The sequence below is a fragment of the Callithrix jacchus genome, chromosome 20 (genome assembly GCF_049354715.1).
Source record: "Callithrix jacchus isolate 240 chromosome 20, calJac240_pri, whole genome shotgun sequence".
Taxonomy (NCBI): domain Eukaryota; kingdom Metazoa; phylum Chordata; class Mammalia; order Primates; family Cebidae; genus Callithrix; species Callithrix jacchus.
Genome location: NC_133521.1, coordinates 29752463 through 30322297, shown reverse-complemented (window position 1 = coordinate 30322297; position 569835 = coordinate 29752463). Strand labels below are relative to the sequence as shown.

General features: G+C 43.3%; 12 protein-coding genes, 3 non-coding genes and 2 pseudogenes across 89 annotated transcripts; 8 read left to right on the top strand and 9 right to left on the bottom strand.

Moving 5' to 3' along the window:
- The first annotated feature begins 37829 nt into the window (after positions 1-37829).
- Positions 37830-57063, top strand: MARVELD3 (MARVEL domain containing 3). Of its 2 annotated transcripts, none has more exons than XM_002761127.7 (3): positions 37830-38345; positions 40873-41000; positions 55609-57063. In XM_002761127.7, the coding sequence occupies exons 1-3, from the start codon at positions 37864-37866 to the stop codon at positions 56244-56246; spliced, it is 1248 nt and encodes a 415-aa protein (XP_002761173.5). In that variant the 5' UTR covers positions 37830-37863; the 3' UTR covers positions 56247-57063. The 2 variants fall into 2 exon arrangements, with proteins under 2 accessions (XP_002761173.5, XP_008984408.4); XM_008986160.5 differs by lacking the exon at positions 55609-57063 and adding an exon at positions 49027-51009.
- A 3229-nt stretch (positions 57064-60292) lies between these two features.
- PHLPP2 (PH domain and leucine rich repeat protein phosphatase 2) lies at positions 60293-135294 on the bottom strand. 4 transcript variants are annotated; one of them, XM_002761126.7, is made up of 19 exons: positions 135178-135294; positions 126052-126338; positions 113725-113858; positions 104257-104447; positions 97816-97941; positions 94051-94205; positions 92007-92153; positions 91375-91605; positions 88765-88967; positions 84110-84170; positions 81439-81534; positions 79710-79865; positions 76814-77014; positions 73568-73730; positions 73153-73283; positions 71794-71904; positions 70771-70965; positions 68721-68952; positions 60293-65408 (listed from the first exon to the last, which is right to left on the bottom strand). In XM_002761126.7, exons 1-19 carry the CDS (start codon positions 135274-135276, stop codon positions 64254-64256), a joined length of 4074 nt encoding a protein of 1357 aa, XP_002761172.3. In that variant the 5' UTR covers positions 135277-135294; the 3' UTR covers positions 60293-64253. The 4 variants fall into 4 exon arrangements, with proteins under 4 accessions (XP_002761172.3, XP_035138591.3, XP_035138592.3 ...); XM_035282700.3 differs by lacking the exon at positions 135178-135294 and adding an exon at positions 134620-135032; XM_035282701.3 differs by lacking the exon at positions 135178-135294 and adding an exon at positions 134343-134476.
- On the top strand, positions 78694-78800 carry LOC118149852 (U6 spliceosomal RNA). The gene has a single exon (XR_004737561.1). It is a non-coding gene; the product is annotated as a U6 spliceosomal RNA (small nuclear RNA).
- Positions 110011-110145, bottom strand: LOC118149796 (small nucleolar RNA SNORA70). The gene has a single exon (XR_004737513.1). It is a non-coding gene; the product is annotated as a small nucleolar RNA SNORA70 (small nucleolar RNA).
- Positions 135295-141368: 6074 nt separating the features above from the next.
- On the bottom strand, positions 141369-217658 carry AP1G1 (adaptor related protein complex 1 subunit gamma 1). The gene is made up of 23 exons (XM_035282635.3): positions 217338-217658; positions 200437-200640; positions 188416-188540; positions 185204-185345; positions 183466-183562; positions 181922-181998; positions 177970-178065; positions 177086-177166; positions 176792-176890; positions 173931-173986; positions 171600-171713; positions 168816-168956; positions 166171-166225; positions 162568-162690; positions 162248-162337; positions 160964-161091; positions 159008-159112; positions 158192-158333; positions 157868-157994; positions 151847-151954; positions 151556-151716; positions 147415-147513; positions 141369-145563 (listed from the first exon to the last, which is right to left on the bottom strand). The coding sequence occupies exons 2-23, from the start codon at positions 200635-200637 to the stop codon at positions 145462-145464; spliced, it is 2469 nt and encodes an 822-aa protein (XP_035138526.1). The 5' UTR covers positions 200638-200640; positions 217338-217658; the 3' UTR covers positions 141369-145461.
- LOC118149805 (small nucleolar RNA SNORD71) lies at positions 171176-171261 on the bottom strand. Its single transcript, XR_004737521.1, has one exon. It is a non-coding gene; the product is annotated as a small nucleolar RNA SNORD71 (small nucleolar RNA).
- A 32683-nt stretch (positions 217659-250341) lies between the features above and the next one.
- On the top strand, positions 250342-262391 carry ATXN1L (ataxin 1 like). Of its 2 annotated transcripts, none has more exons than XM_017966947.4 (3): positions 250342-250440; positions 252337-252398; positions 253934-262391. In XM_017966947.4, the coding sequence occupies exon 3, from the start codon at positions 254051-254053 to the stop codon at positions 256118-256120; it is 2070 nt and encodes a 689-aa protein (XP_017822436.1). In that variant the 5' UTR covers positions 250342-250440; positions 252337-252398; positions 253934-254050; the 3' UTR covers positions 256121-262391. The 2 variants fall into 2 exon arrangements, with proteins under 2 accessions (XP_017822436.1, XP_017822437.1); XM_017966948.4 differs by having other exon boundaries at positions 253931-262391.
- On the top strand, positions 250342-330192 carry IST1 (IST1 factor associated with ESCRT-III). Of its 8 annotated transcripts, XM_078357645.1 has the most exons (16): positions 250342-250440; positions 252337-252398; positions 267500-267626; positions 267737-267858; positions 287981-288266; positions 290100-290228; positions 318237-318339; positions 319408-319588; positions 320029-320116; positions 323038-323121; positions 323624-323734; positions 324420-324626; positions 325226-325318; positions 326080-326177; positions 326980-327028; positions 328820-330192. In XM_078357645.1, exons 7-16 carry the CDS (start codon positions 318252-318254, stop codon positions 329003-329005), a joined length of 1185 nt encoding a protein of 394 aa, XP_078213771.1. In that variant the 5' UTR covers positions 250342-250440; positions 252337-252398; positions 267500-267626; positions 267737-267858; positions 287981-288266; positions 290100-290228; positions 318237-318251; the 3' UTR covers positions 329006-330192. The 8 variants fall into 8 exon arrangements, with proteins under 8 accessions (XP_078213771.1, XP_078213773.1, XP_035138137.1 ...); XM_078357647.1 differs by lacking the exon at positions 326080-326177; XM_035282246.3 differs by lacking the exons at positions 267500-267626; positions 267737-267858.
- ZNF821 (zinc finger protein 821) lies at positions 264855-290235 on the bottom strand. Of its 49 annotated transcripts, none has more exons than XM_078357636.1 (12): positions 288752-289013; positions 288072-288134; positions 287231-287505; positions 286651-286766; positions 286400-286476; positions 285248-285364; positions 281425-281515; positions 273047-273191; positions 269748-269893; positions 268960-269064; positions 266594-266760; positions 264855-265802 (listed from the first exon to the last, which is right to left on the bottom strand). In XM_078357636.1, exons 11-12 carry the CDS (start codon positions 266725-266727, stop codon positions 265148-265150), a joined length of 789 nt encoding a protein of 262 aa, XP_078213762.1. In that variant the 5' UTR covers positions 266728-266760; positions 268960-269064; positions 269748-269893; positions 273047-273191; positions 281425-281515; positions 285248-285364; positions 286400-286476; positions 286651-286766; positions 287231-287505; positions 288072-288134; positions 288752-289013; the 3' UTR covers positions 264855-265147. The 49 variants fall into 49 exon arrangements, with proteins under 49 accessions (XP_078213762.1, XP_078213753.1, XP_054104399.1 ...); XM_078357627.1 differs by having other exon boundaries at positions 273066-273191; XM_054248424.2 differs by lacking the exon at positions 281425-281515 and having other exon boundaries at positions 273066-273191.
- Positions 291694-292719, bottom strand: LOC118149707 (small ribosomal subunit protein uS5 pseudogene; annotated as a pseudogene).
- Positions 330193-330608: 416 nt separating the features above from the next.
- PKD1L3 (polycystin 1 like 3, transient receptor potential channel interacting) lies at positions 330609-422827 on the bottom strand. 2 transcript variants are annotated; one of them, XM_078357613.1, is made up of 32 exons: positions 422427-422827; positions 421340-421462; positions 416385-416501; positions 409629-409678; positions 407007-407255; positions 404794-404925; positions 403213-403389; positions 400885-401012; positions 400660-400786; positions 399234-399362; positions 397935-398166; positions 394039-394232; positions 390613-390843; positions 388307-388408; positions 387093-387271; positions 380733-380879; positions 368553-368749; positions 367461-367660; positions 366469-366649; positions 365038-365230; positions 364706-364940; positions 361702-361801; positions 358425-358565; positions 357249-357434; positions 349189-349504; positions 347848-347981; positions 341374-341501; positions 339716-339876; positions 337788-337998; positions 334823-334924; positions 331232-331363; positions 330609-330868 (listed from the first exon to the last, which is right to left on the bottom strand). In XM_078357613.1, exons 1-32 carry the CDS (start codon positions 422719-422721, stop codon positions 330725-330727), a joined length of 5373 nt encoding a protein of 1790 aa, XP_078213739.1. In that variant the 5' UTR covers positions 422722-422827; the 3' UTR covers positions 330609-330724. The 2 variants fall into 2 exon arrangements, with proteins under 2 accessions (XP_078213739.1, XP_078213738.1); XM_078357612.1 differs by lacking the exons at positions 330609-330868; positions 331232-331363; positions 334823-334924; positions 337788-337998 and having other exon boundaries at positions 339622-339876; positions 416385-416504; positions 422427-422826.
- Positions 384026-384509, top strand: LOC108589314 (small ribosomal subunit protein eS24 pseudogene; annotated as a pseudogene).
- Positions 422828-426787: 3960 nt separating the features above from the next.
- Positions 426788-444705, top strand: DHODH (dihydroorotate dehydrogenase (quinone)). Of its 4 annotated transcripts, none has more exons than XM_002761120.6 (9): positions 426788-426829; positions 429899-430111; positions 432128-432327; positions 434981-435063; positions 439032-439219; positions 440112-440225; positions 440888-441041; positions 441195-441354; positions 441848-444705. In XM_002761120.6, exons 1-9 carry the CDS (start codon positions 426809-426811, stop codon positions 441900-441902), a joined length of 1188 nt encoding a protein of 395 aa, XP_002761166.1. In that variant the 5' UTR covers positions 426788-426808; the 3' UTR covers positions 441903-444705. The 4 variants fall into 4 exon arrangements, with proteins under 4 accessions (XP_002761166.1, XP_078213733.1, XP_035137680.1 ...); XM_078357607.1 differs by having other exon boundaries at positions 426788-426863; XM_035281789.3 differs by having other exon boundaries at positions 426788-427002.
- On the bottom strand, positions 431415-489783 carry TXNL4B (thioredoxin like 4B). Of its 4 annotated transcripts, none has more exons than XM_078357610.1 (5): positions 489571-489728; positions 486814-486982; positions 485335-485486; positions 435312-435473; positions 431415-431529 (listed from the first exon to the last, which is right to left on the bottom strand). In XM_078357610.1, exons 2-5 carry the CDS (start codon positions 486943-486945, stop codon positions 431472-431474), a joined length of 504 nt encoding a protein of 167 aa, XP_078213736.1. In that variant the 5' UTR covers positions 486946-486982; positions 489571-489728; the 3' UTR covers positions 431415-431471. The 4 variants fall into 4 exon arrangements, with proteins under 4 accessions (XP_078213736.1, XP_078213735.1, XP_078213737.1 ...); XM_078357609.1 differs by having other exon boundaries at positions 431438-431529; positions 489603-489783; XM_078357611.1 differs by lacking the exons at positions 431415-431529; positions 435312-435473 and adding an exon at positions 481781-483445 and having other exon boundaries at positions 489571-489783.
- Positions 475072-480016, top strand: HP (haptoglobin). Its single transcript, XM_002761117.7, has 5 exons — positions 475072-475105; positions 476574-476656; positions 476961-477062; positions 477819-477893; positions 479083-480016. The coding sequence occupies exons 1-5, from the start codon at positions 475101-475103 to the stop codon at positions 479859-479861; spliced, it is 1044 nt and encodes a 347-aa protein (XP_002761163.1). The 5' UTR covers positions 475072-475100; the 3' UTR covers positions 479862-480016.
- Positions 489784-490049: 266 nt separating the features above from the next.
- DHX38 (DEAH-box helicase 38) lies at positions 490050-508637 on the top strand. 4 transcript variants are annotated; one of them, XM_035282365.3, is made up of 27 exons: positions 490050-490091; positions 491798-492139; positions 492468-492655; positions 493456-493560; positions 494431-494578; positions 494711-494829; positions 494988-495064; positions 495512-495667; positions 496197-496358; positions 496831-496938; positions 497245-497357; positions 499151-499288; positions 499686-499872; positions 500030-500215; positions 500566-500706; positions 501084-501194; positions 501270-501386; positions 501560-501667; positions 502080-502192; positions 503128-503336; positions 503433-503587; positions 504018-504173; positions 504273-504407; positions 504591-504716; positions 505184-505279; positions 506695-506816; positions 508162-508637. In XM_035282365.3, exons 2-27 carry the CDS (start codon positions 491817-491819, stop codon positions 508244-508246), a joined length of 3684 nt encoding a protein of 1227 aa, XP_035138256.1. In that variant the 5' UTR covers positions 490050-490091; positions 491798-491816; the 3' UTR covers positions 508247-508637. The 4 variants fall into 4 exon arrangements, with proteins under 4 accessions (XP_035138256.1, XP_035138255.1, XP_035138258.1 ...); XM_035282364.3 differs by having other exon boundaries at positions 490050-490254; XM_035282367.3 differs by lacking the exon at positions 490050-490091 and adding an exon at positions 490282-490335.
- Positions 508638-515008: 6371 nt separating this feature from the next.
- On the bottom strand, positions 515009-567067 carry PMFBP1 (polyamine modulated factor 1 binding protein 1). Of its 5 annotated transcripts, none has more exons than XM_035282370.3 (21): positions 566423-566534; positions 565817-565888; positions 560166-560318; positions 549748-549996; positions 546225-546446; positions 539761-539931; positions 538622-538732; positions 536014-536140; positions 535766-535923; positions 532333-532576; positions 530144-530330; positions 529841-529994; positions 528421-528588; positions 527984-528121; positions 523044-523208; positions 522334-522501; positions 521858-522025; positions 520664-520767; positions 520056-520130; positions 515769-516004; positions 515009-515264 (listed from the first exon to the last, which is right to left on the bottom strand). In XM_035282370.3, exons 3-21 carry the CDS (start codon positions 560190-560192, stop codon positions 515248-515250), a joined length of 2889 nt encoding a protein of 962 aa, XP_035138261.1. In that variant the 5' UTR covers positions 560193-560318; positions 565817-565888; positions 566423-566534; the 3' UTR covers positions 515009-515247. The 5 variants fall into 5 exon arrangements, with proteins under 5 accessions (XP_035138261.1, XP_017822381.2, XP_035138259.1 ...); XM_017966892.4 differs by lacking the exon at positions 566423-566534 and adding an exon at positions 566895-567067 and having other exon boundaries at positions 515011-515264; XM_035282368.2 differs by lacking the exon at positions 566423-566534 and adding an exon at positions 566672-566763 and having other exon boundaries at positions 515011-515264.
- Between the last annotated feature and the right edge of the window lie 2768 nt (positions 567068-569835).

Below are 569835 nucleotides of genomic sequence, written 5' to 3'. Positions count from 1 at the left end.
ATCTGAAATTCTCCTGTGTTAACTCTTTCTGGGCATTTGGTGAGATGGTTTGAGAACATTTACTGTCAAAGGGTAGTTCTGATTATAATTGATGATTTTTATTAAATTTTTTGTTGTTGTTACAGGATGACCTGTTAAAATTTTAACAGTACAGAAGTACATAAAGTAAGAAGTGAGCATTCTTCCCTGCACCTGCTCCCTCTACACTTCATTCTCACTCCCAGGGGTAGGCAGTGGTAATGATTGGGCTCTTTCTCTCCATTCAGAGATACATACATAGCTATAGATACATAATTTTGTAGATTTCAAAACACAGATAGGATCGTGCTCTACACCTTGTCTAGTAACTTTTTTTTTTACTTCCTACATCTTGGACTCCTTTCCTTGTCAGTCCACAAATTTTTGCTCCAATCAGAACAAATTGAGCGCTTAAGTTCCATTCAACAAATATCTGAACAGCACAGGGTTTCCAAGGCAGCTGAACCCTGTGCAGTTGTATCCTTGCACTGTGTATGAATTATTCATTTACCTCCTATGGTTATTGGAAGAATAAAATGTCAGGTGCAATCTACACAAAACAACTTGACTAAGCAAAACACAAGGTCCACAGCCAAAAATCTCAACATTCCTGTGAGCACTGGAAAATACCACCCGCTGAAAGTTAAGAGAAGCCTCAATCATCACCCAGGGGCACAGATCCTATCTGTTTATTTGTTGGAAGACAAAGATTTTTCACATCAGTTTGTTTTTCTCCATCCACTTTTCAGGGATTCAAGCCCCCAGTGGTGTTGAGTACAGTAGTCCCCCCTTATCTGCAGGGGGTACACTCCAAGACCTCCAGTGGATGCCTGAAATTATGGGTGTCTGAAACCATGGGTAGTACTGAACCCTAGATCCACTATATTTTCCCTTATACAGGAATGGCAGGTAACGTCTACAGCATGGATACACTAGACAAAATTATTCACGTCTTGGGCCAGATAGAACAGAATGATGCCAAGGGCATTCTTGTCATAAATGTTGGTTTACATATTTTCTTATTTCCTTAAGATAAATTTCTATACATTGACTGTGTTGAAAAGAATAAGCAGTTTCTCTTTTACATTTTTAGTAAAATATGATCTATCCTTATGTAATAAATTCAAACAGAGATGTACATGAATTAAACCATGAACACCTTCCCTGCATTCCCATTTCATATAAAAAACATTTTTTTTGAATGAATGAAATTTCAAATATTTTATTCTCTACCAATGAATGTCGAAGTCTTTCTAGGTCTTCTCTCTGTCTCAGCTCTTTTTTTTTTTTTTTTTTTTTTTAATGGAATCTCACTCTGTCACCCAGGCTGGAGTGCAGTGGCATGATCTCAGCCCACTGCAACCTCTGCCTCCCCAGGTTTAAGCAATTCTCTTGCCTCAGCCTCCCGAGTAGCTGGGATTACAGGCGCCTGCCACCATGCCCAGCTAACTTTTGTATTTTTAGTAGAGATGGGGTTTCAACAAAAAACATTTTTAGTCATTTCTTGTGTATCCTTTCAAATGTTTTCTATGTTTATTCCGTATATAGCTGGTTTTGGGGTTGCTAAAAAAGTAGAGTAAACATGGTCTGATGTTGCACTGTCTAATATGTAGCTACTAGTCATAAGTGGCTGTTGAATACTTGAGATTTGGCTGGTCTGAATTGAGGCGTGCTGTTGTAAAATACACACCAGGTTTCAAAGACTTAGTATAAAAAATAATATTAAATATCTCATAATAATTGCATATGATTACATGTTCAAAGAATATTTTGGGGCCAGTCATGGTGGCTCACACCTTTGGTAATCCCCGCCCTTTGAGAGGCTGAGGTGGATGGATCGCTTGAGCTAAGAAGTTCAAGACCAGCTTGGGCAACATGGTGAAACCCTATCTGTACAAAAAAAAAAAAGTACAAAAACCAGCCAGGCATGGTGGCCTGCACAGGTAGTTCCAGCTACAGGGAGGCTGAGGAAGGAAGATCACCTGAGCCCAGGAGGTAGAAGCTGCAGAGGGCTGTGATCATGCCATTGCACTCCAGCCTAGGTGACATAATGAGACCTTGCCTAAAAAAAAAAAAAAAAAAAAAAAATTGGGGGGTGAAGTCACTATGTGGCTTGCATTCTATTGGACACAGCTGTTCTATAGCTTGCTTTTTAAAAAAAATCTCAATAATGTGTTGTGTGGGCCAGGCGTTGTGGCTCATGCCTGTAACCCCAGCACTTTGGGGGCCAGGGTGGGCAGATCACCTGAGGTCAGGAGTTCAAGTCCAATCTGGCCAACATGGCAAAACCCCATCTCTACCAAAAATACAAAAATTAGCTGGATGCAGTGGTGCACACCTGTAATTTCAGCTACTCAGAAGGCTGAGGCAGGAGAATCGCTTGAACCCAGGAGGTGGAAGTTGTGGTGAGCCAAGATTGTGCCATTGCACTCTAGCCTGGGAAACAAAGTGAGACTCTGTCTAAAAAAAAAAAAAAAAAAAAAAAATGTTGTGTGAACAGTTTTTCCACTTTCATAGAGATCAACTTTTTCATGGCTGCATGGTGTTCATTCTAGTCTTGTCAGACATGGAGCAGCTTCCAATTTTTTCTCCTATTATGAACAAAGCATACCAAATGTCCTGGTACATTTATGACTGATAGAAAACTTTTACGAGTATCCTGTTATTTGAGGGATACTTTCCTAGAAGTGGAGTCCCATCCAGATACTGATAGACCTGCCAAATTGATCAATAACGGACTATACAAAGACAAAAGCAATGTAAGTATGTCTAATTTGAACAACCTCTTGGAGTTCAGACTACCCGTCACAACAATATACCATGCTTGAGAGATGACCCAGGGACCCCACTGTTACTGCAGTTAACAGGTGGACAGAGACTCAGAGGTGTTAAAGAAAAAAAATATTCAATAATGCTTGTTAAGCATGGCAAGGCAGGCTTTATTCAGGACCATTCCAATAGCTAGACGACCCACTGCAATGGAATTTCCGGTGGGGAAGAGAGATTGGGTTCAGCTCCAAAGATGGTGAAGGTAAGTGTGGATTTACAGCCAAGGATGGAAAAAGTAAGAGTAAGCATCAGGAGTAAGGGGGATTCTGCTCGACTGACCTAAAAAGTCTGTGTCAGTGTCTTCCTCAAGACAGATCATGGTGATCAAACATTCTCTGGGGGACAGCAAAGAATGAGGAACCCCGTCAGATAGGCAGGGTGGGGAATCTTGCCAAAATGACTCAGGGTTCTTTGCCAAAACTGGATCTTGCAAGGAAGTGCAGATGTGCCTAGAAGAAGATCCAGGAGCCTGACAAAAGTCCGGTCAATCAGAGAATCTTTGTCAGAGGTCAAGACCATTGGTCTTTAAGAGTTAGATCAAGCAACGATGAGATTTTTCTCAATGTGAGAAGGCTACTATGACTGATTTCTGTCACTCAAGGTTCAGATTTTCTTTTCTCTTTTTTTTTGAGACAGAGTCTTCCTCTGTCACCCAGGCTGGAGTGCAATGGCGCGATCTCGACTCACTGCAACCTCAAGTGATTCTCCTGCCTCTGCTTCTCATGCACCCCCATGCCCGGCCAATTTTTGTATTTTTAGTAGAGATGGGGTTTCACCATGTTCACCACCAGGCTGGCCTCCAACTCCTGACCTCAGGTGATCTGCCCACCTCAGCCTCCCAAAATGCTGGGATTACAGCCATGAGCCCCTGCACCTGGCCTCAAGGTTCAGATTTTTAAGGAGACTCAGATCCAACTCCCCATCCTGCATTCACACAGCCTATAAGATTGTTGTGCTTTCTCCAGCTGGACATTAAACCAGGAGACTTAGATAATTCTCTTACAGGTTGTGCCCCCTGGGGTCTTCCCTTTTTATCTTTGGAGCTCAGGCATTTTGTAATATTTTATCCTGTGTGTCTAAAATATTTGGATATTTTTATAACTGAAGATTTTCTAGGTTATCCTGTCCTCAATATAGCCAGAAAAGGAAATCTGTGTTCTTCCTCCTAACTTAAAATGTCACTTTGTCCTTGTACTAAATTCCTGTATCTTCCTGAATCTGTTTCTGGCATTCTCCATTCCAGAATAGAATATTCTTACAGTTCTTTATACACACAGCCATGGTGCTTTAAGAAAGGCCATTTACCTTTCCAGCAGTAATTGTTTGCAAACCCTGGGAATTATTTTCTAAAAAAATCTTTGCCAAATTGATTGATGGAGGAGAAACGGTATTCAGGTGCTACTGTTATCTCTGTTCACTGTGTCCCCTCTATATTAGCAAGGGTGGTCATGTTTCATGTTTTTTTGCTCTTCCCATTTTATGAATTGTCTGTTCATGTCTCTCACCTGTCTGTCTACAGGGGGACTCATCTTTTTCTTAGCTAAGACTTTGGCCTAGGAAGCCACTGCAAAGCAACAAGACAGCTGCTTTGAGATCACTGGCCCAGTTTCCTTTGTGTCAACCTGACTGGCTGAGACTCGGGTTTACAGATCAAAGAACAGCAAGCAGCACAGAATTTTGACAGGTTGTCCTGCAAATAGTGCCGCTGATGCAGAATCGGCAGGGCCGAGGGGTGTGTGGAGGGGACAAGGGCTGCTGTACCAGAAGGTCATCACCATGGACACACCCTCGACTCCTCTTTGGCAGCTGACAACCAAACCTAAATCAGAAGGGAAAACATGCAAAGCAAACATGCTTTGGTCATGCCTCCTTCCGTAGCGAATGTTTTCCACAATAGAAAGCAGACAGGGGAACACGAGAGGACCCAAGTCTACTTAGGATGCTTCCCTGATGCCGGATAAACTTTACAGAGCAGTCAGGACCCATAAACTGTAGAAACACTCCATTTTTTTTTTTTTCTGAGATGGAGTTTCATTCTTGTTGCCCAGTCTGGAGTACAATGGCACAATCTTGGCTCCCTGCAAGCTGCACCTCTTGGGTTCAAGCAATTCTCCTGCCTTAGCCTCCCGAGTAGCTGAGATTACAGGTGCCCACCACCACTCCTGGCTAAGTTTTTGCATTTTTAGTAGAGATGGAGTTTCACCATGTTGGCCAGGCTGGTCTCAAACTCCTGACCTCAGGTGATCCGCCCGCCTCAGCCTCCCACAGTGTTGGGATGACAGGCGTGAGCCATTACTTCTGGCCTTTTTTCTTAAGTATAAATCTGCTGTTTGCCATTTTGTATTTAATTTTTTTTTATTGTGGTAAAAATAAAATACTTAACATTAAATTTACCATCTTAACTTTTTTTAAGAGGCGGGGCCTGGCTCTGTTGCCCAGGCTGGAGTGCAGTGGTGTGATCATAGCTCACTGCAGCCTCAAACTCCTGGGCTCAAGTGATCCTCGTACCCCAGCCTTGAGAGCAGCTAGGACTGCAGACAAACACCACCACACCCTGCCAACTTTTTATTTTATGGTAGAGACGGGATCTCACTATGTTGTCCAGGCTGGTCTTGAACTTTTGGCCTCAAGTGATCCTCCCACATCAGCCTCCCAAAGTACTGGGATTACAGGCGTAAGCCAGCATGCCCAGCCAACTTAAACATTTTAAAATGTACGGTTTAGTTAAGTACATTAGCATTGCTATACAACAGATCTCCAGAACTCTTTCATCTTGTCAAACTGAAACTCTACACCCATTAAGCACAAATTCCCCCTTCAACCTCCCCTTAGCCCTTCACAACCACCTTTCCACTTTCTGGTAGAAAATTTGTGAAATAACACCATCGCCTAGAGAGATAACCACTGTTAACCATTTTGCCCACTATTCAGGTCTTGAAATTTCTCCTTTTTTCTAGATATGCAGAGTTTTTGTATTCTGTGGTTTTCATTTACAATATATTGTGAACATTTTCCTAAGCCTATAAAAATTCTTTTACACTTGCTTTTCAATAGTCGCCTAAAACCCCAGGGCCCTCATTTTTACAAACCTGCTTCCCACACCGTTTCTTTTCTCTACCCATGCAGATTGGGGATCTATCGCACACCGAGCACTGTCTGGCACCCTGGACCTGAATCAAGTCATGTAATCTTCACATCAGTCCTAGAAGTAGAGCCTTTTTCGTCCCCACTTTACAAATGAAAACTAAGTCACACCAGTAGTTGCTGGCGAGTTGAAGTTGAAGCTTCATAATCAGGCTCCAGATCTCACTACACAAGGACAAGTAAGATGATACGCGTGGTCTTTTCTTCTCTAAGGAACATATAAAGAGAAAACATGAAGACAGAGCCAACTAGGGAAAACCTTAAGAAAATAGTGAGTTAACCATGTGATTAAGCATGGACTACTCTCTGACCTTTTATTGCTCATCTTTATGAATTATTTTGTGTCTCTGCACCCTGAATCATCATCAGTTATCACTCATCTGTTGGGTACAGAGAATGCATATGTTCTACCTCCCCTAGTGGACTGTATGTTACATGAGGAAGTGCACAGTGGGGACATTCCCAATACTATCAACATCCTCCTTTGTGTCTGGCACTGCACTTTATAGAAGCTGTGTTCAATACTCGTTGGCCAGTTGGGAATAAATAACAGTACACAATCCAGAGGCAGGGACATAGTGGAAGAAGTGGTAATTGAAGGAAAACCAAAATCTTTGCATATTTTTTGTTTGTTTGCTTTGAGATGGAGTCTCACTTTGATGCCCAGGCTGGAGTACAGTGACACGATCTCAGCTCATTGCAACCTCCATCTGCCTCCCAGGTTCAAGCAGTCCTCCTGCTCCAGGCTCCCATGTAGCTGGGACTACAGGTACATGCCACCATGCCCAGCTGATCTTTGTATTTTTAGTAGAGACAGGGTTTCACCATATTGGCCAGACTGGTCTCAAACTCCTGACCTCAGATGCCTGTCTTGGCCTTCCAAAGTGCTGGGATTACAGGTGTGAGCCACTGTGCCTGGCTATATTTATTGTATTTCTAGATGGTGGGGTGAATAATTTAGGAGGGATTAAGAGAACAGGTTCGACTTTGATCACATATAATGCCTTACATTTATAGAGGGCTTTGTCATTTGATCTCCCATTCGTTGTCCCAATTATCTCATGTAATTCTCTCTCTCTCTCTCCACACACACACACACACACACACACACACACACACACACACACCCTGTAAGCTAGACAGAGAGAAGTCTGTCAGAATGGAAAGGTGAGCTTCCTTTTTTTCTAATGAAACTATTTATTTATTTAAAGATTTTCACAGCCAGGCACGGTGGCTCATGCCTGTAATCTCAGCACTTTGGGAAGCCGAGACAGGCAAATCACCTGAGGTCAGGAGTTCGAGACCAGACTGAGCAACCTGGCAAAACCCTGTCTCTACTAAAAATACAAAAACTAGCCAGGCGTGATGGCATGCGCCAATGATCCCAGCTATTCTGGAGGTAGAAGCAGGAGAATCTCTTGAACATGGGAGGCAGAGGTTGCAGTGGGCCGAGATCATGCCACTGCACTTCAGCCTGAGCAACAGAGTGAGACTCTGTCTCAAAAAAGAAAAAAAAGTGATTTTCAGAAAAGTTGCAAAGATGGTAGAGTTCCCACATACCCCTCACCCAGTTTATCCCTTTATAAACATAGGATATTTACCACGGTAAATTCTTAGTCACAACTAAGAAACAACACTGGCTTGTTGATATTAACTAAACGCCACACTTTATTCAGATCTCACTAGTTTCTCCTACTAACATCCTTTCTCTGTTCCAAGATCCCATCTGGGATATCACATTGCATCTGGTGGTCATGTCTCCTTAGTTTTCTCTGGTCTGAGTTTCTTAGACTTTGTTTTTCATGACTTTGGCAGTTTTGGTGCAGAATATTCTTGAATCTGGGTTTGTCTGATATTTTTCTCATGGGTGCTAGAAAGACCAGGTGAGCTTTCAGAGGTATAGCCATTCACTCCACATCAGAGCTCTAAAGGTTAAAAAGAAACAGAGCCTTCATCTGTTTGCTGATTGAAGGGCTTGCAGGCCACTTTCTCATGAAGCTCAGCAAATATCACCCTGTTTGTTTTGTGCTTTGCATAACCAAGTAAACCATGCCCATTAACTCGGCCACTTTCTTACAGCTGGAACTTAGTGTTCCTTCCCTTGTGAATGTCTGAAACCTGAATCCCACTCTAGTTCCTAGCATTCATCAAGAAAGAGTGTCATTTGTACTCACGGAGGAAGCCACCAAACAAATACACCTAGGTTCTTGGGAAATCATTCTGCATTCTGGCCATTCTGACATCCAGAGTGATCTAGAGTCCAAACCATGCTCCAACCTACCAGCCTACCTCTGGATCACAATGTCCCATTATTTTTTTGTAGTAACACATTGTTGATTGTGGTTTTTTTTTTTCATTGAAGTATAATTCACATACCATAAAAGTCATCCTTTTCAAGAGTACAATTCAGTGGCTTTTCTTTTTTTCTTTTAGAGATGGAGTCTCACTTTGTTGCTCAGGCTGGAGTGCAGTGGCACAATATTGGCTCGCTGCAACCTCCACCTCCCTGGTTCAAGCAATTCTCCTGCCTCAGCCTCCTGAGTTGCTGGGAATACAGGTGTGCGCCACCACGCCCAGCTAATTTTTTCTGTATTTTTAGTAGAGACAGGGTTTCACCATGTTGGCCAGGATGGTCTCAATATCTTGACCTCGTGATCCGTCCGCCTCGGCCTCCCAAAGTGCTGGGATTACAGGCGTGAGTCACTGCACCTTGCCAGCTTTCATTGTATTCACAAAGTAACACAACCATCACCACTAATTCAGAACATTGTTATCATACCTGAAGGAAACTCTATGCCCTATTCCATTAGCAGTTACTCCCATTTCTCTCTCTTCCAGCCCTTGGCAATCACTAATCTACCTTTCCCATCTATGGATCTGCGTAGACCAGACACTTCATAAAAACGGAATCACATAATATGTGGTCTTTTGTACCTGGCTTCTTTCACTTAGTATAATGTTGTCAAGGTTCGCCCACACTGTAACATGCATCAGCACTTCATTCCTTTCCGTGGATGAATACTATTCCATTATTTACATGGAGTATGCCACATTTTGTTTATCTCTTCACCAGCTAATGGACATTTGGATCATTTCCTAGTTGACTATGTTTTGGTAGCTGCTCAGTGTTTACTAATTGACTCAGTTTCTGGTGCTATAGCTTGTCTTCCTTCTCAATCCCATGTTTAGCCCACAAACAAAGTACAGCCAAACAGTGGCTGTAGCTAAAGACGAACACACAGCAACATCAAAAGATCACCTTTACAGAAACCACTGCTGATTTTTCTATCGGATACATGCGGTAATTGATTCATACCAATTTACTGAGTATCTACTACATGTTAAGCATTGTTCTATGTCCTACAGATATAGGGGTCAAGAATATAGGCACGGACTCCGCTGTCATAGAGCTTAGAGTCTAGTGCCAGAGATAGACATGAAGCAAATTATTATAGAAATCAATATTTCATTGCTATTAGAGTCAGTGCCGTGAAGGAAAAATACATGGAGAATAGGTTGGGGTAAGAACAAAGAATATTAATTAATTAATTAATTAAAAATTTTTTAAAAAAGAATAGGTTGGGGTGAGAATAGGGGTTAAAAGAGCCTTCAGTGGAGAAATGGCATTTAATTTGAGTTGGAACAATGAGGGTTTAGGCAGAAGTGGGGACAGAGATTCCAAGCTGTGAAAACAGCATGCTGAAGACTTGATGGGCTAGAAGCCCAAGAGAAAGTGGTGGTGCACTGTGAGTAACAGGGGAGTAGTGGACAATGAGGCTAGAGAGACGCAGAGGGGGCTAGCTGGACCGTGTTTATGGGTAAAGTAATCAGTATCTGTAGCAGCACCTTCTCCCCAAAAGACAAGGCTTGCTGTCTCCCAACACATCAGGGCATTTAGAAATCCTACAAGCTGTTCAAAAGTAGGCAATTTTCCATAAAGAGTCATTTTGATCCTAAACCTTACTCTTGTCCATGGATAACTTATCCTAGATATTTTTGTTATCGACTGAGATGTTGGATGTCTTCAGTTTGCCTTCTTAGATCTACTCTTTGCCCTTCATCCTTCGCATTGTTCCATGGAGCTGCCCTGCATGAACCCCATCAATGGGGTCTCTTGGCCACTGGGGGTCACTGGCAAAAGATTTGAAAGGGAGATGTGCAAAGTTGAGCAATTCATCCTCAGCTCCCTTCATGTTGGGTTGCATCTTTCAGAAGCCACAGCTAGTACCAGGAGGCTGTTTCCATACAGTCATTCTTCCTGGGTCCTTGGAATCACTTCCTTCCCCTGTCCCTTGAGGCTTCAGTGAGGCCAGCTCCCCGATGGTTGCTCTAATTCCTCTTCACATCTTTTATGGCAGACTTTAGTCTCCAAAAATAACTGCAACAACACTCCCATCTACATGCTCTTCGGCAGTGCAGCCTTGCCAGGTCTCCATTGAGAGGCAGAGTCTATTTCTCTACCCTCTTGAATCCGGCCATGCTCTGTGGCTGCTTTGATCAATGGAAGTTGGGGGAAGTGGTGCTGTGACAGTTCAGAGATAGGCTGGTTATGTACCAACTTCTGCTTCCTGCTCTTGGCACCCTGAGCATTCCTGTAAGAAATCCAGTGTACCCTGCTGGTGAGAGAGGACACAGAGAGAAGCACTGAGGTACCAGACAGGTAACTGAGGAAGCTACCTTGGATGTCCCCCATCTGAGCCTTCAGATGACCCCAGACCAAGGTGGCTGCAACTGCATGAGAAATCCCAGGTGAGATTCACTCAAATATTCCCTGTCAATACTCCAAACTACAAGACATCAAAACTAAATAGGACATCATTGCATATGGTCCCTTTATTAAATTACTTTCAAATTGCCTAGTTTGTGCACAACATCTGTTTCCTTCTGGGACCTCATAACTAAAACCCCAAACCACAATCAAAAATGTCTGGAAACCAAAATCCCACCTTTAACTTCTCGCCTGGATCACAGGATCCTATAAGTAATAAAGGTTGGGATAATCCTGAAAAGCCATCAGCTTTAGGTCATCCTACATGCATGGGTCTCTATTCACTCTGTTTTAAACACAGAACTTCAGTGTTTAAATCTCAAGACTTTTCACAAGTCACTTTCAAGGGCAGAGGTAGCATCCTGCTATGTATTGAATTACTCATACACTCAAGAAAGCATCATTTTTTTTTGTCTTTTCCAGGCTCAACAAATCAGTTTTTGCAGCTGTCTCCAAGGTCCTGTAATTGGCCAGTCCTTGAATATTATTTCTTATCCTTCCTGGAAAAATGTTTATGAATATTGGTACCCAAAATGGAGCTCAGCTCCTCTTTTAAATGTCCAACTCTTTCTGTAAATAACAGGAATATATATAGATATAGATATAACATACATGTAAAGGAAAAGAGAGAGAGATTATTTTCCCATCAAGCCTGATTTCTGAGCAATCAACCGAAAAGATGGTTTAAATAATGACATGAAATACAAAACCTTTCTCTCTCTTGCTGATCTTTTTGGGATTCCCAGGCTTGGGAGTTCCATCCTTTGGCCTTTTACTCAGGCTACATTTTTCCCTGCGGTGAGAGCTCTGAGCACAAGACAGGGCTTTTCATGAGGAAGAGTATCTTGGGGTAGCACAGTGTATTTAAGCATCCCCTATTCTGTGCTTTGATGGGTAATATAAGATCTGCTCCATACCAGACAGGTACTGAGCTTAGCTTCTGTGCCATAGAGAGGCCTGAGTAGATCGCCACGGTATGTAGTTCTGAAGACTTCTGTCAGCCAAGAAGCATAGAATGCTCCAAAGTTTAAAGGGTTTGTCACAGCCATCCCCCAGGGAAGCCTCAAGACCACTCCTTCCCTATTCTGCCTGGAAACAAGTGCCAGCAGTGATGCAACTTAGCAAACGTTATCCAGATAAACTTCTGGGATCTGCAGAAGGGAGAGTACCATCGATGGGGCCAAATGACGGTTGAATTACCCAAGTCTGGGAACATCGAGTTCCCACAGAACCATGGACAAAACAAAGATGAGACGCAGTGGGGTATCCAGGATTGGAAAATGAAAAAGAATGACATGAGATGAGAAAGAACCAAGTCAAATAAGAGAATTCATGTTTGAAGCAAGTCAAACCTGGAGAGGTGGGACATTGTGCCTGCTTGTCACTTCCTGCAACCATGTTTCATCAATACACTCATTCAGTAAGTGTTTATGAGCCAGGCTCTATTCTGAATGCAGCGAAATAAATAAACAAACAAACAAACAAGTAAGCCAGGCATGGTGGGGCATGCTATAGTCCCAGCTACCCAGGAGGCTGAGGTGGGAGGATTGCTTCCTAGCAGTTCAATGCTACAGTGAGCTATGATTGTGCCACTGCACTCCAGCCTGGGCAACAGAGTGAGACCCTGTCTCTAGCAAAAAAAGAAAAAAGAGTGGGATATTAACCAATTAACTAATAGCTTTTAAATTCCTCTTAAATTTGTGTATTTATTGATTGATTTAAATAGGATACAGCAGTGAAAGAAGCAAGCCAAGCCTTACTTTCATGGAGCTGACATTCTTGTTGGGGGAGAGAAGCACTAAATAGAGAAACAGATGGTAGAAGGCGTTTATGCCATAAAGAAAAATAAAGCAAGATATGGGGGTAGAAAGGGTAGTAATTTGTGTGTGATCACTAGAATGGCCCACTAAGGTAGTGATGATTAATGGGAGATGGGAATGAGTCCTGTGGATGACTGGGCAAACAACGCTCCAGGCAGAGGGAACATCGGGAGCAAATGCCTTGGGGTGGGACTGCGCTTGGTGTGGTCAGGGCACAGCCAGGCAAGTGAGCTGGGGTTAGCAAAGAAAACCGTGGTAGAGATGACATTAGTGAGAAAGTGCTTTGTCTTGCTTCCAAGAGGATGAACAAGGCCTACTAATTCAACACAAGAAAATTTGTTTTCTTGGCCTGAGTTGCATAGATGCCAACTGGCCACCTCTGAATGCCTCTGGACATGAGGGGATGGGAGAGTGTGTCTGCCCCACTCAGAAACTAAAATATTAATAAAATCCACAGTAGGCATGTGCTGCTAACAGTGTCAGCAGTGTCATCCTACTCTGTGGGAGTTGACCTCCCACAGGGATCAAACAGAGATGCAGATAAGGGCTGTCCTTCCGCTTTCGTCTGCACAGAACCAGGGCTGTGCACTCCGTTAGCACAGGGATTTCACACACACCCGGCTCCATCTCACCAGAGGACCTTCAAACTCATCCATTTTCTTGGCCCTTCTTTAAGAGTCCTATGGGCAGATGGTTTTGAGGAACAATGATTTCAGCCCCTGATGGGTTCTGTAAGAGGAATTTGAAAGCTATTGGCTGGGTGTGGTAGTTCACGCCTGTAATCCCAGCACTTTGGGAGGCCAGGTTGGGTAGATCACCTGAGGCTGGGAGTTAGAGACCAGACTGACCAACATGGAGAAATCCCGTCTCTACCTAAAATACAAAATTAGCTGGGCATGACGGCACATGCCTGTAATCGCAGCTACTCAGGAGGCTGAGGCAGGAGAATTGCTTGAACCCAGGAGGAGGAAGTTGCAGTAAGTCGAGATGGTGCCACTGCACTCCAGCGAAACTCTGTCTGAAAAAAAAAAGGAATTTGAAACCTATTAATTAGTTAATATCTCACCCTTTTTTTTCTTTTGGCTAGAGACAGGGTCTCACTCTGTTGCCCCAGGCTGGAGTGCAGTGGCACAATCATAGCTCAGTGTAGCCTTGAACTGCTAGGAAGCAATCCTCCCACCTCAGCCTCCTGGGTAGCTGGGACTATAGCATGCCCCACCATGCCTGGCTTACTTATTTGTCTGTTTATTTATTTATTTATTTATTTTTGGTAGAGATGGGATCTCACTATGTTGCCCAAGCTAGTTGCAAACTCCTGACCTCAAGCAGTCCTCCTGCCTCAACCTCCCAAAGTGCTGGGATTACAGGCTTGAGCCACCACACTGGCTTCAGTCTTGTTCTAGAAATTATTTATGGAACAGCTGACTGCTAGATTATAGGATTTCTCTCTTAAGCAGGTTTAACAAGGATAAATTGGGCAATTGTAGACTGGCACAACTTGGGAGGACATTATCTGGGGTCAGTGGGATTTCATCTCCCCCCAAACCCCCACCCCACTGAATCCTGGACCTGGGCTTCTCCCATCCAAACTTATGCAGCTTCCCATTCCCCTCCCTCCTCTCCATCCCATGTTCTGGGCCCACCTTCCGTATCCTGAGCTTAGTGAGTGTCACTGGTTGTTTGACAGCTGGTTGTCTACACAGGGCAGTTCAATGAGTCTCCAAGTTTGGTCTCTAAAGTGGGAAGCCATCTGCAGGAGGGTGGCAGGAGGACTATAAGAGCAACAGAGCTCCCAGCTGCTCTGCCCCCTCCCACCTCCCATTGTAATTCTCTGCTTAGGGAAGAGTTGTTACGTTTTTCATCTGAGGTATCTTTTCAATCCATTGCATGTAAACTATGAACTTTCCTTTATTTGATTTGCCAAAACCTTTTTTCCTTCCTTTCCTAGAGAAAAGAGAATCTAAACTCTGATTTTCATAACTATTATCTCTAAAATGGATTTTGATAATCCTATTTGGAAATCAAAGACTGAGCAGAGATTATTGTTCTACTGTAACAGTTCTCAGCTTCCCTGTGAAATGGGTACTTCTGCTTGTTCAGGGACCCTAAAGGCTGGTGTGGCCAAGCTTGGAGAGTTGGGGGGAATATGGTAGAATGTGACATGCAAGTGGTTGATGGGGAGCCTTCTGGAAAGCTTGGATTTTATTCCAAGTACAATGGGAAGCCCTCTGAAGGTTTGAAGGATGGGTGTGAAGTTTGAGATCTTTCTGGCAATGAAACATGGAGAATGGGCTCCAGAGGCAAGCAATCCAGTTGAAGTTACATTGCAATGGCGATGAGGACAGGGATTTCGTGTCACCTAAATTGGTTCTAGTTTATGCTGCTTGCAAACATTCCTCAATTGGGAGACTCTGAATAGCAAAAGCACATCAAGCTGCTGTCCTTCTGATACTGAATAGGTTTTGCTCCCAAAGGACAGTTACCTGAAAGGAGCAATAAGACACCCTTCAACTGATATCATTCCACCTCTTTCTGCAAAATTACTTTGAAGGGTCAGATATGGGACTGAGATTCAGTGGCACCTTTTTCAGCCAGGTTTTTGCTCTGTTTTGTTTTGGGAAGGTGATTTTTTAATTTGTTTTCTCTTTCCGTGTGTGTGTGTCTGTGTGTGCATGTGTGTGTGTGTGTGTGTGTGTGTGTGTGTCTTTCTCTCTCTCTCTTTCTCTTGCTATTGGTACAGTACTTAAGTGGTATTTAAGAAATCAATAGGCTGGGCATGGTGGCTTACACGTGTAATCCCAGCACTTTGGGAGGCCAAGGCAGGCAGATCACCTAAGGTCGGGAGTTTGAAACCAGCCTGACCAACATGGAGAAACCTCATCTCTATTAAAAATACAAAAAATTAGCCGGGCGTGGTGGTGTTTGCCTGTAATCCCAGCTATTCAGGAGGCTAAGGCAGGAGAATCACTTGAATCTGGGAGGTGGAGACTGCAGTGAGCCCTGATCGCTTCATTGCACTCCAGCCTGGGCAGCAAGAGCAAAACTCTACCTCAAAAAAGAAGAAGAAGAAGAAGAAGAATCAATAAAGCAACAAAAATTTTAACTTTTGCAACCAAAGTGACCTCCCTTCAGCTTTTTTTTTATTTCTGGCTGGTGAATATCAAGAGGTAATAAGACCAAGTCAATCTGCCCTAGTTAGTTTTTATTGACATTTGCTGGGTGCCCTTCACATGAAAAGCATTGTGCTAGTTGCTAGGGATAGGTACATAAGACACAAGCGCTCCCAATACAGAGGTGAGAGGCCAGTAAACAAATGATCACCATGGAGGTCTGTAGGAGGTTCAGGATGAGCCTGGAGGAAGAGAGGGACTGTGTCTACCCTTGAGTTGAAACTTGAAGGAGGAGTTACAATTTACCAAGCGGACCAGCCAAGGAACACTGGACATATTTCCCTGCAAACCTCTTGCTCTCTAGACCTAAGGCTGAGTATATGTTCCCCCACTCTTTACAAAATGGTTTTCAGTCTCCTGGAAAAGCAATCAGCTTTAGCCCCCTACGTCTGCCAGAGCAAATATTGGGAAATGTCGAACTAGGTGAATTTAGTGTTGCACCTTATTGCGTGTGCCACAGGGATGAATCTGTTCATCCCCCTCACCCCCACTCCCTCCACAAATGAGAATCAGTGGCCAAAGCAAAGCTAAATCCCAGGAAATGAGATGAGGGAGAACTAGGAGCCACCTAGGGATGCAGAGGGTGATGAAAAAACCAACAGAGTGACCAACTATTGATCCTGCAAAATTCCTTGTACAAAAGCCCACAGAATATGCAAAGATGGGAATGTAATACTCCCTGATGTTAGAGCAACAATCAATAACTATAAGAAATGTGAATGCTGGCTATTCTGGGGTCTTCCAGGAACTCCTGTCCCCTTTCTTAAAAAAATAAAAATAAAAAAACACATACACACATAAATAAGGGTTGGGCATGGTGGCTCATGCCTGTAATCCCTGCACTTTGGGAGGCCTGGGAGATCACCTGAGGTCAGGAGTTTGAGACCAGCCTGGCCAACATGGTGAAACCCCATCTTGACTAAAAATACAAAAATTAGCGAGGCATAATAGCATATGCCTGTAATCCTAGCTACTCAGGAGGCTGAGGCAAGAAAATTGCTTGAACCTAGGCAGCGGAGGCTGCAGTGAGCTGAGATTCCAACACTGCACTCCAGCCTGGGTGACAGAGTGAGACTCTGTCTCAAAAAAGAAAAAGCAAAAACGAAAAACAAAACCAAAATATATAGGCAACAATGAGCACGATGAAAGCAACAGTACCTCACATATCAATACTAACATTGAATGTAAATTGCCTAAATGCTCCACCTAAAAGATACAGAACTGCAGAATGAATAAGAACTCACCAACCATCTGCTGCCTTCAGGAGACTCACTTAACACATAAGGACCCATATAAACTTAAAGTAAAGGAGTGGAAAAAGGCATTTCATGCAAATGGACACCAAAAGTGAGCAGAGGTAGCTATTCTTAGTCAAAACAAACTTTAAACAATAGCAGTTAAAAGAGACAAAGAGGGACAGTATATAATGATAGGCCTTATCCAAAAGGAAAACATCACAATCCTAAACATATATGCACCTAACACTGGAGCTCCCAAATTTATAAAACAATTACTAATAGACCTAAGAAATGGGATAGAGAGAAATTGAAACAACAACAAAAAAGAAAAAGGAAGCAAAAAGCTGATTCTTTGAAGATAAATAAAATTGGTAGACCATTAGCAAGAGTAACCAAGAAAAGAAGAGAGAAAATCCAAATAACATCACTAAGAAATGAAACAGGAGATAGTACAACTGACACCACTGAAATACAAAAGATCATCCACAGCTACTATGAACACCCTTATACACATAAACTAGAAAACCTAGAAGAGATGGATACATTCCTGGAAAAATACAACCCTCCTAGCTTAAATCAGGAAGAATTACATATCCTGAACAGACCGATAACAAGCAGTGAGATTGAAATAGTAATTTAAAAATTACCAACAAAAAAAAATCCAGGACCAGACGGATGCATAGCAGAATTCTACCAGACATTCAAAAAAGAATTGCTACCAATCCTTTTGGCACTATTCCACAAGATAGAGAAAGAAGGAACCCTTCCTAATTCATTCTATGAAGCCAGCATCATCCTAATACCAAAACCAGGAAAGAACATAACCAAGAAAGAAAACAACAGACTGATATCCTTGATGAATATAGATGCTAAAATCCTTAACAAAATACTGGCTAACTGAATCCCAACAACATATCGAAAAGATAATCTACCATGATCCAGTGAGCTTTATACCAGAAATGCAGGGATGGTTTAACACATGTAAGTCAATAAAATGTGATACACCACATAAACAGAATTAAAAACAAAAATCATGTGATTCTCTCAACAGATGCAGAAAAAGGATCAACAAAATTCAGCATATCTTTATGATTAAAACTCTCAGCAAAATTGGCATACAAGGGACATACCTTAATGTAATAAAAGCCATCTGTGACAAACTCACAACCAACATAATACTGAATGGGGAAAAGTTGAAAGCATTCCCTCTGAGAACTGGAACAAGACAAGAATGCCCACTCTCACCACTCCTCTTCAACATAGTACTGGAAGCCCTAGCTAGAGCAATCAGACAAGAGAAAGAAAGAAAGGGCATCCAAATCAGTAAAGAGGAAGTCCAACAGTCATGTTTCCTTACACTAGGATTGTTTACCTTGAAAACCCTAAGGACTCCTCCAGAGAGATACTAGAACTGATCAAATAATTCAGTAAAGTTTCTGGATACAAGATTAATGTACACAAATCAGTAGCTCTTTCAACAGTGACCAAGCAGAGGATCAAATCAAGAACTCAACCCCTTTTACAATAGCTGCAAAAAAAGAAAAGCTTAGGAATATATGTAACAAAGGAGTCAAAAGATCTCTACAAAACACTGCTTAAGGAAATCATAGACAACACAAACAAATGGAAACATCCCATGCTCATGGATGGGTAGAATCAATATTGCAAAAATGACCATACTGCCAAAAGTAATCTACAAATTCAACACAGTCCACATCAGAATACCACCATCATTCTTCACAAATTTAGAAAAAACAATTCCAAAATTCATACAGAACCACAAAGGAGCCTGCATAGCCAAAGCAAGACTAAGCAAAAAGAACAAATCTAGAGACATCACACTACCTGATTTCAATCAATACCGGAAGGCCACAGTCACCAAAACAGCTGCTACCAGTGTAAAAATAAGCACCTAGACTAATGGAACAGAATAGAGAACACAGAAATAAACCCAAATACTTACAGCCAACTGATCTTTGACGAAGCAAACAAAAACATAAAGCAGGGGGATTTCCAGCTTTCTGGAATCCCCTCCCACACGGTGGGAGCTAAAAAAAAAAAAAAAAAAAAAAACATAGGGGGGAAAAGACACCCTTTTCAACAAATGGTGCTGGGATAATTGGCAAGCCACACGTAGGAGAATGAAACTGGATCCTCATCTCTCACCTTATACAAAAATCAACTCGAGATGAATTAAGGACCTAAGGCCTGAAACCATAAAAATTCTAGAAGACAACATTGGAAAACCCTTCTAGACATTGACTTAGACAAGGATTTCACGGTCAAAAATCCAAAAGCAAATGCAATAAAAACAAAGATAAATAGCTGGAACCTGATTGAACTAAAGAGCTTTAGCATAGCAAAAGGAACAGTCCGCAGAGTAAACAGACAACCCACAGAGCGGGAGAAAATCTTCACAATCTGTACATCTGACAAAGGACTAATGTCAAGAATATATAACAAACTCAAATCAGCAAGAAAAAAATCAAACAATCCCATCAAAAAGTGGTCTACGGATATGAATAGACACTTCTCAAAAGAAGATACGCAAATGGTGAACAAACATGAAAAAATGCTCAACATCACTAATGATCAGGGAAAAATGCAAATCAAAACCACAATGCAATGCCACCTTACTGCTGCAGGAATGGCCATAATCAAAAAATCAGAAAACAGTAAATGTTGGCATGGATGTGGTGAACAGAGAACACTTCTACACTGCTGGTGGGAATGTAAACTAGTACAGCCACTGTGGAAAACAGTGTGGAGATTCCTTAAAGAACTAAAAGTAGAACGACCATTTGACCCAGCAATCCCACTACTGGGTATCTACCCAGAGGAAAAGAGGTCATTATTCAAAAACAATACTTGCACCCGCATGTTTATAGCAGCACAATTCACAATTGCAAATCATGGAACCAACCCAAATGTCCATCAATCAACAAGTGGATAAAGAACCTGTGGTATACATATATACAATGGAATACTACACAGCCATAAAAAGGAGTGCATTAACAGCATTTGCAGTGACCTGGTTAAGATTGGACACATGCATACGTATGTTCATAGCAGCACTGTTTACAATAGCAAAGACCTGGAACCAACCCAAATGCCCATCGACTATAGACTGGACAAGGAAAATGTGGCACATATACACCATGGAATACTAGAAGCCATAAAAAACGATGAGTTCGTGTCCTTTGTAGGGACATGGATGAATCTGGAAACCATCATTCTCAGCAAACTGACACAAGAACAGAAAATGAGAACCGCATGTTCTCACTCATAGGCGGGTGTTGAAATACGAGAACACATGGACACAGGGAAGGGAGCATCACACACTGGGGTCTGTTGTGGGGGGGCCAAGGGAGGGACAGCAGCGGGGTGGGGAGGTCGGGGAGGGATAACATGGGGAGAAATGCCAGATGTAGGTGACGGGGGGATGGAAACAGCAAACCACATTGCCATGTGTGTACCTATGCAATAATCCTGCATGATCTGCACATGTAACCCAGAACCTAAAGTTCAATTTTAAAAAAAAGAAAAAAAAAAAGACTGGAGACTATTATTCTTTTTTTTCAGATGGAATTTCGCTCTTGTTACCCAGGCTGGAGTGCAATGGCGCGATCTCAGCTCACCGCAAACTCAGCTCACCGCAACCTCCGCCTCCTGGGTTCAGGCAATTCTCCTGCCTCAGCCTCCCGAGTAGCTGGGATTACAGGCACGCACCACCATGCACTTTGGGAGGCCGAGGCGGGTGGATCACGAGGTCAAGAGCTGGAGACCATCCTGGTCAACATGGTGAAATCCCGTCTGTACTAAAAATACAAAAAAAATTGGAGACTATTATTCTAAGTGTTGTAACTCAGAAATGGAAAACCAAATATCGTATGTTCTCACTGATATGTGGGAATGAAGCTATGAGGACACAAAGGCATAAGAATGATACAATGGACTTTGGGGACTTGGGGAAAGTGGGGAGGAATAAAAGGCTGCAAATATGGTGCAACGTATACATGGGTGATAGGTACACCAAAATCACTACTAAAGAACTTACTCGTGTAACCAAATAGCACCTGAATCCCATTAACTTATGGAAAAATAAAAAATAAATAAAATAAACAAAAAAATACTTCCTAAATATCTCTGGAATCCATTCCCTTCTCCCTGTCTCACTATCTCCCCCCAGCCCTAGCAGCATCACCATCACCTCTTGGCAGAACTGTTTGTAATCGCCTTCTTGGTAATCTTCCTTCATCCTAATCTGTTCTCCATATTGCAGCCAGAGTAATATCATCCCAAAGTATTTTTTGATCATGTCACATTTCTCTCCCTCATCCTTGCTTAAAACTTTTTACCCCAGCCTGGCCAACATGGCGAAATCCCATCTCTACAAAATAAAAAACGAAAATAATCTGGTCATGTTGGCGTGCACCCGTAGTCCCAGCTACTCAGAAGCCTGAGGCAGGAGAATCACTTGAACCCGGGAGGCAGAGGTTGCAGTGAGCCAAGATCGCACCACTGCACTCCAGCATGAGTGAGACTCTGACACACACACACACACACACACACACACACACACAAAACATAAATAAATAAAATAAAAATTTAAAAATTTGCACCTGTAGATAGTCCTAGCTGAGTGGGAGGCCGAGGTGGGAGGATGGCTTGAGCCTTTGAGTTTGAGGCTGCAGTGAGCTACAATCATGCCACTACACTGCAGCCTCAGCCACAGAGCAAGACCCCATCTCTAAATTTTAAAAAAATATATTAAGAAACAGATCATCTGTTCTTCTGTGTAAAGTTAACTTGGAGCAAATTTTGGAGGATAGGGGATGTGACCATAGAGATTGCAGCCTGCTGGGGCTGACATGCATTCCCAGAGAAGGAAACAATGCTGAGTGCAGAAGTTTCCAAGTGGGGAGCAGCGCGCTTTCTTTGTATCCAGATTTTACTAGAATGTGGCTCTTGGAGTCAGAGTTCCAGAGTTCCACCCTCCTTGGTCCTAGCCTGCTTCTTGCTTTCATCCACCTTCCTTGGGAGATTGTGAAACCCAAGGTGGGAATTACCAACACCAGGGTACAACTTGGAGAGGCGGGGCTTGAGAGCAGGATAGGGCATACATCCGACGCCATGTGCAGAAGGTCGCAGGGGCCCACAGATGGGCTAATGTAGGTGCCATTCCTTGGCAAAGCAGCGGATTCACTCTGAGTCACTTTTCCAGACAATGCGGCAGATGCTTGCTGGGATGAAAAGACGGGAGGAACCTGTTTTGGGTGACTGTATGTGTCATCACTGACCTCTTAAGGTCCAGAGAACTACCAGTTTTCTCCAGCTTCTCCTGAGCTTTATCACTGGGTGCTGTGATAGAAAACAGAACTAGGTTCAGAGGGCACTGTGCAGTCGTGAAACCGCGGAGAGGCCCAGAAGAGAGACGAATAATTACACAGGACTCCCATTTCCCAAGGCTATGTTTCAGACGTAGGCCAGAAGAGTTCCCTTTGTTTGGAAAGACAAAGCGACAAAACACACTGAGACCCCCAAAGATTCTTGGGTATAGGAATTTAACTCTTGAGAATGTATCCTTAAAAATAACTAAGTGAGGTAGAAAAAAATATTTGGCCTGTAGTGTTTAAAATCCTCGACTTCAGTATTAGAGAAACCCAGATTTTGAATCCAGTATCTGCCACTTAAGTCAACTGCGTGACGTTGGATGAATTACTTAACTTCCACTTCCTCACCCGCAAAATGAAGATAATAATTTTCCTACTTTGAGTTGGCCATGGTGGCATGTGCCTGCAATCCTAGTGGCTCGGGAGGCTGAGGCAGGAAGACTGATTGAGGCCCGGAGTTCAAAATAAGCTTTGGCAAAACAGATCCCTCTTGCTCTCAAAATCGTCATCATCATCATCATCATCATCTTCCTACTTCACACAGTTTTTGAGAAATACACAAGATAATTCAGTAAAGATCAGTGCATAAAGCCCAACACGCAGTAATCTCTTAATAACCAATATATACTGGCTTCAATCAGTGGTATGCAGATTTAACAACCGGTTCCCAAGGTGGAAAGTCCCTGATTTGCAATGTTTGCAATTTCTTTGGTATAAATATTTCACCATAGCTGCCAATATGCTGTCACTGAATGCTGAGTTGGGGAGATATACGAGCAGTTCTTGTGAACCAGTGCAAACCATCTCCAGCACACTACCAACTGCCATTGTCATTACTAATATGTTTATTTCCACGTGAGCACTAATATGGAGACCCTGAAAATTTTCTAAATGCCCACAATTGGGGAACAGCTAAGCAAATTGTGATAACATCAATTCAAAGGTACAGTTACCCATTATAATTGCAATTATATATTTATTTAATTTTTTTTCAGAGACAGGGTCTCACTCTCTCACCCAGGCTGGAGTGCATGATCATAGCTCACTACAGCCTTGACCGCCTGGGCTCAAGTGATTCCCCCACCTCAGCTTAGAGACATGCCAACATAATCAGCTAATTCATTGTTGTTGTTGTTCTTGTTGTTGCTCTTGTTGTTTCTGTAGAGATGGGGTCTTGCTATATTGCCCAGGCTGGTCTCAAACTCCTCAAGTGATCCTCCCACCTTGGCCTCCAAAACCTCTGGAATTATAAGCGTGAGCCACTGCACCCCACCATAATAACAATTATCAAGACTACATACTATCATAAGAAAGTGTGTGCATTCGTTTGCTAGTGCTATTGTAAGAACGTAGTATGAACTGGGTGGCTTAAATAACAGAAATTCATTGTCTCATGGCTCTGGAGGCTACAAGTCTGTAATCTAGATTGATAGGGTTGGTTTCTTCTCAGGGCTTTAAGAAAATGATGTAATTGGGCCGGGCGCGGTGGCTCACGCCTGTAATCCCAGCACTTTGGAAGGCTGAGGCGGGTGGATCACGAGGTCAAGAGATCGAGACTATCCTGGTCAACGTGGTGAAACCCCATCTCTACTAAAAATACAAAAAATTAGCTGGGCATGGTGGTGCACGCCTGTAATCCCAGCTACTCGGGACGCTGAGGCAGGAGAATTGCCTGAACCCAGGAGGCGGAGGTTTCGGTGAGCCAAGATCACGCCATTGCACTCCAACCTGGGTAACAAGAGCGAAACTCCGTCTCAAAAAAAAAAAAAAGAAAGAAAATGATGTAATCTGGGCCTCTCTCTTTGGCTTGTAAGAGGCCGTCTTCTCCCTGGAGTCTTCACCTCACCTTCCTTCTATGTGTGTGTCTGTGTCCAAATTCCCCTTCTTATAAGGACACCATTCATATTGGATTAGCCCACCCTAATGAACTCATTTTAACTTGATTATCTCTAAGAAGACCACACCTCCAAATAAGGTCACATTCTGAGGCAGTGGGGGTTAGGACTTCAACATATATTTTTAGGGAAAGACACAAGTCAACCCATAACAGTGTTTTAGGACATAATGCTAAGAGGAATAACAATTGCAGCAAACTCATATTCGGACCTTTCTAAGTAGCAGGCAGTGTTTTAAATGCTTTAAATATGGCAACTCATTTAATTTTCGCAACACCCTATGAGATATAATTATCCTCATCTTACTGATAAGGAAATTGAGGCAAAGCAAGGTTCAGTTACTTTCTCATGGTCACATAGATAATAAGTGGCAGAATCAGACCTTGAACCCAGGCAATCTGGTCCAGAGATCATGGCCTCAATCTCATCAGCATACTGCAAAATGTTCTGCACATTATGATTACAACAATATAAAACATGTAAAATGGAATACTATGCAGCCATTAAAAAAAGAATGAGTTTGGGGCGGGGGCAGTGGTTCACACCTGTAATCCCAGTACTTTGGGAGGCCGAGGCGGGTGGATCACGAGGTCAAGAGATCAAGACCATCCTGGTCAACATGGTGAAACTCCGTCTCTACTAAAAATACAAAAAAAAAAAAAAAAAAATTAGCTGGGCATTGTGGCGCATGCCTGTAATCCCAGCTACTCAGGAGGCTGAGGCAGGAGAATTGCCTGAACCCAGGAGGTGGAGGTTGTGGTGAGCCAAGATCCCGCCATTGCACTCCAGCCTGGGTAACAAGAGCGAAACTCCATCTCAAAAAAATAAAATAAAATATATATTAAAAAAAGAATGAGTTCATGTCCTTTGCAGGGACATGGATGAAGCTGGAAGCCATCATTCTCAAAAAACTAACACAGGAACAGAAAACCAAACACTGCATGTTCTCACTCATAAGTGGGAGTTGAACAATGAGAACACATGGACACAGGGAGGAGAACATCACACACCAGGGCCTGTCAGGAGCTTTGGAGAAAGGAGAGGGAGAGCATTAGGACAAATACTTAACGCACGCGGGGCTTACAAACTAGATGACGGGCCGATAGGTGCAGCAAACCACCATGGCACATGCGTACCTATGTAACAAACCTGCATGTCTACACATGTATCCCTGAACTTAAAGTAAAATATAAAAATAATAAAATATGTAAAAATATTTTTGCAGACAAAGCCTTTATAGGACATACAAAAATGAAAATAGTATGTAGTTAGGGGAGGGGTTATTTTTTACATTATTACATCACTTTTAACATCAATAAGGCCTGGTGCAGTGGCTCACTCCTGTAATTCCAGCACTTTGGGAGTCCAAGGTGGGTGGGTTACTTGCGGTCAGTTTGAGACCAGCCTGGCCAACATGGCAAAACACCATCCCTCCTACAAATATAAAAATTAGGCAGGCGTGGTGGTGCATGCCTGTATTCCCAACCACTCTGGAGGGTGAGACAGGAGAATCGCTTGAACCCAAGAGGCGGATGTTGCAGTGAGCCAAGATCGTGCCATTGCACTCCAGCCTGAATGACAGAGTGATACTCTGTCTTAAAAAACAAATAAAATTAATATATATACATGATTTTATAGACATTTTTCTGAAAACGGGATGCTTTGAAAGTCTTCCCAATCTGGGAAAATTCGTAAGGATTCCAAATATCAAAAGAAGAGTGATAAAGCTTAGTACAGTGGCATGTGCCTGTAATCCCAGCTACTCAGGAGGTTGAGGCAGTAGAACTGCTTGAGGACAACGTGGGCAACACAGCACAACCTCAACCTCATCTCAAAAAGAAAAAAGAAAAAAAGAAAGGCCAGGTGCAATGGCTCACACCTATAATCCCAGCACTTTCAGAGGCCAAGGTGGGTGGATCACCTGCAATCAGAAATTCAAGACTAGCCTGGCCAACATGGTGAAACCCTGTCTCTATTAAAAATACAAAAATTAGCCAGGCATGGTGGCAGATGCCTGTGATCCCAGCTACTGGGGAAGCTGAGGCAGGGGAATTGCTTGAACCCAGGAGACAGAGGTTGCAGTAAGCCAAGATCACACCATTGCACTCCAGCCTGGGGGACAGGAGCAAAACTTCATCTCAAAAGAAAAAAAAAATAATAAAAGCTATAATTCCCATTTGGAATATCCAGTCCCCAAGACAATCTCAACCATCCTTGCCCTCCATGATTTAGGCCTTGTTGTGCTCCTCCCACATTCCAGGTCTGGCTTGTATGACCAATAGAATACTGTAGAACTAACAGCACGTGGCTTCCAAGGTAAAGTCAAAAAAGGCATTTCAGGCCAAGCACAGCGCTCATGCCCATAATCCCAGAACTTGGGGAGGCCGAGGCAGGTGGATCACTTGAGGCCAGGTGTCCCATCTCTACTAAAAATACAAAAATTAGCCAGGTGTGGTATGAGCACCTGTACTCCCAGCTACTTGGGAGGCTGAGGCAGGAGAATTACTTGAGCCTGGGAGGCAGAGGTTGCAGTTTGCTGAGATTGCATCACTGCACTCCAACCCAGGGGACAGAGCAAAAACTCCATCTCAAAATTTTTTTTTTTTAAAAAGGCATTGAGTTTCCATCTTGGTCTCTTGACTCTCTTGTTCTGGGAAAAGGCAGCTGTGATATTATGCTGACACTCCAGCAGCCCTGTGGAGAGGCTCACTTTGGGCAAGCCAGCTTTGAAGCAGATCCTCAGGCCCTGCAAAGACTGGAGTGTCTCCGTCTTGGATGCTAATTCGCCATGCTGATTTCTGATTAACTCCAATCCCCATGAGTGCCTCCTGGTTCCAACGTTGTTTACTACTCTTTATGTAAGAATATGTACTCACTATAAATCATGCCTTTAAGCCAAAGCAACCTTGATGTTATCACACAAATTATAGGTTATGACACACAAAGCATTCTTGCCTGTTCTGGAGGTCTGCCTTTTTATTTTATTTTTTTTAAGATGGAGTCTTGTTCTATCGCCCAGGCTGGAGTACAGTGGCAATCTCGGCTCACTGCAACCTCCGACTCCTGGGTTCAAGCGATTCTCCTGCCTCAGTCTCTGGAGTAGCTGGGACTACAGGTGCGTGCCACCACATCAGCTAATGTTGCCTTGTATTTTTAGTAGAGACGGGGTTTCACTGTGTTAGCCAGGATGGTCTCAATCTCCTGACCTCGTGATCTGCCCACCTTGGCCTCCCAAAGTGCTGGAATTACAGGCGAGAGCCACTGTGCCCAGCCAAGTGCTGCCTTTAACTACGTCTATATGGCAGGCAAATACACCCCTTCCCTCTGGCGTATAAGCCCTCTGGCAAGTAACGGTGCAGAGATCTACCAGTCTTGCTGCCCTCCAAGACCACACTTCCACCTGTAAATTCCCCAATAATTCATCCTCTACTGACAAACTGGATTTACCTGCCTTGTTCTTTAGTTTCTCATCTCCTTCTGTGTTTGGGGGCTGCTGTGCATATACAGCCCCACTAAAGCCTAGATGATGGCAGTCCCTGAAAACCTCTTGGCTGCAACATTGAAGGAGACTCACAAACTCCACAGTCAAGCCGCTCTTGAATTTCTGACCCACAGCATGGTAAAGAGAGTATTTTCAGCGTTTGTAGCTCATTATTTAACCATCAGTGACTCATTGTTCTCATTCATTACTATTGATCACCTGTATCTTCTTGCTTGTGTAATTCCCCTTCTTAATGTCTCTCACGTTCACTTTTTCTCTCTCCCAAGGCCTCAGCTGGCAGCTGCTCTTTCTCCAGAATATTTTTGAATGTTATTTATTTTTTATTTTTCTTTTTTTGAGACAGAGTCTCATTCTGTCGCCCAGCCTGGAGTGCAGTAGTGCAATCATGGCTCACTGCAGCCTCGAATTACTGGGCTCAAGTGATCCTCCCACCTCAGACTCCTAAGTAGCTGGGACTATAGACACACACCACAACACCCGGCTTTTTTTTTTTTTTTTTTTTAACAGATGAGGTTCTGCCTTTGTTGCCCAGGCTGGTCTCCAGCAATCCTCCTGCTTATCCTCCCAAAGTGTTGTGGTTATAGACGTGAGTCACCACGCTTAGCCTAGAATTATTTTGTTGTTGTTATTGAGATAGAGTCTTGCTCTGTAGCCCAGGCTGGAGGGCAATGGCACAGTCTAGGTTCACTGCAACCTCCACCTCCCAGGTTCAAGTGATTCTCCTGCCTCAGCCTTCCGAGTAGCTGAGACTACAGGCACATGCCACAACACCCAGCTAATTTTTGTATTTTTAGTAGAGACGGGGTTTCACCATGTTGGGCAGGCTGGTCTCAAACCCTTGACCTCATGATCTGCCCGCCTAGGCCTCCCAGAATGCTGGGATTACAGGCGTGAGCCACCGCACCTGGCCTGGAATGTTATTTTTATAACAAATTTGACTGAGGCACTTCTCAGATTAAAAGCCATCTCTGGTGGCTCAATACAGCCTGTACTCTCAAATCTAACCCCAACATGAGGACATTTATTTATAAATTATATCTATGAACTGCTGTGCTAACATATTATTTATGTTATAAATCAGATACAGAGAAAGAGATTCCCAAAAAGATAATATGTACAGATTAAATAGAGGTTCTAGAATTTTTACTCTTTATTACAGTGGTTGTGTGCACCTGCTTGGAGACCACATACCCAGAGATAATACACAGTCACTGACTCATTGCCTGAGAACAATGAGTCACTGATGGTCAAATAAAGACTCAATGAACTACAAATGCTCAAAATAATCAGCATATGTCAGGTACTCAATGAATGTCAGATACTGGTAGCTATCGAGTTTTTGTTACAAAGAAGCTGAGTAAGTTCAAGATTGCAGCTCATCATTTGTGTTTGGAAGTTGTCGATGAACTTAGATCATTTTCATGTTGCCAGGAGGGAGCCAGATTGTGTCTTGGGTGAGAAGCACAGGAGAAATGACTAACTGTATATGCCTGCATCTGACCCCTGCCTCCCTCTTCTTTTTTTCCTTTACTTCTTCCCCTGCTACCCTTTACTTCTTCCCTTGTGGTTCAAACATAAGGATCACAGGACCAGGAGTGGCAGCTCATAATCCCAGCCTGTAATCCCAGCTCTTTGGGAGGCAGAGACAGGCAGATCACTTGAGATCAGGAGTTTGAGACCAGCCTGGCCAATGCAGTGAAACCCCATCTCTACTAAAAATACAAAAATTAGCTGGATATGGTGGCTCATGCCTGTAATCCCAGCTACTCAGGAGGCTGAGGCAGGAGAATCGCTTGAACCTGGAAGGCAAAGTTTGCAGTGAGTGGAGATCGCGCCACTGTACTTCAGCCTGGGCAAGAGAGCAAGACTCCATCTCAAAAAAAAAAAAAAAAAAAAAAAAAGGAAGGATTATTGTCTTACTCATTCTTAAAAACTCTCCTTAAGCATTCTCTTGCCTGGAAGCCACTAGAGGAAACCAAAATATTGTACCCCAAAATATACTTCTTTAACACATTTCAAGCTGGCTATTCAGAAGAACTAGAAATACAGAAATAGCTGAAAAGCTATCTTTTGTGGGAGAGATTTGTATCTATAGAGATAATCTGTCTCAATGCAGCCAGGCTTTCTCTGATTAGTATTTTTTCCAAATACTAGTATTTTTTTTCTCCTTTGTCCAAAATTAAGGAAGGTTAACTGAGTGGCTAACACTTTTAAATGTTTGAAAGGGGTTGGGTGTATGGGAGGCCAAGGCTGGCAGATCACTTGAGCTCATGAGTTCGAGACCAGCCTGGGCAAAACAGTGAGACACCACCCCCCACCCCGCCCCGCCACCGCATCTCTACAAAAAATAAAAAATAAAGGTTTGAAAGAAACATTCATCATCTATTCTTTCTGAGACCACTCTGTGAGGTTTCAGCTACATAACAAAACCACCTTTGCTAGTCAGGCCTCCACCTTTCCCTCTCCCATACCTGTTTTGCCAGAGTCCAACCCCCTATTCTTCCTGTAATCTCAAGATGGTATAAAAGCATCCAAACCAGCTGGGCAAAGTGCCTCACGCTGGTAATCCCAGCACTTTGAGAAGCTGAGGTGGGTGGATCACTTGAGGTCAGGAGTTTGAGATCAGCCGGCCAACATGCTGAAACCCTGTCTCTACTAAAAATACAAAAATTAGTCAGGCATGGTGATACATGCCTGTATTCCCAGCTACTCGGAGGCTGAGGCAGGAGAACTGCTTGAACCCAGGAGGCAGAGGTTGCAGTGAGCCAAGATCATGCCATTGCACTCCAGGCTGGGCGACTGAGCAAGACTCCATCTCAGAAAAAAAAAAAAAAAGCATCCAACCCTCTTCCCTTTCTTTGAGATCTTATATTTTGTAAGACTCTCCTACACATTAATAAATTTCTATTTCTCCTGTTAATCTGCCTTTTGTCAGTTAATTTTCAGCAACACTTCAGAAGGCAAAGGGAATGCTCTTCCTTCACTCCTTCAATCGCATTTGGGAATTTTTTTTTTTTTTTTTTGAGACAGAGTCTTGTTCTGTTGCTCAGGCTGGAGTACAGTGGTGTGATCTCGGCTCACTGCAATCTCCACCTCCCAGGTTCAAGCGATTCTTCTACCTCAGCCTCCCAAGTAGCTGGGACCACAGGCACACACTGCCACACCTGGTTAATTTTTGTATTTCTAGTAGAGACAGGGTTTCTCCATGTTGGCCAGGCTGGTCTTGAACTCCTGACCTCAGGTGATCTGCCTGCCTCGGCCTCCCGAAGACTTTTTGCTTACTTCTGCCTCTATACCCTGACCACACTTCATGCTCATCTTTTTCTTCTCAATGTCACACAGAATTTACTTAACTGCCTCTCTCATGAAGCTGTGAGCTCTCTGCCAGCTCGATTATCTTATTCACCTTCCTTACATCACAATGGCATACACTGCCTAAGAAGCAGTAGAAATGCAGTAACAATAGCTAATGCAGCCCAGGCACGCAGGCTCGTGTCTGTCATCCCAACACTTTGGAGGCTGAGGCAGGGGGATCGCTTGAGCGCAGGAGTTCAAGACCAGCCTGGGCAATATAGGGAGACTACCTGTCTCTAAAAAGAATTTAAATAATATAAAAGAGTAACTAGTATATTGTATAGTATAAATATATGCTAGGCACCGCTCCAGTGTGTTATACACATTACTTATTTAAGCCTATGAGGTAGGTACAATTATTCCCATTTTGCAAGTGAGAGGGTTGCATTTTGGGCAGAGAGAAGGTGAGTGATTTCCCAAGCTCAGTCTCACCTATGTATTATGTGAAGTTCAGGAAACAGTGAACCTATTTAGTGAGCCTAAATAGTGAACTCCAGGTGTTGTATCACAGCTATGATGAGAGAACTCTGGCCACCCAGGCTGAGACGGGGGAGGAGATTCTCAAAAGTGAGGAAGACAGCATCCTATGGACTCCAGCGCCTCCTGCCAGCAGGGCTGGGCCGTCCCAGCCTGAGCCTGTGCTGCCCCCTGCTGGCCAGCTCTGCCCTCCCTGCAGGCTCTCTTTCCCACCCGGAGCGCTGCGTGGGAACTAACACAGCCATAAGTCCCCTCTGCCGCCAGAGCTCGAGTCTAGGGTCTGACCGCAAGCACAGGATGTGCTCAGTGGGGAAGAGAATCAGAAGATCTGGCTGGGAATGTGCAAGGATTTCCCCCTGAATCCACATACCTAAGGACTGCCTCTCTCATAATGTGAAGGCTGAAAGAAACCACTGAAAACACCCAATGGGGAAAGTCAACTCTGTGTCCCTAAATGCCATTGCCTGTACCCAAAACCAATAGAAATGTTTACTTCTTTAAGGAAATACTTAGGTAAGTATTTGGATTATTCCTAACATTAGACTCTCCTTTAGGATGGAATACTGAGTGCTCAATTAACACATTGGTTCTTAATTAGGGTGCCTGGTGGAACTATTCAAAAATACAGATGCCCAGGCTCCGTTCCAAGCCCACTGAATCAGAACCACCAGGAGGTGCTACTTCTCCTCCAGGCTAGCCTCAAACCCAGATTTTCCCAAACCCCAAAGCTCCCAGACCATTTAACATCTCACCTTTCCAGTTGGAGGAAAAAGCAACTCCATTTGCCTCCATTTGCATGTTTATTTCATCATTCCTGGTCTACAAATGAGTCTGTTCTTCATATTCTTTTTTGAACCTGTAGTAATATCTGCCTGATTTCTTCAGTGATCATTGAGTTAAATAAAATCTTAAACATGTTCATTTTTTATCTATATGAGAGTTTTGCTGAGTACCAGCTCAATTGGGAGACCCCCGCCCAGGTGGCACTGAGGGCAATGAGAGACAGACACCCAGATAGAACACCAAAGTGGGTCTATCCAGGGGGCCAGCAGCCTGTCTAGCTGAAAGCCTCAGGGGCTGACAGCTTTCCAGGCTGAAGGCCCCAAGCAGATTCTGATCCATGTAGTTATTCTCTCCTAACAGGTGATTATTATTAATAAACAGGTGTTCTGTATTTACTCATAACTCAAAAATATAACAAGTAGGCAGCTGTTACCCACTCACCACTAATTACAAACTAAAAGGTATTCTCTACAAGGGAGCCACAGGGGCAGGGTAAACTTAATGTTTCTCGACATCTGCCCCCTTCTTTGTTTCAGCAAAGCTAGGTAAGCAAGTACAGCTCTATCTTAGTGAACCATTTCTTGGAGGATTGTGGATCCGCACCTGCAAACTATGCAAAGAGAAACAAAACAGATTAATAACATAATCACAACAGTAGTCATAGATCCTCCAAGTGCTTTCTTCCAAATTTAGGGCTGCCAGTCCACCAGCAGCTCCCTCAAGCACCTCGGAGCCTAACTGTCTACTCTTACATGTCTTCCTTAAGAGTTGGGACCCAGAAATCTTTTGGGAAAGAGGGCGAAGGTCATTCTTCTGTAACTGCTTCCTGCCGAAATGGGGCATCGAGGGTCTTCTGGGTCCCTCCTCCTCACTTGCTGTCTAAGGCCTTCCCAGGTGCTGTTTTATTCTCTCCCAATTATGTTCAGTCTCATTACACCTTTAAAGTTAATGAAGTCAATGTGTAACTCTCTCATCATCACAATATAGGAGGGGTTTAACACAGCTCTGAATCTAAAGAGCTTTATTTCTTATAAACTTCTAATGAATACAAATTAGGGTTGATATTCTATTATATTTTCCTTCCCAGACTTTTATCTGTTTTAGGGGCATAGGTATTTTTCAAAGTTCTTTTTATTCAGCTCTTAACATTGGCCATACTATTGTGGCAAAATGATAATAATTTGTGTATCAAGATACAAAAAAAGAGAGGAACGAAACTAAAAGCCAGGTTACCCACAAAGGAAATCCTATCAGACTTACAGCAGATCTCTCAGCAGAAACCCTACAAGCCAGAGGAGATTGGGGGCCAATATTCAGCATCCTTAAAGAACAGAACTTTCAGCCCAGAATTTCATATCCTGCCAAACTAAGCTTCACAATTGAAGGAAAAATAAAATCTTTTATGAACAAGCAAGTACTCAGAGATTGTATTACCACGAGGCCTGCTTTACAAGAACTTCTGAAAGAAGCATTATACATAGAAAGGAACAACCAGTATTAGCCTTTCTAAAAATATACCAAAAAGTAAAGAGCATCAACATAAAGAAGAATTTACATCAACGAATGGATAAAATAGCCAGTTAACATCAAATGGCAGTAACCCTAAATTTAAATCGACTAAATCCCCCAATCAAAAGATACAGCCAAAACCTAATGGTATGCTGCATCCAGACCCATTTTGCATCCAAAGATACACAAAGACTCAAAACAAAGGGATGGAGAAAGATTTACCAACCAAATGGAGAGCAAAAATAATAAATAAATAAAAAGCAGGAGTTGCAATTCTCGCATCTGATAAAATAGATTTCAAAGCAACAAAGATATAGTGGTAAAAGGATCAATGCAACAATAAGAGCTAACGATCCTAACACCCGGATACATAAGACCCATAAAGAGATTTAGACTCAACGAGACAGAAAATTAATAAGGACATCCAGGACTTGAACTCAGATCCGGAACAAGTAAACTCAATAAATATTTATAGAGCTCTCCATTTTAAATACACAAAATATACATCCTCCACCTTAAATACACAAAATATTGATCGGCCATTATTAATACCTATTTTTAGAATAAAGCAACATTCCCGTTCTCTCTCCCTCTTTTTCTTCCTTTCTTCCTCTCCTTCACTCCTTTTTTTTTTCTTTCTAAAAAAAGAAACTAAAAGGCAAGCTGATAAGAGGGTTTGTTTATTCTGACAGAGCTCTGCAGAAGTCCAGAGGGAAGGTCTAGGAGAGGAAAGGCCATGCCATTCCACAAACCATCCTGTGTCTGCTTGTTCACCAGGCTTCCTCTGAGTTTCTATCTGCAGCTCAGAACAGGGCTTTGCTCAATAAAGATTTGTGGAAGGTCCTAGAATGTGGCCCCATCCTCTCCACTCTGGGAAGAAAGGCTTCAGGGCTCACAGTAGCACTTCTGTTTGTTGGAGGTTGATGTCTGGTCACTTCCATCCTCTTGGTTTTCCTCCTACTCACTCATCACTTCTTAATCCTCTTGCGTCTTAGCTCTAAAAGTTAGAATTCCCTGGGGGCTCTGCTCAAGGCCTCTTCTCCATTCTATCTTTCCCCTTTCTTTACTCCTATCAAGTATCTACAGCCCAACCCTCTCCCCACATTTCATGCTCATATATTCAACTGCAACTAGACATCTACACTTGGATGAATTATAGCCATCTCAAATTTAGCATGTCCAACTTGGAACTCTCTAATTTCCCCACAAATCTGGTTCTGTCCAGCCTCCTCCATCTCAGTAAACAATCCCACCATCCACCCAGTCACTTCTCCCTTCCCCTCATTCCCCGACATCTGATCCATACTGTAAATTCTTCCCCAGAACTACAACCCGAATCTATCCACTTGTCACTCTCTCCATGGCCACCGTCACCCTCACCTGGACTTCTTGAGCAGCTTCCTAACTCATCTCATCCCTCTACTCTGGGCCCCCTATCATCCATCCTCCCACAGAAGCCAGACTGGTCTTTCAAAAATATAAATCAGAAAAGTTACTCTCCTGCTCAAAACCTGCAATGTTCTCCCATTGTTTAGAATAAAAATGCACACTGTCATCTACATCATCTGCCTGGCTGCCTGGTCCACTTCTCCAGCCTCATTTTGTGCCCACCAACTCTACTCCCAGGGACCTCCTTGTCCAGCTTCTGCATTCCTCAGCCTTCTCTCTTTCTGGGACATTTTTTCAGGCTTCTTGTCATCCAGAACTCAATTCAAATGACATCTTCCCAGATCTATATAAGGAAAGCTGCCCTGCCCATTAAACTTTAGACATCATCTTCTTTCTTTGTTTACTACCTGCTTTCCCTTTTCCTGACACACTAGAATGGAAGCACCCTGCAAGCAGAGTTTCCACTGTATCTCCAGTACCTGCTGAACCAGGTGCTCATACATATTTGCTGAAAGAATTAATTACCAGATGGCAATTTTATATATTTTTAAATATCCTTATTTGGCAGAATTAAAAGCTGCCAATTCTGTGTAAGTCCCCATTTTAAAAAACAGAGCTATTTGTAAGCCCAGGACTATTTTAATAGATGAACTGGCTGCAAGCCCCTTACAACATAGGTGTTGTAAGGAAAACAGGAGAAGAAGGGAGAAAGAGGGACAGTGGATGGGTGGAAGGAGGGGTGAATGGTGGGTGAGTGGGTGGATGTGTGGGTAGGTGAGTGCTCAGATGGATGGAGCATGAGTGAATGAGTGTGTGGATAGATGGATGAATGGATGGGTGAGTGGGTGGGTGGATGAATGGTGGATGGGTGGGTGGATGAGTGGGTGGGTGGATGGGTGAGTGGGTGGATGAATGGGTGGATGAGTGGGTGAGTTGGTAGATGGGTGGGTGAGTGGCTGGGTGGATGAGTGGTGAATGGGTGGATGGATGGTAGATGGGTGGGTGAGAGTGGATGGGTGGGTGAGTGGGTGAATGGGTGAGTGGGTGAATGGGTGAGTGAGTGGGTGGATGGATGGGTGGGTGAGTGGGTGGGTGGATGGAGAGGTAGATAGGTGATTGGATGGGTGGATGAATGGGTGGATGGATGGGTGAGTGGTTGGATAGGTGGATGGGTGAATGAATGGTGGATGGGTTGGTGAGTGGGTGGATGAATGGATGGATGGAGGGTGGGTGAGTGGGTGGATGGGCAGGTGAGTGGGTAGGTGGATGGATGGTAGATGTGTGGGTGAGTGGATGGGTGGATGGACGAGTGAGTGGTTGGATGAGTGAATGGATGGGTGGATGGTTGGATGGGTGGGTGAGTGGGTAGATGGGTGGATGGATGGGTGAGTGGTTGGATGGGTGGATGGTTGGATGGGTGGATGAGTAGGTGGGTGGATAAATGGTTGGTTGAATGGCTGGGTGAGTGGGTGGGTGGATGGGCAGATGGTTGGATGGATGGGTGAGTGGGTGGATGGATGGGTGAGTAGTTAGATAGGTGGGAGGATGGTTGGATGGGTGAGTGAGTGGGTGGATGGGTGGATGGATGGATGGGTGGCAAGTGGGTGGGTAGATGGATGGTTGGATGGGTGGGTGAGTGGGTGGATTGATGGGTGAGTGGTTAGATGGGTGGGTGGATAGTTGGATGGATGGGTGAGTGGATGGGTGGATAGATGGGTAGGTGGGTGGATGAATGGATGGATGGTTGGATGGGTGGGTAAGTGGGTAGATGAGTGGATGGATGGGTGAGTGGTTGGATGGGTAGATGGATGGGTGGATGGTTGGATGGGTGGGTAAGTGGGTAGATGAGTGGATGGATGGGTGAGTGGTTGGATGGGTAGATGGATGGGTAGATGGTTGGATGGGTGGGTGAGTAGGTGGATGGGTGGATAGGTGGATGGGTGGATTGTTGGATGGGTGGGTAACTGGGTGGATGGGTGGATGGATGAGTGAGTGGTTACATGGGTGGATGGTTGGATGGGTAGGTGAGTGGGTGAATGGGTAGATGGACGGTGGATGGGTGGGTGACTGGGTGGATGGATGGTGGGTGGGTGGGTGAGTGGGTGGATAGGTGAATGAGTGGGTGGATTGGTGGGTGGGTGGGTGAGTGGATGAGCGGGTAGTGGGTGAGTAGATGAGTGAATGGGTGGCTGGCTGGGTGAGCAAGTGGAGGGTACGCTCTGGGAAGGTGTAAGTTGAGCCAGGGGAGGTGGCCACAGTTGGCTTCCCTAGGCTGCCTACTTTGCGGGGTCACCAAGGGGTTACTTCGGGTCAGAAAGCCGCAGCTGTGGGTCGCCTCGCCCGGATTTCCCGCAGCAGCGCCCGGCTCCCACTTAGCACACGAGCAGCCCTCCCGCCGAGGCCCCAGCCGTGCTCAGGGGGCCCCCTGCCGATTCGTGTGCTCAGGTGCGCTCCCGGACTAGGGCGCAGGCGCGTAGGTGAGTGCCCGCCCCGCCCCCCCGGGCCTGGCTACCTGCCCAGGAAACTTGGTTGTGTCCTTCGGGTCTCTCCCGGGCGGGAACACGGAACAGGGGCATGGAAGATCCGTCGGGCGCTCGCGAGCCCCGGGCCCGGCCGAGGGAGCGGGACCCGGGCCGGCACCCCAACCCGGACCGAGACCGCGCCCGCGAGCGACACCGGGACCGACCCAGGGACCCGCAGAGGGAGCGAAGCGGCGACGGGAACCGGCGAGGGGACAGAGACCGCGACCGGGAGAGGGACCGGGACCGGAACCGGGAGAGAGACCGAGAGAGGGACCGGGACAGGAACCGGGACCGGGAAAGGGAGAGGGACCGGGACAAGAACCGGGACCGAGGCCCCCGCCAGGACAGACACAGGGACGTGGGCCCTCGCGCAGGTGAACACGGAGTTTGGGGAAAGTCGCGCCAAAGCTGGACGCGGGACGGAGCCCAGAGACCAACCTGGGACGCAGCCGCGCCTCCTGGGCCCGCGCCCTGGGAAGCCCCGGAGCGGCCGCCGCAGAGGAAGGGGGGCCCCGGGCGCCGCGCACCCGAAAGGTGAGATGGGCCGGGGTGCCGCGACCTCCGCGCCGGGGGGACACCTGGGGCCCAGGCCAACCCGCGCGGCCCTGGTGTCCCCGAGTTCTCATCCTAGGAGCCGGTTTTCAGGAACAAATGCCGTTTCTCCCTTCTGCGCTCCAAGAGACTATCTGGCATGGAGGGAAAAGTTTAACCCCTCCTCGGGACCTGAACCCAATTAACAAAGCAGAAACCGCCCCTATGAGCAGTGGCCGGGCTGGGGGACCTGGAGAAGAGGAATAAAGCTCCCCCCACCCCCGCCCCCGGGACCGGAGAAGGAGGGGTGGGAGGCAACCGGGAGGGTGGGGTTAACCCCAGTCTCCTCCCCGGCCGGCCCCGCCTGGTCACAGGACTGCACCTTGGGGTTCAGACCCTTTTCCGGTGTTCCAGAGCTAGCCCAACCCGACTCCAAAGTCCTCTTCCCTGTGGCCGGGCGGCCCAGTTAGAAAGCCCAATGAAGAGTTAATAGTTTAATGAGTTACCCCTCCCAGGAATATACGCCTTCAAAAACGCAGGTGGGCTGGGCACGGTGGCTCATGTCTCTAATCCAAGCACTTTAAGAGGCCGAGGCGGGCGGATCACCTGAGGCCAGGAGTTCCAGACCAGCCTGGCCAACATGGTGAAACCCCATCTCTACTAAAAATACAAAAATTAGCAGGGTGTGGAGGCGCATGCCTGTAGTCCCAGCTACTCGGGAGGCTGAGGCGCAAGAAACTCTTGAACCCAGGAGGTGGAAGTTGCAGTGAGCCGAGATCGCGCCACTGCATTCCAGCCTGGACAACAGAGCAAGACTCCGTCTCCAAAAGAAAAAAGAAAAAAAAAAGACAGGTGTGGGATGCTACATTTTTAACCAAAGAACTAAGTCTACCTAAAATTCCACCACTGAAGGGTACAGGTTTGTTTTCCCTTTTGCCAGTGCGGTCTCTTTAGGCAGCGTCATTCGAATCCCATGGTTGTTTGAGACCCCACCCTCCTAATGAACAAACTGCCATCTCTGTCTGGCACAGAATTCCCATAAGCCCCTTGTAAGGAGAAAGATTCAGGGTGTTCTGGAATACTCTGTGCTAGGGGAGGGTGGGGGTGGAAGAGGGGACCTGGTCCCCACATCCCCTCCTAGGGACCTGGTGTTTTTTCCAATCCATTGAATGCGCAGATAATGTGCCCCACACGGTGAATTGTGAGCAAATGGGATATCGCCCCTGCCAGCTCCAACGGGAGACAGGTCCAGGGTGATGACTGCTTCTGGTTTTTGACACCTGGCCTCTTCTCTGGGGAGGAGTCAGGCTCCCCTCTGCCAGGAACTTGGAGGCTGAGCCCAGTCTCTCTCCTTTCTCTGTCCACACAGCGGGAATACTGCTTTCCTGAGTTTATTTTACATTATCTAAAACCAACTAGCATGACAAAGGGTGCGCCCAGATACAGTCAAAGCTGCGCCCCGGGAAACGGCTGTTTCCGTTACTAGCCCATTGTACTGCAACTGCACGACCTGGGATAATTCAGAGCTGCATTTTTAGGTTTCTTTAAAAACCAGTGTCAGAGCTGGGCACGGTGGCTGACGCCTGTAATCTCAGCACTTTGGGAGGCCTCGGGAGCCCAGCAAGAGAATGCACACCTCCCACCCCTGCCCCGTGAATCATGGACAAAGTTCAGGATATGCTGCATAAAGGGAAGAGAGAAGGAACAGAAAATGTCAGGGCTAGCAGAGGAAGAAATGATGTGATGATAGCTGGGCGTGGTGGCTCACGCCTGTAATCCCAGCACTTCGGGAGGCTGAGGCAGGCAGATCACCTGAGATCCAGAGTTCAAGACCCACGTGAACAACATGGAAAAACCCCATCTCTACTAAAAATATAGAATTAGCTGGGCATGCTATGCATGCCTGTAATTCCAGCTACTCAGGAGGCTGAGGCAGGAGAATTGCTTGAACCCAGGAGTTGAGTTGAGATTGCACCACTCCACTCCAGTCTGAGCAACAAAAGCGAAACTGTCTCAAAAGGGAAAAAAAAGAAAGAAATGATGTGATGATGTCAAAATCCGTTGTCTGCTGCTCTCACATGCCTGGAGAGTTATTGCTGACTCAGTACTTTTCAAAGTAACAAAGGGAGGAAGAGAATGCCTGCCTGGGCATTGGAGTCATGTGAATGCATACAGGTTTTGAGGAGGCCTGGTGCATGCTGAACTGAGAACTTGCACTCACAGGAATGCAGCTCACAGCAACCTGGTTAGACAGCTGCCACCAACAGACAAATCATCAAAGGTGGTGCTCAGGGGTACCAATCATAGCATCTGTAGTGTGGTTAGTTAGTGGAGTTGGGCCAAGTATTTGGATGTCCCATGGGGCCACTAAACCAGAGAATTATCTGGAGTTTGAAATACTGTGACACATTCTATTTCTCTTCTGCATAGTCTTTTATGTTTGGGCCCGCACAGGAGTCACAAGTTCTAATCTGAAACAAGCTTTTGAATGAGAGACCCCCTGATGGCCGTGTATGCTTTTTGGTTATAGTGAACCCCCTTCAGGGAGATATCTGCCCTCGACCCCCAAGCCTGGACGAGAGGAGGTGGAATATTACCAGTCAGAGGCGGAAGGACTCCTGGAATGCCATAAATGCAAATACTTGTGCACTGGGAGAGGTGAGCCATTTTGTAGGCTGTTTGACCATTTACTGTCATTGGTGGTTCTGGAAAGGATGATCTGAGCTGATGAAACAAAAATTTAAGCAGATTCCCTTGTGTGTTCCTAGCATTTTCATTTCTGTGCTTACATGAAGTTCTTGTTTTCAAAAAGAAAAAAAGAGGTAGGAAATAGGAAAGTGTCAAAAGTGCTGCTAGATTTCCTATGCTTCTCCTTAAACATGCCCCGGGTGTGGAGAGCCAAGCAGCCATGTTTGCAGCTTTAGACTCCAGGTGGAAGTGCAGAGGCTTTAGGTAGAACTGGCTATGAGCTGCCAGCTGTCAGAGGAGGCATCCTCTGGTGAGGCAGCCTCTGTGTTAACACAGAGGGAAAATCACCTGGCATCAGCAGCCAAACTGTAGCACCCAATCTCTTTGGAGATCTGACACTCAACACTGGATCAATGGCTTTTAAACGTTATTGCCTGAAGCCAGGCACTGTGGCTCTCGCCTGTAATCCCAGCACTTTGGGAGGCCCAGGTGAGAGGATCACTTGAGCCAAGGAGTTTGAGACCAACTTGGGCAACATAGCAAATATCCCATCTCTAGTTTAAAAAAAAAGGTCAGGCACAGTGGCTCACACCTGTAATCCCAGCACTTTGGGCAGTCAAGGTAGGTGGATCACTTGAGGTCAGGGGTTTGAGACCAGCCTGACCAACATGGTGAAACCCCGTTTCTGCTAAAAATACAAAAATTAGCTGGGTGTGGTGGTGGGACCTGTAATCTCAGCTACTCGGGAGGCTGAGGCAGGAGAATTGCTTGAACCCAGGAGGAGGAGGTTGCAGTGAGCTGAGATCATGCCATGCACTCCAGCCTGGGCGATTGAGTGAGATTCAATCTCAAAAAAATTAAAAATTTAAAAATTTAAAAAAATAATATGTATGTACATATATACACAATATATTCACAAGGTTGTTAAATATATATATTTTTTACATTAAAACTGAGTTCACACACACACAGAAACAAAAATGTTGTGAAACCATACCCTATTATATACCAAGTACTGTGATATTTTCTATCCTGTTCATTTTAAAAAAAAAAATTTTTTTTAAATACTTATTTAGGACTCACAGTCTGAAAACTCTTCCGTCCTGTCATGTATCCACCCCAAATGTGGCGTCCCCAGGTTCCCGTTCTAGCGGTCTTGTTGAAACCGGACCAGCAATGAAACTTGCCAGCAATGAAGAAAATCTGGTTTATCTGGGTGGGAGCTTACAGTTCACATGATTTGGTAGGAAATGTTTCTAGGTTTACTATGACTAAAGGAGAGAACTCATGGAGCTCATGCCTGGAGATTGATCTCAGGACGATCCCAAAGATATATATGGTTAGAGGATTAGAGGAAGCCCTTTGAGGAAAGGGCTCTATGCAACGCAGGTACAAGGATCACTACTCTAGTTGCAGATACTGGCACAACCTCACAGCCTGTAATTCTGACAACAGCTCCTCAGCTTCAAAGAAGTACAGTACGATATCCAGAGTCACACAGGTGTCAAGTGAAAGAATTACAATTAAAACTTAGAGCCTGACTCGAAGGCCCCAGATGGTGACCTTCCTTCCTTTCTCAATATAAATAACAGGAATAAGCCAGAGACTAGTTAACAGGTTTCTCTGTAGAGATATTTTTTTCTTCAGTGGTTGATTTATGAGGAAGAGAGGGCAGGGCTTGAGGCTTCTGAGCAAAACACACCTTGATGCTGGGCTCCTGACTGTCTGGCTTTGGGCCTGGAGGTTTGCTTTCTAGGCTAGGGTGGTGAAAGGATGGTTCAGCAGTTGTAAGCTAACAAATGAGGGCTTTTAAGAACTCTGGGACCGGGCACGGTGGCTCATGCCTATAATCCCAACACTTTGGGAGGCCGAGGTGGGCAGATCACCTGAGGTCAGGCGTTCAAGACCAGCCTGGCCAACATGGTGAAACCCAGTTTCTACTAAAAATACAAAAATTAGCCAGGCATGGTGGCAGGTGCCTGTATTTCCAGCTACTCAGAAGGCTGAGGCAGGAGAATCGCTTGAACCCAGGGCGCAGAGGTTGCAGTGAGCCGAGATTGCTCCACTTCACTCCAGCCTGGATGAAAAAGCGAGACTCCACCTCAAAGAAATAAAAAAAGAACTCTGGACCTGCAGAGCCTCATAAATATACAACACAGTGTCATGTTGAGAGAATCAGCCATTAAATACCAGGAACTTGTGTCATGCAGGAAATACATGTTCAGATAAAGGTTACCCAAGATTTTCTTTTTTTTTTTTTTAAAGAGACAGGCTCCCACTCTGTTGCCCAGGCTGGAGTGCTGTGGCATGATGGTAGCTCACTGCAGTCTCAGCCTCCTGGGTTCAAGTGATTCTTCTGCTTTAGCCTCCCAAAGTGCCAGGATTACAGGCATGAACCACTGCACCCTGCCTGCCTGAAGATTTTTTGACCCATCTTAGAGTAGATCCTCTGCGACTTCTTTTCCTGATCGGGGAAGTCATGTCCCTCTATAGCAAACTTGCAAAAGTGGGAGGCAACTGTGGTCCTCTCTGACTTCCTAGGGTGACCTGAAGTCTGGCCTGTGATTCACCTTTGCGAAGTTCAGGGGAACACTGAGGATTCCAGCAGAAAGAGGCCCCAAATTCACCTGCACAGGCAGTCGGGGCTGAGGATAAAGAGATAAAAAGCAGGCACAGGCGTCATGCGTGCCTATCCGGCCAGCAGGGAATCCTGTGCCTGTGTAGGTTGTGTTCGTTTATTATTTGGAGGGACAGGAAGGGGTTCCAGGTCCCCTGGTAAGAAGGTACGTTTTCTAGCTCCCCCATTTGCATGTGCAGCAGCTTATTCTTTCTGTTTTGTTCTTTCCTTCTTGCTTTAGACCCTCAGTGCTCAAATCATGATGGTTTGTATTTAGCTTCTCCAGCCCCAACTGCAATGCATCTCTTTTTCTCTTTTTTTTTTTGAGACAAAGTCTCACTGTCGCCAGGCTGGAGTGCAGTGATGTGATCTTGGCTCACCTCTGCCTCCTGGGTTCAAATTATTTTCCTGCCTCAGTTTCCCAAATAGCTGGGTCTACAGGCACACGTGACCACAGCCAGCTAATTTTTGTATTTTTAGTAGAGATGGGGTTTCACCATGTTGGCCAGGATGATCTCAATCTCTTGACCTCATGATCCACATGCCTTAGCCTCCCAAAGTGCTAGAATTACAGGCGTGAGCCACCACGCCTGGCCTTTTTTTTTCCCTCTTTGAGATAGGGTCTCACTCTGTCACCCAGGCTGGAGTGCAGTAGCACAATCACAGCTCACCACAGCCTCAGCTTCCCAGGTTCAGGTGATCCTCCCACCTCAGCTTCCTGAGTAGCTAGGACCACAGGTGCCCGACCCACCATACCTGGCTAATGTTAGTATTTTTTTGTGAAGATGGGATTTCACCATGTTGCTCAGGCTGGGCTCGAACTCCTGGCCTCAAGCAACCCACCCACCTCAGCCTTCCACAGTGTTGGGGTTACAGGTGTGAGCCACTGTGTCCAGCCTGCCATGCATCTTTAAAGATTAAATCTCATTTTCTTCCTGGACAGTTAAAATTTCTGTCATCAGTAGTGCCCATCTCTCACTTGAGGTTTAGGTTTCAGAGTGTTTGAGCTTGTATTTCAGAAGGATGCTTTCCTGACTAGGAACTCAAGTTTGGAGGCGTGGACAGCGCTGTCCGTCAGCGCTGGGAGGGGAGAGAAAGACACCTGGCCCCTCCTGCCAATGGCATCCACCTGGATCACATTGAGAAGCTCAGGACAGAAAGTTGTATGGTGATTTCCCAGTTTATACTCTCCATCCCCTCTACTTTATTTCACTTAACACCCGAATCCAGTACTCATCCGGACTGAGCGTACATTTCCAAACCACTTGGCCATGCTGCCATAGGTCAAAAAATAAAAATAAAAAGGTTTCAAACCACAGTTGACCAGTAATCCTTAAGAATGTTAGCTCAACAGATCTGAATGATTTGGCCAGAGTCAGGGAAGGAATGACTTCAAATGAACTCCAGGCCCTTAGGGGAGAGAGAGGCGGGTAGTGACTCAGAGAACCAGAACTCTTCAGCAGGTAAGGAGGGCTCCGCGTTGTATAAGGAAGGCCTGGAGAACCTTGGCTGTTTATGCTTCAGGGTACCACTGGCCATGTGCCCAAGCCCTGGTGATTCTTTTCTAGTTCTACTAAACCTAAAAGAGGAATGTGGGGCTCAGGTGGGGGCTCTAGTTCTTCCAACATTCTATTAAGAAATTCTCAGCTGGGCCGGGTGTGGTGGCTCACGCCTATAATCCCAGCACTTTGGGAGGCCAAGGCAGGTGGATCATGAGGTCAAGGGATCGAGACCATCCTGGTCAACAAGGTGAAACCCCATCTCTACTAAAAATACAAAAATTAGCTGGGCACGGTGGCGCATGCCTGTAGTCCCAGCTACTCGGGAGGCTGAGGCAGGAGAATTGCCTGAACCCAGGAGGCGGAGGTTGCGGTGAGCCGAGATTGTGCCATTGCACTCCAGCCTGGGTAACAAGAGTGAAACTCCGTCTCAAAAAAAAAAAAAAAGAAATTCTCAGCTGGGTGTCATGGCTCATGCCCATAATCCCAACACTTTGGGAGGCCAAGGCAGGTGGATTGCTTGAGCCCAGGAGTTCAAGACCAGCCTGGACAATGTGGAAAGACCCCAATCTCTACAAAAAAAATACAAAAATTAACTGGATGTGTTGGCGCACACCTATAGTCTCAGCTACTTGGGAGGCTGAGGTAGGAGGATCACCTGAGCCCAGGAAATCGAGTCTGCAGTGAACTGTGATCCCACCATTGCTCTCCAGCCTAAGCAACAAAGTAAGATCTCAATTAAAAATATATATAATTAAAATATCAATAAATAAAATTTTTTAAAAATTCTCCCATATGGCTAATCATTGGAAAAGCCAATGTCCTTTACATTGAAATAACTTAAACTAACTGTGGTAATCTATACATCCTTTAAAATAGTGAGATAGATTTATATTTACTGAGATAGAAAAATAGTCCCACGATATTCTTAATGAAAGAATAAGTTGCGAGTGCAGTGGCTCATGCCTGTAATCCCAGCACTTTGGGAGGCCAAGGCAGGCTAGTCAAAAGGTCAGGAGTTCAAAGCAGCCTGGCCAACATGGGGAAACCCTGTGTCTACTAAAAATACAAAAATTAGCTGGACATGGTGGCGGGCACCTGTAGTCTCAGCTACTTGGGAAGCTGAGGCAGGAGAATCACTTGAACCCAGGAGGTGGAGGTTGCAGTGGGCTGAGATCGTGCCACTGTGATCCTGGGCAACAGAGTGAGACTCTGTCTTAAAAAAAAAAAAAGAAAGAATAAGTTATACAGCAGTAGACAAAGTAGGACTGTGTTCTTACTGAGAGCAAACAACAAAAATGATGACTATATGAATAAAACTCGGGAAAAAATATAACATTCCCTGTGATTCTTTTTTTAATTGGTTGTATTATAGGCAATTTTTACATTCATGTTTTTTTAAGTCTACGTTTTCTTTTTTTTTTTGTAGTAATTAAGTATAACTTTCATAAATAAAATGGTGACATAGTGAGACCTGTCTCTAAAAAAAGAAAGAAAACAATAATGCTGTTTGCATTCTGGGGGGAAATTATACCGTGTAAAGAACGTACTTAGAGCATCAATTCAGTTAGACAGTGTGTAGCTGTGGTTTCATGAATAGACCAGCTGAAACCAGGCATAAAATCTGGTTATCAAACGTCAGGGGGATGTTGACAGCAGCAGGTACAGTTTCCAGCTCAGAAGCACCCAGCTTATATGATGTGGAGCAAAAGAAGCCACACACAAAAAAGCACCCAGCTGTATGATTCCATTTACATGGCATTCTTGAAAAGGCAGAACTAGTTTCTAATGAGAGAAGGGGGATCAGTGGTTTGTGGACCAGGAAAGTGAGGGACTGACTACAGAGCGTTTCTATGGAATTTCTGGGCTAATGCAAATGTTCTCTGTCTTGATTATGGTTACGTGGCATATACAGTTGTCAAAACTCATCAAGCTGTATGCTTAATGTGGGTCATTTTGTTGCATGTAAGTTATATTTCACTAAGGTTGATTTTAAGGAAAGCAGCCAGTTTTCCTTGTCCAGGATAAAGAAGCCAAGGGCCCGGGAGGATTCCCGCTCTGGGAAAATACCACAGCCCAGATACACTCTTTAGGGAACTAAAGAAAATAGCATTAAAATTAAAGTCTAAGAACAGTAAAACAATTTTTTTTTTTTTCTTTTTGAGACAGAGTTTCGCTCTTGTTACCCAGGCTGGAGTGCAATGGCGCGATCTCAGCTCACTGCAACCTCCATCTCCTGGGTTCAAGCAATTCTCCTGCCTCAGCCTCCCGAGTAGCTGGGACTACAGGTGCCAGCTACCACCATGCCCAGCTAATTTTTGTATTTTTAGTAGAGATGGGGTTTCACCATGTTGATCAGGATGGTCTCGATCTCTTGACCTCGTGATCCACCCGCCTCAGCCTCCCAAAGTGCTGGGATTATAGGAGTGAGCCACCGCCCCCGGCGCAACAATTTTTTTTAATTCAGTAGGCATTAAGCATTTAATTAACTTAATGTTTCCTTTTTTTTTTTGTTTTTGAGACGGAGTCTCACTCTGTCACCCAGGCTGGAGTGCAATGACACAATCTTGGCTCACTGCAACCTCTGTCTCCTGGGTTCAAGTGATTCTCCTGCCTCAGCCTCTTAAGTAGCTAGGATTACAGGCACATGCCACCACGCCTGGCTACTTTTTGTATTTTTAGTAGAGACAGGGTTTCACTATTGTGGCCAGGCTGGTCTCGAACTCCTGACTTCAGGTGATCTGACGGACTTGGCATCCCAAAATGCTAGGATTACAGGCGTGAGCCACCTTACCTGGCCAATTTTTCCTACTTCTAATATACAAACCACAGTTAACATTTTGATGTATAACTTCCATGCTTTTCTTCTGAATTATTATGTTTTCTAAGCTGTGATTTTCTTCAGACTTGGAGAACTCTCCCCTTACAAATTGTAGTCACCATAAAACATATATAAAGAGGAGAGGCTGGGCACAGTGGCTCACACCTATAATCCCATTGGAGGCTGAGGCAGGACGATGACTTGAGCCTGGGAAGTCAAGGCCATGATCATGCCACTGTACTCCAGCCTGGGTGACAGAGTGAGACCTTGTCTCAAAACAAAAAAAGAACAGAGATAACTTGTTTAGTTTTTTTGGTTGTTATTGTTTGTTTTTGATTTTTGAGAAATAGTGTCACCTAGGCTAGAGTACAGTGGTGCGATCTCAGCTGACTGCAACTTCTACCTCCTGGGGTCAAGCAATTCTCCTACTTCAGCCTCTCAAGAAGCTGGGGTTACAGGCACCCACCACCACACCTGACTAACTTTTGTATTTTTTATTAAAGATGGGTTTCATCATGTTGGCCAGGCTGGTCTTAAACTCCTGACCTCAAATGATCCACCTGCCTGGTCTTTTGTTTTTTTTAAATTAGAGATGGGGTCTCACTATGTTGCTAAAGTTGGTCTCAAACTCCTGGGCTCAAGCAATCCTTGCACCTTGGCTTCCCAATGTGCTGGGATTACAGGTGTGAGCCACTGCACCCGGCCTTGTTTAGTCTTTCTGTGGTGGGAGGTGGAATGTTCTTACCCTTCCATCCAGGATGGCTTTGTTTCTGCTCACTGACCTGACCTCTCCCACCATCTTCCTGCCCCTCTCTCAGGGCACTCTGCTTTGCTCTTTTGAGAGTCACTACTCTGAGTATATAGTATTCCTGGCACCATATCTGGAGACCACAGTTCCCTACTACCCTCTAGTGCTAATCGAGCTGCTTTGGCCTCGGGTCTTCCCCAGGGGCAGAAGCCTACAGCGGTCTGAGCCCTCGAGGAAGGTGAGCCTCAGGTGGAAGAGTTTCCCAGTACCAAACAGCATCACTCAAAAATGGTAACACCCTTTTTTTGCAGCCTGCTGCCAAATGCTGGAGGTTCTCCTGAACTTGCTGATCCTGGCCTGCAGCTCTGTGTCTTACAGTTCCACAGGGGGCTACACGGGCATCACCAGCCTGGGGGGCATTTACTACTACCAGTTCGGAGGGGCTTATAGTGGCTTTGATGGTGCTGATGGGGAGAAAGCCCAGCAGCTGGACGTCCAATTCTACCAGCTAAAGCTGCCCACAGTCACTGCAGCAATGGCCTGCAGTGGAGCCCTCATGGCCCTCTGCTGCCTCTTCATTGCCATGGGTGTCTTTCGGGTCCCCTGGCATTGTCCACTGTTGCTGGTGACCGAAGGCTTGTTGGACATGCTCATCACTGCAGGGTACATCCCGGCCTTGTACTTCTACTTCCACTACCTCTCTGCTGCCTACAGCTCTCCTGTGTGTAAAGAGAGGCAGGCACTGTACCAAAGCAAAGGCTACAGCGGCTTCAGCTGCAGTTTCCACGGGGCAGATATAGGAGTTGGTATCTTTGCTGCCCTCGGCATTGTGGTCTTTGCCCTGGGGGCTGTCCTGGCTATAAAGGGTTACCGAAAAGTCAGGAAGCTAAAAGAGAAGCCAGCAGAAATGTTCGAGTTTTAAGGTTCTAAAATGCTCTGCCAGATCCAAGTGATGGAAGGTAGTCTGAGCCACTGTCTTTCCCAAGAATCCTTCATTGTGGAAATTTCCAGTGCTGGAAAAGCAGCAAGTCAGCTTTGATGTGGTGGGCGGAGCTCCCAGCTGCACGGAGCAGTGTTCATGGATGCAACAGACCCTGGCTTCTGGAGTCCTCTGTGAGTGAGAAACCAACCAAAATTATTCTTCAAAAATTTTGAAGAAAAAAGTCACCAGCTTGGTGACTCATACCTGTAATCCCAGCACTTTGGGAGGCCGAGGCAGGTGGATCATTTGAGGTCAGGAGTTCAAGACCAGCCTGGCCAACATGGTGAGACCCTGTCTCTACTAAAAATACAAAAATTAGCTGGGCATAGTGGTACATGCCTATAATCCAAGCTACTCAGGAAGCTGAGGCAGGAGAATCACTTGAACCTGGGAGGTGGAGGTTGCAGTGAGCCAAGATCATGCCGCTATACTCCATACTGAGTGACAGAGCAAGACTCTGTCAAAAAAAAAAAAATGCCAAAAAATCTGGAGCCCAAGAGCCACAAGGAAAAGACGTGTGCTACAATAGAATGTACTTCTTCATTCAGTAAAGGGAGATCACCAAGAGAATTTGAGGAACCTTATCTTCAAAGTTCCTGGGCAAGGTGGCTCATACCTATAATCCCGGCACTTTGGGAGGCTGATGTAGGAGAATTGCATGAACCCAGGAGTTCAAGTTTGCAGTTAGCTATGATTGTGTCACTACACTCTAGCCTGAGCAACAGAGTGAGACCTTATTGCCAAAATACCCACCGCCCCCCAAAAAAAAGTACATGGAGAGCCACATAGACATAAGACCAAACTTCAGTCTGAATTTTTCTAAACACAGCTGTCTCAAGCAGATCAACCCACATGTTTTTTCACACTGAACTCTTTAGTCCTTCCACTTCCTTAATTCTGCAAATGAAGGGCATGGGGACTCTTGGGGAAACTACTCCTGTAAAATTTAAGTTGGAGGTAGGCGTGGGCTGAGGAAAGAGGAATCAGATTCATTCTCTGGGTTGCAAAGAGGCTATTCTGCAGGCCCCTTCCAGTGGCCCTGTAAGCTCAATAAGTGTTTTGTGCCTCTTGTCAATGTGGCATTGTATGAAGCATTAAACCCAACATCTAGAATTCAGGATCCATCCACAATAAAAGAATGTGAATTCTTTCCCAACAGAAGAGTGTTACTTTTGGCCAGACAACTTCATGGGTTCTTATTTCTTACTGCACATTAAGTTATGACATACAGAACGTTAAAATATATTCTTGGTCCAAGTGAATAAGTTCTTTGCTTTATGTGAATCCAATAAAGAAATCCAAAGAATTTTAACTTGGAGTTGATGTTGTCTTTATAATACTCTCTTAAATACAGACAATTTGTCGCATTTAGAAAGTGAATTCCATTTAGGTTTAGAAAAGGAAATATATATATAGGCTTGTATATGGTATTGGAAAATTTCTTGAAGAATAACATCAGAAAGTATTAACAGTTTTGCTTTTGAAGAGAAGGGAATTTTTTTCATTTATGTGTGACTTGACTGCACATGTATTTATTTTAGAAAAATAAAAAGTAGAAATGTTGATTTGCTTTCCTCTACTTTTCAGGACCACATTTAAAATTCAAAGGCAGGTATGGATGTATAGGTAAGCAGATTATTAAATGATCAGCCACAAAAACAGCCTCACCCAGAAAGACTTTTTTAATTTTTTTTATCTTTTGAGACAGGATCTGGCTCTGTCACCCAGGCTGGAGTGCAATGGCAGGATCTTGGTTCACCGCAACCTCTGCCTCCCAGGCTCAAGCGGTCCTCACACCTCATCCTCCAGAGTTGCTGGCTACAGGCCCATGACACCGTACCTGGCTAATTTTTTAATTTTTAGTAGAGATGGGGTTTCACCATGTTGCCCAGGCTTATCTCAAACTCCTGGGCTCAAGCGATCCAGCCACCTTAGCCTCCCAAAGTGCTGGGATTATAGGCGTGAGCCACCATGCCAGACCCAGAAAGACATTATTTACAACAAAGATCTCATGTCTGTTTCATGATCTCCGTTTCCCTCTACCAAACCCTCTGCTGTCTTTCCAGAGATTTGTTCCACCCCACCATAGAGATAAACTACTGCTAGCTCGTAACAGTTTCCCCTTCCCCTGCCGCGTGTGTTCTGCACTGAAAGCATGCTTAGAAATACTTGAACCTGCTTGATATTGGTAGCTAAGCCAGGCCAATTCTGGCTGGAACCCGGGATGATATTCTCTGGCCATATTCTTTCAACAGATCCAATACCACTGGACCCAGCAGATCATTACTCCTGTCAATTGGCGCAGTCCATGGGTGGTTAACAAGATCTAGATTTGTTCCATTGCAGCCTAACAGGTAGATGCTGCTTGGATTGTGAGTCCATCCCAGAGGAAAATGTCTCAGTCTTCTGTATTATTAATAGAGTATTTCTGTTTCCCTTCAGGGGGTGAAATATTAACATCCATGCAGAAGGGAGAGAAAGGTGTTGGGTCCACTAACCCCCATGAATTAGAATGATGTCTGGGTCAATTCACTCGCTCTGCTGTAGGGACAGCGTAAACCGGTAGCTTACTGTGCCCAAGTGATGAGCGGGCAGTTTTAGTCTGTTATTTTCAGTTTTAAATTAGAGGAATGTAGCTTTTCAACTATCAGAGCCCTTGACTATGTCAATGTGAACTGCTAGCATTCGTGTGGGCCCAGCAGGAGACAGGATTAGCAAATTGAGTAGCTATTGCCTAAGTACTGTAGAGTCTATCACTGCCCAGATTATAAACATCATGGTACCCCCTCTAACCCAGTCATGGGTGTGTCCTGATTTCTGGGAAACCACACTTTTCTCAAATTTATCCCATTCTTTCTTAGGTTTCTCACTAATCCCCTTCCATTTTGGAAATATTACTGAGTAGCGTCACCATCCATTTGTATAATATTTTATTTTTAGAGTATTTTCACATACTTGCTTTTTTCACTGTAGCTGACTTCCTACACAACACCAACGTATCGCATGGTTGCTTTCATTTGAGCCCCCCCACATCCCTGTGGGTGAAGATTGGCAGGCATTAGCTCCATTTGTCAGATTGTCTGGGGCTTAGAAGGCCTGAATGGCTTGGCCAAGATGACAAGGCCGTAAAAACCAGGAACTTGAACTTGGTGGTCCTGCTCTCGGTTCATTCACTTTTCATGCTCATCTCTGAGCACCAAGGAATGGCAGGAGACCTTCTCCCAGAATGACACCTAAGAAGGGTTTGGGGCCTCTGTCAGTAACAAAAGCTGACCTTGGACAAGAAGATTTCAGTCTGTTGGCCTGTTGGCTTCCTCTGCCTCGTGGCATTTGTTGGTTCCTTTCCCATCCATACAACGGAGTCAAAGGCCACTGAACAAAATGTGGCTCCTCTTGTAGGATATGATTGGAAAACATCTGGAGGAAAAAATCAAGATGGAGAACAGTGTACGTGGTACACTTTTGTGAAAAATGTAGGAAAGGGAATGGAAGGCAGATTTAGATGTGCTTTTTATCTGCATAAAGGAACACTGGACAATTAGAAACCAATGAAAGCAGTTGGGGATAGAGAAGAGAATGGATGTGAGTGAAATTTCTCTGTTCACACCTCATGCTATTTCCATTTTTTTAGAAACTTTTTTTTTTTTTTTTGAGTCAGAGTCTCACTCTGTCTCCCAGTCTGGAGTGCAGTGGCATGATCTTGGCTCACTGCAACCTCCACCTCCTGGCTTCAAGCAATTCTCTTGCCTCAGTCTCCCAAGTAGCTGGAACTATCCACCACACCTCGCTAATATTTCATTTCTATCAGAGATGGGATTTCACCATGTTGGCCAGGATGGTCTTGAACTCCTGACCTCAGGTGATCTGCCCACCTCGGCCTCCCAAAGTGCTGGGATTACAGGTGTGAGGCCTGTGGCATGTCTCTGGCGTGAGCCACTGCCTGTAATCACAGCACTTTGGAACACTGGACAACGATGTTAGAGACAAGTGAAAGTTGGGGATGGAGAAGAGACTGGATGTGAGTGAAATTCCTCAGTTTATACTTTTTGTCATTTCAATTTTTTTAAGAAACTTTTAATTTGGAAATATAGATATATAAGAAGTCACAAAAATGGTGCAGAGTACTCCTGTGTACCCTTAACCCAGTTTTCTCCAGTGATAATCTGCTGTATAACTAGTCCAATATCAAGACCAGAAAAGTAGCAATCTACAGAGTTCATTTAGATTTCCCCCTTTTACCTGCACACATTTGTGTGTGCTTGTAGTTCTAGGCAGTTTTATCTCATGTGCAGATTTGTGTGAGTGGCACTGTGATGAAATCCAGAACTGTTCCCTCATCCTGGACATCCCTGTGCTAACTCTTCATGGTCACGCCCATACTCTTCCTCCTTCCCCGATCCCTACTCATTCCTATCCCCTCCTGATCACCAATCTGGGCTTCTCTACAATTTTGTCCTTTTGAGACTGTTACATACATGAAATCACTCGTATGTAACTTTTTCAGTCTGGTTCTCTTTTTTTTCTGGAGATGGAGTTTCGCTCTTGTTGCCCAGGCTGGAGTGCAATGGCACAATCTCAGCTCATTGCAACCTCCACCTCTTGGGTTCAAGCGATTCTCATGCCTCAGTCTCTTGAGTAGGTGGGATTACAGGCATCTGACACCTCTCCCAGCTAATTTTTGTATTTTTAATAGAGATGGGGTTTCACCATGTTGGCCAGGCTGGTCATGAACTACTAACCTCAGGTGATCTGTCTGCCTTGGCCTCCCAAAGTTATGGGATTACAGACATGAGCCACCATGCCCAGCCAAGACTGGTTCTTTTGCACTCATCATAATTCCCTTGAGATCCATTCAAGTTGTTGCATCTATCAAGAGTTTTTTTGTTTTTTTTTTTTGAGACAGTCTCACTTTTGTCACCCAGACTGGAGTGCCGTGGCACAATCTCGGCTCACTGCAACTTTTGCCTCCTGGGTTCAAGCAATTCTCCTGCCTCAGCCTCTGGAATAACTGGAACTACAGGCACATGCTGCCACACCCAGCTAATGTATGTATTTTAGTAGAGATGGGGTTTCACCATGTTGGCCAGGCTGGTCTCCAACTCCTGACCTCACATGATCTTCCCCCTTGGCCTCTCAAAGTGCTGGGATTACAGGCATGAGCCACAACACCCAGCCTAAGGAGTTTATTCCTTTTTATCACTGAGTAGGGTAGTCCATGGTATGGGTGTACCAGTTTGTGTAACCAGTCACCAACTGAAGGACGTTGGGGTCGTTTCCAAGATTTGGCTACTATAAATAAAGCTACAATGAATATGTCCATGTTTTTGTGTGGACATAAGTTTTCATTTCTTTCAGATAAATCAGGGTCACATGGTAAGTGGATGCTTCTTCGTTTTTTAAGAAACTGCCCCCAGTTTTTTCAGAGTGGTGCTTTGATTTTTCAAACATAGATTGAACACAAAACAAAAACAAAGCAAATTAAGAATATTGACGTTGAGGCTGGGTACACTGGCTTATGCCTAGAATCCCAGCATGTTGGGAGGCTAAGGCAGGCGGATCACTTGAGGTCAGGAGTTTGAGACCATCTTGGCCAACATGGTGAAACTTCATCTCTACTAAAAATACAAAAAGTATCCAGGGGTGGTGGCCTGTGCCTGTAGTTCCAGCTACTCAGGAGGCTGAGGCAGAAGAATCTCTTGAAGCCAGGAGGCGGAGGTTCCAGCGAGCCAAGATCGTACCACTGCACTCCAGCCTGAGCAACAGAGTGACACTCTATCTCAAAAAAAAAAAAAAGAATGTTGATATTGAATCAACCACATCCTTAAAATGAAGTGGCCCGGCCTGTGGTATGTCTCTGGCTTGGCCTCAGTAGGTGATGTCAGTGTTAAAGCCCGAATCTCTCTTCTCCTAGGTGTGGTGCAGATAGTGGAGGTGGTCTTGAATGGGATGGTTCTCATATGCATCGTGGCCTCCTACTTTGTCCTTGCCGGATTCAGTGCCAGCTTTTCCAGCGGTGGTGGCTTTGGAAACAACTACTACTCACCGTTCGAGGGCACTGAGCTGGAGCAAGTTCGGCAGCTGGACCAGAAGTACACGGTCCTCCGGGCACCCCTGATATATGGTGGTGTGGCTGTTTCTCTGGGGCTGGGGGTCCTCACCATTGGTGTTTTACTCCAAGGAGCTAAGAGTCTGACAGTGTTGCCAGGGAAGTGGCTCCTCATGGAGGCCGCCTTCAGCCTCCTAGCGGCAGTGGGCTACTGCGCAGGCATTGGTGTTTATCTCCACGTAGCTCTGCAGATCAATAGCACTGACACTTGCAAAACAAGAGAGAGACTGTATGCCCGCAGGGGTCTCACCTGGATGAACTGCCAGCTGGCAGGCACTGATGGAGCAGCAGCCACCTTTGCTTGCCTTCTGGTGATCATGTATGGCGCCAGTGTGGTGCTGGCCCTGCGGAGCTACCGAGAACAGAAGCACTACAAAGGCAGCCAAGAACAGCCCAGAAGTTACCGTGATGCACCGGAATACCTGTGGTCTGGAACACTCTGAGATCTTCCAGAACCTAAATGTGAACCCACCATGGTTGCTCCGTTGTTTCTCTCAAAAAGACAGATCTTCTAAAACCCCACATTAGACAACTATGGTTTTCACACACACGACTTTATACATGCTCCCTTTGGACCTAGGCAAAGTTAAGTAATTGAGGTCAGGCATGGTGGCTTGCCTGTAATCCCAGCACTTTGACAGGCAAAGGCAGGCAGATCACCTGAGGTCAGGAGTTTGAGACCAGGCTGGCCAACATGGTGAAATCCTGTCTCTACTAAAAATACAAACATCAGCTGGGCATAGTGGTGGGCACCTGTAATCCCAGCTACTCTGGAGGCTGAGGCAGGAGAATCACTTGAACCCGGGAGGCAGAGGTTGCAGCTGGCCAAGACCGTGCTATTGGACTCCAGTCTGAGCAAAAAGAATGAAACTCCATTTCAAAAAAAAAAAAAAAAAAAATCCAAAAAAATCAGCTGGGCTTGGTGGCGAACACCTGTAATCCCAACTACTCAGGAGGCTAAGCCACAAGAATCACTTGAACCCGAGAGGCAGAGGTTGCAGTGAGCAACGTCCACTCCACATCATTGCACTCCAACCTGGGCAACAGAGCGAGGCTCTGTCTCAAAAACAACAACAACTAAAAGATAGGACAGTTAATTTTATTAGACTATGAAGGCTTTTTCATTTCTGCATTTCCTGACAGTGCTCCATACAGTAGGCCTTCAAAGGTAGATAGTAATCTCATTACCTTGAACTGTTCCCATAACGTAACAGATCACTAACAATGAATCTTCAAAATAAAGTTCTTTCAGTAATTTTAATCTTACATGTTTTATATCTATTTACCGAGACCAGCTTGGCCGCACAGACCCCCCACCCAGGCAGCGCTGAAGGCATTAAGAAGCAGATACCCAGATAGAACAACAAAGTGGGACTACGTGGGGGTCAGCAGCCTTCCAAGTTGAGAGCCTCAGGGGCTGACAGCATTCTGGGCTGAGGGCCTCGAGCAGATTTTGACCCACATAGTTATTCTCTCTGAACAGGTGATTATTATTAACAAACAGGTGTTCTGTGTTTTCTCATAGAACCAAGATAAACTAGATAGGCAGCTGGTGCCTGCTTACCACTGATCAAGGAGAAACCAGAAAGTATTCTCCACGAGGGAGCCACGGGGGCAGGGTTACATATCCCGTGCTTAAAGAATTGTTTTAACCGGTGTGTAATATACATATACTGCTTTGCTACTTTAGAATGCCCCAAGCAGTTTTCCACTTGGGGCGGGGGCAGCTAGGTTTTCCTTGCCATCTTTCTTCCCAGCAAACAATATAATTTTATACACTCAGCGTTTTTCGACAATCATACACTCAGCATTTCTCAACACCTATTCTTATACTTTACAGCTAGTCTCAAATATATCAGTTCAAATCAGATGCAACTAGAAATACACATTCTTGTTATGGTCTTTTTTCTAATTGTCCTCTTGCTTTTTAATCGCTAATTCTTATGGAACTTGTCCAGGACAAAGGATCAAAACTAAGCCTCCTACCTAAGTGGAAAAGATCTAGATTATACTTTTACAAAAATAAAGCTTGGAAAATAATAAAACTGGAAATCTACATTGCTAGGTTAAAAGTTGTGGTGCTACAGAAAAATGCCTCCACTCCATCACCCTTAGTCCAAGGCAGCGGCTAGAGTCTCACACAATTTTCACTGAGTGGTAGATGAGAAGGATGACTGCAGCCAGAATCAAGCGACACACTCTCCGTCTACCCTCCAGAGAAATACCACCAAGTCCAGCCACTATTCTCACCTAGCATGTATTCCCTGAAATAGGTCCCTATTAGATCCTTGCCCATGTCTGGGTCCTGTGGTTGAGAAAGTGGAAACTTTGGCCTGATCCCAACCTTGTGACCAGGCCCAGCCCCAATACTGCTCCCAAGAGGCAGCTCCTCTCAACTAAATGGAGCCATCACTGTAACAATACTTCCATGTCTTAATAATGTTTGTGATGCTTTAGCATACCTTCTCTTACTCCCACTTCAGTCAGACAGACCAAGGTGTCTTGTTCACACTTTACAGATGAGCCAACAAGGTTCAAGGTTAGGTGGTTTACCAAAGAGTTAATGCTGTGTGCCAGGTATGTACAGTACTGATAAAGAAGCCCTTTGCATCTTCTCATTTAGCCCATGACTGATGACAGGTATATTAACATTAATAAGAACAGCCTTAGAGAGGTTAACTTGCCTGAAGTCAAAAAACTTTTAACTAGCAGAGGCAAAACAGCCCCACTGAATCACACACTGCAAGGTGTTCTGAGTGACTAACATACTCTTCTGGCCTTTGGTGTACCAGGGAATTTATATCACATGGCATTGATTCATTTCTGCCATGTTGGCCCAGAGAGGTGTGTCTAGTGGAACTGCAGTATTAAAGCATGTTAAAGGTGCTCAATAAATGGTTGTTCAACCAAGTGTTTAAAATGGTCCTTCTGGTCAGGCATGGTGGCTCACGCCTGTAATACCAGCACTTTGGGAGGCCAAGGGGGGTGGATCACCTGAGGTCAGGAGTTCAAGACCAGCCTGGCCAACATGGTGAAACCCTGTCTCTACTAAAAACACAAAAAACATCTGCCAGTGTGGTGGCACATGCCTATAATCCCACCTACTTGGGAGGCTGAAGCAGGAGAATCATGAACCCAGGAGGCAGAGGCTGCAGTGAGCCGAGATAGCACCATCGCACTCCAGCCTGGGTGACAGAGCAAGATTCAATCTCAAAATAAATAAATAAAATGTTCCTTCAGCTAGATGAAGAGGAAACCTATGAAATATCTTTACCTTTATTTAAAATGAGAGGTAGCAGGCAGCCTGCAGTGGCTCATGCCTGTAATCCTAGCACTTTGGGAAGCCAAAGCAGGCGGACTCCTTGAGCCCAAGGGTTCAAGACCAGCCTGGGCAACACAGCAAAACCATGTCTCTACAAAAAACAGAAAAATTGGCCAGGCGCGGTGGCTCAAGCCTGTAATCCCAGCACTTTGGGAGGCCAAGGCGGGCGGATCACGAGGTCAGATCGAGACCATCCTGGTCAACCTGGTGAAACTCCATCTCTACTAAAAATACAAAAAATTAGCTGGGCACGGTGGCGCATGCCTGTGGTCCCAGCTACTCGGGAGGCTGAGGCAAGAGAACTGCCTGAACCCAGGAGGCGGAGGTTGCGGTGAGCCGGGATTGCGCCATTGCACTCCAGCCTGGGTAACAAGAGCGAAACTCCGTCTCAAAAAAAAGAAAAAAACAGAAAAATTAAGATGTGATGGTGCTCACCTGTACACCTGGCTACTCAGGAGGCTATGGTGGGAAGTTCACATTAGCATGGGAGGTAGAGATTCCAATGAGCCAAGATCATACCACTGCACTCCAGCCTGGGCAACAGAGCAAGACCCTGTTTCAATCAGTTGACAGGTAGCTCATCTTGCCTAAAAGTCCAGAGATAGTGAGAGACATACATGAGAGTGGGAGTGGAGGAGCAATAATTTAGAGGCTTAACTGGATTCTAAGTATCTCATGAACCAAGACTCTGAAGTTCCTTCTTACACCAAAGCCTTGCTGAAAAACATGATGACCGGCTTTTCCACGGCTTCTGTGTCAGCTGTCATTTAGACAGAGGAGCTGTGGACTGTTTACAATTGAGTTTCTGCTAGTCAGAAAATAACCTGCATGTCAATAAGGATGGCATTTCCTGATTTTTTTCCTTTTTCCAGTTTTCTGATTTAAGCATATAAACAGCATTTCTTTTTTAATAAGGTATTTCTTAAAAGTAAAAATCTGCATTGCCATTTCAGCTGAAAAGCTGATCAAAAACATTTATTCTTCCCTTAACTCTTACGTTTACAGCGTCCTGGAATGTGGTTTCATGTGTTTGTTCTCACTTATCTTCCCCAGGAAAAGCAGAAAAATCCTGCAGATGCTCTTGGTTAAGAACCCAATTCTACATACAAGTTTGGAGAGAAAATTATAGCTTCATGCTAAAATACTTAGGAAAAAACAAGCACTCCATTTTCAAACACAGCCATGAAAAAGAGATTCCGCTTTATTTTATTTATTATTGTTATCATTATTTTTACAAACAATAGATTTGCTGCAACATGCTCTGGCTCATATTATTGAATTAAAAAATTTAACACATTTCAAAAATATCAAAAATACACTATAATGAGTCTTAGGACTACAATACAACAATGATTGCACAAAACCATAAGATATGAGCCCACTGTCTGGATGACATCCACCAGCAACAGTGAGAAAAAACCCTATAGCATCTGGGAGAAGTGCATGAAATTTAGAATACAAGGAGCTTATGTGTGACTGACTGATCACCAAATGAGGGAAACAGAGCAGGATTGACTGTAGCTGCTTTTCTCAATCTAGGAAGTGCATACCCAACTACGGGGCAAAAGTCACTAACTGGAGAGAAAGATTAACTTGCCTTCATGATTGGGGAGTCTGAAAGGCTCCACCCAGAAGGCAGTAAAAAGTGACACGAGACAGTTCTATAGTGATGCTGAAGACATCACTGAATGGCTTGGAGACTATTTAATAATTGGTACATTTATCGGTAACAGCCAGCTGCTCCCTTATGGAGGTCTCTCCATTAATAATTATTGGATAGAGAAGGTGAGCCTGTGGCTTCCAAGTACTGGCTTCTGCTGAAGGTCTACATGGGAAGAAGAGCATCATTTGATATTCAGTAGTTTTGCCACACCCAACTGGCTCCATTTCCTGGAAAACAGCCCTCACTCACTACAGGCAACTGTAATAGCACCCAGCGATGACCATGCTGCTCCTGCTGGCTCTTCCATACACCAGTAAATGAACTCACCAATGTATTGCACACATAGGCTCCACAGTAGTGCAATAAAGCCCTCACTTGTATCAGGAGTGGTAATTCAATAACTTGACTCTATAGTGTACTGCAGCTTTGTCATAGTGACATTCAAATTTTTAAATATACTTTCAATCCATTTGGATAAAAATAACACCAAGGCTGCCAAGACACATGTATTTTTCTTTCTTCCATGGACTCCTAAACTGCTCCCATAAGAAGCAGTATTCTTTTCTCAGAAATTCTCTTAAGCTTCTCTATTCAATGGGAGGTACACACAGAGACCTGAGAATATGCAGAGGCCAGAATCTCTGTGCTAGAGATCAACTGTACTCCGCCCACCTGGGGAACACATCCTCTGAGTAAAGTACTCGTAAGTAGATTACATTCACCTGGAGACAGATACGGGCTTTCACTAACAGCCTGTTCAGAAAACACAATATCTGTAAATTACCTTATAGGTTAAAGAGTTTTTTATTATATTTTTCATGATGGGTTATGGCCTTTTTACCCTGTTTTAATACAGAGCAACTGCAGAAGGACATGAATTAAAGGAGACTGCAAAAAAAAATAATCAGTTTTAGTATTGCCTATAACAGATTTTCAAATCAACTTAATGGTTCCTGAAAATAATTCTACCACATAGAAGAACATTTGGAATTACAGAGTTCTGTTGACTAAAAAGTAAATACATTTATTTTTGGAAAGGTCATTTCAGAACTGGATTTTGAAGTGGTTCCAATAAGTGGAGTGGAAAGCAAATAGCAGACATGAAAGGGGTTCACAATACAGAATACTTTTTATAAGACTATACTGTTAAAGTGGTATATTCCCAAAATAACTTTAATTTTTAGACATCACTATTCTACAACCCGAGGATGTTTTACAACACTCATCACTATCAGCTTGGGTTATTTTTCATTTTTTTCTTATTAAAAAAATTTTTTCCCATATAAAAATAAGGTGGCAAAACACTCTTGTTCCCATCTTTCTAACAGCACCTGAACTCTGTGTGAGCCACTATGTTCCCTACTTCAAATCAAAGACCTGAGTTCTAAAATTTTTCAACAGCTGACCAGTAGTTTGACAATGTGGGGACTCAAGTTCAGATTCTCAAGGGATCAAACTAGACATCCATTAGAGTGTACCAAATCCCCCGAGAGTGTACCCCAATGACACGTGCATCTGGGCATGGGGCCTCTGAGAAGATGAAGACACGTGATTATTATGGACAGGTCATCTAGCTTTTGACTATTGCTTTTAACAAAAACTTCAAAAAACACACACATGAAAACATATTTATATTTAACCCTCTCTTTAACATATTGTTTCTCATGAAACAAATTAAAAATGGCTCTACTCTATTTTTAATTGTGAAAGTGTTCCAAAAATTCAAAGCACATTCCCCACTGGGTAAAATCAAGCAATGCCAAAATTTTGGGGAATAAATAGGAATTGATTTTCCTAAGTAAATCTTACAATGGAAAAAGTGACAAAAATATGGAAGAAACTGAATTTTGCTACAGTTAAGTGGAATGTGCAAAAAATACAGGTTTTCTGTAAGCTTAAGAATTTCTCAATGAAGTGTCTTTCTTATGTTGGTATTGAGCCCAGTATTCTGAAACCACATAAACTGAATATGCAGTTTTCAGAAGAGTACACTGTTCAACATTCAAGAGGTGGGCTCTCAACTCACTTCTAACATTCTAGAAAACAATCCCTCTCCTCCAGCATAGGAGAAGAAACAAGTCTAACCTGAGTACTCCATCCATCTGTTCTCATTGGCCTCAATCCATTTCAGTGTCATCTGCCGTAACTTAAGGTCACCTGGACGCAAGCAGTGTTAGCCTTGGCCCTCCCCATTAGGAGGCTGTCTGCCAACTCCTCCACATGTTAGGAAAGAGGCCAATCCCTAAGTTTCCCTGGGAAATTCGTAGCAGGTGTCATATTTGTCAAGGAGTAATTCTCTTTCTCTGATCTAGGGAGAAGTAGTCTTGGTCCTCCCTCCTTCCCCCTTTTCAGCCCCAAGAGAAGATCCTGCTACCCCAAGGTTCTCAGGAGCGTTCACAGTCTGACATCTACCAGTTAAGTCAACTTCCCAGGGCCCTTCCTAGTACCCTTGGATAAGGCTCCAACACCCAATTCTCTCTCTGCCTAGGATGAAGGTGCCGGGCTGCCTCTAAGATTGGCTCTAGTGCAGATTCAAAAATAAAAAGTTCACAGTCAATGCAAAGTGCTCTCATTGTATTACATACATAAAGTATCTGTTTGATTGGTTCTACATTTCCAACAGACATCATTTTGATAGGCTGTATTCTCGTAGAGAAGAATGAAAACCCATGTGACTAGTCACATCACACCTCATTAGTCTGAGATAAGGTGATTTCTCTGTCACAGAGATCCATCAGCAGCAACTAGTAAAGAGAATCAATCTTCACTTTTTTCCTCCACAGAAATAGTCCCTTTCCTGCCCAGGCAGGCAAATTCTCAAAGTGATCCTAGGAGAGAAAGGGTTAATGGCAGGTGGTAGGACTGATACAGAACAGCTGCTTTCTTCCCAGTACCCCTGGGAGTTCCAATGCAGGTTAAATGTGAAACTTAACACTGATAGTGGCTACTAGTTTACCCAGAGCCAGCCCCTGATGGCTCTCACCCTTTCTGGCTCTGAGTTCAATCCCACACAGCTATGGTTAGAAATGTAGAGGCAGGGCCGGGCACACTGGCTCATGCCTGTAATCCCAGCACTTTGGGAGGCTGAGATGGTCGGATCACCTGAGGTCAGGAGTTCAAGACTAGCCTGGCCAACACGGTGAAACCCCGTCTCTAAAAAAAAATACAAAAAAAAAAGAAAAGAAAAGAAAAGAAATTAGCCAGGCATAGTGGCGAGTGCCTGGAATCCCAGCTACTCAGGAGGCTGAGACAAGAGAATGGCTTGAACCCAGTAGCGGAGGTTGTAGTGAGCCGAGATTGTGCCATTGCACTCCAGCCTGGGCAACTGAGCAATACTCCATCTCAAAACACATACACACAGACACACAAAAGAGAGAGAGAGAGAAATGTAGAGGCGGAATGCCTCTAGCAGGACCCTACCCCAACCCTGCACAGCCTCCTCCCACACTGTGCCCAGCAGAGCAGTCATAGCGCTGTGTCAAACTCCTCTGGGGGTTCGGTCCGATCCTCTTCATACGGCTCAGGCTCAAGCCGGCTGTCCTGGTGCTGTTTCATTTGTTCCTTCACTTCTTCTTCCAGGTCGCGAGGTACAACAAACTGGTCCTCTGGTTCCATCTGAGTGGGGGCAGCAAAATAGCCAGTTTTCCTCTTGGGTGCTTCTGTGGCCACTTCAATGAGGTTCAGGCTGTCCTCTAGGGGCACAATAGAACCATTGGAGAGCTTCTTCCCATAGAGGCAGGAGGTGGAGGGAGACTTCTGTAACTCCATCCTGTCCTTGCTCATTGGCAGGAGGATGCCACTATTCACACTGTTCTGTCTTCGGATCCCAAAGCACGACCCTCTAGCACGTTCCTCAGAACATGGGGTAGAAGCACTCTCTGTGAGAGGGGGTGAGCTCTCTAGATCCCGGCCCCTGCAGCAGTGAATGTCTACTTCCACCTCTACCTTGCTGCCATTTGTTATGACTCCCTCAACAGGCTGGTCATCATCACTGTCCAGGCCATTGTCAGACTGGTTACTGGAGAAGGTGGCACAAGAAGGCTGGCGCTGAAACAGCCCAGAGGTTGGTGTTGGGTGGAGGCTACAGCGCCGCTCTGGCCTCGGAAGCAAGGCAGCATCCAGGCCCCCAGCATTATGCTCATCAGAAGCAGTGGACCCCACTTCACTGCTCACCTCTGAGGTGGACATCTCACTGCTGAACTCAGAGGCAATCCCACTGCTAGAGGAAGGAGTGGCTGGCTTAGGGGCATCCTTGATGGTGGTGGTTGAAGCAAACCCCACAGGACCTGGGAGGGTGAGCCCATTCATTTCACAAGTACAGCCTTCCTCACCAATATTCAAATAAATCACCATTGCCCCTACGTTGTCCTGACAGCCATAGCTCTGTGCTAATGTGCACAGCTTCTTAGCAGCTGCTAATGGGTCCTGTACATGACGTACAGCACTGACAGCTTCTGTGTAGGACAAGTGTTCCCACAACGCTTTGTTTCCCAGAATCAGCAACTCATCTTGAATGGTCAGTGGAGTGGAAGATATGTGGGGCCTGGGGAGGATCCAAGGGTAGAGGTATGTACAGCCCAGCATCCGGGTACAGCAGGTTACCCCATTCACTTTGTTGTCCTACAGAAGAGCAGGATACAGATTTGAGAAACAAGCAACAATGACAAGCAACTTTATATCTTTCTAGATCACACTGCTTAGGGATATACAATAAAACAATTTATATATGATTTTTTTCTACAGGTAAGTATAATTTTAAGTGAACACATAAGAATAAATGTAGATAAGTCTTAAAAGACAAAATACTATATGGTTATTATAGAGCCAAGTAAAAATAAGTGACTAAAAGGCAACACCATCCCAAAAGATGTTTGCTTGAACATGAAGAACAGACTTCAGTATGTTTATAAATAGAGAAACACGATAGAAAAACAATTAAGCAGAACTATCATTAATTCTCTATCACTAGTATTCTCAGAGAGGCCAAAACTCAGAAAGGTCACTAAAAGTAATTTCTCACTTAAAGGCGTATCAGCTGGGACTGAAAAGATACCCAATGGCAAAGAGAATATTGGTAGTTAAGGTATCAAATAATCTCTAAGGTTATTCAGCCTAAAAAAGGGGAGTCCTCTCAGCAGTGTAATTCAAAACTTGGAGGAAAAGGAACAATCCTGCTTGCAGGTTGGGAATGCTCACAAGCCACACATTTTGTAGTACTGATTTCAAGAAAAGAAAAAAACAAAACAAAATTCTTAAGTCATCAATAAGTTAATTTCACATTTGCAGTCACCCTCTAGGAGAAGACCTGAGCTTATTTACCAGAATTTGTCATAAATTCTAAACCTCACTTTCTTCATCTGTAAAATGAAAATGGGAGTTTATTTATTTTATTTTATTTTTAATTTTTTTGGAGATGGTTCGCTGTTGGTACCCAGACTGGAGTGCAATGGCACAATCTCAGCTCACCGCAACCTCCGCCTTCTAGGTTCAAGCAATTCTCCTGCCTCAGCCTGCCGAGTAGCTGGGACTACAGGCACGCACCACCATGCCCAGCTAATTTTTGTATTTTTAGTAGAGACAGGGTTTCACCTTGTTGACCAGGATGGTCTCCATCTCTTGACCTCGTGATCCACCCGCCTCAGCCTCCCAAAGTGCTGGGATTATAGGCGTGAGCCACCGTGCCCAGCCAAAAATGGGAGTTTAACAATTATAATTATCCACAGAATCAGAAACTCTGGGGCTAGGGCTCACAAATTCATGGGAGTTATTAAGTTTAGGTAAAATAACAAAGGTATGGTGCTTGGCAAATAATGGACAAACAAATGTCTGTGGTTAAAATTACATTTATAAAAATACTTCCTACTTATCTAGACTCCCCTAAGAAAAATCTGAACATTGGCTGGGCTCACACCTATAATCCCAGCACTTTGGGAGGCCGAGGCAGGCGGATCACCTGAGGTCGGGAGTTTGATACCAGACTGACCAACATGGAGAAACCCTGTACTAAAAATACAAAATTAGCCAGAGGTGGTGATGCATGCCTGTAATCCCAGCTACTCAGGAGGCTGAGGCAAGAGAATCACTTGAAACCACGAGGCTGAGGTTGTGGTGAGCCAAGATCGCTCCATTGCACTCCAGCCTGGGCAACAAGAGTGAAAACTCTGTCTCAAAAAAAAAAAAAAAAAAAAAATCTAAACAGTATCCAAACTCTATAAAAAGACTAGTCAAACAAAAAGTTATCTGAAGCAAGGTGCAGTGGCATGTGCCTATAGTCCCAGCTACTCAGGAGGCTACAGCAGAAGGATCACTTAATCCAGGAGTTTAAGTCCAGCCTGTATAACACAGCAAGACCTTGTGTCTAAAACAATAAATTTATTAAAAATTTAAAACATCATCAAAATTTTATTTTTCATTTGTTTTGAGTGAAAGAGCTTCCCAAAGCTAATGTCTCATACTTCCACAGTCCTAATAGTATCAATCACATAATATTAATGCTTTTTTATTTTGTTACCTTAGATGAACTCTATAAAGAATTCTGACAAAACAGAGAGCCCAGAAATGGACCCACACAAATACAGTCAACTGATCTCTGAAAAAAGAGCAAAGGCCGTACAAAGGATAGTCTTTTCAACAAATGGTGTTGGAACAAGTGGATACCCACATGCAAAACATGGATACAGACACAGAGCTTACACTTTTCACAAAAATTAATTCAAAATAGACAGTGGACCAAAATGTAAAACACAAAAGTAAACTTCTAGAAAATAACATAGAAGAAAATCTAGGTGACCTTGGGTTTTGCAACCCAAGTCGCAAATAGTTTTAGATACAACACCAAAAGCACGATCCATGAGACAAAAACTGACAAGCAGGCCTTCATTAAAACTAAAACTTCTGCTCTGCAAAAAAAAGCACTGTTAAAAAAAGGAAATGACAAGCCCCAGACTGGGAGAAAATATTTGCAAAACATGTATCTGATAAAGAACTTGTTTCCAGCCAGGCGTGGTGGCTCACGCCTATTATCCCAGCACTTTGGGAGGCCGAGGCGGGTGGATCACGAGGTCAACAGATCGAGACCATCCTGGTCAACAAGGTGAAACCCCGTCTCTACTAAAAATACAAAAATTAGCTGGGCATGGTGGCGCATGCCTGTAGTCCCGCCTACTCTGGAGGCTGAGGCAGGAGAATTGCTTGAACCCAGGAGGTGGAGGTTGCGGTGAGCAGAGATCGTGCCATTGAACTCCAGTCTGGGTAACAACAGCGAAACTCCATCTCAAAAAAAAGAAGAAAAAGAACTTGTTTTCAAAATATACCAGACTCTTAAAAGTCAACAATACAGAAACAATCCAATTTAAACTGTTCAAAAGATCTCAGAGGAATTCTGTTTTGTGATAAACAATGTTCACAAGTAATTGCTCAAGTTTTTCTGAAAGCAAAAACGTTAATTCTTAAAAAAAAAAAAGGAGAAAAGGTATAAAACAGTAGAAATACTGATGCTTTATTATCAAAACAGAACACTAGAGCATACTACACCACATACAGTATAAACACAAAACATTTTGAAACTCTGCATTTCAGAACAGGGATGTCAAACTCGAGAACTCTTTCTACTATTTGGAGTAACAAACCAGATGAGCTGGAAATTAGCTAAGGGGGCATTTAACATACATTTTACACGCTAGCTATCAATGTAGAGGATCACAAATTAGGATTATTAGGATTTTGTATTTCTAATGCATTTTGCTTTTTTCTTTGCGCTAGTCATTAACTGATCAGATTTTCTTCTATTTCTGTTGCTGAAACCATCTGAATTGAATTTTTATCTGAACAATTTACAGGGTATGAGAGGAAGAAAATGGACCTTCATCACCTCTACACAAAGCCTCTACTGGATTTGGGGAGTATAAGTGACTGGCAGGGAGCGAGACACACCTCTGTGATGATGGCTTTTTGGTCCTTCACCCTCTGCGCCTCCTCTGCGTCCTGCTCCAGGCTGAATACTTTAGAGAGGGGTACTGGCTTCCCACCTCGGCACAAGACTGCTTGGCACGTGCCAACATTGGCCACAGTCAAGCTAAAGCTATTTGCTGGATCGGCAGTGTCAGGGCGGATGTAGCAAAGGAGAGCGGAGGAGCCCAACTTCTGGCCAGCCATTCCTAATTTCCTATTCAGAAAGAAAAGAAAATGAAGATGTGGTGTCTAGTTTTAGAAGTGGTGGTCCTGCACATATAGCCCTTCTAAAATCAGACTTGCTGTGGCTGATGGTGGTGGAGAGAGTTCTGCCTTCCACTCTCAGCTGAGGAAAAGATTTTACAAAAGGGAGACATGGGAGTAGAGAGTCAAGGTGCATCTTTCTCCACTGCTTTTTTTGTGTCTGATCAAAGACTTCCTAATTCAGGGGCTGTGAAACTTTAGCACATCAGAATCACCTGAGGGCTTGTCCAAACAGAGATTGCTGGGCCCTAGCCCCAGAGTTTCTGATTCAGTGGGTAAGAGGCTGGTTCAATAAACTGCATTCCAAGAAATTTCTGGTGATGCTGAGGCTGCTGGTCCTACAACAACACTTTGAGAACCATTCACTTAGGCTATAAGTTCCTTGAGGGAAGGCCCACGAGTCTTAAATTTTCCCCTGCATGCAGGGCATCCATGTGCCTGTACTTGGAAACAATCCTAAGAAACTGGCAGAAAGACCTAGTTTCAATCCCAGCTCTGCCACTTCCTGGCTACAGACCCTCAGCAAGTGATTTCTCCTAGAAATTTCTCTGATAAAACATATAGTATGAAAAATACTTACTACAGCTCCTGGCTCAAGAGTTGTTTCATAAATTGAGTTCCCTTCCCTAAACCCTTTATTTTATGAAGTCTCTAGCTCAATTCTACTACTGAAAAAAACTCCTTCCTAACGCTTTGCTTTGTGTTATGACAGATAAAACTAGTTCAAGATCCAGGCTGTTCCATTTCAACCTGAACTATACAACTTAACAACCTCTCAGTTATTCATACCCTTTATCAGTCCACCTGATATGCAAATGCTCCATTACAGTTAGGTTATATAGATATCCTCAACTTACAATGGTTCAACTTAAGGTTTTTTGACTTCACAATGATGAAAAGCAATACTGCAGGCATTTAGTAGAAACTGTACTTTGAATTTTGATCTTTTCCTGGGCTAGTGACATGTGGTATGATCTTCTCTCATGATGCTGGGCAGAGGTAGCGAGCCACAGCTACCAGCCAGCCACTTGATCACAAGGCTAAACAATTAATACAGTGCCCTGTGCACCAGATGATTTTGCCAAACTATAAGCTAATGGGGTAAGTGTTCTGAGAACATTTAATGTAGGCTAGGTGAAGCCATGATGTTTGGTTGGGTAGGTATATTAAATGAAGTTTCCACTTACCGTATTTTCAACTTACGATGGGTTTATCAAGATGTAACCCTATTGTAAGTTGAGGAGCATCTGCATAGAGTTTTTGCCCTTAAGTGGTTTAGACTTTACTTAGACTAGTTGGGTAAAACCCCAGAAACAGGGATTCTAAGCATATGAATCTGAGGAGTTTTTGGCTAACCTTTTGTAGGTCACTGACTCCTTGGACAATCTTATGAAAGCTGAGCACCTTCCTCCTCAAAATGTACAGCCACATATATATATACACACACAACCTTTTGCATATAAATTCTGGGCTCCCAGATCCTCAGCAGCCTTTGGATTCAACAGAAAAAAACAGATGAAGTCACAGGCTTTTTAAAGAGCCAAAGCCCCACACTCCATTCTGATATAGAGAATGATAATAGAAGACAACAATGTTGAGTTCTCTCCTTGATCCTGTAACCGTAATTTAGACCCTGACCTTCTGGTTTAGAAAGATACATTTTCTTGGAAATGTCTGCTAACCAACATCTGGTAAATAAAAATAAATAAATAAGATATATTTTCTAAAAGTAGAACTGAGTTAGGGATTATTCAACCCACCTGCTTACCTGTGAGATACCAAGAAGGTGTTAACCATGAAAACTGTGTCATTAGTTGACTGCTGCACCTCTTCTAAAAGCACATCTGCCATTGTACACTGGAGCAGGCGTGGGAGCTCCTCATTTCGATCCCCATCAAACATGCCATACACAGCTCCCACCCCTTCTGCAAAGTTATCCATTGCAAGCGCTGAGACACACAGCCTATAACAGAAATATGAGAAACACAATCATCAAAAAAAGTTACTGGTAAAGTATTATTCTTTAGGGACCATTCTTTTAAAAAGTAAGTATTAATTAAAGGTGGAGAGGACCAGTAGCAAATTGTAATCTACACATAAAAAGTCCTTAGACATGATAATTAAGCAACATCTGAAAGAGCTAATGTCCCAAGGAAAGGGGAAACAGCCACATTCACCGGCAGTACATATCAGCTTTGCAATGCTGCGGAAGGCTGGTAAGATAAAACACTTTCTCTTAGTGGCAACTAAGGATTAGTTTTGTCAAGGCTCATCAGCCAAAGATCACCAGAGCACACCTATGGTTGAAAAAGCTGCGTTTATTACTCGTTATAGCAAATGAATATGCACCCCATGGACCCTGGGGTATACAGATAAGGAGTGCTGAAAAGAACCAACTAGAGGGTTTGAACTTTGGCTGGGGAGGGTATAAGGAAGAGGATCACACTAGACTAGGTGTCATCAGAAAGTGGGGCCATTCTATGGCTGGGTATAAATCTTATCTATAGGGAAAGAAAATTAGCAGAAGGATAAAGCTGTAACCAGTAAAGAAAGTAGCATCTACCCATCTTAGCCATGAAAGGGGGTTTTTGGTATTTTGTTGACTATATATTTGTGTTGTTTTTGTCTTAAAACTTTATCATGGTCTCAAAAGGATCTTATCTGACACTGATGTTCTATGACTTTTGTACAACAGAATAACATGGCCTAGCTATTATGAGCATCAGACCAGTTCTCAGATGCCAGGGGCTGCCATTTTTTCTTTCTCAGTCTCCATGGCTAATATACTCACTTATTTCTCTGCCCTGTCATCTCAGCCAGTCCGTGGCTCCAGAAGGTTGATGTAACTGTAGAATCTGTGGTTGGCAAAGGTTTCTGATCAATTTTCAGGGTTGTGATATGGCTGTGGGAGGTGAGGGAAGATTAAACAATATGCTCAACTGTTTTTTACAAAAACTATCCCAACAATTTTTTTTTTTTTTTTTTTGAGACCAAGTCTCCCTCTTGTCACCCAGGCTGGAGTGCAGTTGTATGATCTCTGCTCACTGCAACTTCCACCTCTCAGGTTCAAGCAATTCTCCTGCCTCAGCCTCCCGAGCAGCTGACATTACAGGCATGCGCTACCACACCCAGCTAATTTTTGTATTTCTTTCTTTCTTTTTTTGAGACAAAGTCTCCCTCTGTCGCCTAGGCTAGAATGCAGTAGTGCGATCTCGGCTTACTACAACCTTCACATCCTAGGTTCAAGCGACACACCTGCCTCAGCCTCCTGAGTAGCTGGGATTACAGGTGCCTGCCGCCATGCCCAGCTAACTTTTATATTTTTAGTAGAGGCAGGGTTTCACCATGATGACGAGGCTGGTCTCAAACTCCTGACCTCAAATGATCCACCTGCCTGGGCCTCCCAAAGTGCTGGGATTACAGGGGTGAGCCACCACGCCTGGCTTATTTTGTATTTTTAATAGAGATGGGAGTTGCGCCATGTTGACCAGGCTGGTCTTGAACTCTTAACCGCAAGTGATCACCCACCTTAGCCACCCAAAGTGCTGGGATTACAGGCGTGAGCCACTGCACCTGGCCAACAATAACGTATCTTTTAATAAAATAATCTATGGACAGACTAAAATGCATTTCTAGAGAGATGGATGAAAGTAGTATGCTGAACTACTGGCAAAGGAGGAGGGGAGAGAAAGGAAATGGGTAGAAGGAACAAAGGAGTAGGAGTTTCAATCAAAAACTAAGCACGGCAAAGATTTCTAAGTTTTAGTCAACCATCTATTTCTTTAACTACTTTGATACAATGAAGTCTTGGTACAATGGATGATCTTGTATTGTCTCTTAGATATTATATAATCTGTTCCACCTAAAACATCTATGCTTGTCATGAAAATATTCAGTGTGTGAGTGGGAAGTAGACATGGAGTAGTCCTAATATAAACAGATTGACTACTGGATAGGACATCTATTCATAACTTAAAAAGAGAACTTAGGGGCTTTATGGCCTAAATTCATTTTATTCCTTTAATTACTCGAGATCTCCACAGTACTAACTGTGCTAGATTCTGAAAATAGTTCAAAAGAAACAAGAAGACCTACACACGGCTGGTGGGCCTAAGAGCACAAGCAGATTCCATTTCAAATTTTTTCCTACCTAAATATGTCCAATGTCTTATGTTCCAGAACCAGATTTGTATTTCCAGTCAGGTCAAGGTCTTGTAATGTAGCAGGCAAAGCCTCTGGAATCAGGATTTCTGTCAAGTCATTGCAACTTAGGTCTACAAACTAAGAAGGAATGGAGAAATCAAAAGAAAACACATCATAGAGACTTAGTTGTTTACTCCCAAGAGTCCAATCTCTTACTATATCCCAAAGAGAAACTTAACTTTTTCCCAGGAATCTATTACATACATTCTGGTCCCAAATTGAGTACATAAGAAGACAATACTATTTTTCCTTATGAGAATAATCTCATTTACACTCCTTTCTTCTTCTTTATAAGAGAATAATCTCATTCACTCTCCTACCATTTCTTCCAATAAGGACATCATTCCAGCACACAGTAGTACCTGGATCTGAGGCAATTGCAGTATTTCTGGGAAAATACTGATGTTATTGGAGTGTGCCACAAGGGTGTGCAGCCTTTTGCAGTTTGCTATGGTTGTGGGAATGGTTTTAAGCTTGTTGCCACTTAGGTTCAGTTCCTCCAATTGCTCCAATTTATTTAGTTTGCTGAAAAAGAAACACCAGAACACTATAATGCACCAAGACTGAGGAGCTGCCAAGGAAGTGCTATTCTACAGCAGCCACATAGTAAAGGCGGCCAGTATGGTCTACTGCCAGATGACTGGTAAGAAATGAAACTGATATCAGGAAAGGCAATGGCTCAACAAGTTACAACTTCTGCTGTCACTAAGCCTGATCTGCCTTGGTTTGTTTCAAGGGCCATTAGATCTTGCGGGCAGGAACATCTTCCTGTTACCTAATGTACAGAAAGTGGCTAGAAAAGGAGTGGCTGCCAAGTTAGGGGATTAGTCCTGATGCTTGCTTTACCACTAACTAGCTAAGAAATACTAGGTAAATCAGTGTCAGCATCTTCAATCTCCTCAGCTGTAAAAAATTAAGTTTTACTACATCATCACTAAGATTCTTTTCAATTTTAAAATTCTACAGTTACCTATTCATGACATTAACTCATCTCCACTAAGCATTTATCAAATTCTTATCATACACACAGCACTGTGCTGTGAGGCAAATGATTCACACTGTTCCATGACTGAGCAAAGCTTTCTACACCATATACAAAATACCTTAAGGAAGAGTAACACCTTTATGGAGGTTATTACAAATTGTTCTAATTTATTTTGATTTATTGGTTTAAAAATTATAAAAATAATCAACTGCTGTTAACATGGAGAGAAAGCGTGAAAAATAAAGAAAATAAATCACCAATACCAACAATCTGAATTACTTTTATCATTTTGCTGAATTTCCTACCAAATTTATGTATTTGTTTTATATAAATTTTATATCTTGCCTTTTTCATATAACATATCATAATTTCTACTAGAAATTTTATAAATACTTTTTAATAACTAAGTTCAATAAATAACAATTTTTTTCTGATAATAATATATGCTCACTGAAAAAAACTGAAAAATAGAGACAAACAGGAAAAAAAAAACCTTTTAATGCTACTGCCAAAGATAATCTCTGATGACACTTTGGTAAACAGTACTCTTGTCTTTCCTTAGGCATGAAACTATACTTTTCAAATTAAAAACTGGTATTATAGGCCAGGTAGGTATGATGGCTCACACCTATAATCCCAGTACTTTCAGAAGCTAGGGCAGGTAAATCTCTTGAGCCCAGGAATTTGAGGCTGCAGTGAGTTATTACTGCACCACTGCACACCAGCTTTGGCAACAAAAGACCCCACCTCAAAAAAAACAGAAAAAGGTGCTATATTATATACATTGTATTTATCACTTTCTTTTATTGAACAACATATTTTAAAAGTATTCCCATGTCCAAATCTCATGCTTTTCCCTTATCCTGCCTGGATTTTTCTGACTTGTAAATAGAAATGCAGCCTCCTCAATCAGTTTCTTACTGAGTACCCAGAACTGTGCCAGATTCTGAAAATAGTTCAAAACAAACAAGATCTGTATTGTGACTATACAATTATAACACTGCGCAGGAAATGACCCGATAGTGGATTATTCAGTTAAGAACACACATTTTTAAAAAATATGTTGTTCCTAAATTTCACTGTTTTATTATATATATCCAGATTACTCTATTCTTTGTGATCTGTTAAGTCTTACCTCTTTTTTTTTTTTGAGACGGAGTCTCTGTTGCCCAGGCTAAAGTACAATGGCGCAATCTCAGCTCACTAAAATCTCTACTCCCAAATTCAAGCGATTCTCATGCCTTGGCCTCCTGAGTAGCTGGGATTACAGGCACATACCACCACACTCAGCTAATTTTTGTATTTTTAGTAGAGATGGGGTTTCACCATGTTGCCCAGTCTAGTATTAAACTCCTTACTTCAGGTGATCCACCCACCTCAGCCTCCCAAAGTGCTGGGATTACAGATGTAAACCACCTCACCTGGCACAAGTATTTTTTTTTTTTTTTTAATCACTCAGGTGTGGTTGGTGGTACATGCCTGTAGTCCCATCTCCTTGGGGGCTGAGGCAGAATTACCTGAACTCAGGAGTTCGAGGCTGCAGTGAGCTGTGATTGTCCACTGAACTCTAGCCTGGATGACAGAGCAAGACCCTATTTGCTTTAAAGAAAAAAAAAAAAAAAAAAAAGCAATCAAGTTTCTCCTGTATATCTTCTGAAGCTCTACCTCATTTTGTAAATGTTCGTAAAAATTATAATTTTATAATATACATGTATATAATTTCATCCAAGATTATTTATATAAAATGCTACTGCCCCATGTTCTTAATTTTTGAAAATACTATTTTTAATGAGTACTTTCATGGCATAGATTTTTCTGGTGTTAAATTTTCCAAATTTTAGTTGGTTATGGTGGCATGCATCTGCAGTCCCAGCTACTTTAGAGGCTGAGGCGGGAGAATCACTTCAGACAACAGTTCGAGATCAGCCTGGACAAGGTAATGAGACCTAATCTCTTTAAAAAAAAAATCCAAAGTTTTTTTTTAAATCAAATGTATTTTGAAAGGGTTTACTTATCCACGGACACTGTCCACAACTTTGACAGCATTAAACATCTTTCTTATGTGTTTAAATAGGGGTAGCCTGGCTAACTACTGTTCATCTTCCTCCAGGGAGCCTAACCCCATCCCCAGGCTCTGTGCAGTGTGACTGGCAACGTGTGTGTATCTTCTTTAACACCCTGCCTTTCTTAGACTGCACTGCAACTGCCTATCCACTTGTCTATTTACCCAATTTGACTGTTACACAATACTTGACATAAAGTAGACATTCCATTTTTGTATCACGAATAAATTAAAAGATAACAGTATTTTATAAAACAGTGCTGACAAAAGAAAAAATTATCTTCAGAATTTGTTTCCTAAGCCTGTACTTTTCTAGGTTGAGTATTAGACCATTATTAAGGAGTCACAATTAAAAATTAAACATATTTTAACCAATTTTCCTGGTTACTTAAAAGGGTACTAACTATTATGATGAGATTTTGCCACTCAACTAGTGAAACCATAGCATCTGTAAGTCAGTCAACATAAACAAAGAGTCACACTCAGATAGCTGTATTTTTTTTGACAAATGGATAATTAACATTGTATATTTGAAATGATCAAAGTTTGCATTCATTTTACCTTGCAGGAAAGCTCTGTAGCTGATTGTTTGCAAGGTGCAAGATTCGCAGGTGCGGGTGCCCCACCAGGACAGGTATGCACTGATCTGTCAGGAGATTGCTGGTCAGATAAAGCAGCTGCAGCATACTCAAACTCTCCTCCCCAGTGCAGGTGGCTGGTAAAGACTCCAGACTATTTGCAGATGCATTCAAGTATCTGAGACTGACAGAACACACACAGATTATCACTTCCTTTATTTGCTGCCTTGCTGTATAGAAACCATCATGTGACCTCAGTATGGGATGCTGCCATTCCAAGCTCCCAAATGAAAAAAACAAAAAAAATTCTCCAGGAAGTTTTTCCATAATTGATCCTATCCAACCAACTCAACGTTCCTTTTACTCAACTCATGCAAACCAAATAGAGAGGAAAAAGTACAAGCCTGATTGTTTTCCCAGGCTTCTGGAGTGCCTGACTCTAACCTAACTTCATCTTTTACTATCAAACTGCCTACTGAAAGGATATTGCTGAATATCGTGTTCAAATATATCTGAACTATGAAGACAACATTTAGAAAAACTTTTGTCTGGTTTCAACAGCATCATTATGTATTTAGCCAACCCCATAATCCACTAACAAAAAACACATAGGCTGTTTCCATTTCTATACAAATGCTATCATAGATACTGTAATGAGCATCTTTGTAACCTTAACCAATTATTTCCTTAGAGTATACTCCTAAAAACAGATTTTGTGGGATCAAAGGATTATATATTTTTTAGAGATTTAATATATTGCCAAACTGACCTCCTGAAAGACTATACGAAATTATACTTCCAGCCAGGGGTGGTGGCTCACGCCTGTAATCTCAGCACTTTGGGAGGCCTAGGTGGGTACATCATGAGGTCAGGAGATGGAGGCCATCCTGGCTAACACAGTGAAATCCTGTCTCTACTAAAACTATAAAAATTAGTTGGGCATGCAGCATGTGCCTGTAATCCCAGCTACTTGGGAGACTGAGGCAGGAGAATTGCTTGAACCTGGGAGGCAGAGGTTGCAGTGAGCTGAGATCATGCCACTGTACTATAGCTTGGCGACAGAGCTAGACTCCATCTCAAAAAAAAAAACAAAAACAAATTATACAGAAGACTAAGAATGCCAGTTCGTCACACCTTTGTCAACACTGAGTATACAAATCCATTCCAATCTTTGCCGAGCTAATAGATAAAACATGGTATAATTTAAAATTTTGCCTTAGTGTTTGGTATATACAGAACATGCTCAATAAAAGGCAGCTATTATTAAACTTGTGTGTTCTCAGGTCTTCCTCATGTTGTATGATCCATAATCCCTAATTCATTTTTAAATTGATATGTAAGTTTTACATAACTAGCTTTTAAGCTAATGGTGGGTACTGTGTGTCTGCTTGTGCTATTGTCTCAACAAAGCTCTGTCCAGAGTTAATATTAAATAAATACCACTGACAGTTTGCTACAATTAAGTTACTCACTACAGATTCTAAGGTTGTAAACTAATTTTATTCAGACTATCATGAGGACCAAATGCAGTGCTATGCATTGCTAACAAATACTTGTAAACTAACAACTGCATCAAGACTCCATATAAATATTACATAAAGAAAATTTCCTTTAAATGCTTTTTAGAATTTCCAAAGACTTTATTTTGAGGAATATCCAACCAAGTGTATTATACATTAAGAAATGTATAAGCTGCTAAAGAAAGAACAAGCCAGACAACTGTGGGCTAAGTGGTTTTTTTATGTCTCCTCCTAATTTACTACTGCTCATACTACTACCCATCTCTGTTTCCTCCATTTCTAAAGTGAAGACAATATTGCCTTCTCCATGTTGTAGAAAAATATAATTAAAAACTAGTTTTCAATGCTCGCTTTGGCAACACATATACTAAAATTGGAATGATACAGAGAAAATTAGCATGGACACTGAGTAAGGATGACAGGCAAACGTGTGAAGCATTCCATATTTAAAAAAAAAAACAATACTAGTTTTCAGGCTGGGTGCAGTGGCTCATGCCTGTTAATCCCAACACTGAGACCAGCCTAGGCAAAATGGTGAAATGCTGTCTCTACAAAAAATAAAATTAGCCAGGCGTGGTGGTGCACACTTGTGGTCGCAACTACTTAGGAGGCTGAGGAGGAAGGATCACTTGGATCCAGGAGGTCAAGGCTGCAGTGAGCTATGATTGCACCACTGCATTCCAGCCTGCATGACAGAGTAAAACCATGTCTCTAAAAAAAAAAAAAAATCCATACGAACAAACCCCACAAACGAGTTTTCATTTAAAGGTGATATACACATTAGGTAAACCTGATTACAGGTCTAAAACAGGAAGGTGATGTCATCTACCTGTTAATTTATAGTTAGAAGGCAAATGACACATTTTGGAAGGATATTACCTATAAATACAGTTTTCAAAGTACACAAAACGCTTTGTACATGAAGACTGTAATTCAGAGGCAGTTTGGTAAAGCTAGGAGCAAAAACCAAATTAACTTTAGTGGTATGTCCTTTTGTCTCCAATGCAAAAGCTCAAAATTGTGCAAAGAAGCTACAGCAGAATGTGATAATTTCTCTTTAAATGTCATAACAATATTCATTTTCAGAGATGAAAGCCTGAATCTTCTCGACCTGTCTGAAATTGTTTACAATACAGAAACCTCTTTAAGTATTTGACAGCTATTTCAACTTTGACGTACTGTTTCATAAAACAGTGTCATATATTCTTTCATAAAAATTGCATATAAGTCTCCACCCATAGTTGGACTATCAGGTAAACTCTCTAAAAATATAGTTCCAAAGGTCACTCCAATGATAAGTCACTGCAGTCTGTTTAGCCAATGATTCGGCTCTTTCGAAAAATATCCTATGGTACTCACTTTAAGGCCTTGGAGAAGAGAGTGTCTGGCAGCCTGCTGAGTGCATTATGCTGAAGATCCAACACCTCAAGGGGGATATGCTCCACCAGTGTTGGGAGGTTTTCTAAGTGATTGTGTCCCACCATCAGTTTTCTAAGACTCAAGCTACTCAGAATCCTAAGGGGAAAACACAGGAACAAACAAATTAAAAATTTAGTGAAATCATTCTTTCTGAGGCTGTCCTAGCCTATTTAACTAAGTTGTATATTCTTCTAGATTGTATACTCACCAACAAGTGCCTCAGCCAAGAAAGCAGCTATGACTGTATGTTTACCCACCACCCACCAGGAAGTCATTAAGGTCAGTCTGAGAAAAGGTGAATTAATGAAGGCAAACAGCACAGAGTAGATCTAAACTAAAAAGGCAATTTCTAGAATAAATCAATTTAAGTTTAAGTCTAATAACAGCACCAAAAATTCAGCATATTAACACATCTTGTAAATAAATTCATAACATTTCATTACAATAAAAACTATTTTAGTGCTCAAAATGTGCTAAGCCACTTAACAATGAAGTTCAGAAAGGTTCAATAACTTTGATTTGCCTAAGATTTCACACTGAATAGTAAATGGTAAAGTCTAGACTTGACTCCAAAGACTGTGTTCATATTTACTATGTTAAATGCCTCTCGTTTAATTTTAAAGACTCTATTAGGTAATAACCATACATTCTACACCTCAGTGCTTTTGAATATATCATTCTCTGCCCCACTTTCTTTCTCCCTCCACTTAGAAAACTTTCATCATCTGGTAAAGGTCAATTCAAACATCATCTTCTCCATGAAACATTCCCTAATTATTCAAATTTCTTCTGACTTTCTCCATTCAATTTACACAGTGTAGTGATTAAGAGTGAAGGCTCTGGAGTAAAAATGACTACATCCAAGGCCAGGTGTGGTGGCTCATGCCTGTAATCCCAGCACTTTGGGAGGCTGAGACGGGCCCATCACTTGAGCCCAGGAGTTTGAGACCAGCGTGGCCAAAATCGCAAAGCCCTGTCTCCACTACAAATACAAAAATTAGCTGGGCGTGGCGGTGTGTGCTCCTAGTCCCAGCTACTGAGGGGGCTAAGGCCAGAGGATCACCTGAGCCCAGCAGGTTGATGCTGCAGTGAGCAGTGATTGTGCCACTGCACTCCAGCCTTGGTGACAGAATGAGACCCTGTCTCCAAAAAAAAAAAAACCACTACATTCAAATGTCAGCTCCCATCACTTCTGGGTTAAGTGTAACCTTCATCAAGTTACCTAACCGCTCTTAGATAAGCCTTACCTTCCTCATTTTTACAATAAAGATAACAGCACCTATTAAATATATAAGCTTTTTAAAGGATTAGGTAAGATCATAAAAATGAAGTTCTTAGAATATTGCTCAGCTCATAATAGCTCATACTATAAAAATTAACTATTGTTACTATCATATCACCAACCTACAGAGGCAACCCTTGGTATATTTCTTTCATCACAGTTATCCACATATACACTATCTCTCCTTAAGTTCCTTGCAAGCTAAGACCATGCTTTAGCCTTTATTATGTTCCTTACAGCACATCACACTGTCTCATGCTCAGCGGGTACTCAGTACTCACTGAACAAATAAAAGGCAACCCAAATCTAGAAAAAAAATTAAATACACGCACACATAAATGTTAGTACATACATACATACATAATATATGCATCCATGCACACATACCTCATGGGAACCTCTGTGATAAGATTATAGCTCACATCTAATACTTCTATCTTCTTTGCTTCACAGGCCCAGTCAGGGACACACTCTAGAAGGTTTCTGCAGAAAATAAATAATTAAATGGCACCATTTAAGATGACAAATTAACTCACTTCACTAGACTGTAATGTATCTGTTAAGCAGCCTCTGAGCCCTTGAGGACAGGGACACTATCTCCAAGGCATTCCTTGGTACATTACCTGGAATATAGCAGGTGCTCAGTGAATGCTGTTGAATTAGAAGGGAGAGGACAGACAAGCACTTGAAAATATGTAATATTGGAGCAGTTATGCTACATGCTTGAAGAAGGTAAAAAAAGTTTTCTGTATTAGAAAAGAACACTTATGGTAGGATGGAATGAGGGAAAGATAAGGAATTATAATAACAAAACTTCAAAGATGAGTTAAGACTTCTTCCACAGGTACTGACTGGGTGAGAAGAGAAGTGAATTCCAGAAAAAATGAACAGAATGAATAAAACTGAGACAGCAGAGGCAAAAGATAACTAGTGGGGAAGAAGTTTCAAACCATTAAGAATGTGAGCTCAAATAATTTGTAAAGCACTAGGCAGATATTTAGTGAAGAGAACTTTTTTTTCAGATGGGACACCTTCTCTAGGCATCAAGGTATCTACGGATTTACTGAGTGATATAATGAGGCAGAATGAAGCAGCACTATATAAGAGAAACACACATATCGCTATACCTTAGTGAAGGAAACCCTTTACCTAAGATGAATCAAAACAAGCTCTCTAAAAAATATGACATGTGGGTTAGAATGTGAAGGTGTTGTATAATGACCTGAGGTGAGGAGCACATTCCAAGCACAGAGTGGCAACATGAGCTAGAGCACAGAGGCAAGAAAAGAAATACATGGTGTGTGGGGGAGAATAACAAGCAGTTTGGTGATGCTAGAGTGCCCGGGAGGAGAGAGTGTGGGCTGGAGATAATAAAGAACAATAAAGTCACGTCCAATAAAGTATAGCAGACCAAGGACAGAACCCGGGGGATAATCGACCTTTAAAGGGCTAGCTGAGGAAGAGGAGTACACGAAAAAGAAATGGCCAAAGTGGCATGACAAAAATCAGACTGTATTAACTAGTCAAGGAAAAAGCATGCTTAGAGACAAGAGAGCAAGATTAACTGTGTCAACATAGAAAACTTCCACTAAGAGAAGCACTAAACTGAGCTGTTAGAGGGATAAGCAGATGAGGACTGAAGACACTAAGACAAAAAACGCACATAATTCTTGAGAAATTTGGACAAAATGGGGAAGAGAGTAATTAAGACAATAGCCAGCAGGGTTGTAAGGTGAAGGGAATTTTCTCTGTCACGACAGAAGAGATTTAAGTGTGTGTACAGACTAAAAAAAGAGGCTGAATGAACACACACAGACACAAAAACACATACACACGAGCGGGAGGGAGAAAAAAAGGAGAGGGGAGGGAGTAGGACAATAATAATGATGAACAGAGCAAGGTCCAGGGCAGTGGGAGGGGACGGGTCACAGGCACAAACAGCTGGAATGGCTGTAACAGAGGAGATAAGCTGAGAATGAATATGCACCTATATAAATTCAAGCAAGGTGGGTGTTAGGAAGCTAAGTTCCAGCATGGAGGAGACTGAGAAGGGGGACACTGAGGAAGGTAGAGCAATCCTGAACAGATGCTGAGGACACTGGAAGGAGCTGGCAAGAGGAAGAACCGATAAGCTCCAGATAAGGTTGGAAATTGTGAGTTTGTTGTAGTGTCCACTTGGATGTGATTTTCTTCGGCAATGACCAAGCTCAACGGAAAAGGTAAAATTTTAGTACTGACCCATGTTGGGGTTTTGCTGGGAAGACAAGCAGAAAGAAATGGAAGGGAATCTAAAACATTAGCTTTTAAAATGATGATAAAGTAACAAAATCAACAAAAGAGAAACTTAGCTATAATAGCTAGTATATCTTGAGACAACTGCATGTCAGGTACTCTCCTGCATATTTTGCATTTATCATCTCACTCAGTCTTTACAACCCTGACCATATAGGACCATGCCCACTGCCCCTTTGATCTGCTTTGGGCACCCTATACTTGCAGCACTTAGGATGCTGCCCTGTCACTACCTGTCTGATTGTTCATCTTGCCACTAGATCGCAAAACTCAACCAGTGAACCCAGAATGCCCAACAGTGGTTAAAAAGGAATGAATAAAAGAAAAACAAACTTCATTTATGTTTGTTTCTGGCCACCGAGAGAAGTAATAAAATCCTGAATATAATTAATGTCCCTTCAAAAATAAGACCAACATGAGATATGGGAGTATAAAAAAATTAACATTTTTAAAAACTCACCATCTAAAAATTAATGATCTGATTCCAACCAACAAAATGGGAATCAGTGCCATGAAGATAAGAGGTCTTTGCTTGTACCTCCTCCTTTAAGAAGGAATAATTCATAGGCACCTTACTATTTCAACAGAATCCTTCCTTTATACAATAAGGCTATTAAACTTAATTGTCCACTCATCCTTTCTCCTTTTTCCAGGTTATCCAAATACTGCAAAATATTTAGATTTCTCGTGCATCAAAACTGCCAAGAATCCACATGTATCTCTTAAATAGAAAGAAACAAGCATCACCCTCATGAGAGATACTCACCGGCAAAGATCCAAGGAAGTGAGTAGGCTAGGTACTGGATATATGTTCACTGCTGTCAGCCCTAATCCAAAAACAACAGGTGTTAATGACATCCTCTAAAAAAGAAAGTAACTGAGATCTGACAAGGGAACAGTAGCTTAGTGAAATCACAAGAGAGAAAATTGATGTCCTCTACCAAGATGAACTAAAGACAGAAATTACTGAATAACTCATTTTGACTAACCACTTGATCCCAATGTGTCTTGAAAAACAAATGTAACAACTAATTGAAGGATCCTGTGTACCACACTACCTTTATACAAGGTTAAACAGTTGTTAAATGTTAACAGTAACTACTTAGCCTTTTAACTTGATAAAAATTAATAATTAGACTTTTACTGGCAATATTTTAACTTTTAAATAAAATACAACAAATACAGAAAACTGCAAAAATCAGTAAATTTTCACAAACTGAACACACTAGCAACACCCAGATGAAGAAACAGAACATTACCAGCTCCAGGGTAACATTATCCTGACTCCAAGTACCAAATTACTTTTGACAGTCTACATAAATAAATGCATGTGTATAATTACTTTTGCCTATCTATATAAATATATGCATGCAGTGTGTATACTTTTGCCTATTTATATAAATACGTACATGCAGTATATATAATTACTTTTGCCTATCTACATACATACATACACACAATATGTATAATTTTATTTGTCTACCTTCATTCACTCTACAATATGTTTACAGGATTTGTTTATATAGTTGCATACGGTTATAGTTCATTCATTCTGATGCCTGTATAAAATTACTTTATGTGAATATATCAAAATTTATTTGCCCATTTTAGAGTTGATGGACATGTAAGTCTTCCAGTTTGCAGTTACTATGAATAGTACTTCTATCAACATATTTGTCCATGTTTTTTGTGGACTAATATAAGCCCTTATATAGAGCATAAGCCTAGGAGAGGCACTGCTGGGTATAGGGTTATGTTCGTGTTCACCTTAGTAGACACTACTGAACAGTTTTTCAAAGTGACTGTACCAATTTATACTCCCAACAGCTAACCTGGGATTTTTAGGCCTTTCCATTCTAGTCATTCTGGAAGGTGTGTAGTGGTGCCACATATGGGTTTCAATATGCATATCCCTGATGACTAGTCAAGTTCAGTGCTTTCTCTATCTTAACTGATCACATGTAGATAACTTTTTTGTAAAATGGAGTTCTTGACTTTGAAGCATCAAAACTGCAAGTGTTTATATGAATTCTTCCAGGCTGTAGAATTTAAGGACTTTGTAAACAGAACAGCAGACCTCAAACAAGCCCTATTCAGTTAACCACTGTGATGGAATCTTGGTGACTAATAGTATTTAAGCATTTACGTACTATTAAAATATTTAATTTATTTGTAAATACTTAAATATTTACACAGAGTAAATATTTATGACTGCGTGCCTGTTGATGAGGTCTTTTCCACTAGGGCCAGGAATTCAGAATCTTTAGACACATTAAGGATAGAGATGAGCCTGATAACAAAAATCTCCACGGCCAGGACTTACTACCATGTCAGGCATCTATAAACAGCATCAGTTTTAACACTCTTCTGACCAAGCAATTAATCTAAGCTACAATTTGAAGCTTCTGTAAGTAACTTAATAAAAGGCAATGCAAACAGAAGTCCTCAAATTTCATTTATCTGTATAATCAAAACTAGATTTATCTGCATCTAGTTTATACATGCAGAAAAATAAAGAGAATAAAATAATAAACCCTCTTTCACCTATTATAGAGCTTTTAACAAATCTACTTTCTGCTTTATACGCTCCAACTTTTTGCTTTTTGAAGAGTTTCGCTCTTGTTGCCCAAGCTGGAGTGCAATGGCACAATCTTGGCTCACTGTACCTCTGCCTTCTGGTTTCAAGTGATTCTCCTGCCTCAGGAGAATCCCTCCTGAGTAGCTGGGATTACAGGTGCGCGCCATCACGCCTGGCTAATTTTTTGTAATTTTAGTAGAAACGGGGTTTCACCATGCTAGCCAGGCTGGTTTCGAACTGCTGACACCTCAGGTGATCCATCTGCTTTGGCCTCCCATAGTGCTGGGATTACAGGCATGAGCCACAGTGCCCAACCCAGACTATTTTTTTTAAGAATTAAAATACCACAAATACCAAGAGGTAAACATCATCCTGAATATGGTTTTCATCACTCTCATGTATTCTTTCATACTGTTATGGCATACTTATAGCTAAGAAAATAATACTTGTGAGTGTTTTAAATTTTGATATAACTATCACAATGACATTTAATTATGTACTTTTCCTTGCTCAAAAAATGTTTGCAATTTATCTATATTAACAATACAAAGCTTTACTACATTCATTTTCATTGCTGTGCAGTATTCTATTGCATAAATATATAATTACTGATTTACCCATTTTCCTATTAATAATCCTACTTTTAGGCCAGGCGCAATGGCTCAAGCCTGTAATCCCAACATTTCGGGAGGCTCAGATAGGCAGATCACTGGAGGTTAGGAGATGAAGAACACCTGGCCAATATGGTGAAAGCCTGTCTCTACTAAAAACACAAAAATTAGTTGGGCATGGTGGCACACTCCTGTAATCCCAGCTATTCAGGAGCTAAAACAAGAGAATAGCTTGAACCTAAGCAGCAGAGATTGCAGTGAGCTGAGATCTGATGACTGCACTCCAGCCTGGGCAACAGAGCTACACTCCATCTCAAAAAAAAAAAAACAAGAAAAATCCTCCTTTTTGTGCTCACAAAAAGTGATAAACAATCTGGTATACATCTCCTTGTATACATGTGCCTTTGGAATATATCTCAAGCAGGGAACTTCTAGAACATGGTATGTGTATGTCTTGACATCTCTAACACTGTCACATTGCTTTCTGGGTTGGTTTTACCAGTCAACTCTCACTGGCAGTGTGTGAGAGCTCAGGAAGATGCTTCTCTTCACCTCCAGAAACACTTAGCATTACCTTTTTTTAAATTTGACAAGTATAAAATGTCATTTAAATTTGCATTTTTCTGACAGTAAAAGTTAACATATTTCCCTTTCCTTCCTTAAACATATATCAAAAGTAATTATATCTTCTACGGTAAAGAAGAACTTTCCATAAAATGAATCGCCTCAACAAATATGAGGACCTTTTCATTGAAAAATATTCTCAGGGCAAATTGTATTGAAATCAGAGGCTCCTCATTCTAGCACTGAGGCTACACAAGCTTTTAAACCACAAATTGGCAAACTCTTTTTGTAAAAGGCTAAATAGTAAACATTTTAGAATTTGTAGACCATAAGACAGTCTCTCTAACTACTATTCAATTCTGCCACTGTAGCACAAGAATGTATAAATAATAGGCGAACAAACCACTATGGCTGCATTCCAATAAAACTTCATTTAGAAATATAGAAGCTTGAAATTCATAGTAATTTTCACATGTCACAAAATTTTTCTTCTTTCTTTTTTGAGATGGGGTTTCACTCAGATGAGGTCTCAACCAGGATGGAGTGCAATGGCACAATCTCAGCTCAGTGTAAGCTCTGCCTTCCAGGCTCAAGTAATCTCCCATCTCAGCCTCCCAAGTAGCTGGGACAATAAGAATGACACCACGCTAGGCTAATTTTTGTATTTTTTGTAGAGATGGGGTTTCGTCATGTTGCCCAGGCTGATCTCAAACTCCTGAGCTCAGATGATCTGCCTACCTCAACCTCCTAAAGTGCTGGGATTACCGGTGTGAGCCCCCATGCTCGGCCACAAAATTCTCCTTTTGACTTTTTTTTTTCTTTCAGACGGAGTTTCGCTCTTGTTACCTAGGCTGGAGTGCAATGGTGCAATCTCGGCTCACCGCAACCTCCGCCTCCTGGGTTCAAGCAATTCTCCCGCCTCAGCCTCCTGAGTAGCTGGGATTACAGGCACACGCCACCGTGCCCAGCTAATTTTTTGTATTTTTAGTAGAGATGGGGTTTCACCATGTTGACCAGGATGGTCTCGATCTCTTGATCTCTTGATCCACCCATCTTGGCCTCCCAAAGTGCTGGGATTACAGGCTTGAGCCACCGTATCCGGCTCCTTTTGACATTTTTTTAACCAACCATTTAAAAATGTAAAAAACGGCCGGGCGTGGTGGCTCACGCCTGTAATCCCAGCACTTTGGGAGGCCGAGGTAGGCAGATCACCTGGGGTCAGAAGTTCGAGACCAGCATGATCAACATGGAAAAACCCCGTCTCTACTAAAAAATAAAAATTAAAAAAAAGGAGTAAAAACCATTTCTTATGGGCCATACAAAAAGAGGGGGTAGGCCAGATGCAGTGATGGGGTACAGTTTGCCAACCCGTTTTAAACTATTACTGATGTTCTGTTTTGAACATTCTTGCCCACCTTTCCACCACTATTCTGTGAAATGCCTTTCACTGTGCTCAATTAGTAAAGCTCAGAGTTTCCTGCCATGTCTTTTTATGCATATTGTAACCACTTAAGTATTGACAGCAAAGTGAAAAGATAAAGCTTTGCCTCAATGAGCCACAAACTCCATCCTGCAGAGTGGTTGAGGAACACCGCGGATGCCACTGTTCTTAGAAAGTGCTCACTACAGCTGAAAGAGAAAAAACAAAAAGCTGGATAGAGAACTCACTGTTGGAACTGGCATAGAGGGTCCGAAGAGAGAAGCCGCTGAGTGTTAGCTCCCTCAGCTGGTTCCGCTCACAGTGCAGCTGTTCCAAGCTGCATAAGGAGCTAAGATCCAAGTCAGTCAGTTGGTTGTCCCGCAGATCCAAGTGAGTGATGCTTTTATTTCCCTCCAGATTTTCAACAACCATGGTTTTCAAATGGTTCATCCTTAATATGCAGAAACAAGAAAATAATCAGAAATATGAGTCTATTAAATGTGCTTACCAAAATAAAAAACAGGACAGGTATTATCCCTTTCTCTGTTTCCTTTTGTTTTTGAGACAGAGTTTTGCTCTTGTCACCCAGGCTAGAGTGCAGTGGTGCAATCTGGGCTCACTGCAACCTCCATCCCCCAGGTTTAAGTAATTCTCCTGCCTCAGCTTCCCAAGTAGCTGGAATTACAGGCGCCCCCACCACGTCCAGCTAATTTTTTACATTTTTAGTAGAAATGGGATTACACCATGTTGGGCAGGCTGGTCTTGAACTCCTGACCTCAGGTGATCTGCCCATCTCCGCCTCCCAAAGTGCTGGGATTACAGGTGTGAGCCACTGCACCCGGCCCCCTTCTGTTTTCTAAACAATTTAAGAACTTGACTTCTTGCCTAATTTTGCAAGGTACTATATAAATAACTACAGTTTATAAACAATTCAAGTTACAGCCAGGTTAGACAATCCAGACTGGCAAATACATATACAAATTAATAAAGAAAAGAGAAAAAGAGGTCATATGGACCAACAGTTAAACACTTAAATCAAAATACCTAATGAGGTCAGATGGGCACTAAGGAAGACAAAAGAAAAGGAAGATGAACACACTCTTTTTGGTTAGTGAGTAGCAAGCAGTCACAACAGTACCATGTCTAGAGTATAAGGATGGACCATACTTCCTCCTGTTGCTATGCCTGCTCTATCTCTAGTGTTAAGGTTCGCATAAAATTAATTAACAGACAAGGAAATAATCTGTATATATATGGAATCGTTCAAAGGCAAATTATAGAAAACGACCTCTAGGTTATTTTCCATACAAGTCTATGATTTAATTTATACAGGTGTGTTCTCATTTTCTTGTATTTCTATAAATCTCTCTCTTAAGTCTCCAGTGTACTTAAAAAAAATTCTCGACCAGGCGCGGTGCTCAAGCCTGTAATCCCAGCACTTTGGGAGGCCGAGGCGGGTGGATCACGAGGTCAAGAGATCGAGACCATCCTGGTCAACACGGTGAAACCCTGTCTCTACTAAAAATACAAAAAATTAGCATGGTGGCGCGTGCCTGTAATCCCAGCTACTCAGGAGGCTGAGGCAGGAGAATTGCTTGAACCCAGGAGGCGGAGGTTGCGGTGACCCAAGATCGCGCCATTGCACTCCAGCCTGGGTAACAAGAGCAAAACTCCATCTCAAAAAAAAAAAAAAATTATCTCTTCCTCTCTTTATAAGGTGGTTTACTGTAAATAACAGAACATCCAGCAAGTGTCTTTTTATCAGCTTCCTTTAGGAAAAGATTATGACTAGAAAATAAAACTCTCATTTCCCATAATAAAGTTTTTTAAAATATTAAAAAATAAAGTTCTTAGTAATGAAACCTTTAACATCTTAATTGTAATACAATGGATATCAAGAAGAAACCCAATGGATATCAAGACAACAAGAAAATGTTTGTTTATGGAGAACTTTAAACTACTAAACTACTGATATACATATAAAAAGATGTTCAACCTCACTGCTAAATAAATAAATGTTGATACAAATAATGAAACACTTTCTTCAACCTACTAGACTGATGATAAAGAAAAAGAAAGGCTAAAATCCAGCACTGACAAACATATGAGAAAATGGGAATGCGCATAAAGTGTTAGAGGAGTTAGGCACAGTGGCTCACACCTGTAACCCCAACACTTTACGAAGCCAAAACAGGAGATTACTTGAGCCCGGGAATTCAAGTCCAGCCTGGGCAACACAGTGAGACCCCATCTCTACAAAAAAATTTAAAAAATAAAAAATACATATTGCTGGGAGGGTAAGTGAAAACAACCTTTGTCAAAGGCAATTTGATAGACTCTATCATATGGTACAGCTACCTGATCCTTAATCTCTCTGCTACTGAGTGGTAAGTACAGTCTTACTCTACCTTTGAAAATATATATTCCTACATTGTTCAAAAAACCTAATGTAAGGGCTAGGCATGGCAGCTCACACCTGTAATCCCAGCACTTTGGGAGGCTGAGGCGGGTTGACTGCTTGAGTCCAGGCATGCAAAAATAGCCTGCACAACATGGTGAAACCCCAAACCTACTAAAAATAGAAAAAAATTAGCCAGGCATGGTGGTGTACACCTGAAGTCCCAGCTACTTGGGAGGCTGAAGTGGAAGAATCGCCTAAGAATGGGAGGTCAAGCCTGCAGTGGGCTGAGATCGTGCCACTGCACGCTAGCCTGGGTGACAAGTGAGATCCTGTCTCAAAACAACAATGACAATAAAAGTTTAAAAACCCTAATGTTTTAAACAAATCTTCATAAAGAGAAGACATAAAGGTCCACCAGAGTCAATCTAAAGGAAGCTATGCTAAAGAATAACCTTACCTTAAATCCACATGCTTGATATGGCTCATCCTATTGAGCACCCCTAAGTTCAGGACTTCCAGGCAATTTCCTGCCATAATCACTTTATCTAACATAGTAAGTTTCTCATAAACCTCAGGAATTTGACTAAAGTTGTTGAAGGAAATTCCCAAGGAGGAAAGCTGTTGTAGATTTCCCAATTCTTCAGGTAAAGTAGTCAGAAAGTTGCCATCAAGACAGAGGGTTTGAAGACTATGGGAAAAAAACAAAACAAGTCTACTTTATGAAAGGTTTCACTGGAATGGACAGAATCAGAGTTATGAATTCTTATTTATGTCACTAATTTGTTATCAATCTAAAAGTAGTAAAATGTCCTAACTCTCCATCTATACAGACTTAATAGATGACTTACACATAACTTACACAAATGGTCCCTCAACATTAAAGAGAGTTAAGACCTCTGCTGTTGAAGCTGAGGGATCAATCACTGCTATAGGCACGTAGATCTCCGAGGTCAAAAACTGCTGCTGACTAGAATCCTAATAAGTACATTATTTATTTCACTGCAAGACCCATGGTACTACCTTCATTCCAAACCCCAGGCAAGTTTCTAATTCTGCAAGGGAAAAGAGCAATCTAATCAAGTTACTTACTTTAGCAGATTGCCAATTTGACTTGGTAGGTCATGAAATCCATTACAGGAAAGGTTGAGCTCAGTCAGGGTAGAGATCTCGCATAACAATACAGGAAACAACCCAAGTTTATTGTGGGACAAATTCAGGCCCTTCAGTTGAGAAAATCTAAAGAGCAAAGGCAAAAATGTATATTGCATTTCAATAAATCTGTTACTGTATCTTTGCGCAGGACATCAATGGCCTCTGATGATCTATTTTAAATGTCTATCACAGAATTTATTCCAAAGATACTTACTGAGCACTCACTACACATCAAACATTGGGTGGGAACAGAGGACACCAAGACAACTAAGGCACAGTCCATGTGTTCAAGGAAACCAGGTCTCGCATTACAAGAGTTCTCTTTTCTCCTTAAAAAGGTAGACAGTCTTGAAGAACAGGTCGTGCTAGTACAATTCTTTTGTATTACATCATATTTGATATGCTCGAAATCTTTTTCCATTATTAAATTTCTACATGTAATATACAAAAGTCTTGCAGGAATCAATCAACTCATAGGCAAAGCAATAGCTAACAATTTTGTAGATCAAATCTCATATATAAGCAACTTTTTTAATACTGAAATTATATTGGCTCAAATGTCACATGAATGAATAAACCAGTTAGAGCCTGAAAATGTGAATATGACAGCATTTTACCATTATGTGATCTGATATACAACACAAAATGGTAATTTTTAGTGCTTCTATTTTGTTCATGGAAGTAAAAGTTATCTATACTGTCTTACCCAGAGACAGTATTGTTATAAAATGGATCTCTTGAGTTTCTTCTTGATATCCATTGTATTATAATTAAGATCTTAAAGGTTTCATTACAAAGAACTTTTTTATGAGAGACTCTGGTAATTCCACTGAAGAATAGGATATTTTGTTATTATACAAGTGCAAGATGGTAAGGGTAACATGTTCTCCATGATGGTGATCTGTATCACCTGCTTCTATACTTGAATCCCCGGTACCTCACTCTAATGCTTTGCTTACATATTTTCAATGTTTAATTTCCAGATGACCTAACCTTGATTACTGATTATTCCTTTGGCTTGGTACTTTAAATTCAAAATTTATAATCCAGCCCTCAAACTGGACCCATTCTTTTCATAGCAACTCACAAAGAAATGCTGGAAACCAACTTCCTTAAAATTATAGCTTGTCTTCGCTTACATGCCAATGTTACTAAAATAACTATATCACTACTAGAGACTTGTATTTGAAAAACTTTCTAAAGTAAGTATCAGATGAGATTTTTAAAAATCAGAACATTTTCTGGACATTACTCTAGAATCATTAGCTATTAAGGAAGTACGTAAAATATGTCATTTTAATGTATATTATCCTTTTAGTCACCATCTAATTTAAATCGTTTCAAATGCTTTAATTTCCAATTTCTCCCTTCTCCTCCAGAAGCCAAGACAATTACTTACAACACATATTTATTCACTGCCTCCATTTTTAAGTGGAGGAGTGAGATGGGATGAGTGGAGGGTAGGAATGAGGTATATATTTTAGTAAAGGAGATGAAATAACAAGTAGGTCACAGTACTGTAGGGCTAAAATGGTTCCTTTATTAGAAGAAAGAAGCTTCACAGCTTAAGGGTTGGCAGTGGAAGGTATAAGGAAAAACAGAGTCTTGTCTCTCAGACTGAAATTCTTAAAATGAGGCCTATCTCCTTCAACTTATTTAAATTTTATACTTCTCATTCAAAACTTTCCTATATACTAAATCTCTTGATGTAATTTAGCTGCTGATCACACAACAATGTCAATGATTTACACGAAAAGACGACCCATATCAACTGGCAGCTCACAGAACATTTACATCAATCTTCTGTTTTATGAGGGGGAAAGAGCAGGTAGGAGAACTGTGTGAATAAAAAATTTTACTTCCTCTTTAAAAGAGAGTGAAAATTTTAGAATATACATACAACAGTAGCAGATGGAAGCCATAAGATACTGATTATAACTTGATTTGAACATGTCAGTCTGGAAACCCATTCTCCACATACTTGTAGAGTGTGTCGAGGCCTCCAGGTCTTTCTAACTGCATGAAGTTGTGTCGCAAGTTGAGGTAGGTGATATCTTGACTGTAGAAGAGATGCTCAGGAACCTCCTCGAGGCTGTAACACGAGAGATCCACGGTACTGATTCGCTGGGACACCACCTGAATAAGGTCAAAGAGAAGAGCCTTCTGAGCTAGTACTGAATGTCTATCACCCACCACAGAATGAAATGGTGTTTACACAAAAAGACATTAATTTAAAAAATAGGGAAAAAAAAGGTAATAAGATCCAATTATTCATTTATAAAAACCAGTTAATTTTTACTTTTTCTTAAAACCATAAGCTGCTTAAAAAACAAGGGTATAAGTTATAGTGTCTACAAGTAAAAGGTAAAAAAGGAAAAACACAAATCATTAAAGATGGAAAGTTAACACTTCATGCAAGAAGTAATCTTTTTTTTTCTTTTGAGACAGAGTCATGCTCTGTCAGCCAGGCTGGAGTGCAGTGGCACAATCCTGGTTTACTTCAACCTGTCTCAGGGACTCAAGCAATTCTCCTGCCTCAGCCTCCTGCATAGCTGAGATTACTACAGATGCACACCACCATGCTCGGCTTATTTTTGTTGTTGTTGTTGTTGTTGTTTTTGAGATGGAGTTTCACTCTTGTTACCCAGGCTGGAGTGCAATGGCGCGATCTCGGCTCACTGCAACCTCTGCCTCCTGGGTTCGGGCAATTCTCCTGCCTCAGCCTCTTGAGTAGCTGGGATTACAGACATGCGCCACCATGCCCAGCTAATATTTTGTATTTTTAGTAGAGACGGGGTTTCACCATGTTGACCAGGATGGTCTCGATCTCTTGACCTCGTGATCCACCCGCCTCGGCCTCCCAAAGTGCTGGGATTACAGGTGTGAGCCACCGCGCCCGGCTGTTTTTTGTTTTTTAGTAAAGATGGGATTTCACCAAATTGCCTAGGCTGGTCTCGAACTCATGATCTGACCACCTTGGTCTCCCAAAGAGTCTCTGAGCTAGTACTGAATGTCTACATCCTGTCTACATGGGATTACAGGCATGAGTCACCACGCCCAGCCCTGGCTAATTTTTGTATTTTTAGTAGACACAGGGTCTCACCATGTTGGTCAGGTTGGTCTTGAACTCCTGACCTCTGGTAATCTGCCCACCTTGGCCTCCCAAAGTGCTGGTACAGGTGTGAGTCACCATACTTGGCTATAAGAAGTAACCTTAAAATGATTAGAAATAACTGGAAAAAAATTTAAGAGGCAGTGTGATATGAAAAGACATGGGCTGGCCGGGCGCGGTGGCTCAAGCCTGTAATCCCAGCACTTTGGGAGGCCGAGGTGGGTGGATCACGAGGTCAAAAGATCGAGACCATCTGGTCAACATGGTGAAACCCCGTCTCTACTAAAAATACAAAAAATTAGCTGGGCATGGTGGTGTGGGCCTGTAGTCCCAGCTACTCAGGAGGCTGAGGCAGGAGAATTGCCTGAACCCAGGAGGCGGAGGTTGCGGTGAGCCAAGATCGTGCCCACTCCAGCCTGAGTAACAAGAGTGAAACTCTGTCTCAAAAAAATAAAAAAAAAAGACATGGCCTTTTATAGCCACACTAGCTCTGCTACTCAGCACAGTTTCTTCATCTGTTTTGAGGATACAAGTAAATAACTGGCTGGGCAAGGTGGCTCACGCCTATAATCCCGGCACTATGGGAGGCCCGAGGTGGGTGGACTGCCTGAGGTCAGGAGTTCAAGACCAGTCTAGTCAACATGGTAAAACCCCATCTCTACTAAAAATACAAAAAACTTAGCCAAGCATGGTGGTATGCACCTGTAATCCCAGCTACTTGGGAAGCTGAGGCAGGGGAATTGCTTGAACCAGGGAGGTGGAGGTTGCAGTGAGCAGAGATCACACCACTACACTCCAGCCTAGGCAACAGAGCAAGACTTCACCTCAAAGCAAAAAAGTAAATAACCAAACACAGTACACTGCTAAACATGCAAAGGATACTAAAAAAAATTCTTTTTCTTTAAAAGAGCAGAAGAATGAAATTGCTGCTTAAAACTGAAATGTTTTATTCAGAGCAGATTTTAGAGCCAATACAATATAACTACAAAATATTAAATAAAATCAAAAGAAGTTCCTATAACAGTATGCAAATACAAAATGGGTTACAAAAATTGATCTAAAAAAAAACAAACAAGGCTGGGTGCAGTGGCTCACACCTATAATCCCAGCACTTTGGGAGGCCAAGGCAGGTGGATCACCTGAAGTCAGGAGTTCGAGACCAGCCTGCCCAATATAGTGAAACCCTGTGTCTACTAAAAATACAAAAAAATTAGCTGGGCATGGTGGCGCACACCTCTAGTCCCAGCAACTCCAGAGGCTGAGGCAACAGAATCACTTGAACCTGGGAGGCAGAGTTTGCGGTGAGCCAAGACTATGCTACTGCACTCCAGCCTGGGCAACAAGAACAAAACTCCAACTCAAAAAAAAAAAAAAAATCTAATCTATCACTAAAAAGTCATTTATTCATGGCTAGGCACAGTGGCTCACGTCTTAATCCCAGCACTTTGGGAGGCCAAGGTAGGCGGATCACCTGAGGTCAGGAGTTTGAGACCAGCCTGACCAACACTGTGAAACCCCATCTCTACTAAAAATACAAAAATTAGCTAGGTGTGGTTGTACAGTCCTGTAATCCCAGCTACTCCAGAGTCTGAGGCAGGAGAACTGATGGAACCCGGAGACAAAGGTTGCAGTAAGCCAAAACGGTACCACTGTACTTCAAAAAGAAAAAAAGAAAAGAAAAGTCATTCACGTTTTGACAGCATATCCTTATACTGTAACAATCTCTTTATACAAAATCCGGTAACAACAGCTAGAAAAGGAGAAATTGAAAATCACAATACACTTTATTGCTCTTTAAAGGCTAATGCCAGAAATTATGCTCAAAGACTAATTTTCCTCAGCATATAGGAATAATGGCTTGTGACAGCATTAGAGGTCACTATCCCATCAATAAACGCAAATTTGAAGTGGTTCACCAAGGTTGTTCTGAACATCTGCAGACCAAGAAGCACTGAGACACAAGTTACAGAATGAACCCATCTATCACTGACTACTAAAGTTGAGGGAAGGTCATTTAAATCTCATTGTATCTCAATTCCTTCAAGAGTCAAATCTCTCTGTGTCTTAATTCCTTCTAAGGCCCTACCTCACAGAGATAGTACAGATGAAAATACCCTTGAAAACATTTTTGAGAGCATTTTGTACTATGCAAATATAAATAAGTTAAAGACCTCGTAGAATTCCATGATTTTATTCATTATATACTCAGAAAAGGCCTAGAAAGGAAAATAAAAATTGTAACTTGCTATCTTGGGAATAAGTTTAGTTTCTTTTTTTGTTTTGTTTTTTTGAGATGGAATTTCGCTCTTATTGCCCAGGCTGGAATGCAATGGCACAATTTTGGCTTATCGCAACCTCCTGGGTTCAAGTGATTCTCCTGCCTCCCAAGTAGCTGAGACTGCAGGCATGCACCACCATGTCCAGCTAATTTTGTATTTTAGTAGAGACAGGGTTTCTCCATGTTGGTCAGGCTGGTCTCAAAACTTCCAATCTCAGGTGATCCGCCTGCCTTGGCCTTCCCAAAGGGGTGGGATTACAGGTGTGAGCCACCTCACCCGGCCATCAGTTTTGAAACACATTTCTCTTGGAGTTCTCTATTCTTATCTCCACCTCAGAACATCCCACCATTTTCACCTTGGATGCTTGCCGTTGCCATCGCTGGCACTCAGCCAAAGTCTCAAAGCTGACATGATAGGTCTGAGCTTGGGCTCCGGCTGAGCTGAAAGCAAGGGAGTACTGCCGTCGCTTCACTTCTTCTATCTGAAGAAGAGGAGGGGAGAAAACTAGAATCACTAAAAAAAAAAAATCCAAGTCAAAAAGCAAAAGGCAATCACAAGACGAACAACTGAATTTTTTTAAACAGACTTTTTAATTTTTTCTCTCTACCCTCTTGTCCCCCTCCATCTGCCAATGGGTCACACATGAATATACAATGATCTCAACATATTAGCTGTGCTTTTGCTCTATCCCCAGCAGCTGGGTAGCACCTCTTGTCCTCAGGACTTGCTGGTCAGGAAGCAGGATACCAGTACACTGTGAACCCCATACTGCACGGATTCTTACCAAGTTCTCTTGAGTTCCATTCAAATCTTTTACTAGGCTTGAGAAAAGAGGCAAAAACTTCCCCCATTCCTATTTGGAGTGGTGGCAGGAATTCACAGCACAATAATAGCTCCTTAAAGAAATTCTCGGCCGGGCATGGCGGCTCACACCTGTAATCCTAGCACTTTGGGAGGCCAAGGCAGGCAGATTACAAGGTCAGGAGTTCGAGACCAGCCTGGCCAACATAGTAAAACCCCATCTCTACTAAAAATACAAATAACTGGCTGGGCATGGTGGCAGGCTCCTGTAATCCTAGCTACTTGGGCAGCTGAGGCAGGAGAATCACTTGAATCCGGGAGGTAGAGGTTGCAGCAAGCTGAGATTGCGCAACTGCACTCCAGCCCAGGTGACAGTGTAAGACTGTCTCAAAAAAAAAGAAAGAAAGAAAAAAAATTCTCCCCCGAATTCCAACTACCCTATAACTTTGATAAGGAAGCAGCCTTTTTATAGTTATGGAACCACACATCTTTGTCTGGTATCTCAGTTACGTCATAGCTACTGAATCTTGGCAAATCAGATGGAAACTTACATTAGGTTTCTGTGCCAACTAAAGATTGAATCAAACAGCAGAAACAAAATACTTCAAAAAAAGAGAATCATATTGAAAAGATCCATTAAAATTAAATAATTTTCACAATATTAAATTGTGATACAACATAACCATTTTTCACTAGTAACAAATCATTGCAACTGAAGGAGTGCCAAAATAAAGAACATTACTGAAATAAAGAATAGATACTGATTGTTTTAGGGTAATATTTTAAGTATTTTATTGTGGAATGCTTGACACAGAAAAGTACAGAGAATCACATAATGTCAAACACTGAGAAAGGTTTGTAAATCTCTCACTATAAGTTAACTTGTCAACTTCCCTGAGTAATTATTTTAATTTTTGTATTACAGATATTGAGATTATATTGTTACATACATACAACTTTGGAATTATTAAATAGTGATGGTAAAATGTTTATTTTATCACTTTGTAGTGAGCCTCTTTATCCCTACTAATGCTTTTTGCATTAAAGTCCTTTTGATCCAGCTACTTGGGAGGCTAAGGCAGGAGAACTGCTTGAACCCGGGAGGTGGAGGTTGCAGTGAGCCGAGATCACGCCACTGCATTCCAGCCTGGGTGACAGAGCGAGACTCCATCTCCAAAAAAAAAAAAAAAAAAAAAAGTCCTTTTGGAGATAAGTTTTATGGAGGTAACCTAAAAAAGAAAAATCACTTTTTTTGTTTTGTTTTGTTTTCTTTGAGATAGGTCACTCTGTCACCCAGACTGGAGTACAATGCATGATCATGATTCACTGCAGCCTCAACCTTATAGGTTCAAGCCATCCTCCTGCCTCAGCTTCCTGAGTAGCTACAACTACAAGTGTGTGCCACTGTTCCTGGCTAATTTTTTAAATTTTTTGTAGCGACAGAGTCCCATTTATGTTGCCCAGGCTGGTCTTAAACTCCTAGACTCAAGCAATTCTCCCACCTTAGTCTCCCAAATTGCTAGGATTACAGGTGTGAGCCACTGTGCCATATCTGGCCCTGATCTTTTTTTAATTCACTGATTCTAAGTGACCAATTTCATGAGTTTTTATGAATCAATAAATACAGTGTGCAACCCCATGACCCCAAAACTACCCTGTGCTCCTTTACAGTCAGTCCCCTCACCACCAACCCTGGCAACCACTGATCTGTTTTCTATCACTGTAATTTTTTGCCTTTTTCAGAATTTCACATAAATCCAATAATTCAATAAATAGACTTTTGTATCTGGCTTCTTTCACTAGGAATTATACTTTCAAGATTCATCCTTGTTCTTGTAAAAGCAGGTTTTGTTTTGTTTTGTTCTATTTCATGATATAGCTACATCATATTTGTTTATCAATCCACAAGTCAATGAGTATTTAAGTTGTTTCTAGTTTTTGGCCATTATGAACAAAGTTGCTATGAACATTCACGTACAAGTCTTTGTAAGCACATATGTTCATTTCTTTTGGATAAAAACTAGTCGAATTGCTGGGTCACTTGAAAAGCTTATGTTTAATTTTACAAAAATGAATAAACTGTTTTGCAAAGTAACTTCACTCCTACCATGATGTATAAATGTTCCAGTTGCTCTGCATCACTGCCAAACTTGCTATTCATCAGTCTTTTAATTTTAGCCATTTTAGTGGTGTGCAATAACTCACCGTGATTTGCATTTGCATTTTCCTAATGAGAAATGAGGCTGAAGATCTTTTAACGTGTTTATTTGCTACCTGTGCTTCTGCTTTGGTGATGGGTCTCTTCAAATCTTTTGCCCAGTTTTTAACTGGGTTATTTGTCTTTTTGTTACTTAGTTGCAAAAGTTCCTTATATATTCTGAATACAAGTCCTTTTTGCATATAAACATTCATATAACTGTTTCATATGCTATTAATACAACCACACCAATTTTCTTTTGGTTGCTATTTGATGAGTATATATTCTTTCATTATTTTACCTTCAACCTTCTAAGAGTAAGTTCTAATTATATCTCTTATAAGCAGCAAATAGTATTTAAAATAACATTTGACTATCACAATCATTGTGATTACTGATATATTCAGATTTATTCCTATCGCTATAATTTGTGATAATTTATCATGCTAATTATTTTGCTCCTTTTTCTCAATTCTTTTTGCCTTTAGTTTTACAAAGTTTTCCATATCCTCTTTTTCTCCTCTACTGTTAAATTTTTCTAATAAACTTTAAGATTATTTGATGTTTCTATCCCTTATCCCAACAGCGTATATCACACTTCACTTAACACACTGCCACATTTAAACACTCATGTTTGTCATTTATAGAAAATTTTCAGCTCTTATTTTTACAGATGTTACTTCTCTTTTCTCTTCCTCTCTTCTCTAGAACTCCTATTAGATATATACCAGAGCCTTTCTGAAGGGTTCTCTAATAATTTTTGTCTGTGAAATTCTTCAGTACATCAATTAACTACATTCAGCTACTAAACAGTGGCTTAAAAAAAATGGAGGAGTCAGTCCAGGACTAGCATAGCAGCTCCATATGTCAGCAAGGACCCAGGCTCCTTCTTTCTCAAATGCTACATTTGACATCTGCTTGCCAACTCACAGTCATCACATGACTGCTCCACCTCTGACACTGACGGACTGTGCTCCATAAAGGAAGAGTAAGGCAAAGGGTCAAGTCATCACTTTCCAACCTTCAAAGGTCAAGCTCTTTAAAAATCTATCCCATTTTAAAGAGCTTTTCCAAAAGTCCTTCCAGGATACTTCTGTCTATATCTCAGTAGCTACAAGAGGGGTTTAAGGATTTAGCTTTTGATCCCAGGCACACTGCTACCCTGAACAAAATTCTATTAGCAAACAGAATAGACAAAATTACTCTTCATCAATTCTCTCTGCCTAATTTAGAGTTTAAACCACGTAAGTTTTAAATTTTAGTAACTGTATTTTTATTTCCAATATTCTATTTGGTTCTTTCATAGGCAGATATTCTTATTTCTGAATTTGTTTTCCATTTTTGCTCTTCCATTCTCTCCTAGAAAATTCTAAACACATTTATTTTCAAGTTTTTTCAGGATGTTCATTTATTTCAATTTCAATCTGAAGTGAGTTTATCTTCTGATGGTTGAGTATGTGGAAATCTTCCCTAGTATTAAATTTCTCTGGTTATTTTTCCTTTTTTTTTTTTTTTTTTGTATGTGTATGAGAAGCAGTTTACTTTTCAGGTTCATTGAACAGGAGGTTCATTTTCTCTCTCACCCTATCTGCTGTTTCCTCTCCACCAATCCCTAACCTTGTCCTCATTCACTCTTTCCCTCTCAAGCAATTCTACTTACTTTCTTCACTTTGTCCTTCAGCCCCCAAGACCTCATACTGGCAGTGGTAGGTTCTGGCCCCATGGATGAAACTGGAGTTACAAACATTCATTCATTAAACTAGTAGGGACTTCATTCATTTCCTGATCATAGGCCATATAACTGGATTTTCCCACCTCTCTAGGACCACAGCTAGAAATAAGCCTTGGTTCCAGTCAGTGTTTAATGGCAATTTTTGGTTTAGCTTTCTTTCAGAAACAAAAAACACTCATCAGCCTGGCTTTAGGCCATAAACCTAACCCAGGTCTCCCATTTGAACAGAAAACTATTAGACCTAAGAGACAAACTCCTGGGCTGCCACAAACTTTCAGAGCCCAGGAGGCCCACAGACTCAAACCTTCTGATCATTTTATGCTTCTATTCTGTATTTCTAAGCCCAGCTAGGTCTTATCATATATTTATTATTTTTATTTTGTGTAAGAGAAAGGGTCTCACTCTGTCACATGAGGCTAGGATATAGCAGCACGATCACAGCTCACTGCAGCTCGAACTCTTGGGCTCAAGCCATCCTCCCACCTCAGCCTCCCAAGCAGCTGAGACTTCGTTTTATTCCCATTAAGCTTTACTCATTTATACAATTTGCACCATCACAACTGAACTATTTATTCCAGTTAAGCTTTACTAATTTATATAGTTTGCACTACCGCAACTGGCTATTTTTTCCTTTTTTTGAGACAGAGTCTTGCTCTGTCTCCCAGGCTGGAGTGCAATCGTGCGATTTTGGCTCACTGCAACCAGGTTCAAGCTCGCCTCCTGAGATTAAGTGATTCTCCTGCCTCAGCCTCCCAAGTAGCTGGGATTACAGACACCCACCATCACGCCCAGCTAGTTTTTTTTTTTTTTTTAATTTTTAGTAAAAACAGGATTTTACCATGTTGGCCAGGCTGGTTTTAAACTCCTGACCTCAAGTGATCTGCCCCTCTAGGCCTCCCAAAGTGCTAGGACTATAGGCATGAGCAACCTCTCCCACACAAGACAGGGTCTTGCTAATGTTGCTCAGACTGTTCTCAAACTCCTTTCCTCAAGTGATCCTCCCACCTCAGCCTCTTGAGTAGCGGGGAATACAGGCACACAAGCCACCATACCTAGCTTATTTATTTATTTATTTATTTAATTGTTTTTAGAGACGCGGTCTTACTATGTTGCCCAGGCTGGGGTGCAGTGGCTATTCACAGGTGTGATCCCACTACTGATCAGCATGGGAGTTTTGACCTGCTCCATTTCCGACCTGGGCTGGTTCACCCTTAGGCAACCTGGTGGTCGCCCGATCCCAGGAGGTTACCATATTGATGCCGAACTTAGTATGGACACCCAATCGGCACAACACTACAGCCCAGAACTCCTGGGCTCAAGCAATCCTCCCACCTCAGCTTCCTGAGTAGTTGGGACTACAGGCACGCGCCACCACACCCAGCTATTTATCTTTTTAATATATATATATTCTATCTATATTGCTGTGTATTTGGATCAGACTAGATGCCTGATCCAAAGTATGAATTCATGAGGTAATTTTGTCTGGAAGTCCTCTTAAATTCAGATTGGTTTATGACATTCAAGATTCAAAACAGAATAAAATCATGTATAGCTTTCTATAAATATTAATATATCTGTTTATGGTCATTTGTCATTCTGTCTAATAAGTGAACTCCTTTCCTGGGATGGAAAATCCTCTAGGACAGATGGAAGAAATGAAATGGCTCCCTGGCTGCTGGATCATATCTTATAACTACTTCAGACTCTGAATTTTAATTTAATTGGGAAAAAGAAAATCCCACAAAGAATCTATTTGGTGATGGATGCTGGCAGCTATTTCTGATTTCCAAAGGCAGCTTCTAATGGTAGCATCCACTGTTTACTCTAGCTGTCGTCAGCCACAGAATGTAGTGCCCAGCAGTGGAGGTTGGAATGTCTTGAAGAGATGTTCTGCAGGCAGGATTTGGGGCATAATTGCCTCTGAACCTCTCAGAGAGTCTCTGATATAATCTTTAATAATGCCCACACTGGCTTCTTTGAAAAGATATGAATAAAAGCTATGAAAAGCCTATGTGATATTTTCCTAAGATGAGAAATGAAAAACAATTCATCTTTGTGAGTCTTACCTTTCCCCCAACCAGAGGCAAAATGTGCATCTTTCCAGTTTGACAATCCTTCACTGAGGAAACTATAAGGCAGGTACCACAGAGGACAACTAGGCGTTCAGCCCACTTATGCAGCTGGGTCTTTCCCTTGCGTACATTATAGATGCCAGACAGCAGGATTCGATCCAGATGATCCATCTGGCATGGCTTTTCTGAAAAGAAAACAATACTTCAGAATACACCATTAAAGTAGTATAAGAATACAGAAAGAAAAGAAGAAAGTATTATATATCAACATTCAACAACCTTACTTATAGGTGTCAATAACCAAGTAATAAAGTTATGACAAAATTAGATCTAATCCTCAAAGATTATCCATCACTGAATTATATACAGTGGGAGTACCTGTAAATTTTGGTCTACAAAGCAAAATTTTACTTTAGATGCCATTGTTAAATTAACCCATTTTCCAACAGCTGTAACTCCTCTGTACCTAGAGAAAGGCAATATGGTAGAGTGGTTAAGATCATGAACTCTGGAGTCAGATATACTTGAATTTGAATGCTGCTTCTGTCACTTTGTTTCCTTGAACTATTTATTCCCATTAAGCTTTACTCATTTATACAGTTTGAATCTTAACACAACCTACCTTCTGGAGATTCTTATAAAATTAAAATAATTAATATAAAATAATAAGCATAGTTTTCGGTACAAAAGGAACATGAAATAAATGACAACCACTACTTTTATTAGTCTATTCTAGAAGGAAGAAATTAGTAACTATAGGAGTACTCTAATTTTGTACAGAATCCTCCATCTCTCTGCCACTAATATGGAAAAGCTCATGTGTGGTACTTCAATCAACTACTCCAATCATGGTGATGGAAATTCTACTTCCCATCAGAGGCCTTCATATGACTGAGATACAGTGAACAAATCACCACATTAAAACAGGAAAAACGTGAAGTTCTTGGTAAAAGCACCATTAAAATCAGTGTGCACCTGTACTCCAGGTACTCAGGAGGCTGAAGCTGGAAGACTGGTTGAGCCCAGGAGTTCAAGGCCAGCCTGGGCATCATAGAAAGACCCTGTTTCTTTAAAAAAAGACAACTATACACAGAAATGAGCAGGAGCAGCAGTATGAGGTGGTACAAACAATAACCCAGAAGCTGGAAAGACTGGGTTGTACTCCTGATATTATTACATAATTGATTATACAAGCTTAGATAAACTTTGGCTATTTAACCATGTGTTTCCCAAATATAATATGAGGAAATGAGCTAGATTACTTCAAAGCCTTAAAACCGCATTATTCAATAAAATTTTGTATATTAATACACTATATGGGATAATCATTTCTCCTTCTACTCTAGGACAATCCTTTCATTTACACAGTCATTCCTTGTTACTGGAAGGTGAGTGATTCCAGGAACCCCTGAGGATACCAAACTCCATAGATGCTGAAGTCTCTTATACAAAACAAAATGGTATTTGCACATAACCTACACACATCTTCCTGTACACTTTGAATCATCTCTAGATTACTTATAATACCTAAAACAATGTAAATGTTATGTAAATAGTTGTCATGCTATATTTATTTTTTCATTTTTTAAATACTTTTGATCCATTGTGGATATGAATGGCTGACTATATTCTAAATTCTACCTTTCTCAGAGAGTCTGATTCTAGCAAATCTATATTCCTAAACTCTAGTTCCACATATCCAACAATCCAGTTATCTCCAACTGCATGTTTACCATCACTTAAAATTCAACATGCCTGTCCAGCGCCTATAATTCCAGCACTTTGGGAGGCCAAGGTGGGCAGATCACGAGGTCAGGAGTTCGAGACCAGCCTGACCAACATGGTAAAACCCTGTCTCTACTAAAAATACAAAATTAGGCTGGGTGCGGTGGCTCATGTCTGTAATCCCAGCACTTTGGGAGGCCAAGGCAGGCAGATCAGCTGACGTCTAGAGTTTGAGACCAGCCTGGCCAACATGGTGAAACCCCATCTCCACTAAAAACACAAAATTTAGGTGGATATGGTAGCAGGCACCTGTAATCCCAGCTACTCAGGAGGCTGAAGCAGGAGAATTGCTTGAACCCGGGAGAAGGAGGTTGCAGTGAGCCGAGATCATGCCACTGCACTCCAGCCTGGGCAACAGAGTGAGACTTCATCTCAAAAAAACAAAAAAACAAAAATTAGTTGGGCATGGTGGGTTGCGCATGCCTGTAATCCCAGTTACTCAGAAGGTTGAGACAGGAGAACAGCTTGAACCCGGGAGGTGGAAGCTGCAGTGAGCCAAGATAGCACCACTGCACTACAGCCTGGGAGACAGAGCTAGACTCCATCTCCCATCCCTGCACAACAGCAGCTCCTTCTCACAATTCAAGCTCATCTCCTGAAGTTACCCACGATCAAAACCTCAGAAGCAGCTTCAACTCTTGGGTTTGCTTTCTCAACTTCCCTTTTCAATCAACCATCAAGTCTTAGTGATTACTCTTTCAAAAAGTCTCTCATATGAACAATTCCTTTCTAATTCCTAGATCAGATCCTTACTAATTCATATCTAAATCATTATCCACACTGGCAACAGATTTGTCCTCCTTGGGCTCACTTGGATCCCATTACTTTCTGCTATCATCTGCCAAATGATGGCTAAACTCCTGATGGAGCACCCATGGCCCAAAACAATCTGAACTCAAACAAACTGTGATTCATAAATATGCAATGTAATTTCTAATCTCCCACCATTGCCTTCTTTTTCATTCCTGCTTGTGGAAACACTATCAGGTTTTAAAGAACCAACTCAAACACAGCTTTTTCACAAAGACTTCTCCAATTTCTAGACATCTCTGATTTTCCAGATAAGATCAGTGACAGAAAACCTCACTATCAGCTAGCAAAATAGATCACATATGTATATCAGTAAAAATCTGGCCAGGTGCAGTGGCTCACACCTGTAATCCCAGCACTTTGAGAGACCCAGGTAGTTGGGTCACTTGAGGCAAGGAGTTTGAGCCCACATGGCAAAACCCCATCTCTACTAAAAACAAAAATTAGCCTGGCATGGGCACCTGTACTCCGGCTACTCGGGAAGCTGAGGCAGGAGAATCACTTGAACTCAGGAGGCAGAAGCTGCAGTGAGCCGAGATCACCCACTGCACTCAGCCTGGGCGAAAGAGCAAGACTCTGTCTCAAAAATAATAAAATAATCTTTAAAATTGACTGGCTGGGTGTGGTAGCTCATGCCTATAATCCCAGCACTTTGGGAGGTTGAGGCGGGTGGATCACCTGAGGTCAAGAGTTCGAGACCAGCCTGACCAACATGGTGAAACCCCATTTCTACCGAAAATAGAAAAATTAGCCAGGCACTATGGGAGAAGCCTATAATCCCAGCTTCTTGGGAGGCTGAGGCAGGAGAATCTCTTGAACCCAGGAGGCGGAGATCACAATGAGCCAAGATAGTGCCATTGCACTCCAGCCTGGGTGACAGAGCAAGACTCTATCTCAAGAAAAAAAAAAATTGACTAAACAGTGACTAAAGGCCAGGCACAGTGGTTCATGCCTATAATCCCAGTACTTTGGGAGGCTGAGGCTCGCAGATCACAAAGTCAAGAGATCAAGCCCATTCTGGCCAACATAGTGAAACCCTGTCTCTACTAAAAATACAAAAACTAGCTGGGCGTGGTGACATGCACCTGTAGTCCCAGCTACTTGGGAGGCTAAGACAGGAGAATCGCTTGAACCCAGGAGTCAGACGTTGCAGTGGGCTGACTCATGCCACTATACTGAGGCTGGCAGATCACAAAGTCAAGAGATCAAGACCATCCTGGCCAACATAGTGAAACCCTGTCTCTACTAAAAATACAAAAATTAGCTGGGCGTGGTGACATGCACCTGTAGTCCCAGCTACTTGGGAGGCTAAGACAGGAGAATCGCTTGAACCCAGGAGTCAAAGGTTGCAGTGGGCTGACTCATGCCACTATACTCATGAGACAGACTGAGATGCCGTATCAAAAATAAAATAAAAAATAGTGACTAAATAAAACTTCAAAACTTGTGCACAATATAAAGTAATAAATAAAATTAAAAGTTACAGGCTGGAAAAAAATTGAGTCATAAATATAGTACCCTAAGGACATGTGTTCAGAATATATGCAGAAGTCCTTGAAATCGATACAAAAAAAGAGAAACAGAAAGATGTACAAAAATATCAGTAAGTAACTCAAAGAAGTCAAAAGATCCGATAACAATATGAAATAATTCTCAACCACACTAGTAGAGAAAGGGGGAAATTTTTTTATTGCATTTTGGGTTGTGGGGTACATGTGAAGAACATGCAAGATTATTGCATAGGTACACAGATGGCAGTGTGATTTGGAAAAAAAAAATTTAAACAAAGAGACCATCATTTTATCTATCAGATTAGTAAAAATTTTAAAGCCTGGCCGGGAATGGCAGCTCACACCTGTAATCCCAGCACTCTGGGAGGCCAAGACGGGCAGATCACTTGAGGTCAGGAATTCCAGAACAGCCTGGATATTCCAGTCTCTACTAAAAATACAAAAATTAGCGGGGTGTGGTGGCAGGTGCCTGTGATCCCAATCACTTGGGAGGCTGAGTCAGGAGAACTATTTGAGTCCGACAGGTGGAGGTTGCAGTGAGCCAGATGGCACCACTGCACTCCACCCTAGGTGACAGAGCAAGACTTTGTCTCAAAAATAAATACATACATACATACATACATTAATTAATTAATTAAAAAGAAACTCAGGTTCTGCCACCTTCCATACTTGACTTCTATCTAATACTGATCTGATTATTGCCATCCTAGCCCGCCATAGAGGAAAAGAGCATAAAAGCACTGAGAAGCACACACCGGGGATTTTAGGAACCAGGCAGAAGTAGGACACATCAAGTCTACTTCATACCATGGAAGAAAATTCTGTCACATGGACACACCTAATTGCAAGAAAGGCTGGGAAATGGGCTACAGCTGGGCAGTTATATGCCCACTACAATTTTGTTATTATGAAAGAAAAGATTTTGATAAACAATAGTATGGCCACACATCTCCTAACAATATGGCTGTGTTAAGCCTGTTTTTTGAAGTTTAAATGAATGGAAACATATGATGTAATTCTTTGTCTGATTTCTGATGTTTGTAATTTATGCTCTTTGACAAAACTGTTTTATCAACGTGTCCAGAGAATGTAGTACACAGAGAAATGTTCAGGCAGGGAGTTGTGCTACCTAAGCTATAAAGTCCCAGAGCTACAACTTCCCTCACAAATCACACCCTCTAAATGACACTTCCTCTGATGCAAATAAGGGATTATTTGTTCTTTCTCTCTCTCTTTTTTTTTTTTTAGGTGGACAGGAAGTAGGATTTATTGGTGAGCATTAAGAGGGGGCAGCACAGTGGAAGCCCTCCCAGGGCCACAACTGGGGATGCAATTGATCCTGCAGCCCTCTGGGATGAGCTGCTTCTCAGCCACAATGTCTTCAAATTCATCTACATTGAACCTGATAAAGCCCCACTTCTTAGAGATGTGGATCTTCTGGCGGCCAGGAAACTTCAACTTGGCCCTGCGTAGGGCATCAATCACACGTTCCTTGCTCTGCAGCTTGGTGGGGATGAACATAACTTGGCCAATGTGAACTCCGGCCACACTGCCCTGGGGCTTTCCAAAGGCACCTCACACACCTGTTTGGAGCCCAGACTAGGGATAGTGCAAAGTCAGGACATGAACATATATCTGAAAGGCCTGTCTCCAAGGTCCCTTAGAGCAACCCATATAAGAAACAGGCTGACTACACTACCAAGGAAGCTGCTGTTTGTAGCCACTGCACACTGGGCCCCCATGAGGAAAGGAACTCAGTCAGCTTAACTGGCTGCAGAGGATTTACAGGCTCTCTTAATCCCATGATTGCTCATGCTACCTACACAACTTGACTTTAGTGAAATGTTCTTTCCACAGCTTTTTTATTACAAATTTAAACTGAGAGAGTCATTCCACTCACTTCCCACCCCCCACTCCCTCTCTAGCAAGACTGATAACTTGCATTTGCATAATGGTTGATTGGGACACTATCCAGCGTCCTTTTATAACCAGGGAACACAATATTAACTGGTTTGCACTTAGGCCCTTATGACCTTGACCTAACTAACACTATATTCCAACGAAGCTGACTCAACAAAAATTCTACACATAAAAGATTTAAAGCTGATTACTAAGCTATTTACTTCAAAGAGAATACTTCAGGTCTTTCCTTCAGTTAAAAGTAGTTGTGTCTGGTTTCAGGAACTGGGTAGTTGGTGGGAAAAGGTGAGAGAGAAGCATATTTTCTAAGATAGTTTTGATAGAGGCAGGAGGCAGAGAAATTCTAGGCAGACAGGGGCTGGTCCCCAGCAAAACCCCACCTTCAAGCCGAAAAGACTGAAACCTGTGACCCAAAGTGAGACTTTCCATCCCTGTGTGTCTGCTCTCCACTGAATGGTTCTTTCTGAGTAATGTCTTTTCACCAATTGAATATTATCTTTTCAAAAACTACCTACAGCACACCCCGCCTCCCATCCTGTGCCGATAAAGACCCCAGACTCAGCCAGTAGAGAAGAGAAGCAGCTGGACATTAGGCAGAGGTGACTAGACTTCAGAAGACGGAGGCAGAGAGGAGACTTGACTTTAAGGAAAAGTGACGTGCCCGTCCCATCCCTTTTCCAGCTCCCCTCTTCACTAAGAGCTGCTTTCATCACCCAATAAAATTCTCCACATTCACCATCCTTCAATTTGTCCACATGACCTCATTCCTATTGGGCACCAGACAAGAATTCGGGATGCACCAAATGCTGGTATTCAAAAGGCTGACACATTGGCCCTTTGCCCTCGTTGGTGGAGGGGCGCTGTCCTACACAACAAGGCAAAGAGCCCACCGAGCTGGTAACACACTGCTGTCTGCAGATGACAGAGCTAAGAAAGCATTACAACACGTCCTCTGCGGTCTTGGGATCACAGATTGTCCCACGTGGATGCTGCCACGGGCCTGCATGGAGTTTACCCTGCTGGTGCTAAAGCAGGCAGCCAGTTCCTGCACTCACTCTCCTATTCGCTATGTCCCACAAAGGATGGAGCATGACAGACCCCAGTGAACGTGGTTTGTTCCCACCAGTGCAAAAGCAGCCAGCCAGTTCCCACATTCATTTGCCCATGCATTCCCTCCCACAAGGGGTTGAGTAGGGCAGGCTGAGTAAATAGGGCACCCCTGTCACAAGTCCCAAAAAGGGGTTAAGAAAATATCCTGCATCAGATTTAATATAGATCCAGTTGCTCTTCATGGCTCACGTCTGTAATTCCAGAACTTTAGGAGGCCAAGGTGGGACTCACTTAAGCCCAGGAGTTTGAGGGCAGCCTGGGCAGCATGGCGAGACCTCAGCTCTATAAAAATTAGCCAGGTGCAGTGGTGTGCACAGGTAGTCCCAGCTACTCGGGAGGCTGAGAAGGGAGAACCATTTGAGCCTGGGAGGTTTAGGCTGCAGTGAACCATGATGGTGCCACTGCACTACAGCCTGGGCAATTGAGTGAGGCCCTGTCTCAAAGGAAATTTAAAAATTAAAAAAAAAAAATAGACCCACACATTCTTTGACATTCCTCCTTTCAAAAACTGGAGCTAATTCTTCTCTCTGTAGTATGTGCTATGTTTAGTGACTCATTTCTTAATAAATAAAAAGTGGTAAAGGTAAAGGTGACTTATGAAGCTTGGTCATAAAAGACACTGAGGCCTCTGTGCATGTGCATGCATCACTGGGGGAACTAGCCACTATGTTATGAAGACACCTAGATGCATGCACACGCCTCTGTGAAACTAGCCACTATGTTGTGTGTGTCTCTTCACTGGGGAAACTAGCCACTATGTTGTAAAGACACCTAGAAAGCCTTTTGGAAAGATCCATAGAAGAGGGAACCGAAACCTCCTACCAGCAGTGGTAAGGAAGTGAGGTCATGTGAGTGAACTGTGTTAAAAGTGAATCTTGGAGCCCCACTCGAGCCTTCAGAAGAGTACAATTTCATGAAACCCAAGCCAGAACCACCCATTCAGCTAAACTGCTCCTAGACTTCTGGCCAATAAAAACTGTATTAAAAGTATTTATTACCATTTTAAGTCCTAAGTTTTGAGGCATTTGTTACAGAGCCAACAGATAACTAATTCATCTATCTATCTATCTGTCCACCTATCTATCTATCTTTTATTTTTTGTACCAGATCCATTATTGCCTATTCTCAAAGATTATTAACTTTAAAAGTTTCATCCCAAACTTAATTTTCTCACTCAAACTATACTAGTTTCTCTATGTCAATAGAGCTTAACTTTTGGAAAGATCCCTCAAAATTTAAGTAGGACTACAAACTGGTATTCTTTTAGACTGTACTAGAAATATCCTCTTAAGGGTATAGTATATTAAGATCCTGGGTATGCTCTAATTTACCAGGTGGTGGTAGGAAAACAGGGGTATCAGAGCCAACCACTGTGCTGTATAACTGAATGCAAAAGAATGGTTCAACTTTCATTCTAGAATAAAAATATACACAGTAGCCCCTCCCTGTCCCTGGCACCTCTGGCCTTGCTTTCCAAGGTTTCAGTTATCTGCAGTCAATCATGGTCTGAAAATAGGTAAGTACAGTACAAGATATTTTGAGAGAGAAAGAGAGTATTCACTTACTTAAAATTGTTAATCTCTTACTTTGCCTGATTTATCAATTAAACTTTACCATAGGTATGTGTGTACAGGAAAACACATATTATATATAGAGTTCAGTACTATCTGTGGTTTTAGGCATCCACTAGGGATCTTGGAACACAACCCCTGTGGATAAGGGGAGACTACCATAATGAAGAACTAGGGTTCAACCACAATCAGATAAGAAGCATGTTACTGTTTCAAATTTTTGTTTTTTTAACTAAGTATTATAGTGATAGATGGGTTGTGTTCCTCAAATTCATCTTAAAATATTTTTCTAAGAAGAGTCAAAAATCCTAGATTTAAAGCCCACTAAATTCACCAATATACAAATTTGACAGGTATATTCATCAATGTCAAGTCATATATAATGATGACTACTTACTCTCAACATTTTTGAGCTATCCAGAAGTTCAGACTTTACCAGGAGCTTGAAAAAATAATTTACTAAAGCTTGATCCAGTCAAGATTCTGGCAAAGGTATAAAATAATGCTAGTAAGGTTAGCAAAACACAAGTGCAAAAAGAGCAAAAAATAAAAAGGGAAGGTATTTTAGGCTTATATTTTTCAATGTTCCCTTACCCCTGACCTCTTGGTTTGTTGCTTGGTTGGTTTTAAATACATTCGTTAATTGGCTTAAAACTAGTTTTTGATAAAATACTTTGAAAAAGCTGACAGCAAACAGAGACACAAATGATCAACATAATACTAGTTAACATAAAAAGCCACTGATAAATTCTTACCACCATAAAATCGAATCATACAGCCGAGGTCAGGATTTGTAGCCTCCTCCTGTATGCGCACAGGATCATCAAATCCCAGCCTGGATAAGTAATCATAAACGATCTGAAGAGGTCTTTCAGTAGGTTCCAGTCTCCTGATTGTACAATTCAAAAAAATATATATATTTGGTAAGTCATAAAAATGCTTCATTTAATTTTCTTATAGTTTTATTTATATTTATATAAATTTCAGAGGTACAAGGCTATTCTGTTAAATGAATATACTGCTCAGTAGTGAAGTCTAGGCCTTTAGTGTAATCATCACCTGAATAATGTACATTGTACTAAGTAATTTCTCATCCTTCACCCTCATCCCACCCTCCACTCTTCTGCTTTTCCAATGTCTATTACCCCACACTCTATTATTTAGTCTCCACTTGTAAGAGAGAACATGTAGTATTTGACTTTCTGTTTCTGAGTTACTTCACCGAAGATAATGACCTCCAGGTCCATACATGTTGCTGCTAATACATAACTTCATTCGTTTCCATGGCTGAGTAGTAATTCAATATACAAAATCTGCTCTTGATTTTCATTCCTAGGTCAAGATTTTCTTTAATGATTCTATGATACAACTAATCTAAACAAGTGATTTTTCTTAATTAGCTGGACACGGAGCCAGGTGCCTGTAATCCCAGCTACTCAGGAGGCTGAGGCAGGAGAACTGCTTGAATCCAGGAGGCAGAGGCTGCAATGAGCTTAGATCAGGCCACTGCACTCCAGCCTGGGTGACAGAGTGAGACTCCATCTCAAAACAAAACAAAAAAAAGTGGTTTTTAAATGTTTTGGTGTCAAGACCCCTTCACACTTTGATCCCAAAGAGCTTCTGTTTACATGAGTTCTATCTACTGAAATTTACCAAATTAGAAATTAAAATGGAGAATTTCCATTTATTTATTCACCTTAAAATAACTCCCTAAAAATCATTCTACTACATGGTCCTAATTTAAACACTAAGGTAAAATCAGAATGTCCTGAAATCACTTGTGGCCTCTGGTGACACTGTATTTTAAATTACAGACTTAAAATACTGAAAAATATTTAAAAAACAAAAATGAGGCTGGGCACAGTGGCTCACAACTGCAATCCCAGCACTTTGGGAGGCCAAGGCGGGCAGATCACAAGGTCAGGCTCTTTTATAATGCTTTTACCAGAAACCAAACAGTTATAAATACAGTGGCTAAACATATGGATTCCAACAGTCAACTGCAAGGGTTCAAGTCTTAGTCCTGCCACTTACCAACTGCATGCCCCAGTACAACTTATTTATTCCCACTGTTTTAAATCCTCATCAGTATCAAAGGAATAAACAATAGTATCTAACTCTGAAGATTTTTTAATTAATTTATTTACTTACAACAAGATACTATATAGTATAAAAGTGCTTAGCAAAGTATCTCACATGTAGTAAGTCTTCAATAAGATGTTGACAATTATTATTCTAAAAAATTTTAAGATTGGAATCAATTTTAGTGAGAATAAAAATAGAATATTTCTCCCAGCTCAAACAACAACCAAAAGCAAGCACAGGAAAGCCTGTATGTGTTCAAAAGGTCTGAGAGAACATTTAAAGAACTCTGTTTAAAAAACTTAAGAATTACATTATTAGTAACTGCAGGAAACATGAGGCTGGGCGTGGTGGCTCACGCCTATAATCCCAGCACTTTGAGAGGCCGAGGTGGGTGGATCACGAGGTCAAGAGATCGAGACCATCCTGGTCAACAAGGTGAAACCCCATCTCTAATAAAAATACAAAAATTAGCTGGGCACGGTGGTGCATGCCTATAGTCCCAGCTACTAGGGAGGCTGAGGCAGGAGAATTGCTTGAACCCAGGAGGCAGAGGTGGCAGTGAGCTGAGATCGTGCCACTGCACTCCAGCCTGGGTAACAACAGCGAAACTCCATCTCAAAAAAAAAAAAAAAAAAAGAAACATGATGTATTTCCCATCACGGCAAAAAGATATGAACAAGGTCTGCATTGTGTAGTTGAAGAACTAGAAAATGCTATTGGCAACAAGATTGAAGTAAAAAAGATCATGGAACACTATAAAGCTGAAGATAAATAACTGCAACAAAATAGGAATAGAAATCATACTGATGTACAAAAAAGACAAAAATAAAATAACCACCTGGCCTCTCCTGACTGCTCAGTTCAGTATTTTAGCTTCCAGAAACTATAAACTCAGAATAAACTGCTACATGGGGGAATGATCAAAGAACAAAAAGCTTATAATGACCAAGAAATTATTCTTGTCTGTGAAAAAGAAAAAGAAAAAAATAAAGACTGAATTAAAGAGAAATGGGAAATAAACTTTTCAGATTGTGGAGACGTCAATTACAATTAATCTCTAGCCAAAGAAAATCAAACTTTACAAAATTAATTGTCTATGATAACATTAGGCAGTTTCCCAGCACAATGGTGGGATTCTTCTGAAAAAGACACATTTTAAGGGGGACTTTTAATAAACTGCATCCTGGAGAGAGGTCAACTAACCACATAATATGAATAAACTGAAGGATTAACTTGAAGACAAGGAGAATAAGGATATAAAAAGAGAGATCTCGGTAGGGTACGGTGGCTCACGCCTATAATCCCAGCACTTTGGGAGGCCGAGGTGGGTGGATCACGAGGTCAAGAGATGGAGACCATCCTGGTCAACAAGGTGAAACCCTGTCTCTACTAAAAATACAAAAATTAGCTGGGCATAGCAGTACGCGCCTGTAGTCCCAGCTACTCAGGAGGCTGAGGCAGGAGAATTGCTTGAACCTAGAAGGCAAAGGTTGCAGTGAGCCGAGATCGTGCCATTGCATTCCAGCCTGGGTAACAACAGCGAAACTCCGTCTCAAAAAAAAAAGAGATCTTTAAATGTTGAGACGGATTGAACTTAATCTGCATTGCTCCAAAGAATGGGACTCGTAACAATGAGAAGGTGCATAGGCAGACTTAAGCTAAATATGAGGAAGAATTTTAACGATTAGAGATGCTCAACCATGAAACAAACTGCCTCTCAAAACTACTCAGAGAGACCTGGAGAAGGTGGGGCGTGGTGGCTCACGCCTGTAATCCAAGCACTTTGGAGGTCAAGGCAGGCGGATCACCTCAGGTCGGGAGTTCAAGAGCAGCCTGACCAACATGGTGAAACCCCATCTTTAAAAAAATAAAAATAAAAATAAAGAGAGACCTGGAGAGCCATCTGTCACAGATATTTTAGAAGAAAGACCTGTAATAATCAAACTGGGCCAGGTGATCTTTGGGGTATTTCAGAAATCAAGGTTCTATTAGGTATCTAAGACATCTTCCTAATATAATACAATGCTACCTGACCTCTGCTGTTCAATGTATTTAAACACCGTAATTCCATATAATGATCACATATTCCGGACGAACAAATAATTATACTTTCAGGCTAAATCTCATGTGCTCAATTTTTCTATTTCTCTCTAGGAAACTGAGAAACGGAAGCATCCTAATTCTGACATATTTTACATGATCAAATTTCTTGGCCTAAAAAGGCTCTGTAGACTGTGGAAACCCTTCTCATACATTTCTTTTCTTTTCTTTTCTTTTTAGACGGAGTCTTGCTCTGTCACCAGACTGGAGTGCAGTGGCGTGATCTTGGCTCACTGCAACTTCCATCTCCTGGGTTCAAGCGATTCTCCTGCCTCAGCCTCCTAACTAGCTGGGATTACAGGCATGCATCACCACACCTGGCTAATTTTTGTATTTTTAGTACAGACAGGGTTTCACCACATTGGCCAGGCTGGTCTCAAACTCCCCACCTCAAGTGATCCACTCGCCTTGGCCTCCCAAAGTGCTGGGATTACAGGTGTGAGCCACCATGCCCAGCCGTCCTCATACATTTCTACTCTAAGAAAGTATTTTCTTTCTTCTAAGTAAACGAGTAATATTTCAAGCAGTACAAAAACAAGTAAAATGAAGGACTAATTCCATTTACTACTCAGTCATCGGCTGAAGAGAGTAGACAGTATCGGGGAGAAAAACGTTGTAATGTGCTTACAGCTCAATTTTGTGTTTCAAATTCCAAAAGTTTAATAGTCTGGCAATTAGCTGTTTGTGAAATCTCTCACAAATCAAAAGGAAATTATAAACTGCAAAACAGGTGCGAGAGAAAGTAATGCTGGCAACAAAAAGTTCCATTGAGCACTTTCACTACTTCTACTACTGTTTTAAGGAAACAATAGTTTTGGAGTAACAGTTTTGGTTTGCTTGGAATGCTTCTAAGAACTACTATAGTCCATGTAAATTTGAATATATGTGTATGTGGTAATTTCCTTCCAAACCAGCCAACAGATACAGCAATGCTATTAACAGCAGATTATACCTCTTAGCCAAGAGTAGAATCCTTCTATATTAGTTATTCTAAGCAGTCCCCATAGTTAAGATATATGTAAGAGAAGAGTAAATTTCATTCTAAGTATCATTTCACAAAAGTTTTAGCTAATAGTGGGGGGCCAACCCATACACTACTAAAATCAAACACATCTAATCAAAGACCCTAACAAAGTGCAGTACTACGCTCTGCATCAAATTCAGATTAAAACTTAATCCTTGACTGCCTATAAAGGTAAAATCTGCAAATGTTAAAATCAGTACTACAGATAATAATACAAATAGAAACAATAAGGATACTTCAACAAATGTTTATTTAATACCTGACACTATGCTAAAAGTGTTTAATTACTACAAAACTACATTATTCCTCAAATAAACACAAGATTCAGAGCCACACAATTAGTATACAACAAAATCAGGGTAGGAACCTGTGTTGGTTTCATAAAATATAGGTTCTTCTTTTCAGGCAAACCAAATTATTTTACATATAATTAAAATAATTTATGCAGAAGAGAGTTCAAGCCACTTTGCGTGTTAACTTATTCATATTTACCAAGAAACCTAAAAAAGTTATGTTTTAAAGTAACCATTATTTCATTAAGTCTAATATATCAAGATTTAAAAGGTACACTAAAATACACCACAGCTGAATAATAAAGAATATAGCCAGTCTTTGTCCTTGGTTCTTGGGAGGAGACTCTAATCTTTACCATTTGCTGAATAATAGGAGTGTCTTTGTTACTCATGAGCCCCTCAGATCAACCCCTAGTTTATGCTAAGAGATGAGAAGACTCAGGACAGGGGCTGGTCACCAGAAAAGACCAACCACCATGTGATTAGAGGGTTGGGGCTCTGAGCCAGCCTGACCTGGGTGGGGAAGCACACAGGACTGGAGATTGAGTTGAATCATGAGGTCAAAGATTCAACCAATCATGCCTTCATAATGAAACCCCAATAAAAACACTGTACTGAAGCTCAGTGGAGCATCCTAGTTGATAAACTGTTCAATATGGTAGGAGGGTGACAGGCCTTGATTCCACTGAGAAAGGGCACAAAGTTCCATATTTGAGACTCTTCTAGACCTCACCCTATGTGTCTCTTCGGTTGGCTGGTTCTGATTTGCATCAAGCTAAAACTGTAATTTTAAGTACAGCACCTTCCTGAGTTCTGTAAGTTATTCTACTAAACCTGAGAGGGTTGTGGCAACTCTCAAATTTGTAGACAGTTGGTCAGAAGTGCACCTAGAGTCTGAAGGGCAGTCTTGTTGGGGACCTTGCCCTTTATCTTGTAAAGTGTGTACTAACTCTGGCGTCAGAACTGTATTAACAGTAAGCCAGCTGGTGTCAGAATAACCATTAAGAAAGAAAAATCTGGCTAGGTACAATGGCCCAAACCTGTAGGCCCAGCACTTCGGGAGGCCAAGGCAGGTGGATTACCTGAAGTCAGGAGTTTGAAAACAGCCTGGCCAACATGGTGAAACCCCCATCTCTAAAAAAAAAAAAAAGAAAAATCTAGCCAGGTGCAGTAGTGTGTCCCTGTAGTCCCAGCTACCTGTCTCTACTAAAAATATAAAAATTAGCCAGGTGTGGTGGCATGCACCTGTAATCCCAGCTACTGGGGAGTCTGAGGCATGAAAATCGCTTGAACCTGGGAGGCAGAGGTTGCAGTGAAGTGAGATCATGCCACTGCACTACAGCTTGGGCAACAGAGTGAGACTCCGTCTCAAAAAACAAAAAAAAGAAGGCTGGATGCGGTGGCTTCACCTGTAATCCCAGCACTTTGGGAGGCCGAGGCAGGTGGATCACCTGAGGTAAGGAGTTCAAGACCAGCAACATGGTGAAACCCCGTCTCTATGAAAGAGAGAGAGAGAGAGAGAGAGAGAGAGAGAGAGAGAGAGAGAGAAAGATCGATCTAGCTAGGTGCAGTAGTATGCCCCTGTAGTCCCAGCTACTCAGGAGGCAGAGGCAGGAGAATCACTTGAGCCCAGGAGGTCAAGGCTGTATGTAGCCTGTTATGACAGGGCCTGTGAATAGCCACTGTACTCTAACCTGGACAACACACAATGATCCAATTTCTATTTAAAAAAAAAAATGACCCGGCACGGTGGCTCACACTTGCAATTCCAGCACTTTGGGAGATCAAGGTGGGCAGATCACCTGAGGTTGGGGTTCAAGACCAGCCTGACCAACATGGAGAAACTCCATCTCTAAAACACAAAATTAACCAGGCACAGCGGGGTACACCTGTAATCCCAGCTACTCAGGAGGCTAAGGCAGGAGAATCAATGAAACTAGGAGGTGGAGGTTGCTGTGAGCCCAGATCCTGCTGTTGTGCTCCAGCTTGGGCAACATGAGCAAAACTTCATCTCAAACTGGGCACGATGGCTCATACCTGTAATCCCAACACTTTAGGAGGCCAAGGTGGGTGGATCACGAGGTCAAGAATTCAAGACCAGCCTAGTCAATATGGTGAAACCCTGTCTCTACTAAAAATACAAAAAATTAGCTGGGTATGGTGGCATATGCCTGTAGTCCTAGCTGCTTGGGAGGCTGAGGCAGGAGAACTGCTTGAATCTGGGAGGTGGAGGGTGCAGTGAGCCGAGATCACTGCACTCCATCCAGCCTGGTGACAAAGTGAGACTTCATCTCAAAAAAATAAATAAACAAAAAACCTCATCTCAAAAAAAGAAAAAAAATTTCTGCCAATTAAACTATAACCTACCACCAATTCTAATATATACATGCTGATTTCAGAAGTTTTAAAATGTATAAAAAATGTTTCAAAAAAAAGTATTTATTTATATTTCAATTTTCTAACATACAATGCAATCTCTAAAAATTTTAGGCCAGGCGCAGTGGCTCACGCCTATAATATCAGCACTTAGGGAGGCCGAGGCGGGTGGATCACGAGGTCAAGAGATCGAGACCATCCTGGTCAACATGGTGAAACCTCGTCTCTACTAAAAATACAAAAAATTAGCTGGGCATGGTGGCGTGCGCCTATAGTCCCAGCTACTCCGGAGGCTGAGGCAGGAGAACCCAGGAGGTGGAGGTTGCGGTGAGCCGAGATCGCGCCATTGCACTCCAGCCTAGGTAACAAGAGTGAAACTCTGTCTCAAAAAAAAAAATTTTTTTTAATAGTATAAAAATATGTAGGAAAAGAACTTCTTTTTCCCCATTCAGTGGTAATCAGTTCAGTATGTATCCTAAAACAGGATTTTTCATTCCACCTTTATAATTTCAAAATATGGCAAACAGAGTTGTAGTGACTTAAAAGAGGTCACTCAGCAAATGGGAATCAGAACTCAGCATCCCAAATCCCAAGGGTGCTATTTTCTGTACTATATAGAATAGTATATATACTATTGGTTCTCGGCTAATTTTAAAAGATAGCTACTGACTATTTAGAAATCTTAGTTTCTCTTGTCATCTGGTAATAAAAAAGTAAAAAATTTAAAAAACCTTGGTTACTTTGATGACTAAAAAAAAAGTATATGACCATGAGCCAAAGGGCAATCCATTTCAACACGAATGATCTTGTTAACAACTTTTCAGACAGTACGCAATGATTACACCAAGCTTCACTGATGAGTCATTTTTATCACTCAAAACAGTTCAATAGAAAAGACAAGCCAAATATTATAACTGTAAGAACCAGCAGATTGAGAGACAAGATCAATCTATTACCAGGCAGCTGCAGGAATGTGCTTTCAACCTGAACCCTCTGAGCCTGTTTTCACATTTATTGAACAAAGGGAAATGGTCTCAATGATTACTAATGGGAAAGTTTCTGACTTTTGGGCCAGGACAATCCTTGGCTGTACAGGGTTGTCCCACACACATTTTTTTTTTTTTTTGTCTAAGACAGGGTCTCTCTGTTGCCCAGGCTGGAATGCAGTGGTACAATCTTGGTTCACTGCAACCTCGGCCTCCCAGGCTCAACTGATTCTCCTACCTCAGCCTCCCAAGCAGCACATGCACTGGAACCACAGGTGCACACCACCATGCATGGCTAACTTTTTGTATTAATATTTTTGGTAGCGAAGGAGTTTCACCGTGTTGCCCAGGCTGATCTTGAACTCCTGAGCCCAAGCAATCCTCCCCCTTGGCCTCTCAAAGTGCTAGGATTACAGGGTTGAGCCATAGCCTTTGGCACACACATTTCAATAAGCCTCTATGGCCCTTGCCACCTATAAGCTATAACTCTTCCCAACAGTTATGACAACCAAAACACCCAGCCCCCCAACACATATTTCCAAATGGCAAAGTAGGGGTATTGTTGGGTAGATTTAGTTTCACCACCAGATGATCTAAGGTTTCTTCAAGTGCTAAAATTCTATAAATTAATAATTCTTGAGTTATACTCAAATGATAACTCACGGTTGAAAAAAACATAAAGTAGTAATGAATAACTCAGAGAAAATACAGGGTAATTTTAATCCCAGTAATCCCATTTCTAGGACTTAGCCTAGGGAAACCTGTAATGTGACAATTCATGGGCAATGGTTTAGTCAAAGCAACACAACTTCTAAGATTTGCATGATTTGAAACAACTGAAATAGGTAACATTTATTGAGCACTTGTTAGGTGCCAGACATCAATCTAAGTACTTTACATCCTTGCTAAGTACTTTGAAGGACTGCGCATCTCTTAGGAGCTTAATCAAAATACACATTTTCAAGGCCCACCTAAACCTACTGAATCAGAATCTGTATTTGAACAAGCTCCGCATGTGGACAGTTTAAGCAGCACCACAAGTATTCATTCATTTAATCTTCATATCATGTATAATTAATTTAATCCTCAAGACAACTCAACAATGTAAATATTATCAACTTCCATTTTAGATTACTACACTGAGGCACACAGCATTATATAACCTGCATAGTAACTGTCAAAGCCAGAATTTGAACCCACACACTCTCATTCCAGAATCCAAACTCTGAACCATTATTGCATACTATGTCTCATAGTATATCCATAAATAGGCATATTCTATAGCTATTAAAAACGGTATCTAAAGAATTTCTAATGACATCATGAAATTAAGATGATCCAGTAAGTAGGCAGGATATAAAACTGAATATATGGCATGAGCCCAAATACATAATTACTTAAAAGTATGAGGGGTTGGCCGGGTGCAGTGGCTCACACCTGTAATCCCAGCACTTTGGGAAGCCGAGGTGGGTGGATCACGAGATCAGGAGTTAGAGACCAGCCTGGCCAAGATGGTGAAACCCCATCTCTACTAAAAAATACAAAAATTATAGACGGGTGCGGCGGCAGGCACCTGTAATCCCAGCTACTCGGGAGGCTGGGGTCACTTGACCTGGGAGGTGGAGGCTGCAGTGAGCTGAGATTGAACCACAGTTCAATAGCGTTTTCATTATCTTCTAATCAATTATACCTTCAAAGGGCTATCTCATTGTAAGTGATGAAGGTTACAGGGCTGAAAGAAACAACCGCCTCACTTTTTTTTTTTTTTAACCTCCTCACTTTTAAGTACAATTTAGATTCACATAATAAACTATAACATTCAGATTCTTAACTAATTACACAACTACTAGTAGCAAGCCAATTCCCGTGGGTTCTTCTTCAAATTTCTAGTATCTTTGTATATAAAAATATTACTATACAAATGAATATGTCATATACTTAAATAAGTGAACTCAATCAGTCACTACCAGATATAATCTAGGTCAAGGCTTTCCACCCGATAAAATTAGATCAGAATCAGTGTTAAGACTTAGAAAAGCCTACGGATCACCCAGTCTGATCCTTTGGTTTTACAAATGGATTTAGCAAATGTAGTTAACTGGTGAACAAGGAAAACATTCAAATGCTAATCTACATTTTCAGGAATTAGTCCAAATCCTAAAAGGAACACATAGTAGATCTCAGTCTAGAATTTTAAAATGACATCAAATTTTAGCTCAGCTAAAGGTGTTACTATTATTACCACACTTTTAAGGTGTAAGTGGGAGCTTCCTTTTCACTTTCAACAATATTAAATCCACAGTTTTGAATTGTTTCAAGACACTTTTTTAATGACAGGAAATGGGAAGGAGAGAAAAATCATGGTCAGGCATTCAAAGAGCTCTTATTTGATATCTAATTCAAAGAATGAACAGTGGTTTTTCTTTAAAAAGCTGACTCAAACAGTTCACATGCATAGTATAAGACTATTATAAAAATATTTTCTTCACATTTATATAAAAATATTTCAAAACACAAATGCCTTTTAAACCCATGAAAATATGCTCATTAATTAAGAGGAATGAAAATTAAAATAACAAAAGTCTTATCACATTTGCAGAAATCTATGTCACTTGGCTTAGAAAAAGATTTGTCCTTGGAATGCTGACTTTATGATTCTCTAATTTTAAAACTGTTAACAATCATTTCTATTTACAAGCAAGTCTGAGCTCATGCATGTGTATATGTCTTTATACATAAAATGTAATAATAACATGTTTTTAAGTAAGGGGAAAATTGGTATACTTTTATATTTTTGATGGAAATATAACCTCTATGAAGAATTTGACAGTAACTTTCAAAATTGTAAATGCTCATATCCTTTGACCCAGCAGTTCCACTTCTAAGAGTTAATCATACAGATAGACTTCCAAATAAGAGAGATATCACAGATACAAGGATACACGTTGCAGCACTTCTTGTAGTAGCAAATAACTGGTAACAACTTGTATGTCCATTAATAGAAGATTGGTTAAAATTAAATGAACACTCTTGCAGCCATTAAATAAATGACATTTATATAAATATTAACTGGAAAGATCTCTAAAAGATATTAAGTCAACAATGTGTTGCATATAGCGACATTAGTTTTAAAATTTATAATATAGGGCCGGGCGTGGTGGCTCAAGCCTGTAATCCCAGCACTTTGGGAGGCTGAGGCGGGTGGATCATGAGGTCAAGAGATCGAGATCATCCTGGTCAACATGGTGAAACCCCGTCTCTACTAAAAATACAAAAAATTAGCTGGGCACAGTGACACGTGCCTGTAATCCCAGCTACTCAGGAGGCTGAGGCAGGAGAATTGCCTGAACCCAGGAGGCAGAGGTTACAGTGAGCCAAGATCGCACCACTGCACTCCAGCATGGGTAATAACAGTGAAACTCCGTCTCAAAATAAATAAATAAATAAAATTTATAATATAGATATACATATTCATGCATGGGCACATATATGCTTATAATTAAATAGAATATCCCTAGGATGCATAAGAAGCTGGTAATAACTATCTTCAAGAACAGGCCTGGGTAGTTGGGGAATGGGAAAGAGCAAAGTACTTCTCACTCTACACCCTCTTTAAAAATTTCATTCTATTTACACTTTTCAAAAAAAGAAACTTTTTTTTTTTTTTTGAGACAGAGTTTGCTCTGTCACCCAGGCTGGAGTGCAGTGGCATGATCTCGGCTCACTGCAACCTCAGCCTACCAGGTTCAAAAGATTCTGATGTCTCAGCCTTCTGAGTAGCTGGGATTACAGGTCTGCACCGCCACACCTGGCTAATTTTTATATTTTTAGTAGCGGTAAGGTTTTGCCAAGTTGACCAGGCTGGTCTCAAACTCCTGACCTCAAGTGATCCACCTACCTCAGTCTCCCAAAGTGCTGGGATTACAGGTGTGAGCCATGGTGCCCAGCCAAAAAAATTTAACTTTTAAAATAGTTATTTTAAATTTAGATATCTGCCAAATGAAAGAACTCTCAACTATTTCTTTGTCAATAGTTTTTAAATTCAAGATTGATAAAGTCAGCCTTCCAAGGACAAATCTTGAAGCCCAGTGAGTCCGTAGTCAACATCAGTTCCAGAAGAATTAATATCCTAAAGTCCAATTCTAAGCAGAAATACATATTATTTATATTATAAATAATATAAATAGCAGAATTAGAGTGGTAAAACTGAGACCTCACCTGACCAGGTCTCCATGAAGCTGTAAGTAAAGACTTTCTCTTCCCTCTCCAGCACATATTTCTGATGCTGGTGTCTCTACAGTGCAAAGGACGAGATGTAAGTCAGAGGAGGAGGAGGAGGAAGAAGAAGAGGAGGTGGTGGTGGTTGTAGTGGCAGTGGTAGTGTCTGCTCCATAAAGGTAAACACAGCCTCTCTTTACATCTTCTCTTAGCCAGTCTCTTTCTCGAGAACCAAACCTACTTCTCCTATTCAAACAATTTCTGCTCCCATTGCGTTTCATATTTCTCTAAAAAAATATCAAGAGAAAGAAATTGTTAGCTAGAACATCTGACTGAATTAGACATTTCAGTCCTCACCCCACCTCTCTACTTTATATTCCCCAACACTCTGCTCAAGTATCCCCTTCCTTTGTGGAGCACGTCATCTGTCACACTCATTTGTAATAACTCAGATAACTTAATTTTCTTTACTGCTGTCTATGTCTCCATCCATCATCTTCTTTGCCTCTCTGTTTTTCTTGTGTTTTCAGAAACATGTCAAGAATAACAGTGGGTTGCAGTGGCTCAGGCCTATAATTCCAGCACTTTGGGAGGCCAACATGAGAAGATTGCTTGAGGCCAGGAGGTCAAGACTACCCTGGGTAAAATGGCAACATTCCATCTCTACAAAAAACAACAACGAAAAAAGTTATATTAGCCAGGCATGGTGGCACAAGCCTAAAGTCCCAACTACTTGAGAGGCTAAGGTGGAGAACAGCTTGAGCCTGGGAGGTTGAGGTTGCAGTGAGCTGTGACTGTGCCACTGCAATCCTATCTTGGTTGACAGAGCAAGACCTTGTCTCTCAAAAACAGGAACTTTAATATTTTGGCTAGCCACAGTGGCTCACATCTGGAATCCCAGCACTTTGAGAGGCTAAGGCGGGTGGCTCACTTGAGGTCAGGAATTCAAGACCCGCCTGGCCAACATGGTGAAACCCCATCTCTACTAAAAAGTACAAAAAAATTAGCCAGCTATGGTGGCGCATGCCTGCAATCCTACCTACCTGGGAGGCTGAGGTGGAAGGATTGCTTGAACCTGGGAGGGAGAGGTTTCAGTGAGCCAAGATAGCACCACTGCACTCCAACCTGGGTGACAGAGCAAGACTCCATCTCAAAAAAAAAAGAAACTTTAGGCTGCGCAAGGTGGTTCACACCTGTAATCCCAGCACTTTAGGAGGCCGAGGTGGGTGGATTATTTGAGGTCAAGAATTCAAGACCACCTTGGCCAACATGGTAAAACCCCATCACTACAAAAAATGCAAAAAATTGGCCAGGCGCGGTGGCTCACGCCTATAATCCCAGCACTTTGGGAGGCCGAGGTGGGTGGATCACAAGGTCAAGAGATCGAGACCATCCTGGTTAACAAGGTGAAACCCCGTCTCCCCTAAAAATACAAAAATTAGCTGGGCATGGTGGTGCACGCCTGTAGTCCCAGCTACTTGGGAGGCTGAGGCAGGAGAATTTCTTGAACCCAGAAAGTGGAGGTTGTGGTGAACCGAGATCGTGCCATTGTACTCCAGGCTGGGTAACAACAGCGAAACTCCATCTCCCCCCCCACAAAAAATGTAAAAATTAGGCAAATGTGGTGGCATGTGTTTGTAATCCTAGCTACTCAGAAGGCTGAGGTAGGAGAATCACCTGAACCTGAGAGGCGGAGGTTGAGGTAAGCCTAGATTGTGCCCCACTGCACTCCATTCTGGGTGACAGAGGGAGACCCTGTCTCAAAAAATAAAAATTAAAAAATAAACTTTAATATTTTGACATATTTAGTTCAAATCATTATTCTAAAAAAATTGTGTACAATACATTCCTACATATACAGCTGAAGCTCTCTGGTACCTACCACAATTTCATCCCCTTCTTCCCTCTCCAGAAACAGACTACTGTATTTGGTATTTGTCATTCCGTGAATTTTCAATGTTTGCCATAAATGTATTTATCTATAACCATACACAGTATTGTCTTATCTAATTTAAACTTCATCTCTAATCCTTAACAATACTTATGTTTCATCCTGTAATTTTATTTAGTTCAATACTGCTTTAGAGACATAACTATGTTAATATACCTAGTTCATTCATTTGAGTAATATTCCCTTACACGAATACACCAAACTTTATCCACTCTCCTGTTGACAGCATTTAGTTTGCTTCCAATTCCTCACTGTTAGAAACAATCCAGTAATAAACATGTTTGTACATATCTCCTTATGAAAATGCATGTTTCTCTAGGGTCCTACCCCTTTGCCTTACATCCCTAGTAAGCCAAGTGTAGTATCAACTCCATACGGCACAAATATACCTTCTATTCCTGTCCTGTTTCAAAAAAAAATTACTGTCACATTTGATAATCTAGGTATGTGAAATTCATATATTGCGAAGTTATCTCCAAGCAAAAACAATTTCTACAGGTAATTTAACAAGCTTCTAAAGACCAGCATTTGAGTGCTCTATTTTTATGATGGGCTATTTCTGTTCTTTTTGATAAAAAAGAAGTTTCCACTGACATTTCCAGAGCCGCACTCCTCCAGTGTCATTCTCTACTAATGCCCTTTACTCCAAGTTTCAATCACATCCAACTACTTGTACCTTTCTAAACACACCAAGTACACCACAATTCTGTGGCTTGTCTGAAATGTCCTTCTCCATCTCATCCATATGACAAGTTGTTCTTCAAAATTCTACTCAGGAATCACCTTCTCTATGGAGCCTTCCATATTTACCATCCCCATTCCCCCTAGACAGAATTGATGACTATCAGACATTTTTAGGAGACAGAATTAATGAATTACCTAGAGAGAATGAAGAACTTCTTCTCCTTGAGTATACCTCTAACACTACATCTATGACAATGGGTTTTAATTATTTATTTGGTATTTCCCTCTTCCACTTCTAGCATGTTAACACCTGGGTGACACAGAAATGTTTGTAGAACTCAGCTGACATCACAGAAATTAATTCCCAATCTGTACTTTAGTCCAATTAGCTCTGGCAAGAAGTTGAACAAACCTGGGGGAAAACAATCCCCCCCTCCTTTTTTTGAGACAGAATCTTGCTCCATCCCCAGGCTGGAGTGCAGTGGCATAATCTCAGCTCACTGCAATTTCCTCCTCCCGGGTTCAAGCAATTCTCCTGCCTCAGCCTCCCAAGTAGCTGGGATGACAGGCGCCTGTCACCACACCCAGCTAATTTTTGTATTTTCAGTAGAGACGGGGTTTCACCATGTTGGCCAGGATGGTCTCTATCTCTTGACCTCGTGATCCACCTGCCTCGGCCTCCAAAGTGCTGGGATTACAAGCATCAGCCACTGCACCTGGCCAAAAATTCCCATTTCTACAGAGAACCCTACATCTTTGCAGCAGCCGCAAAGTGAATGCAAGTACATAAAATACTTTCAGTAGTATTCCTCATTGGAAAATAGAAATATCTATAAATACAGCAAATATTATTTTTATAATTACTAAGATTATTTGAGGGTAACACATTACTAAAGAAAGCAGAGAAAGAGAAATGAAAAGTTAGCAGATATTTCCATGTGGGAAGAAAGAAAAACAAGAGTGAGAATGGCTTTATTGTTTAAATTTATAATAACTCAGGAAAACTGATCATTTTGCAGATCTTGGGGATTTAGGCATTGCTATTCAAAACCATGAGGATTACTGATTCTAACTTTAGAGAAGTAGGATAAATCCCTGCTACAAATGAGAACTAGATCTCTCTTTTCTCATCAAACGTGTTTTCTCAAAGCTGAACATCACAGAACAAAAGAGCTTTCAAGTGCTAACTGCATAAACACAGGGACCATCATATTTGTACTACTAAATAATTTTAACCACGGAATAGCTAAATACCTCTAATAGTTAAATATTTAGCAGTTAAATACTGCCAAAGTTTAAATATTCCTCATTTTTTAATCTTTGGGAAAGATTAACCAGACCATCTGAAAACAGTATTCCACACAGTACAGCAACATTTATACAAAGCTCTGCATTCTGCACTCAGTGGAGAAGAAAGAACAATGAGACACTGTTCCACACAACGAACAAAAAGTTTTCTGCAGAAAAGCTTTCCAAAGTCAACTAATGACCTTCTAAATCTTAGAAAAGTCAAGGAAGACCCCAGGAAGTTTTGTTTGTTTTGAGACAAGGTCTCGCTCTGTCACTCAGCCTGGACTACAGTAGCGTGCGAAATCACAGCCCAATGCAGCTTTGAACTCCTGACCTCAAGTGATCCTAAAGCCTTAGCCTCTAGAGTGGCTGGGACTACAGGCACATGCCACCACACTCAGATAAGTTTTTGTATTTTTTTTTTAGAGATAGGGTCTTGCTATGTTGTCTAGGCTGGTCTTGATGTTCTGGGCTCAAGCAATCCTACTTTGGCCTCCCAAAGTACTGGGATTACAAGCATGAGCCATCACACCAGGCCTGATTTTAATTCTGTGAGGATTTTTAACAGCCATTTTTAGTGCATATAGGTTTCTCTTAGATTATAAATTCCTTAAGGAACTTTACATTATCAAAACATACAAGCCTGTAATCCCAGCACTTCAGGAGGCCAAGGTGGGGGGATCACCTGAGGCCAGGGGTTCAAGAACAGACTGGGCAACATATGTTGTGAAACCCCATTTCCAAAAAAAATTAAAAAAATAAAAATAAAACAAAATATACACACTGTTGGCCATCATTTACCTTAAAGGATCTACCTCCTGTCTACATGATATACTCCACCCTAAGAAGATAAACTGCTGAGTTACTTCAGTAGACATCATTCTCTTAAACCTGACCAATGGGCACTTAAAAGGCCTGGATATTAAGCCAAGCAAAGGCTTACAGCAACAATCTAGACGGACTGTTTAGCTAGTATTTGCCACTGCTGAATTACCTAGTGCTTCCTTCTCAAGAATGTCTTGCTCCACTGCTTAACACATCAGGTAACTGCTGGAAAAAACCTTAACAGCCAGGACTGCAGATGACACTGTCCTGTGAGGTGCTTTCAACTTTTAGAATCACCATTCTACTGAAACTGCTAGGTTGAGAAAACTATTTTCCCCTTAGTCTTACAAAATTGCTATCACAAATTTATTTAAAAGACAACACAATTACAATCACCTCTTACAACAAACAACTATACAAAGAGCATATTTAAGATTTAAAAATCTTTCTAGCCAGGCACAGTGGCTCATGCCTGTAATCCCAGCACTTTAGGAGGCCGAAGCGGGCAGGATAACCTGAAATCAGAAATTCAAGACCAGCCTGGCCAACCCTGTCTCTACTAAAAATACAAAAGAATTACCCAAGTATGGTGGCACGCATGCCTGTAACCCCAGCTACTCTGGAGGCTAAGGCAGGAGAATCACTTGAACACAGGAGGTAGAGATTGCTATGAGCCAAGATCATGCCACTGAGCTCCAGCCTGGGTAACAGAGGGAGATGCTGTCTCAAAAAAAAAAGTCTTTCTAGAAAGCAAAAGTCTTGAGGGTAAGCCACAAATTAAGTACCCACTGCTTTAGTTTCACACTTTTTTTTTGGAGACAGCATCTTACTCTGTCACCCAGGCTGGAGTGCCATGGTGCAATCTCAGCTCTCACTGCAACCTTTGCCTCCCAGGTTCAAGCGCTACTCCTGCCTCAGCCTCACAAGTAGCTGGGATTACAGAAGTACACCACCATGACCAGCTAATTTTTAAAAATATTTTTAGTAGACACAGAGTTTCACTATGTTGGCCAGGCTGATCTTGAACTCCTGGCCTCAAGTGATCCACCCGCCTCAGCCTCCCAAAGTGCTAGGATTACAGGCCTGAGCCACCGTTCCCAGCCCAGTTTTATACTTTCAATTCTAAAAATAAAGGTGATCTATGAGGGCAACGATCAGTTCAAAGGTGATATACTATCAAACACTCACATACTCTCCGTATTCAGATAGTTCTGTAAGAATGTGAAATACTCTTAGGTAGAAGATATATTTCTGCATTCAAAACTTTAAAACAATATAGACTCATCTCTGGGAATATACATGTTATAAAATATTGTGAAAGGGGTGTGGAGGGGTAGGATGAAATAGGGAGAGGAAGAATATGTTAGTGCTTTAAAAATGTTCTGGCGCTGAGTGCCATGGCTCATGCCTATAACCCCAGCATTCTGGGATGCCAAGGAGGGAGGGCCATTGAGCCAAGGAGTTCAAGACCAGCCTAGGCAACAGGGTGGTTTACTAAAAATAAAAAATGTGCCTGTGATCCCAGCTACTCAGGAGGCTGAGCCAGGATCACTTGAGCCCAGGAGATAAAAGCTGCAGTTATCCATGATGGCACCACTGCATTCTAGCATGGGCAAGAGAGAGGCTCTGCCTCAAAAAAATAATAATAACAATAATAGTGTTTTGGGCTGGGGGCAGTGGCTCATGCCTGTAGTCCCAGTGCTCTGGGAGCCCAAGGTAAGAGGACCATCTGAGGCCAGGAGTTCGAGACCAAAAAGCAAGACCCCATCTCTACAAAAATAAAAATTAGAGAAGCATGTGCCTACAGTCCTAGCTGCTTGGAAGCCTGAGGTACTTGAGCTCAGGAGCTATGATCACACCACTGCACGCCAGCCTGGGTGAAAGAATGAGGCCATGTCTCTAAAAAATAATCTTTTTAAATTTGTTTGGCATTAATTGTTTATACATACTTTGTTAAACACCCCCCAAAAAATGAATCTCATGGCACACAATGACTACATTAGTTATAACTTCATATCTTCTATAAGCTAAGTTAAAAAGCATTAAAGAGCCGGGCGCGGTGGCTCACACCTGTAATCCTAGCACTTTGGGAGGCTGAGGTGGGTGGATCAACTGAGGTCAGGAGTTCAAGACCAGCCTGGCCATCATGGTGAAACCCCATCTTTAAAAAAAAAAAAAAAAAAAAAACCCAAAATCATACAAAACATCTGGAAAATTTACAAACCTATGCTTCTGCAATGCACTAAATAAGTTGGGAGCATACTTTGAAGGAAATTTTCCAATATCCCAGGATAGGTGGAACTAGATCTCATCTAAGTTATGCTGACTTTATTATATTTGCCTTTTTGAAGAATATCTGTATTATTTGACAATAATGATGTTCATGATTTGGTATCAGGTATAAAAGAGTAACAAAAAAGAATGAAGTTTTTGAAGGATCTTCGGAAAACAATGAGCGGGAGGCTGGGTGTGGTGGTTCACACCTGTAATCCAAGCACTTTGGAGGCCAAGGCAGGAGGATCACCTGAGGCCGGGAGTTCAAGACCAGCCTGACCAACATGGTGAAACCCCGTCTTTTAAAGAAAAAAAAAAAGCACAATGAGTGCGGGATGACTGTTTCCAATTCAGAGAATCTTCTACTGTACTACTTTTTTTTTCTTTTTTTTCTTTCAGCCCCACACTGACCAAATACTGTACTACTTTTTTTTCCAACATCACTTGGCACAAAATTCAACCACTCAGCTACTCAAGAAAATTTGTGTGCGAGGCCGGACACGGTGGCCCATGCCTGTAATCCGAGGACTTTGGGAGGTCAAGGCGGGGGGATCACCGGAGACCAGGAGTTCAAGACCAGCCTGGTCAACATAGCGAAACCTCGTCTCTACTAAATACAAAAAACCGGTTGGGCATGCTGGCACGCGCCGGTAATCCCAGCTACCCAGGAGGCTGAGGCAGGAGAATCGCTTGAAACCTGGAGGGAGAGGTTGCAGCGACTGAGTCACTGCACTCCAGCCTAGGCAACAGAGCCGAAATTCTGTCTCAAATAAATAAATTAATTAAAATTGAGAGGCAGTAGCACAAAAAAATGTTCTATATTTTACAGAGTTCTAGTTTATGTTGTTCCATAGATTCACTATGTTCTATTATTTTTTCCACATTCCCATCTTTGGGACATCATACTAACAACCTTCATAACATGTAAGTATTGCTCAAACTCAATCCCAATAAACTATTATTTAATGTATTTTTAACATCATATGTTTTCATTATTTTGCAATGTATTTTTGAAACACATCAAATCTAAATTTTCTTTCCTTTCCATCCTTCTACCGGGCAAGTTTCATATCCTGCATTCCTCATGCAGAACTCTAGAAGGAATTCCATTCCACCTCTGGAAGGACACCTAGTTTACATATTTGACCTACAGAAAAATTTCTCTGCAACTCTTACAAATGCCAGTAAAAAACTCCACCCAGTCAGCCTCCCACAACCCCTCCCTTTAACCATCTTCTCCCCACTATCGCCGCCCCACCAAACTTACTTGTCATCACCTTCAAGGTTCCACTCCCCTCTTGCCTGCATCTGTTTTCATATCCTCCCACTCCCCCAATTCCTGCCGAGAAGCCCCGCTAGCTGCCTGTTGCATAACGGCTCCCCCATTCCGTCTCCCTGGGCAGTCGGCCCCGCTCCCGCGAGCAGGAATGCCCCTTTCGGCCCGGCCCCTCCTCCCTCCTGCAACACGCCCAGCGAGTCCCCGCGACGCAGCTCCAGCGGGGATTCTCGCTCCAAGCGGGGCGGGTCGTCCTTCCCGGCCGCACCTCGAGTAGCGAGCCCCGAGGGCGGAGGAGCCGGCTCCACCCGGCAGGGCCCGGAGCCCACCGCGGCGCCGGCCAATCGCCGCCGCCATCCTCCTGCTGAGGTGATGTCTTCAGGTGTCCGGGAGGGGAGAAAGCCCTGCGTACTTCCAGCCCCGCTCCAGTGCCAGGAGCCGGCGGCCCTCTAGCCCCCCGAAGCCGGCCTCCGGGTCCCGAGCGCGGCTAGGCAGGCAGAGGCCAGCCCGGAGCGACTAAGGGTCCGGGTGGGCGGCGGCTGCCGGCAGTCCGAAGGCGTGGGCCTGCGAGGCGGGCGGCGCGCGGCCAGGGATGAGCAGCGGTGGGGGACCGAGGCCTGGGCGGGGGCGCGGCGCAGAGGCCTCGGCGTCCCCGGCCGGGTATGGGGCGGCCGACTGACTGAAGCCGGGGGGCGGGGGTCACTGGCTACCTCAGCCCCCGCACGGGGCGGGGGCGGCAGCGGCAGCGGCCTCTACCCTCCTCCTGTGTTCCCTCCCTAGCCAGCCCGCCCGCCCGCTTGTTCACCCGTCCGCCCGCCCGCCTCACCTTCAAGACCCGGATCCCTCCCGGCCGGCGACTCGCGGGCGCTTCGGGCGGCTCCGGGGGCTCCAGCGGGCCCGCGGGCCCCGGCTCCACCTCCCCCATGGGCGGCCGAGGCTGGACAGGGACGCCCGGCCGGCGCGACGGCGTGCGGAACCTCGGCGGCGCGCGCGAGCGGCCGGCGGCCCCGCCCCTCCGGCGGCCCGCCAGCCCCGCCCCTCCCGCAGCCCCGCTGAACCTGCGTAGCTGCGGGCGCCTTGTGGCCCGGGCGCCGCGGAGCCTCGTCCCTGCCGCCAGGAGGCCGAAGCTCGCGTAGCGGAACCTGGCGCCACCTCAGGGTGTGGAGCCTCCGCTGCCCGCCGCCCTAGGCTTGGAGGACTACGGCGCAAGAAGGGGTATCTGCTGCTGTCCCGGCCCTCTAAGAAACCCGCAGGAGGAAGGGGCAGGTGGCGCCTGCACCTGTGAATTGTGCCAGGACGGTGCCCTCCGCCCAGGGTGGCTCTTGTAACTTCCCTCACTTGCCAATCCGTTGAACGAACTGTTGAGAATATTCACCTTGACAAGGTCTTTTCTTTATCAGAGATGCGTGCGACCTTCTTAAGCAAATTCAACACGACATCGTACTCCCCTCCCAGCCACGTTTTAATCCCGTTCCTCTTCATGGAGCAAAGAGATGAGCATTTGGCGCTCTGCTTCAAGCAGTAATATGGCCTGTGAGCCTTTTATGATTTATTTGCAAGGATAATTCAGAAAAAAAAAACTTTTCAAAGTTACCTTATTTTCCTTTTGTTCTTTTTCTTTCTTTCTTTCTTTCTTGCAGTGATGGTAGTTTTGTGGCCAGTCGGCCAAATTTGGAGTCAGCCAGCCTGATTCCAGATCTTGGCTTTGCCCTTCTTTAGAGCTATACCTCTGTGCAAGTTACTTAATCTAAGCCTTTGGTTTTTAAGCTGTCAGATAGAGATTAAAATCTGCCAAATAGTTATGATGAAGATTTAGTGAATACGAAGTGCCTATTGTAGACCGGCGATTCATAGTAGCCATTATAATTCTGAAGTTCTAAATTGAAGATTCATTCGGTTTCTCAGAAAGTACTCTGTCAATTCCTCCTAAATTTTCCTAGGAAGGCTTCTAGACTTGTGGATTTTTAGGGCTTCCTCTCGTACAGAGGGTGTTGAATCTTCAAGCAATTTATAAGGAGTTAAACAGCACAAAACAGTAATTTCTTGACCTTTGAAGAACTGTAATCCCAGCACTATAGGAGGCCGAGGCAGACGGATTACTTGAGGCCAGGAGTTCGAGACCACCCTGACCAACATAGCAAAACCCTGTCTCTACTAAAAATATAAAAAATGAGCTGGGCAGGGTGGTGCACGCCTGTAATCCCAGCCACTTAGGAAGTGGAGGCATGAGAATCGCTTGGACCCAGGAGGCAGAGCTTGCACTGAGCTGAGATCACACCACTGCACTCCAGCCTGCACACAGAGAGACCCTGTCTCCAAACACACACACACACACACACACATATAGATGTAATATATATATATATATATATATATATCACCTATTATCCATTGCTTCAGTTTGCCTTGTTCAGACTAAATGTATGTCTAGATAATACTTTAATTGCAGGTTTAGTACAAGACTTTTAGATTTAAAAGGGCAGTCTGTGTCCCCCATCTGAGATATATAACCATTTGGAGATAGTTTAAATGCCAGGACCAAATTTGGCTCTTGCAGTTTCTGACCTTTTTCTGACCTACTTTCTCACTACACGAGTTAGCTTTGTACAAACAAAATTCCAATCTCCAGTAATCTTCATTTCTTGGTCTCATTTTAATGCATTAAAAATGATTTGTCAATGATTTGTCACTGTGAGTCTGGTTTAATGGGGGAAAAGCTCTTAGTCATCCGCCTCCTGGATTTTCCTTCCACCTTGAAATTATTGTTTTTTTCCAAAGAAATTATTTTCAAGAAAAGCACTCAAAATGGTTGGATTCCCATTTCAGTGCTTACTGGGTAATTTTTCCCAACAAGAAAACTAGTATATAAAGAATAGCCACCAATATGGAGACAAGCAAATTTGACGAAGGGCAGACAAGCAGTGATAAGAAAAAAATGTGGTTTAGAACAAGAGTTTCTGGCTGGCCACAGTGGCTCACACCTGTAATCGCAGCACTTTGGGAGGCCAAGATGGGCAGATCACCTGAGGTCAGGAGTTCAAGCCCAGCCTGGCCAACATGGCAAAACCCCATGTCTACTAAAAATACAAAAATTAGGCCGGGTGCGGTGGTGGCTCAAGCCTGTAATCCCAGCACTTTGGGAGGCCGAGGCGGGTGGATCACGAGGTCAAGAGATCAAGACCATCCTGGTCAACATGGTGAAACCCCATCTCTACTAAAAATTACAAAAAATTAGCTGGGCATGGTGGCGCGTGTAATCCCAGCTACTCGGGAGGCTGAGGCAGAATTGCCTGAACCCAGGAGGCGGAGGTTGCGGTGAGCTGAGATCGCGCCATTGCATTCCAGCCTGGGTAACAAGAGCGTAACTCCATCTAAAAAAAAAAAAATACAAAAATTAGCGAGGCATGGTGGCATAAGCCTGTAGTCCCAGCTACTCAGGAGACTGAGGCAGGAGAATTACCTGAACCCGGGAGGTAGAGGTTGTAGTGAGCTGAGATCACACCACTGCACTCCATTCTGGGTGACAGAGGGAGACTCTGTCTCAAACTTTTTTTTTTTTTTTAGACAGTCTTGCTTTGTTGCTCAGACTGGGCACAATCATGGCTCACTGCAGCTTCAACCTCCATGGTCTCAGGTGATCCTCCCACTTCAGCTTCCCAGGAGCTGGGAACACCCACAGGCGAGTGGCACCTACACCTGGCTAATTTTTGCATTTTTTGTAGAGATGGGGTTTCACCAGGTTGCCCAAGCTGGTCCTGAACTCCTGAGCTCAAGCCATCTGCTCACTTCAGCCTCCCAAAGTGCTGGGATTACAGGTGTGAGCCACCACGCCTAGCCGTTAAGAGCCTATTTCTTGAGGTATTACACACATTACTTTTTCCAGATTTCATGCGTAGAAGCTCTTTATTGACTGATTACACAAAAGGGCAAGATCTTGTTCCAGAACTAAAGTTTAAGTTCATGCTGGGGAACCGCAGTGGTGAGTAGTTGTTTAATTAATGGGATAATGGGCTAAACATTGCTATTTACTACTTCTTCATTCTGGCAACAGTAGTCCCTCTTTCAAAAAGGAAAACAAACAAAAAAAATCCATCCAAAAGTTTCAGTGGCTAATTTTTGATGTACCTACCTTTAATGGTTCCCACGATTTAAGATCCAATTCAGAAGTGACAACCAGTTGATTTTTTTCAAATCATCGGAGTGCCATTAACATTTTATACTTTGTTTCAAAGGTCACATATTGATGTTCTCCCCCAGTTCAAGGCAGTGTGCATTGTGTATGCCAAGGGTTATGTAACTACAGTTTCTGGAAATGGTAAACAGCTGAGACTAACCCTAAAAATAAATTCCTCTGGGATTTTTTTTTTTTCGTGCGAAAATCTATCTGCCCTCACTGCAGGTTCATCATTACAAAAATCACTGTTTAGATCAAGCCAAGAGACAGAGAAGTCATCAGGATCTCTCCTTTCTGTCTCCTTCCTATAGCAGCTGTGCTTCCCCTCTCCAGCTCTCTGGTATGTACATATGCACACACATTCTGTATGCCAGAAGCTTTTCCAGATTTTCCCTACATAATGGGAAGTCTGGAGAAGGAAAGCTCATGTCTATCAGATGTTGGTAGAGGAACCATAAAAGACTTTTATTTACTTATTTATATTTAGTTCCCACTCCTTCAATGATCCACAAAGTCATCTTCAGGCCTAAATCCCTTGTTATTTATTATACCAATAGGTTGGGCATATTTGGATATTCCTAATTTTGGTTCCAAATAAACAGGCAGTATTTACCTAGCTTCAAAGTTTGGAGAAATTTTTTTCTGTAAACATTTTGATATTTTCCAAATATGGAGACAACTGAACTGGGGAGAGAATGTAGGATAGAAAACGCTTACAAGTGATAAAAATTAATTTGGTGCTTCTGAATTGAAATTCAAATTTGAATACTATTTGTTGTATTATTAAATAAATGTCTATTACTAGCTAAACTATTGTAGCTTTTATATTTTCATCTAATTATAGTACATGAAGGTGCCAACAAAATTTACTACTAGAAACAACTACGAATTTTAACTAAGTCATAGATAAGATTATAGAAATGTTGCTTATCAAACAGTACCAAAGGACACTTCTGCATAAATTAGATAACTGCTAGGGCCTACACCCTTTCCCTTCCTCCCCCTTCTCAATCAAGGGACTGTCAGGGATCATCAGAGTAACAGAAAACCTAAAGCTTCCAACCTCCGAAAAAAAAAGAGTTGACAACCAAACACGGTGACTAACAGCTGTAATCCCAGAACTTTGGGAGGCTGAGGCTAGTGGATCATTTGAGCCCAGGAGTTCAAGACCAGCTTGGGCAACATAATGAGACCCTGTCTCTATCGAAGGAAAAAAAATACAAAAATTAGCCAGGCGTGGTGGTACACACCAACAGTCCCAGCTACTACAAAGGCTGAGGTGAGAGGATTGCTTGAACCCAGGAGGTCAGGGCTGCAGTGATCAGTGAACACACCACTGCACTGCAGCTAGATGACAAAGGAAGACTCTGTCTCAAAAAAAAAACAAAACATAAAACGAGTTCACAAGCCAGGTGTGGTGGCTCATGCCTATAATCCCAGCACTTTGGGATTACAATCCCCAAACAATCCCAGTTGGGCGCCACCACGCCCAGCTAATTTTTGTATTTTTTAGTAGACACGGGGTTTCACCATGTTGGCCAGGATGGTCTCTATCTCTTGACCTCATGATCCACCTGCCTCGGCCTCCCAGAGTGCTGTGATTTGGGAGGCTGAGGCGGGAGGATTGCTTGAAGCCAAGAGTTCAAGACCAGCCTAGGCAACATAGCAAGACCACATCTCTATAAAAATTTATATATATAAAATACACAGTTCATATAAAATAGACCATGAAATATAACTTATTTTTGACTGGTCAAGACTTCCTCTGCCCAGTCACAGATACACTTGAATAATTCACAAAAAGCAGCTTATAAATAAAACCCATAACCATTCTTAATATACATTTCACCTTGATTTCTCTGCCTTGAGAATTCACCTCTGTAGAAGACTAAGCATAAAATTAATCATGTTATAGTTAAAATATTCAATTGCACTTAAGACTTTTTCACTGTCTATAACGCAAGGTTTTTTTTGTTGTTCTGAGATGGAGTTTCGCTCATCTTGACTCACCACAACCTCCACGTCCCAGGTTCAAGCGATTCTCCTGCCCTCTCAGCCTCCAGAGTAGCTGGGATTACAGGCATGTGCCACCATGCCCGGCCAACACAAGTTGTTTTTTATTTTTTTAGGCAGAGTCTTGCTTTGTCGCCAGGCGCCAGGCTGGAGTGCAGTGGCATGAGCTCAGCTCACTGCAACCTCTGCCTCCTGGGTTCAAGCAATGCTCTTGCCTTGGCCTCCCAAGTAGCTGGGACTACAGTTGTGCACCACCACGCCCAGCTAATTTTTGTATTTTTTAGTAGACACGGGGTTTCACCATGTTGGCCAGGATGGTCTCTATCTCTTGACCTCATGATCCGCCTGCCTCGGCCTCCCGGAGTGCTGTGATTACAGGCGTGAGCCACTGCGCCTGGTCTATTTTTATTTTTTTTGAGAGGGAGTCTCACTCTGTCATCAGGTCAGAGTGCAGTGGCATGATCTCGGCTCACTGCAACCTCCACCTCCCAGGTTTAAGCGATTCTCCTGCCCTCTCAAGTGGCTGGGACTACAGGGGTACGCCACCATGCCCAGCTAATTTTTGTATTTTTAGGAGAGACAAGGTTTCACTATGTTGGCCAGGATGGTCTCTATCTTTTGACCTTGTGATCTGCCCGCCTCAGCCTCTCAAAGTGCTGGGATTACAGGCATGAGCCACCATGCCTGGCCACAAGTTTTTAAGTTATTCAAATTCCTCTCTTGGTGAGACTTATGTGTAAAAGGAATACTAATGGGTCAGTTTAGCTCAACCTCCGGAATAAGAATTCATCTAAGTCTTCTAATTCACTTGTAAGAAGCAAGGAAGCAAATTTTAAATCATTGAGTATTGACTTTTTATTATTAGTCACTGTTCATAATTTGTTTCAACCAAAAGACAATACACACAGCAGAATTCTAATGCATCCCATGTAAATGTTTACATCCATTTTATTCCTCACTCGCCTCTAAGACTTATCATTTAATTTTAAATTCTTTTTTACATCTCAAAAATATGTCTGCAATAATTAGAGCTTCATTAGCTGTCCCACTTGGAAACAGCTTTTTAATATTTTTACAGTAAAGAAGATGTGATGGGCATAATGAAAATGTAACTTACAACACTATGAAAGAAAAGGGACTTTAGAGGAACACAGTGGGAGTTCATAAAGGAAAGAGTTCAGAAGCTCCTTCCCATGGGGCTTCCAAATAAAAAACGAAAACAAAACACACAAAGAGCAACCGCAGGTTCTTTGAGGAAAAAAAAAACAAAAACAAAAAACCAACTCCAATGTTCATCTTGAAGCCAGAATCAGCCTCTTGGAAGTTTGTAAAGCAACTGTGCAAGCTGCTTCAGCATTTCCTTCTGTTAAAGTGTTCCAGGTCCTGGAACCCTGTCGATGGGACCCACTCACTGATATTGCTTGAAAAAGTTACTCAATTCCAGTTCTACAAGCAGCCCCACTCTCCCAAGCCCGAGCTGGTCAAAAGTGTTTTAAACTTCAGGACTTCCTGTGCAATTCTCTCTTCAATGATCCTCCCCACTCCCAGTCATGAATACACAGACATGTAAAACCACTCTCCCAACCACAAAGTTCGTGAACACCCACTTTTTCCTCTCTAGCTTTCTCAGTTTAGGACACTGTGGTTAAAATACATTCTCTGGAAAAAAATATACACATTCAAACTCCTTTCCCCTAGTTCTCATGACCCAAATATTTTCCAATGCAGAAGATAATGAAGTTGAACCTCAAAAGCAGTACTCCCTAACTTCCAATCTCTTCTAGGACATTAAAAAAAAAAAAAAGGGAAGCATGTTATATAAACCATTAGTGTCAGACAGTTTTAAAAGTCTATTTTCATATATGAATGGGACAAACAAGGAGTACGAATCACGCCTTTAAACTAGCAAGAGGAAAAGAATCCCCTCCCAAATGTTACACTGAGGAATGTTTCTTTAAATGAGAAAGACCTTAAAATTAATGGCTGATCACTATACAGAGCCTAAAACTTCCATGACTGTCCAAACCACCTCAAGGTAACAGCACCAAAGCACTGTAAGAGAAGCTTCTCGGGGAGAACACCCTTCCTACAGTTTTTTGAGATTACTTAAATGAATTAATTCTCCTTCAGGATTCCCTGGGATGGGGCAGAGACTAGAATAAAATCGACTCTTGAAGAGGGAAATAATGAGGTACAAGAGAGCATGTCAAAGTGTCCAAGTAAGTATGTGAGGGCTTACTGCTTATCACCCCAGGGTTATCAAAACAGCCTTGGAAATTGCTCTTTCCACACAATGCCTCTGAAGTTGTAAATCCATCCAAATTTGCTCCCTCTTGAGTGGTTATACTTGGGAAAGGAATTACTGAAATGTGCAAGTATTCACAGAAATTGAAAAATGCCTCCTTTTAGCTGCAAGGCCAAGTGAGAGGAAAACTAATTCTGATCCTAGAAACTAAGGCACACTGAAGCTTTCAAAGATCCAATCATTTGAAACAGTCTTCACGACCATCAGTATCCTAGGCAGTTATTTGGCTGCTAGTCCTTCAGTATGGTGCTTGTGTTCTGATTCTGAAATCAATTCATATTCTACGCAGCACCCTTTGTGTTAAGGCCATGATATTTCACTCCTAGACAAAGCTATGAATGATCATAAACTCTACCACAAAACTATGATCACCCAAGGAAATGCTCTGTCAGCAGCGTAGACCCTTCCCAGCTGCATTATCTGACACTGTCTTATAGCATGGTCTTGAACAGATTTCCTCAGAGATTCAACCCAGTTCAAATTAAAAAACCTGAGCTGATTAGCTACACATATAAGAGAGAAAATAAAGCCTCTACACAAAGAGGAATGTTAAGACAAATTCTATTCAAGAAATCCACCAACATTATGTTAATCCTATCATGTTTCACAGCATTAAGTATCCATCCAATGAAATCAGTCTGCAAAGAAACCCTTAAAGGCTATTTTTCATTGCACACAGGCAGAGCAGTTGTCTGAAATATGCACTAGTCCACACTTACTTTACTGAAAACTATGCAGGAAATAATATCCCGTTCTTGACTCGATCAACCATTTACCCAGTGGAGTAAGTTTTAGCAGATCTTACTCACACATACTAATAAGACCAAAAACTTTCCCCTGTGGAGCCTTTAGTTCAACTCCAGTCTGTCAAATGTTAGGAATAGTCCAGCATCTGATACAGAGCTAGATTTGACAAGACACTGAAGATTTTAAGTAAAGGCTTGGTGAAATGAAGGGGAAAAAACGGATACTTGTTTCCAGGTTTAAGATTGAAGCTGTAGTAGTCATTATACTGTATTCAATACAGTAACAATTACAAACATTGTAAGAGCAAGGTGGGCCTCACTTTTTTTCTTCTTCGGTATATCAGACATGGCACCTGACTACTTGAACGTACATAGTACATTCAACATGTACCACAGAGAGAATCACCTCTACTTCATTCCAGCAACTCAATTTCAAAATTTGATAACACATGGGTCCTTTCTAAAAAGCACTTGGCACTCTCACTAGTTTAAAAAGCTAAAGTCTTTGATGTGGATACTCATGAGATTTGCCTCTTAAAAGAGACCAATTTCTTAAACTAAGGAAAGGCTGTTCATACCCTATGGTGTCCCTAAGACTTCCTCTGACATGGGGGCAAGGAAGCTACAAGGCTTCACTCCAACACCATAAAGTACAATATAGGAAAGATTTCTTTAACCGTGTGGTCTTTATTTCAGTGCCAGTGTTACAGATACAACACAAAATGTTCCAGTTAGAAGGAATTCAAATGGAATGCCAAGGTCCAAGCCAGGCTCAGGAAATAAAAAGGGAGGTTTGGAGTAACAGGTAAGATGACTCCAATATGCTCCAAGATGAGTTTGATACTCCCTCTTCCTAAGGGCAAAGGTACTTTTGATACAGAGTCTGATCTTTAAAACTGGTGAACTCCTCTTTCCACCCATTACCGTATTTCAAACAGGCAAGTTATGGGCTTAGGAGCACTTTAAAATTTGTGGTGGGAATAGGGTCATTAATAACTGAATATATCTTTTAGAAGGTGACCATTTTGCACTTTAAGGGGAATCAATTTTGAAAATCATGGAGACTATTCATGACTACAGCTAGAGAATGGAGAGAAAGGGGAGCTGGAAGAGCCTTGGAAGTTTCTATTACAAATAGAGCACCATATCCTTCATGCCAAATCTCAACAAAAGCTCTTTTTAACTCCATCTGTCCAGTGTTTACAAATAAACTCACAAGGTCTGACCAGCTCTTGATAACAAACATACATACATGTGTTTGTCTGTGTGTATACAGCAATGCACAGAAAAGGCTACCGGGGGCCTAATGCCTCTTTCAAACATTGGGGGAACCAGTAGAAAAAGGCAGGGCTCCCTAATGTCCATTGTTACATTTCCATTCTGAATGCCAGATGTGAAAAGCGCCTGAAGATGGTAACCCAGCTAGTGAGGAATAAATACCCCACCTTGCCCAGTCCACAGAGAAACAACAGTAGAAAGAAGGGGCAACTCTTTGCTGCAGAGACAAAGTGAGTGTTTTTTCACCATGGATTGCAGTCCTCTCCTCTAGACCAGCTGCTTATTTCCTCAGGGGCCCAGGGAATGTTGATTCTGGCTGTAAATGTGGGAGGGGTGGAGAAGTGCGGAAAAAGGAAAAGAAGAGGAAGAGTGCAAAGTAGCCTCCAGAAGCAGCCAGCCTCAACAATGGAGGAGAGGACATTAGTCTTTAACAATGCTTCAAGGTCAGCAGTAACTTTAGGAAAATCCTCCTCAGCAGTTCTCTTCAGCTCCTCATGCCCGTGGTACAGTTGGGGGGGACTTGCCAGCAATCACAACCTCCTTCCCAGAGTTCCTTTGATTGAGTGGGATAAGAATGAAAATGGTGCCAAACCCTCATTGCCAGGACTGAGGGGGAAAGTTGTTCACCTCTGCTAGATCTTGCATTGCTGAGCCCTTGTGATTATATGTGAGCTTGATCCGCATTCGCAGCTGTTGCTGTAAGAGGAAAAAAGAAATGCAAATTATATATTGAAATAAAATCTCCAGAATCTGTCCAGTCCACAAATAAGACTTTTAATCTTAGAGGTCAAAACTTACTTTAAAGCAAAACTATTAAGAATGACACAACAACAAAAAAAAAACACCTAGTACTCTAGGCTTGAGCCAAGAGGCTAACAACATCATGGCTCCAAGTAGAGAAAGCGCATCTCCAGAACATGTGGTTGGCTTTAATCCTTGAACTGCATTAAAAAGATCAGAACTCCTTGGGAGCATTTTCTTTTCTTTCTCTCTTTTTTTTTTTTTAACATAGTTTTGCTCTTATTGTCCAGGCTGGAGTGCAGTGACACGATCTCATCTCACTGCAACCTCCGCCTCCGGCTTCAAATGAGTCTCCTGCCTCAGCCTCCTGAGTAGCTGGGATTACAGGCACCCGCCACCACACCCGGCTGATTTTTGCATTTTTAGTAGAGACGGGGTTTCACCATGTTGACCAGGCTGGTCTTGAACTCCTGACCTCATGATCCACCCGCCTCGGCCTCCCAAACTGCTGAGATTACAGGTGTGAGCCACCGTACCATGGAGCATTTTCCTAGTAACATTTGCTGAGTCCTTTTCAAAAAGATTCAAATCTTGTATTGAAGTATCTTATAAAATGAGGTGAACCTATACTCATTATGTGCTCTACATTCAGATATACTGTTGCTGTGTCCGAAAAACCTACAGTAAATGTGAATATAAACTTTCGTTTATAAGGCATAAAATTTGTTAAAAATGAGTTAACTCATAGGTAACAGCAGTAGTTTTAAGATAACTCAACTGGGTACCTTTTACTTGATGTGGCAGATTTCAAATACAAATGCATTAAGAAATTTTTTACTCTCTGTATGAGATGGCCAAAGGAATTTGTGCTTGTACTATAGAGGCAGATGCTCAAAATACAGTGAATAGCAGAGGAAAATCAAGTGTTACAAGAGGAGGAAAGCATACTGGTATTTATTAGCAACTAGTAGTGCTCTGTTAAAGAAATGCTCTGAACCATTTTCCAAAACTCTCTGAAAACCAACTGATTACCATTAAGGTGAGTTTTTTTTTTTTTTTTAAGATATAATAAAAATATTGCTTAATTTCAGTTTCTTTTTTTTTTTTTTGAGACAGAGTTTCGCTCTTGTTACCCAGGCTGGAGTGCAATGGCGCGATCTCGGCTCACCACAACCTCCGCCTCCTGGGTTCAGGCAATTCTCCTGCCTCAGCCTCCTGAGCAGCTGGGATTACAGGCCTGCGCCACCATGCCCAGCTAATTTTTTGTATTTTTAGTAGAGACGGGGTTTCACCATGTTGACCAGGATGGTCTCGATCTCTTGACCTCGTGATCTACTCACCTTGGCCTCCCAAAGTACTGGGATTACAGGCTTGAGCCACCACGCCCGGCCTGCTTAATTTCAGTTTCTAAGGCTATTTTTCATTTGGCTGCTTCATTTAAAATGCCTCCACTTTTGCTATTCATACTTAATAACTGCAGCAGTAAATATAGGTATTTGGTTTCAGCAAATGCTCTTACCTCAGTTTTCAACTTGTATATAAATCAAAATGTCTAAGCTTCTCCCCTGCCCCGCAAAACTAGACCATTAATCTAGCTTTTTTTGAAGCTGCATTTTAATAAGATGCCACTAAACCACCTGATGTCTCTAGGGTCCATTTGTTGTTTACAAAAGATCAAGAAAGATCAGGCATTTTCATTGATCTCTAACTACAAGTCAGAAAAATCTAAAGAAACAAAGCAGAAATTTATTTCAGGAAATATGCTTACACTTCAGCTCAGATATTGGCTACAAATGCACTACTCACCTTCTGAGGGTTCAGAACTTTAATGACTTGTGTGATGGTCCCCGTGTTAAATGCTGGGACAATGCTGCTGCTAGGAGACAAAAGCTGCAGCTGGAATGTCTAGGGGGGAACAAAGGGCACTCTTCAGAAAAACAAACAGGCAATGCTAGGTCAGAGATATCAAAAAACATTTAGACACCCAGATGTCAAGTAAGATTTCACTACTAAGTTCTGCCTACTACTTGTTTTCTAACATCAGGAATTCATAGCATGTGAGCTGACTCACTGTGTGGTATTTATAAAAACCCACTGTTCAGTTCTTGGATCATGACAACCAACAATAAACCACACTCTCTGGCAGAAGGAATTTTAGCCTACCTCTTTTCAAAAGCTGACCAATTCTTATTCTGGCAACTTCACTTAATAGTAACTGATTAACTATGCAAGTAAAATATAGGTGCTTGACTTAAAAAACAGCCCAAAAGAAACCAAAAGAAAAGCTTTCCAAAAATAGCAAACCAACATATTGGTCACCAACTATAAGCTTCTATGCTTTTTTTTTTGGGCTTTTTTTGTGTGACTGGACAACTGGGGCCCAGAGACTTGAACTTTTGTTTTTTAAAGCCTGCATGATCTAGAATGTCTCTAGGCCTTCTCTCCACATGACAAAGAAGTAAAAGAAAGACTTCCAGAACCAGCCTCTACAGCAAAAGACCTAGATAAGCCAAACACCATAATTTGTTGAATGCTGGTAGGGTTTATTTGCTTGTTTATAGAAATAAGAGACGAAAGTGCTATAAAGAGCAAGCTAGGTAAACCATATTGTACTATGTAGCTACTCTATAATTTGGAAATCTTTGCTAAAAGTAGATTAGACTTCTAAAATATTTAAAAGCAAGAGAAATACGCTAGTCTTTTCTATGGCCAAAAGTTAAAAGAGTGAGATTCACTCTCAGTGCACAGATAGATTACACTGGGGATCTGGGCATGGTAATCCTAGCACTTTGGGAGGCTGAGGCAGGCAGATCACCTGAGATCAGGAGTTCTAGACTAGTCTGGCCAACATGGTGAAATCTCATCTCTAGTATAAATACAAAAAAATTAGCTGAGAGTGTGGGCGCATGCCTGTAATCCTAGCTACTCATGAGGCTGAGGCAAGAGATTTGCTTTACCTCAGGAGGCAGAGGTTGCAGTGAGCCAAGATCACACTGCTGCACTCCAGCCTGGACAAGAGTGAGACCCCATTTCAAAAAAGAAAACGTGTGTGTGTGTGTATGTGTGTGTGTGCATGTGTGTGTGTGTGTGTGTGTATGTGTGTGTGTGTAGTCTTATCCATAATTCTACTGCCACATTAAATTATGTTTTTTTTGTTTTGTTTTGTTTTTGAGATGGAGTTTCGCTGTTGTTATCCAGACTGGAGTGCAATGGCACGATCTCAGCTCACCGCAACCTCTGCCTTCTGGGTTCAAGCAATTCTCCTGCCTCAGCCTCCTGAGTAGCTGGGACTACAGGCGCACACCACCATGCCCAGCTAATTTTTCTATTTTTAGTAGAGATGGGGTTTTACCTTGTTGACAGGGATGGTCTCGATATTTTGACCTCGTGATCCACCCGCCTCAGCCTCCCAAAGTGCTGGGATTATAGGTGTGAGCCACCGCGCCTGACTAAATTATGTTAAGCTAAAATATTATTCATTACTACTATATTTCATTAAATGTAAGATACCATCAATTGTAATTCACACCATTATTTCATGTACCACTGAGATAGAAAACATGCAATCCATTAGACTATGACAAGATATCAATTTTAAAATTTACCCCACAGGGCTGGGTGGCTCACACCTGTAATCCCAGCACTTTGGGAGGCCAAGGTGGGCAGATCACCTGAGGTCAGGAGTTCAAAATCAGCCTGACCAACATGGAGAAACCCCATCTCTACTAAAAATGCAAAATTAGCCAGGCGTGGTGGCACATGCCTGTAATCCCATCTACTCAGGAGGCTGTGGCAGGAGAATCACTTGAACCCAGGAGGCAGAGGCTGCGGTGAACTGATATCATACCATTGCACTCCAGCCTGGGCAACAAGAGCAAAACTCTGTCTTAAAAAAAATAAGTAAAATAAAATGTACCCCAATTTCAGAAATATTAAAACACAAAAATAATATGCAGAACCTATAAAATATGACATTTTAAAGTTGAAAATACATCATCATGCTGCACTGTACAGTACACCACCAAAAACAAGGTCTTTAACAGCAGAGGTGATACGTCGATAGAGCAGCAGCCTAGAGTAACAAGTATAAAACCTAAGTTGCAGAAACTAAACATACTGAGCACTGAACAGAGGAAAAGTACTTCAAACAGTGCCTAATTCAAAAAATCTGCTTATTCCTTTAAGCAACCTTAGGAAGTAGCTATCATTATCATCATTCCTCTTTGCAAATGAAGACACTGACACATAGAGACTAAGTAACTTTCTTCATATCATACAACTAGTATTGAAATCCAAACAGAATGGCTCTAGAGTTCATTAGTGGTCTTCACCACTTGACACTACAGCTCCCTTTTTTTTTCTTTTTTTTTTTTAAGGACAGGGTCTCATTCTGTCACCCAGGCTAGAGTGCAGTGGCATGATCTTGCTCACTGCAACTTCCACCTCCAGGGCTCAAGCGATTCCTCCACCTCAGCCTCCTGAGTAACTGGAATCACAGGCATACACAATCACGTCTAGCTAATTTTTTGTATTTTTGGTAGAATGGGGTTTCACCATGTTGCCCAGGCTAGTCTCAAACTCCTGAGCTCAAGCGATACACCAGCTTCGGCCTCCCCAATTACTGGAATTACAGATGTGAGCCACCGTGTCCAGCCAACTGCTTCTTAAACATCTAAATTACTGTGGCTCCTACAAAGTGTAAGGAAAGAAGGTTGCATGAGAGTCAAGAGGATGAAGAAAAAATTAAAAAAAGATTATAAAGTCAGCAGTACCCACAAATAAAGAAAATATACTCAATTTCCAAAAGTGTGTTGTCTGAATGTCTAAATGCCATATTTCACATGCCACTGCCAAGATTAGGTTAGCTTAGCCTAAATCAGTGGTTGGCAAACTATGGCCCATTGGCCAAGAATGGCCCAACATCTGATTTTACAAATAACATTTTATTGGAACAAACTATGTTCATTCATTTACATGTCATCTACAGCTATTTCTGCACTGTAAGAGAAGTGAGTGGCAATAAAAACCAGATAGCAACCTAATACTTACTATCTCATCTTTTTTAGAGAAACTACCCATTCCTCATTCTAAACTTTTCTTTATTCAGAACTTTTATTTACTATTTCTTGAAATGGAGTCTCACTGCCACCCAGGCTGGAACTGCAGCTCAATGCATCCTCAGCCTTCTGGGTTCAAGTGATTCTCCTGTTTCAGCCTCCCGAGTAGTTGGGATTACAGGCACCTGCCACCACGCCTGGCTAATTTTTTTTGTACTTTTAATAGGGACAGGAGTCGCACCACATTGGCCAAGTTCTTGAACTCCTGACCTCAAGTGATCTGCCTGCCTCAGCCTCCCAAAGTTGTGGAATTATAGTCATGAGCCACTGTACCCAGCCCCAAGACTTTACATTACTCAAAAACAAACATAAATATCCTTTAACTAAAATTTGGTATAAACCAAACCTTCATTAACAAAAACAGTTACCATTAGCTATAATAAATTGGATGTTAATGAGGGAGGAATGTTTCTCTCACTTATATATCAAAAGACAAAAAATTTCAATTCTGCTCTGATGACTAGAAGATAATACAAAATAGACAGTTTCTCAACCTACTTTAATACTATGCCAGATTTTGTGTTTTTAGGTCTTTAAACTGTATTACTAAAGCCTAACCTATCCTCAATGCCCAGAATATTAACTGACCACCTTGCTCTCACTATTAGAATTGTTTTTCTTTATCCTACAATACTAACCATCAGAATACTTGTAACCTAGCAAAAATTATTCACTAAAAATGATATGCTTCAATGAACCATGTTACATTATTGTTAGAGTTAAATCTGCAAATTTAATCTCTAAACATTAAAACGTATTCTTTACCAAACACATGATAAAGAAATCAGCCAATCTTTAATCAAAGGAAAAAGGTAAAGACCTTGTAGTACCTTTGGTACTGCAGCTTGGAAAACAAAGTCCGTCATGTCTAGCTCTGTGCTGTTAGAGGCCTGTATCGTTATCACTGTTACACTGGGGTTGGTATTTGACCGTTCAAAGGTGAATTCTATCTTCAAGCCATTCTTACTGTATGCTGTGATGGAGGGGATGCCTGAGAAAGTACAGGAAGATAAGTCTTATTGTAGTCAGCCTAATGCTTGCAGAATTATTACTTCTTTTTCTTAATAACCGCCTCTATTACTCAGTGCTCCATGTAATGATGGTAACAACAGTCATCGTACCTGCAGCAATATCATTGAAGAGAGGCTGTGATGAAAGTCCATCCAACAAGAAAGGGGGCTGGGATATCTGTGGGACTGAGGCAGGGGCAGGAGCAGCAGCTGGAGCACCTAAAGGAAATATTCCAATGGAAAGTCAACCTTAGACAGCATGACAAAGTTTATTAAGAAATTATAGGGAAAATTACTCTGATCTCAGGTTAAGAAGATTCCTTAAACAAGATGCAAAAACATGGACCACAAAGAGAAAGATCTAAACACTCAAGTACTTTAAAATGAGCAACTTCTGTTCATTAAAAAATACCGTAAGAGAAAGTATAGCCTGAGCAAAACATGACAAGACCCTGTCTCTACAAAAAATAAAAATTAGCCAGGCATGGTGGCATTCACCTGTAGTCCCAGCTACTTGAGAAACTGTGGTGGGAGGATCACTGAAGCCTAGAAAGTTGAGGCTACAATGAGCTGTGATTGCACCACTGTACTCCAGTCTGGGAGACAGAGCGAGACCCTGTCGAAAAAAAAAAAAGTAAAGAGAGCCCACAGACAGGAGAAAATGTTTGCTATACAGTAATGAATAGAAAAGTATCCAAATGATAACTGTCATCTATAAATCAATAAGAAATAGCTAACCCAACTTAAAAGTGTCAAGATACATAAACAAGCAAGTCAAAGAAGAGGAAACCTGAATGAAAAGGGAATCTTATAAAAAGATGCTCAATATTACCAGTAATGACAGAACTGGAATTTAAAATTATAGCAATATACTACTTAATGTCTATCAGAACGATGAAAATTTCAATGTCTGATAATTCCAGATGTTGGCAAGAACATGAACAACAGGAACTTTTAAGTTCCACTCTAGGAATATAAACTAGGTACAACCAATCTAGAGAGTAATCTGGCAACAGTTGGGTTGAACATCAGTATATGCTTAAAGTGAGGTTTCTCAATCTTGAAAGCAATAGCTTTTAGGCTTCCTAATTCTTTGTTGTAGGGGGCTGCCTTGTTTATTGCAGGATATTAAATGGCATCCCTGGGCTTTTATGCATTACATGGCAGTATCCTCCCAGTTGGGACAACCAGAAATATTTTCAGACACTGCCAACCTCTGGAAGGCAAAATCTTCCCCAGTTGAGAACCATTACCCTTCTTAAAGATGCTTTTAATTAATCTTTGCATGTGTACACTGGGAGATACATCCAAAAGCATTCATAGCAGGAATACTTCTAATGGTGAAATACTGGAAACAACCAAAATGTCTGCCATCTTGATAATGAATAAGTAAACTGTGATATGTTGAAAAACTAAAATACTACACATGTGCAACAGTAAAAAGTGAATTAACTAGAAATACACTTAACATGGATATTTTATAATTCATTCTCACAATTACAGTATTTAGCAAAAAACGGTACCAAAAAAAAAAAAAACCACGTTAAGTTGGATGCCATGTCTAAAAAGGTAAAAACTGGCAAAACAATACTAAATACTGTATCAGGAAATGCACAGGAATGGCAAACAACAATGTTAAACATCACTTTAGGATAGACAGTAGCTACCTCTGGAATAAAAAAGAAATGGGATAAGAGGGAAATACACAGAGGACATCAACCCTCTTCATACTTTTACAAACTAGGTAGATCAAAACATTCATTAAATTTTGTAGATGTTGGCTAGGCACGGTGGCTCATGCCTGTAATCCCAGCACTTTGGGAGGCCACGGCAGGCAGATCACCTGAGGTCAGGAGTTTGCCAACATGATGAGACCCCATCTCTACTAAGAATACAAAAATTAGCTGGGCACGGTGGTGTGTGCCTGTAATCCAAGCTATTCAGGAGGCTGAGGCAGGAGAATCCCTTGAACCTGGGAAGTGGAGGTTGCAGTGAGCTGAGATCTCGCCACTGCACTACAGCCTGGGGAACAGAGTAAGACTCCATCTCAAAATAAAAAAAATTGCATATGTTAAATGCTGTAAAACAAAATTTTAACACACACACACACCCCCACCCCCACAAGGGGTGGTACAAAATAGGGTGGGAAAAAGAAATAGATTACCATTTTTATTTAATCTTTCCAAACAAGAACAATTTGACAATGATACAATAGAAGATAATTCAGTAAGAGGGAAATCAATATTCTAAGAAAAATAATAAGAAAATTCAGCAAAATTAAAAGAATGTATTTTAGGCCGGGTGCAGTGGCTCACGCCTGTAATCCCAGCACTCTGGGAGGCCGAGGTGGGAGGATCACTGGAGGTCCAGAGTTCAAGACCAGCCTAACCACAAGGAGAAACCCCATCTCTACTAAAAATACAACATTAGCCATGTGTGGTGGTGCATGCCTGTAATCCCAGCTATTCAGGAGGCTGAGGCAGGAGAATCACTTGAATCTGGGAGGCGGAGGTTACAGTAAGCTGAGATTGTGCCACTGCACTCCAGCCTGGGTAACAAGAGCGAAACTCCATTTAAAAAAAAAAAGTATTTTATATTTAAATAGACTTCAAACTACTTACGAAATTAACTGAAAATATGCCATTTAAAAAAGAATCAACAAAATGAAATAAAGGAAGGCTAGAATATCTTTATTAAATTTTTTTTAAGAGTATGACAGCAAAAGTGAAGGGAAAAAAGATACTAAAGAACACTAGAAAAGTAAATGGCAGGCAGGTGTGGTGGCTCATGCCTGTAATCCTGGCATTTTGGGAGGCCAAGGCAGGTGGATCACCTGAGGTCAGGAGTTAGCGATTGGCCTGGCCAACATGGCGAAACCCAGTCTCTACTAAAAATACAAAACTTAGCTGGGCGTGATGGCACGCACCTGTAGTCCCAGCTACTCAGGAGGCTAAGGCAGGAAAATCGCTTGAACCCAGGAGGCTGAGGTTGCAGTGAGCCAAGATCACGCCACTGAACTCCAGCCTGGTTGACAGAGCGAGACTCTGTTAAAAAATAAAAAAGTAAATAACACACTAAAAATTAGCAAAGAAAGCAGAAATACAGAGGCCAAGCAAAGCACAAGAAGCTAAAATAAATGCAACCACCATTTGTGTAGTCCAGCAGATTACCAATGAAGTAGACAAAGAAACATTCATATAGTTCTCCTAGTCTAAAAAAATCTAATTGAGAAAATTTCCCGCAATTCCCATTTTTAAAACTATTTTAGAAATGTGGTCTCCGGGAAAATCAGAGGCTACTCAACATACACAGGCAGCATATAGGTCCCCAACTCCCCCAAATTTTACCTTTTTTTTTAATCCTGTAAAAGTATAGCAAGGTAGTTTAGGGGAACAACAGAAACTCATTGCTCCAAACCCTTTAAATTCACAGGCTAAATCTATTTCTGAATTTCTACTGACTTAATTTTCGACATAATAGGGTAAACTGTAATGATAAATTTAAAATTTTTAAATTAAAAATGTTGAAAATCAATATAAAAAAATGGAAAAAATCTTCAAAACACATTATGAATAAAGAAAGAAAACCTAGACATTTTTGACATTTTACCATTTTGCTTTAACATACAATACTAGGAAAACAAAAAAGAATGAAAGACAAGACTCCACAATAAATGAGTTAAGGATATAAGAATGTTCAGAAAAGGAAACCCCTCTATAATACAGATATGTGGATAAATATTAAACATTCCCTGCGATCAAAAAATAATAGGGCCCCTCCCTGCTGCCCAAGCCTGGCAGAAGGGAGTACAAAATTTCAAAATAATACTAAAATAAAATAGGACCAAATTTTCACCCACTAGGACTTTTAAAAATGATAATATACAATGCTTATGACAGAGAAACACATAAATTGAGGAAAAGGTAAATAATATTTACCAAGTGCCTACTATGTGTCATGTACTCAATAGATTAATGGGTCTCACTAATACCCTATGGAGTAAGTATTAATCATCCTAATTATAACCACATTCAGAAAGACTAAGTCACTTAGTCTAAGAAATTAATCTAAAATAAGAACAAATTGATGTAATATTTGTTGAAGCCAGTAGGTAAGAAAAATCTAGAAACAAAAATATCCCATACTGGCCAGGAGTAGTAGCTAATGCCTGTAATCCCAGCACTTTGGGAAGCCAAGGTGAGCAGATCACTTGAGGTCAGGAATTCAAGATCAGCCTGCCCAACATGGTGAAACCCCATCTCAACTTAAAAAAATATGAAAATTAGCCAGGTGTGGTGGGACACACCTGTAACCCAGCTACTTGGGAGGCTGAGGTAGGAGAATCACTTGAACCCAGGAGACAGAGGCTGCCAGGAGACGAGATCATGCCGCTACACTCCAGCCTGGACAACAGAACCAGATTCCATTTAAAAAAACAAACAAACAAACAAACAAACAAAAATTGACAACTCAGAATACCTAATATTAAGGAACTGAGTAAACAACAGTGCAAACTTGTTGATAAAGTATTAGTCATGTAAAATTATGATTATGAAGACTATATGCTAACATGGAAATACTAACATGTTAGGTGAAGTATATACTATGGTTTAACTATGGGGTTGCTTTTTCTTTGCCAGTCATCCAATATAGCTTTGGCATTTGAAGATTTCAAATTGACTATTTGTAAATAATTCAAAAGTACATGACAAGAAACATTTTAAAATTTTGTTAAGGCACAGACATAAATCCTATACTCTGTGGCTGTTCTGTATTAGGAGAAAAAAAAAATCAGCCTGTGGGAACAAGCTTAGCTGACCATCCAATTTCTTACCCTATGTCTATTTTTTACTCAAGGTCATGTGTGCTTTAACTTTACATTATCCTTTTACAGATGGCAAAACCCCATCTCTACTAAAAACACAAAAAATTAGCTGAGCGTGGCGGCATGCCCCTGTAATTCCAGCTACTCAGGAGGTTGAGGCAGGAGACTCGCTTGAATCTGGGAGGCAGAGAATGAAGTTAGCTAAGATTTTGCCACTGCACTCCAGCCTGGGCAACAGAGTAAGACTATCTCAAAAATAAAAAAAGATGACATTTTAACCTTTCAGCTATACTTGACACTGTAATTTAGAAGCTGTAGGTCAGGCGTGGTGGCCCACACCTATAATCTCAGCACTTTGAGAGGTTGAGATGGATCAGGAGTTCAAGATCAGCATGGCCAAGATGGTAAAACCCCATCTCTACTAAAACTATAAAAACTAGCCAGACACGGTGGCTGTAATCCCAGCTACTTGGGAGGCTGAGGCAGGAGAAGCACCTGAACCCAGGCAGCGGAGGTCGTACTGAGCCAAGATTGTGTCACTGCACTCCAGTCTGGGTGACAGTGAGACTTTGTCTCAAAAAAAAAAAAACAGCTACTCAGGAGGCTGAGGCAGGAGAATTGCCTGAACCCAGGAGGCGGAGGTTGTGGTGAGGTGAGATCGCGCCATTGCACTCCAGCCTGGGTAACGAGAGAAACTCCGTCTCAAAAAAAAAAAGAACGAAAAGAGATTGTACTGGACTCAGGTTTATCATATTGCTGAACATGTCAATTACAAATGACTAGTATATATGAACAGAAGAAAAAAATATTCCCAAATGAAATGTTTGAATATTATGAGCAACTGTTCCTTCAATTGCTTTAATTACAGAAAGTATAGAAGGGAAGGAAGATAAAAGGTAGATAGTAGGTTAACATCTCTCCACAAATGGCCACAGCTATTGAAAACTAACCATGAGTGGAAAGGAACCAAGAAGAAGTCATATCTTGGGACACTAATTAAAGTAAAGGTGATATGGGATATATTTTTTGAGCCTGAAAGTGTAAGTAGTTTCTATCTTAAAACACTGTGAATAATTTATTCACCCAAAATTAAAAGTTAGCCTTTAAGAAATCCCTATAAATTATCTTTACAGCATTAGCATGACAGCTTATAATCCAGATATTGTGAAGATTTGATTGTTGCTTCTCATGTAGCCTCTCCCATCTTTAAATGATTCACATGCTGAAAAGTCTGGATTCAGTTGAGTTTTGCCCCAAGGCCTCCCCTATCTTTTCCCAGACATTAAATAGCTCCAGATTGGCCTCACCTGTAAGGTTTATGTCTCCCAGCAAATCAAGAAGTTCTCCACCAGCAGAAGATGGTTTGCTTGTAGGTGCAGTTGGAATAACAGGTGTTATGTCATTTCCTCCCAACAAATCCAATAAATCATTGGCCTAAACAAGGTAACAACAGCTCAGTTCATCATTATTTGTCTAGTTTACACATAATGCGAAGCTCTTTCAATATGTAAAAATAAGGAAGAAAATCATCAACCAATCCAAGAACATTAAAGGGATTCAGCTAAGAGATAAGCTATAAGGGACTGCAAAATCATAAGATGCCCCAGATGACCAAGTGAAAGGCTGGCTACCTGGCTGGTGGGCTGTGGCCCAGAGGGTGGCGGTTTGGTCTCCAGTGGAGCTGGTTCTGTCTCTCCATTTGTCTGCACAATCTCAGTAGGGCCATTTGTGGTCACTTTTTCCATGACAGGCATTCTCTCAAGTAGGGCAGACCTAGAAGAATCTGAAGTGGTTAAATTCTAGGCAGTTAACCTAGATTCCCTACCCAAAATAATCACCATTAACTATGTTGGCCCAAACATGGAGATCCATCTCCCCTCCCCAACCAACACATACACTAAAATAGAAGGTAGATTATAAGAATACATGACCTAAATTCCTGGCTGGATTAAGGGCAGACAAAAAAATCTTGAATAAACCGACTGTCCCCCTAAATCCCAAAGCATATATTTCACTGGTAGAGAGACTGAGATGAAAGAAAGGTAAACCCATATGTACTAACAGTCAAAAAGATACTACCTAATAGAAGGAAAAATGATGACAAACACCAAAATGTAACAATAATGGAATCTGAATGAAATTATTTGTCTTGAAAAAAATACAACTCCCACTTCTTAACTAAATAAAATAGAAAATAAAGCAAACTTTCCATACCAAAAAAAATGGTAAGAGTTGGAGGCAGAATGAAAGAAGAGAGTCAATTTATTTCTTTAGAGACTAGACAGTATAGAAGATGGACAAAACAGAAGCAGCCAAGCAATTATAACTAAATAGGGATATGAAGACCAATTAATAAAGCTCAAGGAATGAATCTTCTTTATGGATTACCATGACACTTTATTCAGGATGCTAAGAGATAGACACATTGCTTAGCTTCTTTCGCTCACCTCATGTGGTCGTATTTCTTGAAAAGTGCATTATATTCTACTGCCCTCTGCTGGAGTTCCACATCAATGCTGCTTCCATAGATAGAAACCACTTTCTTAATTCGGCTATGAGATAAAATGACAAACAATATCAAATACCCAAAAGAAAATTCACAAATAAATAGAGAGAATGTTTAATAAGCCAGAGTTTTCTGCTTAAAATCCTGAAATACTCATTTTTTCCTAATTCATATAATTTTCCAAAAACAAAATACTTTACCTTCATCCATTTATCTGACATTTCACATGATACTATTCTCATTGTAACTCTAGATTTTTGTCTGTTAAATATGCCACTCCCATTTTGTAGCAATGATGTTGCAGAAAAAATACATATATATGCCACTACTAAAATGTGCTAGACAAAAGTACCAACTATTACTTTGCCACAGAAGAAATTTATATGGTTCACTCTTATTTTAAAAGAATTTTTAATCTCCTATAAAAGGGCCATAGCATCAAAATGTTGACCCCAAATTCTTCCAGTCACAATTTTAAAAGTAATTCAGTATCATTTTTTCTAAGACTTCACATTTAAAAGTGAAGTAGAAAGACTGTGAAAACTAAGTTTGCCTTAAATATGCTTGGGTGGGAAACTAACCTGAGAATCTACTCATTCAAAATAGAAAAGAGGAGAATTAAAATATTGAATCACCAAAACATTCATGATTTTATTCCTATTAAGACATTCAAAATATATTAAACCAAAACCTTAGCTGGATCATGCGATCAGGAGTTTGAGACCAGTCTAGTTAACATGGTGAAACCCCATTTCTACTAAAAATACAAAAATTAGCCAGGTGTGGTGGCACGACCCTATAATCCCAAATACTCGGGAGGCTGAGGCAGGAGAATTGCTTGAACCTGGGAGGTGGAAGTTGCAGTGAGCAGTCACTAAACTCCAGCCTGGACAACAGAGCAAGACTCCGTCATAAAACAAAATAAAATAAAATATAAAATACAAATAAACCAAAACCTTTGTGTGGGAAACTAGATTCTCAACTTTAAAAAAAAAAGCATTAGAAATCTCATTCTAAAAAGATAACTTTTAGGCCAGGTGCAGTGGCTCACATCTATAATTCCTACACTTTGGGAAGCCAGAGCAGGAGGATCGCTTGAGCCCAGGAGTTCAAGACTAGACTGGGCAACAAACAAAACACTTTCTCTACAAAAAACAAATTTTAAAATTAGCCAAGCATGGTGGCATGCACTTATAGTCCCAGCTATTTGGAGGCTGAGACAGGAAGATTCCTTAAGCCCAGGAGTTCACGGTTGGGCTTACATAGCTTACTTACTTCAGGAGTAAGCTATGACGGTACCACTACACTCCATCCTGGGTAAGAGAGCAAGACCCTGTCTCAACAAACAAACAAACAAAACCCCAAAACTTTTTGCTTCAAAATAATCCACAGTGGAGTAAAAGAATGAGAGGAAGGAACTGGGCATAGTGGCTCTTGTCTGTAATCGCAGCGCTTTGGGAGGCCAAGGCAGGTGGATCACAAAATCAGGAATTCAAGACTAGCCTAGCCAACATAGTGAAACCCTGTCTCTACTAAAAATACAAAAATTAGTCAGGCATGGGGGCAGGCACCTGTAATCCCAGCTACTTGGGAGGCTGAGGCAGAGAATTGCTTGAACCCAGGAGGTGGAGGTTGCAATAAGCCACGATCGTGCCACTGCACTCCAGCCTGGGTGACAGAGCATGACTGTCTCAAAAAAAAAAAAAAAAAAGAATGAGAAGAAACAAAGTGCAGATGAATAAAGATTAACCATGAATTGATCACTGTGACTGTAGGGAAATAAGTAAATGCAAATCCATGTTATTATTTTCTCTACTTTTGTCTATGCTTGAATTTTCATTAACAAGTTTTTTAAAATTACAAAACAACCTGCTCACCCTGTTTCTTTAATACTCACTTTACAGTACAAGTGAATCGAGTAGAAAGCTTCATAATGGCAGTGAGGGCATAACCTCGTGTCACAGAGGTGGACATATTAGAGATTAGGACACTTTCTAAAATATCCAATACTTCATCCTCTGTTACCTGAGGAGAAGCAGAAAAAAGAAGACCATGAAGAATGTATAGCATGATTATGCATCTAAATCAGTTATCAAGTCAGGGGATGTGGCCCGAAAGCCACTCCTACCATTACAAAAGCCTCTAACCCAACCTGTGCTTTGCGAGGGTAACTGTCCAAGCTGTTCTATCAACCAGAACAGGTGGGAGGGAGGTAAAAAGAGAAAAATGACAATTGGGGCTGAAAGGCAATATTACAGCTTTAAGTGACAGAAACAGAAGAAGAAAAGAAAAACATACAGAGAGTTCATGTGTTGTTGCCACAATTTTCCCTTTTAAAGCCAGTCCTTTTATGTACAAATAAGAACATGGATACGTTTCTCATTTCTTATCAGCCAGAGGGTAAGAGAAATAATTCAGTCCACTAGGACAGGGAGTAGGGCCTAAAGTGGTTTTAAAATCTCACAGTGGGGCCAGCACACAGTAGCTCATGCCTGTTAATAATCCCAACACTTTCAGAGGCCAAGGGAGGCAGACTGCTTGACTCCAGGGGTTCAAGACCAGCCGGGGCAATATGGTGAAACTCTGTCTCTACAAAAAGTAGAATAAATTAGGCACGGTGGTGCATGCCTATAGTCCCTGCTACTCAGGAGCTGATGTGGGAAGATCGCTTGAGCCCAGGAGATCGAGGCTGCAGTGAGTTGTGATCTTGCCACTGTACTCCAGCTTGGATGTCAAGAGTAAGACTCTGTCTCAAAAAAGAAAAAGAAAAGGAAGAAAGAAAAAAAAAACTCACAATGGCTCAATGAGTTCCATCTTGAAAAATGGCAGGTTTTCCAATATAATTCTACTTTGCTTCTTTAAAAAGTTGAGTATTTTTTTTAAGAGACAGGGTCTCACTCCTGAGTACATGGGACTACAAGCAGACGCCACCATACTCGGCTAATATTTGTGTTTTTTGCAGAGACAGAGTTTTACCATGTTGCCCAGGATGGTCTCAAACTCCTGGGCTCAAGCAATGCTCCCATCTCAGCCTCCCAAAGTGCTAGGATTACAGGCATGAGCCACCACACCTGGCCTAAAAAGTTTTCAAGAATCAACCTCAAACTCCCCATTAAACACTACTCAACTATAACCAAAACCACTGTTTTCCCCCACTTAACCAAGAGTGACAAGGTTGTACCTGAATAGGCTCTTCCTCTTCACACTGGCCAGATACAAGAAGATCACCATATTCACCTATACACCATGCAGCCACTTGTACCAAAGGTTGCTGTCAAAAGAAAAGTTAACATTTGTCAAGGACTTCAATTCTTCCAGAGACATTTAATGTAAATCATAGATCATCTCAAAATAAAGATCAAAACTGTACTTATCTAGAGTGTCAAAAATAAAGACATACCAAAGGGGAGGTAGAAGGAGGAAAAAAAAAAAAAGAAGACATACCAGAAAAATTGGGGTTAAAATTACCCCCTAAAATAGAAAGCTAAATGAAGTACTTACTTGAGAATAATCACCAAGAATTGCTTTGTACAGGCGCTGGACAGTATAGGCATGCATCTCCACACTATTAGTTATTAACTGAATTAAATTGGGGACTGCATCATCACGAACATAACTTCCTGCCTGAAAGGAAATGCAGACAATTACCCCGAGAAACACACAGCAATGATGATAACAAGTGTTAGCTATTATTATTACTGTGAGTTTTATTTTTCTTTTTTTGAGACAGAGTAACGCTCTGTCACCCAGGCTAGGATGCAGTAGCGCAATCTTGGCTCACTGCAAGTGTAACCTCCACCTCCCAGGTTCAAGTGATCCTCATGCCTCAGCCTTCCAAGTAGCTGGGACTATAGGGGCACATCCTCACACCCAGGCAATTTTTGTATTTTTAGTAGAGAAGGGGTTTCATAATGTTGGCCAGGCTGATCTCGAACTCCTGACCTCAGGTGATCCACCTGCCTCAGCCTCCCAAAGTGCTGGGATTACAGGCGTGAACCATGGGGCCCAGCCATAATTGTTGTTTTCAAAAGAATACTGCAAAACACCCTCAAAGATAAATTTGGTTCCAATTCCCAGGTTCATAACAGCTCAAATTTCAAAGGTTGACTTAAATATATTAAACTTTTAAATTTAATTTTGTTTTTAAAATTGTTCTCTTTGTCCAAATTAAAAGTAAGTCTGAGCACAGTGGCTCACATCTCTAACCCCAGCACTTTGGGAGGCCAAAGCAAGAGAACTGCTTAAGGCCAGGAGTTTGCCATAAGCCTGGGCCACATAGCAAGACTCCATCACTACCAATAATAGCAACGATGTAAAGATTTAAAACTTTGTCAGCCAACCTTGGTCAATCTCCCATTCCTGAACAGAATAAAAGACCTAATTTACAAGACTGAGACCAGGCCTAACCATGTGTATTTTAGAAAGAAGAAAAAAAAAGGTGATTAGGAGGCTTACTTCTATTAAGGAACACAAAGACAGAGGAAAAATTTCAAGAAAATGGTCAAAAGGAAAGGTGAGAAGCTAAAAAGCAAATAATTTGTGGTGTAGCTTATTTACATCCTACCCTAAAGCAGAGTGCTTTAAATAAAAGAAAGCATCAGTGTAATCTAATGCACATGTACAAGACTACTTTATTCAAAAGCAGAATACACATTTTTCTCAAACTTACAATGAACCAAGAAAGACCGCATTCTGGGTCGTAAAAAATACCTTAACAAATTTCAAAGAACATAAATCATAAAAAGTATGTTCTTAGAGCATGCAGAATTAAACTAGAAATCTGTAACACAAACACAGCTGTAAAAAAATCCAAAACTATGTGGAGATTAAAAGAACATACTTCTAAATAACACATAGGTCAAAAACAACATTACAAAACTACAGGCAAATCTCTCTCATAAATGTAGATATAAAAATACTCAACAAAATATTACCAAATCAAATTCAACAATATATAAAAAGAATAACACCCTGACCATGTATTCCAGGTATGTAAGGCTGGTTTAGCAAATATCAGTGTAATCCAGCACATAACAGGCTAAAGAAAATAAATCACATGATCATGAACACAAGTCAGTTGGAGAAATAAAATGAAGGACATTAAAAAGAAGATTCTGAATTCTTTGAACACTTTCCTTCAGGAGTGCTAATTTCTCCCTTCTTCTGAGCCTCAGGAAAATTAGGAAAATATGTCCTGATTCATCATTATGTTCATTACATTTTGTTAGTTATAATTTTTACCATTAACCAAATTTATTAACTTTTAACCTTTTACCAACTTAATTGTAAGTAAACTAAAAAAAGACTATGCCCCAGAGAAAATTCCACAGCAACAAATACATACACATGTAAGTCATAATTTCATAGATGTCAACACATACATATAAGTCATAATTTCAATGGTATCATTCCCTCCCTACAGATGTTTCGTAATTTACTTAATCCCCTCTTGGAGACTACTAGTTGTTTCCGGTCTTCTCCTATTATAAACAAGATTAGGATGAATACTTTTACATTTTTGTTTATTTGTCCTATTATTTTTTCAGGCTAAAGTCTTAAAAATGGAATTAATGAATCAAAGGGTACAATTTAAGATTTTTGCTACATGCTACCAAACTGCATAGTAACAAGATGGCATAATCCTATAAAGTGAAGAGTACTGCCTGTTTCTCTATTTTCTTTTCTTTTTTTTTTTTTCTGAGACGGAGTTTCACTGTTGTTACCCAGACTGGAGTGCAATGGCACGATCTCAGCTCACTGCAACCTCCCCGCCTTCTGGGTTCAAGCAATTCTCCTGCCTCAGCCTCCCGAGTAGCTGGGACTACAGGCGCGCACCACCATGCCCAGCTAATTTTTGTATTTTTAGTAGAGATGTGGTTTCACCTTGCTGACCAGGATGGTCTCGATCTCTTGACCTTGTGATCCACCCGCCTCGGCCTCCCAAAGTGCTGGGATTATAGGCGTGAGCCACCGTGCCTGGCCATGTTTCTGTATTTTCTAACACTGGGAATTTGATTAAAAAATATGAAATGTGAAAAATGATACCTCAATTTACTTTATTTCTTTACTAATAAAATTTTTATTTCAAATGTTAATTAGCCACTTCTTTCTTCATGAATTGCCTGTTCAAATACCAATTATTTCATTAGTATTTCCTATTTATTGTAAATTATTCATAGATTTAAAATATGCTGTCCTATGTTAACAATGTTTTCCCCTAGTTGTTAATTTGCCTTTTAAATCTGTACTGTTCCCCTTTTTTGTTATTCAAGTTTTTAATTTTAATGTGGTTAAATTTGTGACTTTTCCTTTACAGTATCTACTTCTAGTGACATAATTAGATGGAAATGGTTGTTTTCTTCACGTCATTGCATTTTCATTTTTACTCTTAAATACCTAATCCTTCCTTGCCTACTAATTGAATAATAAACACAGAAACCCCAAATTACTGCAAGAATGCCAAAGAAAGGATTCCGTCCAAAACAGGATCTCAAATCCTGAATAACTTTACCCATTCAAAACCCTGCAATAGCTTCCTAACATACTCTAAATAAAATGCAAACTCCCAAAAAAAAAAAAGAAATTTAAAAAATTTTTTAAATAAAATAAAATGCAAACTCCCACGAGGCCTACACAGTCTGGCCCCTGCTTATGTCTCTAACATCCATCCTACCACTCTCTGCCTCTCTCACTTTAGGGCTTCACTTGCCTTCCTGTTGCTCTCCAAGCAAGCCATGCTTGTTCTTGCCTCAGGTCTTTGCACTTACTGTTCCCTCCATATGTTACACTATTCCTCAAAATCGCTGTGTGGCTGGCACCTCAAGTCTCTAAGGTCTCTACTCAAACGTTATCTCCTCTGAGAGACCTCCCTGACTACTCTAATCTAAAACACTTGGCCCTAACCTGCCATCATTATATTCCTTCCATGCTGCTTTTGCTTTTTCTTCATGGCATTTATTCCTAACTGAAATTATGTTACCTATTTACTTGCAAATTTCTTACCTCCTGACTAGAACATAAACCTCATGATAAAAAGGATGTGTATGCCCCATTTAACAACATATTCTAGCACTTTGTATATGATGCCTGAAAAAAGCTACTTACCGTTGTCAAAACACGCATAATTGTGTCTATATGCCACCGTTTGGAAGGTGCATACCTGAAAAAAACAATGGAAAGGGACAATTGGAACCAGTAAAATACACTATATTCAGTGACTGTGGAAAATCCTGGCAGGGCAGGGTGAGTCCCACCTCCAGCATTTTGGGAGGCCAAAGTGGGAGATTGTTTAAGTTGAGGAGTTCGAGACCAGCCTGGGCAACATGGTGAAACTCCGTCTCTACAAAAAATACAAAAATCAGCTGGGTGTAATGGCGGGTGCCAAGAGTCCAGCTACTCTGGGAGGCTGAGGTGTGAGGATTGCCTGAACCTGGAAGGTTGAGGCTACAGTGAACCAGCAAAAGAAGAAAAAAAGGAAAGAAAAGGAAAGGAAGGGAAAAAGGAAAAGAAAGGGGAGGGGCGAGGGGAAAGGGAAGGGGAGAGGGGGGAGAAGGAGGGGGAGGAGGGGAGGGGGAGAAGGGGAGAAGAAAGGAAAAGGAAAAGAAAATCGTGTCCTACAGTCTTTCCCCGGTTCCCTGGATAATTGACTGTATCTGGAAACATTTCAGCTTCAAATCCAGCAGCAAATGCTATTTAAAAGAGTGATAAAATGGTATATAGTCAGCTGACTTCGTTGGCTCATGCCTATAATCCCAGTACTTTGGGAGGCCAAGGAGGGAGGACTGCTTGAGGCCAGGGGTTCCAGACAAGCCTGGGCAACGCAGCAAGACTCTGTTCTCTACAAAATAAAAATTTAAAAATCAGTGGTGCACGATGATTTGCACCTATCGTCCCAGCTACTCAGGAGGCTGAAGCAGAAGGATGGCTTAAGCCCAGAAGTCCAGGATGCAGTAAGCTTGACTGGGCCACTACCCTCCAGCAGGGTGACAGTAAGACCCCATCTCTAAAATTGAAGAAAACAAAAAAAAAAGAGGGTATGTAGTTAAACTCAGATGCTTCCCATAAGATTGCAATAAGAGGCCAGGCAAGGTGGCTTACGCCTGTAATCCAACACTTTAGTAGGCCGAGGCAGGCGGATCACAAGGTCAAGAGATCTAGACCATCCTGGCCAACACGGTGAAACCCCATCTCTACTAAAATTACAAAAATTAGCTGGGCGTGGTGGCGCGCACCTGTAGTCCCAGCTACTCAGGAGTTTGAGACAGAAGAATCGTTTGAACACGGGAGGCAGAGGTTGCAGTAAGCCAAGATTGCTCCACTATACTCCAGCCTAGCAACAGAGTGAAACTCCATCCCCCAAAAAAGGAAAAAAGTTAGCCAGGCATGGTAGTGCACACCTGTAGTCCCAGCTACTCAGGAGGATGAGGTAGGAGAATCGCTTGAGCCTGGGAGGTGGAGGCTACAGTGAGCCAAGATGTCACCATTGCACTCCAGGCTGGGCAACAGAGAGAGACTTCATTTAAAAAAAAAAAAAAAGCAGTAAGAGTTGGTAAGCTGAGAAATGAGATTTGTCTTCAGTTTCACAGTCAGGGCAGGAGACGATAAAGAAAAAAAGGGACTGTTCTCAGACCAAGACGACAACAACATTAGGACTAAAAACTTGTTTTCTTAAACTCAGAGTGGAAAGAATATCTGTACTTTCTTTCCATAAGAATCATAAGGTACTTCCTCAAAATTCTGCATAGAAGTGCAATTCAGATGTTGTAATTTTTCTAATCCCTTTATTAAAACAGTATCGTTCAAGTTGAACGATGAAGAATCATCTACGGAAAAAAAAAAAAAAGAAGCAAATAGCGTCATAGGCCAGGCACGGTAGCTCATGCCTATAATCCTAGCACTCTGGGAGGCCAAGGCAGGCAGATTGCTTGATTCGAGGAGTTCCAGACCAGTCTGGACAACATGGTGAAACCCCATCTTTTTCCAAACAAACAAAACAAAACAAAACAAAAACAAAACCACACAAAAAAACAAATTAGCAGAGTGTGGTAACACAAGCCTGTAGTCTCAGCTACTTGGAGGAGCTAAGGCAGGAGGATCCCCTGAACCTGAGAGGTCAGGGTTGCAGTGAGTTGAGATTGTGTCACTGTACTCCAGCCTAGATGACAAAGTGAGACCCTGTCTCAAAAAAAAAAAAAAAAAAAAAAAAAAGGGCTGGGCACGGTGGCTGACACCTGTAATCCCAGGACTTTGTGAGGCTAAGGCAGGCAGATCACGAGGTCAAGAGATGGAGACCATCCTGGCCAACATGGTGAAACCCTATCTCTACTAAAAATGCGAAAAATTAGCTGGACATGGTGGCATGAGCCTATAATCCTAGTTGCTCAGGAGGCTGAGGCAGGAGAATCACTTGCACCTGGGAGGCAGAGGCTGCAGTGAGCCAAGACCATGCCACTGCACTCCAGCCTGGCGACAGAGCGAGACTCCATCTCAAAAAAAAAAAAAAGGCAGCATCATAAATGAGAGGTTAAAAACAGGTAAAGAAGATTTCATAAAAGTGTAGAATTTTTTTTGGTTTCAGCATATTTAAATATGCTGGCTATAATAGCCTTCTCCAAGCTAATTTATAATTCAGAGCTTTAAATAAATGTTACAAGTTTTAAACATATTTACAGTAGTTTCTCCATGTTTTAAAGACACTTTCAAAAAGTTCCAACCATCTTTTACCAATAAAGATAAAAATTAAATCTTACTTTTCTGCAGCAAGAAAGATTCCAGATGCACAGTCTGCTTTAAATTCTGGCTCACACGAATCCAGAAAATAAAGTAATTCTTTCATCATGCCTCGGATATTATTCCCATTTACCAGGGCAAAACTCAATTCCATTGCACGCCTTGCAGTAGGGAAAAATTAAAAACAGTTATGAAATTTATAATGGGAATGAAACAAAGACCCAGGTATTCACTCTGTGAACACCAAGGCAGTGCCAGATGTGCCAACATCCTTGCGCAATCTTGTGATCCCAGTCTTCGCACACAAGATAACCAAGGAGATATATTCTTATGTAATCAAAGTTAGTTTTAGTATTTTGAATCTTCATGCAATATTTTTCTTCAAAAGTCCCCATAAGATATACCACTAATGTCCAAACAGGCAGTTTGTGTTCAACAAGCTGTTCTATAAAGGTGGAAGTTAGAATACCCAAGAGTCTCAAAAAGAGGGGCAACAAATGTATTACTCAATAATAATACCTATCTGCCTTATTCCTTAAAAATATGACATATTAAGTCACCATATTCTACTTTTATTACCCCCCACTCTGTCCAAAGATAATCTAACATAATTTATATCAAAAGGTATGCAGAAAGTCAAATTAAAAACAAATTCAAGGTAGGGCGCAGTGGCTCACACCTGTAATCTTGGCACTTTGGGAGGCCAAGGTGGGTGGATCACCTGAGGTCAGGAGTTTGAGACCAGTCTAGCCAACATGATGAAACCCCTTCAGTACTGAAAATACAAAAATTAGCCAAGCACGGTAGTGGGCACCTGTAGTCCCAGCTGCTTGGGAGGCCAAGGCAGGAAAATTGCTTGAATCTGGGAGACAAAGGTTGCAGTGAGCCAAGGCTGCGCCACTGCACTCCAGCCTGGGCAACAGAGCCAGACTCCATAAATGAGGGCCATGAGAAGGAAAAAAAAATGGCATGTGCTGTGAGGACAAGTGTTTCTGTAACTGCCTATTCAAAGTTGTCAATGAAGTTAAAAACAGGAATGTTTAACATATAAAAGTTATAGAGTTACTATATGCATCTTTCCGTATTTGGTAAATAATATCAAACACCACACGTACACTAACTTTCAAAACAATTTAGGCTGGGCACAGTGGCTTTCGTCTGTAATCCCAGCACTCTGGAAGGCTGAGTCGGGTGGATTGCCTGAGGTCAGGAGTTAAGAGACCAGCCTGGACAACATGGCAAAACCCTGTCTCTACTATCAAAATTAGTCAGGTGTGGTGGTGGACGCCTGTAATCCCAGGTACTTGAGAAGCTGAGACTGGAGAATGAGGCGGAGGTTGCAGTGAGCCAAGATGGTGCCACTGCACTTGAGCCTGGGCGACACAGCAAGACTCCATCTCAAAAAAAAAAAAAAAAAGAAAGAAAAGAAAAAAGAAAAAAAATTTAACAAGTAGAAGATACTTTTTCATCCTAGCTAACATATAAGCAGCAAAAATTCTATCTTTAGATATAGTAACTCTTATATAGTGCTTATGTAATTTACATATATTAATTCAATTTATCCTGTATAACCCTGTGAAGTGATTGCCCTTCTATCTGCATTTTACATATGAGGCAATTGAGGCACTGAAAGTTTCAGTAATTTAACCTAGCCTATTAAAGGCAGAGCTAGAATATGAAATGAGGCTGTCTAGCTCCAGAGTCTGAGCTCTTACTGTTATATATCCTGTCAAAGAGGCACACACAGGTTTCATTTATTTTGAAATTCACAGTCCATTAATAAGCTACAGAAAAACAACAACAAAAAGAGTCAGAAGGCTAATATCTATTCCCAGGACTGCCCCTGACAAGGATTAAAGTTTAGGTTAAGTCATTTGATCCCTGTGGGACTGAATTTTAACTAATCTGTTAATTAGGGATAGAAGTAGTTGCCTAAGCTCCCTCACTGGCTTGCTCTGAGAACCCACTGAGATGGTGTTTATAAATTCCTTTGCAAAGCAGTATATAAAAGTTGGCATTATTAAGTCTAGGTCTTATTTTTAGATTGCTCAAGCACTTAGCACCTTTTATTTGTACCTGTTCTCTGCAAATCAAAGGAACTCAGCATCAATAAATGTTTGTTAACTGAATGGTTTCAGAGATCATTTTAAATATACATTGTTTAGGTTTGAACATACAACCACAAGTTCACTGAGGCCAACTTTAGCTAGGTTATACAAATATCTACAGGTCTAAGAGGAGATCCAGTAGAATTACTCCATTGAGGGACAAGAGTTATGCTTTTTGAGAGTGCTATCTGCTGCCCAGCATTCATTTCAGGATGCACTGTTCTAAGAAACATGCCGCCTTCAAGATACTGGGGCAATAATACTGTGAAAAATGTGTGCTGTCAGCAATTTGAGTGTCAGCATTGTGATAAGACACTTAGCCGATGGATCACTCCGTACTTTCATCCTCCAACACACAAAGCACAGTACCTGTAAGGTAAACTTTTGCCTAGCTTATCTGTGCCTGTTACATTTATTAAAGAGTCAAGGACAACTTCAGTGTGAACTTAAGTATTCTTACTGGCCTCCTTTACTAACCTAAACTCCTCCCTGCCAATCCTTTCTGAAAAAGGATTCACTAAGCAGAGTCCATCTGGGAACACAAGGACTACATACATAAATGTCAACACTCTTGCTCTGAAAACTATAACAAAGTATTACATGGCGAGGGCACAGAATTATCAATAATCTGGAAATTTGAGTTTGTCACTCAATTTTCCAAAAGCACTAGACTGAGTAAGGCTCTCAGTTTGTTACCGTTTTATGGAGACATCTAAATCTTTAAGACAATCCACAATTGTGCTTCTGTGCCTCTGTACTGCATTATGATCTGTCTGCACCGTCTTCAACAAAGATGTCAAAGCCACATATCTGGATGAAACAGTTGCAAAATAAAGAGTTAAAATGTAAAATTCAGGACAGTTTTTCTCTGTTTAAATAAGAAGAAGAAAGACGTCTAATGGATAAGAGAAAGCATACATTTTAAAGGTATAACAGATACCATAATCTAAAATAGTGGCACCCAGAAAAAGCTTTGGATTTTTTAGATATGCATTCATGGCCGAGTCCATTTAAATTCTAAAAGTAGGCCAGGCATGGTGGCTCATGCCTGTAATCCCAGCACTGTGGGAGGCAGAGGCAGGCAGATACCTGAGGTAAGGAGATCAAGACCAGACTGGCCAACATTGCAAAACACTCTCTCAACTAAAAATACAAAAAGTAGCCAGACACGTGGATGGTGGGCACCTGTAGTCCCAGCTACTTGGGGGGCTGAGGCATGAGAACTGCTTCAACCTGGGAGGCAGAGGTTACAGTAGGCTGAGATCATGCCACTGCACTCCAGCCTGGGTGACAGAGCAAGACCTTGTCTCCAAAAAATAATAATAATAATAATAAATTAAATAAATAAAACAAAAGTCACTGACTCAATTACTTTAAATTTTTCCAAATACTAAAACAAAAAGAGCATACAGTATGTGTTTTAAGGCTGCCTTGGCCCCAAAATGCAAGAAGAAATTGTTTTAATTTTACCATTTGAGTTTTTGCTGCTTTTGATACTGGTACCAAAACGGTCTCTATAAAATTTGAGTTTAAAATCCAAGTGTTTAACTTTTTATTTTAGTGTTTTAAAATTTTATTTATGTATTTATTTTTTAATAGAGATGGGGGTCCCCAAACTCTTAGGCTCAAGCGTTCCTCCCACCTTAATCTGCCAAAGTACTAGGATTCCAAGTGTGAGCCACCGCACCTGGCAATCCAAGTATTCTTTAGAAAGAGAAGATAATTCAGAGTCCCACAATAATCATTTCCCACAATAATTATTTCCACATCTTTTTTCTTTTTTGAAACAAGGTCTCGACCAGGTGCGGTGGCTCATGCCTGTAATCCCAGCATTTTGGGAGGCCAAGAGGAGCGGATGACCTGAGGTAAGGAGTTGGAGACCACCCTGGCCAACATGGTGAAATCCCATCTCTAATAAAGATACAAAAAAATAAGCTGGGCGTGGTGGCACATGCCTGTAATCCCACCTGCTTGGGAGGCTGAGGCAAGAAAATCACTTGAACCCGGGAGGCAGAGATTGCAGTGAGCCAAGATTGCACCACTGCACTCCAGCTTGGGCAACAAGAGCGAAATTAGGCCTCAAGGAAAAAAAAAACAGGGTCTTACTCTGTCACCTAGATTAGAGTACAGTGGCATGATCATGGCACACTGCAGCTTCAACCACCTAGGTTCAGGTGACCCTCCTACCTGAGCCTCATGAGTAGCTGGGAATACAAGTGCATACCACCATGCCACCTGGCTCATTTTCCTATTTGTCTGTACAGATGGGGTTTTACCATGTTGCCCAGGCTGGTCTTGAACTCCTGACCTCATGATCCTTCCATCTCGGCCTCCCAAAGTGCTGGGATTACAGGCGTGAGCCACTATGCCCAGCTTCCATGCCTTTTCATGTTTAATGTAAGAAAAATTTCTCCTGATTAGAAAAACAGGCAAGCAGGAATACATACTACATACAGGAAAATAACAAAATAAAAGACAATACTGATCAATTCATTTACCTAATAAACTAGCTGGAGTTCACAAAGACATTCCAGATCTGCTACCTGAAATGCTACATTTTTCTTAATTTAGAGCAGAGGTCAACAAACTATAGCCCACCTGTAAAACCCAGCTCTCTGCTGTTTTTGTGCATCAAAATATTTTTTTCCTACTAGTTCCAAAGTTTGAGGTAAATCAGTTTCATTGAACACAGTCACATGCATCACTTACATATTGCCTATGGCTAATTTCATGCTAAGGGGCAGAGGTGAGTAGTTACCAATACTCTGTGGCCCACAAAGACTGAAGTATGTACCATTTTACAGAAAAATTTTGCTGACTCCCGATTAACAGAACAAACAGGAATATATGCCATGAGACAAATCCTCAAGTTCTTTACAAAACTGTAGTTTTAAGACCAGAAAAACATGCAAATTCTGAGCTAAAAGTTCTAGATATGCAACTTAATAGTATAATCTTGTGCAAAAACACTCTTGAAATACTGGACTTATAATATTCAAGATAAATGACATATTTCAGTTGACTTACCTAATATTCTTGTCATTGTTCAATAAGAAACGACCCAAGATATTTATGGCTAGGACCTAAAGAGAAATAGCATAGGTTGAAACTTAGGAAAATAAAGTTTCATATTGTTTCCTGACTTTAAAGGATCACTTCCTGGCCTCCAGTGCTTCACAGACTGCTAGCAAAAAAAAAAAAAAAAAAAATGGAGCCAGGTGCAGTGCCTCATGCCTGAAATCCCAGCACTTTAGGAGGCCAAGGCAGGCAGATCACGAGGTCAGGAGTTCGAGACCAGCCTAGTCAACACGGTAAAACCCCATCTCTACTAAAAATACAAAAATTAGCTGGGTGTCACAGCGCGCACCTGTAATCCCAGCTACTTAAGAGGCTGAGGCAGGAGAATCACTTGAACCTGGAAGCAGAGGGTGCAGTGAGCTCAGATCATACCACTGCACTCCAGCCTGGGCGACAAAGTGAGACTCTGTCTCAAAGAAAAAAAAATCTAAAGGCAAACCCTTAAAATCATATTCTAAAAGTAAGTGCTGGAAGGTCATTTTAATGCTTTGATATTGTTCGATTAGTGGAAGAATATTATTAGTACAGCCTCTTTAGAGGGAAATCTGGCAATAACTGTATTTAAAATGAATTCTCTGCTTTAACAATTTCACTTTTAGTAACTGATATGACAAACAACTGTACATATAGACATAAGTCTACTATGGCACTATTGTTAACGGCAAATGATAGGAGAAACCTTAAAACTCCATGAAGAGCAAATCTGCTAATTATACTATGGCAAACCTATGCAATGGAATGTCACGCAGCCATTGAAGACATTATGTTAAATGAAATAAGATAATCTATCAAAAGGATAAATGCTATATGATTCCACTTATATGAGGTACTGTGATACAGTGAAATACATCTTTGGTTTTTGTCCCCATTTCCTGGCACACAACTCCTAAAGCCCCTGGAATTTCCTGATGATAGCTTCTTTAGCTCTAATGATGTGACTCTCAATGAACTCCTATTATAGCCTCAGAATGGTGACTGGTTGCCAGGGGAACAACCATGAGATTAGAGGGTTGGAACTTTCAGTCCTATCCCCCAACCTTGGAGAGGGGAGAGATGCTAAAGGTTAAGCTGATCACTGATGATTTAATTATTCATGTCTTCGTAATGAGGCCTCCGAAAATACCAAATGAACAGGGTTCAGAGGAGCTTCCAGATAGCTGAACATGTTGACTTTCCTGGAGGGCAGCACATCTGGAGAGGGTATGGAAGCTCCCGACCCCTTCCCATATGCCTTGCCCTATGCATCTCGTCCATCTGGTTGTTCATCTATATTCTTTATAACAAACCAGCAAGCATAAGTAAAGGGTTTCTCTGAGTTCTGTTAGCCATTCTGGCAAACTAACCAAACCTGAAGAGGGGACTGTAGGAATTCTGACTTACAGCTGGTTGGTCAGAGGCACAGGTCACAACCTGAGCTTGGGACTGGCATCTGAAGTTGGAGGATCAGTCTTGTAAGACTGAGCCCTCAAACTGTGGGATGTGACACTATCTCCAGGGAGACAGTGTCAAAATTGAATTTGATTAGAGGATATCCAGCTGGTATCCACTAGAAAACTGCTTGATGTATAGGGAAATAGCCCCAACACATATGGTGTCAGAAGTGAAATGTTGGAGCTAGACATGATGGCTCACATTACTCAGGAAGCTGAGTTGGAAAGACTGCTTGAGACCAGGAGTTCAAGATCAGCCTGAGCAACAGAGAGAATCCCTGTCCCTAAAACAAAACAAAAAATAAGTGAAGTGTTGAATGACTGTGTGAGAGTAGAGAGTAAAGAGTAAAAACAAACCTTTTGCAACTAGAGGTAGTTAGGGCATGGAGATTTATTGTTTAGTGGATATAGAGTTTAAGAAGACAAAAAAGTTCTAGAGATAAATGGTAATGGTTACACAACAAGATGAGTGTACTAACGTACTAACTGAACTGTACACTTAAAAATGCTTAAAATGGTAAATTTTATGTTATATATATTTTATCACAATTAAGAAAAAAAGGAACGAGACTTATTTCTATACATGAATTTGGAAATGGCTCCAAGAAATGTTAGGTGAACAAAGTATGGTGCAGAACAATATATATGGTATGCTACCATTTTGTTTGGAAGGTGGAGAGAGGAAAAGAACTTAATCTAAGTTACTCTGGTTGTCTGACTAGATAATATAATGCTACCAACAAAAAGAACTCTACACAAATATTATACTCTATTTAGTACATTTGTTTTTTACAAGGCTAAGGGCCAACAATTCTAATATTAATAAATGATAGAACAAATCCGTTCATAAGGGAGAAGGGACGACTTCTCTTTATAGAAGAATTCCAATTATTTAATGAGGAAAAGATGAGGGAAATGGAAAACTGTCATTAGAATACCATCCTAATAGTTGTTGTGGGCAAGATCCTCTGGTGGATACTAAAACTGATAGGTAAAAGTCTGAGAATAGCATGTTTACATAGTCTCAAAATATCTCCCAAAATATTTTTTATTACCAAGGAAAAAACAATGACTTCACAGTGGAAAGACCCAGCAGACACCACCTCAACCAAATGATCAAGGTTAACATCACCAATGATAAGACAAATATATTTATTATATATTGCTACACCTAAGATCTCCCAAAGCTTATATAATCAATGTTAAGCTTCAGTGGGAAGGAATGATAGTTCAGATACCAAAAATCCAGCATTCTCCATTTTGTATCATTCTTTCTTAAAGTCGAGATCCAAATGGTATACAATTCTTAAGTACTCAAGTCCAAGTCAACCATTCTAAATGAAACATTTAGGGAAGGAGAAAAGATTTAAAAAGACTTACTCGCAATCCACTCTCTGACTTAATATCCATGATAGTCAAAACCGTTTCATAAAGAATAGCATTTCCTACATTTTTACTAGTCTCTGTATTAGTAGCAACCTGAAAAGACATATCAAGGGCAGTACATAAGTGATAAAAACAATGCTTCCAAAAAATATCCACAAGTAACAAGAGGCATTTCGTGATTACAGCTATGAATGAGGAAACGCAAATAAAAACTGCTCCATATGACCAAAATCATTCTACTCCCTGTAAAAATAAAATAAATATTTAATATAAGTTTGGTCTACTCACCTGTGCTAATATATCATTCATAGCTTCACTTGAATCATCATCATTTCGTCCTAAAATTCTTAATAACCGCAAAATTCGTACCTAATGTGCAAAATATGAGAAATGTCAACAAAATATATCTCGCACAAAGAAATCTCATTTGGTATGAAATTCAAATAACTAAATGAGGTCTTAAAACTTCATTTGGAACCATTTCTTCATATCGGAAATGGTCAAAAAACAAAAAGAAGAATTGAAAACATTTTTTTTGAGAAGTTTATATGCTTCTACATCTATTATAAAACAATCCAAACTTCAGCACTCTACAGCCAAAGGATACTACCACCTGCAGAGCTACAGTATATTAATAACTCAAATAGTAAATAATTTTGACTACTACAAGTATAACAGTCAAAATTACACTTTTAAAAAATAAAAAGTGGGGCACAGTGGCTCTTGCCTGTAATTCCAGTAATTTGAGAGGCTGAAGCGGGAGGGCTGCTTGAGGCCAGGAGTTTGAGACCAGCCTGGGCAACATGGCAAAACCCTGTCTCTAGAAAACAAACAAAAACAAGCCAGGCATGGCTGGCGTGCACCTGAAATCATAGCTACTTGGGAGGATCATTTGAGCCTGGGAGGTTGAGGCTGCAGGGAGCAAAGATTGTGCCACTGCATTCTAGCCTGAGTGACAGAGCAAGACCTTGTCTCAAAGGAAAAAAAAAACACAAACCCTGTAATTTTATCCTCTTAATCTAATATAGAATTGTGTCACTATTCATTTGTTAATATAATTCATCAATCAACTACCAAATTTCTACTCAATACAAACAAGAGGAAGAAAATGGTTTACTTTAAGATACTAAATTCATGTAACATTTATTTAAAACTTTCTTTCATAACCTCACCTGCAGAAAGGGGTCACTGATACCAGAAACATCATGTTCTGGTGAATATCCGGACATGATGAGGTTCTTTAAAATACGAACTAATTGGGGCACAAGCTGCAGAGAAGAAAGAAGCATCAAAAAACAGTGAATATTAAATAATGTCTCATGAATAAACAGGTCCTTTGGTTTAGAAAAAGGGTGTAAAGGTCTGAGTCCAAGCAAATTCTACTGATTTAATACACTAGCGTATTGTAGATGTTTGATAAACTTAGGAGTAACTTAGGCCAATGTTCAACAAGTAGTATGTATATTATCTGGATAAAAACAAACCAGACTTTTTTATGACAGTTATATGTAGAGATATTACAAATACTATTGGGTCAGAAAGCCTATGGGAACCAGATAAAATGGATGCCTGTGGGGCATACTGCATTTCTACTTCTGTAGAACTTGACATACCTAGGTGGCAAAAATGTATTCAGTTTTCATACATTCAAACATTTGCATATAACAGGTCATCACACCAAAATACAACTGGTGATCTTAAAATTATAGCTTTAAAACATATGGCCTCACAGAGATTATAGCAAGCCGAGACTGTGCCACTGCACTACACAGCCTGAGTGACAGTGCAAGACTCCGCCTCAAAAAAAAAAGAAAAAAAAAAAAAAAACATACGGCCCCAAATAGAGGAGAAAAAAAAACTATTCTCTTAAGATAGAAGAATTAAACCCTTTTCCAACAAACAACAAGGAATACCAAAGCTGACAATGGTAATCAAATGGAAAAGACATATGAAAAAATTATCTTTCATCTTAAGAGATATTAAGGTCATACATAATTTCCTCTTCCTATTCTTAACTCATATGATACCTTTTTTTAAAAAAAATTCAGGACTTATTTATATATACAGCTTCGTGACTTGTTTTCTTATCTTTTCAATGAGACTATACATTCCTTATAGTCAGAATTTCATTCCTGTCCTACCTTTACTTTATCTATTATAGTCACAAAACATAGTAAAGGCAATTATATTGCCAAGCCGAAGATGTTTTAAATATTGGCACTCATGTCATTTCTGTTGATCGATTACTTCACATTAAAACAAAAAGCTTGCCACAACAGAAACCTTTTAGGTTTCCAACTAAAAACTCAATTTTTAGCTATCAAAAATTAAGTTAAAAAGTATACAAGTGAACTGCATTGCATCTCTTTTGCTGGCAATTTTAGCTACAACTCTGCTGCAACTCAATTATTTTTCCTCACTGTATTTAGACTCTGTCCCTTACCTACTCCCCAAGCCAAAAGGGGATCAAGATTGAAATAAAAAGCCAAACTATATATCCAAGGCATGCACTCAAGGCATTCAAAACATTAAGGCCACTTCTAAATACAAGAAAACAGTATGAATTTAAGTAATGTATGAATTTAAGTAAGTTTAGCCATCACAGTTCAGAATTAAGTGACTTACACGTCACCTAAGCAAAAATCTAATTCGGACAACTCCAAATCTAAGCCATGGATATCTGTAAATTTATTAAATCTGTCAACTATGGACAAAATTATAGTAGAGATAACATACCTTTTAAAACCACTTTAAATCAGTATTTTTGTAATAAAATGAAGACCAACTAGTCACCAAGCTTATCTTGCATACTTCCCAACGGTCTGCTTTTTTGTGCTACATATAACCCTATTTATTTTTTATCTGGTTTAGTTCTTGGAAAAGTCACTTTTTCATTGGCTACTCAATTCAGAAATTGTTTTATTCACTGCCAAAAGGGCAGCACATCACATAAGATTACCCTGGGCCACAGAGCACAAATGTCTAAATGTTCAGCATACAATTCTTGTAACCCAGCTTCATTTTTCAGACAAAAACACGTTACTAAAAGTGATGACAAGAAAAACAAAATAAGATGACATAGGGAAAGGCTGCAGCCATGAAAATCAGTTGGTGCCCACTACTCTACCTCAAAATCCTTTTAATATTCCAAAACATCCACGTAAGGTTAAGTATAGGTAAGGGAGAAATAAAAGCTCAAAGTCTGAACTGAAAGCTCAGCAGTACATACTGAGCTTTTTAAAGTATGAGGTTACCCACATACGGTTCTAAAATATCTACTTCAAAAAGCGGCAGCATTTTGTGTCAAAGCTCCAGACCGATCTGGAACTGCCACCACCAAAGTCACTCTGGGAAACTGCTCAAAGTTTCTCAAGTAAAGATAAAGAAAAGACAGAGAAATAGGCTTACAATTCAGGAAAGGCTGCAACTGAAATCCAAGGCTGACTTTGGAGTCAGGAGTTTAAGTGACAAAACAAAAACTAGACTAGGAAGTTAGCCAAAAATGCTAGAACAAATAACTCACAGTATTAAGCACAGCTTCAGCATTAGTATATTTCAAAAGCCACATTTGTGGATGGATACACAAAAGCTACTAAGGACCTAATGCCAGCATGCACCATCTAAAAGAGGGTTAATTCTTACCTTTTCATTCTAACATACAGCAGGATTCCAAACAGACAACAGGAACAAAACATACAAAGCAAGCATTAGGGACAGATACAGGTCTCATACTATATTACAATAATTTAATCAAGACATGAACATCTAAGGGAAAAAAAGTCAAAAAAGAACTGCTGTTAGACACTTACTAGATCTAAAATACAAAGTGAGTCCTATTTATGGAATGATGAGCATCCTATAAAAGCAATTCAATACATATAACTACCCAAAGAACAGTTTTCCTCTGAGTCTTCCTTATCGCTACCTTCTAAAATTAAGTAGAGAAATAGAAATGTCCACTTTAAAATACTAGATTAAAAAAAAGAAGAAGAGAAAGAAGGGGGTACTTAAGAGAACTAGGACTTCCAACACAGAAGTCAATGGCCTAAAATGAACAGTAGGTCAAAAGTAATAAAACTAATTTTTTTTAGAGTTTTAACCTTAAAAAAAAAAAGAAAAGAGGCTGGGTGCAGTGGCTCACACCTGTAATCCCAGCACTTTGGGAGGCCAAGGTGGGCAGATCACAAGCTCAAGAAATCAAGACCATCCTGGTCAACATGGTGAAACCCCATCTCTACTAAAAATACAACAATTAGTCGGGCGTAGTGGCACACTCCCAGCTACTCGGGAGACTGAGGCAAGATAATCGCTTAGCCTCCTGAGAGGTAGAGGCTGCAGTGAGCTGAGATCATGGCACTGCACTCCAGCCTGGGGACAGAGCAAGACTCCATCTGTAAAGTAAAGAGACAAGAGACAAGAGGGGAGGGGAAGGAAGGGGAGAAACTATTGAATTTAAAAACAAAAACAGGCTGGGAGTGGTGGCTCATGCCTGCAATCTCAGCACTTTGGGAGGCAAAGGTGGGTGGATCACAAGTTCAAGAGATCAAGATCATCCTGGTCAACATGGTGAAACCCCATCTCTACTAAAAAAAAAAAAAAAAAAAAAATTAGCTGGGTGTGGTGATGTGCATCTGTAGCTGCAGCTACTCAGAAGGCTGAGGCAGGAGAATTGCTTGAACTCAGGAAGTGGAGGATGCAGTGAACCATGATCGCACCACTGCACTCCAGCCTGGCAACAGAGCAAGACTCCATCTCATAAAAAAAGAAAGAAACAAAAAAGAGGGAGAAAACACACACACATACACAATTCCTATTTCTAATTTGACCTCAGATTATGTTTCCTGACTCAAATGTGAAAACAGCAGATAAAACATGTGAGATTGGTGGTCTGCCAATAATAAGAGAAGACTTCTATTATGAAAGGGAAAACACTATACTAGTGCCAATTCTTACTTATATGCCTAAATCTGGCTTCCAGCCCAACCTCACAGCAGGGCTGATTAAATCCCTTATTCAGATCCATAGCTTGCCTTTAAGAAAAAAAAAAAAGTAAGAAAATCATGTACTTTTCAGGAAAATCATTTTTCAATCAAGAAAGGCTTAGGCATACAGAATGGCACCTACCTTTCTGAAATGTGCAAGCATGTCTGGACTTCGCTCACACATTTCTGTGAGGAGGACTACAGATGTGTGAAGGACACCTGAAAGAAAAGATCAAAGGAAAACTAAAAATGAGGGTATTATTCAAATTTTACAGAATAGGGCTTTGAGTTCCTGAAGGTCAATTCCAAAATGATAGTTTCTACTTTTGCTTTTTAATCCCCCAAAGAATCTAAGCATTGAAGTGCATGCAAAGGAGGAACTTAATAGATGCCTGCTGACTTAATACTGGCCAAGTCACTAAAATTAGAATGTTTTCAACAATTATGTGACCAAAATAATTTTTCAAAAGTGACAAGCAATACGTGTGTCTCTCCAGCTGAGAATATCCATAAAAACATACTCACAATGTAAGCTAGGTATCATCTGTTCTATACTTAATCAATAGGCTATTATCTGCATTCTAACAGATAAATCAAGAGGCAAAAATCTTAATAAGATTTTAAATTTCCAGATAAAATGTACCAAAACCCTGGGATAATTGTGGATGACCAAGCAAATTTACTTGTTCCAGAGTCAGTAAAACAATCTCACAACACTTTCCACCAACAAATAAGTGCTCTAAATAATTCAGTTGTTCAACAAGTATATTTTGAGCATTCTGGGAACAGCACTGAATTCATAAAATTAAATATACCAAACAATTTTTTCTCTTAGCATTTAAGCCACATGAGTTTTCTTTATTCAGAACTTATTTAACTGACTTCAAATAAGAATAAAATGTTTGGGAAAAGAATAACGACATTCCATTTAATTCCTCTGTTTTATATAAAGATTCTGAGTAGCTAATACAAGCTTCTGTCAGAAATAATAGAAAAGAATTTTCACTTTTTTTTTTTCTTTTCCTGAGTTAGGCAGGGTCTGGCTCCATGTAGCCCAGCCTAGAGTAGAGTTGTGCAATCTTGGCTCATTACAACCTCTGCCTCCCAGGCTCAAGTCATTCTCCCACTTCAGCCTCCAGAGTAGCTGGGACCACAGGCATGTGCCACCACACCCAGCTTATTTTCTGTATTTTTTGCAGAGATGGGGTCTCACTTTGTTGCCCAGGCTGGTCCTGAGCACAAGTGATCTGCCCACCTCGGCCTCCCAATGTGCTGGGATTACAGGCACGAGCTACCACACCCGGCCACACAAATCTTATACTCCTACCACAGGATAGTGAAGAAATTTTTTTCTTTTACTGTAAAATAGCCAAGAAACCAAAGGATTTTTCACACGAAAATTATGGGTAGGCTTTGTCTATTACACTAAATATTACCTTAATATTTTTAATATAGTAAAAGAAGACCAAAGATGAAAGATAAGTTTACTATGAAGGAATCAACCTCTAATATAAAATGAGAATATGTAAGTAGAAAGATTTGGCAAACCAGACCTTCCTGGAATTGTGTCTCAGGCACAGTAGAAAGGTGACTCCACTGTAGTGAGACATAGGACTAACATACCCTTAAGCCTTTTCTCTTTCCCTTTCTCCCTCAATACTTCATGAATGCACCAAATTACATTACCATGGTTCTTCTCATTCAATAAATTTTTTGTTGCTGGTAAAAACATCTCCATAAGTTCAGGAACTTTCCTGATGACATGAACAGCACATAGTGCTGCCTATAAAAAAAAAAATAAAAGAACAAAAGGTTTATTTCAATTATGCCAGGGCAACCAATCTTACAAAAAACCACCAACACAAAAATCTCACCAACTAGTTCATCTACTAGAAAAATAAAGAAGGAAGAGGTTAAATATTAGATTTATGGCTAGACACAGTGGTGGCTTACTCCTATAATCCCAGCACTTTGGGAGGCCAAGGCAGAAGAATCACTTGAGCCCAGGAGATTGAGACCAGCCTGGGCAACACAGCGAGAACCTGTCTCTATTCAAAAAAATTAAGAGGAGAGAAAATTATTTATTAACTGGTTGGAAATTTCCAATTTATACTATTAGATTAAAGAGATTTTCCATTTCACCTGTCCCTTTCTTTATATACTACTAGACAAGTAGGCAAAAACTTTCTACATTAGACTATTATGGTTAATATAAACTTATCAAACAAGTTAAACATAATTTATGTGGAGGTTTGAAGAGGTAAAAAAGATAAGGACCTCCATCTGTGACAACCACACCTCTGAATAAGATGACTAACAGGCTTTAAAGATATCACACAACAAAAAGATATTTACTGTAAATGCTATAAACCTGCTGTCATGTTTAATAGTATCTATGTGGCCCCCAAATGACTCTGTTGACATCAAGAAAATAATTTGAAAAATACTTAGCTTCTACTAAAGAAAAGATGGCCTTACTAGCTTATTCACTGGAAAATAAAGTACATTTAAACACTGATTTTGGATATCTCCCAAAGTAACTATCACTACTATGTGTTTCAGTCAAATACCATAAAAGTTTACATATATTAACAAAAAAATATTTCTGCTAATTATATTTGTGTTACATTTGGGAGAAAAAAATCTTTTTTTTCTAACCTGCAGGAATGTTTTAATATGATAATAAGCTTTCTAAACAAGAGTACCTCACATATTCTTTAAGAAAAAGGACCAGCTTACAAATTAAGAAAATAATTTAATTTTGTTTGCAGCCTTCATTAACAGCGTATCATCCCAGAAAATGGCTTGGCCCTTTCAATGCCTGTTTCTCACACCACTAATAGAGAGGCACAGTAAATGCCAAATAGACCACAGTTTATGTTCATTTCTTAAGTTCTAAATTCCATATACTCTGTTTTCAAAGGTTGTAGAGTTCAAGCAATTTTTAAACACTCAATAAAATGTTTATGTCAACAAATAAAATCAGATAGAAGAAGAATTCTATTACTAATCCATTCAGAAAGTGGGTTCTACATCATTCCCTAATAATTATCTAGGTCCCAATGGAACTGCCCTTCCAGAGATACAAAGGCACTGATACAAAGGTACAGGCACTAATTATTAGAACAAAAGTAAATTCATAACACAGTTCATAATCACTTTGTTGTAATACTGTTTAGAATCAGGTAATTTAAGAAGTTATTTGGTATGACACCTAGAAAATATCCAGTAACATTTGTTTGTTTATAAATCATTTCCTTAAAAAAAGAGGAATTAAGGTTACTATATAATGATGTAAAATATATTTACTACACAGAGAAAAAGACTTTACATTTTCATGAGATCTTTCAAAAATGAGTAATAGCCTTCTCATCTCTGTAATACCCCCTAATCCAAACAGACATCTGGTTTCATTAAAAGTTACCTTTTTTCTTAAATAAGAGTTGGAGGTTTTCAGGAGTTTCTCTACCTCTCCTGCAAGATCTCTGCACATCTCTGAGGAGCCCATGCAGCCGAGGGTACAAAGTGCTAGCCCTTGTACGAATTGCGTGCTATGATTCAGATCACTGAAAAAGAAAAGAAGAAGGTAGGAACAAGCATGCTCTGCCTGGTGCTCCCCAAGAAGCAGCTTCACAATTTCAAACTAGTTCAGAATGACTCAAGATTTCTCCAGTAACAAAAACAATTAATAGAATTATTTGTTGCAGAAAATGTTTATCCCAACTTTATCATAAATTATCAATACAGTAAACGGACTGAGAGTCCCTCCTACAGGCTTACAAGCCAATGTTTCCAGGTACCAAAGCAGTCAAAGTTGAACATGTTATCTACTGGATGTTAAAGACACACACTTCAGAAAACTCAGCAAACTTGGCTGGGCGCAGCAGCTCACACATATAATTCTAGCACTTTGGGAGGCTGAGGCAGGTGGATCACCTGAGGCCAAGAGTTTGAGACCAGCCTGGCCAACATGGTGGAACCTCATGTCCACTAAAAATATAAAAATAGGCCGAGCATGGTGACATGCGCCTATAATACCAGCTCTTCAGGAGGCTGAGGCAGAAGAACGGCTTGAACTCAGGAGGCAGAGGTTGCAATAAGCTGAGATCACACCATTGCATTCCAGCCCGGGCAACAGAGCAAAAACTCCATTTCAAAAAAGAAAGGTAAGAAAGAAAATTCAGCAAACAGTTAACAGTAAACAGGTGGTAAAGATAAAATATGAAGCAAAACTGTGTTTTTAAAAGAGCATTGTTTGCAAATTAAAACCACACTGAGATACCATCTCATGCCAGTTAGAATGGTGATCATTAAAAAGTCAGAAGACAACAGATGCTGGAGAGGATGTGGAGAAATAGGAACACTTTTACACTGTGCGTGGGAGTGTAAATTAGTTCAACCATTGTGGGAGACTGGGTAGCAATTCCTCAAAGATCTAGAACTAGAAATACCATTTGCCCCAGTAATCCCATTACTGGGGGATTACTGGGTATATACCCCAAGAATAATACATCGTTCTATTATAAAGACACATGCACATGTATGTTTATGCAGCACTATTCACAATAGCAAAGACTTGGAACCAATGCAAATGCCCATCAATGATAGACTCGATAAAGAAAATGTGGCACACATATACCATGGAATACTATACAGCCATAAAAACAGATGAGTTCATGTCTTTTGCAGGGACATGAATAAAGCTGGAAACCATCATTCTCAGCAAAGTAACACAAGAACAGAAAACCAAACACAGCATGTTCTCACTCATAAGTGGGAATTGAACAATGAGAACACATGGACACAGGGAGGGGAACATCACGAACCAGGGACTGTCAGGGGTGGGGGGGGTGGTTAGAGGATGGATAGCATCAGGAGAAATACCTACTATAGATGACAGGGTGATGTATGACCTATGTAACAAACCTGCATGTTCTGCACATGCACTCCAGAGCTTAAAGTACAATTATTTAAAAAAAAAAAAAAAAAGAGCACTGTATTACCAGGCACGGTGGCTCACACCTGTAATCCCAGCACTTTGGGAGGCCGAGGTGGGTGGATCACCTGAGGTCAGGAGTTTGAAATCAGTCTAGCCAACATGGTAAAACCCCTCTCTACTAAAAATACAAAAAACTTAGCTGGGCGTGGTGGCAGGCGTCTGTAATCCCAGCTACTCAGGAAGCTGAGGCAATTGATTGAACCAGGGAGGTGGAGGTTGTAGTGAGCCAAGATCATACCGCTGCACTCCAGCCTGGGCGACAGAGCAAGACTCCGTCTCAAAAAAAAAAAATCTCCCAAAAATAAATTTGCAGATTCACTGTATTTAAATACTACATTTTATAATTACAACCAAATCATAATTGTCATTTTGGAATTTTCTACTACCCATTGGAAAAATTTAAAGTAAAATTTCATTTACCACAGAAAGGTACAACTTTTAAATGTCAACAAATTTGATCAACTATATCCCTCTGCTTCTACTTTCTCTTAAATACAGAAATACTGTAAATACCCATCACTATTCATTATTAGACCGTAAAATAAACAAATAAAAAGAAATACTGTGAATAAAAAAGTTAAAAAGGAGATTAAACTCATAGACAAATCAAAACCACACTAAAACCAAAAAGCACATTAACCCATTCAAAGCCATCAGAACTTCCATAGCTTTCTAACAGAAAATTCCTAAGAGGGATGCTGGGAAAAACTGCTAATTCCCTGCTTAAGTCCTCTCATTTCTTTATACAGCAATTCAGTCTGTAATCAAGTTCAACAAATGCAAATGAACTACTACTGCATTAGTAAAGCAGCCATAAGAGAAAGACTACCCGTAAACATTCATGTAGCTAAGTATAATCCTACGCAACTGAACTCTCAGATGGATTAGACAGCCAACAAGCAAAACTTCTCATTTTACCTTTAAAATGGTATTTACTCAGAATATACACTGGCAATTTTTAAATAAATGTAAAGTTTCATTATTCATAGTATTCAAAGACTTGGAAATACAAAAATGCCCAGATTTTACCAATGCTTTTTCTTTTCTATGAAGGTCCAAATGTTTGTTTCATTGGTAACTTGTGTTCTTATGCGTGAAGGTGTACAGCAGTATCTTCATTTAATAAAATTATCCCCTACACAAGTTTTAATCCTATGCTTAACCTCTTTACATATAAGCTACTGAACTAAGAACAATCCAAATATACTCTGGAAAGTAAATATAAACTCAATAAACAGAAGTTCTTGACATTATATTACAAAAAAAAAAAGACTTAAAAGTACAAAGTAGTCTGGGCGCAGTAGCTCAAGCCTGTAATCCTAGTACTTTGGGAGGCCTAGAGGGAGGATCACCTGAGGTTAGAAGACGGAGACCAGCCTGGCCAACATAGAGAAACCCCATCTCTACTAAAAATACAAAAATTAGCCAGCCAGGCATGGTGGTGGGTGCCTGTAATCCCAGCTACTCAGGAGGCTGAGGCAGGAGAATCACTTCAACCTAGGGGGGCGAGGGTTGCAGTGAATCAAGATCGCACCACTTCACTCCACCCTGGGCAAAGAGTGAGACTCCGTCTCAAAAAATAAAAAAATAAAAATAAGTATTTAATAGTTGTTAGAAAAAAGGAATGTAAGACTTACTTCTTGATACAGTTCGTCATGAGAAGATGGACATCTTGTCTTTCATCTAACAGCAGCATTGCCCCTAAATAGCCAATGCGTTTGTCTGTAAATTTTTGAGAGGCAATAAGCTTGAGGCACTCCAACTGCAAAAAAGAAAAAAAAAAAGAAATTAAAAACTTGCTACCACAATCTAGAAAAGCAATGTTTTTAACCCAGAGTCCCCAGCTGGCTAAAGTAACGTACAAACATGTTTCATCAAACTACCCAAATCTTTTTTTTTTTTTGAGACAGAGTTTCACTCTTGTTGCCCTGGCTATAGTGCAGTGGTGCGATCTCAACTTATGTCAACCTCCGCCTCCCAGGTTCAAGCAATCCTCCTGCCTCAGCCTCCTGAAGAGCTGGGATTACAGGCGTTAGCCACTACACCAGGCTAATTTTTGTATTTTTAGTAGAGACGAGGTTTCACCATGTTGGTCAAGCTGTCTCAAACTCCTGACCTCAGATGATTCTCCTGCCTGGGCCTCCCAAAGTGCTGGGATTACAGGTGTGACCCACCACACCCGGTCAAACTCCTAACAAAGATGTAAGACCTTTGGCTATCTTAATAGAAACCAAGTTCTAGAACAGATCATTTTATCAAGGCCCCATGATATTTGCCATTCAAATAATCGCTGTTTTACATTAGTTCTGCAGATTCATACAAACACAAACTAGTGAAATATTGTAAGAAGAGATTAACAAACCAAATTCCTACTTTAATCCCCAGGTTACATTAAATGAGCATCTAATGTGTATTTAAGGTATGGTTTCATTTTGGGAATTAAAAAACTCAGTAACTGGAAATACACCAACCTATACTAACCATCAGGAATATATAATTAATTTAAAAAGAGAGAGGCAATAACTAAGTTTAATATAATGTAGAAAGTATGTGAACCAAATACATTAAGGGCTTGATCCAAGTACTATGGGAGAGGGTGAATTTAGAAATCCAACACAGTGGCTGGGCGCGGTGGCTCACACCTATAATCCAAGCATTTTGGAGGCCAAGGTGGGTGGATCACCTGAGGTCAGGAGTTCAAAACCAGCCCAACCAACACGGTGAAATCCCATCTTGAAAAAAATATCCAACACAGAAAAAACAAACAAAAAACAGAGGAAAACACAGTAGTAGAATTAAGCTAAAATAATTTGCATGATTTCTTCTTTACATCATTGTTAGAAATAGCTTCTTAGGCCTTAAGAGTTCATGTAAATTAGTCTATCTACTTGGCCTTTCTTGAATCACCTTCAAAATCATTTTGACGTACTTTATCACTCCATCTTGACAAACATAGAAAAGGCCAAAACATTCCCTCTACAGCAGTTTTCAAAGGGTGTACACAAGGTAGACTAACCAAGAATTTTCAAAACCATGATCCCTTTAGAATCATACATCCCAAGGAAAGAGGCTCAAATGGAGACCTGTGTATACAGAAAGCTAAAATCACGTGAGACTACTTTCCATTATGAATTTATCTACTAAGCTCAAATATGAAATTTAGGAAAGTGAAACAGTTCCACAGTTATTCAAGCTATTTAAAAATTGTTCTCTCAGGCTGGGTGCGGTGGCTCACGCCTGTAATCCCAGCACTTTGAGAGGCAAAGGAGCATAGATCACGAGGCCAAAAGATCAAGACCATCCCGGCCAAGATGGTGAAACCCCATCTCTACTAAAAATACAAAAATTAGCTTGGCATGGTGGTGCATGCCTGTAGTCCCAGCTACTCAAGAGGATGAAGCAGGAGAATTACTTGAACCTGGGAGGTGGAGATTGCAGTGAGCCAAGATCACACCACTGCACTCCAGCCTGGTGATAGAGTAAGACTCTGTATCAAAAAAAAAAAAAAAAGCTCTCTCAATGTACCTTCATTAAAAACTTCTAAAGTTGGCTGAATGACTATACTATCACGAGCATTTCAAAGAAGTCTTCAAGGGAAAATAACCAGGATCAAAAAGGAAAACATAAATGCCTTGTGAAATTGAAAAGATTATATAAGTAACAAACCTTCCCTTTAAATTTGAAAAGCATTTCTGAAACAGAAGCTAATGAAAGTCATCTTTACAATGTCAACAGAAAATTTACTGCTAAGGTGAATGAGAAAATCAAAAGCTAAAATATCATCAAACAAGTCTTTTTTTAAAATTGGTTTTTCAATCTTCTCATTCGTGTGTGTGCACGCGCGCGTGCGAGCAAGTGCATGCGTGCCAGTCTCACTCTGTAACCCAGGATGGAGTGCAGTGGTGCAATCTCAGCTCACTGCAACCTCCAACTCACTAGTTCAAGCAATTCTCTTGCCTCAGTCTCCCGACTATCTAGGATTACAGGTATGCACTATCCATGCCCAGCTAATTTTTGTACTTTTTTTTTTAAATAGAGAAAGGGTTTCACCATATTGGCCAGGCTGGTCTTGAACTCCTGAGCTCATGATCTGCCCGCCTCAGCCTCCCAAAGTGCTGGGATTATAGGCGTGAGCCACCGCACCCGGCAATTTTTGTATTTTTAGTAGATACAGGGTTTCCCCCATGTTTGCCAGGATAATCTTGATCTCCTGACCTTGTGATCCACCCACCTCGGCCTCCCAAAGTGCTGGGATTACAAGCATGAGCCACCGCGCCAGGCCTGATCCTCTTAATTAAAAAGCAAAAAAATTTGGAGCTATATGATGGTATGATGTGAACAATCACCTTAATGAAAAGATGCAATTAAAATTTTGTAAACATTAACAGGTCTGCAATTGACTGGGCAGATCTTTTTTAAAGTTACCTTTACTTTATTAGAGACAGGTCTTGTTCTATCATCCAAGATAGAGTGTGGTGGCATCATCACAGTTCACTCTAACCTCTAACTCTTGGGCTTAGGACATCCTCCCACTTCAGCCTACCAAGCAGGTACAACTATTAGGTTAATTTTTCACTATACCTTTTTTTTTTTTTTTGAGCCGGACCTCACTCTGTTGCCCAGGCTGGAGTGCAGTGGCACTGCAACATCCGCCTCCCGGGTTCAAGCGATTCTCCTATCTCCGCCTCCCAAATAGCTGGGACTACAGGCACCCAGCGCTACACCTGGCTAATCTTTAGTATTTTAGTAGAGACAGGGTTTCACTGTGTTGCCTAGGATGGTGTAAAGCTCCTGAGCTCAGGCAATCCATCCACCTCTGCCTCCCAAAGTGCTGGGATTACAGGTGTGAGCCACTGCACCTGACCCTAATTTTTTCCTTTTTGTAGAAATGAAGTCTCACTATGCTGCCCAGGCTGGTCTTGAAATCCTGGCCTTGAATTATGCTTCTGCCTTGGCTTCCCGAAGTGCTGGGATTATAGGCATGAGCCATCATACTCAACCTACTTCTTTCTGATATTCAGAAATAAGTGTCTGGTTTATACACACACACATAACAATCATTATTTCTGAAAAGCAAGCTTGTTATAACTGCTCTACCACTATGTAGGGCTGGCAACACAAAACCTACATAGAGCAGTCTGTTTTTTCATTCTTCTGGCAGAAAACAAAAAAGAAAAACCTGACCCTCCTAGTGAATCCTATTTTTTCTTTTGAGAAAATTTACTATTAAATATTCCATTCAAAATACATAAATATCACTTAACAGTCAACTCATCCACCAGGCAGCTTTATTAAATCTTAACATTTTACCCTAAAGTTTTTAATATTACAAATTCAACTGAAGCCCTCTGTGTACTGAGCCCCCAATCTCATTTCTCCATCCCACAAGTAATCAAAACTCCAAACTGCTGTTCATGACTACCATGCCACGTATTCTTACTACACATGGAGACATAGGTGGTTTTAAATGTTTTCAACTTTAAATAAATATTAGACTGTATTCCCGCTCTTTTCACTCAACAGCTTTGAGTATTATTACTCACATCAAGACAAGCAGCTCTAATTCAGTCATAACTCATGGCTACATAGTATACCACTTTTGAATATAAACTTACCGATTCTTTTTGAGGACCAGTAGATTGTTTGCAATGTTTTACTATTAGAAACACTGCTGAAATGAATACTCTTATACATGTCTTTGTATACTGGACAATTTATCTAGGTTATAGGCCTAAGGAGGCTTGATCAGATTCAGATTTTTCAGGTTTTACCTTGTGATCTGATTTTGCAAATATGCACCACTTAGAGCCAGTGGTATGAACTTTCAACGGAAGACACATAATTATTCATGGTAGACTGCACATGGTGGCTCACGCCTATAATCCCAGCACTTTGGGAGGCAAAGGCAGGTGATCATCCAAGGTCAGGAGTTCGAGACCAGTCTGGCCAACATGGTGAAACCCCGTCTCTACTAAAAATATAAAAAATTGGCTGGGCATGGTGGCGGGCATCTGTAATACCAGCTACTTGGGAGGCTGAGGCAGGAGAATCGCTTGAACCCGGGAGGCTAAGGTTGCAGTGAGGCTAGATCACATCACTGCACTCCATCCTGGCAACAAGAGCAAAACTCCACATCTCAAAAAAAGAAAAACTTTTCTGGTATTTGTCTCTGTTTTGTGACATAAGCAGCACTGATGATCATCACAGGTTGCAAAATAGTCATATCCTCTTATTGTGGGGGAAAGAGTTTCTACCTAAAGCCTATAACAGTCACCCACGTATTACTGTAGAGCATTTGTTTACAGCTTTAACAAGAGTGCTATTATCATCACTTCTTTTCAATACTGTACTACCTGTACAGTGTTATAAGGAAATAAGAAAATGTATAAGGATGTCAAAGGAAAAAAGAGAACTGTCATTGTGTGCAGACAAACGTAGCATTGACTATGTGGAAACAATGACATCTATAGAGACTCTTAGAACCAAGTTCAATAATGTGGCAAAGTAGTTAAATATATTTAAAAATCAATTATATTGTTAAAGATCTATAACGTAATTATTTAAAATTTTAAAGAATACTATTTGTAACAGAAACAAGAGCTCTAAATAACCTACAAACAAATTTCTCCAAAGATGTGTAAGACTTAAAAATCCTGTGTTTTGGGGGAAAATTTTTTTTTAATTTTTAAAAAAGAGGACTCCATGTTTGGATCCCCTTCCACCCTCATGGAAGCTGTCTTTCTCTCTCCTAGATTTCCCCTCTGGAGTCCCCTTCAACACTCTTCGTGGAAGTTTTCTCTCTTCTCCTTTTTTTCTCTTTCTTTACCTAAATAAATAAATAACTTTTCTGCAACAACAAAAAAAATTTTTTTTTAAGATGTGTAAGACTTTATGGAGAACGTTTTAAAATTTAGAGAAGCTAAAGAAGTGCAGTGCTATGCTACACAGATGGAAGGAAAGAATATCGTACACAAGTAATTAGGTATAGCAAGCAAGACTGGAACTGGGGAAAAACAGAATCAGGCCCAGCCTGGAAGCAGCCTACTACTGACATGGAAATGTGGATTTCCATTCTACAAACCTAATGATTCTTCTAAGAGAAACTAGAAATCCAGATTTCTATGGAAATTCTTTTTTTATATAATAGCAGAAATAATTTTAAATACTATACAGGACAAACAAAACACATCTGTGTAAGAACATGGTCCCAAACCAACAGTTTTCTACTCCTGCAATCTACCCACTTCTTTAGCTACTTGACTAATATTTCTGGAATGTCCTTAACCCACATACACAAAGGTTACACATACCACAGGAAATCTATCATCACCTTTGCTATAAAAATGCTGAGGATATCATCTCTTAAATTATTAATAAACTCCTAGACGAAAGGTCCATATAAAAAACCTCTTTCAGAATTCACTGCCTCAAAAAACATTGCTGTCCTTGAAGAAATGGTAAAATGTATAATATTTGAGGCTTTTCATATACAAAATGTGTGTCTAACACTTAATAACTTAACCTTTATAACAACACTGTAAAGTAGGCATTCAGATTGTCCCCATTTTACAGATGAGGAAACTGAGACTCAGAAAGGTTAAAGATCTTGCTCAAAGCCGGAAGTCACATCCACACCCAGGCAGTCTGGTTCTCTGCAGTTTTGCACTTCCATCCTGGCAATAACAACCACCTAACAGCTGACTGTCTCTTTTCTTGCCTTAGTTGTTGCCCCAACAGCAACCACACTGACCTTACTCTGTAAAGTCTTCCTTTTTCCAACTCCTAATTTCTACTATTCTTCTTTTCTTTAATGTAGATGCTGGTAGTTTATGCCACCTCAAATCCTTTGTACAGCAAGGCAGGGTTAAATTTTTTTTTTCTTTTGAAACAGAGTCTCACTCTGTCACCCAGGCTGGAGTGCAGTGGTACAATCTCAGTTCACTGCAACCTCCATCTTCCAGTTTCAAGTAATTCTCCTGGCTAAGCATTTTGAGTAGTTGGGATTACAGGCACATGCCACCACACCCGGCTAATTTGTGTATTTTCAGTAGAGAAGGAGTTTCACAATGTAGGCCAGGTTGGTCTCAAACTCCTGACTTCAAGTGATCCGTCCGCCTTGGCCTCCCAAAGTGCTGGGATTATAGGCGTGAGTCACCGCACCCAACCTATTGTGAAATTTAAGACTTTCACAATATAACTATTAGAAATTTTAAAATTTCTACGTGGCTTATATTTTATTTCTATCAGCATCACACCAGACACCACAGTAAAATTTTTTCTAAAGGTGAAATTAGTTTTAATAATATTATTTATTTAATCACTATATCTAAAATATCATTTCAACATATGATCAATGCAAAAATTGTACTTAGGTATTTTACACTTGCTTTTGCACTAAAGCTTCTATATACAGTACATACTTTACACTTATAGCACATCTCAATTTGTACATTTCATCAGAAATCGCTGAACTAAAAAGAAAAAGAAAAATAAATAGCTGAACTGTATTTAGATTTCATAAAACTTATTTATTTATTTTTTTTGAGATGGAGTTTCACTCTTGTTACCCAGGCTGGAGTGCAATGGCGCGATCTCAGCTCACCGCAACCTCCGCCTCCTGGGTTAGGCAATTCTCCTGCCTCAGCCTCCTGAGTAGCTGGGATTACTGGCACACGCTACCATGCCCAGCTAATTTTTTGTATTTTTTTTAGCAGAGACGGGGTTCCACCACTTTGACCAGGATGGTCTCGATCTCTTGACCTCGTGATCCACCTGCCTCAGCCTCCCAAAGTGCTGGGATTATAGGCGTCAGCCACTGCGCCCGGCCCAAAACTTACTATTTATAAAGTAGACTCACATACCCAAGTTGTTTAAAACATATTTAAAAGTTTTCCAATAACTAGGTCGGGCACAGTGGCTCACACCTGTAATCCCAGCACTTTGGGAGGCCAGGGTGGGTGGATCAGTTGAGGTCAGGAGTTTGAGACTAGCCTGGCCAACATGGTGAAACCCATCTCCATCAAAAATATAAAAATTAGCTGGGTGTGGTGGCTGGTGCCTGTAATCCCAGCTACTGGAAAGGCTGAGGAAGAACTGCTTGAACCTGAGCAGTGGAGGTTGCAGTAAGCTAAGATCGAACCACTGCACTCCAGCCTGGGCAACAGAGTTTTCCAATAATTAAATCAAGTATCAAAAAACCTTATTTTCCTTTAACATTCACCTCAGTTGAAACAGCCACATCAAGAGGTCAATAGCTACATGTAGCTACTAGTTTCCATAATGAACACCGCATCTAATAAATAAAATGCAATTAAAGAATGGCTGCACACCGGGCATGGTGGCTCAGGCTTGTAATCCCAGCACTTTGGAAGGCTGAGGCAGGTGGATCACCTGAGGTCAGGAGTTCAAGCCCAGCCTGGTCAACATGGTGAAACACCATCTCTACCAAAAATACAAATATTAGCCAGGCATGGTGGCAGGCACCTGTAATCCCAGTTACTCAGGAGACTGAGGCAGGAGAATCGCTTGAACCCGCAAGATCGCACCACTGTACTCCAGCCTGGGTGACAAGAGCAAAACCCCAGATCAAAAAAAAAAAAGTGGCTGTTATTATACACTAAACGAAAATGACTATGGGGCCGGGCGCAGTGGCTCATGCCTATAATCCCAGCACTCTGGGAGGCCGAGGCGGGTGGATCATGAGGTCAAGAGATCGAGACCATCCTGGTCAACAATGGTGAAACTCCATCTCTACTAAAAATACAAAAAATTAGCTGGGCACAGTGGCACATGCCTGTAATCCCAGCTACTCAGGAGGCTGAGGCAGGAGAATTGCCTGAACCCAGGAGGCGGAGGTTGCGGTGAGCCGAGATCGCGCCATTGCACTCCAGCCTGGGTAACAAGAGCGAAACTCCGTCTCAAAAAAAAAAAAAAAAAAAGAAATAGAAAATGACTATGATAGAATACATTGTTTGCTGGGAATAAAAAAAAAAAGAAAATGGCACTGATTCATACAATCAGGTGACAAAATCTAGATATGAACCTTTTACAGGCATATTATAAAGGTAATTCCAACAGGTTGGGTACTAAATTACTGATATGAACAAGTTGGTGACTCATTCAAATAGAGGAAACAGAATAAGAACTTTTTTTTTTTTTTTAGATGGAGTCTTGCTCTGCAGCCCAGGCTGGAGTGAAGTGGTGGGATCCTGGCTCGCTGCAACAACCTCCACCTCCCGGGTCCCGGTTCAAGCAATTCTCCTGCCTTAGCCTCCCGAGTAGCTGGGATTACAGACATGTACCGCCATGCCCAGTTAATTTTTTGTATTTTTAGTAAAGACGGGGTTTCAGCATATTGGTCAGGCTGGTCTTGAACTACTGACTTCCTGATCCGCCTGCCTCGGCCTCCCAAAATGCTTTTATTACCGGTATGAGCCACCGTGCCCAGCCAGAATAAGAACTTAAAATTAAGATTCCTAGTCCCATTCAGAAAAATATTGTTATAATAAAATTTTTAGCAGTTTTCTTGAGCATTTACACTTTTTACCTAAGAATTATTTTATCAAATAATTAAGGCCCAAAATACCCCAAAATGCCACCTAGATAGATCTTGAAAGCACATTCTATTTAAACACATTAAAGAAATGAATCTTAGAAAGCACACAGACATCTTTTACAAAATGAAATATCCCGCAAAGTCTTAAATCTACTCTATGATTCCAAATTCAAGAATTTGCCCTTAGTCCAGGGACTGTGGCTCACACCTGAAATCACAGAATTTTGAGAAGTTGAGGTCAGAGGATCACGTGAGCCTAGGAGTTCAACAACAGCCAAGGCAATGTGGCAGAACCCCAACTCTACAATTTTTTTTTTTTAATTAGCTGACCAGGCATGGTAGTGCATGCCTGTAATCTCAGTACTTTGAGAGGCCAAGGCAGGTGGATCACTTGCGCTCAGGAGTTCAAAGTCAGCCTGAGCAACAAAGCAAAGCGCTGTCTCTATAAAAAATACAAAGATTAGCCAGGTGTGGTTCCCAGAAGGTCAAGGCTGCAGTGAGCCAAGTAGAAAGTAAGCTTGTGGTATCTACTGCACACTCCAGCCCGGCAGCAGAGTGAGACCTTGTCTCAAAAAATTATCTGCGTGTGGTGCCATGTACCTGCAGTCCCAGCTACTCAAGAGGCCGAGGTAAGAGAAGAGCTTGAGCCCAGGAGGTTGAGGCTAAAGTGACCCATCAAAGAGCCACAGTCTGGGCCACAGAGCAAGACCCTGCCTCCAAAAACAACAACAAAAATTTTCTCTTAAAGAACTCCCTTGGGGGCCAGGTGCAGTGACTGATGCCTGTAATCCCACCACTTTGGAAGGCCAAGGCAGATAGATAGATGACAAGGTCAGGCGTTCAAGACCAGCCTGGCCAGGAGGTGAAACCCTGTCTCTACAAAAAATGCAAAAAAAAAAAAATTAGCCAGGCATGGTGACGGGCACCTGTAATCCCAGCTACTCCAGAGGCTGAGGTAGAGAAAAGCTTGAACCCGGGAGGCAGAGGTTGCGGTGAGCCGAGATCACACCAATGCACTCCAGTCTGTGCAACAGAGCAAGACACTGCCTCAGGAAAAAAAAAGAACTTCTTTGGGAATATGTAAATGTGCTGCTTCTAAAATGTTAATAATAATTATCTCTGAGGAATTAAGAGTCTTCCCCTACTCTACACTTTTTTTTTATAGCCCAATTTCTAATGTATCAGATTTCTGTAAATCTAACCTAATACTTAATATCAATCAACGAGAACACATGGCATTTATTTGCTTTATACTGTGACAGCCAGTACATGGATAACCACCTGGATCAATTTTTGATGTGGTAAAGCTTATAACTGAAAAATCAGAGCCTCAGGGTTTAATTACACTCTTACCTTTCTATGAGTGAAACATGAAGTATATTCCCATTAATTATATTTTTAGAAACCATGTGAAGAAGAAGAATGCTATTATGACACTAATTCTGTCCCAAACCAAATATATGAATATACTGATGAGCTAGCAGTTGCTCCTGCCTGGCCGCTTTTCTTCTGATCCAGTCCCCTTTCCTCTGATATTAACATGTCAGTTTTTCTTTGGGAAACTAATGGACTACCACTCCGAATCATGTATTTCTAAAGATGCTGACCCCACTCCTAACCCCAAGATGAGCATAAAATCCAAGTCAGTCTGATAAAATTAAATGCCAGTACTTTTTTGTTTTAACTTGGGGACTGAAGATCTCCTTCCACTGAAATTACTGACCTAAACAGAAAATAAGTTGATGGCGATCTTTCCTGATAGTGTTGCACATTCTTTCTTTCAATTTTGCAGTCTGTTCCTTAGAGAGACTATTTAGCACACAATACAATTCTTAAATTAAGTAAAATAAAATTTAACATTAATACGAAATTTAAAAAATCCACTATTTCTTTTCCATTACTAAATCCCACTTATGACAGTATAAACATGGAAAAAAAAAAGGACTTATCCAGACTATCATTCTCAAAACCCAGACTGGACTAATAAATAGTAACCATTTATGCATGGGAGAGAATCAACAGCCAGATCTGCTCAGAATTTATAGCAATCAAGGCACAAAGTAATTAGAACAAAATAGATGCCACCAACTGGCAATCACCCAATTTCCTTAACTTAAAAATATGTTGTGAGTTTCTCCATATAACATTGTACACAGAGAAAATAATTAAAAAGACATTTAGTGAGCCTTTTTTTTTTTTTTAAGAAATGGGGTCTTACTCTGCTGCCTAGGCTGGAGTACAGTGGTGCGATCACAGCTCACTAAGGCCTCAAAACTCCTGGGGCTCAAGCAATCCTCTTGACTTAGCCTCCTGAGTAGCTGGGACTAAAGGTATGCTTTACCACACAAGATCTCTTCTTCTTCTTCTTTTTTTTTTTTTTAAAGCAGGGTCTCACTATATTGCCCTTGGCTGGTCTCAAACTCCTAACCTCAAGGGATTCTCCCACCTCACCTCAGCCTCTCGAGTTGCTGGAATTACAGGCACAAGCCACCATGCCCAGCAACAAACATTTTCTTAAATATTCATTATAGTCCAGGCTATTTGGCAGAACAATCACATTAATTCTTTTTGGAGACAGAGTCTCACTCTGTCACCAGGCTAGAGTGCAGTGGCGCAATCTCTGCTCACTGTACCCTCCACCTCCTGGGTTCAAGTGATTCTTTCACCTCAGGCTCTTGAGTAGCTGGGATTACAGGCACACGCCACCATGACCAGCTGATTTTTATATTTTTTTTAGTACAGACACCATGTTGGCCAAGATTGTCTCAATCTCTTGACCTAGTGATCCGCCCACCTCGGCTTCCCAAAGTGCTGGGATTACATTCGTGAGCCACCGTAGCCGGCCAATTCTGGTCAATCTTTAAGCAAGCCAGCTACCACCATCAAAACATTCTCTCATCCACATAATGAGACTCCCAATGGAAAGGATAATTGATGGGAATATCATGCCTACAGCTTGCGTGCTCTCTCAATCTTACCCTCAGTTCCACAATCATTGGACTAGAAGGCTATCAAAAGTACCTCCAACCAGAAAAAGATTGACAATCCCTGAGTGACAGTGTCAAAGAATACTCTTACTAGATGTATTATCAGCTCAGCTTACCTGTCCAAAGTGAGCAGGGTAGCCCAGCATGTGCATATACAGTAATTTTGCCACATTCCGACACCGGTATGTATTGTCTTCTTCTCTAAAAGATGACCGGATTGCAGCACATTCTTTCTGGATCATTTCTCGTTCTTCAGCTTGGGTTCGGGCTGTCCGGATGGTCCGGATCAGCTCCCGCAATCTGATGGGGGCTGGCATCCTCTGGATATGGAAAGACATTAAATAGAGATGTTCACATTTTTTTTTTTTACTAGCAAAGGTATTCACACAACGTCCCATTTAAATTTTTGACTAGGTTTAAGAATTAAAGACTTGCCAAATCCAGCTTAGCTAACCTAAGCAAAGCTTGCTAAGCTTCAGCAAAGCTATTACATACAGACCTCTCAACTCTGTACATTTCTAGAAAGGCTACAAACAAAAATGGTAAGTATTAAATTAAGCAAAATAAGACAAAGAATATACTAAATACAAAAGTCCATCACTAACATCAAAATATCTCAGAAACTAATACAACTCAAATAGTTACTCAATCCTTAAAGTAATAAGGTCAATGCCTAACCTTAGAAAAGGTGTTTTCTGTTCAACCGCTGCTAAAGACAACATAGCTCAACAAAAATGAATATGGTCACAATCATGGTTCGACTTAACAAAATATGAGAGACTAAGAAAAAGACCAAATGTCAGATTAAAATACATCCAACAAATGGTAGTCATCTCAGCACACTGTATACATTTTTAAAATGTGAGGAGGAAATAAATTAACCTCAGAGAATAAGGCTATGAGTGTCATGAATATCCTTTAAAAGCAAATATATATATATATGTACACACACATACACATATTAACAAAGGACATATAACAGTCAAAAATAATTAGTTAAAAAAAAGAACAAAGAATTTGCACTAATTTGTAGTAATTACTACAAACTAAATTCAAGAATTACTACCAAGTTACAGTAACCAGGGAAATGTGAACTAACTGAACTTAAGAACAGACTGAAGCAAAACTGCAAGTTTAGGCATAAACCCACACAAATATGCACAAGTGATTTTTAACAAAGAGGCCAAAGTTATTCAATAGGAGCATGACAGTCTATCAACGAATGGTGCTGGCAACTAGATATCTCCTTAGGGGAAAAAATTAACCTCAATCCTACCTACACACAATACACAAAATTTAATTCAAAATGGATTACAAACCTAAAAGTCAAAGCTAAAACTAAAAATCTTCCAGAAGAAAATCTTTGCAAACAGGTTAAACAGAGACTTCGCACACAACCACAAAGTATAAAAGAGAAATTTGATAACTGCACCATATCAAAGTTCAAAATTTTTGCTCTTTAAAAGACATCATTATGAAAATAAGGCACACTAGCTGGGCACGGTGGCTCATGCCTGTAATGCTAGTACTTTGGGAGACCGCGGTGGGCAGATCACTTGAGGTCAGGAGTTCAAAACCAGCCTGGCCAACATGGCAAAACCCCATCTCTACTAAAAATATAAAACTAGCCAGGCATGGTGGTATATACCTGTAATACCAGCTACCTGGGAGGCTGAAGCAGGAGATTCGCTGAAACCCAGGAGGCAGAGGTTGCAGTGAGCCAAGATCTCACCGTTGTACTCCAGCCTGGGCAACGAGAGCAAAAACATAAAGGAAAAGGAAAAAGGAAAGGAAAGAGAGGGGAGGAAGGAAGGAAGGAAGGAAGGGAGGGAGAGAGGGAGGGAGGGAAGGGAGGGAAGCCATAGAAAGGGAAAAATATTCAATATACGTTATCTGTCAAAAGACTTGCATTCAGGATATGTAACTTTTACAACTCAATAATAAGACAATCTTATTTTAAAAGTGGGTAAACAGGCCAGGCATGGTGGCTTATGCCTGTAATCCCAGCACTTTGGGAGGCTGAGGCAGGCGCCTGAGGTTGGAAGTTCTGACCGACATGGAGAAACTCCATCTCTACTAAAAATACAAAAAATTAGGCCAGGCACGGGGGCTCACACCTATAATCCCAGCATTTTGGAAGGCCGAGGCAGGTGGGTCACCTGAGGTCAGGAGGTCAAGACCAGCCTGCCCAACATAGTGAAACCCTGTCTCTACTAAACATACAAAAAAAAATAGCTGGGCATGGTGGCAGGAACCTGTAATTCCAGCTTATCAGGAGGCTGAGGCAGGAGACTCGCTTGAACCTGGGAGGCAGAGGTGGCAGTGAGCTGAGATGACACCACTGCACTCCAGCTTGGGTGTCAAGAGTGAAACTTGCCTCAAAAAAAAAAAAAATTAAAAAGGCCAGGCATGGTGGCTCATGCCTGTAATCCTAGCACTTTGGGAGGCCGAGGTGGGTGGGTCACCTGAGGTCAGGAGTTCAAGACCAGCCTGGCCATCATGGTGAAACCCCATCTTTAGAGAAAAAAAATAAAAAGAAAAAAGAAAAAAAAATTAGCCAGGTGTGATGGTACATGCCTGTAATTCCAGCTACTAGAGAGGTCAAGGCAGGAGAATCACTTGAACCTGGAAGGCGGAGGTTGCGGTGAGCCGAGATAGTGCCATTGCACTCCAGCCTGGGCAACAAGAGCAAAACTTCAACTCAAAAAAAAAAAAAAAAAAAGGGTAAACAAAAAAAAAGGCTAAAAGATTAGAACAAATACTTCTCAAAAAAAATACACGAACTGTTACAAGCACATGAAAAGATGCTTAACATCGTTAGCAGGAAAAAGGAAATTTAAACCATGATGATAGATCATTGCAGTTACACACACATACCAAAAAAAAAAGAAGAAGAAGAAAACTATAATGAGATACCACTCCACACCACTAAAACAGCTAAAATTAAAGACCAACCATACCAAGACTTGGCAATGATATAGAAAAACTAAACTTTCATAAACTGCCCATGGGAATAAAAATGGTTCAACTACTTTAGAAAACAGTTTGGCAGGTTTTTATGACGTTAAACATATACTTAGCATATAATTTAGCAAATCTACTCAGTATATACCCAAGAGAAGTATTTACCCATGAGTAACAAAAGTATGTATCTTCACCAAAACTTGTACATGAAATGTTCACATAAGTTTAATTCGTAATTGCCAAGAACTGAAAACGACCTAAATTTCCATAAACAGGTGAATGGATGATGGTGTATCTATATAATGGACTACTTCTCAGAATAAAATAGAACCAATTATATACAACATCAAAGTCTTATAAACATTCTGCTAAGCAAAAGCAGCAGACACAATAGAGTACATACTACATATGATTCCATTTAGGTGAAATTCTAGGACAAAGCTAATCCATAGAGAGGGAGAAGACATTTTTCCACTAAATATAAGCTCCCTAAGTCTAGATTCTCATTTGTCTTCTTCACTGTTGTATCCTCCTATAAGAATACAAACTTGGCCGGGTGCGGTGGCTCACGCCTGTAATCCCAGCACTTTGGGAGGCCGAGGCGGGTGGATCACGAGGTCAGGAGATTGAGACCATCCTGGTCAACATGGTGAAACACCGTCTCTACTAAAAATACAAAAAATTAGCTGGGCATGGTGGCACACGCCTGTAATCCCAGCTACTTGGGAGGCCGAGGCAGGAGAATTGCCTGAACCCAGGAGGTGGAGGTTGTGGTGAGCCGAGAACGCGCCATTGCACTCATGCCTGGGTAACAAGAGCGAAACTCCGTCTCAAAAAAATAAATAAATAAATAAAAATACAAACTTGATAAATACTATGTTTATTAAATCATAAATGCTGAAATATCTTTAAAAAATTGAACTGTCCTTTCCAAAGCACACAAAATAAAGGTGTACCAGCTGCTCACCAACAGCTATGGGAAAAGGCTGCCAGAATTCAACCCAGTTCTCTTTTACCCTGCCCAGATAACTTTCTCCCTGCGCTTCAGAACTCACACTGCCTGCTGTGAGCTTTGAGCTACTGATAGCCAACCAACCACCAAGAACACAACCAAAAAGCTGGAGCTTCTGCTGCTCTGTGATCGGTCTTCCCCTAATAGACCTAAAGTTATTAGAGCTCTAAATCTAAAAACAAAATTCTAAAATTTAATTTTTCAACATTAAAATCACCTATTTTGGCCAGGCACAGTGGCTCATGCCTGTAATCTCAGCAGTTTCGGAGGCTGAGGGAGGTGGATCACAAGGTCAGGAGTTCAAGACCAGCCTGGCCAACACAGTGAAACCCCATCTCCATATTTAATTTCTCCTATTCAAACAGTGATGTAGTAACACTGATCTTTCCTTTTATTCACTCTGTAGACCATTTCCTTTCTATGAAGACATTTCTTCTTACAGGGGAAATGCATATGCACCCTTCTACTCCCCTCAAAAGAAAGAAAACCACAAAAACACAGACAGAAAACTATCTAAGCTAGATCAATTTAATGACAGCCAGAATATCTAAGATGTACTGGAAAGTAAGTCTGATTGAAGCATAATACAATCAGTTGATTTGGTTTAAGCTTTCCTAGTGTCACATTCTAGTCATAATATTTTGCAAGTTATAAATGCATTAAAGCAACTCAGATTATATATGAAATAAAAATCTGGTGGCTCACGCCTGTAATCCCAACACTTTGGGAGGCCAAGGTAGGTGCAATGCTTTGGGTCCAGGAGTTCAAGACTGGCCTGAGCAACATAGCGACACCCCATCTCTACTAAAATTACAAAAATTAGTTGGGCGTGGTGGTATGCATCTGCAGTCCCAGCTACTCGGGAGGCTGATGTGGAAGAATCACAAGCCCAAGCAACAGAGGTTGCAGTGAGTTGAAATCGCATCACTGCACTCCAGCCTGGGTGGCGGAGTAAGATCCTGTCTCAAAAACAATAATAATAAAATGAAATGAATCTGGAGATAAGTAGTCTGGTCATTACAGAGGCAAACACCATTGTAAGACAGGTATAATTCTTTGACCAGGTTTCACCATGGCCTAGTATGATGAAACACTCAAGACCAACTTCATATGCCCTGATTTCAGGCTCACAGTGCAGCTTTCTGATTATTAAATGCTTCCTCAAGTACTCCAACTCCCAAGTACCTCCACACTAGAAATAGTGTGCTGTGGAATGCAGACACAGGTAATTCAAGAGAAAAGCATATATTCCCCTTATGAATTACAATACTACAGTATTATTGTAATTTACAAATCAGTGTGTTTAATTGGTCTAAATCACCCCTAGGAGATGAACTACTGAAATGGAATTTCTGGATCTTCAATGCTAAAGAATAAGATGTGGAATGTATGATCACATCAAGACACCACCCCACCCTGTCTAGGCAGCCAGCTGGCATCCCTCTAAGAGGACTGAAGTTCAGTTCTCCCCAAATCGTCACAGTAATTACAGGAATCTTATTTTATGCTTAATTATCCATAACCAAAATTCACCAGAACTGAGATCTAAAAAGCAGATGTCTATAAATGCAAACATGCCTACTGAACAATTCAACAGCACTGAGGTGCATAAAAAGCAGACTGGGCACAGTGGCTCAGGTCTGTAATGCCAGCACTCTGGGAGGCCAAGGAGGAGGACTGGTTGAGTCCAGAAGTTCAAGACAAGCCTGGGCAACACAGCAAGACCCCGACTCTTAAAAAAAAAGTCTATACACACACACACACACACACACACACACACACACAGACACAAAAGTAATAAACACCAAGTAAATAATGACAGGTAAACAAGACAAACCTCTGACACTAATAAAATAAAAAACAATTCTCACTCTCTCAACCATAATGTTATTAGCAAAACCACACTAAGGTATTCTCAATTCAAGAAGTATCACCAAATTCTCAAAACAAAATTTTGGTTTAAAGACATGTCCCAAAGGGTATAATTAATGCTAAGAGAGGTTATCTGATGTAAATATAGATGCCTTTTTTTTTTTTTTTTAAAGATGGGGTTTCACCGTATTTATTGGTCAGGCTGGTCTTGAACTCCCGAGCTCAGGTGATCCAACTGCCTTGGCCTCCAAAGTGCTTGGATTACAGGCATGAGCCACCACGCCTGGCCAATATAGATGTCTTTTTAACATCTAAATATGGTCTGCTATCTTTCAAGTAATGAACACGTTAAAACTTGCTTTGAAAAAAAAAAAAAATCAAACAAATTAACAAAAACGTATCAATAAAGCAACTGTAAACTTTCAAACTTGGTAAGATATCATTCATTCCAGAAAAACTTAAAAAAGGGTACTTTTCCCTAGAATGAGAAGCAGAAATATTAGAAAGTTACTTAATGTAATACTAAGATGACAAATTTTCCCTAGTATATTCTTCATGAATCCAAGTTCTGTTAATTATGGACATACAAGGAGGGTGGCAGAGTTGTCCAAAGAAAATTAAAGATTATCTAATTGTCATGTTTTTTTCTTTGGCAAATGGATGTTATAATAGTCACATTTAAATGATGTTTCTGATATTAACTACTTAGAAATGGAGGGTAAACAGTCCCACCGACAATAGTGTCAAAATAAAATACACAAGAATAAATTTAGTTAGAAAGGTACAGGAACTATATGGAGAAAACTACGAAATCTATAAAATACATGTTGAAAGAGCTAAAATAAACTTGAATAAACAGACACTACAGCAAGGAAAAATTATTATCAAAAACTGTTAGGGCTGGGTGCAGTGACTTACCAACACTTTAAGAGGCCAAGGTGAGAGGATCATTTGAGCCCATGAGTTAGAAACCAGCCTGGGCAACACAGTGTGACTCTGTCTCTACAGAGTTGTTTTTTTTGGGGGGAGGGGGATGGGAACAGAGTCTTGCTCTATCACCTCAGCTGGAGTGCAGTGGTGCGATCTCAGCTCACTACAACCTCCGCCTCCCAGGTTCCAGCAATTTTCCTGCCTTAGCCTCCCGAGTAGCTGGGACTATAGGCAAGTGCCACCACACCCGGCTAATTTTTTTGTATTTTTAGTAGAGATGGGGTTTCACCATGTTAGCCAGGGTGATCTCAATCTCCTGACCTTGTGATCCACCCACCTTGGCCTCCCAAAGTGCTGGGATTAAAGGTGTGAGCCATCATGCCTGACCTACAAAAAAAAATTTTTTTTAATATTAGCCACGAGTGGTAGAACATCCCTGTAATCCTACTTCAGAGGCCGAAGTCGGATGATTACTTGAGCCCAGAGACTGTAAGGAGCTGTGATCACACCACGCCACTGTACACCACCAACCTGGGAGAAAAACTGAGACCCTGTCTCAAAACAAAACAAAAAAAAACTGTCAGGCCTCTGAAATCAATATATGAATACAATGCAATTCCAAGCAACAGGCTTTTTAGATTTTTCTGAACTCAACAAAACTAATTTCTTTCCTTTTTTTTTTTTTTCTCAGATTGAGTCTTGCTCGGTCGCCCAGAGTAGAAAGCAGTGGTATGATCTTGGCTCATTGCAACCTCTGCCTCCCAGGTTCAAGTGATTCTCTTGCTTCAACCTTCCAGGTAGATGGGATTACAGGCATCTGCGACCACGCCTGGCTAATTTTGGTGTTTTTAGTACAGACAGGGTTTCAATGTTGGCCAGGCTGGTCTTGATCTTGAACTCCTGACCTCAAGTGATCCATCCACCTCGGCTTCCCAAAGTGCTGAAATTACGGGTGAGTCACTACGCCTGGCCAACAAAACTATTTTCAATCCATTTAGATATAAGAATAAATGCTTAAAAATAGCCAAAAAATAAAAAACTATACTAATAGGAGCTTTTCTTAACAGAAAATAACTTCCTGAAAGTTATTCAATACAGTAAAATAATAGTACAGGAAGAGAAAAACACAGAACATAGAAAAACAGCAAACATACATGGGAAATTAACATATGAGAAGGTGGCACTTAATTCACTGAGAAAAGAATGGTCTATTTGGTCCTGGCATAGCTGGCTCTTTATAAAAATGAAAATCATATAAGATCCATTACCTCACACATATAAATGTTGACTCCAGGGGAATAAATATGTTAATTTTTCTAAAACCATAATATTAAATATTAAGGAGAACATTTGTATATTCCTCATATGGAATGGACTCTTCTAATTACTTATTTTAATTTTTTGAGATGGAGTCTTACTGTCGCCCAGGCTGGAGTGCAATGGTGCAATCTTGGCTCACTGTAACCTCCACCTCCCAGCTTTTCAAGTGATTCCCATGCCTCAGCCTCCAGAGTAGCTGGGACTACAGGTGCCCACCACCACACCCAGTTGATGTTTGTATTTTCAGTAGAGAAGGGAAATACAATTTGGCCAGGTTGGTCTCAAACTCCTGACTTTAAGTGATCGGCCTGCCTAAGCCTCTCAAAAGTGCTGGGATTACAGACGTGAGCCACAGCACCTGACTGAAATGGACTCTTCTAAGACAGCTTCAGAAACCAAAGATGAAAAGAGGGATATACATAACTACTTGAAAATGTCTGTGACACAAATAAAGTTAAAAGATAAATGAGGCTGGGTGTGGTGGCTCACGCCTGTAATTCCAGCACTTTGGGAGGCCAAGATGGGTAGATCATCTGAGGTCAGGAGTTTGTGACCAGCCTGACCAGTAGAGACAGGGTTTCATGGTGAAACTCCGTCTCTACTAAAAGTACAAAACTTAGCCAGGCACAGTGGTGGGTGCCTGTAATCCCAGCTTCTCAAGAGGCTGAGGCAGGAGAATCGCTTGAACCCAGGAGGCGGAGGTTGTAGTGAGCTAAGATCAGGCCACTGCACTCCAGCCTGGGGGACAAGAGCGAGACTCCATCTCAAAAAAAAGTAAAAAAGATAAATGAAAGACAAAAAAAATACATGTGCCATATAACAAACAATATTCCATAAGCACTCATACAAGAAAATTTAAAGAAAAAGAAAAAGAAAAATCAACCAAGGACATAAACAAACAATTCTCAATAAAGGAAATTCAATGGCCACTAAACATATCAAATAAAGCTCCAGTAACAGGGAAGTTAAAATTAAGACAAAACTGCGTGAGCAGACTAGTGAAAATTAAACTACCCAATGGTTTGATGATACGGAGAAGTCAAGGCTACTTGGGATGAAAATTATGACAACCTATCTACAGAGTAATGTGGCAATAACAACGTATAAAATATATTTCTCTGTTAACCCAGAATTCCTACTTGGGAGACTCTACAGAAATAAAAGCATCAGCAAATAAGGTGGCATGTACAAGAATACTTATTGAAGCACTTTGTAAGTAGCAAAAATCTAGAAATGATCTAAATGTCCACATGAAAATAACAATAAATTATAGTACATCCATGCTAAAGACACAATAGAACTGTTTAAAAGAACAGGGTAGAATTACATTTACTGTGGGCTGAGCACAGTGGCTCACACTTGTAATCTCAGCATTTTGGGAGGCTGAGGCAGACAAATTTCTTGAGCCCAGGAGTTCGAGACCAGCTGAGCAACATAGCGAATTCTCATCTCTTATTTAAAAAACTAATAATAAAGAAAAAGAAAAAATAATAATAAAGAATTATATAGGCTGGGTGCGGTGGCTCACACCTATAATCCCAGCCTTTGGGAGGCCGAGGCAGGTAGATCAAGACCTGCCTGGCCAATGTGGCAAAACCACATCTCTACTAAAACTACAAAAAGAAGCCATGTGTGGTGGCAGGTGCCTGTAATCCCAGCTACTCTGGAGGCTGAGGCAGAATTGCTGAACCCGGGAGGTGGAGGTTGCAGTGAGCCAAGATTGTGCCACTACATTCCAGCCTGGGTGAGAGACCAAGGCTCTGTCTCAAAAAAAAAAAAAAAAAAAAAAAAGAGCTGGACACCATGGACTCACAACTCTAATCCCAGCACTTTGGGAGGCAGAGGCAGGTGGTCACAAGGTCAAGAAATTGAGGCCATCCTGGCTAACATGGTGAAATTCTGTCTCTACTAAAAATACAAAATTTAGCTGGATATATGGCATGTAGCTGTATTCCCAGCTACTTGGAAGGCTGAGGCAGGAGAACAGCTCGAACCCGGGAGGAAGAGGTTGCAGTGAGCGGGGATCTCACCACTGCACTCCAGCCTGGGTGACAGAGCAAGACTCTGTCTCAAAAAAATTAAAAAAAATTGTAGAACCAGGGTCCCACAGTGTTTCCCAGGCTGGTTTTGAACTCCTGTCCTCAAGTGATCCTTCCAACTTGACTTCCCAAAGTGATGGGATTACAGACATGAGCCACCAGACGTGGCTAGTAAAGTTTATTTTCAGGTTTAGAAAACACGTAACATCTTCACATATCTTTAAAAGAACTAGAATATTTCGGCCGGGTGTGGTGGCTCATGCCTGTAATCCCAGCACTTTGGGAGGCTGAAGCAGGTGGATCACCTGAGTTCAGGAGTTTGAGACCAGCCTGGTCAACACGACAAAACCCCATCTCCACTAAATATACAAAAATTAGCCAGGTACAGTCGCTCCATGCCTGAAATTCCAGCTGTTTGGGAGGCTCAGGCACGAGAATCACTGGAACCCAGGAGGCAGGAGGTTGTAGTAAGCCAAGATGGCACCACCGCACTCCAGCCTGGGTGAGAGAGTGATACCCTGCCTCAAAAATAAATAAATAAATAATATGTTTTGTAATTATTTATAAAATACAAAAGTCACATGTATTTTCCTCATCTTTTAAAAAACTGTGACTTTTTCCTTCCAAATCTACTTAATTTGTTACCTACATTTATAATGTGCTAATTAAATCTCATTTGTTATAATTTACTAATTAAATCTCATTTGTTACCAACATTTATAATTTACTAATTAAATCTCTCCAATTGTCTGAGTAGGCTTTTTGTTTTGTTTTGTTTTTTTGTTTTTTGAGACGGAGTCTCACCCTATTGCCCAGGCTAAAGTGCAGTGGCGTAACCTCAGCTCACTGCAAGCTCTGTTGCTTGGGTTCAAAGCATTCTCCTGCCTCAGTCTCCCGAGTAGCTGGGATTACAGGCACCTGCCACCGCCCCTGGCTAATTTTTGTACTTTTAGTAGAGATGAGGTTTCACCGTCTCTACTAAAAATGGTCTTGATCCATCGGCCTTGGTCTCCCAAATTACTTGGATTACAGGCGTGAGCCGCCATGCCCAACGTGAGTAGGCTTTTTTAAAAAGTAAAATTTGCAAGTACCTAAAGAAAAAAAGCATTTCTCATTTCAATCATCTCATCCTCAACCTGGACCCTTCAAACTTTGATGAGTTTCTCTCACAACCAAAACTCATGCCATATTAAGTGTACTGTGATACTCCTTCAGTGAAGAAAAAAAACTTACCACATATTTTCAAAGTAAAAACGACACCTCTTTTCCCTTTTCTCTGTCTTGACTTCATTGAAATAAAATTTTCTATACAAAAAAGGCAATTGGAAAAATGCTACTACATTTTGAAGAAGATATTTCCTTATTATTTATTTATTTTTGAGACAGAGTCTCACTCTGTTGCCAGGCTGGAGTGCTGTGGCACTATCTTGGCTCACTGCAACCTCCACCTCCCAGGTTCAAGCAATTCCTCTGCCTCAGCCTCCCAAGTAGCTGGGAACACAGGCATGTGCCACCATGCCTGGCTAATTTTTGTATTTTTAGTAGATATGGAGTTCCACCAGGATGGTCTCCATTTCTTGTCCTTGTGATCCGCCTGCCTCAACCTCCCCAAGCACTGGGATTACAGGTGTGAGCCACAGTGCCCGACTATATATATATATTTTTTGAGAAGGATTCTCACTCTGTCCCCAGACTGGAGTGCTGTGGCCTGTTTTCAGCTCACTGCAACCTCTGCCTCCTGGGTTCAAGCGATTCTCCTGCCTCAGCCTCCTGAGTAGCTGGGACTATAGCCTTGCGCCACCATGCCCAGCTAATTATTGTATTTTTAGTAGAGACAGGGTTTCACCATGTTGGCCAACCTGGTCTTGAACTCCTGACCTAAGGTGATCAACCTGCCTTGGCTTCTCAAAGTGCTGGGATTACAGGCATGTGCCACTGTGCCCACCCTGCTCTCTTAATTTTAAAATTGCTTGTTGGTAAGGCACGGTGCCCCACACCTATAATACAAGCACTTTGGGAGGCTAAGGTGCAAGGACTTCTTGAGCCCAGGAATTTGAAACCAGCCCCAGGGGAATATGGCAAAACCCCGTCTCTACCAAAAAATAAATATATCAGGCTGCACATGCCTATAGTCCCAGCTACTTGGGAGGCTGATGTGGGAGATCACTTGAACCTGAGAGGTTGAGGCTGCAGTGAGCTGAGATCCCACCACTGCACTCCAGCCTAGATGAAAGAGAACCTGTCTCAATCAATCCATCAATCAATAAAAATAAAATTGCTTGTTAGTTATAAGCTGAGAGGAATTGAAAAATAATTGTTTGCTACTGTCAATATTATTCTGCGTTAGAAACTGAATAAAAGCAGCACAGAATAAAGAAAGCCAAAATCAAGAAATGAAGACAGGTTTAGTGCAGTGGCTCATGCCTGTAATCCCAGCACTGTAGGGGGCCAAGGTGGGTGGATAACTTGAGGTCAAGAGTTCGAGACTGGCCTAGCTAACATGGTGAAACCCCATCTCAACTAAAAATACAAAAATTAGCTGGGTGTGCTGGCACACATTTGTAATCCCAACTACTCATGAGGCAAGAGATATCACTGGTACCCAGGAGGCAGAAGTTGCAGTGAGCCGAGATTGAGCCACTGCACTCCAGTCTGGGTGACAGAGCAACATTCCATCTCAAAAAATAAAAAAGAACTGAAAACAACTCATAAAGCAAGGACAGACTAAATTATAAGCATCTTAAATAGTATTTTTTTTTTGAGACAGAGTTTCGCTGTTGTTACCCAGACTGGAAGGCAATGGCACAATCTTGGCTCACCGAAACCTCCGCCTTCTGGGTTCAAGCAATTCTCCTGCCTCGGTCTCCCAAGTAGCTGGGACTACAGGCGCACACCACCATGCCCAGCTAACTTTTGTATTTTTAGTAGAGACAGTGTTTTACCTCGGTTGACCAGGATGGTCTCAATCTCTTGACCTCGTGATCCACCCACTTCGGCCACCCAAAGTGCTGGGATTATAGGCGTGAGCCACTGCGCCCGGCCCTTAAATAGTATTTTTTAATTTTCTGAAACTAAATCTAAGTAAGAGTTTTAAATTTTTGACAGTAATTAAGTCCTGCTATATACACAAAATTTTAAAATCTTCATCAAATGCAAATAAGGGGATTAAGCACTGTGGGAAATGTTTCAATATGGAGATTCCCAATTCAATGTTTTAAATTCAAAATAATCTCTTGCAAAATACTCATTCAACTTTTGTAATTTGTATAAATTAAAGAGTTTTGGCCAGGCAAGGTGGCTCACACCAGAAATCCCAGCATTTTGGGAGGCCGAGGCAAGAGGATTCCTTGAGTACAGCCTGGGCAACACAGTAAAACACTATCTATACAAAAACACAAAAATTAGTCCCTCATGCTGGTGCGCGCCTGTAGTCCCAGCTATGCGGAGGGCTGAGGCAGGAGATCACTTGAGCCCTGGAGGTCCAGGCTGCAGCCAGCAGAGACCACTGCACTCCAGCCTGGGTAGGAGGGAGACCCTGTCTCAAACAATAAAAATAATAAAAAATAAAAGTTTCTATCAATCACAAAGAACTTGTGTTTTGGTTTTTGTTTGCATGGCAATGATTTTTAAAATTCCTTTTTAAAATAAATACTGGGTTGAGGGCCGGGCACGGTGGCTCATGCCTATAATCCCAGCACTTTGGGAGGCCGAGGTGGGCGGATCACAAGGTCAAGAGATCGAGACCATCCTGGTCAACAAGGTGAAACCCCATCTCTACTAAAAATACAAAAATCAGCTGGGCATGGTGGCGCACACCTGTAATCCCAGCTACTCGGGAGGCTGAGGCAGGAGAATTGCTTGAACCCAGGAGGCGGTGGTTGCGGTGAGGCGGGATCCCACCATTGCACTCCAGCCTGGGTAACAACAGCGAAACTCCGTCTCAAAAATAAATAAATAAATACTGGGGTGAAAATCACGAAGACATTCCTGGCAATTTCTGTACTTTATAGTTTCACTCTAAAATCTGCCATCAAATCTAGACTGCCAAAGCAACTGCTAAAAGAACAGCAACTGACAAAGAACCAAGTAGCTGATCCCAAAAGAAAAGGGAGGTTTCCTAAGCTCAAAACAAGATGTTCAAAGATCCACTGATCAAAGGTGCACTAAACAACACTTCGCTAGGAATTTGTTAAGGCAAAAGGAGGCTTTCTCCAAGTGAATGCAAACTATCTAAAAATGAATTTTAAAATTTTTAAATATTATTAAATATTTTAGTAGAGAGGGAGTCTCATTATGTTGCCTAGGCTGGCCTCCAACTCCTGGGCAAGTGATCTACCTTCCACCTCCTGAAGTGTTGGGATTACAGGCATGAACCACTGAGCACCCCCTGAAAGACATTTAAATACCAATATATTAAAGAATGAAAACCACCGAGCTAAATATAACATCTATTTGATAGCTCGTCTAACAAACTTACTTGAAAAGTCTAAGTCAGAAATGGAACATTTCAGTAGTAACTGGGAGGGGATACTCAGCAAATGAGTGAGCATTACATAGGTGTTGTTCAGCGTTTGACAGTTCCCTTAAACCAAAAGAAAATTCCATCACTTCAGGGTAATACAGAACTCAGTTATATCTAATAGTAACTAATATACTTTTGAAAAAAATCTCCTTAAAACAAGTAACAAGGGGCCAGGCGCAGTGGCTCACGCCTGTAATCCTAACACTTTGGGAGGCCGAGATGGGTGGATCACAAGGTCAGAAGATCAAGACCATCCTGGCTAACACGGTGAAAATACTAAAAATACAAAAAAAAGTTAGTTGGGCGTGGTGGCACGCACCTGTAGTCCCAGCTACTCAGGAGGCTGAGGCAGGAGAATCGCTAGAACCCGGGAGACGGAGGTCCTAGTGAGCCGAGATTGTGCAACTGCACTCCAGCCTGGGCAACAGAGCGAGACTCCGACTCAAATAAATAACAAAAACAGAGTATTTACACAGAAAATATTATTTTCTCCTGAGACATCATATGACCTATACAGGAATTACCTACGATCTCATTTCAATAACCTGGTAAGAATAATGCATCTATATGTGGCTTAGCAGTATTAAAAAATCTGACTCAGTTCAAGTTATAAATTTAAATTCCAACCACTAGACTGTGATCTCAAATAATTTCTCTTTTACAGATGTAAAAACCCACCTAGGCTAAGATAAAATAAGGGTGATTAAATCACACTTGCCTAACTTGAAACGTAAGAAACATATGAGTGAATTACTGTGAAATACTTTTTATTCAAGCAGGCTAGACTGCAAACATACTTTTAGAATAAAAGTGACAGCCGCACACGGTGGCTCACATCTGTAATCCAAGTACTTTGGGAGGCCGAGGGGGGTGGGGATCACGAGGTCAGGAGATCAAGACCATCCTGGCTAACAAGGTGAAACCCCGTCTCCACTAAAATACAAAAAAAAATAAAAACAAAAATTAGCTGGGAGTGGTGGCACGAGCCTGTAAGTCCCAGCTACTCGGGAGGTTGAGGCAGGAGAATCTCTTGAACCCGGGAGGTGGAGGTTGCAGTGAGCCGAGATAGCGACACTGCACTCCAGCCTGGGTGACAGAGCGAGACTCCATCTCAAAAAAAAAAAAAAGTGACGAGATTACGAGAGGGTTCATATTTTTCAAACTTGAAAGTTAGGGTGTATGACAAGTTAGGTGTTTAACAAGTATTATAAGGAACGGTGGAAATGGATATTAAAATTGAACTATCCCCAGAAAAAAACAATACATTAAGTCATTAAAAGTATTTGTCAGCATCAGTCAGCAAAGATCATTAATGTACAAAGACCTAAAAGTTAGGTCATTAAGAAAGCAGTAACTCCTCTCTTCTGTTAACTGTAAAGGAACCCAACTCTACCTACTTCAGATTATTATTTTTCTCCATGGACAGATTTCCACACTCAGGGATATATAATAGGAAACTCTCTCTCTCTCTCTCTCTCTCTCTCTCTCTCTCTCTCTCTCTCTCTCTCTCTCTCTCCACAAGTGTCAGTAAGTAACAAAAAGCTAAGTGTTTCGCACAGGGGGGGAATCCACAATGAAAACATTTGACAGCTCCCGCCTCCCAAAAGCCATTTAATCGGCTTTATAAACATTACTGCTGAAGCACAACTCCGAGCGAGTGGTTCGACCGATCTCCTACACCAAGTCCTAACCGGGAAACACAATCAACCGAACCGTCCTGACTCTTTCAGGCAATCAGGAAGTCCGCAGGACCCAGAAGCTGAGAAAAGGGTAAACAGTATACTCGCAGGTAGGTTGAAAAAAACAGAACAAAAAACACGGAAAATTGGAGAAGAAGTTGGTCGGAAGGTTAGAGAGAGGCGAGGCCGACGTCCGATTCCGAGAGGACGGCATTGCAGGGGCAGGCAGCGATTAACTGGGCATGTGGAAATGCTGAGAGTTCTCTGAGAGACCTGACCCGGGTATGAGATACAAGAACGCCGATACGTGGCTCAGAGAAGACACGCGGGGGTGGGGCCCGCCCCGACAAACCCCAGGCTCCCTGAATAAGCCCTCGAAGATCGCAGCCTGAGAAAGTCAAGGGTTCAAGGAGGCCCGTATCGGCGGGGCAACGCCACAACACGCAACGCCGCTGTGCGCGGAACCTCCCGGTCCGAGGCCTCGGGGTCGGCCCTCCAGGAGTCGGAGCAGCCCCTGGGGCTCCTGGCCCCTCCTGGCCCAGCTTCTGTGTCCTCTTTTCTCAACACCCACAGCCTGGGACAGGACCCCTGGGACTGACAAGAAGCTTCCGGTCGAGCGCCCGCGGCAGCGGTGGGGCAAAAGCAGCAATATGCTCTCAGCGCCGCAAGTGACACTCACCGGCCCAAAACCTCGAATGAAACCAGCAGCTCCGGGGGCGGCGGCAGCAGTGGCAGCAGGAACCGAACATCCAAAATGGCGGCTCCCTCGGCCTCACCACCGCTACTGCAGGCGGAGGGATCTTGAGGAAGGAGGAAATTTTTAACTAACTTCACACACTATTGTGGAAACGTCGCTCCCGGGCCTCCTCGCCTGGTCGATTCCGAGTCTCCACACTGCAACTTCTTGTGCCTCCCCTCTCGGATTATCCAAGAACTCGGACCCTGCCGAGGACTATTTGCCAAGGAGGAGGCGACTGCTCCTGGCAGAGCGACGCAAAGCGTAGCAAGGTTCGGGGCTGTCACTGATGACGCGAGACGCTGCTGCCGAGTCACCGCTGCGATGAGTCTGAGCGAGAAAGATCCGGCCAACCCCGGAGCGGATGGACATTGGTTCCGCTTGACAGGAGGGGGTGGCGGAGGCTGGGCTACCAGGAAGCGGTGGGGGCGGGGGGCACCTAAAGGGGGCGGAGCTAGGTCAGGTAGCCCAGGAAGTGGGAGAGGCGAGGCAGGTGAGGGCGAAGTAGATAGCCGGGCTGACGTGGTCTTCATCCACGGGAATCCCAAACTCTTGCCTGTCTCCCTTCAAACTTGTGCTTTCTTTTTAACTTAAGGAGCATGCTGCAGGTAGTCTGGGATTCTATGGTTTTATGGTGTCTTTGCAACATATTTTATGAAGAGTTAAGAGAATGACTCACAAGAATGGATTCCACGCTCACTACCGCGGCTCATGCACTGCACAAGTCACTTAAACTCTCCAGGGATTCAGTTTCCTCATACGTAGAAAGAAGACTTGGAGTCATGATAGCTAAAACCCTTCCTTCCAGAATGGCCTTTCGGTCTATGACTCCATGAATTAATGACCAGGGCTAAAGAAAGTCTAACCAGACAGTTCCTAACCTGATAAATAATTACTTACATCTGACGCAAGTCTTTTCCATGTAAATATAAAGAGGGCCTGATATCTTGGCCTGTTTAAAGGAAAGGTGACCTAGACTAAAATCCTTCTGCTAGATTGGCAGCAGAGTACAATACAACACAGCACCAGGCTGGGTGCCAAAGAGAGCAGAACCAACCTCACAAATATTTTTTTTTTTTTGAGCCGGAGTCTCGCTCTGTTGCCCAGGCTGGAGTGCAGTGACAGGATCCCTGCTCACTGCAAACTTTGCCTCCCAGGATCAAGCAATTTCTCATGCTTCAGCCTCCCAAGTAGCTGAAATGACAAGTGCCCACGACCATACCTTGGCTAATTTTTGTATTTTTAGTAGAGAGAGGGTTTCACCATGTTGGTCAGGCTGGTCTTGAACTTCTGACCTCAGGTGATCCACCTGCCTCGGCCTCCCAAAGTGTGGACATTACAGGCATGAGCCACTGTGCCTGGCCAGAACTACCCACAAATCTTGAGTTTAGGACCTGGGTGTCATAGACAGGTTACACTTTTTTTCCTTAGTCATTTTCATGCAGGGATTTCAAAACACTTTACAAAAATTGAATTAAATAGGCCAAGCATGGTGGCTCATGCCTGTAATCCTTGCACTTTGGGAGGCCTAGGCAGGCAGATCACCTGAGGTCAGGAGTTCCACACAAGCCTGGCCAACATGGTGAAACCCCCATCTCGGCCGGGCATGGTGGCTCACGCCTATAATCCCAGCACTTTGGGAGGCCGAGGAGGGTGGATCATGAGGTCAAGAGATCGAGACCATCCTGGTCAACAAGGTGAAACCCGCCTCTACTAAAAATACAAAAATTAGCTGGGCATGGTGGCGTGCACCTGTAGTCCCAGCTACTCAGGAGGCTGAGTCAGGAGAACTGCTTGAACCCAGAAGGCAGAGGTTGCGGTGAGCCCAGGTCATGCCATTGCACTCCAGTCTGGGTAACAGCAGCGAAACTCTGTCTCAAAAAAAAAAAAGAAACCCCCATCTCTACTAAAAATACAAAATTCGCTGGGCGCGATGGTGAGCGCCTATAATCCCAGCTACCAAGGAGGTGAGGGTTACAGTGAACTGAGATCGCGTCATTGCACTCCAGCCTGGGAGACAGAGTGAGACACTCTCTCAAAAAAGAAAAAAAGTTGAACTAAGTAGGCCCATCTGTACAATTTTGTCCTTGAACTACTGGGGCATGCCAAGTGGCTGGAAAGAAAGGAGGCCATGGGTACAATAATAATTATCATTTTTATTATTAAATATTGATATAAGTAACTTAGTTTTATAGATAAGAAGAAAGAGGCTCCAAGAAACCAACTTGGCTGAAAGACACATCCATTCCCCTCCTTCACTGGGGTTCTGCTATAGACTGCCTTTTTTTTTCTTTGAGACAGAGTTTTGCTCTTGTTGACCAAGCAGGAGTGCAATGGTGGATCTCGGCTCACTACAATCCCTGCCTCCTGGGTTCAAGTGATTCTCCTGCCTCAGTCTTCTGAGTAGCTGGGATTACAGGTGCACACCACCATGCCTAACTAATTTTTTGTTATTTTTAGTAGAAACGGGGTTTTACCATGTTAGCCAGGCTGGTCTTGAACTCCTGACCTCAGGTGATCCGCCTGCCTCGGCCTCCCAAAGTGCTGGGATTACAGGTGTGAGCCACCGTGCCTGGCCACAGTGGCATCTTATAAATTATCATGGGGTACCACCGTCTTCCACCTACCTACCTACCTACTACCCCTACCTACGCACCCACCTAACCACCTACTGCACACACACCTACACCCTCAGGATGTAGTCAACCCCCAGTGAGTGGTCTGAAGAACAGAATGTGTACAGAATTCAGATCCTCTGCCACGCTACTACTGTACAGTGCAGCCCTGGATTACTAGGCTGGTAAATAGTGGAATAATGCCAAAACACAACTTCCTCTGAGGTATAGCTATGCAGGGAACACAGGCCAAACTTAGTTTGGGGTTTCCACATAAGTAAGAAGTTTGCGGGTTGCAAAGCAGAGTTAGCTAATGTTTCATTTGGAATACCACAAAAAATGCTTAGAGGTCAAATTTAAACGTTTATAATTGCGAACCACAGAAGAAAATTAAGTCAGATACCTAAGGAGGAAAGAGCTTTTTTCTACCACTCCCAAGTGCAGAGCGTTAAAGAGTTTTAAACATTAAAAACTAAGCTCTCTCCCAGTATTTTTTACCTTACATTTATCTTTATTTATGATTTACCAAACCTTTCTTCCATGCAACTAAAATTAAAAGCAGTTGCCCTGGCTGGGGGCAGTGGCTCACACCTGTAATCCCAGCACTTTGGGAGGCCAAGGCAAGAGGATCACTTGATCCCAGGAGTTTGAGAACAGCCCAGGCAACATAGTGAGACCCCATTTTTTAAATAAATAAATAAAAGCAGTTGCCCCAATATGTGGCATAGTCACATTATCTTCAGATCTTTGGTTTCCATGGTTAGTTATTTAAGTTTAGGAAGGTTTATTCCCCATCTTCTCAAGCATAATCCCTAATTCCAGATGAATAAATTATAGCACGTCTATAAAAGGAAAGACTATGCTACCAGTAAAATGAGAACTTTTTTATTATAGTATGGCAGACTTTAAAAGGAAATATAAAACAATGTTATAAAATGAGCTTGCAAAAGTGTATATTGAGCCACCTCAGACTCCCGAGTAACTGGGACTACAGTTGCATACCAGTATGCCCTGCTAAATTTTTTTAAAAATTTTGGGCTGGGCGTGGTGGCTCACGCACTTTGGAGGCCAAGGCAGGTGGATCACCTGCGGTCGGGAGTTCTAGACCAGCCTGACCAATATGGTGAAACCCCGTCTTAAAAAAAAATTTTTTTTTTGTAGAGACAGGGTTTTGCCATGTTACCCAAGGTGGTCTGGAACTCCTGGGCTCATGTGATCCTTCCATTTCACCCTCTCAAAGTGCTGGAATTGCAGGCGTGAGCCGCTATGCTTGGCCAGAGATTATTATTTTTAGGGGTTTGTTTACTATTGATAACTTGCATAGAAAAAAATTGCAGGACAAAACTGAAAAGTAAAAATGGCTTTTCTGGATGATGGGATTACAGAGAATTTTTACTTTATTATATTTTGTTTTTGCAATGAGCATACTGTTCTTTTATTTGGAAAGAAAATTCTTTTTTTTTTTTTTTGAGACGGAGTCTCGCACTTGTTACCCAGGCTGGAGTGCAATGGAGTGATCTCGGCTCACCGCAACCTCCGCCTCCTGGGTTCAGGCAATTCTCCCGCCTCAGCCTCCAAGTAGCTGGGATTACAGGCACGTGCCACCGTGCCCAGCTAATTTTTTTGTATTTTCAATAGAGACAGGGTTTCACCTTGTTGACCAGGATGGTCTCGATCTCTTGACCTCGTGATCCACCCGCCTTGGCCTCCCAAAGTGCTGGGATTACAGGCTTGAGCCACCACACCCGGCCCGGAAAGAAAATTCTTATAAGAAAATGCAGTTTTATGAAATTTTGTTTTTATTTTTTACTTCATTTATTTATTTACTATTTTGAGACAGAGTCTTGCTTTATTGCCCAGGTTGGAGTGCAGTGGCACGATCTCGGCTTACTACAACCTTCACCTTCCAGGTTCAAGAGATTCTCATGCCTCAGCCTCTTGAGTACATGGGATTAAAGGTGCCCACTACCGCGCCCAGCTAATTTTTATATTTTTAGTAGAGAACGGGTTTCACCATGTTGGCCAGGCTGGTCTCAAAACTCCTGACCTTAGGTGATCTGCCCAACTCTGCCTCCTAAAGTGCTGGGATTACAGGCATGAGCCTCACCCGACCAATTTTTGCTTTTGAAACAGCAACAGCCTGAAAGGGTTAAACAGACTTAGTGAGAGATAACAGCTAGGAGAAAAGTTTCGGATTTTTTCGAGACAAGGTGTTGCTCTGTTGCCCAGGCTGTAAACATCTCTGAGCCTCTTTACTCAGCTTTCCAAAATGTATTTGTCTTGCCTTTTCCAAAATGGATTTAGAGTGGCTTGTTATCCAGAAGAGATCAGATATGTGAAAGTACTTTGAAAAGCTAAAGCATCATAAGAATGTAAATATTAAAATTTTGTGTCGCCTCATAATTCAACTGAAGCATTTACTGACTGCCCTTTATAAGTAACAGTAGTATAGTATGTCTTACATTTACAAAAGTATCTTCAGCTGGGCACAGTGGCGCACGTCTGTAATCCCAGCACCTTGGGAGGCCAACACGGGTGGATCACCTGAGGTCAGGAGTTCAAGACCAGCCTTGGCAACATGGTGAAACCTTGTCTCTACTAAAAATACAAAAATTAGCCAGGCATGGTGGCACACACCTGTAATCCCACCTACTCAGGAGGCTGAGGCAGGAGAATCGCTAGAACCTGGGAGGCGGAGGTTGCAGTAAGCCAAGGTTGCACCACTACACTGGGCAACAGAGTAAGACTCGGTCTCAAAAAATAATAATAATAAGTGGCTGGGTGCTGTGGCTCAAGCCTGTAATTCCATCACATTGTGAGGCCAAAGTGGGTGGATCAGCTGAAGTCGAGAGTTTGAGACTAGCCTCACTAACATGGAGAAACCTCGTCTCTACTAAAAATACAAAAATCAGCCGGGCGTGGCTGCACATGCCTGTAATCCCAGCTACCAGGGAGGCTAAGGCAGGAGAATCCTTTGAACCCGGGAGGTGAAGGTTGTGGTGAGCCGAGATCGTGCCATTGCACTCCAGCCTGGGCAACAAGAGCGAAATTCCATCTCAGAAAAAAAAGTACTTTCATATACATCAATTAATTTGCTCCTCATACACCATAAATTTGTAAACCACACAGCCATTATAGCATAGTAGTTAAGAGCATAGGTTTCTGGGCCTAGACTACCTGGGCTTAAAACCCTGCTCTTTCTTTCTTTACTATGTGACCTACAGCAAGTTATTTAACATCTCTGAACACTTCGGAACCCAGTGTTCCCATCTGAAAAATGAGGCTTATAGTAGCACTAGCATCTTAGGGCTGGTGTGATAATCAAATGAGCTGACATACTTAAAGCACTTAGAAAAGCGCCTGGCACGTAGGAAGGACACAGTAAACATTTGCTCTCTTTAGCATATATATTATCATCCCCATTTTAGAAATAAGGAAACAGAGGCTACCTGTAATCTCAGCACTTTGGGAGGCCGAGGCAGGAGGATCGCCTGAGCCTGGGAGTTTGAGACCAGCCTGGGTAACATAGTGAGACTGTCTCTATAAAAGAAAAAAAAAATTTTTTTAATGAAGCCAGGCACAGTGGCTCACACTTGTAATCCCAGCACTTTGGGAGGCCAATAGTTTGAGACCAGCCTGGCCCATATGGTGAAACCTCGTCTCTATAAAAATACAAAAATTAGCTGGGCATGGTGGCATGCGCCAGTAATCCCAGCCACTCAGGAGGCTGAGGTGGGAGAATTGCTTGAACCTGAGAGACAGAAGTTGCAGTGAGCTGAGATCGCATCACTGCACTCTATCCTGGGCGACAGACTCTGTCTCAAAAAAAAAATTTTTTTTTTTAATTGGCTGGACATTGTGGTATGTGCCTGTAGTCCCAGCTACTCAGGAAGCTAAGGAAGGATTTTTTGAGCCCAGGAGGTCAAGGCTGCAGTGAGCCATGATTGCATCACTGTACTCCAGCCTGAGCCTGAGTGACAGAGGGAGACTCCGTCTCAAAAAAAAAGAAAGAGAGAGAGGAAGGAAGGGAGGAAGAGAGGAGAAGAGAAAGAAAAGAAGAGAGGAGAGGAGAGGAGAGGAGACGAGACTAAATGATCGGTCACACTTTCTTTTTTTTTTTTTTTTTTTTTTGAGACGGAGTTTCACTCTTGTTACCCAGGCTGGAGTGCAATGGCGTGATCTCGGCTCACCACAAGCTCTGTCTCCTGGGTTCAGGCAATTCTCCTGCCTCAGCATCCTGAGTAGCTGGGATTACAGGCACGCACCACCATGCCTAGCTAATATTTTTTGTATTTTATAGTAGAGACGGGGTTTCACCATGTTGACCAGGATGGTCTTGATCTCTTGACCTCGTGATCCACCCACCTCGGCCTCCCAAAGTGCTGGGATTACAGGCTTGAGCCACTGCGCCCGGCCAATCAGTCACACTTTCATACAGCAGAGACCAGACTCAAATCTAGTCCTCACAACTCTGGATTCATCTTCTAGCCCATATAGGAATCATTCAGGCTACCCGATTCTTTCCCCTATGCCACACTGTCCTGGGTCCACCAGAATCTGTAATAGACATAACAAAAGAAACTGCCCATATCCTCCAAATAATTACAATCTCAATGAGAAAAACAAGATTTAAAAAAAATCCCCAAATATATATATATGCCCATGATATCATTCAGCAGATAAGCCCTAGTTCAGAAAGAGCAGGAAACGGAGGTCACTGAAGTCGTAGTTCAGAAGGAGCAGAAAAAGAAGAGGTCGCTGGGAGTCAGAGCAGTGAAAGAGGGTTTCTGGAATATATGGTATCTGGTGGAATCTGGGGTACTAGAGGGAAACCGTATTGTTTGGGTTTAGAGATACAGTGAGTTTCTTTTTCTTTTTTTTTTTCTGTTGCCCAGGCTGGAGTGCAGTGGCACGATCTTGGCTCACTGCAACCTCCGCCTCCCGGCTTCAAGCAATTCTCCTGCCTCAGCCTCCCGAGTAACTGGGACTACAGGGGTGTGCCATTGCGCCCAGCTAACTTTTGTACTTTTAGTAGACACGGGGTTTCACCATGTTGGCCAGGCTGATCTCAAACTGCTGACCTCATGATCTGCCCTCCTCAGCCTCCCAAAGTACTGGGATTACAGCTGTGAGCCACCGCACCCAGTGCAGTGAGTTTCTTAAATGATTCGGTCGGTATCAGCAGCTGAAGCCCATATGACCTTTAGAGCAGATGGGGAAAGCTCTCTCTGAAGAAATTCAGTCAGCATCTTTCACAAGGAGCCCTTCCTGCCTCTCCTCGTGCCAGTGATCTCAGCCGAGAAAGGAGAGTGAAGAGAAGCACAGCCATGTAGGAAATACAGTGACGTGAGTCGAAGAGGTGGCTCCACTGGCCTGTTTTGTTATCCTTTGAGTCACATGAATCTATAAATAAGACTGAAAGTCAGAGAGAAATTAGTCTCTCTGCTGTTTATATAATGTTTTCACAAAAAGCATTTTCACAATTTTAAAATACAGTCCCTAATCACAGTGTTTGCTGGCCTGAGACACAAGTTTAGGAATTCATCTTTCACTTACGGCAAAAGCCAGAAATGATGCAAAAATTAACAATCCAACAGCCAGCTCCACGTGCTCACTGATCTCTTACCAATAGCATTAGGAACTCTACTATGTGTAGAAGAGTGACGACCAAAGCCCAGAGGACATTAGCTTCTGCCAATCTTCTTGTTTCAAAAATTATTTTAAAGAGGCAGCCCTGGGCTGGGCACAGAGGCTCACACCTGTAATCTCAGCAATTTGGGAAGCCCAGGCAGGTGCATCACCTGAGGTCAGGAGTTTGAGAAAAAAAAAAAAGGCAACCCAAAGTGCCACCTGAGATGCTTTATGTCACAATATTTTCTTTTTCGTAGAGTAGTTTTTCTTGGCTTCTAAATGATTCTTTGTTTGTTTGTTTGTTTGTTTTGAGACAGAGTTTCACTCTTGTTACCCAGGCTGCAGTGCAATGGCACGATCTTGGCTCACCGCAACCCCCACCCTCAAGCAATTCTCCTGCCTCATCCTCCCGAGTAGCTGGGATTACAGGCATGCACCACCACACCCAGCTAATTTTGTGCTTTTAGTACAGGCGGGGTTTCTCCATGTTGGTCAAGCTGGTCTCGAACTCATGACCACAGGTGATCCACTCACTCACCTTGGCCTCCCAAAGTGCTGGGATTACAGGTGTGAGCCACCGCACCCAGCCGATTCTGTATTATCTTGGCTCCTTTGGACGGAAAAACCTTACCAGGTATGAGACTGCAATCAACTTAAATTTCCTTTTTTTTTTTTTTTTGAGATGGAGTTTCGCTCTTGTTACCCAGGCTGGAGTGCAATGGTGCGATCTCAGCTGACCGCAACCTCCGCCTCCTGGGTTCAGGCAATTCTCCTCCCTCAGCCTCCTGAGTAGCTGGGATTACAGGCACGTGCCACCATGCCCAGCTAATTATTTGTATTTTTAGTAGAGACGGGGTTTCACCATGTTGACCAGGATGGTCTCGATCTCCTGACCTGGTGATCCACCCGCCTCAGCTTCCCAAAGTGCTGGGATTACAGGCTTGAGCCACCGTGCCCAGCCAGCTTAAATTTCAAATTGAGGAAATGATGCCATTCTCCTGTTAGGAATGACAAAACTAAGGTCACTAGAAGAGAATGCACCATCTAAAAACAAAGCAGGACTTCTGACCCATTGTTTTCCACTCAAGTAATTTTATTTCCTTAATAGGAACACCATCAAGCCAGGAGCAGTGGCTCATACAGTGTAGTACCAGCTATTCAGGAGAATGAGGCAGGAAAAAAGCTTGAGTCCAGGAGTTTGAGACCAGCCTGGACAGCATAGTGAGACCACATCTTGAAAATATCTATAAATATGGACACCATCATTTGTCTAGAAAAATCTATTTTACATTGTTTTTGTTTTCCTTTACTTGCATGGTCTCATGCTTGTTCTTCCAAAATCAGTTCTATGATTTGCTTTAAAATTAGCCTGGGACATCCAAGAAGTGTTGGGACATCTGCAGTAACTGGGACAGCCAGTCACTGGTGCCCAGCTCAGGGAACAAACTTGTTGGCCAAGACATCCACACATGCCAGCTGATGGTCTAGGACCCAAATAGGTGCCAAGAGCAGGGTGTCTTACTTCTAAGGAGAGGTGACCAGTTTGCTATGCAAGTGGGTCCCTGGCCGTGGACCTAAAGATCTCTCTAACTCCATATCCTTTAAATAAACTTTCTTTTTTTTTTTTTTTTTTTTGAGACAGAGTTTTGCTCTTGTTGCCCAGGCTGGAGTGCAATGGCTCAATCTCAGCTCACTGCAACCTCTGCCTCCCAGTTACAAGCTATCCTCCTGCCTCAGCCTCCTGAGTAGCTGGAATTACAGACGCATGTCACTGTGCCCAGCTAATTTTTGTATTTTTTAGTAGAAATGGGGTTTCACCATATTGGCCAGGATGGTCTTGATCACTTGACCTCATGATCCACCCCCGACTTGGCCTCCCAAAGTGGTGGGATTACAGGTGTGAGCCGCCGTGCTCCACTGGGTGAAGTTGTTTTTTTTTTTAACACTTTCTGACAATCAGCCTTAGCGTGACCTTAAATCTTGCTGCTACTGTCACTATAGCTTCATATAAGAACCCAGGAAATGTTTTATCTTTGAGCCTGGAGATGCTATTTGTGAAAGATGTTTGTTTATTAAAATCAGAGAATGCTTTTTCCAATGAATAAATAAATAGAGAGAGAAAAAGGAGTAATGGGGAGAAAAGGAAGTGTCAGAGATGAAAAGACTTCAGAGACAAATCAACCAAATACAATATGTGGATCTTTTTGGATCTTAATTTCAACAAAATAATTGCATAACTAGATAAATTTTATATGGATTGACTATTACATCATATTAATGACTTCTTTATTATTTATTTATTATTTTTTTTTTTTGAGACAGAGTCGTAATCTGTCGCCCAGCTAAGGTGGGTGATCACTTGAGGCCAGGAGTTCAAGACCAGTCTGACCAACATGGTAAAACCCCATATCTACTAAAAATTCTCTATAATTTTACAGAGTGCAATCTCAGCTCACTGCAACCTCCACCTCCCAGGTTCAAGTGATTCTCCTGCCTCAGCCTCCTGAGTAGCTGGGATTGCAGGCATGTGTCACCACCACGCCCTGCTAATTTTTAGTAGAGAGGGGTTTTCGCCATGTTGGCCAGGCTGGTCTCAAACACCTGACCCTAGGTGATCTGCCCAACTCAGCCTCCCAAAGTGCTGGGATTACAGGTATGAGCCACCATGCCCGGCCAGGACTTATTTCCATTATAATGAAAACAATGCTATTGTTTTATGTTAAACACAGAGGGTATGTGTTAGAGATATGTAATGAAGTATTTACAGTTGAAATTATATAATTTCTGATGTTTGCTTTAAATTCTTCCTCTGCTTCCGCGCTCCCCCCCGCCAGAAAAGTTAGGGATAGATGAAATAAGAGCAGCAGAATATTGATAACTATTGAAACTGAATGATAGGTACATGGAAGTTCAACTATGTAATTCTCTCTAATTTTGTAAATGCAGTATCTAAAATTTTCCATAATAAAGTTTTATTTGTTTTATTTTTAAATCAGAGGACTCAAATTCCAAGAATAGAAGCTGAGCAATATGCAAGGTGTGGTTGAGACAAATAATTTTAACAAGAAAATCAGACTTAGATTATGTCTGAAATATAAAGTCTCAGAAGAAGAGCTTCAGGCTCAGAAATGCCTAGCAAGTAATGAGGACAATTTTGAAGTAAAAACCAAAAGAAATGCCTAGAGAAGTATTCAAAGAAGTTCTCTTTATGCTGAATGAATAAAAAGTGAAGAAAATTAGTGCCTACAGCTCTTCAGTTTTTACTTATTTGACCTCTTCAGATTTACATATACAAATTTGTAAGGCTTTCTTTTTTATTACTATTCTTTTGAGACAAGGTCCTACTCTGTCACCCAGGCTGGAGTGCAGTGGGTAAATGTCTTGGTGCAGATGGCAGGGAAGTGTCCTGGTGCAGATGGCTCACTGCAGCCTCGACCCCTTGGGTTTAAGGGATCCTCCCATCTCAGATTCCTGAGTAGCTGAGACCACAGGCACACCCCATTAGGCCCAGGTAATTTATTTTTATATTTTATAGAAATGAGGTTTCCCCATGTTGGCCAGGGTGGTCTCAAACTCTGGGTTCAAGTCATTCTCTTGCCTTGGCCTCTCGAAGTGCTGAGGTTACAGGTGTGAGCCACCATGCCCACCCAAGGTTTTAATACTGTTTTCAACATAAAAGTAAATTATTTTCAGTATTACATGAGTTGAATATATCTAATCTAAAACATAAGTCTAAATCACTATATATCAACGACTTTCAAATATGTCAGGCTCATAAAAATGTTCTCAGCCTGGAGCCGTGGCTCACGCCTGTAATCCTAGCACTTTGGGAGGCTGAGGTGGGTGGATCAGTTGAGGTCAGGAGTTTGAGACCAGCCTGGCCAACATGATGAAACCTCGTCCCTACCAAAAATACAAAAATTAGCCGGATGTGTTGGCAGGCTTCTGTAATTTCAGCTACTTGGAAGGCTGAGACAGGAAAATATCTTGAACCCTGGAGGCAGAGGTTGCAGTGAGCCAAGATCCAACCACTGCACTTCAGCCTGGGCGACAGAGCAAGACTCCATCTCAAAAAAAAGAATATATATATATTTCATATATATATATACTGTCTTTGCTGTTTTATTGTCAAGAAGTTGATGAGAGACTGTAGCCTTCTTTTCTTATGATTTAAGCATAAAAATACATCACATATCAGCTAAATAATTGCAAATATCCCTCCATCCTTAAAAACATTACAGGGATTGTTTTACCATTCAAAATGTTCAATTAGAAATGTATTTTGGGGCCGAGCTCGGGGGCTCATATCTGTAATCCCAGCACTTTGGGAGGCCGAGGCGAGGTGGATCACCTTAGGCCAGGAGTTCGAGACCAGACTGACCAACATGGTGAAACCCCGTGTCTACTACAAATACAAAAATTAGCTAGATGTGGTGGTGGGCACCTGTAATCCCAGCTACTGGGGAGGCTGAGACAGGAGAATTGCTTGAACTCAGGAGACAGAGGTTGCAGTGAGCTAAGATCGTGCCACTGTACTCCAGCTTTGGCGACAGAGCGAGACTCCGTTTCAAAAAAAAAAGAAAAAGAAAAAGAAATGTATATTTGGCCAGGCACAGTGGCTCACGCTTGTAATCCCAGCACATTCAGAGGCCAAGGAGGGAAGATCACTTGAGCCCAGGAGTTCAGAGACCAGCCTGGGAAACATAGTGAGGTGAGACCTCATCTCCACGAAAAAAAATTTTAATTAGCTTGGTGTGGTGGTGTGCACCTGTGTTCCACGCTACTCAGGAGGCTGAGGTGAGAGAATTGCTTGACCCTGAAAGGCAGAGATTACAGTGAGCCAAGATCACGAAACTGAACTCCAGCCTGGGGTCTCAAAAAAAAAAAAAAATTGTGGCTGGGTGCAGTGACTCATGCCTATAATCCCAGAACTTTGGGAGGCGGAGGCAGACAGATCACTTAAGGTCAGGAGTTCCAGACCAGCCTGACCAACATGGTAATACCCCATCTCTGCAAAAGATACAAAAATTAGCTGGGTGTGGTGGACTGCACCTGTAATCCCGCTACTTAGGAGGCTGAAGTGGGAGGATCACTTGAACTCAGCAGGCAGAGGTTGTAGTGAGCTGAGATCACACCACTGCACTCTAGCCTGGGCGACAGAGCAAGACACCATCTCAAAAAAAAAAAAAATGGTATTTTGGCACTACCTGTAATCTCCTTCCAGATTTTGTTTCTCTATCCATACTGATCTGTCTTTTAGGAAGAAGGACAGAGAAACAAAGGGCTGGGGGTGGCAGGTAAGTGTCCTGGTGCAGATATTGTTGATACCCCAAGTTGATCACCATTTCCTACTACAGTACCACCTCCTCTGCCAAGGCCATGTTTCTTGACATCATCAGTAAATCTAATACTGATCACGTCTGCTGGGGCTTCAGCCTGAGACAAGAGGGTAAGAATCCCACTAGGTTTTCAATCTTTGACATTGGTTTATTGCATGCTTACTACATGCCAAACAGTCCTGGAATTACTGGGAGAGAAATGGTGAGCAAAGAGACATGGTTCCTGCCCTCATAAAGCTTACAGTCTAGTCAATAACAGTTAAAACCAAACTTTGAGCCTTCCAGTCCTCAGGCTTCTTCCTTCTCTCTCTTTCCAAGCCTATGTTTTGAGTATCTATGAGGTTAGACACTGGCACCCAAACAGTTAAGAGCTAAATGTAAATATGCATGGATAGGTCTACAAGAAAGTGTATTAAACTTTAGCAGTGGTAAACTCCAAATGTATTCATTAATTTGACAAAACGTACAGGAACAGGGCTGCAGATGCAAGTGTGAAAAAGTCCCTGCCCTCATGGAGCTGACATTTAGTTGGGGAGATGAATAATAAACACGATCACTAAGTGAGCTATGCAGGATGTGAGACAGAGATAAGTGCTAGAGAGGAAAAAAAATAGCAGAGAAGAGGGAGGAGGTTGACATTTTAGAAAAGATAGCCACAGAGAAGAGAACATTTAAGTACAGAATTCCAGGAAGTAAGGGAGGGACCAGGCAGATATCTAGAGAACACAGAATACCGGAAGGAGATACAAAGGCCCTGAGGTTGGAATGTGTTTGGGCATTTGAAGAAGCATAAAGTGGCCAGTGTAGCTAAGGCAGAGTAAGCAAGGAGGAGAGTTGTGGGGAATTAAGTCAGAGCAATGGGGAGGGAAGGTATGGGTTGTGGGAAAGACTCTGCCTATTATTCTAAGTGAAATGTGACCGGGCATAGTGGCTCATGTCTGTAATCCCAGCACTTTGGGAGGTGGAGGCGGGTGGATCACTTGAGGTCAGGAGTTAGAGACCAGCCTGACCAACGTGGTGAAACCTCGTCTCTACCAAAAATATAAAAAATTGGCCGGGCACCTGTAAACCTAGCTACTCAAGAGGCTGAGGCAGAATTGCTTGAACCCAGGAGGCAAAGGTTGCAGTGAGCTGAAATTGAGCCACTGCACTCTTGGGTGGGCAACAGAGCAAGACTCCATCACAAAGGAAAAAAAAAGAAAGAAAGAGAACGAAAGAACAAAAGAAAGAAAGAGAATGAAAGAACAAGAAAGAAAGAACAAGAAAGAAAGAAGAGAAAGGCATTGGCGGCTGGCTGCTATGGCTCATGCCTGTAATCCCAGCATTTGGGAGACTGAGACAGGTGGATTGCTTGAAGTCAGGAGTTGAAGACTGCCTGGCCAACATGGTGAAACCTGTGGCATGTCATGTCTTTTACTTTTATTTTTATTTATTTTTTTAATTATTTTTTTAAGATGGGGTTTCACCATGTTGGCCAGGCTGGTCTTGAACTCCTGACCTCAGGTGATCCACACGCCTTGGCCTCCCAAAGTGCTAGGATTACAGGTGTGAGCCACAGCGCCCAGCCGATCCTAGCAATTTCTATCAGGTACTGTTCCACTAGAATATTTACACGTTAGCTGTAAAATAAAGAACGTAACAGATTTGGTCACACACATACCTACAAACTAAGAAACAAAAAGAGTTTTAGTAGCCTTTCAACCCTGAGTCATCATTGTTCTTCATCTTTGTATTCTCTGTTATCTATGATGTACAGTAGTTCCCCCTTATCTGAGGTGTCAATCACCTGCAATTAATCATGGTCCGAATATATTAAGTGGAAGATTCCAAAAACAAACAATTTATAAATTTAAGTTGTGCCCATTCTGAGTGGTCATGAAATCTCAAGCCATCTTGCTTTGTCCCACCTGGGACATGAATCACTCCCTTGTCTCGCTTATCACTTAGTAGCCATCTCTTCTCAGTTAGCAGATCAACTTACGGGCATCTCAGTGCCTGAGTTGCCCGTACTTATAAAACAAGTAACCCTTGTTTTACATAAGAATGCCCCAAAAGTGCAAGAGTAGTGATACTGCAATTTGGATATGCCAAAGAGAAGCCAAAACTTGCTCCCTCTAAGTGAAAAAATGGGCCAGGCGTGGTGGCTCATGCCTGCAATCCCAGCACTTTGGGAAGCCGAGGCAGGCAGATCACCCGAAGTCAGGAGTTCAAGATGGTGAAACATAGCCAACATGGTGAAACCTCATGTTTACCAAAAATAGAAACATCAGCCAGGTATGGTGGTGGGCGCCTGTTGTCCCAGCTACTCGGGAGTCTGAGGCAGGAGAATTGCATGAACCTGGTAGGCGGAGGTTGCAGTGAGCCAAGATCAGGCCATTGCACTTCAGCCCGGGGGGCCAAGAGCAAAACACCATCTCAAAAAAAAAAAAGTGAAAGTTCTTTATTTAAGAAAAAAAAAATCATATGCTAAGGTTTCGAAGATCTTTGGGTAGAATTCTTTTTCTTTTTCTTTTTTTCTTTTTTTGAGACAGGGTCTCACTGTCACCCAGGCTGAATGAAGTTCAGTGGCAAGATCTTGGCTTTCTGCAACCTCTGCCTCCCAGGGTTAAGGTGTCCTTCCACCTCAGCCTCCTGGTACTATAGTCATGTGCTACCACAGCTGGATAATTTTTTAAAAATTATTTTTTGGTAGAGACAGGGTTTAGATTTTACCATGTTGCCCAGGCTAGTCTCTAACTCCTAGGCTCAAGTGATCCACCTGCCAGGCCTCCTAAAATGCTAGGATTGGCCAGGTGTGGTGGCTCATGCCTGTAATCCCAGCACGTTGGGAGGCCAAGGCGGGCAGATCAAAAGGCCAGGAGTTCAAGACCAGCCTGGCCAATATGGTGAAACCCAGCTTCTAATAAAAATACAAGAATTAGCCAGGTGTGGTGGCAGGAGCCTATAGTCCCAGCTACTCACGAGGCTGAGGCAGGAGAATCGCTTGAACCCGGGAGGCGGAGGTGGCAGTGAGCAGAGATTACGCTTCTGCATTCAAACCTAGGCAACAGACTCCGTCTCAAAAAAAAAAAGCTAGGATTACAGGTGTCAGTCACTGTGCCCAGCCAAGAATGAATCTTCTATCTGTGAAATTGTGAAGAAGGAAAAATTCATGCTAGTTTGGCTGTCACAGCTCAAACACACCATACAACTTTTGGCCGTAGAGTGTGATAAATGCTTATTTAGGATGGAAAAAGCCTTAAATTTGGGGGTGGGAAGACATGAACAGAAACTTACTGACATTTGTTCGGTACTATCTGCAGTTTCAGGCATCCACTGGGTGTCTTGGTAGTATTCCCCACCGATAAGCAGGGACTACTGAATAATTTTTTTAGCAGTATAATTTGTCAACAAAAGGGGGCGTTGCCTGTGAATGTATAAATAAGACAGCCCTATTTCAAAGTTAAAGAACTTCAAACCAAGCAGAATATGAGGAAGAAAGTGAATATAAGAAAAGGTCAAGCACAGCGGCTCACACCTGTAATCCCAGTGCTCTGGGAGGCCAAGGTTTGTGGATCAACTGAGGCCAGGATTTCAAGACCAGTCTGGCCAACATGGCGAGACCTTGTTTCTACTAAAAATACAACAGTGAGCTGAGATCGCACCACTGCATTCCTGCCTGGGTGACAGTGCAAGACTCTGTCTCAAAAAAACAAAACAAAACTTTGAATCAAGAGTTCTGATCTTGTGATGAGTATTTGAATTATGTCAAGGGTGATAGTCAACATATTGAAGAACCAGTACAACATGGCACTAGCCGATTGGAATGGACACCCTGAATGACAAAAATTGTCCATCAGCCTGAAGCAACAACTGTGGCCAGATTTCTGTGTTCCACCGAATATCAGTCCTAAATTATATAAGTGTGGTCATGATGTCCGATGTTCAAAAGTTGAAACTTCTAAGTTTCATTAGCTTCCTTTATATTACTAAGCCAGTTACATTTAGGACAATGTGTACTTTCTTTTCTTTTTTCTCTTTTTTGCTGGGATGGAGTCTTGCTCTGTCACCCAGACTGGAGTGGAATGGTGTGATCTTGGCTTATTTCAACCTCTGCCTCCCAGGTTCAAGCAATTCTCCTGCCTGAGCCTCCTGAGTATCTGTGATTACAGGCACCCACCACCATACCCAGCTAATTTTTTGTATTTTTAATAGAGAAAAGGTTTCATCATGTTGGCCAGGCTGGTCTTGAACTCCTGGCCTCAAGTGATCCTCCCACCTCTGCCTCCCAAAGTGCTGGGCTTACAGGCATGAGCCACCGTGCCCAGCTGGTTTTAGCTTTTTCACAATGTTCAGTTCCCTAGTCTGAGACTTTTATCCAAGTTGCTTTGCCTCCAATGCAAAACTTATTTCTAAACATCTTTCAGTCTGCACCAAAGTATGTGTTCTAAGTTTGCTCAGCTTTTCCCAGACTTCTACATTTATCAAAAGGATGTGTGCCAGGCACGGTGGCTCATGCCTGTAATCCTAGCACTTTGGAAGGCCGAGGCAGGCAGATCACCTGAGGTAGGGAGTTCCAGACCAGCCTAACCAGACAGACCAGCCTGGCCAACATGGTGAAACCCCATCTCCGCTAAAAATACAAAATTAGCTAGGCATTGTGGTACATGCCTATAATCCCAGCTACTTGGGAGCCTGAGGCAAAAGAATCACTTGAACCCAGGAGGTGGAGGTTGGGGTGAGCCAAGATAGTGCCATTGCACTCCTGCCTGGGCAGTAAGAGTGAAACTCTGAAGAAGAAAAAAAAGAAAGAAAGCCAAGCGCAGCAGTGGCTCATGCCTGTAATCCCAGCACTTTGAGAGGACAAGGCAGGTGGATCACCTGAGGTCAGGAGTTCAAGACTAGTATGGCCAACATGGTATAAACCCTTTCTCTACTAAAAATACAAAACAATTAGCCAGGCATGGTAGGGAGTGCCTGTAATTCCAGCTACTTGGGAGGCTGAGGCAGGAGAATCGCTTTAACCTGGGAGGCAGAGGTTGCAGTGAGCGAAGATCATGCCATTGCACTCCAGCCAGGGCAACAGAGTGAGACTTCATCTCAAAAAAATAAAAATTGAAAAGAAAAAATATATGTCTTCAGAAATGGTACTACTTGAGAGCTGACAATTCCAATCTCATTGGTGATATTCTTGGCCATAATTGGCACACAGCTGATTAGGTACTTGCAGGAAACCATCACCAAGAAAGAGGCAAGATTCATCAAGTTATGATGAATTTGCTTTAGATGAAGAACAAATGGGGCCAGGTGCAGCGGCTCACACCTATAATCACAGAACTGTGGGGGGCTGAGGTGGGTGGATCGCTTTAGACCAGTTCAAGATCAGTCTGGGCGACATGGCAACACTCTGGGTCTACAAAAAATACAAAAAATTAGCACAGTGTGGTGGCCTGTGCCTGTAATCCCAGCTACTTCAGAGGGAGGATCGCTTGAACCCAGGAGGTAGAAGTTGCAGTGAGTCGAGATCACGTCACTGCACTCCAGCCTGGTCAACAGAGCAAAACTTGTTTAAAAAAAAAAAATTTAATTTTAAACAAACTTAGTTTTTAAGTTTTGTTTTGTTTTGTTTTTAGTTAAAGCTTATTTATTTTTTATTCTGTTGCCATAATATTTTTCACTTTTTATTTTCTTCTTGTTATTATTATTTTGAGACAGAGTCTTGCTCTGTAGCCCAGGCTGGAGTATAGTGGCGTGATCTTGGCTCACTGCAAACTCCACTTCGTGGGTTCAAGCAACTCTCCTTCCTCAGCCTCCCGAGTACCTAGGATTACAGGCACCCACCACCGTGCCCGGCTAATTTTTGTATTTTTAGTAGAGATGGGATTTCACCATGTTGGCCAGGCTGGTTTCAAAAACTCCTGACCTCAGGTGATCCGCCCACCTTCGCCTCCCAAGGTGCTGGGATTACAGGCGTGAGGCACCACGCCTGGCCCCTATTTTTCACTTTTTTAAAAGACTAATAAAAGGAAATACTTTTTGGTTATCCCTTAAGAGAAAAAAGAATTCTCCAAATAATCCTACAATTCCAAGCAATTAACACTAGGAATACCCTCACGTACAATTATGGCACAGACACGCCGGGCACGGCAACTCACCCCTGTCATCCCAAGTCTTTGGGAGGCCAAGGTGGGCAAATTGCTTGAGCTCAGGAGTTTGAAACCAGCCTGGACAATATGGCGAAACTCTGTTTCTACAAAAAATACAAAAATTAGCAGGGTGTGGTGGCGCGCACCTGTGGTTCTAGCTACTTGGAAGGCTGAGGTGGATCACTTGAGTCCAGGAGGCGGAGGTTGCAGTGAGCCAATATCGCACCACTGCACTCCAGCCTGGGGGATAGAGCAAGACCCTGCCTACAAATGAACAAACAAACAAACAAAAAACAATTACGGCGCAGGCAGTTAGAACTGGTCAAACTCATTTCAACTCAGGCAACCCTACATGCAGTTGACAACTACCCAGATCAATATAGATACAGATTCAGCCAGACAAGAATCTAGTTCCCTAAGGAAAACAGAATATTATGAAATTTGGGGCTTTGTGTATCCCTCTTTTCCCTGCTCCAAGAGTAGCACAGGGATGATGTTTACAATGTAAGGTTAAATCAATTTTAAAAACTAAAATTGAATCATAAACCTGTATATTATTATCCCTGTGTCTACACACTTGTGTATGTTACACATAGACACATATATAGGGACTCAAAGGAAAGATACCACAATTCTTATCTCTAGATCTGGAGATAAATGTGATTGCTTTGCCCTTGGAGATGGTGACTCTGCTGAATACATCTGTTGGCAGGGGACAAAGTATGTGATGGAGGTGCTGAAAGATCTCATATGCCCAATTTGTTATAGTCTGTTTGATGATCATTGAGTTTTGCCTTACTTGCACAACTTCCGGAAAAAAAAATGCTTAGAGGGCATGTGATGATTAATACTGAGAGTCAACTTGATTGGATTGAAGGATACAAAGTATTGATCCTGGGTCTGTCTGTGAGGGTGTTGCAAAAAGAGATTAACATTTGAGTCAGTAGGCTGGGGAGGGCAGATCCACCCTTGATCTGATGGGCATTGTCAGCCCTCAGCGAATATAAAGCCAGCAGAAAAACGTGAAAAGGAGAGACTGGCCTAGCTTCCCAGGCAACATCTTTCTCCCCTGTTGGATGCTTCCTGCCCTCGAACATGACTCTAAGTTCTTCAGTTTTGGGACTCGGACTGGCTCTCCTTGCTCCTCAGCTTGTACAGAGCCTATTGTGGTAACTTGTGATCATGTAAGTTAATACTTAATAAACTCCCATATATATATATATTATTTATATTTATATATATATCCTATTAGTTCTGCCCCTCTAAGATAACTCTAACACAAGGTATGTTAAAGGAGAATGCATAGAATTCACTGTGGAGACTGTCTCCATTCATTCAAGTGCCGTGGGGTGCTGTAAGGAAACTTCAACAACTGAAGTCAATAGCCTGCAGGTTAATTACTCCCTGAAGTGTTTGAAGAAAATATAACAAGATCAAGATCTCTTCTAAAATAAAATGCCAGTGTGCAAAGGACATCTAGAGTACCTCTCAGCATTCTCTGCTAACTGATAGACAGTTAATCTGTAGAATCTGTGCTCCTGGTGGTGACCACACCAAGCATTGTCTTCTGTTCTATTGAAGAAGTTTATGCTCAGGAAAGAAATGCTTATGCCTGCTGAGCTCAGTGGCTCACGCCTATAATCCCAGCACTTTGGGAAGTCAAGGCAGATGATCACCAAAGGTTGGGATTTTGAGACTAGCCTCACCAACATGGAGAAACCCCGTCTCTACTAAAAATACAAAATTAGCCCAGTGTAGTGGCGCATGCCTGTAATTCCAGCTACTCAGGAGGCTGAGGCAGGAGAACTGCTTGAACCTGGGAGGTGGAGGTTGCAGTGAGCCGAGATCGTGCCACTGCACTCCTGCCTGTGTGATAGAGTAAGAGTCTGTCTCAAAAAAAAATTTTTTTTTAATAAGGTGAAGCTTTTTGAGAAACTACAACACACATTGGATCCCCCCCCGCAAAAAAAGAAAGAAACTTTTTTTTTTTTGAGATGGAATTTCCCTCTTGTTGCCCAGGCTGGAATGCAATGGTACAGTCTCAGCTCCCTGCAACCTCCACCTCCCAGGTTCCAGCGATTCTTCTGCCTCAGCCTCCCAAGTAGCTGGGATTATAGGTGTGCATCACCACGCCTGGTTAATTTTTGTGTTTTCAGTAGAGACAGGGTTTTCCCATGTTGGCCAGGCTGGTCTCGAACCCCTAACCTCAGGTGATCCAGTTGCCTTGACCTCTCAAAGTGCTGACATTACAGGTGCTCAAAAAAATAAAACCTAAAGTTAGGCAAACCTCTGATGCAGAGATCAACAAACTCAACACCATCTTACAGGAACAATCAATGGCCTTTAACATTGCGAAGGCTTTCAAAGTCACGTCAGAACCGGTGATATGCTGCGACAGATGCAGGAATTATGAGAGGTAATTAAGAAAACTCCTTTACCTCCCTCCAGTTTGCCCACAAGTTCCCTAATGAAGAACTTTGACACCAGTCAGTGGGAGGACATAAAACTAGTAGTTGTACATACATTTTCTTTGCCTCAACACATTGGCACATTTGTTAATAAGATTCCCTGGAGCTTTTTTTTTTTTTTTGAGACTGAGTCTCAGTCTTTTGCCAGGCTGGAGTGCAGTGGCACAATCTTGGCTCACTGCAACCTCTGCCTCCCAGGTTCAAGTGATTCTCCTGCCTCAGCCTCCAAAGTAGCTGGGACTACAGGCATGTGTCACTAGGGCTCAGCTATTTTTTTTTTTTTTTGTATTTTTAGTAGAGACCAGGGTTTCACCATGTTGGCCATGGTCTCAATCTCTTGACTTTGTGATCTGCCTGCCTCAGCTTCCCAAACTGCTGGGATTACAAGTGTGAGCCACCGTGCCTGGCCTTTTTTTTTTTTTGAGACAGAGTCTCACTCTGTTGCCCAGGCTGGAGTGCAGTGGCACAATCTCGGCTGCAGTGCAACTCCTGGGTTCAAGCAATTCTCCTCCCTCACCCTCCAGAGTAGCTGGGATCACAGATGTGCGCCACCATGCCTGGCCTATTTATTTATTTTTTGAGCCTCATTCTCAAAGTTTTGAGAATCCGCCTCCTTGGTTCAGGCATTTCTCCTGCCTCAGCCTCCCGACTAGCTGCAACTACAGGTGTGTGCCACCACACCCAGCTAGTTATTGTATTTTTAGTAGAGATAGGGTTTTGCCATGTTGGCCAGGTTGGTCTCAATCTCCTGGGCTCAAGCAATCCACCTGTCTTGGCCTCTCAAAGTGCTGGGATTACAACTGGCCATCTACTGATAATCTAAAAATTAGTCTGGCATGGTGGTGCACACCCGTGGTCCCAGCTGCTTCAGCAGACTGAGGCAGGAGGACTGTCTGAGCCCGGGAGGTCGAGGCTGCAATAAGCCATGATCACGCCACTGCATTCCAGTCTGCACAACAAACAAAAACTCTGTCTCAAAAAAATAATAAAAGAAAAAAATTATATTAAGAAGAAAATAAAAAAGAAAAACATGTTTGTATATATAGAGTTCCATTTGATCCCAGCAACACCTGTGTATTTTGTATTATTATTTGCATTTTATAGATGAGAGGATTGAGATTTTGGTGGATTAAATGGCTTGCTTATGTTGACATGATTAGGAGTAATTGGTTGAATTGGAATTCAAGGCCAAATGTTCCAACTGCAAATTCCTATGATTTTTTTTTTTAACCACATTATGCCACACAATGAACAAGCAGAGTCATCTTGGAGAGGTAACAAATGTAACCTCTCTCAGGCCAATCCACTGGACTAAATAAAGGCTTTCTACTTTGTGTTATCGATTGATGACTGAGTCCTGAGGAAATGGTCTTTTCACAAGCCAGGAAAACCTGTGAGCCTCCAAATTATATATGCTGTCTGTCTGCTATACCCTAGGAAGTCATGTTTACCACCTAATCATGAATAGACAGTTACTCTGTCACTGCAAAACATGTTGACATGAGACTGTGTTTGGATCTGAGATAAACACAAGGCTCAGTGCTTGAAAGGGGGTGTAGCTAAGTCCAAAGTAGAAAAATGTTCTTTGTGCTGGACAGCTTGGGGAAAAGAAATCATGGTAATACCAGACTTGTTTCACATAAATGCTGAGTCATCGCTACACCAATACTAATATCAGCACACATTTACTGTGTGCCCAGGTAATAGAACTGTGTTACAAATAGAACTCTGGAGAGACAGAAGGTCAAGATTATTATCTCCTTCCAAAAAAGGAATAAACTTCGGTAAGACAGGGCTAATTTGTTTGATCTCAAATCACTTGAGCACTTCGCTTAAATTTCTCCATTTGTAAAAAGAGGGTAATATTTATCTGGATAATGTGTGCCCCCAGATTGTCAGGATCAAATAAAAAAACTTGTAGGCATGCAGTTTAAATATATATGTGTATATATTTTTTGATATCTCTGTCATACAGGCTGGAGTGCAGTGGTATGTTCTTGGCTCACTGCAGCCTCCATGTCCCAGGTTCAAGAGATTCTCCTGCCTCAGCCTCCAGAGTAGCTGTGATTATGGGCATGCGCCACAAAGTCTGGCTATATTGTTTTTTCTATTTTTAGTAGACACAGGGTTTCACCATGTTGGCTGGGCCGGTCTTGAACTCCTGACCTTAAGTGATCCACCCGCCTTGGCCTCCCAAAGTGCTGGGATTACAGGTGTGAGCCACCGCGCCCGCCCGATGGTCAGTTTTTTAGTTTATTGAAGGGTTAATGACTCATGTGACCCATTGGAATGAAGACAGAGCAAAAGGCAACAGAAAACAAGTTGAACTTAAGAAAAGCAACACTCAGCACCATGTCTGCTCATGAGTGTACTACTAGATGAGCTGTCACTTGATAGAAGGAATAGCATTGTGTGTGTGTTTGAAAAAAGTAAACGAGCTGTTCCGGAAAAATTTGCCTAGCAGTCTCAAACATAATGGCTACTGCACAATTTAAAAGACTGAGGAGCTAAAGTTCTCTGCCTTGGTGGAGAAAAGTCCAATAGTCTGGACATCTGGATCTTGTGGGGTTTTTTGTTGTTGTTGTTGTTTGTTTGTTGTTTTAAGATGGAGTCTTTCTCTGTTGCCCAGGCTGGAGTGCAGTGGTGCGATCTTGGCTCACTGCAACTTCTGCCTCCCATGTTCAAGCGATTCTCCCGCCTCAGCCTCCTGAGTAGCTGGGATTACAGGTGCATGACACCATGGCCAGCTCATCTTAGTTATTTTAAAGTGTACAATTCAGTGGCATTAGGGCATTTGGTACATCACACTGTCACACAACCATCACTACCCTCTAGTTTCAGAACTTTTTTTGTCACGTGACTAATTTTTGTATTTTTAGTAGACACAGAAGTTCACCATGTTGGCCGGGCTGATCTTGAACTCCTGACCTCGTGATCTGGCCACCTCAGCCTCTCAAAGTGCTGGGATTACAGGTATGAGCCATGGGGCCCAGCCTAGGCATTGTTTTACATTTAAACCTTCAGAAACTTTTTTTTTAAGACGGAGTTTCACCATGTTGGTCAGGCTGGTCTTGAACTCCCGACCTCAGGTGATCCACCCACCTTGGCCTCCAAAGTGCTTGGATTACAGGCGTGAGCCACCATGCCCGGCCTTAGAAACTTTTTTTAATTTAAATTTTTTATTTTAAGACAAGTGTAGATTCACATGTAATTCACATGTTGCAAGAAACAATACAGAGAAATCAGGAATACCATTTCCCCTACGTGTCCCCAAAAGTGTAGTTGAATATCACAACCAAGATCTCGATATTGATTCAGTCAAGATACAGAACAGACTTTGCAAACTTTTCTTTTGTGTTTTTGAGATGGAGTGTCGCTCTGTCACCCAGACTAGAGTGCAGTGGTGTAATCTCAGCTCACTGCAAACTCCGCCTCCCAGGTTCAGGCAATTATTCTGCCTCAGCCTCCTGAGTAGCTGGGATTACAGGTGGCCACCACCATACTCAGCTAATTTTTGTACTTTTAGTAGACAGGTTTTCACCATGTTGGCTAGGCTGGTCTCGAACTCCCGGCCTTGAGTGATCCACCCACCTTGGCCTCCCAAAGTGCTGGGATTATAGGCGTGAGCTACCACGCCCATTTTTGGAAACATTTAAAATGAGTTGCTCACTATCACAATGATTACCACATTCCCACAAGTCTGAAACATTCCTTTAAATTCCAAAATTTCTAAGTGAGGTCTTAGGTGACATACTGCCTTGAAGATTGTACAGTGATCTCAGAGGCAGCTTGCTATGCTGTCTGGAATATTTACTCACCTTTTTCTCAGGAGTTACAGGCAATTTATAACCAGTTGCAAATTAACTACAAAGTTAACTTTGCAGATAGAGCTGAATGTTATTTCATAACAGGATACAATAGCTTACAAGTCACCTTGCTGAGCAAGCTTCCCAGAGACAGCTATTAACATTACGAACAGCTCGTTTTTCCACACCCAATTTATTCATTCAACAAGCCTCCTGTAATGAACTCCTGGCCACTCAGCAATGGCCTGAATGCATTTGCTTTTCTGTGAACCAGTTTCCCAGATATGACTTTTACAGTTCAAATAAGGGTTAGCTCTCCTTCAGTTTATTCCAATGGTCAGTGTTTCTACTGTAACCTTTAAGAGTTCTGCAGCTTTGCCGGGCGCGGTGGCTCATGCCTGTAATGTTAGCACTTTGGGAGGCTGAGGCAGGCAGATCACCTGAGGTCAGGAGTTCAAGACCAGCCTGACCAATATGGTGGAACCCCGTCTTTAAAGAAAGAAAAAAAAAAAGAATTCTGCAACATTATCAGCAGCATGAAAAAAATAGAATTAAAAAAAAAGAGTTCTGTAGGAAGTTTCTGACAAAAACAAAAGTCACTGGCAAGTGTCTGAGGAAATTTACAGGAGACAGAGATCCTCCTTCTCAAAGGAAATAGTAGTCACTTACAGAGAAATTATAAGACCTCCTTCTAAATAAAATATTAATGAATTTTTAAGAGAAATCCCCTTTGGAATATTGCAAGGACGTATAACATTAAAAGCATGTGGAAATGAGGACACAGAATTGTTCAGAGAAGTAACTAAAACAGAAACTTGAGAATTGCCTATCTCCACATTTGGATATCTAGAAAAGTTTCTGAAAAGTAATCTAAGGTCAGGCATGGTGGCTCACCCCTGTAATCCCAGCTCTTTTGGAGGCTGAGGCAGGGATCACCTGAGGTCAGGAGTTCCAGACCAGCCTGACCAACATGGTGAAACCCTGTATCTACTAAGAATACAAAATTTATCTGGGCCTGGTGCCAGGCACCTGTAATCCCAGCTACTAGGGAAGCTGAGACGGAGAGTCAATTGAACCCAGGAGGCAGAGGTTGCAGTGAGCCAAGATTAAGCCACTGCATTCCATCCTGAGGACAGAGTGAGACTCTTCTCTAAAAAAAAAAGAAAAGTAATCTAATACTAGGCATCAATAAGTTTCTAGAGAGAAGGGGGCGGGGAAATTTTTTTATTTTTTATTTTTTTTTGAGACAGAGTTTCGCTCTTTTTACCAGGCTGGAGTGGAGCAACACGATCTTGGCTCGCTGCAACCTGCGCCGCCCAGGTTCAAGCCATTCTCCTGCCTCAGCCTTCCAAATAGCTGGATTAAGGCATGTGCTATCACGCCTGGCTAATTTTGTGTTTTTAGTAGAGACGGGATTTCACCATGTTGGCCAGGCTGATCTCGAGCTCCTGACTGCAAGTGATATGTCTGCCTTGGCCTCCCAAAGTGCCTCCATGCCTAGCTGGTTTGTTGTTGTCATTGGCACCCAAAGATAAAGTTCCTTTCCTAAAATGACACCTTGGCATGCTCAAGTATACAAACAGGGAGACATGACAGTATGAAGGACACCACCTACTCCTCTTGGTATGACAGACGTGATTTCCCAAGTTACCAGTGCTTCTCTCTGGTTTGCTCTGCATTGTCAAAAAGAGTTGGGGTAGTTTCCTGAGCTTCCCCTCCCTGTACTACAGGACAAGAAATATCACCGTTGAGAACCAGGTAACACAGAGAGCTGGTCTGCAACTCCTGACTGCTCAGTGAGAAAAATAACCAGCAACACAGGATTTTATTTTTGTTTTCCTTCCAACAGAGTAGCTCAAGTTCTCCCATTACAAAAATCCAATCAATCTACACACAACAGTGGAATTCAACAGGAATCCAGGGAAAGGGAAGAAGTGGACAAAACAGATTGAAGTTTAACTTTTCATTCTCCAAATACCCCAAATATCTAAAACAAAACAAAAACAAAAAACTCTTTCCTTTATAATTTTTTTTTTGAGACAAAGTCTCACTCTGTTGCCCAGGCTGGAGTGTAGTGGTGTGATCTCTGCTCACTGCAACCTCTGCCTCCTGGGTTCAAGCAATTCTCCTGCCTCAGCCTCCTGAGTAGCTGGGATTACAGGCATATGCCACCATACCCGGTTAATTTTTGTATTTTTAGTAGAGATAGGGTTTTACCATGTTTGCCAGGCTGATCACGAACTCCAGACCTCAATAATCCACCCACCTTGGCCTCCCAAAGTGCTGGAATTCCAGGCGTGAGCCACCATGCCTGGCGTCCTTCAGTTTTTAAAACTTAGTGGAAATAAAAAACTCAGTGAAAGAGAATTAAGGGCTTGCAGATGAGAGAAACTGAAAACAGTTACCAAATAGGCAAAACAGATAAGAGTAGAAAAGAGGATGGGCTCAGTGACTCACATCTGTAATTCCAACACTTTGGGAGGCTGAGGTAGGCAGATTACCTGAGCTCAGGAGATTAAGACCAGCCTAGCAACATAGCAAAATCCTATCTCTACAAAAAATTTAAAAATTAGCTGGACATGGTGACATGCATCTGTAGTCCCAACTACTCCAGAGGCTGAGGCAGGTGGAACACCTGAGCTCGGGAGGCCAAGGCTACAGTGAGCTGTGTTGCACCACTGCGGCCCCAGCTTGGGCGATGGAGTGAGACCCTGTCTCAAAAAAAAAAAAAAAAAAAAAGGTAGCAAAGGGAGCAAAAGAACTTGCAAGAGGCTGGGTGTGGTGGCTCATGCCTGTAGTCCCAACACTTTGGAATGCCGAGGCGGGCAGATCACCAGGTCAAGAGTTTGAGACTATACTTACCAACATGGTGAAACCCCGTCTATACTAAAAATACAATAATTAGCCTGGCATGGTGGTGCGTGCCTATAATGCCAGCTACTCAGGAGGCTCAGGCAGGAGAATAGCTTGAACCCGGAAGGCAGAGGTTGCAGTGAGCCAAGATGGCACCACTGCACTCCAGCTTGGCGACAGAGTGAGACTCCGTTTTGAAGAAAAAAAAAAAAAGAATTTGCAAGGAAATTATTCCAGTTTGGAGTAATTTGGGGTATTTTTGCAAAATGTTATTTAATGCCTATTTATTAAACTATTTTTTTTTTAGATAAAGTGTCACAAAGTCTCCCAGGCTGGAGGGCTGGAGTGCAATGATGCGATCTTGGCTCACTGCTACCTCCACCTCCCAGGTTCACGCGATTCTCCTGCCTCGGCCTCCGGAGTAGCTGGGACTGCTGGTGCATACCACCACACACAGATAATTTTTTGTATTTTTAGTAGAGATGAGGTTTCACTATGTTGACCAGACTGGTCTCGAACTCTTGACCTCATGATCCAGCTGCCTTGAACTCCCAAAGTGCTGGGATTACAGGCATGAGCCACCACACCTGGCTATTTATTAAACTATTTACATGCATAAGAGTATATATATATATATATATATATATATATATATATATATTTTTTTTTTTTTTTGAGATGGAGTCTTGCTCAGTTGCCCACGCTGGAGTACAGTGGCACAATCTCAGCTCACTGCAACCTCTGCCTCCTGGGTTCAAGCAATTCTCCTGCCTCAGCTTCTCAAGTAGCTGAGATTATAGGCATGCGCCAGCATGCCCAGCTAATTTTTATATTTTGAGTAGAGATGGGTTTTCACCATGTTAGCCAGGTTGGTCTTGAATTCCTGATCTCAGGTGATCCACCTGCCTTGGCTAAGTGCTGGGAATACAGGCATGAGCCACCACAGCTGGCTTGGTTTACTGATTATAAATAGCTTAAAAAGGGGGTTTATCCAGATTCCAGAAAATAAAAAAGATTTTTGGATAAATCAGGTAACTTTTGGTTCTTTTTGCACCATGAATCTAAAAACTTTGTTAGTTTACTTATCACTAATATACCGGTCAAACTGTTATTATAGAGCTTTCTACCATCAAGATATAAAACCTAAGAAAAAGGACACTCAGTGTAGTAAAGAGTTCTGGAACGAGATACAGAGGAGATATGATCCACCCTTTTGGGACTGCAGTGCCAAACTAGGAAATCACCTGTGTTTAATCAGAAATCCTGTTTTTTATTTTTTAATAGACATGCCCTTGTATTCCATAATTATGTTAATGGCTGGTAGACACAAAACTTTTTTTTTTTTTTTTTGCCTACTCTTTCAGATTTGTACAGAAAACCCAGCTCTGAGTGAATATCTTGATCTGGGAGAGACTAGCTATCCTTGAATATGCTTGTATAGTCTGAGGGTTTCTATCTTGACAGTTTTAATGCCAGTTTAGTGAGCTAAGAAATGAACTAGAAACCAGAATGCCAGTTGGTGCTAAAACGGACTCACTGAGTGACCACAGAACTTCCTTCTTGGCCAAACTGAGAGAGAAGGAGACTGTCATGAATAATATTAACATTAATGAAGCAAAGCACTCTGATGATTTAGATGACAGCAGTAACATCACTGTTTTTCCTGTTTGTGCTGTGTGTGTGTGTGTGTGTGTGTGTGTGCGCGTTGCCTAATAATCTTTTATACCAGATGCGGTGGCTCACGCCTGCAATCCCAGCACTTTGGGAGGCTGACGTGGGCGGATCACTTGAGGTCAGGAGTTCAGGACCAGCCTGGCCAACATGATGAAACCCTGTCTCTACTAAAAATACAAAAATTAGCCAGGTGTGGTCGCAGGCACCTGTAATCCCAGCTACTCGGGAGGCTGAGGCACGATAATTGCTTGAACTCGGGAGGCAGAGTTTGCAGTGAGCCGAGATTGTGCCACTGTACTCCAGCCTTGGTGACAGAGCGAGACTCTGTCTAAAAACAAATTTTTTTATGGCCCTATGTACCCATCCAGGTGAGAAAATATAATAATTGAGGTCTAAGGATTCCCTAGAAAGAATCTTAGAGATCATGCATTGTATCTGTATCTTAATTTACTTTTTTTAATTTCTAAGACAATATTCTCCTAAATATTAAAAAAAATAAGTTGCTTCTTTGCCTTTTGACCGCCACCCAATTCCACTTTCCTCCCCAGAAATACCCAATGTTAATTAGTTATGTATTCTACTCCTTTTCTGTACAGATACACACAAATATATGCAACCAAGGCTGGGTGTGGTTGGCTCACATCTGAAATTTCAGTATTTTGGGAGGCCGAGAAGGAAAGATTACTTGAGCACAAGAGTCTGAAACCAGCCTGGGCAACATAGCAAGATATAGTCTCTACAAGGAATTTGAAAAAAATTAGCCGGGCATGGTGGCACATGCCTATCATCGCACCTACTCTGGAAGCTGAGGTGGGAGGGCTGCTTGAGCCCAGAAGTTTGAGGCTGTAGTGAACTAAGATGGCACCACTGCACTCTAACCTGGGTGACAGGGCTATTAAAAAAATATGTACACACACACACACACACACACACACACAGATGCAACTGCAATCACTTATCTTTTTTTTTTTTTTTTTTTGAGATGGAGTTTCACTCTAGCTCTCAGGCTGGAGATAGAGAGATTCTCCTGCCTCAGCCTCCTGAGTAGCTGGGATTATAGGCACTCATCACCATGCCCGGCTAATTTTGTATCTTTAGTAGAAATGGAGTTTCTTTTTTCTTTTTTTGAGACCAAGTCTCGCGATATTCCCTATGCTCGAGTGCAGTGGTGTGATCTCAGCTCACTGCAACCTCCACCTTCCAGGTTAAAGCAACTCTCCTGCCTCAGCCTCCCGAGTAGCTGAGTTTACAAGTGCCCACCACCACATCCGGCTAATTTTTGTACTTTTTAGTAGAGATGAAGTTTCACCATGTTGTTCAGGCTGGTCCCGAACATTTGACCTCGCCATCTGCTCGTCTCGGCCTCCAAAAGTGTTGGGATTATAGGCGTGAGCCACCGTGCCGAGCCAACTTATCTTTTAAGATGGAATAATCTGTACAGGTTTGCTTATTTTCTCCTTTAACAAAATGTTTGGAGATCTCTTCCGTCTACATCTTACTGCCACCTCATCTAGGTCAAGCTTCTTATTTTGCAGTAGTAGAAAACCACACATACAGTCATACAATGACTTAACGTAAGTCGGACAGCTCCACAATAGGGACCAGAGACCAGCCAGTAGTTTCTAGTCAAACAAAAATCAATTGTCATTTATTGAACAGAATTTGCAGAAACTGGAAGTCTCCCAATTGTGACCAAAACCGCAATTAATTTTGCACCAACTTAATTTTTTAAAAACAGTTGTTACTCAAACATAAATTCAACTGGTGCTCACTTTTGTTTTCACTTAAGTTAATCAGATGTTCATGTTACGATGAAGTTGACAAGTTAATTTGTAATGAATGGTGACCTAATATTTCATTGAGTAGTCAATCCCTCTTTCCACTAAAAGAAGCTGCTTCTCACTGTACTAAACCCCTGCCTCTCATTCTCCAAACTTTCAGGTGGCCAACTCCTTGTCATCTTCCTCTAGATCCTGAATGGTGTTCACTCTTTTATCTCCCTCGGGGGCCGCTTCTCAACACTTAAAGAGCTTCCATTTCCACCTGTGTCTCCAAGACGCATCTCCTTCTTCTCCTGGGCTTAGGTCACCTCGGGATTCCCCGAGGTTCCCCAAAAGAGGCAGCACAAGTCAGGATAGGAAGTCCAGGAAATGGGGAGGTCGTCGATGACCACGCCCCGGGACTCTGGGAACCCCCAAAATTTACTGAGGTGGAAAAATTGCGGGTCATTGTGGGGTTACGGTGAGGGGACCCGGTCCCAGGGAAAAGAGTTTGTTTTCCCACCAGAGTGAACGCTGGACGCGAAGGGAGTGTGGCGCCCTTCCTTCCCGGGAAGTCCTGGGCGTTGCTCTCTCGCTCCAGTGCTGACGCAATCTCTCCGCGCCGGGGGCGGGATACGTTTGACGCCATCTTCGGGCGCCTGGCTGGGGGGGCCTTGGGTGTGGGGCGGCTCCGGGGCCGGGGATGGCGGCGGCCGCGGTTGCGGCGGCTCCGGGACGAGCGGGTGGATCCCGGGAACCGCTGTGAAATGGGCCGGTGAGTGTCCCTGGAAGTCGTGGCGGCCGGGGCCAGGCAGGCCTGGGCTTGGTGCTCCAGAGGAAGTGGCCCTCAGGAGTCCGTTGCTCCGCCGGGCCGGGGCCCATGAACCGCGGACAGAGGGAAGGGAAGAGGCCGCACCTAGACCTCTGCGCCCTTCTTTCTGCCCCGGCATGGAAGGCGGCCTCAGGCCCCGGAGGCTGTATCCCTGCGGGCCAAGGTGTCCGAGTCTGCGGGGCGGGAATGGCCCCCAAACAAGGAAGCGTCGTTTGAAGGCCCTCGCCCCTGTCCCCTTGGTGAAGGGTCGACCCTCGACTCTTTAAACGGAGAATTCCCGATTTCGAGCCCTACCCTGCTTGGAGCAAGGATTGCGGGACCACTGGGAGCCATAACCCTAGTCTCTGATAAGCTTCTCCTTTTTTGTCGGGTGCACCTCTCGCCCGCAGAGAATTGGGGGCTCCAGCTGGGTTCACCCCCTTGATTCCGACCCAAGCGTGTTGAGGAGCTTGGTTCCAGGCTCTGCTAGCAGCGTTGGCAAGTCCTATTAGCTCGGTTGGGCTCACAAGCTGCGTCTTCCCTTTGAGATCCTCAGTGAGGTTCTGGAGAGGCCGAGGTTTCGGATTTTTAAGTGTGTTTTGCGTTGTGGGAACCTGGCGCACAAGCTTGGCTCTTTGTTGTCCTTTCTGCAGACCTTTTGCCTCTTTCGGCCCGTTTCCTAGCCTGTGTTTGCTAACCTCTGGGTGACCTGAAGGCAGGTTTTCTCTAATGTTTTCGTTACAGAAAGCAAGGATCATGTTGGGATTGAAGATGTGACCCCACTTTCCACTGGAAATGAAGAAGAAAGCAAACTGCTTTTCAGTTACTAAAACTGCTGGTGGAGAACAGAGGCATCATTTATGCCACTGTATAGTATGTGCTTGTGGAATTAGGAATTTGTCTTCCCACTGTGCTTTCCTATCCTATTACCTTTTATGTACATCTGCATCTTGCCAATCGTAAGAGAGAAATGTTGCGTTCAGTTTGGGTTGAGGCTTGCAGTGTTCTATAGGACTTGGACAGGATAGTCAGTAGTTTCTCAGAGCACCCATCTCTACTGCCTTCTCTGTTTTCAGAGGTTAAGGCTCCATTCTTTTGTGCTTCGAATTTCTGGCAAGTGTAGATTCAGATATTGATGGTTTAATGGTAGTTTTGTTTCACTAGTGTTAGCCACCTGAGGACCAAGGCAATAGTTTCAGTTTCTTTCACACTTGATTTAGCTCTTGGTGAAAGTTGTCACTCAGAATATTTTACACGAACATACACACACACACACACACACACACACTTTTTTACCCTGAAAATCTCTTAATAAGTCTTCCCCTTGAGTGACTCCCCCCTGACCTCTTTTTCTGCCCCAGAAACATAAATAATTGTTCTTTTTCATCTAGTGCTGCCTTTTTCATTTAAATAACCTCCACATTTATGTTTTCACAGGCCCTGTATAAAGGGTAAATCCATGGAGTTGATTTTTCCTGCTTCCCATTGGTCGTATGGGAACAATATTAATCTTACATTTTTATTTGTGCATTTAACTGAAATTTGGATTGGAAGCAAATTTAACCTTTGGGGAATAGGCATAGGTAGATGTTAAGGAAATGATATTAAGAAAAACCAATGAAATTTGATGTATGGAAATTTTTTTCCAGGAATGTCTTCTTATAAGTGAGAGCATTAGAGAATTTTTTTTCCTCTGTTCAACTGCCTAGGTACTCTGGGTAAATGTACCATTTACCTGTGGAGAAGAAGATGAGGCAAGGACGTGTATATTCTAATGCCTTGGAATTACCTTTCATGATAACCCTGGGTAAAATCAGAGGTCCGGCAGCTGCTTACTCCATTCCTATTTCTATCTTCTAGGCTCCCGAGCCAGCCGGGAGGACACTTAATACAGCTGCTCAGAAGCACCACTGGAAGCTCAGGTAATACTGGCAATTTAAATTCCTTGTTTCAGGAAAATATCTGGGATGTCACAGTGGAAAAACAGAACAGAATATAACATAGGAAGCTATTTTCAGATCCAGAGAACTGGAACCTGGTTGGAAGAAATAGGCAGCAAAATTCATGTGCACTGAAGTGTTCAGACCAAAAAGTTGCTTTATCACAATGGAAAAAAGCATTTGTGAAAGGTGACAATAAGAGAAAGGGAAAAGAGAGCTTTCTTATGAATTATACAGATACGGGGGGAAAGACAGACATGTTTAGAGGAATGGAACCAGAATTTTATAGAGTGGTGGCTGGAGCAGACCTACAATGGAGAAGGAGCTATTGGCAAAAGAAAGCACAATGGAAAAAGAAAGGGAATGAATAGAGAAGGTAAATTGAAGGTGATCATTGAGAAGCAAAGAAACCTTTTGAGACTAGGGAACTGGAAGTCTATGTAAGGTCAGAAAAATACTGTTTTTCTTTGGTGGGGAGGAGAAACAAGTTGATAGCAAACTAGTTTACTCACTCCCGCTATATGGAATCTGAGTTAAAATGTAGTATTTCATGGGATAAAAATGTTTATTTTCATAACCTGGTTAGGGAGCAAAGTTTAAAAAAAAAAAAAAAGACACAAGCAGACCTGCGGATTTGACACCTAGGTCCTTGAGATACTGATGATACAAGGCAAAGGTGGAAGAGAGTTTTTTAGCCAGGCTTGGGATGGTAGTAGGTGAGATCATAACCCAAATTAGGCAACAGAAAGGAAGCAAGGATGAGGTCGTATGTTCAGGAAAGAAGGTGGCACATTCATATTTGATACAAAAGGAGAAGCTTAAGGAAAAGAGCCAGCAGGAGGCTGGGCATGCTGGCTTATGCCTGTAGTCCCAGCACTTTGGGATCCTGAGGCAGATGGACCACCCTAGGTCAGGAGTTCGAGTCTAGCCTGGCCAACATGGTAAAACCCCATCTCTACTAAAATTACAAAGTTAGCCGGGCATGGTGGTGCGTGCCTGTAGTTCCATTCCAGTTACTCAGGAGACTGGGGCAGGAGAATTGCTTGAACCCAGCTGGCAGAGGTTCTGGTGAGCTGAAGATTGCACTGCTGCACTCCAGCCTGGGCGACGAGCAAAACTCCATCTTAAAAATAAAAGGTAAAAGAGCCAGCAGGAAAGACCTGGTGTTCAGAGCCCGCTTTGGGAAGAAGGCTGAAAAGACTCAAGATGCTCATGAGACACATGACTAACCATGAAGCTGTTGGTCTCTCTGGGCTTGGGGAGCCCACAGGTTATTTGCGCATTGGTGAATAGTCATCCTTGTAGCTCTTGGTGTCTTGTTGTTTCCCCCATTGTTTCTCTCATGTTCCAGTCTGGATGAGTTGGGGGTAGTCTCCTTGTCTGCCCCCTTCTTTTACCTCCTTTTTTCTAACAATCCCTTTTGTTACATCTTCCTCCATGGCACAATTCTTCCTATTTCCTTTGTCTTGGCTCATCCCTAGGTTACTTTTCTTTGCCTCTGATTTGTTCCCTAGCAGATGTGGGCGCCCCAGCCAGAAGCAGAGAGGGGTACAGGGAAGCCACAGCGAAGCCCCTTCTGATGCCCCAGGGAGCAAGTCGACTCCTTCCAGGCTCCAGGAACACCACAAAGCAATATGAAACCTGTTCATGAGAGGAGTCAGGAATGCCTTCCACCAAAGAAACGAGACCTCCCCGTGACCAGCGAGAATATGGGGAGAACTACCAGCTGCTCCACTAACCACACACCCTCCAGTGATGCCTCTGAATGGTCCCGAGGGGTTGTGGTTGCCGGGCAGAGCCAGGCAGGAGCTAGAGTCAGCCTGGGGGGTGATGGAGCTGAGGCTATCACCGGTCTGACAGTGGACCAGTATGGCATGCTGTATAAGGTGGCTGTGCCGCCTGCCACCTTCTCACCAACTGGCCTCCCATCTGTGGTGAATATGAGCCCCTTGCCCCCCACATTTAATGTAGCGTCTTCACTGATTCAGCATCCAGGCATCCACTATCCCCCAATCCACTATGCTCAGCTCCCATCCACCTCGCTGCAGTTCATTGGGTCTCCTTACAGCCTTCCCTATGCTGTGCCACCTAATTTCCTACCAAGTCCCCTCCTATCTCCTTCTGCCAACCTTGCCACCTCTCACCTTCCACACTTTGTGCCATATGCCTCACTTCTGGCAGAAGGAGCCACTCCTCCCCCGCAGGCTCCCTCCCCGGCCCACTCATTTAACAAAGCCCCGCCTGCCACCTCCCCACCTGGGCAGTTGCCGCATCATTCAAGTACTCAGCCGCTGGACCTTGCTCCAGGCCGGATGCCCATTTATTATCAGATGTCCAGGCTACCTGCTGGGTATACTTTGCATGAAACCCCTCCAGCAGGTGCCAGCCCAGTTCTTACCCCTCAGGAGAGCCAGTCTGCTCTGGAAGCAGCTGCTACAAATGGAGGACAGAGACAGCGAGAGCGAAATATCCTAAGACGGGAAAGCGAAGCCCTTGACTCCCCCAATAGCAAGGGTGAAGGCCAGGGACTGGTGCCCGTGGTAGAATGTGTGGTGGATGGACAGTTGTTTTCAGGTTCTCAGACTCCACGGGTGGAGGTAGCAGCCCTGGCACACCGAGGGACCCCGGACACTGACCTCGAGGTCCAGCGGGTGGTTGGCGCTTTAGCTTCTCAGGACTATCGTGTGGTGGCAGCTCAGAGGAAGGAGGAACATAGCCCCCTCAACCTATCCCATCATACCCCCGACCATCAGGGTGAGGGACAGGGGTCAGCCAGGAACCCTGCAGAGCTGGCAGAGAAAAATCAGGTCCATGGGTTCTACCCTCAGTCCCATCAGGAACCAGTAAAACATAGACCTTTACCCAAAGCAATGGTTGTAGCCAATGGCAACCTGGTGCCCACTGGAACTGACTCAGGCCTGCTGCCTGTGGGCTCGGAGATCCTGGTAGCATCAAGTCTGGACGTGCAGGCCAGAGCCACCTTTCCAGACAAGGAGCCAACACCGTCCCCCATTACCTCCTCCCACTTGCCTTCCCATTTCATGAAAGGCGCCATCATCCAGCTGGCTACGGGAGAGCTGAAGCGGGTGGAGGACCTCCAGACGCAGGATTTTGTGCGCAGTGCCGAAGTGAGCGGGGGGCTGAAGATTGACTCTAGCACGGTCGTGGACATTCAGGAGAGCCAATGGCCTGGATTTGTCATGCTGCATTTTGTGGTTGGTGAGCAGCAGAGCAAAGTGAGCATCGAGGTGCCCCCTGAGCACCCCTTCTTTGTATATGGCCAGGGTTGGTCCTCCTGCAACCCTGGGCGGACGACACAACTCTTCTCTCTGCCCTGCCATCGGCTACAGGTGGGAGATGTCTGCATCTCTATCAGTTTACAGAGCTTGAACAGTAACTCAGTTTCTCAGGCCAGCTGTGCTCCCCCAGGCCAGCTGGGTCCCCCCCGAGAAAGGCCTGAGAGGACCGTCTTGGGACCCAGAGAGCTATGTGACAGTGAGGGGAAGAGCCAGCTGGCAGGAGAGGGCTCCCATGTGGTAGAGCCTTCCCAGCCTGAGCCTGGTGCTCAGGCCTGCTGGCCAGCCCCAAGCTTCCAAAGATACAGCATGCAAGGGGAGGAGGCACGGGCCGCACTGCTCCGTCCCTCTTTCATTCCACAGGAGGTAAAGCTGTCCATTGAAGGGCGTTCCAATGCAGGAAAATGAAACTCTTTCCCAGACCAGGACTGGGCTTTACCCCAGAGCTGAGCCTCGCCGCCATGAGCAGGCAGAGGATTTGCACACGCCGAGCAGGGAATGGCTTTCTTGGCAGTGAGATTTGGGGGAAACGGGAGGCATGAAGTCAGCCTCCCAAGGCAGGATCTGTTGCTTATTACCCCGTGGCGTCCTTTCAGGACAACCCCAGAGGGTGTTGTAATGGGGAGCAGCAGGCCTGGGGCAAGGAAGGAAGGGGGTGCACACAGGAGAAAAAACATTCCAAAATCAGGGCCTCCCTGTTCTTTCCTCCCCATCCCTAGCTCCTGCAAAGGAAAGTCAAGGCTTTGGGAGCAGATGGCAGAGGGAGGGAGTAAAGAAAGAGCCAAAAATGATGATCCACAGCTTATAGTAGCAGTTAAACTGTCAGAAGTTTTTTTCCTTTTTTGTGGTGGAAGGGCAGGAGGCCCCAAGGTTGGAAATAAGAGGGTTCCCACCCAGAACCCTTCTTGTGAGAGATGTGCACTTTAAAGGGTGATTTTGTTCCAGATGTCTGTGGCTGGGTGTGTGGGGGAGGAGCACTCTCATCAACAGGACTCTGCTTGATCCTCTGCTTCATAGCCCTTCCCCATCTCTCCTCACCATTCCGCCTACAAGGCTTCTAGCAGCACGGGGGCCAGAGAAAGAGCCCCTGCAGGGTGCAGAGTGAAGTACTACCTTGCCAGGGACTCAGTCAGGGGACTTTGGGAGAAAGACTTGATAGCCAGGCTGACTGGGTTCTAGGCAGGGCTTCTGGAAAGGTAGCTCACCTAAGAAAGCTCCTCCAACTCAGCATGCCAGACCCACTTTGAAATCTCACAGAATCTCGTTGGTAATGGTGACTTTAGAAAGAGCTAGTAGACTCTTCCCTAGGCACCAATCCCCCACCTTTGTCTGTGTTGTGCCTAAGTGCCTGCGCCGCCCCCACCCTCCTGCTGCCCTGACCTCTGCATGGTGTTGTGACCTGGGCCTCGTTTGTAGCTGCACTGCCTTTTCTTGTCTGCAAAGTTGGTTTTGTCCACTCTGACCAAGACCTCTAGTTTTTGGTGGGTAAGGGGACTCGGATTTCCCCGTCAGCTATAATCTTTACTTTTAAAATCTCAAAATCACGTCCCCTCCACTTCCACTGCCAAACAGCTAGGTGGAAAAACAAGAAGGGAACTGTGCCCTGAGCCACGGCGAATTCGTGGCTGGGCAGTGCCCATCATGGCATTTTCAGATGTCCCATATGTCCCCTCCTGTCTTATTCCACTGCTTCTCCCAGCATTCTGGCATCTCCAGGCTATCCCCTCCCACCACTAGCTCTAAGATTCTAGGATAGTCTTGATAACATTTCAATACCTGAGGTAGATGTCATTTTGTGGTGGTATATTCCTCTGCAAAACGTATTTTCAATCTTAATTACATTTGCACCCCCCTCTTGCTCCCCCCCAATGTCTTAATCCCACATTTTCTTCACAACTTTTAGCATCAGCTCAGACCGTGGAGTTCCATTGGGTATGGGGAATTAGGCTCCCCCACTAGCTTTCAGGTGGGTGAGTTTTTTGTTTGTTTTTTGGGGGTCTTTAGACTCTTGAAGGCAACTCAGGGTATTGTCCACCCAGCTCTCTGGTTAGACTTCTCCCAGGCTATGATCCTGGCATTTCCTTTATAAGGTATAGTTGGATTGGCTGAGACCTGGCCTGGCATCAGGAGTCCAAACCTCTGAGGTCTGATCTCTGCTCTGTCAAGGACTTTCTGCAAGTCTCGTGACCTCTGGCTCTTTCACTTCCTCCCCACCTGCCAAATGGGGATAAATAATCTTACCTACCTCCTGGGGGGAGGGGAAGTTCTGAGAATGGAGTCATTCTTAGTGTTCAGGTGCTAAAGGTTGTTCTCCTGGGGGAACAGAGTGACTGAAACTGGCTTGTTTGCTCCAAGCCCTACACTCCACTGTTTGATTCCTTGAAAGCAGTTGCCTGGTCAGTCAACTTTTAGGGGTCCATCAAAGGAAGTTGCTGACCTGACTGCGAGTGCTTGAGTATCTGGTTTGTGTCAGAACCAGACACCAACTTTGTATTGCATTTGGGATCATATCTTTCCTCTTCTCTGTCCCCCATTCTCTGAATGCTGCTTTCTCTGGCTTGTCTCCTACAGTGGGGGGCCTGTGGGGTTGAGTCTTGTGGAATCCCTTCAAATGAGAGCCTTGGGAGAAGGCCTCATCTCTGGCGGTTTCATGAGCAACTTTATTCCTAGAGTTCATTGTTTGCACAGGTTTCTCACAAACATCCTTCTTCATAGGAAGGCTCATCAACTGAATTTAGTAATGTGTACACAGTAGATGCTCAAGAAATGACCGCAAGGATACAAGCTGAGCTTTCTCTTTATGGGGCAAACCTATGTCTAACTAGATATAAACTAGTTAGTTTAAATCAAATCACCCTCCACTTGGGCTAGTTGTGACTTTACAAACTGGTAACTTCCATTGAATTCTGGAAAGAGAAATTCTTGAGGACCCTGGCAAGTTGGGCCCTGACCTTTCTGTTGTTGCTCCTCTTGTGTCTGTTGCTGGTGAAGCAATACCAGCAGCTCCTGTAATACCACAATATCGTGCCATGCATATGTAACATATTAATACTTGATCTTGCTGAGCTGCAAAGGTATCTTTCATAAAATATGGTCCCCAGAAAAAGAAGGTTTGTGCTCTAAACCTTAGTCAGAGCTATGGCCTTCCCCTTGCCTTTAACCTCTAGTCTTTTCCTCCAGGCATGAAAAGTAAGACTAACCTGTGGTGTGTCCATTCTTCTTTATAGGAATTTCCTGAGTTTGCAGGAGACACGAGAGCGGTTTTTAGAGAGTGAGCATTTGAGTGGGAAGTTGTCAACTTTTTAGGAATGAGCAGTTGACAAGGGCCAGAGCCTTTTTTTTTAATATGAAATATTTCCCTTTAATAAAAATGTTCACATTGTATATTTAATGGGAAACAAAGTACCATCTGAACAGCCCAGAAATAAGATTTCCTTATCTTTCAGATAATGTATTTTCTGTACGAAATCTGTGCATATTCTTTTGCTGCGTCCCAAACTGATTCTTTTTTTTTGAGACGGAGTCTCTCTCTTGTTACCCAGGCTGGAGTGCAATGGCACGATCTTGGCTTACCGCAACCTCCGCCTTCTGGGTTCAAGCAATTCTGCCTCAGCCTCCCAAGTAGCTGGGACTACAGGCGCGCACCACCGTGCCCAGCTAATTTTTGTATTTTTAGTAGAGACGGGGTTTCACTTTGTTGACCAGGATGGTCTCAATCTCTTGACCTCGTGATCCACCTGCCTCAGCCTCCCAAAGTGCTGGGATTATAGGCGTGAGCCACCGCGCCCGGCCCCCAAACTGATTCTCGATTTGCATTTGCCTCGTGTGTAAATCCTATACAGGATCCAAGTTCACATTTAGTAGCAGCTGCTGCTCCTATAGGCATATCATTTTCCAACTTCTGCATCTTCAACAAGAAGCTCTCTATGTTCTCATCTGAAGACCTGCTTTTTCTTTGAATATGTTTTCTGCTGAAACCTTCACTATCACTAAGATTTCCAACAGAAGGCGACTCTAGGACTGGCCTTGTAGTAGAAGCAGTGGCTGGATATCTGGTCTTCCCTTGTCAGCAGTAGGATGTTCCCAGAGCTTAGGAATAGAAAGGAGAACTGCAGACTGTCTGGCACTGTAGGGGAATAGGGGAACCCAGTAATGGATGGATAATAAGCCAAGTTTTGAATCATTCCTATCAAGATTAGTGTATATTAGGAAGAGAGGTGGCATGCGGGAAAGGGGCTCTGGGAGTTCAGAGCTGAGTGCTTGTACCTGAGGGGAGGGGCCCCAGCAGATCTGGGCTGATCCTTCTACATTCTTGGTCCCAGTTGGTTATAACACCAAGGGCTTTGCTCTGCACTGCTTTGCCACTGCTGCTGTCTGCTCACTGTCCTGTCTGCTGCCCTCTGTAGCTCCTGTCCTTCCATGTCTTTGGCCATGTAGGTTAAGACCAGGCGTCTGTTTCATTCTTACCTGTGTTCTGACATGTTATTTTATTGCAAAGTCATGTTGAATAGGGATGGTATGAAATGCTGCTGGTGGGTTGGTGAATCCAAAGGGATATGGCTTCTCAGTGCTGTTGGGAGCCCTTTGGCTCCAAATGTCTGACTATCTTGAGGGAGAAACAAGCAGGTTTCTACTAGTGGGTGTCTTCTGTTGTATTAACTTCTTTCCTCTGTGGTTTCTTGTATCCTGTTTTAAAAACGAAATGAAGGGAACCACATTAGGGCCCATGCCAGCATCCCATTGTAGTTCCTCCAGCTCCAGTTAGGTGAATTCTGGAGTTTGGAGAGGATTTAAAGTTTGGCTGAAATAGCCCCTCAAGTGGGGTTTAGTTTTCTTTTTACCAGTGGGCATCATGGGCGATTTAGAGGGAAGTACAGGATGGTGGTGTGATTTGAACCTGCAGCAAGCAGGCATACTGGAGTGGAGTGATCCCTCTGGAGATGAAGGGTGGACATGGATTGACTGGGAAAAGGCCTGGGTCCACTGGAGTAAAGATAATCTGATTGATTGAATTGGCCATGGGAGGTTAGGTCACAGTCTTATTAAAAAAAGTAAATAGGACAGAGACTAAGTTTTAGGGAGACAACTTGGCCTCCTAGGCTAAGTTTACTAAATGACAGTGAAGCTACAGTACCTTCCAGTTGGGAAAAAGTGTACACTACAGTTGAAGAGCTGAACCTTATTAGGTTGGATGTTGATCAGGAACCTGTTTGCCCTTTGCTGGGAAGCCTTCACCCTCCAGCTTCCCTGGGGTAGGGAAGGTCTCCCACATTATGCAATAATAAAATAAGCATCTGGGTCTTTGCAGCTGTCAGTTGCTCTTTCAACTCTAGGATCCATCTTTGGACCAGAAGCCTGGTCTGGGCCTAGGATGACATTGGCCCCAGAGATGCTAGAGTCAACTGCACTCTCTCCTTAGCTGCAGACTATGCACAGTGCCTGGGGCGGAAGGAGGAGAGGTGTCGAGGTTTGCCCTGCTGCCTCCCCAGCAGGAACAATAGTCATAAATGCACTTTTCACACTAAAGGTTTCTTTATTAGTTCTCCTGTTAAATCTAGATCCCTCCCTGGTAGATTGCAAACTCAAAGTCTTTGTGATCCCAAAGCCATTCCACTGCAAATGCCGAGCAGTGAAGATGGCCTCAAATTGGGTTCCTGCCTGCAGTGTGTGTGTGGCAGCAGCCCATGTGCCTTTACCTATTGTAAAACTTGCAAGCATTTATTTGTCTTTATGACTGTCATGGGGACTGAGGTTCTTCAGAGAGAGAGAGAGAGATAGAGAGAGAGCGAGCGAGAGTGAGCTGATGACACAGTGGTTTTACACCCACCCCCGGACAGGGAGTTTGCACGTAGTTGTGAGCTGTGAGTGGTTAGTGTGTTGCTGGTATTGCCGAAGGCAGGGTTGATCCCTCACTTGCTTGATACTTGCAACTTGCATTCAAGAGAATCTAGATTGTGTTGGGGAAGGGACTGACTGTACTCATGGCTAACTTGAAGTATTAAAATAAGGCTATCCCCTACAACCTTCTTAGTCACACAGGATCCCTGTAGCCAAAACAGTATATGATCCAGCTGCAGAGAGCAGACTGCTCTCAGCTTGCACAGCACCTTAGGTGAGGGAAGAATATATGGATAGGGAATGGGGTGGAGAAAGAAAGATGAGAATGTTGTCATCCAGGTGGCTTTAGGGTCCTAAGGAGTGGAGGAGGATGGCACTGGGGAGGTCTGGATGGATCTGGTAGGAGTTCCCTGTAGATAAATACTGATCCCCCATCTACTATCCCCAGTATGTAATGGCTGAATTAATATGTAATCAACTGCATTGTATCTAAAGCCTTAGAACTAGTCAGGTGCTCCCTCCACCCAATACCATTTCTTACCCTCTAATCCTACCTGATCTTTAACAAAGCATTAATAATTCTAAGGATAATCTCTATTTTGTTGTGCTTTTTTGTAACTGTTTTAAATAAATCAATTTGTACTGTATATTTGTACTTTTGTGAGATCCTTTTTGCTGTTTTACCATTTTAAGTCTCTGTACTTGGCTACACACAGATTGTATTTTTATTGTTAATGCTCTTCTTATGGATACCTGCATTTAACTTGTGGACTATGTAAACACAATTATCTATCAATATCTATATATCTATATATCTATCTATATAAACTACTAGCTTTTCCTTTTGGTGTTTGCGCCTTCTTCCTATCCCAGCCTTAGATGGTGGCCATGGGGTGGGGGATAGAAACCTTGTTGGGAGCAGTTATATGGTACCTATCTTTGTGTGGTGAGCACAAGGCAGATGGCATGAGCTTGTCCTGGCATCGTCTCTCCCCTCAGTTGGTGTGGATTTCAGAGACCTAGAAGTCTACCTGAAGACTTAGTGGACTCACAAGGATCTGTCATTACCTTCACTGCTGGCCTCCTCCCTAATTCTTTACTCAGGAATACCACCAATAATATGCTAGAATAAGTCAGCCCCAATCATAGCTACTGCCTAAAATTTAGAAAGCTTGCCAGTAGTAAGTGGCCTTTATGGAACACTTATTATGTGCTATAAGATATCCTAAGTGCTTTATATATAGGAATAAGCATTTGTTGCTAGTATTATTTCTATTTTGTGGATGGGGAAGCAAAGACAAGGGTTAACTAACTTCCCCACAATTACACAGCTAGTAAGTGGCACTTTTGAACTCAGAGATGCAACTCCTGAGTTTGTATTATTTCAGCTTCTTGTGAAGACTGAGATCATCCATGTAAAGTGCTCAGAATCATCTTTGGCACTTAGTGAGGACTGTCATTTTGAAGCATCCAAGTAGGACTCCAGTATGGAGCTCTGAGAGAAAGGCATTTGGTTCAGTTGTTTCTTTTTCATTTTTCTTTTGAGACAGAGTATTGCCCAGGCTGGAGTGAAGTGGTGTGATCTCTGCTCACTGCAACCTCTGCCTCCCCGGTTCAAGTGATTCTCCTGCCTCAGCTTTCCTAGTAGCTGGAACTACAGGCATCTGCTATCACGCCTAATTTTTGGATTTTTAGTAGAGATGGGGTTTCACCATGTTGGCCAGGCTGGTCTTTTTTTTTTTTTTTTGAGACAGTCTTACTCTGTGGCCCAGGCTGGAGTACATTGGCACAATCTCAGCTCACTACAACCTCTGCCTCCTGGGTTCAAGTGATTCTCATCCTCAGCCTCCCAGGTAGCTGGAGTTGATTACAAGCACGCCAAGTAAGTATTTTCTTTTAAATGTATTTTTCAAAACAAATATTTTAGCCTGCCTGGTAGAAGTAACCTTAATTTATTAACTGGGCATGGTGGCACACACCTATGTTCCCAGCTGCTTAGGAGGCTGAGGCAGGAGGATCACTTGAGCCCAGGAGTTAGAGGTTACAATGAACTATGTGCTGCTGTACTCCAGCTTGGGTGACAGAGTGATATCCTTTCTCAAAAAGACAAACCCTAGGCTGGGCACGGTGGCTCATGCCTGTATTCCCCTTACTTTGGGAGGCCAAGGCAGGCAGATCACCTAAGGTCAGGAGTTCGAGACCAACCTGGCCAACATGGTGAAACCCTGTCTCTACTAAAAATTAGTCAGGTGTGGTGGTACACGCCTGTAATCCCAGCTACTTGGGAGGCTGAGGCAGAGGAATCACTTGAACCCCCGAGGCAGAGGTTGCAGTGAGCCACCATGATTGCGTTATTGCACTCCAGCCTGGGCATTGGAGTGAGATTTCATCTCAAAAACAAAACAACAAAAGAAAACCCTAGTTTGGTGGAGGTCAGTTGACACTGTTAAACAGCCTTGGTCAGAGAGGAATCCAAGTTTCCCTGTTAAGACACTGGAAGAAGTCCACATTCCTGGCATAGTTATTTTTCTGGCTACAATTTAACTAGGGCACTTCCTTCTGGACCTCAAGATCTATAATTATCTAAACTGAACACAACCTTTGGTGCAGGCTGGGAAGGTTCTGTGCCTGTTCTGTACCATCACAGAAACTTTTTAGAAATGACCTCAGCTCTTGTCTCCTCCATGGTTTGGCAGCCATACAACCTGCCAGAGTAATAATTTTGGTCTAGCCTTAACCACTATTGACCTGAACGTTCTTAACCACCTTAATTCTGGATTTTCTTCAGTGAGTTTATTATCCTATCTTGCCTCTGGTGAATAAATAAAACATAAATAAAACGCAAACATGAGTTTGTTGGTGCTGCGGACCTTAATATTGTAGCTATTTTTTCTCTGAGCCTATTCCTGGATGCAGCTGACTACTGTCTGAGATAGAATTGTAAATGTTCAACAAACAATATTGCTGGGAAAAGTTGCACACCTAGTTGAAGGTATTGTATAGTCTTTAGGAAATACCAGTTATGAGGTGAGGCTTCTAAGTTTAGAAAAGGTAAGCTAGGTTTCAATAGCCCTTGGGACCATAGGTATCTTCATTATGGTTGTGGGAATAATTATCACAGTCAACATTGGTTTTTTCTTTGGTGTCGTGCTTATTCCTTGGCATCTTGTAAAGGCTCAAATAAGGGCCTCTGCTTCTAAGCTGAGGAGCACCTTCCCTAAGAAAAGGACAAGCCACCAGAAACCACTGTCCATCCAATGTCACTTGCTAGAATGACATTGAGAGAAAAGCAGGAAAGGGTCAGTAAAGATAAAATTAATTTATTTGACCTCACAACTTCATGGGCCACACAGGGGCCCCACAGTCCTAGAAGCAGGCCTGTGGCAGTGGGCTGGGGAGTCCAGTTCTCTGGAGTGCCTGCTCCCTTGTCCAGAGCTGCCTTGAGCCAGGTCCCTCCTGACCCCATCATCCTGCTCCCACATGCAAGGGCTGCACAGGTCCACCTGCAACAAACCCGGGCCTGCCTCTGGCAATAAGGACAGGGCCTCGTGCGTGTGGGTGGGTGGGTGGGTAGGATGGCAGGCAGGAAGGTGTGGTTCAGTGCAGAGAGCTGCTGTTCTGCTCTTCAAAGGCCATCTTGCCCAGAAGCTGGCTGTCCAATTCCACCCCACTTACAGGTAGCTGGAAGAAGTTCATTTCAGCTGCTAAGGCTGCCATGGCAGAAGGGTCCTGGCCAAACTGAGCTCGCAACATCATGTCCATTTTCTCCAGCCTCCTCTTAAGCCGCTTGGCCTCTCGCTCTCGGATGAGCCGGGCCTGCCGCTTTTCTGGTGTTTCGTTGGCCCGCTTCAGCCTCATGGCCTCCCGATCCCGCTGCAGCCGGCGAGCCCGCTGCTCATCTGTCTCCTGCATGCGCTGCAAGCGCTTGGCTTCACGGTCCCTCATGCGCCTCACCTCCCGCTCCTCGGGGGTCTCATTGTCCCGCCGGCTCTTCTTGGCCGTGCGCTCTCGTTCCAGCCGCTGCAGCCTTACTTCCAAAGGCTCATTCTGTCGACGAAGGGCCCACTTGCGTACACTGGGAGTCTGGGCTTCCAGTAGTTTACGGTAGGCAGCACAGTTGTTGCACACAAGCAGAATTCCAGCAGGATACACTGGAGGACTAAAGGCAATGTCCTTGCCTTCAGCACTGGAGGGGCCCTCGTTGTGGGCTGTGGGTAAGGATTCCATATTGAGTACTTCAGGAAGTTTCTCACTGGAAAGCAAACATTTTGGATGGTTAGTGTTTCCTTCTAGCAAGGGTCAGAACTCCAGCCCTGCCTTATTCTTTTCCTATGATGCCAGGGGCTCCACACTCACCACAAGGGGTCACTGAATGCTTGACAGACCTCTTCTACTGCCCCATCCCTTCTCTTCGAGCAAGGGTGTCTATCAAGTCTTAAAGCCCACCTGGAATTAATGACTGAGCCACCTGCCACAGCAGCGCACCAGAAATCAGACATACCCTTGGCATTTTCACACAAGCCAGAATTATGGTTTTGGTAAGAGCTTTGCAGGGGCAATCCTGCTGTGGGAATGGAGGCTCCTGGAGGTGGAGACCTCCTTCAGGCAAGGTGCAGACCACCAACTCACCACCTTCCCTTGCACTGCCTGCATGCAAAGGCAGACTGCACTGTACACTAGACAAACGGGACAAGGATACAATGTTCCAGTCTTCCTAGGACACAGTGGAGACTGCATCCTCACGCCAGGGCCCTCTGCACCCTATAACTTCTTTTTCCATGCTTTATCATGAGTGTTCTTGGACTTGCCTGCATCTCTTTCTAGTTGAAGATACACTGACAGGAAAAGAAATGGGAATTCATTTTCCTCTGGGGCTATGTAATGGAATGGGCATATTTCCTCACCTTCTTACTTGTACTTCCAGGTAGTCATGCATCAGTTGCCTTTGCGTTACCTATCTCTAGCCTTCACTTTAACCTCAGAATGCAGAACTCATACCCAGTAATTTACTCTCAGCACAATAGGGATAGTTGCCCAGCTGACCTGTTAAAAGTGGCATGGCTGGTGAACCGGGCTCCACACACAGCACAGTTAGATCGCTGGTCCTCTGAGTGGATTAAGAGGTGGCGACCCAATGACCCTGGGGAGCTAAGTGCCCGGCCACAGACAGGACACATGTAGCTCTTGGCGCTCACCACTGCTGCAGTATGCTGTAAAACAGAGCCTTGATCTGTCAGTCTGGTGCTACCTCCAGGACAATCTGCACCCACTTAGAAACAATTTTCTGGCCAGGCACGGTGGCTCACACCTGTAATCCCAGCACTTTGGGAGGCCGAGGTGGGTGGATCATGAGGTGAGGAGTTTGAGACCAGTCTGACTAACATGGTAAAACGCTGTCCCTACTAAAAATACAAAAATTAGCCAGGTGTGGTGGCACACGCCTGTAATCCCAGCTACTCAGGAGCCCGAGGCAGGAGAATCACTTGAACCTAGAAGGTGGAGGTTGCAGTGAGCCGAGATTGTGTCATTGTACTCCATCCTGGGTGACAGAGTGAGAATCCATCTCAAAAAAAAAATCAGCTTTCTGGGAAACGTTTCCTTTCATTAGTCTCAGAATAAGGAATTTACAAGTATTCTGTTTAGCCCCTAGAAAAGGCAGTCTCCTGTATTAGTGGCTCTAGCCATTATTTAGACCACGGCTTAGATTTCATTAGCTTGAGTTCTGCCTGTCTTCTGGAACATGTGACTGGCTTAAGAAACAGTAGGGCACCAGAGCCCTCTTCAGTGCCTGAGAAGAATTCATGTCTCGGATAATTTCTCTGTCTCCCTGGCTCACACTGTGCAGGTACAAATACATGTTAAGAAAACAATGAAGGCCAAATCTAGAAGCTGGCATGGAATACTGGTATGCAACAGGTATTTATATCTTGTTTTCTCAATCTTTTCAAGATAGTCTTCTGAAGTAACACTCGTCCTCATGAACCAACTATCTTTATGGTACAGCCCAGGCTGCCATGTGTATCGATGCCTTGTCAATACCAGCCAGGAGGCACAGGTGCCCTGTGAGTGGATCATGGTAAAAAGAACACAAAAGTCTGGTATTTAGATCCCCTGGTTTACATTAATTTTCACTGGTATTTCAGAAACATTTGTGTTAACTAATTTTTGTTTTTGTTTTTGTTTTAGACAGAGTCTCATTTCGTCACCCTGGCTGGAGTGCAGTGGCACAATCTCAGCTCACTGCAGCCTCTGCCTCCTGGGTTCAAGCCATTCTCCTGCCTCAGCCTCCCAAGTAGCTGGGATTATAGGTATGCACCACCACACCCAGCTAATTTTTTTGTATTTTTGTAGAGACAGGGTTTCACCATGTTGGCCAGGATGGTCTCAAATTCCTGACCTCAAGTGATCCTCCCACCTTGGCCTCCCAAAGTGCTGGGATTACAGGTGTGAGCCACTGTACCCACCCATGTTAACTAATTTTTTTTTCTTTAACACAAAGCCCTCATTATTAGTACACATTAGTTTCTATTTCACTATTTAAAATATGCATTAAATAATTTAGAAAAAGTCACTTAATTTTCACAGTGTGTCTGCCTGGAAACCCAGACATGTTTATCCAACATATCTCATTTAGTTTCTAAAATGTTGGAAGCTTGGAGCAGAATCTGTTTTTTTTTTTTTCTTTTTGAAACAGTCTCACTCTTGTTACCCTGGCTGAAATGTGATCACTGCAACCTCAACCTCTTGGGCTCAAGCTATCCTCCCACCTCAGTCTTCCAAGTAACTGGTACCACAGGCACACACCACCACACCCAACTAATTTTTTAAAAAAATTTTTGTAGAGCTTGGATCTTGCTATGTTACCCAGGCTGGTGGTCTTAAACTCCTGGACTTAAGCAATCCTCCCACCTCAGCCTCTCAGCTGGTATACTGGGTGTGAGCCACCATGCCTGTCTTTGGGCCAAATCTTTTTTTTTTTTTTTTTGAGACAGAGTCTAACTCTGTTGCCCAGGCTGGAATGCAATGGTGTGATCTTGACTCACAGCAACCTCCGCCTACTGGGTTCAAACAATTCTCCTGCCTCAGCCTCCCCAGTAGCTGGGACTATAGGTGTGCACGCCACCACACCCGGCTAATTTTTGTATTTTTGGTAGAGATGGGGTTTCACCATGTTGGCCAGGCTAGTCTTAAACTTCTGACTTCAAGTGATCCACCTGTCTCAGCCTCCCAAAGTGCTGGGATTACAGGTGTGAACCACCACACCCAGCCTCTTTAAGCCAAATCTTAACGGAAGCGACAACCCAAGACTCCTTCAGGAGTCAGAGCGAGATAAAGGCCAAAGCAAGATCTGGGCTACAAACAAGCTGCCCACACTCATGTTTTAGAGCACACAGCTTCCCAATCCATACCTGGTACACGTGAGCAATCAGCTGCTCCCGGCTCCTGCAGTCTAGCTGGCACAGGGGACACTGGCAGAGTTCAAGTAAGGGGTCAGAATTCAAATTCTCTGTGACCTGTGATTCAACAAATAGGCAACTCATTAGGACTCTTCACTTGTCTCTTCCCTGCCCCACCTTTTTTTTATTTTTGCCCCAGCTTTTTAAACAGGATACCCTGTTAAAAGGAACCCAGACTGATGGCACATGTTATTCTTAGCTTCCCATTGTGGGCTGAAGAAAAAGTAATAGTTGAAAGGGAAGTATGGCTTTCAGCCACGAGGACACAGGATTGCTTCAGAGAGAGCCGATCTATTTTTTTCCCTGAAGATAAACTCTGCAGAGACAGGGGTAGCATTTTTCCTGTCATGTTCCTTGCAGGAATCCTCAGGAACAAAGTTAGTGAGAAGGTGGCACTCCAGGTGACGCCTTGACTTAGATTTGCAAGCACGTTCAAGAGTCCACATTGGGAAGTCAGCTTTCCACTTCACTAAATTGGCTCTTCTGTCTGGAAAGATGTGGGGAGCTGTAGGAAAGAAGCTGTGCACGGGCGCAGTGATGTGTATATAGAAAAGCATAGCTGAATGTGGTGAGAACTGAGAATCTGAGGTGTGGGTTCTGGTGCCACAAATGAAGAGGCCTCCTATGCAGGACCAAGAAACCATAGAGGCAAGACTATGCCGCAAGGGTGAACAGCATCAGGACAGGCAGAAGGGTAGGGCATTGCTGGATGTCTGGACCCAGGGGCCATTGTCACTTGCCTCGTGCTCTACCACTTCGTTCCCACCAACAGGCTGTTCTGTATTTTCTAACTCTTTCTCCACTTTGACCACCCCTCCATCTTCCTCTGATGTGTGGGAAGAGACTTCATCTTGTGTGGTCTCCTCTTCATCACCCTCACTGTCACCTGGAACACACAAACTGGTCACTTGTTCTGATTTTTTGCATGAATACATCCTGAGCTGCTCTCCACCCTGGAGTTGGCAGTTATAATAGAAAACACTTTCAGATCTTCCATTATATAGTTTATACAGTTTAGCTGGGTACATATTATGTCAAGTGGAAATCAGCTATAGCTGTCATTTATTATGCCATATACACGTAAAGGGAAGAAGTGAGGCAAAACTGCATCGGAAATGGTTACTGTGCCCTCTGTGTGATCATAAAAATAATCTTTCTGACTCACAGTTTTCGAATATCTCACACTTCAAATCACACCTCCCCGAGTACCTTACACTGAGCTCATTCCCACAGCATACCACCTCTGACTTACCGACACTTCCCACTGATTTCACCATGAGCCCCCTGCACAGCTCCTCTGTGGTGTCACTATTTCTATTCTCCTCTGAACCCCACTAATCTCCTTTCCCAGCAAACCGCAAGGCACACTTACAGGAACATCAGCAAGTTTTTCTTCCCTCTTACCAACAAAGGAAACAATAGTAAATAAGTTTGAAATGATGTCACTTTATAGGGAAAGGGTTGTTCATTACAGTGGAAAAATTAGCACAGCAACCAACCTCAGGCACTTTGCAGTGGTATCCAACTCACTCTGTTCTTACTCTACATTGGAACATGGCATTCTAAGCTAAATAAGTCCACTGTTTCTGTTGATTCTTTGGATTATCTGATGGGTAACTGAATGTATTAAGTGGAAGGAATAGGCCATTCTTTAGGATGAAATGTACTTTCTTGTGACTAAAGTATAAATTGAGTTTGTTTTAGTTTGAGGGGTAGGATGTAGCTATGGGGAGGTATTCGTTTGCCTGGGGAATCTGCAAGGTTTATGTGAGCTGATTTTTCTTCTCTATTCCTTATAAAATAGAAAATGAAAAAGGATCAGAAAAACAAATAATAAGGGTAGTTCTTTCTGAAAGGGAAAAAAAGTGCTAGTACCTTGAAGATCTCAAGGGGTAGCCAGGCCTAAGGAAACTGTGACACCCCAGCCCTCTCCCAACCCCTGGACCCTGGACTTCTGGGCCTGATGTGAGCAAGCGAGAAATACAGGGCTGAGTCTCACCAGGCTGTCCGCATGAGACTCACATTTCCTAGCTAACAGTGCTGCTTGCCTTCTCTACTACTCCTTGCATAATATCTAAATCCACCAGTATGTGAGCAACAGCCATTATATTTTACTTCTTCCTGGGCAAAACTAGTTACATTCCCTTTCTTCATGAGAAGGTCTAAGCAAATCTGCTAGTAGTTACATGTGTCCTTATTAGGTATTCCAGGCGACAGGTGGACTGGATTTGGGGCCTGGAAAGAGCTATGGTTTATGTATCTTATTCCCTAGCCCAAAGCTCCTTTCATTTGAATCCATCTCAATAATGAAGGATTGGCACAGATTAGATCATACCATGTTTTCTCACTAACGTATTTGAAATATTTGCAAATTTAATATAAACGGATGTATCAAACATATATTTGTAATTTTGCAATAATCCAAATATATGTTGCTACTAGAAAAAAAAAAAAAAAGGCCGGGCGCAGTGGCTCATGCCTGTAATCCCAACACTTTGGGATGCCAAGGCGGGCAGATCGCGAGGTTAGGAGATCAAGACCATCCTGGCCAACATGGTGAAACCCCATCTCTACTAAAATATAAAAACTTAGCTGGGCGTGGTGGTGCATACCTGTAGTCCCAGCTACTTGAGAGGCTGAGGCAGGTGAATCGCTTGAACCCAGGAGGCAGAGGTTGCAGTGAGCTGAGATTGTGCCACTGCACTCCAGCCTGGCAACAGAGCAAGGCTCTGTCTCAAAAAATAAAAATTAAAAATTAAAAAAAATACATGTGCTGTCTAGAGGGATAGTACATCTTTTCCCGAAAGGAAATGTATTAGACTTTTGCAGATATTGTAATTCCAACCTGCTACTCAAGAAAGTAATGGCCTCCATGGGTTTTCCAGACATGTTTGGGTTATTTTTCAGTGTCTGAGGAATTAATTGCTAAATTATTATTTGTTGTTGATATTGCTTTATTATTAGCTTGGGTGGAAACATGCTCCTAGAAGGTTACAGAGTCCTCTCTCCCTGTTTTCACCCAACCCAGCCTCAAATGTGATGAAAAATTGGAAAAGTGATTCTGAATTCATCCTAATAATAACTGGTATCAAGTGGATGAGGTGGCGAGAGTGCTGAAATCTTCCTAGGAATAGACGTCTCAAGACGTGTTTGTTCAGGCAGGTCACAGGACAGACAGAAAATCCATGAGGCTCAACTTATAACAGCCACTGTCTTAACCACAGGGATCTTCTTAGAGAATTGGTATGGGAAGACCTTGACATTAGCATTTTATACACTGCATAATCTCATTACTAAGCAAATCTTGTGTAACATTAAAACTGGGCCTTCAAGCAAGATTTCATTAATGCCACCTTATATTTTATTGATTACAAATACATAGATCCTAGGAGACAGGAATTTTTTTCATTTGACCTAGCCCAAGGACTACCTGAGCACTATTTATTCCTATATCTTTGTCTGTCACAACCAACAAACCTATTTGTATATGGCACTGTGCCAAATACTGTAGTCCATAGTTTAAAAAAAAAAATATATATATATATATATATATATATATATATATATATTGGCCAGGTGTGGTGGTTTACGCCTGTAATCCCAACACTTTGGAAGGCCGAGACGGGTGAATCACCTGAGGTCTGGAGTTCAAGACCAGCCTGACCAACATGGAGAAACCCTGTCGCTACTAAAAATACAAAATTAGCCAGGCGTGGTAGCACATGCCTGTAATCCCAGCTACTCAGGAGGCTGAGGCAGGAGAATCGCTCAAACCCGGGAGGCGGAGGTTGTGGTAAGCCAAGATCGCGCCATTGCACTCCAGCCTGGGCAACAAGAGCAAAACTCTGTCTCAAATAAAATTACATATATATAACCTGTCCTCTTTTTTTGGATAAACATGCCTATACACCTTAGACCACCTTTAGGGATGCTGAGGATCCACATATCTCCTTTTTCATGTCTTTCTCCCAACCCCCATGCACAATCCCCAGAGCACACACACTCTGATAATTCTTCTCCCATTGCCCTGAGTCATTACCAGAAGGTGCAGAACTCACTGCTACTGGAGTCCTGATCTCTTAGTTGTTGGATAGCTTGTCGCTGACTGCCAAGGTCTCCAGGAAAATCAGTTTTCATCATCGCCTGGCGGGCTTGCTCTTCTAGCCCAGCAAATACTTGATCCCCTGGTGGTCACAAGGAAAAATAGTCAGGCCACCAGCTGGGCAGCACATCCCCAGGCAAGCTGGTTGGAAGGTCAGACCATTCAAAGGTAGGAGACAGGTAGGTACCCTGTGGCGGGGTCAGTAATCTCCAACTCGGCTTGCTGCCTCCAAGTTTCTGGGTACAGCTGCTCTTCCTGGGCAGTAAGCCAGATGCTCTAGAAAGCATCACTTTCTCCTCTTAAATCCTCCTAGTCTTGACTCCTTTCAAAAGGTGACCAACTGCTACTTCACAGATTTCACTGCAGACTCTCTAATCCATTTACAACCTTCCATCAGGATTGGGAAGACGGGCAAGAAGGGGCAAAGTGATGGGATGAAGACGGCAACAAATCTGGGCCCTGTCTTAATGTACTAATATTATGTACCACAATGTACTAACGTGGTCTTGATTCAGTGTCTATCTCTGACTATAAATAAGTACTTCAAATCACCCTTCTAAATAACAATCTCTCTCATCCCATCTTCTATCCACTCTCCTTCCAAAACATGCTCTGGAAGTTCTTCCTTGACTTTCTTTCTAATGTTTATCATAATTGGCCATGAGAAAATTAACAACTGATTGAATAATAGACTAGAAGACGAATAGATACAAACTCAACTTCTGCAGAAGAACAAACTTCCTGAAACACACTGCTGATTTACAACAATATTCATGTAGTGTTCTTGGTCCATTTTTTTTAATGCAGTATCCCAAAGCCCTGTACCAATCCTTGATTTTGCATTTACTTCTCACAAACACTGCTTGGGATCCATGTGGCTACTGAAGAGTTAATGTTTAAGTGCCCTCTTATTTCCAGGAGACCGGGCATAAGGAGAAAAGAGAGTTGGGTTTCTTGAGGTTTCTATGATCTCAGTCAGAGTAGAAACTACAGTCCCGATTCACCAGCCAGCAAGAGAGAATAATAAAAAGCCCTAGTGAAATGTCTGACAATAGCCAGGCCCTTTCTTACCAAAGAGAGAAAGGAAAGTACACAGGCTCAGGTTCTCAGCCAGGATACAGTGATGTGGGAGCAACCAAATGGTGAGCTGATCTGCACTCCTAGACCTTGGGCAGTGAAAGATTTGATATGGAGTAGGCTTCATGTGATCCCTTTAGTCATTCGTTCAGCAAATATTTATTGAGCATCTATTATATGCCAACTACCAAACACTAATAATAGTTTGACACTTGCAAGTTCCAGGCTCTAAGTTAAATGTTTTATAGTTACCATCTTACCTCAATTATCTGCAAAACTCTATGTGGTAGGTATTATTACCTATACTTTACTTAGGAGAAAACTAAGGTTAATGTGGAACCAAGATCTGTCTAACTCTAATGCCCTTTTTCTTTTTGAGACAAGGTCTCAGTCTCTCCTGCAGGCTAGAGTGCAGTGGTGTGATCATGGCTTACTCCAGTCTCAACCTCGCAGGCTCAAGCAGTCCTCCCACCTCAGCTTCCAGAGTAGCTGGGACTATAGGCGTGCACCATCATGCCTAGCTAATATTTTTCTTTTCTGTATAGACAGGGTCTCACTGTGTTGCCCAGGCTGGTCTACAACTCCTGCTCTCAAGGGATCCCCCTACCTCAACCTCCTAAAGTGTTGGAATTACAGGCATGAGCCACTGCCCCCAGCTTAATGTCTATATTCCTTAACCGCCTTCTAATAGAGATGTAATTAGAAGGTTAGAAGCTTCTTCAGATGGTTTTGCTGAAAACACTTATCTCTGTGTGAATATGGCTCTGATCCAAGTGCTAGTGTTTCCTTTATGCCATGAGAAACTGATACATACAACTCAAACAGCAAAATTATGTTATCAGGGCTAGTGTATGACCAAAGGAAAAATGATGGTTCTGATACCACATCATGAGTTATCATGCCTGAATTATAGTAACTCACACTGTGGCTATTATGACTCATACTGTGATTGGGAATAGAGGTGGTTCATGTTAAAGGGTATTCCCAGCTACATATCCCTCAAGGAAAGGAAAAATAAGCTGTTTTAAGTCCATCTTCACAATATCCAAGATGACACCTTGGATATAAATTACTGGGTAGAGAAAGCAAAAAAAAAAAAAAAAAAGAATTCAGTGTTAAAGTGTTTCCTTGTCTCTTTTGCAGAAGTGAGATAATTTCTCTGTGTTGGTTACACTGCAACAACAAGACCAGGGCTAACTGGTACTTTTTTTTTTTTTTTAAACGAGACAGACTTTCACGCTGGAGTGCAGTGGCTTGATCTCTGCTCACTGCAGCTTCCGCCTCCTGGGTTCAAGCGATTCTCCTGCCTCAGCCTCCTGAGTAGCTGGGATTACAAGCACCCACCACCATGCCCAGCTAATTATTTTTCGTAGAGATGAAGTTTCACCATGTTGGCCTGGCTGGTCTTGAACTCCTGACCTCAGGTGATTCACCTGCCTCAGCCTCCCAAAGTGCTGGGATTACAAGTGTGAGCTACTGTTTCCAGCCGAGGGTCTACTATTCATTACTGAATTCATTGGGGTAGGTGCATGTTTTCAGACCTAGGAGCCATGGGCAGACATAGCACTAAGAAACAAGTTATGTACTAGCATATAATTAACAAAGGGCAGACCATTTTCATCAGTGACACTTCTGGTCTTCAAAGAAACATAGCCAGAAACCAGCTAGGTTTAGAACATACTAAAAATAAACATTATATCTTCTTTCGTGGATTCACCAATGGATTTATAAAAAGACATCTAAAAGGATATGTCCCTTTCCAGATGAGTCCATAGTAATTCAGTTTTGTCTCCAACATGAGCTCAAGATTTATTTTTTTCTATTGATGTTGTCTGAATATTTAGGCTATCAAGGAACAGAGAGACGTCTGTTCAATACAACTTGCCTATCTAGGACTCCGAGGCAGTCTCACCTGGTGTAATCTGGATAAGTTAATACTGTCATTCCTTTTTGGCAGTTTGGAAAGAAAAGTGCTTATATTTTAGTCTATTCCTAACTTGGGAAAAAGGGTAAGGTGAACTTTATTCCTCAGGACTATTCCTATTTTAAGCATCACCATAAAGCAAAATATATAAAAACCATAAAAAAGAAGCTATTTTGCTTGGTGCAGTGGCTCACACCTGTAATCCCAGCACTTTGGGAGGCCAAGGTGGGCGGATCACCTGAGGTCAGGAGTTCAAGACTAGCCTGACCAACATGGTGAAACCCTGTCTCTACTAAAAATACAAAAATTAGCCAGGCGTGGTGGCTCATGCCTATAGTCCCAGCACTTTGGGAGGCCGAGGCAGGTGGATCATGAGGTCAAGAGATCGAGACCATCCTGTTCAACAAGGTAAAACCCCGTCTCTACTAAAAATACAAAAATTAGCTGGGCATGGTGGTGCGTGCCTGTAGTCCCAGCTACTCGGGAGGCTGAGGCAGGAGAATTGCTTGAACCCAGGAGGCGGAGGTTACAGTGAGCCGAGATCATGCCATTGCACTCCAGTCTGGGTAACAACAGAGAAACTCCGTCTCAAAAAAAAACCAAAAATTAGCTGGGCATGTTGGTGCATGCCTGTAATCCCAGCTACTGAGGAGGATGAGGCAGGAGAAGTACCTGAACCCAGGAGGCAGAGGCTGCAGTGAATCAAGGTCATGCCACTGCACTCCAGCCTGGGCGACAAAGCAAGACTCTGTCTAAAAAAAAAAAAAAAAAAAAAAAAAGCTATTTTAGCAGACCTCCTAAGATATGTGAATGATCTTCTAGTAGTTACTATTTACCTAATCTCCAAATCAAATTGTTTAGAATTATCCTTTCATAAGGTAGTGAGACTCACTAAAAGCACGTCACATTAACTGCAGCATAATGTGATCCATGGAGAGACCAGTGATTAAGAAGTGTTACAGAACTGCCTATTTTTATAATGTTAGAATTATTCCATTCTGTCTTGAGATCTTTGGAGTAGGTTTTAAAAAATCCTCTGGTCCCTAGACATTAATGTAGGGCAACCATCTTATTTAATATGGGTATTTGTCTATTAATAGCTGAGAATCTGCTACACACGTAATAAAAACCAAGATACTTTCTCTCCTTTTTTTTTTGGATACAAAATCAAGAAAATACTGTTCGTCTGTGATTTGGTTAAGGTTTTTCAGACCAGATAAGAACAAGGCCATGCAAGCAAGTTTGGAGAACAGATGAGAAGACTGAGACGAAAATTACTAGAAAGACAAAGATTTTACAGTTCTCTCCCAGGTCCTTGGTGCAGTGAAACAAATGTAATTTCAAGCTGACTACAATTAAGTAAAGCAGCTGAAACATTCTTAAAGAGAGCAAATGTCCAGTTCAGGAAAAATGAGCTAATAGGTGCTGGAAACACAGCCATTTACTTCACAGAATGAATAAAAACAAAGAAAGTTGTGCTTTTTAAAAGAGAAAGGACTTCAAAGGCTTTTACTTCTCCTCTTTGTAAAGCTTTTAGATGAAGTTGAAAGTTCTTTTTTTTTTTTTGAGACAGTTTCGCTCTTGTAGCCCAGGCTGGAGTGCAGTGGTGCGATCTTGGCTCACCATAACCTCTGCCTCCCAGGTTCAAGCAATTCTCCTGCCTTAGTCTCCCGAGTTGCTGGGATTACAGGCATGTGCTACCACACCTGGCTAATTTTGTATTTTTAGTAGAGACGGAGTTTCTCCATGTTGGTCAGGCTGGACTCAACTCCTGACCTCAGGTGATCCACCCACCTTGGCCTCCCAAAGTGCTGGGATTACAGGCGTGAGCCACCAAGCCCAGCTAAAGTTGTAAGTTTTAAGTCACATATTTATTTTGCAATCTGAAAGCAAAAGTCTCTAAAGTGAAAGAATTCCCTTTCTTAGTGGTCTGGTTAGTTCAAACGCACTAAATGAAAGTGTGCAAGGGACTGTATTTTCAACCTCTCTACAAGTATTGACAGAAATGTGTACTCAGGGCTAGGCAAGGTGGCTCAAGCCTGTAATCCCAGCACTTTGGGAAGCTGAGGTGGGTGCTCACTTGAGGTCAGGAGTTTGAGACCACTCTGGCCAACGTGGTGAAACCCCATCTCTACTAAAAATACAAAAATTAGCCAGGAATGGTGGTGAGTGCAAGTAATCCCTGCTACTTGGGAAGCTGAGGCAGGAGAATTGCTTGAACCTGGAAGGTAGAGGTTGCAGTGAGCTGAGATTGTGACACTGCACTCCAGCCTGGGTGACTGCGCAAGACTTCATCTCAAAAAAAAAAAAAAGTGTACTCAGAAGGGGTGAAATGGGGAGGGAGGTAGGGAGAATGTCTAAAACGGATTTCAGCCCATCAGCAGTTTCTCAGTAACTAATCACAATTTTGGGCTTTTATTCCAAATGCTCTGTATCAAGTCTATTAATGAAGTGAAGTGGGCAAAATACAAGAGTCTGTCCAGATTATTTCTGAGGAAAGGATCATGCCAGTGATTTAGACATATAAACAGTCCTGATGAAAACCCAGCAACTGCCAAAGCAGCTGCCTGCCCACTGGCTTCTAATATGGATCCATCAAACGGTGCTGGGTTACAGCAGTGAGGTTTTTTTTTTAATATATATATTTTTTTGACAGGGTTTTGCTTTGTTACCCTGGCTGGAGAGAGCAGTGGTGCATTTATTGCTTACTGCAGGCTTGGACTTCCAGACTCAAACAATCCTCCCACCTCAACCTCCTAAAGTATTGGGATTACAGGCATCAGCACTGTGCCTGGCTAATTTTTAATTTTTGTAGAAATCATATCCCACTATGTTGCCCAGGTTGGTCTCAAACTCCTGGCCTCAAGCAATTGTCCTGTTTTAGACTCCCAAAGTGCTGGGATTACAGGTGTGAGCCATCATGCCCAGCTGGAATTCTTAATATGTCCCTTTAGGCGGCCTATTAGTTTTATGCCACACAAGCTTCTTCCCAGAAGGCATATCTAGTAAAGCTGAGCCATTACTCTGCTCAAGTGTCAACTGGCTTTGATAGTTAAGCAAAGCTTAATGCAGACTTTCCTGCCTCCAAGACCTTGAGTCCATTTCATTTACTTCGTTTTATTTATTTTTTGAGACCAAGTCTTGCTCTGTCACCCAGGCTGGAGTCCAGTGGCGTGATCTCAGCTCACTGCAACCTCTGCCTCCTGGGTTCAATCCTCCTGCCTCAGCCACCCAAGTAGGGAGGGTAATCTGCTGGGATTACAGACATGTGCCACCATGCCTAGCTATTTTTTTTTAATTTTAGTAGAGATGGGGTTTTGCCATGTTGGCCAGGCTGGTCTTGAATTCCTGACCTCAAGTCATCTGCCCACCTCAGCCTCCCAAAGTGCTAGGATTACAGGTTTGAGCCACCATGCTAGGCCCCATTTCATTTACTTTAATAGACAGCAGCTTTCAATTCAATACATTTAGTTGGTTCAATTTTACTGCAAGGTGATAGGAGACTCACATGGTGAGAAAATGAAATTACCTATTTCTACTAGCCACTATTGTCATAGGTGATGATAAGATGACCTTTCGAAAAGGGTAGGGTCAGCTTTAGTCTCAAATAACAAATAAATAAATAAATAAAAAGAAGGTCCTCTGAAACTAGCAAATTTCAGTGTCTTTTCTTCTTTAGTCAAGCATGGTGTATCACCTGAGAAGGCTTTGTGGCTCCCTGACCAAATGCGTCATTGAAAACAGCCCTTCCCTGAGGGTCTGTTCTTTAGCTGTAGCTGAACATCTGCACAGTAAAGGCCCTTATAATGGCCACCTCCAAAGAGCCTGCAAAGTCCCATCTAGTCCACCTCAAAACAATGTCCTTTGGCTTGACCCTGGTAACTGCATTTCTGCAACTGTGGATGTGTGATATTCTCCACACTTCCATGCCCTGTTTGTTCATCTGTTTTTCTTCATTTTAATTTTTTTTTAGATGGAGTTTCACTCTGTCGTCCAGGCTGGAGTGCAGTGGTGAGATCTTGGCTCACTGCAACCTCCACTTCCCAGGCTCAAGTGATTCTCCTGCCTCAGCCTCTCGAGTAGCTGGAATTATAGGTTTGTGCCACCACGCCCAGCTAATTTTTGTATTTTTAGTAGAGACGGTGTTTCACCATGTTGGCCAGGGTGGTCTCAAACCCCTGACCTCAGGTGATCTGCCCACCTCGGCCTTCCAAAGTGCTGGGATTACAAGTATGAGCTATTGTACCCGGCATCCATCTGTTTGTCAACTCCACTACCAGCTCATCTTGGCTTTGACTATGGGGCAGGGAGTTGGAGCTGATAAATACATGCTACATGGGCATAGCCATCAGCCACACAAGCCTGAAGTGACTCCCCTGACCTTACTACAATCACGCCATCACCCCACCAGCTACTTTCCTCAAATCTAACCAGGCTCTTGACAGGTGGCTTCTGTAGGTGAATACCCAACTCCTATAACTGCCTTGTTTGTGAACCTATCATCTCTACTAAGAGTACCTTTCCTGCCCTGCCTTCTTGGGGTCACACTTGTATCTTTTATCAACTAGAGAGGAGAAACAATCCTAAACCCCTGTGTTAGATGGCCTGTGCTAAAATAATTCATTTTTTTCTTTCTCTTTTTCTTTTCTTAGAGACAGGATTTCACTCCAACACCCAGGCTGGAGTGCAATGGTGTGATCTCAGCTCACTGAAGCCTTGACCTTTTGAGTTCAAGCGATCCTCCCACCTGCATCTCCCAAGTAGTTGGCACTACAGGTGTGCACCACCACAGAGTTTTGCCTTGTTGCCTAGGCTGCACTCGAATTCCTAGGCTCAAGCTATCCTGCACTGGCTTCTCAAAGTGTTAGGATTATAGGCATGAGCCAGTGCGCTCCGCCAAAGATACTTCATTTTATATTTCTTGACAATCCTCACATGCAAGCCCAGTACATTTTGCTGTTTAGCAACAATTTCTTTTCTTTTCTTTTTTTTTTTTGAGACGGAGTCTCACACTGTCACCCAGGACAGAGTGCAGTGGCACAATTTTGGTTCACTGCAACCTCTGCCTCCCAGGTTCAAGCTCTCCTTCTGCCTCAGCCTCCCGAGTAGCTGGGACTACAGATGCGTGCCACCACGCCCAGTTAATTTTTGTATTTTTAGTAGAGATGGGGTTCTACCATTTTGGCCAGGATAGTCTTGATCTCTTGACCTCGTGTTCCGCCCACCTCAGCCTCCCAAAGTGCTGAGATTACAGGCGTGAGACACAGCACCCGGCCTTTAGCAGCAATTTCTAAATCCTCCCTTAACCACTCACCTGTACATTAAGTAGCCTTGCACGTCCCCCTGTTCCAGAATACACTCCTAGAAGCATCCAACTGGTTCCGTTTTATACAACTTTTCCAGGACTTAAATAGAAGAAAGAATTGTATATGGAGGTTTGCTATCATAATCTCAATAATGTATAAAATGTCAAAACTCTCTTAATTCCTCTGTCACACTATTCTGTCTTCTACGCTTGATTATCTTTTTTTTTTTTTTTTAAATGGAGTCTCACTCTGTTGCCCAGGCTGGAGTACAATGACATGATCTCAGCTTACTGCAACCTCTGTCTTTCAGGTTCAAGCAATTCTTCTACCTCTGCTTCCTGAGTAGCTGGGATGACAGGCACACGCCACCATGCCTAGCTCATTTTTGTATTTTTATAGAGATGGGGTTTCACTATGTTGGCCAGGCTGGTCTTGAGCTCCTGACCTCAGGTGATCCATCTGCCTCGGCCTCCCAAAGTGCTGGGATTACAGGCGTGAGCCACTGCCCCTGGCCAATCTTCTACTCTTGAAATAACCCAATAAGATTCAGATAAAGTACATAGCACCTTGGATATAGTTTTTTGTTTGTTTGTTTGAGACAGGGTCTCACTCTGTCACCCAGGCTGGAGTGCAGTGGCATAATCTTGGCTCACTGCAGACTTGACCTCCCAGGCTCCAGCCATCCTCCCACCTCAGCCTCCTGAGTAGCTGGGACTATATGTGTATGCCACCACACGTAGTTTTTTAGTATTTTTTTGTAGAAATAGGGTTTCACCATATTGCCCAGGCTGGTCTTGAACCCTTGGGCTAAGAATATCCTTCTACCTTGGCCTCCCAAAGTACTGGGATTACAGGGGTGAGCCACCATGCCCAGCCTATATGTTTTTAACAAATTTTAGTTCTCTTGTCAACTACTTGACTAATCTATCCTATCCAATGTAGGGTTTTGGCCAGCTGTGGTAGATCATGCCTATAATCCCAGCACTTTGGGAGGCTGAAGTGGGTAGACTGCTTGAGCTCAGATGTTCAAGACAATCCTGGGCAACATGGTGAAACTCCATCTCTACAAAAAATACAAATATTTAGCTGGGCATGGTGGCATGCACCTGTAGTCCCAACCAATCAGGAGGCTGAGGTGGGAGGATCACTTGAGCATGGAAGATAGAGGTTGTAGTAAGCTGAGATCATGCCACTTCACTCTAGCCTGGGCAACAGAGCAACACCCCACCTCAAAAAAAAAAAGAAATTATGTGTGTACACACACACACACACACACACACACACACCTAAGTTTTTTTTTTTTTTTTCATCTCTGAATTCTCTTCAAATGTTACTGCACTTTACTCAGTCCATAATAATAGGGAACTATTTGTCTTTTTTTTTTTTTTTGATGGAATCTCACTCTTTCTCCCCAGGTTGGAGTACAGTGCCACGATCTCAGCTCACTGCAACCTCCACCTCCTGGGTTCAAGCAATTCTCCTGCCTCAGCCTCCCGAGTAGAGTAGCTAAGATTACAGGCGCCTGCCACCATGCCCAGCTAATTTTTTGTGTGTTTTTAGTAAAGATAGGTTTTCATCATGCTGGCCAGGCTGGTCTCGAACTCCTGACCTCAGATGATCTAGCCCACCTTGGCCTCCCAAAGTGCTGGGATTATAGGCATGAGCCACTGCGCCCAGCCACTATTTATTTGACTTTTTAATGAACATTTGGGTGGGAATGCTTACCTTCCCAGATCACAGGAAAATGGTTAATGTTTTTAAATCTGCATAGATATTAATGTCAATTTAAGAAGGCACTTTTTTGAACACCCTCCATGAGTAGTGCTAGAAGTAGAGAGTATATATAAGGAAATGTATATGGCACATATTCGCTGCCTTCTAGAAGTTTACCATGCAATTACTGAAATAAAATATGTGCTGGGCATGGTGGCTCATGCCTATGATCCCAGCATTTTGGAAGGCAGAGGTGGGTGATCACCTGAGGCCAGGAGTTCAAGACCAGCCTGGCCAACATGGTGAAACCCTGTCTCTACTAAAAATACAAAAAAAAAAAAAAAGAAAGGCTGAGCACGGTGGCTCACACCTGTAATCCCAGTACTTTGGGAGGCCAAGGTAGGCGAATCACAAGGTCAGGAAATCAAGTCCATCCTGGCTAACACAGTGAAACCCTGTCTCTACTAAAAAAAGAAATAGCAAAAATTAGCCGGGCATTGTGGCACACACCTGTAGTCCCAGCTACCCGGAAGGCTGAGGCAAGAGAATCGCTTGAACTTGGGAGGTGGAGGCTGCAGTGAGCCAAGATGGCACCACTGCACTCTAGCCTGGGAGACAGAGTGAGACTTCATCTCAAAAAAAAAAGAGTAGCCCGGCATGGTAGCTCACACCTTAATCCCATCTACTCAGGAGGCTGCAACAGGAGAATCACTTGAACCTGGGAGGCAGAGGTTGCAGTGAGCCAAGATCACACTGCTCCACTGCAGCCTCGGTGACAGAGCAAGACTCTGTCTCAAAAAAAAAAAAAGAAAGAAAAATATGCATATGAAACTGCTGAAAAAAATACAAGGTAACAGTGTATACCTGGTCTTCTGGTTTCTAGCCTCTCCCTCTTGTGATCCATCCCACAAATTGCTTCATAGTACCAAAATGCTGCATTCTAAATGTCACTCCCCTCTCTCTGCTTAAAAACCTTCAGTAGTGGCCAGGCGTGGTGGCTCATGGCTGTAATCCCAACACTTTGGGAGGCTGAGGTGGGCAGATCACCTGAGGTCGGGAGTTCAAGACCAGCCTGATCAACATGGAGAAATCCTGTCTCTGCTAAAAAAAATACAAAATTAGCCGGGCTTGCCTGTAATTAGTGGTGTATGCCTGTAATCCCAGCTACTTGGGAGGTTGAGGCAGGAGAATCGCTTGAACCCAGTAGGCAGAGGTTGTGGTGAGCTGAGATTATGCCATTGCACTCCAGCCTGGGTAACAAGAGCAAAATTCTGTCTCAAAAAAAACAAAAAACACAAAACCCTTCAGTAGTTCCCTACAGACTATAGAATGAACTTTGAACTTGGCCTGGCAATCAGGCTTCCACAATGTAGAGTGAAACAAACATCTCTAACTTCCCATCTTATAACTTGTGAACAAATGAAACTTCTGCTTCATATCAAGTCTCCTCATCCTCTGAACATGTTTGTATTCCCGCCTCCATCTTTGCTCATGTTAGTTTCCCTACCTGATTTTCCCTCTCCCTGCCTCTTGTATTTTAATTTTTTTTTTTTTTCAAATCCACATTCTACCTTCTAAGGCCCAGCTCAAGTGCATGGTCTAGAGACTTTTTCATTAAGCATTCCCCTTGCTACTTCAGTCCACAGAGCTCTCTTAACTTCCTTTTTCCTAACTTCCCTGGTATGTACAATCTGCAGCATCTGTTTGGCACTTAGCATATACTATCATTCATATTTATATATCTAAGGCTATAGTACAGTCTTATAAATCTTATATTGTTTTATAGCCCTAACATCTAGCACACGGATCTGCACAGGGTAGGTATTTTATGATTGTTTGTTAATGTGGTATTAAAGATAAATCAAGTATACATACCCCTAAGATCAGTTTTTAACACCTCCCCAGCAACCAGACACACTTTAAATCCATCATATCCAAATTCTTTAACCCTTTTTCTTTCTTTTTTTTTTCCTTCTGCTCAGCAAACTGTGTTTTAAATTTAACCTTTTCTTCTTCATAAATCAGTGTAAGCTAAGCCTCTCCCATAAATTCAGGTGGTATTTTTCTATTCCACCCCTCAGCATTCCCAGGTTCCAGAAGACAAAGCCCAATACTCACAGTGAACTTTATTTGGATTTGTCTGTTTCCGACGGGACATGTTTCCCTGATCCAAGAGCTCTGATCCTTCCCAGTTTAATGACTGGATATATTACTACCACCTTGCAAGATGCTAACCTACAATAAGAAAGGTTATTGTTAGCACGTCATTTTTCCCCAGCAGTTATATAAAATTTAAAGATAAAATATCTTTACAAAACAGCTCCTGAGCATACAAAACTCACCAATTATAAACACTTGAACTAATGAAAGAAAGAAATGAATAAATCTCTAGCCTAATGTCAAGGTCCCAGAAAGTTTAAGAGGGGACTTCTTCAGAGGATTTAGAGAATTATACTCTAAATCCATCTTTGGAATCCAGAATACTGTTAAGTGATCACGATCGAGGTCACAGGATAAAAGAGGAAGCAAAACTCAGGCAACCAGGGTTACAAGTATTGAGGGCTCAAGGGGATAACCCTCATGAATTGCAAAAGGAAGCAAAAGGAAGCCAAAGAGGGTGGCAGCTCGCATGTCACATGCCCACTGGAAGTCAAGCCCTGCGATCTACACCAGTGGATTTTTTGTGACATTATCTTGCTTACAGTTAGCAAAGGCATCACATCTCTGTGAGACAGAAAATGTCTCAAATAGCCATCTGTAAATGAGAACAGCATAGGAAATAAAGCCTCTATCTGGTGATAGAGGCTCAATGCTATGCACTGTGGATGACATGGCACTAAGCAAATCAAACTTCTAATGTTGAAAATGGGCTCTGACCAGAAGGGACAGATACCATCCACACTGATGAGTACTAATACAACATCCCAGTATGGAATACCACCTGGGCCTCCTCACATGTTCCAGAGTGGTAGTCAAAGTTTATAATTTTAGACTCTTCTCAATCAAGCCTCTGTGTAGCAAAGAGATCACTGGGAACAAAGAGAAAAGCTCCCCAAATGAAAAATGCTGCCAAGACATGCATCTGCTCCCCACCTCAAAGAGAAGGGGATACATAGGGAAGCCTGGAGTTTCCTGATAACTACAGAAAGAGTGTCCCAGCCTTAAGCACTGTTAGAGTCCGAGATGGATTAGTATCGATAGCTGTGACATTTTCTTAGAAAGATAGAGTGAATAAACACACATAGAATAAAAAGGGATTGGATTTCCTACCAAAGACAGGAATATGGATCTGGTCACTCTGTAAGTTTTCTTTCAGTTCCTTCCTGCTTTCTTGAGTTACACTCACACTGAATAAGCAAATATAAAATTATAGTTTATTGCCTTAAGAGGAATTATGGGAGACTACTGCTAGCTATACTTTGTACTCCTGCTAATGAAGACTCACCTCCTGTTATGCCAACTAACTCCTCTATGTAGCTAGAAGGACCTCAAACCTATAATCAGATCCTGCCTCCCCTTACCAAAAGAAGAAAGAAACCGCAAATGGCAAAGACAGGCCTCCACAGGAAGTGGCAAAGGAAGCAGCTTTCAGGCAGTCTTCTAGCATATCTGCACATCAAACAGTTCTTTTTCAGACCTTTAATTAAAAACAAAACAAAACTCTAAATGTATACAATAAAAATTGATTTTAACTAGAAGGCAATATAGTAAGTACTGATTAATGCAGGCTCTATTAATATTTTTAAAAATATGGTCAGGTGCGGTGGCTCATGCCTGTAATCCCAGCACTTGGGAGGCCAAGGCAGGCAGATCACTTGAGGCCAGGAGTTTGGGACCAGCCTGGCCAAAATGGTGAAACCCCGTACAAAAATTACTTTGGCATGGTGGCACACACCTGTAAATCTCAGCTGCTTGGGAAGCTGAGCACGAGAATCACTTGAACCTGGGGAGTGGATGCTGCAGTGAGCTGAGATTGAGCCACTACACTCCAGCCTGGGTGATAAAGCGAGACTCCATCTCAAAAAATACATAAATAAAAACAAAAAATAAAATATACTCCTTTAATGTGATAATAAATATTGAGACTAAAAATATGTATACTTCTCTATTATAGAAGAAAACACCAGAATCTTGACTTAATTTTTATATTTTCTCCTTTCGAGATCAGAAATTGAAACTGTAAGATAAAGATAAAGTCTCTTCTGAAGGAAAGCCAGATAATTTGAATCAGGCAACATTTCAATATACTAAAGCTGCAAGTCAGAAGACAGAGATGAGTATCTGCATATTTAAATCAGCACTGGCCGCTGCATCTCATAATCCTCCTAGTGGTCAAATGGGGAACTGACCAGATGGTACCCAACGGGACTTCACACCTGAGTGATCAAGAGAAAAATAAGCAATTACGGTCCTTTCCCACACAACGAAACGAAAATAATAACAAAAACACCCACAAAAACAGGCCTGTAAGGTCATAGGCTGTTGAAAATAAATAAGTAAATACGTAAATGCCGCTGAAAGGACATTCTTGGCCACAAAGCAAGATCTCGGAGGCCAGATAACTGTTTTATAGGCATTAAAGCTAATGAAACCCAGAGACACACAGCCCTAAAGGTCACTCATTCCGTTTTACTTTAGCACTGCCTCAATTTCCAAACCCAAATCTGAAACCAAACCAAAGATGTAAACAGCTGCCTGAACATGGGCTGGGAAGATGGGTAAACGGTGAGATTCAGGTCTAAAGGGGCTCTATTGTAAAAAGAAGGCAGCACAGTCTGTCTTTAGAGCGAGGGTAAGAGTCCTTGGGAAGGTGCAACGTCTCCCCTGAACACTGTCTCTGCTCTCCCACAGGTGTTAGGTTGCAGCTTCTAGGGCACACCATAGACTTTAGCAAGAAAAAAACGGACGAAATCCCAGCTTGAAGAAAAGAGAGCGTTCCCACCTCCAGCTCTGGTGCAGTTCCCACGGAGCAAAGCAAACTCGCCTGAATCCAAGTGATCTGTATCTGCCAAAAGGGAGAGGACAAGAAAGCTGGTCATCTAGCCGCCTGGCTGTTCACCTGTCCCCTGGGGTTGGGTCTGGGACGTGCGTCTAATCAGCCGAGATGGTCCCTCTTCTCCTTCAAGCACGAGTCCAGGTAAATTCCCAGGAATTACCAGAAAAGAGCCGGAGGTCTTCCGAGGCGGCTCAGACAAACCCTTAGACAACACAATCTTCTCTAAAATCTAAATTTAGAAGCTTTTCTGCAAGACCCAGACGCCGGGACCGATACCCCCCAGTCTGCACGCCCACGCCCATCCTCCCCTCCCCCAGCTCCACCCAAGGCTGTCAGACGCCGGGGCCGTCCCCGCCAGAGCCCTAGGAGGCGGGGTGCCCGCGGCCCGCGCAAACGCCCCCCGGCCCCGCGCCCGAGAGCTCCAAGGGGCAGCAGGAGGAGCCGCCGGGGAGGGATCGGGGGTGGGCGCGGGGAGGGTGAGCCCGGGCTGCCCCCAGGCCGGAGCTGGCCCCCGGCCCTCTCCCCAGCGCAGACAGACAAAAGGACAGACAGCCGGCGGCCGCGAGGGGGCGAGGAGCCCGTATCCCTCGCCCGGCCCCTGAGGGAGGGCTCGGGGGTCTTTTTACCCGGTGCCTTGGCGCAGCGCTGCGCTCCGGGTACCTGGGCCCCGCCTCCGGACAGACGGACCGCCGGACAATGGGCCCGGGACCGCAGCTCAGGCCAGCCGGACCAGGGCACTCCGGGACTGGGCCCGGCCGGCGGAAGGGGCTCCGGGCCGAGCCGATGGCTGGGAGCCGAGGGATGGCGCTGCAGACGGACAAAGCCAACGGCAGACAGACAGACAGAGGGGGAAAAGATGGCGACGCGGGCGACGGGAGCGCGCGGCTCGCGCACCCGCAGCCAGTGGAGCGCGTGCACGAACCTCTCTCTCCCCCTCCCCCAAGCCAGCCCGGTCCCCCTCCCCGCGGCCCGGCGCGCGCCCGGCGCTGTGGGAGGGGCCTGATGAGAGGGGCTCCGGGGAGCGCCCAATCCCGGGCGCTCGAGAGCGGAGCCGGGGCTCGAGAGGGGATCGCTCGCGTCCCAGGGCTCCAGGACCCCCAGACCTCGCCCGCTCCCAGGTCTTTCTCTGGCTGTCTCAGCTGCTCAGCTCCCCAAACCTTCCTGGACGTGTAAACGCCACACCACCCAGCCCCGATCCTGGTTTCCTACCCCACCATCGAGTTCAGCCACAAAACCCACATCCCCCAACCACAGCTCTGCCGCAGGCTCCCCCTCTCCTTAGCCCGACCTTAGCCCGGATCCCCACCACCTTCACAAACCCTCTTCGCCTCATTCCCCTACGCGTCGCGGTGGCTTCGGCTCCAGAGGCTTTGAATGTGACCACCGGCCTTGGTGGGAGGAGCCAAGTTCAGCTGTCAGAACCACAGAGCAGGGAAATCTTGAGATTTCTTTTGAGCATTTAATTTTCTGACATGATTTTCAACTGATAAAATAACATTCGCTGCCAACCCAGAGGAAGGGAAACTTGTGGCACTGTTGCCACGTGAGGCGTGTTTGGGGGCAATCGAGAGATTGTTGGACTTTTTTTTTTTTTTTCCAGACAGAGTCTCGCTCTGTCACCCAGGCTGAAGTGCAATGGCGCGATCTCGGCTCACTGCAACTTTCGCCTCTCGGGTTCAAGCGATTCTCCTACCTCAGCCTCCTGAGTAGCTGGGACTACAGGCGTGCGTCACCATGCCCAGCTAATTTTTGTATTTTTAGTAGAGATGGGATTTCACCATGTTGGCCAGGCTGGTCCCAAACTCCTGACCTCAGGTGATCCGCCCGCCTCAGCCTCTCAAAGTGTTCGGATTACAGGCGTGAGCCACTGTGCCCGGCCTGGTTGGACGGACTTCTAGTCAAACACCTCCTCCTGTCCTCGTCCTTCTCTCTCCTAGTTCCCGTTGCCTTCTTTTCTTCCTCTCTGTCTTCTAGAACGCCTAAGCCTGCCCTGACATGCTTACCTGGAGAAGTATGGAATGCAGAGGAAAGAAGATGAGATCTGGTATTAGAAGATCCCACTTTGAGCCCCAGTTGTGCCACCAACCAGCCTGTTGACTTTGGGCAAGTCACTTCCCTGTTCTGAGCCTCTGCTTCCTAAGATGTGAAATGGATAATGATGCAATAATTTCTAGCCTCTACTCTCAGTGGGTTGTTGTGACAGTTAAGTGAAACAAATGGCTAAAAGCATCATGCAATTGTTACTTCTGATTACTGGCCCCACAGACGATGCTGACATTTGCTGATGAAGTGACAAGTCCTGGTATTTGCATAGGACATTCTTGCAAATTGTCTTTCCCCCAAATATTTTGTGAGATGATCTCATTGTCCGCATCTTGTGTTCAACTTAATAGAATGGCTACATTGAGGGATCTTGGTCCTTCACAATTCTGTGATAAATAGCTCATTCATCATTCACTCACTCATTTGTTTATTGTGATTGGGATAAATAGTAATTAACATTGTTTCACTTCAGTCAAGGAAACATTTTAATTTCATTTAAAAACTTAATTTCTAAGTAGACAGAAAATGGAATATCATCCAACCAGCAAGTTTTTATAGTATTTTGTATAGGACTGCAACTAGAATACACATTTTTATATTTAACAGTAATTGTTGATCAGTTTAGACTAAGGGATACAAGTATGGCTTTATTATGTCACTTTAAAGACTTAGTTGACATTTTCAACAGAAAACTAGCTAACACTCCAGCCTAGAAGACAGAGCGAGACAATGTCTCAAAACAAACAAACACCTGACCTGATAATGCCAGCCTAGGCAGCAGGGTGAAACCCCATCTCTACAAAAAAAAAATACAATAAATTAACCAGGTATGGGGCATGTGCCTGTAGTTTCAGTTACTCAGCAGGCTGATGTGGGAGGATCACCCGAGCCCAAGATCATGGCTGCAGTGAGTCATGATTACACCACTGCACTCCAGCCTGCATGACAGAGTGAGACCCTGTCTTAGGCAAACAAAACATAAAAACAAACAAAAAAAACTGATAATGATTTTTGACCTGCACCTGCTTCACAAAAATGTCAGCCTCAAACTGAGATAATGTGCGTATAAGTGCTTTGTAAACTGTAAAATGCCACAAAGATAAGTTTAATATTCGTATATAGCCCTAATCAGTGATATTGATAAGTTCTCTGAAAGCTTGCTTCATAGGTTCTCTACAAAATGATCTTGATTTTTCTTTTCCCTGGGCTTTGAGATGTCCAGAGCAGTTCCTATTTCATTGTATGTTCTTTTATCACTGTTCATTTCTTTTCTTTTCTTTTCTTTTTCTCCTTCATTGTATATTCTTTAGTCTAAAAGCTGAGATGTTCCTCTTTCTAAATGTTAGTAGTGAAACAAGGGAAATAACTCTATGCCCATCATCTTTCCCTTCTTTCTCTTACACAATGTGTAGTCGTTTTATTGCAGAAGTTAGCAAACTTTTTTTGCTTTTTTTTTTTTTTTTTTCCAGACAGTGTCTTACTCTATCACCCAGGCTGGAGTGCAGTGGCTCAATTTCAGCTCACAGCAACCTCTTCTGCTTCCCAGGTTGAAGCCTCAGCCTCCTGAGTAGCTGGGATTACAGTGTACCACCACGCCTGGCTAATTTTTGCATTTTTTTTTGCAATGTTAGTTCACTTTATTTTTCTTGTATAAAAACCCTGTGTTGTAGCCACAGCTGGAGCTTGGGTCCTCTGCATGGAGACTCTGGTGTGGGTCTTGATGAGGTGGTCAGTGAATTCCTGATAGGGAGACTTGGTGAATACAGTCTCCTTCCAGAGATTGGGGGTCAGGTAGCTGTAAGTCTTAGAGATGGCATCAAAGGTGGCCTTGGCAAAGTTGCCAAGGTGGCAGTACAGCCCCTAGCTGAGGTGTAGCAGTCATTGATGGCAGCCATCATGAGCAGCTTCTTGGGCACAGGTACTGAGATGATGCCAGTGCCCCTGGGCACGGGGATGAGGTACACCAGCACAGAGCCACAGTGGCCTGTCACCTTGCAAGGGACGGTGTGGGGCTTGCCCATCTTGTTCCCCCAGTAGCCTCTGTGCATGGGGACAATGGAGAGCTTGGCCAGGATGATGGCTCCACGGATGGCAGAGGCCTCCTCCTTGGAACACTTAACACCCAGACTGACGTGACCATTGTAGTCCCCAATAGCAACAAACACCTTGAACCTGGTGCGCTGGCCAGCACGGGTCTGCTTCTGCACCAGCATAATCTTCAAAACCTCATCCTTGAGAGAGGCCCCCAGGAAAAAGTCAATGATCTCAGATTCCCTGATGGGCAGAGAGAAGAGATAGATCTCCTCCAGAGATTTAATCTTTATGTCTTTGACCAGGCGGCCCAACTTGCTGACGAGCATCCACTCCTTATCCTCGGCTTTGCCTTGGGGAGCTCCGCAGCGTCGGCCCCGGCCCCAACCCTGGCCCCGTCCATGGCCACGACCCCGGATGCCACTGCTGAAACCTCCGTGGAAGCCACCGCAGTTTCCCATCCCAGGGCTCCCAGGACCTCTGGCCCCCCCATCTCAAAAAAAAAAAAATTAATCCTCATGCCTTTTTTTTTTTGTTTTTTTTTGAGATGGAGTCTCGCTCTGTTGCCCAGGCTGGAGTGCAGTGGTGCGATCCACTCCACCTCCCGGGTTCAAGCAATTCTCTGCCGCAGCCTCCTGAGGAGTTGGACTTACAGGCACCCACAACCATGCCCGACTAATTTTTATATTTTTAGTAGAGATGGGGTTTCATCATCTTGGCCAGGTTGGTTTCAATCTAGTGACCTCGTGATCCACCCATCGCAGCCTCCCAAAGTGCTGGGATTACAGGCATAAGCCACCATGCACTGCCTCATGACTTTGTTAAGGTAGGTGGTGGTGTTTTACAGACGAGGAAACCAAGGCACAGAGAGATTAAGTGACTTGCAGAGTCACAAGAATCTGGTTACATTGGTTACTCTACTTCTGGAAAAGGGGACTGAAAGTCTGAGAATTAGAGGAGGGAGACATTTTCACTGTGCATCTATTTGAGCTATGTGTGTGGTTTGCCATGTTATGCATTACTTAAAATTTTTTTTTGAAACAGTTTCAAAAAAACTCTGCACACCAGGCTGGTGTGCAGTGGCATGATCTCAGCTCACTGCAACCTGTGCCTCTCAGGTTCAAGCAACTCTCCTGCCTCAGCCTCCCAAGTAGCTGGGATTACAGGTGTGTGCCACCATGCCTGGCTAATTTTTTCTAGCTTTAGTAGAGATGGGGTTTCACAACATGGACAAGGCTGGTCTTGAACTCCTGACCTCGTGATCTGCCTGCCTTGGCCTCCCAAAGTGTGGGGATTACAGGCATGAGCCAGTGCACCTGGCCATTTTTTTTTGAGACAGAATCTTGCTCTGTCCCCCCAGGCTCGAGTGCAATGGCGCGATCTCACTACAACCTCCACCTCCTGGCTTCAGACAATTCTTGTGCCTCAGCCTCCCAAGTAGCTAGGATTACAGGCACCTGCCACCATGCCCAGCTAATTTTTGTATTTTTAGTAGAGACGGAGTTTTGCCATGTGCCCAGTCTGATTTTAGCCATTTCTAAGTGTACGGTTCACTGGCAGTAAGTACATTCATACTGTTGTGCATCCACCACCACCATCCGTCTCCGGAATGTTTTCATGTCAAACAAACTCTGAACCCATTAAATAACAATTTCTCATTCTCCCTTCCATCTAGTCCCTGGCAATCACCATTCTACTTTTTGTCTCTGAATCTGAAGATGACTACTCTAGGTACCTCATATAAGTGGAATAATATGGTATTTGTCCTTTTGTGGCAGTTTGACTTCATTTAGCACGTCTTCAAGTTTTATCCATGTTGTAGCATATGTCAGAATTTCCTTTCTTTTTAAGACTAAATAATATTCTGTGTCTGTAAATACCATATTTTGTTTATGCATTCATCCCTTGATGGACAATTAGGTTGCTTTCACCTTTTAGCTATTATGAACTTTTTTTTTTTTGAGACAGAGTTTCGCTCTTATTGCTCAGGCTGGCGTGCAGTGGACTGATCTCGGCTAACTGCAACCTTTGCCTCCTGGGTTCAAGTGATTCTCCTGGCTCAGGCTCCTGAGTAGCTAAGATTACAGGTGTCCACCACCACACCCAGCTTATTTTTTGTATTTTTAGTAGAGATGGGGGTTTCACCTGTTGGGCAGGATGGTCTCGAAGTCCTGACCTTGGGTGATCCACCCGCCTCTGCCTCCCAAAGTGGTAGCATTACAGGTGTGAGTCACTGCACCCAGCCCACTTATTTTGTTTGTTTGTTTGAGACAGACTCTTGCTCTTTCACCAGGCACCAGGCTGGAGTGCAGTGGCACAATCTTGGCTCACTACAACCTCCGGCTCCCAGCTTCAAGCAATTCTCCTGCCTCAGCCTCCCGAGTAGCTGGGACTACAGGCATGTGCCACCATGCCCAGCTAATTTTTGTATTTTAGTAGAGATGAGGTTTCACTATGTTGGCCAGGATGGTCTCGATCTCTTGACTTCATGATCCGCCCACTTCAGCCTCCCAAAGTGCTGGGATTACAGGCCTGAGCCACCGTACCTGGCCCCCTTTTTGGTTTTTTTTGAGACGGGATTTCACTCTGTTGCCCAGGCTCGAGTGCAGTGGGGCGATCTCAGTTCACTGTAACCTCTGCCTCTCAGGCTCAGGCGATTCTCCTGCTTCAGCCTCCCAAGTAGCTGGGATTACAGGTGTGTTGCCACCACACCTGGCTAATTTTTGTATTTTTGGTAGAGATGATTTCACTGTGTTGGCCAGGCTGGTCTTGAATTTCTTACATCAGGTGATCCACCCACCTTGGCCTCCCAAAGTGCTGAGATTACAGGTATGAGCCACCACCAGCCAAAAAGCCCGCATTTTTTTTTTTTTTTTTTTTTTTGAGACAGAGTCTTGCTCTGTTGCCCTGGCTAGAGTGGAGTGGCACGATCTCCGCTCACTGTAACCTCTGTCTCATGGGTTAAAGTGATTCTCCTGCCTCAGCCTCTGGAATAGTTGGGATTACAGGTCCCCGCAACCATGCCTGGCTGATTTTTGTATTTTTAGTAGAGATAGGGGTTTCGCCATGTTGGCCAGGCTAGTCTCCCTCGGACTCCCAAAGTGCTGGGATTACAGGTGTGAACCACTGTGCCAGGCCAAAATCTGCACATTTTAAAGGAACCAAATACTATGTATTTTGAGGTTTTGGAAACTGGTGTTACTTTTATTATTATTTTTTGAGCTGCAGTCTCACACTGTTGCCCAGGCTGGAGTGCAGTGGTACAATTTCAGCTCACTGCAACCTCCGCCTCTCGGGTTCAAGCGATTCTCCTGCTTCAGCGTCCTGAGTAGCTGGGATTACAGGTGTGCACCGCTGCACCCAGCTAACTTATTATTATTATTTGTATTTTTTTTTAGTAGAGACGGAGTTTCACCATGTTGGCCAGGCTAGTCTTGAACTCCTGACCTCAGGTTTTCCACTGGCCTAGGCCTTCCAAAGTGCTGGGATTACAGGCATTGAGTCACTGCACTGGCTTGGAACTTGGTTTTATCTTGAAATGTTGCAAATGATTATAAAGATACAGTATTTCTAAACTCACATCAACATCTTACCATATTGGCTAGCTTCTACTTGTCGTATGAGTGCCCTGGTGCAAGCGTTAGATGCATACCCTATACAGCAGGGGTCAGATGACTTCCTTCTGGAGGCCCCCCCTTTTTTTTCTTTTTTCTCCCCGTGCTCGTGTTCCCCAGGCCGGAGTGCAATGGCACAATCTCGGCTCATGGCAACCTCCGCTTCCTGGGTTCAAGCAATTCTGCCTCAGCCTCCCGAGTAGCTGGGATTATAGGCATGTGCCACCAAGCCCGGCTAATTTTTATTTTATTTTATTTTTTGTAGAGACAGGGTTTCTCCGTGTTGGTGAGGCTGGTTTTGAACCCCCAACCTCAGGTGATCCGCCTGCATCGGCCTCCTAAAGTGCTGGGATTACAGGTGTGAGCCAGTGCACCCAGCCCTTTCACTTTTTTTTCTGTGGCCTAGGCTGGAGTGCTGCGGCGTGATCACCGTTTATGGCAGTCTCGACCTCCTGGGCTTAAGCGATTTTCCTGCATCAGCCTCCTGAGTAATTGGGACCACACGTGCGCACTGCCGCTCGCCATTTTTTTTTTTTTGAGACACAATTTCACTCTTGCTGCCTAGGCTAGAGTGCAATGGGGCGATCTCAGCTCACTGCAACCTCTGCCTCCCAGGTTCAAGCAATTCTGCCTCAGCCTCCCGAGTAGCTGCGATTATAAGCATGCGCCACCACGCCTGGCAAATTTGTTGTATTTTTAGTAGAAACGGGGTTTCTACACGTTGGCCAGGCTGGTTTCGTACTGCTGATCTCAGGTGATCCACCTGCCTTAGCCTCCCAAAGTGTTGGGATTACAGGCATAAGCCACCGCGCCTGGCCTGCTCGCCTAATTTTTAACTTTTTTTTGTAGCGATGGGGTCACCCTACGTTGCCCAGGCGGGTCCCCAGTTCCTGGGCTCAAGCGATCCTACCGCCTTGGCCTCCCGAAGTGCGGGGAAGGCCCCTTGCAAGGCTAAGCAGAGAATGGTTTTCAAGTTAAAAACAAAGATAACCAAGGAAAAACTTTCCTCTGAATAACGAGATAAATTAGGGAAATCGCCAGAGAATGTGGTGCTGAGGTCACACAGACCGCAGCAATTCTGGTTGAAAGGGCAACGAGTCAGCTTAAAAGCGGGACAGGGGAAAACGAGTCCGTAGAGTTACACGAAGACGCTAGGTGAAGAGTCAGAGATAGCAGGCTTCGAAACCTGCTTGGCAGCTCCAGCCAGGGGGAAAGTCCAGCGAGGGACGGGAGCAAATCTCAAGGAGCAACTCCTGGCGTCAGAGAGGCAGTACTGGGAGCCGGTTACGGAAGAATCCGAGGCCAGGGCATTGGGCGCGGTAAGGCCGTGGGCGCAGAGTCCAAGAACCAGCAGCCGTTTCTGGCCTCACCCCAACCAAAACAAAATTCCGGGCGCGTCCCCAGCAGCTGACTCAGTCTGCGTGTAGCTTCGCCCACCACCTCCCGTGCCTCCGCCGCGGGAAGTAGTCCCCGGCGGCGCCGGCTCCAAAGGAAACCGAGGGAGGGAGCCTCGCGTCAGCGTGTGGGTCCAGGCAGCGGCGATCGTGCAGCCAATCCCTGGAAAGGAGGGCGTGGCTAGCTCAGATCCCGTGGATCCCTCCGCCTGTGGTTGCTGTGCTGAGGCCTCGAGAGCCGCCATTTTGGATGCTGAACCGTGATTCTGAAGTCAGAGTCTGCAGTGTTCGCACCTGGATTCGGTCCGGTGAGTGTGGCATCCTCGGCGTTAGAGGTCTCCGTCTTCCTGTCTCCTCTGTGCTACGGGTTTAGCGGTTTCTAGCTAGCGCTAGGTCCTGGGCTTCAAACGACTTCGGAGTAGGCAGTTGAGGAGAAAGGGAAGGATCATGGAAGTGGGGGGTCAGACCGGAGGTCAGGTAGTCGAGGGCCCGCGGCTGGGGAGGTTGCCCGGGCCGGGGTGGCGGGCGTCACATGGTCGCAAGCAGCTCGGGGGCCGCTGGTCATTGATACTTGGAGCCGCTTAACTTTCCCGCAGTCTTCTTGCCCCGAGGTGTGTTTTCCCTGGGGCGGAAACGCCGCGGCCTCGGCGAGGGCTTCTCGGCGACACCCCTACCCCGTCTCTTCTGGCCCGGAGAGACTTCGGGAAGGTCGGGGCCTCCAGTGCCGCGAGAGACGGTTGTCCCTGAGCCCGGTCCACTTCCGCCGGGCGGGATAGCCTCCTGTCCTTGTTCCTGGGCTGAGGGGCGGACTTGGGCCCACTTTGGCCGGAAAAAATTACATTTTCTTTCGCTGAAGCAAGCAGCGGTTTCTGCTCGCTTTCTCGAATCCCTGCGTGTGTGGTGAGAAGTCTTGGGAGGATCCTTGCGCCTCTCCTCTTTGTTATCTCGGCGCTTCTCCTCCGGGGTGCTGGAGGTGAGCACTTGGAATTCACCAGCATAAACTTTGAGGAGGGTCGGGACCCAGGAACTGTAGGTTAATTATGAAAGACACAGCAGCTTTACTCTGTATTAGTAAACTTAAAATCTGGTCTGGAACAAATCTTTAGGGGAAACTTGAATTTTAAAACCATGCGTAATATTTTAGCTTTTTATTTTTTATTATGGAAAATGTCAGGCAGACATGAGTATGATGAATCCTCTCATCCAGTTTCAAACACAATCACTTAATGCCTAACCTTGTTTTATCTATACCTCTCCCATGTCTGTAGTTTTCTAAGTTAATAAACTAATAGTTGAAATACATGTATATATATTTCCTTCTCCTTTCGAAGTAGAAGCCTTTTGGCTTTTGTACCTACAAGCCGATATTTCATGGAAATGTTGTTTTTTAGCTTCCTCAGAACTTCTGGGATAGGACTTGGTAATAGTCATTAGATGATAAAAGTGGCCAGGTGTGGTGGCTCACCCCGGTAATTCTAGCACTTTGGGAGAGCTAGGTGGGAGGATCACTTAAGCCCAGGAGTTGGAGACCAGCCTAGGCAACATAGCAAAACCCCATTCTAGCTCTCTACAAAAATAAAAAATTAGCCAGGGGTGGAGGCGCGCATCTATAGTCCGGGAGACTGAGGTAGGAGGATTGTTTAAGCCTGGGAGGTCGAGGCTGAGTTGGTAATTGAGTCACCGCACTCCAGTCTGGAGGACCGAGAGAGACTCTGTCTTAAAAAAAAAAATTAAAAATTAAAAAAAAAAGGCGAGGGAGGGGGTGGTTCTCTTTCCCAGGCTGGTGTAGTGGTTCAATTACTTCTCCCTGCAGCCTTGACTTCCCGCACCTCGGGAGTAGCTGAAACTACAGAGGCCCACACTTGGCTTTTTTTTTTGTTTGTTTTTGGGGGGGTGGGGGTTGAGGGGTAAGGGTATGGAGGGGAGAGATGGAGTTTCTTCATGTTGTCCAGGCTGGTCTTGAACTCCTGGGCTTAAGTGATCCTTCCAAAGTGCTGGGATTAGAAGTATTTTTGAATCCCCAGTGTTAGTGTTACATTTTAAAGTCATCCCGTTTCGTATAACTTATTTTTTAAATAGTGTAATTATTTTGTCCAAATAATTTTTCATTTTCCCTCTTTGTTCTTGTATGTCTGGGTTCTAAATTTTCAGGAGCTCCAGAATTTCTTTTTTTTGGGGGGAGGGGGAGGAAGGCAGAAAGGAAGGGAATAAGGACGGTAGGGAGGAAGGAAGGGATGAAGGAAGGAAGGAAGGGAGGAAGCGGGGAGGGAGGGAGGGAGGGAGGGAAGGGAAGAAAGGAAATCAAGCAATGAAAGAGACATTGCCGACCTGGATCTAGAGGTTTACAAGTTGATTTCTTTTTTTGAGAGAGAAGGAAAGAAATAAATAAGTAAAGGAGAGGAAGAAAGAGGAAGAGAAAGAGGGAGAGTAAATGGAAATATTGCTTTATTTTGAAAAAAATTGGGTATTAATAATGGCCAATCAGTGTTTCATTTAAACTAATGGGTAGGTGTGATGTGGTATTGACAAGAATGTATATTTTGTGTATTTGAAGTGGAGAGCTCTATAAATATTTATTAAGTTTACTTGTTCTGGATCTGAGTTCGAGTCCTTGATATCCTTATTAATTTTCTGTCTCATTGAATCTATGTCTCCTATCTGGGTGTTAGGATCGTTAGCTCTTGTTGTTGCATTGATCCTTTTACCACTATATCTTTGTTGCTTTAAAATCTATTTATCCGATATGAGAATTGCAACTCCTGCTTTTTATTTATTTATTATTTATTTTTGCTCTCCATTTGGTTGGTAAATCTTTCTCCATCCCTTTGTTTTGAGTCTTTGTGTATCCTTGCATGTGAAACAGGTCTGGATGTAACATGCCGTTGGGTTTTGGCTGTGTCTTTTGATTGGGAATTCAGTCAATTTAAATTTAGGGTTACTGCCATTTGATGTTGACTGGCTGTTTTATCCATTTGTTGGTGTAAATTCTTTATGTTGGTGCTCTTTACTTTTTGGTGTATTTTTAGAAAGGCTAATACTGGTTGTTTCTTTCTGTGTGTAATGCTTCTTTCAGAAGCTCTTGTAAAGCAGGCCTGGTGGTAATAAAATCTCTGAGTTCTTGCTTGTTCATAAAAGATTTTATTTTTCCTTCAGTTGTGAAGCTTAGTTTGGCTGGATATGAAATTCTGGGCTGAAGGTTCTGTTCTTTGAGGATGTTGAATATTGGCCCCACTCTCTTCTGGCCTGTAGAGTTTCTGCTAGGAGATCTGCTGTAAGTCTGATAGGCTTGCCTTTGTGGGTAATCTGACCTTTCTCTCTGGCTGCCCTTAGTATCCTCTCCTTCGTTTCAACCCTGGTGAATCTAAAGATTATGTGCCTTGGGGTTGCTCTTCTTGAGGAATATCTTTGTGGTGTTCTCTGTATTACCTGGGGTTGAATGTTGACCTGCTTTGCTAGTTTAGGAAAATTTTCCTGAATAATATCCTGAAGGGTATTTTCCAGCTTGGATTCATTCTCTCCGTCGCATTCAGGTACACCTATCAAACGTAAATTTGGTCTTTTCACATAGTCCCACATTTCTTGGAGACTTTGCTCATTCCTTTTTATCCTTTTTTCTCTAATCTTTTCTTCACGTTTTATTTCATTAAGTTGGACTTTGACCTCTGATATCCCTTCTTCTGCTTGAACAATTCGAGTGTTTAAACCTGTGCATACTTCTCGGAGTTCCTGTATTGTATTCTTCAGTTCCATTAATTCACTCATACTCCTCTCTAAGTTGTCTATTCTCAATAGGATTTCATCAAACCTTTTTTCAAAGTTCCTAGTTTCTTTACGTTGGGCTACAACATGTTCTTTTAACTCACCGAAGTTTGTTATCCATTCCTTGAAGAGTGATTCTGTCATCAGGATGCGCTCGTTCTCCATCAAGCCTTGTTTCATTGTTGATGTGGAACTGTGATCATCTTTAGAGGGAGAGGCGTTCTGACTTTGAGTATTCTCAGCTTTTTTACGCTGGTTTCTTCCCATCATTGTAAATTTATCCTCCTGTCGTCTTTGAAATTACCAACTTTCAGATTAGGTCTCTTGAGTGGACGTCCAGGTTGTTAGTTCCCAGGGCCAGAGCAGCCGCGTTAAAACTGATGGTGCTTTTCTGCCCAGGATTCTCCTGTTGGGCTTCCTTCTTGTGTCGGTAGTAGGCGACTCTGCCTTCCCGGGGCTCCAAACCTCAGAAGGGGAACCTGTCCCGTTTACTCTGCGCTGAGCACTGTGTTTCCACCACTGGGGGATCTTCTGCTCCGTGAGCGACCAGACTTTGTCTGAAAGTGTGGAGTCCTCTAGTTCTCCGCGCCTTCCCTGAGAGCTGCAATCCCAGGATGTTAGCGATCGGCCATCTTGGATCGTTCTCCAGAATTTCTATATCTAGTTTATTTGATTTAAGCTCTGATTCTTGTAAAATAATCAGAATCAAGTTCCAGGATTTTACAATAAAACTGGAAAACAAAGTGTAGGATAATCATTCCAAATGCAGGAAAAGGAATATGCTCGTGAATACTTACGTCAGCATTATTTATGTGGTACACATGTCAAAAGTTTGGGGAATGATAAGAAAATTATTACTGAGTGGAATATTGGACAGCGTCGACTATACACAGTTTTAGACTGTAGCCTGATATAATGAGGATTCTATATTGTTGAGTCCATGAGTACAGCTTTGCAAAAATACACCTTAAAAAACATTCTTGGCCGGGTGCCATGGCTCATGCCTATAAATCCAGCACTTTGGAAGGCCTTGGTGGGCAGATCACTTGAGGTCAAGAGTTCAAGACCAGCCTGGCCAATATGATGAAACCCCACCTCTACTAAAAATACAAAAAAAAATTAGCCAGGTGTGATGTTGCGCACGTGTTACCCCAGCTACTTGGGAGGCTGAGGCAGGAGTATCGCTTGAACCCTGGAGCCAGAGGTTGCAGAGTCAAGATCATGCCACCGCACTCCAGCCTGGACGACAGAGCCAGTCTCTGTCTCAAAGAAAGAAAGAAAAACACTTTTGGGGACAGGCACTGTGGCTCATGCCTGTAATCCCAGCAGTTTGAGAGGCTGAGGTGGATGGATCATGTGAGGTCAGGAGTTTGAGACCAGCCTGGCCAACATGGTGAAACCCCATCTCTACTAAAACAAGAAAGGGTGTGGCGGCAGGCACCTATAATTCTAGCTAGTTGAGAGACTGAGGCAGGAGAATCACTGGAACTCAGGAGGCAGAGACTGCAGTGAGCCAAGATTGCGCCACTGCACTCCAGTCTGGGCGACACAGTGAGACTCTGTCTTAAAAAAACAAAGAAACAGGCCGGACATGGTGGCTCACACCTGTAACCCCAGCATTTTGGGAGGCTGAGGTGGGCAGATCATGAGGTCAGGCATTCAAGACCAGCCTGACCAACATGGCAAAACCCTGTCTCTACTAAAAATACAAAAAATTAGCTAAGCGTGGTGATGGGCGCCTGAGTACCTGTAATCCCAGGTACTCAGGAAGCTGAGGCAGGAGAATCGCTTGAACCTGGGAGGCAGAGATTGCAGTGAGCTGAGATCTTGCTAAGGCACTCCAGCCAGGTCAACTGAGCGAGACTCCATCTCAAGAGAAAAAAAAAACACTCTTGGTAAAAGACACAGCGAGTTTTCGATAATGTTTTTATGTCAATTGTACTGAGAAACAAGATAAAGATATTTTCATAATGCCTGTGCATTTCAGTATTTATAGCTCCTTCAAGAAAATTTTGATGGTCTCTGAATTCTGAAGCCTTATTTTCTTGTGAATAACACATGATGCTGTTGGTCTTACAGTCTCCCCCCCCCGCCCCCTTTTTTTTTTTTTGAAGACGGAGTCTTGCTCTATTGCCTAGGCTGGAGTGTAGTGGCACCATCTCGGCCCACTGCAACCTCTGCCTCCTGGGTTCAAGCGATTCTCCTGTCTCAGCCTCCTGAGTAGTTGGGACTACAGGCCCGTGCCACTATGCCTGGCCTATAGTATTTTTAGTAGAGATGGGTAGTATATTGGTCAGGCTGGTCTTGAACTTACCTTGTGCTCCACCTGCCTCTGCCTCCCAGAGTACTGGGATTACAGGCATGAGCCACTGCACGCCTCCCAGTCTTCTTTTTAAATTAAATTTTCAGTCTTAATGAGTTTGGTCAGTGAAGATTTGATTATAGTGGGAAAATACACAGTAAACTTTGTACTACTTGTACATGAAATGCTTCTGATGGAATTGGAGCACCAGGCATGGTGGCTTATGCCTGTGACTCTAGGCCTTTGGGAGGATGAGGCAGGACGATTGCTGAGCCCAAGAGTTGAAGACCAGCCTGGGCAACATAGCAAGGCCCCATCTTTATTAATAACAATTTTACAAAATATAAAAGGATTTGGGCTGTAGTATCTTGGAGATGTGTCCTGACACCCCATTTTGTCTCTTTCTACTCTGTCACATCTTCATTACTGCAATACAGTGGTCATACCCAAATCTGTTTGTATCACTTGTTTTGTAAGAAAAAGATATCAGATGCTGGGCGCAGTGTCCTGTAATCCTGGTACTCTAGGAGGCCAAGGCCAGTGGATCATTCTGAGGTCAGGAGTTAGACACCAGCCTGCCAATGTGGTGAAACCCTGTCTCCACTAGAAGAAACCTAGCTGGGTGTGGTGGCAGATGCCTGTAATCCCAGCTACTTGGGAGGCTGAAGCAGGAGAATCCCTTGAACCTGGGAGTTGGAGGTTGCAGTGAGTCGAGATTGCACCATTGCATTCCAGCCTGGGCAAGGAGAGTGAAACTCTGTCTCAAAAAAAAAAAAAAAAAAAAAAGATCAGAATAAATAAAATAATACATTTCAAAACCAAAAGTTTTTGTACATATTGCAGTGTCTGTAGCCACTCTTTTCTTTTTTTTTTGAGACGGAGTTTCACTGTTGTTACCCAGACTGGAGTGCAAATGGCATGATCTCGGCTCACTGCAACTTCTGCCTCCTGGGTTCAAGCAATTCTCCTGCCTCAGCCTCCCAAGTAGCTGGGACTACAAGGCACGCACCACCATGCCCAGTTAATTTTTGTATTTTTAGTAGAGATGGGGTTTCACCTTGTTGACCAGGATGGTCTCCATCTGTTGACCTCGTGATCCACCCACCTCAGCCTCCCAAAGTGCTGGGATTATAGGCGTAAGCCACTGCGCCCGGCTTGTAGCCACTCTTGACCCTGCTCTCTCCCCTCCTCACTTGGTACTTTTAGAGCTACAAACACTAAAGCCTTTTTTTTTTGGCTACTTTTAACTACTGCTACTTTGAATAGGCTTTCAGGGTCATTACCTCTGGGCAGCTTTACTCTTTTGGGCAGCAACTCTGATTCATTTACTCCCCCAAATATCCTAAGAAGAAGGACTCATTCCATGGTTTTACTTTGCTTATTCTAGATGAGGCTATCTAGCTCCCAAAGTCTCAGCTAGCTGAGTGATAAAAGAGAGACTGGATGGGTTTGCTGTACCAGTTTTAAGAATTGGAGTAAAGTGAAGGATTGGAAGGTGCAAGAATGGCACATGAGGCTGCTGATTCGTGTGACACTAATAAAAACAATGGTGTTACACTAATATTTATGTATGTAAACAATAGAATACCAAGAACTAGTATTGTGGTCACTAGTTCATAACCATTTTTTAGGGTTTATGTTACAATTGCTTATTTGTCTTACTGTTTTTATGTCAGCTATACCCATTTGATTGTGAACCCCTTGAAAGCTAGGGAAGCTCTCATTTAAATGTCTTTTGTAGACAGTGGCTTAGCACAGTGTTTGGTAGAATAGCACTCAACAAATATTTGGTGAGTGAGTGAATGACAGTAAAGATGTTGAAGCACAGAGTGGTTTTAGAGTAACCTCTGAATCACAAAAATAATTTTAGATTACTTACTGGACAGTGTTAGTATGTGATGTGTATATAATCACATATGTATGAAAATTTATTCATGTTTGTTAATGTATATGTAAACAGTAACTGTTGACTACAATATTTTGTTAAGTTTTAGATTATTGTCTCCAAAATTAATGTTCCTAATCATACAAGATAACGAAGTTTATATTCTGTTTAGCTTTGGAAACAGGTTCAAATTTTGAGATAGTAATTAAGTCAGTCTTTTGTTTTAAATTTATTTTTAGTCTAATGACTTATTTAATGTACTGGTAATCATATTCTTATTTTACAAAGAAACTAATCATTAAAGACAATGACAGTAAACCACAAAAGTAATAACTAAATCTTAGTTATTCTAACTATAAATAAGAATCTGCTGAAGAGGAGTTGAAATCCTCAGTACTTGACAAAATGGTTTAGCAAATTGTTTTTCTTTCCTTAAATCTAAAACAAGATTATGTAAATTCGTAGAACTTTTTTAAAAGCATGTGACTTTTAATTAAAGTTTCTACTAATTAACATAATATATGAGTGATAGCTTTGTACAAATACTGTGCTAGGCAATGTGGGAGTGACAGTGACATGTAAGAAAAGTTGAAAGGCTGGGTAAGGTGGCTCATGCCTGTAATTCCAGCACTTTGGGAGGCTGAGGCGGGAGGATCACCTGAGGTTGGGAGTTTGAGATCATCCTGAGCAACATGGAAAAACCCCGTCTCTACTAAAAATACAAAAATTAGCCAGGTGTGGTGGCGCATGCCTGTAATCCCAGCTACTCCGGAAGGCTGAGGCAGGAGAATCACTTGAACCCTGGAGGTGGAGGTTGTGGTAGTCCAGATGGGCCATTGCACTCCAGCCTGGTTAACAAGAGTGAAACTCTGTTTCGAAACAAAGAAAAAGAAACAGTTGCAGTCCTGCAGTGAGATTGAAACAGATTAATCAAAATTGTTAAAGGTGGGGGAAGATACAAAGCATATCTTAAACATTTTATTTTAACATTAAAACACACACAAAAAGGCTAGCTAATCTTTAGACGAAGAGCTAAGACTTTTTAAAATATGGGTACTTTGGAATTTGTTTAACAAATGTTTATATGATGCTTGTTGTATACATATAACACAATATCCTGATTTCTTTCTTTTCTTTTTTTTTTTTTTTTTGATACAGAGTCTTGCTCTGTCACCCAGGTTGGAGTGTAGCGGTGTAGTCTTGGCTTACTGCAACCTCCACTTCCTGGGTTCCAGCAGTTCTCCTGCCTCCGTCTCCTGAGTAGCTGGGACTTCAGGTGCTTGCTACCATGCCCGGCTAATTTTTTTATTTATAGTAGACAGGGTTTCACCATGTTGGCCAGGATGATCTGTCTCCCAACCTTGTGATCTACCTGCCTCAGGCTCCCAAAGTGCTGGGATTACAGGTGTGAGCCACTGCACTCGGCTGTGCTTATACCATTTTTATTTAATTATGTGATTTTTGAATGTTTGAGTTTAGGTCTGCATTTTATTATTTGTTCTTTTCTCTCATTTTTGTTTCTGTTTTCCTGCTTTTGGGGCTCTTTGAACACATTTTAATTTCTAGTTTAAAATCTGTTTTGTTTTGGTTTTTTTGCATAGTTTTTTTTTTTTTTGGAGGAGGGGGTGATGGAGTATCACTCTGTAATCGAGGCTGGAGTGTAATGGCGAGGTCTTGGCTCACTGCAACCTCCGCCTCCTGGGTTCAAGTGATCCTCTCACTTCAACCTCCCAAATAGCTGGGACTACAGATGTGTGCCACCACACCCAGGTAATTTTTATATTTTTAGAAGAGATGGGGTTTCACTATGTTAGCCAGGCTGGTGTCAAACTCCTGACCTTGTGATTCACCTGCCTTGGCCTCTCAAAGTGCTGGGATGACAGGCGTGAACCACTGCACCCAGCCTGCTTTAAAACCTCCTTTGCAGTTTTCTTTTTTCTTAAATGCAGCTTTGCTCTTGTTGCCCAGGCTGGAATGCAGTGGTGTGATCTCGGGTCACTGCAACCTCCACTTTTCTTTCAAGCGATTCTCCTGCCTCAACCTACCAAGTAGCTGGGATTACAGGTGCCCACTACCTCGCCCAGCTAATTTTTTTTTGGTAGAGACAGGGTTTCATCATGTTGGCCAGGCTGGTGTCGAACTTCTGACCTCAGGTGATCCACCTGCCTTGGCATCCCAAAATGCTGGGATTACCAGGGGTGAGCCACTGTGCCCAGCCAGCAATTCTTTTAGAGCAGGTGTGCTGGTGACAAATTCTCTTACTAGTTTTTCCTCATCTGAGAAGACTTTGATTTCTGAGGGATATTTTTATTGGATACATATTTTGTTTGTTTGTTTTTGTTTTTGTTTTTTTGAGACAGAGTCTTACTCTGTCACTAGGCTGGAGTGTAGTGCCGTGATCTCGGCTCACTGCAACCTACTCCCTAGTTCAAATGATTCTCCTGCCTCAGCCTCCCAAGTAGCTGGGATTACAGGCATACACCATCACGCCCAACTAATTTTTGTATTTTTAGTAGAGATGGGGCTTCACCATGTTGGCCAGGTCGATCTCCATCTCCTGACCTCGTGATCCGCACACTTCAGCCTCCCAAAGTGTTGGAATTACAGGCATAAGCCACTGTACCTGGCCCTAGATATATAACTTTACGCTGACAGTTCTTTTCTTTCAGCACTTTAAAAATGTTGTTTTGCTTCCTTTTAGTCTCCCTGGTTTCTGAAGTGAAATCTACAGTCATCTAATATGTCCCTTGTAGGCAATGCATTGTTTTTCCCTGGCTGCTTTCATTATTTAAAAAAAAATTGTCTGCCGGGCGTGGTGGCTCACGCCTGTAATCCTAGCACTTTGGGAGGCTGGGGCAGGTGGATCACGAGGTCAGGAGTTCAAGACCAGCCTGGCCAACATGGTGAAACCTTTCTCTACTAAAAATACAAAAATTAGCCAGGCATGGTGGTGTGTGCCTGTAGTCCCACCTACTTGGAAGGCTGAGACAGGAGAATCACTTGAACACAGGAGGCGGAGGTTGCAGTGAGCCGAGATCGCGCCATCACACTGCAGCCTGGGCGACAGAGTGAGACTCTGTCTCAAAAAAAGTTTGGTTTTTAGCAGTTTGATTATGAGTCTGGACATGAATTTCTTTAGGTTTTGTCTGATTCAAGTTGGCTGAGCTTTTGGAGTCTAATCATTTAATATATTTTGCTAAATTTGGGAAGTTTTCAGGCAGTATTTTTTCTTTTCTTTTTTTTAAATTGTCAGATCTTAAAAAGGTAGTATTTTAAAAAATATTCTTTTATTTATTTATTTTTTTTTTTCGAGATGGAATTTCGCCCTTGTTACCCAGACTGGAGTGCAATGGCACGATCTCGGCTCACCGCAACCTCTGCCTTCTGGGTTCAAGCAAATTCTCCTGCCTCACCCTCCCGAGTAGCTGGGATTACAGGCATGCGCCACCATGCCCAGCTAATATTTGTATTTTTAGTAGAGACGGGGTTTCACTTCGTTGACCAGGATGGTCTCGATCTCTTGACCTCGTGATCCACCCACCTCGGCCTCCCAAAGTGCTGGGATTACAGGCGTGAGCCATCGCGCCCGGCCAGAATATTCTTCAAGAATAAAAATATTCTGGCCGGGCGCGTTGGCTCACATTTGTAATCCCAGCATTTTGGGAAGCATAGGCAGGTGGATCACGAGGTCAGGAGATCAATACCATCGTGGTCAATGTGGTGAAACCCCCATCTCTAGTAAAAATACAAAAATTAGCTGGGTGTGGTGGTGCATGCCTGTAGTCCCAGCTACTCAGGAGGCTTAGGCAGGAGAATTGCTTGAACCCAGAAGGCGGAGGTTGCGGTGAGCGCAGGTTGTGCCACCGCACTCCAGCCTGTGTGACAGAGCGAGACTCTGTCTCAAAAAAAAAATTATTTCTCCTATCCTTAAGGGATTTAATGACCCAACTGTCATTAAGACATTAAGACTCCTTGCTCTTGTCCTACAGATGTGTAAGTCTTTGTTCACTGTTTTCAATTTTTTTGCTTTTTGTTTTTTTTTTCTATTTTGAGACAAAATCTGATCATATTGCTCAGGCTAGTCAGCTAAACAAGGCTCATGGAGTCCTGCCTCAGCCTCCCGAATAGCAATAATTAGTTCTAAGATTTGATTCCTCTTTATGTCTTTACTTTATTATCTTTCCATTCAAAAGAAATTTGCCTTAGTTGTTGCAGTGTGTGTGTGTATGTGTGTATTTTTTTTTTTTTTTTGACAGAATCTTGCTCTGTTGCCCAGGCTCTAGTGCAATGGCATGATCTGAGCTCACTGCAACTTCTGCCTCCCAAGTTTAATCGATTCTCCTGCCTAAGCCCCCTCAGTAGTTGGGACTGCAGGCATGCACCACCACACTTGGCTAATTTTTGTATTTTTAGTAGAGGAGGGATTTCACCATTTTGGCCAGGTTGGTCTCGAACATCTGACCTCAGGTGATCCACCTGCCTTGGCCTCCCACAGTGTTGGGATTACAGGTGTGAGCTGTCATGCCCAGCCAGCATTTTTATAGTAGCTGCTTTAAAGTCTTTGTCAGTTTTAATTCCAACATTGGTGTTAGTTGATGTGTGAGTTGAGATTTTCTCAGTGGGTATTTCACTCACTCTCTGTCTATACCAGTGCTCCCTTTTCTAATTCCTCAAGCCAGGACCTGAGAGTTCTTGATGCTCTTTCTGTCTGCTGATGCTCTTTTCTGGGTTTCAGGCTGCTGTGCATCCAGGCCAGGGAACATCAGAGTGAAAAATGATAAACTGACTGCCAGTTTATTGGTACTTCAAATTTTAGTCTTCTTTGTCCATCTGCTGTTATTTTTGAGAGTTCTCAAATAGCTGCTACATGCATTCTGTTCCTGTTTTACAGCTTCATTCGGTGAAAGAGACATTGAACGTAGAATCCTGTTGCTTATATTTTTTACTTCTGTTTTTAAGGACTACCCATGTTGCACTAAGTAGAGCTGTTTAATTCTGTCTGCTGCATAGTATTCTGTCATGTTCTTGTCAGCTTTTATCCGTCCTTTTTTTTTTTTGACACAGGGTCTTACTCTGTCACCCAGGCTGGAGTGCAGTGGCATGAACACAGCTCTGCTGCGTTGATTTCCTGGCCACATTGAGCCTCCCACCTCACCATCCCAAGTAGCTAGGACCACTGACATGCACCACCATGCCTGGCTAATTTCTAAATATTTTGTAGAGACAGGGTCTTGCCATGTTGCCTAGGCTTGTCTCAAAACACCTGGCCTCAAATGATCCTCCTGGCTGGACCTCCCAAGCTGGTGGGATTATAGGCAAGGACCACTGTACTTGGCCTCATGTCCTCTTGAAATGGACACTTAGCATTCTTCCATCTCCTTCCTACCACAAAATGCATACTCGTGTCTTCATGGTGCTATGTACAAATTTCTTTGGTGATGTATGTCCAGGAATGGGATTGCTGTGTCTTAAAGTATATGGATAGCTTTCATTAAAGCATACTTTTCTTTAAATACTGCCAAATTAGTGTCTAAAATGGTCATATCTATTTATTTATATTGCCCAGTATTTGAAATCTTACTTCTAATTTTTGCTAGTCTCACAGGTATAATCTTATCTTTGTTAACATATTCACTTCTAGGATTATACAAAATAGTATATGAAAACTTGAAGAATAACTTTTTAGGTTATCCTTCTCTTAGAAATGTCACTGTTCACTTGACAAGTTTGGTGTATCCCTGTTAAGCTGGAGTAATTGTCTGCCAAGGGCAAGATCTTTGTAGGACTCAAGATACTCAGGAATATTTTTTGTGCCTTTCTAAATCTAATTACCTTATTAATTATGTGTATATTGAGTAATTTAACTGTAAGTTGGATAATATTCCCTAGGTTAATGTCTTCTAATTTCAGTCACTGCAGATAAATAAGTTGTGTGGGAGTTGATTTCTTACCGTGATTATATAATAAAGGCCTTGAGGTACAGCAGTCCTCCCTTGATCCATGTTTTCACTGTCTGGGGCTTTAGCTACTTTGGTCAAGTGTAGTCTGACAATATTAAATGGAAAATTGCAGAAATAAACAGTTCATAAATTTTAAAATGTGTGTCATTCTTAGTAGCGTGATGAAATCTTGTGCCATCCTGTTCATCCCACCTGGGATGTGAACTACTTTTTTGTCCAGTATTTCCCGCTATGTATGCTACCTGCCCATTATTCACTTAGCACCCTGGGATATCAGATAGAAAAACATGGTACTATGTATACGATTCGGTATGATCTGCAATTTTCAGGCATCCACTAGAGTCTTGGAACATATTCCCCCTTGGATAAGGGGGTACTACTCTACTTCATAATGGCAAAGATGGTTATGTATTAATAGAAATATTCTTACCCAAATATGTATAAATACATTTTTGTAAATATTCATTAATTTGGAGTATATAAGAAAAAATACTGAGGCTTCCCTTCAACTTTACTTTCTAGAGTTAATACCGTTAAAATGTTAATACCTGTTTTTATAGGCCCCCTTCTCTATGCATTTATATGCGTCTATAAAGTAGTATTATATAATGTAGGCTACTTTAGTTTGATTTAAAAAACAAAAAAATATACTGGGAGGCTGAGGTGGGTGGATTACTTGAGGCTTGGAGTTCAAGACCCACTTGGCCAACATGGCGAACCTTGTCTCTACGAAAAATACAAAAAATTAGCCAGGCATGGTGTTCGCGCCTGTAATCCAAGTTACTTGGGTGGCTGAGGTAGGAGAATAGCTTGAACCCAGGAGGTGGAAATTGCAGTGAGCTGTGATTGTGTCACTGTATTCTAGCCTGGGTGAGAGTGAGACTCTATCTCAAAAACAAAACAATAAAAACAACACATCTGCCTGGTGCAGTGGCTCATGCCTATAATTCCAGCACTTTGGGAGGCTGAGGTGGGTGGATCACCTGAGGTCGGGAGTTCAAGACCAACCTGGCCATCATGGTGAAACCCCATCTTTTTTACTTTTATTTTTTTAAAGATGGGGTTTCACCATGTTGGTCAGGCTGGTCTTGAACTCCCAACCTCAGGTGATCCGCCAGCCTCGACCTCCAAAGTGCTTGGATTACAGGTATGAGCCACTATCTTTAAAAAACAAAACACAAAAAAAAACCCATGTCTTAGAGCTCCATTTCATTTATTCAGCAGTTATTATCTGAGTGCTTGCTTTGTGCTAAAATGTTTTAGAATGCTACATTACTTTAAAAAAACAAAACAAAACTATTGCTGTACAAAGATTAGCCAGGTATGGTGGTGCACACCTGTAATCCCAGCTACTCCAGAGGCTGATGCAAGAAAATCGCTTTAACCGGATCAAGGGTTGCAGTGAGCCAAGATTGTACCACCACCCTCCAGCCTGGGCAACAAAGTAAAGACTCTTTCTCAAAAACAAATATAAAAAAAAAACCCAAAACAAAACAAACTACTGCCATATATCCCATAAAATGAATGTGTCTTAATTTGATCAGTTTCTAATTGTTGGAATTTAGATGATGTCATCATTCTACGTTCCCCTTGGTATACATGTGAATGTGAATTGTTCTTCAGGATAGGCATTTAAACTTAGATTTTTTTTTTTTTAATATTGAGACAGGGTCTTGCTCTGTTGCCCAGGCTGGAGTGCAGGGGTGCAGTCACAGCTCACCATAGCCTCAACTTCCCAGGCTCTAGTAATCCTCTTGCCTCCTTCACCTCCCAACTAGCTGGGACTATAGGCATGTACCTATAGTCACACTTGGCCAGTATTTGTAGTTTTGGTACAGTTGTAGTTGTACCATGACATTGCCCAGGCTGGTCTCACTGCTGAGCTCAAGTCTCTGCCTCCCAAAATGTTGAGATTACAGGTATGAGCTACTGCTCCTGGCTAAACTTGGAAATTTAAAAGAGTGACCTTGAGAGGTGTTGCCAATTTACATTTCCAGCAGGAGTTTGAGAATGCACCAGTTTTCTCACTCATCATGATCAAGTATATAATCTGTTGCAGATTTTCCCCCAAATATTGCTTACCTTTTAGTGTTATTTTATAGTTTAAGTTTTTTTTCATATAAAATAATTTTTATATCTCTTTTTAAAAACACCTATCTCCATTATAAAGTTGTTTTCTTTTTTTCTGAGACGAAGCCTCACTCTGTCACCCAGGCTGCAGTGCAGTGGCATGATCTTGGCTCACTGCAACCTCCACTTCAGGTTCAGGTAATTCTCCTGCCTCAGCCTCCTGAGTGGCTGGGATTACAGGTATGTGCCACCACGCCCAGCTAATTTGTTGTATTTTTAGTAGAGATGGGGTTTCACCATGTTGGTCAGGCTTGTCTTGATCTCTTGACCTCGTGATCCACCCACCTCGGCCTCCCAAAGTGCTGGGATTACAGGCATGAGCCACCGTGCCCGGCCTAAAATATTCTTTTGTTTCTCCTAAACATAAACTATTAACATATAACTATTCTTTTATGTTTATCCTAATATGTTAATATTAACAATTATTATATATAATGTAGTGTAGTTACATGTTAATAGTTTTGTTTTAGCTCTTAAGAATTAAAAAAATTTAGCTGTGGTGAAAAACACATGGCAACATGACAATTTACCAACTTACCGATTTTTAAGTGTAGAGTTCAGTAATGTGTACTCACATCGTTGTGCAGCAGATCTCCATTACCTTTTCACGTTTTGTAACTGAAACTCGGTACCCATTAAACAATTCCCTATTCCCCCTACTCCCTATTCCCCCTACTTCCAGACCCTGGTAACCACCATTCTTCTCTCTGTTTCTCTGAATTTTAGATACCCCACGCAAGTAGAATCTTACAGTATTTGTTTTTTGTTACTGGCTTATTTCACTTACTGTGATATCCTTAATGTTCATCCGTGTTGTCACATGTGATAGGATTTCCCTTCCTTTCTAAGGCTGATTAGTACTCTGTTGTATGTATAGACCATAATTTGGTTTATTCCATATATCCCTCCGGGGTTGTTTGGGTTGCCTCTACCTCTTGGCCATTGTGAATAATGCTGCTGGGAACATAGGTATGCAAATAACTCAGTAAAGCTCCGCTTTCAGTTCTTTTGGTTATATACCAGAAGTGGGATTTCTAGATCATATGGTAGTTCCATTTTTTAATTTTAATTTTTTGAGGAACTGCCATACTGTTTTTCTGTAATGGTTGTAGCATTTTACAATCCCACCAACAGTGCACAAGGGTTCTATTTTTCTCCACAGCCTCCTTAGTACTTGAAATTTTCCTTTTTTTTTTTTTTTTTTTTTATGGTAGCCATCCTAATGGGTGTGAGGTGGTATCTCATTGTGATTTCATTTTGCTTTTCTCTAAAGATTAATGATATTGGCACTTTTGTTACGCTTATTGATCATTTGCGTATCATCTTTGGAGAAATGTCTATTCAAGTTTTTTGCTCAATTTCTAAACACGTTGTTGTTATTGAGTTATATGAGCCCTTTGTATGTATTAGCTCTTGTGTTTTTGTTTGTTTTTGAGACAGAGTCTTGCTCTCTCACCCAGGCTGGAGTTCTGTGGTATGTTCTCACCTCACTGCGGCCTCTGCTTCTGGGGCTCAAGCAATCCTCCTGCCTCAGCGTCCTGAGTAGCTGGGACCACAGGTGCATGCCACTGCGCCTGGCTAATTTTTGTATTTTGAATTTTTTGAAAAACTCTTTTACATTCTCTGTCTGTTGCCCAGGCTGGAGTGCAGTGGCGCAATCTAGCCTCATCATAGCCTCTGCCTCCCAGGTTCAGGTGATTCTCCTGCCTCAGCCTCCTAAGCAGCTGAGACTACAGATGTGCGCCACCATGCCTGGATAATTTTTGTAGTTTTAGTAGAGGTGGGGTTTCACTATGTTGGCCAGGCTTTTCTTGAATTCCTGACCTTGTGATCCACCCACCTTTGCCTCCCAAAGTGCTGGGATTACAAGCATGAGCCACCGTGCCCAGACAATTTTTGTATTTTTTGTAGAGATGGGATTTTGCCATGTTATCCAGGCTGGTCTTGAACTCATGGGCTCAAGCAGCCCTCTTACCTTCGCCTCCCAAAATGCTGAGATTACAGACATGACCTATTTAGCTTTGTGTTTTTTCCAGACAGAGTTTAGCTCTTGTTGCACAGGCTGGAGTGCATTGGTGTGATCTCGGCTCACTATAGTCTCTGCCTCCTGGGTTCAAGCGATTCTCTTGCCTCTGCCTTCTGAGTAGCTGGGATTAGAGGCATGCATCACCACACCCAGCTAATTTTTGTATTTTTAGTGGAAATGGGGATTCTCCATGTTGGTCAGGGTGGTCTCGAGTTCCCTACCTCCGGTGACCTACCTGCCTTGGCCTCCGAAAGTGCTGGGATTACAGGTATGAGCCACCATGCTTGGCCAGCTCTTTTTTTAATCTGAAAATTGTTTTTTTTTGTGAGTATGATAGGCTGAATAATGCTGTAATGTATGTATATATCACATTTAATATATATATATATACATTCAGTGATTTTTTTTTTTTTAATATTTTTTTTTTTTTTTTGTGGCTGGGTGAGGTGGCTCATGCCTGTAATCCCAGCACTTTGGGAGGCTGAGGTGGGCGGATCATGAGATCAAGAGATCAAGACCATCCTGGCCAACATGGTGAAACCCTGTCTCTTCTAAAAATAGAAAAATTAGCTGGGCATGGTAGCACACGCCTGTGGTCCCAGCTACTCAGGAGGCTGAGGCATGAGAATCGTTTGAACCCAGGAGGCAGAGGTTGCAGTGAGCTGAGATTGTGCTGCTGCACTCCAGCCTGGAGACAGAGCAAGACTCTGTCTCAAAAAAAAAAAAAAAAAAAAAAGAGAAAAAAGAAATTTTTTTTTTTTTTTAAATTTTGAGACAGTGTCTTGCTGTTTTGCCCAGGCTCAAGTGCAGTGGCATGATCTTGGCTCACTGCAGTCTCTGCCTCCTAGGTTCAAGCGATTCTCCTGTCTCAGCCTTCTGAGTAGCTGGGATTACAGGTACCCACCAACACAGCTGGCTAATTTTTATGTTTTTAGTAGAGACGGGGTTTCACCATGTTGGCCAGACTCATCTTGAACCCTTGACTTCAGGTGATCCACCTGCCTCGGCCTCCCAAAGTGCTGGGATAACAGGCATGAGTCACTGCTCCTGGCCTAAAATTAAAGCTTTTATCCAACAATATTGTTGCTGGATTTTCTCAGCTGTGGAGTTTTTTTGTTTGTTTGTTTTTTGAGACAGATTTCTTTCTTGTTGCCCAGGCTGGAGTGCAATGGCACTATCTCGGCTCACCACAGCCTTCACCTCCTGGGTTAAAGTAATTCTTCTGGATTCTCCTGCCTCAGCCTCCTGAATAGCTGGGATTACAGGCATGTGCCACCAGGGCCGGCTAATTTTGTATTGTTAGTAGAGACAGGTTTCTCCCACGTTGGTCAGGCTGGTCTTGAACTCCCGACCTTAGGTGATCCACCCACCTAGGCCTCCCAAAGTGCTGGGATTACAGTTGTGAGCCACTGACCTAGGTCAGTTTTTTTTTTTTTTTTTTTAAGTATTATTGTTTGTGGTTTTCCTAGTAGAATATGTGTTCCTTTGAGGACAGGGACTGTACCTTAATTTACGCTTTTAATCTCCAGCATCTAGCCAATGTCTGACACATACATAATCAGTAAATACTTTGTGTGGCTTGAACATAATTCAATTAATGGATTACAGATACTTCATGACATAAAAGCCCTGTTTTCACCTGGGACCTGGGTTAATTCCTACATATACGGTAAAGGCTTTTGGGGGCAGTTTTAAAGAAAAACCCACTGATGTTTTTTTACTAGTGGTTAATTCACTAGTAGACAAATACTATTGTTAGTGTTCTTTCTTTGGTGCTCTTTTGATTTGTCTGTCCTTTGGTTACTTTGTTTGACCTAGCTTTTGTTTGAATACTACATTTTTGAGTCCAGAATTTAAATTTAGAGAGATAGAAATTGTGCTGTTTTGAACTAGAATGCACAGTAGTCAATGCACAATGGTATACCCTAAAGTCTTGCGGGTAGAGTGGGGGTGGTTTTGTTGACTGTAACTCTGCTATTCAGTGAAGTTCCTGGTAAAGAGCCTTCTGTTGTAGAATTTTGTAGAGCAGTTATTTTTCTTGGACTTTTCACCCCTTTGTTTAACTTGTACGTGAGTAAATGTTAATGATATATCTGTACTCTAGTGCACTAGCTTTTCCCCAAAGACCAAAACTTAGTGGCAGGATTTGGGGAGTTAAGATGAAAATTTTTCTTTCTTTCTTTCTTTCTTTCTTTTTTTTTTTTTTTTTTGAGACAGAGTCTCACTCTGTCACCCAGGCTAGAGTGCAATGGCATGATCTTGGCTCACTGCAACCTCCGCCTCCCCATTTCAAGCAATTCTCCTGCCTCAGCCTGTGGAGTAGCTGGGATTACAGGCATGCACCACCATGCGCAGCTAATTTTTTTTGTATTTTTAGTAGAGACAGGGTTTCACCATATTGGTCAGGCTGGTCTTTATCTTCTGACATTGTGATCGCCCATCTTTGCCTCCCATATTTGCTGGGATTACAGGTGTGAGCCACCACGCCTGGCGAGAATATATTCAATTATGGGTCTGAATTTGATAATCTTTCCCATTATTTTTTTAAATTGTATTTTGGAGAAGCAGGGAACCCTTCTGCTTTTTTGTCTTTTTATCACTCTACCCCTATGCCAATATCTAGGTATTTATTTCATCTGTCACCAAATTCTTTCAGCTGTGCTTTCAAAGTAAATTTCAAATCTAGTTGCTGACACTGCTAACCACCCTGGTCTGAGCTATTACCATCTTTTGTCTGGATGATAATAATAGCCTTCCCGTTGGTCTTGCTTCCAGTATTATCCTTCCCCAATCAGTTTTCTATACAACAGCCAAAATGATCTGTAAAAAATGTGAGTTATATCATGTCGTTTTCCTGTATTAGTAACACACTCTGGTTTATTGTTTCAAGTAATTCACCCATAAGAGGTGTTAGTTCTTGAACTAATTTTGACTTGAAAATAGACATTGTGCTTCTTCCCTTTCTAGGAGAAACAGTACAGCATGCTGGGCTCTGGATTTAAAGCTGAGCGCTTAAGAGTCAATTTGAGATTAGTCATAAATCGCCTTAAACTTTTGGAGAAAAAAAAAAGTGAGTAGTGCATGATTGCCTTACCTTTTTTCCCCCCAAAATACATCACTGGATGCTAGCACTCTAGTACTGGATCTTTCAGTGTAGTACTATGAAGTCTTAGGAATCATATCTTTTTTTGTTGTTGCTTTTGTTGAGATGGGGGTCTTACTCTGTTACCCAGGCTGGAGTGAAGTGGTGTGATCTTGGCTTACTGCAGCCTCTACCTCCTGGGTTTAAGCAATTCTTTTGCCTCAGCCTCCCGAGTAGCTGGGATTACAGGCGTGTGCCGCCACACCTGGCTAATTTTCATATTTTTAGTAGAGACGGGATTTCACCATGTTGGCCAGGCTGGTCTTGAACTCCTGACCTCAAAGCCATCCACCTGCCTCAGCCTCCCAAAGTGCTGGGATTACAGGTGTGAGGCACTGTGTCTGGCTGGGGATCTTATCTTTTTTTTTTTTTTTTTTTTTAATTTGAGACGGAGTTTTGCTCTTGTTACCTACCTAGGCTGGACTGCAATGGCGCGATCTCGGCTCACCGCAACCTCCGCCTCCTGGGTTCAGGCAATTCTCCTGCCTTAGCCTCCTACGTAGCTGGGATTATAGGCACGTGCCACCGTGCCCAGCTAATTTTTTGTATTTTTAGTAGAGATGGGGTTTCACCATGTTGACCAGGATGGTCTCGATCTCTTGACCTCATGATCCACCCGCCTCAGCCTCCCAAAGTGCTGGGATTACAGGCTTGAGCCACCGAGCCCTGCCCTTATCTTTTAATCTTTGGATACATTTCTGCCCTTTGTGACTAGTCAGACTGAGTCCCTTGGTTGCAGAGAAAGGGACATGCTCTGTTGTTAAGGAATTAGGTAATCTGACTCCTGAGTTGGAACTGTTAAGCCACAGGAGCTCTATTTTCTCACCGAGTCAGAATAGCAATTTCTACAGTAGATGGGATGGGACTAGGTTTGTTAAGGGAGAGGAGCTAGGATATAATAGAAACACCCAGTTCTTCCTGTTGAGGGGAGATTGGCCTGTAGGCCAGATGCCAGTGCTCTACTGCTATGAGATTGGAGTGGGATCTGTGTCATAGCGGAACTGGCCCAGAAAGCAAGGAAGGAGATTGCCGACTATCTGGCTGCTGGGAAAGATGAACGAGCTCGGATCCGTGTGGAGCACATTATCCGGGAAGACTACCTTGTGGAGGCCATGGAGATCCTGGAGCTGTACTGTGATCTGCTGCTGGCTCGGTTTGGCCTTATCCAGTCTATGAAGTAAGATACTATGATTAAAAGATCTAAATCATTTCTGGAATTTGAAAAAGGAGTGATATGGTCTCTTTCTGCATCAGGGGGCTAGCATTAGGGGACTGTTTCACATGCCCAAGGCTCTTCTTCCTAACAGTTGCTTAAAGGCCTGATCTCAATGTAGATGATAACTGCTAAAATGAAAATGTAGGATCTGAAACTGAGAAGCCTAAATTTGAATCTTGGCTCAACCATTTTCTGACTTAATGGCATTGGCCTTGTTTGGTAGTTTTGAGTTTCTCCAGAAGTAAAATAAGATCACAAAAATAGCTAGAAGCCTAGAGTTATTGTGAGAATCCAGTGAGATTCATAAAATAGCTTTGGAGGCTATAAAGTATATGAAACAAAAGCTACGATTTTTTTTGGTTTATTTTAAAGAATGTTATATTAATTTTTTCCTCGATTAGGGAGCTAGATTCTGGTCTGGCTGAATCTGTGTCTACACTGATCTGGGCTGCTCCTCGACTCCAGTCAGAAGTGGCTGAGTTGAAAATAGTGAGTACAAGTAGTTTCAGTGATGTTTGTAACTTTTCATATTGTTAGGAAGGTGGGTTCATATAAGTTACTTCTGCTGATTTGACCAGGTATTTTGTACCCTTCTTAGGTTGCTTTTGAAATAGGTTTTGTAAATTTATTTGTTTTTCCTTTTCAGACTTACAGAACAGTGTTTTTGTAAACTTGAGTAATTTTTTTAAGGAGCACAGCTTTGTGTATCTCCAGTTGTGTCTTAATGTTACTTAACTCAGTGCAAATAGAGAAGTTTTTATGCAACTGTAAACCAGTAAAGTTAAAATAACATTAATTTAAGGTGACAGATGTTTTTGCTTTATTAATTCCACAAATATTTATTAAGTAAATTGTATAAGCTATGTGAGTGCTGTGATGAGCAAAATATTGCACCAGCCATACTCCTTTAGCTTAGAGTCTAGAAAAACAGACAGACATTAACCAGAAAATTGCACATCACAACATGGATATGGTACTGACTGCTGGGATACAAATTCAGTTGTGTTGTTTTCTACATCTTTACCTTTCTTTTTCCTAGGAGATTGTCTCATTCTTGTCTCCCAAACCATCTACTGAGATTTCCTTGTTTTCTAGGTTTTTTTGAATAACTCTTTTTAATTCTCTGAATATATTTTATAGTCCTTTTTTTTTCATGGCTACAATGTTTTCTGAGTCTCTGAGGATATTATAGTTTATTTTTAAACTTCCGTCATGTTTGTTTCTCTCAAATTCATTTTTCCTATTTCTTAGTTTTATAGTAGAGACTTTTCTGAAGATTTAGTGGTCCTTGGCTGTCGGTTTACATTTAAGAGCGAGGCACTATAAAGCAGATTGGAACCTTGTGTGCATGGGTGGGTTTTTACTGCCAGATTGTTGAGTGGTCTGACTAAGCTCTTATATGGAGGAATTCCAGACTGTCAGGAACTAGTTGTCTTTCCTTGGGTTGGTCGTTTTCTCCAGAATCCTCCTCCCTTCTGCCTAGACTGTATAAACTGGCTGCCAGCATTTCTGAGAGCCCAGTGGAGAAGGAAGCCAAAAATCTATTTGATATGTAGAAGACTTACACTTAATTCTTCTGTTGTAAGTATCACTGCTGTCTCCTGTGTATAGACTCCAGAGTCCCGTTAGTTTGCCCACCCCAGAGAATAAACCTCTGATAGTCCGATAGGGTACCGGTGGCAGTCATTGAGTTTTGGGGGCAGAGAACAGGGACAATAGAGGCAACTGATTCTTATGTAGACTTTTTTTTTTTTTGAGATGGAGTCTTGCACTGTTGCCCAGGCTGGCGTGCAATGGTGTGATTTTGGCTCACTGCAACCTCCGCCTCCTGAGTTCAAGGCATTCTCCTGCCTCAGCCTCCAGAGTAGCTGGAATTACAGGTGCCTGCCATCATGCCCGGCTAATTTTTTGTATTTTTCGTAGAGACAGGGTTTCATCATGTTGACCAGGCTGGTTTCGAACTCCTGACCTTGTGATCTGCCTGCCTCAGCCTCCCAAAGTGCTGGGATTGGAGGTGTCGGCCACCATACCTGGCCATTTTTGGTCTCTTGTATACTCCTTTAAAATTCATCTCAGAGTGGAAAAGGCTTAAATATGTCACAAAAACTTTAGAGCCATAAAAAAGAGTGATAAATTAGTATAAATAAAAATCTGTGTAGTATAAAGCAAAACAAAAGCCTTAAAAGACAAATGCCATTTATGTTATAGGTGCCAGGTACCCCTGAAAGTCTTCATAGTGAATAGTGAGAACTCTCCTACTGGGCTTCTGGAATGTTGGGACCACTCTGGTCCAATGCTACTATCATTTCCTCTCTGGAAATGAGAGTAGCTTCTTGAATACTCTTCCTATTCCTGTTTCGGTTTCTTTTAATCTTTTCACCATTCTGTCAGAACCACCTGAGGGTTTTGTCCAAAACACAGCTCTGATCCTGTCACTACATCTTGCTTTAAAGCCCTTTAGTAGCTTTCTGTGGCTCTTGTGGTAGAAACAAAACTCCCTAATGTGGCTACATGGTCCTCTGTTGTCGGGCTCCTACCACACTCCTTGGACTCTGCACTAGAGGTTCACTGACTTGATTTCAGGCTTGAGGAATGACCATCATGTTTTTTTCCACCAGTGGCCTTTGCACTGCTCTTTTCTTTTCCTGGAATGCTCTTCCTTCCACATTTAGTTAACGCCTAGTCATCCTTTATTATTTGAGACAGGGTCTTGCTCTGTCACCCATGCTGGAGTGCAGTGGCACGATCTCAGCTTACAGCAGCCTCAGCTTTCCAGGCTCAAGTGATCATCCTCCACTTAAGTGAGTAGCTGAGACCACATGTGCACACCACCGTGCCCAGCTAGTTTTTGTATTTTAAAAATAGAGACGAGGGTTTTGCTATGATGCCCAGGCTGGTTTTGAACACCTGAGCTCAAGTGATCTGCCCACCTCAGCCTTACAAAGTGTTGGGATTATATGCATGAGCCACCATGCCTGGCTTTAGTCATCCTTTAAATGTCAGCAAAGCATCAGTTCCTTCAGGAAGCCTTACCTGACTTTATCACATCTGATTCTGCTGTTAGAAGCTGGTAATAACATGGTACATCTTCCCTTGATATCACTTACTGTAGTTGCAGTTGTACCTTTATCTGTGTGGTTATTTGATTAATGACTAAGACTCAACAGGAACAGTATCTGGTTTGTTCATCTTTTTTTTTTATAGTGTATATCATAACACTCATGATAGTAGCACTTGAGTGTTGCTTATTGGAAGGATGAGATGGTTGATTAATATGTACCCCTTAAGGTGTTGCAGATTCCCATGTTTTGGAAATCTTGTAATAGACATATTTGTTGTTGCCAGTAAGAAGCTTAAAGCAGTCTGTTGGAGTGGTCTCTATTTTTATTTACTGTCCTTTTTCTCTTTAGGTTGCTGATCAGCTCTGTGCCAAGTATAGCAAGGAATATGGCAAGTTATGTAGGACCAACCAGATTGGAACTGTGAATGACAGGGTAATGAATATACTTGGTAAACATGAAGCAGTGTGTGGGTGGGAGCAGTTTATTGTATTGCCTGTAGCAATTCTAGTGGGTACCATTGTATGGCTCAGTATAGGGTTTCACATTTCATAGTGGGGTGAGAAGGACAGCTGTGTGGCTGGCATTGTGATCCAATCTTTACACCTGCCCAATTCATCCCGTAGTTGTCATTCATACACCTCGTGTCATTTGTGAAGGTGGAAAGTGAGGCAGGGAGAAGGGTGGATGAATTGAACCGTGGAAGGTAGCAGTATTGTCTTTTACCAGCATCTGGGTCACGTGTAATGAGAATGTGAAAGAGAGATGTTGGGCCTCTGATGTCGTTTGACTCTGAAAAATAATTTTAACTGCTCTGAACTTTTTTTTTCCTTCAGTGTTAACCTATAAAATGAGAGGAGGTAACTTTACATAGTGAAGTTAGGATTAGGCTGGTTGGTATAGATGCATCTTAGACCTGGTTCTTTCTACTTAACAGCTAATGCACAAACTGAGTGTGGAAGCCCCACCTAAAATCCTGGTGGAGAGATACCTGATTGAAATTGCGAAGAATTACAATGTACCCTATGAGCCTGACTCTGTGGTCATGGTAAGTTAATCCCAGAACACAAAGAAAAATGAGTTTATAGGTATGGCCTTCTTTGCACTAACTTAAAGTGTGAGTGTAAGCCTTTTTGTCCAGGTAGTACCTTTTTGACTGGCAATAAATGTGCCTGTGTATCTGAGGGTTCCTAAGGATCATTAGATGACTGACTGACAACACTTTAGAAGGTCCAAACCTTGATACAAATGTAAAATGGCACCATTATTGCTACTTTTTGGTGAACTTCAGGAATTGAGAAACCTCCTGTTGATAGCAAGGAATGCCCCAAGACCCAAACAGTTCCCAAAACGTTTATTGGGTACCCACCATGTGTCAGATGGTGCACAGAAAGCTGAGAATACAGGAAAAAAGATCCAGCAGTTAAGGTTGGTGGGATATGGTAGATGCTTTGGTTTGCTGCCCAGACATCCCCATTACTCACAGTTGGGAACACCATCAGGTCCATTCCGGCTGCAGAAGTCATTGGGGAATTGGCTGAGGCCTTTGTTGTGATTGTGTTGCAGCCCAACTTCTTCCACCCACCTCTGCCTCCTTTTTTTCCCCCATAGGTGTTGATCCCAGAAGCACTCCAGGAAACTTGCTTTATGCTAATCTCCATCTCAGAGTCTGCTTTCTGGGGAATCTGGCCTTGGACATGGGTTAATGACATGGGTTTCTCTCTCTCTCTCAGGCAGAAGCCCCACCTGGGGTAGAGACAGATCTTATTGATGTTGGGTTCACAGATGATGTGAAGAAAGGAGGCCCTGGAAGAGGAGGAGGAGGGGGTGGTGGCTTCATAGCACCAGTTGGTGGACCTGATGGAACAGTGCCAATGCCCATGCCCATGCCCATGCCATCTGCAAATACGCCTTTCTCATATCCACTGCCAAAGGGACCAGTAAGTATACATAAGTGTGGATGTAAGCTTTAGAAAATGTTACAGAAGGTGACAAGTTGGCTCTGTGAATACACTGAAGAGTTGTAGGTTGTCAGGAGCTGTTAGCAGTAGGAACATTTGGTATTAGCTGGCAGTCATCTGGGGGGGGGGGAATCATTGGATTCAGAGGTCTTTTAGTTCAGCTGTAGGAAAGTCTATAGAGATGGTGCCAGTAAAACACTTTCATAAAGGTTTCTTGAATATCTGGGATCTGTTATAGTCATACTATTAGCTTTTTCCACCACCACTTTATTACCATGCAGAAAAGCCTTTGTAGATAAGATGGTCATTGCTAGTAAGAAAGTCTGATTAGAATTTTCCCTTGTAAACATTGAAGCACTTGATTACATAAAGAATAGCCTTTGGCTGTAGATCTTTAAAAATCTAGAATCCTTCTGACCACATGTGGCCCTTTTGGGTATTTTTGTTTTAAGGATCTTGAATATTTGTATATATTCAGTATGAGAATATAAATGTATGTATTTCTCCCTTCCCATACCCAAACCTCAGAAACTGCAAACGGGGGCAGTGTCTCTTATGTTGCCTTTCTCCTCTTACAGTCTGATTTCAATGGATTGCCAGTGGGGACTTATCAGGCCTTTCCCAATATTCATCCACCTCAGATACCAGCAACTCCCCCATCGTATGAATCTGTAAGTGCCTGAGCCTCTTTTATAAGCAACAGGAGAGTGAATTCCATGAAGAGCAAGCAAAATAATGACCACAGGAAAGGCAGAGTTTTGATCAACTCATAGTACCGTCATCATCCTTGCTTTGGGATTCTTGTTTTGCTTTATAACATTACCCTGGATATGGGGAGTGGTGGTAATGGCAGTATTGTTGGTGGCAGTGCTTTGTCCACAATTAAGCTGGGCATCAGGAAGGAACTGCAGATTTCTTAGAAAGTTGTAGTGCACTATGAGGGCACTTAACTAGTTGTTTGACTAACTAGGCAAAGGATCACATTGAGCTGATAAAGTTGTGGTGCTGGAGTATCATAATTATTAAAATATTCATCTTATATGTTCTCAACACATGTAAAGGAATATTGATGAGAATTATCCAGTTAATAGATGTCTGCCAGTAGTATTGATTTCACATTTTAGTATTCTAGTCAAAACTTACTAATAATGAATAGCTAATATAGTAATGATACCTTGAACTGGAGGTGGTTTAGTGCTTGTTTTTGACCAGCCTTGTTTCTTCAGTTACTGTATGCCTTTTGAGACCTGTCACCATCTGGTTTTTTACTGAGAAACAAATTGGTGTGGCATTTGCTATGTAAATTACTCATCTAGGAAGTTCTTCCTGTTCCTGAGCTTGCTTTCTGTTCTTTCCTTTGATTTCCATCTCTAGCTGACGTGCTCTACCTTGGGCTTGAGTTTTTCTTATGCTTTGCTTTTGCATGTGTCAGAGCTGGAATGAGGTCGAAAACCTTCATCAGTATTTGAGGACTTGGTTCTTACAGATATATTCAGGAATGCTTTCTCTTTGCCCAAAGGTGTCAGTGTGGTAAGGATTTTTTTTCTTTGGCAGTTAAGAGTTCAACATGAGGCTGGGCCCGGCGGCTAATGCTTGTAATCCCAGCACTGTGGGAGGCCGAGGCGGGCAGATCACCTGAGGTCAGGAGTTTGAGACCAGCGTGGGCAACATAGTGAAACCCTGTCTCTACCCAAAATATAAAAATTGGCCAGGCATGGTGCTGCATGCCTACAGTCCTACCTATGTGGAAGGCTGAGGCAGGGCAATGACTGGAGCCCAGAAAGTAGATGCTGCAGTGCGTCGTGATTGCACCACTGCACTCCAGCCGGGGTAACAGAAGGAGACCCTCTCTCAATTAAAAACAAAGGCCGGGCGCGGTGGCTTGAGCCTGTCATCCCAGCACTTTGGGAGGCCGAGGTGGGTGGATCACGAGGTCAAGAGATCGAGACCATCCTGTTCAACATGGTCTCTACTAAAAATGCAAAAAATTAGCTGGGCATGGTGGCACATGCCTGTAATCCCAGTTACTCAGGAGGCTGAGGCAGGAGAATTGCCTGAACCCAGGAGGCAGAGGTTGCGGTGAGCCGAGATTGCGCCATTGCACTCCAGCCTGGGTAACAAGAGCGAAACTCCATCTCAAAAAACAAAAGAAAAAACAAAGGAGTTTAACATGGTATCTACCTGATTGGAAGAAATGCAGGGGCTGTTTCTTTGGAGCAGGCTCTGTTGCACTTGGTGAGCAACTCAGGTTTTGGAAACACAGGGGCTTATATCAGTTCTTTCTTCAGTGATGCCATTGCTGTTTCCTCTGGTAACAATCTTTGTGTTTCAGGTTGATGACATTAATGCTGATAAGAATATCTCTTCTGCACAGATTGTTGGTGAGTAGTATCAGTCTGAAACCTTCAGGGCTTAGTGCTGAATCCTCAGCTATTTTCTCATTATTGTTCCTCCCTTAGAGAGTGTTTCCATGCCCATGGCATTCTATCTGCATGCCCTGTTCTCATCCCACATGCTAAAATACAACTCAGGATATCCTGCTTCCAAAGATTAAAGATTTTCCCTGGCCCAGAAGCAGCTCCCAAGTTCCCTCTTCCTGTCAGTGGTATCAATATTCTTTTTCAGTCATGCTTGACTTCTTTATATTATCTCTGCTTCAGCTTAGCTTACATTGTGCCTCAAATAGCTCCGTGAATTTTACAAAGCAAACCTGTTCATGTAGCTATCAGTTAAACACTGGCCAGGTGTGGTGACTCACATTTGTAATCTGAGTACTTGGGGAAGCAGAGGCAGAAGGACCACTTGAGGTCAGGAGTTTGAGATCAGCCTGGGCAACATAGCAAAATCCTGTTTCCACAAAATATTAAAAAGAAAAACAAAAAACAAACAAAAAAAAACCCATAGCTGGGCTTGGTGGTGGAGACCTGTGGTCACAGCGAGCTATCATTGTATTCCAGCCTGAATGACAAAGTGAGGCCCTGTCTTAAAAATTAAGATACTACCAGGAACCCAGAGGATTCTGCCTCCTGAATTCAAGTGATTCTCCTGACTCAGCCTCCCAAGTAGCTGGGACTACAGGTGCACACCACCATACCTGGTTAATTTTTGTATTTTTAGTAGAGACGGGGTTTCACCATGTTGGCCAGGCTATTCTTGAACTCCTGACCTCAGGTGATCTACCACGCCCTGCCAGAAGAATACTTTTAAAATTAGAGACAGTTGTTTTGTGGAGATATAATTTACATTAAAAACCCCATAGATTTTAAGTATGTGTATGATGTATACACACACACACACACAATCCTACTCTGTGATCAAGGAATACAATGTTATTCTTACCTCAAAGTTCCCTTACTTCCAGCCAACTCTGCCCTTTCCTCCAGAGTCAGAGCACTATTTGGATTTTTTTTGTAATTTAGTTTTCCTCATTCTAGAACTGATGAAAACATAGAGTAGGTGTGTGTTGGGGTGTGATTTTAACATAAACTACTAAATGGAAGACTGGAAATACAGATCAGACCATTTTATCAAATAACGTGGACATTTATTCCTTTAAAAAAAACTTTGCCCCCAACCCCTAAAGAGTGTTGGTTCTGAAGGAAGCAGTGTTCTAGCAGAATCCTATTCCACTCCTTGGACTTGGTTGTTAAAGGAGCAGACCTTATGAAAGGGACACTCCCTTTAGATGATTGCTCTGTGGATATGGCCCCATGTAGCCCACTTTTTTCTCACTACAGGAAAGTAAAACAGATAGGATTCAACCCTAATTAGAAAATGTAGATGTTAGCCTTCAGAATTAAAATTTTTGGTAGCCAGGTGTGGTGGTTCACACCTGTAATCCCAGCACTTTGGGAGGCTGAGGTGCATGAATCACTTAAGGAGTTTGAAGACCAGCCTGGCCAACATGGTGAAACCCTATCTCTATTAAAAATCCAAAAATTAGCCAGGCGTGGTGGTGCCTGCCTGTAGTCCCAGCTACTCAGGAGGCTGAGGCAGGAGAATCACTTGAACAGATCATGCCACTCCACTCCAGCCTGGGCAACAGAGAGACTCACTAAAAAAATTTTTTTAACTAGTGTTTTCTCCTGGATCTGCTGTATTTACTGAGAATGGGGATCTGGGTCATTTCTTTGGTGTTTGTAACATTGTGCTCCTTGCCCTAATTGAATCAGGTCCTGGACCCAAGCCAGATGCCTCTGCGAAGCTTCCTTCCAGACCTGTGGATCACTATGACAACTTTGTCTTACCAGAGTTGCCGTCTGTGCCAGACACACTACCAACTGCATCTGCTGGTGCCAACACCTCAGCCTCTGAAGACATTGATTTTGATGATCTTTCACGGAGGTTTGAAGAGCTGAAAAAGAAAACATAGGTCTCTTAAACCAGGCAACTTTCACATTCTGGGAGTTGAGACTGAGCAATCTCTCCTTGTAACAAAGAATCTCCATGAAATTCCGTTTCATCTGTTAACCGTCACTGAGCACAACACTCCTCTGGGTTCTCTTCCTGCTCCTCCAGATTCTGCTGCTTTCCAGTTCTCTGTTGATCCTAACTGGAGACTGAGGCCGGAGCAGCTGGCTCCTGGCAGCTGTGCTTGTAGGTTTCTTGTCAGAGCGATCCCAGGTTTCCTCCTGGCCCATCCCACGGTCCCTCCACGGGAGCATGAGAGGAGGGGAAGCACTGTGGAGAGACCACCAAAGATGGCTGGACAGTGGGAGAGAGCACCTCATGAAATGTCCCAGCCTTGTGTTGAGGTTCCAGACTTAGGAAAAAACCCCTCTGTACAAGGGGACTGTGGTGAATGAAAATCAAGGCCACGGTGCGTGTTTTCTCATGCTCTAATGCGACTGGGAGAGAGAAAATGACTCAGGACGCCATTGTAACGGTTCCTGGAAGCTGGGCCCTCTCATTGGCATACACGCTACTCCTCGCCGCAGGGCACTGTCCCACCGGGATCCAGTTGCAAAGTTTGTCTCAACAATTGAAGGCCTCGCTTAGTTATACTGGATTCTCAGGGAGCCCTCTGTGGCCTTTTGCTTTGAGTGCTGTATTTCCCTTTTACCAGAGGGCAGCACTGTGGAAATTCCTGTTTTTCCCATAGCATATTCTCTTGGATTGTATTACTGGCAAAGATAGGACACGTTGCCATTCAAGTCTAAGGTGGGCTTCCAGCTGCCTTAATAGAAGTACTCAAGTCTTTTGGGTAGTGAGCTGGAAAGCCTACAGGAAAAGAGGGGTACCTGTTTCCATTTGAAAACTGATTCATGGAACCTTTAAAACTAATCTCAGATAAATTTTTGGTGCCCATGCAGCTGTAGCTGTTCACTGCTTTCCTGGGTGGATGGGACTCTCATGTTGTAACTTCTGTACTCCTTTGGCGCATAGCTAAGGCCATCCTTCCCCACGGGGTGGCTTTGGGATTGGATATGGCTTTCGCTTCTGTGTAGTATACCTGTACATACCTGTTTCAAGCAGCCTTTCTTTAATGTTTTCAGTTGGTTTGTATTCTGTAGCTCAGTAGCTGCTAATAAAGTTAAAGATCCTGTGTCCTGCTCCCTCTGTTTGCTCAGATGATGAAGTAGAAACCTGGAGTTCAGTGGACAATATTTTAACCAAGTGATCCATGTCAACCAGCCCTTAACTTCAGGATTCCTGGAGCAGTGCAGGGCTCATTTTGATCTCTGTATTTAGATGATAGCCCAGATAGCATCTGTGAATTTGGTCCTCCTTAGTGGCAGGGCTCTGCATCTGCCATGCCTCATCCTCGTATATTTATTTTTAGTAAGTTGCAGTGAGCTCACTTCCGACTCCTCTGTTTCCCAAGCCATCTTGGGCCATGGGTGGTGAGTGTTCTGTTACTTGGTGCTTGACAGCCGAGCTGGTTTGTCTGGTAGTATTCTTGTGGTGTTAATCCTATCTTGACAGTGCCAAGATCTGTAAGAACTTGGGACCAAGGGAATTCCAATGTCTCACTAACTTACAGAATTAAAAACAAAGTATATTACTGTAAAGTCATGCCATGCGAAGATAAGTAGTAATATGCTAAGAAATACTAAGCCACGTAGGAGAAAACAGGATTAAGGTAGTTCATCTTCTAAAACTTCAGTGTCAATGCCCATTGATGTCGTAGCTGCTTGCTCAGATGACGTTTTTTGGGGCTGACGGATTCCTAGCAAACTTGAGAGCTTCTGTAGCAGCATATCTATTAGTGCAACTTGTCTCTGAGTATTTGAAGACAAAAAGAGAAATGGGAGAAAACTGAAATTACTAATACTAGAGTAAAAATGTACCATAGATTTTTAAAAATTAGTTAATGTGTAGTAAAGATACTATTTCTTTAATAATTTACAGTCAGGCATTGGAGTGTTTCCACTAATTAATGGTTGAGACCCAGCTATTTATAGGACAGTGACTATGGAACATTACACAGTCTTATAAATTGGATTTCCTAGGCAGATAGCTGGCAAAGCTTCTGAAATAAAAGTAATATGATTCTGTGCATTATAAATAAACTCTCAGGGGCAACTACAGTGGAGTTTTCCCAGTGACATAACAGTATGCTGGTTTATTTTTTAGTTACCTACCTTAAGTGACTTTCTTTCTTTTCCAAAGGCCATTAGAATGGCAGAAACAAAAAGATTAATTACCACAAGTACCATCAAGATGACACTGGTGAGGATCAGAAAGGTGCCCAGGACTGGGTCTAAAGCGATAACCTGGGAAGACAGTAACACTTGGCTGTGACTGACCGTTTAGTTTCAACTTTACAAACATAAGCTATATGCTAAAGTTTGGGATCTTTTCAGAAGAAAAGCTTATCTGATGAAAACATAAGGAGAGAGGCAAAAAGATATTAAGAAGGAAGTATGTGTTTTTTGGTTTTTTTTTTTTTGAGATGGAGTCTCTGTTGCCCAGGTTGGAGTGCAGTGGTGTGATCTCAGCCCACTGCAACCTCCACCTCCTGGGTTGAAGAGATTCTCCTGCCTCAGCCTCCCAAGTAGCTGGGATTACAGGCGCATGCCACGACACCCGTCTAATTTTTGTATTTTTAGTAGAGACGGGGTTTTACCATGTTAGACTAGTCTCAAACTCCTTTCCTCGTGATCTGCCCGCCTCAGCTCCCAAAGTGCTGGGATTACAGGCATGAGCTACCACACCCAGGGGAAAAGACTTATAAACGAACAGAGGAGCAGGAACGACTGATTTTAAGGAGGTAAGATAATTTTGACTTCAGGGCCTTCACAAGAAGAAAACAGGTGAGTTTCAGTGGAATTGGAAATGATTCAAATGTCACACGAGTTTTGGCAATTCCAAAAAATGCATCTAATCATGGAAGCTAAAGGGTCGCGCACACTGAAAGAATAAATGCATACCAGAAGTGAGAATGCAAACTGTCTCTGCTGTATCAAGAAACCACAACTCTAAATAACAAGAGCATTCCAATAGAAGTTAACAGGTTGGCCACAGAAAACTGGCTTTTTAGTACTTTTTTATTTCCCATTGTTATTTTTAAAGGTGTAAGTATTGAGTTCTGTCATTCTTTTAGTTTTCTGCATAAATAAACATCAAGTTCTGGGCTTACTAGAATGGTTGCCATAACAAAATTTTTAAAAATTTAGGTGTTCTTTATCAACATGGTATTTTCCCTTGGTACTGTGCCATTCATTGTTGCCACGAGGGCACTGTTTATGATAATCACCCCCTTTCAGGATATTTTTAAACACTACCCTGATGGAAATCTTTATGACAAAATATTTTCAAGCACCAAACTGTTACCCACTTAAAAATGCTTATAAAAATTTCAGGTCAACCAGATAATATGGGTAATCTCTCGAGTTTGTGATACAAGACTTTTTTCCAATAAGTTTACTCTATTTTTATGATATACAATTACATCAAAAGCAGAAAAGTTTGTTTTTTTTCCCCAATCAAAAAGCAGGTATCATCAAAAGTTTGTTATTCTGATTGTTACTTCCTTCACTTGCTTTGGATACAAAGTGCTGCAGTGGTGAAGGCTCATCCCCTAGTTATTGGAGCGAGGGCCACAACAGAACAGCCCAGTCAGCAAAAATAGCAGTTACAGTTGTCCCTCAGTATCTGAGAGACATTGGCTCCAGGGGCTCCACAGGTACCAAAATTTGAGGATGCTTAAGTCCCTTATTTTTATTTTTTTATTTATTGCAAGCTTCCCTAAAGGTTAAGAAAGTGTTCCTCTCACCCAACCGTTTAAAAAAATTTTTTTAGATGCAGTCTCCCTCTGTCACCCAGGCTGGACTACAGTGGCACGATCTCGGCTTACTGCAACCTCCACCTCCCAGGGTCAACCAGTTCTGCCTCAGCCTCTTGAGTGGCTTGCATTACAGGTTCCCACCACCATGCCCAGCTAATTTTTGTATTTTAGTAGACATGGGGTTTCACCATTTTGGCCAGGCTGGTCTTGAACTCCAGACCTGAAGTGACCTGCCCCACCTTGGCCTCCCAAAGTGCTGGGATTACAGGTGAGCCACTGTGCCCAGCTTAGAAAGTCCCTTTTTAAAAATGACACAGTATTTGCGTAAACCCAATATACATCTCTCCTATACTTGAATCTTTAGATTACCTTTAGTACCTAATGCAGTGTAAATAGCATAAATGCTAGGTAGAATAGTTACACCATTTTTTTTTTTTTTTTTTTTTTTTTGGTGGGAGAAGGTCTCGCTGAGCCTTAACACAATCACAGCTCACTGCAGCCTCACTCCTGGGCTCAAGCAATCTTCACTTCAGCCTCCTAAGTGGAACTACAGGTACACACTACCATGCCCGACTCTTCTACTGTATTTTAAGATTGGTGTTTTTATTGTTACCTTCAAATATCTGGGGTTGGTTGAATCTGTGGATGTGGAACCTGTGGATACAACATTAGAAACTGAACCTACCACCTATTTTAATTAGTAATTTTGAAATTGTAGATCATCAGAATGGTCAACCATTATCAAAATCTTGCCAGTTTCATTGCTTAAATGGCAGATTTTTCCTTGCCTGAACATGTCTACCCTTTACACTAGTGTTTGGAGGCCAATGCCTCATTTGGATTTCCTACTTTATATGATGAGTAGGAAGGCAGGGATTTCTATTGGTAGTTCCTGGGAGGAAATAATAGGCTCTCTGAAGTATTTATTAACTGAACAGAAATAATGCAGTTCCTCTTGGAACTGTACCTTCAAAATTCTTTGTCACTTCCATTATGTCGCTTTGAGAGTGTCTTACTCTTGCCCAGGCTGGAGTACAGTGATACAATCTCGGCTCACTGCAATCTCCACCTCCCAGGTTCAGGCAATTCTCCTGCCTCAGCCTCTCCAGCAGGTGGGATTACAGGGATGCACTACCATACCCGGCTAATTTTAAAAGGGCTGTTGAGAAACACCAAAACGCCCGGCTAATTTTTGTATTTTTAGTAGAGACAGGGTTTCACCATGTTGGCCAGGCTGGTCTTTAGCTCATGACCTCAAAGTGATCCTCCAGCCTTGGCCTCCTAAAGTATTGTGATTACAGGTATGAGCCACTGCACCTGGATTTTTTTTTTTAATAGACACAGGGTCTGGAGTGCAGTGGCATGATCATGGCTCACTGCAGCCTTCAAATCCTGGGCTCAGAGGATCCTCCCGCCTTAGCCTCCTGAGTGGCTAAGACTATAGAGTGTGCCACCACACTTGGCTAATTTTTATACTTTTCGTAGAGACAGAGTCTCACTATGTTGCCCAGATTGGTCTCAAATTCTTGGCCTTAAGCAGTCCTCTGTTGGCCTCTCACGGCTTGAGCTAACTCACCCCGCCCTGTAAATGCACTTTAAAAGGGCCGTTGAGAAACACCAAATCATGTTAATCAAGTCAAGCACAACAGTATGAGGTTTGGCCCTGAGTTTTTTGCTAATAATAATATTAAGGACACAAGAAATGAGGAAGGAGGGACTAAGTGCTTAGGAAAGGGCAGATTTCTGAAAGCAACAGCCATGTATACACTGTATGTGTACGCAGTACCATGAAGCAAAAGAGCAAAGGACTGAAATATCCCACCTTTCCAGTGTGTCGTGCACAGTAGGGGGCTGTTTTCATAAGGAGCACCCCCTCCCAACTCTCCTTGTTAAAAATATTCAATAAATTCTGTGGAGAAACTAATTTGTTTTTTTTTTTTTTTACCTCCTCTTGGTGAGAAATTCCCGTCAGGAGACCAACAATGGTCACAGCTGAGCTGAAAAACGTCTGGTAGTCAGAGACGTTGCATCCAAACAGCAGGTTAAACTGAACAGAAGGCGAAAAGCCTGTTAGTGTGAGGGAGCACCCATCTTTCTGTCCTGAGGTGTGTGAGGGAGCACCCATCTTTCTGTCCTGAGGTTTGTTAGTGTGAGGGAGCACCCATCTTTCTGTCCTGAGGTTAGTGTGAGGGAGCACCCATCTTTCCGTCCTGAGGTTAGTGTGAGGGAGCACCCATCTCCGTCCTGAGGTTAGTGTGAGGGAGCACCCATCTTTCTGTCCTGAGGTGTGTGAGGGAGCACCCATCTTTCCGTCCTGAGGTGTGTTAGTGTGAGGGAGCACCCATCTTTCCGTCCTGAGGTGTGTTAGTGTGAGGGAGCACCCATCTTTCCGTCCTGAGGTTAGTGTGAGGGAGCACCCATCTTTCTGTCCTGAGGTGTGTGAGGGAGCACCCATCTTTCTGTCCTGAGGTTAGTGTGAGGGAGCACCCATCTTTCCGTCCTGAGGTGTGTTAGTGTGAGGGAGCACCCATCTTTCCGTCCTGAGGTTAGTGTGAGGGAGCACCCATCTTTCTGTCCTGAGGTGTGTGAGGGAGCACCCATCTTTCTGTCCTGAGGTTTGTTAGTGTGAGGGAGCACCCATCTTTCCGTCCTGAGGTTAGTGTGAGGGAGCACCCATCTTTCCGTCCTGAGGTTAGTGTGAGGGAGCACCCATCTTTCTGTCCTGAGGTGTGTGAGGGAGCACCCATCTTTCTGTCCTGAGGTGTGTGAGGGAGCACCCATCTTTCCGTCCTGAGGTTAGTGTGAGGGAGCACGCATCTTTCCGTCCTGAGGTTAGTGTGAGGGAGCACCCATCTTTCCGTCCTGAGGTTAGTGTGAGGGAGCACCCATCTTTCTGTCCTGAGGTGTGTGAGGGAGCACCCATCTTTCTGTCCTGAGGTGTGTGAGGGAGCACCCATCTTTCTGTCCTGAGGTTTGTTAGTGTGAGGGAGCACCCATCTTTCCGTCCTGAGGTTAGTGTGAGGGAGCACCCATCTTTCTGTCCTGAGGTTTGTTAGTGTGAGGGAGCACCCATCTTTCCGTCCTGAGGTTAGTGTGAGGGAGCACCCATCTTTCTGTCCTGAGGTGTGTGAGGGAGCACCCATCTTTCTGTCCTGAGGTTTGTTAGTGTGAGGGAGCACCCATCTTTCCGTCCTGAGGTTAGTGTGAGGGAGCACCCATCTTTCTGTCCTGAGGTGTGTGAGGGAGCACCCATCTTTCTGTCCTGAGGTGTGTGAGGGAGCACCCATCTTTCTGTCCTGAGGTGTGTGAGGGAGCACCCATCTTTCCGTCCTGAGGTTTGTTAGTGTGAGGGAGCACCCATCTTTCCGTCCTGAGGTTAGTGTGAGGGAGCACCCATCTTTCCGTCCTGAGGTTAGTGTGAGGGAGCACCCATCCTTCTGTCCTGAGGTTAGTGTGAGGGAGCACCCATCTTTCTGTCCTGAGGTGTGTGAGGGAGCACCCATCTTTCTGTCCTGAGGTGTGTGAGGGAGCACCCATCTTTCTGTCCTGAGGTTTGTTAGTGTGAGGGAGCACCCATCTTTCCGTCCTGAGGTTAGTGTGAGGGAGCACCCATCTTTCCGTCCTGAGGTTAGTGTGAGGGAGCACCCATCCTTCTGTCCTGAGGTTAGTGTGAGGGAGCACCCATCTTTCCGTCCTGAGGTTAGTGTGAGGGAGCACCCATCCTTCCGTCCTGAGGTTAGTGTGAGGGAGCACCCATCTTTCCGTCCTGAGGTTAGTGTGAGGGAGCACCCATCTTTCCGTCCTGAGGTTAGTGTGAGGGAGCACCCATCTTTCTGTCCTGAGGTGTGTGAGGGAGCACCCATCTTTCTGTCCTGAGGTTAGTGTGAGGGAGCACCCATCTTTCTGTCCTGAGGTTTGTTAGTGTGAGGGAGCACCCATCCTTCTGTCCTGAGGTGCTTGGTGATGTCGCCGGTATTTAACCAAAGGAATGGGAAAGAAATTTCTTGTGGCCAAATTATGCCCCAAAGAATACATAAACTTACTTTCTTTGTAATAACACAGTTTTTTTTTGAGATGGAGTCTTGCGCTGTCGCCAGCCTGGAGTGCAGTGTTCCGATCTTGACTCACTGCCACCTTCGCCTACCACATTTAAGCGATTCCCCTGCCTCAGCCTCCTTTGTAGCTGGGACTATAAACTGGCACTACCACACCCAGCGAATTGTTTTGTATTTTTAGTAGAGACGAGGTTTCACCGTGTTGGCATTGATGGTCTCGATTTCCTGACCTTGTGATCCATCCTCCTCAGTGGATTTCGGGCTGATCTCGATTTACCCGCCTCAGCCTCCCAAAGTGCTGGGATTACAGGCATGAGCCACAACGCTGGGCCTAACATAGTGGCTTCATATACATTTATTTGACCTTTATATTACTTTGTGAGCTAAGTTTTATCCCCATTTTAGAGACAAACCTGTGGGTTTAAATTATACTAGTTAAGTATGGAACTAGAACTAAACCTGGCTTTCTTACTCTGCCACCTCAGATTTCTGTGTCGTAACCGTTTCTATGGGAAGTGATAAAACAACCACAGTGGGCCTGGCGAGGGGGCTCACACCTGTACTCCCAGCACTCTGGGAGGCTGAGGCGGGTGGATCCAGATCAGCCTGGCCAACATGGTGAAACCCCGTCTCTACAAAAAAAAAAAAAAAGAAAGAAAGAAAGCTGGGTATGGTGGCACACACCTGTGGTCCCCCCTACTATGGAGGCTGAGGCAAGAGAATCGCCGGAACTTAGGAGGTGGAGGATTCAGTGAGCCGAGATCGTGCCACTGCACTCCAGCCTGGGCAACAGGGCAAGATTCCATCTCGGGGCGATGGGGAGACCACAGCAGAGACAGCAATGTGGGGGCTTACGGCAATGGCATAGCCTGTCAGCAGGATCAGGATGATCAGCAGAAAGCCCAACACCTCGTCCCAGGCTCGGCTCAGTGTCCTGCTGATGACCCACAGCCTGGGGCTGTGACGCAGCAAGTTCCATAACTGAACAGTTGCCAGCAGAACCAGGAAGCCCACGAGATGGGTTGCAGCAGAGTTCACTTTTACTGCCTCATAGAAGCTGATGAACCTGCACCAAAGAAAGCTGACAGTTACTGAGCAAGAAGATGATGCGCCTGTACCACGGTTTCCCCAGTGCCCCTCCTGCTGAGCACAGCAGCCCTGAGTCCTGTGAGATCGAATGCTGGTTGATATGAGAACTGGTTTCTAGTGTGGTCTCCTGTGAATTGTGGATATGGGAATAACAAAAGGCCACATATTATTCAAATGATCTGCCTGCTGCAGATGGCACTGGGAGCTGTGCTGAAGAAACCTTAAAATGTGACCTCTAGCTGATTTCTTTAAATTCATCCTGGGAAGCAAAACCAGCCTCCTGCACTGCTCTGACCCAAATCTCTCCTCTCAAAAGGAGTTTAACGCCACCCAGAGAGAGGAGCCATTCTGCTGGTCTGTTTCCTGCCGCACACTAATCCTGTGTTGTCCTCTGGCAGTACAGGATTGATGTAATAGGTTTAATAATGCTTAGAACAAAATGATGGATGGTAGACTAGAGGCGAGGGGTGTTGCTCAGCAATTACGTTTTATTTTATGAGAAATACATTCATAATTTTAGGTTGCAGCAACCAGGTGACTTGGAAGGACCCCCCCACCCCAGACACTAGCAAGGACCCCCCACCCCAGACACTAGCAAGGACCCCCCACCCCAGACACTAGCAAGGACCCCCCACCCCAGACACTAGCAAGGACCCCCCACCCCAGACACTAGCAAGGACCCCCCACCCCAGACACTAGCAAGGACCCCCCACCCCAGACACTAGCAAGGACCCCCCACCCCAGACACTAGCAAGCAGTGCTCTGCACAGACACAGTCCCTGCATAAACTACTCTCCATCAGGCCTACTTGAAACAATGCCTCAGGAAAAGTCACACAGATCACTGCCCAGGCTGTAGGCCACCGATGAAAAGCTTAGCAAAGCATCACTTGGCAACACTTGCCGTGGGAAACAGATAAGATATTCCTCTCCATGGGAAAAAGCAGAGAAGGCACCCAAAGGGGCGCCAAACATCTCTTGGTATGGATGAGTGAATGCATGAAATCCCTACCCAGAAAGCAACTCCCTTTGAATTTAAAGGATGGACTATGTGTTTTGCTTTCATTTAAAGGATTATTTGTCATGCGTCAGGCTTTATGCCTTTGCCAGAGTGCAAAATAATGACCAATTCCAGGCCTTTATGAAACTTAAATGCATTATCCTTAAGCACATACCTGAGCACTAATGAAGGCAGAAGAGCTCTTCAATGTGACTATCAGGTAAATGGTTTCTAGTTCACTGTGTTCTTTTCTTCAGACAGTTTTGCTCTTGTTGCCCAAGCTGGAGTGAAATGGCATGATTCTGGCTCACTGCAACCTCTGCCCCCCAGATTCAAGCGATTCTCCTGCTTCAGCATCCTTAGTAGCTGGGACTACAGGCATCCGCCACCATGCCTGGCATAGAGATGGCATTTCTCCACGTTGGTCAGGCTGGTCCGACTCCCGACCTCAGGTGATTTACCCACCTTGGCCTCCCAAAGTGCTGGGATTACAGCTGTGAGCCACTACGCCCAGCCTAGTTCATTGTTTTCCCTGCTATGGACATGAATCCAACTTCTGTTTTAACTCTGATATTATACAAATACAGATCTAGTAGACCAGTGAAGGAAGGGGAGTTTGAAAGAATACTTGTGTATAACCAGGAAACTTTAGACATGAGGTAGGAGTATCCTGTGCCCCTTAGGCTTCCTCTCACCTGTCCCGGTCATGGTGGTATCGTGCCATGTTTTTCTTATGTAGAGAAATACTCTTCATGTCAAGCCCCAGGATGATGAAGCTAATGAGGATTATACTTGTGTCCAGAATGTTTCTTTTCCTGGTGAAGAACCTCCACTTCTGCCGTTTTAGCCGACAACCCTAAACATAGACAGCAAGGTCACCACTGCTGGTCTAAGAGATAAGCTAGGTTGCTCCCTGCTCAAGTGTGACAAGCACAGCTGATGTCTATGGGCAAAGCACACTGTGAGGCATTTATCAGCTCTCACTTAGACAAACGAGTTATGGTCTTAGTTCAGCTCTGTAGTCATTCAGAAATGCCACTTACAGAAAAGTGGGCTTCTAATACAACTTCCACTAAATGAATACATTTATTCTTTTTCTTGGAGATCACAAGCCTGTCACTTAAAAATAAATAATACAAGTTTCTTTTTTTGAGACAGGGTCTTGCTTTGTGGCCCAGGCTGGAGTGCAGTGGTGTGACCATAGCTCACTGCAGCCTCAACCTCTCAGGCTCAGGCTCAGGCTCAAGCAATCCTCCCACCTCAGCTTCCCGAGTAGCTGGGACCACAGGCACATGCCACCATGCCCAGCCAAGTTTTGTATTTTTTTGTAGAGACAATGTTTTGACATTTTGCCCAGGCTAGTCTCGAACTCCTGGCTTGAAGTGATCTGCCCACTTCAGCCTCCCAAACTGCTGGGATTACAGGCGTGAGCCACTATGGCCAGCAAAAGTTTCTAAACTAGTTATTAAGCCTGAGACTGAAGAAAATATACTATGTTTGGCTTAAGATATAAATATATTTTCTTGTGAGTGTAATCATTTGTATTTTTTTTTTTTTTTGAGACGGAGTTTCGCTCTTGTCGCCCAGGCTGGAGTACAGTGGCGCCATCTGGGCTCACTGCAACCTCCACCCCTAAGGTTCAAGCAATTCTCTTGCCTCAGCCTACTGAATAGGTGGGACTTCAGGAGCCCACCACCACACCCAGCTGATTTTGTATTTTTAGTAGAGACGGGGTTTCGCCATGTTGGCCAGGCTGGTCCTGAACTCCTGACCTCAGGTGATCCACCTGCCTCAGCCTCCCAATGTGCTGGGATTACAGGTGTGAGCCATCACACTCAGCCAATCATTTTTATTTTTGAATGCTTGCTGTTTGTTCATCATACTTGCTTGGTATTACTTTATATAGGGCTAATAAAACTACAAAAGTACCATTTCTACAGGCTAAATTCTTTAGCACCTGAAATTTGAAAGAGCTACTCTATTTGGTGGAAAACCAGTCAGCCTTTAACTGAATTCAAGTTTCTGAAAAGGACCAAAATCATCATCATAATTCTGGTAACAGGTCATTGTGGAGTTCCCCAAATAAAATGTGGCAACCTTTATTTCTCACATCTAACATCATCATCATCATTTTTGAGACAGGGTCTTGCTCTGTGGCCCAGGCTAAAGTGCAGTGGCGTGATCTTGGCTCACTGCAACCTCTGCCTCCTAAGCTCAAGTGATTGTCCCATCTCAGCTTCCCGAGTAGCTGGGACCACAGGTGTGCACCACCACACCTGGGTAATTTTTGTAGTTTGGTAAAGATGAGGTTTTGCCACATTGCCCAGGCTGACATCTAACATTACTGACTCACCTGTATGAAGGCATAGTAACAGATCAGTAGATAATAGATGACTTGTGAGATGACCGACCAGACAAAGCCCTTCTTTGACATCTGGAGGGAAGTGAAGCTTTCCAGTCTCACAGAGGTGAAGAAAGCGCCTGAGAATAACGAAGAACACCTGGAGACAAGCGTCTAAAACTTTTGCCCTCTTGTCGTTACACTTTGTCTTTGAATAACCCCAACTCTTCCTATATCATCAATTCAAATGTTTCTGAGTTCAAGCCTCCACTTACTATTTCCTTTAGGGCTGTTATGAACATTAAATGAGATCATATATTCAAAACTATTGGAGAAATAACTGGTTTCACAAAAGTCAGTAGTGGGAAAGGCTATGCTGTTGATCCTGCCTTGCAGGGGAGGTGTCAGTGGCTTAACACCTGTTATAGATGTCACCCTAACTCAGTCGGAATGGCTGTAGAGAGAAGTCTAAAGCACAGAGATACCCCATGACTACTGATAGTGTCCCATGGATACTCAGTCACTTACATAAGGATGGACTAAAAGGCTTCAGCCTCCATGTGGAAGGACAGTGAAAAGATTCAAGTTTGTAAAATCATGAAAGGTCTTATGAATGTAAACCTTTCATAAAGCTTCAAAATATTAGTGATGGCGGCAGCAGGCTGTCTGGAGTGGCTGCTGCCATGACACCTGCTGCAGTGGGGGAGGTGTGGCCGGGACTGTGTGCTCCATTGAGCTGTGGGAGCCAGTAACTGGTGGGAGACCTGCCCCCTTCTGAGCTGGAGGCTTGGGAGCCCCACCCTCCTGGGTGCAGTTGTAGCTGCTCAGCCGTGGCTGCAGACCGGCCATCCCTGCTCCCACTGCACAGCCCACCCCACTCCCCTCATCTGCTCTGATTTTGGAGCAAAGTTTTGGCCGAGCCTGGGCATTGCCAAGACCCAGACGGGTGTGTGTGCACTTAGGGCAGTGCTGACACGCAGCCCCCTACTGCTTCAGCCCTCTCTGAACTTTGGGCACTGACAAGCATGAGAGGGAGGGTGGGCAAGGTGGGGGGTGAAGGGCAGCTTTGTCGTGGGCCTGCAGGTGCCCCTTGGCACAGACAACCTGGGCACCATGGGTGACATATGGATGCTGGCAGAAAGCAGACAGGCTCCTGAGTGGAAACGGGCAGGTCCCCAGTACAGCCTCACCTTTGAGCCAGGGGGCTTGGCTGCCAATTCAGGAACCTGGCACTTTCACCAACTGGAGTGAGAACTTAAGACATTTTTCCTGGGTTCACTCATGGCTGCGCATTGACCAATGAGCACACACTCCCCTCTGAAGCCCATAAAAATTCCAGACTCAGCCAGACTTGGGCGGATGGCAGGTAGGAGCTACCCACTCCAGGTCTCCTAAAAACTGTTTTGCCACTCTCCACCTCTCTCACACTCCAGTTGTCTGTGAACCTCATTCTTCCTGGATGCAGGACAAAAACTCGGGACCCCCAAGTGGTGGGACTGAAAAAGCATAGCACCAACAGGGCTGAAACACAACCCCTCGCAGGCCAGGTTGCAGGCAATGAGGAGGAGAGAAGAGCTGCGGCCCTTTGGGGAAGCCCAGACCCATGGGCTCCTTGAGCCAGGGCTGTGACAGCCTCTTTGGGCCTCTATGGTTCCTGGCATCTCCAAACTTCTGGCCACCATGGTGTTTCTCTCATTCAGAGGCGGGTACCCACAGTGGAAACCACATAAAGCACATGTGGTCGAACTGTAGCCTCTCAGGGAGCTGGCACCTGTGCCAGAACATAGAGATGCCCACCTCACTGCAGCAGCCAGCATGCCTGGCTGTGTGCAGTGGCTGGACCCCACAATTGCTCACCTAGCTATCCCTTTGCTGCTCCGTGCCTGGCTCTCCCTTGGCAGGTGTGGGATCCAGGCCGGTAGCATGAGCCAAGTGCAGCCTGCCAGGCCAAGTGGGCAGAAGGAGCCCAGCGGGTGCAAGCAATACTCAGGCAGAAGGTGCTGCTGGCCACAGAGGTTTCTGGCTGGCAAAGCCACACCCTAAGGATGCCATGACATTAAAACTCAGATGTACCTCTTGTAGGTAGAAAAGACATTTAAGAACAAAAGGAATTCCTATTTCACCTAGCTAGCTCTCAAGACTGAGAGCTTTTCCCATTTTAATCCCTGTCTATTTTTTGGTAGTAACTAACAATAAAAACCCCGTGAAGACCCTCAGGAACCCTTTATGGTTCATTAGAAACAAGTATAAGAGAAGTGGTCTATTCTGCAGGTCTGAGAGGAGAAAAATTCCTGATTAGGAGAAAGATGTGCCCGAAAATGGAAGGATACTTGTCAACCAATTCTGGGAGAAAGAAGAAAGAGGAGAAAGAAGTTGGATTAGGACAGACTTCCTGTTAAAGGGAGGGAAACTGATGGACCAGTTTACCTCCAATCCCTGACAAAATGCCACTATAATGAAAGTGAAAGGATAAAGTAAAATCTTCAAAAGATGAAGAAAAGGAGGGCAGATGAGGGCAACAAATTGTTAGAAGCTGAACAGTAGAGGAATCACACTGACTTAGCAAGTTCAAGAAAGCTGAAACCTGGCCGGGCGTGGTGGCTCATGCCTGTAATCTAAGCACTTTGGAGGCCAAGGTGGGCGGATTACCTGAGGTCGGGAGTTCAAGACCAGCCTGACCAATATGGTGAAATGTCGTCTTTAAAAAAAAAAAAGAAAGAAAGCTGAAACCTAAGCAGCAGTACAGGAAACCGGAAGCAAACCAGTTCTAACCACAAAACTGTGGAAAGCCTCAGACATTGCAGGCATCAGCTATTTCTGAAGGTAGACGTTCAGCTGGAACTGAAAATAGCATCAACTGAAAGTATATATGTATGTATGTATATAGACAGACTTCCTGTTAGAGGGGGAGAAACTGAATGGACCAGTTTACCTCCAATCCCTGACGAAATGCCACTATAATGAAAGTAAAAGGATAAAGTAAAAACTTCAAAAAAACAAACAAACAAAAAAATATATATATATACATATATACAATTAGATTCCAAATTTCCTCCCTCACCATTCACAACCAGGGATTTGCTACCCATCTTGCCTTCCACCACCCTGTGACTAAAAGTTTGTTTCCAAGTGATGCTGAATGAGAGAATCTGGACTTGGGGCACGAGCTGCATGTGAGAGTAACAGTTTAGTGGAAAAGGGGATTAAGGGCAAGTTTACATACCGCATGGTGAGATGCTTCCCACATCCTTTCCCCCAACTCACTCTGAGAACTATAATAGGCTCATATCCTCAAGGTAGGAGTTTGGAGGGTCTCTAAAAACTGACTGCCCAAAAGAGAGACATAGATAACAGTCTTTTTTTTTTTTTTTTTTTTTTTGAGACAGAGTCTCACTCTGTACCCCAGGCTGGAGTGCAGTGGCATGATCTCAGCTCACTGCAACCTCTGCCTCCTGAGTTCAAGCCTCCTGAGTAGCTGGGATTACAGGTGTGTGCCACCATGCCTGGCTAACTTTTGTATTTTTGGTAGAGACGGAGTTTTGTCATGTTGGCCAGGCTGTTCTCCAACTCCTGACTTCAGGTGATCCACCTGCCTCAGCCTCCCAAAGTGCTGGGATTATAGGTATGAGCCACCAAGCCCAGCCGGGCACAGAGTTTATAATTAGAATTTATTTGCTTTTTATTGCCTTCCTTTTTTTTGATGCAAACAAAAGGTTGTATAAGAAACAAAATTCACCACCATGAACTTCATATGGAACCAAAAGAGAGCCCGCATAGCCAAGTCAATTCTAATAAAAAAGAACACAGCTGGGGGCATCACACTACCGGATTTCAAACTATACTACAAGGCTACAGTAATCAAAATAGCATGGTACTGGTACCAAAACAGAGATATAGACCAATGGAACAGAACAGAGGCATCAGAGGCAACACAACATAGCTACAACCATACAATCTTTGATAAACCTGACAAAAACAAGCAATGGGGAAAGGATTCCCTGTTCAACAAATGGTGCTGGGAAAACTGGCTAGCCATGTGCAGAAAGCAGAAACTGGACCCCTTCCTGACACCTTACACTAAAATTAACTCCAGATGGATTAAAGACTTAAACATAAGACCTGGCACCATAAAAACCTTAGAAGGAAATCTAGGCAAAACCATCCAGGACATAGGAGTAGGCAAGGACTTCATGAACAAAACACCAAAAGCATTGGCAACAAAAGCCAAAATAGACAAATGGGACCTAATGAAACTCCACAGCTTCTGCACAGCAAAAGAAACAGTCTCTAGTGTGAATTGGCAACCAACAGAATGGGAAAAAATTTTTGCAGTTTACCCATCTGACAAAGGGCTGATATCCAGAATTTACAAAGAACTCAAACAGATTTACAGGAAAAAAACAAACAAGCCCATTCAAAATTGGGCAAAGGATATGAACAGACACTTTACGAAAGAAGACATATATGAGGCCAACAATCATATGAAAAAATGCTCATCGTCACTGGTCATCAGAGAGATGCAAATCAAAACCACATTGAGATACCATCTCACGCCAGTTAGAATGGCGATCATTAAAAAAATCTGGAGACAACAGATGCTGGAGAGGATGTGGAGAAAAAGGAACACTTTTACACTGTTGGTGGGAGTGTAAATTAGTCCAACCATTGTGGAAGACAGTGTGGCAATTCCTCAAGGCCTTAGAAATAGAAATTCCATTTGACCCAGCAATCCCATTACTGGGTATATATCCAAAGGACTATAAATCGTTCTACTATAAGGACACATGCACACGAATGTTCGTTGCAGCACTGTTTACAATAGCAAAGACCTGGAATCAACCCAAATGCCCATTGATGATAGACTGGATTGGGAAAATGTGGCACATATACACCATGGAATATTATGCAGCAATCAGAAATGATGAGTTCGTGTCGTTTGTAGGGACATGGATGAATCTGGAGAACATCATTCTCAGCAAACTGACACAAGAACAGAAAATGAAACACTGCATATTCTCACTCATAGGCGGGTGATGAAAAATGAGAACACATGGACACAGAGAGGGGAGTACTACACACTGGGGTCTATTGGGGGGAAAAGGGGAGGGCCAGTGGGAGGGGGAGGTGGGGAGGGATAGCCTGGGGAGAAATGCCAAATGTGGGTGAAGGGGAGAAAGCAAACAAAACACACTGCCATGTGTGTACCTATGCAACTGTATTGCATGCTCTGCACATGTACCCCAAAACCTAAAATGCAATAAATAAAAAAAGAAACAAAATTCAATCATAATATACTAATGTCTCATCACTGAAACACATAATGGAAATACTCAATATTAAACTAAATAAATTTTATTACTCTATTGCAAGAGGAAAGAAAAAAGATGTGTATGTGTTCAACATATGTGGGTGTAAGAAAGCTAAATTCTAAATCTCAAATTCCAAGGCTGGGTGTGGTGGCTCCTGCCTTTAATCCCAGTACTTTGGGAGGCTGAGGGAGGTGGATCACCTGAGGTCAGGAGTTCAAGACCAGCCTGGCCAACATGATGAAACCCCCATCTCTACTAAAATACAAAAATTAGCCAGGTGTGGTGGCAGGTGCCTGTAATACCAGCTACTCAGGAGGCTGAGGCAGGAGAATGGCTTGAGGCAGAGGTTGCAGTGAGCCGAGATTATACCACTGCACTGCAGAGTGGGTGACTGAGCGAGACTCTGCCTCAAAAAAAAGGCAAGCAAGCAAGCTAAATCCTCATCCTAACAAAGAAATAGATAATATCCAAAACTGAAAATTTGTAAAATATACAATAATCATGTTAATAATTTTTAAAATCTGAAAGATCTAGTTTAAAAAAACTGAAAGTAGCCTCCTCTGAAGAGTAGGAAGGAGGGAGGGATGAACTGAGGGCTCCTGTTTCTCCCTTGAACTATTTGACTCTTAAAGTTATATTTATATATAATAATTCTAACTTTAAAAATATTTAACTTAGTGGTATAAGATAGAGAAAGAACCTCGGCCTTCTCCTGAGCTACCCAAGTGTCTTTGTGTTGCTATAAAGGAGTATCCAAGCCTTGGGTAATTTATAATGAAAAAAGGTTTCTTTGGCTCGCAATTCTGATGTCTGGAAAGCTCAAAATTGGGCATCTGCATCTGGTGAGAGCTTCAGGCTGCTGCCACTTATGGCAAAAGGTAAAGGGGAGACAGCCTATGCAGAGATCATATGGAATAAGAGGAACCAGGACAGGGGTCAGGGAAATGCCAGGCTCTTTTTAAACAACCAGCTTTCTTGGGAATTAATAGAATGACAACTCACTTACCCCTAAGGGAGGGCATCAATCTATCCATGAAAGATCTGCCTCCCCAGGACCCAAACACCTCCCACCAGGCTTCACTTCCAACGCTGGGGATGGAATTTCAACATGAGGTTTAGAGGGGACAAACATCCAGGCCATAGCACAAATCACAGAGGAGAGAAGAGGCCTTCATACCCACATCACTGGACTCCAGCATCAGAGTCACAACGCAGAACAGGTTCACATTAGCATTGAAGACCACGAATTCCACAAAGAGGCCTTTTGTGCGTTGGTCCAGCCAATGTCTCTGTTCAAGATGCTGTAGAACTCTGGGTAAAAAGAGGACAGGGTCAGCTGCTTTCTCCAATACTGCAAAGGCGGATAACACCCTGATGTTCCCAACACCACCGTCATATACCAAGTAAGAAGTTACATTTCCCAATCTACTTCTCCTATGAAATACTTTATGATTACTAAAGCCCAGACTTTCACTGCTATTAATATCAATTTAGTAGACCATAACAATGAAAGTTTTTACAATAATATTCAAAAGAAGATTCACCATTCAGGAAAACATATTTGGCATTTTAGGTCTGAAGTAGAATTTCATATGCTATGATAACTGTTTCTACTTGAAGTATTAAAAGCTACTCTTTACTAACAGCTGTTCAGTTTTGGGAGGTAGAAGGAGTATAAATGTCACTATTTGGTTGGCACTTTCTGAATAATGAATTCCTTGCTGTACATTTAAATGAAGAGGTAATTGTTTTTATTTAGACTTTTTTTTCCTCATGTAAAGACAGAGACTCTGAGAATAGTAAACCACTCTGAAAGTCTCAGGAAACTTAATTTTGGCATTTGAATTTTGGGCTTCTGTATTTTGGCTCATGACCAGCAATGTTTCCTTTACATGTGAAGATTACAGTTTGCCCAAGCTATGGTTACTTGAGTTTAACTTCAGCTAGGATTGAAACTGACAGGTATTTTTCCAGCTACAAAATGAATGTTGGCAAACTGCCAAACCAAAACATACCTGTAGTTTGAACTTGAGCAAGGAATTTTTAAACTAAAGGGTTTATTTCTTTAGATGGCTAAAATAAAGCCTGGGCGCGGTGGCTCATGGCTATAATCTCAGCACTTTGGGAGGCCACAGTGGGTGAATCAACTGAAGTTGGGAGTTTGAGACCAGCCTGACCAACATGGAGAAACCCTCTCTCTACTAAAAATACAAAATTAGCTGAGTGTGGTGGCGCACGCCTGTAATACCAGCTACTTGGGAGGCTGAGGTAGGAGAATCACCTGAATCTGGGAGGTGGAGCCAAGATAGCCCACTACACTCCAGCCTGGGCAACAATAGTGAAACTCCATCTCAAAACAAAGAAAAAAAAGTCAAAAATTTAAAAAGAGTGTCCACAAGTTTTATAGACAAGAGCGTAGCTGTCAAAACCACTCAAATGGGTCTGAAATTCCTAACTGTCCTATGAATGGGCAAAAGCAAATATTCTGGTCCTCTCGTTCAGGGCTGAGGCTACTCACCGGGTTGCAGTACTGGAGTTTCTTCCAAGATTCACAACGTATCCTCCTCCTGAGTAAGTGGCAAATTCCCCTTGAATAGAATAGCCGCCCAGGGTCTCTTGATTCTGATAATGCCAAATGCTATCTGATTTGGTGATATTTGTATCAAGGGCGCCCCAATTAACCCCATAGTTCTCTGTATCCTCCTGATGTTGGTGAGATGGTTTCACTTGAAGCTGGGGAGATGCTCCAACTGGGAAGAGTCCAGCATCAGGAATACGAATCTGACGAAGCAGAACGTTGCCCAAAAGAAAGGAGTTCCCATCAGCAATAAATCCTAATGAGAAAGTAAAAGAAACACTTTTGTTTACGTTTTTAAAATCTTTTTTGCATCACATCCAGAATGCAGAAAAAAATGATGTAAAAAGTGCCACATTAAAAAGCCAAAACCCACCAGTATGCTGTATCCAGATCCATCTCATAAGCAAGGACATACAAAGACTCAAAACAAAAGGTTGGAGGAAGACTCACCAATCAAATGGAGAGAAACAAACAAACAGGAGTTGTAACTTTCGTCTCTGACAAAATAGACTTTAATAGTAACAAAGACTAAAAGAAACAAAGAAGGACATTACATAAGGGTAAAAGGATCAATGCAACAATAGGAGTCAATGATCATAAATATATATGCACCCAATATAGGGGCACCCAGATACATAAGACAAGTTTTCAATGACTTATAAAGAGACTTGGACTCCCGCACAATAATAGCAGGAGACTTTGACACCACATTGTTAATATTCAATGGATCGACGAGATAGAAAATTAACAGGGTCATTTATGATTTGAACTCAGACCTGGAACAAGTAAACTCAGTGAATATTTATAGAATTCTTCACCCCGGGTCCACAGAACATACATTTTTCTCAGTATCACATTACACCTATTTTGAAAGTGACCACATAAATGGAAGCAAATCACTCTTCACCACTTGCACAGCATTTCACAGACTTAAATGAAATATTGGTTGGCTGTTTGTTATTTTCTTTCCTTATTCCTTCCTGTCTCTGCTGTTAAGCACAATTATCAGCATTAAAAGAGGTTTTTAATACCTATTTTTAGATTGCATTCCAGGCTGGGCAATAGAGCAAGACTCCTGTTCTCTCTCCCCCTTTCTCTTTCTCTTTCTTTCTTTCATATATACATATAAAGTGCCACATTAAGTCAGTAATGAGAAAAAAATGCACACTTTCACCATTAGGTTTGCAGACATTTTTGTAGGTTCTAAATAATGCTATTAGGCAAGAAAAAGAAATAAGGATGGATATGGTACATCACAGCTGTAACCCCAGCACTTTAGGAGGCCAACACAGGAGGATGGCTTGAAGCCAGGAGTTTAAGACCAGCCTGGGCAACAAAGGGGGATCTGGTCTTTACAAAAAAAATTTTTTTTTGCAGGGTACCTGTAATCCCAGCACTTTGGGAGGCTGAGGTGGGCGGATCATGAGGTCAGGAGTTCAAGACCAACCTGGTCAAGATGGTGAAATCCCGTCTCTACTAAAAATACAAAAATTAGCTGGGCATGGTGATGGGCACCTGTAATCCCAGCTACTTGGGAGGCTGAAGCAGAGAATTGCTTGAACGCGGGAGGTGGAGGTTGCAGTGAGCTGAGATTGTACCACTGCACTTCAGCCTGGGCCACAGAGCAAAACTCTGTCTCAAAAAAAAAATTTAATAAAAATGAGATGTATAAGAAAGTGAAATTGTCACAATTTTTAAATGATATGTCTATCTATATGTTAAGAGAATCAACTGAAAAACTGACCTTTAAACAATACATGTTTGACCTGTAGAGGTCCTCCTATATTTTCTTGCATCTCTGCCACCCCTGAGACACCAAGACAAATCCCTCTGTTTCGCCCTCAGCCTGCTCAATGTGAAGACGATGAGGATATGGACGTTTATGATGATACACTTCCACTTAATGAACAGTAAATTATTTTATCTTCCTTATGATCTTAATATTTTCTTTTCTCTAACTTATTGTAAGAATTCAGCATATAATACATATAACATACAAAACATATGTTAATCAACTATTACCAGGAAGGCTTCCAGTCAATAGTGGGCTATTGGTAGTTAAGCTTTGGAGGAGTCCAAAGTTACACATGGGCTGGGCATGGTGGCTCACATCTGTAATCCCAGAATTTTGGGAGGCCACGGTGGGTGGATTATGAGGTCAATAGTTTGAGACCAGCTTGACCAACATGGTGAAACCCTGTCTCTACTAAAAATATAAAAATTAGTTGGGCGTGGTGGCATGTGGCTGTAATCCCAGCTACTCAGGAGGATGAGGCAGGAGAGTTGCTTGAACCTGGGAGGGGGAGGCTGCAGTGAGCTGAGATCACGCCACTGCACTCCAGCCTGGCGACAGAGTGAGACTTCTCAAAAAAAAAAAAAAAAATTATACATAAATTTTCGTCTGCAGTGGGGCCAGTACCCCAAGCCCTGTGTTGTTCAAGGCCCAATTGTACTTACAAAAAGAATTCAGCAAGGTGGCTGGATAAGAAATAAACACAAAGAAATCAATAGTGTTCATATGGCCACACAATATTTACTTAGATGGTATACAGAACTAAAATATTTTTTTCGAGACAGAGTCTCCCTCTGTTGCCCAGGCTGAAATGCAGTGGCACGATCTTTGCTCATTGTAACTTCTGCCCCCTGAGTTCAAGTGATTCTCCTGCCCCAGCCTCCCAAGTAGCACATACTACAGGTGCCTGTCACCACACCCAGCTACTTTTTTTAACTTTAAAAAATTTATTTTTCAGTAGAGACAAGGTTTCACCATGTTGGCCAGGCTAGTCTCAAAGTTCGGACCTCAGGTGATCTGCCCACCTTGGCCTCCCAAAGTGCTGAGGTTAAGGTATGAGCTGCCACACCTGGCCTAAAACATCTTACTTATAATAGTAACACAAAAGGAAAAATAAGCCTAACAAGAGATGCACACAAACTATATGGGGATCAATTCTGAATATTACTGAGAGCTACAAATGAAGATGAAAACAGACATAGAAGCATACCATGCCCTCAGGCAGGAAGAATGTAATAAAAATATTAATTTCCTAAATTAGTATTTATAGGTTCTTAGTCTGTATCTCTATAAAGATCTAGATCTTTATATATGTTCTTAATATTTAAAAAGCTCCTACAAATCAAAATGGGTAAACAGAACCACACAGCCTGTTGAAAAATAGGCAAAGAATATGGGCAGAGGCTTATTCATTCATTTTTTCAATCAATATGTCTCGAGTGCTCAAAGGCACCATGTCCCACCTAGGTACCCAGAATATATCAGTGGACGTAAGAGAGTTTAGGCCACAGAGAGCCCATATTTGAGGAGTGAGAGACAGGCAATAACCAGATAACATTCAGGTAATGATAAGAGCTATGAAGAAAAATTAAGCAGGGTAAGGGGATGAAGAGTGCTTTGGGGAGGAGCCATGCTGTTACTTTAGGTAGGTTCATTAGAGAAGCTTCTCTGGGAAGGTGGCGTAGGAGAGGCCCTAACACAGTCGCGGGCACACAGTGCAAATATTAGCTGCCAGGAGAACAGCAAGTTCCAAGGCCCTGAGTGAGAGCAAGCGTGACATATTTAAGGAAAATACAGATGCTTGAATGGCTGCAGTAGTGTGAACAGTCAGAGGAGTAAGAGATGAAGTATCAGGTACAACCAGGGGCCAAACTAGGCAGGCCCTTGTAAGCTTTGGAAAGGACTTGGGACTTTAAGTTTGATGTAAATCTACTGGGAGGTTTTGAACAGTGAAGTAACACAGATTTATGTCTTAAAAATAGAATACAGGAAGGACTGAATGAAAAAAGGCAAAGGCATATGGGCAAGTCTTGCCCCTATGAGAAGGGAAAAAGGGTATCTTAGTTTAGTTTGAACTTGGATTTCTCTGAGTGCAGTTGCAAAGTCTTTCATGTATTTCAGGGACACCTGAATTGTTTGAAAACATCAATTTTCACCAGGCTGTCTGCTGGGGATGTGGGCAGGTGCTCTCATATACTGCTGCCTTTTTTTTTTTTTTAAGAGAGAGTCTTGCTCTGTCACCCAGGCTGGAGTGCAGAGGCATTATCCTGACTCACTGGAACCTCCGCCTCCCAGGTTCAACCAATTTCTCCTGCCTCAACCTCCTGAGCAGCTAGGACTACAGGCACGCACTACCAGTTCAAGCTAATTTATATATATATATATATATATATATATATATATATATACATACACACACACACACACACACATATTCATATATATATATATATACACATACACATATATATTCATATATATATATATATATACACACACACACATATATATATATTTTTAGTACAGATGGGGTTTCACCATCTTGATCAGGCTGGTCTTGAACTCCTGACCTCAAGTGATCTGCCCACCTTGGCCTCCCAAAGTGTTGGGATTACAGGTGTGAGCCACTGCCCCTGGCCACATGAATATTTTTATAGTATGCTATCATTCATTGTCAAATACATTTGCAAATGCATACATTACCTCAGTGTTTTTTTTTTTGAGACGGACTCTAACTCTGTCACTTGGTGCCATCTCGACTCACTGCAACCTCAGCTTCCTGGGTTCAAGCAATTCTCCTGCCTCAGCCTCCCTAGTAGCTGGGATTACAGGGGCCCACCACTATGCCCAGCTAACTTCTTTTATTTTTACTAGAGATGAGGTTTCACCATGTTGGCCAAGCTGGTCTTGAACTCATGACCTCATGATATGCCTGCCTTATTTCCAAAGTGCTAGGATTATACCCACAAAGTGAGTCACCACATCTGGCTATTACCTCTGAAAGAATATATAATAAACTGGGAATGCAGCTCCTTGTTGAGAGAAGGGGGACTAGGGGACAAAGAAGAGTTGCACAATATACCCTTGTTGTCCACTTGGATTTTTTTTTTTTTTTTGAGGCATAGTCTCACTCTGTCACCCAGGCTGGAGTGCAGTGGTGTGATCTTGGCTCACTGCAACCTCTGCCTCCCAGGCTCAAGCAATTCTCCCACCCCAGCCTCCCAAATAGCTGGGACCACAGGTGTGTGTTACCATGCCCAGATAGTTTGTATGTTTTTTGTAGAGATGGGGTTTTCACGATGTTGCCTAGGCTGAGTCTTAAATTCCTGGGCTCAAGTGATCCTCCCACCTTGGCCTCCCAAAGTGCTGTGATTATAGGCATGAGCCACTGTGCCTGGCTAGATTTTCTCCACATTCATATTTTACTGATTTGCAAAACGATTCTTTTAAAAATTTTTCGATTTTTAAAAAACAGATACAAGGTCTCACTATGTTGTCCAGGCTGGTCTTTAACTCCTGGGCTCAAGGATTACAGGCATGGCCACTGTGTCCGGCCAAGACACTACATACTACAGAGTGAAGGATGCAGGAGAGACCATGCCTACCATGATGGTGCAGACCACAGCCAGAGATCCAGTCACTATTTTTGTTTTTTTCTTTTTTGAGATGGAGTCTTGCTCTGTCGCCAGACTGGAGTACAGTGGTGTGATCTCGGCTCACTGCAACCTCCACTTCCCCAGTTTAAGCAATTCTCCTGCCTCAGCCTCCTGAGTAGCTGGGCCTACAGGCGTGTGCCACCACACTCAGCTAATGTTTTTTTTATTTCTAGTAGAGATGCAGTTTCACCATGTTGGCCAGGATGGTCTCCATCTCTTGACCTCATGATCCACCCACTCAGCCTCCTAAAGTGCTGGGATTACAGATGTGAGTCACTGCACCTGGCCCACTATTTTTGAGATGGGGTCTTGGCTCTGCTCAGACTAGAGTGCAGTGGTGCGATCATGGCTCACTGCAGCCTTGAACTCCTGGGCTCAAATCATCCTCCTATCTTAAGCTCCCAAGCAGCTGGTACTATAGTCACGTGCAACCATGCCTGGATAATTTATATAATTTCTGTAGAGATGGGATCTTGTCATGTTGCCCAGGCTGGTCTTGAACTACTACTGGCTTCAACTGATCCCCCTGCTACAGCCTCCCAAAGCACTAGCATCAGAGGCATAAGCCACTGGGCCTGGTCCAGTTATTTTGATTCATTATTTTGTTCAGCACAAGGTAGATTTACAGACTGTAAGTAATGTGCCCTGGACAGGACATGATGAGTTATGCCTTTAATTCTAGCACTTTGGGAGCCCAAGGCAGGTGAATCACCTCAGGAGAGGAGTTTGAAACCAGCATGGCCAACATGGTGAAGCCTCATCTCTACTAAAAATATAAAAATTAGCCAGGCATGGTAACGGGTACCTATAATCCCAGCTACTCAGGATGCTGAGAATTGCTTGAACATGATGGGTGGAGGTTGCAGTGAGCCGAGATCACGCCACTGCACTCCAGCCTGGACAACAGAGCAAAACTCTTTCTTGGAAAAAAAGAACATACCCTGAATTCCACCTAAAACTGAACTAACATCACCAGTCTGGGCAACATAGCGAGACACTGTCTCTTAAAAAAAAAAAAAAAAAAAAAAATTAACCGGGCATGGGGCACACTCCTGTATTCACAGCTTCTCAGGAGGCTGAGGTGGGAGAATTGCTCGAGCCCACGAGTTCAAGTCTGTAGTGTGATGAGATCCTGTCACTGCATTCTAGCCTGGGTGAGAGAGTGAGATTCTGACTCTAATAGTAAAATTAAAAAAAAAATTGAACTAAATAGATTCAACATGCAATAAACAGGAGTTGTCATCTATAAAAACTTACCCAAATACACCAATCACACCTTTAAGAAAAGACTGTAAATGTCTGCTGAGAGAAAAAAGTATTTTAGATTCTTTTTCAGGAACCTAGGAGATGATCCAAATCTCATCAGGAAGCCACCAATCCTGAGATAAATGAATGTAACAATTTTCAGAATGCAGCTTTACTTAACATGATCTACAGTTATATAATGAAAGCTGGTAACTGGTGGAAAAATATTGATCAAGAAATGTTCCTGGCAGATATGGTGGCTCATTCCTATAATCCTGGTGATTTGGGAGGTTGAGGCGGGTGGATCACTTGAGGTCAGGAGTTTGAGACCAACATGGTGAATCCCTATCTCTACCAAATACACAAAAATCAGCCAGGTGTGGTGGCATGCACCTGTAATCCCAGCTACTCAGGAGGCTGAGGCAGGAGAATCATTGAAACCGAGGAGGTGGAGACTGCAGTGAGCCTAGATCACACTACTGCACTCCCATCTTGGTGATAAAAGCAAAACTCCGTCTCAAAAAAAAAAAAAAAAAAATTAGCCAGGTGTGGTGATGCATGCCTGTAATCCCAGCTAGTAGAGAGGCTGAGGCAGGAGAATTCCTTGAACCCAGGAGGCAGGAGTTGCAGTGAGCCATGATCACGCCACTGCACTCCAACCTGTATGACAGACTGAGACTATCTCAAAAACAAAAAACAGAAAAAAAAAGATGCATTCCTTAAGAAAGTCATTCTTCAGCATTTCTTCTTCACTGTCCACAGCAAAGCATCAGGTCCATCTTTTTATCATTAGCTCCTAGGACAGTTCGCAGCTCATTACAGGAGTTCCATGCATGTTTGTGGGGGCTGAACTGGGTACCCATCCAAGCAAAGGTAAAGTTACACAGACAAACTCATAGACTGGGAAAGATGGCTCAGGCCAGAATATCATCTCATGTGGAGATCTTCCCAGCGAAACCACATTCCCGGTTTTGCACTTATCCAACAGCCTTCTTAGCTACGTGTGGCTGAGTCCCAGGGGTCACTCCAGTTCCTTCTCATGATGTCACTGAAACCATTCTCATTCTTGTCAGCTTTTTGTGAAACTCATCAGTGGAAATCAGCCCCATAGGCCTGGGTGAACAGATATAACTGAACCTGCTTAGATGAGGTTCAGGGAACAGACCCTTGAGACACCCACAGGTACGGCCGTATCAATAAAAGCCAGCTGACCTTCCTCACTTTCTCATGGGTCTTGGTAGCGGGTATTTGGAAAATTAATTGTATCCCACATTTGCAATGACTGAGCTCCAGGACTGCATTCTTACCTCTGTAATCCCCATACAGGTTAGGAAGGAGGATGTGATTGGCCCAGGGATAGAAATCCTGAAGAAGCTTGATTTCTGAGAAACGGTGAGCAAAGGTCCTCTGGATAGCTCGGTGGAGGTAAAATCTATTGGAGTTCTTTGCTGAGTAGATTGTAGTCATCAACAGGGTAAGGAAGAAGATTTGTACTAGTTTAGAAGAGGAAAAAAATGTCATAATTGACTGGTTAACTTAGAAATTCTCTATGCCTTTTTCTTCATTTTTCCTAAGTCTATAGACATATGTATGTCAAAACCAGTAAAAAACTGGCAATTTCATATGGTTCAATCAAATAATTATAAATACACATATACACATTTCCTTCCCAGAATTATTCTGCCATTAATCATACATTTTACTTAAAATAAGATACACAGGCTGGGCGCAGTCGCTCACACTTGTAACGCTCGCACTTTGGGAGGCCGAGACAGGCAGATCACCTGAGGTCAGGCGTTCGAGACAAACTTGGCCAATATGGTAAAACCTCCTCTCTACTAAAAATATAAAAATTAGCTAGGTGTGGTTGTGCATGCCTGTAACCCCAGCTACCTGGGAGGCTGAGGCAGAAGAATCGCTGGAACCTGGGAAGCAGAGGTTGCAGTAAGCCGAGACTGCACCACTGCACTCCAGCCTGGGCAACAGAGACTCCATTAAAAAAATATATATATACATAAAATCCCACACAAGAAATGTGGTTAGCTCTAAGGACTAAGCGTGCACTCCGTCTCAGTCATCTGATTGCATTCACTAGAAGCGAAGTCATGATAAAAACAGAATTTGTCTTCTTTGGGTTCGAGAATCCAGTAATGAACTAGATGTATTGAAACCAGTCAACTAGCACCTCCAGAATAGCCTTTTGCCAAAGCATTTTCATTTTCCCTCCATAGATCAAGTGTTATTACATTTTGCAGGTGGAAAAAGTGACATACTCAAGAACACAATGAAACCTCTAGACTCCAAGATCAGGCGTCTGTCCAGTTACCATCCCACCTGCTTTACTGGAATCCCAAATCTCACAAGCTGAAGATCTTAAAAGATAGCTTTTGAACCCTTCTTTATTTTCCATTTTATTCTCTCTCTTCCTTTCCCTTCTGAAAAAAGTGTTGTATTACCAATATGTTGCCATTTCCTCTCCATACCCAAAATATCTCCAGTCAGCTTGAAGAGTTTCTTCTTTTCCAAGGTTCTTTCTGGGCGCTTAGTTGGACTATTCATAGTTGGGGCTACATAGACGGGGTTGTTCTTATCTCTTGAGCCTGGTACTGATGAAGAACATTTTGCTGTCAAAAATTCAAATGCAGACCAAAGAAATGTTATATTTCACTAAGCGGTCACTCACCATTCATTGAGCGCCTATGTGAGCACCTCCTTTTAAATGCTGAAGAAACAAGGAGTAAAACTACCTATGTAGCGCTTCTTAAACTCTCTATTATAAAGGACCTGTTTTTTAAAAAATTCCAATCAATTGGAGACTGATACTTCTATGCAATACAATAAAAATTAGTTACTAGGCTGAGGACAGCAGCTCATGCCTGTAATTCCAGCACTTTGGGAGGGTTTTGCCATGTTGCCCAAGCTGATCTCGAACCCCTGACCTCAGGCAATCCACCTGAGACCCTGTCTCTTAAAAAAAAAAAAAAATTAAAACATATATAAAAAAAGAAAAAAAATAAAGCAGAAGCAGGTAAAAGACAAAGCCTGTTTTTGAAAATTAGATTTAATAGGTATAAAGTCAGGCTGCCAAATTGCTCAAGTCTTTAAATGCTTATTGATTCCTGTACTTATCTTAGACTAGAAACAGACAGCTCTAGTCTGTGAGCCACACTTTGATAGCACTAGTCTATAGTGGCATTTGTCACATTTAATGTGCATAGGAATCATCTGGGAATATTGTTAAAATAAAGATTCTGGGGTGGGGCCTAAGAGTCTGCATTTCTATGTTTTTATTTTTTATTTTTCCACCCCATGGGTAACTGCTAAGATGATTCTGCATTTCTGAGAATTCCAGGAGAGGACAATGCTGCTGGTCTGCAGACAACACCGTGAGTAGAAGAATCTAGAGACAGATTAAGAGTGAGAGAAAGCCAGTGAATTAGAGGAGGACATGAGGCCAGGAGCGGTGGCTCATGCCTGTAATCCCAGCACTTCGGGAGGCCAAGGCGGTCCGATCACCTGAGCTCGGGAGGTTGAGACCAGCCTGTCCAACATGGCGAAACCGTCTCTACTAAAAATATAAAATATTAGCTGGGCGTCATGGTGTGCACCTGTAATCCCAGCTGCTCTGGAGGCTGAGGCAGGAGAATTGCTTAAACCTGGGAGGCAGAGGTTGCAGTAAGCCGAGATCATGCCACTGTACCCCAGCATGGGTGACAGAGCAAGACTTTATCTCAAAAATAAATAAAAATAAAATTAAAAAAAAAAGAGGAAGGCATGAAACTTGCCAGCATGTATGTGCCAAGTACCGTGGGATCAGTGAATAGTGAGCAAATAAATCTCTCCAAGAAAGTCACAGAAGACTCCACAGAGGAAGTGACATTTGACATTTATTTTGAAGGATGAATCAGAGCTCTCCAGATGAACAAGGGTGAGGATAAGGGGGAAAAAAAGCCTCTTTTAGGCAGAGAGACCAACAGTTCAGAATGCATGGAGAAACAAAGTAAATGTAAGGAAGTCAGTATATTGTTATTTTTTGAGACAGAGTTTTACTCTTGTTGCCCAGACTGGAGTGCAATGGTGTGATCTCAGTTCACTGCAACCTCTGCCTCCCAGGTTCAAGGGATTCTCCTGCCTCAGCCTCCCAAGAGGCTGGGATTATAGGCGTGCACCACCATACCTGGCTAATTTTGTATTTTTTGTAGAGACAGAGTTTCACCATGTTGGCCAGGCTAGTTATGGACAGAAGGCAGTTTCAAGTCAGACTAAGTTTTCTCATCTCACAAGGAATCGAGTGCCTACTGCTTAGCAGTAGATCACTGCTCAAAAAATAAGTGACTGTTAGGAGGCCAGGTGACGTTGCTAATGCCTGTAATCTCAGCACTTTGGGAGGCCAAGGCAGTTGGATTGCCTGAGGTCAGGAGGTCAAGACCAGCCTGGCCAAGATGGTGAAACCCTATCTCTACTAAAAATACAAAAATTAGCCAGGTATGGTGGCGTATGTAATCCCAGCTACTTGGGAGGCTGAGGCAGGAAAATCACTGCAATCCCGGAGGTAGAGGTTGCAGTGAGCCAAGATTGCACCACTGCACTCCAGCCTGGGCAACCAGAGTGAGAGACCATCTCAAAAAAAAAAAAAAAAAAAAACCAGAAGTGACTGGCAACATCAAGTCTGTCACGTACCCCTCTGTGATGGCATTCTCCCCTTTCCCTTAGAGGCAGTTCTTTCCGGAATTTTGGAGTTTATCATTTTCATATATTTCTTTATATTTTATCTATAAATGCATAGAAGAGATACATATGTATCCTCCAATCAAGATATGCATCATTTTTACGTAATTAAAATATTATGCCGATTTTTCTCCAAGCTCCTCTTTTTGCCCAAGATTGTGTTTCTGAGGCTCACCCAGGTGATAAGTTAGCCCTAGCCAGTTATTTAGAGGGTAGGCTTTCTCGGGTTTGGTCACTAAATGTGGAAACTATGAGAGGAATTTACAATTATGTATTCTGACTTTTTTAGAGAATGCTAATGCTCTTGATTAGAATGAGAAAATATAGTAAAGAAGTGGATTTGTGGGGCAGGCAAACAATTGAGTTTGACACACTTGGAGGCATGAAGCTCCAGATAGGGTGCCGTGGAAAATGGCACCTCGGGCTCATGGGAGGGAGAGAAGGGAGAAGAGAGAGAGGCAGAGATGAAAAGGAGATCTAAAATGCAGGGGAGGCTGGGTGCAGTGGCTCACACTGGTAATCCCAGCACTTTGGGAGGCCAAGGAGCGTAGATCACCTGAGGTCAGGAGTTCAAGAGCAGTCTAGCCAACATGGGGAAACCTCATCTCTACTAATAATACAAAAAAAATAGCTGGGTGTGGTGGCAGAGGCCTGTAATCCCAGCTACTTGGGAGGCTGAGGCAGGAGAGTCACTTGAACCCAGGAGGTGGAGGTTGCAGTGAGCTGAGATTGCACCATTGTACTCCAGCCTGAGCGACAAGAGTGAAACTTCATCTCAAAAAAATAAAAAGAAACAAAATAAACTGCAGGGGAGAGATGAAGCACTAGGAGGGAGAATGTGATGACTGAGGTGAGGATCCTCATCTGGAAGCACATTAGTCTTGGGCAGAAGAGGAGAAATAACCAGTTGGTTAGAGACGAGTCCTTTGAATGTGTTAATTTATCTGAGTCAGCAAGGTGGCCAGAGTACCACTGATCTGATCTAATTTGCTTTTTGTAAAATTAGGTAGTTGTTAGAACTACTTGAGTTACCCAAGAGTGCCAAGATCCTCCTGGTTTGTTGTTCCTCCTCCTTGTGAAGCCGTGGCACCCTGCTCATCATCACGGAGTGAAAGAATGTGAAGACGACCACCTGGGCAGGAGAACCACAGGAAAACATCGTGAGCGGAAATTACAGACCAAGGAAGATGATACCTTATGTAAAGGAAGAGATGGGCATTAATGAAAAACTTCAGTTATTTGGCCATTTATTTATTTATTTTTATTTTTGAGATGCAGCCTTGCTCTATTGCCCAGGCTGGAAGGCAGTGGCGCGATTTTGGCTCACTCTAACTTCCGCCTCCTGGGTTCAAGCAATTCTCTGCCTCAGCCTCCTGAGTAGCGGGATTACAGGTGCACACCACCATGCCTGGCTAATTTTTGCATTTTTAGGAGAGACAGGGTTTCACCATTTTGGCCAGGCTGGTCTTGAACTCCTGACCTTGTAATCCTCACACCTTGGCCTCCCAAAGTGCTGGGATCACAGGCATGAACCACTGTGCCTGGCTTTGGCTGTTTATTTCAATGGAAAACTAATTTCAGTCATTTTTGTACAATGATGGGGACCTGGAGAAGGGCCAGCAGACTCTAAATACTGCTAATATTCCTCTTTTTTGCTTATAGTTCTTAATCTGGTTGGCTAGAGAAGTTTACACTATCTAATAATTTGTGATGTCTATTCAGTAATCTCTCTCAGTGTCTTTGGAAGACCTCTGATGAAGATCCAGACTTTTTTTTTTTTACTCTGTCACCCAGGCTTGAATGCAGTGGCACAATCTCAGCTCACTGCAACCTCTGCCTCCTGGGTTCAAGTGATTCTCTTGCCTCAGTCCCCCAAGTAGCTGGGACTGTAGGTGCATACCATGCCCAACTAATTTTTATATTTTTAATAGACACCGGGTTTCACCATGTTGACCAGGGTGGTCTTGAACTCCCGACCTCAAGTGATCTGCCTGCCTTGGCCTCCCAAAGTGCTGGGATTACAGACATGAGCCACTGTGCCTAGCAAAGAGTCAGTCTTATAGAAGTCCCAGGATTAAATCTCAGGTTAGTGAAAGAAGTTAAGGAATCTTAGAATCGAGTAAGACCTCATCAAAAAAAAAAAAAATATATATATATAAATTTTTTTTTTGAGATGGAGTTTCGCTCCTATTACCCAGGCTGGAGTGCAATGGCGCGATCTCGGCTCACTGCAACCTGCCTCCTGGGTTCAGGCAATTCTCCTGCCTCAGCCTCCCGAGTAGCTGGGATTACAGGCGCGCGCCACCATGCCCAGCTAATTTTTTGTATATTTTTAGTAGAGATGGGGTTTCACCATGTTGACCAGGATGGTCTCGATCTCTTGACCTCGTGATCCACCCGCCTTGGCCTCCCAAAGGGCTGGGATTACAGGCTTGAGCCACTACGCCTGGCCGTCTCATAATATATTAACCAATGCCCTATTGTCGGGCACGTAAGTTACTGCAATTTATTTTATTGTTATAAACCACTATGGATTTTCTTGAGATGGATCCTTAGATATGAAACCTTTCTAGCAAAAGGATGCACGATTTGCAGATTTTCACTTTATATTGCCAGATTTTCCTTAACCAGCATTGGCGTTCATTTCCTTGGCATTGCTGTGTACTATTATTTTTCGTTGCCATTATTAAAACGAAAACATGGTATTATCATTTCATTGGATCAGTTGAAGCTAAACTTCTTACATGTGTTTTGGCCACTGCAATCACAGGGTTTTTTGCTTTAAAAGATTTCTATCTTAACTTATATATAGCAAAAAAAAAAAAAATTGCTTTTTGTCAAGCCATGAGAGTTGACAAATACTTAGAGTTATATATCTACCACTACAGTCAAGATACCAAGTAGTTGGCTGGGTGCAGTGGCTCATGCCTATAATCCCAGCACTTTGGGAGGCCGAGGCAGATGGATCACCTGAGGTCAGGAGTTTGAGACCAGCTTGATCAACATAGTGAAACCCTGTCTCTACCAAAAATACAAAAAATTAGCTGGGCATAGTGGTGGGTACCTGTCATTCCAGCTACTTGGGAGTCTGAGGCAGGAGAATGGCTTGAACCTGGGAGGCAGAGGTTGCAGTGAGCGGAGATCACGCCATTGCACTCCAGCCTGGGCAACAGAATGAGGCTCTATCTTAAAAAAAAAAAAAAAGATACCTAGTAGTTTCATCACCCCCAAAATTCCCACAAGCTGTCTCTTTGTATTTATATTTGTTTTAAAAGGCAAACTCCATAACTTTTAGAAATATAAAGACTAAAATATGTGAAATGGAAGAAAATGATAGGAAGTCTGATATTTCCCCCCCAACATAACAGATAAAACAAGATTGGCCATGAGTTGGTTGTTATTGAAGCTGGGTGGTAGGACTTCAGGATGCGGTATACTAATCTCGACACTTTTGTGTGGGTTTGACATTCTCCTTAAATATAAAACTTTTAAGTTTTTTGTTGGTTGTTTTTTCCAAAGTGGTTTAGGTTGTTGATTTGCTACTGGTTACTGTCCTCTTCACTCGAATCCTTTTCTACCGTACTTCTTAGTTTTTTCTGTGATGAATTACACATATCCCTAACAAATGTCAGTTTGCCTTTTTTTTTTTTTGAGACAAGATCTTTTTCTGTCACCCAAGCTGGAGTACAGTGGTGCAATCACAGCTCACTGAAGCCTCCAATCCCACCACAGCCTCCCAAGTAGCTGGAACTACAGGAGCACACAACCATGCCTGGCTACTAAGTTTTTGTAGAGATGGAGTTTCATCATGTTGCCCAGGCTGGTCTTGAATACGTGGACTCAAGCAATCTGCCTGTCTTGGCCTCCCAAAGTGCTGGGATTACATGTGTGAGCCACTGTGCCCAGCCTGGTTTGCCTATTTGTTTTTTGATGTTTATGTTAACATTGTCAAAACTAGACACCTTGGATTGACACCAAGGGACCTCAGTTTCCCAGACCTGTGCAACTCCAGTGGTTCTTCCCATTCCTTACGTACCTTTACTGGCTGGCTGATGAGGACATTTTGAAGCACTGATAAAATAACTGAAATCATCCAGCTGGTGGCTTGGTCTTTGTTCAATTCCAAGCTATAAAGTGCTGTAAAGAAGGCTGAAGCCAGGCTAGTGAGACCCAGGAGGAACCAGCAGAACAAACTCAACCATTTGGACAGGCCGTTAGAGAGGGGCCTTTTTCCTTCTTCTGAGCTCAGGATGGCGAAACTGGTGACTTCCCTTAAGAACAAAAGTTGAAGGAATAATCTCGTACCCATCAGCTGAGAGAGAGGAGGCAGATCACAAGGGATAAAGAAGGCTTGGTGTGGTGCATTACCTGAACGGCTCTTGCTCCGTAGGAAGCATGTGTGTTTCCAAGAGTTCCTGGAGTTTTTGAAGATGGCTGGCTGCAGCTAGGAGGTCACAAGTCTGGTGACCCTGGGTGAGACCCAGAGTGCCCAAGTGAGATTTTAGCCTCTGTAGAACTCGACACAGGTAACAGCAGAAATGATGGTGGTTTTCAGGAACAACTGAAAATACATTTCAAGTTGACACTTTCACAAGCGGATTTCAGTAAGTAGCAATTAGTGGTAGAGATGAGCAATTCATTAATTGATGATGAGGCTAAATTTTCCCACTACTGACAGAGATTGGACTGTACCCAACACTTGCAGTATCACCATCTTCTCTGAGGATACTGGTGAATTTTGACAACTGTAAAATTCTAAGCCTTGATCTGAAGACTTTTAAAACCTTACTGACTTCTTCGCCAGAATGGCAGTACATGTGACCTACACCAGTGCCCAGGGACTCAATCTGGTTTTGAGGATCTATAGTTTGCATCATCTCACCATCTCATGAAAGCAAAAGGATGACAAGTTTCAACAGCCTTCAAAAAAGCAGATGGCATATGTGGGTCTAATACAGAGAATATTTTTTCTTTTTCTATTTGAGATGGAGTCTTATTCTGTCGCCCAGGCTGGAGTGCAGTGGCATGATCTCGGCTCACTGCAATCTCCGCCTCCCAGGTTCAAGCGGTTCTCCTGCCTCAGCCTCCCAGGTAGCTGGGATTACAGGTGTGTTCCACCATACCCAGCTACTTTTTGTATTTTTAGTAGAAACGGGTCTCACCATATTGGCCAGGATGGTCTTGATCTCCTGACCTCGTGATCCACCTGCCTTGACCTCCCAAAGTGCTGGGACTACAGGCATGAGCCACTGCGTCTGGCCCAGAGAACATTTTTCCTGTTTTTTTTTTTTTTTTTTTTTTTTCTGAGACGGAGTCTTGCTCTGTCACCCAGGCTGAGTGTAATGGTGCAATCTTAGCTCACTGCAATCTCAGCTTCCCATGTTCAAGGTGTCTCCTGCCTTAGCTTCCATAGTAGCTGGGATTACAGGCATGTGCCACCACGCCCAAGTAACTTTGGTATTTTTAGTAGAGACAGGACTTTGTCATATTGGCCAGGCTGGTTTTGAACTCCTGACCTCAGGTGATCCACCCGCTCCAGCCTCTCAAAGTGCTTGGATTACAGGCGTGAGCCACCACACCTGGCCTGTGTGTGTGTGTGTGTGTGTGTTTTAATCCTGTACTTTGTATCACCAGATAGATTGTCTAGACACCATCAAGGAGAATGAAGCTATCGGCTCTATATTAGAAGCTTAAGGCAATTAAAACAAGCAGAAGGGTGTATCAGGCCTGTCGGTTATGAATGAGTAAGGGAGAGGGAGGCAGATGGAACATTCGTTACTCAGATCCACTGAAGTTTACCACATGCCCGGTGGCGCTCTGCCTGCTGATGACCGCCTTGACCCTCCAAGTGAGAAGACAGGAGGCTGGATAAAAGTTCCACCAGCTTAGTAATGTTGCAAGAATTCCATGATGGTTGTTCACACTCTGAGAGTAGGTATGTATGTCTCCTGAGCAGGAATCGCACAGTTTCCCTTAATTCCTGAACATAGAACCAAGATGAGAAAAATCAGCCTGTTTTTCATTAACCCTGGATTTGTAGCAATTACGGGTGGTAAGGCCGTTTCTTTTGGTCAAGGGGGATCTGCTTTGCATAAAGAACCTCAATTTTTCATGTTCTCTCTAATTTTCCAGAAAGCAGTCACCTCATAGCTCACAGTAGCTGCAATACCAGTTTTATGAGAGAATACAGAATGAAAAAAGAGACAATTTGATCAAACATCAAAGACTAAACAAGGCCCGAGTGGTACCTATGCACTCCCACTTAGTCTTCAGAATACTTCATAACCAAGAGTAAAAGCTAAAGATGTGGTTAATCACAGCTCAGGGGACAAGAACTGGGAAAAATGTGTTGCAGGTAAGAGGACCCTGACAGCCTTCCATGAGATTCTTCCCCCTGCTCTCTTTCACTGTGTGGGGAAGGAGAGCATGTAATTCATCTGTGAAATTTGATACTAGCTGGGCAAGGTGGCTCACACTTGTAATCCTGGCACTTTAGGAGGCCTAAGTGGGAGGATGGCTTGAGCCCAAGAGTTTGAGATCAGCCTCGACAACATGGTGAAACCCTGTCTCTACGAAAAAATACAAAATTTACCCCGATGTAGTGTCACATGCCTGTAGTCTACTACATGAGAGGCTGAGCTGGGAGGATTGCTTGAGCCTGGGAGTCTGAGGCTGCAGTGAGCTGAGATTGCACCACTGCATTCAAGCCCATGCGACGGAGCCAGACCCAATCTCAAAACAAGCAAACAAGCAAGCAGTAAAAATAAAATAAAATTTGATTCTAAACTTACCTCAACTACCATTGTGACAGAGAGAGGCTCAACAGAAGCATCTAAGAGGCAGGAGACCTGGACGGGAGGAAAGAGGGGCACAATCTCCTGTGGCTGAATCAGCGGGAAGAGCCGCCCAATGACAAGATTGACTGGGAAGAGGATGACAGCAGTGTGGATGCTGATGAGCAGTTCAGACCAGGCTACAGCAAATGTACCCACTGAAAGAAAAGCATGACATCAACTTTTATCTTCAACTATTAAAATAATCTCAAAGTCATTCCTCTCCTACATTTAACTATTTATTGAGGAAGCTAACTATGTTTATCTAGAAATAAAACTATCATGGCAGTAAAGATCATGTTGTATTCCTAATACTGCTTCATTTGTCTGTTTTCGCACTGCTATAAAGAATTACCTGAGACTGGGTAATTTATAAAGAAAAGACGTTTAATTGTCTTACAGTTCTGCATGGCTGGGGGAGCCTCAGGAAACTTACTATCATGGTGGAAGGTGAGGAGGAAGCAAGGCACCTTACATGGCAGTACACCTCACATGCTGTACAAAGCAAGGCATCTTACATGGTGCAGGAGGAAGAGTGACAGGGGAACTGCCACACACTTTTTTTTCCACCCTGTGACTGAGGCTGGAGTGCAGTGGTACAATATTGGCTCACTGCAACCTCCGCCTCCTGGGTTCAAGCAATTAAACCATCAGGTATCATGAGAACTCACTCACTATCATGAGAAAAGAATGGGAGAAACTGCCCCCAAGATCCAGTCACCTCCCAGCAAGTCCCTCCCCCAACACTGGGGGGGATTACAGTTGGATGTGAGATTTGGGTGGGGACACAGAGCCAAACCATATCACACAACATGATTCTGTTAATAATCCTGAAAGTAACGAGAGTGGAGTGTAGTAAAAGTATTGCATAGTAGGCTGGGCATGGTGACTCATGCTTGTAATTCCAGCATTTCAGGAGGCTGAAGCAGGAGGATCACTTGAAGCCAGGAGCTCTAGACCAGCCTGGGTAACAGAGCGAGACCCTGTCTCAAAAAAAAAAAAAAAAAAGGATTGCTTTTGCTTACTACCCACATCAGGGCTCATCCATACTTTGCTCATCTCTCTTGCCAGTGGTGCCATTTATCTTCCAGAACATAATGCTGATGACCATGTTGCAGAGGAGCAGTGTCAGGCAGCAAGACAGCCGCTGGACTCTTGTAAACAGGTTCCAGGGATGCCGAGTTGCAACTGAAAGCCACAGATATTCCTGGGTGAACTTTTCTACAATCATAGAGGAAAACAGATGTCTGCAAAGAGAAATTAGAAAGAGGAAATACATGAGATTCTAAAAGTGCCCCTGTTTAAGATGTGATTTGCCCAGCAACAGGTGACACAGCAACTCCCAAGCCTCTATTCAACACCTCTATGAATAAGCTTTCAGATAATATAATTCTTTCTTTTTTTTTTTTTTAAATAAAAAGACGGGGTTTCACCATGTTGGTCAGGTTGGTCTTGAACTCCTGACCTCAGGTGATCCAAAGTGCTTGGATTACAGGCATGAGCCACCACGCCTGGACTTTTTTATTTTTATTTATTTATTTTAATTCTTTCATTTATTTATTTTCAATTTACCATCACACAAATGTGTCCATGTAAGATTCTTTTGTTATTTTAGGACAAAAAGTTTAGGATAATTTTTATGGTATGCAAGTTTAAAATTAAAAATGTTTTAGCTTTATGAGAGTTTTGATAAATATTTTACTCTTCAAAAGTTTACATTAAGTTTCTATTTAAAATAGTTCGGCGAATTCATACTCTGAGCACTTTCTCCATTTGAAATCTGGAGGAACTATAAATACTATATAAATTATTTGGTCCTCTGACCAAAATGACTTCACTGGGCTTAAACACAAAATAAACATCTGAGGAAGACATGCAGAATAAGAAAACAAGATGGTGAGAGGGAGGTAGAAGCCACAGGATCACTAAGCTCTAGATCTGGAAGAAGGCAGTACAAAGGTGGGAGTTTGACTTTTGTAGGGTAACTGAAACTAAAAATGTTTCACTGGGAGCAGGAGAGGGAGAGACAAAGCCAACTTCACTGCTAGAAGCCAGGGTTGAGCCTGGAGCTCATGAAAGAATACTTAAGAGCAAAAAAACCTCTGTAGCTACATATTTGTAGTAATAAGGAGAGGAAAAAAAGAACAGTCGCATGACCAGAAACTGAGTCAAGAGATCCTCTGGCTTATGCCAAGATCTGCAATATTTCTAGTTTCATAAATTTCATTGAAGAATAGGAGCTCCAAAATGCCATATAATACTGTAAGACCTAGTTCTAAACTAGAGATCTGAAGGGTTAGAATGAAAACAGTAGCAAAACTAGTCAGAGATGGTGTTTGTTGTGGGAGGGGTGGAAGGGATGGTGTGTGTGTACATGGAGGTGCAGTGGTAGGGAGAGGAGTGGGAGGGAGAGGGAAAACAACAATCCAGCTCAAAAGAAATTAATTTAATGGGACAGTGTGACAAAAATTTCAAAGCAAATCTTTCAGGTTGCTCTAAGTGAAGGAATAGGCCAGGTATACCGTCTGGCCCCTGTAATCCTAGTGCTTTGGAAGGCTAAGGCAGGAGGATTGCTTGAGGTCAGGAGTTTGAGACAAGCCTGGGCAACATAGGAAGACCCTGTCGCTACTTTACTATTTTAAAAAAATATTTAAAAACTCACCAAGTATGGTGGCACACACCTGTAGTTCAAAAAGATTAAGGCTCCAGTGAGCTGTGCTTATGCCACGGCATACCAGCCTGAGTGACAGAGACACTGTCTGAAAAAAATAGAAAAGGAATAATGTTGACTTAAGTCTGAAATATTATGAAAAAACAGACATCAAACAAATTAAAAATCTTGGCTGGGCATCGCAGCTCATACCTCTCATCCCAGCTCTTTAGGAGGCTAAGGTGGATGGATCACATGAGGCCAGGAATTTGAGACCAGCTTGGCCAACATGGTGAAACCCTGTCTCTACTAAAAATATAAAAATTAGCTGGGCATGGTGGTGCATGTCTGTAATCCCAGCTACTCAGAAAGCCAAGGCACTTGAATCCAGGATGCGATGCGAAGGTTGCAGAGAGCTGAGATCATGCCACTGCACTCCAGCCTAGGCAAAAGAGTGAGACTGTCTCAAAAAAAAAAAAAAAAAAAAGAAAAGAAAAGAAAAAAGAAAAAAAAAGAAACAAATAAAAGTCTTGAAACTAAAAAACGTGGACTCTCAGCAAGGAGGAAGTGAAAGCCAACACAGAATTGTCAATCTATCGCCTTTCTGAATGTTGAAAGCATGACCCAACATGCATACAGAGTCCCTTGGTAAACAGTCGGTGACTTATTAGCTCTAGGCATTTCAGGAAATCTCTGTTTGATAATTAGCTAGTCACTAAGCTACCTGAGCAGAAACTTCAGTTTCCATACACAGCAAGGAATACAGACTTTACAGAATTCATTCAGAAAAATCCCTAAGCAAACCAGCAAACAGCAACAAACATTAAAAACAATGAACCCTAGAGGAGGGGAAGAAAATCTGTCTTCCAGAGTTGCTAGACTTTGTTATTTAAAATGTCCAGTTTTCAACAACAAAAATCACAAGATATGCAAAGACACAAGAAAGTATGGTCCTCACATACAGAAAACAAAAAACAGCAGTCAACAGATTATCCTTGAGGAAGCAGAGACACCAGATTTACCAGACAAAGGCCTTAAATCAGCTATTTAAAATATATTCAGAGAACTAAAGGAAACTATTTTGAAATATTAAATGAGAATGTTTCACCAAACACAGAAAATCAATGAAGAGAATTTAAAAAAATCAAATAGAAACTCTCGAGTTGAAGAATACAAGTGAAATGAAAATTTCACTAGAGACCTGAGCAGGCAGAAAAAAGAACCAGCAAACCTGAACATAGGTAAGGTGAAATGATTTATTCTGAAAAACAGAAATAAAAAATAAAGAAAAATGTACAGAGTTTCAGACTGCTGTAGAATACCACCAAGTGAACCACCATAGGAGTCCCGGAAGAGGATAAAGAGGCATAAGATTTAAAGAAATGGTTGAAAATTTCCCAAATTCGATGAAAGATCATCATGTATCTAAAAAGCTCAAAGAACTTCAAGTAGAACAAACTCAAGAGATCTGCTTGTACACTTCATAATATAACTGGTGCAAGCCAGAAACAGAGAGAGTCTTGAAAGCAGCAAGAGAGATGCAACCCATCATGTACAAGACTCCTCTATAAGATTAACAGCTGACTTCTCATCAGAAATCATGAGGAATAGGAAGCAATGGGATGACACACTTGAAGTATAGGAAGAAAAAGGTTGTCAGTCCAAAATTATATATATAGAACTATTCTTCAAAAATGGAGAAATAAGCATCCTTATTTTTCTATTCATTTTTCTTTATAGATACAATACATATATGTGTATATGTATATTAGCATCAAGGAAAAATTAAGACACTTCAAGAGAAATAAAATCGAGAAAATTGTCTCAAACAGCAAATGGAAATGCTCGGGGTCGAGAGTTTCACTGCAAGCACAGCTGAACCCGGGATGGCCCAGCTCTGTGGGGGAGGGGCATCTGCCATTACTGAGGCAATCCACTCCTACAGAGGTAGTCCACCATCGCTGAGGCAGCCTGCCATTGCTGAGGCTACCCACCATTGCTGAGGCAACCCACCATAACAGAGAGAGTCTGCCATTACAGAGGTGGGCCACCATTGCCGAGGCAGTTCTAACCATACCCATATAAACAGGACTGCAGGGAAGTTCACATGGCAGCAACGTGGAGCCCACAGCAGCTCAGCAAAGCCTCTGCAGGCAGACAGTGACTAGGCTGCCTCCTTGCTGGGCAGGGCAGCCCTGAAAAAAAGGCAGCAGCACAACAGATACTCATAAACAAAGCCCTAAGCCCCGGGACAGAGCACCTGGGGGGGAAAAAAGGGGGTTTATGAGTTCTGCTGCAGCAGACCTAAACGTACCTGCCTAGCAGCTCTGAATGAACAATGAAGTTCACAGCTCAGCACTTGAGCTCCTATAAAGAAGAGACTGTCTTCTCCTCAAGCAGCTCCCTGACCCTTGTATATCCAAATAGTCACCTCATAAAGGACTGATCAGACTGACATTTGGCAGGCATCATTCTGGGACAAAGATAGCAGAAGAAGAAACTGGTAGCAACCCTTACTGTTCTGCAGCTGCTGCAGGTGATCCCCAGGCAAGCAGGGCCTGGAGTGGACTTCAGCAGTCCTACAGCAGAGGGGCCAGACTGTTAGAAGGAAAACTAAGTAACAGAAATAACTTCATCATCAACAATCTGGACATCCACCCAGAGACCCAATCTGAAAATCAGCAACTACACAGACGACAGGTGGATAAATCCACAAAGAGGGGAAGAAACCAGTGCAAAAAGGAGGAAAACACCTGAAACCAGAACACCTCACCTCCTACAAGGGATCACAACTCCTCACCAGCAAGGGAACAAAGCTGGATGGAGAATGAGTGTGATGAAATGACAGAATCAGACTTCAGAAGGTGGGTAATGAGAAACTTCCATGAGCTAAAAGAACATGTTCTAACTCAATGCAAAGAAACTAAGAACCTTGAAAAAAGATTTGACAAAATAACAAGAATGGACAACTTAGAGAGGAATGTGAGTGAATTGATGGAGCTGAAAAACACAATATGAGAACTTCACAAAGCATGCACAAGTTTCAACAGCTGAATTGACCAAGCAGAAGAAAGGATATCAGAGGTCGAAGATCAACTCAATGAAATAAAATGAGAAGGCAAGATTAGAGAAAAAAGCACAAAAAGGAATGAACAAAGTCTCCAAGAAATGTGGGACTATGTGAAGAGACCTAATCTACGTTTGACAGGTGTACCTGAATGTGACGAAGAGAATGAATCCAAGCTGGAAAATACTCTTCAGGATATTATCCAGGAAAATTTCTCCAACCTAGCAAGTCAGGCCAATATTCAAGTCCAGGAAATACAGAGAACACCACAAAGATATTCTTCAGGAAGAGCAACCCCAAGGCACATAATCATCAGATTCACCAGGGTCGAAATGAAGGAGAAAATGCTAAGGGCAGCCAGGGAGAAAGGTCAGGTTACCCACAAAGGGAAGCCCATCAGATTCACAGCAAAGCTCTTGGCAGAAACCCTACAAGCCAGAAGAGAGTGTAGGCCAATATTCAACATCCTTGAAGAAAAGAACTTTCAACCCAGAATTTCATATCCAGCCAAACTGAGCTTCATAAGTGAAGGAAAAATAAAGTTCTTTGCAAACAAGCAAGTACTCAGAGATTTTGTCACCACCAGGCCTGCTTTACAAGAGCTCCTGAAAGAGGCACTACACATAGAAAGGAACAACCAGTACCAGCCACTCCAAAAACATACCAAATGGTAAAGAGCATCAACAAAATGAAGAATTTGCATCAACTAACGGGCAAAACAGCCAGCTAGCATCAAAATGGCAGTATTAAATTCACACATAACAATATTAACCCTAAATGTAAATGGGCTAAATGCACCAATCAAAAGACACAGACTGGCAAATTGGATAAAAAGCCAAAACCCATCAGTGTGCTGTATCCAGGAAACCCATCTCACATGCAAGGATACACAAAGGCTCAAAATAAAGGGATGGAGGAAGATTTACCAAGCAAATAAAGAGCAAAAAAAAAAAAAAAAAAAAAAAAAAAAAGCAGGAGTTGCAGTTCTCATTTCTGATAAAATAGACTTTAAAGCAACAAAGATCAAAAGAGACAAAGAAGGACATTACATAATGGTAAAAGGATCGATACAACAAGAAGAGCTAAAGATCCTAAATATATATGGACCCAATACAGGAGCACCCAGATATATAAGGCAAGTTCTTAATGACTTACAAAGAGACTTAGACTCCCACACAATAATAGTGGGAGACTTTAACACTCCACTGTCAATATTAGACAGATCAACCAGATAGAAAATTAACAAGGATATTCAGGACTTGAACTCAGACCTGGAACAAGCAAACCTGATAGACATTTACAGAACTCTTCACCCCAAATCCACAGAATATACATTCTTCTCAGTATTACATCACACCTACTCTAAAATTGACCACATAATTGGAAGTAAATCACTCCTCAGCAAATGCAAAAGAACGGAAATAATAACAAACAGTCTCTCAGACCATAGTGCAATCAAGTTGGAACTCAGAATTCAGAAACTAACTCAGAACCACACAGCTTCATGGAAACTGAACAACTGGCTCTTGAATGTTAACTGGATAAACAATGAAATGAAGGCAGAAATAAAGTTTTTCAAAACCAAGAATGAAGACACAACATACCAGAATCTCTGGGACACATTTAAAGCAGTCTCTAGAGGAAAATATATAGCAACAAGTGCCCGTATGAGAATAAAGGAGAGATCCAAAATTGACACCCTATCTTCAAAATTGAAAGAGCTAGAGGAGCAAGTTCAAAAAAACTCAAAACCTAGTAGAAGATGAGAAATAACCAAGATCAGAGCAGAACTGAAGGAGATAGAGACACGAAAAACCCTTCAATAAATAAATAAATCCAGGAGCTGGTTTTTTGAAAAGATCAACAAAACAGACAGACCACTAGCCAGATTGATAAAAAAGAAAAGAGAGAATAACCAAATAGATGCAATAAAAACGATAAAGGGGAAATCACCACAGATCCCACAGAAATTCAAACCATCATCAGAGAATGTTACAAACAACTCTATGCACATAAACTAGTAAACCTGGAAGAAATGGATAAATTCCTGGACACTTCCATCCTCCCAAGCCTAAACCAGGAAGAAGTTGAAACGATGAATAGACCAATAACAAGATCTGAAGTTGAGGCAGCAATTAAGAGTCTGCCACACAAAAAAAGCCCAGGTCCAGATGGGTTCACAGCCGAATTATACCAGACACACAAAGAGGAACTGTTACCATTCCTTCTGAAACTATTCCAAACAATCAAAAAAGAGGGAATCCTTCCCAAATCATTTTATGAGACCAACGTCATCCTGATACCAAAACCCAGCAGAGACTCAACAACAAAAGACGACCTCAGGCCAATATTCATGATGACCATAGACGCAAAAATCTTCAATAAAATACTGGCAAGCCGATTGCAACAGCACATCAAAAAGCTTATCCATCATGATCAAGTAGGATTCATCCCAGGGATGCAAGGCTGGTTCAACAAACGCAAGTCTATAAATGCAATTCGCCACATAAACAGAACCAAAAACAAAAACCACATGATTATCTCAATTGATGCAGAGAAGGCCTTTAACAAAATTCAACAGTCTTTTATGCTAAAAACCCTCAATAAACTCGGTATTGATGGAACATATCTCAAAATAATAAAAGCTATTTATGACAAACCAACAGCCAATATCATACTGAATGGGCAAAAACTAGAAGCATTCCCTTTGAAATCTGGCACTAGATAAGGATGACCTCTCTCACCCCTCCTATTCAATATAGTACTGGAAATTCTAGCCAGAGCAATCAGGCAAGAAAAAGAAATAAAGGGTATTCAAATAGGAAAGGAGGAAGCCAAATTGTCTCTTTTTGCAGACGACATGATAGTATATCTAGAATATCCTATTGTCTCAGCCCAAAATCTCCCGAAACTGATAAGCAACTTCAGCAAAGTCTCAGGATACAAAATCAATGTGCAAAAATCACGAGCATTCCTATACACCAATAACAGACTGAAAGAGAGCCAAATCAAGAACGAACTGCCATTCACAATTGCTACAAAGAGAATAAAATACCTAGGAATACAACTAACAAGGAATGTAAAGGACCTCTTCAAGGAGAACTACAAACCACTGCTCAATGAAATAAGAGAGGACACAAACAGATGGAGAAACATTCCATGTTCATGGTTAGGAAGAATCAATATCGTGAAAATGGCCATACTGCCCAAAGTAATTTACAGATTAAATGCTATCCCCATCAAGCTACCAATGACCTTCTTCACAGAACTGGAAAAAAACCACCTTAAACTTCATATGGAACCAAAAGAGAGCCCTCATAGCCAAGTCAATTCTAAGTAAAAAGAACACAGCAGGAGGCATCACACTACTGGACTTCGAACTATACTACAAGGCTACAGTAATCAAAACAGCATGGTACTGGTACCAAAACAGAGATATAGACCAATGGAACAGAACAGAGGCCTCGGAGGCAACACAACATATCTACAACCATATAATCTTTGATAAACCTGACAAAAACAAGCAATGGGGAAAGGATTCCCTGTGTAATAAATGGTGTTGGGAAAACTTGCTAGCTATGTGCAGAAAGCAGAAACTAGACCCCTTCCTGACACTTTACACTAAAATTAACTCCAGATGGATTAAAGACTTAAACATAAGACCTAACACCATAAAAACCCTAGAAGAAAATCTAGGCAAAACCATTCAGGACATAGGAGTAGGCAAAGACTTCATGAACAAAACACCAAAAGCATTGGCAACAAAAGCCAAAATAGACAAATGGGACCTAATGAAACTCCACAGCTTCTGCACAGCAAAAGAAACAATCATTAGAGTGAATCAGCAACCAACAGAATGGGAAAAAAATTTTGCAGTTTACCCATCTGACAAAAGGCTGATATCCAGAATTTACAAAGAACTAAAACAGATTTACAAGAAAAAAAACAAGCCCATTCAAAAGTGGGCAAAGGATACGAACAGACACTTTACAAAAGAAGACATACATGAGGCCAACAAACATATGAAAAAATGCTCATCATCACTGGTCATTAGAGAAATGCAGATCAAAACTACATTGAGATACCATCTCACGCCAGTTAGAATGGTGATCATTAAAAAATCTGGAGACAACAAATGCTGGAGAGGATGTGGAGAAAAAGGAACACTTTTACACTGCTGGTGTAAGTGTAAATTAATTCAACCATTGTGGAAGACAGTGTGGTGATTCCTCAAGGACCTAGAAATAGAAATTCCATTTGACCCAGCAATCCCATTACTGGGTATACATCCAAAGGACTATAAATCGTTCTACTATAAGGACACATGCACACGAATGTTCATTGCAGCACTGTTTACAACAGCAAAGACCTGGAATCAACCCAAATGTCCATTGATGATAGACTGGACAGGGAAAATGTGGCACATATACACCATGGAATATTATGCAGCCATCAAAAACAATGAGTTCGTGTCCTTTGTAGGGACATGGATGAACCTGGAGAACAATCATTCTCAGCAAACTGACACAAGAACAGAAGATGAATACTCATAGGCGGGTGTTGAACAATGAGAACACATGGACACAGGGAGGGGAGCACTACACACTGGGGTCTGTTGGGGGAATAGGGGAGGGACAATGGGGGGTGGGGAGTTGGGGAGGGATAGCATGGGGAGAAATGCCAGATATAGGTGAAGGGGAGGAAGGCAGCAAATCACACTGCCATGTGTGTACCTATGCAACTATCTTGCATGTTCTTCACATGTACCCCAAAACCTAAAATGCAATAAAATAAAAAATAATAAATAAATAAATAAAATAAAGAAAAAAAATCTTCAAAGTGTTAAGGGAAGGATAGCAAAAAATTTATATCCAGCTAAACAGCTAAACTAAGAGTCGAGAGTAAAGATGGACACACACCTCTCATTAGAACTATTAAAAGAGCTACTTCAACAATAAGAAAAACGCCCAGAGTGTCATACCTCTATTGGAAACACAGAAATTAAACAGATAAAAAATGACATTTCAACAACAAAAATGAATATATTTGAATAAATATACCTATATATGTTTTAAAAATACTAGAACTAGTTGTATGCCTGTAATCCTAGCTATGCAAGAAGCTGAGGTGGGAGGACTGCTTGAGCCCAGGGGTTTGAGACCAGCTTGGGCAACACAGTGAGACCCTATCTCAGAAATCAAAGCAAAACAAACCTAGAACTGTAACAAGCATACAGAAGAGAAACTGTATTCACTACTTCTTAAGTTTTCATAAAGGAGAGAAATCTTCTACCAGTTTATTCCTAGACACAAGCAACACACAATTTAAAATATCTATTTTTTGTTTGCTTTTGTTTTGGAGATAGGGTCTCATTTTTTCCACTTCCTGCTTAATGAATGTTTTTTAGTTTCAAAGACTTTTTTCAAGTCTTTCCTCCTTGGCATAGGCTGGAGTGTAGTGACACGATCTTGGCTCACTGCAGCCTTCATCTCCCGGGTTCAAGTGATTTTCCTGCCTCAGCCTCCCCAGTAGCTGGGACTACAGGAGAGCACCACAGCACCAGGCTAATATGTGTCATTTTGATAGAGAGGGGGTTTCACCATGTTGGCCAGGGTGGTCTCTAACTCCTGACCTCAGGTGATCCACCCATCTTAGCCTCCCAAAGTGCTGGGCTTACAGGTATTAGCCACCGTACCTGGCCCTTCTCCTGAAATCTTATTTCCAAAGTTAGTATATAAAAGGCCAAAGCCTCCACTTAATTCTGTTCAACCGCCCATTCTGGAAGGAGACAGCCACCTTGTGAAAAACAACACTCTTCTGAGGCTGCTGCAGGTGCCATGCATAGGTGCTTTGCGGACAGCCACAGATGAGCCCTCAGTTGACAGCCAGCGCCACCTGCTGACCTTGTGAGCAAATCATTTTTTGGAAATATAGCAGAGAAGCCCACAGATGAGTAGAGACCCAGTCGGGATGAACGAGCCCAAGGGAAAACTCCCCCGCCATGGCTTCACTCAATTTCTGACCCACAAAACCAGGAGAAAAGTAAAATGGTTGTTTCAATCCACTGAGCTTGGGGAGTAATTTGTTACACAACAATTGTAATTGGAGCAGATCTTGATAAAGAAACACACATTTCTTGCTGTTCTGGACATCCTCACTACTCAATCACGCAGATCCCCATCTGTGTGATGCGAGTCAAATCCCAGAACAAACAGCTTCATGTTTTTACCTTTAGGCATTTTAATGTAAGGACACAGTGTTTGGTTGATTTCGTTGTTTTGAGACAGGGTCTCTCTCTTGTCGCTGAGGCTGGAGCACAATGGCTCGATCTTGGCTCACTGCGACTTCCACTTCCCCAGTTCAAGCCATCCTTCTGACTCAGCCACCCAAGTAGTACAGGCGCACACCACCATGTCTGGCTAATTTTTGTACTTTTGGTGGAGATGGGGTTTTGCTATGTTGGCCAGGCTGGTCTCAAACTCCTAGCCTTAAGTGATTTGCCTGCCTCAGCCTCCCAAAATGCTAGGATTACAGGTGTAAGCCACCATGCCTGGCCAGGACATGGTGTTTGGGCCTCCTACAGCTTGAACCAGAAAACTGAAGGGAAGAAGAGTATCAGGTAGCAGAGGTATAGTCTCCTAGGCATATTCTCATCTTTAGCATTCAGGAGACACAGAAAGATACATGAATACCTAGAAAGATACAGAAGTAGATACACACATTATACTGTTCTCCTGGTCTGTCTGTGAATTTACCTGTATACCACATTGCTTTAATTATTTTGGTTTACTAGCATCTTTGTATTTTTTGAGATGGGGTTTTGCTCTGTTGCCCAGGCTGGAGTGCAGTGGCACAATCTTGCCTCACTGCAACTTCTGCCTCCCATATTCAAGTGATTCTCATGCCTCAGCCTCCTGAGTAGCTGAGATCCCAGGCATGCACCACCATGCCTGGCTAATTTTTTTAATTTTTAGTAGACACAGGATCTTGCCATGTTGGACAGGCTGGTCTTGAACTCCTGACCCTAAGTGATCCACTGGCCTCAGCCTCCCAAAGTGCTGGGATTGTAGGTGTGAGCCATGGTGCCTGGCCAGTTTACTCATATCTCTGACAATCAGTCGAAGGCTACAGCTCTCTCACACTTTCCTCTATGTTTATGTTTTGTCCTCGTATTTGCACCGTGGAAGTAGTGGCATCCTTTTTATATTCCACTGAGCGATTGTTTTATTCCTAGATATCTTAGTAAATTATTTATAAATGATTCTCTGGGTAAGCAGTTTCAGAAAATAATGGCAACACTTTTAAGTTTTATACTTGTCAGGCTTCTGATTTTTAAGATAATGGTTATACCATTTACAACCACAACAGTAATGCTAATGTATGCTTGAAATAATATATTAATAAAATAATTTGCATTAAAAACAATTCAATTAATAGTGAACATTTCAATTAATAGTGAACAATTAATAGTGAACATCAATATTCACTGTTAATAGTAATTTTCCAACAGTACCTAAAGGAAAAGAGCTCTCTCTTTGAAACTGGTATGAAGACCCGGTCAATCTCACAGTCTCCGAGGTCCACAGCCAGCCAGCAATTGCACAGGAAATGCCATTTCCTCTTAACTGCCATGTCACAGACAATTACTTGGGTGACATACCTATAGTAAAATGAAGACAGTCATGTTAGGGAGGTGGGCTCGAATCAGTTGTTTGTAGTAAGACGTAATATCGCACCATTAGTAACCATCCAAGTAAACGACCTGTCTCATTGCAAGGCAAGAACTAAGGACAGAAAGGAGAGTAGAGGCCGGACATGGTGGTGTGCGTCTGTAACTCCAGCACCTTGGGAAACGGAGGCAGGTGAATTGCTTGAGCTCAGCAGTGTTAGCCCAACTTGGGCAACATTGCAAAATCCCGTCTCTAAAATATATATAAAAATTAGCTGGGTATGGTGGTGTTCGCCTGTAGTCCTAAGCTACTTGGGAGGCTAAGGTGGAAGGATTATTTGAGCCCAGGAGATCAAGGCTGCAGTGAGTTGAAATTGCAACAATGCATTCCAGCTTGAGTGACAGAGTGAGACCCCACTAAAAATAAAGAAAGAAAGAAATTAGATCTTATATTTCCCTTCCCAACCTCTATTTTATTTATTTATTTATTTATTTGAGATGGAGTTTCGCTCGTTACCCAGGCTGGAGTGCAATGGTGTGATCTCGGCTTGCTACAACCTCCACCTCCTGGGTTCAGGCAATTCTCCTGCCTCAGCCTCCTGAGTAGCTGGGATTACAGGCATGTGCCACCATGCCCAGCTAATTTTTTGCATTTTTAGTAGAGACGAGGTTTCACTATGTTGACCAGGATGGTCTCGATCTCTTGACCTTGTGATCCACCCACCTCAGCCTCCCAAAGTGCTGGGATTACAAGATTGAACCACCTCACCCAGCCTGCCTTCCCAACTTCTAAGGGAGTTCATGTATCAGACACCAGACTTCAAACCTTTCTCACCTATATACTTTTTTTTTTTTTGAGACAGAGTCTCACCCTGTGGCCCAGGCTGGAGTGTAGTGGTACAATCTGGGCTCACTGCAACCTCTGCCTCCTGGGTTCAAGCAATTCTCCTGCCTACAGGCACATGCCACTACACCTGGCTAATTTTTTGTATTTTAGTAGACATGGGGTTTCACCACGTTAGCCAGGAGAATCTTGATCTCTTGACCTCGTGATCCACCGGCCTCGGCCTCCCAAAGTGCTGGGATGATAGGTGAGAGCCACTGTGCCCAATGTACATATACTTTTTATAACCTTTCTCTGTCCTGTATGTGACAGTGGTTTGCCACCTTTTCAAATATCCCATCTGCCTCTCTTTCATCATCCGGGGTATAAATGGGGCATAGTCTTTAATGTTTACATCGACGACTTCTCACTCTACTTAGTCTGGCCTCATTTTCACTTCACTGAGGCAAAGGCCCTGAGATTTCATCCTTTTCCCAGCCACAGTGTTTTATCACTAACTTTTCCACTAACTTCAGCCACTCACACACTTGTCCTCTGGGACACCTGACTGTTCAACCTATTGACTTCATCTCACTAGTCAGCAAACCTCCTGCTTCACCGTAATGATGCTATTTTCTCCAAGGGTCTGTGTTTAATGTCATGAAACCACTTAAATTGCTCGCGTGAAAATCTTCATTTTAGTTGAACGTTATTTTCTGTGTTGGGAATATAGACTCCTTTAAACCTAAGGTATTTCTGGGGACTGTCTCATTGAAGCAGTTTATGAAACAACAGGTGACTAAGCTGCATTGATTCAGCTAGACAGTGCATTTTATACATTTAAAGCTATGGTTTAAAAGCAAAGCATGGGCCAGGGTTGGTGACTTGTGCCTGCAATCCCAGCATTTTGGGAGCAGAGATGAGTGGATTGCTCATGCACAGGAATTCGAGACTAGTCTTGGCAACGTGGTGAAGCCCCATTTCCATAAAATACAAAAATCAGCCAGGCATGATGGTGCATGCCAGTGGGCCCAGCTACTTAGGAGGCTGAGGTGGGAGAATCACTTAAGCCTGGGAGACAGAGGTTGCAGTGAGCTGTGATCATGCCACTGCACTCCACCCTGGGTGACGGAGCCAGACCTTGTTTCAGAAAATAAGGGAAAAAAAGCTAAGTATAATAAAAGTAGAATAAAACACGATATAGAAGAAAATATTCATTTTCTAGTCCCAGGCTTTTTATGATCAATTGTAACTTTTATTCTCATATTCTTTCAAATGTAAGAAAAAGTACAGAGTCTAATGTGAGTGTTAGGAAAGTCACTATGATTACCAGAAAGATTATGGAAAAAAACTTTTGCTTAAAAAAAAAAAAAAAAAAAGAAAAAAAGAGTAGTAGTCTTTTGCTTTTCTGTGCTTTCCAAGTTGTCTGCATTAAAGCACAGATGTTACTTTTCCAATTAAAAAATAAAAACAGGTCAGGTGCAATGGCTCACACCTGCAATCCCAGCACTTTGGGAGGCCAAAATAGGATTGCTAGAGCCCAGGAATTTGAGACTGGCCTGGGTAACACAGGGAGACTCCATCTCTATAAAAAAAGAAAAATTAGCCTGGTGTGGTGGCATGCATCTGCAGTCCCAGCTCACTGGGGGCTGATGTGGGAGGATCATTTGAACCCAGGAGGTTGAAGCAGCAGCACGCCATGATCATGTCACTTCACTGTAGTCTGAACAACAGGGGAAGACCCTGCCTCAAAAATAAACAAAATAAACAAAAATAAGAAAAGAAAATCAAATGGAGACTAGAGAATGCCTTCAAAAGAGCTTTAAGTGCTGGGCACAATGACTCATGCCTGTAATCCCAGCACTCCGGGAGACTGAGGTGGATGGGTTGCTTGAGGCCAGGAGTTTGAGACCAGCCTGGCCAACGTGGTAAAACCCCACCTCTACTAAAAACACAACAACTAGCTGGGTGTGGTGGCACACACCTGTAGTCTCAGGTACTCGGGAGGCTGAGGCATGAGAATCGCTTCAACCTGGGAGGCAGAGGTTGCAGTGAGCTGAGATTGTACCACTGCACCCCAGCCTGGGTGACAGTGCAAGACTCTGTCTCAAACAAAACAAAACAAAACAAAAAGAGCCATGATACCTGATAGGAAGCTCTAGAGGTGACACATAACCCTGAGAATTTAACTGTAATGAATATTTATTGTTACAATATTAATTGTAATTATTAATTATAACAAGTGTTTATCAGTCCCTCTATAATCCTGGCATTGTACTAGCTGAGAATAGAATACTAATAAGACAGTATCTTTCTCTTTTCCTCCTCGGCTGTCTAAGGATAGGCCGCCATCATGAACGACACAGTAACTATCCACACTAGAAAGTTCATGACTAACCGACTACTTCAGAGGAAACCAATAGTCATTAATGTCCTTCACCCCGGGAAGGCAACAGCGCCTAAGACAGGAATTCGGGAAAAACTAACCAAAATGTACAAGACCACGCCGGATGTCATCTTTGTATTTGGATTCAGAACTCATTTTGGTGGTGGCAAGACAACTGGCTTTGGCATGATTTATGATTCCCTGGATTATGCAAAGAAAAATGAAAGCAAACACAGACTTGCAATACATGGCCTGAATGAGAAGAAAAAGACCTCAAGAAAGCAACGAAAGGAACGCAAGAACAGAATGAAGAAAGCCAGGGGGACTGCAAAGGCCAATGTTGGGGCTGGCAAAAAGCGAGCTGGAGATTGGATCACAGCCGAAGGAGTTAAGGTGCCGCAATGATGTTACCTGTGGCCGTTGTGGATTTTTCACGAGAAGCGTATTAATAAACTAAAAACTTTTGTGTGAAAAAAATAAAAAAGACAGTATCTTTATCCTTGAGGGGCATGAAATCACCGTGAGCTAAAAAAAATAGTATTTTTATTTTTATATAATCAAAGACTACATATAGAGTTACGATGGATATAAACCAGTGGTAAGAAATTGCGAGAAAAGTAGAAAATATTACATCAGTATAAATTTCATTGGGTGCTTTCTCTAAAAGAGTTAAATTTCAAAATTATTTTGCTATTATTACGAGATAACATCCATCATTAAAATTTGTCAACATACCTAAAAGTACACTGAAGAAAATTTTAAAAATTTATAATCCTACTACCTGGAGATAACTATAATAATTTATTATATATACTCTAGCTTTTTTCCTATACACAATCTTTACTTTTTACTTTTTTATTTTTTTTGAGACAGTCTTGCTCTGTTGCCAGGCTGGAGTGCAGTGGCACAATCTTGGCTGAATGCAACCTCCGTCTCCTGGGTTCAAGCAATTCTCCTGCCTCAGCCTCCTGAGTAGCTGGGACTGCGGGTGCGGGCCCCATGCCCAGATAATTTTTATATTTTTAGTAGAGATGGGGTTTCACCATGTTGGCCAGGGTGGTCTTGATCTCCTGCCCTTGTGATCCGCCAGCCTCAGCCTCCCAAAGTGCTGGGATTACAGGCGTGGGCAACTGCACCTGGCCTATTTTATTTTTTCGAGACAGAGTCTCAGTCTGTTGCCCAGGCTGGAGTGCAGTAGTGTGATCATGTCGCACTGCAGCCTCCACCACCGGGCTTAGTGATCCTCCCACCTCAGCCTCCTGGGTATCTCAACCTGCAGGCATGCAACACCATGCCCAGCTATATATATATATTTTTGTATTTTTTCCAGAAATGGGATTTTGACACATTGCCCAGGCTGGTCTTGAACTCCTGGGCTCAGGCAATCTGTCCTCCTCTGTCTCCCAAAGTGCTGGGATTATAGGCATGTGCCACTGTGCCTGGCCTGCATACTTTTTTTGAGATGGAGTCTTACCCTGTCCCCCAGGCTGGAGTGCACTGGCATGATCTCTGCTCACTGCAACCTCCACCTCTTGGGTTCAAACAATTCTCATGCCTCTGCCTCCCAAGTAGCTGGGATTATAGGCCCTTGCACCACACTCAGCTAATTTTTGTATTTTTAGTAGAGACAGGGTTTCACTATGTTGACCAGGCTGGTCTTGAACTCCTGACCTCAAGTGATCTGCCCGCTTCAGCCTCCCAAAGTGCTGGGATTACAGGTGTGAGCCACCACACCTGGCCTTTTGTGAGCATTTTAAATTTAAGCCATTCTGATGGGTGGCTCATACTCTGTCATTTTCATTTCCTGATGACTAAGCACGTTGCACATCTTTTCAAGCGCTTGCTATACATTATTCGCCTTTACAAATAAAACTGGAAGGATGGTTTACTAGCTGATTTGTGCATACTGGAACAGAACGGAAGCAGCAAGGAAGTTATTAGGCTCTATTGGCCCAGTGGCTGGTCTATCCAGCCTAGTGAAATAAATGTAATTTATTTTGCTAATAAATGTAAGCAGATTACATGCTCTTTACAGGTGGGCAACATTTAGCAACAGATTCTTTTGAGGGCCTGAGCCTTAAGACTTCCACTCCATTTTTCTTTTTTTCCCCAACTCCAAGGAATCAGTAATCTTCATTCTTAATTGTATCATCTACTTTCTCTAGCACCTCTCCTCATTCTGAGTGCAAGATGCTGAATCATTCAAACCTAACACATGTGAGGTTCAAGCACTTTATCATCATCTGTTTATTTCTCTAATTCCCCAGGCACATCTCACATGGTAAATCTATTCTTTCTCCTTAAGATCTTGACATTTTTCCCCCACCCCAAGACAGGGTCTTGCTGTTGCCCAGGCTAGTGGTGCAGACATGCTCACTGCAGCTTCAACCTCCTGGGCTCAAGTGATCCTCCCACTTCAGGCTCCTGAGTAGCTGAGATTATAGGTGCACACCACCACGCCTGGTGAATTTTTTTGATTTTTTTTTTTTGTAGAGGCAGGGTCTTCCTATGTTGCTCAGGCTGTTCTCAAACTCCTGGCCTCAAGTGATCCTCCTGCCTTGGCCTCCCAAAGTATTGGATTACAGGGGTGAACTGCTGCACCCTGCCCTTAAGCTCTTAAGTTTGACTATCAGTAGATAGTTGTTTATTAAAGTTAGTCTTTACGGATGTGTTTCATATTTAGAAATACTTTTAATTTGTGGCGCTTTCAGGCAACATTTCGTTGGTGTTATTTGCTGCATACAGTCATGGAATTTAATAAATAAAATGAGAGAAAACAAAGCATCTATTATTCTACCTTCCAAAAAATTGTATTGTTAATTTCTCATGCTTCATTCCAGGGCTTATTCTTTGTAGGTAGCTTGAGAACTTAAATATAACAGTCATTTGTTACTATTTGGCTCAAAGATTTACTGTTATTTATTGTGGTGATAAGCTTTCTTCTCTCTTAGATCCACAAAGAAACAGCAACAGTCAATGCGATACATGTGCTCACCAGGAAGGACTGAGGCCAGAATTGTCATGCCAGAGCCGAAGGCTGTGCAGTTCCCCTAGAGAGGAATGAGTGGTGAGAAGGAAGACATCCAGGCCCCCTCGTTCAAAGACTCTCTTCTGGGGGTCACAAAGGTGATGGGGTTCACTCCGTCCCTCTGATCCATAGAGGGTGATGACAACCTATAACGAGACAGGGAAAGGTAAAATATGGGGAGTTTTAACATGATTCTTTGGGTTTACCCATAAGGAGAAAGATGAAGACATAGAAAACTGTTTAGACTGTCTTTCAGATCTTAGACAAGCATAGAGAGCTCTTCATATGTACAGTCTTTCTTTCTGAGACAAAATCTTGGCCTGTCACCCAGACTGGAGTGCAGTGGTGCGGTCTCGGCTCACTGCAACCTCCACCTCCAGAGTTAAAGCAATTCTTATGCCTCCTCATCCTGTGTAGCTGGGATTACAGGCATGGGCCATCACCCTCATTTAACTTCTGCAGTTTAGTAGAGAAGGGGTTTTGCCACGTTGGCCAGGCTGGTTTCAAACTCCTGACCTCTGGGGACTTGCCTTCCTTGGCCTCCCAAAGTGTTGGAAGTGCAGGCAGGAGCCCCCGTGCCTGGCCCACATGTACAGTTTAGAACTATAAAATACCAATCTCTGATCTTTTTTTTTTTTTGAGATGGAGTCTCGCTGTGTCACCCAGGCTGGAATGCAGTGGCGTGATCTCAGCTCACTGCGAGCTCTGCTTACTGCAACTTCTGCCTACCGGGTTCAAGCTATTCTCCTGCCTCAGCCTCCTGAGTAGGTGAGATTACAAGCGCTCACCCCCATGCCCAGCTAATTTTTGTATTTTTTTTTTTTTAAGACAGGGTTTCACCATGTTGGTCAGGCTGGTCTTGAACTCCTGGCCTCAGGTGATCGCCCGCCTTGGCCTCTAAAGTGCTTGGATTACAAGCGTGAGCCACCGTGCCTGGCCAACTTTTGTATTTTCAGTAGAGATGAGGTTTCACCATGTTGATCAGGCTCGTCTCGAACTTCTGACCTCATAATCTGCCTGCCTCGGCCTCTCAAAGTTCTGGGATTACAGGCATGAGCCACCACGCCCAGCCTCTGATCTCTTTTAAAGTGCTATTGGTCGCCAGGATATCACCAACTCAGAGTGCACCTCATGTGGCAGAAGACACGACGCAATGAGGGAAGAAGATTTTTCTCATTAACCTTAGCTGTTGTAGCAGCTCTTCTTCTATATCCGGTGTAGACCTGAATGAGGTAGTGAAACTGAGCGCTGGGGTCATTATCAGCCAGGACGGTAACCTTCACCTGCAAGAAAAGCAGAACTAAGCAACATACCGGGCCTCAGCTTAGTATAGCTCCTGCCTCCAGCTGAGGAGCAAGAGGAGGCACTACCGCAGGTGTGGCAGCCCTAGAGAAAGCAGGGCGGACGTGTGGTCAGCAGACAGACACACCGGCAGACCTAAGCCACTAAAGTGGGGATGAGGCCTGAACCTCCTGGCCTGTGCCTCTCAAGTGAAATAGTCACAGAATCACCTGATCATGTCTTGGGCCCCTAAATCCTCCCACCTCCCTCCCACTCAGGTACGGTCACCACATAACAGAGAAAGCCCAGCTAAATTTGCATTTCAGACAAACTATGAATGATTTGGGACATGCTTACACTAAAAACATACTATTTGTTTAAAATGCAAATTTAACTAGGTAGCCTGAATTGGTGTTTACTGACACTGACAACCCTGAACTCAGGGCAACAAGAAATGAACACCTGGCGTATTCTAGAATTTCCAAGGGCAAGAAAACATAGGAAGAACATACACATGGAAAGAAGAGATGGTCAAAAAAAATTTTTTTTTTTGAGATGGAGTCTTGCTCGGTCGCCCAGGCTGGAGTGCAGTGGCGCAAGTGAACCAAGATTGTGCCATTGCAACCTCCGACTCCTGGGTTCAAGTGATTCTCCTGCCTCAGCCTCCCAAGTAGCTGGGATTACGGGTGCCTGCCACCACGCCCAGCTAATTTTTATATTTTTAGTAGAGATGGGGTTTCACCATGTTGGCCAGGATGGTCTCAATTTCTTGACCTCATGATGATCTGCCCACCTTGGCCTCTCAAAGTGCTGGGATTACAGGCGTGAGCCACTGTGCCCGGCCAAGGTTTTTGTTTTTATAAAGATTCCATATAGGTTTCTTGCATATTATAGTTACATTTTTATTTTTTTTTTTTAGACAGAGTCTTGCTATGTTGACCAGGCTAGAGTGAAGTGGTGTGTTCTTGGTTCACTGCAACATTTACCTCCCTGGTACAAGTGATCCCCCCATCACAGCCTCCTAAGTAGCTAGGATTACAGGTGCCACCATCACGCCTGGCTAATTTTTGTATTTTCAGTAGAGATGGGGTTTCACCATGTTGGCCAGGCTGGTCTTTAACTCTTGACTTCAAGTGATCCACCAGCCTTGGCCTCCCAAAGTGTTGGGATTACAGGCATGAGCCACTTTACCTAGCCAGTTACATTAAGTTATAATTTGACTTACATATAACTTACTTTCTTTTTTTGAGACATAGTCTCATTCTGTCAGCCAGGCTGGAGTGCAGTGGCACGATCTCGGCTCACTGCAACCTCCTTTTCCTGGGCTCAAGCAATTCTGCTGCCTCAGCCTCCCAAGTAGTTGGGATTACAGGCTTGTTCCACCACACCTGGCTAATTTTTCTATTTTTAGTAAAGACTAGGTTTCAGCATGTTGGCCACGCTGGTCTTTGAACTCCCGACCTCAGGTGATCCGCCTGACGTGGTCTCCCGAAGTGCTGGGATTACAGTTTTTGAGCCACTGTGCCCCGCCAACTTACATACAACTTTCATATCCAATGTATAAAGTAGGATAAAGTTGCATTTGACTGTAGTTAAGCTCTCTAGGTGTTTTCTTTTCCTTTTTTTTTTTTTGATTTTTTTTTGCTTTTTTTTGGAGACAAGGTCTCTGTTGCTCAGGCTGGAGTAAAGTGGCACAACAATAGCTCACTGCAGCCTCAAGCTCCTGGGCTCAAGTGATCTTCCCACCTCAGCTACCCAAGTAGCTGGGACTACAAGGATGCACCACCATGCCAGGCTAATTTTTTTTTTTTTTTTTTTTAAATTTTCAGTAGAGACAAAGTCTTGCTATGGTGCCCAGGCTGGTCTTGAACTCCTGAGCTCAAGTGATCCTCCTGCCCTGGCCTCCCAAAGGCTGGGATTACAGGCATGAGCCACTGCACCCAGCTGGTGTTTTCTTTTGGCTCATTCCTAATCTAAAATGAGTCCCACAATGGTCCCATCTTGGATCCAGAAAAAAAAAAAAAGAGAGAAAAAGTTCTTAGGCCTTGAGATAGTGGACATGAAGATAAATTTAAGAAAGGTTTCACCTGAATTTCTATGCCTCTCAGTATTGTGCCACCAGCTCCTTTTGACAAAGGTATGTTTTTTCCCCATATTATTTAACATACTCAGTATGGCGAAACTGTTGGACTCCAAGTCTCATTACCTTCTGCATATCTGCTTGATCCTTTCTCCAGGCCCACACAACTGTGATCACGTAGAATCCTAAAAGGCTGGCCAGCAGCGACACCCCAACAGGATTGCTGGTCACGCGAAGGAAGAGTATGATAGTGTCTTCAACATTCACAGTCCTGGGCACGACAAGGAAGTCGCTGGCAAAGAAGGTCAGGTGGTTACAGAGACACTGTGTCCTCAGAATTGTGCTCTGTGGCCCAACCTGGAATTAGAATCAAGATGTTGACTCTAGTCGGATAGAGTGCTAAGGACGAGCCAGACATAAACATTGGCAATTTAGAGATGGAAAGAGATGCTTAGAGCTCTCACTTGCTGCTGGTCATGGTGTAAACTGCTGTAACCAATGTGGAAAGCAATTCAGCACACCTAGTACAGCTGAAGAAGCACCAACTCTTTGAATCCTGCAATTCCAGTTCTGAATGTTTGTATGTTCTAGGGGAACTTTGCACATGTGTATAAAGATATACTAAATGTTTTGTCACCCTTATTTGTAATTACCAAAAATAGGAAAAAACTTACATGTTCAATAATGGAACATACAAATTAATAAATACATAAGTAGGCAAAGACAAACTAATGGAATTCTATACAGCAGTTAAAAATGAATTAGCCAGGTGTGGTGGCTCACACCTGTAATCCCAGCACTTTGGGAGGCTGAGGCAGGTGGATTACCTGAGGCTAGAAGTTTGAGACGAGCCTGGACAACATGGCAAAACCCCATGTCTACCTAAAATATAAAAATTGGCCAGGTGTGGTGGCGCATGCCCATAGTCCTAGCTACTTGGGAGGCTGAGGCAGGAGAATTACTTGAATCCAGGAGGCAGAGTTTGCAGTGAGCTGAGATCATACCACCACATTCCAGCCTGGGTGACAGAGTAAAACTCCATCTTCAAAAATAAACAAACAAAAATGTAAAAAATGAACGAAGTAGAGATAGATGTATCCACACGGATAAATGCTGAGTAAATAAACACATTAAAGAGATATGTACAGTATAGTGCTATTTACACAAAGCCTAAGAAGCATGCAAAAGACTTATCTATTTGTTGTCTGTTTCCCTCTCCAGAATGTAAGTTCATGAGGATATTGTCTTGTTCACTGCCTTATGTCTAGTTCCTAGACTTGGGCATGGCATGTAGAAGATACTCAATAAAAGCCTGCTGAAAGAATGAATACCCACACAAATTCAGGCCAGGAGGTACCTTTGGTGGAAGGGAAGGAAGGAGAGATATTAGGGAGGGCTACACAAAGGGCTTCAATTATTCCTGAAATTTTTAAAGAGAATCTGAAGCTGAGGAAAATATGAACTTTAATAAAGTTGAATGTGCATTCAGTGTTTTTTATATTATTTCTTATGACTTTCCGTATGTTGGAACATTTCTTCCTAATATTTAAAAAAATGTCAGAAGGTAATTATATGGAAGCTACCAATTCTATGTTTGGTTTCGTGAATGAAAAGCCTAAAGTACTGTCATTACTACTTATTTCCATGGCACAGAGTTAAGTCCTGGAGGCCCAATCTAGTCTGCCCTTAGAAGAACTCTTGGCCGGGCATGGTGGCTGATGCCTTTAATCCCAGCACTTTGGGAGGCCGGGGCGGGCGGATCACCTGAGGTCAGGAGTTTGAGATCATCCTGGCCAACATGGTGAAACCCCTCTCTGCTAATAAAAAAAATTAGCTGGATGTAGTGGCAGGTGCCTGTAATCGCTGCTACTTGGGAGGCTGAGGCAGCAGAATTCCTTGAACCTGCGAGATCCTGCCAATGTACTCCAGGATCTGGGAAACAAGAATGAAACTTCGTCTCAAGACAAACAAACAAACAAAAAACTCTTGTGCTGTACTTGGGGCAGCTCAATTCCTTTCATGGAGTCCAAGCACTTCAGAGTGCTTCAAGGAGGTGGGAAATAGCCGATGCCTTCTGCAATCAATGGGTCTGTGCTGTGGGAGGGGAAAAGCTCTCAAGCTTCTCAAAGTATGGTTTCCCTAACAAGCAACACTGGCATCAGCTGGGAGCTTGTTAGAAAGACTCTCAGGGCCTGACCAGAGCTACTGAATCAGAATCTCCTTTTTAGCAAGCCCTGTTTATACATTTGCTTGATAGCCACTGTCCAGCTCTGACTGCCTGAGGCTGTGAATGGTACCGATTCCTTCCTAAAAATCCTCTTTCTGGCCTCCCAAAGTGCTGGTGGGAGGATTGCCTGAGCCCAGATGTTCAAGACCAGTGTAGGCAACATGTTGAGACCCTTTCTGACCAAAAAATTACCCAGGCGTGGTAGCATATGCCTTTCATCCCCACTACTTGAGAGGCTGAGGCAGGAGGATCTTTTGAGCCCAGGAAGTTGAGGCTGCAGTAAGGCGTGATCACGCCACTGCACTCCAGCCTGAGCAATACAGTAAGACCCCATCTCAAAAAAAAAAAAAAATTCTTTCCTTCTCTTCCAGTCTAGATGGCGCTTTCTCAGCTCTTTTTAGGACAGCTTCATGCTTTGCAAGACATTACATCATGTTCTTTGAGCTACTGAACCAGGACTTTATCAGGCGTAATCTCACAGAATCACAAGTGTGCAAATGTAATAGTGGTGTTTTAAACCAGCTGGACACCAGGAACAAGGTGATTAATTACAAAAGTGACAACCTGTCCTCACTTGGCCTGGACAACACAAGAATCTGAGAACATAGTTCTTTTTCGAGCTATGAAAGTTCTCTTTTGTTTAGCAAGAGGCTTCATTTTACCCACCCACAACCTATTTAGGACTTGTAGAATTTTACAGCTTCCGCACACTGCTTTCTTTATTTATTTATTTATTTATTTATTTATTTATTTATTTATTTATTTAGAGATGGAGTTTCGCTCGTTACCCAGGCTGGAGCGCAATGGCGCAATCTCGGCTCACCGCAACCTCCGCCTCCTGGGTTCAGGCAATTCTCCTGCCTCAGCCTCCTGAGTAGCTGGGATTACAGGCACGTGCCACCATGCCCAGCTAATTTTTTTTGTATTTTTAGTAGAGACGGGGTTTCACCATGTTGACCAGGATGGTCTCGATCTCTTGACCTCGTGATCCACCGGCCTCGGCCTCCCAAAGTGCTGGGATTACAGGCATGAGCCACCGTGCCCAGCCCACACTACTTTATTTTATCCACAATGGTCAGGTCTACCCTGGACTGTTTGAGAAAGAAACTACAACGATAAAGCACAAAGCTGCTCCTGCTCAGAAGAGCCACACTCACCCTGCCCACCACACACAACCCTCCTCCTCCTCCTCCTGCCCAAGCAGAGTCACTTCACACCTCCTGATTATTTTTCTTGCTGGGCTGCCCCAAATGAGATAACAGATACATTGCGTTTAACGGTGGCTACAGCAGAAGAGAGGCACCAGAGGCGGCTCCGTTTCTTACTTGGCATCCATTGCTGCTCCATGTCCGGTTGTGGCTGTCCCAGTAATAACACTGAGTGACGGCTGTGATGACCGAAACCAAGCTGGGCATCTGCTGAGCACCCTCCTGGCTCTCACTCAGCACAGCTGTTACATAGTAGGTGCCAATCCCGTGCTGTAGACGCTCTGGAGTCAGCACCCACGTGTACTCCTCATCTTAGAACAAAGAAGAGTACTTACTTGTGTATCAAACGGGACCAAAACACCAGTAGAATCTCTCTTCTAAAGGATCTATTATTAATATTTTACAAATGAGACCATGATAAACCTAGAGTCACAAATGATTTGAAAGCAAATACAATCCCAGGCTCTGGATCACTGCTTTGCTCCTAAGGAATCACTGGCATGACAAGGCTCCAGAGCTACGTCTTTGGCCAGGCACGGTGGCTCAAGCCTATAATCCCAGCACTTCAGGAAGCCAAGGTGGGTGGATCACTTGAGATCAGGAGTTCAAAACCAGCCTGGTGAATGTGGCAAAATCCCACGTCCACTAATAATACAAAAATTAGTGGGGTGTGGTGATGTGGGCCTGTACTCCCAGCTACTCTGGAGGCTGAGCCAAGAAAATTGCTTGAACCTGGAGAAGTTTCAGTGAGTTGAAATCGCACCACTTTACTCCAGCCTGGGAAACAGAGTGAGATTTTTGTCTCCAAAAAAATAAAAAAAAAGACATTCTTTTGGCATGTGATCATTTAGGTCTAGTGATTATGAGGTTTACAAAAATGAAATGATCACACACCTAAGTTAGCAGATGGAAGACTAAGGTAATAAGAGAAACCTCAAGATGAAGCAAAGACAGGGATAGGGTGGCTCCAGGAACAAAGCCCAGGTTGGCATGCCAGGGACCTGATGTCAGGCCAGGCTCTGTCACCAGCTGGCTGGTAGGGAATAAGGCCAGTCACTGGGTCTCTCTGGGCCTCAGCTTTCTCATCTTTCAAAGAGTCCTGTTTCTCAAACAAAGGCTCTCAAAGGCCCCTTCCCACTTTGAATGACAAGATATCATTGCCAAGATCAGCAAGAAACACTGAGTGCATGGCCAGGCGCAGTGGCTCACACCTGTCATCCAAGGACTTTGGGAGGCAAAGGCAGGAGGATCTCTTGAGCCCAGGAGTTTGAGACCAGCTTGGCCAACATGGCAAAACCCTGTCTCTACTAATAATACAGAAAATTAGCCAGGTGTGGTGGTATATCCATCTGCAGTCTCAGCAGCTTGGGAGGCTGAGGCATGAGAATCACTTGAACCTGGGAGGCTCAGGCTGCAGGGAGCTAAGACCACGCAACTGCACTCCTGCCTGGGCAACAGAGTGAGACTCCATCTCAAAACAAAAACAAAACCAAACGCACCTTTGGAATCGGGAAAGGGCCTGTTGGAAAGTCACACAAACCCTGCAGTGGGCAGCCTGGTAGTCAGCAATGCTGCCTCAAGGGCTTTGCCTAAAAGAAAGAACTTAAAAGTGATTGTTCCTGTGTGAGAAGGGCCCGTGTGTAAAGCAGAGAAAGTTCTTTCAACACAGAAAGTGGTCTTGATGGGAGACTAGCCTGCTTTCTCCACTTGGAGTTTTCCCAATGTAAAAATAAACACAGAAGTGTAGCTCTCATAAAGACTTTTCGCTACTACATTTAAAGTAGATACCCACAGAGCATGTTTTTGACCAAATATATCTAGGCACTATTTATATATATCAGGAATTTTTATTTTTTATTTTCGAGACAGTGTCTTGCTGTTACCAAGGCTGGAGTGCAGTGGTATGATCCAAATTCACTGCAGTTTTCAACCCCTTGCCTCAACCTCCCAAGTAGCTAGGACTACAGGTGCACATCCCTACACCTGGCCTTTTTTTTTTTTTTTTTTTTTTTTTTGTAGAGACAGTCTTGCTATATTGCCCAGGCTGGTCTCAACCTCCTGGCCTTAAGCGATCCTCCTGCCTTGGCCTCTCAAAGTGCTGGCATTATAGGCATGAGCCACTACACCAGGCCAGACATATTTAACTGTAATGTTAAGTCTCAGAAATTCTTAACTTTTAAAAACTACAGCATCGTCATCCACTGAGATATCACCAGGCCTTTCTTCCTTAATTCTAAGATAAGAAACAAAGTTGAAGTCTATGGCTGTACCACAGAAAGTGGTCTTGATGGGAGACTAGCCTGCTTTCTCCACTTGGGATTTTCCCAATGTAAAAATAAACACAGAAGTGTAGCTCTCATTAAGACTTTTCACTACTACATTTAAGGTAGATACCCACAAAGACCACTTCCTGCAGGCATATCATCCTGCATGTGCCTGATCTTGGAAGCTAAGCAGGGATGGGTCTGGTTATTACTTGGATGGGAGACTGCCTGGGAATGCTGGGTGCTGTAGGCATTAAAAAATAATGATAATAAAGTTGAAATACACATGATGTATTTTGTATATACTCATCTACAATATATAAATGTGAAGTACATGTAACCCACGGTGCTGTGAACCTTACTTCTGTTGTGGGTCTCAACTTATGAAAATCTTCAACCATACAGAAAGAACCTCACAGGGAATAACCATATAAATACTAACTAGATTCTATAATTAACATCTTACTAAATCTGCTTCCTCACATATATATCCTCATCCATCCAATAATCAATCTTAAAAAAAAATGCATTTCAAGGTCACATGTATGTACACGTGGTAAAATCAGAGAACACAATACACAACATACAGAAATGTGCTTGTAAATCCGGTGAAAACTGCATAAAATCAGTGCAGTGTATTCATGTGATTTTCTGGTTGTGATTTACTGTAGTTAAGCAGGATGCTGCCATTCACAGAAGCTGGATGAAAGGTATACAAGCCGTTGCTGTTGTTGTTTATTTATTTTTATTTTTTTTTTTGAGGCAGAGTCTCTGTCACCCAGGCCAGACTGCAGTAGCATCATCTCAGCTCAATGCAACCTCTGCCTCCCAGGTTCAAGTGATTCTTGTGCCTCAGCCTTCCAAGTAGCTAGGATTACAGGTGTCCACCACCATCACCAGCTAATTTTTGTATTTTTAGTAGAAACGAGGTTTTACCATGTTGGCTAGGCTAATCTCAAACTCCTGACCTCAGGTGATCCACTGGTCTCTCCCTCCCAAAGTGCTAGGATTTCACTGGGATTACAGGCATAAGCCACGGCACACCTAGCCTGTCTAGTTTTTTTCTTCTCACTCTGTCACCCAGGCTGGAGTACAATGGTGCAATCTTGGCTTGGCTCACTACAACCTTCACCTCCAGGGTTTAAGCAATTCTGCTGCCTTAGCCTCCCAAGCAGCCTGGATTACAGGTGCCTGCCACCATGGCCTGGCTGATTTTTTGTATTTTTAATAGAGATGGGGTTTTCACCCGGTTGACCAGGCTAATTTTGAACTCCTAACCTCAGGAGATCCACCCACCTCGGCCTCCCAAAGTGCTGGGATTACAGGTGTGAGCCACCGCGCCTGGCCTGTCTCTGTTATTTCTTGTAACTGCATCCGAATCTACAATTATCTCAAAATAAAAATTTTTTTAAACAAGAAAAAAATTTGACCAGGCGCAGTGGCTCATGCCTGTAATCCCAGCACTCTGAGAGGCTGAGACAGGAAGACTGCTTGAAGCCAGGAGTTCAAGACCAGCCTAGGCAACATGGCAAGACCCTATCTCTACAAAAGTTCTTTTTTAAAAATTAGCTAGATGTGGTGTGCACTTGCAGTCCCAGCTACTCAAGAGGCTAAGGCAGGAGGATCCCTTGAGCCTGACAGTTTGAGGCTGCAGTGAACAATGACGGTGCCACTGTACTCCATCCCAGGCCAAAAAAAAAAAAAAAAAAAAAAATCGAGGTAAGTTTCTAACAGCTGATTGGGTTTTACCTTTTTGCCACACGTTATCCTTTGGAAGAGTGATGTTCAGGTGGAAGTGAGTGCAGTTAGGCTGATACTGGAACCCCAGGTAGAGCGTCATTAAAAGGGGACTGTCAGAATCTATGCTCACTATCAGGGATTTCTCCAAGGACGTGATGTTCACTGTGATTGTAAACTGATCTGTGCTCATGTTGACGCTGGTGGGATGGGTTTCCAGGCTAACATTTCTCCAGAGCATGATCTAGAATAAGAGACAATCATTACAGTGGTCCATTCATTGATGCCTTTCAAAATCCGTTATACTGATAAGGTAAGGAAACTTCCTAGGTCTTCCTTTTCTTTTCTTTTTTCCCTGAAATGGGGTCTTGCTATGTTGACCAGGTTCATCTTGAACTCCTGGTCTCAAGCAATCCTACTGCTCCAGCCTTCCCAAATGCTAGGATTATAGGCGTGAGCCAATGTCGCAGCCAAGGCTTCCCCATTGGATGTTAGTAGCTGAAAAGGCTGAGGTTAAAAGTACATAGAGACCCAAAATAGTTATTTTTGACACCAAGTGTCACTCCGTTGCCCAGGCTAGAGTGCAGTGGCGTGATCTCAGCTCACCGTAACCTCTGCCTCCCAGATTCAAGCTATTCTCCTGCCTCAGCCTCCAGAGTAGCTGGGATTACAGGTGCCTACCACCACGCCCAGCTAATTTTTTGTATTTTTAGTAGAGACAGGGTTTCACCATGTTGGCCAGGCTGGTCTCAAATTCCTGACCTCAAGTGATCTTCCCACCTCAGCCTCCCCAAAGTGCTGGGATTACAGGCATGAGCCTCTGTGTCTGGCTCTCTAAAACGCATTTTTTTTTGAGATGGAATTTCGCTGTTGTTACCCAGGCTGGAGTGCAACGGCGCGATCTTGGCTCACCGCAACCTCCGCCTCCTGGGTTCAGGCAATTCTCCGGCCTCAGCCTGCTGAGTAGCTGGGATTACAGGCACGCGCCACCATGCCCAGCTAATTTTTTGTATTTTTAGTAGAGACGGGGTTTCACCATGTTGACCAGGATGGTCTCGATCGCTTGACCTCGTGGTCCACCCACCTCGGCCTCCCAAAGTGCTGGGATTACAGGCGTGAGGCACTGCGCCCGGCCCTAAAACACTTTTTCTAAGGGTAAGGTATGTCTTCCTGTAAAAGTTCCTAAGATGTTAATAACAAAACAATGGCACTGCCGTCATTCTAACATAATTCCTTCTAAGTTGCTGCATCCTCCCACCCTGTTCTAGAATATCCCATTCTCTATTTTATTCCCTAAGAATCCATTGTTACCTCAATGTCCTCCATTAGATCATGAACTTGGAGCACTTTATGATTAGCACTTAGTAACACACTTCCAATGCTTCCAACAACGTTTCTGTTGTCTAAATCCTTGAAGGGATTGAAAGCTAGTCCTGTTACCTAGAGACAAAGAAAAGTCCAGTTTTATCCACTGCTGAAATGTTTATAAATGACCCCAATAAGTAGAAAGAGATCAGATATCATATATGTATATATAACCATATATATGTGCGTATATGTCTAATTTTATTTTTTTAAGAGAAAGAGTCACACTCTGTCAACCAGGCTGGAGTACAGTGGCATGAGCACAGCTCACTGCAACCTCTGCCTCCCAGGTTCAAGTGAATCTCTTGCCTCAGCCTTCCAAGTAGCTGGGACTATAGGCATATGCCACCATGCCTGGCTAATGTTTGTATTTTTAGTAGAGATGGGGTTTCCTTATGCTGGTCAGGCTGGTCTCAAACTCCTGGCCTTGAGGGATCCTCCTGCTTCAGCCTCTCAGTGTTGGGATTACAGGTGTGAGCCATCATGCCCAGCTGGATATCATGTATTAAAGTAAATGTTGGGATGCTACCCCTACTAATACCACAAATAACATTCTACATGATAACTTCTATGAGCAATAGTTAATTAAAGATGAATTATACCTGGGGCCCCCAGAATTATTATTTTTCTTCTTTGTATCTAGAGGATTCTGTTTTACTAGGAAGTAACTATTTTGCTCTTCAGGATAAGGAAACGATGCTACCTGTATTTGTCAGGTAACTGCTGAAAGAAATATATTGATATGAGTAGGTTGGTATACTTAGTCAGCAATTACTTATATAGTCCCAGCTTTTTTTTAAATAGTGCAGAGGCTGGGTACAGTGGCTCACACCTGTAATCCCAGCACTATGGGAAGCTGAGGCAGGCAGATCACCTGAGGCTGGGAGTTCGAGACCAGCCTGGCCAACATGGCGAAACAACATCTCTACTAAAGACACAAAAATTAGCTGGGTGTGGTGGGCTATGCCTGACATCCCAGCTACTCAGGAGGCTAGGGCAGGAGAAGCACCTGAACTCAGAAGGCAGAGACTGCAGTGAGCTGAGATCATGCCACTGCACGCTAGCCTGGGTGACAGATTGAGACTCTGTCTCAAAACAACAACGAAAAACTGCAGAGTTGAGATCAATTCAAATCACAACCTAGAAATTTAATTAAATCCAGAAATCTGTTTAATGCTCACAACTTCTACAGTGGATCATTTTTAAGCGGTCTCTATCCCTGCCAGGATGAAATAAAAACAAATGCCACGTAAACTCTCTCATCTGAGCCGGCCTGTTCAGCTTACATTTCATGGTACGTTACTTTCGCCCCAGTGCCTACGTGGCCATCAGATCCCATTTTCATTCTGATCACAATCAGTTTCACACTCACTTGGACATTAACTCCAGGGTGTTTATTCAAGAGCTCCATCAAAGCTGAAGCCGATGGAAAGCCTAGTCTCACAGGGGCCGGGTGACCCAGCGTGTAAGAACTCAGAGGTAAAGTTGATAGGTTTTGTCTAATGAGAAACAAGTGAAAAAGGAAGTCAATTTTTCTATGGCCTCTGAAAGTGAAAAACACAGTGAAACTCGTCCCGTTCCCTCCTCCCCTGTTAACCTGCTCAGCAGCAGAGAAGCAATGGAAGAGGTCAAAGTCACAGAAGACTCGGGAGGCTGCTTCTGCTCTAGAAGTGCTTCCCCGATATTCCCAAGCGCCACCAAGGACATTTCCAGCATGTCTTCTACCTGCATGGAGAGGAAAACAGCATGTGACTTGTAAAATCTTAGTGTCTTGTATCAGTAAAATAATGTTTTGGAGAGGATTGGAAGGGGAATTTTCAGTGGTGTAATAAGGCTGGTATTCCTTAGAGAAGGCCTTGGAACCCAGCACAAAGTACCTGCAATGTGGCTAGACTTACCTTCCTTTGAACCCAACTAAGAGGGCCAACCAAAAAATATGCCTTTGCCCCATCAGATTATCAGCCTAGACCTGCTCATGATAGAGTTTTTTTTAAATGACAGTTTTATTGAGATGACTTTCCTATATACGATTCATCCACTGAGAGTATATAACAATGTTTTTTAGTATATTCACAGGGTTATGCAACCATCACCACAATCTAATTTTAGGATTCAACCTCCCTAAAATAAACTGGGTAGCTGGGTGTGGTGGCTCACGCCTGTAGTCCCAGGACTTTGGGAGGCTGAGGCAGTTGGACCACTTGAGGTCAGAAGTTTGAGACCAACCTGATTGACATGGTAAAACCCTGTCTCTACTGAAAATACAAAAAATTAGCTGGGCACGGTGACACATACCTGTAGTTTCAGCTATTTGAGAGGCTGAGGCAGAAGAATAGCTTTAACCTGGGAGATGGAGGTTGCATTGAGCCAAGATCATGCCACTGCACTCCAGCCTCGGGGACAGAATGAGACTCTGTCTCATAAAATAAAATAAACCTGGTACCCATTAGCAGTAACTCTTCATTCCCCCATCCCTAGTCCCTCTATTTCGAGGCAATCACGAATCTACTTTGTGTCTATAGATTTGCCTCCTTGGGACATTTCATATAAATGCATCACAATATAGTCTTTTGTGATGGGCTTCTTTTACGTGGCATCATGTTTTCAAGGCTCATGTTGGAGCATGTACCAAGACTTCATTCCTTTTTGTTGCTGAATAATATTCCATTGTATGAATAGACCAGATTCTGTTTAGCCACCCATCAGATCATAGATGTGTGAGTAGTTACCACTTTTTGGCATTTAGATATTAAACCATGCTGCTACAAACATGAGTGTACAAGTTTTTGTATGGACGTGTTTTCAATTCTCTTGGGTAGACACTAGGAGAATTGCTAGATTACATGGCGATTTTATTTTTTACTTTTTTTTTTTGAGAGGAAGTCTCATTCTGTTGCCCAGACTAGAGTGCTCTGGAGAGGTGTAGGCTCACTGCAACCCCGTGGTTGCAGCCTCCTGGGTTCAAGCGATTCTCCTCTCTCAGCCTCCTGAGTAGCTGGGACTACAGGGGCACACCACCATGCACAGCTAGTTTTTTTTTTTGTTTTTTGTATTTTTAGTAGAGATGGGATTTCACCATATTGGCCGGCTGGTCTCGAACTCCTGACCTCGTGATCCATCCACCTTGGCCTCCCAAAGTTTTGGGATTACAGGCATGAGCCACTGCGCTAGGCCTATTTTTTATGTTTTAAGCAACTGCCAAACTGTTTTCCAAAGTGGCTGCATCATTTTACAATCCAACAATGGATGGGGTTGCAAGTTCTCAGCATCCTTGCAAGTACTTGTTATTTTCTGTCTTTTTGAGTGTGAAGTAGTATCTCATTTCGGTTTTGATTTCCATTTCCCTAATGACCAATGATGTTGTACGTCTTTTCATGTGAATAACAAATGTTAGTTACTCAGTGTTTGCTGTATGCCAACACTTTCCTAAGTCACTTTTCCCCCCCCAATGACATCTCACTCTGTCACCTGGGCTAAGATGCAGTGGCATGATCTCAGTTCACTGCAACCTCTGTCTCCCGTGTTCAATAGATTCTCCTGCCTCAGCCTCCTGAGTAGCTGGGATTACAGGCACCTGCCACCATGCCTGGCTAATTTTTTTTAGTAGAGATGTGATTTTGCCATGTTGGCCAGGCTGGTCTCGAACTCCTGACCTCAGGTGATTTACCTTCCTTGGCCTCCCAAAGTGCTGGGATTACAGGCGTGAGCCACCGGGTCCCAGCCCCTAACTCATTTTCACTTGATTGTAGCACTGGGGAGTCTTGGCTCACTGGTGGGGTGGGGAGGGAGACCCCAGAGAAGGCTTGGCAGATGGTTTCTTCTGCAAGGTTCTCTTTAAAGGTCTGGGGAGGGGCTGTGATACCTGAACCTGCCAAGCTTAAAATGCTTCTAAGCAGATTTGGCCACCTGCATAGCTGGTACCTACCTGCTCAGGGTCATGCTTGGATCCCTGCCAACTTCCTTCTCCAGCTTTGATGACATTGTTGAAAGAATGAAAGAGGCAGAGAGTCGCAGGAACTTTGAAGCCCAGACTGCTATTGTTCTGAAATGGGATCCTCAGTAACTGTTCACTCAGGTAAATAAGGGAATTGATGAGATGAACCTGGGAGTATCAGAAAGCAAACATACATCCCTGAACTGTTTATGATTACTTTTGAAAATTTTACTTTTAAGAGATGGGGCCTTGCTCTGTTGCCCAGGCTGGAGTGCAGCGGAATAATCACGACTGGACTCAAGCAATCCTCCTGCCTTAGCCTCCCCAGTAGCTAGGACTACAGGTGTACACCATCACACTTAATTTTTAAAAATTGATTGTAGAGGTGGGGGCTCACTATGTTGCCCACGCTGGCCTCAAACACCTGGCTCCAAGAGATCCTGCTGTCTTGGTCTCCCAAAGTGTTTAGATTACAGGCATGAGCCTCACACCCAGCACATGACTATTTTAAATTTGCATTTTATAAAAAACAATGTTACAATTTGACAGGGAAGGAGAATATATTACTTCATATGACCTATAAAGGAGGATTCATATTTCTTATTATTCTGACGAACTGACAATTCTTTTTAAGTGGTAAGTAGACCAAATATCCCATTACCACCACCAGACTGAAAAAAGAATTGCTGAAGAAAAGAGCAATGCTGAGTTTTTTTGTCTTTTTGAGACAGGGTGTGGCTCTGTTGCCCAGGCTGGAGTGCGGTGGTGCAGTCCTGGCATACTGCAGCCTCCACCTTCTGACTTCCAGCCATCCTCCCATCTCAGCCTCCCGAACAGCTGCAACTACAGGCGCACGCCACCACACCCAGTTAATTGTTGAATTTTCGATAGAGACGGGGTTTCACCATGTTGCCCAGGCTGGTCTTGAATTCCTGGGCTAAAGCTATCTGCCTGCTTTGGCCTCCCAAAATGTTGGGATTACAGGCATGAGCCACCATGCCTGGCTGAATGCCGGCACACTTCTAACAAAGGCAACAGCAAGGCAATAACCTGATTAATGAACAAATGAATATAAACACAGTATATCCAAGAATGTCACTACTGACCAATTTAATTCTTAACTTTCCAGATTTAAAGGTAAAAATTTGCTTGCTAAAATTTAAACACAGTCTTTATAATGTTAAGCACAGGGTACTATCTCCAGGTTCTCTTTTTTGAGACATAGTCTCTGTCTGCCACCCAGGCTGGAGTGCAGTGGTGTGATAATGGCTCACTGCCTCCACCTCCTGGGTTCAAGTGATTCTTGTGCCTCAGCCTCCTGAGTAGCTGGGATTATAGGTGCCCACCACCAAGCCCAGCTAATTTTTGAATTTTTCTTTTTCAGTAGAGATGGGTTTCGCCATGTTGCCCAGTCAGTTCCCTAACTCCCAGCCTCATGTGATCCTCCTGCCTTGGCCTCCCAAAGTGCTGGGGTTAGAGGCGTGAGCCACCGCACCCAGCCTTAGATTCACTTCCTGTTTTTCACTTTTCCCTCTTTCCTATCTTCTTCCCTCCCAGTCACTCTCTGCTTACCTGAGCTGGCTTCGAAAATCTCGGGGTCAAGGCGGTTAGTGTCTGGAGTACCTCACAAGCTTCCTGCAGTTTGTTATGAGCTTGTAAACCATGAATTGCTCTGCTGAAGTTTCCTACTGTTTCATCTATGACCTATAGAGAACAAAGAATTTTGCCAAAATGACTTATATAAAATCACTACTGTAGTAGTCAGAAAGATTGTTTTAACCAAAGTTGACTGTGAATAACATTATAAACTCTACGAATCACAGCTCTCGAAAACAGTGATTACTTTCAGAAGCTTTTCTGCAAGTGGACACAATTTATTTCTACATTTTCCATATGATAGAGAAAATGAAAAATGAGGTTATACAATCGTTGCTCCAAGGGTAAATAAGTCTGGAAATGAGATTTATAGCAGTAACTAAGTTTTAAGGCCGTGAGCAAACATGAGGGAAACATGGACATCGAAAAGCTAAAACCAAACTTTTCTATTCAGAAGTATGTTTTCCTTTCAGGCTTCCCTCTGTGCGCGTTTCCCTCCATTCAAGTGTTCATATTTAAGGCAGGCACAGTGGCTCACAGCTGTAATGCCAGCGCTTTGGGAGGCCAAGGCAGGTAGATTACTCGAGGTCAAGAGTTCAACACCAGCCTGGCCAACATGGTGAAACCCTATCTCTACTAAAAGTACAGAAATTAACCGGGCATGGTGGCGTATGCCTGCAGTCTCAGCTACTCGGGAGACTGAGGCAGGAGAACCACTTGAACCTGGGAAGCAGAGGTTGCAGTGAGCCAAGAATGTGCCACTTCACTTCAGCCTGGGTGACAGAGCAAGACTCTGTCCCAGAAAACAAAAGAGTTCATATTCAAGAGGGAGTGACCTAAAATGCCTCATAGCAGGAGGCGGGGGAAGCAGAAAACCTCCTGAAAAAACAAACTGAGCAAACTAGCCGCTCTCCCAAAGCTAAGTGGCTACTGCATTTGAACTGGAAGTCTGGCCCTGAGACAATGACCGTTAATGCCAACTGTGTGTTCCAGTTCTGGAGACCAGCTCATTCCCAGCTTAGATCAATCACGTCGTCAATCAAGCTTGATTAAACGCTGAATACTGCTAAATTCTCTAATATTTCTAATAATTATAGATTCCTTTGGCTACCCTATACTTCAGATTTCTATTTAAGAAAAAAAATCCCTCTTTGTTTAAACTCCTGTAGGTCAGTTTCTGCCCCCAGCAGAACCCCTAATTTCCATCACCACTGCAGGCAGATCCAGGGTCAACAGGATTACGTTTTAGCAGGGAAGTGTTTGGGTGCATATAAACAGGGCTCTTTGGAGTTTGGGGGGAAAAAGGGGTAGGTGAAGCAGGATTATTTTCTTCAGTCAATACTGTCAAAGGGGCTTTGTCTTTTTTTTTTTTTTTTTTTGAGACAGTTTTGCCCTGTCACCCAGCCTAGAGTACAGTAGCACAATCACATTCTGCTGCAGCCTGGACTTCCCAGGCTCAAGTGACCTTCCCACCTCCACCTCCCAAGTAGCTGGGACTACAGGTGCACACCACCACACCTGGATAATTTTTTTTGAATTTTAGTAGAGACAAGTTCTTACTACATTGTCCAGGCTGGTCTCAAACTTCTGGGCTCAAGTGATCCTCTTCCTTGACCTCCCAAAATGCTGCATTATAGGCATGAGCCACTGTGCCCAGCTAATTTTTTTGAACTTTAGTAGAGACAAGGTCTCGCTATGTTGCCCAGGCTGGTCTCAAACTCCTGGGCTCAAGTGATCCCCACACCTTGGCCTCCCAAATGCTGGGATGACAGGTGTGACTCACTGTGTCTGGCTACCTTGATGGCCATGTTTTTGGGAGGAAGGAAGCAAGGTGAAAAGAGTCAGGATGGTGCGTAGGAGGAATTCTCTAGAAGTTTGCTGCTGCTGAAAAAGCAGGGCAGGTGAACAAAACTTCTTCTCCATCGGAAGCATTAAATGCAATAGAATTAAATAATATCATTAAATAGCAAAATGAGAATATTTCATTATTTAATGAAATGCTGGGCTGTATGTGTGCCACCGAATTGTAGGCTATTTTCATGGCCTCGTTTACTTTTGGCTTTGGATTGGCATACATGCTGTTCTGTCAGGCTTTCTTAGGTACAGTTCCACAGGGAGGCAAATGGGAAACCAACTGCTTTTTCACTGTCACAAAGCTACCTAGTTGTACTTGCATCTCCCACGTTTACCTGACCAGATGCATTCTGCAGTGATGCTGGGGGATGAGAGGTGAAGCTATGTGGATGAGCATCTTCCTCTGGGCTTGAAGCCATTTCCGTCTGAGACTGACCAGCATGTGTGACAGACACAGGACTGGTGGGCTCTGTTCTCGCAGGGAGAGGCTGGCTGCTGGGTTCAGATGTCACTGGTGTTACCTGTGTTGTGATTTTTGGTAGTACTGAAGAGAAGGGGCTGATGGGATGACACAGCGTCTTGGACTAAAAGATAAAAATACATAAAGGAAAAGGCAAAATCTGATTTTACCATTTAAGGAATAATTACGGCAGTGTTTCCCAAACTGCTCTGAAACTCTCATGTCCTATGAGACAACAGGCATTTCTGTTCAAAAATTCTGTGCTCAAACAGCTTCAAGAAAGCTGCATATTATATTACTGAGATTCAGGATTTACATTAGTGTATTTATATCAGTCATTCGATAAATTGTTAAACATCTATAAGGTGCTAAGAATGTTCTGGAGAACCGAATACAGCAAGGAGCAAAAGGAGCCAAGTTCTTGGCCTTGTCGAGCCTCTGTGTTGGAGGCAGATAAATTATGTCATGCATTAAATAAGTACTATGAAGAAAAAATAAGGCGAACCAGATAGAAAGTGCCTATCATTGATGATATTCAGTGGTAAGGGGAGGATTTTTTGAGATGAGGAGTCTCTGTCACCCAGGCTGGAGTGCAAAGGCACAGTCATAGCTCCCTGCAGCCTTGACCTCCTGGGTTCAAGTGATCCTCCTGCCTCAGCCTCCCAAGTAGCTGGGACTACAGGCACATACCACCATGCCTGGCTACTTTTTTTTTTTTTGAGATGGAGTCTCACTCTTTCACCCTGGCTACAGTGCAGTGGTGCCACCTTGGCTCACTGTAGCCTCCTCCTGGGTTCAAGCAATTCTCCTGGCTCAGCCTCCTGAGCAGCTGGGACTACAGGAACACACCACCACACCAGCTCATGTTTGTATTTTTAGTAGAGATGGGGTTTCACCACGTTGCCCATTCTGGTCTCAAACTCCTGACCTCAAGTGATCTGCCACCTCAGCCTCCCAAAATGGTGGGATTACAGGCATGAGCCACTGCACTCAGCCTTTTTTCACTTTTTTATAGAGACAGGATTTTGCTATGTTGCCCAAGCTGGTCTAGAACTTCTAGCTTAAGTGATCCTCCTGCCTCGGCATCCCAGAGTGCTGGGATTACAGGCACGAGGCACAAAGCACTATGCCTGATGGAAAGGACATTTTTGCTGAGAGTTGGATAAAGGGAGAGAGAGCGCACTCTGCCCATGTGTTAGCGATGGCATGTCAGGAGTGCAAAGGTCTCCAAGCCCACAGCCAGCTGGCTCTGTCTGAGGGAGGCCAAGGAAGCTAGAGGAGCACTGGTGGCAGGAGGGGGATCAATAAGATCCCAGGGCTGGCAGAGTGTCATCTGCCAGGCAGTTGAAAGGAATGCAGACATTATTTTGGATAAATTAAAGGGCTTTGCAGAGCAGTGGCATAAGCTGACTTCTGTTTTAAAGCATCACTCTGTGTTTTAAACAATCAACCACTCTGTTGAGAAGAGAGAAAAAGCAGCAAGAGTAGATCAGTATGAGGCAAGTATGAAAGTTCATTTTTTCATTGATTTTTTTTTTTTTTTTTGAGATGGGTCTTCCTCTGTCACCCAGGCTGGAGTACAATAGTGTGATCTGGCTCATTGCAACCTCCTCCTCCCAGGCTCAAGCAATTCTCCTGCCTCAGCCCCCTGAGTAGCTGGGATTCAGGTGCCCACCACCAATCCCGGCCCCCCATTCTTTTATACTGTTAGAAACATTTATTTTTGCAGGGAGCATTGAGTCCAAGAAATACACATCCGTGTTTAGGCATCAACTAAAAGGTTTCTACATAGGACACAAAGACAAGAATGCTGACAGATTTTTTTGAAGGTGACATTTTATAGACTATGTGGACAGTTTCTACCTTTAGTTTCCTTTTTCTTTCTGTTTGAGGTTTACGTTTTATTGCATTGTATTTTGGTAAGATGCTACAAGTCCCTTTTGCAATGAAGAAGGGGACACACATCCAACCAACAAATAAATGATAACTACATCAGTATGACATTTTTAGGCTTTAAAAATTCTTGTAACAAGTATGGGCATGCTGGCTCACACCTGTAATTCCAGCACTTTGGGAGCCTGAGGCAGGAGGATTGCCTGAGGTCAGGAGTTAGAGACCAGCCTGGCCAACGTAGTGAAACCCTCTCTTTATTAAAAATACAAAAATTAGCCAGGTGTGGTAGTGCAGGCCTGTAATCCCAACTACTTGGGAGGCTGAAGCAGGAGAATCGTTTGAACCCGGGAGGTAGAGGTTGCAGTGAGCCAAGACTGAGGCACCACAGTCCAGCCTGGGTGACAGAGTGAGACACTGTCTCAAAAAAAAAATAAAAATTCCTTTAACAAAGCACCTAATAAACACAATTTTCTCCCGCATGTAAATACTTTCTTTTCCTTATTAGAAAACTGTATTCAGAACACTCTGTAAGACAGAGCTCTGACCGGACCTACTAGGTATGACAAAGGGATCAACATTCCAAGATGTCAAGGGAAGTACTTACAAGATGAGCATGAGGAGGATGGTGACATGTGGTTGAAAGATGAGCAGCTCCTATAGAAAAAAGAAAGCAAGTTCAAGTAAAAGCCTAAGATAGAAATATTTCTGTATTACTTGGGGATCTTATTCTTGGCTAAAAACAATGCAAATTGTTTTAAATAGAAAACCAAGGCTGGGGAATGGTGGCTCATGCCTGTAATCCCAGCACTTTGGGAGGCTGAGGCAAGCAGATCACCTGAGCTCAGGAGTTCAAGACCATCCTGGGTCACACATGGTGAAACATTGTTTCTACTAAAAATACAAAAATTAGCTGGGCGTGGTAGCCTGTGCATGTAATTCCAGCTACTTGAGAGGCTGAGGCAGGAGAATCACTTGAACCCAGGAGGCAGAGGTTGCAGTGAGCAGAGATTGCGTCCTTGCACTCCAGCCTAGGAGACACAGTGAGACTCCATCTCAAAAAAAAAAAAAAAAGAAAAGGAAAACCAAGCGATGATTTGCCATTATAGGTAAGTCTGTAGACAAACTAGAATTCTGTTATAAATGTTTAATCTCTTTGTTTGCTGTTGAAACACTCTGTACAAAAAATAAATATTAAATCAAATTAGGCTGGGTACAGTGGCTCACGCCTGTAATCCTAGCACTTTGGGAGCCTGAGGGAGGTAGATCACCTGAGGGCAGGAGTTCAAGAGCAACCTGGCCAACACGGTGAAACCCTGTCTCCACTAAAAATACAAAAATTAGCTGGGTGTGGTGGCACATGCCTGTAACCCAGCTACTTGGGAGGCTGAGGAAGGAGAATCACTTGAACCTGGGAGGCAGAGGTTGCAGGGAGCCAGTGATGGCACCACTGCACTCTGGCCTGAATAACAGAGCCAGACTCTGTCTCAAAAAAAAAACAAAAACAAAAAAACAAAAAATCACAATAATCATAAAGTACCCAGTATATAAATATTACTATAGAAATATTTGCTTCATCATTTTACCAAAAAGGAGCTCCTTATTAACTAACTGAAATAATTTGGAGCTGGGTATGGTGGCTCATATCTGTCATCCCAGCACTCTGGGAGGCCCAGCCAGGTGGATCACTTGAGGTCAGGAGTTCGAGACCAGCTTGGCCAATGTGGTAAAACCCCTATCTCTACTAAAAACACAATACTTAGCCAGGCATGGTGGCGTATGCCTATAATCCCAGCCACTCGGGAGGCTGAGGCAGGCGAATTGCTTGAACCTGGGGGGCGGAGGTTACAGTGAGCTGAGATGAGGCCATGGCACTCCAGCCTGGGAAAGAAAGCAAGACTCTGTCTTCTCTCCCCCACCCCCAGCCCCCAAACAAACTATCATTAGAAAATGATCATTTATAAAATGTTGCCAGATAACCATTACTGCTTCCCCACCCCATTTTCCACTAGGAAACCATGACCTGAAGACACTATCAGTGCATTAATATGTCTACTTACTATTAGCTTAGGTTGACCTCTTTCAAAACACGAGCTTCTAGGCCTACTAACAAGTATCTGGCTATGGCAAGCCTTCTCTGCCCTCTCTTGTAACATTCCCTCTGGTGTTCACAGGGCTGATACATGTATTTAGCAGCCAAACCATTGCAGTTACTACTGCTGGGGGAGGACAGAATTCTGAGATGCTCTTCTGATCAGATGTCATGTCTTTCTATCTACAGAGGGTAGAAGAAAAACTGCATTGAGTCGAAAGACCTGGTCTCAGAGCCACTTTGGCCTTTTACTACAACTATGAAGCCTTGAGAACATGACCTTTTAGTTTTCTTGTCTGGCAAATGGGTGTAATGATACCTAAAAATGTGAACTTTAAAGCAATGTATTTAGAGAAGGTTTCTAATTGTAACTTTTAGCTCCAACTAACTTATGACAACAGCTTCTGTAAACCATCTCCCTGCTTTTTTCTAAAATATTTATAAAGATGAAAAGTCACTTTACTATAAACATGACTGATCAGCTAATTCTAGAACTTGTGAGTAATACATTCAATCATTCATTCATTCGACAGTGTCTTAACTCTGTCACTCAGGCTGGAATGCAATGGTGCAATCTCGGCTCACTGCAACCTTCACCTCCCGGGTTCAAGTGATTGTTCTGCCTCAGCCTTCCGAGTAGCTGGGATTACAGGCATGCAACGCCATGCCCAGCTTTTTTTTTTTTTTTTTTTTTGAGACAGAGTCTCTGTTGCCAGGCTGGAGTACAGTGGCACGACCTCGGCTCACTGCAACCTCCACCCCCTGGGTTCAAGTAATTCTCCTGTCTCAGCCTCCCAAATAGCTGGGATTACAGGCGTGTGCTACCATGCCCAGCTAGTGTGTGTGTGTGTGTGGGGGGGGTCTCTTTTTTTTTTCTTTGAGTGGAGTCTCGCTCTGTCGCCAGGCTGGAGTGCAGTGGCATGATCTCGGCTCACTGCAACTTGTGCCTCCTGGGTTCAAGCAATTCTCCTGCCTCAGCCTCCCGAGTAGCTGGAACTACAGGCGTGTGCCACCACACCCAGCTAATTTTTGTATTTTAAGTAGAGATGGGGTTTCATCATGTTGGTCAGGATGGTGTTGGTCTCTTGACCTTGTGATTAACCTGTCTCGGCCGCCCAAAGTGTTGGGATTACAGCCATGAGCTACTGTGCCCGGCCATTTTTTTTTGTATTTTTAGCAGAGATGGGGTTTCGCCATGTTGACCCGGCTGGTCTCGAACTCCTGACCTCAAGTGATCTGCCTACCTCAGACTCCCAAAGTGATTATAGACTCTTTAATCAAACTTTAGCTAAGTTCCTCTAAACCTACTTCCCAACTAGGCCCCATCCTTGCCAGATCTGCATAACCTATTTTTTTTTTTTTCCCCAAATGGAGTCTTGCTCTGCCACCCAGGCTGGAGTGCAGTGGCACGATCTTGGCTCACTGCAACCTCTGCCTTCTGGGTTCAGACAATTCTCCTGCCTCAGCCTCCTAAGCGGATTAGATCACAGGCATGTGCTACCATGCCCAGCTGATTTTTTTATTTTATTTTTTTTAGTAGAGACAGGGTTTCCCCATGTTGGCCAGGCTGGTCTTGAACTCCTGACCTTGACTTCCCAAAGTGCTGGGATTACAGGTGTGAGCCACCGTGCCTAGCCTAGTTTTAACAAGAATCCCTTCTTTCACCCTTGCTATCTGATCACCCTGGCCTGCCCTCAGCAAGAATTCTCTATGCTTGATCTCTCCTCTTGGTAATTTTCCATCTACCCCCAACTCCTACTCCTTCTCCTTGGCTATAAATCCCCACTTGTTCTCTATGGAGTTGAGTTTGATCTTTCTCCACTATTGTGATAGTCCTGAAACAGGTCTTTCTTACTGTTTTAATAAGTATTAGAATAATTCTTTCCTTTAATAGGAAGAATGGATACAAATTAAAATGCAGATGAAATGGGCTGTAAGCTTCTATAGAGATCACTGTCCTCAGGGAATATGTCAGTTTCATGTTCTCAAAGACAGCGTGACCATTTTAGGGGATAAGAAGGAACTTTGTACCCCCTTTACACTTGTACCTTGACTGAGAGACCCAAGGCCTTTGCCAGTTAGAAAAATGAAAAGCTAGGTGTGGGGGCTCATCCTGTAATCCCAGCACTTTGGGAGGCCCAGGCAGGCAGATCCCTGGAGCCCAGGAGTTTGAGACCAGTCTGAGCAACATCATGAAACCCTCTCTCCACAAAAAATATAAAAATTAGCCAGGCATGGTGGTCCCAGCAACTCAGGAGGCTGAGGCAGGAAGATCACTTGATCCCAGGTGGTCAAGGGTGAAATGAGAGGGGAGCATGCCACTATACTCCAGCCTGGGTGACAGAGTGAGATCCTGTTTCCAAAAAGAAAAAAAAAAAAAAAGAGAGAAACAAACATGGGCAGTACCTTCCGTCTGCCCTACACTTACCCTTTGAGATGAGCACAGTACCAATGTCATGGTTCTCAGCGGCTTTTCCAGCTCATGCCATTTTCCTCAATCTGGGAATCCCCAGGTCATGATAGACCTCAATGAGGCAGGCAAGGAGGAAGGAACCAGGGCGGGCATGGTGGGTTCTGTGATGTGTGGGCCCTGCCAGCACTGCCCCCAAAGACAGCACCAGGGAATGGGATTGAGAGGAGTCATGGGGAGACAGAAAGAACAGTAACGCAAATGCGGGGTGCTAAAGTTCTTCACATGCGCCGATTCAGAGCACCAGAAAACCAGGCCGCAGAAATGAGAGAAAACCATCGCCTCAGAGTAGGGTCATGAGGTGGGTGGTGTGCTGGGAACAGGGAAGGACCCTGCACATCAGTTGAAGATCTGGGAAGGGTTACGGCCACTGGATGAGTTGACAGGCTGCTGTGTTAGGGCCATTCAATTTCTTGGTCAACTGACACATATTTTGTATAGACAGATCTTGCCTTAAAAGATAAGGAAATCTGGACGCAGTGGCTCATGCCTGTAATCTCAGCACTTTGGGAGGTCAAGGCAGGAGGATCACTTGAGGTCAGGAGTTCGAGACCAGTCTGGCCAACATGGTAAAAACCCATCTGTACTAAAAATACAAAATTAGCTGGGCATGGTGGCTGGTGCTTGTAATTCTGTTGCTTGGGAGACAGAGTGAGACCCCACACACACACACACACTAGGCCAGGCACAGTAGCTTACGCCTGTAATCCTAGCACTATGGGAGGCCAAGGCAGGTGGATCACAAGGTCAGGAGTTCAAGACCAGCCTGGCAAAGATGGTGAAACCCCATCTCTACTAAAAATACAAAAATTAGCCTGTCATGGTGGCAGGTGCCTGCAACACTAGCTACTCGGGAGGCTGAGGCAGCAGAATCACTTGAACCAGGGAGGCACAGGTTGCAGTGAGCTGAGATCGCATCACTGTACTCCAGCCTGGGAGACAGAGTGAGACTCTGTCAAAAAAAAAAAAAAAAAAAAAAAAGAAAAAGAAATTATATAAAATGATTTCCAGATGATTTTTTTAAAACTGCAGAAAAATTAAAATCTGCATGGTAGGGAATACTGAGCAGATGTGGAAAAATCAGTCCCTGATATGGAAGATGAATGTAAGGTGCTCTCCTCTAACAGAAAGGGTGATAAATACAAAACCATTATTTTCATTTAAAGGGAGTGCAGGAAAGGCAGAAGATAGGAAGCAACAACACAGCACACAGATACCTGGTATTTAAGGACAGAACCAGAATACATGAAATAGAAGTGATACATACATAGGATATTTTTGATTCAAGAAAGATGTGTATATGTAGCATCATGTTCTAGGCACAATTAGTGAAAAGTAACCTAGATACACACTAAGAATATTTCTGAATTACAAACAAATTTTACAAGCAATCTGATAAGGGAAAAAAAGGCTGTCTGGAACATGGTGGCTTGATCATGGCTTATTACAGCCTGTAACTCCTGGGTTTAAACTATCCTCCTGCCTCAGCATCCTGAGTAGCTGAGACTACAGAAGCATGCACCACCACACCTACTAATTTTTTTTTTTTTTTTTTTTTTGAGACGAACTTTTGCTCTTGTTACCCAGGCTGGAGTGCAATGGCGCAATCTCGGCTCACGGCAACCTCTGCCTCCTGGGTTCAGGCAATTCTCCTGTCTCAGCCTCCTGAGTAGCTGGGATTACAGGTGTGAGTCATTATATTACACCTAAATCACACCTGGGATTACAGGTGTGAGCCAAAGTCTGCTGAGGGGAGATCCAGCCTGCAAACATTTTAAAGGACCCTCATACATAAATACTAGGCATATTCCCTGTTACGTAAATTGCCTCACAATAACACAATCTACATTTTTCCCAACGAAGAGTTTTAAAAAACTATTTCTGGGGCAAGCTTGACAATACAAACTTAAAGGATATAGGTGAAACAGTCAAATGTCTATTTAATTCAGTAATTTAGTTCTACTACTACATATTTAAAGTCACATGTCATGTGAAGTAATATTAGAAGCATTACTCTCATGAAACTCCCATTTCACCACACAGTTTAATTCAAACATTTCAAATGCATCTTTAACATCACTGCTCTATCATCAGAACATCTGGATTTGACAGTTCTCCACACGATGTCCTCTTTACTTCCACCTAATGCAATCACTAAACATTTTCCTACAACTCACAAGTCCCCATTTACACAGCCCTGAGAAAAGCTGGTTTTCCCATTTGTTCTTTAAATACATATTCATGTCTCTAAATAACACTTTCTAAATTGTTCTTTTAAACGGTTTGTTGATCAGGACACCTAACACGTGCAGCAGTGAGGTCACACCCTGACGAATGATCACAAGATCCGCTTTAAATTGACCTCTGCTTTACTCCTTTCTTTCAGGTGACCTCTATAATCATATCCACCGATACTGACGTCATTTCGGGCTAATGCATCCTTCCCAAACAGTACTTGTTTTTCAAAATTAAAAAATAAACAAGAGATAACACCATGATGTCAAAGACTTTGCAAGAACTTTAGGTCGACTTTCTCTTTGTTGATGAAAAATTCTGTGGGAATAAAGCCTTGCCTTGTACTCGGGCTTATCTGAAAAGAAGTGGCCAAGGGGTATAGCGAGCAAACACAAATACCAAACGAAGGCCAAGACTGTCATATTAAGATCAGACAGAATAGAACACAACGAATATTGGGCACGTGGTGTGATACCGCATTTCAGCATTAATTCAGCCTTGTGCATCCTTTGAGCAGCAATTGATTTCACTGATTTTTACGGTTACTTGAGGGAGTAACATATTACCTGGGGGCATTCTGTTTCTTGGTATTTCAACTTCTCTTTTTGTCTTCTTGGGTCTCCACGGCAAATGAGAATTATTTCCATTTCTTTCATAACGGGCATCTCTGTCCAAAAAGGCATCTACTTGGAGGCGAATACACAAGTTAACTTACAGGTTATAGCTATAGCTACAAGTCTATAAATCATCATTACACATATGTGATAATCAGGAAAACACAAATTAAAAATTACTATCCAGCTTTTTAAAGACAATAAGAATTCTGCAGTAGCCCTTTTGCTCTGCAGCCTGGTCACATCAAATTATGGTGTTCTACATTTCAAATTAAGTCCATTAATTGGGTTAATGAGAAGTTCATTAACCCTATATGCCTAGTGTTCCATTATTGGAACGCTAAGCTTGGAATTATATCCTACTGCTTAAGGTCATCGCCAGGGTCTGACTTTTCACTAAAAAAGTTTGCAACCTCCAGCATAAATGGGAAATATCCTACTATGTGTAATATTCTCCTTTGTGTTCTGTAACTCTCGTTGGTAGAGATAAAAGACTTCCGAAGGTGAGTGATAACATTCTTTTTTTGAGAGGTAGTTTTTGCTCTGTTGCCTAAGCTGGCGTGGAATGGTGTGATCTTAGTTCACTGCAAGCAATGCAACCTTATTGCTTGAACCTCCTGGGTTCAAGCAATTCTCCTGCCTCAGCCTCCTGAGTAGCTGAGATTATAGGTGCGTGCCACCACACCCAGCTAAGTTTTATATTTTTAGAAGAGATAAGGTTTCACCATGTCCAGGCTGGTTCGAACCTCTGATCTCAAGTGATCTGCCTGCCTTGGCCTCCCAAAGTGTTGGGATTACAGGTGTGAGCCACTGCGCCTGGCCAGCAATAACATTCTTGGACATGCCTCCTTGCACACATGAAAAGGAGTTTCTCACACATGCTGTTGGACATGGCGAGAGAAAAATCATATAACCACTTGACTGTGGCTCAGCTTAAATTCATGGTCAGGAAGCTTGAGTGACCCGTCTTCACACTGCCTGGCAGTCTGAGCTTCCACTCTCCCAGGTGACCCCACTTCCCTCTACTCAACCACCAACACCTGGGAGCCTCCCTCCATCTCATTTCCAGGTCAGGTGATCACCTTGCTTTCTAACTCAAGGAGAAAAAGCAATTTAGAGTCCTTCCACAACTCCGACCGTCAAATCTAGCCACCTACCAGCATCTGCACCTGTAGAGAGACAATGCCTTCTCTCATGCTCTAACACATCTTCATACTCCTACCCAAAGCGAATCCCTCTAGTTGTTCAGTAGCTCAAATCCAGTCATCCCCGAATGCTATTTTTTCTGTCTCAAAAAAAAAAAAAAAAAAACCCCAGCAACTTATATTGGCCTCATGAACTACTGCCCCAGTAGTTTCCTGCTCTTGAGCAAAATCACCTTAGAATTGTCCTCACTTGTTAGCTCCAATTCTTCTCCTCCCCTCTATTTCCCTACTTTTAGAGATTGTTTTTTAAAATGTTGACAGGCTGGGCATGGTGGCTCACACCAGTAATCCCAACACTTTGGGAAGCTGAAGAGGGTGTATCACCTGAGGTCAGGAGTTCAAGACCAGTCTGGCCAACATGGTAAAAACTCTGTCTCTACTGAAAACATAAAAATTATCCAGGCATAGTGGTGAATGCCTGTAATCCCAGCTACTCGGGAGGCTGAGGCAGAAGAATCACCTGAACCTGGGAGGCAGAGGTTGCAGTGAGCTGAGATGGTGTCATTGCACTCCACCGTGAACAACAGGAGTGAAATGCCGTCTCAAAAAAAAAAAAATGTTGACATAAATTTGTTTTCTACTTGCTTTAGACTGTTTTGTGCTGCTATAACAGAATACCATAAACAGGGTAATTTATAAAGAACAGAAATCTAATTCTTACAGTTCTGGCTGCAAGCCCAAGATCAAAGCACTCCCATTTCGAGTCGGACGAAACTCACGCCCTCATAAGGAGGAAGAGCAAGAGAATCCGTCCCTCTGCCGAACCCTTTTATAAGGGCGCCGCGTCCCATTCACAGGGGAGGAGCCCTGTGGTCCAGCCCACCTGTTAAAGCCCCACGTCCTAATACGATCAAATTGGCAACACCTGTTTTGGAAGGGGCACGTTCAAACCATAGCAATAATTATGGAAAACATTTAAAGAGTTTCCATGCCAAAACTATCAAACTGGTACATTTCGAAAGGTCTTATTTCCATCTTCATCCTTTCTGCCCCTTTTTCTCTCTCCCCCAGACGTAACCAGTTTCATTAGTTTTTGTTTCTCCTTCTATGATATTTATACATACGTGTATGTATATAAGCAAATATATATGTTCTGTACCTTTATTTTCCACTAAAAAAATAAAGTGCTAACCCCACTGCAGTACATGGAGATGGTTGTTATTTGCTTTTTACAACCAGTTCTCTTTTGATGGGATTATTCCTACTTTTTGCTCTTACAGAGAACAACATGAATAGCCTTATGCTTTCATCTTTTTGTATTTTTGCTGTTTTGACTTTGAGATAGAATCCTAGCAGTGGAGGTGGGGTCAAGGGTAGATGTATATGTTATTTTGCTAGATATTGCTGAATTCCCCTTTATTTACAAGATATATAGAGATGATATCTTCCTGCATTCTCACTAGGAACTTATGAGAGTACATATTTTCTCACAGCCTTGCCAACAGCATATGTTGTTAGGTTTGTGAATTTATTCCAATCTGGTAAACAGAGATATCCTTTCCCATTTTTAATTTACATTATTCTATTTTTTTTTTTTTGGGCAAGAATACTGTATAAGTCATGTGTATCCTTACATCAAGGCATATTTCTTTCTTTTTTTTTTTGAGTCTGAGTCTCGTTCTGTTGCCCAGGCTGGAGTGCAGTGTAGCGATCTTGGCTAACTGCAACCTCTGACTTCCAGGTTCAAATGATTCTCCTGCCTCAGCCTCCCTCCCGACTAGCTGGGACTACAGGTGTGTGCCACCATGCCCGGCTAATTTTTTGTATTTTTAGTAGAGATGGGGTTTCACCGTGTTAGCCAGGATGGTCTTGATCTCCTGACCTTGTGATCCTCCTCCTTGAGCCTCCCAAAGTGCTGAGATTACAGGCATGAGCCACTGTGCCTGGCCACATTTTCTTTTTTTTTTTTTTAATGTAACTTATTATTTTGAGATAATTATGTATTCACATGCAGATGAAAGAGAAAATGCAGAGAGATGCCTGTATCCAGGTTCCAAAGGTAACACAACTTGCAAGAGCAACAACAGGATATTGACACTGATACAGTCATGTCAAAAATTTTTTCAATTGCTACAATAGTCCCTCACATTGCCCTTTTGTAGCCATGCCTACTTCCATCCTGCCCCCATGCCTCCTTTAGACCCTCACAACCACTAATCTGTTCTCCATTCCTGTCATGTTGTCATTTCAAGAATGCTCAATAAATGGCACCATAGAGTATGTCACATTTTGAGATTGGCTTTGTTCATTCAGCAGAATTCTCTTGAAATTGCTGTATCAATAGTTTGTTTCTTTTTATTACTGAATTGGACTCCATAGAGTCCGATTCAACAACTAGAGGGATTCACTTTGGGTAGGAGTATGAAGATGTGTAGAGCATGAGAGAAAGCATTGTCTCTCTACAGGTGCAGGTGCCGGTAGGTGGCTAGGTTTGACGGTCGGAGTTGAGGAAGGACTCTACATTGCTTTGGTTTTCTCCTTGAGTTAGAAAGCAAGGTGATCACCTGACCTGAGAATGAGATGGAGGGAGGCCCCCAGGTGTTGGAGATTGAGTAGAGAGCGGGAAGTGGGAAAGTCACCCGGGAGAGTAGAAACGGTATGACTGTCACGGCTGGCCCACAGGGGTTTAACCATTCACCTGTTGACAGATGTCTGAATTGTTTCTAATTTTGCTCTATTGTGAATAAAGCTGCTACAAGCATCCATATACATATTTTTATGTGAGCACAAGTTTTCTTTCTGCAATAAATGCCAAGCAATTTCTGGGTTGTATAGTAGTTGTTTTTAAAGAAATCACCAAGGCCGGACATGGCAGCTCATTCCTGTAATCCCAGCACTTTGGGAGGCTGAGGTGGGAGGATTGCTTGAAGCCAGGAGTTCGAGATCAGCCTGCATAACATAATGAGACCCCATCTCCACAAAAATAAATAAATCAATAAATAAGCCAGGAGCAGTGGCTCACGCCTATAATCCCAGCACTTTGGGAGGCCGAGGCAGGCAGATCACTTGAGGTTAGGAGTTCAAGACCAGCCTGACTAACATGGAGAAACCTCACCTCTACTAAAAATACAAAATTAGGTGGGAATGGTGGCAGATGCCTGTAATCCTAGCTTATTGGGAGGCTCAGGCAGGGGAATCACTTGAACCCAGGAGGCAGGGGTTGCGGTGAGCCAAGATCACACTGATGTACTACGTCCTGGGCAACAAGAGTGAAACTCCAGCTTGGAAATAAATCAATAAATAACAACAACAACTACACGCACACAAACGCATACATACATAGCTTAATCCTGATCTACTTCGTGGAAGTGAACCTCGGATAACAGCACCCTCACCCTTCATCTTTTCATCTTCCTCTGCCATATTCTCTTCTTCTCCTCTTTCCCATCCTTCTCTCTGAAGTCTGAATGCTTACTGAATTACGAGTGTGCATGTGGAAAATGATGTCAGCAATACAGTTTCTCCGACACTCTACCCAAGTCAAAACATGAGGGAACATCGAGGCACAACTCTTCCAACTCGCAGTGGAAGTCACTCCTGATAACAGTTTCTCATGCTAATCAGTTTCATGAAAATCAAAAGCCCTATATCATCCCATGGTCTATCAGTCACAGACTGTTTAACCAACACTCTCACATGCACTCCTTATTTAGTCAGTTTTCAAAATTTGGGTCTTTGGCAGTATGTAGCTTTATCACTTACCAGTCTGGCATATGAAATAGTGTCCCAGTGAGCACTTGTCCCCTTTGAATGAGATCCGACTGAAGTTTCTGGACAGGTAGGTGCAGCTGGGAGGCTTTGCGTCCCCGTGGGCAGCAATGTCTGCTGAGGGGAGATCAGACCCAGATGAAACTCATACTCAAAAGCCAGGCTTTTAATTTATTTTTTATTATTGTTTTTGAGAGAGTCTCACTCTGTTGCCCAGGCTGGAGTGCAGTGGCATGATCTCAGCTCACTGCAACCTCCACCTCCCGGGTTCAAGCAATTCTTTTGCCTCAGCCTCCAAAGTACCTGGAATTACAGGTGCCCACCATTGTGCCTGGCTAATTTTTGTATTTTTAGTGGAGATGGGGTTTTACTATGTTGGCCAGGCTGGTCTCAAACTCCTGACATCAGGTGATCCGCCTGCCTTCGCCTCCCAAAGTGCTGGGATTACAGGCATGAGCCACTGTGCCCAGCCACCAGACATTTTTAAAAAGTAAATATGAAAGCCAAATTTGGCTGGCTTCCAATAGACAGCAATTTAGAATTTCCTCCCATACATTATAGTTTATTTTTTCATATGTATTCCTTAACACATGGCTTAGTATTACACTACCTGTGCATTAATGAAGATGACAAGAATTATATAATAATGCCTTGGATTTGTCTCTAAAACTTCAAGATGATGGTGCATAACTTTGAAAACACTTTGTAAGAAGGACAATAGATAATTTCCTCTTAGTTTTTGTGTTAGGAAATTTGGAGTTCAGAATAATGAAGAGATATTCATTAGGAAAAAAAAAAATGACCGTCAAAGGTTGCTGTCTTTCGAATCTAGCACAATTCTTTTAGTGAAAGGTTAGGTAAGTTAACTTTAGCTGGGTCCTAGGAAAGATCGCATCACTTTTGCTACACAGATGAATCAAAGGCTGTAGTACAAAACAGAAACATTTCAGAGGAAAGATGGTAATGAAGTGACTGGTTTTTCTGTATAAAAAAGCAGAAAGATTAATAATTTCCTTTTTTTCTACCCCGGAATAAAATATAAGGACGTTTCCTTGATCGGCACTAAACCCCGCAGTCTTACCTGGGTATTTTTCGTCTTGATGTTTTTTCAGTGGCATTACCTTTTGCCCAATCCACCACTTCTTTCCTTCTTCCAGAAAGTCCCAGCTACCATCTGTAACTTCCTGGTTCCTAATATGAGCTAGGAATCCTCCCTGGGCATGGCAGTAGTGCTCTGCTTCCTCAAAGCTGCAGTGAAAGCTGTTAAGCTGATAACAATTATTTTGCCCACGTCGCTCTGGGCTGTTTAGCTTACTTCCTAGAATGATACTTGTTCTCACATATAACCAAAGCCAGCTTCTTCCTTTGAAGAACATTTTCTCTGAATTGTAGCAAGAAAAAGTGTGTAGGTTCAGCAGCTGCCTGGTCCTTTAAATATATATATATATTACTGGCCTTGTCTTAGTATTATTCTTTTATGAATTGGGAACAATTTACCAAGGATACAAAAGGTTTTGTTTTGAGGACCCAGGTGCAGTTCCTATCCTACAAGCTGAAAACAAATAGCAGAGATCAATAAAGCAATGAGCCTTTGTATCTGGGGCCCCACCATCTGTGTCTACCTACCATACATGCCTGTAGCAAATAGAGATGGATTATAAAGCTGAGTCTAAGCTGCGTGGGGTAGAGGATGATGAATATCTAATATCTAAGTCAGTGTCGCTAAAAATGAATAAGTATAGCTTTTTCTTTTTTGAGACAGGGTCTTATTCTGTTGCCCAGGCTGGAGTACAGTGGCATGATATCAGCTCACTGCAGCCTCGACCTCCGAGGCTCAAGTGATCAATCCTCCCACCTCAGCCTCCCGAGCAGCCGGGACTACAGGAGCGCACCACCATGCCCAGCTAATTGTGTGTGTGTGTGTGTGTGTGTGTGTGTGTGTGTAGAGTCTTGCTGTGTTTCTTGGGATGGTCTCAAATTGCTGGGCTCAAGCCATTTGTTTGCCTTGGCCTCTCAAAGTCATGGGTTTACAGGTATGAGTCACCAGACTCAGCCACATGTTTTTTTTTTTAAAAGAAAGTCATTCTTGCAGACCCCTAGGACTGATTTTTTTTTTTTTCTTTGAGATGTAGTTTTGCTCTTGCTGCCCAGGCTGGAGTGCAATGGTGGATCTTGTCTCACTGCAAGCTCCACCTCCTGGGTTCGAGTGATACTCCTGCCTCAGCCTCCCGAGTAGCTGGAATTAGAGGCATGTGCCACCACACCTGGCTAATTTTGTATTTTCAGTACATATGGAGTTTTGCCACGTTTGCCAGACTGGTCTCAAACTCTTAACCTTTGGTGATCCACCCACCTTGGCCTCCCAAAGTTTTGGGATTACAGGTGTAAGCCACTGCACCTGGCCTAATTTTTTTAAAAAGGAATTTTATTGTGAATATTTAAGGTACATAGCATGATGTTATGGGATGCATATAGATATTAAGAAGGTTATTAGAGTAAAACAAACACATCCATCATCTAACATTAGTTACCCACTTTTTTTTGGTTTTGTGGCAAAAGCAGCTAAAATCTCATCCAGCATGAATCCTGTCTACGATCCAGTTTTGTTACCTGTAGTCCTCAGGTTGCACATTAAATCTCTTGACTTGCTCATCCTACATCTCTGCCACCCCTAGGACTGATTTAAATTACTGTATTCTGTCTCTTAAGTACATGCAAACAGAACTAAGCATAAAGTCTATGTTTTTTGATATGGAGTCTCGTTATGCTGCCCAGGCTGGAGGGCATAGCATGATGATAGCTCAGTGCAGTCTTGAACTCCTGGACTCAAATGGTCCTCTCACCTTGGTCTCCCAAAGTCCAGGTGTGAGCCACCATCCCAGGTCCATGAACTTTATCTTAAAACTCTTACACAGTCATAAAAACCAAACAATATTACATGGAAAAATGAATACAAATTAAATACAAACAAAACTGAAAACAAATGAGATCCAAATTTTGCCAAGCTAAATAGCAGATAAACAGGGTTCTCCGGCCTATGACTGCACAGGTTCCTTTGAGTCTGGCATGCACACTATTTAATGATATGGGGAAAATTCAATTCTGTTACCACATTTCTTTATTTGACTCACTAAAAGAAAAAAACCTTTGTTCAAACACAGCAGGTCATTTGGTCTCCACCTGTTGCGTACCCAACACACGTATTACAGCTGGTTCTGTCTTGGTGCCAAAAAGTGATAAACGCAAACAAATGTGGGCACTGGACCAGTTGGCAGGTTTCAGGTTTAAGACGGTTATTCAGATAGTCCAAATGATGCTTAAATTACTCTAAAAATCAGTACAGAAGTGGCCACCAAAAGTATGAGATTCTCTAAAACACAGACTCCAAGAATACATCCTGTTTGAAAAACACTGCAGTAATCAGCTGGGTGTGGTGGCTCAGGCCTCTACTCCTAGCACTTTGGGAAGCTGAGGTGGGTGGATCACTTGAGTTGAGGAGCTCAAGACTAGCCTGGCCAACATGGTGAGACCCTGTCTCTACTAAAAATAGAAAAATTAGCCAGGCATGGTGGCACCTGGTAATCCTAGCTACTTCGGAGGGTGAGGCAGGAGGATCACTTGAACCAGTTGGTGGAGGTTGCAGTGAGCTGAGATTGTGCCACTGCACTCCAGCATGGGCAACAGAGTGAGACTCTGTCTCAAAAAACCCCCCAAAAACCAAAGACACCAAAAACACTGCAGTAATCAAATGAAAGATAAATATAGCACAATCATCACTTTCAAAAAGTCCAATAAGGAAAGAAAAGGCATAATAATTATAACTAACAAAAACAACGAAAAGTGCCAGCCTACAGGGACAGCTTAAGTGCTGCTGTGTAGGTTCAGATAAGGAAGAAATTACTTTCGGCCTTTGAAACAAATATATAAAGATGGCAATATTTAGACAGATGAAACGGACATCTTAGCAGAGAAGTCAATGTGAATAAATACACAGAGGTGGGAAAGTGGAAGGTATTGATAAAAGGAAAACATTTGTGTGTGTGTGTGTGTGTGTGTGTGTGTGCATGTAGGGGCTACTCGGCGGGACTGTAGTGGGAACCGTAACCAGAAAACGGGAGTGTTTCAAGTGCCAGGATAAAAGGTTTGCAGTTTATTTGGAAGGTTTCTGAGCAGAGTAGTCCACCCTTACAAGAGTGTGTGGCAATGGACTCATCGGGATACAGGATGCTTTTTAGTTTTCAAAGTTCACAGAGCCTCAACTTCTAAACATCTTCATATACATACACAAATAAATACACCACACATGCACACATATGTTTCAAGCATTTTAAAATAAAACCTGACGTTGATGAAATCTCTGAAAGTCAAGTCAGGTCATTTCATTTCAGTCTTTTTCATAAAGGGTAAAGTACTTTTTTTTGTTTTTTTGAGATGGAGTCTAGCCATGTTGCCAGGCTGGAGTGCAGTCGCAGTCTTGGCTCACTATAACCTCCGCCTACGGGGTTCAAGCGATTCTCCTGCCTCAGCCTCCCAAGTGGTGCCCGCTACTACGCCAGGTTATTTTATCTTTCTTTCTTTTTTTTTTTAGTAGAGACGGGGGCGGGGGGGGGTTCCTCCATCTTAGCCAGGCTGGTCTTGAACTCTTGACCCCAAGTGAGCTGCCCGCTTGGACCTCCCAAAGTGCTGGGATTACAGGTGTGAGCCACCGCGCCCGGCCTCAAGAAAATGTTTTAATTTCTTTAAAAACCTGAAGAAAAATCAACTTTTACGTAGAAAAACGTTTATATATTAACGCATTCATTTTATATTAACACAGCAGTAAAATTTATTATTTTATTTATTTATTTTTAAATAAAGACGGGGTTTCACCATATTGGTCAGGCTGGTCTTGAACCCCCGACCTCAGGTGATCCACCCGTCTCGGCCTCCAGAGTGCTTGGATTACAGGCTTGAGCCACCATGCCCGGCCATTTATTTCTTAAAGTAATAAAAACTGCACAAATACTGTGTGAAACACAGTGTTCTGATGTCCACACTAAAATAACCAGCAGGGGGCCCACGAAAGTCGCAACGCGACCCTGGCAGAAAGACAGCAGTGTGTGGCACGACCTCAACACCTGTCTTCTTGACAGAGCCCCGACTCCTCGCGGACTCTCGGATTCGAGACTGCAGGACTACGCAACTAGCAACAAAACCCGCGCAGCGGCTCCTCGGCCAACCGTCAGCGACCACGCAGGAAGACCAGGAGGAGGGCGGGTATAAGAGGTTTGACCGTCGCTACTGCGCAAGCGCACCCAACCAGAACCTCGAGGTGCTGCCGGGCCTTCCCCGCTGCGGAGGCGCCCGCTCAACCCTGCTGTCCGGGAATTGGTGGACTGGCGGCTAAGGGCTGGAAATAGGAGGGGCCGCCGCCATATCCTCCAATGGAAGGGAGACAGGGGCGGGCTTAATGACGGAAAAAGCATGGCGTGGAGACACCTGAAAGTGAGTCGCGCGAGTGAGGCTTGGGCCGGCGAGGGTGTGTCCGGACGGGACCAGGGCGGGCGAGGGGAGAACGGGGAAGCCAGGCCGGGTGAGGCTTGGACCGAAGGCGGCTCCGGGAGTGTGGCCCCACCCCCGGGACGTGTGCGTGTTTCCGGGGGCGCCTGCAAATGCTAGTACGTTTGCATTTGCACGTGGACTCGGTCGGGCGTGTGCAGACAGCGCCTGCAGGTCTGGGAGGGTGCTGATTTGAGTGTCTGCGCCTGGGCCACGTTTTTGAGCCTGGCACAGGGCTTCTTAGCGTTGTGTGCAGGGTCCAATTCGGAATGAATCTAGAGTAGGACATGCTCCCGACCCTTTTAGGTAAAGTTTTGTTGGGAGGCTCTATGTGAAGCGTTGTTAGTTGTATCCCCGTATGTAGTAGATATTCAAATGTTTGTTGATTGGCATGGGGCGGGGGGCGTAGAGTCTCCAAGGGAGGCAATGAATACCTTGAGTCTCTCTTTTACTTATTTATGAGACGGAGTCTCGCTCTGTCGCTGAGGCTGGAGTGCGATGGAGTGATCCGGCTCACTGCAACCTCTGCCTCTCGGGTTCAAGCGATTCTCCTGCCTCAGCCTCCCGAGTAGCTGGGATTACAGGCGCGCGCTACCATGCCCTGTTAATTTTTGTATTTTTAGTAGAGACGGGGTTTCACTATGTTGGTCGCCCGGCCCGAGTCTCTTTTTAAAATAAATATATGAGGCCGGGCACAGTGGCTCACCCCTGAAACCCCAGCACTTTGGGCGGCCGAGGCAGGCGGACCATGAGATCAAGAGATCGAGACCATCCTGGCCAACTTGATGAAACCCCGTCTCCACTAAAAATACAAAAAAATTAGCTGGGCGTGGCGGCAGGTGCCTGTAGTCCCAGCTACTCGAGAGGGAGGCTGAGGCAGGAGAATCATTTGAACCTGGGAGGTGGAGGTTGCAGTGAGCCGATATCGTGCCACTGCACTCCAGCCTGGCGACAGAGCAAGACGATATCTTAAAAACAGAAAATTAAAAATAAATAAATATAGGGAGAGAGATGGGGTCTCACTGTGTTGCCCAGGCTGGTCTAGAACTGTTGGCTTCAAGGAATCTTCCCGCCTCAGCCTCTCAAAGTGGTGGGATTACAGGCGTGGGCTACTGCACCCAGCCAATGAATACTTGGTCTACATCTCTTTAGCAGTTTGGAAAGATCCTTAAAAACAAAGCTGATCATGTCATTTCCTGGTTTAGGGAACAAAACCCAAATCTTTATTTTGGCCAAGACTCCTGCTCATTTCTCCTGCCTTGTCTTAAGCCTTACTTTTCCTCACTCACTGTTACAAACTTTCATCTTTTCTCATTCTCTTCTGCTACTGTGAGAGCCTTTATACTTTTTCCTCTCCCTACTGCCTTCTAGTTAACTATTTTTTTAAATAATTGAACCAGAGTAAGTTCAGAGAGACTCCCATCAACTCGTTTATCCCTTGAGCATCAGCTTTAAGTTATTTCCTTAAGGAAGGCTTTCCTTACCTCTAAGATTGGGTTGAATTCTTTCCTTACCTTATACTTTTTATCCTTCATCACAGTTACCATGACTACATATTTGCATGATCATTGATTTCTGTCTATTTCTTCATAAGATCACATTCTCCACTAGGGCAGGGGCAAGATCTGTTTTGTCATTTTTGCTCATCAGTATTTGATGAATGACTGGACTCACGAATTCAGCATCTGTCAGTGATAATTAACGAAAAGCATTGTGAACCACTTTTGACAGAATGAGCATAGCGTGGAGACACCTGAAAGTGAGTCCTGACTCACTGCATCCTGGACCTCCTGGGCTCAAGGGATCCACCCACTTCAGCCTCCCAAGTAGCTGAGATGGCAGGTGCACCACCATACCTGGCTAATTTTTTATATTTTGTAGAGACGGGGGTCTCATTCTGTTGCCCAGGCTGATCTCAAATTCCTGAGTTCAAGCAATCCTCCCACTTCAGCCTCCCAAAGTGCTGGGATTACAAGCATGAGCCACCAAGTACAGCTTTAAAAAGCCAGCATAATTAATACCCCAACTGGAATATAAAGGAGAAATTTTAAAAGTAGTTTATATTAATAAAATCACATGTATTGCAGTATGTAAATATTCTATATGATTCCCCTAGTGAGATAGTTCTGTTTAAGCCTCTATTTAGAAATGTGAGTGCACAGGTGTGTGACATCATCAAACACCCCAGCAAAGCACTGTACCATTCCCGATGAGATTTTCTGAAATGGTAAACAATTCTTGGGAATGTTCTGTGCAAAACTGGACAGTTGCCCCTCAATTTACAAGATACTTGTACTGTATGTGAAAACCATGTGGAGGCTGGGCATGGTGGCTCACGCCTATAATCCCATCACTTTGGGAGACCAAGGCAGGAGTACTGCTTGAGCCCTAGAGTTCAAGACCAGCCTGGGCAACATAGCAAGACTTCAAAAAATTGGCTGGGCTTGGTGGCATGTACCTGTGGTCCCAGTTATTTGGGGAGGCTGAGGTGGGAGGATCGCTTGAAACCAGGAGGTCAAGGAAGACAGTTTGTGTTCATGTGGTAGAATGTGGTTTGGTTCAGATAATATGAACAGATAACTTTTTCCCCACACAGATGTCAGTAGGACGTTCAGAAGTCACACAGGAAGTGGCACAGTTCATGTCAGATAGTCCCAGGCCCAGAAGGATGTCTGACTTTATGGATTCCTCCCCACCACGTCTATTAGCATTGCCCTGTCACTGTAACCAGTAACGATATCCACCACAATCCCCCTAGGAAACGGTACTGTCCCTCCTGAAATCTCTGGCCTGGAGTCCCAGGAAAGCCTTTATGGCCGGAAGAGGGTATGTACGCAGAAATGTAGATAGAGCCTCCGACTGTAGAGGCTAGTGGCAGCCAAAGGCTAAGGGCATTTGTTTCATGTGGCCTGCCGTTATGCCCTCTGCGTGCCTGGCTGTGAAGGGCTCAGGGAGGGTGTTGCAGCCTGGCCCGGGGGCTCCCCTAATAGGCTCTTTTTTTTTTTTTTTTTGCAGAAGCGGGCCCAGGATGCTGTGGTCATCCTGGGGGGTGGAGGGTTTCTCTTCGCCTCCTACCTGGTGGCCACGGGGGATGAGCGTTTCTATGCCGAACACCTGATGCCGGCTCTGCAGGGCCTGCTGGACCCAGAGTCAGCCCACAGACTGGCCGTTCGCTTCACCTCCCTGGGGCTCCTTCCTCGGGCCACATTTCAAGACTCTGACATGCTGGTAGGTGTTCCGGGACACCCTGTGCATTAAATGCAAAGGTGAAGGCTGAAGTCTCCTAAACTCAGCTGGGACTGATCTTTTTGAAAACCAGAACCCCAAGTGGGCAGTGGGGATTTGGAATTCAGTCTGAGCATTATTATTTTATGTCATGTTGCATATATGGGATGGTGTTAAGTGGTGTTCCTGTGTGATCCTCCCAACTGCTCCGTGAGCTGGGTTCTGTTATCGTCCCCCAACAGGGATCAGGAAACCAAGGAACAGAGTAGTAACAAAAAGTAACCCAAGTCACACAGCTAGCGGGTAGCAGAACTAGGATTCAAACCCACGGAGTCTGACGCTGGCTTCCTGCCCCTTGGCCGCTGTCCTGCCTTGCTGTCCTGTCCTTCAGGTAGTTCAGTCTTCCTCTCGGCTACATGGGGAAGCTGCCAGAATCAATAAGCGCAGGTGTGAGGCAGGAGGGTCTAGTCCCAGCCTCAGCCTCACTCAGCTGCTTGTCCAGCATACGGGCGCTCTCCACGCACTGATGTGGGCTGTGTTGCGGGCTTAGTGCAGGACACCGAATTGAAGAATCCCTGTCCTTGTGGAAGCTGCATCCTCATGGAAGCCTCCGCAGTTTCCTTTTGAGAGGCTTCTTACCAAACGGAAGGACATCAGAAAGATTTGTGTGTGAAAATGCAAACAAGGAGCACTCAGAACTCTGGTGGGAAGGGTCACTGTTACAAACTAAAGGGGCCTTCACTGCATTTCCCCTTCCTACCTTAAACTCCTTTTCACTTTATGATTTTACGGTGTTGAGCAGATGTGTCACTTTGCCTGACTCACCGTGCTCACACACTAACAGGCACTGTAGGCTCAGAAAGAACACTCCTTTAAGCCATCCTCACCCCAGACTGCTAGTCTGAGAGCCCTGGAACCAGTGAAAATGTGAGTAAATAATGAGTGGGACACAGAGATGGGGTGAATTTGGAAGGAAGTGCAGTGTGCTTGAGGGCCATAGCTGTGTCTGTGTAAACACAGATGCCTGAGCTATTGCCCTGAACACTGCGGTGTGGGCCCACTCTTACAGAAGCTCATTTAGAATGTGACCCAGACTTTTTAACTGGTAGCCAGGACTCTTGATGATTTCACCCCAACTTTCCTGGTTTAGCTCTCCACGCTTTGCCTCTGTCAGGCATGTTAGAATCCCCTGGGGGTACACTTGGAATAGTCAGATGCCCTGGCCCCGTGCCAGGCCAGTTTCACCGCCACATCTGAGAGCGGGGCCTGGTCTAGTCCAGCCCCCAGTCTCTTCCCAGTCCCGAGGTGCTATGAACATTCTTACCTTCATTTGTTGTTATTCTTCCTTCTTGGAGCATCCCTCTTAACGCCCTGCTTCCAGGATCCTTTGGTGCTCCCCCTGGGAGGCCCTGGCTAGTCTCCTGAAAGGTCACGAAGCCCGTCAGTCAGTTCTGCCCAGCTGAACACCTCACCTTCCTTCCTCTGGTTTCCCATGGGAGGGTGGGGCACGTGGCTGGGGCTTATTACCAGCCTGGATGAAGAGGGACACAGCTGGAGCTGATGTTTATTAAGCTGATCAAAGGGTTTTGCTGCTTGACATGCCGTGGTTTCAGGGAAGCACTACTTAGGGCCTGACAGCAGTGAGCTACTCTCTCGCACCAAGGCTAGTTGACAACAAGGTATGAACCTTAACCACAACTGGAAAAGACAGTGCTCGTCTTTTGTTCATTCAACACACGGTAAAAACATCCTTTCTTCCCCCAGGCTTGCTAATAATAAATCCTAATGGTTTTCAAACTCTAGCAGGCGTCACAGTCCCCTGGAAAGCTGGCACTGTTAAAAATAGGTTCCCCCAGTGCTCCATTCCTCTGCTAAGGATTTTGACCTTGGGGGGTGGGCCCTGAGATCTGAGGTTTCACAAGCTTCCTGAGTCATTCTGATGTAGCCGTGCCAGGAAGCATGCTTTGAGACACGGCGGGGTAGCCTTGTGTGCCTCTCACTTTGTCTTCCTCTTCCCAGGAAGTGAGAGTTCTGGGCCATAAGTTCCGAAATCCAGTAGGAATTGCTGCAGGATTTGACAAGCATGGAGAAGCCGTGGACGGACTTTATAAGATGGGCTTTGGTTTTGTTGAGATAGGAAGTGTGACTCCAAAACCTCAGGAAGGAAACCCCAGACCCAGAGTATTCCGCCTCCCTGAGGACGAAGCTGTCATTAACAGGTAGGTGAGTGGCCCAGAGTTCACGGAGGATGCCCTCTTTCCAGCCGGACTTTCGGACATGTAAGATCTGCGTCTGTTGTTTTCTGTCATACAGTGTGGACATTCTTCTGTCATTTGGAACGATCAGGAACCCTGCTGAGCATCTACTATGTGCCCCGGGCATCCATCTTGAAAAGCAGGCTTTGTCATGTCCATTTAACAGTTGTGTATGTGGAGGCTCGTGGAGCCAAATAACTCAGCTTCAGTCACGGAGACTGTAAGCAGGAGAGCCTGGGCACGGCCTGGGCTTACTGGACTTTAGAGTCTCTGCTCTGCCCATGTTGTTTCTCCAATGCCCTTACCCCACACTGTGCAAGAGAAATGTAATATGAGTCCATATGTGATGTAAAGTATTCTAGTGACCACATTAAGACAGTAAACAGAAATAAGTGAAATTGATACTTACTTAAAATTATAATTTAGTTATATTTAATATGTTACAAGTATTTAAAAAACATATATTTAAAACAACATAAAAGTTATTAATGGGCTATTTTTACTTTCTTTTGCTTGTCCCAAGTCTTCAAGAGCCAGTGTGTACTTTCCTCTCAGCACCTGTCCCTCTGGACCAGCTGCATTCCCAGCAGCCAGCAGCCGCACGTGGCCAGCAAGCTTGTACTGGACAGCACAGCCCCAGCCTTGAGCAAACAGGAGAAAGTGATCTGCAACATGCATAGCTGCTCTTAGTGGGAGATCCTTCTAGACTGTAGAAGGCCCCTCCCTTTGTCATCCCTGGGCAATTTTTACCAGAGCAAACCCAAAAAGTGAAGAAGTGCCTACTTTTTGGAAGAGGATTTTGAAGAGCTTCCTTGGGGAGATTTCGAAGGGCATCTTTGGGGCCGCTGGTAGCCTCCTGGGAGACAGACCTGTAGGATGGTTACTTGGCCGTGCTTCCTGCTTTATTATGCTTGTTTCAGGGAAATTCTCCAGCATTAGAGATCAAGTTATTGATCTTTCTGCTGCATTGTGGGTGGAGATCAATATCTTCAGAATTGGCCAGGCAAAATGTATTTGCATATCATTCAGCTGCTACAGATAACTGCAGGTGCTGAGATGATGGTACTTGGTGAATCCTGTAGGTGAGCAGGAGTGAGATCGTGCTCTGAGCACTGTGTGTATGTGGCCTCCTGGCTGCGCAGCAGTTCATTCAACAGTTGCTGAATGAACGGGTGAATGTATGAAGTCATCACATATGTGTGCCGCTGTATCTGTTATTATAGATGCTTTTGGCTTTAACAAAGTGGCTTAAACAACAGGCATTTGATATTATTTTCTTCTCATAACAGGTGTGATGGGCAGGTCCCGGCTTGGTTGAGCACCAGGGCAACGCTGAGACTCTGGTCCCACTTCTCTGGGCCTTCCCTTTTAGCTTATCAGAGAGTGACCTCAGCTGCAAGTATATTTTGTTTTGTTTTGTTTTTTGAGATGGAGTCTTGTTCTTTTGCCAGGCTGGAGTGCATTGGCAGGAGCTCAGCTCATTCATCTGTCTCCCAGATTCGAGCAATTCCCCTGCTTCAGCCTCCTGAGTAGCCGGGACTACAGGTGTGTGCCACCATGCCTGGCTAATGTTTTTTTTGTATTTTAGTAGAGATGGGGTTTCACCATGGTCAGGATGGTCTCAGTCTCCTGACCTCATGATCTGCCTGCGTTGGCCTCCCAAAGTGCTGGGATTACAGGCATGAGCCACCGTGCCCAGCCAAATGTTATGTTCTTACATGGACACTCAAGAGCAGAAGGGAAGAGCGGAGGGGCTGGGGGCTGCTCTCAGAGGCTCCCAGTAGGCCTCACTAGTGTCTCCATGTCCACATTTGGGTACACATTTGTGTTTCACTTGCCAGCAAGGCTGGGAAAGGAGTCATTAGCATTTTACCCTGTATCAGGGAAGGTGAGTTTTATTGACTAGAAGGAAGAGGAAGGGGACTGGCTACTAGGTCAACACACACGGTGAGGCTGGGGACACAGGGATGAAAGAGAGATGAGGCCCTTGCCTTCGGGGAGTGTCTAGTGACAGTGACAGAGGAATGAGAGAGGTATGAGATGCTGCTCACCCTCAAGAAGATTGTAACCTAGTACGAGACCTTGAGCATATATGTATGCATCTATCCTGAGCCAGGATAGAGGTAGGAAGGCCAGGGGGATGAGGAGTCCTTTGTAGCTGGGAGCTCTGTGCAGGAGGAGAGGGAGCATTCGCTCTGAGCTAGGAAGAGATGTGATTTTCACAAGCAGAAAGCGTAGGGAGATGGAGGTGGCTGCAGGGGCCTCAGGAGGCTGTTGGGGAGCCCAGCAGCAGGTGGCAAGTGCATGTGCGATTCTCAGTGGCTGGGTAAGGAGTGGTGATCCAGCAGGTCTGGGGCAGCTGCTGCTGAGCCTGGGCTGTTTCCAATGCCAGTTGGCTGAGCCTTTGCAAATTTTAATCTTTCCTTGGGTATTGGATGGTGTCCTGGCAAGTTCTCTAGGAGCCCCAGGGGTGTTTACACCCTGAAAATGTAGAATTGACTGTGATTTTTTTCTCTTGTGTTTGAAAGTCTTAAGTATACAGGAAATGGCCATGGAGCAGTCTCTTTAAATCCTCTGCCCTCTCACTTTGCCCCTCCCATCTGCTTGTTCTCTACAGGTATGGATTTAACAGTCACGGGCTTTCAGCGGTGGAACAAAGGTTACGGGCCAGACAGCAGAAGCAGGCCAAGCTCACAGAAGGTAAAGTGTGGTTGCGTCAGCGGGCCTTTCTTATTGATTAGGAGGAAACGTGGGAGAAACGCTGGGAACGTTTCTAGTGAAATAAACATGATTGAGCAACAGCAAAAACCACTAAGGAACTCAGTGGTTACCTGAGCTCAATAGCAAAAACCGCTAGGGAACCACCAAAATGCCTTCTAGAGGGATCTTCCTGGTCCCACACAGGCTCCAAGAGTTTAACTGGATTTCACAATTTAGCAAATACTCACTTTGCTTCTGCCTCGTTATGTAACCCGTGACCGTAACTAGGGAGGCCGGACAGCAAACGAAGCAAAGCGCTGGGCTGTGATCTCACGGGCAGTGACGGCGTGGGCAGGACTTGAGCGTCATCTTCCTCTGGTCCCCTCTGTCCTCCCTTTTTTTTTTGTCTGCTGTGTAAATATTGTTCATTAATCATAGAAGACTTAGTAAATACAGAGAAATGTAAAGACAGAAAGTTCAAGAAACAGATACTCCTCCCTACTCAAGGATAACTAATATTAGCATTTGGGAAAATAATCTTCATGACTTGTTTTGGAAACAGTGCTCACCTTTGGCTCAATGTGGTGGCTCACACCTGTAATCTCAATACTTTGGGTGGCCAAGGTGGGAGGATCACTTGAGCTCAGGAGTTTAAGAGTAGCCTGGGCAACATGGTGAGATCCCATTTCTCTAAGAAAAAAACAAAAACAACATACATTCTGGAAGGTGCCTTCAGCCACACGGGTGTTCTCTGTGGCCTCTGCCTCGTCTCTCTCCGGATGTACTTAGTGGTCGTACCCTGTGTTGCCCCAACCTTAATGGCCCTGGTACGCTCTGGGATTGTGTGGGGCTGCGGCTCAGTAGTGACTATTTTCTTCTTTGGGTCCCTCTGAAACTCCTTCCAGGGTGTCTCTGTTGCACAGGCTGGAGTGCAGTGGCATGATTTCAGCTCACTGCAACCTCTGCCGTCCCAGATAGTCCTGGTAGCAGGAGGAAGAAACCGCATGGGATTCATTTCAGGAAGTGAGGTGGAAAGGGCACTGAGCAGTGTCGGATTTGGGGAACAGGAAGTGATCTTTTGGAAACCCCTGGCTTGGGTTGAACCCTGCTATACTGCAGAGCCGCCCATGTGGGGAGCTTTGGAGGCCATCACAGGACCTGCACGGTTTGTGATGCTCGCCTGCCTTCATGCTTGCTTTTTTTTCTCGGTGTCTGCAGTGCTGTGTCCTGGCTTTATCCCCTGTTCTTCCCTGCCCAGCCCTCCTTCCCGGCCCTCCTGGTCAGCAGACTGCAGCAGCGCTCGGCACGGACATGTCTGCCAGCAGGTTAGGGACCTTGATGACAGCACTTGTCAGCACCATACCAAGGAACATGCGTTGATAAAAGCTTTGGTGCCCTTTGGGGACAGAGTAATCTAGCAATTTCTGTCCACTCCCAAATCTTGTCAGTTTGGGCAGATGACTTCTAATCCATTAGCTACATGGAAGTGATAGTCTCCTTCAAGCCAGTTTACTTTTGTGGAAAAGAATTCAAGCTTACAAATGGTCTTGGCTTGATGGGAGGCTTGGAGATCTTATGATAACCATTTTCTCTAACTGATTTTTTTTTTTTTCTTGAGACAGAGTCTGGCTCTGTTGCACAGGCTGGAGTGCAGTGGCATGATTTCAGCTCACTGCAACCTCTGCCGCCCAGGTTCAAACAATTCTCCTTTCTCAGCCTCTGGAGTAGCTGGGATTATAGGGGCCTGCCACCACACCCAACTAATTTTCTTATTTTTAGTAGAGACATGGTTTCACCTTGTTGGCCAGTCTGGTCTTGAACTCCTGACCTCAAGCGATCGCCTGCCTCAGCCTCCCAAAGTGCTGGGATTACAGGCATGAGCCACTGTTCCTGGCTTCCAGTAGGGTTCTGATCCCCTCCTCCAGTCCCCACCCTGGAAGGTAGCTACACTAATCTCATTTACTTTCTAGCTGAGATGAGAGGGTGTGCTGGGGCGTGAGAAGGTGGTTAGTGGTACAGCAGATGTTTGATCCTCTCTGGCCTGGGAACACATTTTGTGAGCTACTTGTTCTAGGTCTTTCCCCAACCTTCAGATGGAAAAAAAACAGCCTGTACCATTGATGTACCACTCCCTGTGCAGATATGAGTATCTTAGGAGAAATCAAGTGCAGACAACCCTTTTCTTTTACACATAGTGTTTCTGAAAATGTTTTTCTGGAAGTCTGAAATGCAAGTCCACTGATAGTGAGTCCTGTGGACTTTTCAGTGAGCTGACCTTGTGGCTTACATGCAAACTGAGACCCTCCTGAGAGTAAAAAGGAGCAGGTGTTAATAATGATGCCCAGGCTAGGGGAGCGATCAGGTTGTCCCGGGAGCACGGAAGATACAGGGTTCCCTCAGTTGTCACATGAGGGAGAGTCCCTTTCCTCAGAGAAGTAAAAGAAGTTAGAAACAATTACACCTCCACATTTTTAGACATGATAATTGAAAATATTTGGCCGGGTGCAGTGGCTCACACCTGTAACCCCAACACTCTGGGAGGCTGAGGCAGGCAGATCACTTGAGGTCAGGGGTTTGAGACCAGCCTGGCCAACATGATGAAACTCCATCTCTACTAAAAATACAAAAATTAGGCCGGGTGCCGTGGCTCACGCCTGTAATTCCAGCACTTTGGGAGGCGAAGCAGGTAGATCATGATGTCAGATCGAGACCATCCTGGCCAACATGGTGAAGCCCTGTCTCTACTAAAAATAAAAAAATTAGCTGGGTGTGGTGGTGCGTACCTGTAATCCCAGCTACTTGGGAGGCTGAGACAGGAGAATTGCTTGAACTCGGGAGGCGGAGGTTGCAGTGACCCAGGATTGTGCCACAGCATTCCAACCTGGGCAGTAGAGTGAAGAGACTCCATCTCAAAAAAAAAAAAAAAAAAATTCCAGTATATATATATATTTTTGAGACAGCATCTTGCTCTGCTGCTCAGGCTGGAGTGCAGTGGCGTGATCACAGTTCACTGCGGCCTCAGTCCTACTTCAGCATCCTGAGTAGCTGGGACTACAGGAGTGCATCACTGCACCCGGCTGATGTTTTCATTGTAGATGGGGTTTCGCCATTTTGCCCAGACTGGTCTTGAATTCCTGGGCTCAAGCAATCCTCCTACGTTGGCCACCCAAAGTGCTGTGATCACAGGCGTGAGCCGCCATGCCTGGCCTGGTTTTCAGTATTGTATGCCTCCTCTTTCACTTTGCTTTTTCTTCACAACTGCACATCCAGTCGGCTGAGCCAAGACCAACAAGCATCCCTTGAGGTGAGCGTCGCCGGCCTGATGTCCTACTGAGTTCTGTTTGTTCTCAGTTTTATTCAATTTATGAGGCCTATCTTTGTACCATAAGTATTTGCACTTATTTGTCCATTTTTCATAAAAATTTTAAAAATAAAAAGGGCAGGCTGGGTGCGGTAGCTCAAGCCTGTAATCCCAGCACTTTGGGAGGCTGAGGCAGGTGGATCACGAGGCCAAGAGATCGAGACCATCCTGGTCAAAATGGTGAAACCCCGTCTCTACTAAAGATACAAAAAATTAGCTGGGCATGGTGGCGCGATCCCAGCTACTCAGGAGGCTGAGGCAGGAGAATTGCCTGAACCCAGGATGGATGGATGGATGGATGAATGGACAGATAGATAGATAGATAGACAGATAGATAGATAGATAGATAGATAGATAGATAGATAGATAAGGCAAAATGTAGCAAAACATTGTGATAGCTGCCCAGACTTTGCTAGGCAGGCAGCAAGTGGTTTTTGGTCAGTAGGCAGGCCCAGGCCAGTGGAGCACCTGTCAGCCGGTGTGGGGCAGGTCAGGTTTGGGGGCAATTCCCACACAGCAGTCCATGGGTGGTCTGGTCAAGGACAGCCTCAGAAGGTGGCACAGGAAATGCTGTGCGGGGCTCAGGCCTGACCAGCGATGTTTGCAGATGGACTGCCGCTGGGGGTCAACCTGGGGAAGAACAAGACCTCAGCGGACGCCACGGCAGACTATGCAGAAGGGGTGCGCGTGCTGGGTCCGCTGGCTGACTACCTGGTGGTGAATGTGTCCAGCCCCAACACCGCGGGGCTGCGGAGCCTTCAGGGAAAGGCCGAGCTGCGCCGCCTGCTGACCAAGGTGGGTAACTGCACCTCTTCGCCAGGCCCCGTCCCACCAGCCTGTCCTACCTGCTACCCTTCATTCTCTAGGGCGGTTTCAGCATTGCCCTCAGAAGCTATCCTTAGCATCTGGACCAGTAAGACCTCTGGCTATGCCTTCCCGGAGCCCCCTCTGATCCCCTGTCCTGACGATGATTATACACGATGTTGACAAATTATGTGTCCCTGCTGCTGTAAAGCACGGGGTCTGTGAGAGCAGAGACCGTATCTCTCATTTGTCTCCCTGACCGTAGCACCCAGAGCTCTGAGTGAAGGACTTCAGCACCTAGTACTTGTGGTAATATTTCCTGGTTATCTTTTAGGAATAAAAGTCTAAAAGAGGCTGGGCACAGTGGCTCATGCCTGTAATCCCAGCCCCGTGGGTGGCCGAGGTGGGTGGATTACTTACAGCCCAGGAGTTTGAGACCAGTCTGGGCAACCTGGCAAAACCCCAACTTAAAAAAATACAGAAATTAGCTGGGCATGGTGGCGCACACCCACAGTCTCAGGGACTCTGGAGGCTGAAGTGGAAGGATCGCCTGAGCCCAGGGAGATGCAGGCTACAGTGAGCCGTGATCATGCTACTACACTCCAGCATGGGTGACAGAGTGAGACTTGTCTCAAAAAATGTCTGGAAAACCCTTAAGTTATTAGCCAATGCCCATGGGGATCCCTTGGCCTAAAAAAATGGAATCGAATCCCATCTTGATGGTGCACCTCACATGTCTGAGGGCTGGGTTTCCTGAAAAGGAGAACTTGTTCCTACTTTAGTCTGATTGCTTTTGTGGAAACCCTGACCTGCCCTGTAGGTCACAGCTGCATTGTGGGCTGTGGTCTGCAAGGTCCCCAGCTCTGGCTCTGTGTCACCCTAGGTGCTGCAGGAGAGGGATGCCTTGCAGGGAGTGCACAGGCCGGCAGTGCTGGTGAAGATCGCTCCTGACCTCACCTCCCAGGACAAGGAGGACATTGCCAGTGTGGTCAAAGAGGTTCGAGTGGGGGTCTGGGCCCGGGGTGCACCCCCCAGTGGTCTACAGAGGCCGTTTGGCCAGCTGGGCTAGCCCAGAACAGCAGCCTTTGTGATTTCCTCTCCTTGATATTGAAGGCTGGGTTGGTGTAACTCACCCTGTAGTCAAAAGCGAACACTGGAATAAATGCTCGAAGGAGTCTTTTTCTCATGCCTCTTCCTGTCTCTCCTCATCTCCATCCAGCAAGGTTAAGGCTTGAGCTTGGTTGGGTCCTTGGCCAGTCTCAGATGGGACTGAAAATTCCTTATCTCACTCCTCTCTCCAGCCTGTCTGAACAGCAGGTCTCTGTGGCATAGGAGAGTAGTGGAAACTGATTGAGCCTGGCCACCATGGGTTCAAATCCTGGTTCCACCACTTACTACCTGGGGGCCTCAGACAAGACACTATAATTGGGTTGTTGTAAGGACTGGACCCTGTCCTAGCGGAATGTTATGGGTGGTCAGCGTGGTCACATTATGGCTCATTTTACAACTTGTTGAGGAAAAGATGAGTAGTGGGGTCTGGTGTAGCTCTTGCTTTGGGGGCTGTAAGTGTAGCCCAGCTGCTGCTTTTGACCTCCAGAGAAGCACCTCTGAGTCCTGCAGTGCCATGACTCACGGCTTTTTCTCTATCTCGCACTGTAGTTGGGCATCGATGGGCTGATTGTCACAAACACCACTGTGAGTCGCCCTGCTGGCCTCCGGGGTGCCCTGCGCTCTGAAACAGGAGGGCTGAGTGGGAAGCCCCTCCGGGATTTATCAACTCAGACCATTCGAGAGATGTACACACTCACCCAAGGCAAGGCTTCTGGCATCTGTCTGCCGATCTGCATGTGGTTTGGGTTCTTGGGTTGTGATGGGAATCATAATTCTCTAATCGGCTGTGATTGTGGGGGGCTGGGGGGCTGAAGCCACATCCTTTTTTATGGTGTTACCGTGTGCTTTTCTATAGGCCGAGTTCCCATAATTGGGGTTGGTGGTGTGAGCAGCGGGCAGGACGCGCTGGAGAAGATCCGGGCAGGGGCCTCCCTGGTGCAGCTGTACACAGCCCTCACCTTCTGGGGGCCACCCGTGGTGGGCAGAGTCAAGCGGGAACTGGAGGCCCTTCTGAAGTGAGTGAAGCCATGTGTGGCTTGAAACAGAAGTTAGGCAGAGGTTAATTCAGAATCACTTTCTTGTTCATTGAAAAAGGAGTTGAGGGGTACACTCTGAAGTGGGGAGAAATTATTCTGGGTTACTCTTTTGATGAAGGACAAACAGTGCCAAGCAGAGCTGAGGATTTACTTCCAAGGCAATGATGTTTCTAAAGCGGAGTTGTCCATTTGCTCGAGGGAGAGGAGCCTGAGGAATCCCAGCAGCATTCCCATTAATTAAGCAACACTGGCTCAGTGTTGGGAGCTGTCAATGCTTATAAGCAATTTCCTTCCTGCTCTGTTCCTACCTTGGTGGAACTACTACCCCTAGGTCCCTGGGTGAAGAGTGTAGAGAAAATGAACGAAGATGTTCCTTGGCGGGATGATGCGTTTATGGGTGAACGTGGGCTTCCTGTAAGAGCAGGGCCCATCCTTCACTGTTTGCTGAAATTGCTTTGTTTGCTCTTTCCAGAGAGCAGGGCTTTGGCAGAGTCACAGATGCCATTGGAGCAGATCATCGGAGGTGAGGATGGCATCGGTTGGGAAACCTGATCTAGAATCTTCCCAAGGACTCAGGCAAGCCTCTGTGGCTGGATCATGAGAGGAGGGACTCTGCTTTGAGCCATGTCCCCAAGCCGTGGCATGGCTGCACTGTAAAAGCCAATAGGGGTCACCAGGCTCAACCTCGGGCTTTCTTCAGATCCTTGGTCAGACCATCAACTGCATTTGTGATTCTTTGTGGATTCAAACCCTAGGATCCGTCAGTATTGCAAGGACATTGAATATTAGGGGAAAAAAGTCATGGAAAAATAAAGCCATTTAGAACCTGGATTTAAACCCTAGCCCTTTCTGGTTTGCCACAGGCCCTGCCCAGATGCTGCGGGGCCTTCCAGGATCTTCCACCTGCATCTGCAGTGGGCTCCCCAGGAACCTGACTGTGTTTCATTTGATCTTTATTTAATATTTTAAACTTAAAAAAAATATTTCAAACATAAGGGTGGGGCGTGATGGCTCATGCCTGTAATCCTAGCACTTTGGAAGGCCAAGGCAGGCAGATCACCTGAGGTCAGGAGTTCAAGACTAACCTGGCCAACATGGTGAAGCCCTATCTGTACCAAAAATACAAAAATTAGCCAGGCGTGGTGGCAGTCACTTTTAATCCCAACTACTCAGGAGACAGGCAGGAGAATCCCTTGAACCCAAGAGGCGGAGGTTGCAGTGAGCCAAGATTGCACCACTGCATTCCCGCTTGGGTGACACAGTGAGACTCCGTCACAAAAAAAAAACATGTTTTCCCATTTCTCTCCCTCCCTCTTTAACCTGGATGAAATATTCATGTGTATTACCTGTTTATTATTGCTGAGTCATTGCGCCTTACCCTGAAGTGCTTCAGTCTGTGTCTCCTAAGCATCCTGACGTTAGGTTTTTGATGAGAAAACTGGCCTGAATTCTTCACCAGCAATTCAAACAGTACTGCACTCTTGGAATGTAAACATTCCTGTCCCTCGTCACGCCACTCTGCAGACATGCCTTCTGCTTGGTGTTTATATCCCCGACTTTTCCCCTGCATAGAAATGTTCATTTTCTACATACACACTCAGATATCTATGCGGCTGTGTGTATTTTTGGAATACCTATCTATGGATGGAATGCACTGTTTTCTGTATAGTTATTTTATGTTTTCACACAAATGGCATCAGCCCACAAATACGATTCTACGTTGACTTTCTTCATCACCTGTGGGCCGGTTCACGCTGGGCCTCAGTCCCCTGTTGGTGATCACGTTGCTGACTTCTGGCATTTTCCTATCACTGGTGGTGCCTCACTGAACACCATGGGAATGTGCCTTCGTTCGGGCAACAGTGCAGAGCAGATTCCAAGAGGTGTCACAGCTGGGCTGAGGGGCTGGTGTGTTTCACATTCTGACATAAAGCCAAGCTGCCCCTATCAGGTTTTCAAGCTGCCCCTTTGCCATCGTGGAGACAGCAACAGGGGACATCCCTAGCTCCTCTGGCTTTGCCTGTTCAAAGCTACCCTGTGAGGCCTGAAGAAAGGAGCTGCCGGGCAGGCGTCTCCCGTCCACTGAACACTGACTGTGGGCCGGATGCTGCGCCAAGGGCTTGACATGCCCGCTTTACAGATGAGGAGATGGGGGAAGAGAGGCAGCTGATGGTCCAGTCTCCGTGTGTGGAGGCTGCTTCGCTGGGCTCGAGCCTGGCAGGGTGGTCGCAGAGCATGTTGTGCCGAATGGACCAAGCCTTGGCTGCTGTCAAAGCTGGCTCATTGCCTTCTGCTTCTCCATATTTGTTCCTTACTCCAGGAAGAGCAGTGCCCTGAAGGAGAGCCAGGAATGGGCAGAAGGAGAAGGAAAAGGAGCCACATGCTGGCCAGTCCCCTGTGGGTTGCTTTCCTTACCAGCTTGGGCTCAAACATGTCACATCGGGTACTTGTCCACATACTCTGGACACTCTTGTTCTGTCTGGGCTGTGAGCCACCTGCCCTCCCTTCCCCATGTTACAGGCATCTACCTACTCTGTCCCACTTAATAGCTTCAGGACTGAACGATTTCGGAAAGGGAAGGGAAGGGGTGGAGGAGAACGGGGAGGAGTAGGCCCTTGGAAGTTTCTCCATGGGAGACTGACATTCTCTCTCGGCCTGGAACAGGCTGATTGACCACCAGGGTAAGGAGCTGTCTTGCATTCAGGGGCCATATGGTGTGAGGATACCTATTTTTCTTCCCTCCCCTCTCCTCCACTACCTCACCTTCTCTTCCCCTCCCTTCCCCTCCCCTCCCTTCCTCTCTTCCTTTGGCGGAGTCTCACTCTGTCACCCGGGCTGGAGTACAGTGGTGCAATCTCTGCTCACTGCAACCTCCATGTCCTGGGTTCAAACAATTCTCCTCCCTCAGCCTCCTGAGTAGCTGGGATTACTGATGCCCGCCACCATGCCTGGCTACTTTTTGTATTTTTAGTAGAGATGGGGTTTCATCATGTTGGCCAGGCTGGTCTCGAACTCCTGACTTCAGGCAATCTGCCGGCCTTGGCATCCCAAAGAGATGGGATTACAGACGTGAGCCAATACACCTGGCCTGAGGATACCTATTTTTCTTAATGCTGGAAGCCACATTCCGACCCCAGAGCAGCTGTCAGTGCTGGGAGACCTGGGAGATTGGTGATGCCTGCGTCTTCTTTTGGGACCGAGGATGGTGGAAGGATGCGCAGAATTCCAAATGCTATTTACATTACTCAATTTTGTGTTTTCTGTGGAGTGCATAATTGTCTTTGGTTGCCAGTTTCATATCAGTTAAATAAAAGCCCTACGTTAATCCTATTCTGTGACTTACTCTTTTCACATGTCATCATAATGATATACTTCAATATTCATCCCTCAGATTGGCCCCGCCCTAACAGCGCTTTCCACAGCATAAATCCTTCAGCGTTTGCTTATGGGTAAACACAAAGGATATTTTCAGTTTTTCACATCAGACAGTGCTTCAGTGCTCAGGGTTTATGTATCTTTGTAGTCTTACATATCTTTGTGGTAGAATAGATTCCCAGAAGTGGTATTGCTTGGGCAAAGTTTATACACACTGAACATGTTGATAGTTATTGCCAAATTGCCATAAAGAGGGCTGTCCAACTTTGTAAGGGAGGCCCCTTTCCTCTTATGTTGTTCCACATGGGAATTTCAATTTCACTGGTCTGGAATAAGCCGTTCTCAACTTTTCCACTAGGAATAGCTTGCATTATGGCTCTCCCTTGGTTAAAAAAAAAAAAAAGAGAGAGAGAAAAAAAAGAAATGGAGGGTTTAGCAAGTTACTTTGGGCTGCAGCCAGAATGACTGCCACTTGCATCTCTCTCTTTTTCTCTCCTCTGTCCCCTACAATGGGCTCAACTCTGTGTCAGAAACGGCTGAGGTTCCTACGTGCAGCAGCTTCCTTCAAAGGGGCAGGGACGTCAGGTCATATACACTCTGTGTTTTGAAAGAATTCATTTCCCCAGTGACTTTATGATAGGCTGCTTCTGGGTCAAGTTCTGTAGCCAATACTTTTTAATCTGGTTATCCATGAAGACCCCACTTGGGAAATATCCAGTCAGAATGGCAGTCTCCAGGACAAGTGGGGAACGGTGAGGCAGCGTGGAGACCATTTGCTCACTTCCATCTTGGAGGCTGAGGGTGTAGCTTGGCTAGCTCAGTAGCTTCTCGGTGGTGCTTACTCAAGTGTCCCTGGGTAGGAAAATCAGGTTTGCAGGACACGGAGGGTTGACTTGGCTCTGCTCTCAGCAGCAGATGGGAGTCACAGGCTCAGTCTGGAAGAGGACCCTGCTCTTGCACTCCAGCTGGTTTGCTGCCCGCAATGTTGGCCAGCCTTTAATAAGAGAAAGCCAGCCAGGCGTGGTGGCTTATGCCTGTAATCTCAGCACTTTGGGAGGCTGTGGCAGGCAGTTCACGAAGTCAAGAGATCAAGACCATCCTAGCCAACATTGTGAAACGCTGTTTCTACTAAAAATACAAAAATTAGCTGGGTGTGGTGGTGCATGCCTATAGACCCACCTATTTGGGAGGCTAAGGCAGAAGAATTGCTTGAACTTGGAAGGCAGAGGTTGCAGTGAGCCGAGATTGCGCCACTGCACTCCACCCTGGTGACAGAGTGAGACTCAGCCTCAAAACAAACAAAAACAAAAACAAAAAAAAAAACAAATAAAAAATAAATACATAAATAAAAATATGAGAAGGCAGAAATCTGCATGTTTTGTGAATCATCTCCAGTTTTTAAGACATCAGCTGATATCGTGCCAGTCCATTAAAACTGGTTTGTGTGCCATATGTGAATTAGGGCTTCTAATTTAGGTCCACACTGTTAACAAAAGACCATGAGATTTATGGAGGCAAAAGGGAGAACTTTATTTTCTGAAGGCAATCTGCAGATTGGGGTGACACAGCCTTTGGTGTAAAATGAAAGTGTGCTCTAAGAACGTGTCAGAGAGTAGGACATTATAAAGGCAAAAACCCACAGAAAAGGAGTAAGGAACAGTCTTAGTGTCTTACTTTGTCACCTACTCTAGAGTGCAATGGCACAATCACAGCACACTGCAGCCTTGACCTCTTGAGCTCAAAGAGTCCACCCACCTCAGCCTCGCAAGTGTGCACATACTTGGCTATTTAAAAAAATTTTTGTAGACATAGATTCTCACTATGTTGTCCAGACCGGTCTCAAACTCCTGAGCTCAAGTGATCCTCCCACTTCAGCCTCCAAAAGTGCTGTGATTACAGGTGTGAGCCATCACGCCTGGCCAGGAACAGTCTTGACTGGATGACTTTTAAACCCGAAATCACCAGTCTCTTAATTGGCTGGTTCCAGGTTGTTGGTCAGTTGGTACCTGGTGGTCAGGTGGGGAATTTCCAGGTACACTTGTTTTCAGGGACTGTTCTTTGACTTGGTCACAGAAAAACAGACTTTGCAACACTCTCCAAGGACACGGTGTTACTACTCCCCTCACTCTGCCATGACCTCTTGGTTCTGCTTTTAACTTTTGGGCCTCAGGGAGTCCATCTTGCCTGTCAACTGGGGGTATAATTCGTCATTTCCCTTTGGTAGAAACTTGCTGTAGGCAGCACTGATGACCAGTTTATGCTCTATCACATATTGTTGCCCACATGGTGTGGCTACCTGCCCTGGGTCCATCTAGTCTCGTGGTGTGACTCATGTGGCTAAGAAGCTTATGACAACTGAACATCTTTGGCCATGCAGAGTCTAAAGTGGGTGGGCAGACCCCTGTTAGATCTTTTTTTTTTTTTTTGAGACTGAGTGTCGCTCTTGTTGCACAGGCTGGAGCACAATAGCGTGATCTTGGCTCACTGCAACCTCTGCCTCCCAGGTTTAAGCTATTCTCCTGCCTCAGCCTCCAGAATAGCTGGGATTACGGATGCCTGCCACCATGCCAGGCTAATTAATGTATTTTTAGTAGAGATAGGGTTTCAACATTTTGGCCAACCTGGTCTCCAACTCCTGACCTTAGGTGATCCACTGCCTTAAGACTCCCAAAGTGCTGGGATTATAGGTGTGAGCCACCACACCTACCCACTTGTCAAATCTTTATCAGTGTCTCTTACCGATGTTCAGTTATATTGGTTAAGGCTATGGATAAGACCCAGAAGTGGGATATGATCAAAATCTGGGTTGGAAAACTGGTAAGACACGTTAAAACAGACAAGAACAATTTTCAAGAGGAGCTAGGTGTTTAGGCCTATTATGAGAAAGACATAGATAGTACCTCTGGATGATGAAAAAAAACAGTCATGGTTAAAGATGCAATTGACAGGAAATTTGGTTATTTCCGTGGCATACAACAATTTAACATAACCATAATGATGACCCATAACATATACCAAGCTGTACCAAAATTTGGGACTATCATACTATTTTGGAACATGTTAATAATTTTATAAATATAACTTAAAGAAAGTTGAACATCATTTTTTTATGTGACAATGCTTCCTATGTGGTTTTTTAACATACTAAACAAGCTCAATATGTCTCTCTTGGACTTCCAGGAGTCCCCCTTTTTTTTGAGACAGAGTCTTGCTCTGTTGCCCAGGCTGGAACGCAGTGGTGTGATCTTGGCTCACCACAACCTCCACCTCCCAGGTGCAAGTGATTCTCCTGCCTCAGCCTCCTGAGTAGCTGGGACTACAGGCACATGCACCACGCCTGGCTAATTTTTTTTATTTTTTTATTTTTAGTAGAAACATGGTTCACCTTGTTAACCAGGATGGTCTTGAGCTCCTGACCTCGTGATCCACCCACCTCAGCCTCCCAAAGCCCTGGGATTACAGGCGTGAGCCACTGCGCCCGGCCTACAGGAGTTCCTGTTATGTCTAACTTAGTGCAGGTCAAAAAAGACTTGATTTTATAATTTGAAATTTAATCTTGGGAAGTCTGTCAAATAGTGAAGGTTTAAAACACTTGATCAAAATAGGATCAAGGTCACTATGAAATAAAATGAAAATGACAAAAGATTTAAGAGTCACAAGGCATAAGAAATTTTCCTGAGGAAACATGGAATGGACAGTTTCCTAGGCCAATTCCCTAAAAGGTAAAGAAAATTATTTTATGATTTTTTTCATTAAAGAGCAAATCAGTGCTCTGAGAAAACCACTGGTCCAACACGGGCCCAGACTCTGGCCTTGCATCAGTGTTTTTTTGATATTAGTGTTCAATTTTTGGAAAAATATATAAGTTTCCTTTAATTTTAGCCAACTTGATCATACATGACGTTTCTTTCACAGCTTAATCTTCTACAAACCATCTATAACTTGTCTGAACCTTCAGTTTTGTTCTATACTTTTCCTTTTTTCTTTTTTTTGGCATTTGACCTTAGGTCAAAAATTCACTTTTTTGCCGGGTGTGGTGGCTCACGCCTGTAATCCCAGCACTTGGGAAGGCTGAGGTGGGCAGATCACCTGAGGTAGAGAGTTCAAGACCAGTCTGACTGACATGGAGAAACTCTGTCTCTACTAAAAAATCTGGGTGTGGTGGTGCATGCCTGTAATCCCAGCTACTCGGGAGGCTGAGGCAGGAGAATTACTTGAACTCAGGAGGCGGAGGTTGTGATGAGCCAAGATCGTGTCATTACACTGCAGCCTGGGCAACAAGAGCGAAACTCCATCTCAAAAAAAAAAAAATTTACTTTTCTTTCTCTCATCATTAGTCCTTTCTCATGTCAAATAACAAAATTACACTTTATAGCTTTAAAAATAAAAAACACATTTTACTTTCTTTATACACTCTCTATATAGAATTGTTTCTCTTATATCTAGTTTTATTTTATTTTATTTTTTGAGGTAGAGTCTTGCTCTGTCATCCAGGCTGGAGTACAGTGGCACCATCTTGGCTCACTGCAACCTCCACCTCCCAGGGTCAAGCAATTCTCCTGCCTCAGACTCCTGACTAGCTGGGATGACAGGCATGTGCCACCATGCCTGGCTCATTTATAGTAGAGACGGGATTTAACCATGTTGGCCAGGCTAGTCTTGAACTCTTGACCTCTTAATCCACCCACCTTGGCCTCCCAAAGTCCTGGGATTACAGGCACATCTAGTAGTTTTAATTATATATATATATAAACTATAATTTTAATTCTTAGTAGCCCTAATTTCTAGTAGAAAACTTAGGAAGTAAGTGCTTTTGAATTATTTTATATCAATATTTGTAGATGAAAACCATTTCGTAATTTTTAAGAAAGATATGTTTCCTCAATTTATTATTAAAAGATCCATTGTTTTCTAAACATATGACTTAGACATTCTATGATTACCTATTATTTAACATAGCATGATTTTAAGATTTTAAATTAATAATTTGAGGCCGGGCGTGGTGGCTCATGCCTATAATCCCAGCACTTTGGGAGGCTGAGGTGGGTGGATCATGAGGCCAAGAGATCGAGACCATCCTGGTCAACAAGGTGAAACCCCGCGTCTACTAAAAATACAAAAATTAGCTGGGCTTGGTGGTGCGCACCTGTAGTCCCAGCTACTCGGGAGGCTGAGGCAGGAGAATTGTTTGAACCCAGAAGGCGGAGGTTGCAGTGAGCCGAGATCGTGCCATTGCACTCCAGTATGGGTAACAACAGAGAAACTCCATCTCAAAAAAAATAAAATAAAATAAAAATAAAAATAAATAAATAAATAAATTAATTAATAATTTGAAATGATGACACAGGTAGTCTTCCTAATGTTTTTTTCAGTTGTCTTGGGTCTCAAGTGCCCACGTGGTACCCAAGGACAGCTAATGAAGGGCAAACCCTGTTGCAGTCCCAAATTTACATCCCAGATATAGAGCTCAGGACAGGACAGAGTTGTGAAGATAATGCCTGGAGAATCCAACCCATCCCAGCATGGAAATGTTAGGAATAAAAAGTTCCTCTTCAAAAGGTTTAATTGTGTAATGTTCCTATCCTTTGTTCAAAAGCCCAACCTCCTGCAAACCACCCTCCTACTCTAGTTATGCCCTGACACACCCAGACATGTCCAGACATGTCTTGTACTATAACGGACACACCACTCCCACCCCCTCCTTCTCTTACAAATGCGTGCTAACCATATTTAGAAAAGTTTAAGTCTTAGCCAACTGCGACCGGCTTAGTTTGTGCAGTCCAACCCTAGCCAAGAGGGGAAGGACACAGGGACAGGAGCTGCGTTAGGGATAAAAACCCCTTCACTCCTTTGTTTGTTGTGCTCTTGTGATCGTGACTGATGTAAGGCCAGTTGCCTTGCCGTGGTCAAACGGACACATTCACCACTCTTTGTGCCTGATAATTGCGTCATCACCCGAGCTCATTATCTGGCTTCCCCACAAAGCTTCCCCGCACCCCGCCTCTGCATACCATGCCCAAGCCCACATTCAGCACTAAATTATGCATCCAACCTCTAGCCCGCTGTTAAAATACCCTGCAGAGAAATTTTTTAAAGAAGCCCCACTGTTCCCTGCCCAGCAACAGCCTGCCCCGTAGGCCCCCGGCAGGCCCTAGTACCCAAGGTCCCGCCCGCCTACCAATGGCAGCTAGTTTCATGTACTTACTACTTTAACTCCAGGTACTTCCTGCTCCTCAACAGCCAATAGAAATGCCTTCTCTTTGTTTCCCAGTAACCAATCAATTGCCTGCACTCCCCATAAAACTCCATGCCCTGAACAGCCTGGCGACTTCTCTGGCCCTCTCTTGGACCGCTGAAGGTTGCCCAGGAGCTGAATAAATTAGCCTTTCACTTTTTTTTATACTTGCCTCAGTTTCCTCATTTTACCTCGGCAATAAATCTTACTACTGATGTAGGCAGCACCCTTCTGCAGAAGTAAATTACCTTGCTGAGAAAACTTTTTGCCTAAGTGCGAGTTCTTCTTTGTGGCACTAAGCATTTGTTTCCAATAGCAAGGAGGCAAAGCTGGGCAAGAGAGGATGAGGCCATATTGGGCTTGGTTTTGACTTACAGCTGGTGGTCAAGGAACTGAGGACATGTCCCTAGATCCTACCATGGCCAACCTGTCCAGACTCTAGAATCCAGGTGCTCAAAACTGAAAAGAGGCTGACAGTAAGATGTGTGCAAGGCTTTGGGGAGCCCAACAGCCAGCCTTCACAGCTTTAAATAAGCAACAGTTTTTGACCTTAAAACATCTACAGAAACCACCTAAACCTGTCTAACCAATACATTTAGGCAAGAGGTCTGAGTCTAATTTAATACTGAAATTCTGAAGACATTTAATTTTATTTTGCCAACAATTTAAACTAGTTTTATTTACCAAAGCTTACTAGAGTCACATAAACTAAAAGGCATTTGAGTTAGTTTCTATTTTTCTGATACAACATTTTGATTTAAGTGCTTACTTTTTTATTAAGCCAACTAATTAGAACTCTTTCATATATTTTGGTAGTGAACTATCATATACACATGACACATATAACATTCAGCCAGAAGAAAATTTTTAAGCTTTACTAGATTCTTCATTTGCCAGTTTTCAAATAGTTTTTCTCCTCCCTGCAGACAGACTATCAAGCTGTAAGCAATTGTTAGCTAGGCAACCTGAAATTTGTACTTTGAAAGACATGACTAATTTGGTAAAAATTTACATTTCAAAGATACAGAACTTAGATCTAAACAGCATTATCTGCTAAGACAAAAAAGGAGTAGGTAAAGGCCCAGTCAAGACAAGCTTTCCAGGAAAAGTATCTTAAACAAATGTAAGGTTTGTTATGTAAACTAAGACATCTTGCTTGTTGAAAAGTTTCTAGTGGTTTAAGTGTGGGGATGCAGAGGGTCCTTACAAATGGAGATTTCTTTCAAAGATGTAAATTTCTTTTACAAATAATTTCAAAATAGCCAGCTAAATACCAGAAAGTATTCTGGAAACCAATCTAGTTAGATTGGTCTTTTCAAATTAGGTTGTTTCTTGATCAGATTATTGACTTTAGGGCAAAGCCCTTTAACAGGGTAAAGGCAGGTTTTTCCATGCTTGGACTTAGCAAGTCTATTTTTACCTGAGGGCCTATCTTTTATAAACACCTTAGCTAGCTTCTTTTTCTTTCGAACTAAAGGTACCTCTTCAAGTAGTTCACCATAACCAAGGTTATGATTTGGTTAGTCAAAGATGAACCAGGCATCTCCAAGAGGTGCAAAACAGTTCTCACAAGATCTAGAACTACCGCAAAGTCAGCTCAAAGATAAAAAGTCTTTTTAGCCACAGATGGAATACAAGCTACACTTCTAACTAGCCATATTTTCTAGGATCTCAGCTTCTCAGATGAGCACCTATGCATAAAGGTCCAAAGGCCCCATATGCCCCATAGAAGAAAAAAAGATGGGAAATCAAATCATGTTTTTGCTTTAATTTTGTCAAGAGAATTTCTAAAGCTAGCCATGCCACTATCAGTGTCCATGGAAGGAAAAAGGATCAATAACAAATGGGCACCCTAAAAAGGTCAAGTGTCAAACAAATAATTTAAAACAAATGGGACTGTTTCCCTGACTTGGAATTGAACCTGGGCTACAGCCACAAAAGCACAGAATCTCAGCCACTAGACCATAGGGTGGAGTGCTTTTTGTAAAATCTACAGGGGATCAAAAGCAGGTAGTTTGAGTATAAAAATTATTTTAACTGTTAAATAAAGTGAACTCCAAGTTTCTCTTCAAAGAATCAGTATGTCTGTATGTTCAGCTCTCTTATTCTTTGTTCTCCATTTTAAAGTTTAAATTCCTGGCTCTCTTCACCCCCTTGCCTCTAGGCAAGGTAAACAACTTCAGTAAACAACTTTCCCACCAGTTCTAATCAGTAGTTCACATCTGTTCCCCTGGTCACCTGTTCTGACCTGAGTCACCTTTAGTTACCTGTTCTGTAACCGTCTTTCCCACCAAACTGCTCACCCCGCCACTTTGGCTCATACCCCTGCTCCCTTTAAATAGCCAGTTGGAATTAGCTTAGATGGTGCAGTCCAACCCTAGCCAACAGGGGAACAACACAGCAGTAGGGGCTTCCTGCGTCAGGGATAAGAACCCCTTCCCCTCCCCTGTTCATGTGTGTGTGCTCGTCGTTGCTCCATCCATGAGACACACCCTTCTATAGAAGTAAATTGCCTTGCTGAGAAAATATATATTTGAGTGCTACTGCTTTTACAGCACTGAAAATTTACATATAGCATTAACTTTGTTTTAGGTCATGTTTTTACTCTTTACTTTTGTCAAGAGAATTTCTAAGGCTAGCCATGAAACTATTAAGTGTCTTTATAGTTTAAAACTTAATCTTTTCATAAATACAATGAAGGCATTTGTTTTGAATGAGAGATCTCTAAGATATTTTTAAAATTTAGGAGGCTAATTTAAGGGATCTGTCAGCTGGCCATTGACATTTAGAATTTTCAGTGGTGTACTCATTTCAGTAATGGCACAATCCAATTGCCTCTTTATGGAAAGTCCATGATGTAATTTTCCAGATATTAGTAAGTTTTCTTTTTTTGAGTTAAGAAACAGGTATTTCCTGGAAAGGCTGTAGAAGAGGCAATGCCAAATATCTCCCCATGCAAAAAAGTTCACTCCCAGGAATAGGCTAAGTTGGCAAAAGACTTTAGTTGCCACAGATGGTTAAGGATGATGGTGTTTGTGCATACCTTGCCTCCAGCAACCTACAAGTTTGTGGGGGGGAATTCACTAGCCACAGACCTGTTAATCTATGACACCAGGAAGACTCTCCTGGAACTGGACTTTCCCAGGAGTAACCTAGCAACAAGGGCTGAGAAAACAAAATCCCCATAGCGACTTTTGTTTGAGACAGAGTCTCACTCTGTCACCCAGGCAGTGTAGTGGCACAATCTCAGCTCACTGCAACCTCTGCCTCCTGGGTTCTAGTAGTTCTTCTGCCTCAGCCTCTCAGGTAGCTGGGACCACAGGCACATGCCACCATGCCCAGTTAATTTTTTGTACTTTTAGTAGAGATAGGGTTTCACTATTTTGGCCAGGCTGGTCTCAAACTCCTGACCTCATGATCCACTCACCTTGGCCTCCCAAAGTGCTGGGATTACAGGTGTGAGCCACCGCTCCCAACCCCCACAGCAACTTCTTAAGACAAATTCCTCCAAGAGCTTGACATGTTCAGAACAAAAAGTGTGTTGAAGCCAGGCACTGTGGATCATACCTGTAATCCCAGCACTTTGGGAGGCCAAAGCAGGAGGACTGCTTGAGCCCTGTGAGGCAGGATAATAGGGTCTGGAGGTAGGGAACATAAGGCCAATTCACGCTGACATCCTAGAACTAAATCGAATGGAAACACTTCAGCTATGACAGGAAATATCCTCTCCATTTACATAGGGCATACACTGAGTAAATGACTTTGTAACTTTACTTCATCCTCTTCATTTACATAGGGCGTACACCAAGTAACAAATGTAAACTTCTAGATGATATTGAAACCCCAGAAAATTCTGAAATGGAGCTCTTGAGCCCCTGTGTTCAGGCCCACTCCTATCCTAGGGAGTGTACTTTTGTTTCCAATAAATCTCTGCTTTTGTTGCTTCCTTCTTTCCTTGCTTTGTTTGTGCATTTGTCCAGTTCTTTGTTGAAGACTCCAAGAACCCAGACACCTTCAGCTGGTAACACCAGGAGTTTGAGACCAACCTGGGTAACATAGTGAGACCCTGTCACCTTTTTTAAAGTGTGCACTTTTATTGGGACAGAAAAGAGACCCTGTCTCTATAAAAAATTTCAAAATTGGCCAGGAGTGGTGGCAACCACCTGTAGTCCCAATTACTCAAGAGGCTGAGGTGAGAGGATTGCTTGAGTCCTGGAGGTTGAGGCTACAGTGAGCCATGATTGTGCCACTGCCCTCCAGCCTGGGCAGCCGAGCAAGACCCTGTCTCAAAGTAATGTTGATCAGAACCACAAACTGAGCAGTCTGCAGAGCTGTCCTGAACAAGGGGTCTTCTAGGGGCTTAGGCTCATGTTCTACCTCTTTTTGTGACAGAATAACACAGAAAGATGATGACAAACAAAAGACTATTTCAGTGAAAAGAGGGATCAAACAATAAGAATATTCATTTCAAAAATTACCAAAAAGCACACCAGCACTCTACACCCAAAACCAGTCACACAAATCCTTTTCTCCCTGTATTCATCAGTTCTCACACTGCTAATAAAGACATACCCAAGACTGGGTGATTTATAAAGGAAAGAGGGTTAATGGATCCACAGTTCCACAGTTAATGGCTGGGGAGGCCTCACAATCATGGTGGAATATGAAGGAGGCGCAAAGGGACGTCTTACATGGCAGCAGGCAGGAAAGCATGTGCAGGGGACTCCCCTTAAAACCATCAGATCTCGTGAGATTTGCTGTCAGGAGAACGGCACTGGAAAGACCTGCCCCCATGACTCAGTTACCTCCCACCGGTTCCCTCCCATAACACAGGGGGATTATTACAATTCAAGGTGAGATTTTGGTGGGGACACAGTCAAACCATATTACTCCCATTAATCAAGATTATGTAGAGGAGATAAACAGTTATTTTTTCCTGTCTGCGCAACTGGGTTTCACAGCAAGACAAGCTGGGAACCTGACTGCTGAGGAATTCTTACCCTTTTGCCTGCTTGTCAGGCCCTGGGTTCCCTTCACTGTGCCTTCTAGAAGAGCAGAGTGGCTTTGGTGAGCCTGCTAACAGCACCAACACTGCAGGGTCCAAAGGAAAGCGTCCCCTTTGCCTTCTGAAAGTTCACTGAAAAATCACCTCACAAAGGAGATGAGCAGAAGAAATGACATACAGAGTTATCCATGTGCCCCAGAGCGATTACCCCCTTCCTGAGAAATGAAAGGTCTCAAGGAAAAACCCACCACTTCATTGAGGAGTGAGAATATCTAGTGGAACAGAACTCGGCTGGAATTGTGTGGGAAGTCTGAGGCTCAGGAGAAAGGCACGAAGTTGTCTGCAACCTTGGAGGAGCTGGAGGGGCTCAAAGGGCTTTTGGTGGCACCCTCAGGGTCCCTGCCATGTTCCAGGCACAGAATGTGGTGGCAAGATGGAAGAGATGGAGGTGGAATGCAAGTAGGGGAGCAGGGAGATACAGGGCTCCCTGTTTTAGGGTCTGAGAGCCTTTCAAGCTTTCAGAAACATTTGTTAATTGTTCCAGTTAGTCGCCTTTAAAATTTTAGACAGACTGCCAATTGCGTTTGGAACTTTCAGAAACGCTGATACTAAATCTTTGAGATTCCATATTCCTCTAATTGTGTGCATCATTTCATTTAGATGCGTCTCCAGGGTCGATCTTGTCTGGGGGCCTCAGTTGACATGAGCAATCCGTGGTAATGATTAGTTAAGTTCATGAACCAGGAGCACCAGCAGAGGACTTAGGGGTGTTTCAGGAAAATGGCCCATTCCAGCCAAGGGTGGGGCAGGAGGGCACCTGGGGATGTGCTGTTGACCCCAGACTCACTAGGTGTAGGGTGCAAGTACAGACATGGAGTCAGCCTTGTAAGGTACATTACCTAACCTCCCTGAGGCCCTATTTTCTCAACTGTAAAAACAGTGGTTTGATGATATGCTAACAGCAACTTCTAAGAAGATGAATATTGGCCAGGTGTGGTGGCTCACACCTATCCCAGGATTTTGAGAGGCTGAGGTGGGCAGAGCACTTGAGGCCAGGATTTTGAGACTAGCCTGGACAACATGGAGAAACCCGTCTCTAGTAATAATACAAAAATTAGCTGGGCATGGTGGTGCATACCTACATGTAGTCCCAGCTACTTGGGAGGCAGAGGCCGGAGAATCATTTGAACCGGGGAAGCGGAGGTTGCAGTGAGCCAAGATGGTGCCACTGCACTCCAGCCTGGGTGACGGAGCAAGATGCTGTCTCAAAAATAAATAAATTAAATAAAATAAAAAATAAAACAGGGAACGATCCAAGATGGCCGATCGCTAACATCCCGGGATTGCAGCTCTCAGGGAAGGCGCGGAGAACTAGAGGACACCACACTTTCAGACAAATTCTGGTCGCTCACGGAGCAGAAGATCCCCCAGTGGAGGAAACACATGGGTGGCCAGCGCGACTCTTGTGGCTGGTGCAGCGGTTCTGCCGGCACCTCGGCGCGGCAGCTCTCGGAGCAGAGTAAACAGGTTCAGAGGACACGCACAGGTCCCCAGCAGGACACCAGAGCCCGGCGCGGCAGCGCTCAGCGCAGAGTAAACGGGACCGGTTCCCCTTCTGACCGAGGTTTGGAGCCCCGGGAAGGCAGAGTCACCTACTACGGACACAAGAAGGAAGCCAGACAGGAGAATCCTGGGCAGAAAAGCACCATCAGTTTTAACGCCGCTGCTCTGGCCCTGGGAACTAACAACCTGGATGTCCACTCAAGAGACCTAATCTGAAAGTTGGTAATTTCAAAGACGACAGGAGGATAAATTTACAATTATGGGAAGAAACCAGCGTAAAAAAGCTGAGAATACTCAAAATCAGAACGCCTCTCCCTCTAAAGATGATCACAGCTCCATATCAACAATGGAACAAGGCTTGATGGAGAACGAGCGCATCCTGATGACAGAATCACTCTTCAAGGAATGGATAATAACAAACTTCGGTGAGTTAAAAGACCATGCTGTAGCCCAACGTAAAGAAACTAGGAACTTTGAGAAAAGGTTTGATGAAATCCTATTGAGAATAGACAACTTAGAGAGGAGTATGAATGAATTAATGGAACTGAAGAATACAATACAGGAACTCCGAGAAGTATGCACAGGTTTAAACACTCGAATTGTTCAAGCAGAAGAAGGAATATCAGAGGTCAAAGTCCAACTTAATGAAATAAAACGTGAAGAAAAGATTAGAGAAAAAAGGATAAAAAGGAATGAGCAAAGTCTCCAAGAAATGTGGGACTATGTGAAAAGACCAAATTTACGTTTGATAGGTGTACCTGAATGCGATGGAGAGAATGAATCCAAGCTGGAAAATACCCTTCAGGATATTATTCAGGAAAATTTTCCTAAACTAGCAAAGCAGGTCAACATTCAACCCCAGGTAATACAGAGAACACCACAAAGATATTCCTCAAGAAGAGCAACCCCAAGGCACATAATCGTTAGATTCACCAGGGTTGAAACGAAGGAGAAAATACTAAGGGCAGCCAGAGAAAAAGGTCAGATTACCCACAAAGGCAAGCCTATCAGACTTACAGCAGATCTCTCAGCAGAAACTCTACAAGCCAGAAGAGAGTGGGGGCCAATATTCAACATCCTCAAAGAACAGAACCTTCAGCCCAGAATTTCATATCCAGCCAAACTAAGCTTCACAACTGAAGGAAAAATAAAATCTTTTATGAACAAGCAAGAACTCAGAGATTTTATTACCACCAGGCCTGCTTTACAAGAGCTTCTGAAAGAAGCATTACACACAGAAAGAAACAACCAGTATTAGCCTTTCTAAAAATACACCAAAAAGTAAAGAGCACCAACATAAAGAAGAATTTACACCAACGAATGGATAAATCAGCGAGTCAACATCAAATGGCAGTAACCCTAAATTTAAATCGACTCAATCCCCCAATCAAAAGACACAGCCAAAACCCAATGGCATGTTACATCCAGACCTGTTTCACATGCAAGGATACACAAAGACTCAAAACAAAGGGATGGAGAAAAATTTACCAACCAAATGGAGAGCAAAAATAATAAATAAAAAGCAGGAGTTGCAATTCTCATATCGGATAAAATAGATTTTAAAGCAACAAAGATATAGTGGTAAAAGGATCAATGCAACAACAAGAGCTAACGATCCTAACACCCAGATACGAGACTTAGATTCAATGAGACAGAAAATTAATAAGGATATCAAGGACTCGAACTCAGATCCAGAACAAGTAAACTTAATAAATATTTATAGAGCTCTCCACTTCAAATACATAAAATATACATTCTTGTCAATACCACAACACACCTACCCATAAGTTTAAATGAAACATTGATGGGCCATTATTAATACCCAATTTTTTTCAAAATAAAGCAATATTTCCATTTACTCTCCCTCTTTCTTTTCCTCTTTCTTCCTCTCTTTTACTTATTACTTTTTTTTTCCTTCTTTCTCTCAAAAAAAAAAAAGAAATCAACTTGTAAACCTCTAGATCCAGGTCGGCAATGTCTCTCTCATTGCTTCATTCCCTCCCTCCCTCCCTCCCTCCCTGCTTCCTCCCTTCCTTCCTTCCTTCATCCCTTCCTTCCTCCCTACGGTCCTTCTTCTCTCCCTTCCTGCCTTCCTCCCCCCCCCCAAAAAAAAATAAATAAAAAATAAAATAAAACAAAAAGATGCAGGCTGGATGCAGTGATGCAAGCCTGTAATCTCAGCACTTTGGGAAGCCAAGATGGGAGGATTGCTTGAGCTCAGGAGTTCAAGACCAGGCTGTGCAACATGGCGAAACACCATCTCTACAAAATATACAAAAATTAGCTGCACATGGTGGCATGTGCTTGTAATTCCAGCTACTCAGGAGGCTGAGACAGGAGAATCGCTTGAACCCAGGAGGCAGAGATTGCAGTCAGTGAGCCGAGATCAGGCCACGGCCACTGCACTCCAGCCTGGGTGACAGAATGAGACTTTGTCTCAAAAAAAAAAAAGGATGCATGTTATGTGCTGGGCACATTAGGTACTTATTAGCTATGGGTGATCATGTAAATTTTGTGTGCCTCAGTTTCCCAATGTATAAAATGGGAATAGGGACAGCACTGATCTCAGAGGGTTACTATGAGGATTGCATGTGAAGTGCTAAGCATATTCTACATTTCTAAAAAATGTTAGCTATGATTTTTGATATTTCTGATTATCACAAACAGTTCCTGAAACCAGATATTAGTATACCCATAGTTACAGATAAACCAAGGGCTTCGAGAGATTACATAACTTCCCTAAACCATGAGGCTAGGATTCCATAGAACTGGAGCCCCCCCCAGGGTATCAGCATCTCCTCCTGGTGCAAGCTGTTGGCAGGAAGTGTAGGTGAACCTCTCCATAGGGCTGCTTGAGTGTCCTCAAAACATGGCATCAGAGTGATCTAAGAGGGAGCAAGGTGGAAGCTACAGTGCTTTTATAACCTAGCCTTGGAAGTCACACATCATTACTCATGCCACATTCATTCTATTCTTATTTCATTTTTAGAGACAGGGTCTTTCCCTGTCACCCAGGCTGGAGGGCAGTGGCAGGATCACAGCTCACTACAACCTCCCAGGCTCAAGCAATCCTCCCACCTCAGCCTCCTGAGTAGCTGGGACTACAGACATGTGCCACTGGGCCTCACTAATTTTTGTATTTTTTGTAGAGATTGGGTCTCATTGTGTTGCCCAGGCTGGTCTTGAACTCCTGAGCTCGAGAGATCCTCGAGCCTTGGTCTCCCAAAGTGCTAGGATTACAAGCATAAGCTATTGTGCACAGCCTCATTCTACTCATTGGAATAGAGTTGCTAGTTTAAGCAAAACTAAAACAAAAGGATGCCCAGTTAATTTGAATTTGAGCTAAACAATGAATACACTTTTAATGTAAGTCTATCGCTTGCAGTATTTGGGACGCACTTATTCTACAATTTATTTGTTGTTTATTTGAACTCAAATTTAATTGGGCATCATATAGTTTATCTGGCAATCCTACATTAGAAGCAAGTCATTTAGTCTAGCCCACTTTTTTTCTCTTTTTTTCCAAGCAAGCTGGTGAAGAAAAATGTGGTGGCTTCCACTGTTGAAGGGAGGAATGTCCAATAGTTTGTGGAGATATTTTTCAACCACCACAAGCAGGATTTTGAAAAAGTTCATTGGTTCTGGGGTCTGTGGCTAATTGCATGCGAGTCTAACAGGATGAAGCGGTAGTTCAGGGCCAAGCAAGGTGTTCTCCCAAACGGTCTTGCACATTTACCAGAAATCACACACATTATCTTATCTGAGCCTCAGACAGCTCTGTGGAGTAGCTGAGAGTGGCAATTACAATCCCCACTTGACAGGTGAGGAAACAGATTAAGCACCTGCTCCAAGGTGATATGGGCAGAAATGGTGGAGGGGACAACGAATCCTCCTAATCTCAAGTCTGGCATTTGTTCTGCTCCACCCAGTCACATTCTGACACAGTACTGAAGTCTCCACTATATGTCTTAGATTCATTTTCTATCTTCTGCCATGTTGTTATCTCAAATAGGTGATGGGATTTGTGGCTCCTTGCAGCAGTGCTGGGTGACAGCAGAAGACTATTAGAGAAGCTGAGGCTGGAGGGCAGCCTTCTATCTCCACATCCACAAGCTCTGAGACCCATCCTGGCTGAGACCGTGGGCTTCAACCCACTCCTCACAGAACCTTTGTGTTGACTGGTTCCACAGTGCTGACAGGAACCTCATTCATTTGCACCAGGAGGCCATCAGCCTCGCATGAGGAAGCTGAGGAACAGTCAGCCCAAATAGAGAATTACTCTCCTGTAATTTGTATTATAATACGTTTTAGGCTGGGCATGGTGGCTCGTGCCTGTAATCCCAGCATTTTGGGAGGCCAAGGTGGGCAGATCACTAGAGGCCAGGAGTTCTAGACCAGCCTGGGTAACATGGCAAAACCCCACGTCTATTATTATTAATATTAGACAGGTGTGGTGGTGCACACCTGTAGTCCCAGCTACTTAGGAGGCTGAGGCAGGAGAATCGCTTGAATCTGGGAGGCAGAGTCTACAGTGAGCCAAGATCGCACCACTGTACTCCAGCCTGGGCGACAGAGCAAGACTCTGTCTCTGAGAAAAAAAAAAAAAAAAAAAAAAAGAAAAGAAAAGAAAAGAAGAAAAGAAAGAAAAGGAAATTTAGATATACAGAAAATCTGAAAGAATAGTATAAAAGATATCCATACTCCTTCTACCTACACTCAGTAATCCTTACTACATTTTCCCTGTTGGCTCTGTCAATCTTTGAACCTATTTTTATTGTGTATTTTGGTTCACTCCTAACTACTTTGTAACCGCATTTTCAAAGTATGTGCTCCTATGTAACCATTAGTCTATAATCACACATAAGAGAATTAACCATGATTTGCTAGTATCATTTAACACTGAGTCATGTTCAAATTTCTCCTACTGTACCCGAAATACCTTCCTTATCCAATCAAGGCTCATCCATATGCCCTTTAGTTTCTTTTAATCTAGAACAGTAACCTCTCATGAGGTCAGGCCGGTTATCCTGTAGATGGCTGTTTTAGTTTGTTCTCGTGCTGCTAATAAAGACATACCTGAGACTGGCTAATTTATAAAGCAAAGAGGTTTAACTGACTCACAGTTCAGCATGGCTGGGGAGGTCTCAGGAAACTTACTGTCATGGTGGAAGGGAAAGCAAACACCTTCTTCTTCACATGGTGGCAGAAGGAGAAATGCAGAATGAAGGTTTGGGGAAAACTCCTTATAAAACCATCAGACCTCATGAGAACTCATGAGAGCAGCATGAGAGTAGCTGCCCCCGATTCAATTACCTTCCACAGGGTCCCTTCCATGACATGTGGGGATTATGAGAACTATAAGTTGGCTGGGCACGGTGGCTCATGCCTGTAATCCTAGCATTCTGGGAGGCTGAGGCAGGCAGATCACCTGAGGTCGGGAGTTCAAGACCAGCCTGACCAATATGGTGAAACCCCGTCTTTAAAAAAAAAGAAAAAAATTAAGAGAACTACAATTCAAGATGAGATTTGAGTGGGGACACAACCAAACCATATCAATGGTTCCATGTTCTGGATGCTCAGTATAAAGACATTTCCTGATTTCCAGTATAGTTAGATATGGTCCTGTGACCAAATTCTATTCGATGACATATATGTGAAAGTATTGTGTAAAGTTTCTGGGAAGTCTGCTGCTGCCTGGAATATGGGTATGATGGCTGGAGCTCTGGCATCCATTTTAGACCTGAGGATCAGGGTCACCCTGCAGGGTTGATGGAAGCAAAAGCTGGAAAGAGCTTAATGTAGCCATCAATACCAGCTCTGTCTGCCTACTCCCCCACCTCTTTACTTGAGAAAACAGAACCTTGTTTATGTATGTGCGTGCATTTTTAAAAATTAATTGAAAAGTTTTTTTAGATCTACCTCAACCTCCAGGGTAGCTGGGACTACAGGTGTGTGCCACTACACTTGGCTAATTTTTGTAGTTTTTGTAGATATGGGGTTCCACTATGTTACCCAGGGTGGGTGGGACCTTGTGTGCTTTAATCCCTGTTAAGTCATTTAGTCAAATTTAATCCTAGCTAATAAACAAGCCAGACTGAGGCCTACTATAGTTTTATATTTGCTTAGAAGAGATATTATGTGCTTCCTACTTGGCTAAAACATGTTTTGGGATTTCTCTTTCCTGCAGATGCAGGTCTCTGGTCCCAGCACACCACGGGAAAGCTCTCAGACAATGTTACCTACGCTCTAGTCTGGCCACAATTCAGTGTGATGTTGAATGTGTCTTGGCAGTCAGGGAAAATTTCTCTAAAAACTTGTGGTTAGACACATAAGAAATAAAGTCACTGTGGCTTGTCACATGTAAGAGGACAGCAGTGGACAGGGCATAGTGGTGTGTGTGCAGGAGCAGTGTGGGAATGATCTGGGATTTGTGAAATACCTGGGCAGCAATACAAGGACAAGGCTCCAAAGGGCAGGGCTGCAGGAGGGGAAACAGATGAACATTGCTACTTGGCTAAAACATGTTTTGGGATTTCTTGCATGCTGCCAGTCATAAAGGTTTCCTGCATGCTGAAATCTCCACCAGGAAAGTGTCCCACAGGAAACAAAAAGAGTTACAGTGTGTGAAGGTCACCTGGCTGTTGCACCACCTGCCACCCCGTTAATCGTTTGAGTTGGTGGGTTCAGGAACAAAGCTGTGGGCTACAACAAGGCCAGTGCCCCTGTAGTGAAGAGGAGATTCACTTTGGGCTTGGCAAGTTTACAGGAGTCCCTGATTTCTCGCACTGACTGCTCAAAAGCAGAGCTCCATTCAAATTCCATTCCTTCTGGAGAGATCTGTCCTGAGACCAGGGTGAATGGTTCACTCCTCCCTGCATCTGGCTGGCACCCAGGGCATTCTCCTGCCCAAATGCTTTGAAGATAGCAGGTAGTTTCCTTGATCTATTTCGTAATGTGCTTCCCAGCCATGGCCCACATGGTTTCTGCCTGCTCCAGCACCACCAAGGCCAACACAGGGGTCATGCTTGGAGAAAGCCTCCAACTCTTTGCAGCTTCTCCAGACTTGGGTGCCAGTGCTTTCGGGTTCTCCTTATCCTCTTTGCTGGGTATCATTGCCTCAGTCATGGTTGAAATCTGATACACAGGGTTCTTAATGGGCTTCCACAGCCACGCAGAATTGACACCCTTAGCCTGGCTAATGTGGTTAAGCTAGCAAGTTTATTATCCCTTCCAAGTCCGAAATGCCTTAACCCAGTGAAAGATCTGTCCCCAAATGACCCTTAAAAGTGACTCTAATGGTAAGCCCTTAATGCTGATTATGTGAGGGGATCTTTTTTATGTTATTTTTGAGATAGGGTCTTGCTCTGTTGCCCAGGCTGGAGTGCAGTGGTGCAATCAGAGCTCACTACAGCCTTGACCTCCCAGGCTCAAGTGACCCTCTCCACTCAGTTCCCTGAGCAGCTGGAGCTACAGGTGCATACCACCATGCCTAGCTAATTTCTTATTTATTTTTTTATTTTTGAGATGGAGTTTCACTCTTGTTGCCCAGGCTAGAGTGCAATGGCGTGATGTTGCCTCACTGCAAACTCCACTTTCCAGGTTCAAGCAGTTCTCCTGCCTCAGCCTCCCAAGTAGCTGGGATTATGGACATGTACGACCATGCCCGGCTAATTTTTTGTGTGTTTAGTAGAGACAGGGTTTCTCCATGTTGGTCAGACTGATCTCGAATGTCCGACCTCAGGTGATCTGCCTGCCTCAGCCTCCCAAAGTGCTGGGATTGCAGGCGTGAGTCACCGCGCCTGGCTCTTTTTTTATATTTTATTTGTAGAGATGGGTCTCCCCATGTTGCCCAGGCTCATCTTGAACTCCTGGCCTCAAGTAATCCTCCAGTTTGGACTCCCAAGTGCTGGGATTATAAGCATGAGCCACTGTGCCCAGCCCGTGTGAGGGAGTCTTGAAAATTCTGTGTAGTTCATCATGTGGGAGAGGTAGCACCCAGGGTGGTTAAGGACTTGGCCTCGGTTTGAATCCTGCCTGCTCTCTTTACAAGCTGTTTTACCTTGAGCAAGTTCTATATCCTCTCTATGCCCAAACTGTAAAAATGGGGTTGTTCGATAATAGAAAGACCTACTGCTTATGAGCTATTTTAGAATTAAATGAGTGAATACACAGAAAGCACACAGTACAGTGCCTGGGACATAGGACTCTCCCAATGTTACCTATTGTTACTAGAAGTTGACTGACTTTTCTCCTAACATAGCTGCAGGGCTGGTTCTGCGGACAGCTTTTATGCTTCTGAGTGCTGGATCCTCTGCAGACAGAAGCTGACGAGACAGGTAACACTTACTTACGTTACAGTTTTGGTTTCTGCCCCACTCTGAACTCTTTGAAGGCAGAGGCTGTGTTTATCATCCATTGATTCAATCAACTGGACTAGGCCTCTGCTGTATGCCAGGCATTGCTGGATATAGAGATAAAGGTGAATGAAAAACGGTGACATGGTCCTACTTGTTTCCCCGAATCTGTCCCACAAATGTAGGTTGAAGAAACCGAGGAAAGTTGATCTGAATTCTTTTGAATAGGGAGTCAGTTTTTACACTCGTTAGTGTCCTCATGCCTTTGATACCTGCCCAGTTTCATGCTGGGAAAGGCAGTATTTCTTTGGAAGTTTTGACAGGTCGTGTGGGTTGCCCACCTTGGTTGGCTGTCTTTGCTGACAGGAAACCAGTCTGAGGACAGTATTTGATTCAGCCGCCTGGATTTTGGAAGTTCCTCATTTACAAACTGTCAGTGTTGATACTACTTTTGAAAAACTTTAAAAAAGCTTAAAATATCAATGTGTACTGTACAAAATATCCATATTTGTGTCTGCCAGTGGCTCAGTTTTGGAGAAGAGATTTGCCGACAGTGAGGAAATACAACTAGGAAGCCGTGCCTATGTTCCAGGAACAGCAGGACCTTGTAGCCCCTGGTCCTGGTGACTGTGAAAGAAGGAGACAGTCTAGAAATAGGTGTAATCATGTCAATGTCTTTGTTTAACTTTCTTATCAAGATAAACTGTGATTTTGAACAAGATGTGCTCTTCTGAATTCAACACTCCACTTTCCATTCTGTTCAAAGGTCATGTATACTCCTGGGAATACTCCGGGTTCTCACTTCATGGCTATGCAGGTATTTGTTCCCGCACTACTTAAATACATTAAATATCATTTACAGTAACATCAAAATCAAATGCTTAAGAATAAATCTAATGAAAGAGGTGCGAGGGGTCTGTATCAATATGAACAAAGCATTAAAATTAAAGGCAGCCTAAATAAACGAAGAGAGATGCTATGTTCATTGCTCGAAAGACTCAACACAGTTAAGATGTCAACTCTCCTCAGAGTAATCTGGTGATTCAATGTAATCCCAATAAAAATCCCAGCAGGACATTCTGTGAGAATTGGAAAGCCGATTTTAAAATTTACGTAAAATGGAAAAGACCTAGAATAGTCAAGACAAACTCTGAAAGAAAATGAATAAATTTGGAACACTTATAATACCGGATGGCAAGATTTACAACAAAGTTCCCACTATTGGCCAGGTGTGGAGGCTCATGCCTGCACTGCCAGCAGGTTAGGAAGCTGAGGTGAGTGAATCACTTGAGCCCAATAGTTCAAGTCCAGCCTGGGCAACATGGCAAAATCACATCTTGACAACAACACATTGGCTGTGTGTGTTTGGCACATGTCTGCAGTCTCAGCTACCCGTCAGGCTGAGGTGGGAGGACCCGTAAGGCTGTGGTGGGAGGACCTGTAAGGCTGTGGTGGGAGGACTGCTGGAGCCCAGGAGGTTGTGGCTGCAGATCGTGCCCTTGCACTCCAGTCTGGGGGACAGTGAGACCCTGTCTCAAAAAAATGTTCCCATTTGTGAACCCCCCAAATTTGAGACAGGTCTCAGTTAATTTAGAAAGGTTATTTTGCCAAGGTTGAGGATGCACACCCAACACAACCTCAGGGGGTCCTGACATGTGACCAACCTCATGAGGTCTGAGCACGGCAGTCAGAGCACAGTTTGGTTTTACACATTTTAGGGAGATATGAGAAATCAACATATGTCAGATGAACACTGGTTTTGTCTGGAAAGGCGGTAGAACTCGAAGCAGGGATAGGTAGATAAGAGACAAATGGCTGCATTCTTTTGAGGTTCTGATTAGACTCTAGAGGAGGCAATCGAATAGGAACTTATCTCAGTGAGCAGAGGGGTGACTTTGAATAGAGTGGAGGGCAGGTTTGCCCTAGGCAGTTCCTTGCTTAACTTTCACTTTAGCTTAGTGATTCTGGGGGTTTAAGACAGTTTCCTTTCACATATTATTAAGGCAATATGACAATGACTCCAGATTAGACAAATACACTAATGGAAGGGAACAGAGGATTCAGGAGGAGGCCAACACCTATATAGTCACCTGATTTATAATAAAGATAGCACTGCGATTCAGGGGCAAAGGATGGACATTTTAGCAAATAATACTGGATTGATTGCATGTCTATATGAAAAAAATGAACTTTTTTCTCATATCATATGCCAACATTAATTCCAAATGGATCACAGACCTAGATTTGAAAGGTAAAACAACACACTTATAGAAAAAAAAAATAGGAGAATATTGTCACAACCTGTAGGCAGAGATTTCTTAATCAGAAAACAGAAACCACTAACTATGACATTTAAAAAACTGTTAAATTAGGACTTATTTAAGATTAAGAACTTCTGTACTTTTGTTCATCAAAAGATTAAAAGAATTAAAAGACAAGCCACAAAATGGGAGCCATGTTTACAGTACATTTATCCTAAGAAAGACTAGTATGCAGAATACTTTAGAAAAAGACAACAAATCTACAAGAAGACATCTGTAAAGAGGATATCTAAATGGTCCAACACAAATCTAAAAAGTGCTCTACATCATTTGATATTGGGGAAATGCAAAATTAAAGCCATTATTATTATTAGTTTTTGAAACAGTTTTGTTCTTTTGCCTGGGCTGGAGTGCAGTTATGTGATCTTGGCTCACTGCAACCTCCACCCCCTGGATTCAAGCAATTCTCCCACCTCAGCCTCCAGAGTAGCTAGGACTACAGGCCTGTGCCACCACACCTGGCTAATTTTTATATTTTTAGTATAAACAGGGTTTCACTATGTTGGCCAGGCTGGTCTCCAACTTCTGACTTCAGGTGATCCACCCGCCTCGGCCTCCCAAAGTGCCAGGATTACAGGTGTGAGCCGCCACACCCGGCCTCCATTATTATATTTTACTACATATATGCAGAATGGCAAAACTTGAAAAGTATTGGCAAGGATGCAGAGCAACTGGAACTTTGACATACTGCTGATAGGAGTGTTTACTGGAAAACTGGCAATCTATTACAGCTAGATATACGCTATCCTATGATACAACCAGGTACGTATCCAAAAGAACTGAGTGCAGGTAACCACCAAAAGATATATGCAAGAATGTTCACAGCAGCTTGGTTTACAATAGCCCCCAAATGGAATCAGTTTAAATCTCCATCAGGAGACTGGATAAGTCAACTGTGCTTTAGTCACACAATGGAATACTTCTCAGCAATAAAAAAGAAACTAACGTGACAACATGGATGATTCTCACAGACATTATGTTGTAAAAAACAAGCCAGAAACAAAGAATGCCTATTATTTGATTCTATTTATATGAAGTTCAGGACCAGGCAAAACTATTCGATCATGATAGAAGTCAGGACAGTCGTTACTTTGGTAGGGGTGGGGTGTGGACTGGAAGGAACCCAAAGAAGTTTTCTGGGATGCTAGAAATATTTCATACTATAAAGATTCATTGAGATGAACACTTAAGATTAGGCATTTTTAGTAAATGATGCTGGATCATTTGTACATCCATATGGAGTAAAATGGGAGTGGTCTCCCTACCTCACTTCCCTGTGTACATGGAAGCTACTCATAACAACAAAATTAAAGTACATGTGATACTTCCTCCTTAAATTAAGAGTATATGGCATTTAAAATGTTTTAAAGAGTTTGCTGCAACATAGAAAATGCCTACAACATTGGGTGAAAAGAGTAGACCAAAAAATTCTATATAAAGAGTGATCAAAACTGTGTAAAAGTATGTACAGAGAAATGGAAGGACGTAACACTAAAGTGTTAATAGTGGTTATTGGTTGTCTTGAGGTGGGGAAATTATCGGAGGACTTGTTTCTTATTTTTATTTGTTGGTAGCTTACAAAATTTCAAGACTTTTGTAATGGCAGTGAGCTTTTTGTTTTTGTGAGACAGGGTCTCACTCTGTCACCCAGGCTGAAGTGCAGTGGCATGATCTTAGCTCCCTACAGCCTCAGCTCCCAGGTGCCAGTGATCCTCCCACCTCAACCTCCTGAGTAGCTGGGACTACAGGTGTGCGCCACCACGCTTGGATAATTTCTTGTATTTTTCTGTAGAGACTGAATTTCATCATGTTGCCCATTTTATTCCATATGGTCTCCAACTCCTGGGCTCAAGCAATCGACCTGCCTCGGCCTCCCAAAGCCCTGGGATTACAGGCATGGCCACTATGCCTGACTGGCAGAGCGAACTTTTCAAAATCATTTTTTGCTTCTAAAATCAAAACTCTCCCCTTCAAGCTCCTCTGTCAACTGCTGTCCTGCCTGTTAATGTTTCAGGCTTTCCTGTTTTCTATTCTCCCAAAATATATTCCTATTTCCCTTTGGGGAGTCTTCTGACTTGCTATCTCACACTGTGACTTTTCCATTGAAAGAGAGAAGCCCTTTGGGCTGGATCCTGCTTCTCCTCAAGTTGATGAAAGACACCCAGAGCAGGACGGCTGTGTGTGAGTGCTCCCCTGTTGGCCAAGACAAGGGGTCAGTAATAGGGTTAAGGGTATGTTCAGAGGAAGAATGAATTTTCACGAACCTGGTGAATGAACAATTGTTCTACAGCAGTGGTGAGAAATGTTTCACTTTAGACGCCCTAGGAGGGCACCAGCTGCAGTCTGAGGAGGAAGTCTCTCCCTCCATTTCACAGGACCAGCGCTCTCCCCGCTTCCCTGAGGGTCCACAGAGCTGCAGAAATAGAAGCCATCTCTTCCCTCTGGAAAAGTAGCAGCAATTGGACAGAGAAGAAACAAGAAGCCTGAGGCTGTGACATTTCCAAAACTCTAGACAGAGGACTGTCAGAGGCTAAGGCTTGACAGTTTCTGTGGGGAGGGGTGACGGACTGGATGAGGTGGCGGGGGAGGAGGGCATGAGGACGTCAAAGGAGGGAAGGGTTCCAGGTGTAGTGGAATCCTTCACAGTCTACAGCACATGTTCTCTTTGGAAAATGCAGGGTGTAGCTCCCTCCTTCTGGCCACTGAAGGAAACTGGGTGGCAAAGCGCAGGTAAAGACAAGCTGTGACAGAGCATGGCAGGAACCCAGGGACCTGGGGAGCAGAATTCTAACACCTTCACCTCAGATTCAGCCAGAGCAGCTCCATTGCCATCATTCCTTATGCCAGTTCTACTGTTAACATTTGCTACCTAATGAGTCTTTCCCAAGCTTAGTGGCTTAGAACATCCCTCTTTTATTGAGCTTATGATTCTGTGGGTCAGCAATGTAGGCTGGGCTTAGCTGGAGGTGGTTTTGGTCAGGACCAGTTTCAGCTGATGTTGGCAGGGGCTCGCTCATGCCTCTGTGGAGGGCTTCTGGGAATTCGGGGCTGCCTGTCAGCTGGTATTTCTGGGTTCTGCTCTATGGGGATCTTTCATCCTCCAGCAATGGAGGAATAACTTGGGCTCATTCATAGGGCAGCCCCCAGATTCCAGGTGCTGGAAAAGCAGGCAAACCCCAATTCACAAGCACATTTCAAGGCTATCCTTTTTTTTTTTTTTTTTTTTTTTAAATTTTTTATTGGATTATAGGTTTTGGGGTACATGAGCAGAGCATGCAAGACAGTTGCGTAGGTACACACATGGCAGTGTGCTTTGCTTTTCTTCTCCCCTTCACCCACATTTGGCATTTCTCCCCAGGCTATCCCTCCCCACCTCCCCCTCCCACTGGCCCTCCCCTTTTCCCCCCAATAGACCCCAGTGTTTAGTACTCCCCTTTCTGTGTCCATGTGTTCTCAGCTATCCTTTTTATATTTGCTTCTGTTTCAACATAGCCCCAGAGCCAAACCCAGATTCCAGGGATAGAGAAATCGGCTCCTGCTTATGAGTGAAGAGCTGCAGTCTACTGTCTCATACGTGCAGGGGTAGGGAGAAGTTATGGACATTTGAAATGTAGATTCTCACATCCCCAAGCAGACCTATTGGATCAAATTCATGGAAAAGGGGCCACTATGTCCTCTAGGTGATTCCCTTCTCCTTCATATTTTTAAATATTTGATACGTATAAAACATTATATGTGACATATATATGTGGGCATATATATATATATTTAAATAAAACATATATATTTTATTTAAATATATATATTTAAATATATATTTTTATTTAAAATATATATTTAAATAAAATATTTTAAATAAAAATAAATATATATTTTTTAAATAAAACATTAAATAATATAATGTACCTTAATGAACTTACTACCCAGCCCAAAACCTGGGTCATTAACAACTTATTTGTATTTCCCTAAGTGTCTTTCTCTTCTGCCTTCCTTCTACCTCCCCACGGGATGTAACATTTCACATTTTGGGATTTCCATTCCATTAAAAGTCTTAAAAATATAGTTTTGTCTCTTTGGTATCTATGCCTGAGCAACATACTGCTGAGTCTTGCTTGTTTCTTTTTTTTTTTCTCCAATAAAAAGAAGTTTATTTACTTACTTCTTGAATTTTGTATTGTGCTAAAATATCGTTAACATAAAATTTCTGATTGTAACCATTCTGAAGTATACAATTCGGCAGCGTTTGTTACATCAGCAGCGTTGTGCAACCATCACCACGGCGAGTTTCCAAAACTTTATCATCCCCCCAAACAGGAACTCTGTACCTATTAAGCAAGCACTTCCCATTTCTTGCTTCTCCCAGCCCCTGGTAAAGTCCAATCTACTTTTTGTTTCTATGCATTTGCCTATTCTAGATGCTTTATTATAAGTGGCATCATATAATATTTTGTCCCTTTTGTGTCTGGCTTGTTTTGCTTAGTATGTTTTCATGGTTTATTCATGTTGTAGCATGTACCAATTTTATTCCTTTTTATAGTGAATAGTATTTCATTGTATGCATTTGTCCATTCATCTGTGGATAGAAGCTTGGATTGCTTCCACCTTTTGGTCATTGTGAAAATGCTGCTATGAACGTTGGTGTACATGTCTCTGAGTCTCTGATTTTAATTCTTTTGGGTGTATACCTTGAAGTGGAATTGCTGGGTCACATGGCAATTCAATGCTCAGCTTTCTGAGGAACCATAAAACTGTTTTCTACAGCAGCTGCACCATTTTACATTCTTACTAGCAAGGTAATGTACCAGGGTTCTAACTTTTCCACATCCTTACCAACATTTGTTACACACACACACACACACACACACACACACACACACACTACTTGTGGCCATCCTAGTAGGTGTGGTGTTTCACTGTGGTTTTGATTTGCATTTCCCTATTGACATTTTCCAATTACTGTTCAGTGTCTTTTTCTTTTCTTTTTTTTTTTGGCTCTGTTACCCAGGCTGGAGTGCAGGGATGCGATCTCAGCTCAGGGCAACCTCCACCTCCCAGGTTCAAGCAAATGTCCTGTCTCAGCCTCCTGAGTAGTAGCTGATACCACAGGTGCATGCCACCATGCCCAGCTAATTTTTATATTTTTATTAGGCTGGTCTCGAACTCCTGGACCCAAAGTGCTGGAATTACAGGTGTGAGCCACCTTAATTGCCAGGCCTTGAGTATCTTTATGTGCTTTTTGACACTTTATGTATATTTTCTGGAGAAATGTCTATTCAGATCCTCTGCTCACGCTTTGAGTTGTCTGCCCTTTTGTTGTTGTTGTAGGAGTCCTTGATATGCCCTGGATATTAACCCTTTATCAGATATATAATTTGCAAAGATTTTCTCCCGTTCTGTAATTGTCTTTACTTTCTTAATACTGCCCTTTGATGCACAAACATTCATTCTAATAATGCTCAATTTATCTAATTTTGATTTGATTCCTTGTGATTCTGGGGTCATATCTAAAAATCCATTGCCAAGTTTTACTTCATTTTGATCTCTAGCAGACTACTATCATACTGAAGGTAATCTTCTGAAACTTGCAGTTTTCTTTCAAAAATTATGTTTGTAAGACTATCCATGTTCTTGCAGAGTTTATTCGTTTTCATGCTGTGTAATATTCCATCATATCAACATACCACGCATGGTTGACCCATCTCCTGTTTATGGGCATTTGTCTCATTTCTAGCCACTTTCCTATTATATCAGTGTCACCATGATTATCCAAAAGTAATTCTTTTGTACACTTTAAGAACCACTAACCCCTTTTAAAAAAATTATTATTATTATTGAGACAGAGTCTCACTCTGTCATCCAGCCTGGCCTGCAGTGGCACGATCTTGGCTCACTGCAACCTCTGCCTCCTGGGTTCAAGTGATTATCCTCCCTTAGCTGGGATTAGAGGTGCATGCCACCACACCCAGCCAATTTTTTGTATTTGTAGTAAAGATGGGGTTTCACATGTTAGCCAGCATGGTCTCGATCTCCTGACCTTGTGATCCACCCACCTCGGCCTTCCAAAGTGCTAGGATTACAGGTGTGAGCCACTGCGTCCGGCCTAACCCTTTTAAATTAATAAATCAATCTTGTATTGAGTTGCTACTAAATTTCAATTGACTAGTACCTGGAATGCACACAGGTGAACACATTTGGCTGAGACATATGGCTTTTTCTCATCTGCCTATTTAGGCTAATCACCAGACTATGAAAACATGAGAACCACTGTCATGAGCATGATCTGTGTCAGTCTACGCTATAGCTTTTATTAGCTGTGTGATTTCTTGTAAAAAGCAATCAGAGAAGACACAATAAACACATTTACTGATTTCAGGCTGGAGAGCTTTTAAGCAACACGGAGATGTCCACACACAGGTGAAGAAAATTACTGTGACAAGGAAGTGCTTTCTTTAGAGCCCCACCTAAGCTAGGCTGCAGAAATGTCTACAATGGGTTTGAAACAACTCCAAGTGAGGCCTTCTGCAGTGTGAAAACCCTCCCAGATAGAGACAGATTGACAGTTTCTGCCATGCCTTGTCCTGCCCAGTCGCTAATTTCGGGAAATACTTTGGCAGGTTCCTGGGTCATGAAGTTGCCAGGTTTCTCTGGGGTTTGTAAGAGACCACCACAGGAAAATCAAGTGTGAAGCAAGAGCTCAACTCTTCACACGGGTATTGTTTGCGGTTACTGGAACAGAGAGTGACCTTACCAAGGCCAAAGTCATGTAGACACAGGAATTACGAAACAGAGAGGGGGAGAGGTGAGCTAGGGGCGGCATAAAAAGACCAGCAGATGCCCCACAGCACTGCTCTTCCAGACGCAAGGCAACCAAGATGAGGTGGGTCTCAGCTTTCTCTCCTGCCTTTCCTCTGGTTCTTTATTTCATTCTTTGCGTACATTGGTGGAGATGCAGAAGTAGAATAAAAAGCAGGGGAAAACGGGCCAAATTGTAGTGAACTAAAGGGCTTCGTGGGTTAAATCTTCTCCTTTTCTGCATCCATAGACAGTGCTGTCTTTCCCAGGAGATGTGATTTACTCTCAGGAGTGTCTTTTTCCTTGAGATTGCATTTTTGTCTTTGTAGATGTCATCAGCTCCCGTCGTAGGCTTCCTGGCATTTTGAATATATTTACTAGCAGATATTTTCCTCTTTAAAAATGTATAAGAAGACTAACAGTAACATATTTGAGTGACACAATTAACTGACTAGTACCTGGGATACACATGAGTACCTGGGATACATCTCATTAAGGCACTCAGATCTTATAAAAACAAAAAGACTTTTGAAATGTTGAAATAAAAACATTAGAAACTTTTTTTTTTTTGAGACAAAGTCTCACTTTATGGCCAGGCTGCAATGCAGTGGTGTGATCTCAGTCACTGCAACCTCTGCCTCCCAGGTTCAGGTGATTCTCCTGTCTCAGCCTCCCAAGTAGCTGGGACTACAGGTGTGTGCTACCACACGCCCAGATAATTTTTGTATTTTAGTAGAGACGAGGTTTCACCATGTTGACCAGGATGGTTTTGATCTCTGGACCTTGTAATCTGCCCGCTTCAGCCTCCCAGTGCTGGGATTACAGGCGTGAGCCACCGCGCCTGGCCTAGAAACTATTTTAATAGTAGTAAGTAGTGCCTGAATGGCCAGTGTCTGTTAGTGGGACGGTGAACTGGCAGGTGGCGCCTGTGTGTCAATGCCCACGGCCACAGTCCTGCTTTCAGACACCAGTTCTCTTCCAGGTGACCTGCTGACATTTTGGGGTTCGAGATACATTTCCTAAAGGTGAATTGCCCTAAAATACTAGAAATAACCACATAAGTATTTAAAATTATATATTTAAGGAGGCTTTTATTACAGAAAATTTTAAGAAGCAGAGGGAATGGCATAATTAGCCCTGTGTTCCCATCTTTGAGTGACCTACATTTTATTAGCAGTATCTTCCAGGTGCTGAGGGAGGTTTCTCTTTCCTGGAGGGCTCCTGTATTACTGCCAATATACTTTCCTGAATGTGGCCAGAAACTGAGCTCCCCAACTCCAACCTATGCTTCTTCCTATTTCTCTCTGCAGACTTTCCAGCACTTCTAAGCTTGCTGGAAGCTTAGTGGTAGCTCAGAAGCTGCTAAATTCTGTATGTGCAGGGGAGGGGCAACTTCTTGGTCCTAGCACTTCCACGTATGGATTTTCTTTTCTGGCTGCGTAGTGGGAGGAGTGTGTGTGCATGCATGTGTGCGTGTCTGTGTGTGTGTATGCATGCATGTGCTGTGAAGCAGGGAGACCAGCTTTCCACTCCTTCTTGTCTTCTCTCTGCAGTGCCCTGGGAGCTGTCATTGCCCTCCTGCTCTGGGGACAGCTTTTTGCAGTGGACTCAGGCAACGATGTCACGGATATTGCAGGTCAGTCTTTGAGCTGGGTAGGAGCGTCATCCCTGGAGCCGCATCTCACTCTGACCCTCTTGGGTCTGCACTCTTGCTTTCCGAGAACACCCAGTTCCCCCCTTCTTATCTTGACCTCTGGGCTTTCAGGACCTTGAAGAACATTGGGGATCCTGCCAGAAATGAGGGAGCTTGCCCTTCCACTAGCTTCTATTTGGGGTAGAAGGAGACTGATGTGCAGAGCAGCGTCCTCTCATCTGACTTTTCATGGGTCTCTGGGAGTAATTTCCAAAGAGTAAACTCTCTAGCTTGTCTTTCTTTGCAGATGACAGCTGCCCAAAGCCCCCTGAGATTGCAAATGGCTATGTGGAGCACCTGGTTCGCTACCAGTGTAAGAAATACTATAGACTGCGCACAGAGGGAGACGGTAAGACCTGGGCAACTGCCTCAGTACCCTGCACACAACCCCTGCTCCGACATTTCCATGAGGGGTGGTGCTGGGGTGAATGGCCAGACAGTTCATGTGCTCTCCTTGGAGCCAGGAGATTTAGATTCTAAGAAGCATTTTGTCACCAGTAGCTGTGGCCCTTTGGGCAGACTAACCTTTGTCAGCCTCAAGTTTTCTCTTTCGTTAAGGGGAGGCAATGCCATGCAGCCTACCCATCTCAGAGTCAGATTCACATCTCCAGCAGGAGATGTGGGAAAAGGAAGACTGATGGTGACAAGTCACCCTCACCTAGTGAGTCTTGCATTCCCGGCAATGCTCTAAGTGCTTTACACTTATTTGTTCACTTAGTCCTCATAATATCCCTCTGAATGGAGATTATTATCCTGACTTTGCCAATAAGGAAACTGAGGCACAGACAGGTTGAGTGTCTTGCCCAAATTCAGGCAGCCTGTAAGAGTCAGAGTCAGGATATGAACCCTGAGCCCTCCTTGTACTGCCTGGCTGTGTCCACCATGACCACAGTCTGTTCTTCTGGGCATAACTGCCGTCGAAGCACTTGGCTTCCAGCACAGCACTCCTTCCCTTCCTCCTCCTCCTCTTCTCCCTCCTTTTCCCCTTTCTATTTCCTCCCCCTCCCAACTTGTCTTTTTAATTCTGCTGCTTAAATGCCTTCTCACTCTGCACTGGGTCCAGACTTGACTGCTCTTTTGGCTCATTTCTTGCCTTTTGTTTCAGGAGTATACACCTTAAACAGTGAGAAGCAGTGGACGAATAAGGCTGTTGGAGATAAACTTCCTGAATGTGAAGCAGGTAGGTGCTGAGCACTTAATAGCCCAGGCAGGCGTCCGGGTGGGCATCCCTTGAGCGCACAAGAGCCCAGAGGAAGAATGTGGGAGAACCGTAACTGGCCAGGGAGAGAGACTCAGGCAGTTAGGTGATGACTCCCTAAGGGTCACCAAGGGTCTATGGGTCTTGTTCATCGGGGCCTGAAGGGCACTGGCTGAATCCACTGTCTACACTGCTCACAGATCAGGAGAGCCTGTGCATACAGAGAGCCTGCTAGAGAGCCCTGGGTCTAAGGAGAAGCAAGCTCCAGAGAGAACAAGTCAAGGGAAGACATTAAATCTTAATCCCTGGAAGCCTAGCAGGAGGCTGGACGTGGGCTGGGACTCCTGCTTCTGGTTGTTAGGAAGAGCTATTGCTCTCTCCTTTCCCTCTCAGAACGGGAGGCATCAGCCCAGCCTCTCCTGCTCTTCGAGGTGCAGAACTGCACCATTTACAAAATCTGAACTCCAGGCAGTGCTGCTCTGGATTCCTCTTTCTTCAGAGAGAATAAATTACGGTAGCTCCTAGCCCTTTCAATCAACTTCAAGGAAAGGGAGAAATTCATTTGTTGGGATAATTGTTTAAATATAATACAGTTCATCAGCCAGGGCTCAAAAATCTCAGTATTTCTCATTTCCTTTGTTAGAAAGGCTGGAAATAGAGCTTTCTGTAATGCAAACAATTTTTAAAAAACAATTATTTTATTATTTCTTTTTGAGATGGAGTTTCGCTGTTGTTACCCAGGCTGGAGTGCAATGGCACGATCTCGGCTCACTGCAACCTCTGCCTCCTGGGTTCAAGCAATTCTCCTGTCTCAGCCTCCCGAGTAGCTGGGACTACAGGCATGCACCACCATGCCCAGCTAATTTTTGTATTTTTAGTAGAAACAGGGTGTCACCTTGTTGACCAGGATGGTCTCGATCTCTTGACCTCGTGATCCACCTGCCTCGGCCTCCCAAAGTGCTGGGATTATAGGCGTGAGCCACCGCGCCTGGCCAAAAAAAACCCCAAAAAACTGCAACTATTGGAAATGAGATGAGCAGGTGGTAAGGGCAAAGCATTTAAACTTTCTAGTTTATGCAGCAGTGACAGCCGCCAATGGTTTCACACCTCTTTCTCAGATGGGGAGGCTCTTGCACATTTCCACTCACGAGTGTCTTGCTCTTCTTGACAGTATGTGGGAAGCCCAAGAATCCAGCAAACCCAGTGCAGCGGATCCTGGGTGGACACCTGGATGCCAAAGGCAGCTTTCCCTGGCAGGCTAAGATGGTCTCTCGCCATAATCTCACCACAGGAGCCACGCTGATCAATGAACAATGGCTGCTGACCACAGCTAAAAATCTCTTCCTGAACCATTCAGAAAATGCAACAGCAAAAGACATTGCCCCTACTTTAACACTCTATGTGGGGAAAAATCAGCTTGTAGAGATTGAGAAGGTGGTTCTACACCCTAACTACGCCCAGGTAGACATTGGGCTCATCAAACTCAAACAGAAGGTGCCTGTTAATGAGAGAGTGATGCCCATCTGCCTACCTTCAAAGGATTATGCAGAAGTAGGGCGTGTGGGTTACGTGTCTGGCTGGGGGCGAAATGCCAACTTTAAATTTACTGATCATCTGAAGTATGTCATGCTGCCTGTGGCTGACCAAGACCAATGCGTAAAGCACTATGAAGGCAGCACAGTACCTGAAAAGAAGACACCAAAGAGCCCCGTTGGGGTGCAGCCCATACTGAACGAACACACCTTCTGTGCTGGCATGTCCAAGTACCAGGAAGACACCTGCTATGGTGATGCGGGCAGTGCCTTTGCCGTTCATGACCTGGAGGAGGACACATGGTACGCGGCTGGGATCCTAAGCTTTGATAAGAGCTGTAGGGTGGCTGAGTACGGTGTGTATGTGAAGGCAACTTCCATCCAGGACTGGGTTCAGGAAACCATCGCTGAGAACTAACGCAAGCCTGGCTGGAAGCCTTTGCCTGAAAGCATGATTTCAGCCTGGAGGAGGGCAAAGTGGATGGGAGTGGACAGAATAAGACGTGGGTTGAGGCTGATAGGTGCCAGCCCTGCGTTGCTGAGTCAGTCAATAAAGAGCTTTCTTTTGACTCATTTCTGTGTTGTGTTCAGTCTTGAGAATTTATTCTCTCTTTGATGGTCCAGGGTAGCAAAAAGGTATAGAGTCTACGGGGAGTATGGCAGAAAATACCCCAAACCCACTGCGAATCCCTAAGGTGATACAAACTGTTCCGTCTTAGGGATCATGCTCACTCATTCAGTGCCCATTGGATGCCAGGTCCCAGGAAGGCAATTGTTGTCCTTGTTTTACAAACAAGGAACCAGACTCAGAGAAGGTGAGTGATTTGCTCAAGGTTATATAGCTATGACACAGTGAAGCTGAACTTTGAACCCAGGTCTGTTCGCTACAAACTCAGAGCTCTTTTCACTGCATCCTGTTGCCTCTTCAAAGGTAATAAGGAGAAAGGGCCTGGGCCTGGTGAGGAAGAGGCTAGCTCGAAATAGGATGGGAAAAAGCTTTGACACAGACAGTGCTTCAGAGTTTGTGATCTAATCTACCAGCACTCCAGAAAACAAAAGATCATGAATGGAAAGGCAGGATTTCTGGACTTGCTGGGTCCAAATCACAGCTTGGCCCACAAATTTGCTAAGTAATTTAGGCTTCCAGGCCATCAGTTCCTGGTCTCTTCCATGAAGGACTTGAGGCAGGCAATGGCTAACGTCCCTGTCAGCAATAACCTTCGGGGACTCTGTAAAGAGTGGGGAGGTAGAGTCCCTGCCTCAGTAGAAGCTGCTTTTCCTACTTGGAACAAACCCACCCCTCACCAGGAATCAAATGCAAGCTGCCTGAGCCTCCTCTCCCGATGGCAGGTCATGCTATGAAGGGTCTCCCAGAAGAAAGGTTCTGAACTCTGATAAACAGAAACTGTTCTAAGAGAACTTTCTCTTGCTATAAGCTTTCAATAACCCGACCAATCACCAAGGCACCTTCTTTTCATGCCAAAATATGGGCCCTTCTTTTCAGGGTATAAAATGGCACTGATGTCACTCTCTCTCAGCAGGGTCTGGCCATCTCTGTAAAGCTCTCCTCACAGGCACCCTGCAGATTCATCAGTAAACTTTAACAGGTTAGTGCTAGTAGGCCAATATGACTTATATTCTAGAAACTGTGAAAGAGATAATAGCCAGAAACTGAAAAATAACAAACTCTTAAAAAAAAAATGCCTCTCAGAAACACAGTAACAGACACCTTTTCCTCTGGTAGTTCTCTTCAGCACCAAGTCTCCTGTAACAAGAAGCACCCCTTTGTTAAAGAGCTGTCTGACTGTATTAAGCGGCTTCTGGCAGAACAGTAAGAGAAAAGCTCGGGTGTTCTCTGCCTCCCTCCTCAGCACCGCTTTGTGTCCTCAGCCTATGGGCTTTAGCCACACCAAACTCCTCACTGCTCTCTGACACCAGGCTGTCTCCAGCCCCCGGGCTTTATTTCCTCGGGGGCCCTCTGCTGAAATTCCCTTCCCCTTCCTGTATGAGCACCTCCTACTCTCCCTTCCAGATAGATGCAGGCACCACCTCCTCTCAGGACCTTTACTGCCCTCCAGGAGCCATCTGTACTCACGTAGCTTTCAGCATAGGATGGGGCATACCGCAGGCACTTAATACTTGTGGAATGGAAAGCAACTAAGATAGGATCAAAAATACAAATCAGGACTTGAGAGAAAGATGACTGAAAGCCCTCAGGGGAAGAAGACCTCCGAATTTTGCACATGCAGGTTCTGAGTTTTGGCTGGCCGACTGAGCACTTACTGTATCTCAAATACTGTGTGATCTGGGCTGAAGAAGAGAAAACCCGACTAACAGTGACGTAGGCAAAAAAATTTTATTCTTTCACAGAAGTGTGGAGGGAGGCAGGTCCAGAGTTCACGCAGTAGCTCAATAATATCAGGGATCGGGGCTCTTTTTGTTCTTAGCATATCGATGTTTACCTGACGCTGGGCACCTCGTGGGCCTAGGATGGCTGTTGTAGCTCCATGCATCAGGATTAAACCAGTGGCAGGAAGCATAGGATGGGAGAGGACATAGGTGGTGGGCTCCTTCTCTCTTTTTGTGTCTTATTCCTGGAGGGACTCCCTCCTTTCATCAGCAGGGACACAAGCAGTGCCGAGCAGCCTTCCCCCACTGCCTCAGAAGCTAGAAACAAGCTCATGGCACTCCTCTCTGCAGAAAGGCGTGGAATGGAGCCCCTGGTAAATGTGGCTGGACTTGCAGTGACAGTGCTGCCCTGAATGGGACTGGGCTTCTGTTGGTGAGGAGGTCAGCGGCTGCTAAGCAGATTACGAGCTGCCTCGCCTGTGGTCCTCCAGCTCTGCGCCCACCCTCTCCTTCTAATGAGTCAGTTTCAATAACCACCATGAGGTTTTGAGAGGTGTGGTAACTTGCCCATGGTTGTGCTAGGTGCCCCTGGAAGAGCGAGAATTCTCAGTTATTTAAACAGGCAAATCCCATACAGGTGACACTTCATTCTAACACTTCTGACATCTCTTTTAGTTTAGAGCCCTAGTAATAAAATTTTCTGCCTCAGGAAGAGGCAGCAGTTTTTGGGTAAAATCTGCTCCTGCTAAGGGTGGCTAATTCATTGTTTTACATCAGCAGAGTGGTGGAGGGTGAAAGTTCCAATTCTGTTTTCATATACAATTTTATAACAAAAACATAATTAAAGGAGCCAACCAGGACAACATTTAAAAGCCAGAGCCAAAAAGGCTCCAAAATAAAACAAACTTGTCTGCTCCATTAATTATCTGAAGAGAAACTACAGCAGTAAGAACTGGAGATGGGAAGCATGAGAGATGTATGAGCGGAGGAACGGGTGAAGGGGTGCGTGTCTGTGTGAGCGCGTGCGTGCGTGTGTGTGTGTGTGCGCGTGTGTGTTGTGTGCACGCACGCACCTATCTAGGGTAGAAAATAAGTATTTTTGCTTCCATGGAAATTGACTTTGCAGTTCACTTGTGTATCAAATGAAGATGGTTCAATCAAACTGTACTGGCCAATGTCTGGAAGGATTCTGTATTAAAGGGATAAAGAATAACATTATGAAGAGAAGTGAAAAAATCACCGTGGTAGAAAATGAACACCATTGACTTGGCTGCTCTGAGGTTCGCAGGGTGTAGACAGGCATCCCAGGTCATCAGAGAACCAGTGGGGTCTTCACTCAGGGGCCAAGTTTTCTACAGACAAGTCAAACCTCTTCTCCTCTGGGACACTGGGCATGTTTCCAAAGGACTCCAGAAAAACAGCACGGCCGGATTCAGGTATCATGTCAAGATGTGCCTTTTTCTTCATCTCTGACAGCGGTTACTGTGCTAAATGTCTTGATAGAGGAGGTCATATTTGGGAATATTCTTGGGATCAATAGGACTCTGGACAATAAGCTTCCCCCTCATTGCTCCTCGATAGATTACTTCAATCAAATCTATGAAGTCTTGTTTGGTTTTGAAACTTCCCACAAACTTAGTGTGATCTGGAGAGCTAGACAGCATAGAAGAGAAACAACTACTCTAAGAACTCTGAATAATCACTTGTTAAAGACTTTCAGGATAAACAAAATGAACAATAGCTTTATTTTCTTCTTGTCAGTGAGACTTCAGACAGAAAGCCCAACATTAATTTTGTAATCATTTTTTTCCATTTGGTAAATGACTAAACCCAGTGCAGTGGGCCACTAGAATGAAAGCTCTGTCATGCGAAAAGATTCAGCTTCAAATCTATTTTAATCCCCAAATCTGCTTTTATCACTTCTCACATCATAAGCAGAATTCACCAAGTGCTGGAGTGCACATTGTTTCTTGGTTTGCTGCCGTTGCTTTTGCCTGGGCACTGTGCAAAGCCCATTCACTAGTCACGGTCTTTAAGATCTAGTCACTTACACTTTTGAGTTGTAGGTATTAAAAACACTGTTTTTTTAGAAAGGTATCTCAAACACCAGGTTATGTTACTGTAAAAATTTTAAAGAAAGAAAGAAAATCACTGATGAGGCCAGAGGACGTTTTTCAGTGTATATCTGTCCTATCTTTTGTGTGTGTGTGTGTGTGTGTGTGTGTGTGTGTGTGTGTGTATGTGCTTATGTACATTTCTTTTTTCCCAACATTGGGAATTATGTCATACAAATTATTTGGTAATGTGCTTTTTTCCAGCTAACATGTATTTCTTTCAGTCATTAAATATGCATCTACAATATCATATTAAAATCCTAGAAGTGTAATAACTGGTTTAAATAGTTTAAACACTTTTAAGTGTTTGATGCATAATGTTGAACTGGCCCTATTAAAAGGCTGTGCCAAATTAATACTTACAGCAAATGTGTTCTGGTAGAATAAACAGCTTTAAAACACTGTTGCTGTTTTTTTTTTGAGATGGAGTCTTGCTCCATCACCCAGGCTGGAGTATAGTGATGTGATCTCTGCTTACTGCAACCTCTACCTTCCAGGCTCAAGTGATTCTCCTGCCTCAGCTTCTTGAGTAGCTGGGATTACAGGCTCCCACTATCATACCCAGCTAATTTTTGTATTTTTAGTAGAGATGAGGTTTCGCCATGTTGGCCAGGCTGGTTTTGAACTCCTGACCTCAAATGATTCACCTGCCTCAGCCTCTGAAAGTGCTAGGATTACAGACTTGATCCACTGTGCCCAGTGTAAGACACTTTAAAACAGATAATATTCTACATACTTTCAAATAAAGACAAAAAGGTACACAGATCAAGACAAGTGAACTCCTCAACCACAGTAAGAAATGGTCAGAATCATGGATGCATCCAACCACAAATATGAAGTATTAAACGGTAATTGGATAGAGCGGAAGGCATTAAAGAAGACTTCATGTTACTTATTCTTGACAGGCTTTGCTGAAGAATGATTTCAAATTCTCTGAGTGGTGAAAAGCAGGAAACTTTGTAAGAAAGAAGCACATTTTGGTCTGCTGGAAGGAATGCGTCTGTTCTAAGTGCCACTTACCAGTCCAAAAGCTTAAGAACAACTACGTATTTTGTTTCAAATGAAATTCCTGGGAAAATGTTAAGAGTTCTTTCTTTAGTTAATATAGCTATTTTATATTTTATAGACTGAAGGATGGTTAGTGCTTTGCAAACTATTATTTCTTCACACTTAGGTTGGAAATTAAAATTCGACAAACCGTGTGTATGCATTATTTTTAAAATGAAAAACATAAAATTTGACGATCATACCTGAAACACTCAGTTTGTAGCAAGGTTTTGCATAAAAACTTAGAGCATGCATTCATTGAGGCAACAGTACTGATATATGACTCACAGAGCCAACATCACATGCAAACAGGCAGCTACTGAAACCGCTTACCAAAGGAAACTTCCAAGGCTGCAATACCTTCATATCAATGACACTTACCCATAATCCACTTTCATATGCTGCCCATTGAAGAAAAAGACAGTAGATGGAATATAACTGATGTCAAAATACTGTGTATAAACTGGAGTTTGGTCCACATCTACCAGGTATATAGCAGCCATTTTACTTAAGTCAGAAGAGGTCTTAGAAAGCTGCAAATAAAGAGAGAGAGACAAAGGTTACAATATGAGAGGCAGCTAACGTTTCTTCTGTGAAACTTGTGACTACAACAGAGTATTCTGTTCAAAAAAACTCCTGGGCCAACAAAGCAGCTCATGTTGCTCCCCCATTAGACACGATGTAACCTCATCCTCCAGAGTCTCAGTCATTGCAGTCTGGGTTAGGAGGGGACCTTGGGGAAAACTGTGTGAATCTATTTCTTCCTTTGTCTTATTTGAGTGTTTTATAAAAGTAATCCATGCTCATTCGACTTAGAAATATGTAATATGGATACTGAAACTCCCTAAACTCTCCTTCCTCCCAATCCTCCCAGAAACGATAATCATGATCATTAGTGGCAGAGAACTGGGTGACATTACTATGTGGTAACTGTTCTAAGTGCTTAACATTTGTTAACTCATTTAATCCTTACAACATTCTTATGAGGTATGTGCTATTAGAGTCCTCATTTTATAGATAAGGAAACAGCTGCACAGGGAGGGAAAATAATTTGCCTCAGGTCACACAGCTCCTGAGCAGTAGGGCTGGGATTTGAACTTCGGTAGCATGGCTTCAGAGTCTACACTACTGACCTCTGTGGTATTTCCTCCTCCCTACAGCTGACGGTGGAATCCTCTGGTCCTTTTCTCCCCAGGCTAACACATCAGACCCTCACTGTAACCACAGAAAAGAGGATTCATATGCTCAGCCATTACACGGGATGGGAGCAGTGGAAATGGCAGGAAGAGGTCTTAATTCTGGGTTAAGTCTCTATGCAATGAACAGACAAGAATACTCCCATGCTGTCCCATCTTCCTCCTCCTTTCTACTCAGAATGTGAAGACGTGCTGTGAACCAGAGATTATCATCAGGTACATACTGGAGGCAGCACACTAGAAAAGAGTATTTGCAGCTACAGAAAATTGAGTTCCAATCCTGGCTCTGGAATTTAATGGATCAGTGCCTGTGAAAAGTTACTTGACTGTTCTGGCATTTTTTTCTCCCACTGGAAAATGGGGCTACTAGGATCCTACTGTTGCGAGCACTGAAAAGCTAATGTTCACAGATGATTGTTAATAGTTTTCTGCTCTTCCATCACCTTGCTGGTGAAACAGCACTGACAGCTTCTAGTGAGTAAGGACATCCAAGGCAGATACAGCACACAAAGATGTGGGGGTTCAGCTCAGGGCAGGCACAGGATCAGCTCTTAGTGAACTAACAGATGAACAGCTGACTACTCCCTTTCATACCCTATGCAGATGCTGAAGTGAGAATATGTAGATTATTAATAAAAACCACTTACGTTAGATATTCACTTACAACATCATCTAGCTGCAGACAGACAGGATCTTCATCTCTCCCGAACCTGAGAACCAACACCTTCTCAGCAGTACTTTTTATCGCCTGGTCTACTTCCTTTTTGCTAGTCAGCTTGGGCAGTAGGAAGCTCATCTTGAAATAACCCAAATGTGACTCCTCACTCTCAGTCCTGAAATAAAGGCGCAATGTTTAAAGACAGTTTAGAGTAAGTACATGAGCCCTTGTTAAAAAAAAAAAAAAAAAAGTAATTCACAGAGTAGGTAATGTATTCACACGGCATAAGAAGAAACATCATAGAAAGGTAATACTGTGGAGTCTCCTGCTCCTTGGGCCCCATTTTCATTGATCCCTCCCCCAGCCTGGATAACTGCTTTCATTAGTTTCTCATGTATCTTTCAGAGTTTTGTTATGCATTCACAAAAAAATGCAATTATGTGTTTCTATATATATATTTTTCTCTCTCTCTCCCAAAGATAGAGCCTATTGTATCAGTTAGTGTTCCAGCAGGAAAGTGATGACACTCTCAAATTTGGTAATTTGAAGGCATTTTAACTAAGGCTGGTGTAGAAAAACCACAAGGTAAAGTGCAGTACTTTGGGGCTTGTAACAGCAGGATGCTGTACCCACCCCTAGGCCTTGGGAGGAAGGAGCCATGGAAGGAAGCAGTGATAAGAATTGTGTGGCAGAGAGATGAGCAGAGAGGACGGTGTATAGGAGGGCGGCCTGCGGTTAAGGGTTACAGCCACTCTCCTCCCTCCTACCCCTGCTCGTGCTCCCACAGGCTGACTCCACCTGGAACCAGAGGGCAGGGGCCTGCTAAGACAGGCAAGCTTCCCAGTCCCAGAGCATTCTAGAGGAGGATTAAGAATGGTTGTGGAAGGACAGATGGCAGGTGTTCTGGGTACACACACTTAGTCTACTCTTCTGTACTTTTCATTATTTCAAACCTAACCGATGAGGATTACTCCATATCTCTATATAGAGAGCATCCATATTCTTTGCCATGGCGGCATATTATTTCTTTCATGTGTTACACTTTTTAAACAGTCCTTTATTGTGGACATTATATTATTACAAGTCCTGACTTAGAGATTCTTGGTGCACAACTTACTAGGTGCACCTCATTACACGGCAAATAGATCAATTAAGAGTGCATGTGAAAACCACAATTCCATAAACAAATCATAAAATACTGAGGTGGAAGGGCCAAATCCAGCCCTGTCATTTTACAAACTGGCTTGCTTACAGTTGCACTTCCTGCTACAACATCAAGGATCAGAATGCAGGCCACCAAATTTCTAGTCCAGGGGTCCTTCTACTACAATGAGCTATTTTCATGATTGGAAGAAATTTCATTTTTGAGAAACTCTTTGACCACGAAGCTTAATTCTGTGGACATCAATAAGAGACTCCGTTGAGATACTCGGTATTTTGAATTCAGTCCCAAATATGAAAAGGGAGGATTTTTCTATATTTTTTTTGTCACAAGTCACATTTTAAGGTATGAATTAAGCCAGGTGTGGTGGCTCATGTCTGTAATTCCGGCACTTTAGGAGGCCAAGGTGGGTGGATCACCTGAGGCCAGGAGTTCAAGACCAACCTGGCCAATGTGGTGAAACCCCATCTCTACTAAAAACACAAAAAATTAGCCAGCGTGGTGGCAGGAGCCTGTAATCCAAGCTACTCAGGAGGCTGAGGGAGAATTGTTTGAAGCCTGAAGGCAGAAGTTGGGATCACTCCATTGTACTCCAGCCTAGGCAATAAGAGCAAAACTCCCTCTCCACACACACACACACAAAGAATTAATAATAATTCACACAGGAGATAATGTTGTTCCAGCTATAGGTCATACTCTAAATAGGGACACTAATGGCCCAAAGGGACATCATCAAATGTGAGCAGCAGAACAAATTACCAATGAAAGAGAAGGTCAAAGAGAAGATGGATCTGTCCCACTAGAATCCAAACAAACAGCAACTCCTCTGCGTTACTGATCAAAAGGAGAAGGTAAGGGGAGAACAAAGTTGTCAGTGGCGAGGCCAGGGGTGGAACTGGACAAATGTTGGAAGGAGGAGAGGAAAAGAAAATGTCCATAGCAAACGATATCCACAGAGAATTCCCAAAAGAAGAGGTACAAATGGACAGTAAATAAATTTGGTTAAGCTTTACTAATAAGCAAAGAAAAGCAAATTAAAAGATACATTTAAAAATTCACTGAATTGGCAAAAATTAAACAAGATAGTGGTACACAATAATGGCAAGAGTATGACCGTAGAGGCAGGTACAGGAAGTCCCTGCTGGAATGTAGACATAAAAAACGTTGTGGATAGAAAGCTGACATACTCTTTGACCAATAATTCCCTTTTTTTGAGAAGGGGTCTCGCTATGTTGCCCAGGCTGGTCTCAACCTCCTGGGCTTAAGCAATCCTCCCACCTTAGCCTCCCGAGTAGCTGTAACCTCAGGCAGCGCCACTACTGCAGAAACACCAAAAAAAAAAAAAAAAAAAAAAAAGAGGAAGAAACATAAACTTTGAACTCACTTTCGTACAGAACCTAACTGCAATGTATTCCAGAAAAACAACTGGAAATAAACATCCCCAAACGCCATCAGTGGTCATCTCTGCGTGTGAAGGTATGGGTGATTCTTATTTACAGCGGGGCGCGCGTCTTTATTTTCCAAACTATGCCATATACATATTTTAAGTCACCTGTATTGCGCTGCTGCTAGCCCACAGCGCTAGGAACCGCGGCACTTACCAGACTCGTCCACACCGCCTCGCGACACTTACCTGACTTGTCCACACAGCCTCCCTCCTTTCCCCTTCGCGGCTGTCAATAACTCCTTCTCGAAAGATCCAGGACGCGGGTTACTTCCTTCATTTGCTCCAAGCGGGACCCGACCCTAAGGCAAAACCACCCTCGGGCTGTTGCCTAGCAACCCCCGTGGCCTCGGGGGCTAAAAGGACGCCTAATAGGAAAATGCGCAAGCGCAGAAAGAAAACTCTCCGGTCGGCCTGGCTCAATAGTCCAATAAGCAGAAGAGCCCACTATGCCCGGCTCTGACCGGAAGTCTTACGTCAGTTCTGCCCGTATTGAAAATGGTCGACTTTTCCCTCCTTTTCCTGCCGCCAGACCAGAGGTGGGATGTAGTCTCTTAGACTAAGAGTGATTGGTCACAAGGAGACTCGGAAGTGCCTCTGATCAGAGCCCCAGAGGAAGGCTCCGTTCCGTTCCACACTTGGATCCAGGAATCGGCATGTTCCAGGCTGCTCTCTATGGTACCTTTGGGCGGATAGAGGGGGCCGCGCAAGGTATTAAGGGACAATAATGGCCGCATTCAAGGTGTGGATTTTGGCTCCTTGAGGCTGTCTAAGCGAGGGGTGGCAGCGCCGGCGCCCCAGAATCTGGTACTGAAGGGTCCCAAGAGTCGCGCTTGGTGAGGTGAGAGTCCCTTCTTCCTTGCTGACCGTCCCTTCGCCAATCATGGCGGCTCCGGGCGGCGGATATTGGTTCCCTGCTCAGGTTGGGTCCCCGGTTTGGAGAGTTCCTCTGTCGTCCCTGTTATCCACCTTGCCTTACTCTCACCTCAGGGATGTTGCGTCCGTCCTGCCCGCCTTGGCCTTTCTCCTTGTTCTGGTCAGATCCTGCTGCCTGAAGCGGCCTCGCTGAGATCCAGAGATGCTGCCTGGAGCGGCCCTGCTCCCTCTCTCAGGCCTCCGCCTTAGCCCACCCCAGACTGTCACCTTGTGTCTTTCTCTGCTCTCTCACAGTGTTGTTTATACCAGGCAATCTGGGGGGCGATCTGTTCTACTAGAATATCAGCTCCAGGTGGGCGGGGATTTTTGTTTTGTTCTGTTCTCTGTTGCTACTGCCGAGAACTACATTTGGCTCAGGGAGGTCCTTAGTGAATAATTGTCGAATGAAGGAATCCAGGTTCTTTCCTCCCTGGCTTCCTCGTATCCCTTGTAGTTTTTTTGCCATTCATCCTTCTCCTTTGCTTTGATAACTTGTTGGAATGAGAGGAATTATCCAGGCACCCAGAACTAGAATATGTTGATGTGTGGGAGATGTTTAGTGAGAGGTAAAGAGGAATTTGTTTCAAGCGGAGTGCTGGAAGGCTTGTAGCCACTTAAATACTTCTCAGTAACACTTTTTCCTAATCTAGTATTTCTCATAAATATTTTTGGTGAACATGGTTTGTTATTAAACTGATTTTGGCTGCTGTGAGTAAATTGTTTTCTGTAAAATGCAGCTAGGCCAAGAAAAGCCACTAACATATGAGAACATGGATGGTAGACTTATGCCCCATCTCTATGCTGCTGTACCTGATGTTTAAAGAGAGGGAGAGGTAGAACTCATGTAAAAAATTGGCGAGGGACCAATAGTATATAGGAGGATAGCAAATAATATATGTAATGGAGCAGTTACATTTATGTAAGTCTTATGGTTATATAAAGAACTACTCTTCACGGTTTCACATTCACTTTTTGTTTGATTCTCACAATAGCTTCATGGATTAGGCAAAGTAAAAATTATTTCCATTTAATAGATATGAAATTATGGCTAACCAAAGGATTAAGTTATTTGCTTATCATACAGGTGGAAAGTGTCAAGAGCTTGGTTTCTAATTGAGGTTTCTGACTCAAACTTAGTTGTGTTTCCCCTACACCCCTGTGACAGATGACATCAGGCTCTAGAAAGTATCCCTTAGTGAGACCTTTTATTGCCTCTTGGATCCTTGGGGTTGGGGAGGAATATATGGGGTGTGTGTGTGTGTGTGTATCTGCTTGGGTGTCTGTTGGGGGTGGAAATAGGATCTTTGGAGATTGTCAGTGACTCGATGGAAAGGTCTTGGAGAGAGGCAGCCTGGTCTTAGGGGGAGATGAGGACGGTTAATCACCTAAATTTAACCATAACCGTATTTATTCTGGGATATAGTAGAGCTGAGCCTTCTCCAGTAGCAAATGGTTTGCCTTCTTTCCAGAGAAATCCCATATCCTGTGATGGGGGACACCAGTGAGGATGCCTCTATCCATCGATTGGAAGGCACTGATCTGGACTCTCAGGTTGGCGGTCTAATTTGCAAGACCAAAAGTGCGGCCAGCGAGCAGCATGTCTTCAAGGCCCCTGCTCCTCGCCCTTCATTACTAGGACTGGACTTGCTGGCTTCCCTGAAACGGAGGGAGCGAGAGGAGAAGGACGATGGGGAGGACAAGAAGAAGTCCAAAATCTCTTCCTACAAGGACTGGGAAGAGAGCAAGGATGACCAGAAGGATGCTGAGGAAGAGGGTGGTGCCCAGGCTGGCCGAAATATCCGGAAAGACAGGTAAAGGCCTTACGATGGTTTAGCCTACAGAGGGAAGTGAGTGGAGCCTGGAAAATAACATCTCATGTTTATCTCTTAGTTTTCCTGTTAGACATTTAGAGCTTTATGATTTTATGATAATTATGTAATATTGAGGGTAGGTAGGAATTTGTGGGGCAAAACAAATGTGGCTAAAGAGAAGACGGTAGAGGTTAGAGATGCCTTGGATTATTGCCATGTGCAAGCCTGCTGTACCAGGGAGAGAAAGTGGAAAAGGACAGATCACTTGTTTTTCGGGCAGAGTTTTTCTCCTATGGAGGGGCTTTACCTCTTGCCCTCCCTGTTTCAGACATTATCGATCTGCTCGGGTAGAGACTCCATCCCATCCTGGTGGTGTGAGCGAAGAGTTTTGGGAACGCAGTCGGCAGAGAGAGCGGGAGCGGCGGGAACATGGTGTCTATGCCTCCTCCAAAGAAGAAAAGGATTGGAAGAAGGAGAAATCGCGGGATCGAGACTATGACCGCAAGAGGGACCGAGGTAAACTTCAGCATAGTTCCTATTGTCTGTTAGCATTTGAATAAACATGGCACCCTTTTTCCTGTTGTAGGAGTTTTTACAACACCCCTAAGTTAGGGAGTCCTATTTGCATGATGTACGCCTGAATGGTTTTGACCCTGTTGGGATTGGGAATACTAGTTTCAGAAAAGAGCTGTCGCCTGTAACATAGCTGCTCTCCTTGAGTGTGTGGCCTTCGATTTATTATGAAAATTGATGACAGGCTCGTCCGAGTGCAGTGGTGTTTACAACTAATTGATCACAACCAGTTACAGATTTCTTTGTTCCTTCTCCACTCCCACTGCTTCACTTGACTAGCCTTAAAATAAAAAATAAATAAATAAATAAAAAATAAAATTGATGATAAAGGAGATAAGAAATATATATAAGAGACCGGAGTTTATAATAGTATGGGTTATAGAGAAAGGACAGTGCTAGGGAACAAAGCTAGACATAAAATCCAGTGCTCTCCGTGCTCAGTATTAAGTTTTATAGCTGATAGAATTGTAACTGTTAAAAAAGTGATTCACTGTAAACTTTTACTATTATTTTTGAATTCTTGCTGAAAAATAACTGTTACTGCGCGTTTGAAACTTTCTAGCCAGTAACTTTTTTCCCCTTGGGAGAATGGGCATAGTTGAGTTTCAGGAGCCTACAGATCACATTTGAGCAGTGTACGTTGCACCTGTGAGTGAGTGGGCAGCCTGTCCTTTCTTTAGGGTGAAGATGGCTATACCTTAGGGTGGGACACACGTTTCTAAGCTTTGTGTGACTCTTCTTAGATGAGCGGGATAGAAGTAGGCACAGCAGCAGATCGGAGCGAGATGGAGGGTCAGAGCGTAGCAGCAGAAGAAATGAACCTGAGAGCCCACGACATCGACCTAAAGGTAGACTGGCTGTTTTGTTGGTTTGTGAGGATTCAGGTGTATAAAAGGCAGAATGAGTGACTCTCGTCTTCAGTGAGATGGCCGAGGCACTGAATCAGAATTCCTGATTCTACCATGAACATCTTGGGATGGTTGGTTCTGAGTCAGGTGGGCACAGCTCTGCACTTCTCCATTGGGCTGGATATGCTTACTGTGAGAGGCTGGTTTGCTGAATGGCCAGTTTTCCAAATGGCCCGAAAGAATAGGGAGCTAGAGGTAGAAGAAGTGTTCATTAAAAAGAACTGTTTATATCCGGGGGGGGGGGGGGGTGTGTGTGTTTATAGAGATAAAGTAAATATCCCTTAAAATGTTGTCATAAACACAGAATGAAAACTGGACCATTGGCCAGGTGCGGTGGCTCACACCTATAATCCCAGCATTTTGGGAGGTTGAAGTGGGCAGATCACTTGAAGTCAGGAGTTCAAGACCTGCCTGGCCAACATGGTGCAACCCTGTCTCTACTAAAATACAAAAATTAGCCTGGTGTGATGGTGGGCACCTATAATTTCAGCTTCTTGGGAGGCTGAGGCAGGAGAGTCACTTGAACCCAGGAGGCGGAGGTTGCAGTAAGCCAAGATCACACTACTGTACTCTAGCCTGGGTGATAGAACAAGACCTCTCAATAAAAAAAAAAAAAAAAAAATCCTGGACCATTAAAAATTGAGGTATCTTTAAAAACTGTCAAAATCAATCTTATCCATTATAGATCCGTGCAAGGTTTAGAAATAGTAAAAGGAGTAAATTTGGGTAATTGACTTTTGGTAACTGGTTCTAGAGCCATGTTGTGGTTAAGTGAGATGTTGCCTGTGGATATGTCTTTTGTGGCCCCAGATGCAGCCACCCCTTCAAGGTCTACCTGGGAGGAAGAGGACAGTGGTTATGGCTCCTCAAGGCGCTCGCAGTGGGAATCCCCCTCGCCAACACCTTCCTATCGGGATTCTGAGCGGAGCCATCGGCCGTCCACTCGGGATCGAGACAGGTGATGTTCCGGGCAGAGCAGCCTAGTTTTGCTAGGTGGGTGGAAGGCGCCTTGGTAGGGAGAGCAGATGGCGGTCAGAGGGACATGCTTAGCTCAGTGACGGTTTTCTGATACTGGTACTGCTGTTCCCAGGTCTGTGAGGGGCAAGTACTCGGATGACACACCTCTGCCAACTCCCTCCTATAAATACAATGAGTGGGCCGATGATAGAAGACACTTGGGGTCCACCCCGCGTCTGTCCAGGGGCCGAGGTGAGGCCTGGGGGGCAGGAGGCAGAAGAGCAGGCTTGCTCACACTAGCAAGTATGAGCAGGGGCTGCGCTTCTTGAGCTGTGCAGCCCTGCAGATCTGTCCAGGGCCACTGGGGATGGGCCAGGGCATGGACTGACCTGCTCCCTGTGCTCCTCCAGGAAGACGTGAGGAGGGCGAAGAAGGCATTTCGTTTGACACGGAAGAGGAGCGGCAGCAGTGGGAGGATGACCAGAGGGTAAAGATTTATACCTCTGAGGGACTGATTGAGGCTGGTATCCGTCCATGGATGGGGGACTCTCCAGTGGGACTGGGCTTTGATGAGGGTGTAGCTGATCCCTGTTCAGCCCCAAAGCCCTGGAGTCTCTGCAGAGGCATAGGTGGCACAGTGAACCCTGTCACTCACTGCAGTAGGCTGACTTTACTCTTCTGTTATGTGTTGGTGCCACCATGTGGTAAATCTAAGAAGTGCTGTCGCGATGGGCTGCCCTCCAGTCCTGTGTGTAGTCTCCCTCTGTGGTTCTCCAGATGGCATGTGGGTGCAGGGTGGCCTTTCTTACACCCCTCACAAGGGTAGCTCCATTGCAGTAGTGACTTCTTGCCAAGCGTCCCTTCTTCTGTGTCCATGTCTCGTGCATAAACTTGATCTGTTCCTTATTCCCTTGCTTCGCCTCCTGCCCTGCAGCAAGCTGATCGGGATTGGTATATGATGGATGAGGGGTATGATGAGTTCCACAACCCTCTGGCCTATTCCTCTGAGGACTACGTGAGGAGACGGGAGCAGCACCTGCATAAACAGAAGCAGAAGCGCATTTCAGCTCAGCGGAGACAGATCAACGAGGTGAGGCTGCCTGTAGAAGTTGGAGCGGATTCAGAGCTGGAGGTGGAGCATGTGGAGAAGCAGCAGGTTACACCCAAGTGAGACCAGCACAGCTTGTCCCCCGATTGCTGAGAAGATCAGGTCCTCTGGTGGTGGAGGAGGAGTGGGTGATGAGCCTTTTAGGAGCTTAAGGAAAGCTCAGGCTCATACTTCTCACTTCTGCACTCAAGTATCATTGATGGGAACAGGTGCGGTGGGACCTGCCTCTGTGGGCTGTGTTCTTTGTGTTTCTGATGTGGGTTAGGGATGCTCACCATTCATGTGTCCATCTAGAGATTCTGATTTAGTTAAAAGGTGCTGCTTCTTGGAACAAAGTCCTGCAGGTGATTCTGTCTGTGCAGAGACAGAATGTCACTGGGTAGAGGCTAGTGACATCTTTACAGCCACCAGTGGCCTTCTGTTGGGACTTGATGTGTGGACTTACCTAGTAGCCTTTCAGGACGACTTTTGGGGTGGAAATTTGAGTGTGGCTCCCATTGCATCATCACAGGATAATGAGCGCTGGGAGACGAACCGCATGCTCACCAGTGGGGTGGTCCATCGGCTGGAGGTGGACGAGGACTTTGAAGAGGACAATGCGGCCAAGGTGCACCTGATGGTGCACAATCTGGTGCCTCCCTTTCTAGATGGGCGCATTGTCTTCACCAAGCAGGTGAGCCTCCTCTGTGGCCAGGGACAAGACAGCTCAGAGAGACCTGAAGTGGGCCAGCTGCAGTGGTTCATGCCTTTGGGAGGCTGAGGTGGGCGGATCATTGGAGTACAGGATTTAAGACCAGCCTGGGTGATACGGTGAAACCCTGTCTCAAAAGTACAGAAATTAGCTGGGCATGGTAGCGGGCACCTATGGTCTCAGCAATTTGGGAGGCTGAGGCAGGAGAATTGCTTGAACCTGGGAGGCAGAAGCTGCAGTGAGCAGGCATCACACTACTGCACTCCAGCCTGGATGACAGAGTGAGACTGTCTCAAAAAAAAAAAAAAAAAAAAAAAAGAGGGCCCTGATGTGGAGACAGAAAGACAAAAGAGAAAGGAGAAAATAGCCAATAGCCTTGTACCATGAGAGGGTAGCACTCCCTTTCACGGGTAGGACTCTTATGAAATTGGCCTTCTTCCCCCACCTGCTGCAGCCAGAGCCAGTGATTCCAGTGAAGGATGCCACTTCTGACCTGGCTATCATTGCTCGGAAAGGCAGCCAAACGGTGCGGAAGCACAGGGAGCAGAAGGAGCGCAAGAAGGTTGGTTTCTTGTCACCGGGGCTGCAAAGTCTATGCGTATTTTTTTCTTTTTTCTTCTTTTCAAAGTCTTATTAGGCCACAAATAGGAGGTAGGAGTCCCCTCCATCAAGTCCTTAGTCTTGATAGCCATGAAGCCTGGTGTTGAGAGAGCTGGAGACTTGGGGCTTGGAATGCATGGCTCGGAGCCACCAGTGCCCTGGGGGAGTTTATGAACTGTAGGGTAAAGCCTGCTGTCCACTGGGATTGATTTTCCATTGCCCACAGTCACGTGGCAGGAGGGAGCAGACTGACCTTTTTCCTTTTCAGGCCCAGCACAAACACTGGGAACTGGCTGGGACCAAACTGGGAGATATAATGGGCGTCAAGAAGGAGGAAGAGCCAGATAAACCTGTGACGGAGGACGGGAAGGTAGACTACAGGTGGGCAGCCTCTGCCAGTAGTGGAGCAGCCTTGCTCCAAAGATGGGGGGCCTGTCCGGGCAGTAGCAGCAGAACTCATCAACTTTGTGGCTCCTGAATGGGAGATGCTTAAGATGCCTCTCGGCATCTTCTGCTCTCTTCCAGTCCCTTCCTCCTGGTCTCTTCACTCTTTTACTTTTCCCAGATGTGATTCCTGCTGCCCCCACTGTTTCCTCTGGTGCTGGTGCTGTAAGAGGAAGGAGGCCCAGGGAGGTTAAGTAACTTGTCTGAGGTCACCCAGCTCACCAGTGAGGGAGTTAGGATCAGATCCAGGCAGTCTCACATCAGGGCCCATGCCCTCAGCCACTCTGCTGAAGTGTCTCCCAGGTGTTCAGTGTGGGTGGCTGGGTTTTACTCTCTTAGATTTCAGTTCACTATAGGAACTTAAAAAAAATTTTTTTTTAATTTTAATTTTTTGAGACAGAGTCCTGTTCTGTCTCCCAGGCTGGAGTGCAGTGGTGCAATCTTGGCTCACTGCAACCTCTGCCTCCCAGGTTCAAGTGATTCCCTTGCCTCAGTCTCCCATGTAGCTGAGAGATTACAGGCACCCGCTACCACACCTAGCTAATTTTTGTATTTTTATTACAGATGGGTTTTCACCAGGTTGGCCAGGCTGGTCTCAAACTCCTGACCTCAGGTGATCCACCCTCCTCAGCCTCCCAAAATGCTGGGATTACAGGCATGAGCCACTGCGTCTGGCAAGAAGAACTATTTTTAAAAGAGGTTCTGAAATAGAAAGGGTTATCTTATTGGGCAATGACTTCTCTGTTCATAGAGGCATCTAAATAGATGCTGAGCTGGGATTCCTACGTTGGGCCGGTGGCTGGACTCACCTGTCCCTCAAGATTCTCATCCTTCTAATGCCCTCACATCCTACTGAACAGTCATTTGAGTTAATAATTCTACTCCTATGTGAAATGTCCAAATGACAAGTTGGTACTATTGATCAGTCTTTACATGTCTCTAGTTAACTTAATTCCTTGGGTATTAGTTATTGGGTGACCAGGAGCAACTGGGTGAAATTAGAAATAGGAAGCTCAACAGAGCGTAGGGTGGCAGGTCTGCCAGGAAAAGTCTCTTGGGGAAGGGGTTGGGGAGGGGGGTGTGGACAGTGTGGAGCACAGAGCTGGTGTTTTTTTGCCCTGTAGCCTTGGGAAAGTGACAGTGCTCTGAGTCATGGGTGTGTACGTGTATCAGACATTGAGAGCTTTCAGTAGAGGTTGCAGGTAACCGTTTAGTGGGGCTCTTCTCACAGTTCTTTGAAAACAAAGCCATACAGACTATGCTGTCCTGCTGTGCTGCCAAGAAGAGGGAGGAAGTTGACCCATGTCATGTGCTGTGCGCCCTTACCTCTTCACAAGGCCTGTGTGGCTATTTTAGCGCTTTAGGTGTTGTGCTGAAATTGCCCGAGGGTATTTTCTACAAGTTAGTGACCTGGGAATTGATTTCTGCTCCTTTTCTGCTCACTTTGTTTAGGTTAGAGGGTTTGCCAGCCTGGTTATCTGTAACTCCTCCAATCCATGTTCAGCTCTGTTGGACCGTGGGGTGTTGAGTGTGTTGTGGATGATGGATTCTTAACGTGGCAATTTCAGTCCTTAGGCCAATGAGAACCATCTCAGATTCCCTGGCTGCTTTGGTGTCTCAGATTCTTGTGGAAGTCCTCATTCCTGAGTGTAGGAGGAAGGGTAGTAACCCAATCAGGAAGGGCAGCATAGGGCACCATGCAGGGTGTTTAGGCTGCTGTATGTTCCTAGGACAGAGCAGAAGTTTGCAGATCACATGAAGAAAAAGAGCGAAGCCAGCAGTGAATTTGCAAAGAAGAAGTCCATCCTGGAGCAGAGGCAGTACTTGCCCATCTTTGCAGTGCAGCAGGAGCTGCTCACTATTATCAGGTAACTTCACCCAGGGTCCAAGAATCCAGTGTCAAATCAGGGAGTCAGGAGCAGACCCAGGTCTCCCATGTTTACCCAGGAGCTCTTTTCCTTTTTGTGCATTGCACCCAGTGGAGAAGGGAAATAATTTTTTTCTCTGAGCTCATGCTGGGGGTACACCACACAAAGTATCAGAGGGCACCATTTTGTTTTAGCTCACCTGGTTAAACCCCACCGTATTCCAGATGTTTCAGGTGGTATCTCAGTAAGAGGCTGTTTTCCCAGTGAAATTCTCCCTTCTAAGCTGGCATGCTCCTGGATAGTTAGACATGGAGATAGGAGGTCGTGGAGTCTTCTCGGAGGCTGGGTGTTGGCCTCCCGTTTGAGCTGATAACCCTTTGCCTGCTTGTCCTCGTAGAGACAACAGCATCGTGATCGTGGTTGGGGAGACGGGAAGTGGTAAGACCACTCAGCTGACGCAGTATCTTCATGAAGATGGTTACACGGACTATGGGATGATTGGGTGCACCCAACCCCGGCGCGTGGCTGCCATGTCAGTGGCCAAGAGAGTCAGCGAAGAGATGGGGGGAAACCTTGGCGAGGAGGTGAGTGGGCATGGGGGCTGAGCCATGTTGTTATTCCCCAGTAGCTTCCACCCATTTTTGCTAAAGGGTGTGATCTGCTAAGGCCTGGACCCCAGCATGGGGTGTAATGATGGTGAGCTAGTGGCCAGGACGTCTGAGCCATCTGTCTGACCTCCAGGTGGGCTACGCCATCCGCTTTGAAGACTGCACTTCAGAGAACACCTTGATCAAATACATGACCGATGGGATCCTGCTCCGAGAGTCCCTCCGGGAAGCTGACCTGGATCACTACAGCGCCATCATCATGGATGAGGCCCACGAGCGCTCCCTCAACACTGACGTGCTCTTTGGGCTGCTCCGGGAGGTGAGGGCTGTGTGGTTTGGTGCCTCTGCACTTGGGGTGTTAACCACAGCAGCACCAGTACTAGTGGGGTGCTCCAGGTAGGCTGAGGGGATCTCTGGCAGGCCAGAGTTTCCCTGAGGCCTCCGGTTGCAGAGTTCAGACCTGGGTTGTAGTTTAAGCTGTTCTTGCTCCACTGAGAGTGACTTGGGGTTTTCTGTGCAGTGGCTTCATTGCTTCAGGATTGGTTAAGAATTGAATAGGCCCATTTGTCAGCTTTGACTTCTGTTTCCTTGGGAGTTGTGCTGATGGGATTGCAGGGCAGGAGCCAAGGGTCCCCACCGGTGGGGCCTCTGAGCGGTCTCCTCTCTCAGGTAGTGGCTCGGCGCTCAGACCTGAAGCTCATCGTCACATCAGCCACGATGGATGCGGAGAAGTTTGCTGCCTTTTTTGGGAATGTCCCCATTTTCCACATCCCTGGCCGTACCTTCCCTGTTGACATCCTCTTCAGCAAGGTATTGAGGCCTCCATGTTATGAACTGACCCTTCCATGCCATGCCCTTCTCTGATGAGAAGCCAGCTGGAGGGTGGAGGGTGGGTAGGGGACTGGGTTGGAGAAGATTTCATAGGGACCATGGTGCAAATGGAGCAGCCTGCAGCTGTGGGGCCCTGGGGGACAAAGGACTGTGCTCTAGGCAAAATTTTGTTTCATTGTTTCTTTGGGGCTGAACTATAGGTCCTAGGGAGGCACTGTGGCTTCTTTTAGAGGTCTCGAAGTCAGGCCTATGTAGAGGTGTGGTGGCGCTCAAAGTCCATGGCTCTAGCCCAGAGCAGGGCCTGGGCCACAGGCTTCTGGTACCTCCATCTGACCGTGTCCCTGCTGCTGTTGTAGACCCCACAGGAGGATTACGTGGAGGCTGCAGTGAAGCAATCATTGCAGGTGCACCTGTCAGGGGCCCCTGGGGACATCCTGATCTTCATGCCTGGCCAAGAGGACATTGAGGTGTGTGCCTTGGTCACTGTGGTGAGCGGGTGAGAGGTTAGGGTTCTGGTGTCTCACAGCTCCCTGGGCTCTCAGGTCACCTCAGACCAGATTGTGGAGCATCTGGAGGAACTGGAGAACGCGCCTGCCCTGGCTGTGTTGCCTATCTACTCCCAGCTGCCTTCTGACCTCCAGGCCAAAATCTTTCAGAAGGTGCGACAGCAGGAATGTCCAGGAGTGGCTCCTGGAGTTCTCTAAAGGAAGTGAGAGGGGATGTGACTGTCCTGGCAGGGGGTGAGCTGGCAGGTGGGCTTTTTCCCTTCATGGAGCATTTCCTTTCTCAAGGGACTTAGCTTTCCTTCCCTGTGTTTCTTGCTTGGCTCTAGGCTCCGGATGGTGTTCGGAAGTGCATTGTTGCCACCAATATTGCTGAGACATCCCTGACAGTTGACGGCATCATGTTTGTTATCGATTCTGGTTATTGCAAATTAAAGGTAAGAGAAGACATGGGAGACAGGGCCTGGGTCTTCACCAGAAGCTAACTGAGCTGCAGGGTGGGAAGTCAGGGCCTCGCTGGGGGTCCCAGGATGTGGGAGCACGTGGAAGTGGTGGTGGTGGGAGGAGGGTCACATTGACTGACTGTGCTTGGCTCACTTAACTTTTGTAATACTCGATGAGGTAGATAATTGAAATAACAGTGGAGCTCATAGAGCTGGTGTTTGTGGGAAAGACGTCTTCAGGTGTTCAAGAGAACATTCCTCGAGGCTCTTGGCTCCACAGGACGGCTCCCGGTGCTTCTGGCTCTTCCTCTGCCATGTCCAGCAGCCAGGGCTTGTCTTTGTCTCAGGGCCACCTCTGTTTTCCCCTCACTGTGTCCTTCACCAGCACTTTGCCGTCCCCTCCTAGGTCTTCAACCCCAGGATTGGCATGGATGCTCTGCAGATCTATCCCATTAGCCAGGCCAATGCCAACCAGCGGTCAGGGCGAGCTGGCAGGACGGGCCCAGGTCAGTGTTTCAGGTAGGAGCCCTGTGCTAGCCTGCTTTCCGGGGTAGCGCTGGGGTTGCTGAGTGTGGAGCCCAGGCTGAGGCAGGCAAGATGCTGGTCCCCAAGACTGGAGGCCGCTGGCAGGGCTGCTACTTATTAGTCCTTTCATCCTGTGCTACTGAGTGGAAGGAAGGAGTGGCTTTCCCGGGAGCTCTGAGGTCTGAGGCTGACCTACGTGGATGTAGGTCACATGCAGGTAATACAGCCTGTCTCCCTTCAGAGGGTAGGTCTGGACAAAGGATGCCACTGGTTCTTTTTCACTTCTGTCGTTCTCTTGTTTTCTTTTTTTTCAATTAGAGACAGTTTTGCTCTATCACCCAGGCTGGAGTGCAATGATGCAATCACAGCTCAGTGCAGCCTCGATCTCCTGCACTCAAGTGAGCCTCCCACCTCAGCCTCCCAAGTGGCTGAGATTGCAGGCAGACACCACCACACCTGGCTAATTTTTTCAATTTTTGTAGAGATGGGGTCTTGCTATATTGTCCAGGCTGGTAGTGTGAACTTCTGGCCTCAAGTAATCCTCCTGTCTTGGCCTCCCAAAGTGTTGGCATTATAGGCGTGAGCCACTGTACCTGGCTCTCTTCCCTCCTTTTTTGTTCCTATTTTTAAAAATAATGTATTTACTCTAGAGAGTTAGTGAATGTAGAAAAATAACAAGAAAATAAAACCCAGCCACGATTCTGGAACCCAGGCCCATTGGTTCCAGAAATGAAACAGACAGGTAAGAACCTCCAGAAGAAGAGCTGAATTGGCACATTGGAGTTTTGAATAGGTGGAAGTCAGTGACTCACTGAAGTAGGGGGTTGGGAGAAGAAATGAGAAATTTCCTCCCTGCCTGTGGGATTTCATCTGTACTGGCTGCTGTGGGATTTCCTTGTGGTGAGAAGATGGTGTCTTCTCCCTGGTAGGCTCTACACCCAGAGTGCCTATAAGAACGAGCTCCTGACCACCACAGTGCCCGAGATCCAGAGGACCAACCTGGCCAATGTGGTGCTGCTGCTCAAGTCCCTCGGGGTGCAGGACCTGCTGCAGTTCCACTTCATGGACCCGCCCCCAGAGGACAACATGCTCAACTCCATGTATCAGCTCTGGATCCTCGGGGCCCTGGACAACACAGGTGAGGCAGCCCTGGGAGCCTCATGGGTGCTGGTGCTTGACTTGCCTCTTCCCTCCACTGTCCCGTCAAATATCCGGGCTTGCTTATCTCTCCTAGGTGGTCTGACCTCTACCGGGCGGCTGATGGTGGAGTTCCCACTGGACCCTGCCCTGTCCAAGATGCTCATCGTGTCCTGTGACATGGGCTGCAGCTCCGAGATCCTGCTCATCGTCTCCATGCTCTCCGTCCCGGCCATCTTCTACAGGCCCAAGGTGGGGCAGCGGCCAGCTCTCCTCTCCCGCCAGAGGGCTCGAGGAAGTGTTGGAGAGGGGAATAGCTTCTCTCTGTATCACTGAAATGGAACAGAGGGCAGAATCAAAATTTCTGAAGAATGATTTTGCTGTTCTCAGTTAAGCAGGTTTAGGGTAGGGGAAAGGAAGGGCTGGGCCAGTGGTTCTCAGGGAATGCTTTGGAAATTTGCAAGAGCATTTTTTTATCTTCTAGTATGGTTGCTCCCGAGCCCTCATGTTTTAGAATAGACTTTTAAAAAATTATTTTTATTTTTCTCAAATTGTCAGGGTAACCTGTTGACATGTTTGAAGTTCTCTTTGTGGGTAGGTGGTAGTGTTAGAACCTCTGGGATGTGCTCAGTTGGCCTGGACTCCCCTGTGCTTAGAGTGAGTGTTCTTTTTCCTTTCCTAGGGCAGAGAGGAGGAGAGCGATCAAATCCGGGAGAAGTTTGCTGTCCCTGAGAGTGATCATTTGACCTACCTGAATGTCTACCTGCAGTGGAAGAACAATAATTACTCCACCATCTGGTGTAACGATCATTTCATCCATGCTAAGGCCATGCGGAAGGTAGGGGTGGTGGCCCAGATGAGCAGGATGTTGGGATGAGGGGGCGGGGGTGGGGAGGGAAACAGGGATCCCTCCTGGTGCCTCCATGTCCTGCCCCAGGTCCGGGAGGTGCGAGCTCAACTCAAGGACATCATGGTGCAGCAGCGGATGAGCCTGGCCTCATGTGGCACTGACTGGGACATCGTCAGGAAGTGCATCTGTGCTGCCTACTTCCACCAAGCAGCCAAGCTCAAGGTGAGCCCGGGAGCCTACTGGCCTGATACCTGTATGAGGGCAGAGTTTTTCCTTTCTCCTGGTGTGGTTCAGCAGATCTGGGCTTCTGCCAAAGGGTGTGTCAAGACAGCATTAAGAAATGGGGTGGCTGCCCAAAGGGGTGGTGTTTTCCTGACGTGACTGCCTGTTCTGTCTCCTTCCTAGGGAATTGGGGAGTATGTGAACATCCGCACAGGGATGCCCTGCCACTTGCACCCCACCAGCTCCCTTTTTGGAATGGGCTACACCCCAGATTACATAGTGTATCACGAGTTGGTCATGACCACCAAGGTGAGTCTTTTCCAAGGCGCTTGCATAATGCACAGCCGCCTGTCTGGGCCAGGTCTTGAAACTCCTCACTGCCTTCTGGCATGAGCTTTTAGCCTAGGAGCCTTGAGGCCACATGCGTTGCCATATGAGGCTGGTTTTCATTTGGGGACTTGGGGAAGTACTGCACAGGGTTGAGCCCTAGACTGCAGTGACCTCAGCCGTGCGGGCAGGATTGTTCCCCACTTGCTGCTTGGGATGAGCAACCCCTGTTGGTGTCATTCGAAGGATTTTCAGAGGGGTTAGGCCTTTTCTGTTAGATACTAGGGGGCATTTTCTTAGGCGTGGAGGAATTTGGATGGGAGTATCTGGGGTTTTTACTTTCCTTTTTCAGCCTTGCAGGGCCAGGGATTGGGCTCTAATTGTGGAACCACTCTGGGAGGGACATTGGCCCTCCTGTGACCCTTGCCTCCTTGTCCTTCTGCCCGCAGGAGTATATGCAATGCGTGACTGCCGTGGACGGGGAGTGGCTGGCAGAGCTGGGCCCCATGTTCTATAGCGTGAAACAGGCGGGCAAGTCACGGCAGGTGAGGCTTCTGTGCTCTACCTGGGGGTGCTGTGCTGTTTGCCTGTGGGGTCGATGTTCCCTCAGCTTGTATTAAAGAGTTGTCATCATCCAGCCCACTTACTTCTCTCTCCAAACATAAAGGCTGTGATCCAGCAGGCTGGTCTGTCTGATTCCCCACCACCCATTCCAGTTGTTTGGTAGGCTGAGCCTTTAGAAATAAAACCAAGAAACTCATTATTGAAAAGTCCAAATATTCATAACAGTGGAAAAACAGCACAACAGGCCACCATGAATTCATTGCCATGCCTCTGTAATTGTCAACATTTGGTCAGTTTCACTGTTCCTACCCGCCGCCCCCGACACATCCATTTTTTTTTTCTGGAATATTTTAAAGCTTATCTCATATATATTATTCATCCATAAATACTTGAGTATGTTCCTCTGAGTAAAAGGACTTTTAAATTTTTTAAATATAACCTTTGTGCCATTATCACTTCTAAAAAAATGAATACTTAATGTTACCTAAGTCCCTGGTCTACATTCGGATTTCCCTATTTATCTCAGAGATAATGCTTTATGATGAATTCGGATCCAGACGTTGCAGTTGCTTATGTGTGTTAACTGTTTCCTTTTAGAACAGGCTCTGCCTCATGCTTTTTTTCCATGACATTGATTTATAGGTTATTTGTCCTATTGAATAGTCCGTATGATGTTACTTGCCTCATTGCTTGGTGTTTAACCTGTGCCCGTGTTTCGTGCACTTGCTGTAAGCTGGTGATGAGTCTTGATTAGATCCCAGCTCAGCTGTGTGTGGCAGAGATGCCTGCATATGGCGCTGTGAACCTTCTCTTAGATGCTGTCAGGAGGCATGTGAAGTCTGGTGGCCCCACCTTTGCTGATGGGAGCATGGATGAGAGGCCCCAGTGGTGGCAGCCTGCCCCTTCCCTGATAGGTTTCCAGTGCTCCTCCGTCTCTTTGAGGTTTTAGTGTCTGTTGATGGCCATCACCTAGATCTATTATTTAGGGTTGCAAAATGGTGCTGGGCTTTTGCTTTCCCCTTTCATAACATAATTCTCCCACCCTGGGCCTGCCTGCACCTTCTGCCTGTTCATTCCAGCCAGCAGGTAACGTCTGTTTTTCTGTACTTCCTGGCATAGCTGTGAACTTGATTTTTTAAATAAGAAAGAAATGTAAGTACTCCCTGGACTGAGGCATGACTGGGTTAGAACTGACTTGTCCAGTGCCTTGAGTCAATGAAAAAAGCAGGCCTCCGCTGCAGGAGAGAAGGCGGCTTTAGTACCAAGGCAGGTAGCCATGTGGAGTGCTGGCCTGGTGGACGCAGCACCTGGTTTGTGGCAGGGACATGGGTGCCGACAAGGCTGCCTTCCTCAGTGGTCCCCAGTAGGCTGAGCCAGGCCTGTCCCTCTTCTCTAGGAGAACCGTCGTCGGGCCAAAGAGGAAGCCACTGCCATGGAGGAGGAGATGGCGCTGGCCGAGGAGCAGTTGCGAGCTCGGCGGCAGGAGCAGGAGAAGCGCAGCCCCCTGGGCAGTGTCAGGTGAGCTCTGGCCGTAGGACGCTGGCTGGGGTGGCACCCATCCCGGGAGGCTGCCAGAGACCAGGCCCTGATGCAGGGCCAGAATTTATGAGAAGGTGCATGCATGAAGGTGAACTGGTGACAGAAGTTGCTTGTGTGTTGGGTGGTCACATGGACGTGTGGGAGGAGTTCCAGACAGCTTTAAAGGGGTGACTGTACACCTGCAACCTCCGCTTACTGGCTCAGATTCAGGGCCTGAGGCTGCCTGGAGTAGCAGGGCGGGTCTCACATCTTTACTCACAGTGCAGTGAGGAGAAGAGCTCCTTGGGCTTCTGAGTCTATGCTGGTCCCTGGAGTTAGGCCACACCTGAAGGTTGCAGGCACAGTCCTCTGTGAGACTGCCCTCACTTCAGATACCAGCTGCAGGTGTGGACAACATCCTTTCTTCCAGCGAACCAGCTACAAATTTGGCGATCCCTATGGACTCCTGCAGCTTCAATATTTGCTTGAATGACTTCCAGAACTCCAGAGAGTGCTATACTTACCATTATAGCTTTATTATAGCAAAAAGGTACAAAGTAGGACCAGCCAAAGGGAGAGATGCATAGAGTCAGGTCTGTGAGGGTCTCAAAGGCAAGGCCTTGTTTGTCCTCAGGACCATGTCCCCCTGTAGCACATTGATGCATGACAGTATGACAGGGTATTGCCAGCCAGGAAGCTCACTTGAACTTCCGTGTCCAGAGTTCTTATCATCAGGGTTCTGTTACTTAGGCATGAATGACTGAATCATGGTCATGAGGTAGAGCTCAGCCTCCAGCCCCCGCTCCTCTTCAGAGGTGAGGCTGACAGCACATGGCTCAGAGCCCCAACGCTAACCCCATGGCTGAGAGGCCAGCCTGCCTTGAGTCATCTTGTTGGATAAACTCAGGAGCTCACCAAGAGTCACCTCATTAGTGTAATTTCTCAAACGAGTGCTGAGGGGCCCCCATGAATAGCAGACACTTCAGTCACTTAGGAAATTCCAAGGGTTTAGAGTTGCCTCCCAGGCACTGGGACGAAGGCAGGTGAAATTCTCTGTGACACAGCTGGAGTGGTGCTAAAGCTGCTTTTGTAGCTCACATAGGGACTGTGGAAGGAGTTGTTAAAATCCAATCTGAAGCATATTGGAATGAGTGAGCTTCCTTGATTACATCGTCAGTCGAACATGGGGACGGCAGGGGAGTGGGAATGTGCCTATGAGGAGATCCCTTGGCCCCAGAGCTCCCCATCACAGGTTAGGACAGTAAGGCCTAGGACTGCATCCTCCTGCCCTCCCTCCTGGGGGAGAGGTCACGGTGTTTCCTGATTCCTCCTGTTGTGTCTCCAGGTCTACGAAGATCTACACTCCGGGCAGGAAAGAGCAGGGAGAGCCCATGACTCCTCGCCGTACACCAGCCCGCTTTGGTCTGTGAGCTGAGGCTGTCCCCGGAGAGGATGGCAGCAGGTGTTGGGCCCTGAGCCCTCTAGCAGGAGCCCTGAGGCTGCAGACAAAGCCCTTTCATCTGAGGACTTTTATCTGTGTACCTCATGGCCCTGAGGCAGTTCCTGCTGGACCAGGCTCTGTGGCAGAGGAGGTGGGGTTCTTCCGTGCAGGAGCATGGCATGGTGGGAGCCAGGCTGCAAAGCATCCCAGATGGTGGCTGGACCCATTGCATAAACCAGCCCAGGACACTTGGCATATGTGCGACTTGGCTGTGGCTATGTCTTTTTTAATCCTTGTGTAAAGCAGCGAAAAAGACCTAAAGGGAATTGTAATTTGGTTATAATTCAGGATTTGGAAATAAATTTATTATTTGTAAAACATGATTGCATTTCTGACTTCTTTCTTTGCCCCCCTCAATCATGTAATAAAGAAGGGGGCCGCAGAAGCTTGCCCTGACTTCCTGGCACGAATCATCCTGGAACTCTGTCCTTATTTCTGTGCAGGGCAGGCTGAGCTCTGAGGGTGCCCAGCTGCTCCTGAGGTTGCGGGGCAATGGCAGAGCTGCCTTGATGGCCAGGTGGCAGGAGGGAGATGAGCAGGAGTCCGCCCCAGCCTTCCCTGGGAGGGTTTGGCTGCTTGAAAGAGATCCATGTGATTGCTCAGGATGGCAGAGGGTAAGAGCTGTCCATTGACTGAAAAACAGTGTAAAATATTGCTTATTGATTTTCACGTAAAAGGCGACTCATACCAGCATCCACAGTGTTTTCTCTTTTTAAGCAGTCTCTTAAGTCTGCTGAGGTGGCTTTTGGGTGTTTGGTCCTTTGCACCAACTGTGGTCTGTATCTTGTGATTCCTCTGGGCCGGGCTTCTTCCAGGTGTGCTGGTTGGCAGGTTCTGTGTTGGGGTTGAGTCACAGACAGGATTGGGGCTCAGAAGCACCTTGGTGCTAGGCCAGTGCCAGCATCAGCCCTGTAGTGTGTGCCTGCTGTGCTGTTAGTTCTGATCCCTTTCTCCCTCTGTTCCGGGGATTTGCATTTCCATGTTATAACTCAATAAATGTTAAAATGTAAGTCAATTTTGTGGGTAGGCTTGGAGGCCTAGCTTTGCCAGCCAGCTCCAGCTACCACCTCTGCCTGCATTCTACTTACTTCTAGCCCCCTTGGGTCCAACCCAACCTTCTGATTTAATGCAGGTAGAAATGGGCTTTTCAGGGCTCCATAGTGGAGACAGGGCTGCCAGCACTTTGCCTAGGAAGGCTTCTAATCTTAGCCCTAGGTTGGAAAACTAGAAGATGGCTGATACGTAACCTATTTACACACAGGCAAGAGAGTAGGAAACAGATTGAGGTTCCAGTTAACAGTTACTATTATTACTTTTTTTTTCTTTTTTTAAGATGGAGTCTTGCTCTGTCACCCAGGTTGGAGTGCAGTGGCGAGATCTGGCTCACTGCAACTTCCACCTCTCGGGTTCAAGTGATTCTCTTAGCCTCCCAAGTAGCTGGGACTACAGGCATGTGCCACCATGCCCAGCTAATTTTTTGTATTTTTAGTAGAGCAGGGGTTTCACCATGTTGGCCAGGATGTGTCCAGGATGATCTCGATCTCCTGACCTTATGATCTGCCCACCTCGATGTCCGAAAGTGCTGGGATTACAGGCATGAGCCACCACGCCTGGCCAACAGTTATTACTAATAAGCTGTGACCTTGGTCACAAACTCACTAAGTCCCTTAGATAAAATATAAGGTCAGAGAGGCTGTTAAAACAATGGGTCCAACCTAACCTTCTAATTTAAAACCAAGGAACACATGGTGAAGGATACTTGATGCATGTGGGTGCTGCAAGAGGACTGGAGAGATCCCCGCCTGTGGCAGCTCTCCCTGAATCTGCCACGGTATTGTGGCTTCTGCTCAAGGTTCTGTCTCTTCCTGTGTTTCTAGCGTGTTTTTTTAAATGAGAGACCCTTTCCATTCGGATCTTCCTTAAAGTTCCTTCCAGCTTTAATATTCTGATTCTGTCTTTTCTTCAGATGGCAACTGATGGTTTTTCTAGAGGTACAAAAGCATACCTATAACAACACCATGGTCTCTAGCCCCGTGGCCGTAGTGGACTCCTGAGTCTGGCTGACACTTGTTATTTCCTGTACTTTTTATTTAGTGTGGTCATCCTAATGGCTGGTATCTCAATGCAGTTTGGATTTGCATTTCCCTAATAATTAGTGGTGTTGAGTATCTTTTCATGTGCTTATTATTGGCCATTTGTTTATCTTCTTTGGAGAAATGTCTCAAGTCCTCTTCATATATAGATATAGATATAACATTGGTAACTTTTTTTAAATTTTAAATTTCGACTTTTAGATACAGAGAGTACATGTGCAGGTTTGTTATATGGGTATACTGTGTGATCTGGAGGTTTAGGGTATGGAGCCCATCACCCAGCTAGTGAGCATAGTACCCAACAGGTATTTTTTCAGCCCTTTTCTCTACTCCCCTTGTCCAATAGTTCACAGTATTTACTGTTCCTATATTTATGCTCCTATGTGCTCAATGTTTAGCTCCCACTTGTAAGTGAGAAGAGGTGGTATTTGATTTTCTGTTCCTGCACAAATTGGCTTAGGATTATGGCCTCCAGCTGCATCCATGTTGTTGCAAGGGACATGATTTCATTCTTTTCTATGGCTGCGTAGTATCCCATGGTGTGCATGTACCGCATTTCCTTTATCCAGCCCACCATTGCTAGGCACCTAGGTTGATTCCTGTCTTTGCCGTTGTGAACAGTGTAGCAGTGAACATGCGAGTGCATGCATCTTTTTGGTAGAATGCTTTATTTTTCTTTGGGTATACACCTAGTCATGGGACTGCTGGGTTGAATGGTAGCTGTGTTTTAAGTTCTTTGAGAAAACGTCAAACGTTTTTTCACAGTGGCTGAACTAACTTACATTCTCACAAACAGTAATTGTTGCCTTTTCTCGCCAGCCTTGCTGTTATTTTTTGACTTTTTAGTAATAGCCATTCTGACTGGTGAGAGATAGTATTTTATTGTGGTTTTGATTTGCATTTCTCTGATGGTTAGTGATGATGAGCATTTTTTCATATGTTAGTTGGCTGCTTGTATGTTTTTTGCTTAAGTTCCTAATAGATTCTGGATATTAGGTCTTTGCCAGCTGCGTAGTTTGTGACTATTTTCTCTCATTCTGTAGGTTGTATGTTTACTCTGCTGACAGTTACTTTTGCTGCGTAGAAGCAGCTCAGTTTATTAGGTCCCTCTTACCAATTTTTGTTTTTGTTGCAATTGTTTTTGATGACTTAATCCAAAATTCTTTGCGAAGGCTGATGTCAAGAATGATTTCTATAGTTTGAGGTCTTGCATTTAAATCTTTAATCCATCTGGAGTTAACTTTTGTATATGGTGAAAGATAGGGGTCCAGTTTCATTCTTCAGCATATGCTTTGCCAATTTTGGAACTGAGTTGTTTTCTTGAGTTTTAGGAGTTCTCTATCTATTCTGGATATTAACATCACAGACATGATGGAAATATTTTCTCCTGTGGGTTACCTTTTTACTCTGATGATACTGCTTTTGATGCACAAAATTTTTAAATTTTCACAAAGTTTAATTTGTCTGTTATTTCTTTTGGTGCCTGTGCCTTTGGTGTTGTACCCAGGAAATCACTGCCAAATCCAATGTCATGAAGGGTTTGTTCTAGGTTTTCTTCTATGAGTTTTGTAGTTTTTGTGGTTACATTTAGGTCTTTGATCCATTTCGAGTTAAATTTTATATATGGTATTAGGTAAGGGCACAGCTTTATTCTTTTGCATGCATATACCAAGTTTTCCCAACACCATTAGTTGGAGAACAAAAAGAAAAACAAAAACTATCCTTTCCCCAAGGATGGCATCCTTGTCAAAATTATTTGACCATACATGTGACAGTTTATTTCTGGGATTCTTTCTATTCTATTCCATTGGTTTGTATGTCTGTCTTTTGGTTTCTATGGCAGCATCACACTATTTTGATTACTGTAGGTTTGTACTAAGTTTTGAAATCAGTAAGTTCTTCAGCTTTATTCTTCTTTTTTCAGATTGTTTTGGTTATTGGGATCCCTTAAGATGCCATGTGGTTAGGTTGAGTTTTCTTATTTCTGAAAAAAAACAAAAAACAAACAAACAAAAAAAACCATAATTGGGATTTTGACAGAGATTACATCGAATCTGTAGATCACTTTGTGTGTACTGACATCTTAACATTAAGTCTTTCAATCCATGAACATGGAATGTGTTTCTGTTTATATCTCCTTTAATTTCTCTCAGTAATGTTTTACAGTTTTCATTGTACAAGCCTTTTACTGCCTTGGTTAATTCCCAGATATTTATTTTTGATGCTATTGTAAATGAAATGAAATTATTATTATTATTTTGAGACAAAGTCTCACTCTGTTGCCCAAGCTGGAGTGCAGTGGTGTGAGCTTGACTCACTGCAAACTCCAACTCCCAGGTTCAAGTGATTCTCCTGCCACAGTCTCCCCAGTAGCTGGGACTACAGTCATGTGCCACCATGCCCGGCTAATGTTTATATTTTTAGTAGACATGGGGTTTCACTATGTTGCCCAGGCTGGTCTTGAACTCCTGACCTCATGATCTGCCCCCCTCAGTCTCCCAAACTGCTGGGATTACAGTTGTGAGCTACCATGCCTGGCTGAAATTATTTTTATAATTTCCTTTCAGATTATTAATTGTTGGAATATAAAACTGCAACTCATTTTTGCGTTTTCACTTGTGGATTCTTTAGGGTTTTTACATATAAGATCTGTGAACAGAGATAATTTTACTTCTTCCTTTCCAATTTGAATCCTTTTTATTTTGTTTTCTTGCCTAATTGCTCTGGCTAGAACTTCCAGTACAATGCTGAATAGAAGGGGCAAAGTAGAGTTCTTGCCTTATTCCTGATCTCAGAGGAAAAGCTTTTAGTCTTGCATCACTGAGTATGATGTTTGTTCTGCGTTTTTCATATGTGCTTTTATTTTGTTGAGGTAGTTTCCTTCTAATCCTCATTTGTTGAGTGCTTTTTAAAAAAATTCACAAAAGAGTATTGTTGTAACCACTTCTTTTTAATATCAGCTGTTCAAACTACTTTTTAGGAACTCAATTCTTTGTTTTTTTCTTAACAAACCATAGGCAGGCAACACTCAGTTTTCCTGCCTTCCCTCCTGTTTTTAGAGAAACGGCCCTTCTCTAAGTCCATCCCTGTACTGAGCCAGGTCTTCTGTCCGTCTGGGTCGAAGTCTAATGGCTGGGTAATATGGCGATGTTTTTCTGGCTCTGCTACCACTTAGCTCTCCGTAACTGACTACCTGCTTTGCTCTGGTGTCCTCACTCCGCAGGAAGTGAAAGATAACTTTGGAAAAATGTACAACCTTCAAAGAAACCAGAGATTGTCATTTTGGCCAACATATATGAAACATTATTGCAAATTATAGAGATAAGTTGCCTTTTTAGTAGACTAGCCTGGAGATTTTAATGGCATTGAACTTTTGTTTGAATAAAAGAAGCCACAGGCTAGATTAGTACTAGAATTTTTAGTCTTTGTTTTCTCTAGAAAATAAACCCATATTCTAAACCACATGGGGGAAGATAGATCAAAGAGCTTAAACAGACAACAAAAATCATAACAGAAACCACCAGAGGTGCCTGTCACTCCTAGCTCACACTGCATTTCTGGAACTGCCCTTCCCAAGTTCTGTCAGGGGCATTCTGTGTAACATGTCAGTGTTGCTATTAGCAGTGAATTTTCTAGGCCTTTATTAGGCCCAGGAAGAATATTTAAGAATCATTACTAACCAGTGGGTTTCTTCCTTCACTTTTACTGCCCCCTCAGAAGTGTAAGATCTTTCATTTCTTTCTCTTACATTAATATTACCCTAGTAGCGAGTTCTCTCCATTTCCTACAGACTAGAAATATAAATGCTAGACATGTACTCAGTTTAACAAAATCCTACCAGAATAAAATCGTTTAGCTGTCCTTGGAGTTTGGCATAATAGAATTTCACTTGTATTGAGGTGGCTGGAGAGGCATGTAAAGTTGTTAAAGGAAAAAGGGAATGTGGAGACCAGGGGGAGCAGGTGGTGTGCTCTTGCCCCCCCATTTGGAAAATACAAGCCCTAATTGCTCTTCCTTTCTTTTTCTTTTTTTTTTTTTGAGACAGTTTTGCTCTTGCTGCCCAGGTTGGAGTGTAATAGCACAATCTTGGCTCACCGCAACCTCTGCCTCCCAGGTTTAAGTGATTCTGCTGCCTCAGCATCCCGAGTAGCTGCGGTTACAGGTGTGCACAACACCAAGCTAATTTTTTTGTATTTTCAGTAGAGATGGCGTTTCTTCATGTTGGTCAGGCTGGTTTCAAATTCCCAACCTCAGGTGATCTGCCCGCCTCGGCCTCCCAAAAGTAGTAGGATTACCGGCGTGAGCCACCGCGCCTGGCCTGCTCTTCCTTTCTTTTGGGTCTCAGGATTACTTCCTTTTTGGACTTTTTAGACTTTCTCTTTTTAAGTTCCAGATAGCGATGGAAATAAAAAAAGAAAGGGAGCTACTTATCACTTTTGGTTTAAGAACAAATCCAGAAGTTTGCATTGGGGATTATGGCTTCCCTGTATATGGAAGAGACCAATACCTCTTAGAATCCAGAGGAAACAGGATGAACACGTTGCTGGGGGCTTGGAGGGCAGAAAGGTCTGCAAGACGCCAAGAGCTCACCACAACTACTGTGCTCATGCTTATGTCTTTATTTCAGAGTTTGGGCCTGGAGATGGTAGTAAGGTTCTAACGCTCACTCCATTGCAGGAAGCAGGCTAAACTCAACAAAATGTTAGCGTCTTACAACATAGGCTGGGACCTTGATATATTCCTGGAAGAGCTGATCCAGATCAAGAGAGAAGGCTGGGAACTCACTATCCTCTGAAGAAACACACGTGGAAATGTGGCTCAGGGCTAGACATGGATTCTAGCAATACGAGGAACCTGAGGGAACAGGGAGGAAATGAGAGTTGTGATTCGAGGAGAAATTAATGAGATGATTCCTTGAGGACTGGCCGCATGGCCAGGCAGCTCAGCTGCGGGGTGACTTCTTGCCTCTGGGGTAACATGGAGTTTATGGGTACCAGGAAAGGTGGCTGTGGACTCAGGCTGAGTAGGTAGCTGGGATGCGCTTACGGGGTTTCCAGACACAGAAGGGAGATGCCTCTTCTACCTGTTCTCCAAGATGGGTCTGGGTCGGCGGGGATCGGGGGAGGGGGACAGGTCTGAGATGTGAGGGACTTGGGTATGATCAGATGATCTTAGATCAAAAGAGGTCTTAATTTGCCTCCTCCCTCTAAAGACATCAAGACAACCATCTTTGGTCCCAAGTAGCTAAGAAAATGACTTGAGGTCACAAAAGACCTATTTTCTTCTTCCTGCTTGAATTCTCCATCCAGTGATTTAAAGAAAAAAATCACACTTATTTTTGACAAATGGCAGACATACCTGGGCAGTGGGGCATCCTGATGTACTTGCTGAGGTCCATTCTTTGACCCACATCCTGGGACAACCCCTTCCAGCCCAAGGTGCCACACACCTTCCCCCTCGGTGTGGACTCTGTTCTGCTCAGGCTTAGGGCTTTGGTGCATAGCCTCGTGTTCTCAGCTTTCGTTTTCTCTTCTATCTCGTTTTTCAGCTTTTTCTTTTCCTGCTGCAGGTGAACCATTACATTGTGGAGGTGGCTGTGGGAAGGAGAGGAAGGACGGGTGGGTGTTGGGGCTGCTGGCTCTGCTTGGTTCCCTGCCAGAATGGACAGATAAAGGTGTCACAGGGAAGACAGCACAGATACCCAGCCCTGTTCAGAGCTGTGCTCTTACACATGCTCTGTAGAAATGGAGGCCTACATGAGTCCTGTGAAAGAAGCACAGGCCTGGGGTCTGAGTGGACCAGGAGCTGGTACTCCTGCCTGACTCTGTCAGCTCTGGGCTTGTTTTCTTATCCATCAGACGGGGACAGTCAGGCCTGGCCTGACTGATAGGGTTCATACGAGGATCTGGTTTGATAAATGATAGAAATACAACTTGAAGAGCCAGAAGGCTGTTAGGGACAACTGTGACCATGTGTCCTCAGGTTCTCGTGGCTGTACCTCAGAAACGCTCTCACCCAGCACCAGTGCCAAAGCCCACATTCTCTCTGCCTCCCTTTGTTGAAGATTCGGGAGCAAAGGAGATCCCAGCTCTGTCAAGAACTTGGGCAAATTACTTAATCCCCATTATACAGATGAGGAAATGGAGACTGCCACGTAGGTAAGGGGAAAGATAATTTAGTGCATTCCAAACTGATGAGGGCAAGAGGTGAGAGTGAGCTCCAGACTTCCCACGTTGGAATTGTGACTCTGCCACTTACTAGCTGTGAGACCAGGTTTCCCAGGTCCTCTCTTTCCTCATCCATAAATGGGGATCATGACTATACTGAGCACAGGAGGTCTTATGAAGATGAAATGAGTTTGTATGTGTAAAGCACTTAGTACCTCACACATAGCAAACAATATGTATTAGTTGAGCTAATATTATCATTAAAACATGATTTGCTATCAGATAAGATCAAGAAAACTCAAGAGTGAGTTCTCTGTGAAACAGAGCTTCCTGGACTTGGCACAATAGAAGAGAAAGACTGAAGTTATATGTTACCTTTAGAGTCTGACCACGTTTCTTTTAGTTATACCCTAGTGAAAGGTTTCATGGTCTTTTCTAGAGGAAACTGAGTAGAGAATTCATCGTCAACCTCTTCCCTGGGCATATGCTCTATGCTTTTGCTTTCTACAAACCTGGCCAACCTTGAGGTTGCCTCTTCCCCTTCTGGTGGCCTCTCACTCCCTGTGCCACTAGGTTTGGTGAGGGAGTCCCAGCAGTGACCTCCTTCCCTGGCTCTCTGGCCCCTCCTGTCAGCCTCCCCAAAGCCTTTTATACCCTATACAGCTCATCCAAGTCCTGGCTTCTCAATTCCTTGGTGGGTCTCATCTTTCTCTTCAACTCAGCCGTGTACCTAAGGTCAAAGCCTAGAATAGGGCTTTCCACCTGGGGTGCCACAAATGGGTTCCAGGTGTGCAGAGATGCCTGCAGCCCTTGGGGCAGGGTCTGGGGCAGCCACTGAATGGTCAGCTTTGTCGCAAATATGCCAAACAAACGCGGTTACTTTTATCCTTCTTTTTTAGAGACAGGGTCTCAGTCTGTCACTCAGGCCAGAATACAGCGGTGTGAACATAGGTCACTACAGCCTCAACCTCTTGGGCTCAAGCAGTCCTCTTGCCTCGGCCTCCTGATTAGCTGGGACCATAAGTGTGCACCACCATGCCAGGTGAGGCTAATTTTTTAAAACTTACTATACTTTAAGTTCTGGGGTACATGTGCAGAACGTGCAGGTTACATAGTTACACACATGCCATGGCGGTTTGCTGCATCAATCACCCATTATCTACATTAGGTAGGTCTCCTAATGCTATCCCTCCCCTACCTCCCCACCCCCTAACAGGCCCCGGTGTGTGACGTTCCCCTCCCTGTGTCCATGTGTTCTCTTTGTTCAACTCCCACTTATGAGTGAGAAGATGCAGTGTTTGGTTTTCTGTTCTTGTGTTAGTTTGCTGCGGATGATGTCCCTGCAAAGGATGTGAATTCATTTTTTTTTTTTATGGCTGTGTAGTAGCCCATGGTGTGTATGTGTCACATTTTCTTTATCAAGTCTATCATTGATGGGCATTTGGGTTGGTTCCAAGTCTTTGCTATTGTGAAGTGCCGCAATAAACGTGTACATGTGTCTTTATGATAGAACAATTTATAATCCTTTGGGTACATACCCAGTAATGGGATTGCTGGGTCAAATGGTATTTCTAGTTCTAGATCCTTGAGGAATCGCCACACTGTCTTCCACAATGGTTGAACTAATTTACACTCCCACCAACAGTGTAAAAGTGTTCCTATTTCTCCACATCCTCTCCAGCATCTGTTACCTCCTGACTTTTTAATGATCACTATTCTAACTGGTATGAGTTGAGCTTTGGACTTTGATTTCTGGCTAGGCTAATTTTAAAATGTTTTGTAGAGTCGAGGTCTTGCTATGATGCCAGGCTAATCTTTTTTTTTTTTTTTTGAGACAGAGTTTCGCTCTTGTTACCCAGGCTGGAGTGCAATGGCGCGATCTCGGCTCACTGCAACCTCTGCCTCCTGGGTTCAGGCAATTCTCCTGCCTCAGCCTCCTGAGTAGCTGGGATTACAGGCATGCGCCACCATGCCCAGCTAATTTTTTGTATTTTTAGTAGAGATGGGGTTTCACCATGTTGACCAGGATGGTCTCGATCTCTTGACCTCGTGATCCACCTGCCTTGGCCTCCCAAAGTGCTGGGATTAAAGGCTTGAGCCACCATGCCTGGCCCAGGCTAGTCTTAAACTCCTGGCCTCAAATGATCCTAAACTGTGGTCATTTTCTTTTTCACTTTTATTTTAGGTTCAAGGGTACAGGTGAAGGTTTGTTACATTGGTAAACTCATGTCACAGGAGTTTACAGATTATTTTATCACCCAGGAATTAAGCCCAGTACCCAATAGTTATCTTTTCTGATCCTCTCCCTCTTCCCACCCTCCACCCTCAGATAGGCCCCAGTGTGTGTTATTTCCTTCTTTGTGCTCATAAGTTTTCATCATTTAGCTCCCACTTATAAGTTAGAACATGTGGTATTTGGTTTTCTATTCCCGTGTCAGTTTGCTAAGGATAATGGCCTCTAGCTCCATCCATGTTCTCACAATAGTCATGATTTCATTCTTTTTTTTTGAGACTGAATCTCCCTCTGCTACCCAGGCTAGAGTGCAATGGGCAATCTTGGCTCACGGCAACCTGCGCCTCCCGGGTTCAAGTGATTCTCCCACTTCAGCCTCCAAAGTAGCTGGGACTATAGGAGTGCACCACCACCACTGTCTACTTTTTGTATTTTTTTAGTAGAGAACAAGGTTTTGCCATGTTGGCCAGGCTGGTCTCGAAATCCTGACCTCAGGTGATCCACTGCCTCAGCCTCCCAAAGTGCTGGGATTATAGGCGTGAGCCACAATGCCGCCAATTTCATTCTTTTTGATGGCTGCATAGTATCCATGGTGAATACGCAAGGGATGGTCATTTTCTAAGTGTTCCCTGAGAAAAGGTTGGGAAGCGCTGTCCTAAGGCTTGTAACTTATTGCTTTGGTACCTCTGAAATCTGTTTTAGACCTTCATACCCTCACCTTCATTCTCAAACTGGTAACACTCCTCCCATACCTCCCTCTTAGTGGACCCAGCTTTGGCCATGAGGGGAAGCAAGACCACAGTCCCCCAGATGAGCAGGTGGAACAGAAGGGCTCCTTCAACCTCACCTGCTCACCCGATGATTTCATGAAGAGATGTTCCTTGTTTATTCCTTCACTTGGGATCTCTATTACAGCAACTCAGCCCTTGCCCTAACTAATCCAGTCTGTCTTTCAGTGCCCCTTCCCTGCTTAGCACCATTGACCTCTGAGAACCATGAGAGCAAGAAGGAGCAAAAAGATGACTAAACCTCCTTTGTCTTTTTGGTGAGGGAACTAGGGCCCTGAGAGGTTAAGTGATGTGCCCTAGGTCACACAGATGCAGATTCAGGACTTTGGGGTCTTGCCAAAGCACCCAGGCCTTTCCTGGGCTGATCACCCTCTCAAGGGCTAAAGCCAGCCCTGGCTCCCTGCCGACCCTTCTCATCAGCTCCAGGAAGCAGCCAGGGTGGTGTAGGATGACTTACTCCTTTCCACCAGTCAGCGTGGTGATGTGTTTCACCTGCTCTCGGAGCTTGTTTCCTAGTTTCTCATTGGTGACCCTGTAATAAAATCACAGGAGAAAAGAGCGGCCAGCCCCCAGCCTCCTGTGAGTAAGAGTACAGCTGGCTGAATGGGACGCTGGTGTTCTCAGCAAGACTGTTGCTGTAGCATCCCAGGCCCCGCACATATCACCCTGTGCCCAGAGCTGGGGCCTTCCTAGCACCTGGCAATTCAGAAGATTCTCTGAACTCAACTCCTATGCAAAATCCCTGTGACCGCTAGGTGAGTTCAAGGGAATGAGTTCAAGGGGGCCAGGCAGTGAAGTTGCATCCCAGGACAGGAAGAGGACACCTGAACCTCAGCAAGGCACCCCTTCCTTCTTGCCGCCGCTGCTCCCTGGTCAGCAGGGCTTTCCAGACCTGCCTGAAGGGGTGAGCCCTCCTCTCCATCTTATTCCCGTCCCTTGGTGGGCTGAGACTGGATCTGTTTTCCAGGAGTACAGGGGTATGTGTGACTGATCTTTGACACCCATGTGGCTCCTCAGCTCAGTCCAGGCCTCAGACCCTGCTTTCCTTTTTCCTTCCATACTCACTTCTGCTGTTTTGCCCATTGCTCCAAGTTGGTCATAATCTGATCATTCTCTCTGTGGAGACTACAGGTGTCTTTGGGCACACACCGCTGGGGCAAGCAGCAGGGCTTGGGTACAAGAAGAAAATGAGACAGTCAGGGGTGGGAGCACAGGCCTGTCACCCGTCCTTCCGAGTCAGGCCTCTTCAGTCTTCTTGGGAAAACAAAATTTGACCCTGCTATCCAACCCGAGGCCAGAGTTGGAGTTGCCACCCAGGGCACCCTCTGGCTATGTGGGTGGCATGTCACACAAAGGTGACACATCTGAGAAGGCACCATTTGTGGTGGTGACACAGTAGATCTGTACACTTATAATTATGTTTTTCAGTCTGAAGGCATTAAAGTGACATGTCCTTATGCTAAGCCAATTTTCTAACAGATGGAAGAAAAACATCTGGAGGAAGAGATACCTTTTTTTTTCTCCTTTTTTTTTTTTGACAGTCTTGTTCTGTCATTCAGGCTGGAGTGCAGTGCTGTGATCATGGCTCACAGCAACCTAACCTCCCACTGGCTCAAGCTATTCTCCTACCTCAGCCTGCTGAGTAGCTGGGACCACAGGCATAGGCCACCATGCCCAGCTAATGTTTAAACGTTTTGTAAAGATGAGGGAGGTCTTGCTATATTGCCCAGGCTGGTCTCAAATTCCTGGACTCAAGTGATCCTCCTGCCTGGCCTCCCAAAATGTAGGGATTGCAGTCATGAGCCATTCTGCCTGGCCTAAGATGCTTCTAATTTGAGCAAAGGCCCAGTAGTCACCCAAATGTCCTGAGGCCTCCTGCCATAAACTTCACTGTTTAGGGAGCTGGGTCTGGGACATGCCCAGGTCACTGAGCCAATTCTACTGTAGGGTCCAGGGCTGCTGAAAGTGTCAGGAGGTACTCTGGAAGGGCAACCAGTGGACTAGGTCAGGGATAGCTGACCTGAGTCTTTTCTCTAGAATGGGGCCTTCATTATGCTCAGTATCTATCAACAAAGCCACAAGAAGACAGGTGCGTCGAGCTAGCAGCTGTGGCCCTTGCTTTGCGCCAAATGGAGGAGGTGTCCTTTCCTTTGCTCCCAGGTTCCCCCACTCCCACCAAGGGCTGTCTGGCATCTGGGTGGTCATGGGATGTGCCTGAAGGTGCTGACAGGAGGCGCTCAGAAGCTGAGGCATGCCCACCTCCTTTTCATCTGCGAGGAGGTTCTCTTTCAGGACAGCCATCTCCTCCTGGAACTCCCTGAGCTGCTCCTCTTTGGCTGCCAGCATCTTGAGGTCATTCTGGTGTTGCTTCTGCCACTGAAGCACCTGGCAGCTCATCTCCTCTAGCTTCTTGTCGAAGGCATGCACCTGCTTGGGAGAGCAAAGTGAGGAGGGGGACCCCAGCCGGTCTCCCTGACCCCAGGACCCACAACGAGGCCAGAGGGTACTTCCTGGGCCTTGAGAGACATGTTGGGGGTATTTTTTTTCCCCAGCGGCCAGCAGAGGGCACCCATGCTCCGATCTTTGCCGCCTCTGTCTGAAGTTCAGGGAGCCAAGAGAGTGGAGGGAACCTATCAGCCCAAGGAAATGGCTTAGTACTAAATAATTCTGGATGCAAGAGGTGACCTTGTGGACCCCTACCAGGAAGGCAGCCCAAGCCCCTGGCTGCTTCTCACCTCTAGCTCACTCTCCTGGTGGAAGCCCTGCAATTTCTTTAATTCTATATTGAGCTTTTTCATCCTTTCCTCATAAGCAATGATTTCCTCCTCCAGCTGGGCTTTCTTCTCTTGGGTCTGTGTCAAGCTTTGCTGCAGGCTCTTTGTCTCCGAGGTCACGTGATTGAGCTTCCAAGAAAGACAAAGGGGATGGATGGCTGTCAGAGCCTTTGGCCCTTTCTGCTGAGTCCTGAATGGAGGAGGGTTCTAGTCCCTTCCTGTTCTCTGCCCTGGGTGACACAGTCACCTTACCTAGTGTCCCAGAGAGGTGTGGGAAATGACAGTGGTTGGTTTTCTCTACCCCTCTTTCTCCTTCCTACCCACTCCCTCCATTTCTTCTCCTTCCAATACCATGAACTGACAGGCCAGCCATGATCAGTACAGAATGGGGCACGAATTTCCCTGACAATCCAGACTTTGGGAAAACTTTGCTCCTGAGTCACCTATGGGCAGAAAAGCTTGTTAGATTTGGCCTTGATCTTTGTCCTCTTCCTCTGCCCTCCACCCCGCTCCAAACCTCACAAAGAGGAAGCAGGCCTTCTCTGGACAGACATCCCAGCCCACGCAAGGGTTTGAGATGGCCCCAATGACAGGCAGTAAGCAGGAGATCGGCTCCTGTGCCTCTCCCGCTACCTGAAAACAGCCCTGGAGACTAAAGGGTGTGGCCTCACCTTCTTGAGGGCCAGTCTTAGCTCATCCTGGCAGGCGGCTGACTTCTGGGATAACTCATCATAGGCTTCTTTGGTGATTGTGGTCTGGAGATAGTGCTTCTCCTTCTGCAGAGCTTTGTCCAGCTGGACCTGCAGGCTCATTAAGGACTCCTTCTGAAGGGCTATCTTTAAGGAGACAGAGCAGAACTGTCAGGGTGGCAGCTCAGGGTCATAGAGGCATTCTCTATGCCTATAGGAAATAAGCAAGAGCTAGTCTCTCTCCTGTCTGCAACAGCCTGCAGAGTCCGTGTTAACACCCACATCTTCACTTGAGCATTGTCAAAGGTAGAGCTGTCTTTCCAGGCTCTTTTGCACCCCCAGCTATATTTCCCTTTCTAGTTTTCGTTTCCCTCAAATACCAGGAGAACCAGCAGTGCTGGGAGGGCATGAAATGCCAAGTACACAGAAAGTCTCTCACATACTCTGCAGCCTTTGATAAAGACCCAAATCCCATTCGGGGTTAGTGGACACGATAACAACATTTCCTTTGTGTTTGAGGCCTCACTTAGTTCCTGATGTGATTCACTAGACTTGATTTGCCATGAAAGCAGGATTGTATGTGTGTTTTGCTTCCTGCCGTTTCCCCATTGCTGTAACTCAGGGCATGGGACGTGATAGGGGCTCAGTAAATGCTCAAAAATGGTTTAATTCTGTCTGTGTGAAATATTGCATTTTTTGGAGTTAGGGATCAATTGATCAACATGTTAAGAAACATGTAGTTCTGGTAGAAGCATGTGTAAAAGCTGAAGTCTGTTTTCAACTTGGTAATGAGTATTCATGGTATAGTTAAAAGGAAGTTGAGATCTGGAGTCAGAACAATCTGGGTTGAGGTCCAGGTTTTATCATGTACTTATTTCTCTGGCCTCACTTTCTGCCTCCACAAATTGGAATGATTTTAACCGTTTCATGGAATTTTGATGATGATCAAATGAGATGATACATGTAAAAAGGGCTTTGTTTTACTGTACCACTATGAGTTATTGTCATAGACACAGAGAAACTAGCCTTCTTATATACTTTAAGTACAGGATAGAGATCTGCTTCTGAGTCTGGAAGCCAAAGGGCACCTCAGAAATTCATATGCCTGACTTGTGCTCGTTGGTCTTCTAGCACACCTGCATCTGAAAGTGGCCATGCACACAGAAACACATTCTTTTGGATTTTCTTGTTTTATCTCCAGTAACTGCTCAGTGCTTCGTTTATTACTTTTTCAGACAAATTTTGAGTACCTTTGGCCCTGGGAATTAGTGAGATGAAAAGTGGTAGACTGGACTTGTGATACTATATTTTACATGTCCTGGTAGTGAAACTGTTCCTAAAGATGAAATAATTTGGTCTTCTGAAAACAGAAGCGCATCTTTTCTGGGGACTTCTGAAAAACATGGAGTCAGCAGGGTCTGCCCTATAAACTAGAGGAATCATTGGAGAAACTATAATTTACTGTCAGTGCTTGATAAGTGATGGCTGAACTGAGAAATGTCACTATAGAGGTGAGACACTAAAACAGAGGATAGTGAAAAAAAAATCACAGTGAAGCTAGAAGCTAAAATGGAAGATTAAAAAAAATTTTGTTAACATGAGTGGTTTAGCTTGGAGAAAGATTCTAAAAATCTATGTATAGACATGTAAATTACAGAAGACATTCTAGTCAAAGTTCTAATAAAAGATCTATTCTCTCTGCTCTCAATGGTATTAGGTCTGGATGGTTTTATAGGTGAATTTCATGAAGTCATCTTTGATTCCTCAGTTTCTCTCACATTCATTCCATCAGCTAGACTGGTCAATCCTAGCTAGACCTCCGAAACACATCCTAAATTTGCTCCCTTCCTTCTTTACTGATTCCCCTCTAGCTTGGACAGCAATAACTTCCTAAATGGCCTCCTCACTTCCATACTTATCACTCCCTCCAATCCATTTCCACACAGTAGTCAAAGTTACGTTTTGCAAACTTAGATCAAATCACCTCCCCTGTCCCTTTGAGGAAATCCATCAATGGCTTTCTGATGCTTTTAGAATAAAACCTCAAATTTCTTAATAGAGGCCATAATGTCTGTCCCTGTTTCCTTTCTAATCTCATTCTATACCAACGTCTCCCTTGATCAATGCATTCCAATCATACTGACCTTATTTCACTTCTTAGACTGTGCTGAGTGTTGTATTAAAAGAGTGAGACATGATGCAGAATCAAGACTCATACGAGGAACGCAAGGGTAGGCCAAAATCGGGATCAATTACTTAATTTGTTTTATTCACCACATTATTTCATTCATCTCCCATTTGCCCCAAGAATACTGCACTGGCAGTGAGATGTACTTTATTTTTTTTTCTAAATGGGAAATGGGTTAAGGATAAGGATGATAGAATAATCTTTTATTTTTTAAAGCATTTGATAAAATTCAACATTCATATTAATAAAACTCTTAGTAATGTGGAACTGGACAAGCCTGCTAAAGGACAGCAGCCTGCAGGGAACATCATACTAACGCAGAGGCTCCCTTAGGTAAAAACAATGCCTGCTACGGTGCTGCTGCTGAACATCACACTGTAGGTCCCGTCCAATGCAAGAGGCAAGGACAGTTATATAAACATAAATATTGCAAGGAAATACTAGAAAACTGTTGTTGCTTGCAAATAATATAATCATCTACTTGAAAAATCCATGAGAGGTAACTAAAAAACAATTACAACTTATAAGTGAGTTCAATAAGATGTTCAAATACAGAATGAATATGTAAAAAATAAATGCGCTTTCCTATTATTGACAGTAATTAATTTATAAAATACTTGAAACAAAGAGATGGAAAAGACCTCAAGATATATTGCCTTGGCTTCAGATGGAAAAATTTAAAATTAAAATATGGAATATTAATGAAATGAAGTGCATTCTAGAAAAAAAACCAAAGCTTCTTTCTGGTGGCTGTTTCAATTAATTAAGTTTTCCATACATGGGGTATGCTTTTTTTTTTTTGAGATGGAGTCTCGCTCTGTCACCTAGGCTGGAGTGCAATGGCATGATCTCAGCTCACTGCAACCTCTGCCTCCTGAGTTCAAGTGATTCTCCTGCCTCAGCCTCCTGAATAGCTGGGATTACAGGCATGCACCACCAAGCCCAGCTAACTTTTGTATTTTTAGTAGAGGTGGGGTTTCACCATGTTGGCCAGGCTGGTCTTGAACTCCTGACCTCATGATCTGCCCACCTTGGCCTCCCAAAGTGCTGGGATTACAGGTGTCAGCCACCGCGCCTGGCCAGGGTATGCTTTTTAAAAGCTGAACATGCTTATACACACACACACACACACACACACACACACACACAAATTCCCTAGCTTCCTGATTCTCATTAAAGGGATTCTGAAATTAGTGCTTTTACTTTCACATTTACTTGGTTATCTTTCTTTTGGCAAATATGACAATATGTCCATACTAAACACGTAGGAATCTGAGTATCACATATGTTCATGGAGGTTCCTTAGGGGTCTGAGTGACTCAGACTTCAGCTCTGGATCACACTCAAGGAGAGATTATTATCTCTGGAGGACAACTCCAAGAATATCAGTGCCTCAGGTCTGTGCTGTATAGTATAGTAGCTACTAGCCACATGAGGCTATTTACATTTAAATAAACATAACAATAATTAACATTAATTACTATTACGAATTCAGTTCCTCAGTTATACTAGGCCATATTCTAATCACTCAATGGCCACATGTGGCTAAAGGCTAGCACTGGCAACTCAGACATACAACTTTTCCATCATCACAGAAAGGCAGCAAGTTCTACTGGGCAGTGCTAATTTCATATTTAGAAAAGTCAACTACTTTAAGATTCATTTTTATATTATGAAGGAATAAACGCTGCTTGGCCTTTCATGTGTAGCCCAAAAGACCATCTACCAAGGTGTTTCATTTTTCTCTTGCCCAGAAAGATGGAATGGATTTAGCCAGAGAAAGTATGGCTGCTTATGATGAGGGAGAAAGGGGATAGGCGTTAGAGCTGGATAATTCTGGTTCAATAGTGGTTCATCCCATCACTTACTGGTGAATGACTTTGACCCTTCATCTTTGTTTTTTTTGAGATGGAGCCTCGCTCTGTCACCAGGCTGGGGTGCAATGGCGTGATCTCGGCTCATTGCAATGTCCACCTCCTGGGTTCAAGCAATTCTTCTGCCTCAGCCTCCCAAGTAGTTGGGACTACAAGCGTGCACTCCTACGCCCAGCTAATTTTTTGTATTTTTAGTAATGACAGGGTTTCGCCATGTTAGCCAGGATGGTCTCTATCTCCTGACCTTGTGATCCACCTGCCCCAGCCTCCCAAAGTGCTGGGATTACAGGCGTGAGCCACTGTGCCCAGCCAGCCCTCCATCTTTCTTTCCTCTATCATGTCTCTCTTGCTGGCAGTAAAGTAGGTGGAAGCCATGTAAAGAGCTTAAGTGGACAATAAATAAATAATGACTGAATTCAAGCATACTGCCTAGCATATGTCAGATGCTATTTACTCCTTTCCATCATTTTTACTTGTGTAATGAAAAATAACTGTCCCTCTTTTCTTCCCCTTTTTGTGCTTTGTGACAAGTTTTGGAACTGTTCTCTAGCAAATTGTCCCCCCAAATGGATTCACTCAACTCTGGTCTAAAATGTAATATTGGAAGACTTGATGCCAAAGCCAAATAGCTTGGGGGCTCCACCAGATATGAGATGAGACCTTCCCCATATGGAAGAAACATTTCTCTGGCTCAGCGACTAGGTGCCAATGGGGAGAGAAGTGGAGCTACAGGGGGCCTGAGATCCACAGTTGGCTGAGCAGTTAGTGGCATTTCTGTGTGGAGGAGAGGTGGGTACAGATTTCAGGTCAAGGGTCACAGGGTTCAAGTTCCTCACCCCTTGGGGTTCCTGTGTACTTACCTCTTTATTCAAGTCTTGGATGACTTGCTGGCTGGTGTTGTGTTTGTTAAGAGAGGATTTCAGTTGTGTAGAACAACACTGTAGCTCTGCTCGAAGATTCTCATTTTCTTCCTCCAACTTTCTGGAATTCTCTTTCAACTATTCCCTCACAAAGCACAGCAAAGAGGTGTAAATTTCAGATACCTATAAAAGCCCCACTCCACCCTCTCTCTCCTCCAGCTCTATCTTCACCTGCAGGAACTCAGGCCTTCCCCCAGCCCTATTTCCACCTGCGGGAGCTCAGGCCTCTGGCTCCCCTCCTCGCTGGCCTTCCCCACATTCCCTGTCGTCTTTCCTGACGTCTGAACATCCAGGGCCTCCACATCCCTCCAGGCCCTGCTGGGTTCATATCCTGCTCTGGATTCCTGACCCAGCTCTCCTGGGATTCTCCCACTCACCGTCTTGTCTTTCTTTTTAAATTCCTGCCTCAAAGCTTCAAGTTCTTCCTCCATCAGCTTCTCATGGTCTTTGCTCTTCTGCAACTGCTCCCGTTTCTCCTCCAGTAGCTTTGTGGCCTCCTGAAGATCATCTTCTAACTTGCGTTGGGTGGAGGCTTGCTCCCTTTGCTGAAGAAATAAAGACTGAGCTGAAAGACTGTCTTAGACTATATTATATTTGGGGTAAAAATCCAGACAATTGCACACAGGGCATGGCTGAAATGAATAAGAAGACAATTCCTTAGTTATATAGCATATGTAAAATAAAGCGTTTCCTCTAATATCTGTAACATTTTTCTTTGTTCAGTCAGATATGCCAATTTATTTATTGATCCAATTCCTAAGCATTGGCTTTCTCGCCCACTTTCTCACCAATTCTTGCCAAAGATTTGGAAGATTCCAAATCTTCATCAAAAACTTTTTTGAACAAAGTTTAAAAAATCTTAGAAGAACACGAAAGAGTAATTCAGAGATCAAAGACTTTAAACTGAAAATATCTCCTGCTGCTGGGCACTATTTAAAAAATAAGTAAATTGACTGATAAAAATAGCCTTTGAATCCTAGAAAGAACAACATTGTTGTTTGATTAATTTTAAGATTAACCCTTGAAAATGCTTCTTGCAATGGGGGCTGGTGCTGAGCGGCTGGCTTAGCATGCTAACACAGTTCTGGACAATTAATTTGCGAGGATTGGTTGTGGTGGTGTTTTCCCAGATAACGACTGATATATTTAATCTTTTTCTTTTTTTCTGAGATGGAGTTTCACTCTTGTTGCCCAGGCTGGAGTGCAACAGTGCGATCTCCTGCCTCCCAAGTTCAAGAGATTCTCCTGCCTCCACCTCCCGAGTAGCTGGGATTACAGGCACATACCAATACATCTGGCTAATTTGTTTTTTTTTTTTGTTTTTTTTAGTAGAGATGGGGTTTCACCATGTTGGCCAGGTGGGTCTCAAACTCCTGACCTCAGGTGATCCACCCGCCTCGGCCTCCCAAAGTGCTAGGATTATAGGTGTGAGCCATCATGCCCAGCCTTTTCCTTTGAGACAGGGTCTCACTCGTTCATCTAGGCTGTAGTGCAGTTGTGCAATCACAGCTCACTGAAGCCTCAGTCTCCCAGTCTCAAGGGATCCTCCTACCTCAGCATTTCAAGCAGCTGGGACTATGGGCATATACAATTATGCCCTGATCATGTTTGTATTTTTTTGGTAAGGCAGGGTCTTGCTATGTTGCCCAGGCTGGTATGGAATCCCTGGGCTCAAGTGATCTGCATGCCTTGGTCTCCCAAAGAGGTGGGATTACAGGCATGAGCCACTGCTTCTGGCCTGTGTTTTATCTTAAGCAGAGCAAGTGCTTGAATGGGCCATCTACCTGCCCGTCATACCTGGTGCTGAATGAGCTTGATATGATCAAGCATGTCATTCATTTTCATATTCTGCTCATCCACTGTCTTCTGAAGCTGCCTCTTTTCCTTGTCTGAATTTTTGAGCTGCTTCAGGGCTTCACTGAGATCTGATGACAACTCCTCCACCCGTTTTCTAAAGCAAAATAACAGCCACAGGAAGACAGACTTCAGTGCCCATGTGGGCAGACCGTGGAGCTGACCCTATGGGAAGTCCTTGCTCTCCAACTCCTGGGCAGCTGCTCAAGAGGGACAGAACCTGTCTCTGGAGGTGAGCCTGGGCACCTGTTGGAGGTTTGTTCCTTCTCAGCCATCAAGGACTCCTGCAGCTTCTGATCTTCTTGCTGTAGTTCCTGGATGGTGTCTGCCTTCTGCTTGTCCGGGAGGAGGGAGTTCTGCAGTTTCCTCTGGGCATCCTCCAGGTTACTGCCTGCCAGCGCCACCGTTTCTTTGCACTGGGCTGCTTGCTGAGCTACAGAAGCCGGGAGATGGCCATGTGAGACGGGAGCGTGTATGAAGATCACACTCCTATCAGCCTGGCTGAACAGTTTTTCCTTTCATTTTGTGCCCTACTTCAGTTCCCAGTCTGTCCTCCTTTCTCTCCATTTCACAATCAGTCCTGAAGAGCTCTGTTAAATTATCTATCTTTGTCTACTCCTTAGCTGTGGACACCTTCTGGACTAAAATTAAACAAATTGGTAGAAATTTCTCAGTACCTCCTGTGTGACTCATCCTGCTGTTAGGGACAAATCCTGACTCTCTTGGAGTTTAGAGACTGCCGACGGAGGCTTGCTGACCCACCGTCCTAGAGAACACTGTCATGTTACACTCGCACCGACTGGCCTCAGAAGAGAGATCAACGTGGCTAAGAACGCTTGGAGATGGATGAGCAGAGGAAGAGAAGCTGAGATGTAGAAGGAGGAGGAGGAAGGGAATTCCAGGAGTGGGGATTGTTAAAGCAGATGCCTGGTGAGGGGAATGGGGAAGGTGTGTGGGAGGGTAGAAGACATCAGTTTGACTGGAAAGGGAAGTGGGGAGGAACAGAGTTGAGTAAGTGAATGGATGGCGGGGCTTTGGAGGACTTTGGAATCCTAAGAGAAATGCTTAGATGTGGTTTAGTGGGTTCTTCAGCAGGAATCTGTCATTAAAAAAAAGTGCTTCAGGAAAATTGAAATGCATTAGAATGAAAAAAACTTCCAGCAATATCCTTCAAGTCCACACCTTTACCTCCACTGGGTAAGAGGGGAAGGCAGCTACAAAGTCAGCGCTGAGGCTCCAAGTTTTGGAGTTACCTATAGAGAAAGGGAGCTACACAGAGGAGGGAGCTCACTGAAGAATGAGTAAGAGAGGAAGGAGAGTCTCTGGATGACTACAGTCAGAGCAGGAGAGAAAAGAAAAACAGTGGGGAGGTTTGTGGGAGAACGATGGACCGTGTTGTCTCCAAAGCTGAAAAACAAGCTTTGAGCTGTGAGTAGCCTCATGCCTCTGTATCAAGGGGCACAGCACTAAAGGAAGGTGAGGAAGAAAGCCAGGCTTGGATCTTATCTTATAAATTGATAAGTAATTCATATAACATAAATTTAGCCTCCCCCTCTTCCTTTTTATGAGACAGAGTCTCACTCTATCGCCCAGTCTGGAGTGCACTGGCATGATCTCAGCTCACTGTGATCTTGACTTCTTAGGCTCAAGTGATCCTCCCACCTCAGCCTCCCAAGTAGCTGGGAGGTGCACGCCACCATGCCTGGCTAATTTTTGTATGTTTTGTAGAGATGCAGTTTTGCCATGTTGCCCAGGTTGGTCTTGAACTCCTTGGCTCAAGTAATCTGCCCACCTCCGCCTCCCAAAGTGCTAAGATTATAGGTGTGAGCCACTATGCCTGGCAAATTTATCCTTTTAAAGTGTACAATTCAGTGGGTTTTTTTTGATACTCAAAAAGTCATGCAACCATCACCAATATCTAATTCCAGAACATTTGCATTGCCCTCAGAGAAACCCTGTACCCAAAGCAAGAAGTGATTGGTGACCTCTGAGAAAGCAGGCTCTGTGGAGGGACAAGGACATCATCCACAGTGCATGCCGCATAGAATGTATTTGGGGGCAAGAAGGAGAAGGAGAATAAAAAGCTAGGGAAGGGAGAAGTGAGTTGTGTGATGAGGGCCTGGAGAAGCTGGAGAGGAATGTGGTGTAAAGGACAGAGCCCTGCCTTCCCATGGTGAGGAAGGCAGGGCCTTCAGGCAGACTGTTGGGAGAATGGTGGGGGAGGCGGTGTGACTCCAGAGAACAGGTGAGTTTGGGAGTGGGTGACGGAATTCAAGAGGGCGGTGGCCACTGCTGTGAGGTACTGGATGAGGCCCTGAGAAGGTCTGCAGTGGGTCATTGGAGGAGGGGGAGGGGAAGGGGCCACTGAGAGAGAGAAGGTGGCTGTTCTAGCCCCAAGAAAAGTGTGGCGGGGACGGCACCTGTGGGGGCCTCACCAGCCAGCCTCTGCTGCTGCTTGGCCTCTTCGAGACTGTTCTTCAGCTTCTGGACCTCTCTCTGCAGGGCCTCACACTCCACCTCCTTGGACTTGTCCTGCTTAGCCTCCTTGACAGTCATTTCAAGTTCTGTGGTCAGGCACTGCTGCTTCTCCAGCTCCTCTTCCTTTTTCAGGAGGCAGTTCTGAACCTGTGCCAGTTTCTTCTCCAGCTCGCACAGCATTTCATCTTTTTCTTGGAGGAACTGAAGAGAGCAAAGTGCAAATGCTGAGACAGGTCTGAGCGGTAGTGGGTGAAGGCAGTGAGAGGTTGTCTCGAGCCCTCATCCAAGTCAGCGGCACCCCCTGCCTGGACATTGCACGAACCTCCCTGTCTCCCCTCCAGGCTATTCTCCACGTAGTCGAGAGAAGGAGTCTTTATTCTTATTATTTTTGAGATGAAGTCTCTCTCGCTCACCCAGGCTGGAGTGCAATGGTACGATCTTGGCTCACTGCAACCTCCCAGGTTCAAGTGATTCTCTGGCCTCAGCCTCCCAAGTAGTTGGGATGACAGGTGTCTGCCACCACACCCAGCTAATATTTGTATTTTATAGTAGAGATGGGGTCTCACCATGTTGGCCAGGCTGGTCTCAAATTCCCAACTTCAGGTGATCCACCTGCCTCGGCCTCCCAAAGTGTTGGGATTACAGGTGTGAGCCACCACGCCCAGCCTTTTATTATTTTAGCTGAGTTTAGTTTTTGAGGCAGAGTCTCACTCTGTTGCTCAGGCTGGAGTGCAGTGGTACGATCGTAGCTCAATGCAACCATGACCTTCTAGGCTCAAGCGATCCTCCCACCTCAGCCTCCCTGTTACAGCAGGTGGCTAGTCAGGGGTGAGCAGGGCAGGAGAGGGCTCCCCTGCCACATACACCAGGGTTGTCGGGCGACCATCAGATGATGGTCAGGAGGTTGTTAATTGGCTCTCTAAAGTAATAATTGGTCACAGCCGGTGCCAGGGAAAGGCAGTCTCCGAATAGATAGAAAACACCTGACGCTGGAATCAGCAGATTCCTGGTAAGATCTCAGGAGTTGGGAGAGTGGTGAGCAGTAATGCAGGACCTCAGAAGTAGGCCAGGTTATAAAACCCCAAGTCAAGAGGTCAAATGGCACACTTGGTCTCTCAAGCCACCTGATTCACCCTCTTCCAAGTGTACTTTCCTTCCTTTCATTACCACTCTAAGGCTTTTAAAAAATGTTCACTCCTCCCTGCTCTACAAGGTGCCTCAGTCTCTCCTTCTGCCTAATGCCCCTCAGTCAAATTCTTTCTTCTGAGGAGGCAAGATTTGGGGTTGCTACAGACCATATGGATAACTACCACTGCTAACATCCTAGTAGCTGGGACTACAGGGGTGTGCCACCACACTCAGCTAGTTTAAAAGTTTTGTGCAGAGATGGGGTCTCACCACGTTGCACAGGCTGGTTGGTCTCAGTCTCCTGAGCTCAAGTGATCCTCCTACCTTGGCTTCACAAATTTCTGAGATCACAGGCATGAGCCGCTGCATCCAGCTAGAGAGGGGGTTCTTCAAAGTGCAAGTCAGATCTTTTGCCTCAGCTCAAAAACCTCCACTGGCTTCCATCTCTTAGAAAAAAGAGGAAGTCCTTATAATCACCCCATGGTCTGGTCCTAGGCTACCTGTCTGACCTCACCCCTTGCCACCCCCACCCCTCTTTGTTTCCACTGATCTCCTAGAACACTCCAAGCAGACTCCACCTTAGGACCTTTGCATTTGCTGTTCCCTCTGCTTGGAATATTCTTCCTGGAGACCTCTGCCTGGGTGGCTCCCTCACTTCCTTCAAATCTCTGCCCGAATGTCACCTTATCAGAAAGGATTTCTCTGACCATCCTGTGTAAAACAGCCACTAAGCTGTTTGAGGGATTTATCAGTGTCTGACATGGATATGTCAGTATTATGTGTTAATGTTGTTTACTGGCTATCTCCCCATACAGGAGCGTAAGCTCCATGAAAGGAGGGATGTTGCAGGTTTTACATATTCTTAGCAACGAGGACAGTGCTTGGCATATCTTAGGGCTCAAAACTATTTGTGGAGTGAATATACGAATGACTCAAGGCTGTTTACCCAGACTCCGTGCCTTGTCATCATCTCTCCAAATGCCTCTGTTTTGATGGGCATATCTCCTCTGTGCCTTAAAACAGGAGGTTTTCATGACCAGCCAGTCTATCAACTGGAGTCTTCTCTTTGAGACTGAGTTTTGCTCTTGTTGCCCAGGCTGGAGGGCAGTGGGGCAATCTCAGCTCACTGCAACCTCCCCTCCTGGCTTCAAGCCATTCTCTTGCCTCAGCCTCCCAAGTAACTGGGATTACAGGTGTGCACCACCATACCCGGCTAATTTTGTATTTTTTTTTTTTTAGAGATGGGGTTTCACCATGTTGGTCAGGCTGGTCTCTAACTCCTGACCTCAAGGGATCCACCCACCTCAGCCTCCCAAAATGCTGGGATTAAAAGCATGAGCCACTGCACCCAGTCTTCAACTAGATTATTTTTAATAGCTCTGACAGAAGTTCAGAGTTGGAATAGTACCGATTATAAAAGTTAGCATTAGTTTCACGAGCTTTCTGTTCTTGGTTCCATTTCTAGACTTTTCCAGGAATTGATTTATGTTGGCAGCAATAGTTCTTTTAGGGCACAGCTCCATTAATATTGTCAAACTGCCTATTTACATATTAATAAGATATCTGTAATGTTTTGTTTTGTGTTTTGTTTTTGTTTTTTGAGACAGGGTCTCATTCTAGTGTCCAGGCTAAAGTGCACAGCATGATCACGACTCACTGCAGCCTCCACTTCCTGGGCTCAAGCGATCCTCTGGCTTCAGCCTCCCAAGTAACTGGGACTACAGGCGTATGCCACCCTGCCCAGGTACTTTGTATTTTTTGAAGAGACAGGTTCTCATCATGTTGCCCAGGCTGGTCTCAAACTCCTGGGCTCAAGAGATCTCCCCACCTCGGCCTCCTAAAGTGCTGGAATTACAGGCGTGAGCCACCGGGCCCAGCCAGATGTTTGTAATTTCAAAAGTGAAATTCACTTGAAATTCTCAATAAGGCTACCTGTTATTTTATATCATTTCCTTCCATTGTCAAGCATTAAAAGAGTATAAGGGAACAATGCAAGTAAGTGTGTCCCAAACGCTCTTGCTACCTTGCAGGGCTTGGGAAAAGTCAGTGCCTCTGTTATGGTCCCTGCGTAATCAGATTGATTTATTACGCGTGATGAGAAATACCAAAACAATGCTGAGAATTGCGACCGGGCCTGAAGAGCCCACGGTCTCACTGTGCTTGTCTTGAGGCTCCCAAAGCAATCACCATGGGTGAAGGCAGAACCGGTTCCTGCCAGGGCGTGGCCTCACAGCTGCCTCCAACTAGAGTTCCTCACTTTACCTTGTCTTTCTTCAAAGCGAGTTTTTGGGTCTCGGCGAACTGCAGCTGCAGCTCTTGTAGGCGGCACTGCAGGATGGCGAGGTCCTTATCCTTCCTTTCGATGTCGGCAGATGTCTCCTCCCGTAGCCCGTGCAGGTCCAGCTCCAGCTTCATCATGTCTACCTCAGGGCGGGACAGAGTGCTATGCTCAGGGGAGGGCTGGGCTTCCTTATGGCTCCCCTGCCACTACAGCGGCAGCCCCGGTTTACCTTTCATGATGTTTTTCTTCTGTTCCGACACGGCCTCTAGTTCCACGCGCAGGTCCTTCACCAGGTTCTGGTACTCCTCCACGTGCAGGCACTGGCTGTCTTTCTGCTCCTGCAAGTGCTTCAGGATCTAGCCGACCAAAGAACAGGGCAGGATGAGGAGGTCGGGGAGAACGGAGTATGTTTTCTAAAATGCCCAGTGTCCACACGCAACAGTCGGTAGGGCGGAGTAGTAGAGTAATGGTTGCTGGGGGCCAGGGGATGGGTGTGCGGAGTGACTGCTAATGGGCATAGGGCTTCTTCTGGGGTGACACAAATGTTCTGGAATTAGGTAGTGGTGATGATTGCCCAACCTTGTGAATATACTAAAAACCAATGGTGAATTTTATACTTTGTCCCTTGTATCCCAATTAAAAATTTTTTTTGAAAAAGGGACTAAAACAAAAGGATATTGTAGACTTCTCAGACTCACATAGAATATGCATAAAAGTACCATCCCTTCTTCCCTAAGATAGACAGTTGTTTGTGGAGTATCTGCTGTGTGCCCGGCACTGTCCTGGGTGTTAGGCATGAGTCTAATATTTTCCAAGCAAATAGTGTGGAGCAAGGGACATAGACAAATCCTTGTCCCCACAGAGATGACCTTGTGGGGTGAGATGAAGAGTATGATAAGTCGGGACTTACGGAAAATATTAACAGTTGTTAAGTACTATGGGGGAAACAGAAGAGCTGGGGGAATGGAGGGGCATGGGTGGGGGAGGTGCATGTTGGAATTTTAAGTAGGAGCATAAGCTGGCCTCCCTGTGAAGGTGGCCTCTGAGCTAAGACTTGCTGGAGGTGAGCTTTCAGGCAGGGAGACTAGCCAGGGACACGGTCTGTGGAGGGAACATGGAAGAGGTAAGCGCAGCTGGCATGGAGCAGGCGATGGGGAGAGCAGGAGGAGATGAGGTGAGAAGCTAGGTGGTCACACATCACATGGGGCTTGGGGTCGTTCTGTAAGACCTTTGGCTTTTACCCTGAAGGAGAGGGGAATGCTTTCCTCACCAAAAGAAGGCAGGAACACGTGACTGAGGAGGACCAATTCATTGCCTGGGCATCAGGGATGTTGGGGAGAGTTATTTGTGTGATTTCAGAGCTGCCAGGAGGGAGGGCAGCAAGATGACGCCAGGAGGTGACAGCTAGAGAGATTGAATGCAGACACCGCAGGACCCAGGAGTGGGCACTGCAGGGACTTGAAGCCCCACACTGTGCCATACTGGCCGAGGGGAGGAGAGGCCTGCTGGAAAAAGCTGATGTGTGGCTCTTTCCTGATGGTGCCCCAGGCAGCATGAAGCCTTTGGAAAGGAAATATAACACAGCAGGTGAAGGTGCATTCTGCTTCTTGGAGAAGTTTGTTTCATTAAAAAAAAAAAAATGGAGTCTTATGAAATTTTTTTGCTCTAGGTCAGGATGTGAATAACATGAAACTGATCTTTAAAATAAATATTGACAGATGTCCAAGGAAGAACTACAAAGTTCAGTCCGACTTCCTGGGATTGAAAAGTCCTGGAAAGAGGAGAATCTCCTCCTCCCCCACTAGAGAAGCCCTTAGGGAGCTGATGTGTTGTTTACTCCCTCTGCCACCCACTTTGCCCCCATTTCGGCATCAGTCTTGGTGCATGCAGGCATGCCAGCACCTGCCCAGTGTGGCCTCCTGTGGCTGACTTTGCCAGGTAGCAAGTTTATTCAGGACTGACTTAACAGGATCTCACCTAGGAGGACACCTGGCCATGTTTTAACTCCTGGTTCATCCATTTTTTTTGAGATGGAGTCTCACTCTGTGGCTGAGGCTGGAGTGCAGTGGCATGATCTCATATCCCTGCAACCTTGACCTCCTGGGTTCAAATGATTCTCCTGCCTCAGCCTCCCTAGTAGCTGGGACTACAGGCATATGCCACCACACCTGGCTAATTTTTGTATTTTTAGTAGAGATGGAATTTCTCTATGTTGGCCAGGTGGGTCTCGAACTCCTGACCTCAAGTGATCTGCTGGCCTCGGATTCCCAAAGTGCTAGGGTTACTGGCATGAGCCACCACACCTGGCCGATCAATTCTTGCTATTTGTTTACATGGTTTAACTGCTTATTTCTTACTAGAATCAACTTTTGATACTGCTTTGAATTTTGCAAACAGCGAGTTCTCAAAAAAAAAAAAAAGTGGGGGAATGAATTTGAATTAATAATCTTTCTAAATTAGCTACTTTTCAACTCTAGCCAGACACTGGGAGGCTGGATGGTCCTTTTGAATCTAGCAAGGCAACAGCAGTATTGTGTTGCTTGAGTGCACAGTTAGAAGAGATAGGTGCAATTCCAAAATTGAATGCTGCCTGTCTTTGGGGTTTGGCATATATTATACACAGTATAATTTTATATATTTTATTTTATAAATAAAATATATACTGTTATATATTTTATTTTTAATATATAACAGTATATATTTTATAACAGTGTATATTTTATTTATAAAATAAAATATAAACTATCATGTAAAAATAAAAAATAAGTAGGAAAGTCCAGAATCAAAACCCAGCTCAGCCCAATCCCAGTAGGCACAGATCAGCAAATTTCTCCCACCTTTTTGATGTCTTCACACTCTTCTGAGGAGCTAGGAGGGTATCTGTGGGTGGCTGTATAGGAAGCAAAGTCTGCCTGAAGTTTTATCAAAGCCTCTTCACGCTCTAGAACCTGCAAATAAGCTTAGGTCAGTTATGCTGGATGATCAATGGAACATGCTTGTTACCATGACTATTATTTCAGAGTGTTCCTTTCTGCAGCATAAGTTTGTTGTAGAATTATACAATTCATCAGACACTCCCTGTGGGGTAGGCAGGGAGAAGGAATTAAGTTCCCCATCTTAAATCAAGGTTCTCTAAGGCATATGTGATTTGTCTCAAGTTCATCAATGCCCACACTTGCACTCTCCCCTAAACCTCTGTGTGGTACATTTGATGAGGCAGAAGAAGGTTCTTCAGGGGCTGTGATGGAGAGATGTACCTAATCTATCCAGAGGACAGGATATAAAGTTTGAGAATTAAAGAAGAAATAAGAAATAATCTGAATTTTTCCTTATGGAGTATGTGACTGTGTGTATACTTTTCTTTTTTCAAAAATTAAAAAACATGAAATTTTGGTTTTAATTTTATGCGTTTTTGAATTTGTTGGAAATAATTCAAACAAAACTCAAGCGTGGAAAAGTGAAACCCCCTCTTCACTTATTCTCCCCTCTCTCACTTCCACTAAGGGAGAGGACAGTATTGAAAATTTAGTTTGTACTTATATATTAGCATTATGATCGGAGATAAAAGAAAAGTAGGACTGAACTGTATATGGGACTCTGCAACTTATTCTCAACAGGAAGTCACAAACCTACTTCCATGCAGCTCTTACAGATGTTCTTAGTCCTTTTTACTGGCTGCATATTATTCCACAATAGGAATATCTCTTTAATTATTTCTCTTAATCTCTTTAATCATTTCCCCACTGATGGGCATTTAGGTTGTTGTGCGAGAGATTTTAAGATTCCTCATCTCAAACTATGTGGGTGGGGAGATGCATATCACAGAGAATATGGACAAAGGTAGGGTAAGTACATATAACACATTTGAGGATTCTTGGTGAAAAAGATTAATTTAGGTGACTCTTCATCCCTCCTTTCTTTCCCCATGTCTTGATTGTGGGTCTCTCAGAGACATGTTCTAGAAGAAGGCACTTACCAAAGCATTACTGCAGGCCAGCTTATTTCGAAGTTCTTGAATGAGATCGTCCTGTTCAGAGACTTTTTGCCAGACTTCAGACAGCCGTTTCAGGGTTTCCTGATGCTCTTGATTCATGCAAGGAGAAGTGTACATCCGCACCTTTGAATGATCACCCTTGTCCTCAGGGTCCTGGGAGATTTAGAAAATAATAAGTTGGTTTTGTTTATAGTTTGTGAGTTACTTCAGATTTCCATGAGCATGGAAAATCTCTAGACCTATATTGTAAAGGTCTATGTTCATATATGGAAATCATGGTTTCCTTAACAAAAGAAAAAATATTAACTTGTGCATATACATGGTAAAAAGTCCAAATGGTTCACAAGAGTAGACACTGAAAGGTAAGTCTTCCTACATCCCAACTATGACTCAGGTCCCCTTCTCGATGGCAATCCATGTTACCAGCTTTTTGGATATCATTCAGAAATATTTTATGCATATTTGTATATGCATATATGGATATGCATATAATTCTCACTTTTTTTCTTACAAATGAGTCTCTTTTTTTTTTTTCGGAGACAGAGTCTCACTCTGTTGTCCAGGCTGGAGTGCAGTGGCACTATTTCGGCTCATTGCTACGTCCACCTCCTGGATTCAAGCGATTTCCCTGCCTTAGCCTCCCAAGTAGCTGGAATTATAGGCATGCACCACCATACCTGGCTAATTTTTGTATTTTTACTAGAGACAGGGTTTCACCATGTTGGCCAGGCTGGTCTTGAACTCCTAGGCTCAGGTGATTGATTCACTCACCTCAGCCTTCCAAAGTGCTGGGATTAGAGGCAAGAGCCACCATACTCAGCCAACAAATGAGTCTTTCATATAGTATTTAAACATCGTGTTTTCACTTGACAATTTATTTATGATAGTTTTCATATTGTTACTTGTTGATCTGTCTTACTCCTCTTTTAAAATGAATTTCAAATTACACAAGTAATTATATTTATATTGTATCTCTAAAACATTGTAAATTTGAATTTTTCTTTGACCATCACCTCTAATTTCATTCTCTCTCTATTTTCCAGGGATGACAGTCTGTGCATATTCCTCTAGAACTTTATACTATATTTACATAATACAGATGAATCTGTACAATATAAATTATGTTGGCTTTTTAAAACATAAAAAAATTGTTTACTCAGCAAGATGTGTTAGAGATTTGTAATGGTAGTACATGTGCTTCTCTCTTGTTCTTTTAAATTGCGTTTAAATGTGTTGATCTGGTTTCCTATTGATGAGAATATAGGTTGTTTCCACATTTTTTTTTCTGAAACAAAGCTGAAAGGAATGCTTTTGCATATTAATCTTTGAGTATTTATTCTGGTAATTGGGTCCATTAAATTCATGGCAGTAGGACTCCCAGATCATATTTAAACTTGGATATTGTACCATTGTCCTTCAAATAAATTGTGCCACTAAACACTGTCATCAACATGAGTATGGCTGTTTTCCTAGTACCATGTTTGTTTGTTTGTTTTAAATGTCTTTCCCTAGATCATTTGAAATCATTCATGAATGTTGCTGCCCTCTTATTGGTTTGCACTCATAAGGGGGTAAATTGATATACATGGTGGAAAAAAAAAAGCAAAGCATTCTAGTTTGGATGGTAGATCCTTTCCCCATTAAACTTGTCTCCTTAACCGGGCTTTTCCAGGGAAAGTTAGGAGTAGTTCATGTTCACTGAGCGTGGAAGCCTCCCATGAGCAAGCTGCAGGAAGACCAGCTGCAGGAAATCTAAAACGGACTGTAAATAATGTTCATGTAGATAATGCAGAGTCTGTGGGGGCAAAAAACTGTAAAACATAACAGCAAAGCTAACAAGGAAGAAGATATCTACAGGTTTCAATATGTTCTTAATACTATGGGACGAAAGATGGAAATTAAAAGGAATAGGAGAAAGATTCTCTGAAGTGAAGAAAAATGTAGATCTTCAGACTGAAAGGGTTACTGAAGTGTTGAATGGCTTAAGAAATAAACTAAAACACCCTGAGCCTAAAAACCTCCAGTGTTCAAAGAGATAAAACAGGTAATCTACAAAAAATGAGAAATACATTGACATCTAACAATGCATCTTTAATACTGGGTGTTCAAGGAAATGTGGCAGTATCTTCAAAGACTTAAGGGAAGGTGCTATTGAAAGTTTGTATATCCAGCCAAACTAGCATTCAAGGATGATGACAGAAAAAACCTTGTTCAGACATGGAAATATTGAGAAATTCTGCCACCAACAATTGTTTCTGAAAGAATTAAGAAGGAATTATTTACAGCAAAAGGAAAACTCCAAGAATGCAGAAGAGATGAAGGGACTGCCGAGCACAGTAATGAGAAACAGTTGGGTTTATTTGTAATATTAAAGAAATAGATATTTCCTATGTAATATAAACAGTTCCAGAGATTTAAAAGAAGGTAAAAATCTTTCCAACTCATTATATTAGAATGGCATAATCCAGACACCGATATGCGAGGAAAGTACAAAATTTAAGCCATCAAACTAATCTCGTTTCTGAATATGGGTGCAAAAAATAAACCTTTAACAAATGTAGTAAAACATATTAAAATTATTAATAATATATTATGATCAAGTAGGATTTATTCCAGGAACATAATTGTTCGATATATGAAAATCTATTCATGTAATCTGCTTCATTGAAGGATAGATGCTAATAAAAATATCTGTTAAAATTCAACATTCATTCCTAATAACAATTCTTGATAAGCTAAAGATAAACAGTTATACTTACAATTTGAAAAAGGCTATTAAAAAGAAGCCAAGAACAGGAATTATACTTAATAGTGAAATACTAGAAATACTTCCTTTAACGTGAGGACCAAGCGAAGAGTCCACAATTCTACATTGCTCTAGAGGTGCTAGTCAATGTGATAAGTTGGAAAACAAGTTGTGTAAATTTTGAAAGGGAAAGCAATTTAAGAAAATCCAAGACAGTCAAGTGAAAATCTGGTAAAAGGGCTCAGTAAGGTGGCAGGAGAAGAGAGAAGTTTTCCTATATATCAGTAATAATCAATACAGTTAAGCTGGGCATGGTGGCTCACACCTGTAATCCCAGCACTTTGGGAGGCTGAGGTAGGCAGATCACTTTAGGTTAAGAGTTTAAGCACAGCCTGGCCAACATGGTGAAACCCTGCCTCCGCAAAAATACAAAAATTAGCTGGCTGTGGTAGCACATGCCTGCAGTACTAGCTACTTGGAAGGCTGAGGCAGAAGAATTGCTTGAACCCAAAACACGGAGGTTGCAATGAGCAGAGACTACCTCACTGCACTCCAGACTGGGCGACAGAGTGAGACTCGGTCTCAAAAAAACATTAATAAAATTAAATGTATAAAAGATCCCATTTATAAAACCAATAACACAGAAATATGTCTAGGAATAAACATAGCAAGAAATATGTGAGATCTACAGAGAAAAGTACAAAATCTTACTGAAGGACAAAAGAAAACTTGCATAAAATTAGAAATATGTCATGTTCCATAGGGCATGCTAATTTCCCCCAAATTAATACATAATTTGAAAGTGAGTCAACATAAATCTCAATTTCATTGAGAGAAGAAATAAAAAAATGGTGAAGAAAAAAATGGAAAGTGTAGAAGAGTGAAGGAGGACCTGTCCTAAAAAGATCTATTAAAACAAGCTACCAGTTATGGTCACTAGAAGACTCTGACACTGGAGTGGAAACTAGCAGAAAGATAAAGAGAATACAGAGTCCAGAGAAGGTCCTGGGTGCAGAAGAATCGGTTTGTGAGCTGGTACCTGAATCAGTGTGGAAGGGTTGGGATGTTCAATAAATGGTTTTGGGACCACTGGAGATCCATTTAAATAATAAAAGTAGAGCCTTATGTCATTATACATATAATATGTGTATTCCAGATGGACTAAAGATAAAAACATAAAAGTGCAAATTATAAAAGTGCTAATAGAAAATATCCAATAAACTTTTACAATTTTGAGGGTAGAGAAGGCCTTTTTAAGCAAGACATAAAACCTAGAATTTATAAAGAAGGAGTGACGGACTCAAATTCTTCTTTATAAAGAGTTAAAATCTGTATGATGAAAAATACCATTAATAAAGTAAAATGAAAAGTTACAGACTGGGAGAAAATATTTGCAATATATGTAATGAAGCATTATTTCCTGTAATATATTAAGAAGCTCCTATAAACCAATACAAAAAAGACTAACAACCTAGTAAAAAATGGGTTAGCAAGGAATTCATAAAACAGAAATCCATATGACCAATATGCTTTTGAATGGTGCTCAATACTTCATTAGTGTGGTGGAGACTGCTGGGCCTTCCAGATCCCCTTTGGCAATGAAGGTCTTACTGCCTTTCTGGGGGATTGTGTGGGCTGAAGAAAACTGCTTTGTCCAAGGCCAAGCACATCCCATAACTGATCGACATGGAGGCTTAAAGGCCAGCTTCCTTCCCTTCAATTTAGCAAGGCTCTGAAGGTTCATCCAGCCCCGCTGCTCTGTCGGGTTGGCAGAGGCCTTCGTTGAGACTGCATCTCAGATTTTTCCTTTGCCCAACCTTGGTTTCCTCTCCTTCCTTTTACAGGTGTTAATACCAAGAGCTCTCCCAGAAATGTCCTGCACACTACTGTGTCCTAGAGTTGACTTCTTGGGGAACCCAACCTGAAACTATTAGAACTAAGGAAATGAAAATTGTAACCAGTGAACATTTTCCCCCTACCCATCAGGGTTTAGCACAACCTTAAAAGAATGAAAACATACAGTGTGGATGGGTGTGGGAAAATACACTCTCTCTCTCTCTCTCTCTTTTTTTTTTTAAGACGGTGTTTCACTCTTGTTACCCAGGCTGGAGTGCAATGGCGCGATCTCGGCTCACCACAACCTCCGCCTCCTGGGTTCAGGCAATTCTCTTGCCTCAGCTTCCTGAGTAGCTGGGATTACAGGCACGCGCCATCATGCCCAGCTAATTTTTTTGTTTTTAGTAGAGATGGGGTTTCACATTGTTGACCAGGATGGTCTCGATCTCTTGACCTCGTGATCCACCCACCTCGGCCTCCCAACGTGCTGGGATTACAGGCGTGAGCCACCACGCCCAGCCGAAAATACACTCTCTTAATTATTGTTGGTAAACATGTAAACTGGTAGAACTTTTTGGCATATAACTTAGAAGTATCTTTAAGCAATAAAAATAAGCATATCCTTTGATCCAACAATCACATTTCAAGAATTATCTGACAGAAATAAGTAGTTAATTACAGCTTGTTTGTAAAAGAGAGGAAAACACAGATCAGTAGGTAGTACATCCATACTACCAAATACAAGGTGGTAAGTAAGCTAAATTGTTAAGATGTGCATTTTAGGCTGGGCGTGGTGGCTCATGCCTGTAATTCCAGCACTTTGGGAGGCTGAGGTGGGTGGATCACATGAGGTCAGGAGTTCGAGACCAACATGGCCAACATGGCGAAACCCTGTCTCTACTAAAAATACAAAAATTAGCTGGGCATGGTGGTGTGCAATTGTAGTCTCAGCTACTCTAGAGGCTGAGTTGGGAGAATCACTTGAACCTGGAAGGAGGAGGCCACAGTGAGCCAAGATCACACCACTGTACTCTAGCCTTGGCAACAGAACAAGACTCTGTCTCAAAAAAAAAAAAAGTGCATTTTAAAAGTAAATGGTAAAATCACATTGATAAATAACCACTTAAGTAAAAAGAACCTCCTGCCCATTTATATATGTAATGTATATAGGACATGCCCCTGGGGGATTCTCAACACACGATTCAAGTGGTTACCTAAGAGGAGAATGATGGGGAAGAGGTTTAAGGCAGACTTTCACATTTAATCTCTGGAATTCTGTCTAGAGAGCCTATAATAATTGTATTGCTTGTGTAATTAAAAACAGCAATTAAAAGAAAAAAGAAACAAATCAGGTACTTTGACTCTTCTTTTCCCATGTTTCATAGCTTTTTCCTCCTATTGGATCCTGAAATTGTGGTTTTCATGAGTACTGTGGTCTAGTAGAGCCCCCTGCCGGACCCCCATGAGAACCAAGAAAAGATTGGACCTTGTTTGGGAGAGCTGCTGGTATTAACATATGTGAAACGAAGAGGAAGGAAGCAGGCTGAGCAGGGGGAGATGAGCTGTGATGCAATCTCAACAGAGGCTTGGCCAACCCCATGGGGAACTGCGGGCTGGAGCTTATTTGGTAATTCTCTTTTGGCCTTATTTGAAGTGGTGGCTCTTTGTATTAATTAAAGAGCCTCAAAATTATGAAGAGATGTGAAAGCTGGAGTTTAAAAAGCTGAGGTCTACAAAATCAAGGGCAGGAAGTGATATCTGGGTTAAGGTTTGGGTTTCCAGTGGAGGAGGCTGGGACTGTCTGAGGGGACCACTTGGGAGCAGGTCCACTTTCCTGGACTGAATGGCATGGCTTAAGTCCTACCTGACCGATGATCCCACTGAGCTCCCCCTCCAAGATCTTCACTTGGCATTCTAGTAATTCGATGTTGCTTAGGGAAGATTGGTATTTATCCCTGTAGAGGTTTAAGCTCTTTTCTAGGGAGGCGATCTTGTCCTCGGCCAAGGCGAGTTGCTCCTGTGCCAAATGGAGCTTCTCTCCTGTGTTCTTGTCGTGATTTCCCATTTCCTCCTCATAGAGAATCACCTGTAGGTGTAGGAATAAATCCATATTGAGCCCATGGAATAATCTAATGAGGAAAGGATGTGGTTTTAAGACTCCCTACAGAGAAGTCTTATATCGAAACCAGAAGACCAGATGAACAGAAGAGAGGCTGCACAGATCTGAAAGCTATAGTATGTATCAAGATGTTAATGATTAGAAATTTAAAAAAGATGGCCATAGTTAGAGGTAAGCTCCTTCAAGGCAGGGACCATATTTATTTCCCATCCTGCCTGGCATGTAGTAGGAACTCAATAGATACTTGCTAGTTGATTAATAAGAATGAATTTGTATAGCTCCATTTGTTTTTAAGGACTTGAAATGCCAGTATTCTTTCTTTCCCAGAAATTCTCTAGAGGTCAAATTTAGAAAATGTAGACTTCTCCTGCACACAGGACCATGTCAGCAAAGTTTCCAAGAGACAGGTGGGGACCATGACCCAAAGTTCTGGGATTTGCACAGTCCTTATTTAGATTTCTTTTCTTCCTCAGCAAGTAGTCAACTAACTGACATATTTATTGAAAGCTCATGAGCATTGTGTTAAGTGCAGAGAAGATATATATATATATTAGACATATGCTCACCCCCTCAAAGAATTTAAAACTTTCACACTCTTGGGGAGATAAGATTTAAAATGAGCAAACAGCTATAGGTAGTTGAGTGTGCTCAATTGTATGACTTGAATTTTATGTGTTGAAGGAGTTACCCGCAGAAGAGTCATTAAGGAAGGCTTCATATTAGTTCAAATAATCCAACATAGAATGCTGATAGAACACGTTCCATTAGTTGAAGCTAATTATAATTGCGCTTGTCATTTGAGATTCTTCTTAGGAAAGGATAACTTCGTGTAAGGTGTCCACTATGTAAGAAGAAGAGGAGAGGAATATTTTATATCCAAATATTGTAACTGAAGCTGTCAGTGGCCAGCCCATATCCCCTGGGCGCTTGCTATTTCTTTGCAAGCTAACCTCATTTCCACTGCAAGCTTATTCAACTCTGCCCGAGGGCTTCTCTGACCACAGGAGCCCTACAGTCAGAGAGGCAAGAAGGGTAGATTAGAAGGTCTTGGGAGTTAATGCCCTCAGGAGAAGCCCTCAGCCAGTGACTAGGGGGTGTTGGTGGATTCACTCTGAGGCATGTTCTACACTATCTCTAAGAGTTCTCCAGAGGGACTGAGCAAGCAGTCTGCTCAATACTGATGTCCTTTATGTGCTTCCTGTTCTTCTTTGACTCACTTGCTCATGTGCTTCCAGGAATCATCTCCGGAATTAGTTGCTTATATTTATATACTTGTCTTAGAGTCTGCTGCGTAGTGAACCCAACCTTAGAGAGAAGTTTGATGAGGCTGTGTGAGACATTTGGGGGAATGTGGCAGAATGCTAAAGTGATTTTCTCAATGCTTTCCCGGTTTGGGATCTTAAGTGACTGTTATTTGCTGAGTCCCATATCTACTCTCCTACTCTTCCTTAGTAATAGAACCTTGACTCTACTGGGGGCAGCAATGCACCTCCTAAAACACCACATTTCCAAGGCTTCCAGAAAGTAGCTGTTGCCATGTGACTAATTCTTGTCAGTAATAGTTAAGTGAAGGTGTTGTGGCTTCGGGAAAGTGTCCTTAAAAGGAGGGGAATGTGTCTTTCCCTTCCACCCTTGTCACCTGGTCCTCTGGCCATTTATCTGGATTATTTGGAACAAGGATGTGTCTGGGCATGGTGGCTCATGCCTGTAATCCCAGCACTTTGGGAGGCTGAGATGGGCAGATCACCCGAGGTCAGGAGTTGAAGACCATCCTGGCCAACATGGTAAAACCCCATCTCTACTAAAAATGCAAAAATTAGCCTGGTGTGGTGGCGTGTGCCTGTAATCCCAGCTACTCAGGAAGCTGAAACAGGAGAATCACTTGAACTCGGGAGGCGGAGGTTGCAGTGAGCCGAGGTTGCGCCACTGCACCCCAGACTGGGCAACAGAGGGTTGGGCAAAGGGTGTGATGGTTGGAGGTCCCACAGGCACCCCAGGAGACTTGGAGAATGGAAGCCTTGAGCTGATGATGGTGGAACCCAAGGATGATCCTTAGGTATCTGATGACACATGCAGTTGCCATGACAGCAACATACTACCTTTTACATATGACATAGAAATAAAGTATCTTATTTATTTCCTGTTACATGCAGCTAAATAGAATCCCAACTCATTCAAGGTCTGCTTTATCCAGGCTGGACCTTTTGTTTCGGTTGTCGTGAACCAGTAAGTTTTAACACAGATCTGTGCTATCTTTTTAAAAAACTATGTTTGTGCTCACGGGTTTAGTCAGATTATATTTGTAGGATTAGGACAGCCTTTCTCTGTTCCTCCTACTCTCAGTTCTTTTCAGCAAATTTTCACTAGATCGTATTTCCCTTTTAAAAAGTCGATGGTCTTTAAGGTCCCTCCTGAAGTCCTTGAAGTTAGTCCTTAAGCAACAGCACCATCCAAAACACTCCTTGAATTCTTTTTTCTTTTCTGTCCTTCCAAGAGAAACCCAACTCCTTGCAATTTTATCTTTAAAACTAAAGAAAGAAAATGCCAAGGGAAACCCCAGGATGGAAGAGTGTGCCTGTCCCATCACTTAGAACCCAGGGTTTATTGCACTGCTCAAGTGGTTTTAGTGCTGCAGCTTTGGGTCCTTGGAATTTACTTGGGAATCTACAGGGATGCTACTCTTCAGCTTAGAAAATACCACCCTGGAACATGAAAGGGAATTAATGCCCTAAATATACTAAAGTGAAGTCTATATGATCTAAAAACTTCAGTCTGAAAAAATTATCTAGTATTCTCAATGATTTACTTGCATTTAACGTCTGGCTATCTTATCTACTGCATAGGTGCCAGGAATTTCTATGTTATCAAGACCTTATTTTTCTAAAAATGGTGGATTTAATGTACCTTATACCTCTTTTGTAACCCTCAGAGACCTATAGTCCTTTGCATTTAAATTGAAATGGTAATAGGATGGAGAAGATGGACTTACACATACACACACACACACACACACACACACACGCCTGCATACACACTCCATATATTTCACATGCATGAATACTGTAGCTCTCACCCAGTTATGCCATTCAGTTTAGTTTCCTTCTGCTCAGCTTCAAAAAAATCAAGAATTAGAGACGGAAGGTTTATAAAACCTGCTCGAGAAGTTGCAAAGCTTTCTTAAGTCCACTGTCTGCTTTCTAGTGGGCTTGGTCTGATTTCTGTGGGTACCTGAGAATGTGCGGTATTTCCATGATTAATCTATCTATACCTCATCTTCTTTCAGTTTGCAGTGATGGTGCAGAAGAACCAGGTCAGAAGTCTGCTTCTCTAGGATGGACTGATACTGCAGGAGAGAATAGTAAGAAGTCTGCAACTCCTCTGTGCGAAACTCCAGTTCTTGCTGAAGGGCCAGCAATTTTTCCTTCAGTTGCTGGAGTTGCCTCAGATGACACTGTTCACTGGACCCAAACTCCATCTCTGACTCCTCGAATGCTAATGCCTGTGCTTGCTTCTTGTTCTACAATAGACACAGGATATACAGAAAAGGATTTAGATCATCACTAAGGATGTATTTGTTCCTGGATTTTTTCATTTGTTCAATCTTTCACATCCATCTATCCATCTTTTTATCTACAGAGAACTTATTAAACATTTCACTCTATTCACAAGGAAATGTATCACTTAGCATTCCCACTCTGTAAGAATAATTCAATAGAAGAAAAATAATGGTTCTTATCCATCAAAATCTTATTATTTAGGTCAGAAGAAAAAACATACACATAAAGGACCTAGGCAGATATGTGTAATAATATGCTGATATGTTGCCTTCCCATATAAAGATAACACAAGTGACTTGGGAGGAAATGGACTTCTGGCCACAGTTCTTGGACTAAACTTGGCATTAAAAACACCTGGGTACAGGAGCATTGCAAGAAGTCAAGAGTGAATTATTGGGGATTCTGAAATGCTGTAAAATGAGAGGCAGAGATATTGTTCAGGTACATCTGGGCACTGACTCTGTCTCCTTCGCCTGAAGGAAGATGTGACTTTGCAGATGCTACTCTCTGTGTGTGTGTGTGTGTGTGTGTGTGTGTGGTGTGAACTCTTCCTGCTAATCCATAATCGACCTGAAATGCTGCTTGTCTCATCCTATATTTTCATTCCTTTATTCATTAATTCATTCATTAGACACAGGCTAGGCACCTATGTTGTGCCAGGTATTCTGCTGGTAGGACACATCCCTGAGTTGATGATGCATCTATATGTTCTGTATTTTCCATCATCCCTTATGACAGTGACATGTGAGGGAAAGGTGGATAAAGAGGTAACCTGTAGGCAGTCCTTAGTGTCCAACCTTGCATATTCTCCTCCTACTCGTTCTTTAAGATTCTGTTTAAATCCTGCTGTCCTTCCTGTTTTTTCCCTTCCAAGCTATCTTTGCTCCAATACCACAGGTTTTACTAGCATGTCCTTAATGTGGTATTCTATATTCTGTCTATAACTATTTCTGTGCATTTTAACCTCTAATTAGATTATAAACTCCTGGAGGGCAGGGTCTTGTCTGCTCTTCTGGGGCCTACATTAGATATTCATACATACCTATGTATTGAATGAAAGAAATGAAAATAGAGTTCAAGTAATCTCATTGGCTCTCAAGGCTTTGAGCCTGTGGCCTTGGCCTCATTAACAGAGTCCTTCCAATACACTGGCTTTCAAATTTTTAAATTAACTTTTGAAAAACAGATTTATTAAGGTATACTTTATATATCATGAGATGCAACCATTGTTAAGTGTGCAATTCAATGACTTGTAATAAACTTATAGAATTGTGTAACCATCATTACAATCCAGTTTTAGAACATTTCTATCATCCCCCAAAATTTCCTCATGCCCATTTGCAGTCACTCCCGCTCTTTACCCCAGCTCCAAGCAACCACAAATCTGCTTTCTGCCTCTATAGATTTTCTGCCTTTTTTAGACGTTTCACATACGGAATTGTTTAATATATAATTTTTTGGTTTCTTTAACTTAGCTTTTTTTTTTTTTTAATTTGGAGATGGAGTTTCCCTCTGTTACCCAGGCTGGAGTATACTGGCACAATCTTGGCTCACTGCAACCTTCACCTCCCTGGTTCAAGTGATTCTCATGCCTCAGCCTCCCTGCTAGCTGGGATTACATGCGTGCACCACCTCACCCAGCTAATTTTTGTATTTTTAGTAGAGATGGGGTTTTGCCATGCTGGCCAGGCTGGTCTCCAGCTCATGGGATCTGCCTGCCTTGACCTCTCAAAGTGCTGGGATTGCAGGTGTGAGCCACTGTGCCCAGCTGCATAATGTTTTAGAGGCTCATCCAGGTTGCAGCAAGCATCAGCATTTGATTCCTTTTTATTGCCGAACAGTATTCTGTTGTATAAATATACCACATTAGGTTTATCTGTTCACCAGTTGATGGATATTTGGGTTGTTTCAGTTTTTGGCTATTATGAATACTGCTGCTATGAACATACTAGCCTTTGTGTGGGTATGATATTTTCATTTAATTAATGTGCTCAGCAAATATTCTGGTACAGCTACTACATCAAGCACTACACTAGCTAATGGGGATATAACAGTGTAAGAAACAGACAAAATCCCCAGCTTTGTGGAGTTCGCATCTAACATGCGAAGAGAGAAAACTAAGCAAGTATATATACATAGTGTATTAGAAGGACAAAATGCAATAGGGGAGAGTGAAACACGGGAGGAAGATGAGGAATGCCAGGATGGAGGAGGTTATATTTTTGAATTAAATGTTTGCTTGGGGGATCAAATTGAGAAGCTGACACTTAAACCAAAACTTGGAGGCAAAAGAAGGCATCTGGAATGCTCCAGGGAGAGAGCCCTGGAGGTTGAAGCATACCTGGTGGTATTTGAGGAGCCCTAGGGGTTGCAGCCACGTTTTTTTTCTGGCTGGAGCAGAGAAAGTAAGGGGGAAAGGTGTGCCTGATGGAGTCAGATAGGAAAAGGAGGTGAGCTCTTTAGGATCATATAGCAATTCTCGATACTAACTTCTTTCGGGGAGATGAAAGACCATTGGAAGGTACTGAGCAGTGGAGTAAATGATCTCCCTGAGCTTTTACAAAGGACACGCTCACTGTTTATTGGAAATCAGCTCTAGGCAGGTGAAGACAGAAGCAGGGAGACCAGGTAGGAGGCTACTTCAAAAACCCAGACAACAAAGGATGATGGCATGGACCAAGATGGTAGTAAGGGAGGGTGAGAGAAGTTATTGGGTTCTAGATGTATCTTGAAATGACAGGCCACAGGATTTGCTGCTGGGTTACAAGTTGGGTGGTGGGACATGATAGTCATCCATAACAGATGATGCCAGGGTTTTGGTTTGAATAACTGGAGAGATGGAATTTTAATGAGATTAATTCAGTAAGAGCTGGGATGTAAAAGACAGAAAATCTCTATTGAGAGTGGTGGTGGCAGCACAGAGAAGGTAAAGGAGGCTCAGCACAGTGCAGAACCAGAAAGATGATAGCTGATTGTGTCAGTACAATCTAAATGACCCTTTCCAGGCTCTCCTGAAAGTGTCTCATCCTAAGTGCCTCAGAATTGAGAAGACAGACAGAGAAAATGGGCCCACTATGGTCACCAGGCAAAAGAAATTCGAGGCAAAAGACACACTGAACTCTTGACCTGACTATCCAGTGTATGTCACTGGAGGAAAGTTGATGAGACTTCTTTTCTAAGCTGAACAAAGCTAAATTTTGTATTTACTTTGTGTAGCTATAACTGCCAGCGTTTATATTCAATGTTGTTGTTAAGTGCTTTCATTTTTTTCAAGATAAGAATATTGCTATTCTCACAACTCATCTTTGAATGACGTCTGGAGAGAAGGGAGTTGGGAGTAGTGTGTGTGGCGTGTACATGTATGTGTGTGTATGTGCATATTCATGGATAGAGGGGCTTCTGAAGAGCCTGAGTCCTCCTGCTTACAAAGTAAGTTAGGAGGGTGGGGAGCTACTTGGAAAGAAACATGATCACAAATAAGTACTTAACATGGACAGAATTAATGCAAAGGAGTGAACATCCTGCAGTAGGGTTAATTCAAAAGGGCTTATTTTAGTATATACCCAATAAAATGCTTATCAGGCCAGGCATGGTGGCTCATCCCTATAATCCCAGCACTTTGGGAGGCCAAAGTGGGAGGACGGCTTGAGATGAGGAGTTCAAGACCAGCCTCGGCAACATAGAGGGACCACTATCTCTGCAAAAAATTAGAAAATTGGCCGGGCACAGTGGCTCACGCCTGCAATCCCATCACTTTCGGAGGCCAAGGCGGGCGGATCGTGAGGTCAAGAGATTGAGACCATCCTGGTCAACACAGTGAAACACCATTTCTACTAAAAATACAAAAATCAGCTGGGCTTGGTGGTGTGCACCTGTAGTTCCAGCTACTCAGGAGGCTGAGGCAGGAGAATTGCTTGAACCCAGGAGGCAGAGGTTGCAGTGACCCGAGATCGCACCACTGCACTCCAGCCTGGCAAGAGTGACACTCTGTCCAAAAAAAAAGGAAATTAGCCATGCATGGTGGCACACGCTTGCAGTCCCAGCTACTTGGGAGTCTGAGGTTAGAGTATCACTTGAGCCCTGGAGTTTGAGGATGCAGTGAGCTGTGATCACACCCTTGCACTCCATCCTGGGCAACAGAGCAAGACACCGTCTCAAAAAAAAAAAAAAAAAACTTTATCAGATTTTGCCATAATCCTTTTTCTTTCGCTTTGTAAGCACCTGTTCACTGCCGAGTGTGAATGACCCAGCTGAAAACTAACTGTGGTCTCCTGTCGCACATTCATTCTCTGCTTCCCTTTCCTTCTGTGTCCCTATTTTTTCTTCATTGCCCAGAATGAGAAGTGCCCTTCTTTTAAAAGAAGTCAAACTCTCTCACTCTTTAGGGCTTCCCCTCTAGTACCTGGTACCCCCATCTATACTTAGGTATGTTTAGAATTGCTCTTTGGCCTTAAAGCTTCCTGTGGGAAATAAATGCCTTTTCCTAAATGATGTGTATAAAGCTTAGCAGCCTGGCAGGGATACTGTAGAAATGTCAATGCTTTATCTTCCCCAGAGGTCATATTGAATCTTCTGGGTTTAATTTTGGTCTGAGGCAACATGATGGGCTAGCCAGATGATGAGAATTTATGCATCTCTTCCAGTACAGGACAAATATAGCACCTGACCTAATTTGCCTGGTTATAAAGATCCAAGGACTGCTTATATCTGCAGAGAAACTAGAATTCTGTGGATAGGAATTTTAAACATTTGTACACTACAGGTATCAATGGGTTTAGAGGAATCAAATTTCAAAGACTTGGAGAAATGCCTAGACTTATTTGAGACCTATTAAGTTTCTACTTATTTATCATTATGTATTCAAAAGTTTATTTTTCTAAATAGAAAATCACACACTATGGATTAAGCCTACACTTCACTTACAAATGTGCTGAAGAGCAGTATCACAAAGGCACCAACTTATTTCCTATTGCTTCTTTGTCTTTTTCTAAAAAACGTTCTTTCTAATGAAGACACAGATATTTTATTAGAGTCTTCTTTGACTTTTAAACTGAGATCTGAAGAAAATAAGCACATTGGAAATGATTTTACAGAGGTAAGATTAGTTCTTAAAATGACCATGTGGAGAGAGATGTGATTCTGGAGGCCTTCTGGTCTACCAGGTTTCTCAGCTGGATTTCTATCCAGGTCTCAGCTGCTTGAATAGATGGGGACTGCTGGCTGTCCATAGTAACCTGTTCCCATATTTAGTCAACCTTTCAGCCCTACTTGTGGTCAAAGAGATTATAGCTATTGCTCTTTCCTCGCCTATGTGGCCACTTGATCACAGAAGGAAATTAATTGGCCTGGCATGATTTGCCTTTTGAAAAGTCACGTTGGTTTCCACCCAATACTTTGTGCTTTTCAAGTTGATGCTAATTGATTGATGTTAAGTTCTGTATTTTCCTTGTATTGAAGTTAAGCTGACAGGTCTATAATTACCAGGATTGTCCTTTTTCCCTTTTTAAAAAGATGAGCACTTCATTTACCCTTTTTCAGTCTACAGGGACTTTCTTTATCCTTTTGAGTTCTCAAAAATAATCACTAGCAGCTATGTAATAACACCTGCCAATTCCTTAAGTACTCTTCGAAGTATGTCATCAGGCCCTGCTGATTTGCCTAAAGCTGGATTTTCAAAATACTTTTTAACCATTTTATTCCCTGCTCTAGTTTTCACTGACTAGGTTGGCATTGTTCTGATAACTAAATCCCCAATGATTTTTTTTTCATTTAAGAACCAAAAAGTCTCCCTATCTTTTTTTAATGGAGATTTTTTCTTTACTAAGAAACTTAAGAGTTGGACACATCAAATTGGAATAATTTCCTGGGGAGGGGACCAAAACCCACAATAGGAAAAAAAAGTTAACACTGTCTGGGCTATAGCAGAACCCAGAGAATATATTTGTATAGTTGAAAAAATCTAAATGCTTTATAATTGAACTTTTCATACAAAATTATCTATTAAATTTGTGATTTTCATTTATTGGTATTGAGGTCTATGGGACAATCTAGGAAATCTTCAAATTTGAGCTGAATTGCATGAGGCGTTACTGGCTTTTGAATCAGTTTCTTCTTGTTCGAGAGGTAGCAGCAGCAACCATTAGCACAGATGAGGATTAAATCACTTTTTCAGGCACTTTCATGAACTTCTTTTCCTGTCTTTGAGGTAAACGAGATATTCCCTTGGAACTCAAGTTTAGCCTTATATCACCGGATAGGTTTATCTGTTACTTTTTTTTTGAGATGGAGTGTTGCTCTGTCACCCAAACTGGAGTGCAGTGGCACAATCTCGGCTCACTACAACCTCTGCCTGCAGGGTTCAAGTGATTCTTCTGCCTCAGCTTCCTGAGTAGCTGGGATTATAGGTGCCTGCCAATACACCTGGCTAATTTTTGTATTTTCAGTAGAGACAGGGTTTCGTCATGTTGGCCAGGCTGGTCTCAAACTCAGGTGATCCATCTGCCTCGCCCTCCCAAAGTGCTGGGATTACAGGCGTGAGCCACCACGCCCAAACTTATCTGTTACTTTTGATGTCTTCTACAAATTGTATTTCTTGTACTTCCTTGTACCAGTAGAGCATAGAACTGTGTGTTTAAGTGACATGAATTAATTTTAGATGCATCTTTCTAATTTAGATATTATTCTCACTAGTGACTTCTGTTTGCCTGAAATTCACTTTAAAAATAAATGTATTTTAAAATAACTTTTTTTTTGAGATGGAGTTTCACTCTTGTTGCCCAGGTTGGAGGGCAATGGCCTGATCTCAGCTCACTGCAACCTCTGCCTTCGGGTTCAAGTGATTCTCTTTCCTCAGCCTCCTGAGTAGCTGGGATTGCAGGCACCCGCCACCATGGCCAGTGGATTTTTCTATTTTTAGTAGAGACTAGCCTGTTGGCCAGGCTAGTCTCGAACTCCTGACCTCATGATCCACCCGCCTCGTCCTCCCAAAGTGCTGGGATTACAAGCATGAGCCACCGCACCCAGTGAATAATTTTTTATTTACAGGAAAATTGTAAAAGTAGCACAGAGAGTTCCCATATGTTCTTCACACAGATTTCCCTAAGGTTAACTTCTTAAATAACTGGGTACATTTGTCTAAACTAAGAAATTAATGTTGGAAGATTACTATGAACTATACTTTATTGGATTTCACCAGTTTTTTCACTAATGTTTTTTTTCTGTTCCAATATCCAGTCCAGGATTTTAGACTGCATTCAGGAGATTCAATTAAATATATATTTTTTCATTCCCAATGACTCAAAATGATACTGTGTAATAATGCCCATCAAGATTCTACTAATCTTCATATATTCAACGAATTACTTTTATCTGTAGGAATTAAACTTGCCTTATATAGATTAATGATAAAAATAGTGTCCTCTGTACACTTCAAAGATGAGTTTGGCAATCTGAGCTCTACTGAATATAAGGGCATGCACCCTATGCTCCCATCAGGGAATGCAGCCTGGGTAAATGGCTCAAAAGGCCCTTTCTTTTCTGGTTTGATTATTTTATTATGATATCTCTCTTGTTCTTTTCTCCTTTCACTTTAATTGAGATGCTCTTTCAATTCCGGGGCAGGGTGAGTTCTATAGTGAGGCAAGGGAAGTGCAAATTTTAAAAAAGCACTCTTCACCCTATTTCCTGCTCTGTTCCTAAGATTGGGAGCATAACATATTCTTGATTTGCAAGGTCATGTCACTTTCTTTTCTATCACTCACCCCTTCCCTGCCACTCCTTTTGTTATACATAACATCTAATGTAATATTTTAATCTTCTTACATAATTGTGGTCCTAACTCCTGCTTGTTTCCCCAGCTCCTCATTAGACAGTTGTCAGAATTTCAGAAAGTCTTGGTTTCCCTTTTGTTCCCATATTACATTTCCATGTGGAAGGCAGATCTTAAAGGGATTTTCCAAGCGGATGAGTATAAGTCTACATCTAATTGTGTATTTGTATGCGTAGTCTGCTATTTAAATTCTGCACTAAGTGCTAGGGGAAAAAAGAGCCCGCTTTAAAGCTTGTTTCAAGCTGTTAGACCTTCTTCTGGGCAATTAGAATAATAAAATGCAATTTAATACCTTTCTCCTTCCAAGTTGCCAGGTACATTTATAAGCCACATGGCTTTTCCTGACTGGGGGAATAAGAAAACTCATGACAGCAATGGTGAAATGTCCTAAAATGTTAATATTTAGAAAGAAGTAAATTATGATAATCTTCTTCCTGAGATCCATTTAGGAAACCAGTGGATTTTTTCTCTATTTGTGACTTCCTGAGGAAAGCAATGCTTATGACATGAAGTAGAAATGCTTTGTTGGTAGTATTTCTAGGGCATTGCAGAGGAACAATTTGTGGTTTCAATAGTGAAGCAGTAAGTCCTGGGAGAACTCTTAATAGACGCAATGAAAAGAGGCCAGATCCTTGACCACAAACAGTGAAGAATACAGTGGTGGCTTCACAGCCTCCCAGAGGCTAACTTTGGGTGTCCAGCAACAGGTCTATGCAGCTACGACCTGCTTTATGTTTACTGAGAATTCAAGTCACTAAATGGAAAGGAAGATCACCAGTAAAGAATTCTTGGAAACATGAAGTGTTTGGAGAGCTGTGGGAAAATGTCTCCCAGCTGGCTCTCCAGCTTGTGTGGATAAATTTAGAGACTGACTTAAAGACCTCGGGTTTAGAGCTTCCAAAGAAAGAAAACCTCAGACTGAAACGAAATTGCCTTCCTCAGACTGAAATGAAACTGCCTCAGCTGATGAACAGCCTAGGCTCTAGATAAGTATTGGTCCAAAATCAGTCTCCAGAAAGATGCTCTTGCCAGGAGGTCTGCGTGTTCACACATACGTAGGATCAGTGTTACTGAGTGTCTTGGCTTGGGCACCCTTTAAAGCAGGCTCTGTGACAAGGAACTGAGGGTCAAGTAGTAGTTGATGTGGGAGGTGGTCTTAGGACTCTGGTTGGGGAGTGGGAGACTGAAACAAGGAAGGGAAGAAAGCTGATAAAAGGTGTGTCCACCCGTTGATTGATGGGCATTTGGCTGCTTCCTTATTTTGGCATGTTGTATACAGATACAATGGAATGCTACTCAGCGATAAAAAGGAATGAATAAATGGCATTTGCAGCAACCTGGGCGGAATTGCAGACTATCATTCTAAGTAAAGTAACTCAGGAATGGGAAACCAAACATCGTATGTTCTTACTTATAAGTGGGAGCTAAGCTATGAGGATGCAAAGGCATAAGAAGGATACAGTGAACTTTGGGAACTCTGGGGAAAGGACAGGAGGGGGTGAAGGAGGGTTGAGTGTATACTGCTCAGGTGATGGGTGCACCAAAATCTCACAAATCTCTGATAAAGAACTTACTTACGTAACAAAAAAAAAAAAAAAAAAGAATTTGGTCGAAAAAAAGGTGTGTCATCAAGCTAGTTACCCATGTGAGCAACTGGGCTCAGTTCTATTGAGGAAGTCACGAGACAGAATGCCTTGAGTTACCTCTGACTAGGGAGAAAGGAAGGTGGGAGATTTAATCTACCATCCCCCATCTGATATTGCTTGAGGGTTGCTTCTAGGGGCATTAACTCTTGAGAACCTGAGCTTGTCCTAAGATCAGGTTCCTGTGTCCAGAAGAAAAGCTTGCAAGCAGTGAGACACAGGTGCGGCAACAAAGACCCCCTGCTACCCCGATGAACACTGATACCTTGGAGCAGGTGTGATGGTTTTTATTTTCATGGTTGACTTAGAAGTTTATCTGAGATCCATAGCAGATGCTGCTCTCCTTGTATCACTGTGATCTGATATTTTCAGGGCAATGGGTTGTAAATACAGGTGTGAAAGGCCAGATAAGGAAAATATTGTGCCTAGCATGTACATGACCTTGGAGATAGATGGAAAAATCCTGAAGGCAAGAATGACATTTTCTGTATGTATGTGTATTAGGGTATGCGTGTTTAATTCTCTTAATTCTCTCTCATTGCTTGTTCAATAAGTGCTCTTGAATGAACAGTGAAACAACTTTCTATTGTTTCCCCCCAAGGAATCAGAGGCATAAGTCAAGGGAGCAGGGGTGGCTAGCCGCTGCCAAGTCCCTTACGTGGCTGCTGTTCATTGCCTCCTCCATGCAGAGCTGATTGTCTTGCAAGGTCTTCCTTTGTCTCTTGCAGGCATCATGCAGCTTCTTGATGTCAAGTTGCAGGCTTCACAGCTTGCTGTTCAGGCTGCTCACTTCTCTGTCTCTCTCCCCTGCCTAGGCAGCCAGAAAAACAAAAGCATCAATTATAAGCTATCAAGAAAGTGCTTGCTTTCGTTCACTTAACAGGTTGACAGAGACTTTAAATTTGCTGGAAATTTGTCCATCAACCGTTAGCTGTTATTACTCATCCTGTGTAACATTTACACAGTTTCCAATTGCCTGGTGTCTGAGCGCTCTGCATTATTCAGACAATTACTGATTTATATTAATTAATCTTCACCACACTGTGGGGGTGCACTGCAGACAATTCCCCTGTTTTCCAAGAGGAAGTCAGTGCCTAGAATAATTCCAGGCACCTAGTGGACTGTCTATAAATATTAATGGCTCTGCCACTGATGAACATATTGAGATGTCAAATGAACTTGTCAAGCAAGGAGAGTGAATCCATGATGGGCTTGAGGTGGGATTCTGAAGTCTCTTACCTTTCTCTTCCACCCACTAAACCAAAGGATCTCCCTCACCTATAAACCCAGTGCTTTTCTTTAGAGACATTCACAAGGGAAATGAAAGTAAAATCCCTGGGCTGGTGGTGTAAGATCTCTGTCTTTGATTATGAGTGAAAAGAATTAGCTAATTGTTGCTAGATGGGGATGGAAAGTAGTGATTGACATATAAATAGAGTGTATGGGCCAGAGTAACTTGAGTGGGGGTGTGGGTGCAGAGCTGTTGTAGGAGGGTGGGGCTTCATCACACCATGATGCCACCTCCGCTCCCAGTGTTGTGGCTGGCAATGGTGTCAAAGGAATGAGGAAGAAGTCCCATGTGAAGCTGTGTAGTCCTTCATTTCTTTCACTATGCTGGCTTTCTACAACACTCATGAGCACCACTGATGAGTTTTAAATCTAGGAACTGAGGCTGGTTTCTTTATGGTAAGTACATAGTTTGGCTCTGTGTCCCCACCCAAATCTCATCCCGAATTGTAATCCCCATGTGTTGAGGGAGAAACCTGGTGGGAGGTGATTGAGTCATGGGGGTGGTTTCCCCCATGCTGTTCTTGTAATAGTGAGTTCTCATGAGCTCTGATAGTTTAAAAGTGTGGCACTTACCCTTGCTCTCTCTCTTTCCTGCTGCCATGTAAGATGTGCCTTGCTTCCCCTTTGCCTTCTGCCATGATTGTAAATTTCCTGAGGTCTCACCAGGTATGTGGAACTGTGAGTCAATTAAACCTGTTTTCTTGATAAATTACTCATTCTTTGGTATTTCTTTATAGCAGTGCAAACATGGACTAATACAGTACGTATCTCTTAGGTTAGATTGCCCAGAAGGTTCTTAAATGAAGATTCATGTCATCTATTAAAGAAACACTCCCAAGAGAAACCAGCATGGAAGAGGGGAAAGCTGGACAGGGAAGAGGAAAAAAACAAGAACAGGTACATTTTCAGAGAGTCCCTGTGGGCAGTAATTTTAGCCTGATTATACAGGAAACTCCGGAATATGAGTTACACCTTAGAGTCTGTCCTGATCAGTGCCAATGAAAGCTGGGCTGTCAAACTCAGCATCAGTTAGTCAATGGCCAATGGCTGCCCAATGGGTTATAAACTCCTAAGAACTTCCAACTCTCTGCCCCTGTAGACAAAGTGACTTCAATAGTCTCAAGGCAATTCTTCTAAGAGAATTACAGCTACAAAAGTGCACAGTAGGCAGGGTATAGGTACATGAAAATAGTGAAGGAATCTAAGCCATAGTGTCCAAGGTCTCACATCTGGTTAGCAATAAGGCCAGGAGAGCATGTTCATCCTGACCCTGCAGCTAGTGCTCTGCCATCATATCTGACTGACTGGTCTGTCTTTTGAAATATATGAGCTGCATAACACACATTCCCAGAGGAACTGGAGACCTGATATGGATATTGTAAATCAAGCCTTACTGGACGGGTCAGTTTAAAGAACTCCTGCACAAGGCCGAGGGGCTGCAGAGGACAACGGTGAGAATCGGACACTGCAATGTCAGAGTATTCGGAATTCAGAAGGTTTCCCAGAAGTGCTGCTGTCTCTGCTGATTTATTTCTTCATTTCCATTTAGTACCTGGATTTTTTTTTTAACCACTTTACAGTTTAATTAGGTTAACGGCATGGCTCTGTCATTAAAAGGATTTCATTATCTCAAAACTCTCCCTCCTCCTCTCTTGCTCCCATCCTTCGTTTCTCACTTCCAGAAAAATAACAGTGGATGTCAACTGCCCCAAGCATGTAATTACCATTAAGACAACTACCGGGGACTCTCTTAAGAGAATACATGTAGAGTGGCTTTAAAAAATGGTGTACAGACACTGTTTTCTAACTTGGAAACAAAATCCTTAACTCGATAGTGCAGTAGTTTGATTCTGGTGCTTTGGATCCCTTTCTTGCAGTTACCACACTGGGAATAGGGTATGGAGCCCCTCTGGGAAATGGGACCCTGTGGAGCCTCTCCGCTCTGGCCACAGGACTGTCTTTCTTTGGCATCTATGAGCAGGTTAGGTGACCACAAGATGCCTGCTCCGCAGGAGAGCCAAATGCCCTATACTCTTGCCTTGGTGCTGAATATATGTGTTTCAAGGCAGGGACCCTGACACCAGATTGTTCCCCATGGAGACTAGCACACTGAGGGCTGACTAACAAAATACTGATGATACACACTTGAGTCTTTCTAAATTAAAAGTTAAGTGCTCTCCCTCAGGTCAGTAGAAATATCCTTTCTTCCCCCAGTTTTGGATGTCCTCTGAGTAGAAGAGGCCTGATAGTCCAATTTTTTTGCACCACCAGAACTTCGGAATTGAATCCTTAATGTAGATGATCTCATCTAATTTGTATATTTAGCGTTGGCTCAGAGTCTCTCAGAAAGTGTCTTCATTCATGAAACAAGAGGTTTGGAATAAATCATCTTTCTTTCAACATTCCTTAAACCAGTTGAATAACCAATATGTTTTGATGTACATCAAGGAAATTTACTTTTGAAACAAAACGTAACCATTCTCTCCTGAAGACCAGTTGTGATGGATCAGAACAGGGGTAAAGATTCTGGGAGAGTGATCAGGTGATTTCCAGAACCATGTTCGATTTTTAATTGTAAAAGTTATTAGAAAAAGCTGTGCTCAACTCAGAACCCCAGAAAAGCAAATGTTTCCAAGGTCTCAGTGAACCTAATTTCTTGTTAGTATCTTGCACGAATATTAACCGTAAACTATTTATAATCGTATCTACTTTATGAAAGCTGAATTCCAGGCAGATGCCTTTTGAGTATCAACATACAATAGGAAAAGATTTAATCTGACATTTCATCAATCATAGCTCTGTAACCATTACTAGGGCATGAGATGAACTGAGAACATAATGTTGACCCTCAGGCACCATCTGATCCTGTCCTGGATCTGAAGTCATTAACAATGGCTGAAATCGCAAGTCTCTGCTGCTAGGTGAGTTTTCATTTACCTAAGTCATGTACTTACATACCCGGTTTGTCTTCTATAAGGATGGAACCTGGTCACTCTGCTTTGAAACATATGACATCAGCAGCAGCTATCAACCCACAGGCAAAATGACTAGTGCTGATACTGTAGTTATTACCATATTCCTTATAACTATTGAAAAATAGGTTATTTACCGAAGCAAATGGTCTGTATTATTAAATGGATCTTTTGTCAAAAAGCATGGTATCTCAAACATGTATTTCAAAAGAGGAGAAGAAATTTTTCTCTAGGTTTCCAAGTATTGACAGTCTCAAGCTTCTTCTTGGGGGAAGCTGATGTTAAATTGAAGCTCGTGATTCAGTAGCACTTTCAGAGCACAAGAACATTGCAAAGATTCAAAATGGCAGCATTCCCAGGGATCTGGCATTTCAAGAAAACTTGGGTGGCAATTTCCAGAGTAATTTTGGAATCAACCAATAACACCATAAAGGTCATCATCTTTGGGATATTATTTTATTTGTCTGAGGATGAGAACAAATCTTCAATCATCAGTGGGAAACCACTTTTAACCACCAATAATATCAGAACTATTGAATTTATAGTGAGTGCCTTAAGAAGCATGAAGTCTTAAAAACTAACGTTGATTCAGGAATTTTTACATTTCACTTGTGTCATAATAGAGTTTACAGTTATCTACAGTAATTTTAAATACTATTATTGATATTACTAACTTGATTCCCAAGTTTGCTTTTCCATTTTTAGAAATATTATAGTTTTTGCATTACTTATGATTGGAATTAATGGAAACTTATACAAGGTTTTGCCTGTGAACAAAAATTTAGGACGATTTATGTTCATATACTGAAGAGTGACTATATTTTATGGTATTCTAAATTCTTTAAAACTTGGCACACCCTATAAGTATATGGTCTAGGATACATATGACATATGGTGGAGATCAGCCAGCTAAGGAATGTGGGCTGATTCTGTTGGCACTTGGGCAGTTTTCACAGGCTTTTCACTATCATATCATTTGAGAAATTATTCTACTAAGAAGGTAAGCTCCATGAGAGTAGAGATTTTTGTCTATTTTGTTCACTGCTTTATTCCCAGCTCCTAGAACAATGAATGCCTGGCACATTGAAGATGCTCCAAAGATATAACTTAAGTGAAGAAACAGCCTTCTTGAAAATCCATACCAGATCCTTGTTCCCCACAGAACTGGTAGCAAGTTCTGCATGGCTTCAGTAATGCAGCAGGCAAGGAGTGGACTGCCTCTTTCAGAATCTGCTCACCTCTTGGTAGGAGGTCTGCTGAAAGCACATCGTATGTGGAACAATCCTTTACTCATCAAAACAGCCCCCTTAAATTCTTTCTGGAAGAAGGTAGGGCATACACAAACATAGTTTGTTGTTGTTTTTGAGACAGAGTCTTTGTCGCCCAGGCTGGAATGTACTGGCATGATTGTGTCTCACTGCGGTTTCAACCTCTCAGGCTCAAGTGATTCAGTTATCTTAGCCTCCTGAGTAGCTGGGACCAAGAGAGCATCCCACCACACCTGGCTATTTAAAAAAAATATTTTTTATACAGACAGGGGTTTTACCATGTCGCCCAGGCTCGTCTCAAATTCTTGGGCTCAAGCGATCCTCCTGCCTTGGCCTCCCAACGTGCTGGGATTACAGGTGTGAGTCACCACACCTGGCCCCATAAACACAGTTTGACCAAAATATTAAACTAACCAGACACTCCATTTAAGAGAATATTAGCAACAATAGTTAATATTGATTAAGTGCTTTCTATATGCACTATCTTTGCTAATCCTCATGCCAAGTCTTTGGAATAGGTGCTCATCATTCATATTTTCTAGATAAGGCAAAGGAAACTTAGAGTAGGCAACAAACTCAGTATAATCATACTGCTGGCACATACGAACCCAGACTCACCCAGCTTGAGTCTGGGCTCCTAAACACTATGTTCTGCTGCCCACCTCTGTCCATGATATTTTGTGATGCTTATTACTGGAATTTTGAATCATAAAACATGAAAAAAGGTCGCTTGTAATGAAGATTCAACTCCATGTATGTAGAGGAGTTGGGAGGCTTACCTCATCTTTCATTTCCTTGGCAGCTCTCAATTCTCCTTTAACCTTTAGTATTTTCCAAGCTTTGTTGTAAACCTGAAAAAGTCCAAATATTTAAGATGGAAAAAGTATAAATGAGCCTGCCCTTTAAAGATTTTCCCAGCTGGATCTATGCCCTCAGCAAGAGGTTTGGGAAATTTTCCTGAACTGTTAGCAATACCTACTTACCTACCCATCTGTTTGTGTTTTCAAAAGTGTGTTAAAACCTCCACATGGCAGGACTGTGGTTTTACATCTTTTCCAGAAAGTCAGTACTTGGTGAACCAAATGCTTTCTGAATTCACCCTTTTTGGAAAGCAAGAAGTCTGAATCGAGTTTACTTTTTGGATGTCTATGTACTTTATGGCTCAGATATAGTTAACATTATGTACTTATTATGAACCAGACATGATGTGCATGACCCAACTTCATTCTCACATGAACCCTGGGAGGCAGGCACTACTACTATCCTCATTTATAGATGAGAAACTGAGGCCCAGAGATGGTAAGTGACCTACCCAAGGTCACAGAGGCTCACTTACTACTCTGTGAGGAGCTTCTATTAATTTTGTAACTATTCATATGAAATACCTGATGATATGATGTTTTTGAAGCATCAACTTGCCATAATGTTGGTGCTTATAAAGTTAGGAAACTTGTGAAGTGCTGAGACTTATCTAGATAGAAAGCCTCCAAGGAAACCAAAGATCTTTGCACATGTATGTGTGTGTAAGCACAGGATGATGCATTTGAGGTCATAATGCACTGAACTTATTAAAATTATCTAATTCATTCTGTTTTTAACCCTGAAACTAGAGAATATTTTCACCAGGAACTTACCTGCAGAACAGCTCAAAGAATGAGAAGCTATCAAAATACTCATTCTTTGTAATAAACCACATCCCCTATCCCTAATATAAGCCAAGAGGAAGAAAGAATGCTGGTGATCTGTGGAATTTAGAATGTTTTATGGAGCAGAATTCTGATCTCCTGCATTGTATGCCCTCCGAAGTCTTCCTGCACACAGGTGTGCTGTGGGAATGGAGGTGTGCCTCAGGCTCACCTGGTGGGGACAGGCTACGTGATGGTGCAGCAACACACAACACCCAAGTCTCAGTGGCTTACAACCGTGAAGGTTTATTTTTCACTCATCCTACATGTCCTTTACGAGTCAGCCGGGGCTCTGCTGCACATTGTCCTCAGCCTCCTGGTAGTCCCCAGCTGGCGGAAACTTCTATTATCTGGTATGTTGCCTGTTGCCATGGTAGCAGAAAAAGAACTTGGAGAATCACCTACTGGTTCTTAAAGTGGAAGTGAAACACTTTGCTTTGGCTCACATTTCATTAGCCAAAACAAGCATGCCCAACTTCTTCCTTTATCTCCCCAAGGAAATATAGGCATATGTCAGAGAGATTGCAGGTTCAGTGTCTGACCACCAAAATAAAGCAAATATCAGTGAGGCAAGTCACATAAATTTCTCAGTGCATAGAAAACGTACACGTTTATACTATATTGTGGTCTACTAAGTGTGTCTAAATGGCACTATGTCTAAAAAAACAAGGTGCATAACTTAATTAAAATAATTTATTGCTAAAAAATGCTGATGCAAACACAAGAGAGCACATGCTGTTGGAAAAACGGTGCTGACAGACTTGATGCAGGATTGCTACAAATCTCCAATTTGTTAATAATGCTGTATTTGTGAAGCACAGTAAAATGAAGAGCAATAACACGAGGTATCCCTGTATTGGGGAACACCACAAATGACTTCCACACTAGTCAAGCAAGAAGATTAAAAACAGTGTGGCATAAAGAACACTAAACAGGGTTCTAGGCCACCAAGCTTCTAAACCTCATTCAGCACCTCACTGGAGGAGTGGCCTTTGGAAAGGCCTTCATCTCTCTGAACCTATGTTTCTGCTTCTGAAGCTGTAATAAACGGCCTTTAAAGTTCTTTCCTAGCTTTAAAGTTTACTAATTCAGTGCTCTACCATGATGGCATCTTTCTTTAGGAGGAACTATGAACTCAGCTCAAGTATCATACAAAAAGTTATAACAGAACAAATGTATCCTTGAGAATCACACTTCTCTGCAGGCAAGCCCGCTGCATAGTCAGGAGATGATTCTGAAATCTTGTCCAAAAGACAGAAAAATGATTTTCTAGATTGTGATGATTTCATCCACTGTGAAGTTAAGCAGCTGTAGTTGCAAGAACCAAGAGCATTTCAAAGGAAAAGTAGAAGGCACAGGTTCTAATAATTGCATGAAAATATATTGAAATGTACTAAGTAAGGTAAATAAGAAGAAAAAAAGAGAGCTGGAGTTTGTCCCATGAAGGAGATGTCAGAATCTTGAGTCATTAACAATAGCAGTGGGCCGTTTGGAAGGGCTTATGATGAAAAAACTGGAAGTGTTATATGATAGGTTTCTGATGCATTTGACAGTAATGTTTGCCAGATGGATAGGGAAGAGTGCTTTGAGGGAGCCCCACAGGCTTTATGAAATGCTCATGTGAACCCTCACAGTGCTGTCCAACTGTGGAGTGCGGCTGGACAGACATTTTGTGGAGGAGGGACTCATCCCAGAGGGAGGGGCTCTCTACCAGATCCCCAGCTACTGACTCTGGAGCCAGGACTTCGTTCATGTCTCTCTCTTCTCAAACCCTTGTTCTTACATATTCTGTTCTGCCTCTGCGTCTCTGTTGAGACCTTCACTTCTTCATGTCTTGTCTGCTCCATCTGCCCAGGGAACTCCTTTCTTGTATTCAAAACTCCTGCCATCTGCTTTTCAAAGTAGGCCTTCTCTTGATGACAGCTGTACCTAAAAATAAAAAAAAAAAAAAGATTGTAGTGAAAAGAAATACTTGGTCAGAACTTCTAGTGATGTTTTGTGCCTCTCTTCAGTCCACTCTCAGAGCACCTTGCAGATTCCCAAAAAACGCCTAACACCACATCTCAAGTGGGTGACTAAGGTAGCAAGTATCAAGCTAGGTGTGCAAAAAGAGAATGTAGCCATTTCTATCACTCAGTGTTTTTGCGAGCCCCATTTTCATCAAATGGCAGAAAACATAATCTTGGTAATTTCTGAGAAAATGCCATGACTTTCAGGTTAAAAATGAATCAGTTCATGATTCCCTTGACCTCTTTAAGGCCTCTCCAGAGTCTGCCGAAGTTTTTGAGGCCCCAGTTTGGATTCTGGCACCAGGGAAGCTTCTGGTCCATGGCCATAGGCATCTCTCCCAGCTAGAGTATGGTGAGGTGTCATTGCCCTGGTCAGTAGACCACAAGTATTAGTCTGTTCTCACATTGCTATATGGAAATACTTGAAACTGGGTAATTTATAAAGAAAAGAGGTTTAATTGATTCACAGTTCCGCATGGCTGGGGAGGCCTAAGGAATCTTAACAATCATGGCAGAAGGCACCTGTTCACAAGGCAGCAAGAGAGAGAATGAGTGCCAGCAGAGGAAATGCCAGATGCTTATAATACCATCAGATCGTGTGAGAACTCACTCGCTATGATGAGAACAGCATGGGGGAAAATGCCCCATAATTCAATTACCTCCCACCAGCTCCCTGTTACAACACATGGGGATTACTGTATTATAATTCAAGATGACACAGCCAAACCATAGCACCATATATCCAGTGTCTTCCTCATTCTAAGGGCTTTGGATCGTCTGGCCCTTCCTCATCCTTTAAAGATGTTCCTCCCTGTTCCCCATGAAGACACAAATACATGCACACACACGAGTGGTCTCAGACCATCTCTTAGACCTGTCCTATCAATATTCTGTGTTTTGCCTTGAAAGGTATTGAGAGAAAGAGGACAGGATGCTTACTTTCCTGATTTTGATTAAAAGTCTCCCTTTAGCCCTTGGATCGTTAAACCTATCTGGGAATCTGCTGTCTTTCCTGCCTTCTGCCCCATCTCATGTATCTCACCAGGGTCTAATTCTCCTGCTTCTGTTCCAATTACCCTATTCCTCCCCTTTTCTAACTCAGAG

What these genes read in the sequence shown, in the direction of transcription:
- PHLPP2 (XM_002761126.7), bottom strand. Translation starts at nt 135,276, where the DNA reads ATGGGGGAGGTGGAGCCGGGGCCCGCGGGCCCGCTGGAGCCCCCGGAG. An exon ending in GGCAACGGCAAGCATCCAAG is followed by an intron (nt 94,206 to 97,815) that starts GTGAAAATGGTG and finishes GACCTTATTCAG; the next exon opens with GTGGTGTCCCAGCGAATCAG. An exon ending in ACCTTCTTGGTATCTCACAG is followed by an intron (nt 68,953 to 70,770) that starts GTAAGCAGGTGG and finishes CTTTCTGAATAG; the next exon opens with GAAATTAGGAATGGCTGGCC.
- PKD1L3 (XM_078357613.1), bottom strand. Translation starts at nt 422,721, where the DNA reads ATGTTCTTCAAAGGAAGAAGCTGGCTTTGGTTATATGTGAGAACAAGT. An exon ending in ACCCTGGAGTTAATGTCCAA is followed by an intron (nt 399,363 to 400,659) that starts GTGAGTGTGAAA and finishes CTTTGTCTCTAG; the next exon opens with GTAACAGGACTAGCTTTCAA. An exon ending in AGAGCGCCACCGGGCATGTG is followed by an intron (nt 365,231 to 366,468) that starts GTAAACTTCAGT and finishes ATGTATTTTCAG; the next exon opens with TTGTTCCTGAAAACCACCAT.
- AP1G1 (XM_035282635.3), bottom strand. Translation starts at nt 200,637, where the DNA reads ATGCCAGCCCCCATCAGATTGCGGGAGCTGATCCGGACCATCCGGACA. An exon ending in TTAGATGTCTCCATAAAACG is followed by an intron (nt 168,957 to 171,599) that starts GTAACAAACTGA and finishes CCCTACTGCAAG; the next exon opens with GCGTGCAATGGAATTGAGTT. An exon ending in ATCTTTCTTGCTGCAGAAAA is followed by an intron (nt 166,226 to 168,815) that starts GTAAGATTTAAT and finishes TGTTTTTTTCAG; the next exon opens with GTATGCACCTTCCAAACGGT.
- HP (XM_002761117.7), top strand. An exon ending in CGATGTCACGGATATTGCAG is followed by an intron (nt 476,657 to 476,960) that starts GTCAGTCTTTGA and finishes CTTTCTTTGCAG; the next exon opens with ATGACAGCTGCCCAAAGCCC. An exon ending in ACTGCGCACAGAGGGAGACG is followed by an intron (nt 477,063 to 477,818) that starts GTAAGACCTGGG and finishes CTTTTGTTTCAG; the next exon opens with GAGTATACACCTTAAACAGT.
- PMFBP1 (XM_017966892.4), bottom strand. Translation starts at nt 560,192, where the DNA reads ATGGAGGAGGCAATGAACAGCAGCCAC. An exon ending in TAAGACTGGCCCTCAAGAAG is followed by an intron (nt 522,502 to 523,043) that starts GTGAGGCCACAC and finishes CTTTCTTGGAAG; the next exon opens with CTCAATCACGTGACCTCGGA. An exon ending in CAATGGGCAAAACAGCAGAA is followed by an intron (nt 520,131 to 520,663) that starts GTGAGTATGGAA and finishes ATTTTATTACAG; the next exon opens with GGTCACCAATGAGAAACTAG.
- ATXN1L (XM_017966947.4), top strand. Translation starts at nt 254,051, where the DNA reads ATGAAACCTGTTCATGAGAGGAGTCAGGAATGCCTTCCACCAAAGAAA.
- DHX38 (XM_035282365.3), top strand. Translation starts at nt 491,817, where the DNA reads ATGGGGGACACCAGTGAGGATGCCTCTATCCATCGATTGGAAGGCACT. An exon ending in GACGGGAAGGTAGACTACAG is followed by an intron (nt 497,358 to 499,150) that starts GTGGGCAGCCTC and finishes GTATGTTCCTAG; the next exon opens with GACAGAGCAGAAGTTTGCAG. An exon ending in GGCCCAGGTCAGTGTTTCAG is followed by an intron (nt 502,193 to 503,127) that starts GTAGGAGCCCTG and finishes TCTCCCTGGTAG; the next exon opens with GCTCTACACCCAGAGTGCCT.
- IST1 (XM_035282246.3), top strand. Translation starts at nt 318,252, where the DNA reads ATGCTGGGCTCTGGATTTAAAGCTGAGCGCTTAAGAGTCAATTTGAGA. An exon ending in AGCCTGACTCTGTGGTCATG is followed by an intron (nt 323,735 to 324,419) that starts GTAAGTTAATCC and finishes TCTCTCTCTCAG; the next exon opens with GCAGAAGCCCCACCTGGGGT. An exon ending in CTCTTCTGCACAGATTGTTG is followed by an intron (nt 327,029 to 328,819) that starts GTGAGTAGTATC and finishes TAATTGAATCAG; the next exon opens with GTCCTGGACCCAAGCCAGAT.
- MARVELD3 (XM_002761127.7), top strand. Translation starts at nt 37,864, where the DNA reads ATGGAAGATCCGTCGGGCGCTCGCGAGCCCCGGGCCCGGCCGAGGGAG. An exon ending in GGGCGCCGCGCACCCGAAAG is followed by an intron (nt 38,346 to 40,872) that starts GTGAGATGGGCC and finishes TTTTGGTTATAG; the next exon opens with TGAACCCCCTTCAGGGAGAT. An exon ending in ATACTTGTGCACTGGGAGAG is followed by an intron (nt 41,001 to 55,608) that starts GTGAGCCATTTT and finishes CTCTTCTCCTAG; the next exon opens with GTGTGGTGCAGATAGTGGAG.
- TXNL4B (XM_078357609.1), bottom strand. Translation starts at nt 486,945, where the DNA reads ATGAGCTTCCTACTGCCCAAGCTGACTAGCAAAAAGGAAGTAGACCAG. An exon ending in CATATGAAAGTGGATTATGG is followed by an intron (nt 435,474 to 485,334) that starts GTAAGTGTCATT and finishes ATATTTACACAG; the next exon opens with CAGACAAAAAAAAAAGGGAG. An exon ending in CATAACGAGGCAGAAGCAAA is followed by an intron (nt 431,530 to 435,311) that starts GTGAGTATTTGC and finishes GTGACCTTTCAG; the next exon opens with GAGACTAGCCAGGGCCTCCC.
- ZNF821 (XM_078357617.1), bottom strand. Translation starts at nt 285,287, where the DNA reads ATGTCCCGTCGGAAACAGACAAATCCAAATAAAGTTCACT. An exon ending in AAATCCAAATAAAGTTCACT is followed by an intron (nt 273,192 to 285,247) that starts GTGAGTATTGGG and finishes TGTGACCACCAG; the next exon opens with GGGATCAAGTATTTGCTGGG. An exon ending in ACGAAGTGGTAGAGCACGAG is followed by an intron (nt 269,065 to 269,747) that starts GCAAGTGACAAT and finishes GTTGAATCACAG; the next exon opens with GTCACAGAGAATTTGAATTC.
- DHODH (XM_002761120.6), top strand. Translation starts at nt 426,809, where the DNA reads ATGGCGTGGAGACACCTGAAA. An exon ending in TGGCGTGGAGACACCTGAAA is followed by an intron (nt 426,830 to 429,898) that starts GTGAGTCGCGCG and finishes TTTTTTTTGCAG; the next exon opens with AAGCGGGCCCAGGATGCTGT. An exon ending in GAACTGGAGGCCCTTCTGAA is followed by an intron (nt 441,355 to 441,847) that starts GTGAGTGAAGCC and finishes TGCTCTTTCCAG; the next exon opens with AGAGCAGGGCTTTGGCAGAG.